The sequence below is a fragment of the Taudactylus pleione genome, unplaced genomic scaffold (assembly GCF_031769625.1).
Source record: "Taudactylus pleione unplaced genomic scaffold, aTauple2 ptg000086l, whole genome shotgun sequence".
NCBI lineage: Eukaryota > Metazoa > Chordata > Amphibia > Anura > Myobatrachidae > Taudactylus > Taudactylus pleione.
In genome coordinates, this window is record NW_028284488.1 from 24,375,673 (window position 1) to 24,952,388 (window position 576,716).

A 576,716-nucleotide genomic window follows, 5' to 3' on the forward strand; every position below is an offset into this window, starting at 1 on the left:
ACAGTGATGTGCAGCAATGTGGGAATCCACAATGTCTCATATACGGCACAGAAAGTGGCACCTCAGTGTGAGCAGCAGTGCCAAAATTCAGACACAGTGATGGATGACATGTTCAGATTGATCATTACTGATAGTGCTCCAAACACTATCCAAACACTAAACTGGTCTCAAGCTACAAAAAAAAAAAATGGCAGCTGCTCAATCAATCTGGTAGTACTTTTTTCAGGTGCATGAAAGGGAGGGGTCATACCAAGTAGAAAAGAGAGGGGGGTTTCACCCCCTATTGTTCCTCAGCACACTGAACCATACTAGCAACAATATATGAACACTGTATGGTAATAGAATTTCAGAGATATTAGTTGCATGCACTTGCAAATACATGGGATGCTGCTAGGCCTCATCAAGGCTTCTCTGTCACTAGCAGTCCCTACACTAAACAGTTCACATCCGGGGTGCAGAGCACCCCAAATTAAGTCCAGCCCAGGACCCCCCCCAGGGCATCACACCAAAAATGGAAAAAGAGTGACAGTGCAGTGTAAAGTATAGGTGTGCAAATAATTACTAAGTGTTAAGGGGTTAAAATATATGTGAAAAATTACATGAATAATAAACGAACATAAAAAGGTGATGTGAAAAGTAACTATGTGTATTAAGTGGTGATGCCCTCAGGAGGCCCAGCCAGAGCAGCCTCGGGGGCCCTACGCCCAAATGTTCACCCCAAATGTAATGTATGCCATTTAAAGCCTCATAATAAAGGCACATATATACTTTTTTGCAAATGTAAGGCCTCATAATAAAGGCACATACATAAATGCATCTGAATTGAGAGCCAGCTTACCTGGGAGTCATCCCTGGGAACTCCAACTAGCACTACTGGAACCAGCATGCCCTGCTAATGCTGGCTCATTCATGCATCTCATAACAACAAACAAAAAATGTCAGCTGCTCAATCAATCTGGTAGTACTTTTTTCAGGTGCATGAAAGGAAGGGGTCATACCAAGTAGAAAAGAGAGGGGGGTTTAACCCCCTATTGTTCCTCAGCACACTGAACCATACCAGCAACAATATATGAATACTATGGGGTATATTCAATTGGGCGCAAGGTTTTGCAAGGAAAAAACCTTGGGCCCCTCGTGGCCAATTTCGGAATCCCACGGGTATGCGCGCTCCCGATACCAGCGGGATTCAATTAAAAAACAGTGGACGCGGGGTTTTCATCACTGAAAACCCTGCGCCGCGTAAATTAAAAAAAAAAAAAAGCTAAATGGTTACTTCCAATTGCTTAATTAGTCCTCAGGGGGGGGGGCGCCACAGAGTGTCAGAGCAAGTCCCGGGGATTTCTCCTGAAATCATCGATTTCAGGAAAAATCACGCTTGCTCCAGAGGTGCGCAAAAAAAAGCTCCCGGCGCGTGTTTTAAAACAAAACACGCACCTAATAGAATAGCAAAAAACCCGCACCTGCAGGAAAAACCTCACAGGTGCGGGTTTTTTGCTTTTCACGCAGCCTATTGAATATGCCCCTATATGGTAATAGAATTTCAGAGATATTAGTTGCATGCATTTGCAAATACATGGGATGCTGCTAGGCCTCGTCAAGGCTTCTCTGTCACTAGCAGTCCCTAAACTAAACGGTTCATGTCCGGGGCACAGAGCACCCCAAATTAAGTCCAGCCCAGGACCCCCCCAGGGCATCACATGAAAAATGGAAAAAGAGTGACAGTGCAGTGTAAAGTATAGAAGTGTGCAAGTAATTACTAAGTGTTAAGGGGTTAAAATATATGTGAAAAATTACATGAATAATAAACAAACATAAAAAGGTGATGTGAAAAGTAACGATGTGTATTAAGTGGTGATGCCCTCAGGAGGCCCAGCCAGAGCAGCCTCGGGGGCCCTACGCCCAAATGTTCACCCCAAATGTAATGTATGCCAATTAAAGCCTCATAATAAAGGCACATATAAAGGCACATATATATTTTCAGGTCTCAAGCTGCTGTTATCTCAGATACTACATGTGTTTTGCAGAGATTTTTCCCAGAGCATTCTGGTCAGTAGTGTAAGCTCTGTTTTCCAATGAAATTAGTGTTTGGAGCTACATTTATCCTCTTGTTTTACATGAACTTCATACAGTTAGCATCTTCCAGTAGTAACTAGTCACATCAATATCAAGGTAGAGCTGTTTTTTGATGGCTTATTTTAATCACTCTGAGGTGGAAAACTGCAATGGCTACAAAAAGAGTATAGTTTGAAACATGTGTAGTATATAAAGTGGCGGTGGGGGAACAGAAAGGCAAAAATTTAATTAAATTGATTGTAATGTAGTAGTAATTCAGTAACTTTGATTAAAACACATGGTTAATGGTGTTAACAGGCATGGGAGACTGTAAGTACTGTATGTTGTCAGCACTGTATGACAGTGCTAACTGCATGCTGTCAGTAGTGTAGGGCAGTCACTGCGATGCTATCTGTGTGATCAGGTGGTCACTGTGATGCTGTCTGTACTGCCAGGAAGTCATCGGAATGTTGTTGTACTGCCTATGTTAGTGGATGATCTCTGTATTGTATTTTGACTAGGGCTAACAGTTTACTAGCCCCATCTATATTTGTGTTGGAACTACATTTGATTTATACATGAAGTCACTTTCACATTTTTTATTTACGGGCCACTTTCATTTCCTCTGATTATTATATGATGTGTCTATAAGTAATAGATAATTATTATTAATTAACATGGCAGTAATGTATATTAAGAAATATAACTTTTTTTTTAAACTTTTAATTTTTTTGTAAGATATTGGCTATAGCTTTTTTTAAATTTTTAGGAAAAGCTTGAGAATAAGTGGTTTTGGCTGAATGGACAGAATATTTTGCAAATAAATTATAGTGAATAGCTAACCATATGTGTAAATAAACAGTGGTCCTAATTTTCTTTTTTAATATACACATGTAATACATACAATTATGTGAAGTGTAGAATGAATCTAAAGCTATAGAGTATTTGGTATCTTTGGAATATCTTGCTCTTAATGTAACACAAACATATATGCTGTATGAGTAATATAATACAAAAATCTAGAAAAAAATAGCTATGGACCTACTAAATGCAGGGCTTCTTTTTCACTGTAAATGACCCCCACTACTGCAATAGAGCACATGAAAGACCTAGCATCAGAGCCGGCCCTAGGCATAGGCATAATAAGCTATTGCCTAGGGGTGACTTGAATGTCTAGGGGCATTCAAGGCTCTGCTGCTGCCTCCCACTCGCTGCTGCCACGATCGGAGCTCCGCTCCAACCTGGCAGTGCACCTGTCAGCCGGTCAGGTGACTTTGACCCCAGTCAGAATGAGCTTCTGCACAGAAGCTCATTCTGGCTACAGGACAGGGGCGGAACTAGCGGCGGTGCAGCTGGTGCCTTGCTGTGGTGCAGGGGCCCGTGGCTGCCTGCATCCGACAGTGCCGCTGCCCGCTGACCCATTCCACCTTATTTAAATGGTTGGAGTCGGAACCAGGCCCACTTCGGCAGCTCCGGCTCCACCAACATAAGAGCCACTTGCCGCGGCCCAGCCCCTTGTTATGACATGGCACACCTGATGTCATGCGCGCTGTGTCATAACAAGGGGCCAGGCTGCTGGAAGGAGAGGATCGAGAGGAGCCATGGAGAAGAAGCAGCCAAGGTAAGTGGCGGCGGCTGCACTGGTATGGGATGGGGAGGATGCAAGGCTGAGACACACTCTGGGGCAGGGAGGCTGAGACACACTCTGGGACATTCACTGGGGCTCGGGGGTGAAGGCTGAAACATGCACTGGAGCTGGGGGGGAAAGTTTGAGACACGCACTGGGGCTGGGGGGAGGACTGAGACACGCACTGGGGCTGGGGGGGCTGAGACATGCACTGGGGCTAGGGGCGGGAGGCTGAGACACGCACTGGGTCTGGGGGGGAGGCTGAGACATGCACTGGGTCTGGGGGGGAGGCTGAGACACGCACTGGGGCTGGGGGGGAGGCTGAAACATGCTGAGAGGAGAAGGCTGAGACACACTCTGGGGCTTGTGGGGAGAAAGAGGCTGACATGCTGTGGGGAAAGAGGCTAACACACTGGGGCTGGGAAACATGCTGGAGGGGAGAATGATATATATATATATATATATATATATATATATATATATTAATAATACTAGGGGGCATCAGCCAAAATTTTGCCTAGGGCACCGAATTGGCTAGGACCGGCTCTGCCTAGCATACAGTAAATTAGAAATATTGTATATCAGCTCTATTAAGAAGCAACTGGAATGCAAGACCAATGAGATGAGTTGACTTATTGATCTGTAATATCATTGTTATTGTAAGCATGTCTGGATTAGTTCATTGAAATGCCTGTTTAGAATTTGTATATCATGCAACATTATAGAGAGAAAAGGATTGTCCAATTGGTATTGTGTGCAGGTCTCACATTTGCATAATAAAATTAGTAGGTTCCACTCAGAAATTGTTACTCCCTTTATTCGTGATTCATTCCCTGAATTTTCACTGCTCCCCCTTAGGAAAAATGTGGTTTGGGCCATTATAATAGCTGGTAAAGTTTAGGCTGTCAACTATAGATGTATACTATAGTGTTCATTCTAGCACCCTGCACCTGTCACACTTCATGCAGTTCCTCTTTCCTGCCTGGGGTGTGTCTCTCTGCTCTGGTGCTTCTAGCACACTCTGCTGATGCAACAAACTGCTGAGTTACAGTGTGCTAGAAGCACCAGAGCAGAGAGCGACACCCCAGGTAGGAAAAAGAAACTGCAAAGGTTGTGACAGGTACTGGGTGCTAGAATTAACACTATACTAGTACCTGTCACTTTAAATAATTCATATTATATTCTGACTGAACATAAAGGTAATATTAAAGCTAGTCTGTGGGCCTGCAGGAACTATGATAGCAAATGTTGAATCAGTGAATCATGGTGGAAAAGTATTTGTAGCTGTACATGTTACTACTGATTTATCTATCAGTGACATTGGAACAGTGTTGATTACTTTTTATTTGTTAGGAAAAGTGCTTGAGCAGCTAGCGTCTTGAGGGCCTGATTCAGAGCCGGACGCTATTTGCGCTCGCTCGTTCAGAAAAAGGGGCCGGCTATCTAAATTGAGCGCTCGCTCTTTGCGGGCTGTTGACGCCTCTATGTCTGAGCGAGCAAACGAAACATGCGCACGCTATTTTGTAAAGACGCCCCCTGGCCGCTCGCATCCTACGTCATCTCCGCTATTTATTTGATTAATCGAGTACATCGAAAGGCGTCTGAACTGCTCGCCATGCTTGTGGTAGGATGTTCCTACCGCAATCATGCGAACAGTTCAGGCTAAGAAACAACCAAGTGACGTGGTCGATGACACTGCTTTGTTAATTATGCACACCCTTAAAATGCCCGTTTTGACCATTTGGCACGCCTGCGTTTGGATCACCACTCCCCATTTTCAAGCACCTTCCCCTGTTACCACCCACAAACGCCTCATCTTGTCACTCAAATTAGCAGGCACTCGCTATTTTGCGAGCGCTCGATTTCCGACCGCAATTACTGATTGGCGCATGCGCATTACGACCCATATGCATGCGCAGATGTAGGAACATCGCTCAGAGCGAACGAGCGGCCACTTGCGAGCAGCTCTGAATCAGGCCCTGAGTGTCCTACTTAGACATTTTGGGGTATAGTAGACCGGTTCCCAAACTTTTTTGAATCACAGTGCCCTAGTGCATCAGCATTGTTTTAACGGCACCCCTAAGCCAAAAGTTTGATATTGAGAAATCCAGAAAAAAATGTAGTAAAGTAGTACAGTGAACTAAATTGTACTTACAAGTCATCCTTAGGTTTGGTTATATAGTGGTGGATAGGTTTGTGCTTCTGTTTGTGCACATATTTACATTACATTGACCATAAAATATTTGATTTGGAGCTGGACCACCAACCTGAGGCACCACTGTAAGTGTCCTGAGGCACCCCAGGGTGCCACGGCCCACAGTTTGTGAACCACTGCTATAGTAAATAAAGTGTGTGTTTTTAGAAATGGAGATGTTGCCCTTAAAAACCAATCAAATTCTACTTAACATGTATCTAGCACCTTCTAAAAGATAATAGCTAGACTCTAATTGGCTGCTACGGACAACATCGTCATTTCTAAAAACATGCACTTTAGTAAATATACCCCTTTGTCTTTTCAAGAGATGCATTGTAGATGGAAGTTAAAGAAATTGTGCAACATTTTCAATCATGATAGTGCAGTCTGGAAAGATAAAATGTTGTTTAAGGAAACTACTTTCATTCGGATACTAGGGAGACAGATATTTTTAGAAAGGCATTTAGGCAATTCAGTCATGGTATTTTATATGTTGGTGGATAAAAAAGTAATAGATCTATATTTTACCCTAAAGATGATGAAAAATGTATTGGTGATATCGGTATATAAGTAATGAAAAAGCTATATGGTATCAAATAAGAAGACATAAAACATTAGAAAAGCACTATGGAGTGTTTTCAATTACTGTACAAATCATACTGTAAATTACATAATATTTTACTCCTAATCAATAAAATGCTATAAATATTTGTTAAAGTCTAATGACAGATTTTACTTTCCCAAAGAATTGGCTTGCAGTAAAATTAAATTCAATTAAAATACAATGTAATAATACATTCACAGAACAAAACAATAATAACCAGGGCTGTAGAGAGCCTGGCCAAGCCCAGGTACTGGGGAAGCCATTGAGCCCCTCAGTCAGGGGCAGAGCCAGGAGGAGGAATGATCAGTGTGATCACTTTCCTCCCTCCTATAATGTGCAGGCAGAGAAGATTGCTGCTGCACTCAATGGCAGGAGCAGCCTCCCTGTACTCACTGCAGTGTGTGCTGGGCACGGCTGCCGCTGACAAGCTGGGCCCCTTCAGCAATCCTGGGCAATCAGTACCCATCTTCCTCCTGGTGCCCCTGAGATTAACTAACCAATTAAAATGTTTTAGTGGTGGTAAAGTATATAATTCATTAATATTATAGTAACATCATGTGCCATAATGCTAATGGTGGCCACCAATAATACAGAATCCTTGCAAAAATATATTCTTAAATATGTTCTTAAAGATTAGATAAAACTGCCCTCATAGATTACAATAAGCAAGTTTTCCAGTTGCTTAATCTTTCTTAACTGCTGTATATTGTATCTCAATACATTTTCTGCTAACAGATTGCATGTTCTCGTGCATACTTTTTCAAAGCTAATTAAATTTTAATATTGTGCATGTGTATAAACACAAGGAAAAGAAAACATGCTTGCTCATTAACTAGTGAGACAATCAAAAGCTGTGTTTAAACACAAAAGTTAATTTTAACAACTCCAATTCTATTTATTATGAATAAGTTCCAGAAAAATACATAGAAATTAGTTGGAAATTCATACAAATCATACTGAAAATAGATATAAATAATAATCAAGCAAATTCTTTTTCTCACCCTCCAAATTGATGCTAATGAACAGTCTGTCAGGTAAAAAGAAATAGAACTTATTCCAAAATCTCTTTTGACTTTATTCATAGGATTCATTAGTACAGAATAAGGAGCAGAGGGCAAAAAGCAGACCTGTTGTGTACATAGACACATTTGGCTTACATTTTTAACTGGAATAAAATTAAGCCTGTTTATCTGTCAACATCACAACCTGCATTATTTGAAATAAAATTTGCTGCCACTTGATCTTCACTATAATAATACTTGGGTTATAGAGACCATTTATCACTTATACCCCTTTTACACCGGAGCTTTAACCCGGGTTATTGCAGGGTTAACCCTGGTAGCTCCTTGGTGTAAAAGGGTGAGGGTTGGATCACTGGGTCGAGTGACCCAGCAATCCAACCCAGGTAAATAGCAGGGTTTAACATGGGCGTAGTCTGTGAAACCCTGCTGTGTGTACGGCGCACTCCGGGTCTTGATGACCTGGAGTGAGCCACAAGCCGGCCGATTGGTCCGGCTTCAGTGGCGCTTGGAGATGACATCATCTCCAAGTGTCCACTTTCCCATTCACTTTCACTTTCCTGAAGGAACGCCTGCCATTTGTGGGTGGCCCTACTGACATCATTCGTGATGTCACTAGTGAACTTTCTGATCTATTAGAGCAGAAAGTTCACTCGGGCTTGCGGGAACCAAGACCCTACAACAAGGGTCTCGTCACAAGCCCAATGGTTGAGATAATCGCGACCATGGCCAGGCTGCTTGCAAAAGCTGTGGGTGGTCACCCACAGCTATGTGTGCGGCCTGGAGATGGATTTTTTTAAAAAAAATCTGCCCTGATTCAGAGCGAGCGCTCGCAAGTAGCGAGCGCCTCTGAATCAGGCCCTAAGTTCCAATAATGGCATACTCAGTCCAAAAATTATTTATGATGTATCTATACAATATATTTCTCATGTGTTAGTATGAAACACAAGCAAAAAACTAAATCTAAACATGGATTCAAATTTGATTAAAAATTGTACTAACTGAAAATAACTTTAACCCTCAGCATTCAATGTTGCATTGTTGAGAGTTATAGTTGCTGCCTCAGATTCATGACCTTAATAGTACCCAGATTCAGGATGATGATAATTGTGAAAATAATTAAAGCGTAGCAAGTTTTTTTTTAAACAATTATGTACCAAAAATTAATTTAATTAAACACATAAATATATTATTGTTTACTCTTTAGGTCTTTTTATTTACTCTTTAGGTCTTTTCCATATGCATGTAAAGCTATACAATTATCTGTCAGATATCTGTCCAATCTGGCTGGTTGGAATCAAAACCTGGTAATGTATGGGAGCAAATTACAAACATCCATTTGCTCACACACACTGAAAAATAGACAAAAATGGTTGTTCAGACAAATTGGTTAAAACACATAAATGTAACCAATTTGAACATTTTTTTGTCCTTTTTTCAGTGTGTAAAACCATATGATCGACTGTCATTTGCTCCCATACATTACCAGGTTTTCATTTCAGCCAGCCAGATTGTATAGATATCTGACAGAAAATTGTATAGTGGATGCCCATCTTAACAAAACAAATCTGTGATGGAGGATTCTTTATTGAGAGGTGCTGAGTTTACCAAACCCCAGATTTTCATCATGGACAATGCAGAGTGCTGAGACAATATGATGAAGTTTGATCAGATGAACCGTAGTCTGGTATATAAGTGGACAATGAGACTTTGAATTGGAAACTAAAGAAGGGGCCCTGATAAAATGAGATTAGGGAATGTTATGGAAGAATAAAGGAACACAATGAAATCTTCTTAAAATATATTATGCACATCCATACAGGACAAACAAAATCAGATATGCAAGCTAATGGTCATACAGGTTATCAGTCTTATTTACCAGATTTGTTTAAAACATAAGCTAATCAAAGTTTATAATATGCACGCCTAATTGCAATCTCCCAATTTTATGCACTGGGTTCCTCCAGAGAATGTCAGTCACAAGCTCCATCACCCCAGATTACACAAGGAGCTACTGCTGGAAGAAACACAATAAGTTATCTCTGTAATGACTTCCTGATGAGGAGAAAGGATTGGTGCGTGTGTGTGTATAATTTATGTTACTCAAAGGATCTCAAGGAACATTTCAGTGAAAACTTGATCAAAATCTGTTCAGTAGTTCTTGAGTTTATCACGAACATACATACAAACCATTCCAAGTTTCCAAATGACTATTAATTAAAACAAACCTGAGCTGCACCTGTGATTGCCTGACTTACACCTGCTCCTCATTCCCATCTGGGCCAGATCATCATGTCAGAATCATAGTGTAAGACTCCTAGAGCAGTACCCTGGCTCCTAACTGTTGCTGCTATTCCCTGTCTTTTTATTTCTGCCTTGCCAAGTGCCTTTTGTTATTACAGTCTACAGGTGTGTCCACATCTACCAATTACCATTCCAAGTGCATTCAGTTGTTGTTAGAGTCCCCTGTTTAAACTGCATGGCTTTGTGTATTCTGTTGCTCATACTGACTCCTGCTAAAACTGCATGACCTTGTGTATTCCACTGTACTTACTGAACCACTTTTTAACCTGCATAGATGAGCATACTGCTGCTCATATTGACTCCTGTTCAAATCAACATAGAACTTCTGTTCCTGTCTACAGCATCTCTAGTCAGCATTGCAAAGTGCCTATGCTCCTGTATACAGTATATCCAATCAGCATTGCAAAGTGCCTCTCTTCCTATCTACAGATTATTTAGTCAGTATTATAAAAGGCTTCTGATTCTGCCTGCAATATCTTCCATCAGCATCACTAAAGTGCTTCTGACTATAGCTGATGCTGAGTTGAAGGAGCTGTGCCCAAACACACTACTGTGGGCCCTGGCTCTGGTCTTTACATTATATTGTATCCTGTTGTAGTTCCAGTACTATCAGCTCTGTGGCAGATTCCAGTTCTCAGTGTTCTGCATCTGGTGCCAGTTCTGATTCTACAGTGGCTTTTTCCAGTTCAGAGTTCCCTGTAGTGGGTTCTAGGTCTGTACACCTGTTCTCAAGTCTAAGTACTGAGTGTCCCATGACTGGTTTCAGCCATACATATGTATATGTATGTGTGTATGTATGTATGCATGTATGTACGTATGTACATATGTATATATATATATATATATATATATAAAATAATCCTCAGTTTCAAACTTAAAGCAAAGTAGAAGTGCCTTAATGTGTCAAAGTGCTCCCTGCCTGTTGTATTTTATCATTCCTGTTTAATTCTGATGAGAAGCTCTAGAGTGGCAGCTGCATGCATGCACAAGTTCAGCATAAGATCCACCAATAAATGCAGATGCAGGGCCAGTATCAATTTAACCAGTACAGTATGTTGATGCAGATTTGCTACACACTGTAGTCTATATCAGTTTCCACAATCACGAAAGCATGGTCTCATCTGTAAATGCCAACAGGAACATTCTAACATGTTTCTTTATCTGCTGGTAAATTTGTCAGAGACTGAGGTTCCATTGCATGGGTACTGGTAATTCCCACATAATTAGTTAAATTAGTAATTAGCAACATGTGTGAAACATTTCTAAAAACAGCTTGCATGGAATGAAATTAATAGTTTCCTGTCTAGTCTCAAGTGCTATCCTGATTATGTCCACTCAGTTCCAGGGTTATCTGGAAATCCAGTTCAATTTACTTCAGCATTCAACTCCAGTGCTATCTGGAAACTCTTCACCTGTTTCTGGACTTTCTACAATTGCCCTCATCCATTCCAGGTCTAGTTTCCTAGACTATATTGTTATTGACTTTGTGCTATTCCATGTGTTCAGCCTGTTTATGTTCCTGTGCTGTACCTCATGTGTAAATAATACTTACTCATTTCACTTATATGCTTATGGTGCTTTTGATCCCTCCAGGCACACACACAAGAGAATTTCCCTTGAGACATCTGATACTATGTATCATATCTGTGGTGTTGATAAAGTGAGATAGTATAGGTATGCCTGCCTCTACATTCATAGGTAGGTGATTACAAATCCAATATTTACTTTCATTAAGTGTTTTTGCAATCTTATTATGCATTTTTATTACTTAATTTCCTGTTAAATCATCTTTATGATTTCCTCTTTGTAAGTCTTTACTTACACATATTCTTCCTGGTGTACTACTTAACTCATATTAATAATTTATTTCATTGGTCATATCATTTTAAGTAATTTAAATATTCAAACTTTCTATCAGAATAAAGTTCATGACAATCAGAATACATAATAAAATAATGCAACTCCAAAGTTCCATATCTGGCCTTGAACCCAACAACATCTTTCTGTTCATGATGATCTTTACAGTACTCTTTAGAGTGACTGCACTGTGAAGTGGCCCAGTTTTATTATGACTAGATCAACCACTCACTTTGTTGGCAAGTGGCCTAAGCAATGACTATTAGAACTTATCACTTCATGATTTTACTGGTAAAGTGAATCAGATGTATCTTAAAAAATGTTCTGATTGAGCTTTCTCAGGAGATTTACATTTTTAAAATGTATAGTGGGAATTCCTAACATCTTTTTCTTTACTTTAACAGCAGTTGGAGTTGACAGCAATACTTGATAGGGTCATACACACCAGTCTGTCAGCAAACCTAAACTTTAGGAAATTTCAGACTATCATCTCATTACCAGGTTGTAGAGGGAAACATCTTCCACAGGTATTGGTTGTGTACCTATCACAGCCATGTGTATCTTCTTTAGCTGGTTGCTTAGTGAGATGAGACAATTCACAGTTAAGTAATTTCTCTTACTGAGTTCATATGCAGGTGCAATAACAACATTGAGTAGCTTTCCAATCAGTATCACATAGGAGGAAAAATGTATTTCTCCTCTAGGGGTTATACTGATAGATTGCTGTGCTAATGGCAAAACTTCTGGCTACTGCAAACTAGTTTATCTGCATAGTTTGGATAGTATGTTCATAATTGTCCCATTGTAACATTTAACTTTCCCTCTATTTGTAGATGATATGATGTAAGTAGATGTTGTTTTATTCTGAGAAGTTGACACATCTTTTGGAAACACTTGTCCATTAAAATGTGTGCCTTGGTCAGATTATATTACATAAGTCATACCATACCTATAAACAAATTCCTGTGAGCTTCCTAGCAGTTAATTGATGCCATAGAACCAGCTGCAGCATAATCTTTATCCCACTCTGATAACAAGTCTACACATTTCAAAACATACTGAAGCATTTTAACCTTTGGAAGCTGAATTAAATACATTTGTATAATTTGGAAAGGACCTGATGTTGGGCTAAGATGTGTAAAGGTTTTGATTTAACTAGACAGCCTGTATTTTTTTCAAACAAATAATATAGGAAGTATAGTATCTGGCTGTAACTGATGCAAAGCTAGGAGCATACCAGTAAGTCTGAATCAGAATAATCATGGCCATTGTACCTGCATGGGTCAGTTAATGGGACATCTGTGCCAATGCCAGCAAGAGTGATTTTGGGGTGACAGGCTTACCTTCAAAGCTTTCCCATAAACCTTAATTGTCTTATGTATACTGTAAACACATCCCACTTAGGGCCAGATTCAATTAGGTGCGATAAGTGCCATTTTCGTGGTAAATTTTTGCACCCATGATAATCAAATAGTGAGAAACAGGCGACAAGTTTTCACCATCTCAGAACAGGTGAAAAAAAATGGAAAATCCCTATTTTTGTCTAAAATGTGCAGATTTCTTTCATAAGCCTTTGGTGTCCCCCCCAATGATAAATGACACCAAAAGTTTTTCATAAGTTGCATATGTTGGTGAAAAACAACTGGTCAAAATTTGGGTAAAAAAAAATCAATAAAAATGGGTTTAATGTATTGGGTCTAGTATTTCAGGGGGCTATATGGATGCATCAAGTGTTTTAAACATTGCACGTGGTTGCAGCAGGAGTTAATGGTTTTTAAAAGTGCTCTTTTACAACATGAAAATATACTTGCACCCATTTTAACGTACCCCCAATTTATGTGGAACAGTAATTTCCTTGAAAACAATAGCTCTCTCTCATTTTTTTTTAAATAGGCAAATTACTGCCAACTGATGCAATTTAAGTACCCTAAATACTTTTATTACAGCCAATAATACACTTCTAAATACATTTCTGATGTATGTCAGCTATTTATTGGGGTACAGATGCAATTCCTGCATGTCTTATTCACCTTTTTTCGCCTGTTTTTTTATCGCATCTACCCGTTTTTGCCTGTTTTTTGGCAAAAACAGGAGCATGCATGAGATAATCAGCCAATTTTGCCAGCAAAGTTGGCCAGTTTTATTGCCGGTGATATTATCACTACTAATTGAATACAGCCCTTAGTTCTTCCTGGTAAATCATAAGCTTTTTGCATTTCAATCAATGTTTGTTCACTTGGTATACATATATCATTAGTAAATGTGCAAACATTTAACTTTACAATTTACCTTTGTGCTGCTGCCATTGCAGCAATATCTGCTCTGTGACTTCTACTAGTAATCTCATCATGTCTGGTCATATGGTCTTGGCATTTATTGTCAGCAATCTAAGACAAGATTGTATAGCTTCTAGCAACAACTTTACTGCTTCTGCATATGCAATTAGGTTGCCCGTTGCTGTCATAAATTCTCTTTGCATAAATTCCCCAAAATAATACACCACACCAAATGATATCTACAGATGGGTCCACATAGATCAAGCCTCCTGACTATGGCAGCTACCATTAACATAACTGACTAATTCAGGGTTCTCATGTAATATCTCTTTCAAATATGCCTTTGGAGTAGTTTGATCATCTGCATATGTTAAGCAATCATGAAGGGGTTGCTCTTTCCAACCCCCATTCCTCTCTCTGAAACTCAAGCAATTTCATTAGTAGAGTAGCTGGGTTCAAAATATTACATTTGACCAGTGTAATGTTAGTAATCAAAATGAGGGCAAGTTCCTACTGTAGCTGCTTCTGCATGTGGGACATTCACTTTAAGATTTGCAAACCAAAACAATGCTTGCAGGTCTTTCTACAAGTAGTGCAGCTGCTGCTTTTGCCATAATACTGTTAGAGTCTGTGCTTGTTTTGGACCCGGGTGGTAAAAGCAGAAAACACCGGAAGAGGTTTAAAATGAAAGGTGGGTTGTTTAATGTGAATGTTAGTAGACATGAACAATAAGATAAACTAAAGTCCAGTAATAAAATTACTAATATATGTGGCAGGAGGGAACTGTAGTGAGTGGGAATAAATGAATGTTCACATCAGTGACAGAGATGAATGAGGTGAATCTAGATAGACTGTCAGAGTGAAGTGAAAATCCTGGTATGCTGAATAGTGGCTGAGAGGGATATCCAGTAAAGTTGTGATGATGGCTGAAAGGGAAATCTGGTAATGCTGTGATGATGGCGGAAAGGAGAATCTGGTAATGCTGTGATGATGGCTGAAATGAGAATCCAGTAATGCTGGGAAGATGACTTCGCAGGAATGGGTTAACTGAGGAGAAATGTTTGGGCAGGAGTGGGTCTGGTGGAAGGTGCAGGGCTGACAACCAGCGGAGTGCAATGCAAGGCAGAGCGGTGCAGGCTATGCAGGGAGCCAGAGGCTGACAAGGAGCTAGGAAAAGCATCGGAGCACAAGACTAAGGTTCAGGAGCATAGAGAACTCTCTCTCACATCTGACACTGTGAATACATTGCACTGGCAACTACAGGGTGCTCTGAACACTCTTAAGTATGCAGTAACAGAACATGATAGGCCAGAGAGAACAGGTGACTCACAGGTGATTGGCCTGCTATGTCACATGGCCAAAGACAACATGGTGGTGCCTAGACAGGCATGATGTGTAGACACCACTAGACCTACCTTTGCAAGGATGGCCCAACTCTGGCAGACTTCTGCGTACATGCAATGCCAGTCTCCACACACCAGCTCCCCCACCAGAAGGACCATGCCACAGTGCCCTCATCGGCAAGTACCGCAAACCTCCACACCATGAAACCCAGGTTGTGACAGATATATTGTACATCCTTTGCTATTGGGTCTAATTGGTAACTTAAACTAAAATAAGCTGTCAATCTGTGTTTACCACTATGTAATTTTGTAAGGACACCTGCTGAATATGCTAGATATTCATGACTGAAAAATACAAAATCCATCTTATAATTGGGTAACTCTAAAGCTGGGGCTCCTGTGACATAATTTTTCAGTAGTTCAAATGACAATTTAGTTTGTCCAGTATGTACCAATGGTACTGGCACAAAAGCCTTAATCAAGTCATACAAAGGTGCAGTTAATTGTAAATAGTTAAATATCCAATTTCTGCAGCAATCTACCATTCCCCCCAAAAAACTTAATTTTTTTAATGGGTAGTCTAATCTCTTGAATGGCTGCAATTATATCTGAAAAAAGATAGATGTCTCATGCCTTCAGATAAACAATGGCCTTTATAAAAATAAAAACTTGTTTTTGACAGAGTTGGATTTTGTCTTTGGATACTTGTATTAATTTTGTGCAAGGAACTTCATAGTCCTGTTTTGGGAGCATAGTAACAAAATCATCTGCATACTGATTTAATGTACAACAACCTAGAAAAACAAGAGATTGTAAGTATTCAGATAGGGATTGACTGAAGATTGCATGAAAATTTACAAAGCTCTGCAGAATACTAGTGTGTTGTGTACCAGGATATGTGAATGTAAAAAAATATTGACTTTATGGATGTATTGGTACTGGAATTGAAAATAAATAGTGCAGAACACAAGTCAATTACTAAATATGTTTACTGTCTGTTGGAATTTGCAATAAATAGTGGTATGCTTTGGTACTACAACATGCAATGGCTCAAGAATTGTACTAATTGCTCTCAGGTCTTGACCTAGCCTAAAGCTCCTCCCATTGCTCTTGCTTACATAAAAGATAGGGATACAGATGTGGAAAACAAATATTTAATTCTGCGCTACACAAAAGTGAAAGTGCTGCTTAGTAAAAATGTCATCCCCACCACATATATATTAGAACATGCAATACAAAAATATACCAAGAGCAACTCTCTTTAAGGTATCAATAGTTACACATACATCTGTAAATCTGAAATTACTGCAGATTAGTCTGTAAAGAAACTCAAGAGTCCTCTTTTTTATGATGATCCTCTTTAGCTTGTTCCTCAAAAAAAAAAGGAAACCATTCAATAGATGGAGGTAGGTGTAGTGGAATTGTAATATTCCTACTTACATCCAAGATTCAGTAGTCTGTCTCCCCTCAGTTTCCTCTCAAATCCAGTATATGCCTTTGAATATGAATTCTTAATCATGCGTTCCTCAAAAACAATTTAAAAAAGGAATATTCCATAGTGTAATTCTAAAAGATTTATTCCACATAAAAAAACACAAACCAATTCCCCAAGTACCAGAGTGGGCCTTCAGACCAAGGCAGGATGAAAACACATCATATATTCCAGATTAGGAGCACTTTATAGTGGTACTTCACAGTCTCTGTCCGAATTCCCAAATGGCAATGGTCCCACCAGGTTACACTAACGCATTTCAGTGGATAGCCTATCTCAAAGTGTCTACTGTATTTGCTGGACTTTGTGTTTTAGCCAATACTTTTTGATGTAGTATTTCCTGAAATACTGCAAACAGTACTACTTCCATTTTGAAGGGATATTGTGGTCTATTAGGAATGATTGTCCCTGTTTTGAGTTTTACACTAATTGGTGTAGAAACATCATTAGATCCTGTGGTCTATAATATGTCAGGTATTGACATTTTTGATACTCCTGAAGGAAGTAGTTTTAGAGAATTAGGCTGCAGGACATTTAGGCTGGGTGGATCACTAAGCAATGCATTAGTGGCCAAATCTTGATTTAAATCTGGGACTTACTGTAAATATACCTCACCTGAGGTGCAGAATACAGTACACCCAAAATTACACAATAACTCTCTTCCTAATAAATTAGCCAGGGCATCTGCAGCTAATAGTGCTCACTGGTTAGTGGACCAATTGCTATCTTTACCTTTTTTTGTAGGGGGGGTAATTTGGTTGCTACCTGTGCTGCATGTATGATATTATTTGTGGTAGATAAAGTAATTTTGTCTGTTATAAGTTATCTAGAAGACATATCAATGAGAAATTAATGCTTAGAATGTCCAAATGTCAATACAATGCTTGGTTCCTTAGGATCTCAACACATTAATGCCATAGTGCTTACAGAGACTGCTTCATGCCATCATTGAAGGAAACTGTATAGGTTTCTTTGGGTGTTTACATTCCCTAGCAAAGGGTCCCTTCCTTTGACAATTGTTTCAATTATCAAAGTTTTTGGTTATGGGTATTAGCATTTTTAATTTCTGTTGGCCAGCCATATTACAAGCTGCTTTAACCTGTAGGTTCATGAGTTTAGTTTCTGTTTATAATTTATTGGTTACCAAATTATCCTCATCATGTACTGCCAAACATGCTAGATTATCTGGGTCTTTTGTACACCATAGGGAATCATTAATATTCAACTGAGAACTGATTTTTTTATATTAGATTTCAGAACTTCAACAAAAGCATTAGACAGCATTGGAAAGAGAGATGTTTGTTCCCATATCTTCTCAATATCACCATAGTTTTGTACTTCCATTCTAAACCTGGCCCAGTATTTCCTTACTGATTATGTGGGTCCCTGTTTAATCATCATAATTTTAATCATCATTATTTTTACCTAGTTTGAAAATTGAATTGTAAATGCATTCATCTTTCATTTTCATTCTTTATCTAAGGCTGGTCTATCTGTATCTTTTGGTGGTTCAAATTCTAATGTTTTCATATTACATCTGTAATAAATGTCTTATGCACTTCAGAGGTTAGTAAACCAGTAAATAATAGTACCATGTCAGTATATTTACAGTAGGTGAGTGTGTTCTATACAGGCATTACAGTTTACTTTTACCTTCCTCTGACCTTATCCTATATTCTGTGCACTCAGTACATATCTGGTATAATTCTGGTCCTGTCCAAGGGGCATGGATTGACAATAACTCACCAATCTCAAGGGAGTTTGTACATTTTTTGTTGCTGTGCTTCCCTACTTAATGTACTACCAGTTGTAGTGATGTTGTCTGTGTGCATCCTGGAATCATTTGTTCAAATTTTAGTACTAATGTTTGATTTATGTGGTTCTAAATCATTGTCTTCATTTCTCTCTAAGTGATGTTTAACTAAATTTTCATAAACATCAGTATATGCTGTGTAATAAGTGTTGGTATAAGTATTATAAGTATATATCACTTCATCATCATCATCTCTTTGCTTGGTATACAACAAAGAAATTAGATCTGTGATGTAATCATAAAATTGCATTTTCATCTGTCTAATATGTTTCTTACAATTGCATTTTAGCATTAAATAGTAATTTACTTTACTCTGTCTTCCCTAGGTGCACTTGGTTTACTTTAATTAGCTAATGACATTATTACTGGAAAAATTGCTTCTAATGAGTCTGGAATCTCTGGGTCTTTTGTCTTAAAAGGCATTGCTAGTGCTACATAGCCTGGAGACTTAACTAGATGCTTAACTAGATGCTTCTAAATAGTGGAACTTAACTAGATGCTTCTAAATATAATGTATATGCCTTCTACTCATCAGGTTCCTAATTATATCAAACATTCTTATCAATGATTTCACAGTCACACTTCTATACTTCAAACACATCACATTTGCTGGACTACCGATGGAGATCTCTATCATTAGAGACTCTTTACCCACTAAAGATTTTCCTTGTGCCATTATAAAGGCTTATCTTTATTTTATAGTCCAGCTTTCAGTATCCAATACAATCATCATAGGGTCTTTCCTCTATTAAAGGAAATTACTCCCCCTTGGGGAAACTTTGTAACCATTTCATGTTAAATGGCCCATCACAAACCCCACTCTCTAAAAACTCAGCCTCATAGTGTATAAGGTGATTTGTCATAGTACAAGGTATCCCTGACACTATCTAGGATATGGAGTTTAACCATAGCCTCTCCCTTACACCAGCTCCTGTCCAGACATCAATTACCATTCAACAACCCAGCCAAACACACACACAATATATCACATAAACACCTTCAATTTAGCAAGATATGGCAGACAAAATAAACAAACACAAACTTTAAAATATCAATAATAATAGACCTCAAGGTAAATTGGTTTCATACTCACAATATTTACAAAGACTGTAACAAGAACAAGCCAACAATGACACACAAATGACCAGAGACAGATAACATGGACCATAGTAAAGAAAATAAGTTTATACTTTCTGGCCACAGTTGATCCAATCACCCCAACTCTAATTCCTCCTTTCCTCTTTGTGTGTCAATGGTGGGTTGATCTCGGTGTGACCTCCATACAAATATTTTCAAAGAATAATGGTGCACAATTAAGTCTACTTAATATTTACTATGCATGTCCATACAGAGCAAGAAAATCAGGTATGCAAGCTAATTGTTACAACTTGCAGCACAGTGGTACTGCAAAGGATTATGACACTAAGAAGTAAAGTTGAGAATTATGAAGCAGTAACAAAACCAAAATCAGAGTGTCAGAAGCCAGGCTAAAATCAGTAATCAAAAGAATGTAGAATTCAGTTAGCAATGTCAGGAGAGACCTGAATATGCACAGAGTGAGGTTTACATTTTTAAGTTAATTTGAAAATTCCTGCCCCTTTGATTTCCATGGCCACATGACCGTAAGTATAAGGAATGCACATGCTAATAAGGAGGAGAGCAGGCACACTGGCAGTATGGGAATGCATAGAGCGCCAGGCACCAGATCAGATAATTAAGTATAATCTGTTATTTAACCTTGGTGTTATTAAAGTGGGGTGCTGTAGGTAGCAGCTACTATTTCAAGCAATGCAGTTTGTGATATTAACAGTTAAATCATATTTACTTTTGTGCTAATTAAAAACTTTATTCAAATGTGTCTATGTAAAAAATATGTCTTCTTTTTGCCCTCTGTTTCTTATTCTCCACCAATTAGTCATATATAAAGTGAATATATGAATAAACTTGAAAGTTATTTCATACTAAATGCTATATTAGTACACTCTTATCATACTACTTCCTTTTACCGGTCAGAACATACACTAATGATAACACATACATTGGTGTTTATCATTTATGTTAGCTAGTGATACAAAGACTGTCCTTAATTCTTCTTTAATATCTTATTTAATTAATTTTAATATAAATATTTTATATACATTTTATTTTATTGAATGTAACACATCGTTAATTGTTATATATTTATATTTTTGACTCAATTTATATTTGTATTTTTCTGGATTTTTAAATAATAAATAGAATCTGTGTAATTATTATAAGCTATTATGTTTAAACACAACATTTGATCTGCTCAGTAATTAAATAATTAGTAGGCATTTTTATCCTTGATATTTTATATCTGTACAACATTGAAACCTAATTAGCTTAAACAATCTTGACTGGCAGACAAAACATGTGATTATTCACTATTACGCCTTCTGCAAGCTTGGTTATTATGAACTGTAACAGCAGTGTTATTTGGGCTATAAAAATATAATTATAATATAAAAACATAATTATAAAAGCCTTTATTGCAAGGTTTCTGTATTTTTGGTGGCCAACATTAACATTATGACACCAGTCTTCAAAGTTACATTCTATATTACAGCAAAGCTTACCGGTGATACACAAATGACTGCAATTCTGAAGATTCCTTGTATGTGTAACTAATTACTAATATGTGTTTGAAATTTGGAGCCACAGTAGGCCACAAGTTATATTGTATCTTAGGTCGCATAATATGCCAGTACTTGTTGCCTGATGTTCATGCTGATTATTACTGTAATACTAATGCAAAATACACTTTGCTCACAATTGGTGCTGAAAATTGCCTGTTTTAATAAGTTTTTATAAATGTATCATTTATCTATTACTAGCAGTTATGGACCTGGCATTTGCTAGGTCAACTTCAGCTTGCTGCTGCCTATGTCTCATCCATTCCTTTCCAGTCTGCCCTTCTCCCCTCCCACTTCCCGCCCCCTCCTATCCTGTTACTAATACTTACTTTCCTCTATTCCTGGTCCTCTTTTCTCCTGGCATGCATGTGCATATCACACCTAATGTGCAGGGCAAGTGCTCCAGCTCCCAATGCACAAGCCATGCATGTTAGGTTTGACTTACACACACCACAGATGCGATTAGGTCATCACTCAAACGTGATGTATCAGGGTCAATTTTATAATAGATTAAATTAAAAAAAAATGATTGTACTAGATTTCATCTCAAGCCAATTCTTTCAGAAAGTAAAATCTACCATTGTGTTTATAGACAGTTGTTAAAAGTGCTGAGAAAACTGCATTTAAATAACATAGCCAATCAAAATAGTATAAGAAAGCTATAAAACTAGATTAAGACAGACTAAACACACAAAGCATGTAAAGATGCAAATATAAGACAAGGTTTTTCACTCCATAAAGAAGGCAACATTATGATCTACAGGCACATTAGTGAAAGAAAAAATAACTAAAAAAGGAATAGACTAAACATTGAAGGGATAAACATGTTTTTGAGACAAAGAAATTACAGACTGAATAAATAATGTTTTTTTCTATGTATTTTCTATGTATTTACTATTGACTTTACTACATACTCTCCTGGAAGGTCCAGGAAACACCTGAGTTTGCTGGTAGTCCCTAGACCCCTGGAACAATAGGTGGCCTGCCTGCATCCTGCCACTTCCTAGCAAAATGGTCAGGAATGGAAGGATAATGCCAGGAATCTCAGGTTCTTGGGGAAGGTGCAGGCCAATATGAAGTCACTTTGTCCCCCATCCCCTCTTGATTAACCTGTGTTTTGTGGCATTACATCATTATGGGGCAGGGCCTAATGATGTGTTGCAAACTGCTCCTCTCCCACAGTCAGCTGCACCTCTCCTCCAGGCATCTCATAGAGGAGAGAATGCAAATTTAGGCAGGTATGGTTTCCTGGTCACTTAAACTAGAAGGGACTTAATGTACTACCGACACATATATATGCTATAGCAGAGTTGCAACTCTAAAAATGAAAATTACAGTAGACAGATTCATAGGTCCAAATTTTATACATCCAAGATCATTTAAAGAAGAGCAATGTTGCTATACAGCACTTTTAACCAAAGATTTAAATCAATAATAATTCTAGATGATTGGAGAATGACAAATGTAGTTTTATTATACAAAAATATGGAAACATGTATACCTACAGTGCTTATTATAAGAAGGGTCTAGTTTCATTCAGGAATCCAAATGAAAATAAAAATGATAACTACACTGTACAGTAATCTTTGAAGAAAGTGACAGGAGAAGACCAATTAATGCCAAAAGACACAGATTGCACAATCAGAAAATAATAACTACTGTTTATTTTATAGAATGCGTTCATTGGGGATGTAATTAATTTACTGGCACCCGGGATGCCAGGCATCAGAATCCCGACCTGGGACTAAAGATAGGCGTTGAAATCCTGATGCCTATCTTTAGCCTGATGACGAAATCCCAACAACTGACATCCAAAACAAAGGTAAGCGGGGACCTGTAAGATGTTAGCCGCAGCGGTGAGTGTTTGTTTTAGGAGCCCTAGGGGGAGATTAGGGTTAGGCATCCCCCGGGGAGGGTTAGGGTTAGGCTATGGGGAGGAGGGGTTAGGCTTAGGCACCCCCAGGGGGTGGTTAGGATTAGACACCCCCAGGAGGGTTAGGTTTAGAGTGCAGGAAAGGGTGGTTAATGTTAGGCACCACCAGGGGGAGGTTAGGGTTAGGCATGACTAATGGAGGGTTAGGGTTATACGGGGAGAGGGGAAGGGTCAGCTTACTTACCTCTCCTGTCGGCATCTTCATCCTTGCTTCCAGCATCGAGTATTTCTACCCATTCCATTCATTGTTTTGCACCAAAGTGAATTGAGCCCCAATATGTATACATGTACAGCCTAGAGGAAGAACAGTGGTAATGCTAGAAACATTTAATTACAGTATACCAAAGTGTTCAAGAAGCCAGTCATTTTAACAAACAAGTGGATACAGTTTGAAAATGGGGGTGTCACAGTCTGTAATTGGGATAGCGGGTTGCCTTTCCATTGGATTTTTTTATCATATACTCTGCACTCCTTTATTATATGTTGGTACATATAGTACATGAAAATCTCAGAGCTGGCATATGTTTTCAAATGCACCTGACATGGATAAACACTTTTACCCTACTCCATGATAACAAGCAATTCCATTTTAATCTTTCTTTGCTAAATGTTTTTTTTTTTTTTTCAAAAAAAGCTTCCTCTATCTAAACATATCTGATCTGGACACAAATCCTGTGAGAACATCTAGCTTTAATGGCACAGTGCTTCATTTACCTGTGTTTATATTGGAGTGTCCAGGAGGCACATTACAATATATTACAGGAGGAACGAAAATTGAAAGGTAACAAGGAAAAATACTGTATAGCACAACGCACGTGTAGGTTCTGCCATGTTTCTATTTGAATTTTACATCTAGACACTTATTGGTGTTTGTATGAGTAATAAGATTTTGGGAAAAGTTAAAAATATGTTCATAATAGCCAAAAAATTAACACATTCTATCAAGTAAACAGTATTTATTATTTTCTGTGTGCAGTCTGTGTATTTTGGCAAAGATTTCTCTTATCCTATCACTTTCTTCAAAGACTACTGTACAGTAGTGTAGTAATAATTTTTATTTTCATTTGGATTCCCCAATAACATTTTTCCATATTACCTCTTGTTCATGTTTGAAAGTAGCAATTGTTTATTTATTTACCTTGGACACAATCAACTTTTTAAACAACTGCTGCCTGTAGACATCTTTGTAATCATCATTAATGGACAAAGGGTCCTTGGACTAGGGCAGAAATAGACTAAGGGCTTGACTCAGAGGTGGGCATTAATGCAGTATTGGCTCTTAATGAGACATTATGCTAATGCCACAGCTAATGGGCTATCTACTGAGATGCTCACTGCCTGCATCAAGTGGACATCGGCTGCACCCTTAGACATTAGATCAAGCCTATGGGTGCTCAGAATGTCCGGAGGTGCATGGTCACTGGTACCAGTGGTACTGTATCTTCTGATACCGGCTCCCACAAAAAGCCAATCCTCAATCTCCACCCAGGAACACTTATTGGAATTGCATGGATCTCCATGCAATTCCAATCTGCGTCCCCCAGCAGTAACCATTGGGGTGCATGTACAGTGCATCTCAGATGCATGCACAGATTTAAAACAACAGGCACTTGCACCCAAAAGCATCCACCTCTGAATCAGACACTAGGTTCCTGCCCTTTCCATCACAAGTGCTTGATGCACAAAAGGTGTGTTAGAATTATCATAGTGAGATCCAGAGCCGTAAATAGACTTTTTGGTGCCCTGTGCCAGAAAGAGCATTGGCGCCCCTCTCATTTTTCAAAGGGACATGATGCACCCAAAAAAGGGTCATGGCTTCATGGGGAAGGGCCAGGGAAGAGATAGGAGAGGCCAGGAGATGCTGGGGATGAAATAAGAGGAAGCTACAAGCAATAATGATAATAAACAGAAATTTGACAGGCTCAAACAGCGGCCCCTGAACTGTGGTGCCCTGTGCGATGGCGCCAGCCGCACTCTATCCTAGCTATGGCCCTGGTGACATCACTTCCTAAGATTCTATTTGAAGTGGGCGATAATTTTAGATTACATAGAGATCCAGTAACAGCAATGTATGGTGTCAGTGCATGGGAAAGCAATCAAACTCCTTAAACACTTCTGTTACTACAAATAGTTTTTCCAAATTGAAAAATAAAATAAAAAACACATTTTTAAACAACAAAAAAACAAAAACACATTTTTATTCTGTTTCATGCAGCTGTTTATATTTTATCTGGTACCTTTCTACATTGTGACTGTGCCACTATTACATTGTAATTCTAATAGGTTGAGCTGATTGGTATTGATGACTGAACTCCTTGTCCCAAACCTCTGCAATCAGCTAATAGTCACCAATTCCCACCACCCATGTATTAATTTACCAGAAAGAGGTGCACTACAAGAATATGGCTATCACTCTCCTTTATACCTCATACCACTCACCTCTTCTGCTCAACCCATCAAGGTGTATAAGCCTCTAAATTGCCCAATAACACAGTAGCAGCTATTTTTGCTCTTCCATCACACTTTACCAGCCCTTCCTGTGCCAGCCTCACTTGTGCCCACATCACATAATGACAGCACTTCCTGTATTCCATGACACTGTACCAGCCAATTTTGTTCCCCAACACGCAGTGCCACCACCTGCTATACACTGTACTAGCCCTTTCTTTGCCTCCTTCACATAGTGCCAGCTACTTCTGTGCTCCCTACACATGAACCATCCCCTTTCTGTGTCTCATCATGCTATGCCAGTCCCTCCTGTACCCTTATTACACTGTGACATCCACTTCTGTGCCCCCTTAAGCTGACATTTTGTGTTAGAGACTTTGCTTTTAATGTTTGTATTAATCAGAGCTGCATTATACTGTACAATGTAAAAGCACCAACTTGTGCAGAAAAAACTCAATGCAAACTCGGTTTGCCAATATTTAAGCCTTTCTGGAAGGAATTACATCTTTAATAATTCTCTAGATAACTTAATTAGTTAATTGATTAGTTAAGTAAGAAGAGCTTCAGTAAATTAAGTGAGACACATACTCATCTCTGGATACAGAGTGTGACAGGACCGTACTGAGTTTCTAATTCAGATATTTGATATGTCTTTCAGCTTGTAAGATTTACATGTAAATAAAGCAGTATAAACTCTAAGCAACTATCGTATAGGTATGTAGGTATTGGTTAGTTAGGATATGTAATAGCATAATAATGTAAATATTTGAGGCTACTATATTTCAAAATGTCTAAGCAAACTGCAATATCAATTAAGTGCCTTTATATGTAATTGTGACAAATTTTTGTTTCAGTTAAATTTCGCTTATATTATTTGTAAATTCCACAAAACCTTATCTTGAGAAATCCTTTAAGAAACGTGCCTCACCATAGTATTTATGATGGATAAATAAACACTCTTTTCTTTTGTCACAAATTCTCATCTGATTACTGTCTGGGGGAAAATCCTTGCCTATCTGCTATAGTGTGAGTGGGGGAAGTTACGATAGTGCTTCCAAAAATGAGAGTCACTTCCTGATGATGCACCAAAAAGTGGAACCATCAGGGCATGTAATAATACTCTTACTACACCATCATACACAAATTTATTTGGAGTACCACACAAAGACCCAAATAAATCATTACAAAAAAGTGCCTGTCCCTAGGTTATTGAGGCTTTTTTTTGCTTTGTTCCAAAATCTAACATTAAAAACCTCCCTCTATAAAAATCCTGGGTATGTCCCTGTGCAGCAGTGGAGCCTGGACTGCATTCTGCATCTAACATCTGTGGATATGGATGCCAGTGAATGAGGAAGAGACTAATTTTTTTATTTTTCAAAAGTAAACTGTGTGTGAGGGTCTGGAAAGTGAGTATGGTGGGGGTGGTAGTACCCTGGAACTTTGCCTAGGGTTCCTAAAATTTTAGCACCCCCAAGTGGGGGAATTTATATATTTTTATTTATATGTATGTATTTTTTGGTACAACATATTCATATGAATACCACAATTAGCTATCTCACCAAAAAATAAAAATATAAATAAAATAAGAAGTGACTCAGGCACATCATGCAAGTAAAGAATATAATGTTTGGAACAAAATAAAAACTTTGCAAGCAGATGTGATTTTTATTTTAATAGATAAATTTCCCAGTTTCCACTAGTGTTCCATGTTCAATCTTCTGTAGAAAAGAAAGATTACTGTATATATAACCAGATTCATGGATAAGAGGCTCAGTAAAATGAACCTCGTCCATAAGTATCAAATCTGTAATTGAATCAGGTATCTGCTAACAGGTTAGATGTTCTTTCAAGTAGCTATATTGCCATGCTTACTGTATATTTCTGCAAACACATTTTAGCTTCTTTTAAACAAATATTCTATTCATGTGTATATTTGTTTAATTCATTTTAATATATCTATATCAACACAAACACGTATATCATTATATGACATCATCTCTAGATGTAGTTTTCAATATATATTTAGTACAGAAAAAAAATTAAAGGACTGTGAGACATCATTACTCATTGTCACTGTTATCAACGCAATCATATTACAGCTGTGGTAAGTAAAACATTTATTTTTTGCTCCATTCTTACTCACTTATTACAGCATATATGAGAATGTCGTACTGTGATTAAATTATTGCTATCACTAATCACCCTCCTACCCATTTTGATCACCTGGTTTAATAAAATAAAGCTTTTCAGCAGTTACCATAACATTTTGTTTGGTTTAGCTTCCTTTGTGTCTTAAATCAATCATGAGACTGTAGGAATATCTGTACTGTATTTGACAACTTTGTGTATTTAAAGTTTTCTCTACTTTCCATGTGATGCCTGCCACCATTTTGTAATATGGATATGCATGTAATGTAATTGAGTCAAGTTAATAGCCTGCTTTTCCCTTAACCAGTTGCCTGATGTGAATACCAGCCCAGCTTGGTGACCATGCTAGGCTGGTCTTTCCCTAGCATGGTTACAGCTGATGTGACCATGTCAGAGATGCCTGTAGTGACTGCTGGGGGTATCCTTTTGGCAACAAACTGTCTGGACACTAGTTTGCCATGACACCATCTCTTGAAGTGGAGTACAGAAGGCAACTCCGAGAAGGATTGCTTACCCACAGCTTCAGGAAGACAGTCTTTCTGCAACCCAACCACAGGGAGATCAGGGACAATGCAGCTTCCCTTTTCTCCCATGGCATCAGGCAATGTCCAGGGGTGGCTTCAAGAGCCAATCACCAGCCTGGGCTGTCTGCACTGCAACATCTTCTCCCTGCACTTTCCCACCGACCAAGTCAGTAGTTATGGGCGATCCGTATTGCCTCCTGCTGTTGGCTGATCTTCTTCCAAGGTGTGATTCAAACAAAAAAAATGTTTATTTACAGCATTTGAAGTTCACAGCAATGTTTCGGTTGGAGAGATCTAAGTGCTCTTTCTCTAGCTTGAGAAAGGGCTCTTGGCTGCCCAAAACGTCACTGTATATTTCAAATGCTGTAAATAAACACTTTTTAAATCACAACTTGGAGTGCCAACTTGAGAGAGAGAAAATGATTACATACCAAATCCAGCAGGATAAGAAAAAGATTAGCACTCACAATAGTTGATTAATTGGGCATGGAATGTCCTGTATCTGTTCAATTAGCCAGATGTAACAATAAAATCTCTGTTTACTTTATCTACTGACATGAGTGCTGGTCTTTTCCCTATCCTGCTGGATTTAGTATGTATACTCTATAACATCAGTGGCATCAACTACCTTGGTGACACTGAGTTTGGACTCTGGAGAGGATAGTAGTGCATGCGGCAAAGGTGCATGCCAGTAAAAAAAGGTCATGGCCTCGTGGGTATGAGCGTGGCCTCATGGGTAGAAGGTGTTGTCTTGCGGTCCAAACCCCCATTTTAGTCACTTCAGGAGAGCTGGAGATGCATACTGCCCCCAGGGACCAATCTGTGTGCAGTGTCGGCTCCCTCACTGTGTCAAGAGCCGGGTGCTGCACATAAAACTACAATGCAGCACCAGGCTCCAGTCACTGAGGAGGAGTCCCCACTTTGGTGTGACCCTTCAGCGAGTAACACCCACGTGAGGCCCACACTCCCCTTGTGACACCACTGTATGTCATCACTGTGTGAACCTGGAACCTGATTTTTACTGTTATGTTATGAGTGAGGCTTCAACTCACATATATTATACACACACAGTCTCAGACAGCAAAGCTTCTGGAATTCTACATTCTAATTCCCAGTGTCTGGTATCCAGTCTTTCAAGTCACTGGTACTCTTGTAGCTTGAATTTTTCTACCTTCACCTCTTGCATTACTACGATAGTAATTCTGTCACTGGTATGCCTGTGCCTACACCTGCATGTTTTTTCTGTTAACCCTTTCCAAGAAAACATGACCATGACTTGCATGTTTACAGCATTGTGATAGACTCCATGCCTCTGAAGTGTGTAACATTAAACGAGGAATGTATGATAGGCTTTATTATACTCGGTTATAGAAAAGAAAATGTGGAATAATTGTCTAAATACCAGGATGTGAAAGTACATTTTCTAGGCCTCTTTTCAGTTATGTAAAATTCAGTAATCCCTCACTGTGAATGATGTGTACTTGAATTAGAGATGAGTGGGTTCAGATTTTGGTGGGAAAAATTCTGATTTTGGCGGGAAAATCCAAACTAATCCGATCCCGATCATCTCTAATTTGAATTATTTAATGTTCAAATGCTAGGTCTGTCAGGTGGTTCAAGGTATGGCATGTCACAAGTCACGCTCAAATTCTTGGTGTCACTTACAGGAACTGGGGTGCAGCATGCTCTCTTTAAGGCAAGTATTCAGCATTTATGGCTCTGACTTCTTCTGATGTGACTGCTTTTTATTCCTAGAGCTCCTGTCAATACCCCTGTCAGGTGATGATTGACATCAGATTTACTGCGTAATACAAATCGTCTCCATTATATAAAGCTAGTTTGGGCAATTCCTCATTGCCAGAAGTTTGTCTTTGCTGCTTGCAGTCAGACTCCACTTGGATCCCTGTGTTTCCAGTTAGGAACTCTGTTCTACTTTTGTTCATGTATCTGCCATACTGCTATGTCAACCCTGGTGCCTCATGACTCATTCCATCAGGTACAATATCTGCCTTTTAGCAGTACTACATCCAGCACTTCATGCCTCAGAATATCAGCTACAATATCTTACTCTCAGCTGTATTACATCCAGTGTCTTGTGCCTCAGACCCTTATGCCATGAGGTCCCATAGGACCTCGAAGATCCACCATAATTCTATTGGCTGAAGTCTACAAATTGGTAGGTGCATACAGATGTGATCAAGGAGGTTAGCCACACATTGATTCTAAACCAGAGTAGGATTTAATGAAGATAACACGATACAGGTAATAGAGGAAAAACAGCAGTCAATATGATAAGGTAGTAACCTCTCTTGGGCTAAGTAATGTACAGCCATACAGCACTGTGAGGCTTCAATACACAGTGGCAGGCTTAGGCACATGCAGGCTCTTCTATAGAGCTAAGTAAACAAGTATTACATCTGCAGACTAATTACCCTCTACAGTTTCAATATAGTTTTACTGATCTATACAGCTTTTAGAATTTGCTAAATCCTTATAGACAGGAGGTGATTTGCAGGACCTAGGTCTTTCAATTTACATTTTCCTCCTAAAATTCTCTTTACATTTTTAATGTAACATTCTAGTAGCAAATTATCCATGTACACAACAATAAGGAATAACTTTTTTTCTATGGTTTTGTGATATATACAATGATCTGTTTCTGATCTTTCAAAGTCAATTCCTAGCAAGATTGTGTCTAGTTTTATGTACCAACATCTACCACTTTGTTTTATGCCATATTCTGATTTCTTAAGAAGGTATACATTTCTTTCTGGAAACAAAGTTTTATCATAACTCTTGGCGGATCCATAAAGATTTCTTCAGCTATAGTAGTTTACCATTAAGATATTCAGAATCAAAATCTAGTTGGTATAATGGCAATTAACATAGTGCAGATATAGCAATTATTAAACGTAGAGTACCGTACCTTGTGATAGGAAAAAAACACTTTACTGTAGTCAATTCTGGACTTTTGAGTAAATCCCTTTGCAACAAGGTGAGCCTTGTAACTGGCAATTGTCTGTAATAAGCTTACTATACCTCTTTGGGAGTTACCCTTTTTATGTCTTGAAATTCTTGTTTGTTGGTGGCTTTCATGATTTAAAGTCTCTTGGCTAGAAGCATTGGTATTCACAGGTAGTTCAAGCATTATAGTTCTCAGGCACTTCACAGTTTGATGCATGAAATATGACATCCTGAGATTTAACAAGATTTTTTATGTCCCAAAGTCTATGGGTCTGATTCAGAAATAGATGGTATTACACAGCCGCAAGGAACAGGCTGTGCAATACTGTCCAACTACATGCAAATGCAGCAGGAGGTGTCTAGAGGAAATAGACATGTCCTGCATGCATCTGCAATTTGTGTGCAACATCCATAGATGACGCCTCAGATCACCATCGATGGTTGCAGCTTTGGCCAGGCTGTGTATGCTGAGACTTACTTAGGCAGGTCTGATGCCACAGACCCTGGGCTTGGTACACCTTCAAAACAGGGGTGAGATGCCCTTGTTTTAGAAAACTGTTCTGACCACTATGTCGCTCTGCCCCCAAACAATGCAGCATATCAGTCATGCTGCAGCTAAGGGGGATCTGCAAGTGAGCATTGAAGACCCATTGTGCACATGCACAGAACAGATTCTACACCTGCGTAGACCCAGAAATGTTGGAGACATACGCAAATAGCTGTGCTTCTGGGTCAGAGAAAGGCATCAGATTACTGTGCACAGTTGTGACATGCAAGTGGAACACATAACTGGAAGCAGGAAGCCATGTACCTGGATGTCAGCGGCTCTGGGTTCTGGACACTTTAACACCTAAGGGTTTTCAATGAGGAGAATAACTACTCTGCCTTTTTGAAGTAGAATTATTAACATTATATCTTTTATATTATTACTGTATATCATACAAAAAATATTTCTTCAACATGTATTACACACAGCACTACAGTAAGTCACATTCATTCTTGTATTCACGTTTTTCAGTTCATTTCATTTACACTTCTTATGAGAATAATTTTTTTCTTTCTTTTTTTTTTCTCTTACATAATTACAATATTTTTCACTATTATCTTATTGTGAGTCATCTGATGGAATGATTCATAATGGATCCACTTTTTATATTCATTCTTCACATATATCACAATCGCCGTCATCCATACAAGATACATGTCACTACTGTGGTCTTTAAATTAATATATTTTATAATTATCTACATAATGGACTACATAATAATTTATGAGTCAATGATGGTCATATATCATCACCACTACATTAGTGATTTAAATTAACTTTATTATTAACATTTTGGAGGAATTGAAAGATTTGAATATATATATATATATATATATATATATACATGTTCATTCATCTGTTCTCATACCTTGGTACATAATTTGTACAAACTCTGTATAGATGCAATTTTATAATTTCATTGAATAGGTGATAAAGAACATATAGAGAGAGGGTATTAATGAGTATTCATTATCCTAGATAAAGACCTTCTGACGGCGTTGCTAATATGGTATGATGACGGAACATATTCGGTTGTATATTTCTAATTGCATAACTTAATTTTGACAATATTCAACACAGATATATGGGTGTTTTGAGCTACACATTATTTAGTATATTCATGTTTTCATATATGATAAATGATACAATCAAACAAGGGAGCACAAATTAAGGAAATACTCAAATATGCTTTCATTAATTTTTGATGTTTCAATGACAAATTGTGTTTCCATTATAATGCATTTGTATGTGTGTATATATATATATATATGTGTGTGTTGCTTTCATAATTAGATATGATTGTACCACTATGACATTATCGGTACACATTAATGTGTTTGGATCGACTTAATTTATTTTTAGAATGAGTAATAATTTTTAAAAGTAACTGTGAAGTTTATATATATATTTAAACACGAGAACATATGTAAATAATTTTAAGATAACACAGGGATAGAACTATGGACTCTGTATCATACTATTAGGAGACAATATAGATTTTTGATTAAGACTGTCGCCTTTTTTGTGGTATGGAGAAAGCCATTGGTTGACTATCTATTGGGCAAACATGAATAGACTCTAATACTTACCGGGATGTAGTGGTCATGTGACCGAAATGGCCGATGTTATTAACCTTGTTTTTCAAAGTAAATAAATACCTTGTATAGAGCCAACACCGATTCCCTTCATATGTGTACAATGAACAATGCACCAAAGAACTGTAATCTAGTTAGGAATCCCCGTTATAATAAAGATACAAATGGGAAACAGTAACTGATTACTTTAGATTTATGGAATTTCAGAATATTGGAAATCCATTAAGGAATCTGGGATAAACATCACCTATCCCCCTGCATTTAGATATCTGTCGATCTAAGTAGGAAAGGCGGGACCAATTAATGTGGTCAGATGTGATTAGCCAAACTGAATATACACGCATCTGATTGGTTACACAATATGTCAGTGGGTACATAAGTCAGATCTGGAATACAATTCAGCTTACCTTGATAAAGCTTAAAAGGCTCTATCTAGATAGGAGCACTCTAAACAAGACTCATGGTTTTAAAGACTCCCTGTTACATGTAAAAATTGAAAACCGTATTACACTGAGTGATTAATACGCTACAATAAGTGATTCATTTGCATACCTGTTTCCCATGCACACTTTCACCGATGATATGAAGTATATGTGAATGTCTCGTTATATGATAAATTTAACAACCTCAGTCTTACTGTAAAGAGGAAGAAGAATCACTTAGGGACATAAGTATTATCCCTATAGGTGAATTACTAGTCTCTACCACATTACTAATAGCATTCAATGAGAACTACCTATTAACAACCAGCATTGGTTGGATGTGTAAAAATAGAGATAATTCCAATAACATTGGGAGTATGTAAGTGAGTTTCTACACACTAGACTCAGAATAACTAAATATCTGACATTGTTGAGATCTAGGATCTATCACTCTAAGTAAAATTTGAACTGCAAATAGATTGTAATATGGATCTGATATGAGCTCACCATTATAATCACTTTAAGTAGCTGTCAATTAATTAATTAATGGTTTAATAAAAGCTGTCATATCCACTTGACAGTTGGCGATATCTCAAAATAAATATATACAAATAACCTGTTGGAACACAGCACACTCTCTATGACCAGCTAAAACAGGGTCTAATTATTTAAACTTTTTTAACTGTTTGGAACACAGGAATAAGATATATATACAAAAAAGGGAACCAGCACATCCATTTATAAATGCAAAAACTTATTTATCAAATGAGAAAAAATTGCAGCATCAATGTATACAGTGATTCACTCACATAACCAAGTAACAGTGAGACTGTGTCATATAGAGACCAGGGTGGTAACAATTATCAGGGAAGTCATCCCATGGGGGAACGCACTAAACACAGCCCGACAGCTGTTTCGGCGTACTTTATACGCCTTTCCTCATGGACAAAAGTGAAAGCCAAACTGAAACATAGTTATAGCTGCCATAATCAGGTGGATGACACTCACATGCCCAGAAACGCACCAGCCCGGCCGCATGCAGCGGAACCGGAAGTGACGCGGACATTTGGTGGAGTTGTAAGGGTGCAGCAATAACTTTTTAATCACATATTTAAAAATTTTGAAGCAATCTCTCTATTTTTTAACCAATTTTCGCTGTTCTCTCTCTTTTCAGTGCACCACATTGGACATTTCATTTTTCTCCTTTGTCCTCTTGTAGCTATAGTATATACAGTATGTCTGTGGTAGCACCCCTCATTTTTAACATAAATTGAGGGGGTATTCATTGTTCCATATATTGGGTTATATATTTTCTTGTGCAACTGGGCAACACATATCTGTTCTGGAGCCGGAGAAATCACCCCAGTTGGAGTAAAGGACTCTGTGCCTTACAGGGTCATGTTATCCTGGCACTCCAGTGGGTAAGCCAGCAATCACTACAATTTTCAATCTTCCAGCACATAAGCTGCTGAACTGGCTGCTGCTATACAAGTAAAGCCGAGCGTCTATCAATACATTTCAGAGGTGATTATTGCAGATCTAGCAGTCGCATTTGTGCTTTTTAGGAATACAGTACCATCTATGGAGTTACTGTTTCATTTCTGCAGCATTGCATACTAATCCTGCTATACTTTAGTGGAAGTGACTATGGGCCATATTCAATTTGAGACGAAAAGTCAGAGGTCGGACTTTTCACCATCATCGCTGTTTTTTCCTGGGATAAAGTGTCGGGTGCGTGCCCGCTTATCCCCGTATTCAATTAGGAATCGGCGAAAATGGGACCCGGCGGAAAGGTAAGTATAATAAAGTCCTGTCACTTTAGGGGAAATCAGCCTGTCACCCCCCAAAAGATGGTCTAACAAGGGGGATCACTATGGGTACCCCCGATTTGGTCTGCTGAAGGTAATTGCGTTTTTTAAATAGCCGCAGCAGGTACATAAATGCGCCTGTGAAGAAGTGGTGAAGAATAGCATTTATCTTTTTTTTTTTTTAAATAACTAGTTCCATCAAATTTGGGGTACATGAAAATGGGTGCAAGCATAATTTTAAGTCCCTAATGTGATTTTTTAAAATTCTTCAAAAATCCACCTGCCGCAACCATCCGCATTCTAGAAAACACCTGCCGCACACATGGGTACCCCCCCCTGAGGCTATTTCGCTAGTTTTTAAGTTTGTTCCCTGACAATTTTTTTCTGCTCCCAAAATAAACGTACCTTTTCTGGGGTGTCCTGAGGAATTTTTTTACATCTTTTAACACAGATTACATTAAGGGGACATTCCAAAGGCTGCAGACTATTTTTTTTATTCTGCACCCCAAAACCCCAATTCTGCACTTTTTTTTGCCACCTAAACAGTGGTGAAAACTTATCCCCGTTTTTTACAAAGACTTTTCACACCTGCAAAATGTCTTTGAAATTGAATATGGGGATAAGTGAAAATGGCGAAAATAACATCATCTGCGATAAATTATCGCTGATAACGGACTTTTTGCTTCTAATTGAATACGGCTCTATATTGTAGTATTTATTCTGAACTAACCACTCTACACTGCATTGCTATTAACAGCTGCATATTAATCATCTTTGCTTGTGGCTTCCTTTGGCTCCTTACCAACCATTTACATTTTAATTGGACCTATGAATTTTACTTACTAATACCTATAGGTTTGGATATATATTCCTTTGGCCACAGTAATCTTTCTATGTGTTATTAGTCTGATTCACCTGTGTACACTTTTGTGCATATTGAGCTAATATTATTGTTTTTATGTGCTCTTAATAAATATATTTTTATTACTTCAAACTAGAAGCTGACCACAAGTGCTCTCATTTATTATCAATCTTTTAAACCATTGAGTTTATCTACAGCTCTGAATCAGGGCCTTTATCCATTACTCTCAAGACAATATCCAAGAAAAATACAGTCTTCTAATTTGTAGTCTAACTTGTGCCTTCTTTCTTTTTGAATATGTACAAAAGCCTTGCAACCAAAAAGTCTTAAATTACTTATGTCAGGTCTCTTACCTGCCAATGTTTTAATAGTTTTTTTTCCTTTCGTTTCAACAGTGGGTACATTGTTCTTTAGATAAACTGCTGTTTGAACTGCCTCAGCCCAAAACGTATTTTTAAGGCCAGCATCATTCAGCATTGCACGGTTCTTTCCACCATAGTACAATTTGCATGCTCACTTACGCAGGTTTTTTATGGCATATAGATCATGGTGAGCTGATGCCTGATCTCATATTTTCTTATGAAGTCTGAAAAATATTTGATTTGATAATCTCCTCCATTGTCTAATATTAAAATCTTTAGTTTGAAATATATTTGAGTTCTATTAAATCTTGTAGTCCTCAGTTTTATGTATCACTACACTTTTTGCTCTTAGGAAGTACATATAGGTCATCCTTGTAAAGTCATCTATTAGTGTCATGACATACAAGAATCCACTAAACGATTCATGTTACATAGGACCACATACATCTGTGTGCATCAATGATAGTGGTAACGATTTCAGGAAGGGTCATTGGGTTTGCAACTGTCACACTCTGGATGATCAGCATTGCTGATAGTCATTCCTGTCACCATTCTATCTAGAATTTTTGTATGTCCCTAAATGTACCAATCACCAATGCCACAGTTTCACAGTTTGAGTAGAGTCAGCAGCAGCCATTGCATAACAGTGTTTAGTATCTAAGAAATGGAGTTGCTGGCATTGGGTAGCAGTAGCTATTATAGACCCTAATATACACCATATACCTTGAGCACAGTACACTTGCCTTTTGAAAAGTTGATTTTCTAAATTCTATTTTAAAACACACTGATGGCAATTAAGGCCCTCATTCAGAGCCGTACGCTCTGAGCAGAGCGCACGCTCTGAATGAGGGCCAGGCTCCATTTTCATGGAGCGTCCTCCTGGACGCTCGTATAGCTGTGGGTCACCACCCACAGGCTATACGAGCGTGCTTTGTGATGGCCGCGATGGTCGAGACCATCGCGACCATCGAAATTGCGAGCCGGAGCCTGCGGTTGAGGTTTTCAACTCAACCTCAAGCTCCGGAGTGATTTTGGCTCTATCAGAGCCAAAATCACTCCCACTGACATCACTAGTGATGTCAGTGGGCCGGCTTCTGATGGGAGGCGTTCCCGTGGGAACGGCCCCGTCAGGGAGGCACGCCCCCGGCACGCCCACCAAAGGGGGCATGCTGTCAATCAACATTGACAGCATGCCCCCTTTGATCGGACACAACGAGCGAAGGACTTTCCTTCGCTCGTCGCGTCTGGCGCATGCACACGACGGAGCTCCCTCCGTCGTGCGCATGCTCAGTGCATAACATCGACCCACTTGCGAGCGGACAGCCGCTCGCGAGTGGGTCTGAATCAGGCCCTAAGTTAGTTGCAAAGTCTGGTACAAATAAAACTTTAAGTGATGTGGGGACATTGTTCTCGATTCCTCTGACTGTGATGGGTTCACATTCACTTAATGAGTTGAACCATTTTTCATTTCAGGAAAATGTCTAGTGGCCTCTGAGGCCATATACCAGCAGACTCTCCTATGACTGTCTGCTATGTTCAAAGCTGACTCGCTTTTGTTATAATGCTTTTTCAGCGTTCAGTACCACATTGGTTTTTTAGTCTGTAATTTGAATTTCTGTGCCCAAATTTGTGGCAAATAAAACATTTGTACTTTGGTCTTTTAAACCTAGTATCCTTAGTAAATAAGGGAGATATTCCAGCAATATTGTCCACAGATATCCGCTTCTGGAATTGTAGCAGTTTTGCCCTTAGAATATCAGTAGTTAATGCAGTGGTATTTGTGTTTAATGCCACTACCAGAAAATAAAATTCTGATGTCAGGGTCTGTAACATAGTTATAGCAACCTCTTTGTCATCTACCTTGACTCCTGCGGAAGGCAGTTGCTGGGTGATGGACAACTTGAAATGTAGAAGAAAAATTAGTGGTTGTATATATTAGGCACACAAGAGCCACATTTAGTAAAACTTCACTTCAATGTACAACATTTGATCAATGTATTCATTCATGTCCTTGCTCTGACTTAGTTTAGTCCCATAAAAAGTGGGTCTGAGGATTATTGTCATAAAACCATTATTTTCATTAGCTGTTTGCAGGGCTACCCACATGTCATTTGTGGATGACTTCCCATTGATGATGGAATATTCTTTCTGTTCTTCAGCTAAACCAATGGTTCCAATGGCTCTATCCACCTTCTTGGGATTTGGGTTGTCTCCTGGATCAATCATGACTTACCACAGCTTACAATGTTTTAAATGCACTTGTATGGCAAATTTCCAAGTAGAGTACAGTAGTTACTTTTCAATTTTATGAAGCTCATACTTGTGTTTGGAGATTACATTTTCACCTTCAATACGTAGTTGTAATACTGTTGAAAGTGTCATTCACAACTGCAGTGCTGGGTCCATAAATGTGAATAAGGGAGTAGCTTCTATAGAGCTAAGTAAACAATTTTTTGCAGCTGTATTTTAATTACCCTGACCTTAAATTCTGGTGAATAATGTTTACTAAGACATGGAATGAGTATTCAGACCGATTTGCCATACACCATAATACACAATTAAGGAACATGTGTTGTTATTGAGTCTGATGAGTCTTGCCCAATAGCACTAAGTTAAAAAGACAGCTTGTACTGTTTAACCATTAAAATGCATGTAAAAAAATTCTGATATCTCTTCCTTTTCTGTTTTTATATCCAGCTGGTTATGTACAATGCTTACTCAGTGGGCTGGAGCCTGCGTGTGTCAGCAGCTAATCCATATCCCATTTGCAGTATCTACTGTACTTAATATATGTTTCATAGACTGCACAGGGCTGTATTAGCTGCTACTAGAGTTCACATTGCCAATTTCCACTCTGAAATAAATATCTAGTTACAAAAATATATATTTCTGTATTTGAAGTACACTGCAATGCTTGACACTGTGTTACATTAACTGTTTGTCTGGATAATGTAGTTGCAGTCGGATTTTGTGTTATGTTTCCATTACACAGATCTGATCTTTGCACTGTGTTATGTAAGCGCCCAATCCAGCCAACACAGCATATATATTGTTATAATGAAAATCCCTTCTGGATTTACGGCCATATCTAAAATTAGTCGGCAGGCTACAAGCAGCGCACAACAATAATTACATCCTTAAACATTCTAATGGTCTTTCCATATCTGGGATGTCAGAAGAGCAGATGGGTGGGTAATCATCCTTGTGTGTGAAACATGCAATAATGTTATTTCAGAAATCTACTATAAATAAGGTACTCTGAGGTATATTGTTTCTCCTGAAGTAGAAAAATATTCTATTTTTAAATAAATGCATTTTACAACCTCAGAATGAGCTCTTCGTGACCAGGAAGTTTGTGTATTATAGATCTCATTCATGAAAGGATTCAAATCGGGCTGGATTTTGTTTTGTAATACCAATCTATGTTAAAGATTTATATAAACACAAGTGTCAATTAATTGTGTCTTGTCCCTTATTAGTGATTAGCAATTTAATCACTTCGGTATTCATTAATGAACAGATGTAGTTAACATATTAATGACTGGAACAAGCTTTCTGTTACATGGTTTTTACCAAGAAAATCTGTTTATTTCTAGGTTTTACTACAGAATGCAAATATTATATTCTTCCATGGCAAGTTTTGGCTTTAATTTGTTACTTTGGATTAAATATATTTGCATTTCATGGACATTAGTCACAAACCAATACAGTTTGTATATAAAATTACCAATGTACTCTATTAAAGTTATAGCCTTTGAGGGGTGTACACACATTACTAGCCAATAATGGGCAACTTTATCATGCTCTGACCAATAATAACAAAGTCCCTCTGTACTCATTAACAGTTAACAGACTGCCCAGTCCGTCAGTAGCTCTGCAGCTGCACAAGGATCAAGTCTTCTAGGCTACTGTAAGAACACTTTTTTACTGAAAATGTCCATATTGATTATGAAGAACATTGCTTCTGGGGTATTCACCTGTGGACTGGTGTATTTGTGATTGTAATACCTCTAAGTAGAACACCCACATCTAAATTACCACTTGTTTGTTGTTAGACAAACAAGGTTAATTTGCCCAGAAAAATAAGAAGCAAGGATGACCACCTTACATATAATTTATAAATTCAGAATCACATTAAGAAACTGTCAAAATAGTTTCTAATTTGTGTACAGCACATGCTTACATACATCACTAGAAACTAAAGGAAGGAAGTTTTATGAAAACAAAACAAATCTAGAGCAGGAGCAAAAGTGGTAAAATATGCAAAATTATTTGGTTAGACATAGTTACATTATAGATGTTTTTTAGAGCTGTGGTATAAAACAAAACTACAGTATTACCAGGTTCCTTATGTGAAAAGTAATGAAAAGAAGTGTATTTTGGATAGAATTTTGCAATTGTTAATTATTTGTTTACCTTAAACAGTATTATGGGCCTTATTTAAAATTTTACCCCTGTGTATATATATATATATATATATATATATATTAGGGATGTGCAGGCTCGGATAGGTTCGAGTATGCACGTGGAGTTCAGATTTTTTCCTCCAAAAAAACGGAACTCAGAACGAGGCAAAACGTCATCTTACATGGACGAACATCATCATTCCTGGTCTTTTGTCCAGGAATGATGATGTTTGTCCATGTAAGATGACGTTTTGCCTCGTTCTGAGTTCCGTTTTTTTGGAGGGAAAAATCCGAACTCCACGTGCAAACTCGAACCTATCCGAGCCTGCACATCCCTAATATATATATATATATATATATATATATGTGTGTTTTTATGTTTGTATTTTCAATTGCATGTACAGTACTGTGCAAAAGTTTTAGGCAGGTGAGGAAAAAAATGCTGCAAAATAAGAATGCTTGCAAAAATAAAAGTGTTAATAGTATATTTTCTCCAATTAACAAAATGCAAAGTGAATGAACCTAAGAGAAATCTAAATCAAATCAATATTTGGTGTGACCACCCTTTGCCTTCAAAACAGCATCAATTCTTCTAGGTACACTTGCACACAGTATTTGAAGGAACTTTGCAGGGAGGTTGCTCCAAAGATCTTGGAGAACTAACCACAGATCTTCTGTGGATGTAGGCTTGCTTATATCTTTCTGTTTCTTCATGTAATCCCAGACAGACTTGATAATGTTGATCAGGGTTCTGAGGGGGGCATATCATCACTTCCAGGACTCCTTCTTCTTCTTTACACTGAAGACAGTTCTTAATGACATTGGCTGTAAGTTTGGGGTTGATGTCCTGCTGCATAATAAATTTAAAGTCAATCAGACGCCTCCCTGATGGTACTGAATGATGGATAAGTACCTGTCTGTATTTCTCAGCATTGAGGACACCGTTAATCCTGACCAAATTACCAACTCCATTTGCTGAAATGCAGCCCCAAATTTGCAAGGAACCTCCACCATGCTTCACTGTTTCCTGCACACTCATTATTATACCACTCCCTTCCCTTTTCTTACAGCCAAATGTTTAACATTTTGACTCATCAGTCCAGAGCACCTACTGCCATATTTCTACACCTAGTTCCTATGTTTTCATGCACAGTTGAGTCACTTGACCTTGTTTCCAGGTTCGAAGGTATGGCTTTTTGGTCACAATTCGTCCATGAAAAACACTTCTTGCCAGACTTCTCTGAACAGTAGATGGGGTGTTCATGGGTCCCACTGGTTTCTGCCAGTTCTGAGCTGATGGCACTGCTGGACATCCTTTGATTTTGAAGTGAAGTAAGCATGATGTGTCTTTCATCTGATACACTAAGTTTCCTTGGTCAACTACTGCGTCTATGGTCTTCAACGTTGCCAGTTTCTTTGTGCTTCTTCAAAAAAGCTTGAACAGCACATCTTGTGTCTTGTTGCTGTGCTCAGTATTGCCATGGTGTATGACCTGTGACATTAAACTGTCTTCCACAACCTCACCTGTGTAGCAGAGTTTGGCTGTTCCTCACCCAGTTTTAAGTCTCCTACACAATTGTCTTTGGTTCAGTTAATGACTGTGTTTCAACCTACATATGAAAATGATGATCATTATCACCTATTTAGTATGATTGGTTAATCATACACCTGACTATCATCCTACAAAATCCCTGACTTTGTGCAAGTGTACCTAGAAGAATTGATGCTGTTTTGAAGGCAAAGGGTGGACACACAAATTTTGATTTGATTTGATTTCTCTTCTGTTCATTCACTTTGCATTTTGTTCATTGAGAAAAATAAACTATTAACACTTCTATGTTTTAAAGCATTCTTACATTGCAGCATTTTTTCCACACCTGCCTAAAACTTTTGCACAGTATTGTATATTTAGATCTAACATCAGTGCAAAGACATACCTAGCATCATTATAAACATGTCAAAACAAGATATAGGTCAAATTTGTGCTTAGGATTGTCCCAACATATATGAAATTCTTCTTGGGTAATTGTATAGTTGCAACTAACAGGTTACTTACTTACTTCCAGAAATGTCCTCCAATGTCATACATAAAATACTGGCATGATGTAATATCACCACACTTGTGTCCCAAAAAAGATATTGGTGCTTATGATCCGATCCCAATAGATTTTTTAAGAAGAAGAATCACACTACATGTACAGCATCACCAAAATGTGACAGAAAAGAATAAATTCTTGTGCTTAGTACAATTGCTTATATGTACTGTATGCTTACATGCAACTACCATAGTTGGTAGAAATCCCATAAAGGTATATTTTAAATGGTTATTTTCATGTCTCCCATATTGTTTACTATCCATCAGTAAGATGCAGTCACTACAACCATCACCATAATCAACTACATCACCAGGCCAATCTACTTGAATGGCCTTAGGGTGAAGTTGATATTGATTACATATATTTCATTTATTTATTTATTTCAATATGCCATCCATGTAGAATTTAATCCAACTCTAAATATGGCACTTTCTTTGATTGCTGTAGCCTTTTAGGAAGATACAGTAAGAAACCTGAAATATTTCAGGTTGCATATATATTAGTTTACTACATTATTGCACCACTGTTTTGTTTGGAAATAATTATTCAGTTATATAATAGGTAAATACAAACAAATGTAATTACATTTTATGCAGATGTAGCATTTGTCCCTCGACACATCAGTTTTACTACATTGTACATTTTAGTACATTAGTACATTGTGCCATTCATTTTGATACCGTATTAAATTAGATTACTGTGACATAATGTCCTGTTACCATAATGTTTTTTTCGGTAATGATTGGGACACATGTTCTGTGTGAATCAGATACATGTGTAGACTTACAACATCAGCCAACATTGTACAGCATGAACCCTGTGTGCATCTTTGAATAACTCCCTATTGGGGAATCCAATTTGTGGACGGGCTTTTTTTTAAAAAAAAAACACCCCTGGATTTTGCTATTCAATTATATGACTGAAAAAGGGATGCGTCTTTTTTCTCGCACCTCCAAAGCAAGTCTAATTTTTCCTAAAATAGTTTATTTTTGGAAAAATCAGCGGGACTTGCTCTGGGACACCGACGGCACCCCCCCGAAGACTACGCAATTGGAAGTTTCCAATTAGCTTAAGTAGTCCTTAGTTACTCACCTTCCAAAGTAGATTCTTCTTCCTCTACCATCTGGAGCCAGGTCTTCTGCAGCAGAGTGAGTATGTGAGTGTGTGTGAGTGTTTGTAAGTGTGTATGAGTGACTGTGTGTGTACATGAGTGTGTGTAAGTGACCTCTGGTGTGTGTGACCCCCCTCCCTGCTCCCAGCAGTCCTTATGCCTTCCAGCAGCCCCCTCCCCAGTGAAAAGATGGAGGGGAGGCCACTGGTAGCCAAGGAGATGACCAGAGATCATTTTCTTTGTTCTATTTTTTTACGTGCCGCTGAGTTTTCATAGCTGAAAACCCGCAACTACCTTTTTAATTGGATACCACGGGTATTGGAAGCACACATACCAGCAGTAATCCAAAATTGGGCATGAGGGGTGCAAGTTTTTTTACCTTGCTAAACCTCGCCCCCAAATGAATATGCCCCTATGTGTGGAGAAAAAAATGCACAATTCTAAGTTTCCCAGCACCAGAATCCCGACAGCAGTCTGAGTCCCAACTGCTGACATTCCAACGGTGAGTATTAGGGTTAGGGTTAAAAGTTCGGTGTTAGGCACGAGGAGTAGGGTTAAGGTTAGGCTGCAGGAGGGGAGGAATATGGTTAGGCTTTTGGGGTGGTTAGGCTGCAGGAAAGGTGTGCAGTGTTAGGGCATGGTTTATAACTCTTACAAAATTCTGTCAGGATTCTGACTGTTGGTATGGCGCTCTCGGTATTCTCACTGTTGGCATCCTGACTGCCAGGATCCCGTACCCGACCACTGTTAATGCATCTTCTGAAAGTCATTCATAAAGATACATTTTGTGTTACAATTTTACATAATATTTCATAATTTTCCTCATTAAAAAAATGAGCACGTCTAATTTTTTTTGGCTCAATTGTTTGATTTGGTTCTCTTTATCTACTTTTAGGACTTTTGTGAAAATTAGTTTTATGCCAAATTTCAGCAGAAATATAGACAATTCTGAAGGGTTCACAAACTTTAAAGCACCACTGTAACACATCAGCCAACTTTGAGCTGCATGAATCCTGCATGCACCTCTGTATCAGACCCTATGGGGTATATTTACTAAAGTGAGAGTTTTTAGAAGTGAAGTTGCCCATAGCTACCAATCAGATTCTAGCTATTATCTTCTATAAGGTGCTAGTTAAATGTTAAGTAGAATCTTACAGGTTGCTATGGGCAAAATCTGCACATCTAAAAACTCTCACTTTAGTAACTATTCCCCAATGTGTGGAGAAAAAAATGTACAGCACACCAGCATCAAAGCCTCATCCCTGCTGTAAAGTATGGTGGAGTGAGCAGTAGAATTTGGAGCTACTTCAATGTCTCAGGGCTTGGACCACTTGCTCTCATTGACAGAAAAATATAAGGATAGATGTCTGCCAATTGATGGTCAATAGAAGTTGGGTAATGACATAGAATAACAACCCAAACACAGAAGTGATTCAACAACTGCATGACATCAATAGAAAAAGAGACATTTTTTACCCTTTATTTTCTGCTAACTTTAACTATTTAACATTATTACACAGTGGGGGAGATGTACTAAGCCTTGGAGAGTGATAAAGTGGAGAGAGATATGGAGCATATGTACAGTACTAAGCTCTGGAAATTGATAAATTAGAGAGTGATAAACTACCAACCAATCAGCTCCTAACTGTCATTTTTCAAACACAGCCTGTAACATGGCAATTAGAAGCTGAATGGCTTGTAGTTCATCACTCTCCAATTTATAACTTTACAGAGCTTAGTACATCTCTCCCAAAAAAAGTACCAACCAATCAGCTCCTGTAATTTTTCAGGCTGTGTCTGAAAAATGGCAGTTAGGAGCTGATTGGTTGATACATTATCTCTCTCCACTTTATAACTCTCCAAGGCATAGTACATCTCCCCCAGTACCTTTTTGATCTTTTCCTGTGTGCCCCCAATATCACATGTTCAGAACATGTATTGACATGAAGTTGAAAATATTCCACCAATTGATTTTCATTTTGCCCATCTATATTGTGGCCTAAATGAAAGGGAAAATTCCATAATAAATAACTTTGCATAGTATTTACTGCCATGTTTTGGTTTAAAAGCTTTTCAGTATGTAATGTTTAGTTCTGAAGTGTAGTTCAATGTCTGCATAAGGATTTGTTATGCCATTGCTGATTAGCTAAATAAAATCAGTTGCTTACTTTTACTCAGCAGGTCTAAAGCTATTATGCATTATTCTGCAAGGGTTACATATTTTAATATCCCTACTGTATGATTCTATGTCCTTAGAGAATAAGTGTCTCCACTAGGCACAATTTTTAGTAATTTCTAATTGCTTTTCTGACCTCTTGCTGACAGAATTCATTTATCTTGAAACAGACCTCTTGTCTATCGCCAACTGAAAATCTGTTTCAGCCACCTCATGCAAAGAACCTCAGGTCGTGTCTGAGCCCCAAATAGGTTCACATAGAATATGAACCCTGTTTGGGCCAATCCCAAACTCAGGGCAGGATCAGGTGATAAACTATCACTGCATACAGTAGTTTGCTACCATCATATTTCCCAGTCATCCACACGGCACTTGTGGGGAGAATGATTTTGGGAAGATTTATGACAAAGTCTGTCTTCCATACTTGGTAAGGGTCTTTTTACACCCTGAAAACCATCCCAATTTTCTGATTCTTCCTCCATCTGGTGTTCTTAGTGTACATGTTTCATTGTCTCTTCTCGTCCTTAACCTGGCAAACTTACATGTTTAACTTATTTTCCTAGTGCAAATACTATCTCAAGAACAGTACTCCTTCATCTTAGTCTAGGTGGTGTCTTTTTCTCTTTCTGGCTAAGGTAATGTTTAGACCTGTAAACTCCAGTTCTCCTGCTACTTTAATCTTCACTTTACTATTGGTCAGGTGCATTTCCCTTAAATAAAATTTATCCAACTCTCACTTACAACACTCCTTTCTTTAGAATTTATTTTTCTATCATGGTGGGGACGCTGACAATCTTCGTCCTGTAATATGCAATTTCTATGCTTTCTCAGTTTGTGTTTTACAAGTCCTCTTATTTGCCCACACCAGTGTAGAAATCCTTCATTCTTTAGGGTAATCAAACCTATATACAAAGGCCAAAGGTACTGTAAATAGATAATCAATCTGCTTCATAGACAAAATAGATACTCCATTTGTCATTGCATATCAATCTTGGTCAGTTCTTTTATTGACAATATTCTTCTCCAAGTGACAGTTCATCATTAGAATCATCTGCAATTGTTGACTGTTTTTTCAAACAAACATTTTTTGTGTCAGTTTTTTGGGAATAATAGGCCCAAATTGTTTCCTGGCAGTTGAATCCTCATCCTGTAGAATAGCCTTATCCTGTATAAGAGCTTTTATCTCATTAGCTGTCATTAAGCCTGATTCAGAGCTGCAAGTTTTGCCGATGTTCACATGGTTGAATAATTTTTTTGCTACTACCCATGCATTAAAAACTCCTATGGTGCATGAGTTATACAGAGTGTGTGCAAAAAGGCGCTTTTGCGATTAAGACACATGGTATCAGAAATGTCTTGAAAAAGTGCTGGACATTCTGAGGTGGTGACTGGTAGGTGGCTAAACAGACACATGGAGATGGTCCATCTTAGGAGAGTGATAGTAGAGTGTTGTGGGCAGAATCGGTATGAATTACCACCGGACCCATGCAGCGGCATCCTGGCAGAGGTGGAAATCCCAATCGTCCTGAGGTAAGTATATACTAACCTATTTCTACCCCCTAACCCTCCCTTAGGGGTGCCTAACCCTAACCTTCCCCCCCAGTGCCTAACCCTAATCCCACCTCTAAGTGCCTAAACCTAACCCCCCCTTCCCCACCACCTAAACCTAAGTCCCCCAGGGGTGTGCTTAACCTAAGTCCCCCCCGGGGGTGCCTAACGCTAACCCACCCTTCCCCTAGCCTAAACCTAACCTCCTGGGGGGATGCCTAACCCTATGTCCCCCCCGGGAAACCTAAACCTAACCCCCCCGCGGCTATCCGTGTTTGGTGAATGGTGTCCCTTCGATCGTGATGCCGGGCGTCGGGCTCCCGGCATATGTCTAATGACAGGCGTCACCATATCGACACCTGTCTTTAGACCCTTGCAGGGATATGACAGTCAGGAAGCCGGTTGTCGGGATTAGGTCCACCGGCTTCCCAACTACATACCTTGTGAGCATGTCAGTGAAAGTGGTTATGTACACATGTACTCAACCGCTCACATAGGAAGCCATACTCAGATAGGGAAACTGCACCTGCCATAGGGTTAGTGAAGGTTTTGATGGTGCAACTGATGGTACATCTAAAGACAGTGGGTGTCTAAGACCTTGCACATTTGGATCCATGGATGTACACCAGGGAAGGGATTTTAGGAGAATTCTGCCTTGTTTTCAGTGTTAGTCACTGATTTTCAATGTGTGTTCTTTCAGTCACTCTGAGCTGCAATGCAGGTGTGCTGCCTGGAAGTGTGAGAATGTCTGTTTCTGCTGTGGTATTATCCTGCATGGGGGTACTTGCTTCTAATTAAGTTGAGCTGCAATGCACATGTGTCTATCTTGTAGTGCTGATTAGCTCTGTCTGGTATATAAGCTCTGTCCTGACACTCTACCTCTGCCAGTGATAGAATTTGCTCTAAGCGTTGCATCGTGGTTCCTGTACTGTATGTTCTCAATTTTGTTTCCAGCTACAGCTCCTGCAAATCCAGGTTCAAGTACTATATGTTCCTGGTTTGGTTTTCTTATACAACTGCTACTATTCATTACACAGTTCCACGCTTCAGACAACTACAAACCCTGGTTCTGATCGCTACTCAGGATTCCGGTCTGACTCTCGGACGGCCATCCATATTCATGCATTAAGTCTGGCTTCCAAGTGCTCAGTGTACATTCCTGGCACAGTTGGAGTTGTTTAGTATTGTTGTGTCTAGAGCTATCACATTCCCTTGCTACTCACTCCATTGGATTGACTACTGGTGAAATATCCTGTGGTACTGAACGTCGCTATTTTGCTAGATCCATATCCAGTCTGACTTAATCATGACCACCGTCTGCACATATCACAGATCACAGCTCCATGCAATCCACCTAGTATGCTGAACTTACCTGGTGTTAAAGACATTTGTCATTTATGCTGAGGAACTCTGGGCCTGTCTCAGTTACTGGTGTATTCTGGACTCTGGACCTGATTCAGACCCACTCGTGAGCGCTGATCGCTCGCAAGTGGGTCGATGGTGCCCAAGTGCACATGATCATGATGGAGGCGGCTCCGTTGTGCGCATGCACGAGACCCGAATAACGATGGCCAAGCCATTGTTAAGGGTCTTGCACCAAAGGGGGTGTGCTGTCGATGGTGTTTGACAGCACGCCCCCTTTGGTGGGTGTGCTGGGGGCGTGGCTGCCCAGACGGAGGCGTTCCCATGGGAACGCCTACCATCTGGGTCCGGCCCCACTGACATCACTAGTGATGTCAATGGGAGTGCTTTTGGCTCTGATAGAGCCAAAAGTACTCCAGGGCTTGCGGCAGCGAGACCCTACTGCAGGGTCTCGTCGCAAGCCAGATGGTCGCGATGGTCTTGACCATCGCGACCATCATTTTGGCCGCTCGCTATAGCTGTGTGTGGTCACCCACAGCTATGCGAGTGGCCAGGAGGCCACTCCAAAAAGGAGCAGGGACGGCCCTGATTCAGAGCGAGCGCTCTGTCAGAGCATCTGGCTCTGAATCAGGGCCTCTGTTCATTGCTGTGTACAGATGTGTACACATACATCTATCCTCCATGCGCTACAAGTCACGTTACACATAATGCTTGAGTGCTCTGTGACTAGGTAGCACCTAGTGTCTTTTCATACAACTTTTTCCTTTAAAATGCTTCTAATTCACAAATCAATGTGAACAGGAGGCACAAGCAGCTTATGCTGATTTAAATTATATGTGTGGCATGCCTATATTCTGTCTGTGGCTGCGGTTATATCTGCATGCAAAATTCTACACTACCGTGCCAATGGCTATGACACTGTAACGTGGTTGTTTCTTACCTGAAGAGGATAGAAGGCACCCATACTCTGTTCCTGTGTACAGAAGCCCTTGGTATTAAGAAATAGGCTATTCACCTAACATCAGTTTACATTCTGGGAGAATTTAATAAACTGGACGACTCTCACTAACAACTAACTATAGGCAAAGTGGCCTTAAATGAATATTTCAAACAATGGTTCAAACTTTGAGGGGTTCCTAGAATAGATTGTTTTGCAACTCCTTTCCAAAGCTCAGGTTCCCTCTTTTATGTCCAGAGTATGGAAATGGCACCTTCAAGAGGGATATAAATGACCAGGGAAGGGGGGAATAGGGGGATATAGTTTGAGCACAGGATATAATATATTGGATATAATTAGTCAAAAGAATAATGAAAATCCACAATTATAAATATCAAACCCTAGTATAGGTGTCAAGCAAAAATATTGTAAAGTGTGGAGGTGCTCCCCATGAGAGTATAGATAAACATAGTATGGGGAAGAAGAAGAAAACTCTCTTGTTGGGGGCACTCGAATGTAAAGGTTATAATAAGAATAATATATAAAAAATAACTTTTATTAGATATATTTTAAAATACCAAAAACAAGTCTGAGCCTGTTACTTATTGGCATTACTGTTGGAATAACAGCTATAAATTATCACAAGCAGAACACAAACATACATAGAACATAAGACAACATATAATACAATACTTATCACAATTGTGTGAAGCTAAGTGAAATATTACAAATAGACTTGTTTTTGGTATTTTAAAATATATCTAATAAAAGTTATTTTTTATATATTATTCTTATTATAACCTTTACATTCGAGTGCCCCCAACAAGAGAGTTTTCTTCTTCTTCCCCATACTACCTTCAAGAGGGATGTAAAGTCTTACCCATGGTCAGATCATATTCTCCCATATGCTCCTGCACCATCTACTCTTGTGCTAAAGATGTTGCATACATTTTAAGCAGACCAGTACTCCAGTTAATTCTGGTTTATCTTCTCTGGCAATTCAGTATATAATTTCTCATAATCAGTCAGTTGCACATAGGGACCTAAATTTCTCTGGGACTCTACAAAGACTATTTCCAGGGAGCTCCAGATCTTAGCTGCATGTGGATAATGACATTGTTTGACTACTAACAGACTCAAGATTATCTTCTTCTACAATAGTCCTCTCAATGTCTCATTGACTTCAAGCATGGACCAGGTATTCTGCCATGTTACAGAATTTAATAAATGGTGTAGTACTTCTATCACAGCTAGATCAGCTTCTATTCTTGATCTTGCATTGGACATTTTGGCTGCCAAATAATTCTTAGCATCAGGCACCATCTGTTTTATGGTTCTGCTCTTGCCTTATTTTCACCAAGGCTATCTAAATACACGCTTTACCATTGCTTACTTAGAGGAGTTTTTTTTCTCCTAACCAGACCTAATTCACAGTATTCTAGTACTTGAAATAAAGTTAGCTGCTTTGGAGACAAGTTCAGAAAGATTTCTTAAATCAGGGGAATTCACATTACAAGCTTAAGCCTTTGCATTCAGGGCTGCTGAGCTTACCTTAATTTGTATTGCCTGCCAAACACTCTGGATAGTTACAACAATGAAAAACTGTGGAATTGACAATTCCCACTTTAAGAGACACTTCTTCTGGAATGTTGCCACCCCCAATGCAGCAATAAAAGGTATGTGCCTACAATCCATAATGCATGCTGCTAGTTGGTCTACAGCATGTTTGTCAGGCATTTTTGGAGACCAAGCAATTTACTTTCTCTTAGCAACCATCTGGAATGTGGAAATCTGCCCACCAGATGTTGCTAGGTGGCAAGCCTCCTGATGAACGAATGGTAGTTTGCAGAAATCTATTACTTGCAAACTTTATAGGAGATAGAATTGCAACTTGCCAACAGTGTCCACCCTAAACCTTGCTACTGTAAGTCTATTGGTTGCTTGGACCAGAGTTTTTTTATGGAAATTATCACCTTTATTCTTCTCTCCTGGGCATGCCAGGGGAGCATAAGAAGCGACAGATGTCAACAGCTAGAGATATAAAATTATTCTCTCTGTCTTATCATCTGGGTGTCCAAACTATGATCAAGTCAACATCTATTACTTTACCTTGTACCAGCAGTAATCAGGAGGATTACTCATCCACCTACCAGCTTTTGCTAGGTAGAAATCATATTCCCTAAAACAAAAAAGTTTGTAGGTCAAAGATTCCTACCAACTATCGCTTCTCTACATGGATGCATACCCACATTCCTCAGTTATAATGTTTCCCTGTAAAACCACTCTATTTTTATTTTTTTTAGCATTGCTTGTCAAGCTAAAAATGTTTATGGTAAAAAAGTGTAACCTTAAAAAATTTATACAACTGTGTAACACAATTTCTCCTAATATGTTTGCCTAACTAATTTCCTAAATCAACCATGAGAGTAAGGATACAAAGTTACTAACTTCTTAGCATAGTGTATTATACATTATATGATTATAACCAGTTTATTAAATATGTATTTGTAAGAATGCAATTTTCTGCACCAAAATCATCACGATTGTAGAAAAGTAAACAATATTTCCTCATTACTTTGATCTCCTGAACACCAGTAAAAGAAAAGTATTTTCAAGGAAACAGAGCCTCTGTGCTCTTCTGCTAAATGGGAAATGTCCTCTAAAAATTCTCCACCCCAAGAGTCTCACCTGTATCATATTCAGAGAGGAATTCCCTGATCAGCCACTCACTACAAAGAAGTGTCCAGATGGCAGGCAGCAGAGACAGGATCTGGCTGCTCTGATTGCTCTTTGCACACATTGAAGTGGCCTTGTAGCATCCGGTGTCTACTTCACAAGGACAGCTATATAGCAAGTAATAACCAGTAGCATGCTACTTGGTGGATGGAACTAGTAATCAACCACTCAGAGTGCAGGAGGGTCAGGGCTATGTTAAATAAATGTATGCCAAAATAAAACTAAATTTGTGCTATACTGTATTTCAACAATTTTGACTTTCTTCAATGACCTTTACAATCTTGTCATTCAAATGAAAGCGTGTGACAAATAGTCCTTGCATGACTTCTGTCATGTTTCAACAGTTTGCAAATGACCTCCTGTCTCTCTTCTAATCAGAACTAATTTGTCTTCAAAAATCAACACCAAGGCAAAAAATAATGTGCCTAATGAATTATGGGGTTCCAATTATTTTAACCACGTTTTTAAATATTTTCTAACATTATTTACTAACTGTATCATTTAACTAAAATCATAATATAGTGTGAACTAAAATATTGTAAAGTATTTAAGGGCAAGTAGTGTTCTGTATTTTTTTCTAATCCATAAGAACCGCTTTACTGTTTCAAATTGAAAGTGAGTAATTATTGAAATCTAATAGTTTGAGCTCTGATGAATAGCATAATTATAATGTCATGCAAAATGATAATTTTTAAGTAGTAACATACAATCAAACTAGACATTACAATGCTGTCTTAGATTAAGCAGAACATAAAGCTACAAGGAACAACATTTGCACTTGGAAATCATTTTATGTTGGGGTAGATATTTAAAATACACTACATGATTTAGAGGAGATGTAGTTGGCATCTCGGTGGTGCAGGATGCCGATGGTCTAAATACTGGCACAGAAATCCTGACAGGTCAGGATCCCGGCACCAGTATTCCATCCGTCGGCATCCCGAAGGTGAGTTTCTGGGTGTTAGGGGGAGGTTAGGGTACGGGGTTAAGCCCTAGGGGGAGGTTTAAGGTTAGGCATAGGGGATTGAGTGTTAGAATTAGGGTGCGGGGAAGGAGAAGTTAGGTTTAGGCACTGGGGAGGGGGTGTTAGGTTTAGGGTGCGGGGGGGAGGTTAGGCTTAGGCACTATGGGGGAGGTTAGATTTATGCATTGGGGTGGGAGGTTTAGGAATAGGCTAGAGGTATTACAAAAACACGTACCGTTACTTCCTACGGATGTCGGGATTCTGGCTGTCGGGATTTTGCTGTCGGTATTCTGACCAGCAGCATGCTGACAGCTGGGATTTCATACCCAACCAGATTTAGAGGCAGGGGTGTATTTATAATAGGTGCAGGATGTGTGGTGCACATAGGCCTCTAGGTCCAGGGGAGGTCTACTCTGCACATCCTGCACTCATCCTTTTTTCTCATACTAAACTTTCTGAAGTCACATGGAGTAGCGCTACACAAAATGCTGAAAATGACTGCCATGGCCATTTTTCCAGCGTTTTGTGCATGCACAGTAGGAAATCACCGGGAAAATGGCTGCCGATCCATTTTCTCTGTGACCTGCTCATGCACAGTAGACTCCAGACACAGACTAGTGCCTGGAGTCTACTGCTGCTGTCAGTTTGTTGACAGCAGCCAGGGAGAGAGGAGGGGGCCCCAGATGGTGAGTGAACACTGGCACCCTCCTCTCTTAATATGCCCCTGTTTAGAGGCATGAAGGGATGGGACCTGGCCCAAATAAAAAGTCTGTATCTCCTACTTGCCATGTTTTTAATAGTACCTTGAATCAGGGGTGGTTTAAGAGAGGAGGGGGGCCATGTGTAGCCTCCATGTGGGCCCCCTTCTTTCCAGCAGTGCTGTTGACTCTGACTGTGTGCCAGAGACTACTGCACATTCGCAAGTTCCAGGAACATGGCATTTGCGCTATGTTCTTGGAAACCTCTCTAGTGAACATGAGCAAATCCCTGGGAAATTGGCTGCTGCACCATTTTACCAAGATTTCAGTCTGTTGAACCAACTGACTCAGGACTCTGGAGAGGTAAGTATAGTATTATATGTTGTTACAGGATGTGCAGTGTGGGTCTCCCTGCACCCAGGTTGCCAACTGCACCACACATCCTGCTCCTATTAAGATATGCAAATGCCTTGAAGATGGTAGAGATTCACACAAAGTGGGTGTTTCTGGATTGGTCCGGGTAGGGTTGGGGGGAATCACAGGAGTAGTTTATCTTGTCCTAATTTCATCATCTAAATATTAATCTTGTCAGTTTGACTGTGCAGCATGCCAATAGCATGCCAAATTTTCCTCTAATGCAAACCAGTTAGTCAGCTTGGATTGCTTGGCTGTAATATTTGAGTCCAGATAAAATTTATTAGAGATGTGCATGGACCCCAGTATTTTGGTTATAAATCTTTGTAGAGTTTTGGTTTTTGCAAATCCACCCTCAAATGTTTTTGTTTTTGAGCTAGATTCATTTTGACCACCTCACTGCTATTTATATTATTATTATTATTATTATTATTATTATTATTATTATTATTATAATATTATTTTCATGAATATAGGCCAAAGGCTGAAGCAAGCTGACTGATTAAAATAAGTGGCAGAGCAATAGCACAAATACATGGACGTTTAAAAGAATATCGCACATATACAGTATGAAACATAGTGCCAAGACAGTGGCAGACAGGATGGCAGTTTAATATATATAACTGTATGTCCCTATAGAATGTTTTCATTAATCAAAAATGAATCACCTAAAAGTAAAAGTCTAGTAGAAAATATAACATATTACCAACACACTTCTCCAAATAGCAAATCACAGGTCTCAGGCCAGTATAGGTAATTGGAGATGGAGTGGAGTAATAGGCTAGTAGACTTTACACCACTACAGCAATGTGGGCAAAACCCTTAATGAAAACTGGCACACAACGGAATTGTCCTTGGGCCCTCCCACCCACCTGTATGTTGGGTGGGAGGGCATGCACAGTTTAACACACCAGCTTAAGGCTAACACTGTTAATCATCCTCAATGTTCAAGATGTCATCACCCTCCTCAGCACTATTAATTAATTAATATCTTCATCATACAATATTGTATACAACATCTCCACTGGAATCTGCCATTACAGAAGTCTCTATACTTTCTTTTAATTGGTGGCAAAGGTCTTCCTTATACAATTTGTAGTTAATATTGATGAACATCAGTTTTTTCATATTTTTTGGAAGTAGTCTCCTATGCCAATCGCTCACAAGGTTCTCATCTATGGTAAACACTCTAAGTAAACACTGGAGGGTGGGAAACTTAAGTACATTATAGCTAGTTTGTACAAAGGGCTCCAAATTGCCTTTTTTGCTCACATTATTCAAAGGAACTGTTTGAGATGCTAATTTGCACATAATCATTAAAATAATCCTCCACCATTCTATTGATGCTTACTGTATCAGAATGAGTTATTGTAGAGGTGTGAATATATGGCGGGCAAATCTTTTAAGGCTGACCAGATGTCATAATGTTTCACTCTAGTGCATTTATTTGACTCATCATCACCAGTGATGGTGAAGGTCAGTAGCATTTTTAGGAGAAGCTGAAGTAAGAGATGTCATATCATATTCCACTTGAGCTGACAACTTCTTTGCAAGGAGCTCTTTGCATCCCTGAAGATTTGTGTCAGTTGGACAGAAAGACATTACATAGGACTTAAACCTAGGATGAAGCATGGTTGACAAAATGTACTGATCCAATTGCAAGATGTTGCAAGCCCTTTAATCCTGGCAAAGCAAATAAAGAACTTGATCTACAGGTCCAACATATTTAGTTGAATTGCTTTGTTTAATTTCCTCCTTCAGCTTTTCTAGCTGCTTTTACAGTAGTTTAATTAAGGGTATTACCTAACTCAGGCTGGAAATGTCTGAACTCACTTAATTGATTGCAATTTTAAATGTTTCCATTAACTTGCTTACATCTGAATATTCTTAAGTGTGCTAAAATAAAGTGCCAACTTCTCCCCCCTCTCCCCGTCTCCCTATCTCCCTATCTCATGGTTTGATGTGTATGTTAGGATGGCTTGTTACTGTTCCTCCAGTTGTTTAAGTGGTGAAAGTCCACCTGGTTACTACCTCTTGCTTCAGTTGAAGGAATGGCAAATGGAACTGTTCCTGCAGCTACTGCAATGTTCATGTTGTTGCTGAATGCCAAAAATGCCCAGAAAATTTATGGGCCACAGCCAGCAAGTCCTGCACACACCTGTTAGTTTTTTAAATAAATTTTGAACCACTAAGTTTGTTTATGCAAAATATGGTACTTGTTCTCATTGATCCAGTTGTAATGCTTGTACAATGTTACTTGCATTATTGGAAATGACAAATCCTAAGAAGAATCTTAGTGGGATAAGCCATTTTACTATCACATCTCTGAGTTTTTCCTACAGATAGACACTGGTTTGTCTCCTGTTGATGCAAGTGATACAGAGAGTACCCTGCCTGTGAATGAGCTGGCATTGTGTTTTGCTGCTGAAGATGATACACCTACCCAGTGGGATGTCACAGTCATGTAATCTTTAGTTTGACCAATACTACTTGTCCACATATCTGAATGTATTGGATAGTTGGTACAATGGGATTTTTGATGCAAAAAATTACCTTTTAACATCCCTACATATGTGAGAAATTGCTGTTCTGGTAAAATAGAATTGAGATGGAATTGCGAGAGGATTCAGAAATGATGGAAGGAGGGTTATCTGTGTTATTTGGGATTACAGTATCAGAAATGTGAGACTCATACACAGAACTCATCTGTGAACATACTGTTTTTTGTGTGTACTGATTTGTTTATTTAAGAGGTGACACATCTAGAAACAAGGTGGTGCATGCAAGATTACAAAAGATGCCTGACACTGGGTTTTTTCAAAAAGACATTCTAGTGCATGAAAGAACAGTAGCAGGACCACCACTTGCAAAGGAGGCCATAGTCTGAGCCTTTACTTGCCACTGCATGCGGTGTATGGCATGTTGGTAATTTTACATTTTTTGGCAAAAACTCTTCCCTTCATAGTTGATGTCTTTAAGATTGTGAAATACTTTTTAGATTTGAGATTGCCTTTCTTACACCTTAGACAGGGGCATTTTAAGAGAGGAGGGAGCCCGTGTGCACTCCTCGTGCGGGGCCCCCTCCTCTCTCCCTGGTGGCTGGCAGCTGACTGACATGGCTGGCCAGCCACTGGAGCATTAGTAGACTCTGGGCACTAGAGTGTGCTTGGAGTCTACTGCACATGCGCAGAACGCTGGAAAAATGGGCGCGTCAGGCACTCTAGTGGCCATTTTTCCAGTGTTCTGAGCAGAAGTGACAACTGACGTGGGAACTCGGACAGGTAAGTTTTAAAAAAATATGGGTGCAGTGTGTGCGGTGTGGGGCCCCTCTGGGCCCGGGGGCCCATGTGCCCTGCACACACTGCACCCATTATAGATATGCCACTGACCTTAGATATTAATAAACACAAGTGAAAGTTCAATATAACAAACATATATACACAAGTTTGAACTGATTTACTGGATTGCTGGTGCTGCTAGTTAGTGTCTGACAAAAACAAAGTAGCTTGTTTGCTGTTTGTTTTGCACTGGATTGCATTTGGCAGCTAGTGTGTCTGACAAAGCAGTCTCCTTTCCCACCCACTTCATCTACCTACAATAAAACTCTCCATGTCCTAAAAGCATCCTTACAGTGTTTTTTGAAGCACAACCACAGCCCACACCCTCTCCCTACACTCTCCTGTGTGAAATGGCCTCTGACCAAGAGGAGGAGCTGTTCTATGCAATACAAAACATGCAAGAGCTGAGATTTCTGTGAAAATTATGTTTTGCCTCGTGCTGAGATCTGAACCTGGCAGTAAGACCTGAGCTGGGACTTAGTTCTACTTGTATACCCCAGGTTCATGTATGTTCAGATTTCAGTAAACCTATCCCACACATCTCTAAAACTTATGCCTAAAGCTTCAACAGTATCTAAATGCTATAATGTACTAAAAAATATGATTTGCTTAATCAATGACTTTCAGCTTCCAATGTGTAATATAATTGTTCACACAGGCACATTAAGAGATGACAATCTTTATATTTATTTTATACAGTTATTTAACATGTACAGTTTGTCCGTGTTGATTTGTTGGTTTTGGATTTGTTAAAAAATATAAAAAAACAGCTTAAATCATGTAATGTGGACCTGTTTTGTTCCTATAGGATTATTAACATCACTTTCATTTCCAATCATTTCCAGGAAAGGTTTTGACCACCTCACAGACCCTGAAATCACAAGGCAGGAACTTAAATGCAATCCAAAACATCCAAGATTCAGTTTTTAAATCTCAGTTCCAAATTGCAAGAAGATCCGAGTCTGGATCTGGGCCTGATACAGAGCCGGACGCTATTTGCGAACAGTCGTTCAGAAAAAGGGTCCGGCTATTTAAATTGAGTGCTCACTCTTTGCGGTCTGTTGACGCCTCTATGTCTGAGCGAGTGAACGAAACATGCGCTCACTGTTTTGTAAAGATGCCCCCTGGCCGTTCTCATGATGTCATCTCCGCTATTTATTAGATTAATCGAGTACATCGAAAGGCGTCTGAACTGCTCACAGTGCTTGTGGTTGGATTTTCCTACCGCAATCATGTGAACAGTTCAGGCTAAGAGACAACCAAGTGACGTGGCTGATGACGCTGCTTTGTTAATTATGCACACCCTTAAAATGCCCATTTTGACCATTTGGCACGCCTGCGTTCGCATCTCCACTCCCCGTTTTCAAGCACCTTCCCCTGTTACCACCCACAAATGCCTCATCCTGTCACTCAAATTAGCAGGCACTTGCTATTTTGCGAACACACGATTTACGACCGCACTGACTGGTTGGCGCATGCGCATTATGACCCATATGCATGCGCAGATGTGCGAACATCACTCGGAGCGAATGAGCGGCCACTTACGAGCGGCTCTGAATCAGGCCCTCTGTTCTACTCAGAATGCCAAAGTGATTCTGAACTGGGATTCAGGTTGACCCAGAACCCCTAAGTATTATAATCCAAACCAACAAACTTAACTCTATATTTTAAAACATGCTAACAAATCCCCCACTATGCTGCCATACAATGTCATAAAGATGGTTAACTTGCCTTTATTGGTGGCTAGAAAAATCGGTGCAAAATTAAACAGTTCACTAAAAGTTAGGAGTGTGCAGCTATGAACTGGGAAACTTCAACCAATAAAGTTCTATGAAGCAAATATACGTAGAAAAATTGGTAGTTACAGTGTTTCTCAAGCCGTTAATTTGCAGAGTGTTTTGTGGGTACCGAAAAAGAAAAAAATGTATATACAATAGTGTGAAAAAAGTAATATAAGTGAACCAAGTATTCAAGCATCCAACAAGTGGTAAACTCACCATTTGCTGTAGAGATTGTGTCTTGGGTAAAAATGTTCACTGAAACCTGCTGGTGGACGCAGTTTGCAATGTTGCCTCCTGGAAAACCTGCTGTTGGAGTACTCAATGGAGGAATACAATAGGAGAAACACATTGTTTTTCTGTTGTACAAAAAATAAACCTGCAATGCCAAAGTGGATTACAACACATACTGCCTTTGAAAAAGCTGTCTGCGACAGGGAAACGCGTCAGGCCCATCACCAGAGAATTGTTTCTTATTTGCTGGACCACCCACAATACACCATCTTTGGGAAGAAACCTTATTTGAACTAAAAACCAGATAAATGTAAGATAAGCCACTCTGGAAGATGTTTAATTGGTACTATCTCACAGCCAAGGGACTGCACAGGCTATAGGTTATTCCAACCCTGCTGGACTTTATCATCTACACCCTAAAGGACTGAGCGGCACCCAGTAACTATACTTGGTTCCCTCGTTTCATAGATATACAGTGTTTGTTGCAACATGGACTGGTCCTACCCTCTGGTGTTTTAAAACTTTCCCCATATATACGACTTCAATTATAGGCCAAATGTAATTTGTATGATTGAATTACATGTGCTTGCTAGATACATTATAGACTGCATATTGTGCATATTAAATTTGTTTTTTATGCTTTAAAGGTTGCTCACACAGTATTTATTCATGTATTTTGCTCAGTACAATAGTGCAATATTAGATTTTTGCACCAGTTTTTCTAAAAGTAATTTTTAGTTTTCTGTTGTAAAAAATAAACCGACCAAATAAGGATTTATTGGTCCATATATGTCAAATGGTGTTTTTATTATGAGTATGAATACCCTCTCAATTGTAGAAACAGAATTGTGTATTATGAACAGAGATGAGCAGTCCTGATTACTTTCAATATAGACCACTCCAAACATCTTAATCTGAGCCGCATCAGAGTCCTGGTTCAGGGTTTCCTGTCAGGCTTAAATGTCAGATCAAGGCCGAACATCATTCCCCCGGCATCAGATCATTGCAGGGTTTGGATTCCATATAAGGAGAAGCAGCCGGGACTCAGCACCATTCACTTTAGTCCTGTCATGCTTCTGAATGCTGCACTCTGCTCTGCAGTGTCCAAGTGGTGCTGTGTCCATCTCTAAGGGGCCATGTCCATCTCTAAGGGACTGTGCTGCTTGGGCTGTGTCCATCTCTAAGGGGCTGTGCTGTCACTATGTACATCTAAGTGGCAAGCTGTTTGCAGTCCCCTTAATCTAATTCTATCACAGTGGTGCTGCACTGGCTCCGCAGGCCCAACCCACTGCAGTCACAGTGAGACTCCATATTTGTCAGCAAAAAAACTTTAAAATATTATAAAAAGTAAAAAAAGTAAAAATTGTTGTATTTGTACTGTTTTGCGCACTTCATCCCAGTAAGCTGTATTACCCAAGAGCTTGTGCGTAAAAGCGGTCTGACTCTACGCAGTGTGAGCCAAGCTGCCAGTTTTAAGAAATAAACATTTGTTGTACTCAGGGGCATAGCAAGGACTGTGCTGGTGGAGCACGTGCTCCCACCACCTGCTATGACCAGGGTCGACATTTGGGTAAAATTGACAGTTTTCCCCTGGCACTGTCACTCCTCCTTCTGGTCTGTTCTGCATTCCTCCTGGATTCACCCCTCCTCCTTCTTGTCCACTCCACCTTCCCCCTGACTCCATCTCTCCTCCTTCTGGTCCACTCCATCTCGGTCCCTTCTCTCTTCTGCTGCTTCCCACTTCCCTCTGCCAGCCAGGTCTCTGACCTGACTTCACCTGCAGGGTTCACTGCATTGTATGTAGAAGGCAATAGCTGGACTGGAAGAGGAGAATAGAATGGACATCAAAATCGATATCAATACTGTTTGGCAGGTGGGAGGCAGCGGGACCGAGAGACGCATGCATGGTAAGTGGGGGTGTAATGCATGCACAGTGGGGGTGGACTGGACTGAGTGTACCCAGTAAAGGAGGGGATCCTGTCCAGTGGGCATACTATAGTGTAAGGAAGTGTAGGCTGCAGCACATACATGGGGGATGGGGTGTAAGTGTGTCAGGTACACATGCACAGTGAAGGGCAAGTGTGCCCAGTAGAGGAGGATGATGGTAAGTGTGCCCACTAGGAGTGAGAAATAAGTGTGCTCAGTAGGATTGGGAAGAGTGCCCATTAGGAGGGGTTAAGTGTGTGTGTGTGGGGGGTACCATAGAAAGTACTTGCACACCTTTGGTTGTACTGTGCACTGCACCCCAGTATGATGTATGCATGTGCATAAAAGTGGTCTGACTCCACACAGTGTGAGCCAAGCTGCCAGGTTTAAAAAATAAAAATTGTTGTATTGTTTGTACTGTGCACTGCACCCCAGTACGATGTAGTACCCCAGAGCGTGTGCAAAAAAGTGGTCTGACTCCATGCAGCTGTGAAGTGGTCGCAATTGACTGGAAATTACAGGAAATTAATTTTATTGAGCTTAATACTGCTATAGGAACAAAAAAAACACAAATTATGTGATTTTAGCTTTTTATGTACATTTTTGAAAAAAATACTAATCCAAAACCAGTCACAGCAGTTTGGCAAATACAAATACAAAACCAAACAAAGAATCAGAGCCAAATACAAATCCAGCAAAAATGGTCCAGCGCACATCTCTAACTGTGAATGCTATACAGTACTCCCTTATTCATTAATAATGTATCAATCAGTAGAAAAAAATATTTATTACATGCAATTAAGTTTTATGCCATGTAAAAACACTTTTAATTGCTTGATAAAACAGGAAATTTACAAAGACATAACATTTTTATAGATAATAAAAAATAATAAAATAGAAAGTAACAATTGTAAAATATAACTTTGGTGAAGTAAAAAGGAATAAAATAACCTTACAATTTAGGTTCAACGCATTTCACAGATGACTCTGTGCTTCCTCAGGCAAGTAATGTGGTGCTGTGCAGTTCTTCAAGTTGACATCTCCAGTCTCCACTGATCAGCACTGGCAGCATTGCAGCTTCATTGCATCATGTCTACTAAAACCCATCCAGGAACCTAGTAGCACTGGGGGACTGGGACCACATTCTGGGCACCAATAGAGAAACCATTGACCTAATGGTTATGGCCATGTGGGGGCATCTGGTGGACCAGTCCATTCACAAAACCTATTATCTGGCCCTGCTAACTGCCTGATAGAAAATAATAGCATACCTTTATGTAAATCTATAAGGATAATGCACCATACCATATTATTCCTTCATTTGAGGTAATGGCACTAGGAGATACAAACACTGGATAAAAGCTGCAGGATGTTTTGATGTGCACACTTACAAAAAACAATATTGTGGGTAGTTTTCAATTTGTGGCCACTCCAATGTTACAGTATGTGCATTCTACACATGTTATTCTTTATTTGAGGGGAAAAGAAAAGAACATCCATTGCAGGTGCTTTCTACTCTATTCATAACTGTCCCAACGACTTATTCTGTACAAAAAGATTAGTGCAATTGATATTTTTTTTATTATTTAAAGTGAATGTAAATTGTATAGCACAGTAATATACAGTCAGGTGCATAAATATTGGGACATTGACAGAATTTTCATGTTTTGGCCTCTATTCACCACCACAATGGCTTTGAAATGAAACAAACAAGATGTGCTTTAACTGCAGACTTTCAGATTTAATTTGAGGGTAATTACATCCAAATCAGGTGAACGGTGTAGGAATTCCAACAGTTTCTCTATGTGCCTCCCACTTTTTAAGGGGCCAAAAGTAATGGGACAAACTAAACAATCCTAAATCTAACTTTCACTTTTTAATACTTTGTTGCAAAGCCTTTGCAGGCAATTACAGCCTGAAGTCTGGAACGCAGAGACATCACCAGATGCTGGGTTTCATCCCTGGTGATGCTCTGCCAGGCCTCTACTGCAAATGTCTTCAGTTCTTGCTTGTTCTTGGGGCATTTTCCCTTCAGTTTTGTCTTCATCAAGTGAAATGCATGCTAAATCGGATACAGGTCTGGGGATTGACTTGGCCATTGCATAACATTCCACTTTTTAGCCTTAAGAAACTCTTTGGTTGCTTTTGCAGTATGCTTTCGGGTCATTGTCCATCTGCACTGTGAAGCGCCATCCAATGAGTTCTGAAGCATTTGACTGAATATGAGCATATGATATTGCCCGAAACACTTCAGAATTCATTCTGCTGCTTTTGTCAGCAGTCACATCATCAATAAATACAAGGGAACCAGTTCCATTGGCAGCCATACATGCCCACGGCATGACACTAACATCACCATGCTTCACTGATGAGGTGGTATGTTTTGGATCATCAGTTCCTTTCCTTCTCCATACTCTTCTCTTCCCATCACTCTGGTACAAGTTGATCTTTGTCTCATCTGTCCATAGGATGTTGTTCCAGAACTGTAAGGCTGTTTTAGATGTTGTTTGGCAAACTCTAATATGGTCTTCCTGTTATTGTGGCTCACCAATGGTTTACATCTTGTGGTGAAACCTCTATATTCACTCTTGTGAAGTCTTCTCTTGATTGTTGACTTTCACACATATACACCTACCTCCTGGAGAGTGTTCTTGATTTGGCCAACTGTTGTGGAGTGGTTTTTCTTCACCAGGGAAATAATTCTTCTGTCATCCACCACAGTTGTTTTCCGTGGTCTTCCGGGTCTTTTGGTGTTGCTGAGCTCTCCGATGCATTATTTCTTTTTAAGAATGTTCCAAACAGTTGATTTGGCCACACCTAATGTTTTTTGCTATCTCTCTGATGGGTTTGTTTTGATTTTTCAGCCTAATGATGGCTGCTTCACTGATAGTGACAGCTCATATTGAGAGTCGACAGCAACTGATTCCAAATGCAAATGTCACACCTAGAATCAACTCCAGACCTTTTACCTGCTTAATTGATAATGAAATAATGAGGGAATAGCCCACACCTGTCCATGAAATAGCTTTTGAGTTGATAGTCCCATTACTTTTGGCCCCTTGAAAAGTGGGAGGCACATATAGAAACCGTTGTAATTCCTATACCGTTCACCTGATTTGGACGTAATTACCCTCAAATTAAATCTGAAAGTCTGCAGTTAAAGCACATCTTGTTTGTTTAATTTAAAGCCATTGTGGTGGTGAATAGAGGCCAAAATATGAAAATTCTGTCAGTGTCCCAATATTTATGCACCTGACTGTATGATATGCCATATAAATAAATGATGATAATATTTATAGGTTAAATATTTTGAGAGGAGAGAAAAGTGATAGGTATGGGGATGGTGACCCAAAGCCAAAGTGCACTGGACTGTTGAGCTGGAGTGAAAGAGTGGGTACAGTAGTTGTGCCAACTAGAAATCTGTAAGCAAAGCCCACAGGAAAAGTTGCAGTTTGGAACTGAGTGAAAACTGTTGGTGGGAATTTGTGTGCCACAGATTATAGTACATCAACAAATTGCATTTAATTCAGAGAGGCTGTGAAGACCATAGGGATCAGGCAGCTTTGTTTATTGTTACAGCATAATCTTCAAAAGTACTCAAGTCTAACAAAAGTGCTCTATTATTGGCATATAACCATTGCTAGGCTATTGATGTGTGCAGGTGGCTGCTGGAAAGTATAAAGCACAAAATGCCAATGTTTTATTTCTCATGAAAAGACATTGGGCCCTATTTACTACAATCCGCATTAAAATGCAGATTGTAGTGTGATATTACCAACTGAATTCACATTGTGAATTCAGGTAATATCACAGGGATTTATAAAAAATCCCTTATAGGGACAGAGCTTGCTATAAAGCTCTGTCCCTGCGAATCCACTCTGCGGCCTTATCACTGTAATATTTGGAAAAAATACAGTGACAAGCTGCCGTGCATGCACCAACTGCCCGCCACTAACCCCCCGTCAGTGATCGCGTCCCCCCCACAATCTCCACCCCTTCATTTCACTTACCTTTAGTGATGTCCTCCGTGGCTCCGGTCAGCTGACGGTGAGTTTTTTTTACAATTTTTTTCTTCTTAGTAGTGATCAGCTTGTAGTCTGTTTAGACCACACAGCTGATCACTAGGAACGGCTTCGGGCTGTGCTCTGCCTGTTAGAGCAGAGCAGGAGTCTGGTAACTGGGGGAGACCCTGGATAATGCCACCTCCAGGTCGCATTATTATTACAGGGCTTCCCCCGATATTTTTTCACATTTTATTTTTAGTAAATTCCAGGCAGATCGCATTTCCCATTACAATTATGGGAAATGTGATTTACATACTAAAAATATGTGATAATTAGGGCTTGGAGTAGAATTTTACGAATTTTACGAATTCTACTCCAATTGCCCTTTATTAATTTTAGGTGAAACTAAAATAATGTGAAAACTCAATTTTTCACTTTATTTTAGTAAAAAAAATCGTAATAAATAGAGCCCAGAGTGAGATATACTAGTAAGTCAGTTAGGAATTGGAGAATTACAAGACCTATTGTTCATGGTGACCTAATACAGTATATTGATTTTTCCTGTGTAAATGGGATCGGTATGATTTACTGCCGGCCACATGGCCGGCGGTTCAAATCCAGACAGCGGCAGGCTGACAGAGGTGGAAATCCCGATTGTCCATTAAGGTAACTATGCTAACCTAGTTCCCCCCTAACCCTAACCCTCCCTTAGGGGTGCCTAATCCTAACGTCCCCCCAAGTACGTAACCCAAACCCCCCTCTAAGTGCCTAAACCTAGTCCCCTTCACCACTGCCTAAACCTAAGTGCCCTGGGAGGGAGTCTAACTCTAACCCCACCTTCCCCTAGCCTAACCCCAAGTCCTAAACCTAACCCTCTCCCCTCCCCACGGCTGTCTGCACCCGTCTACCTTCAATTGGCAAGCCGGGTGTCGGGCTCCCGGTGCAGGTCTAATAACAGGAGTTGGGATTTCGATGCCTGTCATTAGACACTTGCTGGGATTAGACAGTCGGGAAGTCAGCAGTCAGGATTCCGTCCATCATCTTCCCGACTGCTTCCCGTGTGAATTATGCTACCATATTTCACCAGTCTATTGTAATCTGCTAAGCATAAATGCCTATCCATTTAATTTGATTGTTGTTTATTTACCATGCTTTTTATATTCTAAAGTACTGTATATGATTATATAAAAAATCCAGAAAAGGTACACTTAGTTGTCTTGTCAAAAATGTGCTGAGTTTCCTCTTGCAGCATACAATGTGTCATACTGTATTAGTTGTGGGCAGAGGGAGTTTACTGTACCTCCAACTCATTTCCATGAGGAGGTGTTAAGAGAGAGCACTCTACTCTGTCTCTCCATCCAGCACTAGTATACCACACTTCTGTGCATATGCGGTGTGTCAGCACATCCTCAGCTCCATCCTCCATGCTTGAAGGGCATATTCTGAGAGTCTCCAGTGATACTCCAGTAGAGTTAGTGTTACAGATGTAGATGAAGTTAAAGTGAAAAAAAATATGGAAAGTTACTAATGATCGCAGTGACAATACCACTTAAGATGATGTGGATAAAGCCATGGGAACAATAGGTTAAGCTGTAGAACAGCATACTTTACAGGAACCTGAAGTTAATAGCATACCTGTTAGGATTACTGCTGAGTATTCCATTCTATTGTCAAAGGGTGTGAAATCTAAAAGGCCCAAGTACAAGTGCTTCAAATGTTACAAAATGGGACATAAGGTCTCAGAATATAAAATGAGTGAACCAAATCATATTTCATCATGCGACCGTGATAGAAAGAAGGAGTCAGCATTACATGCAGCCAACAGTCACTGCAATGTTGGCTGGTACATGGACTCAGGAGTCACGAGACACTTCAACTGTAATGCAAGTAAATATCAAGGTAATAGGAGATAAAGTCCTAAATGCCATAAATTTGGGACAATTACTATGTGTTTAAGTATTAAAGGCAAAAACAGTTGTCACAGACATAGAAGATGTACTATTTGTGCCAGATCTAGGAACTAATCTGTGTACTTGAGAAGAAGAAGTGATACAAGGTCCAATTCACAGGGAGTCAGCATGTTTTTAATGATAAAAGAGGGACTATAATTGCAGGAGCAACCGGATGTCAACAATTGTATATCCTAGACAATGAGGAGTGTTGTGTGATGGTGGTTTTCAGATTACAAGCATTACATGGAACTATGGCATAGGAGACTGGGTCACCTAAGATATGACCATTTACAGAAGCTTCTAGATGGCATGGTGACAGGGATGTCAGTGGACAAACCAGAAGCACCAGTATGTGAAAGTTTTGCCCCTTTCCAAAAAGCGTGAAGAGCTTAAACACCATTGGAACTAATGAATATGTCAATGTTTGGACCAATGGAGTTGGAGTCAATGAGTGAAAACTGTTAATGCATGACACCCATAGATGATGCTACAATAATTTAAAAGAAAAAGAAAAAAGAAAAGCATCTTGGAGAGTGCACTCAGAACCAAATAGTTAAAACTTACAATTTTATTAATGTCTGTTTGAAATATTATACAATTTCTAGATATTGGTGACATATTAAAATGTATAGATGTGTGAAGATCAAGAAAGTATTAAAATAAACAAAAAACTAATATGACTACTGTCTTAATGTCATGAACCCATTCACCTCTTTCAATAGAAAAGCTTTATGGCTTAACTTGTTTGTGTGAAGCTGTACTGATAGTAATTACTATGTATCTTCGTTCAGCAAAAGTTCAACCACTTGATAGTTTGCATCTTATTTGACATAATATTGTATAAGGAAAAGGTATCTGACTAAATTATGTGTAGTGTGAAACTTTTTATCCCTATGGTTTGAATTTCAGCTGGAAGCATATTTATTATATGTATTGTGTCTGTGTATAGTGTGCCCAAATGATTCAATTATCTCTATTTCTGGTATCCAAAACCAGATATGTTAGAGACCAATTTTATATCGACAATATATTCTTTGTGTGTATTCTTATATTCTTAGTCACACATATAAAATAGTTTCGTGTTATCACTTCTTCTATTGTATTTATAGCTGGTTTTAAAATATATACACAACATCACTACTACAGATTTGTTCACAATATTATTGAATAGATAATACACATGGTAATATTAGACACCCTCAACACATCTTGACTATACACTCTTAGCACATAATTATTACTTTGACTACATACAACAAAGCTTAGGACACACAACTGTATTCTTTTCACAATTCACTTCCTATAGATTTCACACTCAGTGGAACTGCAGCCAATCAGGAGCAGCTGCCATTCCTTGAGCCAATCACAGCCGCCTCCATATATCAAATGCCATTGCCATGCTGCGTCTGGTGCTCCTTTTCCCTGCCAGCCCAGTATTTGTTGCCTGTGTATGCCCCGCTGATGCCACCTGGGCCCCCTCTCAGAAAATGCTGGAGCCTGTGTTAATTTGTAAGAAAATACAGGTATGCTGACCCCTGTAGCCCAGGCAGCCTTTCCTATTGTGCCCCCCAGCCCAGCCAGCCAGCCTTCTCCTGCCTGCCTGCACCCCTCCCCCATCCAGCCAGTCTTCTCTGCCCTGCCCCAGTCCAGTCTGCCTGTCTTCCCTGCTCTGTTCCAGTCCAGCCTGTCTTCCCTGCCCTGGTCCAGCCAGCCTTCTCTGTACCATCCCTAGTCCAGCCAACTTGTCTACCCAGTGTAGCCTTCTCTAACAACTGTCCCCACAGCCCAAACTTCGAGAATTTTGAAACTGGTTTATGCACCAATTGATGCCCCACCCCAAAATATCTCCACCCACATTATCCATGGCTCCGACCACCTCTGCCACATACCTCCGGGCTGAGGGGGGGTCCTACCTAATTTATCAGTACCAGGCCCCACAATTTCTACTGGCAGCCCTGAGTGGGAGGATGATGTTTTGCGTCGTTTTGAGTTCCGAGTCAGCCGGACTTAGACCTCATCTCGGATCTCGAAGTTTGGGTGAGTTTGGTCTGAGAACCGGACCCGCTCATCTCTTATCTACACAGAGCCTCTGTGCATACTCCACTGCCACTGTATATACAGACACAGATGTATTCTCCCATCAGTCAGACACCACCTGTGCTCCCCTTTGCTTTTCTGGGTGGATCTGATGCATACATTATATACAGCGCTGTGCACCTCTTATACATACCTTATACATTAACCCTGTGATGTCCTGTAAACCTGTTATGTCTGGTTAATAAACCTAAAACCTGGTTAAGTTATCTCCTCATGGATTAACCTCCATCACACTCTGCTGTCACCTACAAAGCCCATGCATTATCATTTATACAGTAGTACATACACCCTCACACTGTACATAACAGAAAGGGATATTATAACTATTAAATGGTTGTGCTATGTGTATCAAAAAGAGTGCAGCATTATCATATATGGTAACAGTAAATTCCCATCACAATCTATATAGTATACAGCAGGAATCTATGTTTTTCCTCATTGAGTACATTTACTAGTTTAAATATGAGTACCTGTAAGATGAATAGTATAGCAATAAGCAAACATGTTATGTCAGGTGATACAGTACAAGTACAATATAATACCAAGGTGGAGTTAGCCTTCAATGCACTTTGGGCATCATTCACCACGGATCGCAAGTCTGCAATGGCACGCACCCGCTCACTGCAAAATTATGCAAATGAATGCGATCGCAGTGTGATCACAGCATTGTACCAAGATGCCCACCACTGTATACATCCACACGTCAGTGAAAACATCGGTAACATTGAGTAGCATCAGAACCATACGCACAGTTGTGGTTGAGCTGACCCTGACTCACAATCTGAGAAACTTCCTGTCGCCATCTAGATCTCTGGCTGTGTATGCCCTCGCAGGAGCTTAATTATGCACACCCCTGTAACAGCAGTCAAATGCATAAGTACGCCTGCATTCCTTTGACCACCCCCCCTCTCCATCCCCAAACAGTGTTTCCTGTCAATCACTTTGTGATGGCTCTGCGTATCTGCTGAGTTTGCTTTCGCGATCGCAGCGACTGGTGTGCGCATGCGCACTGCGGTGCATACGCATTTGAAAAACGCAAACATCAACCGATGCGTACATCAGCAGACTTTCGTTTTGTGCTGCAAAAAATGCAATGTGTAATAACTAGGTATATGCAACATTTAGTCACTTTAGGTTTCATGTTGGTGGGATACATACAGTATTTCCTATGAAAAAAAAAAGCTGATTAGCATTTAAATAAATCTCCCACCCAACCAGACCAATAAATAAATGTGTGAAAAATATGTATGATATGAAACTGGTATATATTTATAACATAGAGATACCCTCATGAACTCAAGTACCAATTAATCTTGTTGCCATAATGACTTGGAAAAGTCAAGCAAGTGACCTGCAGGCATTTTGTCATCCGTTTTATAAGAAAAAAGACATGACAAAGAGACTGACAGACAGGCACGCATTCTTTAATATAAATTGGTTGATTCATTAGTCTTCATTTGTGTTGGAAAGAGTGCTGCAACCAGAAAAATTACTTAGAAATCAACATTTACATAATATTCAGCCATTCTGAATATCAGAAACTAATGTATTGAGCAGGTATGTGTTAAACCTTGTAATATACCTACTGTATATTTAATTTTAAATGTTCCTCTTCCTAATACAATACCATTGAATTACAATACTTCATCTACACAATGACAGAAGAATAAGACTTTCCCCTAATTCCTTTCCAGTGGGTAGCACAGTTAGCAATTAATAACTGAACAATTCATAGTAACTCGCAAGGCACCCAGTCACAATTGTTTTCAGCTGATCTATTTCATTGTATTTTATAGCTTCAATTTTCTCAAGATTTTGTATAGCACATTATACAAAACCATTTTTGTCCTTCAGTTCAATACACTATTGTTTTCTGACATTAATGTACTGTAATTTCACAATACTTTTAGTGAGCTGGAAAATTGCTATTTATTTTAGATTATATTTAAGAATAAATGTGAAGGTTTTTGTTTAACAAAGTCATGTTTTTGGATTACTATCAATTTGCTTTCAGTTCATTAACAGTAGAAGTAAAAGCCTATTTTTACAGCAAGATGACAGCAGTGGTTATTAAGATATAAAGAGGGAGATTTATCAAAGCTTCGACAATGATAAAGTGGAGAGAAAGTGCCAACCAATCAGCTCCTAACTGTCATTTTACAGTTTTACAGGCTGTGTTTGAAAAATGACAATCAGGAACTGATTTGTAGGTACTTTATCTCTCTCCACTTTATTACTCTCCAAGGCTTAGTACATCTCCCCCAAAGAAACAGCTTATACATACAAGTTGTGGCTATTGAATAACGAGACTGATGCTATAATTTATGTTTCAACAGCTTTGTTGTTTTCTTCTTTACCTCAGTAACTGATGCAAATAGGTTACCTTGAGTGCTGAGTTGACTTTAGGGAAAAGAAAGAAGTCACATGGTGCTATGTCTGGTGAGTATGGAGGGTGTTCTGGCACTGCAATCTGTTTCTCAGCCAAAAACTGCTTCACAAAAAGAGCTGTTGGGCTGATGTTGGGCTGACGGAGAATGAAACCATTTTTTCACAACCCTGGCCTCTTTCTTCTGATTCTTTCCCACAAAGTTGCTAGAACATTTTTATAGTAATGTTGATTCAATGTTGTGCCTTCTGGTACCCAGTATTTCAAAATAATACCCTTGATATCAAAGAAAACAATTAACATGGCTTTGAATTTGCTTTGATTTGCTTTCTTCATTCCTGGTGATTATGATGTTTTTCAGTGCATGGACTTGCTTTTTATCTCAGGATTGTACTGATAAATCCATGTTTTATCACCGGTAATAACTTTTTCTGAAAAATGCGAATATACTTGACTTTATTCCAAAATGGCTGTACAATTTCTTTTTCGATTTTAATTCTACTTGGAACCGTCTTAGGTAAGTTTTGCATCAAGATCTTAACATGACAAAAATTTGTGCTAACAGTTTCTTTGTTGATATTTACCATTTCTGCAAATGTTAACACGTTTTTCTACTTTTGAACTAAGCATTTTTATGATGCAAGAGTAAAACAACTTGTTCAAATGCTGTGTGACATTGCTACATTCAAATGCTATGGGCCAAATGTAATAGACTGAGAGTTTAGAAAATGTGAGAGTTAAACTTTTTAAACTCGGCCAATGTAATAGAGTATGAGAACATGCAAACTCACATGTTTTTAAACTCAAAAAACTCTCATGATTTAAACTATCATTCAGATGTTTTCCCAATTTCAAGATAAAACTCGACCAATGTGAGTTTACTGCTACACTCTCACATTTTCTAAACTCTCACCCTATTAAATTTGGCCCTCTCTGTGCAAGATGGTTGAAACTTGCTAAATCATTTTGGGACAGTCCAAGTTCAATGTTCCCCCACTCCCTTCTAACCCACACAGTATGGTTTATTTATTTCAAGTACTGTTTTGTTATTTAATAGCCACACTGCATATGCTGCTCCTGTTTTTACACCAACGTATATCAGTTTACGGGACAATATGCTGTCTTTTAACTCGAGAACTACATTGTGCTCAGAATGATAGATTATAAAAATTAGAATAGACAGTACACAATTTCCTTCCCAGAGAGTATTATGTAGAGATATAAGAATATGCTTCAAGCAAGTAATTTTATGCCCCCCAGACCAATTTTAATGTGCATTACCTCTTTGTATTACAGCAGAGCTTCACAACTCAATCTACCTGTAACACAATAATACATACTGTATACTCTCAGTAATACAAAATGATCATGAGATTTTATACTGGCAGGCATCCACACACTACCCCACTTAGATGTACAGCTATTAATTTTTTTATAATTTTATAAATATATATCTAATTGCAAACTTGACTGCAGTCTTTTTCAACCTACCTTCCCTGTATCTATGTGGCTTGGGTTTTGGTCTACTATGTGCATTTTCATAGAAATAGGTGTGGCTACAAGCGGTGCAGCTAGTAAAAAGATATTTGAAATGCAGAATTTTGGTTATTTGGACATTTGCTACCGTAGGTATTTAACCATGCATGATTTCTGTATTGTAAAAGTTGTTTAAAGAAAAAAAATAGCTTTTAATTATTTCAATATTTAATACATTTTAATATTTAACATTTATTTATTTTTTTAATAACAATGGCAGTCATTATTACAATGATGTCTGGTCTTTGCTTTTCCACATCTATGTATTAAATATTAGATTGCATATACACTATATAGCATAAGTATGTTGACTCAGCATCCACTCCTTTGGGTACTATTTGCACTAGATTTTGGAATATAGCTTTGAAGGGTCACATCCATTCTGCCCCAACCCAAGAGAATAAGTGAGGTGTGGCAATAATACCTACAGTAGATAGCAGTTGGCATTCCAAAGGTTTATAATGGGGACGAGGTCAGGTCAGGATTCTGTGAATACCAGTCAACTTCATCTGCACCTAACTCAAAACCATTTTTTGATGGACCTCACTTTATGAATGAGGGAACTGTCATGCTGAAACAGGAAAGGGCCTTCCCCAAACTGTTACTGCAAAGATTGAAACATACAATTTGTTAAGATATTACTGTATGCCTTTGAATTAAGATTTTTTGTCATTGGAACTTCACTGTGCTCAAAGAAAAAAATAATTTATAACATAATGGTTTGATTGTTATTGTTTTAACTATAAAGACAGGTCTGAGTGGGCTAAGGGCTGTAACTAGGAGTGTGTGACATCTGACATCACACAGGCTGCTGGGCGCTGGAGATGGCATCCTTGCTGCCCCATGGAACCTGCAAATGGCTTGCAACCTGCAACCAGACATTCTGGACAGGCACCCTGCAGCCTGTGGAGCTGCCAGGAGCATCCTTAGGACTCTATGAGCAGTGCTGCATTGCCACCCTGTAACAGCAGTGACTGCACTATTCAACATGTAGTTGAAGTTTGATTTCTACACTACAATGTATATTGTGCATCAATTATCACATGTGCACCCACACAAAAATATGTATCTGGATTAAACTATAATACAGTGTAAAATATAGTATAAAAAAGTTTTCTCATCTCAAAACATTAAATAATGTTACAATCTTCGATTACATCAACCTGACATTATAAACACAGAAAGAGAAAAGAAACCCTATATGAGAGCACAGATTCTTGCCAATGTTAACATAAAATATAACTTTTATTAGGATAATAAAATAACCACCTCAGTGGTAAAATTTAAAAAACACAACAAAATATAAATCAAAAAGAAAATAGTTAAAATAGTATGTATAATACTAATGCGTGCTCAGTCATGTGTGTTCTGCTGATGAGTACTCTATGGTACGCTAAACGATAGTTGATAGTGTGTATAATATCTCAGTATCTTATGATGGTAATAATATAAACCATCAAGTACTGTGATGCCCCTCAATGTCACAAATATATGCAGACTGTCTGTCTACACTTAGTGCATAGAACATGTACTAACCCACTCTCTTCTGTCGCAATATACTATCTACACCCTAATGATAGTTAGGTGACTGTTGCTCACACAGTATCTGTGCGGTATCCACCAATATTGTCAGTGTTAGATGTATATCAAAACATCTCAAAGTACTCCTATGTCGCAAATCCTCTGTTACAAAAAATGTATGAGATAATGAACATACATATATAATTCAATATACTGATTTGTAGCACCTAGTTCTAAATCGGGAAGCCTGCCACGTGTGACGGCAGCATCCGCGACTATCCGGCTGAACTTATTCCCCAGAGTAATAACAGAAGAGGTTGCTGTGTGCATTCGCAGCATAAGTGATCTGTCAGCTGGAGCCCGCACTGACTCTGCAGCGTCATGCGGCTTACAATTACACTCCTCACAGCCGCGTATCATGCACAGCGTGGGACACACAGTATCCGTCTTAGGGTATCAATTCACACATTTATAACAACATATTTAGACATATATTTTAGACACATTTAGACTGGCACAAGGAAAACGCCTGACGCGCGTTTCGCAGTGCTTTTTCTAAATCTTACATTATTCTTTTATAGCACTTAGTTATATAGAGACAGATATTTGTATATGTGTGGGTATTTATGGACACACAGGTGTGTATGTGTGCGTATGTGTATGTACTGATATGCACATGCATATCAATGGATGTGCATGTGTATATATATATATATATATATATATATAAGGGTATACATGCAAACCCCTTTTCTAGGTGGTGGTATATGTTTAATTAGTTATATTATAGATATTATGGATTATTATTAATGAGTGGATGCACTAATGCATATAAGGTACACAGACATATTATTTTGGCTAATGTGCACTTTTGAGTTCAATTAAATTTTTTATATATATTTATTAGATTAATAAGATATGGATATTTGATATGTTATTATTTTCGTTATATTACACCAATAGGTGATATGGAGCATTAGGAATATGATATGTTTCTAAGGGATACATTATATCCAAACCAAGGCTTTTATGATTGGCTCTCTGATATGTCAATCAAGTTGTAATTGAGTGTGATAGGAGGAGACTGGTATTTAATGGGTCTCAGGAAGTGTGTTCTGGTCTGCCCTTTGAAAAAGCACTGCGAAACGCGCATCAGGCATTTTCCTTGTGCCAGTCTAAATGTGTCTAAAATATTTGTCTAAATATGTTGTTATAAATGTGTGAATTGATACCCTAATACGGATACTGTGTATCCCACGCTGTGCATGATACACGGCTGTGAGGAGTGTAATTGTAAGCCACACGACGCTGCAGAGTCAGTGAGGGCTCCAGCTGACCAATCACTTATGCTGCGAATGCACACAGCAACCTCTTCTGTTATTACTTTGGGGAATAAGTTCAGCCGGATAGTCGCAGATGCTACCATCACACGTGGCAGGCTTCCCGATTTAGAACTAGGTGCTACAAATCAGTATATTGAATTATATATGTATGTTCATTATCTCATACATTTTTGTAACAGAGGATTTGTTGCGACATAGGAGTACTTTGAGATGTTTTGATATACATCTAACACTGACAATATTGGTGGATACCGCACAGATACTGTGTGAGCAACAGTCACCTAACTATCATTAGGGTGTAGATAGTATATTGCGACAGAAGAGAGTGGGGTAGTACATGTTCTATGCACTAAGTGTAGACAGACAGTCTGCATATATTTGTGACATTGAGGGGCATCACAGTACTTGATGGTTTATATTATTACCATCATAAGATACTGAGATATTATACACACTATCAACTATCGTTTAGCGTACCATAGAGTACTCATCAGCAGAACACACATGACTGAGCACGCATTAGTATTATACATACTATTTTAACTATTTTCTTTTTGATTTATATTTTGTTGTGTTTTTTAAATTTTACCACTGAGGTGGTTATTTTATTATCCTAATAAAAGTTATATTTTATGTTAACATTGGCAAGAATCTGTGCTCTCATATAGGGTTTCTTTTCTCTTTCTGTGTTTATATAGTATTGCAATATCCCTGAGATGCACCCCTGTAGATCATTGTACTAGAGATTGAGAGATAATTAGATCATTAACAGGGTTATTCTGCGATTATAATACCCTTGGTGCGACCCGCCATTCCAATTTTCCCTTTCCTTTTGTTTCAACCTGACATTGTTTCTATCCTGTCTTTATTAGATTAGGTTCATCTGTATTTACTACTAACATGTTTGTAATGAGGATCAAATATTTTCTTGGGCAAACCAATTATCCAGAATGTACACTGCAAATACAGGGCCTGATTCAGAGTTGGGAATAGAGAGAGATATCTCTCTCAACTAATCATCTTGGTGAAACCATGTTGCACTGCACCCGGGGCAGATTTAAAATGTGCAGAGAGATTTAGATTTGGGAGGGAGGTGTCCAAACTGACATCTAAATTGTAGAGTAATAATAAAGCTAAAAGTTAGTGGTAGAATTTTCCATGCACCTAGATGCTGCCCGTAGCAGATGGTAAGAAAAGTGTCACTCACACTCCACCAAGAATAAATTTTAAAAATATTACCAACACTTCTCCTCAGGCGCTCTAAGATATCTAAAACTCAAATAAAAACAAAAGAAATACCATAGTGCAACACATTAAAAAATTCCAAAGTGTAACATATAAAAATAATATACTCTTGGTATATTGCACGATTCCCCCCTTTTGTTTTACACTCGTACCATAAATGGTGGTCTACTTTTTTAGGGTAGACAAAACAGCATGGATAGACTTGTAATTCTCCTTTATGAATAGTTTCTTTTTCTTCCAAAGATAGTGTCCCCCGTTGTGTATAAAATGGAAAAAACAGTTCCAAATAGTGTAATACTGCTTTTAATTCCAAAAAACACAAATAATTCCAAACAACAAGAAAGTAAGGGATAATTGGCCTCTCACCAGATGACTTGGTCTACCAAACTAGTAGACAAAAACACTTAAGTCCATACATCAGGCCTCCCCGGTAGTTGTAAAGAAAGACTTCCTGGGAGAATGTACAAAAGATCCCCACTCTGCTCCTCCACCAATGCATTTTGATCCTAAAGTGTATCTTTTGCAAGGTATGAGGAGACACACTGCACACCCTATACTTATACCCCCCTAATAATCCTAAATTACCCCAGCTGAGACCTAATACCAGACATGGATCGACTAACCATAAATGCCCATAGTAATCCTATTCATGTCCCGCTCCTCCCGCTCCATATCTCTCCACAGCTCCAACCAAAAGATGTAACAGCTGTAGCAATTCATTAATCATATTCTCTCCGGAAGATGCGGTCCGAGTCTCTCTTTCACATGATCACATGATTCCATATATGATATGATCATATATGGAATGATGGTCCATTCCGGGCGAACCTGGTGACATGGCATAGATATATTGATGATGTACTATTTATCTGGAAGGGGAATAGGACCATGTTAGATTCATTTTGTGGAGTTTTAAATAAAAATGATAGAAATATTAAGTTGTCATTTGACATTAGTCAAGTAAGTGTTAATTTTTTAGATTTGACCATTTTTATTGATGTGGGACAAATCAAAACACATAATTTTATTAAACCTACAGATTCTAGGTCTTACATTAATAGAAATAGTTGTCACCATGATCAATGGTTGGAGACTATACCGATGGGACAGTTTAAGAGACTCAAAAAAAACTGTACAGATCAAAGCACATTTTTATCACAGGCTGTGGAGATGAAAAAATGCTTCAAGGCTTGTGTTTATAATGAGGAGAAGGTGAACGCCTCGCTTGATATTGTAACTAACTTAGAAAGGGAAACATGTCTGAAAAAAATTGAAATAGCAAAAAAGGATGATGAGAAATTTAAATGGTCATTTATAACTAACTTTTCTTCACAACATCAACAAGTGAGGAAGATAATGAGGAAGCATTGGTCAATACTAAAAAAGGACCCTATTATTGGAGAGGAACTTCCTAGGAATCCGGTATGCATCTTTAGGAGGGCTCCTAATTTAAGATCAAAATTAGTTAGGAATTTACATCCTGTATCCCCAAAGTCCATTAAAGTGACCTCCAAAGGTTTTTTTTAGGTGTGGGTCCTGCATTGGAAGCAAGAATATAAAAAATAACTTTGGAAACAAAAAAACTGAGGTTGTCATTAATGAAAAGGAGCATAAAATTAAGGATTTCTTGACCTGTCATACCTCCAATGTTATTTATTGTATTGAATGTACATGTAACAAATTCTATATAGGCCGTACAAGTAGACCTTTAAAAATTAGGATTGGGGAACACCTGCATAATATATGCAAAGGTATTGAGACCCATGCTCTTTCTTATCATTTTAAGGAGATACATAATTGTGATGTAGGACATATTAAAAATTTTTATGGCTTAAATCAAGTTACAGCTGATAAAAGAGGAAGTGATATTGTACAAAAACTGGCAAAAAAAGAAATGGAAATTATATATCATTTTAAAACTTTAAAACCAATGGGTCTTAACAAAGATTTTGAGGTTAAATTATTTTTATGATCACCTCTTATTTCTTATTACCTCTTATTTATTACTGTATATTATTTGTTTATAATGCAGTTTAAAAGTATGCATTAATTGTTTTTATCTCTCATTTTTTTGTTTATTCCATTTTTAACTACTGAAAAATGGCGTCCATTTTATTATGGTCATATATACCCCAAAAACATGGCCGTCGCCTATATAACAGATGCCCATTCCAGATATATCCACTGCTTGTCCTTACTCTATCACATGAAAGTAAATCCGAAAAGACTGGAAATGCGTCACCGGAAGTGACGTTACCCATGTGAAAGAGAGACTCGGACCGCATCTTCTGGAGAGAATATGACTAATGAATTGCTACAGCAGTTACATCTTTCAGTTGGAGCTGTGGAGAGATACGGAGTGGGAGAAGCGGGACATGAATAGGATTACTATGGGCATTTATTGGTTAGTCGATCCATGTCTGGTATTAGGTCTCAGCTGGGGTAATTTAGGTTTATTAGGGGGGGTATAAGTATAGGGTGTGCAGTGTGTCTCCTTATAACTTGAAAAAGATACACTTTTGTATCAAAGCACATTGGTGAAGGAGCAGAGTGGGGATCTTTTTGACATTCTCCCAGGAAGTCTTTCTTTACAACTACTGGGGACGCCTGATGTATGGACTTAAGTGTTTTTGTCTACTAGTTGGGTAGACCAATTCATCTGGTGAGAGGCCAGTTATCCCTTACTTTCTTATTGTTTGGAATTATTTGTGTTTTTTGGAATTAAAAGCAGTATTACACTATTAGGAACTGTTTTTTTCCATTTTATACACAACGGGGGACACTATCTTTGGAAGAAAAAGAAACTATTCATAAAGGAGAATTACAAGTCTATCCATGCTGTTTTGTCTACCCTAAAAAAGTAGACCACCATTTATGGTACGAGTTTAAACAAAAGGGGGGACTCGTGCAATGTACCAAGAGTATATTATTTTTATATGTTACACTTTGGAATTTTTTAATGTGTTGCACTATGGTATTTCTTTTGTTTTTATTTGAGTTTTAGATATCTTAGAGCACCTGAGGAGAAGTGTTGGTAATATTTTTAAAACGTAATAATAAAGCTGTCCAGCATTTGTGCCAGTATTTACCCTACATGAAAAATAACATGTATGTATTTACACCCCTTGCATTGCAACATGGTTTTCCAGGTACACTGTTAAGTGCTAGCTCTCTCTCTATTTTCCACTCTGAATCAGGCCCACAGTTTGTAATGCCCATGTGGTACGAGCATTTCTAACAGTTAAGCTGACTAAGAGATGCTTTGCTGATAGGTTAATTGAGAATTTTTCAGCAAATGACCCTGTGTAGGTGTGGAGGGGCCTGCAGGCTGTCACTAAATATAGGAAGACACCTGTCCATCCTGTTGGGAGCCAAGATCTGTCTGACAATCTTAATGGCTTTTATTGTAGGTTCAAGGAATCCGACTTCATATTAGCTATTAATTCGGACACCACTGTTCGATTAGAGGATCCTCCCATTATCTCTGTGGGAATGGTACCTACAGTAAGGGTGAGGGTGGGGGATGTAGAAAAGTTGTTTAGGAGCCTGAGGTCCAGGAAAGCTCCTGGTCCAGATGAGGTATCACCATCAAGTTTAAAGATCTGTGCAGAAAAGCTGGCACCTTTTTTACGATAATTTTTAACTATTCCTTGGCATCATGTGTAGTAAATCTTGTTGAAAGTCTTCCATGATTGTCATAGTACTGAAGAAATCCTCTGTAAAGGGGCTGAATGATTACAGACCAGTGGCGTTGATGTCTGTAATCATGAAAACATTTGAGCAATTGTTGTTAACCCACCTGAAAGACACTACAAGGCCCCTACTGGACCCTTTGCAGTTTGCTTATCAGGCAAATAGGTCAGTAGACAATGCAGTTAATATAGCATTGCATTATGTTCTTCTGCTTTTGGATTTGCCAGGAACATATGCAAGGGTATTGTTTGTGGACTTCAGCTCAGTGTTTAACACAATTGTTCCACATTTATTGTATCCCAAACTTGTTAGTTTGGGAGTTCCAGTGGCTACTCACTGTTGGATTGTTAATTTCTTGGAGGACAGGAAGCAGCAGATTAGGTTTGGGAAATTTACATTGAGTGTAAGGACGATCTGTAGGGGGGCTCCCCGAGGATGTGTTCTATCACCCCTGTTTTTCTCCTTATATACTGTACGAATGACTTCACCTTGAGTGACCCATCCATAAAGCTCTTGAAATTTGCGGATGATACTACAGTTATTGGCCTCATCTGGTATGGTGAGGAGTCCGCTTTTAGATGAGAGACTAAGCAGTTGGTACACTGGTGTAGTCAAAATAATCTACAGCTAAACCCGCTTAAGACAGTGAAAATGATAGTGGATTTTAAGAGGCACTCTCCTGTGGTGCCTCCACTCACTATTGTAGATAGTGTGGTGTCTGTGGTGGAAAACTTTAGGTTTCTGGGTTCTGTGATATCCAGGGACTTGAAGTGGGTGTCCAACACAGACGCCATTGTTAAGAAGTCACAGCAAAGGTTGTATTTCTTGAAACAGCTCAGAAAGTATAACTTGCCAAAGGAATTGTTAATTCTTTTCTATACGGTGATAATCCAGTCTGTTCTGTGTACATTGATCACTGGATCGATAACTAAAAAAGAGAAGAACAGACTGGAGAGAGTAATTAGGGTGGTGGAAAGAATTATTGGTGTTCATCTTCCACCTATTACAGAACTGTATCTAACTAGGATTGAAGGGCAAGCAAAAAATATTGTGGGGGATGGAATGCATCCCGGCTATGACTTGTTTCAGCACCTCCCATCAGGCAGGTGTTATAGATCGTGCCGGGTTAAAACTACAAGGCACTCAAACAGTTTTTTTCCACAGGAAGTTATTGTGCTGAATAATCAGGGATTAGCCTTGGAATAATAGGGTTATGGCATCTGCTGTTTGTTTTTTTATGGGTGTGTGATGGTTGTTGTTTTTATGTTATGGGAGGAACACTTGCCAAAATGAATTACTTGTATTTTATACTTGGCCAATAAAATCCAATTCCAATTCTGATTAACACTGCACTAGACCAATTATTAACCAACTATCCAACTTGTCTGTCCAACTAATACTTATTCACTGGACCAACATCTCTCAAACTTGTGATGTCACAGAAGTAAGTGGACAGTGTAGGTCTACTTCTGTATGTTTAAAATAAATATATCTGTTTTTAAACTTCTGCATGCATATTTATTTATTTATTTTTTCAATAAAGCTAGAGGTTTTCCACTATTTTTTATAGTGAATTACAAGTTTCAGCATGAACGAAAAATAAATCCAGACACAATAAACATATAAAAACAATTAATGGGTTTTGTTATTAAATGCAGCTCCCTGATAAATAATTCTAGATTACCTTAGATATACAAACTAACAAGAAAAGGTGATGTAACAAACCATCACTAATGTGGGTGTCAATATATATAAAAACCAATAACTGTAATTACTAAGAATAAAATGTATCAATTAAAAAAATATATCTAGGTAATAATAAACACACAATAATAATATAATATTCTGTGCAATAAAAATTGATAAGGACTAAACATATAAAATATATATATAAATATTCACCCAGAGGTGGAAAACATTATGAGCTGTAACACAGCAGTATGTCCATGCTGGCAGCTCTTAGCACAAGGATTTTTGGCTATTTTAGCCTAACTCTAAGCCTAACCCTGATCCTAACCCTAACTCTAAAACTAACTCTAAGAATCATGAAGAAAGAATGTGCTTACATTTTAGTGTCTACATGTGAAATGTCAATTTTTTTTATCTGTGTTGACCATTTAACCCTGTTGACCTAATGACCATGTTGACCTTTTTACTGTCAACAATATGAATGGGTCAACCTTCTGAATGTCGTCCTTTTTATTGTCAACCAATCATCCCCTGGCACTGGGGTCGGTGCACCAAATTGACCCTCTGCATGTGCCCAAAGAGGGGGCATTGCCTGATGGTCAATGGACAGGCCTCAAGGCACACCCCCTGTTTCATTACTCAGGGGGGCATGCCCAGCATTTCCAGAGATGCTGGGCTGCCACCAGAAACTCTCCCCACACTACCTGTTCCTCCTCAGGCAATGCACATATTATCACAGTGCAGTCCCTTTCTCCTAGTCACTGATGAGAAGGAGCCGGCATTTTGGTTGGTGTCACCCCCCTTGGAGAGTGACACCAGGTGTGGGTCCGCACCCCACGTACCTCCCCTAGTGATGCCACTGTTTTTTTTTACCTCTAGTCAGGGCCTGGCTGACAAATTTTAGCCTGGAGGACAAGTACATTTTACTGTTCTATGAGCAATGACTCATCTCTAAAACACATAGCACTCAAGAGCTAGTTTTTCAAAAGGTATGAATCTATTTTGCTGATAAAAATTGGGCTTATTTCCATTTGTATACAGTATATCAAACATTGAGGATTGATTTTGTTTTTAATGCAGTGCTCTGATTTATTTATTTTTCTTAACAGATACATATTAAATATGACTTATAAGGAACCCACTGTTCAAGCAGATTCCAAAATCCCTCCTTATACAGAAGTGAAAACAGGAATATCCAATTCTATAACAGATTAGATCAAATTATTATTATTATTATTATTACTTTTTATTATTATCATTTTATTTATATACAGTAGCACCACAAACTTTCCAGAGCTTTACACAGACTATTTGTCATTCACATATAAAAGCTGCCCCATTGTAACTAACATTTTAAATTCCATAACACACAAACATACATTAAGATTTGTTAGGGTACATTTTAATCAGCAGAAAATTACCCTACTGGCATGTTTTTGTAGTGTTGGAGGAAATGTGCACCAATATGGGAAAACATACAGACCCCACACAGATATGACTCTGGTCAGGAATTCAACTCATGACCCCACTGCTGCGAGGCCAATGCACTATTAATTTGGAGGTAACAGGTGTACTTGATAGCACCTCTGATGAAACAGCCACACTTCCCCCCCTTATCTCATCTTTCACCTTATCTTCCATCTAGCCCACTACTGGTGATGAAGCCAATGCCCTCCTTTTATCATCTCACACCCCCACTTGCCACCTGGTTCAAATTTCCTCTCACTTCCATCGATAACTCTACCCTGAAGCCTGCTCTTATCTTGTACATCTCTTCAATCTATCCCTCTGGAGCCAAGGTGCTAGCTTCTGGGAAAGCCTTACACCAGTGACTGGGAGACCAGAATCCCAAAGAACGGAATCCAGCAGGCTGAAAATGTAACCAGACACACAGGAAACTGACACAAATGTTATCCACATTCTATTTTCTCTATATCCCAGAGATTAAAAGCCTTATCTCTCTTTAGGTCTAAGGGATGCTGCATATTTGTCGAGAATCATTAAATATAAAAAACAAAAGGTTTAAGCCCACCAAAGAGCTGGATTCAAGAGATCCACCATGATACCTATATATTATAATATATCCAAACAAATTATTGTCTCATCTAAATAAGCGTTTATGAAAAATGCACAGATAAATATATAGAGCTAATCCTTTTCCTTCTCTCCTCCCTGGATTTCAAATTAACAAGGCATCTCGGTTTTACTTCAATCTATGACCTATCAAATCATAACAAAGTTGTAAAATACACCTCAACCTAAGTTAACTGCAGTGCCTGTTTTATGACTGAAGATTCTAACAATTTTTAAACCTGCTTGCAATTCAATTGGCTTTCACCATTTCAGTATCCACATGGTACAATTACAAATATCAGCTTGTGAAATTTGCAGCTCACTTTCACCATCAGTCGTTCATATATAATATTCACATTTTAAATTAGTTTTTTTTCCTACATTCATATTGAAAGTTTACTGTTGACACTGTCAGCATAAAAGCATGTTTTTACTATTATGTTTAAACAGCATTTAAATAATATGTTAAAATATTCAAAAGATATTTAAACATTTTTTTATAATGCGAGTATCCAGCTTTTTATGCAAGTTATTTATCTGGGTATGGTTGCACTGTCCAATGTTTTTTTGGTCTGCAACTGCAGCCATCATCATTAGTATAGGCACTTACCCGTCCTATGCTGGGAGCAAAAGATCCATTTGAAACAGATGTCCCATCTCTGTCCACACACCTCAAACAAGCACCAGAGTGGGACTACATACTCATCACACTCCCAAGACACTCTCTAAAGATGGCTCTGTTCAGTGCATCCACATGGTAACTTCCTAGTTTCTACTCAGAAATTGCCATTTCATGGATGTAGAGAAGATAGCCCTGCATGTAGCAAATCATCTGCTCTCATATCATCTGTCAAAGTGCAAACGCATGGTGCGGTGCATTCTACTCAGAATCAAGCCCAATGTGCACAGATTCTCACATTGTCTGATTCCATGAACAGGACCAAACATGGTTTCACTGGCTTGAAATTGAGAAAATCTATTTCACTCTCTCAAATTTAGTTATATTGTAACCAATAAGTAAATCAAGAAATTCTGTCTAACTTTTTAATTTTTAGTATCAGTCCATAAAATGTTTTGATATGTGGTCAATATAAGCATCTCTACTTGTGACACATACAGCATCACCTGTGTCTATTGACAAGTGTGTGTATGTGTGATTGGATCATCAGCCATCAGCCTTTCCTGTATTTATAGTGAATAATTTAGGAATGGCCATCAAAGACTTAACAATCAATGGTCTCCATCAATGGTGCTATTGATGCTTAGCAATGATGGCATTAAACCATCAAAGACATCCCCTTTCTGTGACATACCAGACCAGTCAGTTGGGGGGGCAGGGCTTAGTTCTCATGACACAATGACCAGCAAGCCAATCAGGTGAGGGGGTGAATCTTTATGGGTCATAACATGGTGGGAGTATCAATGAATGGGGTATGTATTTTTGCAGTGGACTGGAGGCTGAGCTAAGCTCTGTGTCCCCAGGGTTGGGAGAGAAGAAAATAAACCATATATGGGCTCTTTGCCAACGATGGTGGTGAACCATCGATGGCTAAACGATCAAAGGTTATTAACCATTTATGGCCATCCCTAGTGTCATTGCATTTTTTAAATACTATCTTAAAGCTTGTAAGGAAGAAACTCTACCCTGTTGTATGCGCTAAAAGTTTTTTCCTATACATCCTAAAGGTAGCGGAGTACACCTTTGTCTCACAGTGGTGGCAATACACTATACGCATCTACCTGATTAGTGCAGCCTAAATGCTTTATTCTGACTTCTACTATCTTAAAACTGTCAGACAGTTTAGCTGAAATCATATGTAGCAGTCTTTCTTACTACAGAAGACCACATCCGCTCCTTTATGTAAACAAACCTCACTGCAGTGTAAAAAAATCTCAGAATTCTGAGTGTTTTTTTTCTTGTTATTTAGATACATTTACTGCCAGAGCACAAGTGTGACTTCAAATCTAAAATCTAAACGTCAGAAATAATTTTTCTGCTGTCTACAAAAACCTTCTCTTTCTAATATACTCAGAAATGAAGCCACTACATCATAATAATTTTTGCAACGTCCCATAGCACTCATACTTGGGGTTACCACCTGTTTTAGATTATACTAGAGAATCTGGAAATCCTCCAGACTTTCCAGAGTCCAGATAAGTGGTAATCCTGGACAGCACATGTCCGGGAATCTGTGCAAAACTGCCATCAGTATTTCTCTTCTTTTGAGTCCTGGCCACCGGGCAAATCCTGAGAGAGTGAGTCACTCTCTGTGAGGCTGTCAGCCAGGCAGTGCAGATGTTGTGAGTCAGGGACCCAACCAGGCTTACTGCAATTGCGGACCGGATTGTGTTGTCATTGATATTATTGCTGTTTTAAGTCTGCAGGCTTTATTGTAGCAATTGTGTCAGTTCACAAAAATTGCACCCTATTACATTTACCCCTTCGTCCTTTAGGATGTTTGTTCAGTTAGGGTTTATCCAGATTAATTGTTTGGAACACAATGAAAAATTTGTGAGGGGATTAGAGAAAACATAATCTCTAAATTATTCATGTGTTTCATATCAATTTTTCTTTTAGGTTTTTGATAATGTATACTTTTTTGGTAGCTTCAATAGATAGTAGAAAATCTGTCATTTTCAGCAGTAAAAATTATTGATTTGTGGCAGAAGGAGATTAAACCAATAATTTAGTTCTGAACAATAATTTAGCGACACATTAGGGCCGCATGTTCTCTAAATACAAATAAGTAAAACTCAACAAAGATACTTTGGTTTTAATAGCCAATAACAAGCACTTTTTTTAAATCTCTCAACAGCTCATTGTTTTATTTGTATTTTAGAATATTTTTTCCCATTTTGATGACATTTTTTAAACATTAAAAAAATAGTTTTACTGGTAATCATAATTTTAATTAAGATTTATTGCTTGATTGTGTTAAAAAAGTTTAAAAAAATAATAACTAAAATACATAAAGGACATGTTTACTTTCAAAAAAAGTGGTTTCATTAAATATGTTCACCTCAAACATATGTATTTGCTATTACAAAATTTTACCTTGGAGCTCTAATTTAAGAGATACAATACTGTCTAACTAAGTGTAGAGTAAATATATTTTATTTAATTGCCTTGTATAACAGACACTGCTATTCTGACTTGGGACAGTATGGCCCACAACCTACCACTTCAAACTTCATTATGGGCAGTGGCAAATGCAGGATTTTGAAAGGGGGGTTTCCAAATAATTGGTTACAGACCCAATGACAAAAACGTCTAACCAGAATAAGCCTGCAACATTGACCATGTTAACCTGTTTACTATAGGGACCAGCGATCAAAAGTAGTGGGGGGGGTTACTGCATGTGCTGGATGCTCGATCCAGCACCTGCAGAATGGTCAGACAACGATCTTCTGATCGTTGTCTGAGACAAGCATCGATACCCCCAGCATTAATACTGCACAATCAAAATAACCCCTCTCCCATAGCTTGCACACTACACAATATGACACAGACAGATACACATAAACACACACATTGACAGAGACAGATACACACACACAGATACACACCGCAGCGCTCACCTAAAAAACATGAATGCAGAGTCAAAATACATACAGCAGTGATAATATTTATTAGATTATGCCAGCTCAGCTGTCTGCTGTATGTTATTCCCAGGGGATGGGGGGATGGGAGGATAATAATTGGCATAATTTATTAAATATTATCCCCCCCTGGAATAACATAGAGCAGACAGCAGCTGGCTTCATCTAATAAATATTATCCTCCCACCCCCCCCTCCGAGAATAACATACAGCAGACAGCTGAGTTGGCATAATGTAATAAAAAATTATCCCCCCCCACCGCAAATACATAGTCGAAATGCAATGGTATCATTTTAATACATAGTATTCCCCTGCCCTGCCACCCGCCCCTTCCCCACCCCATACACACAAAGCAGAATGGCATAATTTAAGAATTGACCTGCAGCCGCCGCCTGCAAGACTCCCGGCATAGAGCAGTGAGTCATACAGTATTATCCCCCCGGGCGGCATCCGGCCACCTACGTCAATAGTTCTTGCGGCTTGTCCCGGCAGCAGCAGCGCTCTCATGATCTGCCTGGCCTATGGGAACTGACTGGGAGGGGCTTGCGCACTGCCGCTCACCCTACAGCCAGCCCAGGCAGTCTCAGCGTGCATGCAAAAAAAAATATATATTTATTTTGTTCAGCTCTGCTCACTGGGTCGGGCAGGGGGGGTTTCTAGGTACTTGGAAACCCCCCCTGCATGCGCGGGTGATGGGGCTGATGTAGTGTTAAAAGTAATTTCTGTGTGAAATGCAGATGGCCCCAAAACAATCTGCATTTTTTACATTATGCGGAGTTGCAGGTCTTTCATATGTAAAATCTGCAATAAAGTGATAAGTAAGGTTGTGTGCTCTGGGTGTTTTTATTATTGGCTATGAACCTGTCTGCTGCGTTTATTTACTGGTTATAGTTATAGTGACTATACTGCAATTTTTTATAGTTTTTGTCCTGTTGTATTTGTTTTGTACTGTACTTTCAGAGGCGTCTCTGGGTCTGGTGACATCTGGTGCGCACACTCTGACTTTCCCGGCATGCCCGCATCCTCAAAGGGGGCGTGTCCTAAAGTAAAGGGAAGTGGCCTCGCTGGGGATCCCAATGACTTCACTCCGTGGGCAGCCCAGCATCGCCGGATATGCTGGGCTGTCAGCACTGTTAGCTCCTCTTCTATGACAGGAGCCAGGTGCTGCAGGAGAATGTTACACTGCAGCACCTGGCTCCTGTCACTGCAGAGGAGCCAGCATTTTGGTGTCACCACCTCTGAGGGTGAGAACGGAGCATGGCCCGCACCCCCCTCATGTTGCCTCTGTGTACTTTCTATACTTTGTATGTACAGTACTCATCATCTTCAGCATGCATAAACTGTAAAGTTCATGGCATTCTCTTACAGTTCTCGGGCCATATTAGCCTGCCAATTACATCCCTAGCTTGGCCGCTCTAAGCGTAGAGGAACAATGTACAGATATATCTAAATCTGCATACAGACTTAGACATGCACACTTTTACTGCACATGTGCAAAGTATGGAAAGTATATTTTGCGATTATAAGTTGCACATTCAACTCTACACAAGTCCTTATGTGTTACTTAATCTAGCCTTGTTGTCCTGCCTGCCAATGGTTGCAGATAAAGTAATTAATGATATCATAGAAGAAAAAATGATTGTTTAGTATACCGCCCAACATTTGAAAAGGGGGCATATCTGTGTGTCATGTCCCCTACTGTGTGTTGCTGTGTCCCATATGAAGTTACAGTACACTGGAGGCATGCCCAGCACTTCCCAAGCTGCTGGACTGCACTCAGGAGCTGAATCAGACCCGGTCGCTAAGGTGCACTCACTCACTGTGAGCTAAATTTTCACCTGTCTGCGCATGCGTATAATTCGCAGTGCACGTGCGGAAGCCAGTCTTTGCGATCAGATTTTGGTTGCTCGTAAACCACTATCAGGTCGGTACTTAGAGTGAAAGATAGTGGCATTTGTGGGTGGTAACAGGTGAAGGTGCTTGTAAATGGGGGAGTGGTGTTGCGGATGCAGGTGTTTCAGGCCGACAAAACGTCATTTAAAGGGCATGCATAATTAGCAAAGTAGTGTCATTGTACATGTCACCTGCATGTATTTCAGCTAGCACTGATTGCAGTGTTTGCGGCGGGGAAAGGCAACCTCAAGAGCTGCGATCAGCTCCAATGGCTCTCGATGTTACCGATTAATCCCACAGTTCCCGGAGATGACGTGTGTTGCGAGTGGAAAGGGGGCCACTTTATACACTTGCGAGCACACATGGCCGTAGCTCGCTAAGACATAGAGGGCGTCCTTACGCGACGCTGTGTGAGTACATCATTAAAATATCCGACTCCTGTTTGCTAGCGAGCGGCCACATCTTGCGATCAAGCCTGAATGAGCTCCTCAGTCTCTCTTGGCACTGTTTGGCTGTTGCACACATGCTTGTGGCATCCAATCACCAAGGCCAGATTAACAATGGGACGGATGGAGCTACAGCTCCAAGCCTCCACATAAAAATAGGCCCATTGTCATGACAACATGATGTTGACTGGCCATCTGCTCTCCACACGGTCAACCCTAAATCATAAGTCATAAAATTGTATTTCTATTTACCTCACAAAATGAAGCATTTTTTTTCTTTCACATATTTACGGAGACATTGGGGCTGAGAGTATAGTTGGTATACACACCAACATGGCACTGGCTACACCCTTACAGCACTGGTCATGCCCCCTCTGCTTCTCATAATAGGCCCTTGGTAATTTTCAGCCCAAGCCCATGTGGCCCTCAATCCGGCCCTGCCAATCACTGCTGCTCTGCTTAGAAAATAGTGTCCTCCTGAACACTCCCTCTCTTGTGGGTGGTAAAATGGGACTGTCCAGTGCTAGACTAATGTCCACATAGGCCTGGAGCTGAAAATTATGAAGGGCCTATTGTGTGTGACCGCCATAAAATATAAAGTGCATTACAGTGCTAGATATATATATATATATATACAGTCAAGTGCATAAATATTGGGACATTGACAGAATTTTCATATTTTGGCCTCTATTCACCACAACAATGGCTTTGAAATGAAACAAACAAGATGTCCTTTAACTGCAGACTTTCAGATTTAATTTGAGCTTAATTACATCCAAATCAGGTGAACGGTGTAGGAATTACAATGATTTCTATATGTGCCTCCCACTTTTTAAGGGGCCAAAAGTAATGGGACAAACTAAACAACCCTAAATCTAACTTTCAATTTTTAATACTTTGTTGCAAATCCTTTGCAAGCAATTACAGCCTGAAGTCTGGAACGCAGAGACATCACCAGACGCTGGGTTTCATCCCTGGTGATGCTCTGCCAGGCCTCTACTGCAAATGTCTTCAGTTCCTGCTTGTTCTTGAGGCATTTTCCCTTCAGTTTTGTCTTTATCAAGTGAAATGCATGCTCAATCGGATTCAGGTCAGGGATTGACTTGGCCATTGCATAACATTCCACTTTTTAGCCTTAAAAAACTCTTTGGTTGCTTCTGCAGTATGCTTCGGGTCATTGTCCATCTGCACTGTGAAGCGCTGACCAATGAGTTCTGAAGCATTTGACTGAATATGAGCATATAATATTGCCCGAAACACTTCAGAATTAATTCTGCTGCTTTTGTCAGCAGTCACATTATCAATAAATACAAGGGAACCAGTTCCACTGGCAGCCATACATGCCCATGCCATGACACTACCACCATCATGCTTCACTGATGAGGTGGTATGTTTTGGATCATGAGCAGTTCCTTTCCTTCTCCATACTCTTCTCTTCCCATCACTCTGGTTCAAGTTGATCTTTGTCTCATCTGTCCATAGGATGTTGTTCCAGAACTGTAATGGCTTTTTTAGATGTTGTTTGGTAAACTCTAATCTGGTCTTCCTGTTTTTGAGGCTCACCAATGGTTTACATCTTGTGGTGAACCCTCTATATTCACTCTTGTGAAGTCTTCTCTTGATTGTTGACTTTGACACATTTACACCTACCTCCTGGAGAGTGTTCTTGATTTGGCCAACTATTGTGAAGGGGTTTTTCTTCAACAGGGAAATAATTGTTCTGTCATCCACAACAGTTGTTTTCCGTGGTCTTCCGGGTCTTTTGGTGTTGCTGAGCTCTCCGGTGCGTTCTTTCTTTTTAAGAATGTTCCAAACAGTTGATGTGGCCACACCTAATATTTTTGCTATCCGTCTGATGGGTTTGTTTTTATTCTTCAGCCTAATATGGCTTGCTTCACTGATAGTGACAGCTCTTTGGATCTCATATTGAGAGTCGACAGCAACTGACTCCAAATGCAAATGTCACAACTAGAATCAACTACAGACCTTTTACCTGCTTAATTGATAATAAAATAATGAGGGAATAACCAACATCTGTCCATGAAATAGCTTTTGAGTTGATAGTCCCATTACTTTTGGCCCCTTAAAAAGTGGGAGGCACATATAGAAACCGTTGTAATTCCTACACCATTCACCTGATTTGGATGTAATTACCCTCAAATTAAATCTGAAAGTCTGCAGGTAAAGCACATCTTGTTTGTTTCATTTCAAAGCCATTGTGGTGGTGAATAGAGGCCAAAATATGAAAATTCTGTCAATGTCCCAATATTTATGCACCTGACTGTATATATATATATATATATATATATATATAAGAAAAGTGAGAAAGAAGCACCTTATAGTGTAGTAATTTATGGCATCAGTGGCACACTCTATATAGAAAATGCGTACCGTATTAACCCAGATATGCGAGCATTGGGTTATATATGTATATATATATATATATATATATATATATATAGTGTAGAAAGTGGTAGCAGCGGCACTCCTTAGTAATGAATCAATAAACAGATGAAGTTCTAAACTTCTTTACTTCAACGTTTCAATCTTTTGGATTTTCGTCAGGAAGATAACAAACAAACATAAACACACTTACCTAAATAACATACAGAGTCCACCCCGAGTGCGATCGTCTCCGTCCATCTGAGAGGGCGTCTGACGTCATCGCGCAGCACCACGCAGCCCACGTGACGTCCAGAGCTCCGCTCACTATGGCAACCCAGAGAAACAAAATTATTAAGTGAAGAACCTTCACCAAATTATATACAAAAGGATCTATCAAAACAGTATTTCCGATGTGGGTGACATATCCAGACAATGTAAAATTAGTATAGATGTATATATCAAGCAGAATAAATATATATCTATAAAATCGCTATTACAATATATTTGGGGTCTCTAAAACAAAGTGGAGAGACCTTAAAGATGAAGTAGCAAAAATATTAAATAACATAAGATTAGTCAAAGCAGGCTAACGATACTGTCTCATTGAGACCATGGGGCTGCAGAGTATTAAGGCGGTAAATCCAATAGGCCTCCCTTTGTAACAATTTTCTAGCTCTGTCACCCCCCCTGTGATGATCTGGGACCTGCTCTATCATTTTGTATCGCAAAGTAGATAAAGTATGTTTACAGATACGAAAATGGCGAGCCACAGGTTGTTCATTCTCTTTACCAGACAAGGCAAGACGGATGGCAGACCTGTGTAAGGCCATCCTTTCACGAAACTGTCTAGTGGTTTTCCCTATATAGAGTAATCCACAAGGACAGCGTATAAAATAAATTACAAATTCACTGGTACAGGTCAGCACTTCACGAATATTAAATCTTTGTCCCGAGTGTGGATGGACAAAACTGTCACCTATCTCAAGAAATCCGCATGTAGTGCATCCCAAACATTTGTAATTCCCTGTTTTTTTAGTCAAAAAATGAGTGGAAGGAGTGTGGCCAAAGCCAGTGATGTCATTGTGGACTAGCCAATCGCGAATATTTTTGCCTCTTTTATAACAAGGTAACAAACTGGTGTCCTTAAGACTTTTTAGTCCTGGATCAGTATTTATCATAGGCCAAAATCTTATGCCATTTATATATATATATATATATATATATGAGCCTTCTCTTATTCCACAAGGAGGATTCTTCTCAAACTTCAATTCACATCACCCTTACTCCAGAGCCATATAAAAGAGCAAAAGGAGGAGTACTCTCATGGTATAGTCATTTTTCCGAAAAGGTTTAATCATAGAAACACACACACACATAAAAATGAATAATTACATCAGTAAAAAAGGTATTAGGCTTATCTGGTGATCGCTGGTTATAAGAAAACGGGGTACACTCTAGTCCTCATAAACAATAAACTATATTGTTAGGTAGCACTCACATCCATAGACGAAATCAACCACTGGGGTGCTGAATTAAAAGTCCATATATAGAGCAAAAAAATGGAGCACTCACCAGAGATTTTATAGATGAAAAAAGCTATTTATTCCATGTACATCATACCTCAGGTTTCTAGCTTGAGGGACAGTCTCAACATTTCGGTCCTTATAGAACCTTCCTCAAGAGGCACAACCACACATACATTGCATCAGGGCAAACGGCCCACCCAGAAGCCAACCTCACACTGACTATGTCTAGCAGGCCCCTATAAATACCCTAAATGGGCGCCAAACACATCACCCAATTATAGCACATGTGAACAAAGCATCACAGCGTAAACACTCACCTGATAATACTCAGCATAAGTATACCATCATAAGATGGAAACAGCTTACACCTGCAGTACCATAGTATGCAGGGTACACATCCGGTGGACGCAAATCCACACCAACACGCGGTGCAGACCAGCCGCATACACAAGAAGGACAGCATCCGGCCAAGCGCAATGCACATCCGGATGACACACATAATCACATGATGCGCGCCCTCCACGTGGTCGGCGGTCTCAGTCGTCTAGGAAACAACATCCGGCCAAGTGCATTGCACATCCGGATGGCACACGCAACCACATGGTGTGTGCCATCCATCCGGTCTAGGATATTAACATCTGGCCCAGGCGCCATCAGCACACAGCCCGGAGGGTAACCATGGTAACCACAAAACAAATACATTACTGCATAACAACTCGAATGTAGAATGTGAGTACATGGTTACAAAAAATAGACATGTGCTGTCACTAGAGTACTAATAGGGACCCGCTATATATGGAAACATAGAATAAACACCATATATCACTAAAACATTAACAAAAGATAGAGCATTCTAAATAGAGCCAAAAATGGCAACAGCCATTAAAATACACAAACATGAAAAAAATAAAAAAACATAAATCACTAAATGGTGTATTGGTCACAAAAAAAGAGGAAAAAGAAAAAAATAACATCATACAAAAAAAATTAACGAAGAAAAACATTCAATGGATTGCATTCATTTAATCCATGTGGTAATACTGTATCTAGACAAAAAATCCATCTTGTCTCAAGTTTTTTCAACAGTAGTAACCGGTCACCACCCTGTATAGGAGGTGGGACCCAGTCAATAATGCGACAACGTAGAGATGACACTTAATGACCCCTAAGCAAAAAATGTTGGGCCACTGGCTTGTCAGAATTCCCAGTGGACAGTGCTTGTCTAATGGTACTTCTGTGATTGGCCATCCTCTCACAGAACTTACACAAGGTCATGCCCACATATGCAAGCCCACAGGGGCAAGTGAGTAAATATATCACGAAATCTAGTAGGCAATGCAATTTATAATGGATAGAAATAGGGCAACCACTGTGGGTGAGGAAAACTTGAACCCGGTATCAACTGTCTGCAGGTTGTGCTTCCAATACATTTTATGCAGCCAGGCTTCTGGGTAAGGAGCCAAGTATTGTCCTTCAGCACCCTAGGTTGAGGGGGGTGCATCAGCAGTTGTTTCAAGTTCTTGCCCCTACGAAAGGCCATCATCAGTGGTTCTTGCACCACTTTACACAGAGTAGGATCAGATTTAATAATATGCCAATGTCTACGTAAAGATCTTGCCACAGAGTTAGATGCACCATCATACTGAGTTACAAAGAGCATACAATTATGCGCTGGTTTAGGGTCGTGGGAGCACATATGTCGGGCTCTGATTAAACAATATTCCACAATCTTCCTTCTACAGTCCCGTTCAATGAACCGCTCCTTCATCTCAAGTAGTTGCCGCTCTGCCATTACTGGATCCATGTTGTTTCTCAACACTCTCATAAATTGAGAGACCGGGAGGCAATCCTTCAACTTAGGTGGATGATTGCTGGTTGCATATAGTAAAGTGTTACGATCAGTATTCTTTCTAAACAATGTGGTACCCAATCGGGTGCCAGTACAAAAAACTGTCACATCAAGTAAACTGATCGACTCACGATTACAGCTGCCAGTAAAATGCACAGTGCAATCCAAATGATTTAACTAAAAAAGCATAGCATTAAATTCCTCCTCGGTGCCTCTCCAGATCAAAAAAACATCATCAATGAAACGCTTGTAATGGGTAATCCGATCACTATACCTGGGAATAATATAAGTTGACTCATAGTCATGCATAAATATCCCAGCATAGGCCGGTACCACATTACAGCCCATGGCCATGCCTGATACCTGCATATACTAACAGCCATTATACATAAAATTATTCTGTATCAAAATCAATTGCAGAAGTTCCAAAATAAACTCAGTTGGCGGACCACTAAAATTAACCCCAGTCATGAGTTTCCTAACAGAATCAACACCCTGAGTATAGGGGATGATGGTATAGAAACATCCATAGTAACCAAAAGCATATCGTCCGTCAAATCAGAGATCTGTAAAATCTTGTCAAGAAAATCCCCAGTATCTCGTAAATAACTAGGGATCAATGGGAGAAGCTCCTGCAAAAAACCATCTACAAACAGTGCCAAAGGCTGCAACAACAAACCCCTGGCAGAGATGACAGGACTTCCCGGGGGTTTAACCATCAATTTGTGAACCTTTGGCAAAGTGTAAATGACAGGGCACACTGGGTGCTCAACCTTCAGAAAATTGGCTATACTATCAGTCAACCAACCACAAGCAACGGCCCGATCAATATGACCAACAATTAATCTCTTAATGGCAGGCATCGGATTGCCATCACATAACAAATATACCTCACTATCAGAAAGTTGATGCCTAATCTCAACATCATAATTAGCATGATTCTGGATTACTACCGGCCCGCCCTTACCAGCGGGGTGAATCACAATCATAGTATTGTGCCTCAATGAGTCAATAGCTGCTCTTTGATCAGGCATCAAATTTCCAAACCTTTGCAAAGAGCTCGCCACCTTAAGGTCCTCCTCAGTCATCCTAAGAAAGGTACGAATACTTGCATTGGAGGACTGGGGGTCAAATAAACTTGGAGAGGATAGTGCAGATGATACAGACATATTAGAATCACAATTTTTATCATTAAAGAACTCTTTCAGTCTCAGTTTACACCCAAATTTAAAATGATCAACCGCAAGGTTAAACCGATCATGTCTAGATGTGGGCACAAAGGACAAACCAAGAGAAAATATGGATTTCTCACCACTAGACAGACAATGATCAGAAAGATTGAAAATAAGACTCAAATCCTCCTTCTCCTCCCTCTTCTCCTTGTACCCCTCTCTCCTCGAATGGGGCCTACGAATCCGGGATCCGGCCCTCCCTGCTGGACCGTGGCTAAAAAACCACTAGGTGGTAGGGGGTTTAGTGCATCAGGTGGAGGTGGATTATTTCATAGGTCCAAAAGGCAAGGTCTGGTCACTCCCAACGCGTTTCATCCATAGGACTTCATCAAGGGGATCCCCTTGATGAAATAATCCACCTCCACTTTGCTCATTCAGTTAAGCTGCTAATTTATTTATATATTTATTTTTTTAAAAAGGAATTCTCCTTTTTTAAATGGCATGAAATATCTTTTATTGTGATCCTTCTTTTATATTTCTGTACTAAGATATCCATTTGAATAGCATATATTGCTTATTCTTATAACATTGTATATTCCCTATGTTCCTTCATTCTCCCCTGTCCCCTATTTTCTTCATTATAAGAATTTGTTTCTCTTAATAGCTTTTTATTGATTTCCATGTATTTATGCACTGGCACTTTATTTGCATGAATTTTTATTGTGGGTTTGTTCACTTATGAATATTTATTGAATTCACGTTAAGAGCACATTTTAGCAACTTAGTCGCTCTACAGTCAATCTAATTTCTGTATATATATATATATATATATATATATATATTATATAAAAGCGAAAATTTGTCCTTCTGTCTTTCTATACAAATCCACAGTTTACAAGCCAAGATAAGAGTATACTAAAAAACGGCCGAGGCAACTAACATAGTTTGAAATCAAAATTCATTACTGTTCATTCTTAATTAATTAAAAAACACAATTTTTTCTGGACACTCATTGTGGGGCCTTGCACTCAGTACTGCTGTCTGCTGACTCCAGTGGTGATATTTAAGAACTTTCTTATCTCTACTATTTATACTATTTCTGTCCTTCTGTCTAGGAATGGACATCGGAAGCCCACCATCATATGATGGCAGTGCTTTCACCATTGAATCTTTCGATGCAATGGTAACTAACCATCGCATCAACAGCTTTCTATGGTAAAAACTATTCTTATGAATAGTAAAGGGGTGGGGTTAGGGGAGGGGCTAGGACACAAAGCAACATAAAAACAAAAATCCCAGGCAAGGCAGACAGAGCTGACTGAGGATGAAGAGGAGAATGAGACACACTGTCACTACCACGCTGCTGCTGCTGCTGTGGGCACTTAATGTTTTCAGACTTCAGTTTATTGTTGCTTTATTAACTATACTTATAACACACAGAAAAGGAACCTCTTACAGCACCAGCAGAGAAATCACTCCCATCTCTGCTGGTATAAACGTTGTTAGCTGTCACTCTGTGTGTCTGTGAGTGACTGCTGCTGCTGGGCCAGGGATGCACACTGATTGCCTCTCACAGTCTCAGAGAGCCAATCAGAGCTAGCAGAGAGGGGAGGGAGGGACAGGTCTGAGGCAGTGAGAGACAGCCTCCAATGATCCCAGCAGCATTAGCCAGAAAGTTTATCAGAGGCAGAGACACAGCACACAGCAGCCATTGGAGGCATAGCTTATAGTATTTAAAGAAAATAAGCCACCATCAAAACACCACTGAATGGTTATCATTCGGTGGCAGCAAACATTGGAATACTGCCATCGAATGGTAAAAAAAACTAACACCGGAAGAAAAACATCGATGATCGGCAAACATCGACCATCAATGTCCATCCCTACTTCTGTCCTTCTGTCTTTTTATACAAATCCACAGTTTACAAGCCAAGATCATTACATTTTACATATGAGAGTATTAAAACACGGCCGAGGCAAGTAATAAAATTAGAAATTGAAATTATTTACTGTTAATTTTTAATGAATTAAAAACCTCAATTTTTGCTGTACGCTCATTGTGGGGCCTCACGGCATTGGGGTAGGGCCTCGGAGTGAGGCTTTTGTGTTGTCATGTTTTGTCATGATGTTTATTATCGAAGAGAGCTTTAGCAGGCTAACCCAGCATTCTCAGCTGTCTGACTATACCAAATAACGCAACAACATTCTTCGAACTATGTCAAATGAAGACTTTGCAAGGACCCTGCTGAACTGTGAGCTGCCAAAATATTACCCTTGGAATGCTTCTCTAAAAGTTTTTATACGCAGAAAAGAGGGAGTCACTGTAGATGGTCATCCTGGTATCAGAGCAACAGAAGCTCTTGGCCTTGTTTACACTGTACACCCGACAAATTTTGAATGCTTCTATCTCCAAAGTTTGCTTTACACCGTTACAGGTCCTAGGACTGTTGATGGGGAAGTTTGTCACAGTTTTCATGAGGCCTGCCTAACGAGAGGTTTGTTGGAGGATGATGTGTAAACAAACATTCTTAAAATCCTGGGCAACGCTGGGTACTCCACCTAGTAATTATATATATATATATATATATATGAAAAACTCCAATGGCAGCACTCAGTGGTCTATCTTTAGGTAATAAATGAATGAAAACCACACCAGTGCTGTTAGCAACGTTTCGGGCTTTAATCATTCGTCGTCAGGCTGCAAAGTACAAAAAATGAATAACAAACATAACATACCTTAAATAACTGTCGCTTCCCCTCTCCAGACGTCCGGTCATGCTGGCCTCCATGCGAAGAATACACAGGACTTCCGGGGCAGATGTTGTGTGACCTTGGAGTCGGCGGATGCGAACGGTGGCCATAGCAACCCGGCGTCTGTGGGGGAAACACAAACAAAGCCATAATTAGACACCAAATTAGTGATAAATAAATAAACCATGCATGATACACTAAAGGACCCACACACAACATACATAAATAAAGAGACATATGATAAGATAGAATACATATGTGAAAAAAACAAAAAACCCTAAATAAAAAATAAAAGTGAAAAACAGAGTACCTAATAAATTGTTAAATCTACAAGGAATATCATATAACATTCAAATAAGGATGAACAGAAATAGAAAAAAAACTATAGGGAATACAAAACATCAAAGAATACAATTAAATTCAATTGATCATTAAGACCCTTTGGCTTTACAGTGTCCAGAGTATGTATGCACTTAGTCTCTAACTGTAAAAGCCTTCTATTGCGATCCCCTCATCTGCCATCATCAGGTATTTGATCAATCACCATATGTCTAAAACTTGCTAGATTATGCTTACATTCCGCAAAGTGTCTTGCTAGAGGTTGGTCAGACCCCCTGCCATTAATAGCTGCTCTAATGGCCGATCTGTGAAGAGCCATACGCTCTTTGAACGAGCGCATTGTCTTCCCGATATAGCAAAATCCGCAAGGACATTTAGCAAGATAAACTACATACATGCTAGTACAAGTTAATCTGTGAGTGCGGATGATAGAAATATTTGCCCGTAAACATATGGCTACACGTAGTACACCCTATACATTTGAAGCAACCTGGATTTTGTTTATGTTAATTCACTTGGAAAGTAATTGCTTCAGTGACATCAGAGTGGACCAACCAATCCATGATGTTTTTGCCTCTATGAAAGGAAGATTTAATATTACTCCTCTTTAAATTCGATAAATCAGGATTATTCTTAATGACCGGCCAAAGGGCTCTGTTGAAGTCATGAATCTCCTTGTCCGCTGTATTGTATGTGTGTACCCAATTGAGGGTATCCTGGGGTACCTTGGCAATTTACTAGTTAATAGTTGTGATCTAGAAAGTCCATCCACTTTGGTACGAGCTCGTAATAATGTCCTCTCAGGATAATTCCTGTTCCTGAATTTATCCATCATAAGGTCCAGATCTTTCTTGAGGGTGATGTCATTACTAGTAACTCTCTTGACCCTTAATAGTTGGGAATACGGCAAGCTATCAATAGCGGACCGTGGATGGAAACTATCTGCTCGAAGCAGGGTATTCCTATCGGTTGGTTTGGAATATAACTTAGTGCTCAACCTCTTCTACACAACTGAGATGGTCACATCCAGAAATTCTATCTCCTCCAAACTAGAGTGAAAGGTGAATTTAATGGGATGATCTAATTCATTAATCAGGTCAATCACATTTGCCAGTTCATTGTGGCTACCTAGCCAGAATAGGATCACGTCATCAATATAATGCTTATAGAATAATATTTTATCTCTGGTATCTCTGTTAAAGAAGACAATCTTCTCCACTCTGGCCATATACGCATTGGCATGCGTACGTGCCACATGTGACCCCATGGCACATCCGTTATTTTGTAAATAGAAGTTGCCATTAAAGTAGAAATAATTCTGTCTTAGGGTCATATCCAACAAAGTGAGAAAAAGATCTATATGTGGACCCTCATAGAGACCATTATTGATAATTAATTCCTTCACCGCCTCAACACCCTCTTTGTGAGGGATGTTGGTATATAGAGTTGTGATGTCCAAGGTAAAAAGCCAGGTGTTATATGGAATCTCTCCTAGCTCATTAAGGCACAGAAGGAGATCAGTGGTGTCTTTGATGTAAGTATCGCCTGCTTTCACACATGGTTGAAGATAGTAATCCAAAAATTTTGAAATGTTACTAAACAAGGAATCCCTAGCGGACACAATTGGACGTCCTGGAGGGTCAGTATGGCTTTTATGAATCTTCAGCAAAGTGTAAAAAAGGGGAACCGTGGGGTGTTCCACAGTCAAGATTAGACGATTATCTTCATCCAAAAATCCAGCATTATTCGCTGCTGTTAATAAATTATCTATTTCTATTTTATAGTCAACAGTAGGATCTCCTTTGAGTCTAGTATAGACATATTCATTAGACAATTGACGTTGCTAACAGCACTGGTGTGCTTTTCAATCATTTATTACCTAAAGATAGACCGCTGAGTGCCGCCATTGGAGTTTTATATTTGTATTGAAGCTGGCACCACGGCATTGGAAGGAGTGAGCTGGGTTATTGGCTGGATGAATATATATATGCACTCACTAGGGTGGATAGAGTTGTACTGTAAAGGGTAGCCGCTGAATTACCAGTGGTAGTCCAGATAAACATGTACAAGCAAGTATATATATATATGTGTGTGTGTGTGTGTGTGTGTGTGTGTGTTGGGTATGGAATGCATGCACTCGGGATTCCACTGCTCAGAATCCTGATGCCGGCATCCCAACATTGTTAGGATACTGACACATGTTGGTAAGTAACCTAATGGTAGCATCTAGATGCCCTTCACCGAACTGCCCTGACATCATCAGTTACTATTCACGTGGGCATAGAGGGGGAATATAGACCAAGCCTGAAGCATGGTGAGCGAACAAGCCCACAATGGTACAAATTTCCACTATCAGGGGTCAGGTACTCCAGCTGAGATGAGCTGTGAGGACATGCAACTGCACTTCCGCCCTCACTCCACGTCACATCCAGTTCCTTAGGATGAAGGTGAAATATAACCAACCATATCCTAACACTCCCTTTCTAGCTACCCTAGCCCTCCCTCTACAGTGCCTGAACCTAACTTCCCCCATAGTGCCTAAACCTAACCTCCCCCTCCCGCAGCCTAACCCTAACCCTCCCCCAAGTGCCTAACCCCTAACCCTCCCCTCATCCACATTATTTACCATCAAGATGTTGGCGGTTGGGATGCCAATACTGGAATTCTGACAGGTTTCAGGATTCAGCTGCCGGCACATTCTAAGCGCTGGCTTCCCGACTGTCCGGATCCCATATATACATATACACATAAATGCACAGGGGACAGACATTGCACTGACCTATGGGAAGTTATTCTTGTCATGTTGGTTTCTCCACATGGCCAGTGACAGCTGCATTCCCTCCCATGCTAGGTAAGCAGCTCAGCCTTTGCACTGCACCACTGACTGTTTTCCTGACATCAGTGCCCAGCTGCCTACTTAATTCTTAATTCTGAGAAAGGGGTTGAAGGTGAATGGGTGGGGGCTTTCATGACCCAGGAGTGGAGCTATGGGTGATCGGTGGACACAGGACAGCTTTGGACAGCACATGCCAGGAACTCAGGGAGCAGTGTTTCATTCATTCAGTATGGAGCATCCAGTGGATAGGGGAAGAGCATTGGGTGGATAGGGGGCAGGGCATTGGTGGGCCAATAGTGGGACTGCTGACAGAATGTGGAGGGGGGATAAATAGCGATGCTTCAGGGTCGGGCTGTCAGCAAGTGAGTGATCTGTTGGTGGTGAAAGGAAAACAAAATCCTGTTCCTGTCAGCTCAGCAGTTTATCCTGTGGGCCTATTTTCAATGGAGGGCTTGGGAGGTATGTGTTTAGTGATGTTATGAATCATGGTATGCAATGGATGATGAGAGTCATAGTTTACACCACAGGATGGAATTCTAAAAATATAGTAGGTCAGTGGGCATTTCTGGGGTCACAATATTGAAACAAATATGAAAACACACTTCTTGGGCAAATATTAGTATGATCACATATGCTTTTTAAAGATGTAAATATTATGGTTGGGGTATGGGATTTCAGTGCTCAAAATCCTGATGCAGGCATCCCAACTGGGTTATAATCCTGATGCCTACAGGTAAATACCCCTACCCTAACCCTCCACTTAACCCTAACCCACTTTTACCGCAGTGTAACCCTAACCCTCCACGCAGCCTAACCTAAACCCTCCCCTCCCCCGCAGCCTAATCCTAACCCTCTTTCTAGTGCCTAACCCTAAGCCTCCCCCTATCCACAATACTTACCGTTGTGATGACGGCTGATGGTAGTTGGGGTGATGACGCCAGGATTCTGACTGGTTTTGGGATTCCAGCACCGGCTTTCTGAGTTCCAGCATCCCAAATGCTGGGATGTCAACTACACCCCAATATTATTTATATAGAAAATATACAAATGGCAGAATACCAGAAAATTTAAGTATTTATTGTACCTACATTAACTAAATGAAAGAGATCGCATCACTTTGTGCTCACATGAAAAGATCATAGAAATATGCAATGTCGATTAAAAATAAATAAATAAATGTATGTTCCCAAATGAAAATAATGCTGCACCAGCTCAATCAGATGATAAAGAAAGACAAAATAAAATGTTCATTCAAAACAGACATCTCCATTCGAGCAGATCATATGACTGTCTCTTGACAAAAGATTGTCAGAATATTTTATGCTCTCTGCTTGCTATATTGTACATGATCTCTCCAATGAATTAAGGGTATAGAAAATTGCAAAGAGCATTACTAATTATGTGTGTATTATTTTATCACTTCTTTCTACATCCTTTATCAGTTGTGCATTTACATATTTAGAAAATTATTACTGTATTTATTCTTTATTTCTTGGTGAAAGATGAGAAGTTATGATATGATATGTGATTGAGCTTTAATTTGTGCTTGATTAATTATTCCAATCTAACCTTTTACAACTGTATGCTGGACAGATTTTATGAAAGTTATACTGTACAATACAGATAAATGTTTTTTTTACAGATTGAATATCTAAACCAGAGGTGTGATGTGCACATTAAGTAATAAAGATTTAATCTACAGAAAATCATTGATATACATTTTTTAAAATAAGTAGCAGTAATATCATCTTATATATAAAATTCATTGGTCTGTTTGTTCTTTTGTTTGTTTATCTGGTTATACATTAGGACACCCCTGCACCAATTGGGATTAAACCTTTGTGCGGTGGTACACTTGCTTCTTGGGCATGTTTTAGGGGGGCTAGGGTCCCATTTGGACCTCCCGTTGGTGTACGCTTGGCAGAACTTTGACCCAGGGAGCCTGTTCATGCCCTTCCACTGGACAGATTTGGATGAAAACATCACAGAGGGGTGGCAATTAGTCTGGGATGCCTAACTGAGTGGTTGGTGTCCCGATCATACCTCATGGTAGAGTATGCCGGGCAGAACTTTGACCCAGGGAGCCTTTTCTGGGCATTTCACTGGATGGATTTGTACGACATCACATAATAAAACTTAATATCGTGAAAATTTTAATCTGGGCAATGCTGGGTACTTCAGCTAGTATACCATAAGAAGGCTTACCATACACTCATGAATTACACAGGTTCTGTAACTGAATAAAACCAGGTAAAATGCAGGCTTAAAGTCAGGCAGCCAAAGAACCTGTGTAATTCATGAGTGCCCTGGTTTAAAATTGAGTTGTGTGGGTTCGGTCTGTTCTGTGTGCCATTAGTGCCAAAAAATTTGCATAGTGCATTATCCTGCCAATGTAAGCAGCAATGCATCTGTGGTGGTGCCTTACCCTTAATCTGCACCCCAAAACAATTCTTACAAAGACCTATTCCTCCAAGTGTGTGGAAACAATATCCACTGTTTTTTTGTACAGAAAGCAAAGCCATTAGTGCAGAAAAATTACATAGTGTGTTGTCCTTCCAGTGTAAGCAAGGGTGTGTGCGGTCGTGTCCTACCCTTACCGTGCATCCCAAAACAATTCTTACAAAGACCTATTCCTCATAGTGTGTGCAAACAATTGCCAGTGTTTTTTTGTGAAAAACAAAGCCATTAGTGCAAAACAAATTGCATAATGTGGTATACTACCATTGTAAGTAACGCTGTTTGTGGTGATGTCCCACCCTTACTTTGCAGCCCAAAGCAATTTTCAAGTGTATATAAATAATTTCTTGGTTGGTGTCAAAAATAATATCAATCATGGATCAGTCACTAGAAGGGCAGAAGCAACAACCCAGTACTAGTGCTGTGGCTGCTGCCAGTCATGATAGTATTTAGATAACTATTAAAGGTAGTCAGTGGGAAAGAAGGTTTAAAAATGGTGCCTGAAATCTAAACATTTCACAATGTTAAAGAAAAAAACATCACTTCTAACAATAACAGGAAAATTTACTGCCAAAAAGCATAAAGTTGCCAACTGATTTACATGTAAATCAGTGTCAAAAGAAACACTAAGGCTGAAGAATAACATTTGTGGATTTGCAATTTAAGTAATCCCTGATATTAAACCTCTCGTTTGTGACAAACGATTTAAATTCCAGTATTTTCCTTGGTTTATTCAAACATGTAACACAAGACGTCCTCCCACATTTGTGGAATCCTATTGGTTTTTGTGGCAACCATAATGTCATTCAACTCACTATTCTATCTAAAATGGATAGACACTAAATGGGACTGTAGATTTTTAGATTTTCTAAAGATGAACACATAAAGAACTAGACCAGACCAGCTCTTTTGTCTACTAGACGGTGATAAATCTTGCATGGAGGTGATGTGAGTGGGGTTTATACCCTGGGGATAGCTGCAATATAGGCAATATACCAGTAGCTGGGGGGATCCATATGCTCATTGTAACATCACACAGAGGCCTGCTTATACAACTGATATTGTACTAATATCTGGCAATATAATGTTTATCTAACCAGGAATGGATGCTTATAAATATTACAAACAATGGCTCTGGTAGCCACCGCTGCTGCTATGTACCCAGGTCGCCAGCGGGACACCCTCCCACTGCAGCTCCGGAACAACAGTAATCATTGTGATCACTGTGTAGAAGAAGCATTTGCCGCCGCTGCTGCTATGTATCCAGGCCATCAGCGGGACACCCTCCCACTGCAGATCCACAGCAACAGTGATAAGTGTGATCACTGAGCAGAAGAAGCAGCATCAGCAGCTTTGGTACCCTGGGACCCTAGCGGCACAGCCGCCCACTCATTTAAGCCTCAGCTCCACCTCCCCATGTGTCCCAATGACTGCTGGCCACAGTGATCGGGCAATATAGTGTTAGCAAACAGTACACACATATATATATATATATATATATATATATATATATATATATATTATAAGGTCACGGTTGTGCCCTTATATTAAGGCTGAATAGAAAAAAATGGAAATCTCCATAGAAAATTCGGAAGGGGGGGCAGGGTGTTTGAGGGGACACACCTCAAAAGCTATTGGAGGTTCCAGGCTGAAATTTGGCATGGACAGGTAGAACTGTCACTCGGTGCTGTGTGTAAAAATTTCAGGGCAAAAACATAAAAAATGAGGATTTGGGAATAATCTATAGCTCCAACTATCACTTTTTTCTGACAATCTCAGTTAGGACAACTTTTCTGCTGTTCTCTATGGGGGATTTTTGGGAAGGCATAACTCAGGATAGGGGGTGAATTGAGACTTAAGGTTTGTTTTATTAGGTAGCTATTGTTCCAGAATAGGGCGTAATTGAGAAAGTTACAGTTTTTAACTATTACCTCACAAATCTGCCATTATACAGATATGAAGTTTCAATTCCTTGAGCAGCCACAGTAGGAGCCTTCAGCAGGTGTACTCACTGTGACTTCACTTGGGTGCATCAAGATGGCTGCCTTTTGTGGGCGGTAGCAGGGGCCAGGTCCAGGGGAAGGAAACCAGGGCGTTTGCTGCAGCCAGGTTGCGGGGGAGAGGGGGAAGGGGTTAGCGCCATTAGCTGTGGCCAGGAACCGGGACAGTAGCGGGAATTAGCGGCAGTGGTGTGACGGCAGTGCAGGTGACAGTGGTGCAGGCGTTAGACCTGGGTCAGGTACCAACACACAGATGCAGGCTCGGATCTGGAATATCCATAATACCTGCTTCTCTGTTAAAACAAACAAACAAACAATGAGACCTGTCTGTGCTTCTGTGTTTAATTTAAAAAATAAACTTGTGTAAAAAAAAAATGGCATGGCCCCCTCCCCAAAAACAACAACTTTGGAAAGCCAGTATTGTTTTTGCTAAATACAAGGGACAAATGATGTAGGGGTCCCCCGTATGAACCAAAACCAGCACCAGGCTTTTCAGAACCAGTCCTAGTTGCCAAAATACAGGGGACAAATGATGTAGGGGTCCCCCATATTCAGCTCCAGCTGGGGAACCAAGTGAAAGGGCTCCCCTGGCTGTGGCATCACCCCCCCCACTAGAAAGAGTCTGGTGCTGGTTCTGGTAAATACAGGGGGACCCTACGCATTTTTTCCCCCTGTATTTCCAGAAACCAGGGCTGGCTCAGAGCCCAGTGCTGGTTGTGCTGAATACGGGGGACCCCTATGTCATTTGTCTCCCATATTTTGGCAACCCAGACCGGCTCTGAAAAGCCTGGTGCTGGTTGTGCTTTATACGGGATCCCTTTGTCATTTTATCCCCTGTATTTACAAAGCCTGTACTGACTTTCCAAAGCCCGGTGCTGGTTGTTGTTTTTGGGGAGGGGGCCATGCCATTTTTTTTTAAACACAGGGTTTTTTTCATTACACAGATACACAGACGGGTCTCACTGACCCATCCCTGCTTCTGTGTTTATTTAAATACAGGTATCATGGATTGTTCAGATCAGAGTCTACATCTGTCTGCTGCTACCTCCCTGGGTCCTGCCACCTGTACCACCGCCGTGGCTAAAACCCATGGGTCCCAGCTGCAGCTAATGCCTGCTACCCCCAAGGTCCAGTTGCAGCTTCCGGCTGCTTCCTTCCCCTGAGCCCACCGCCACTACTACCCACACAGACCTGCCATCTTGGTGCACCCAAGTGAAGCCACAGTGAGTACACCTGATGGAGGCTCCAACTGAGGCTGCGCTTCAAGTTGAAACTTCCTATCTCTATAATGGCAGATTCATGAAGTAAAAGTTTAAAAACTATAACTTTCTCAATTACCTAAACCCCAAAAGCACCTACCCTGGAACAATAGCTACCTAATAAAATAAACCCAAAGTGTAATTTTGCCCCTTACCCTGAGATGCCTTCCCAAAAATCCCCCATAGAGTACAGTAGAAAAGTTTTCCTAATTGAGTGTCAAAAAATACTGACAGTTGGAAATTGAAATTACTCCAAAGTCCACTTGTTATGTTTTTGCCGTGAAATTTGGCATTGAACAACAGTTCTACCAGCCCATGCCAAAATTCAGCACCATACCTGAAATAGATTTTGAGGTGTAGCCACTTAACCACCATGCCCCCTCGGGATTTCTATATGGGAAAATTCAGTTTTTTTCGAGAGGACCCCTATGTTGCTCATCCCCTGTATTTTGGAAAACAAGACTGGCTCTGATTAGCCTGGTACTGGTTGTGCTTAATACAGGGAATGCCTATGTCATTTGTCCCCTGTGTTTAGCACAACCAGCACTGGGGCTTCAAAGCTCAATGATGGTTGTGCTGTGGAGGCACGTATTATTTTTAAATATATTACACACTCATTTTTAAAACAATACATGGATGGATCTCACTGATACATCCATGCATCTGTGTCTTATTGATTTGATTTTCTTAGGTGCATGCCCTGCACCAGTGAGTCCCTTTGTCGCCCACTGATGCTTCTGTGCATGCCGGCTGCTCCGCACCTCCACTGCTGCCACTGCCCCACACACCTGCAGCCTGCCCCCGCAGCTGTCTCTCCCTCTGCACCCTTAAAACACCTCCTGTGTGCTGTCTTCTCCTCCACCCGTGTTAGTGTACCTATTTGTTGTCCTTCTGCCCTGCAGGTGGCCCGGTTTGCTCGTCAAAACCCTGATGGTTAATAAATTATAAAAAAGCAATGAAATTCCACAGACAAAAAACCTTACGGTTTTAAATGTCCCATTAAGGCTTCTTAGACATGATCTGAAATTTCACAAAACCTACTGAATTTGTGCTACTCAAACTAAATAAAGCAATGAAATTACGTTCATTAAGGTTGACACCTTTTGAATCTTTAACTTATTTGATCTAAATATAAGACCCAGTATGTTCCCTTGATGTAACAAGCTTCAACAGAACAACAGAGGTTGTCTGATAACACCCTTTGGGATTCCTCAGATGCTGCAGGGACTTGGTCCAAGGATTGGACCCAAAGTTCACGTGGAGGTCAACTGTGTGACTGGTTTAAAACATCATTTTTTTTGTCCACAGATCCTTTAAGTTGAAGTTACAGTACGTGAACTACTGTCTGCAGCATTAGTTTTCCTAATGCAGATAGTATTTCTCCTGTATTCAAGCAATGTTAAATACTTGTCAGGTTATTTACAGATGTAGCTTCCTTCACTGATGCCGCAATGCGTGCACACAGTGTCACATATCACGGCATAGCTCAGCTCAAGGCTGCAACTAGGCACCCCCGGCGATCTCCCCACTGCAGTCCATGGTGTGCGCGTGCATACACATGCACACGCCATAGATGCGGGAAGACTAATAGCACCATACATGCCAAAATGCACTCGCATTGCGGCAACGATGTTGGCGGCTACATCTGTACATCATGTGGAAATTACTATTTAAACATGATTTTCGGGTGTAATTTGAGTTAATATATAGGACCCTTGTCTTTACAACATCCTGCGCTTAAACAACCAGCACCGCTGAAAGTTTTCACGTCACCCTAGGCTAAACTTCACCCTACTGAACTGTCCCCCCACCACCGCAACCAATACCCACTTTTCAGCCCATCAGGTGTAAGTGAGGAGGCATCGTCTTTGAAATTCCACAGCCGCCACTTGCATTTAGTACAACAAGAGACGTCTCTTGTCTCTCAGATACATCATTAATATTGTGATAGGCAGACTTAGTGGTGCTCTCTCTGATCCAGGTGCCCTAGTAAGCTGCTTATAGCTGCCTAATGGTTGAGGCGGCCCTATATACGGAATTGGTATGAAATACCGTCAGCCGCATGGCCGGTGGTTCGATTCCCGTCAGCGGCAGCCCGACAGAAGCAGAGTGCGACGCAGCAGAAGCCCGACAGCGCTGGAAATCCCGATCGTGGATAGGTAAGTATCCACTAACCTAACCTAACCCCCCTAACCCTAACCCTCCTTAGGGGTGCCTAACCCTAACTTCCCCCCAAAGTGCCTAACCCTAATCCCCCCTCTAAGTGCCTAACCCTAACCACCCCCTTCCCCGCTGCCTAAACCTAAGTCCCCCGGGGGGGTGCCTAACCCTAAGTGCCCCCCGGGTTTGCCTAACCCTAACCCTCCCTCCCCTTAGCCTAACCCTAACCCTCCCGAGGGGGTGCCTAACCCTAAGTCCCCCCCGGGAGCCCTAAACCTAACCCTCCCCCCCCACGGCTGTCCGCTCGCGGCGCCCGGCATCAGTACGATCGTGATGCCGGGCGCCGGTCTCCCAGCGTCGGGGAAATGCGGGCGTCTATATCTAGACGCCCAGCATTTCACTCATGCCGGGATAAGACAGTCGGGAAGCCGGCTGCCGGTATTTAGGCAGTCGGCTTCCCGATTGCCTCCCCCGTATACATACAACTAAATAACTAGTAAGGAAATTATTACAGTAGTTTCAATGCTGTTTTTGCATTGATTATAAATAGAGCCTATCTGAACAGAACTATAAAATAATAAGTAAAGAGTAACAAAAGAAAAAAAAATGTTTGTTCATATATACGTTGCTGATCTGATATAATAGTAGCAACATATTGCAAAAAAACCACAGCACAAGAAATGTTTGTTTCACCATTTAATTGAATTTTGTAGTCTGGTCAGAAATTGTAGTTAAAAAAGTATTTTTAAAAACATATTTAAATATTTTATTTAAAAAATATATACTTAGGGGGTATTTTGCACACCCTGTGTCCATAGGTCCTCATGCAAGATCTCTTTCCACCCCAGATCCACAGCAGTATTACCCCCTTGCCCCATAATGGTAATAGATCCCAGAGGCAATAGATCTCAGTGGTAGTCCCCACCCCCAATGTCAATGGGCTACAACTGTGTTGGTACCACCCCTCCCCATTTGACACTTTAAATATAGTGGTACTGTATATTTTTAATATATCTCCCATTGGCCATAAGTCATTTTTATTGGGTATAACCACTCCCCTGTGCCAAAAGATGCCCCCTTCATTACCCCCTCCCCCTCTGGCATAGACCCAGCCCGTCACCATGTAGTAGAGCATGGGTCAGTTGGGATTTACCATCACTCCCCCCTGCTGCAGCTGATCTCTGCACATACAGAGATCAGCATACTAGTGCCCTCCTCACATTTTTAGTATACAGTGTACGTGTCCCAGAGTGCCATTCACGCTGCATACTGGGGTGAGCGATTTTGGAAGTGATGTCAATGGTCATAGACCACAACATCTCTACTATGGGGCCGGAGCAGGCAGAGGAGATCCGTTCTGCACATCCATAATAGACAGGGGATAAAGCAGGATGGAACGGTCTCATGGGATGTGTAAGCTAAAGCCCAGCTGGTTGTGGTTACATCTCATGTGACCATGCCAGGTAAATGGTTAATGCTTGTCACATGGAGTTAGTTATTAGTGAATGCTTAAGTTGTAGCTTGGAGACGGATTTTGGGTGAGGCATCATGAAAGCTGGTGGTGTGGTCCTTTCAAAATCTAACAACTCTGGTATAGGACAGCAGAGGATTTTAATCTGTCTCTGAACTAATAGGAGTAAAAATACAGTACTTATTCATGCAAAGGAAAAACATTTCATGTCATCTACTCATAATTTAATAGGTTCCTTCTTTATAACAACTTCCTCTCCAAAATGATGATAGTGCAACTGCTTCTGTGGAGTATACTGAACATTGCCAATTATTTTAGAATTTGAGCTACCCTTAAACTAATTGGATCATTAGGGAATGTCTTAATTCCAGTAGTTGTCAATTTTATTCATTTCATGTTATAGCCTCTTCTGTCCTCTGATCACAAGCTACCCTTTTACACTCTGATTCCCCAAAGTACATGTTCTTTCTGTCACTCAGAGCATTCTCTAGTCTCCATGGATCTCATGGGAGAAGGTTCATCCAATAAAAAACACCACCACAGAATGCATTTTATTGTGCACAGTCAGTAGTTATTGAAAATGCAGTTAAACTTGCAGTTACTGATGGGGAACGCAGGCACCTGATTCTGATTCAGAAGCTCATGTGTCAATAGCTACTGTATTATTATTATTTCATATTATTACGCTTAAATGTTATGTTATTGCTTTTATCTGTTGCATATAGCTAAAAACTGCAATGTCAACATCTGTATCTAAAATTGTTGTTAATATATTATTATTATTATTATTATTATTATTATTATTATTATTATCATAATCAGTTATGGAAATAACTGTTCAAAATTTAATTCTGAATAAAGAAGGTTTTGCTTATACTTTAGTACATGCATTAGAACTATCTCAAAGCTTGTTATTATTATGAAACTTTATTTATGTGTTACTAATGTACTACACACAGCTACTGGATGGTAATATATTATTCACATCAGCCCCTGCCTCAATGGAGCTAAGAGTCTAGATTCTCTACCATGCAGTCATACAAACACTAGGGTCAATTTTGTCCAGCCCATTAACACACCAGTATATCTTTAGTACTGTACGTGAAAACTGGAGCACCTGTAGGAATTTCACGTGAGCACATAGAATACATGCAAATCCCACACAGATTGTGCTCTGTTGAATTGAATATTATTTATATTTTTACTTAGGTCTTGTACACAGCGGTTTTATTTTCAATGTTACACATGCATTCTTAAAGCCTATCAAAAGTTAGGGGTGAGCGGGTTCGGATTTCTGAAATCCGAACCCCCCCGATCCGAGGCAGATCCGAGTCAGGCTCGACTTTTCCCGCCTGACTCGGATTCTGAAATCGAGGCAAAACGTCATCATCCCGCCTTCCGAGTCTCGCGGGTTTTGGATCCTATATAAGGTACCCGCGTTGGCGCCATTTTCTCACTCGGCTGTGGACAGTGAAGAGGGAGGGTGGGAGTTAGGGCTGGCCGGGCTGTGTAGTGTAGTGTAGTGCAGAGTAGTGTTGTGCTGTGCTGTGCTGCGCTGTGCTGCTGTTGTTAATAGGGGCTGTGTCCACTACTTCAAAGTCCATAGGGGCTGGCTGGACAGTGTTGTGCAGTCAGTTGTCCATTGAGGCTGTGTCCACTCCAAAGTCCTGTGCAGTGTCCCAGTCCTAAAGGGGTGCTGTAGTGTTGTCCAGGGGGTGCTCTGTCCATCAGGGGTGCTCCCCCTAAGTGCTAAAAAAAAATATTTTTTCTGTGTTTGTGAATTGTGTGCGCAGTAGCCGCACGTGCATCAACAAAGTAGTGCCAAGCGTGCGTCTGTGTCATAAGTAAAGGGCCGGCTGGCTTGACCGTTAAAGGGTGCTGTAACCCCCAAAGTACACTTCAGTCCAAACCAAATAAAAAAATATTTTCTGTGTTTGTGAATTGTGTGCGCAGTAGCCGCACATGCATCAACAAAGTAGTGCCAAGCGTGCACCTGTGTCATAAGTCAAGGGCCGGTTTGGACATCTGGTCCGGACTGAAGGACGTGCCAACAATTTCTGACAAGTCTACTGTCACTGCATATGATACTGTCCTCAAAGCAGCAGCGACAAGCGTGCGTCTGTCTGTTAAAGGGTGGTGTAACCCTCAAAGTGCGCTCCACAAACAATAAAAAAATTCTTCTTTTTTTTTCTGTCTTTGTGAAATGTGTGGGCTGTAGCCGCACCTGCATCCTTAAAGCAGCAGCAACAAGCGTGCGTCTGTCTGTTAAAGGATTACATCAGTGACAGCATCCAAGTAGGCATGTCAGACAGTCCGTACCTGTACTGGCAGGAAAAAAAAGCAATTTGGAGGTCCCTGTACCAACTGGCTCTATTTTATCTGAGTTGCCCCCCCTCCAGTGTGTACTCCGAAAGAGTGTTTAGTGCAGCCGGGAACCTTGTCAGCGAAAGGTGTAGGAGGTTGCTTCCACAAAATGTGGAGAAGATGATGTTCATAAAATGAATTATCAACTCTTCCAGGAAGACCAGCCTCCAGAACGTACAGAGGGACCTGTGGTTGTGGATTCCAGTGGGGACGAATTAATACTCTGTGAGGATGAGGATGTACACAACACTGAAGAGGGTGAGGAATCGGTGGATGAGGAGGATGAGGACGACATCTTGCCTCCGTAGAGCCAGTTTGTGCAGGGACAGATTAATTGCCAGCTTGTTTTGTGGGGGCCCAAACGAACCAATCATTTCAGCCACAGTCGTGTGGGAGACCCTGGCTCTGAAATGATTGGTTTGTTAAAGTGTGCATGTCCTGTTTATACAACATAAGGGTGGGTGGGAGGGCCCAAGGACAATTCCATCTTGCACCTCTTTTTTTTCTTTGAATTATGTACTGTTTGGGGCCTAGTTTTTCAAACTGCCATCCTGTATGCCACTGCAGTGTCACTCCTAGATGGACCACGTGTTTGTGCCGCCCACTCGTATCTCTTAGCATAGTCATCCAGCTACCTCGGTGCAACCTTTTGGATATAAAAACACTATTGTGAGGTGTGAGGTGTTCAGAATAGACTGGAAATGAGTGGAAATTAAGGTTATTGAGGTTAATAATAGCATAGGAGCAGAAAAACACACAAATTCTGTGATTTTAGCTGTTTTTATGCTTTTTTTCAAAAAAATACAGATCCAAAACACAAAACCCAGAACCCAAAACACGGAAGGGTGGTTTTGGCAAAACCAATCCAGATCCAAAACACGAAGAAAGATCCAGTTCCAAAACCAAAACACGAAAAGTGGCCGGTGCACACCCCTATTAAAAGTGTAGACAAACAGACCTATGCACGCACACATTTCTGATAAGCATTTGCCTAGCTCCACATCTTTGCACAGCTTGAAGAAGCGCTAGCGCTCAGTGAAATATAATTGTATTCTATGGAAATGCTAATTAACTAGATTGTGCACCAAGCTGCAGGGTAACTTAGAGTACACACTTTGATGACTTTGAGGACAAAGTAAAAGTTTACACTTAGAAATCTCATTGTTTTTCAAAGTCAGTATGACAAACCCCTCACATCTACATTTATCATTTTTAATTAAAAATATTACAAAGAGTATTTATGTGTAGGTGCTACGGGAAATAATAATAACATGTATTCATGCTAAGCATAATCATCTTGTAATGTTTATACATTTAATGTATTTGATGCAAATATTCTATGATATGTCTGGATTCTAAGAACTGGTAATGATAATAAAGTATTACTTTGTCTTGGTTTACCTTTGGTTCAATGCCATTTAGATTGTAAGGACTGCTTCTCAAGATGCTACCAATAAAACAATAAGACGCTGTCCTTTTCTTCCTATCATTGTCTCTCTCTGGGGATGTCTTGACATTGGCAGCTTTTTCAGAGAGGATTAACTGTTCTTCACACACAAATCCACAATAAGATATCACATTCTCTTTATTTTATCTTATATCCTACTGAGCTGAACACAGCTCCGGCAGATTGTTCAGAGCACATATCCATAACAGGGCTCATAAAATAAAGTCTCTGGGGGAAAGCTGCACTCCTAACAAATCCCAAAAAGACATTTACTTGCAAAGTTAATAAAAATAAAATCAGACCTTCAGCTCTGTTGAGTGAGTTTAAATATTTTTGTTACTGCATCTGCTTTGTCATGTGCAAGTTGCAGAAGAGTATTATACTGAACTTTCCATGAAAAGATTTTTTAATGTAAAGACATTCCTAAAGAAGAATTCCAGGAAAGAATGTAATAATCCTCTCTTTTTTTAACTAGCACAATCTCATGGGTCCTATTTTCAGAATAGACTCATCCCTTCTGGCTATTACTGTCCATGCTGTACCAAAGTTTCAAAGCTTAGAGTATGAGCATTAACCACTTAATATGAACATAAAATACTGTAAATGGTCAACCATGTTAACAACCTACATTTTCAGTAGTTTACATGCAAACTCCAGATGGTGTGCCATGGAAAATCCTAAAACACCACAGAAAAGTGTGTTAGGGTAATCCCGGACTCTAAGTCCCCGCTGGGACCTAGGCAGGAGCTTTGGTTGACTAATGGATTAGCCCTTTGGATTCCCATTCTGCTTTAATGGTAAAATTAACTTTCTTAACTTCCTGTATTGTTCTATTCATTAACCCATTTGTTGTTGAGGGTTTTCTCATCCTCATGCTGAGGCTATTTTCTGATGTTAGGGCTCGTCACATTTCAACATCAATATCAAAGATATTTTGTATGTGATATTCATACAAAAAGTCTACCTTTTATTTATTTTTTAGAAGACTTTCTATTTTCAGAAAATATCATTCTTTTTTTTTTACTCATTCTAACACCTAAAATCTTTTTTTAATCCAAATGGCCAAAAAAGTGTATTTTATTGAAAGTTCAAGAAAGGTATTTAAAAGCAAATGTGATTTTTTTGTTTTAATTTCTCTTATAAGCAACACAAAGAAATACTTTGTGGTTCTTGTTTCACCAATAATCCATCTTTCCAAATAGTAAAAAACAGGATTATGTGTGTAGGTTTTGACAAAAAAAATCTGCACTTCAATTGAAAATGTTTTTTTTTTCATATTTTCACTATCTTGGTTTAAACACTTGATATGTGTCAGAAGAATATGGTAGCCCATCAAAGCCTAGCTTTTTAAAAACTAGACAACCTTCCGCATTAAATGAAGGATCACTTTTCTTAATTTGGCACAAGATGGGGGAGAAAAAGGCTTTAGATCCCCCCTGTCTGTGAAATATCTTATTTTTTGTGTACTGTGTCAGTTACTGTCTGGTGATGAACAGACAATAACTACTAAGGTGACACATTGTTTGATAGAAGAGACTCCTCTCTTTCAAGACAGGGTGTGTCCATATATTTGCAGGCCAATATGGGGGAATATGGACAATATGCCCTTCCCAATCTATGGAAAACTATTTTTTTTCTCTATCACTGGGTGATATTGTCTGGTTATCACCAGACATAGCTGCTAAGGGGGCACATAATTTGAAATAGGGGACATCTCTCTATCCTATGTGAGTGATCTCACATTTACAGGTGTAATTATGGGCATAATAGGGCATGCAGTGCCCTCCCACCCATACATAGAAATCATCTATTTTCCATAGCGCAGGGTAATACTGTCTGGTGATCACTAGACAATAGCTACTAGTGTGGACGATGGACTCAAATCTTTCAAATATAGGTGCACAAACAGTTGTCGGGAGGGCACATAGTATACATAAATTTTCCTTAGTGCAGCATAACATTGTCCAGTGGTCATAGGTGATTACCACACAATAAGTACTAAGGGGACTATTCATTTGAAAGAGGATGTGCATGATTTTTCTGTAGAGCAGGGGGATTTTCTTGGTGATCACACTGATCACAAGGCAATAATCAATATGGATGCATAGAGATTCAAATAAGGGTTCCTCTATCTCTCTAGGTGCCAGGGATGGGGAGATATAGGGACTTAAGGTCCCCACCCAATCTCTGGCAATATATTAAAGTTTAAAGAAAAAAGAAAAAAAGTGACATCAATGCGCATGCTCTGACTCTGCCCCCTAATCCTTGAGACTCTCCACAGTGATTAGCATTGGTGGGGAAAAGCATAAAGGTAAGGTAATGAAAAGCATTTTTCTGTGGATGACGAGTGAAAGTGTTTACAAAGTTAATTAGCAAAACTTATTAAGAGTTTCTTATGTATTCTTGGCTGTGCAGATTTGACATTAATAAATATTTTTTTATGCATTATAGAGTAGTACTGTATGTTTTAGATGTTCATTTCCCTAAGTATACATCCATAGTTACATTATAAAAAAGACTTTCTAATTATCACATTTTTTAATTTTTGTCAGCTTTAATTAACAATACAAAGTCCATCAAATTTACATATTTTGTTTACAAAGAAGAACATTAAGGGATTCAAGGATAATAAAGCAATCCTTTCTGCTAACAGCTTTATGATTTTAAAATCTTCAGAGTATGAAAACCCACTGATATGAAATATGTCCTTGAGCATTCCACAGATACTCACATTCCTAGATCTGCTTTGTCAATAGGTTGATACGGATGGTACTATCATAGTTACATTTTATACATAGCATTAAGTAAATGGTTGCCCCAATGCAGAGCTAATGTCAGTGACATTTTATAAATCCAGGAGTTGCTAAATATTTAATATAAATTATATATAATGTACATTATATAAAACTGTAAGAAAAAAAACAGGATGATAATAAATATGTAAGAAATATATTATATTAAAGCAATGATGGATTCCGGAGGCCAGTTGCTTGGGTCCGTCCCTTTTTTGGTGAGAGTAGTTAATAGAACTACAATTGAAGAGAATCCTTATATAAATTTCCTATAATAGTTTGCACATCAAAGGATCACTGTAAGGCATTTAGGTTGGTGGGTTGTACCCATTCTTGGAAGGCTTTCAATTTAGATCGATCCATAGTTAACCAATCAGCCTAAAAAGGTTACCATAGAAACTTCAAATTAACATTTCTCTAACTTGGCAAACAGATGAACCTCCTGAAGCTTCTGAAGTACCTGACACACATGGGAACAATGCATGATAACAGAGTTAAAGAAAATTAAAATGTCATCCAGGTAAATGATGATGAACATATTCAGGAAATCCCTCAATATATAAGTAATAAAGTCCTATAAACTGCAGGGGCATTAGTGAACACAAAAGGCATTGCTAAGTATTTGTAATGTCCCATAGGCATGTTGAATGCCATTTTCTACTTGTCCCCTCCTTACTCTGCACCAAATGATATGCCCCCCATAGGTAAATATTGTAGTATATAACTGCTTGCTTTAATTGATTAAATAGCTTTTTTATTAAAGGTAATGGGTACTGGCTTTCATGATTAAGGCCTCAATAATCAATACAGGGAAGAAGTCCTCTCTCTATTTTGAGGACAAAGACAGACCAGCCCCAAATGGAGGTTTTTCAAAAATATGTCCCTCTATGGCTTTCAGTTCAGGAGGAGTGAGAGAAAATGAAATGTCCCTTTGGAAGCTTGGATATGAGAATTAGCTCAATTGCATTGTAGGAAAACATTAGCATAAGCGGTATACTGAACTGGACAGTGTCAAGACTGATGCAGGACTCATTCCAGGAAGTAATCTGACCATGAGTCCAGTCTATGCAAGGGTGGTGGATGGTGAGCCATGGGTATCCCAATATGTCTGGATGGAGCTTGAACCACCAGAAAAAATGTGACCTCTGTATGCATGGCTCCAACTGTGAGCTCTAGAGTGGCAGTTTTGAAATAAATGGGTACCTCTGACAATAGTTTACCATCTAAGGTAGAGACTAAGAAAAGGGTATCTAGGGTCACTACAGGAATGTCATAGGCCTGAATAAATCATTAATCCATAAAGTTACCCACCAACCAAATATAAATTAGGAGTGTGGATGATATTAAGATTTAATTTTAATGGGTATATGTAGGGAGTAGGATATGGTCCTGGAAAGACCTACGGCACCTTCATACTATTTCCTAGGTCCAAGCATTTCCTAGGTTCCGTGGACAAGTGGTTGCAAAATGACATTTCAGGCCACAATAGAGAAAAAGGCCCTGCAGACATCCTCAGGTTTTCGTCTGTGAATTGATCTTAAACCTTCTTATTTTCATAGGTTCTGGTTTTTCATTGGAAGAAGATGCCTCTGTGGCAAAGGAGGAATCCCAATGGTTACTAGGACTGTTTGCTCATCTGGGCTTGTTCTTGTAGCCACTAATCTACCTGAATGTCTCATGGAGGCATGTAGGGTGCTTGGTGCAGGATACAGGACTAAGGCATCTTTCAGTATTTCAACCTGGTACTAACTCCTTAGAATAGGGTCAATCCATTGAGTGTAGGTAGCCCAATCCCAGAATTCAGCACAATATTGTTCAGTGGAGTTCCACCCTTGCTTCAGATTGCGCATGGCTAAGTTCTGCTAATGATATTTGATCTGGATCATCATAAAGCTGCAGCATCTGGACTTAGACCAAAGGACCAGGTTTGGGAATCCCTTCGCAGGAGAAACATCACAAGGCCCAAACATTGTATCTCTGAGCCAGATGAAATAGGTCTTATATGGATATAAAGTAGACAACTTTGCTTAAAACTGAAAAATCTAGCTCTGTCACCAGTGAACATATTTGTAGTCCCATGGCAGGCTCTCTGTTGGCATCAATGACAGCCAGAGAGGCCTGAGCTGATTATTTCTGTCCCCGTACACACTGGTCTAAGTCACTCATCAATTGGGCCAGGGATTGAACCTGATTTGCCAAGGCTTGAGCAGGGTCCATAGTGCACAGTCTTTTTATTTTTATGTCCGGTGTAAACGTTATGAACCCCACAATCAGCGACTGATAACCACTATATAGAACCTATAGTGTGGGATGTTTTTCATGATTAGCAGCTGCCTTTCCTGTAAATACACTGTTCACTGGTACTTGGACGCCACTCGACTTGATACCAGTAGTGTATAGTTGTTAACAGCTGAGTGAGGTAGAGTTAGAGAAACTTGTTGCTATGGAGCAACATGTAATAAATACAAGACAGATAGGATACAAATAGGAAAGATAACCAGGCCGGGGTCAGAGTGCAGGAGTGATTAACGAGACCAGTAATTGACAGAGAGTTCAAGGGCAGGCAGTGATCCAATAGCAAGGACCAATAAATGTAGCCAAGGTCAAACACACTGGATACAGTAGTAGTAGGTATACCAATCTTTCTGAAAAAAAGTACAGGAGCTTGCCTATGTAAACCTAACACCAGCAAGGGAATTATGGCAATGAGTATATTTAAGTAGGTCCTGGCCAATCAGCTGCTGGGTAGAAAATGTGTGAGCAGGAAGTGTTGACTGATCATTTGCTGGGAAAGAAGTCTTGTGAATAAAGAGTGGTGACTGATCAGCTGGTAGGTAGTGAATAGTGATCAGTCTTGAAGGAGCTTATAAATCAGATGCAATGTGAAACCTTATTAGCAACTAAAAAAGCAATGTGAGTATGGTTGCTTAGCAACCTCTAGCACACAGAGACACAAAAACTCTGACATAAAGCAAAAACTGGAATGGATTCTGAGACAACAGAGCAGCAAAACAGAACACTTGCCCATGGTCAGCAGCCTCCCTTTGGACTATTTCAAATCTGTTCATATTAAATTAGTCCAATGGTGGGAATTAATGTAGAGCACTAAAATTTATAGGGACTGGAGTGTGGAGCTGGTAAGTTATTTTTTTTGTGAATGGGTGGCATCCTGAAGTCCTCTCTACAAGTTTGTAGTGACTGAATATGACATGTGTAATTAAATCTTGGAAGTTATAACGAATATGTTAATAGCTTGTTGCAATGATAATCTTTGGAAGTTACATAAATATTTGTATCACATATAATTGGTTATTATTCGACTCCTACATATATGTACAGTATAATCAAATTATGTCCTTAGTCACATTATTTTTCAACACAGAGACCCCATACTTGTCTAAACATTTGTTCCAATGGTACACCAAGGCATCTATCCTGGCATAGAAGAAATCAAGTGCCTGAAACCAGGACATAATAGCTTGCTGAACTTCACTTTTTCCTGTACTCCAGTTGTTCATGAACAATGCTGTGCACAGTATCCACTGAGATGTCCAGTTCATCAGCAATATCACTAACTCGAATATATTTTTCCTCCTGAATCAGATCTTCAATGCGGCACAAAATGTCATCTTTGGTGGACGCACTTGGCATGACGGATCGCAGTGCATCTTGAACATCTGTCCTGCCATTATTATCAGCAGTGAACCAAACCTGTTTCTGTGACATGACGTTATCACCATATCATCATACACCTCGACAAGTTGGAAATTAATTATAGCTGCTGATGTGCCCTTTAGATGCATAAATGTGACCACACTACGCACATCAATGTTTGACCATGTTTCCATCAGCCACGCCATTTTACAACTGAGGTTTGGACATTAGGACTTATATGAGACATAGTGTAAAGGATATGAGGGGAAGCAGTGGTCTACCTGTTCCGGCCTGGTGGAAAATTAGAATGAAATAGATAACAATGCACATGTGAGAGGCCTTGTTACCTTACTTATTGAACCACCCTGATCATTTCAGGTTATTGGTTGAGTACAAGTCCAAATAATTCTACATGGCAAAATAAATAAATAAACAAACCCTAGGCACTCTTGAAACAAATTAACTTAATTGGGAATACACTTAGGGCCAAAAGTAGTCCATGATTTGCGGGAGCCGCCTCAATATTTAAATCAGCCCTTTCAATGAAAGACTTTTTCATATTTGTTTTCTATTCTTGTTTGCCCTTAGCTTGTCCCTAGGGGTGTCCAATATGCCTCTGGGAACCAAATATATTACTTTATAAATCATCTGTTCATATTTGATAATAAGGTGACATATTAGGACTTATCGGTATGCATTAATAAGTTTAAATTATTAATTGTCATCCATATTGTTTGACATGAGAAAATCCTTCTTTTTCATCTTATTGTAAGTACTTCCATATTGCTCAGCCATTCTGGCCAACGTTTCACAGTAACTATATACAGTACTATATTAACCTTTAACTGTGCTATTTTGTAGTACTGAAGTAAATTTCCTTACTTCCCCAATCCATACTGGAATGAAAGCATACAGTAGGAGCTGATCGTGTTAATAACATCATGCCTACATGCTGTGATTCACTGGTTATTATGTACTACAGTATCATATAACTATTACAAAAAACATATTGCTGTCTCACTTCTATTGTAGATAAAACAAGTTATATAGTTTTAGTAGCAAATGCATGTGATTGTGTTATGTGAGTGCATGATACTAAAACTTGAAATCTATCAGCACTAAAGCTCTCCTACTTTACTTTCTAATTGAGCCTTTCTGATCTGATGACTGAAGATTCACAGGTATTATTGTTTGTGTAGCTGAAACATTATTATTCTTCATAGTTCATAGCCACAATCTCATACTAGACACTCACTGTAAATATTCATATAGTAGTTTTTTAATTAGTTAAAATATTTTATATAATACAATATACTGTTATGTAGTATAAAATATTAATATACCATTATACAGATGAAGCACATTTCAGTCTAGGTGACTGTGCAACAAATATTGAAATACAACAGCGTGGACAGGGCTACTGCATTGTAGTAAACAGCTTCCACGATACTTTGTGGGTCACCAGAGTGTTCTGTTGATCTAAAAGAAACCTGATCCATCTGTGGTTGTTTCATTAAAATGCACAAAAAATATATCTGGCTTAAAATGCCAATAAAATAACATATATTTCACATTTCTTAGTAAACAGAATTTTTCTCAAAGAATAAGAAAAATTACTACAGTGAAGACATAAAAGCAAAGTTTAATCTCAACAATTTTTATTGGTGAAGGACATGTTTACTATACTCCTATATCAAGCACAAATGCATATCACTGGAAATTTTCAGTAGGAAACTACAGAAATACACATTCCTCTTCAGTAGTGGCATATTTAAATTCTATACTCTGATAGATGGCCGGCTGCAATGCAGAACAAGGACAAATATATCAGCCATTGGCCTTTATAGTAATCTACATAATAATAATAATAATAATAATAATAATAATAATAATAATAATAATAACAACTCATCCATAGTGTGTCAAGGGTGGGACACGGCATATTTTATAGTCCCATCTATACACACTTCTCTCAACAGCGTGTAGATGATCCTGTTTTGATGTAATAGTGAAAAAAAAGATATGTGTGTAAAAATTTTTAGAAAAAAATGCAGTGTTTTTTTACATTTTCTTCTGCCATCTCTTACCACTATACAGTATGTGCTTGAATGTGTTTAATTAATGATGGTACACTAACTATCTTGTACTAACCCAGAGACTCATATTATCTGCATTTTCACAGATTAGCAAAAAAAACCCTCAATTTTACCCATAATTAATGAACTAATGAACATATTTTTAAAGAAAACCACTTCCATTTCATAAAAAAATCAATACATTACAAAATAAAACATTAATACAACCACTTCTTGATACTGTAGAGTTGAGTATCGTTAAAAAAGATGTGCTTGAATCCTCAACTAAGTACATCTTAGGAGATCCCATTGATGAAATGCATAATACTCAACACATTGTATACAAATGGGTGCTACCATATTACATTAGATGTAATAAACTGTCATCATACCCAATGCATGTTTTAATGTCTACATTAACCTTTTTACAATTGTTTTGTCATAACTGAGTCATGTAATTAAGGAAATAAATTCAAAGTGAAAAGTCAATGAAACTGGTTTAAGAATGTACATTGGTGTGACAATGATAAAGATTCAGTGACCGAGTTTCTGAAGACTTTGAAGCTGCTAAGAGAGCAATTTTACACTAAAGCCCCAAAGCAGTACTGTAAAATTCCATTTGAATTTTCTAGCTGGAAGCCCAAACACTGCCACATGCTGATACTGATAAATCCAAAGAGGCACAACCTTTGCAAAGCATTTTTTTATCCAGAGTAAAAGGATGCTGCATCAGCAGCCCAAAAGCAGAAAATATTTCATGTTGTATTATGCTTCCTCTTATATACACAATATGGTAATTGTATACCTTTTCTATGTAACTCAAGGTGTTGATCAAGTAAACACTTTCTAAAGATTCAAATAAACTATATTATATATAAAGACAAATTAATACATTTAGGGAAAAAAAAGTAGGCGATGAAACCAAAAATATTTTATTGCATTTAGTAAAAGTATTTGCATAAGTTTGAAATAATAATAATAATAATAATAATAATAATAATAATAATAATAATACACTTCATTTACAGGGTGCCCCAAGTGATTCACAGTGCGGTACAGAGGGCATAACAATAAGACAGGACAGGGTAATACAATATGGAAAAGAGGACAGCACAATGCAGTAGACAGGTTACAAATAGCACTATGACTTTCAACATGCCACTGTTGCAAGGAGTGCCTTGGAAATATACAACGTAAACTGAATCCTGTACCTCTTAGCATGGGCGCAGATAACGGGTCTGGGTCATCTAATGTATCAAAAACAATGAAGAGTGAAAATGTAAAAGCCTTGTGGTTTATTTTGTCTTTTAGTAAATCGCTCAGTTTACAAACCTCACATGAAAGCACCTACTGTACACATCAAAGTGCATAATTTTAAACCACAATGTTTAAAACTGCAATCCCAATTTTTATAAATACTGAAGAGATATAGAAAGTATTCTATATCTTAGGCAGAGCTTTGTCAAACAGCATGGCAATTTGCAGTGTTTTTGTAAAAAAAAAGTTGTTTCAGCTATGTTGCCTGTCAGAAATGGAAAGAAAAATAATGGGCATAAGCCTTTTTTATATTTTCTATAAGCCCAATGCTGCTCAGCATCTCTAGAAGACTGTATCCCCATACATGGCTTGATGGTAAGTAGCACTATGAACTCTATGGTCCAACAGTACATGACTAGTCTTGCATGCTGTCACTTGTAGAACTACAAATCTGCACTACAAGTGTTTGACCACTAAGGATTAAAACAAAATGTTCCAATTCTAATACAATAAATGATGCCCACAATGCTAATAGAATAATTAAATAAATGCTCCTCTTAGCACTTAGGGGTAGATGTACTAAAGCCTTGGAGAGAATTAAAGTGGAAAGAGTTAAACTACTAACCAATCAGCTCATACAGTAACTTCTATTTTTCAAACAGCCTGTAAAATGACTGTTAGGAGCTGACTGTTTGGTACTTTATATCTTTCCAAGGATTAGTACATCTCCCCCTTAATCAATCATTCTCTCCTTTCACATCTCAAAACTAATTTTTGTCCAGACGCACTGCTAGTCCCTCTGCTCTTCCTCCAATTCTTTCTATCACAGCCTCTACTCCACTTTGGTTACTTTTTCTCATGCCCATCTCTAAAATTTCTCCCATTTCATCCCTCTTCTCTGATACTTCCTCACCAAGTCAGAATTTCTGTCTCAGCAGCTTCAAACATTCACTCAGTACACACCTTAGTTTTAATCAAAGTCTACCTTCTCTCCTCCTCGGTTCTCTCCTCTTATAAATTGACATTCACTTTTCACCAGTTTACCATCCCACTATTCACCCTTCCTCTTAGCATGTAAGCTCTCATATGCAGGGATCTCCTTCCACATGTTCACTATTCTTCCAGTGTCCCATGTCTCTTGTCTCCCAGTCCCTTTCATTTACTCTGATTCTCACTTTGTTGGGTAGTGGCTCATTGAGTGCTGAACTGACTTCCCTTCACTGTGATTCACTCTGCTTGCCTGTCAAGATACAGTAAATTACCCAACTCTTGACCCTTGTCCATGTCCTGCCTACTATAGTTTGTCAGTTTATTGCTCTGTATTGTTTCAAAGATCTACATTTACTGTACCATTAATACCACACTTACAGTGTCACAAGATTTTTTATGAATAAAAAAGCAATAACACACTGCACTGCCACTTAGTGTCACAAGATAATTTATGAATAAGAATAACACACTGCAATACCACTTACAGTGTCACAAGATTATTTATGAATAATAAAAGAATAACACACTGCGCTGCCACTTAGTGTCACAAGATCATGTATGAATAAGAAAAGAATAACACACTGCGCTGCCACTTACAGTGATGTCATTATGTTTTATATATAACGCATGTTATTTAGCACTTTGTTGTGGTCTTGTAGTCGGCGTGTAGACTAATACTTTATTTATGATTGAGGAAAGAAGTGAAGAGTTGAATATTAGACTGCGCTACCACTTACAGTGTCACAAGATTTTTTATGAATAAGAAAAGAATAACACACTGCGCTGCCACTAACAGTGATTTCATTATGTTTTAAATATAACAAATGTTATTTAGCACTTTGTTGTGGTCTTGCAGTCAGCATGTAGACTAATCATTTATTCATGACTGAGGGAAGAAGTGAAAGTTGAATATTAGACTGCGCTACCACTTACAGTGTCACAATATTTTTTATGAATAAGAATAACACACTGCGCTATGACTTATAGTGTAACAATATGTGGACAATAAACTGCGGTCTGGCTGGCAGTGTCACCAAACAATAATAGCGCAGCTAAGTTGCTAACGCACACACACAAAAAAACCCACTTTTTATTTTTTTGGACACTGGGGAAGAGCACCCCTGTATGAGTCACAAATCCGTGGATGATAAACTGCGGCAGTGTCACAAAACAATAATAGCACAGCTAAGATGCTAACGCACACACACACAAATTTTTTTTTTGTGGATTGATAGTTGATATTATTTTAATTTCAATTTTATTCTTTTTACACTGGGGAAGAGCACCCCTGAATGAGGCAGCAGCCCCTTGATGAACAACACAGACAGCACTCCTTTTTTATGGACAACAAAGCACCCCTGCTGAGTGCGGACAGAACACCTGTAGAGTCACAAATACATGGACGATAAACTGCGGAAGTGTCACTGAACAATAATAGCGCAGCTAAGTTGCTAATGCACACACACAAAAAAAAAGTTATTTTTTATTCCACTGGGGAAGAGCACCGCTAACTGACAGAGTAGCTCCCCTGGACAACACAGTACCCCTTCATGGACTGTAGCCCTAGCTTGATGGACAGGATAGCAACACAGCAGCAGCCACAATTAATTGACAGGACAAGTGACAGCAGCTGCAGCACCCAATTAAGAAAGCCCTTTATATACTACAGCCTAAGCCCCTTTATGGACAACACAGCAGCAGCCTTCAGGCCAAGTCCCCAACTGGACACACACACTTAGTGACTGACAGTGATTGACAATGTCTGCTAGCTTCTCTCTCCACAGCCGGAAGTGAAAATGATGCCGATCGCAGGGACCTTTACATAATCCAAACCCTGCGAGAATCTGATAGTGGGAGGAGGACGCGTTTTGCCTCATTTTCGGATCCGAGTCAGGCGAGAAAACTCGAGCCGAACTCGGATCTCGCCTCGGAACGCGAAGATTGGGTGTGTCCGGTTCTCAGAGAACCGGACCTGCTCATCTCTAATAATAATCATGTTTCTATAATTAAGAATTAGTTCTGGCCAAATTTAAAGAAAAAAACTGTCCTCATAATAATTCCCTGACATCTTCATCCTGTCGATCTGATGTAATCCAATAGGAAGAAATGAATCCATGTGAGAGAGGAAAAAAATCTAATTGTAAGGATGAACTGCTCTCGAGGAGCACACAATGCAAACTGATTCAATCTCCATTTAGCAGGTGAATCAATTGTAAAGCGCAATTGAACAATAGCCCATATTTTTAAAGCAGCAGTAATTCAAAGAGCAAAACCAGGTTGCTTTAAAAATATGGGCTAACTAACCAGAATTGTGCCAGGTGCCTTCATTTTACAGGCTATTACATAATGCCCATAAGATGACTTAAATAGTTAGAATAAAAGCTACACAGTCTAAACTATTTTTTTCTATCACAAAATCTATAGTTACCCATTTTTAATATTGAGAGTGTACTGTATGTACAGTACATAAAATGAAGGCAGAAGCAATGCTTTTTTATGAAAAAAGGTACTGGTACTCAGAAAAAGGTACACATAAACTACACATAAAATCCTGCTTTTTGCAGTTATGGAAAGGTGGATCAATGTCAAAGCAAGAAACATAATGTATTTGTTTATTTAAAAAGAAAAAAAATAATAAATAATCCTCTTTGCTATTTGTTCACTGTCTTATATTTTCAATAAAAACACTGTGTTGGTCATTTTGGTTACATGTTATTTAAAATTTTACAATAAGCAAGAAGACTAATACTATTTACAGATAACACAAAAACTTACAAGGTATAATTGATCTGGATATTGAGTAAAAAAATCATATGATATTGATGTTGAATTGTGAAATGTGAAAAGCACAAACATAGTAAAATTGCCTCAGCATGAAAATTGCCTCAAACCTAGCAGTCAACGGGTTAAATGATAGATTCCAATATTTTGATGCCAAAATATCAAACAGCTAAAATTTAGTTTGAAGTTGCATCACATCATCTGTCAGCACAGGCTTAGCTTTAGCTAAGACCAAACTTTGTATCTGGTGTTTATGAGATGAGTACAACACTGGCCCCCATCCACTACAGTATCCCCAAGAAGAAGAAGAGATGAGTAACTGATTATAAATTGTCTTGCACTTATTATCTAATAGCATTATATGTTTGCTTATAAATCAATTTTCAGGTATACTTGAATCTTTAGGCTAAGATGAAAACAGTTAGAAACAATAGAGAGAACAATCCATTCTAGTTTCTCTTCACTGCAGATTAAGATAAAGGGCCCTATTTACTACAATCTGCAATTAAAATGTGATTGTATGTAATATTTTCACCTAAATTCACATTGCGAATTTAGGAAATATCACTGATTTATATAAAATCTTGTGCAGGGATAGAGTTTGCAATAAAGCTCTGTCACTGCGAATCACCTCCGCAGTCTTCTCACTGTATTTTTCTCAAAAAATATAGTGATTAGGTTTCCTCGCATGTGCCGCCAACTTACCAACCCCCTATGATCGACCCCCCCACGTCCCACCCCCTGCTCACTTACACTTATCTCGGTGATCGTGCTCCAGTGATGTCCACTGGAACTTCTGTCAGCTGGTCTCCTTGCTCCTGCACTGTGATGACATTCTGCTGTTCTATACAGCAGCTGTCCAGAGTCACAGTACAGGAGCCAGGAGACCAGCTGACTGGAGCCCCAGAGGATCTCACCAGAGCACCGATCACCGATCCCTGGATACAGGTAAGTGGGGTTTTTTAACAATTTTTTTTCAGTGATCAACTTGTGGTCTATTTGGACCACACAGCTGATCACTGGGGCCCAGCTCCCAGCTCTGCTATGCCTGCCAGAGAAGAGCAGAAGTCAGGGCACCGGGGGAAACCCTGGATAACACCATCTCCAGGTGGCGTTATCATCACTGGGCTTCCCCCGGTATTTTGTTTTTAGTAAATCTCAGACAGATCACATTTCTCATTGCAAGTATGTGAAATGCGATCTGCATACTAAAAATATGTAAACTAAAGGGTATAGAGTAGTTTTTCATGAAAAATACTCTAATTACCCTTTAATAAATGAATGTGATACTAAAATAACGTGAAAATGGTGTGAAAACACCCCTTTTCAAATTTTTAAGTAAAAATAATATTGATTAATAGGGCCCTAGGACATCTGCATATGGCGCCATTATCTCTGTTAAATACAAATAGTACAACCGCTGCATCCAATGGGCGCTACAGGCAGAGGCAGCACTGCTGCAGTGATACTGGCTACAGGGTGCCTTTCCAGGCACCCTTCAGACAAAAGCAGGGGCTGTGGTGTGACGACGGTGCTGCATACAGATCCCTGCACTCTATGCGGCAACACTGGTCACACACCCCTAGTTATGGCCTTGATTGCTGGTGCCAGAAGGGGTGGCTTGAGTATGAGAAACAACTGATCTGCTGGGACTTTTACACACAACTGTCTCTAGAGTTTGCAGAAAATGATGCCCCAAACAAAAAAAACAGTTAATGGCAGTTTTGTGTGGCAAAAATGCCATGTTTATGAGGAAGGTCAGAATTTCTAAACTACTTCAAGCTAACGGGAAAGCAACAGTAAGTCAAATAACCTTGAAAAAGGTAGGCTAAAGCTTCAAAATACCATACTGGGTTCTGCAACCGGCAGGTAAGAACAGGAAACTGAGGTTACACTTACTGTAACATTGTCAGGAATACATACTTTGCCAGCATCATGACAAGGGGACTGTGGAGGACCCTGCACTTCTTTTGATCTGTTGCCTCTTGAGCAGAGATTGTGAGCCTGCATAAATGTCCAGGAATTTGAGGAATTCAGTTTAGTGGTCAGTGACATATGTGCACAACTAGCAGAATCAGGCAATTATCTTTAGCTCAGATGGTTAGGTTTTCAAAGGATGAGCTCGGGCTCTGTTATGGATAGGTTGGGGTTTGCTGTGCGGTCTTATGGGCTACCATAGTACTGGGTGGGAAAGACTTAGGTCAGTGCACTACTCTAGATTTGCTCTCTATCATAAGGGACTTTCATTTGATAGCGGAAGCCTTGCCTTCCTATAAGTTGTCCCTAGGCATGTGTGGAGGAATACTGTGTCTGCTGTGCGGCTTGACGTGGCTAGGAAAAAAGTCAATACTGCAGTGGCTAAGTACATGCTGGAGGCTGTAGGCGGTATTGTCGAGGATGTATTGATACAGTTTCATGGTGTTCATTTGTATCAAGGAGATGGTGTGCACATTAGTCCTGCAGGTGTGGCTATTTTTCTTGAAAGTATTTTCTGCTGGCTCAGGTGTTTCTGGTTTGAGGTTTGAGCTATGATGGCAGCACATCGGTGTAGGCCTCGCTTGGTGGAAAAGAACAACACTTGATTAGTTATGTTTACAGTTACGCTTAATGGGTGCTCTCTCCTTGAAAGTGGAGTAAGGTGTCAGCTAATTGTCCTGGACGGGAAATGGCTACACCACCCAGACGGGTGCTTAGAAGAAAAGGAGAGTTGATCACCAATGCTTGGCTTGTGTGTGTTTGTTTGATCTGTTTGCTGTTATTGTCATGTGCATTCTTTTTGTGCCGTCACCAATTTTAGTATTAACTTATAGGACCATATTCAATTAGGTGCGAAAAGCCATTTTCAGCAAAAAATTTTCGCGGGTGACGTCATTTCACCAGACGAAAACAACCCCGTATTCAATTCCAAAGACTTTTCATCGGTGCAGAAAGTCAATGCATTGGAATCGATGAAAAAGTTTTGCCTATGAAAGCATGCGAAAAACAGTGCATGTGCAATTGGGGTTTTGGGGGTGCAATCTTGCGGGAACCACCCTGCACCCTTGGGACAGCCCCCCAAAGGTAAACTGTGTCAAAAAAAGTAAAAAAAAAAACTAAAGAATACCTCAAAAAAGTACTTTAATTTTGGGGGTGAAAAAATCCAAAGTTGGGGGGCAAGCTTAAAAACTAGTGAAAAAGACTCCAGGGGGGTCCCCAAGTAGGGAAGCAATTGGGAAGCCGACTGCCTATATACCGGCAGCCGGCTTCCCGACTGTCTTATCCCGGCAAGGGTGAAATGCCGGGCATCTAGATGTAGATGCCCACATTTCCCCGACGCCGGGAGACCGGCGCCCGGCATCACGATCGCAGTGATGCCGGGCGCCGTGAGCGGACAGCCGCGGGGGGGAGGGTTAGGTTTAGGCTAGGGGGAGGGAGGGTTAGGGTTAGGCACCCCCGTGGGGGACTTAGGGTTAGGCACCCCCCCGGGGGACTTAGGGTTAGGCAGCGGGGAAGGGGGTGGTTAGGGTTAGGCAATTAGAGGGGGGATTAGGGTTAGGCACTTAGGGGGGAAGTTAGGGTAAGGCACCCCTAAGGAGGGTTACTGTTAGGGGGGTTAGGTTAGTGGATACGAACCTATCCATGATCGGGATTTCCAGCGCTGTCGGGCTTCCGCTGGGTTGCACTCTGCTCCTGTCAGGCTGCCGCTGATGGGAATCGACCGTCGGCGGCCGACGGTATATCATACCCACTCCCCCAAGTATGCCCCAGGTGTTTTTAAGATTGCAGGTGCTTGCGGCAGGTGGATTTTTTAAGTTTTTTAAAACTTTACATTAGCAACTTCATATTATGCTAGCACCCATTTTCATGTACCCCAAATTTGCTGAAACTAGTTTTTTTGATAAAAAAATATTGCTTAATGCCATTCTTCACCACTTATGCAAAGACACTAATAGCAATCTTTTGGTATCCCCCCCCAGAATAGCTTTATTTGCGGTACTAGAACACCCCTATACTGATCCCCTAGGTTAGTGCAGCTTTTTGTGGGGTACAGAGTGTTTTCCCCATTTTTGACAGTACTTTTCGACAGGTCCCAATTCGCCGAGTGCCGTTTTCGTAGATTTCTAATTGAATACGGGGATAAGCCGGGACGTGCGTGATACTTTTCCGCATGGAAAACCAGCGATGATGGCGAAAACCTCGGCAGACGAAAAGTTCTCGACTTTTCGCACCTAATTGAATATGGCTCATAGTCAAAAATCTAGTATTTGTCAAAAATAAAATTGACAAAGATTTTAAATGCCATCTCGGTTGTGTGTGTCTTTATTTGAGGAGTTATTATTATTATTATTATTATTATTAACAGTTTCTTATACAGCGCAGCATATTTCATTGTGCTTTACAATTGTAAGCATTAATAGAACAAAACAGGATAATAACAGACAGATATATAGGTAGGAAGGCCCTGCTCGCAAGCTTACAATCTATAGGGAAATAGGCATTGATACACAAGGATAGGTGCTATATTTTGCATTTTGGTCCAGCCAGAATGCACAGTTTCTTGGTTGGCTGCATGATCCAGTCACACAGGAATGTCGACCAAATGTCATGAGGATGTGAGAGAAAGATGATGTGTGAGATTGTGTGTGGACTGTAAAAGGGGATGTAATTAGATATGGAAGCTATGAAGGTTATGTGGGAGGTTCTGGAATCTGATAAGCTTGCCTGAAGAGGTGAGTTTTGAGGGAATGCTTGAAGGATTGGAGACTAGAGGAAAGTCTTATTGTGCGAGGTAGGTTATTCCATAGAGTGGGTGCAGCGCGAAGAAAGTCCTGTAACTGTGAATGGGAGCAAGTAATGCATGGGGATGAAAGACGCAGATCTTGTGCTGAGCGGAGAGGTCGGGTTGGGAGATATTTTGAGATGAGTGAAGAGATGTATGTTGGTGTGGTTTGGTTAATAGCCTTATGTGTAAGTGAAAGTATTTTGTATTGAATACGGTAGAAAACCGGCAACCAGTGGAGGGACTGACAGAGCGGGGCAGCAGAAGAAGAACATTTTGCAAGGAAGATAAGCCTTGCAGCTGCATTCATAATGGATTGTAATGGTGATAGCCTGTTTTTGGGAAGACCAGTAAGGAGGCTATTGCAATAGTCAATGCGGGAAATAATAAGTGCATGGATTAGAGTTTTTGCAGTGTCTTGTGTGAGATATGGTCGAATTTTGGATATGTTTTTTAAATGTATATATAACATGATTTTGAGACAGATTGGGGAACAAAGGCCCGTTCAGAGTCAAGGATGACACCAAGGCAGCGAGCTTGTGGGGCGGGGTGGATGGTCGAGGTATCAACAGTGATAGAGAGATCAGGTTGGTAACTGTTATTGGCTGGTGGAAATATAATTAATTCTGTTTTAGAAATATTAAGATTCTGGTGGCGAGATGACATCCATGATGAGATGGCAGAAAGACATTCAGTGACACGGACCAATACAGATGGAGATAAATCTGGAGAGGATAGGTAGATTTGAGAATCATCCGCATACATATGGTACTGAAATCCAAAAGAGAGGATTAGTTTGCCAAGAGAGGTGGCATAGATTGAGAATAGTAAAGGACCTTAGACAGAGCCTTGCGGTACTCCAACTGATAGAGGTAGCGAAAAGGAGGCAGAATCAGAAAAACGAACAGTAAAAGAGCGATCAGATAGGTAGGAAGAAAACCAAGAAAGAGCTGTGTCCTTAAGACCTAGGGATTGAAGTGTTTGTATGAGAAGAGAGTGGTCAACAGTGTCAAAAGCAGCAGAGAGATCTAGAAGAATTAGGAGTGAGTAATGGCCTTTAGCCTTGGCAGTGACAAGATCATTTACTAGCTTAGTCAGTGCTGTCTCTGTGGAGTGTTGGGAACGAAAGCTGGACTGAAGTGGGTCCAATAAGTTGTGTGAAAGAAAGTGTGTGAGGCGGGTGTAGACAAGTCTCTCAAGTAGCTTGGAGGGGCATGGGATCTGGGAGATAGAACGGTAAGTTGAGAGACTATTAGGGTCAGAATTTTGTTTTTTCAGAATGGGAGTAATCACTGTGTGCTTGAACAGTGATGGAAAGTTGCCAGTAGAGAGAGAGAGATTACAGATTTTAATTAGGGTTGGGATAAGCACAGGAGACAGAGCTTTACTGATTTGTGAGCATATAGGATCTAGAGGAGAGGTAATAGAGTAGGAGGATGAGAAGAGTGTAGATACTTCATCTTCGTTTGTGAGATCAAATGAAGAGAATGTGCCAGAGGGTTCAGGTAGGGAATTGAGAAGGTCACTAGCTGAGGAAGAGCCTACCATTTAATTTCGGATCTTATCAATCTTGTCCCTAAAATAGGAAGCAAGATCTTGTGCACAGATAGTAGCAGGTGGTTTGGGTGATGGAGGGGTAAGAAGCAGTTTAAATTAGGGGTGAGCGGGTTCGGATTTCTGAAATCCGAACCCCCCCGAGCCCCCCCAATCCAAGGCAGATCCGAGTCAGGCTCGACTTTTCCCGCCTGACTCGGATCTGAAATCGAGGCAAAACGTCATCATCCCGCCTTCCGAGTTTCACGGGTTTTGGAACCTATATAAGGTACCCGCGTCGGCGCCATTTTCTCACTCGGCTGTGGACAGTGAAGAGGGAGGGTGGGAGTTAGGGCTGGCTTGGCTGTGTAGTGTAGTGTAGTGCAGAGTAGTGTTGTGCTGTGCTGTGCTGCGCTGTGCTGCTGTTGTCCACTACTTCAAAGTCCATAGGGGCAGGCTGGACTGTGTTGTGTAGTCAGTTCTCCATAGGGGCTGTGTCCACTCCAAAGTCCTGTGCAGTGTCCCAGTCCTAAAGGGGTGTTGTAGTGTTGTTGAGGGGGTGCTCTGTCCTTCAGGGGTGCTCCCCCCAAGTGCTAAAAAAATTATATTTTTTGTGTGTTTGTGAATTGTGTGCGCAGTAGCCGCACGTGCATCAACAAAGTAGAGCCAAGCGTGCGCCTGTGTCATAAGTAAAGGGCAGGCTGGCTTGACCATTAAAGGGTGCTGTAACCCCCAAAGTACACTCCAGTCCAAACCAAAAAAAAAAATTATTTTCTGTGTTTGTGAATTGTGTGCGCAGTAGCCGCACGTGCATCAACAAAGTAGTGCCAAGCGTGCGCCTGTGTCATAAGTAAAGGGCCAGCTGGCTTGACCATTAAAGGGTGCTGTAACCCCCAAAGTACACTCCAAACCAAAAAAAAATATATTTTCTGTGTTTGTGAATTGTGTGCGCAGTAGCCGCATGTGCATCAACAAAGTAGTGCCAAGCATGTGCCTGTGTCATAAGTAAAGGGCCGGCTGGCTTGACCGTTAAAGGGTGCTGTAACCCCCAAAGTACACTCCAAACCAAAAAAATATATATTTTCTGTGTTTGTGAATTGTGTGCGCAGTAGCCGCATGTGCATCAACAAAGTAGTGCCAAGCGTGCGCCTGTGTCATAAGTAAAGGGCCAGCTGGCTTGACCGTTAAAGGGTGCTGTAACCCCCAAAGTACACTCCAACCCAAAAAAATATATATTTTCTGTGTTTGTGAATTGTGTGCGCAGTAGCCGCACGTGCAACAACAAAGTAGTGCCAAGCGTGCGCCTGTGTCATAAGTAAAGGGCCATCTGGCTTGACCGTTAAAGGGTGCTGTAACTCCCAAAGTACACTCCAGTCCAAACCAAAAAAATTTATATTTTCTGTGTTTGTGAATTGTGTGCGCAGTAGCCGCACGTGCATCAACAAAGTAGTGCCAAGTGTGCGCCTGTGTCATAAGTAAAGGGCCGGCTGGCTTGACCATTAAAGGGTGCTGTAACCCCCAAAGTACACTCCAAACCAAAAAAATATATATTTTCTGTGTTTGTGAATTGTGTGCACTGTGGCTGCACGTGCATCAACAAAGGAGCAGCGCCAAGCGTGCGCCTGTGTCCCATAAGTAAAGAGCCAGCTGGCTCATTTCTTAAAGGGTGGTGTAACCCACAAAGTGCACTACTCTCCAGCAAAAATAAAAAAATATTTTCTGTGTTTGTGTGCGCTTTAGCCGCACATATATATCAATATAACATAAATGGAAGACCAAACTTTCTCCGATAAAAATAAAATAGGGAAAGATCAAGAACCACTTCCTCCTAGTGCTGTTGCTGCTGCTGGGAGTTGTTCATCATCCCAGAGAGGAAGTAGGAACATCAACTACTTTTACTAAACAATTGACCCTCCAACAGTCCCTAGCGATGAGGATGAAGTACGACAGCAGTCAACCTGAAGCAAAACGTATAACTGAGGCCTTGACTGCTATGTGGGTGTTAGACGTGCGTCCGGTATCCGCCATTAGTGCAGTGGGATTTAGACAATTGATGGAGGTAGTGTGTCCCCGGTTCCAAATCCCGTCTAGATTCCACCTGCATCCTCAAAGCAGCAGCGACAAGCGTGCATCTGTCTGTTAAAGGGTGGTGACACCCTCAAAGTGTGCTACACAAACAATAAAAATATTCTTCTTTTTTCTGTCTTTGTGAATTGTGTGGGCTGTAGCCACACTTGCATCCTCAAAGCAGCAGCGACAAGCGTGCATCTGTCTGTTAAAGGGTGGTGACACCCTCAAAGTGTGCTACACAAACAATAAAAATATTCTTCTTTTTTCTGTCTTTGTGAATTGTGTGGGCTGTAGCCACACTTGCATCCTCAAAGCAGCAGCTACAAGCGTGCGTCTGTCTGTTAAAGGGTGGTGTAACCCTCAAAGTGCTCCAAAAAATAAAAAACTATTTTTTTAATGTGTTTGTGACTTGTGTGCGATGTAGCCGCACGTGCATCAACATAGTAGCAGCGCCAAGCGTGCGCCTGTGTCATAAGTCAAGGGCTGGTTTGGACATCTGGTCCGGACTGAAGGACGTGCCAACAATTTCTGACAAGTCTACTGTCACTGCATATGATACTGTCCTCAAAGCAGCAGCGACAAGCGTGCGTCTGTCTGTTAAAGGGTGGTGACACCCTCAAAGTGTGCTACACAAACAATAAAAATATTCTTCTTTTTTTTCTGTCTTTGTGAATTGTGTGGGCTGTAGCCGCACTTGCATCCTCAAAGCAGCAGCGACAAGCGTGCGTCTGTCTGTTAAAGGGTGGTGTAACTCTCAAAGTGCTCCAAAAAATAAAAAAACTATTTTTTTAATGTGTTTGTGACTTGTGTGCGATGTAGCCGCACTTGCATCTTCAAAGCAGCAGCGACAAGCGTGCGTCTGTCTGTTAAAGGGTGGTGACACCCTCAAAGTGTGCTACACAAACAATAAAAATATTCTTCTTTTTTTTCTGTCTTTGTGAATTGTGTGGGCTGTAGCTGCACTTGCATCCTCAAAGCAGCAGCGACAAGCGTGCGTCTGTCTGTTAAAGGATTACATCGGTGACAGCATCCAAGTAGGCATGTCAGACAGTCCGTACCTGTACTGGCAGGAAAAAAAAGCAATTTGGAGGTCCCTGTACAAACTGGCTCTATTTTACCTGAGTTGCCCCCCCTCCAGTGTGTACTCCGAAAGAGTGTTTAGTGCAGCCGGGAACCTTGTCAGCAAAAGGCGTAGGAGGTTGCTTCCACAAAATGTGGAGAAGATGATGTTCATAAAATTAATTATCAACTCTTCCAGGGAGACCAGCCTCCAGAACGTACAGAGGGACCTGTGGTTGTGGATTCCAGCGGGGACGAATTAATACTCTGTGAGGATGAGGATGTACACACTGAAGAGGGTGAGGAATCGGTGGATGAGGAGGATGAGGATGACATCTTGCCTCCGTAGAGCCAGTTTGTGCAGGGACAGATTAATTGCCAGCTTGTTTTGTGGGGGCCCAAATGAACCAATCATTTCAGCCACAGTTGTGTGGCAGACCCTGGCGCTGAAATGATTGGTTTGTTAAAGTGTGCATGTCCTGTTTATACAACATAAGGGTGGGTGGGAGGGCCCAAGGACAATTCCATCTTGCACCTCTTTTTTTCTTTGCATTATGTACAGTTTGGGGCCTAGTTTTTCAAACTGCCATCCTGTCTGCCACTGCAGTTTCACGCCTAGATGGGTCACGTGTTTGTGCCGCCCACTCGTGTCGCTTAGCATAGTCATCCAGCTACCTCGGTGCAACCTTTTGGACATAAAAACACTATTGTGAGGTGTGAGGTGTTCAGAATAGACTGGAAATGAGTGGAAATTAAGGTTACTACATTAAATTGTGACCACTTTTAGGAGCAGAAAAACCTACAAATTCTGTGATTTTAGCTGTTTTTATGCTTTTTTTCAAAAAAATACAGATCCAAAACACAAAACCCAGAACCCAAAACACGGAAGGGTGGTTTTGGCAAAACCAATCCAGATCCAAAACACGAAGAAAGATCCAGATCCAAAACCAAAACACGAAAAGTGGCCGGTGCACACCCCTAGTTTAAATGTATTAAACAGTCGCTTGGGGTTAGAGTTAAGTTGCATTATGTATAAGGTATTATACGGGTACACGAAAAATACATGTTAATGAGTTTATACAGCTGCAATCAGTATCAGCTGTAGAGGTGATTCTGTAAACTTTCAATCAGAACAGAAGTGATTAAGTAATGTTGACAGTTGTCATCAGCACTTGTCCTTTAAGTGGTGCTACAAATACACTTCCAAACAAGTGTACATGTGCATAATTGCAGCATTTGTGTAAACATGCCCATAATGTAATTGGTCTATGTCAAACCATCCATTCCCTCACTTGTTCCATCTGTACAGTAGCAAGGAGTTGTAAATGCCATTTGCGCCCAAGCCTGTATGTGCACATTCGCTTGCTGACCATGAGCAGAGAAAATTCATGAAAGTCATGGTATGTCCCAATGTGTTTATTAGAGTCATAAAGCTGTCAAATCATTAACCCCTTCACTGCTGAAGATTGTCTCCACCCTGTGCTGAGGCAATTTTCAATGCTTGCTCTCGTCACATTCCAAAATCAATACCACTGACTTTTTTTATGCAGTACCCAAATTATAGATAGTGCTTTTCAGAACACTTTATATTTTCAGACAATACCATTAGTCTTTTGCATGTACTAACATGTCAAACTAAATTTAAACAAAATGGCCAGAAAAGTGATTTTTTTTTTATTGAAATTCAAAGAAAGTGATTTAAAAGAAAATTTTAATAGTTTTCATCTCATAAACACAACTGAGAAATACTTTGTGCCTTTTGTTTTAGCATTAATTAACTTTTCCAAAATAACAAAAATCATTAGTAGGTTATGATGACGAACAAAATCTGCCCTTAATGAACATGCATTTTTTTAAAAAATTTTGCCATATCAATGTTAATGCTTACTATGCGTAGGAAGAATATGGTAATAACACAACAAGGCTTACCACTTTTTAAATTAGACAACCTACTACATTAAATTGTGACCACTTTTTCTATTTGTCACAAGATAGTGAAGATCTGGGCATTAGATACCCCCATCTGTGGAAAATTTTGGTGAAGTTAATTGATAAGGGGAGACTTCCCTCTTTCAAAAATTTGTACCCCCCTCCGTGTGTGTGCGAGTCAGTATGTAAGAGATATGGCACAATGTACCACCCTCCCATTTAAGATTGACAATGTCTTTGTTGGTAGCCCTGAGTTATTTTTCCTGGAGATAACAGGTGATTACCAGACAATTTATACTAAAGGGGCCAGTGACGTGCGGTGAGGTAAATGGCTGAGGAGGCACTGGCTAGTATCAGAACCAGATATACAGATACTGTACATATATGAACCTGAGAATTCATGTGGACATTACACAAAGGTGCAGCAGTATATAGTGCTTAAAATTTGGTGTGTTTTGATCAGGGATGTGCGCCGTGTGGAAAAGGTAGACAGGGTAGGCAGTGCCTCACCTGCCATGCAATTTTTACTCCAGAGTTTTGACTATGAAAATTATTAGAATAATACAAAGATGATATTTATAATATTTTCTTTAATTTTTTCTTATAATTTTTATAGTAAAAAACTAAAAATTGTGGAGTATACCCAAGTATGACAGGAAAGGCTCTGCATCACCTGCCTCACTTGACCGCACATCTCTGAAAGGGGCACATTTAAAAAGGGAGTTTCATCTTTGTTATGTGTGTGCTCCACCTGTAATTTTCAGTGTGCAACATAATGCCCTTCTGTCAATATACTGAAAAATGTATATTTACCACAGCACATGCTAATGTCTGGTAATCACAAAACAATAGTAACTAAACTAAAGAGCCACATAATGTGATAGAGGGAACTCTCCTCTTTAAAATGTGTGCCCCATGGTTGCAGGAGTCATTATGTGTGTGTTAGGGAAAGTAGTGTCCTACCCCCAACTGTATAGATGTCAGGTTGCATCCTAGGATCGGCCGTTACTCCCCTCAGTGCCAGCTTCCCCTGATCTCTAGACCGGTCAGACGCCAGTTGCAGTGGTGAGTGACGCGCTGAGGATTACACCTAGGGTCTGCTAAGACGTCCATGTGCTTGCTCCATGATGTGATTTCTGCGGTTGCCATCATGGACGTAGCCATGACAGTCTATTTTCAACTGACTAACACTTTACCCAATTGTACTGTAGGATTGGTTTCTGTCAGCTGACAGTGTCTTACAATGGATTGCTACTTTAGGGTATCTAACCGGGCTGGACAACAGGAAGTTGCCTGTACAACATCGTTACCTCCAGTGTAAGCTTGCTGTTGCAGCTTTCCAAGTTCCAAGCTCTATCCTCTCTAGTAACGGGTTCCTATTGTGTTCTATGGTGTGTGTACTCAGAATGTTTTTGGAGTACAATCTCTTCAGCGTCATCTCCTATACTAAATTTGCGTCAAAAGCCACAGCATTGTACTTAATACATTCATCAAGTACCATCTTGTGATACCATTCTTCTATGACAGTGCTGCCTCTAAAGCCATAGCGTGTGTACTTAGTGCATTGATGAAGTACCATCCGCAGTGGACGTATTTTTAAGTACTATCTCATAACATCATCCTGCAGTGCCAGCTCTGTGTCTGAAAAGCATTTATTGTGTATTCTATACATCACTTTGTTCAAAACCTCCAATATCTATCCCATATGTTTCCCTGTAATAGTGTTGTTTCATTTGTTCCCACTTGTGCTGTATACCTGACCAAAGGATGGCATCCTGCTCACTGGGTGCACCTTAAGCCCAAATCCTGCTTGGTGGGGCCACTGGTGAACACCTCCCGGTAAGTTAGACTCTGCGCCTTTGGTCAGGTCTCACCAACATCCGGTACTAGTGGATGAGGAAGACACTGATCCAGGCCCCTCCTCTTCTGTTCCCTCCTCCAGCTGGATCCACGTCTTCCAACTCTGTGGCAAAGAAAAACGCTAGCCCGATCTTGACAATACGCTTATGAAAAACATGGATAACATTGGTGATTACAAGACAATGGGCCTGATTCAGACCTGTTCGCAAGCAGCCGCTCGCTCCTGGGTGATGTTATGCAATTGCGCATGCATCGCAGTGCACGTGCGCAAACTAGTCCGAGCGATCTGGAAGCGCTCGCTCGCCCAGCAAAGACAGCTGAATGGAATGAGTGACAGGAGAGGCCGTTTGTGGGTGGTAACGGGCAGGGCAGTAGCAACGGGGGAGTGGAGGTGCGAATGCAGGCGTGCCTGAGTGTTTCAACGCCGTTTCAGAGGCGTGCATAATTAACAGGCAGCGTCATAGTACACATCACCTAGTTGAATTATACACTGAAGTGCTCGCAGTGCTTGCGGTAGGGTACAGTCAACTGCAAGCGCTGCAGTCAGTTCCGTTGGACCCGATGTACTGATGGTTGTATATACTTCCTGGAGATGATATATGCTAGTGGGCGGCAAAAGACAGGCTGATGGGCGTCTGCATACACAAAGTGATTGCACACCAAGGATATAGTGGGCGTGCTTATGCCTTGCCGTGTGATCGCCTGCCTTCATGTCACTTAGCTGAATTTGCATACGCTGGAAGCGAGCGTCCGCAACTAGCGAGTGGGTCTGAATCAAGCCCAGTGTGCTAAGGGGACTTATCATTTGAAAGATGGGACACCACACTTTCTAAAATGGGAGTTTCTTAATTATTGGAAGCCAGGTTGGGGGAGATCTTCTCCCATTCCTGGACTCCATGATTTTTCCTTAGTGCAGGGAGTTTTGCCTGGTGATCACACTGCCCACAATAAGTTTTGAGGCACACCAATGCTGCACAGGTTCAACACCCTTGCACACAGCCCTCCATGTGCATTCACATGGTGATGGTAGCAGGCCGGCTACTCACGGAGCCAAAATGTGTAACCTGACCCTGGTACCCACCCCTATATCTTATCATCCCCCACTAGCAACCCCCAAATCCAGTGCCTGGGCCACTTATCCCCTCAGCCACCCTAGTTTTACCAGGGGCACTGAGATATTGTACAGGACCCAGTATGAGAGAATTGTCCAAAAACAGGGTGTAGCCACTTCCCCCTCAGAAATACAGTGATTGTGAGCATTGCACGCTAAGTGAGGTGTTGATCTACCCCTATTGATAGCTCAGATTCCGTTGGAACCCCAGACAAGCCAAGGTAAAAAGTACGTACCTCGCCTCTCAATTGGCATCCCAAAATTTGCCACTAGGCTGCTGGAGCACTTTACTGAGAAAGTCATTTATGTGTAGAAATAAGCGACTTTGCAAAAATATAAAAAACTAAATTTGCAGCAAAGTGGGAAGTTATGATGTTACATTATTTGAATCCTGATTTTGCTTCCCCATTATGTGGAATACTTTTCTGTACTGGGGGCCTGATACAGAGTTGTACGCAAACCCAGTGGTTTGCGTACATCTCTGATGTTTATTGGTCTGCACAAGAACAGGACCTGTTCTTTGCCTTAGCTGCAGCATGATTCACATGCTGCAGCATTTGGGGGGCAGAGCAGGGGTGGTGACCAGAACTATTCTCCAAATGACCTCCTGCACCTAGTTGTCCAGTTCTCGCCCACTAGGCTGAGTAAGTCTCATCTTATACAGCCTAGCAGAAGCTTCAACCATCGTGGACGAAGTTTGCGATGGTAATCCAAGGCAGTGTCTGCGGACACTAAACTGAGGGCCTGAACACATATTCCTGATGTTTGGGAATCTGCGCCCATTCTGTGAGTATGCAAAATGGGTCCTGCTAACTCGCTCGCAGGCTGGCAGCAGACTGTCAGTGATTGACAGTCTGCTGCCATTTATGAGTGGGGGTGGGGTGGCGATGCCCTCTGTTTCCCGAAATGGAAGCATGTTGCTGCCGTTGCTGGTGAGGGTAGAAGTCAAGATCTTCATTGGCTGATGGAGATTTCCTGGCCTCTTCCTCTAAACTGCTGTGGCCGGCTGTGGGACCCCATGGGTCACCGCAGCTGGCCGATAGTACGCAGATTATTCGATGCTGCATTGGACAATGCAGCTCAGATACATAATGCACAGAAGGTGTGATTCGTACTGCTGCATTACCATATCTGCAAGGGTCGCAATTGCAAAGCTGCCTGAGTGCAGCTTTGCAATTACGAGCTTTGCAGAATCAGGCCCTGAGAACGCAGATGTTGGCAGGAGGTGTCTATTTCCTACAGACACCTCCTGCTGCATTTGCATTTGGTTTGACGGTATTGCACAGCTGCTTCCTTCTGGCTGTGCAATACCGTCTATCTCTGAATCAGGCCCTGCTGTATATTTGTACATTTTTAGCTGGGATGATGGCAATCCAATCATTATGCTGTGTAGTGAGGGTTAACTCTGTAGCCCAAATTGCACCGGTTAAACATGTTACATTTCACAGCCATACACAGAATGAAACCATATATTATATTCTACCAGACAATTTTGGAAGATTTTGATTATCTTTATCTGTGATGGCTAAACCTAGCCCTGAAAACACCATCAATAACATTTGGCAAAACATAAGTGATTCCAACAGCATAGTGCAGTTACATTTTTGGTTATACAGTAACTTCACTGTATTATTGCATATGTACATTTCAAACGAAAAAAGTGTCTAACACAAACAGTTAAACTCGTAGTTTTGATTAGTGCCTGAGGTGTGAGATAAAGTGACTAAAGGGCAAATGGAACCTTAATAGCAGTTTAACAGGACTGTACTGAGACACACAGATAAACATGGGCCTATCTATAATAAGGGAATGGGTATGATATACTGTCGGCCGCATGGCCGGCGGTTCGATTCCCGTCAGCATCAGCCCGACAGGAGCAGAGTGCGACGCAGCGGAAGCCTGACAGCACTGGAAATCCTGATCGTGGATAGGTAAGTATCCACTAACCTAATCTAACCCCCCTAACCCTAACCCTCCTTAGGGGTGCCTAACCCTAACTTCACCCCCAAGTGCCTAACCCTAATCCCCCCTCTAAGTGCCTAACCCTAACCACCCCCTTCCCCGCTGCCTAAACCTATGTCCCCCGGGGGGGTGCCTAACCCTAAGTCCCCCCCCGGGGGTGCCTAACCCTAACCCTCCCTCCCCCTAGCCTAACCCTAACACTCCCGGGGGGGTGCCTAACCCTAAGTCCCCCCCGGGAGCCCTAAACCTAACCATCCCCCCCCCGCGGCTCTCCGCTCACGGCGCCCGGCATCACTACGATCGTGATGGCGGGCGCCGGTCTCCCGGCATCGGGGAAATGCGGGCGTTTACATCCAGAGGCCCGGCATTTCACCCTTGCCGGGATAAGACAGTCGGGAAGCCGGCTGCCGGTATATAGGCAGTCGGCTTCCCGATTGCTTCCCATAATAAGTGCAGGGTGTCTGAGGTCAGGCAGTGTTGGACTGAGGCATGAAGGGCCCACCGGGGAAATGCAGTGATACGGGCCCATACTTAGGTGTGTGACTAACCATTAGAGAGTGCATGGTTTGGGCCCTTTTAAAAATATATGCAGTAAATACTGCTAGTGCTTGCAAGATAATGTACCAGATTAATGACAGCAATGCATTGTAGAAAATACACCATAGTCCTGTGCAGATAATGTACCATATATATAATGTATAATACAAGTGCATAGTCTTGAACATGATCCCTAGAGAAGGGAATGAACCCTCGGGCAGTGGGGCCCCCGGGGGTTCCCCTGTACCCCTGTGGGCCAGTCTGACCCTGGGTCCAGGGGGATCCAAACCACACACCCTGCACCCATATAATTAGTATACTTACCTCTCCAGAGTCCTGTGTGGGCCAGTTCCACAGACTGAACTCACCGGAAGTGGTGCGGCAGCAATTTTCACTGTGATGTGCACTAGAGAGGTCTCCAGGTACACAGCGTGCGCCATATTCCCGGAGACCTGAATATGCGCAGTAGACTCTGGAACAAAGCCACTACTATGCTGCCGGAGAGGAGATGACCCGCACGGAGGATGCACAAGGACCCCCTCCTCTCTTAAAATGCCCCTGCAGATAAGATAATGTAGGTGCTGGTACTAACAAATGGAACAAACAGGTTTCTGAAAAATAATAAAAATCTGTTACCTTAGACTGGTACTGACCTAGTTTTTCTCTGTATAATTTTATGAATAGTGTTATCAAGAAATACAGTATGTTCTCAAGGCAGTACTCGTGTTCAAAACATTAAAAATAAATAATGTGTTTTAAATTATTTTATCCATCCTATCCTATTACAAGGAAGCAAAAAAGATATAACAACAATAGTTCTAAAAAAATATTTCTGATCCACCTCACTTATTTGATTGCTAAGTGTAATGAAATTTAATTGTGGTATTTAGTAGCAAAGAAACCAATATGTCCTATTAATATATGCTACTTTCCTCCATTTAACTAATGAGATTTTTGTAAAGTGTGTCCCTCAGGGCAGCCGTGGCTGCATTTCCTTTGCCTGCAGCTTTCTCAGTCTGTTCTAATACAGATGACTTTGTTACAGAGCCATCAGCAGTTTCAACAGGGTCAAGACAAAAGAAACATCACAGCTTGTGAACTGTGAAGTCTCTGGGCTGCAGGCAACAGATATTAGAGCAGCATCAGCTCAGGAAGTCATTTCATCTGACAGAGTGACTGCCAAGATTCCTGAAAATGTGTGAATTTAGGGAAACAGGAAATTCTGCCAAACCATGTAAATGTATTAACCACAAATACCACATGCAAAATAAATATTTAAATACATTACACTGCATAATATGTTATCTACTTGTTTTAAATATTATCTCAGTAGTACACAGTAGTTGTAAAGGAAGAATAAGAAAAGAACATAGTGTTGCATGGAGGGAAATATATTATGTAGTGCAAAGAAAATTGTGCTCTACCTCAGAGGAAATCAATCTTAGAATTGATGAAAATTGGTGAAAATGGACATTTCCTAGAGTGTATTTATATTTCAATATACAGAAAAATTAAAGGCTTAACCAATGGAGCCAACACTTTAAATAATGACTCAACTGTGTTATTTATTTACTAGTACTTTGGACTCCTCATTTGCCAGGTCCCTAGCTATTGTACTCGGTGCTGTAGGGTTTTATTTTTTCCTATCGCTTCCCCTACCTTCTCATCTCCCTTGTACCCCCTCCCCTGTGTCTCTCTGTTCCCCTCTACCTACCACATGTCTCTCTGTTCCTCTCTACTTCCTCATATCTCTCTCCCCACTTTTACTCTCCCCCATATCACTGTCACCCTCTCTTTCCCTTACATATCTCCAGTGGCTTCTGAGAAGAAACACCCAATTACACACACAAGTGTGGGTACCATGTTGACATACACAAGTGTGGGTACCATGTTATTAAGGTTGCCCCTTTGCAACAAAATACAGCGATTCGTGGACTAAAGTGAACTTAGACTGGACTGTGAGATTCATTGACCCTTGAATTGGATTTTGTGGTTTACATAAAAACATAGAAAACCTTTGATTCTCAGGGATAAATTTACTAAATTGAGAGTTTTTAGAAGTGATTTTTAAAAGTGATGTTGCCCATACCAACCAATCAGATTCTACATAACATTTAACTAGCACCTTCTATTATTATTATTCTTTATTTATATGGTGCCACAAACGTTCCGCTGTGCCTTACACAGTACATACATGAGCACAAAAAAAACTGTTAATAGTAATACAAAACAATGCAAGACAAGGACATGGTTTATAAACATAGCTGCATAACACAAGCAGCCGGGCATCAGCAATGAAGTGTTAGGTGCCAATTGCGGAGTTAAAAGTAAATGATAATATAAGTAGTGGGAGCAGAAGTGAGGTACGAGGGCCCTGCTCATGAGAGATTACATTCTAAAAGGGAGGGGCAGACAAACAGGGGTGACACAGATGGGCTAGATAGTGAGGAAGGAGCATGGAGCAGTAGGATACAAACAGCAGAATGTGTGTGTTTAAAATGATCTGATGTTATGTAAAAAAGTCATTCATTCATCTATCTCTATAACAAAAAATAGATTTTGTTTATGCGTTATTTACATGAGAGATGTACAAAATAAAAAAGTTGCACTTTCATTTTTGTCTGTTACATTTTAGCATCTAAATACATCCAGCTAAAAATGCAGATAGTATGGAACTTCCCTACCTTCCTAATAGTGAATACTTTAGTCCTAGCTGCTGGGTGCTATGCCATGCTCCTGTAAGTGGGTGCTTCTCACATGCCATACCCAACATGCTGTGGTCCCACAGGATGATGCTGTACCCGGGTACAGAATTTCTTTTGGCAGTCCTGGAGGTGACAGATAGAACCAGGAGGGAATGGGGCTTAGTGGTGGGGTAACAAGGCCATGAAGAAAGGGAGGTGGTTGAGAGTGGAGGAACAGGTCCTTACAATGTACAGAGACGGTCCAGTCAGATGTGTTTTGAACAACAAGATAAATCAACAAGAGCAGCATGCAGATAGGGACGTACTTGCTATGTCCAAGCAGTGAGTACAGAAAGTAGTTTCCTGGAAATGTATACAGCAGCTGATGGTGAATTAGGTAATTCACATAAGTATGTCACTTGATGTCCTTCAGAAAATGTTCTGGCTTTCAGGATGTTTTTCTCTTGTTACCCTACAGTTTAGCTTTGGCCCCTAACTCTGTCTTAGTTATCCAATTGCAATTACACTTATAATCTAACACTTTGAATCTAAGACTGACTATAGCAGCCTAACTGAATATAATAGCTAGAATCTGATTGGTTGCTATAGGCAACATCACTTTTAAAACTCACTTTTAAAAACTCTCACTTTAGTTAATGTATCCCCTATTGTTTACAAAGAAATTTTGTGATCAATGTCCACAATATAAAATATACATCACAAAATTAGACACCACTACAGTCTTTGTAAAATTAGTTCTGCTGGACAATAACAGACATCCACATGAGCGAAGCTGCTGGCAAATGCTAGTTATAATATATAATCTTGGGATGGAATAAACATAGGATTTTTCTGTGCACTAGTTTGACAATGTTTGTGAGTAATCAAAAAATGTACAATTAATATTTATTAATTTAAGTTCTGTCCATTTTTCTATAAGTACATTGGCCCTGATTCAGCGCCGGATGCTCTGAAAGAGCGCTTGCTCTGAATAAGGGCATCTTTTTTATTTTATGGAGCGGCCTCCTGGCCGCTTGCATAGCTGTGGGTTGCCACCCACAGCTATAGCGAGCGGCCATGATGATGGTCGCGATGGTCAAGACCATCGCAACCATCGGGCTTGCGACGAGACCCTTGTGGTAGGGTCTCATGGCCGCAAGCCCCAGAGAGCTTTCAGCTCTAACAGAGCTGGAAGCTCTCCACTGACATCACTTGTGAAGTCAGTGGGGCTGCCCCCAAATGACAGGCATTCTCAAGGGAATGCCTCCATTTGGGCAGCCACCCCCCCAGCCCGCCCACCAAAGGGGGCGAGCTGTCACTCAACATCGACAGCTCGCCCCCTTTGTAGTGAGACCCGGAGTGACGGAGTGCCGTCGCTATCCGGGTCTCGCGCATGCGCATGATGGAGCCGGCTCCACCGGGAGCATGCGCTCTGGGCCACCATCGACCCGGTAGCGAGCGCTCAGCTGGTAATATGGCACTTGAGTTCAATGTAGGGCATAAATAAGTGAACCCTTGGTCATGATACCAGGCTGACTCTCAGATACATCAATCAGAACCAGCTGATCGTGATACTGGCACACAGCGGTCACTTACCAAAATACACGATTTTACTGCCACCACAAAAGTCTTTGCACTCTCCTAACAATTATTAATAAATTACCTTCAGTTACACAGAAGTATTTAGCATGGGCTGCACAGGCTCGCAAGTTCAATATAAATCATGGAGAATATGCTAAATTAAATGTGTTTAATCCCAAAAAATATTTTCAAGGCTTAGTTACAAAAAATTACGATAACAAACTAAAATATGGAGATCAAAGTGAAAAATATTATTGCAAATATAATATTGCTAATATAGCAGCAATTTTATCATTATTGGTGTTTACTGGTGTTTAAATAATGATAAAATTGCAGCTATATTAATTTGCAATAATATTTTCCACTTTGATCTCATATTTGAATTTGTTATAGTAACTTTTTTTATTGTATCTATTCTGTTGCAATCTTGTGAACATATTGCAACTATGTATAATGATGATGAATACTAACAATGTATAAAGTTGCCAGGAATGTGGAAAATGCTTTGAGAAGTGACACGCTGTTGAATGCTTTACGGACTATTTATAAGTCGCAGCAGTTGTCGTAATATGGGAACTAAGTTTTGGAATGTTTCATTGTGACTATTTAAATGATTTTTGGACAACACCAGCCAGCCTCCTGAGGAAGTTGATAATGATGAAATGCATTGAGGCGTGACTTGGCGTTAGAACTATTTGATAATCCAGCTACCGTGAAGGAACCTAAAGACATTTGGGTGATTAGCCGGTTTGATCTGTACATTATGTGTTATACCTGCAGTGGTCTTAACTGCATGTTTTGGTACGCAGACTGATCTGGAGTGTGTTTAAGATTGCAATAAATTGTTATATTTTGAAGCACCATGTGGTGCCCCCTGTTTGTGTTTTAATAGCAGAATTATTCCTGACTGGATTCGGGTATAATACTTTGGAAGACACCGGCTTTAATATCATTTGTCCTGTGCACTGGACTGCATCTTATGAAAACAAGAGACATGGCCTTTCATCACTTAAACAATCATAGATAGGAGTATTGCCTCCTGGGACTTTGTTGCAATAAATTTGGAATAGCGCACTGACTGTTTTATTCTATTTATATATATACACACACACACACACACACACACACACACACATATATATATATATAAAAATATATATCATACAAATTCGGCACTCACGTGCTTTTCAAATTGCAACTCCTTTGAACATAGGGAATGTTGGTTCCAAAATATTGCAATAATTTGTTAAGCTGACCACCGCTTCACGGTCATTCCCATCTGGCCAGTCCCTACACTGATTCTCAGATAAATAGACTTGATCTGCCACCTTTGGCTCAAGCTGCATACAGAGCATGCTATAAACAAGGTAAAAACATACCTGGAACATCGGAAATTGATACACGCATGGTCTATGTAAGTACATATGACACCAAATCCAGTTTGGTTAAAAAGAGCATCAGAAAGCATTGGCCGATATTATCTTCAGATCCGGCTTTGAAGGGTATAAGTAAGATGTTGCCATTAACCTAAAACAGATGCTCCTGAGACCAACAGTAAGACCTACGCCTGATACCTCGCAAGTATGGCTGCGCAGCCAGAAATCTGGATGCTTTAAATGCACAGGGTGCGTAACCACATCCCTTGACAGGACGTAAAATGTGGATCAAATATAAACTTTTATGCACAATGGATCATGTAATATACTTACTCACTTGTCCTTGTGCCTATGCTACATGGGAATGACCACTAGGTGTTTCCGCAAAAGGATGGCAAACCACAGGTTATAAATTTGACAAGCATTGAACTCTGGAACCTCGGACAAACCCGTTGCCATACACTTTATGAAATTACATCATCAAGTGTCTACATTGAAGTGTCGGTTAATTGACTGGGTGCCCCCCCCCGTTTCGAGGTGGTGATAGGGCGCTGCAACTACGGAGACTTGAGAGTTGGTGGATAAATAATTGGGAACTATGACCCCCAGAGGTCTTAATGAATCCAACCCTTTGAATATATATTTGAAATAAAGAGATGGGTGTTTTGAGCCATATGGGTCATCTGTTTGGAAAATTCAGCAATTTTATATTACATGTGTTTTGTGTAGTTTGTGTTTTTGGGCACTATATTATATTCTATTTTTATGTACATCTTTATTTATGCCCAGATTGTTTTAAACATGATGCAGTGCTGATACTTGAAATCAGCACATGACCTGCCTTTATATGTTGCATTGAATCTGTGGAATTATGGTCCCTGGTTCATATGTAACAGCTATGTTTTGATTATTTGTGCATCTGATAATGGGTACTATATCACATGATGTCAACAATAACTATGTCATACATCAGATGATTAAGCCCCACCCTGTTGTGATGTGACCAGGTTGCAGCCCCACCCCTCTGTAATGCAGTGCTTTGATCCCAACTCTGGGTAGTGTGTTGGATGCTCTAAAGTATCATAGTGCATGAGTAGAGACTTTGGTTTATCATGGGGGGCTTTTGAGATACTCCACATAAGGATATCGCGTGGCGAATGTATGGGGGCCCACGATCCTGGTGGCTCCTCCGTTGATCTTTTGTTGTCGTGGGTGGGACACTTCTCACGTGATGGTATCTCGTGACAAGTGTATGATGCATCCGCGATATAGGCTAGCCGGTTGGTGATAGTTGATAGTGGTTGTTAGGCAACGCAACAGTGGTGTGACGTGACTTCCGGTTCACGTCACTTGGCTTCCGGTCCCCGCAGCTGTCCTGTATAGCACTCAACATGGTGAGTTGCATCATGTGTGATTGGTCTGGGTATAAATGGAGATTGTTTGTTACACTTATGTATATCATCTGGTGGTGTGATCGCATGCATAAAGATGGTGCTTACTATGAAGTTGGTGTCTTGAAGAAGGTTCTTCGGGACTGAAACAACGACATTATATTTACTAGGGATGTGCAGGCTCGGATAGGTTCGAGTTTGCACGTGGAGTTCGGATTTTTCCCTCCAAAAAAACGGAACTCAGAACGAGGCAAAACGTCATCTTACATGGACAAACATCATCATTCCTGGACAAAAGACCAGGAATGATGATGTTCGTCCATGTAAGATGACGTTTTGCCTCGTTCTGAGTTCCGTTTTTTTGGAGGGAAAAATCCGAACTCCACGTGCAAACTCGAACCTATCCGAGCCTGCACATCCCTAATATTTACCAGTGATGATTAAAATAGCATGAACTTTTACCTCTGGTGAGTGCCCTCTGTTATCTCCCATGCGTGGAAGAAACAATTGGATATATATATATATATTTATTCTTTTTTTCAAATATTCTGTATGATGAGACACATCAAGGTGCTTCATTTATCCTGGCTTATTAGTTAAGACCACCTTAACAGAGGTGCCTTCACATTGGAGGTGGCTTATAGTATATTTACAAATGTACACAATTGAATATTTTACATTTTATTATCATACAGAATGCTGGCCCTTTCTACTGGCTTATAACAATGTGCTGGGGAGAAACTGTTGAGTTTTTTCTTTTCTAAAATAACTCCTCCCTTTAAGCTAATAAATTGATTGAGCAACTTGCATTTTGTATTTCACTTTTGAGAGGAATGTATGGGATCATTAGCTGTAGGGAATGCTGTTTCTTGTAGTGCCCTTTAGTGCCATATTGGAGGATTTGAGGGTACCTTGTAGTGAGTTTACTCTCACATATGAATGTATAGCCCAATGTGAGGAGTCCAGTTGTTGAGAGTTAGGACCACCTTGGCAGAGGCGCCTTGACAGGGTATGTGGCTTATCATATATTTGCAATTATGTGTAACGGAGTCTTCTGCATTTTATTATGATGTACTGTAGAGTGCAGGACTTTATTTGTTAGTCTATTACAGTGTGCTGGGGGAATTTTTTTTATATTTTTTTTTTGTCTAGATTAACCCCTCCCTTTCATAAACCACAGTATATGGTGACCTTTAAGTGTGCTATATTTGTCACTTTAGTGTTGGTACCCAGGTTTTTGTGATATATTTGCAGTCTTGGGGGCCCAATATAATACTGTCAGAACACTGTACAAATGCAGCTATATAAATACAAGATGAGAATCAGAATATAATTTTCTGTAAAATTATGCACTATACTCTCTTGCAGCAATATGTAATACATGTATGTTTTAGTAGTATACATTTTTCACATTCACCTTTCTCTAACTTTTCTCGAACTATAGGATCTTACAGTAAGTCTTGTGAAAAATTATTTAGACCACTCTTTATGTTTATGCTACTTGTCCATCACAGCTTATCTTCCTACTGTTACACTCACTCCCTCATCTCATATCCTTGGTAGTTGTTTAATCCTCTAGTAACTGCTTCTTTTACAACTGCTAATGAACAACTTTTTTCAGTTAGCTCTCATTATCATCTGACTTGACTTTTGCCTACTCCCTGCTTCACCCTCTCTCCATACTGCCTTCTGGCAATGTCCTTTTTAGAAGTCCCTTTCCATAGCACATCTGCTGTTCTGTGTGGCAGCTACATTAAAAAAGGACAAAAATTAATTTTAAATATTTATTGAAGTAATTAGTTAAAAAAAAGATTTTTAACTGAATTTATTAGGTAGTTAAAAGGACTAAGATATTATTTTTTCATTTAATTACTATTCTGTGTATTTGGATAACTGCCCCTCAGCTGTCCCTTGTGACCATTCCCACCAAAATATCCCTAATGTTGCCTGTTGTTTCACAAATAGAAGCTACTGTATTTCTTTAAATAATTACATTAATTTGGGTTTTTGTTCTAGTTAGGGCTTTGCCTCTCTCTGTGTTGATGTCAATATCATTCCGACTCTATATATAAACTAGTGTAGAAACTGCTGCCTACTAAATGATTAAAGACCAATTTATTTCTAACACTTACAAAGCCATTTGTTCACTTACAAATATAAATATATTTGATCAATCAATATGCCAGTATTTTTTTATGGTTATCTGTCACCAATAGTTTATTATACCATATATGCATCTTTAATAAATGTTATTGATTTAAGAAAGGAAGAGTTTAAAGTGATGTTCCAAAGTTCCAAATGAATTGAGGTGGATTTCCACATCTTTTCAGAAGAATAAAAAGTTAATTAAGTATAATACTATACTTAATATCATTGGTGCTTTCTATATTCATAACCTTTTTAATGAAAATCTAAAGAAAATGTCCTTCAGCACTGGAAAGCGAGTGAACTGATTTACTGCTGCTTCTAATATTGTATATTGAATATTACAGTTGTATTCAAGATAGGTGTTAAAGGGTGCACTCAGAGCTGGTGCAAGGTTTCGTGGTGCCCTAGGCAAAGCTACACAATACCGCCCTTGTTCTCGAAATACCCTCCACCTAACCCTAGTGTTGTCTTAACAGCAGTGTGGGCCCTGGGCAAAGCAATGCACTGGGGCCCTTACCCACCCATTCACAGGACAGAAAATAAAATGGTCAATAAAATTAAACCTTTAAGGTGCATACACATGTAACAATTTTTTGAACGATTTAACTATAACGACATCATTATTGTTCAATCGTTGAAAAAATTGTTCAGTTTCTGAGTTATAATGATTAACGATTATCGTTCATGCGCGTTCCCATTTGTAGATCATTCTGACTGACCAACTGAATGATATTCATTAAGGGAAGTTACAAAAATCGTTTGTAGTTCAAAAAATTGTTCATTACACTTTAAAAAATCTGACAGATAATCGTTCATAAGATTGTTCCTAAAATCACTGGTAACAAAATCGTTGTGTGTGTGCACCTTTAGATCCCCACAAGTAAATCAATCATCTTTCTTCTTTTTATTCTGCAAGTAAATCAATATCCTGCAGCAGCTGCAGCACTGGAGATAGGCTGCCATGTATGAGCAGTCATGTCTCTCACACTGCTCTGGGGCTAATTGCTGCAATAATATCAAATAACTGCGCAATCCTATAATTATAACATGACAAATCTCACTATGACGAGGTTTATTGCTGCAATAATACCATATTATACTATGATATGGAATACAGTGCTTTAAAAAATATAAAATATTTACCAACTGGCCGTGGCTGCAGGGGGGCGGTTTGGTGGGCCCCTTGAAGCTTTGGGCCCTTGGGCAACTGCCCAGCATGCCCAATGGAAGAGACAGCCCTGCCCAACCCCTCACATACACACCCACTCCTGTCTCTGTCCTCACCACCTAGTTGTACACAATCACAAGTTAGGCATACAGCTGTGAAATTATGTAACTTGCAACCGAAAAAAGCCAAAGATATTGTTTACATTTTTAGAAACAGTGAGCTACACAGGGTTAGTGGTGCATAAAGGCCACTGGGCTCAGCATTAATAATATTGAGCTATGGCTTCAAAACAAACTGACATAAGCACACATCTTGGCAAATGTCAAAACTTTAGTCTAAACTGATTTTCATGCAGATGCAATATCAGTACACTGTACAACACATTGTGTGTATGTGTCAGTGGGGCAGAACAGTGTGTAAACAGCAAACATATACACACATATATGTATACAGGTTGTGTCTCCCATATCCAAAATGCTTGGGACCAGGGGTATTTTGGATAATGGAATATTCCATATTTTGGAATATTTGCATATCGTAATGAAATATCTAGGGAATGGGACCCAAATAACACACAGAATGCATTTATGTGTTATATACACCTTATACACACAGTCTGCAGGTAATTTTAAACAATATTTTCAATAATTTTGTGTCTCAAGCAAAGATTGTGTACATACATGAAATTCATTTATGTTTCACATACACCTTATACACACAGCCTGAAGGTAATTTTATACAATATTTTTAATAATTTGTGCCTAGACAAAGTTTGTGTACATTGAACCATCAAAAATCAATGGTTTCATTATTCGTATTTTGGAATATTTGGATATGGGAAACTCAACTTGTATATATCCAATAATGTGTGAACTTCATAAAATCCAAAATAAGGAACACTCATCATGTTCACCATATAAAAAAAAATCTTTGTTAAATCAGGCTGAGAATGCACAGGTGAGCTTTACTGATGAGGATGCGGACAGAGTGCTGTTTGAGCAGGAGGAATTTGCATAGCTACTCACTGAACCAGCATTAGACCTGTATCACAAATTGTAGCATTTAAGCAAAAAAGACGTTGATCTAGTCCTTCATGGATAATTTTTTCTGACAACTACCGGCAGAAGAAAATTCCAGGGGGCTTTCGGGTTCACAATGTACCCATGATAGGATGCACCAACCCTAAGTTTTGTAGTAAATGGTGCAGTATTTTGAATAAGCGCTCCTTGGTTTTGCTTCTGCTGGTAGTAGAAGAAGTGGGAGTGGAAGAAAACTAGGGTCAAGACGATGTGAGCCCTTCTTTCTTAAATGTTTTAACAGAAGATAAATCAGATAAATGGTTAGAGAAAAAGGGACTAAGTATTGACCGCTATAAAAAGGACTTAATAGCGTTTAAAAGAAACAAGTTAGAAATTGTCCATGAAGACTATAAAAATCATATGGTCTACAGATGGTAAACAGGGGATAAGTCCCAATTCCCCAGATGTCGTTTTAAATTAAATAAAAGGCAACCAGTCTACACTGTTGATTCCTCTAATTCTTCTTCTGATATTGAGACTAATGAGAGGTTGCCACCGAGTAGATCCCAGGGAGAGCCTTTTTTAGGTTTAACACAATTGACACACCCTCCTGGAGAAAACAGGGATGACAGAGGTCCCACACAGGTGCCCTACCTGTGTGGGTTACAAGGAGATGCCGAAAAAACTGTTGATTGATAATGTGTTTACTCTTCCTTCTTACACACTCACAGAATATGAGACTTCACTGACAATGACATTTGTTCCTACATTTACTAGGAATGATTTTGAATTCCAAATTGATTATAAATTGGGTCACAAGTTAAGGTTAAAATAATTTTTCATGAGAAATCTGATTCCCAGAATGGAGAGTTAGGCTTGAAACTTAGAAATCCAAGTACTTTCGACCCACAGTCATCCAGTCCAAGTGTCAAGACATTTTTGATAATGTTTGAACAAGATTACAATACTTTGACACATAACCATTGGGTGTACTGTATCATAACTTGAATACACATCAATGCCTTGCACTAAAATCCCTATGTACAAATGACAATATTGTGATAATGATTGCCTATAAAGGCGGGGCTGTGTTGGTTTTAGTTTACACTTATTATAATGCTGACACTTTGCAATAATTTAGCTGCACTGATACTTATATCAAGTTGGATTATAACCCAATGTATGAGGTTAAAAGCAAGGTTGATGCTCTACTGGCTATGGGAACAACTCACAGATGGCTTAATGAGTCTTTGGCTAGATTGTTGGAAGTGGGACACCCAGTGTGGCCCATTTTGTACAGCAATCCAAAGATAGTGTCTGCAAGAAATTTGGTTCTGCAACCCAAAGCACAGTATGTGGATTTCTTATTACAGCCATTGGTGATCAAGTCTAAGAGTATCTAAGAGATACCCCAGATTTTTTAATGAAGTTGAAAAACATAAAATCACTTCCATCTGGTGTACACTTGACTACTATGGATGTCTCCTTGCTCTACATGGTAACAAAGAGGGTGTAGAGGCAATAAGAGATGCTCTGTTACAATACGACTTTGTTGGTCCACCAATTGACTATGTTTGTGAACTGATCTCTACAGTATTAGTCAACAACCATTGCATTGTATGGCATCTACTACTATGTGCAGAATTCTGGGACCACTATGGCGTCGAATGTGGCTCCAGTTTATGCCAATTTGTACATGATGAAATATGAGATTACTCATACTTACCCCAAATATGGTCCCCAACATTCTGCACTTTTACAGATTTATAGATGATGTGTTCTTGTTGTGGAATAATACAGAGGATGCATTTATGATGATGTTGAATTACTTAAACCAATTAGACAGCCCTATTAGGTTTACAGGGAATGTGCAGTCTGAACAGATCCAATTCTTAAATGTGACAGTATTCCGAAATGAGGGTACCCTAGCTACAGCACTATGTAGAAAACATACATATAGGAACTCCCTTTTATATGCCACTAGTCACCACCCCAGGGCACTAAAGCATGGTTTGCCTATATCCCAATTTCTCCAGGTGCTATGTGACAATACTGACAATGCCTTAGCGGAGACACAGTTGCTGGAGATGTTGAGGAGATTTAAATAGAGGTTATTCCTCGAGACTGATTAAAGGTGTCTAATTAGGGCTAGACACATTTTTCAACAACTATGTTCACCAAAGATAACCAAGGACAGTAGGATGGTGGTGACTACACAATTTGACACTAAAGCAAATCATTTTTCAAAAGCTTTATGGAACAACTGGCAAATTATATCCTCGGACACTAGTTTGGGCAATCTCGGGAAGCAACCCCTTATGTCCTGTAGGAGAGGTCCCAATCTGCAACAGTTGCTGATGAGACCCACACTGAATCTTCAAACATCAAAAACTGGTACATGGCTACGGCCTTAGAATGTTGGGTGTTTTCATTGCACTGGATGGTAACAGAATGCTACAGTATCTGGTAAATATTTAGCAAACCCCCATAAGGGCACCAGAATAACTATTAAACACTGGCTCACATGTACATCAAGCTTTTTCATCTATATTTTGATGTGCCTTTGTGTACATGAGAGAAACTATGCTACGGTCAAGAAAGAAGCATTGGCTATAAAGTGGACATTAGAAACTCTCAGGTACTACTTGATGGGAAGGAAATTCAGGTTGATCACTGACCATGCCCCTTTGAAATGGATGTCAGAGAACAAAGACAGCAATGGAAGAATAACAAGGTGGTTCTCGGCAGTGCAAAACTTTAAGTTTACAGTAGAACACAGGCTAGGAAGCCAGCTGGCCAATGCAGATGCTTTGTCGCATGTTCATTGTTTGGGGGTTACAGTTGTTCTGCCCCACAGGTCGAAACAAAGGGGGAGATATGTGATAGAAGCACTGGAGAAGTTGTGGATGGCATATATGTGTGTCCTAGATTCCTATCATATGTCTTTTAAACCCACAGGAAAAGTCTGTTCTGCCAAACAGATTAGAGTGTTGGCTTTTGTTAAAAGCTGGATAATAGGTCCTGGGGGTGTGGATGTGAGAAGAGAAGGGAGGGCACCATCCATAGGCCATTGCAGGTGTAGGGTCTTTCAGCCTGAGAGCAGGCTGATTAGTAATTGCACCTGAAAGTGTTTCATATAAACTGTGTCAAGATTTGGTTCATTGTCTCATACACCTGGGGAGAACAGACAGTGAGGTTTGTTCAGAGACACTGTGATATACTTGAAAGTGCTGTGTTGGTGGTGAGGCAGCATGCCCTGCCACTTTGAGAAAGGAAGTAACATGTTTGGTTAGTGCCCAGACGGGCTAGGATTTATTTTTATGTTTGTTTATTTTATCTATATGGCACAATAAAAACTTTTTCTGACCAGCTTGCATGAAAACCCTGGACTGGTGTCCTGTTTCCTGGCTGCTGTGTGTAAGGAGGTGTCCATCTACCCCAGGAGAGGGACCCCCTACCCCAATCATATCACAATATATATATATACCCAAAAAACGGTAACATATTATATGGCTGTAGGAAAAAGATACCAGCTCTAGGCTAGTAGGAAAGATTCAGAGACAGTGCAGGGACCTACATGTGCTCCATTCCCTCCACTGTGTACATTCAGCACAGCACTTACCACCAGTAATACCAGCCCAGGCTGTCTCCCTCTCACAGCATGCAGCTCTCAGTCCCTGCCCAAGCCAGCTCCTTGTGTCATCTGGGAGCTAGCCTATCTGAGCCTGGCTGGGAGGGAAGGAGAGATGGAGAGGAGATAGCAGGGTCAGGACTCAGAGCCAGGCTGGATGCACAGTGATAAGACAGGACATGTCAGACAGTCATACTGCTTTGGCCAGCCAAGAGAACAGGGGAATAGCAGCAGCTGATGATGATCGCATCGATAGCTGCTGCTGTGCCAGCATCATGTAAATGAAGGGGCAGGATGTCACTTTCAGGGACATCCTTAATTTTAGTGTAAAACAGTGCCCTCTAAAGTCTGGTATCCTAGGCAGCTGCCTAAAGCTGCCTAATGCCAGCGCGAGCCTTGGGTATACTCCAGGATACAGTAGTTCTCCTATAAAGAAATGAAAGAACAAGTATCGTATGTATACTTTTTCTCTAGTTTTTTTCTGACATTTTTGTTTGCAGATATTTCATGTCAATGTGTGCATAACTATAGCATTATGGCATTCTGTGAAATGTAACTCATGTAAACATACTGTATTTGTTCTATAGAAGAATCTTGTTTTATGTATCTGCCTAATCATTTGTAGGTTCACCTAAATCTACCCAATGAATTTGCAAGAAGTATGCTTTCTAAATTACACTCAAAATGTAAAGATTTTCTTCTTTGCTTAATACAAATGTATTTTTATAGATTCAAATATATATTTTCAAATTACACAGTACACTGACCATAGTAAAGTGTTCTACCCGATCCTGGTTTGCAGTCCGAGCACCTAGAGCTGTCTCCTAAAGAGAAGCCAGACAGGCTGGTGTATGGCCAACTTCACAAATGATTAGCTTTATCCCCATTCACAGGATTAATGGGGTTGTCTTATGGATATAAACTGCTGAAAATGAGTCCCTCTTATCCTCCACAAAAGCTGGTATAGTCCCACCCCCAAATAAATTATATTGTCCCCACCAGTCCAGGCAACCAGTGGGGACTGCTGCAGAAGCCACCAGTAAGTCTGGAAGTGCCACCTTGTTGGGCTACCGTATTCTTCCTTTTTTGCTGTTTTTTAAATTAAGACAGCAATATATATATATAAAAAAAATAATCTTCATTCAAGTGCATGTTTGCTTTTGGTTCTCTTTCTTGAAATTTCAATAAAAAACATGGCCATTTGGGTTCATTTTTTATGAGAAAGAATGAGTAAAAATACTAATGGCATTTTCTCAGAACACAAAGTCCTCAGTAAAAAAAAGACAAGGTATAATTTGTGTGGGTACTACATTAAAAAACCATTGATATTAATGTTGGAATGTGATGAGCACAATTATGAAAAAATTACCCCAGCACAAGGGTGAGAAAACCCTCATCAGCAGCAAACAGGTTAAAGACCACTTTAAATTATAAAATATAGTGTAGTTGTTTCACTATTTTATGTATTTGAATTGTGTGGCTCATTTTTTTAATGCTTTATTTTGACTGGTGCGATTGCCTGTTATATGTATATCTTTCATATGCTGTCTTTTGTTACCCATATAAATATGCCCTTTCTTTCACCCTTTTTAGATTACTTTTTAAATTGTGTAAGAGCATTTTGTTCAATGAAGCATAACATTCTTTTTTTGAGTGACATTTCAAGTGTATAAAATATAAAAAATAAAAAACAGACAAAAATGCCTAGTTGCCAAAGCTAAGGGAAAATACATCAGAACTACAAACCCTTGAGGTATACTTAGACATTTTTTTAGTTTTTTTCAACTTGTGCATTGAAAATTGCAAAGTCTCACTGGGTTTTTAAAACAATCTATGGGCAATTGTTCCAAAAATCATAGTCTGGAAACACATTCCTTTGTTTGTGAACTAAAAATATATATTTTTGCCAAACTACCTGAGAAAATAAAAATCTAGCAACATTTTTTTCTTTTAAACTTGTGTATTATTATTATTATTATTATTATTTCCAAAGTGCAATAAATATCTAAATATCATGATACAATGATCAACTATGGTCCACTAAGCTCATCCATGTTAAGAAAAGACCATACTAGGTGGAATAGAAATGTAATTAAACTCATAATTCTATAAACAATGAGTTCTAATGTAATCACTTTGCTCTTATATCACTTTAGTGTTTTATGAGATTATTTTATTGTAAGGCATAGTGTATCACATGCTACTAACTATTACAGGTATAAAAAGTCATCTTTATTTCTGAGAGATGTAGTCAGGATGCCGGCAGTCCAAATGCCGGCCACCAGAATACTGACACTGAAAGCCCGGGATGGAACTAAAGATAGGTATCTAAATACTGACTCCTATCATTATCCCCAAGCTGAAATACAGACGCCTGGCATACTGAACGTAGGTAAGCCGGGTATCGTGAGCTGTTAGCTGCACAGCGGGGTTGGGTTAAGGTACCCCCGGGGGGACTTAGGGTTAGACAACCCCCATGGATGGTTAGGTTTAGGCTAGGGAAAGGGAGGATAGGGTAAGGCACCACCGGGGGGGAGTGCAGGGCTAGGCACCCCCCGGAGGGTTAGGTTTAGGGTGCGGGGAGGGGGGTTTAGGGTTAGAACCATGGGGAGGATTTAGGATTAGGCACCACCCCCAGATTCTTAAGATTATGCACCCCCAAGGGAGGGTTAGGGGGGAGAGGGGAGGGTTAAATATATTTACCAGCCGGCATTGGGATTTTGATCTGTCGGGCTTCCAGGGTCAGGATTTGAACCGGCGGCTTTTAAGCCATCAGTATTTCATACCCACCCCATTTCTGAGACCTGTTAAAAATCACCATGCATATAGCATTATGGTTTATGTTGTCACATTATTCCTTTGTGATTTCTAAATATATAAATTACAGTTTTCCAATATCACATACAGTAGTTTATTTTGCTTACTGCTGTTTCAAATCTCCAATTGTTAGAAGATGTTGATAATATGGTAAAATTCTAGATACGGATGCATGCATACATATTTTTTATGTATATGTGCAGTATGTAAGTCCTTAGAAACAGTGGCCCCTAAAAAGTTATTTTCTGGGAGAATAGATTTTCTTCAAAAGGGTCTCAGAAAACATTCTAGCCATGGTATCAGAAGTGCCATTTTTGGATCCAAGTTGACTTGAAATGATAAAGTTAATGTGACATGAGAATAAAGTCTACTTTACCTGTTATGGGACAATTGTTCAGCAGTGCTCATAAGTGTCAGAATTCTGTGATCATTAAGGACTCTCCCTAATTGGACAGAACACTTGAGATAGTGTTTCCATTCTGAACAAAGGCATTTGATGGTCAGTAGCTCTTAATTACCAAAGTGTAGGTGGAAACTAACTCAGTTGCTTAGATTAGCAATATCAATTGCCCACTCTCTCTTGCAAGTACTTAACTTTTATCTCAAAATCTTTGGAGGAGCTGAGGAGTTATCATCTCTAAGGATGTATGGGGTGAAGAGACAGTAACAAAGAGGATTTATATAAAATGAAAATTATTCCTAAATGGCTTTGATCTTAAAAATGCATCAGGGTTACTTAAAAATTGTTCTTTTATGTTTACTGTTACAGATCATTTACTGATTCTAATCCTAAGTAAATTATAAACCCATATTTACATATGAAGGCTGGTTCCTGCTCTTTCTTTGATCTATTCATGATCAAAACTTTCCAATATTGTTCTCAAAGATATGTGAAAGAAAGAAACAATAATAGTGTAAAAACATAAATATCTTATTTATGATAAGAGTCGGATGTACTATCGCCCTTTAGAAGTGAGTTAAAGACGTTGGACACAAATTTCACCATGGTTTCACTTGAGATTGGTAGTGCTGTAATACATATGACTCCAGAGGTAACAGATTGTGAATTAGCCAAGTCCAGTGTCAGACTTTATTCACAGAGAGGGCAGTGGCTATAATGAAAAATAGAAATCCAGTAATTTACAGAGAAGAAGTAACTCCAATGATCATTCAGTGAATGCCTCTGAACAGTGTTAGTTTAGTAAAGAAACAATAAATAGCAGGACACAGGCACAGTTCTACCTCTATCAGTTGGAGTACCACAAGGCTCAGTCTTAGGTCCTCTGCTTTCTCAAGCTATACCACCTCTCTTGGCAAACTAATCAGCTCTTTTGGTTTTCAGTTACATCTGTAGGTGGACGATACTCCAATTTACCTATCCTCCCCACATTTGTCACCATCTGTGCTGGTCCGTGTCACTGAATGTTTCTCTGCTATTTCATCTTGGATGTCATCTCGCCTTCTCAAACTTAATATATCCAAAACAGAATTAATTGTATTTCCACTGGCCAATAGTAGTTACCAACCTGATATCTCTATTACTGTTAACAATGTGACAATCAACCCCACCTCACAAGCTCGCTGCCTAGGTGTCATCCTTGACTCTGAACTGTCTTTTGTTCCCCACAATCAATCTGTCTCTAAATCCTGTTACATACATCTAAAAAATATAGCCAAAATTCGACCATATTTTACACAAGACATTGCAAAAACTCTAATACATGAACTCATTATTTCCTGCATTGTCTGTTGCAATAGTCTCCTTATTGGTCTTCCCAAAAAGAAGCTCTCCCCACTACAATCCATTTTGAATGCAGCTGCGAGGCTGATCTTTCTCACCAAACATATAGCATCTGCTCTGCTCTGTCAGTCCCTCCATTGGCTGCCGGTCTTCTACCATATTCAATTTAAAATACTTACACTTACACATAAAGCTATTAACCAAACCACACCAACATACATCTCTTCACTTATCTCAAAATATCTTCCAACCCGACATCTCCGCTCTGCACAAGATCTGCATCTCTCATCCCCATACATTACTTGTTCCCATGCATGGTTACAGGACTTTTTTCAGGCTGCACCCACCCTGTGGAATGCCCTCCAACACACAATAAGACTTTCCACTAGTTTCCAAACATTCAAGCGTTCTCTGAAACCTCACCTCTTCAGATTCCAGGACCGCCCACATAACCTTTTATAGCTTCCCTATCTAACTCCCTTCTTATTGTAAACACCTATCACATCTTCTTTCTCTTCAATTCAACATCCTCCTAACTGTAGGCCAGGTTTCCAGTGTGATTGGATTATACAGCCCACCAAGAACATCTGCAATTGGGTTGGACCAATTTGCAATATGTAGCAGCTATCCTTGTGTATCAACACCTATTTCCCTATAGATGGTAATCTTGCGAGCAGGGCCCTCTTACTTTTATGTATGTCTTTTATGTATGTATGTATGTATGTCTTTTACAACCCAGTAAAATGTTAATTTTGATTCAAATTGTAAAGCGCAATGGAATTTGCTGAGCTATATAACAAACTGTTAATAAATAAATAATAGTCTGGAGGAGTTTAGAGAAGAGTTTCACATCTATGTCCAGTGACAGTTTCAGCATACAGCCTAATTCAGTTTAAATAATTTATAAGGAGGTCAGAAGAATAAGTATTCATCAATAAAGAAAACACAATAGACCAGTAATTTGCTGAAGTGCCTTGCTTCTCAACAATTGGCATTATAACATCCATTTGATCTATTAGAAATAATTGTACAGTATTCAGCCTAGTAATAGAATACATTAATAGAAACTTCACAAAGTTTTGAAGATCCAGCTAGATAGGAAGATTGCTACAAATTAATTAAACATCTTGTTACTAAGACTGGAATTGTATCAGCATTCACTGGAGTTATATGTGCACCAAAAGTGTTGCAACATAACCATCTAAAACACTTAATAATAATTGCAGTTTATACTGCAATATGTCAACATTGCCCAACTTGACATTAATCATGTCGACACTGCTGAAATGTTTACATGATTAGAATGTCAGCAAAATGTCTCTGGTGGTCTAGTGGTGACTTACACGGTACAGCGGCTCCAGTGATGTCTTTTTGCTCAAGCGGACAGGTGATAAATTCTGGCGTATCCAGTGGTGCTTCCATTGGTAACTGTTACTAATCCTAACCCTTAATCCTAATCCTCTCCTACTGCCCAACCCCAACCTCACCTACCACAGCCTAATCCTAACACTCCACTGCTGGTCTATGCATAATTTCGACATTTCACATGTGAACATTGCGATCATGTCAACATTCTGCACATAACCACATGTTCAATGTCAACATTTTAACAATGTTGACATCATATTGTGATGTCGATATTATGAATGTTGACATTTTAAATGTCAAAATTGTGATTACATCCCAGTGTTTGTATGGTAAGGAATATAGCTTGTATGTTTCACTGAGGCAAGGACTTATATAAAAGATTTAACATTCTCTGTTAAGAACTAACTAATATGTTTCTACATAAATAAAGTCTATGAATATTGCTCTTTTAGGCAGTCCCAATCGAACTGCACAGTTGGGTGTTGTTGTTTAAATACAAATGATGGTCAACAATTGTTCAACTCCTTTATAGTCACTTAAATACAAATAATGTGGCTGCAATGCAGTAAAATAATATTGGAAAGTGTTAAGTGTTAATATGAAATGAAGGGCTAGACTAGGAAGAGGTGACTGAAGTCTTTACTTAGAGTGTCAGATACAATTCATTAACAATACTTTTCAATGCCTCAGTCAGAATAGCAAATATTCATTGCCAGCTAACCAATTGCTGATCAATGAGACAATATTTGTACACTCTACTTTATCTTGCTGTTATTAAAGACAGATAATAAATGTTTGTAGTGTACTAGGAATAATTGATGTTCATTACAGCAATTACAAGTTTATGCTGCTAACATAGCCTAAGGCACATTAATAAACGCTGATGTAAATCCATAGGCTTCATATCATACCGTACAGTCATTTTTCTTTATACAAGCAATTACTCCATACGAAGTAGAAATAACATTATGATTGTCTGTTATTTAATTGAAATACATTTTTGTAGCATGTGAGGATCCGATTATATTAATTTATAATGTACTTTATACATCATATTATATCACTTTATTTATGAAAAACATTTTAAACTGGGTTTTTTGGCATCTCAGACACACAAAATACATTTGGGGACTATAAATGCTGGTGTTTTGTTCTCTCTCCAAGTGGTCATGTCAAATACAGAGTGTGGAGTTTGTGCCAAACTATACAGTACTGTATGTTAGCAGTAAAAAATCACTTAAATATTAAAATATACTAGAAATAGGTATATCTGAAAATACTAAAAATGAGTTTAGAGTTTCTGAGATAAAACACATATTGTAAATCAGTGTTTACTAAACCTACTCTGATTGTGGCACCTTAGAGTTTATTCAATTGTTTCACAGCAACCCTAGGCCAACAACTTACCCACATTCTAATTATATCACATTAGAAACCCCACCCCACATGCCTAGAGATCTCCTTACATGCCTTTTATAATGCCCATCACACCTCATTCACATGCCCTTGGTCCTCTCATATGCCCTGACTTTCACATGTTGCCCTTATACTGCTCATCAGACTCCCCTGTGCCCTCAGACATCCCTACATGTCATCTATATTTGCATTAGACTTACAGCTGCTGTAGCTGTTATGGTTACTGCAGGAGCCCACTTTAGATATGGTAAAGCAGAGAGAAGGGCGGTAGAGAGCTCACAGCCCTAAGTCACCTCAGCTTCTTCTGCCCACATTTGAATGGCAGCTGAGGACAGCTCTGCTGATTGACTGCTGAGAGCCTCCTGCTGCCTACGGGTCCATGAGGTTTCCTATTGTCTTTTTAAAGTCCCCTGCCATCAGTCAGAGCAATAACTGCAGCTCCATAGTAGAGATAAGTGAAGTGATACCAAGTTTTATAAGTGCTGTACTAAGTAGCGCAGCCTGTGTAAATGGCCGCCTACAATAATAATGGCACAAATAATTTGTTTAGGGTCAGGACAACTTGTCCACTGCACCACTGCGAGTGTACTGTGGTGCCCCATGGTGCTAAGGCACACATTTATGGAAATGCTGTAGGCTATGATTTGCTTAGGGCAGAAAAAAAAACTTGTTTTTGGTATTTTGAGATTATATCCATTTACTAAATGAGTTGAAGGAGATGCCTCCATTGGACTGTTCACTGTTACCTTAGATATATGTTTCCAGTGGACTAGGTTTACATTCTCTTTTGGGTTAAGAGGAGGCTTCCCATACTTGATCCTTTCACCTGATAGTTCATGCTTCTCTCCCTGACACATTTTTAGTAGAGATGAGCGGGTTCGGTTTTCAGAGATCCGAACTCACCCAAATTTAGCAGAACCGAGTCGGATCCAAGCAGGCTCGGAGTTTCCCGCGTGACTCGGATATCGAAACTGAAGCAAAACAGTCTGAAATCTCATGTTTCGCGAGCTTTCGTCTCTATGATCAATGTAGTATATAAGGGACCACGCGTCGGATGCCATTTCACTCTGGCTGTGGAGACTGAACAGGGAGGGTGGGTAGTGTAGTGCTGGTAGAGGTGCTGGTGCTGTTTTCTGTGTCCAGGGCAGGTGACTGCTGATCCATTCTGGGCTGGTGCCTGTGACAGCTGTCACTGTGCTGTCTGCTGTGTCCATCTGGGCTGTTGCTGATCCATCTGGGCTGTCTGCTGTGTCCTGGGCTGGTGTTTTTCAAGTCTGCTGTGTCTGTCTGGGCTGGTGCAGAACTGTAGATACATCTGGGCTGGTGCTGTGTCCATATGGGCCCAATTTCTGGACTAAAAAAAAAATAATAATAAATATATATATATATATATATATATATATATATAGTAAGAAAAAAATCAATCAGAGTGTTTTTTATATTTTTCTGTGTGTGTGTGCATGTGTGTTAGGCTTAACCGCAGAACCGCACAACATCTAGCCAGCAACGCAAGTTGCAAGCTAGTGCTGCCCGACTCCAGTCGTGATCAATCTGTGCTCTATGCCCAAGTTCTGGAGCACAAAAAAAAATTAAAATCAATTGTTTTTTTTCTAATAATTGTCTGTGTGTCTGTGCATGTTAGGCTTAGCTGCACAAGATCTAGCAAGTCGGCAATGCAACCTAATGCTGCCCGACTCCAGTCGTGATCAATCTGTGCTCTGGGCCCAAGTTCTGGAGCTGAAAAAAATAAAAATCAAATGTCTTTTTTTTGTCTAAAATTTTTGTGTGTGTGCACGACTGCACGTGTGTGAATCTTGTAACCGCACCTTGGCTACACTATTGGTGCTAGTGACACTGCTTCAAGACCGCAGAAAATATGGAGGACTGTCACATAACAGGAGAGCAAGGCCAAGAACCACATGTTGTGGCTGCCGCCAGCAGTGCAAGACCATAAACTTCCTCATCTTTTTTAAAGGCCCATGCCCCAGGGCTTAAGTCACACCATCGATATGGTAAAGCTACTTGTACTGAAGGTAAGAAAAAAAATTGAAAGGAAATTTGCCTTTAGATAAACAAAAAATTGGCAATATGCCCTTCACTACACGAAGTGGCAAGGAAAGGATAAGGCTTTGGCCTTTCTTTAGGAAGACTGCTGATTCAGATAGCCCTTCGGAAAAACAACTGTGTGCCCTGAGAAATCAAAATCACAAATCTCAGAGGAGAGTGCAAGTGTATCTGCGGTTGCCATGTGTGAGCCAGACCTAAATACTAGTGTACTGGAGGATCCTCCAATTTTCCAACATTTGTGTGCCCTCTGTAAATGTGGGGAAGGGCAGTCAACATCTTTCAGATGTGGTCAGTGAGGATGCTTCTGTGGAATTGCACATGGAGGAGGAGGATATTTTGGTAGTTGAAGATGCTAAGGATGATGAGGATGTTGATGCCGACGATGTCCTTTGTGTAAGTAAGGCAACAGCTGTTGCCCATGGATTGAAAACACCAAAGCAAATTGTTGTCATGCCGGGGCAAAAGACAAAAAAATCCACTTGTGTGGAATTATTTCCACCCCAATCCGGACAACAGTTGTCAAGCCATATGTAACCATTGCAAAACAAGAGTCAGTAGAGGGAGGGATATAAACCTCCTTGGAACCTCCTCCTTGTTATGTCACTTGGAGTGCATTCATCAAATATTAAAGTGTATGTCGCCAAGTTCCAAAACTCTAAATGTAACAAGTCCAGTGTCACCTATCTGCTCCCTCTCTGTGGGATCCAAGCGCCTTTCATTCCAACACCAACACCTGCATCATCATCAACATCCGCATTCGTGATCAGAAGCAATTTAAAACAACAAATGACTATTAAACAGTCCTTTGATAGCGGAAGTATAACAGCTGTCACCCAGTTTCACAATGGATAACTGACGCCATGATGGCTGTGCTAGTATTATATGGTGAAACAATAAAAAATGAGGATGATAGTGTGGAGGAAGTGCCAAAGGAGGATGAGGGGGAAATTTATGTCCTATCTGACGCTAATGTGGATGTTGATGATAAGGATGTGGTTTGCATAAATCAGCCACCAGTGGCAGCAGTTCTTGCTAATGATAAAAAGAAAGCCAGAAAAGTAACGTCTTGGGTGTGGAATTATTTTAATCTGAATTCTGACAACAGTTGTGAAGGCATCTGTTCCATTTGTAAAGCCAAAGTTAGCAGCGGAAGGGACAATAACCATTTAGGCACCTCCTCCCTGTTACGTCATTTGCAGTGAGTTCATGCAATTTGTTTAACAAAATTATAATTTGTAAATTGATAACAAGCTGTCCAGTATCAGCTACCAGCAGTTTTGGACCAGAACATGCAATCTCCACCACCAACACCCTCATCATCAACCTCCTCCTTAATAATTGAAGGTAGTCCTTCCAAAAAATGTTTGGTGGGGGCCCAAACAAACTAAGGAGTTCAGCCACGAAAGTGTCAGTCCTAGTGGCTAAAGTGCTTGGTTTGTTAAACTGTGCATGTCCTTTTTAATATCCCACATAAGAGTGGGTGGGAGGGACAATTCCATCTTGCATCTCTTTCCTTTACATTTGGCACAATTTGGGGCATTGCCGACTGACATTATTATAGTTTATTAGACTGCCATCCTGTCTGCCACTGCTGTGTGGCAATGTTTCATAGATGTACTATATATTTTTAAACTGCCGTGCGTTTGTGCTGCTGCTCTATTGCTTTCTTTAGCCAGCCAACTCGCTGCAGCCTTTGGCCTGTATTGGTGAAAAATAGTGAAATCAATATTGTGAGCTTTGAGGTGGGTAAAAATGCCTAGAAATTCCTGAAAATCATTGTTATTAAAGTTAATAATACTGTAGGAACAAAAACAGGCCCAAATTATGTGGTTTTAGCTGTTTATATAATTTTTTTGATAAAATACAGATCTGAAACCAAAACCAAAACCTAAAAACAAAGCACCAAGGAAAAAAATCCAAACCAGATTCAGATCCAAAACCAGGGGCGATCCAGATCCAAAACCAAAAAAACACGGGGGTTGGCGCACATCTCTAATTTTTAGGCTACATTTTTCCAAGGCATGAGCCAATCTATGACTCTCCAGTTTCTGCAGATGGTACTCTATTTCTTTTTATACTGATTATCATGAACCCAGGCTGACTTGCAGAGACAACAATCTGGATCAGCTGGTTGTGATGCCGGCGCACCGCAATCACTTACAAAAATACACAATTTTTCTGCCACCACGCAGACTGTTCTCTGGAGGTATGCAATCTCCAAACAGATTTATAATAAAACACATTAAAATTACACACTGATATGTAGCATGGGTCTCACCAGGCATGCAAGTTCAATAAGAATCACAGAGAATATGCTAGATTAAATGTGCTTAATCCCAAAAATATTTTCAAGGCTTAGTTACAAAAATATGAATAAAATGACAAACAAATTATAAGGCAAATATTTTCTAAAAATAAAAGAGAGAAATAACTCAGAGTTTTTAAGCCAATTTTCACTAAAGTTTTTAGCACTGCTGATGGGGTCGGGGCTTTCACCCACAAGAATATCCTGGTGCACTCACAGCACTTCCATCTGATCCCTAATGAGTGACAAGCTGTTTTGGAAGAGCTGCACTCTTATGGTCCTGAAAAAGCCCTCATAACCCCCACCTTTCTGATTAACTCTCCCAGTGCCAGCTCTTAATAAATTGTGACTTATACACATTCTGCTCTTCAAATGACACAAGACAATCTTTTTTTTGGAGACAAGACACAGTTATATAAACATTCCTCAAATCGCAGGAATTTACATAAATCGTAAACAGCCCCTCTTCCTGGTGTGGCTGGCTTCCAAGGGTTTACAGTCGTAAACCGTGGAGTATCCATCAGCCCCTCTGGACACACACAGGTCAATTAAAGGACATGAAATGCAGCTGCTTCATTAGACATAGTCCATGAAATATAATTTCTGGTGATTATTCTTGAGATAAATGCCACACTGATCATTTCTTCATGGACTACCCAGTATCCAGAAAACCAGCACCAAAATTTGAGTCTTCACCAAGTATCTTTCCATTGCTGCAACTTCTGTAATTTAAGCTTCTGGGTATTAAATAATGTCTTATTATTTTTCATTTTGCAGACAGTAAAGTGCATCATTTTGTCTAATATTTAGCACTTTAGATTATTCATGACCTGCACCCACTGTTCTGTGCAAAATGTAAGTACTCATATTCCCATGCATATATTCCTTTTGTGGCATGTGATATATTGGCATTCTGCACATTTTGTTTTACTTATATATTTCTGTAAAATACTTTTAGTAAGTATGATTTAAAAGGTTTAAATATATCTCTTGATAACTATGTACTTACATTAATACCAAGGAAATGCATGAAGAAAAAATGCTGAATTGAAACAGTGATATGTTTCTCTTACCACTCCAGTCTACTTTTATCTTTTTCATGTATTATTCAGTGTGTAGGCAGGTTTTCACCCTACAGTGTGTATACTCTGTTTCAACATTTTCCATTAATTCTGCTGTGTAAGTAATGAGAATGAAGCGAACACACAGCAGTGAAAGAGTTGTAAAAATAATAAATCTCATGTACTGCTTTCAGTGTGTCCTCAGCAACTACAGCAGAGCTGCTTTACAAATGGACAATTTATGACATACAGCTCTCAATGTATCTAAATGGAAAGCCGTATAACTTTATAAGTTGCTAGATGGAAAAGGGATGCAGAGAAAATAATTGCTCAAATAAAATACATAAATAAACACAAAAAGGGTGATAAATTTTAGTCCTATAATTGCTAATTTGTTTCATGTTAAATATATGTGGATTTTTAAATTGTATAGATCTTATCACATCATAATCAATTTAGCATTTACAGCACACAGATATTAATCAGTTCAAGACACCGGGCAGAATAATACTAAAGGTTTACAATTGCAAAAAAGGAAAAGCATAGCACTGAAGAAATGGTCTCCTTTTACATTAGAATGCTAGAAGCATTAAAGAAGAAGAATACATTTGATTGATGGTGATCATTAAGTGAACCAGGGCCACTGAAAACCATACATTAGCAATGAATTCACCTATTGACAGTGAAAATGTATGCCCATACCACTTTAAAAGGACTATCTTTGTCTAAAATAAATAGAAGCCATGGAAAGGATTTTAATATATAGTTTAGAGAATTCTACATTAGATCCTTTGCACTATAGTATAATATAATAATGAAACATCAGATAACATTATATTCAGCATTGGACCTGAGGAGGTCCTTAAAATTCAACCTAGTTAAAATAGAAAGCAGTAAGCAAATTTATTTTCAATGAATACACCATAATTATATTTTTTTCTTTTTAAGGTAGAACCAAAATATCACTGTAATAACATGTAGAGTTCAGAAATGTTCTGAAAATTTGCAAAGGGCAACCGGTAACTATGGAGCTAATTCAATTAGTTCAAAACGAGTCCCTATGGCTTCTGCGTGTTAACTGCAGAAGCCAGATTCTGATTGCAGCCTGTGGAGCTGTGAACAGAATGTGACTGTCATAATGTATGGAAAAATTCACACACTAATTGAATCTCCCCCTAGGATTTCACAGCTGTAGCTTTGGGTAGTCTGAAGGCATAACTGTGTGCAGGAATAGTGCTGAATAATCTTGGTACACTGGCTTAGTAAAAACTGAATACAATGAACTGGTAACCAAAGTAAAGGTCAAGAGTAGGAGTTGGGAAGCAGTTGAAGTTTTGGCAGGCAGTCCAAATAGGAAATACATTTGCAATCTTTAACTTCACTGTATTGAGTTTTGCATTAGAAATAGAAAGTGAGCTTTCCCCTTTTGCATTCAGCCCTTAGTTATACAAAGTGGCTTAAGAAATCAAGATGAATTTCAAGGATTTGATAGTCTTTACTTTACAGATTTATCCTGGGCAATGGTCATTCTGAAACATATAGTAGTACTGTAGGTGAGTATTTGCTTAATTTTGAGAAGATTATTTAAACAACTGAGAGATTACAGTTCCCAAGCCAAACTTTTACAAAGTATTTCAAAACTTTTTAAAAATTCTCAATTTGTAGCAAAGCCAAAAAGGGCTGATCTCAATATTTTGCCTATGGTTTGGCATGACAGGAAGTCTTGTAAAAATACTTTCACGATCCAGGCTGGAAGAGGGCTTAGGCCCAACTCTACTTTATGGTTAATTTTATTTACTTTATGACCAACAATTCCCTTAACATAAATTTAAAAGAAAAGGCCTACAGAATAGTTTCTATGATTAAGAGTTGAAAGTATGTACATTTGGGTTAGCTATGGGATGCTGGCGCTCGGGATCCTGGTGGTCAGAATCCTGATGCTGGCAACCCAACAAGTTTAGGATACTGACACCTGTCGGTCAGCATCCTAATCCTCTCCCTACCCCTAACCCTCTCCACCTGCTGCCTAAACCTAACCATCCCCCCAGTGCCTAAACCTAACTTCCCCTCTAGTGCCTCAACCTAGCCCTCCCCCTAGTGCTTAACCCTAACCACTAAACCTCCCCCTAACCCCAGAACTTACCATTTGGATGCCGGCGCCGGGATGCTAACAGGTGTTGGGATTCTGGCGCCGGACTTCTAAGCGCTGGCATCCCAACAGTCAGGTTTACAACTACATCCCGTAAATTTTTATGGTGTAAATATATGTAATTCTGTACTGCACAGTTGTAACAAAATGTGTCTTTAATTACATTTCTGCTTATGTTAATCTTGAGGACCCTAAGGTCTAAATAGGTGGAATTAGGATAGACAAATATATAGTAAGGGCACCCCCATACTTGGGATACAACTTAATGAAATTTGGATGAATCACCAGATATGCTTCTTAGAAGTCCTAGATGATGATGATGATGATACCAGCATCCTTTTCTAGCTAGTTCAAGTTGGTATTATTTAATTTCTGAAATATTATAGGAATCAAAATGATTTTCCAAAGTTAATTTTAGAAAAAGGTAATGGTGATTTGTGTAACATAAAGTGATATTTATTTAATATGTTATGGGAAGAGTTTACATTATATTATTTTTTGCCATTGATATACCCCAATCTACTTTATTAACTTTTAATTACAACCTCCTGGAGATGGAAATTGCTGGAAATTTACTACTGTTGATCTTAAGAGAAAGCATACCAATAACAGAAAATAAAAAGGAGTACTGTAGGTAGATTAATAAAGGTACTACAGATGTGTCTACATACACCTATACTAAATTGTGTCAAATAGCCCTGTTTAGCACTGCAGACTTTGCTGCTTAGCCACACCAAAACACTAATCCTGGTGCAAAAAGGAATAAGTGTATGTACAATATAAAGAGAGACGTTGTTTTGCAGCCTTGATTGCCAGACCACCTGTGAGAGGCTGAATAAGGGTGTGTCAGTCTCTGAAGTCGGTGTCTCACTGCCTGGGAAACAAGTCAGAGGCTTTAATCTTTATATTTATATAAATAACTTATTATTGCTCCCATAATATAGTTATTCAATAATATTGCCCTCTTAAAACCAATGTTAAAATAATATATTAGTTTATTAGTTTCTCCATCCTAATATAGTGCTAAAATTATTTTCACCATAAGATAAATATTGTTTTTGCTCTCTTATTAAGTATAACGGTAAATATTATTTAGTTATTAAGTGTATTGTGTCTCCTTTTATTTCTTTGCTCAGACAGATTGCTTAGCAAGACCTACTCCCCACTCCAACCTATCAACCATTGTCACTGCACTACTTCTTTGAAGGAAGTAGGCACATAACTGTTATGATTACACGTCCAGCTAGAATATGTATGAGGGCTGATTGAAAAGTAATGAGACTGCCTCTGTTTTTCTGTCCCATAGGTAGACGTGGCAACAGTATGCTGGTTATCGTGAAGCTCATATAATGATGTGTCTGAACCTGTGGTTAGGCTGCCAGAGTCTTCTTTGTTTGATCACAGCGAGTGGAAGATCTTTGTACATTTTGTCATGGTAATGTGTAAGACGTGTCTGTGAGATTACATTAGAGATGTGTGATTGAACCTTGTGTTAAATTTGGAAAAAGCGGAAATGAAACTCATGAAATGTTATGGTAAGTCAGTTGGTGTAACTAAGGGGGTCGAGTGGGGCTCGTGCCCAAGGCACCAATGGACCAGTTGGCGCACGGGGGGCACCAACGAATGCCGTCATGGGGTCCAAATACCCTAGTTGCACCACTGCGGCAAGCATACAGTGGAGAAACAATTATCTGTGCTGCAGAATTTTGGTGGCGGAAGCACTTCAAAGAGGGTAATATGTGAGTGACTGACTTCTGGGGACCATCCACCATGGTTACAGATGTCAACATTGCCAAGCTTGTTTAGAAGTTGCAAAATGACTTTATGCAAACTTTTGGCTTCATTTGGCATCTCAAACAAATGGTTTCAGCATATTGTGACAAAGGAACTGAAAATGCATCACATTTGTGCAAGGTAGCACTTTATAGGTCCACCACATGCAGTGATTACTGCAGACACCCTTATTAGCAAACTGTCCACAAGTTCCTGGACAACAGAAGGCAGTATGTTTTGCCATTCCACCTTAAGTTCAGTGACCAACTGTAACACTGAAGAAGGTCGAGTCGGCCTAGAATGCACCCGTCACTATAATTCGTCCCAGAGGTTCTCAATGGGGTAAAAATCTGGACTCTGAGCTGGTCAGTCCATTCGGGTTACTGAATTTTCTGTATTTTCTGTATACCAATCCAGCATTGCCCTGGAAACATGACAAGTGGCATTGTCATTATGATAAAAACATTTGTTGTTTCTGTAGAACTGCTAGTGCATGGGCCTCCATATAAAGTTTTCTTGTCAAAACTGCCATTGGCCATTTGGAACTCATGTGCAATGGTAAGCATGGTATGCATTTCGCTTGCGTGTGAGTATCCAATCACTTTTGTCTACATGGGTGTATTATAATTGTTAACTTTCAAGCTCAATGTGTAGTTATTTCCTTATGTTCAAATCATTTGAAGGAAGTTGTATATATACTGTTATATTAATTATCTTATTAATCCCTGTACGAGTCTGCTACAATAACTAAATAAATAATTAAAGTACCATTTCATTGTTGTACTCATAAAATTATGCTTTTACATAGAACATAGCTTTTAAGAGTATAATCAGGTTTTTTATTGGTTCATTTACTACTAGTGGTTCGTTGTAAGTTTCAGACCCAAAAACTACTGTTATTTTTTTAATCATGTTAAATTAAATGATGTAGTACTTTATTTCAGATGTGAAGGTTATTTTACCAAATAAAATGCAGTGATTGAATACATTTGATATATAGCTAATTTATTGTTTCAATATTTTGATTTTTACTAGAGCTAGTGTCATACTGTACATTGCCATTTCACTTGGAAATGTAATTGCTTAAAATTGTTAAAAATAAAAGTTAGTGTGCAGTACCAAAACAAACGGAGTGAATGGAATTTTGATTGAGTAGGGGGACAACAAGTTACTCCATGCATTGGCTTTTGTGTGTGCAGTTATTGACTAACAAATCTTCTTATTCCAGCCATTTAGTAAGCAAGCCTGCCCTGTAGCAATTGGTATGTTTTAATTTGGGTTTAATTTGTAGATGTAGTCAGTCTAAGGCTCTACAAGCACAGAAATGGAACTCTGTGTGAAAAACAATTTGTACAATTTTATTTTTGCACAGGTTAGAAAATCCAGGCAAAAATTTAATTGGAAACATACATAGCAAAGATCTCACAGTCTGGAGAGGACAGCTCAATCAGAAGTTCCTAATTCCAAGTGAATTTTATCTAGCTGTATCTGTATATAGAGCCCTTCCTGGGTATATAAGAATTTTGAAAAGAGGCAAGAAGAGAATTGGCACCAATCTTTTAGCCAGAACTCAGTATTATAATTGATACAATGCAGGAGTCCTTTTAACAAGTCCTGCAGCATATGATGACAGTCGCACTCTAAACTGAATGGGCCGTGTTTAAATTTCAACACTAGTCTGTAGCCAAACATAAGCATAAAATGTAGGTCACAGAATTGTGCTCTTATCTGGTTATTTTGAGTTGCACATACAGCCATGGCCAAAAGTTTTGAGAATGACACAAGTATTGGTTTTCACAAAGTCTACTGCTTCAGTTTTTATGATGGCAATTTGCATATACTCCAGAATGTCATGAAGAATGATCAGATGAATTGCAATTAATTGCAAAGTCCCTCTTTTCCATGACAATGAACTTAATCCCAAAAACAACATTTCCACTGCATTTCAGCCCTGCCACAGAAGCACCAGCTGACATCATGTCAGTAATTCTCTTGTTAACACAAGTGAGAGTGTTGATGAGGACAAGGCTGGAGATCACTCTGTCATGCTGATTGAATTAGAATAACAGACTGAAAGCTTTAAAAGGAGGGTGGAGCTTGAAATCATAGTTCTTCCTCTGTTAACCATGGTTACCTGCAAGGAAACACGTGCAGTCATCATTGCTTTGCACAAATAGAGCTTCAGGGGCAAGGATATTGCTGCTAGTAAGATTGCACCTAAATCAACTATTTATCGGATCATCAAGAACTTCAAGGAGAAAGGTGCAATAATTGTGAAGAAGGCTTCAGGGCACCCAAGAACATCCAGCAAGTGTCAGGACTGTCTCCTAAATTTGATAAAGCTGCGGGATCAGGGCACCATTAGTGCAGAGCTTGCTCAGGAATGGCAGCAGGAATGTGTGAATGCATTTTCACCACAGTGAGGTGAAGACTTTTAGAGGATGGCCTGGTGTCAAGAAGGGCAGCAAAGAAGCCACTTCTTTCTGTGAAAAACATCAGGGACAGACTGATATTCTGCAAAAGGTACAGGGATTGGGCTGCTGAGGACTTTGGTAAAGTTATTTTCCCTGATGAATCCCCTTTCAGATTGTTTGGGGCATCTGGAATGAAATGCTTGTCCGTAGAAGGAAAGGTGAGCACTACTATCAGTCCTGTGTCTTGCCAACAGTAAAACATTCTGAGACCACTCATGTGTGGGGTTGCTTCTCAGTCAAGGGAGTGGGCTCACTCACAATTTTGCCTAACAACACAGCCATGAATAAAGAATGGTACCAAAACATCCTCCAAGAGCAACTTCTCCCAACCATCCAAGAACAGTTTGGTGATTAACAATGCCTTTTCCAGAATGATGGAGCACCTTGCCATAAAGCAAAAGTGATAACTACGTGGCTCGAGGAACAAAGCATCGAAATTTTGGGTCCATGGCCAGGAAACTGACCTGAGTCTAACAAAAATCCAATCATTGATTAGGAAAGAATGGGCGGCCATCAGTCAGTATGTGGCCCAGAAGTTAATTGACAGCATGCCAGGGCGATATGCAGAGGTCTTGAAAAAGAAGGGTCAACACTACAAATATTTACTTTTTGCATAAACTTAATGTAATTGTCAATAAAAACCTTTGACACATGAAATACTTGTAATTTTACTTCAGTATACCTTAGTAACATCTGACAAAAAGGTCTAAAAACACTGAAGCAGCAAACTTTGTGAAAACCAATACTTCTGTCATTCTCAAAACTTTTGGCCATAGCTGTAAATGCAACTCAAAGTATTGTATTAGATTGCATCTATGTAAAAATAAAGATAGCACTCATAAAGACATGGTTAAATGTATCTCGGTCTGGCTCCAGATTAGACATGCCAGTCTTTATAAACAATTCTATAACTAATGTTTTAAAACCATAAGAAAATTAAGAAACTAGTAAATGGAAATTCCAGCATAGTGAAATGAGCACTTGTAAGGGGAGGTGTATCAAGTCTTGGAGAGAGATAAAGTGGAGAAGTTGCCCAAAGGAACCATTAAGATTATAACTGTCATTTCAAAGACTGCGCAAGATAAATGACAGTCAGAAGCTTATTGGTTGCTTTGGTCAACTTGTCAGCTTTATCTCTCTCTAAGGCTTGATGCATCAATTTCCCCATAGTCTGGTTGCAACTAATGTGGGGGACAAACAGCATTAGCCAGCTGTTCAGACTCATGAAAAATATAGACTGTTTGTTTGTCTTTATGAAGAAGTAACTACTGAACAAAGCTGTTGTAGCTTAGTTATATTTAATTAATTAAATTTGAAATAATTATATGTCTTGTTCTTCTAATTGATTCTCTGTGGACTGTTGGTTTGAACATTTATTGCCCATGTATCAGATATGTAGAGTAGTAGGGGCATCAAAATAAGCAGATGGGAAAACTGATGATGTGAGGCAGAGAGTTCAAGAAGTGAGCAGGCACATTAGAGATGTTGTGCAGATATGTGTCAGGGGACATAACAAGAGAGACTGATAGTATAGGGTTCTAGGAATTAGTGTTTCACAGTTGCTAAGTGATTATTGTGCACAGCAATACAAGATATAGTTTCTTTGCTTTCAATTTATCAACTGTTGAATACACATTTTTAAGGTGTAATATGTACTTTTCACCTTAGTTTCTAATTTACACTTAATATATATATATATATATATATATATATATTTTTTTTTTACATTTTTTAAGGTGATTTGGTCAAATACAACATAGTTGTTTTATATTTATGTATTTGTTGATGTCAGGTAATTTTAGCATGAGAAGATAAGGTGCATACACACGTAAAGATTTTGTAACCAACGATTATCTGTCAGAATTTCCCCTGAAAAAGTGAACGATTTATTGAAGTGTAATAAACGATTTTTACAATGATGAACGCAAAATGTTCCTTCCCTTCATGAAAATCGTTATGTTGGACAGTCTGAAATTAACTACAAACTACAAATGGGAGCGCGCTTGAACAATTTTCGTTCATCGTTATAACTCAGAAACTGAACGATTTTTTGAACGATTGAACTATAATGACGTCATTATAGTTAAATCGTTAAAAAAATCGTTATGTGTGTACACACCTTAAGAAATGATTATGGCCTTAAATTCAGTATAACATTTTCCATTACAAATAACCATCAATGGAAATTATATGACAAATTTATTGCTTTAATATAACCTGTAGACAGAGAGTAAGAAAACTGTGGACTCACTTGCTGTCAGCTTTGTTTTAACTCCACTGCAAGCAAACACAGAACCCAGTCATAATTTAGATACAAATGTTATATATATAATTATATTGTAGTTTTGTAATTCAGCGGCTATTATTGATTTTATTATGTTTTCCTTTCCAGTCATGGACAGAAATGAGTTTTCTAGACACTTGAAAGCAGCCAGATGGAAATTCATTAAAAGCAATAAATTCAAACTGTGATCTGATGAGCAGAAACTGTGAAACAGACTTCTTTTTAATAAGGGAGTTTAAAAACTCCTGGTTTTTGTATTTAGGTCATTACCTTTTCCATTGTTGCTTCCATTACTCTCTTGGCAAACATGTTAAACTAATATCATCTACAAGATAAAATTACCTTTGTTTTTATTTGGTATTTTAGTAAACAATTTCCACTAATGGAAAACTATTGTTTGTCACAGTTTATCTCTATCTCCATCTGTTTGCACATTTTAACAACCACATAAAAAAACACACATTACCTTCCAAATAAAACTACAGAGGTTTCAGGACTTTTTCTTACTAAAATCTTAATCTGTATAAGGCAATTTTGTAGCATTTGACAGTTGAATCACTTTCATTCTGCAGTCTCTGGACCTCAATGAGAGTTTGATGGTGGTCCACTTTCATGGTGCAATATATATATTTCCTTACTGTGTATGCATATCACAATGAATGTGAGGTCCCTAAAACCTGTAGAAATGGGAAGTGAAAAACCAAGCATCACTTGAGAACAGTAATGCCACACTTGAACACAATAAAACTATGACACATCTTCTAAGGTGGCATTTATTTGTGTGTGAAACCTACAGTAGTGTAAAGATACAATATGTCAGACAGCAGAGACTGGGGAGCTGGGTCTGCACAGAGATATATACTTGGACCACTATTTCTCCGGATCATCTGATTGTGGCTCATTGCCTATGGACACCCCTAGACCACCTATTTACAAAGACTAAGTGCTTATGGACTTTGGGGAAATCTAACAAGTATTGGTGAATATTGCTGCCTACCATATAGGAGGAGGTCCTAAATCCAGTAAGTCATTTAAGGAACATTAGAGTCAGATGCTTTTAAACACATATCTGAACTTTTTATTTAAATGTCTTTTTTGCACAATATAATTTTGGGTTGAAATAGATAGTAATAAAAATACCTTTAATGACAACACGTCTATATATGAAATATTTTTATATATGTTTTCAGCCAGCACTAGTTTTTGTATATTTGTCTGTAGCAGTACCTAGTTGCTTCTGATAGACATTTGGCATTGTGTCCCCTCCAGCTGATAGTACATTATTCATTATTAGTGATGCTACTGAACATACTATCTGTTTAATGTACTTATTTGTCATTTCCATTGTGAGTATTGCTAAACAGAAGATTCCTATCTGATTTATAAAGATGTACATCACAGATGTGGTGGTGCTTGTGTATCATTCCTTTTTATATAGACAATGTAACTCACATTTATTCATAACACTATCAAGACATCATTCTTTCATTTGTATATGACTCTTCATTACATTATATTAGATGTGACTGCACATTTGCTATTAATATTGTCAAGCCGCATTTCTTTCAGAGGGTATAAGCTTCCATTAAATGCCATCTAAATTGTGAATGAGAGAAACTTCAATAATCCCACTGTTTTGCAAGAATGTATTAACATTAATTGACCAAGAAACACCGAAGATATAATGGGGGAGATGTACCGAAGCTTGGAGAGAGATAAAGAACCAACCAATCAGTTCCTAATTGTCATTTTTCAAACACAGCCTGTAAAGTGACAGTTAGGAGCTGATTGGTTGGTACTTTACCTCTCTCCACTTTATGTTTCTCCAAGCTTTGATAAATCTGCCCAAAGACTCTATGCTGTATCTAGAGCAATAATGTTATTACATGTATCTACAGTCAGGTGCATAAACATTGGGACATTGACAGAATCTTCATATTTTGGCATCTATTCACCACCACAATAGCTTTGAAATGAAACAAACAATATGTGATTTAACTGCAGACTTTCAGATTTAATTTGAGGGTAATTACATCCAAATCAGGTGAACGGTGTAGGAATTACAACGGTTTCTATATGTGCCTCCCTTCTATATGTGCCCCTTTTTAAGGGGCCAAAAGTAATGGGACAAACTAAACAATCCTAAATCTAACTTTCACTTTTTAATACTTTGTTGCAAATCCTTTACAGGCAATTACAGCCTGAAGTCTGGAACGCATAGACATCACCAGATGCTGGGTTTCATCCCTGGTGATGCTCTGCCAGGCCTCTACTGCAAATGTCTTCAGTTCCTGCTTGTTCTTGGGGCATTTTCCCTTCAGTTTTGTCTTCATCAAGTGAAATACATGCTCAAATCGGATTCAGGTCAGGGGATTGAATTGGCCATTGCATAACATTCAATTTTTTAGCCTTAAAAAACTCTTTGGCTGCTTTTACAGTATGCTTCGGGTCATTGTCCATCTGTACTGTGAAGTGCCATCCAATGAGTTCTGAAGTATTTGACTGAATATGAGCATATAATATTGCCCAAAACACTTCAGAATTCATTCTGCTGCTTTTGTCAGCAGTCACATCATCAATAAATACAAGGGAACCAGTTCCATTGGCAGCCATACATGCCCACACCATGACACTACCACCACCATGCTTCACTGATGAGGTGGTATGTTTTGGATCATGAGCAGTTCCTTTCCTTCTCCATACTGTTCTCTTCCCATCACTCTGGTACAAGCTGATCTTTGTCTCATCTGTCCATAGGATGTTATTCCAGAACTGTAATGGCTTTTTTAGATGTTGTTTGGCAAACTCTAATCTGGTCTTCCTGTTTTTTGTGGCTCACCAATGAATTACATCTTGTGGTGAACCTTCTATATTCACTCTTGTGAAGTCTTCTCTTGATTGTTGACTTTGACACATTTACACCTACCTCCTGGAGAGTGTTCCTGATTTGGCCAACTGTTGTGAAGGGGTTTTTCTTCACCAGGGAAATAATTCTTCTGTCATCCACCACAGTTGTTTTCTGTGGTCTTCTGGGTCTTTTGGTGTTGCTGAGCTCTCCATTGCGTTTTCTCTTTTTAAGAATGTTCCAAACATTTGATTTGGCCACACCTCATGTTTTTGCTATCTTTCTGATGGGTTTGTTTTGATTTTTCAGCCTAATGATGGCTTGCTTCACTGATAGTGACAGCTCTTTGGATCTCATATGGAGAGTCGACAACAACTGATTCCAAATGCAAATGTCACACCTAGAATCAACTCCAGACCTTTTACCTGCTTAATTGATAATGAAATAATGAGGGAATAGCCCACACCTGTCCATGAAATAGCTTTTGAGTTGATAGTCCCATTACTTTTGGCCCCTTAAAAAGTGTGAGGCACATATAGAAACCATTGTAATTCCTACACCGTTCACCTGATTTGGATGTAATTACCCTCAAATTAAATCTGAAAGTCTGCAGTTAAAGCACATCTTTGTTTCATTTCAAAGAGATTGTGGTGGTGAATAGAGGCCAAAATATGAAAATTCTGTCAATGTCCCAATATTTATGCACCTGACTGTATATTAGAAAGTTTATTTCTCCAAGAAAGCAAAAACAGTTGAATGCAGACAGTGTTATCAGTAACATCAAACAAACTAGTATGAATGAACCAAGGAAAAAGTGAAAATATAAAGTGAAACTTGAAAATTTCTGGTATGCCAGAGTCAGTGATATTTTAGTCTAATCCAGTATATATACAACTTCAGTCATCTATAATAATTAATGTGACAGTGAAAGAACAATACATACAGATGTGTCCTCACTTATCTTTGCTGCAGTTGTGCCTAACAGCTATTATTGGCACGCCTGGTCCTGTGAGACTAGGAAGCACCAACAGACTGTGCTGATTAATTTGATATGTAAGACTTGTATAGCTGTGTAGGATTGAGTCTCTCAATCAGCATATGAAGTGCTATAACGGCCACAGCTTTTTGCTACATCAAGTTCTGTTTACAGACTCAGTTGCACAAAGCTATATAAGTGCCACATATCAAATGAATCACAGTCTCCTGGTGTGCTCTAGTCGACTCTAGCAGTGTAGCACACGACCTGGTGGCTCACTCACACCAGGCATATTATGCTGCATGGCGTATTGAGGCTATATGAGCAAGGACACATCTGTAGTGAAGACTGAGAATCAATGAAGGAACTCTATCCACTTTCATATTACCAACTAGCTCTATACACACACAAATATGCTTTGCTGGATTGTTTAAATAAAGAAACACTACTAAATGGTACACAGCATCAATTGTAAACCTATATTCTTACTTTTTGACATTGACTTACAACTAAAGTAATAGCCTTTTCCCTATGTCGCTGACATGACTAAATAAATGGGTCACTTTTTTATTGAAATACAAATTATTGTAACCCTTTTGCATCACAGATAACAAACTATTTCTCTCTACTCCAATGACATAATTTTGGATGCCAGTGTTATTACTCCCATATGATATATGCAAAAAGACACAAATGCAGAATTCTAAGATATATTTTGGGGTTATTTACACCATTTTAAACAATTGTGCCTTGTGCAGAAGGTTCGCCCTCCTAGGTACATAGGATAATTACAGGATTGTATTCGAGATGTAGGGATGTAGTCAGGAAGCCGGGAAAGTTGAGAAATGCCCGACCGGCGGCTTTTCTGACAGTGAAAGCCTGGCATGTGACTAATGATAGGCATCTAAATACCAACACCTATCATTAGCCCCATGCCGAAATCCTGACGCCCGGCAAATCGAATGTAGGTAAGCCGGGCTTCGGGAGCTGTTAGCTGCGAAGGGGGTGGTTTAGGTTTGGGGACTCCTGGGGGGGCTTAGGGATAGGCACTCCCCCCAGGAGGGTTAGGGTTAGGCTAGGGGAAGGGGCGTTAGTGTCAGGCACCCCTGGGGGAGGTTAGGGTTAGGCACCTACCCTGGGAGGATTAGGTTTAGGGTATGGGGAGGGGGGCTAGATTTAGGCACCACCAGGGAGGAGGTTAGGCTTAGGCACTAGGGGGGGAGGTTAGGGTTAGGGAGGGGAAAGAGGTAGGGATAAGGTTAATACTTACCCTGTCAGAATCTCCATCTGCCAGCCTTCCAGCGTCTGTATTTCTGAATCCGGGATGTATGTCTGTTACAGTAACACTGCCATATTTTTTCACTTGAACACATCATGAGCTATGTGGGACTCTACATACATACTGTACATATCTATATAATTTTTCCTGTTCACAATGATAGTCATTCATAAAAGTATGGAAAACAAGACAACTTTAATATTAACCTTTATGGGAGTTTTTTCTATTACACATTATTTCTCATTGATACAATACCTGAGAAACAGCAAGTCAGCACAGAACTCAGTCGCACTGTTAGAACAAGAGTGAACTTACAATTACAAACTGCTGGGTAACTATCTTGCGATGCTTGTCATCACCAATCATTTCACAAAGGTCATTTGGGACATTATTTTACTTGTGATTGTAATAACCTGGGGCAGTCCTACGCTTTTACTATTTACATATAATTGGCCTCATTTGGAGTAAAATGTAAATCCATCTAGATGCAAAAACGCCTCTTTGTAAAACAATGTCACGCAGCAGGATGGGCAAATTTAAAAACTGAGGATAGATGTAGAGTTGTGAGGGGGACACATTCTAGTTCAACTCTAATTATCAGTATACTGTAAAAATGATAAAAATAAAGTTGCCAAGTATTTCTGTGGTATAAGCAAAAGCAGAAGCTTTTTCCTGCATATTACAAAAAAAAAATATTAATTTTGCACTATGATTAGTCCCGGCCCATATCTACTCAAATCTACTCTTCATTTTGCATCCTAGCGATTTTTGTAACATTGAATGTAAGGGATTACAATATATTTTCTTTGCTGACACTTTGATACATTATGTTAACAGTTGAAATGTTTGCTCCAACCTGCACATCAGTAGGGGGCAGTTCTTTTAATTATTCTGAATGCTTTGGAAACAATAAAAGTATATAGTGTGAAAGCATTTGCATAGGAACTTGCACTCTTATCACAGATGCACATGTTCTAATTACTTTAATTGATCGCACTCCCTCAACATTACACATGAATATAAACATGACCATATGTGATCTAAGACTACTGTGATAACCTTATAAGCATTTAGGGTAAGAGCAGGTTTTTATGTTACATGAATGACTTTTGTAGGTCATTGTTAGTATGATATACATGTATACATTTATATTGTAAGAAACATAATTACAGTACAATGAGCTCATTTATACTTAAATATATTTAAACAGCATATTACTTTATATAATCACACCACTTTCAATCAGAACATTACATTAATCAGTATTAACATTTAATAAATACATGATATGAAACACCCCTGTATATGTATGAGACCCCTAGAGCCTTCTACTGAGATCTTCTGCCTATAACAACCACCCGTTGTCCCCATAGAGTTTAATACACTCACTGGTACTTAGGTGGCCACCAGGATTTAAACTCAGGTGGTAGGGGCCTATTCAACACAAGGGTGATAACAGAATATTGGCTGGAGTAGATAGATACTTTACAAGGTCAGATTATTGCAGAATCAGAACCAGCATCCACAGGGTTAATTGCAGGACAGTTACAGTAGTCAGGATAGTAAACATGTGAATTAGCAGACAGCCACAACAATCCACACAGCAAGACTTGTAGAAGCTGCCACATAATCCAACACTATCGATCTATACATTATATATATATATATATATATATATAATGAAAGCATCATCCACGGGGTAAATTGCAGGACAGTTAGTTCTGATAGCAAACAGGTGATTTAGCAGAGAGCAACAATAATCCACACAGCAAGACATGCAGGTGTAGCTGCCACACAGAATCCAACACAGTATATATATATATATATATATATATACATACACACACACAGTATAAATATATATATATATATACACACACACAGTATAAATATATATATATATATATATATATATATATATTCACTTGTGTGAGGCAGATATATGTATTAGCAGAAACAGTAAAGCAGAGGTGATATTCACTGTGTCAGCATAGGTGTGCAAGGCAGATATTCACTGTGTAGGTTTGGTAATACTTGCAGTTAGTAGAAACAATAATTAAAGTTCCACAAGAACGTAGTAAACTGGGAACTGACATGGCTTAGCATATGCAGAGCAGGAAACCAGAACAATGATACACATGGAACAGACCAGGCAGCAGCACAAGATATAAGCTATCAACGGCAGGGAATGCTGGGAGTGATTGCAATATAGCAGGAAGAGGAACCAATGCAACCATCCACCTAATTGCAAAACAGCTGAACTGCATAAACACTGAGAGCTAGATTGCAGACTGGCTGTACCTGAATGCTTCCACAATACTGACAGCTTCACTGCTGCCTAGCAACAGCCAGGACTAGAAACTGCTAAGGCTGTCAGAAATCCTGGTTGCGGATCCTAACAAAACAGAAACATAATAATAGTCTGTGTTTTAAGATTTTTATTTGAATCATGTGACTTTTAAAAAATAATTATTTTGCAATGTGAGTTATTGTAAAAATGTTGTTTTTTAAATTAAAATAAACACACAAATGTCTTTTTATTGATTATGTGACGTGGACTCGGTTCCAAGATACATTAATCTCTAACCACTATCTCTAACTTTGTCAAATTCAGCACTCCTTTGAGCCTGCATGATGTGGATTTGACACAGAGTTAATAAATAAGCCAACCACCTGGTTTGTCTACAGAAATGATTACCCTCTCACTATTAAGTTGTCCGCCGCCACTTTGGAGCGGGTCTGACAATCAACTCCTGTTCTTCGGTCTAGCACACTGCTCAGATGGATCAGGTGTTCTTCCTAAGTCTGGCTGAACACTGCAGTGTCATCCAGGTATGCAACAGCATATCCTTCCTTGCCCTCTAGCTTATAATTGACCAGATGCTGAAAGGAGGAATGGGAATTTTACATCCCAAAGGAAACTTGTATAGCCCAAATGGGCTGATAAAAGCTGACTGCTCCTGGGCCTCAAGTGTTAATGGAATTTGCAAGTACCCTCTATTTTGATCCGGTAAATAGCTCCCTGTCCAGGCTCACATGTAGAGGACTCACTGCTCAAATGTGTAGAGCCTGAAGAGGTGCTGGGGGTAATGCAGGTGTAGAGAAGTCTGCGCGGCCGCGTTTTAAACAGGAACCTCTGCACAAGGAGAAGACAGTAGGTGGTGGATAAATATTGTTAGCAGATGACCGGTGACAACAGAAAACAGCAATGGGACATGGGCAGCAAGCTAGATGCCCAGAGTGAAAGTCCCTCCCTTATATAGGGAACATTTTGCATCTAATCAATCCTTGACTGGAATCAGAGAAAGGCATATTTGTGAATACTAGACAGTATGAAACTGAGGGCCTGATTCAGACCCCCTCGCGAGCGCTGAGCGCTCGCAAGTGGGTTGATGGTGCCCTAGTGCGCATGCGCATGACAGAGGGAGCTCCAATAGAGCCAAAAGCACTCCTGGGCTTGCGGCAGCGAGACCCTACCGCAGGGTCTCGTCGCAAGCCCGATGGTCGCGATGGTTTGACATCGCGACCATCTTTTTGGCCGCTCGCATAAGCTGTGGGTGGTCACCCACAGCTATGCGAGCGGCCAGGAGGCCGCTCCAATAATAGGTAGGAGGGCCCTGATTCAGAGCAAGCGCTCTTGTCAGAGCGTCCGGCTCTGAATCAGGCTCTGAGTATCCATTGTAATGATCATTTAAATGGGTCCTAAATACACATATACATAAACATAAAAAAATCACTCTATACCATAATAAAAATAAGAATAAGGACACAGATATGTAAAAGTATATAAACACATACACATGTATGTATAAACATAAATGTATATATGCTTATACATATATATAAATTCCTGTTTAAGATGCGTCCGCGCTTACTTCTCTACACCTGCATTACCCCCAGCAACTCTTCAGGATCTACACATCCGAGCAGTGAGTCCTCTATATGTGAGCCAGATAGGGAGCTATTTACCGGATTACCCCCAGAGGCCCGAGATCTCCACACAGGTCGCTAATTACTTCCTCCATCCAATTGACCAAGTTTCGTGGTAGCCGATGGGGTGTTCACAGCCCTATACCACAGCTTGTGTTAATTTACTTACAGCTAAATGCCAGTCACTTTATACGGACACCGCAAACGGACATTACTTCCAGAGCACGGTGGATTTATTGTTACTATTCTACAGGTACCATTTACCAGAAACCTGTGTTTACCAATTTGCTTTTGGCATTTGACTGATTACTAAAACCACAGACTGTGGATTTATTACCCGGGACACAGTACAGCATGACCTATTTTATAATAATTTAACAATTTTTAATTTATAATATCACCATTTTTTTGTTCACTCAACATCCATTGCTATTTACATGTTTTGTAGCATTTTGCATTTTGTATGTTACATTCATTTGTCATTACATCGTAGTACTCATTTTTCTACAGTAAATTTCATTAATCCATTTTTCATTCATTTTTTTATTTATTTATTTATTTTCTCTGTGTTGTATTTCTTGCTTTTGGGTATTCCAAGATAATTTGAATGTAATTTATGTTTGGTCATTAAATTAAATTTTATACTATTTCTGTATATTAGCGCAGTATACATTTTCGATTTTTGTGTTTTGCGGGCTTACAATTATTCCCATTTTCTGCTATATACCGCTGTAGCTACAGCTATTTTAACAGTGTGATTTTAAGCACTTGGGTATTGTTTGCCTTTTTTCTGTCTAAATCCTGATGCCTAGCTGTAGCCAGATGCCAAAATCCCAACCAATGGTAAGCAGGGACTGTTAGCTGTTAGCCATGGGGGGGGATAGTTTTTGGCACACCTGGGGGAGACTTAGGGTTAGGCACCCCCGGGGAGAGTTAGGGTTAGGATAGGGAAAGTGTGGGTTAGGTTTTGGCACCACTAGAAGGAAGTTAGGGATAGGGACCTGCCCAGGAGGGTTAGGTTTAGTGTGTAGGAAGGGGAGGTTAGGGCTAGGCACCACTGGGGGGACATAGGGTTAGACACCACTGGGGAGAGGTTAGGGATAGGCAGGGCTGTAGCTAGGGTAGATCGGCCGATGCCATCGCACAGGGCACCACAGGGCAGGGGGCGCTGTGTGGGCCTGTCAAATTTCTGTTTATTAACATTCTTGCTTGTAGCTTCCTCTTATTTCATCCCCAGCAGCTCCTGGCCTCCCCTATCTCTTCACTGGCCCTTCCCCATGAGGCCATGGCCCTTTTTTGGGTACATTATGTCCCTTTGAAAAATGAGGGGGGTGCCAATGCTCTTTCTGGCACAGGGCACCAAAAATTCTAGTTACGGCTCTGGGGATAGGCATACCTAAGGTAGGGTTAGGGTTAGGGAGGAAAAGTGGAGGGTACTTATCAGCCTCAGTCAGGATCTCCACTGTTCGGGTTTCTGGCATCGTATTACGTCCACCAGGAAGACATCAGGCGGCATTACATATTCCGGGTAAAATGGGGGTGTTCCTCCAGGCTGCCTTTTGTTCCAAGCAGATTGCTCTGGCATATCGCAGGCTCTTTTCACTGCAGAAGCCCTCAAATTGTTGTACTTGCCTGCCAAGCTAGCTGACTCCTAGTAAGAAACAGGGTATATTTTCACATCAGCTGGACACAGCAAAAGAAACTGCTTTCAGTCCATTAAAGTTGGTAATTTTCAACCCCTCAATCCACTGATGGAAATAAATGGACAATTGAATAGAATATGTATCTTTAACTCTGAATTTTTGCCGGTGGAATTAATGTGCTGCAGCCAAGATTTTTTGATATCTGTATAATCTCCATACATTTTCAGGGAGAAGGTCTGAAAAGGCCTCCAGAGCTTTATCTCTCAATGCAGGATTTAAATAGTCTGCCCTCTGACTGGGGTCTGGTGCATGCTCTCTGCAGATTTTTCTAAACCCTTGAGAAAAGTATCCAAATCACTATCTTTCTCTAGAACTGGGAAATGGTCTGGACAGGGTCTGCTGATATTTGCGTCTCTGGTTACAGACTGGCTGTAGACTTTTGCCATCTCTACCTGGCACCCATGTTCAGCCTTTTGTTCTGCAGTCTCCCATTCAGCTTGGCATTCTGCAGCCTCTCTTTCTGCAGCTGCTTGGCATTATGAGTGAAACTGCTCTGCATCTTTGTCACATTGTCTGCATTCCACACTTATTTGAGAGGAGGTTGTAAATACATGTGCAAGTCAGAAGCCTCACTGGAACTATTATAGGCTTTCAAAAGCTGATAGGTATTTGCACTACTGTCCAATGCCAGACAATTCTATGGAACAGAGCTGGTATCTGACTGGCTCCCTCTTGCATCTGGGCTTTGGTTTGCCCCAAAGAGCACTTGGGTCACACATTGTGCAATAACAACATCATTTGTCACCTGTTTGTGTGTAGCTGCCATCTTGGTCATCAAATTTTGCCAAGAGCAGGGCGGTTGGGGGGTTTCTATGTGTGTTTGTGTATAAAACATTAATTAGAAGGAAGTTAGGGATACTCCTACATAACAATAATACACCCCCTGAAAACACAAACTGTGATGTATCTCCCTGATAACACTAAATTACCCTCATAATATTAATACACCCCCCACACTTCAACTGCAAGTTGCATTAATAGCCCAGTCCACATACAGTATACATACCTCAACTGACAGAAGACTCTCTGGTCTCTGCTCACTGTGGAGCTCAGGAGAAGGATAGAGACACCCTAGAGGTAGTGGAAAGGAGGGGGCAGGCACTTATAAAAAGAGACGGGTAGAGATAGAGTAAAGGAGGGAATAAAGTGGGGCCTCAGGGAGATGAAAAGTATAGAGATAGACTAAAGCTGGAAAGGGAAGGAGTCAGATGAAAAAGAAGTTACAATGTCTCGGGGAGGAAGGAGAGTGTGATTGACATGTGAGCATACTCTCACACAGCACACTTAGCACAGCAGCAAGTCACAGTTTGAAACAGGGGCCCTATGAGAGGAACGTCCAGGGAACGTGTCCCCCTCCACAGTGTAGTGTCATGGTTCTAGAGTCACTGCCCACAGATGCCAGAATCCCTACACCAGTCAGAATCCCAATGCCAGCATCCAGACCGCTGGCATCCCAATGGTAAGCATTGAGGTTAGAGGAAGGGTAAGGGTTAGGGTTATGCACTATGGGGAGGGTTAGGGTTAGGCTGGTGGGGGGAAGGTTAGGTTTAGGCTGTAATGAGGGAGGGTTAGGTTTAAGGTAGGTGTAGAGTTAAGGTTAGCGTTAGTATACTTACCTAAGGGTGTCAGCCATATAACCCAGTTGTGGTACTAGCATCAGGATTCTGTCCACTTGGATCCTGAGCACCAGAATCCTGTCCCCCCCTCCCTCCTGCTGCACCCAGGGAGAGTGTCAAGGTCATAGAGCAGGTAATGAGGCCCTGAATGTAGCACAAAATGGGGCTAATGCAGAGTTGGTTGCAAGGTGTGCATTACTTACTAAGATTAAAACTGTACATGTGTATTTCCATCTATATGTATCTTGAGACAAGTCTTCTGTATTAGCAGCACATTCTGCATTGAGTAATTTTTTTTTTTTTATGCCAATAAAATCCAGGTGTATTTTACACTCATGTCATAGTAATATTAATTCCAACTTAATTGGCAAGAAGTACATAAATTACATACAGAATACACTAAATACAAATAGAAAACAAGAATAAATTCTGGTAATGACTTTAACTATACAAAACAAGTGAAATAGTGATATAGACATAGTGGCGTAACTAAGGTCTTCGGAGACCAGGGTCAATTTAAGATTGGAGCCCCTTCCCATAGGCAAAAAATGGGCCTGATCAAACAACAAAAGGGTCGTGGCTACTGAAAATGCGGCGGGTCAACATGACACGCCACCAATTACTTGTCAGTCTGGGAACATTCCTTTATATTCCATATGCACCTTACCTATACGGTGGTTACTCACAATGTGGAACCTCTGAAGAAATACATTCTCCCTGGGATGACGGTGTCTTCAGTCGGTAATCAATATTCATGTAGATCACATCGTTCGGAAGATGCCTGTTTGTGTAGGAATATTAACATGGTAATCATCATATGATAGCGGTTCAACCAGACTCCTTCACCCTGTGTAACTTCCTTCCCCCTGCGTCTCTCAGCCACACCATCATCTCACTGCATCATCTCTTAGCCAAACCATCATCTCCCTCCATGTTGTCTCCTCTTAGCCACACCATCGCCTACCCCATGCATTGTCTCTCAGCACGCCATCATCTTCCCCTGCATCAACTCTCAGCACCTCATCACCCCCCTGCGTTGTCTCTCAACACACAGACACACACTGATACAGACACACATACACTGACATAGATACACACAGACATATACACACACATTGACACATATACACACACTGCCATAGATACACACTGACACATATACACACTCACTGACACAAATACACATACACCATGACACATATACACACACACACTGACACAAATACACATACACCATGACACATATACACAAACACTGACACATATACATACCATGATACATATACACACCACACACACACACATACCATGATACATATACACACACACACATACCATGATACATATACACACCACACACACACTGACACATATACTGACACATATACACACACCATGGCACATATACACACACTGACAGAGACACACTTACACACACAAAGCCTATACAGACACACTTAAACACACACAAAGCCTATACAGACACACACATACATATTTATATATCTATATAAGAATTATTAAAGGTCTATCTCATCTCCCTTCAATGCACGCACAGTGAAACCTCACCAGCTCCAATTGCAAGAAAGATGGGACAGACCTAAAAAGGAGGACCGGCCAACAGGAATGGGTTACATATGGCAGGCATGCGGTACATAGCTACAGGGATGGGAGGCAGGATGGAACTGTGGGGACAGAGCCATGACAGAGTGGGGGTGGGATTTTGTGAAGTGGGGGTTCAGAAACTGAGGTATCCATTATACTAGTACATAATATATATATATTCACAACCCTGCAAGACAAACCAAGAAAGCAGCAATGATGCCTGTGAGAGGGGATGGTGGTGGGTGGATGGTGACACTGAGCTGCCCTATCACTAAGGCCATCAGTGATCGGGAGACTAGTGGTGGAGTTGCAGCTACTGTGAGCTGCAGCTTCTCTGTAATGCCAGGAGGGCAATGTCTTTTAACTCCCAACAGAAAGTAGGGAAGTTGGCTTTGGCACATAAAAAGTGTAAAGCTGCCTTATTCTGGTCAAGGTTACACCCTGAAACCTGTGTATACAAATATACTATCAAATGATCAAGGTCTTTTAGCTGCCTGATCACTGTGGACACAGTGATCGGGACACACTGGGGGCAGAGCCGCTGCTCCTATGACTTGTGGCTTCTCTGCAGCACCAGATGAGCAGTGTCTTTGAAGTGCCCAATCACTGGGGTCATAGTGATGAGGACACAATGTGGGAAGAACCACAGCTACATGAGCAACAGCTAAACTGCAGATCGGGGCTGCTACTGTAGATCACTGTGGCCAGCTGTGATCATGACAGATTTTGGGCAAAGCCATAGGTGTAGGGGGGCCAGGATATCCCTCTGAGATTGGCAGCTGCTGGCAGATTACCTTCGGGCAGCTGCCAAGTGAACATTTCTAGTGGTCACATCAGATGCGACCATGTCAGAGAAAACCCAGCCTGGCATGGTCACATCTGCTGCAACCACACCAGGTAAGTGGTTGGGAAGGTACTAATAGTGGGTGAAAAACTTGAGAAACTGCTCAAATAATAGAAAGAAGGTGCTTTTCTATTGTAATGAGTGGGGTTAACATTCAAGTAACTTGATAGATTAATCATTTGCCTGTTATCACTCCTGTTTCACTTTCCATCCCAATAGAGTGGCATCACCACCACATCAGGAACTCCTGAGTCTGCACATCTACTGTACCTAATAATTTATATATCTAATTTAAAAATACAAATGTAACTATATGGTTCTTAAGCATTCCAGTTTATTATTGGTCCTATTAAGCAGTACCAAAAATATACATATCTGTCGAAGTCTACCCATCATCATTTACAAAGTTTACTAATGTGCTGTACAGGACTGGCTCAAGACACGTTCTGTCAGTGCGTCCACACAAGGGTACCAGAACCACAACCAGGCTGGCTCCAGAAAAATCTACCCTCCACGCACCTGCTAGCATTATTAGTATACACTCAGGGGGAGGGAGTGGAGGAGGGAAGGGGCAACAGTGCTGTACAGGACGGCACTGGGTGCTGAGAAAACTAGATCTGACCCTGGTGCTGTATGAATCTTTTTGCCCTTATACAGTATAACATGGTGTGCAAATACAAATATATGGTGAAATATCTTCAATTGTGGGAATCATCAAGTTTGTGAATGACCAAAATCAAACATAACAAAATATTATTGGATACAGGACTGGATTATCAACAAGGTGGTACAAGTGCCTGTCTAGAGCCATGGGGACATAGGGGGCCTGCCTACCACTTGCTACCTTTATCGTTTGAAATCCTATACTTTTTTTACAAGTTCTTCCTGACCCTGGCGAGGATGGTGGGTTATGTTATTGTATTGAGATTATGATGAAGATGTACTGTATAGCATTGCTCTTCTGCAATAATTAATGCATGCAGAGCTGCTGTGGTCTTATTATACTACAGCATACAAACTGAATAACAGTGGAGATGTCCGTAGTGCTGACTCAGAAACAATACTGAGTAAATGGCAGGGAGCTAGGTCACAGAGCTTATACAATCTGGGCAGCTGGAGGAGTGTGTGCTGTCCCACCTTTTTTGCTATTTGCATGTCCTGTCCAACCTACAGCATCAGTAACAATATCTTATTTAATATGAGGGGCTTGTCTTTACACCTGATGGGCATTTATGGGACATTAGCTCTGATGGCATGTGAAGGGGAGTATGAAGGCATATGGAGGCTGACTGATGGCATATGTGACACAAGGTGAGTTGGGTGGTGTGTGGGTGTTTCTGGTGACATGTGCAGAGGCTGATATAATCAGGGGTCTGATTGCATGTGAAAGGAGTATGCTGACATGTGAGGACTTGTGAGGAAGTCTACTGAGATGTGGGTTGATCTGCTCAACATCAAAGGGGCATTATGGGATGTCCAGGGGCATGTGAGGGGTTCTGATGGGTATGTAAGTGTTATGTGGAGAGGTCTTATGGCATTTAATGGGCATTTGTTGTCATATAAGAAGCATGTGGGGATATCTAATGGCCTGTCATGGGTTGATTACTATATTCTTTGGGCACATGAGGTGGTCTGATGGGCATGAAAGTGGCATGTGGGTATATCTGATATCATGCATTGGGCAAGTCGGAAAGACTGAATTGCATGTAGGGTGGTGTGTTGAGCATGTACAGGGAATGCGGAGAGGTCTAATGGCATGTAGGGAGTTGTAGGGAGGTCTGTGGGGGTATGTTGAGAGGACTGAAGGCATGTGGGGAGATCTTACTACATTCAGTAAGGTGTAAAGGGGTTTGTGGTGCAGGTAATGGGCATATGGGGAGGTCTATTGGAGTTGTTTGAATGTTTTATATATTTTTTGAGTGGTTCTAAGTTTCTGACTGGTTGACAACCCCTACTCTATAGGATACACCTAACATATCTAGGATGCTTCATTTGATATTGACTGTTTTAAGGTAAAATTATGTATTGTTCATGTAACATTGTCACTTACAGTATATCTCTGCTTACTAGGAGATGAATAGTATCTATATATTTTCCAAACAGAGCCCCAACAGTCCAGAATCCGGTATGTTGGTGATGATGTCAGAGTACCATTGTGAAGACATCATGATGTACTGTAACTCTTCTGAAAATCTTTTCTTTTAATGACTTGTGTTCTCCATCCTATGAGAGGCATTCTGGAACATTATTATTATTATTATTATTATTATTATTATTAGTATTAGTATTATTAGTATTATTATGATATACCATATACCATTTCATGCATACAACAAGTATATAACAATATTTTACTTGTTATCTTGTTTTACAAATTAGATATAATACTATATATATATATATATATATATATATACTTTAAAATTGATTGGGTTTTATTTGTTATGATTATACTGTATATATATTATGTAAAAGTATTGCGATTTTAGCATTTTTCTTGGCATTGTTGAAATTTTCCAAGCAGACATGCATCACACTTTTACTAAAAATTTAATCTTTGCCTGAATATCCAAGAACTGTATGTTAATTAGCACAGTTATCATACATACAGTTAGGAAAACTGATGAAATGCTACATATAAATAAAAAAACACACACTCATTGATTAAACTTTCTGCTATAACTTTTCAAAATGATACTGTATCATCAAAACTTTAAACTAACAATTTGCTAAAATGTCAAATGTCTATAGAAAAAAATTAAGATTTTAAATATGCAAAATTCTGTTTCTTTCTGAAAGAGTAAACTTCAGACAAGAAACAGACTGTGATTATATGCATGCCTTTCCAGCTTGTCATATGGTAGGCATTCTGCCTATGGCAATGTCAAAAAGGACAATGCTTCTATGCATGAACAAAGCACCAATTGTTAGTAGACAAAAAGAAAAAAGTTATGTACTGTATATTTAAAGACCAAACACTATAGTTTTATAAATAAATGCAAATGTATCTTGTGGAATGCCTTTAAGTTTATGATCATAACTTTGTTTCATCTACACCTCTTTGAGTAACTTCAGACTGATTTTGCATATTTAGCAATATGTGCAAATAGTGAATTCTATATAATTTAATTTTGTTTTATCTCTTGATAATTCATTAAAATAATATTTTTTATTTCTTTCTTAAATCAAAGAAATAGCTTTGCTTTCAGACTAACTAAAAGTATTTGACTTATTAATACTTACTGTGCATGTATTTTTGTTTTAATTATACTAATATTTCAAATAAAAAACATATCAAGCTTTTTTGTAATAACGTAAAATCATGTAAAATCAAAGCACAACAATGTGTGAGTTGGCATTGTAATTCTTTTTGAAGTACAGCCTATGTGAAGCCCAATAACTATAGGTACAAATGTGCAAAGATATACTGTCTATCTACGTACTTACATATTGCCAAAACCAAAACACGGAGGACCGCGCAGATCTCTACTTTTTACACATGAAGCCTCCTGCGGCTAATGCATGTTTTAGCACATATTTTACCACAGTCGGCTTTGAATCAGGGCCAACGTTGCATCACAATGATAATCTGGTGCTATCTGTTTTGAGACGTAAAGAGGCAATTCAATTGTGTGTCAGCTGTGCATTAAAATCTGTAAGGTGTGGCTACCGTAATTCATGCATCACAATTGGAATTGAATTGCTCTAAAGATTCTAGCCACATCTGGAGCAGTAGGAGCATAAATGAATGGAATATATGTCACGTTTAACCGGATGAGTTAGATGATAGAGTATAATTAAAAACAACCATACTATTATTAATATATAGATATAAGGTACATTGTACCTGCGCACTAAGTGAGATGGTTACATATGTATTCAAAGAGCTGCCGTATAGGATAGCTGGTTGTTAGCTGTTGTTGTATACATTTGCTCTATTGGATCAATTATACTACTTTTACTCATTTGATTTATTACATGTATAATGATTGTTTTTTTATCACGTGCATTAGTATTATTTCTGTGATTACATTATATGCATATGTTATTCGAAGCTGAGCGCATTACATTATTATAATTATTATTATTATTATATAATTGATTACTGTCAAACAATTCCTCCATGTATATGACTATTACTTGTAAAAATTTAGAACAGAAGTTTTTATTAAAATCCAAGTGGATAATACATATACAGTACATTCCAATGAGATATCATAAATTAATAAGCATTCTCCACAGCATTTTACAGTTGGAACAAACAAACAAATACAATTTGAACAAAAGGTTGAATCCCTCAAGCTCAAAGGGCACAAATGGTATGATGAAGCCTTGTTAAAAACTGTGAAATGCCACTACACCTTGATAAAATAAAATAAAACAAAAAGAAGATAGGATTTAACACTTGCTGCCAAATGTACATAATGTACAGTATGGAACCAGGAATAGTCAACATAAAATTATTAATATCAAAACACAACTAAAACCATACGTGAACATTCAAAATTGAAAAGCATAGTGCTTAAGAGAAATAATGTAAATTTCAATCCAGGTAGAGGATGGTTAGATCACCTGCTTTCTGGATACACTCATTATGTTGCAGTTAGATAATATTAATTATTCTTATTTAGAGCCACATGTTTTTGGGAGCATTCCAGCCGTTCCAGGAGAATAGGCAAGTTTGATATAAAGGCCATTATTAAATATTTTTGTATATTTGATGGCTCCAAGGGGTTCCTCTGTTTACCATTTTTTCCTTTTGGTTTCTTTATCCTCTTTTACTTTTATAAATTCATGTGAGGTGCTCAAACTTTAAAGAGTATATCAGAGTGATCTGGCAAATAATTATTTTTATTTTGTGAAGTGAAAACATTTTAAATCTTTAAACTATCGCTATGTAAAAATATTTTCTTTAAAGGCTATGGCAGGTTTTTGTACCAGATTCTAGTTTTTAAGTTTGCATCTCAGCAACATAGCTCCAGTAAATTATTATTCTTCCATGCCATTATTTCCCAAACCCAGTCCTCATAGTCCTCTCACAGTCCAGGTACTAAGGATATCTATGCATGAGCAGAGGTGGCTTAACTATTACTTCAGTCAGTTTCATTTAGTGGCACATGCAGGGTGGTTTCTAAGTGCACAGAACACCACTAGATGTGCCAAATGTTTTCTGGCTGAGCTGCAGGCCCACAATCAGAGCCCCTCCCCCTTCAAGAGGAATTGTGCCATATTGGGCTTGATGCCATATCCATACAAGTTGTGGCATTTTAGCCACACAAGTTTTGGTATTATGCCGTAGGGCTACTGGTCAAAGTTCCAAGCCCAACCCCCATCAATGCAAGTTAGGAGGACTTGAGTTTGGGAAATCCTGTCATATACAGTTGTTCTGTCCAGTATGAAATTTGCCCACACCACCACCTTCCCGGGGGTACAGTGACTGGAGACTAAATGCGGACAGCACAGATGGTGTAATGGTTAGCATTACTGCGGCACAGCACTGAGGTCATGGGTTTGAGTCCCACCATGGCCTTAACTGTGTGGAGTTTGTGTGTGTGTATGTGTGCTATATAAATAACTGGTAATAGTAATAATAATAATAATAATAATAATAAATTACTCCTTTCATAGTGTGAGAGTCTGTTTAAGTGTATCAATTATTAGAGAATTGTCATCCATTATGTGAACTTGTTTAGTCATTCAATATCACCAGAGCTTGAATTGATTACAATATAACAAAGCAAACAATATCTAAAATAAAACATGATTTATAAGAAACATAAAAACGTAAAAGATTTACTTAGGAAATGTCCAATCATTGTCACTGATGTCAGTAATGACAAGTGCATATTATAGATAATAAAACAAATATTGCAAACATTCTTTATTTCCATGCAGCACAAAAACTAAAGCCTTCACTCGATCCAGAATAGAAAGAAGGAAATTTAATGCAAATGGAGAAATATGCTCATGGGTGCAAGCAGATGACTGCTAAAGATTTCAACAATGACTATGCCTGCACTTTCCATTGTCTCTATGAATTCCAGCCATAGATGCCACAGGGAGCTGCACAAAAATCTACAATAAGTCTGGAGTGTCTGCTATAATATTCAGTACAGTAGCCAAACACTTTCCTACAATTGTTATTTCATTACTCTATGTATAGATTGTTGTCCACAATACAACTTACCTGCTTATTGCAAGGCTCAGTTTATACACTTTATTGTGTAATTTATTTTAGTAGCAACATGCTCTTAATCATTAGATGGAGTATTTATTATTTTATATAACTAGAACACTGATCAAGACTTTATTAACTTAACCATGCCATAATACATTATGAAATGAATGGTGTAGTATACAATTAAATAACTGATTGCTATTATTCTATTTCTGATCCCCATATTCCTGACATACCTATGTTTAATATACTTATCTTTAAAGAGGTGAATCAGTAATACGATCTCTATGAAGGATTCAGAACCCTCATCAATTTCTCTGGAAACTGTATTTTTTATTAAAGTGGCATATTTTCAATAATAATGTCTATCATATTTATAGTTTGTTTTACAATTGTTAGAAATACAGAAATAATGGACAATCAGGCAAGATTAAGATTATGAACTTGTGAGATGTGATTTTATTGCATATTTATTTTTATTAGTATATTATTTATGAACTTTTTTATCTAATACAAACTTACATACATTTTTATTAGTGATAGGAATGTCCACTGATGACTGTAGCTCTTTTTCCATAATCGTTTCATAATGTTTTGATGGGATGTTTCATCTAGCTAACCACAGTATTGTATACTAAACAATAACATTTTATAGTAATATTTCATTAACACTCTATCCTTAAATGGTTTTTGCCAATATATTATTAAAATAAATACTAAATTCTAGATACATGTTAAGCTTTTGTACAGTATATCAACCAAACATGCAAAATAGAGCTACTGACCTCACACAATACTCCATTATTCATTAGACACTTTAGGGTAGATAATAATGGTCCACATACCACAGATACTGTATACAGTAATATTCTAGCATTTTTTAAAAGGAAACACTAAAACACTGAACATAAAAATTCCATTATTTGTATCCACTAGTCATCTGAGAATACTTAGTTTAATTATTTTTTCCACTGAACCATATATATTAGCTTGAGGAAATTTGTAAAAGCATTAACAATAGAAAATATACTGCCATCTTGTATGATTGCTTATTGTAAGATACATTATAATAAGAGTCCTTATGGTTTTTCAATGTAGTGGTGTAATGGTGCATAATATGGCCTCTGGAACGTTTTGCTTTATGTCCCACATTGGGTGAAAATTTGCATTGCTACACTTATCTCCTCAATGTACATTCAGTTAGCTCAGACTTTCTGCATCCCTGGTATGGGGATCCTCCCCAATACCAGCTACACATGACAAGTGGCAACACATAGTCAAAACTGACAACTGTGACATTTGAAGATCTTTAACAATACCTGCTACAGATGACAGTGTACCATAAACACTGATAAATGCACATTATTTTCTCACTTACTGCAATATACAGTTTTCAAGTCAATTAGGACTAACCTCAACTGTATGTCGTCTTTGTAAGGCCTTCACCTCTTACCAATCTTTGCACAATTCAATTTAGTTTTACCATTAATTCATAGTTTTTTTTGTTTGTATGCTTATTGTCTTCATCATCCCTTGTGATTCTACTTTCTCAAACAATAAACTTCAACTTTTCCCTCATAACCCATTCTTACAGGACTAAGCTCTTGGCCAGATGATTGTACTATATCTCTGATAGTTTCACTTACCAAAAGTAGGAGCCACCAGCACTGTGACACCTGTGTTGTGTGGGTGATAAAAAAAGGTCCTTGTACATGAAAGTTTAAAACAAATGAAGGTTGGGACATCAAAAGCATATCAATACAGTTCATAGTCAGTTGATACACTAATGGGCACCAGGTCTTTGCTTGTTAAATCCTATGCTTTATTCACATCTTTTGTACAAACAAAGACATCCCTGGTTCTGTTCCCATTTTTCAGGATCTGACCCTTCATTCTTGGGGAATTCACATTCTCTAATATCCTTGGTGCTGTTCCTAGTATCAGCACTCTAGATCTAGCCATTTTTTGTTCACAGTATTGTACATAAATCTCCACTATTTAGGGTGTTAGTCCCACTCACATGTCACCAATTCCATATCCTTACTCAATAGGTTTATTGTATACAAAATTATACCTTAATCTGTTTCGAAATTAGGAGCTCATTCAAACCCGCTTGCTTCCAGCACACATCCAGCAAGGCAGGCGATCATACGGCAAGGCATTGGCATGCCCACTATATCTTGGCATGCAATCACTTTGTGTATGCAGATGCCCATCAGCCAGTCTTAAGATGCCCACTTGCGCATGTCATCTCCTGGAAGTGCATGAAAACAATGGTACATCAAGCACCAACGGATGTGCTTGCAGTGCTTGAGGTTGACTATACCTTGCCGCAAGCACTGCGATCACTTCAGTGTGAAATACAACCAGGTGATGTGTACTATGACGCTGCCTGTTAATTATGCATGACTCTGAAATGGCATTCATACTTTCACTCTCCCGCTGCTAGTGGCCTGCCCCTGTTACCACCCACAAATGGCCTCTCCTGTCACTCATTCTACTGGGCTTTCTATGCTGGGGAAGCGAGCACTTCCCGATCTTTCCCTGTGGTTTGTGCACGTGCATTGCGATGCATACACATGCGCAGATTGCAAAAATCTGCCAGCTATGAGTGATCGCTTCCTAGCGAGCGGGTCTGAATCAGCTTCTTAACACACTATTGGATCCATAATACCTGCAAATGCATTTTAAGTTTATTCTGCTCCGGCTAACTGTAGCTTGATTCCCCAAGCCCTTTCTAGGTAGATATGTGCAGTTTGGTTGTGGTTCGGATCTTCCCACCAAGTTCGGATCTCTGAACGAAGTATAACATCATCTTTCATGGACATTTCAACAGAGATGTCTGAGAAAGATGATGTTTTGTCTATATAAGATGATATTTTTATTGTTTTGGTTTGTGCTGCCTCATTCTGAGATCCAAACTTGGCGTGAAGATCCAAACCAAAACTAAAACACACATCTCTACTTTCTGGGAAGTCTGCAGAGATTGTCAACTGTTCTCTAGCTAACACTACTGATCAGCTATACAGAAGTTTGAACTTGAACTTTACTCTATCTCAGTTTACTCTGCTGACACTATGAGGTTTTTGGTCAGGTCTCATAATGAAATTATGGACTATAGGCTTCCATTTCTCTAATGGGATTTCCCTCTCTCAGCACATTACACTTTCTCTTCCTATGACTGTATTGTACTCTCTCCATGCTTTCCTGAACTTATCCCTATCACACCTTCCTTGAAGTACATTCACTGACACCAGTGGCAGATCCAGGGGGGGGGGCGATCAGGGCACCCCATAACACACTACTGGCAGCCTCCTACAGCTATGGATTGAGTGAGCTGCTCAGGAAAGGTTACCTAGGTGCATGCAGATCGGAACCCGGGGACATGCTGCATCACGCTGCAAAGAGGTTTTTTTTTCCTATGGGGGCATGGCCACACCTCCCATGGTTAGGTCACACCCCCTTCTCCTTGTCCCGAGCCTGCTTTCCACAGCCCTGGTATCAGGAACAAGTAAGTTGCTGGGGTATGTGTGGGAGGAGGGGCCCCCCTAAAGCAAGAGTCTAGATCTGTCCCTGACTGACCCTTCATACTTTTAGTGTGTGCACTACTTAAACTGCTGTAATGGGCATGTTGTCCTACCATTGTCTATGTCCAGCTGAAATCATGAAAAAATAGCATAGATTGTAGCTATCTATACAATATTAGCTTGCAAGCAGGGCCCTGTTAACTCTTTGTCTGACTATTACTTAGTATTGCTTTAGTAGTGTTTTGTTCCCAATTGTAAAGTGCAACAGAATATGTTGGTGCCATATAAGTAAATGTTAATAAATAAATAAAATAAATAATCTCTAATTTCAGAAATGTTAAGTAATTTACTATCTAATAATATATCCTTAACAATTTGGGATCCAAGTGCACCTCACACTACCCACTTCAGTCCACCCACCCCCAGCATCTCACACTACCAGCTTCCCTCTCCCAAAGCCCTGCACCTCACACTACTCACTTCAGTCCACCCACCCCCTGCACCTCACACTACCTGCCTGCTACTACCTCTCTCACTCACAGTACCTCTCATTCCATGTGTGGAGTCGGCAATGACAGAGTCCGGCTTCTCAAAGTCCTCCTCCTGTCCCCCTGGCTGGCAGTGCGGCTCTGCAGGCGGCTCAGCATCCACTCATTCTCCCTCCAGGCTTTTGGACTTGGCGTAGGCTGTGAAGCAATCACAGCATAGACCAGCAGCCAATCAGATGCAGCCACGTGGCTGCTTCTGATAGGTTGGCTGCTGATCCATAAGCCGTGATTGGCTAGCGGCTGGCAACAAATTTAAAGATTTATTTTTTTTATTGGCTGCCGGTCTGTGATTTGTACATGACCGGCACCAGGTTTGTGCAGTACTGTGGCCGCATCTGTCCTGGCTTCGGGAGTCGGGACTCGGGACCAGTCTCCTGCTGCTCGGTCAAGCCAGCACTGCTAAGAGATGTGTCCTGTGGGACACATCTCCAGCAGCTGCTCTTTAGCTCCCAGTGCCTATTGCCAAGCAGGAGTTGGAACACAGGCTGAAGTGGTGGTATGGTATACCACTGTATACCGCCTCACTTCGAGCCCTGTACGTATATTTGGAAATCATTCCAGCTAAAACAACCTTTACATAAACCAGGTAGACTTGTAAAGTATGAAGCTTTAAATATTGTGCTCCCTGCAATTCAACTAAATTTTATCTAATTTCTGCTAAATAGAACAATTGTAGCAAATTCTACATTAATTCACAAATAAAAATGAAAGTTTAATACTTCTTCTAACCTTGATCACTGTCCTGACTTCACAGGAAAGGTGCTGTTTAAAGTAAAATAAATAACAATAAAAATAATAAAAAATAAAAAACGACATGGGCTGTGTTCCACTGTAACTAGAAGATGCAAAGTTTCCATGCAATAATGCAAATCTTTTCAAATATTGGAACTGTTGGGCATAGCAGCTAAATAATATATATATATATATAATATAGTGGTCGCTCACATCAGCTTAATGATATTGCATGGGTGCTTGTAAAGGGTAGGTTTACTCTGAACCACAGAAGAAAAAGATATTCCCTCCAGCACACTGCAAAAATATCAACAACAAAAACTTGAACCCTACATGATAATAGAAATTCAGAGGTATTAGTTGCATACATTTGCAAATATATGGTTAAGCACTGGGCCATCGTCAAGGCTCCTCTATAGACGTGTCCCTAACATTAAGAGGTTCATGTCCGAGGCACAGGGCACCCCAAAAGAATCCAGCCAAGGACCATCCCCAGGGCATCACATGAAAAAGGGAAAAAAGGTGATAGTGAAGTGTAAAGTATAGATGTGTAAAGATAATCATTAAGTGTTAATATAATGAGAAAGAATTAAAATTACATAAATAATAAACAAACAATTAGAAAGGTGATGAAAAAGTATATATGTGAATTAAGTGGTGATGCCCTGAAAAAGGCCCAGCCATAGCCACTCCGGGGGCCCCACAAACAAATGCTCACCCCAAAATACTTAATGCTACCTAATAGTAATAATATGCAATAACAATTTCTAACAGTTGTAGGATTTACTGTCATTGCAGGGTGCAGCCAATATTAGGTCCGAAGGTGAGGGGGGTTATTACTAATCCCTAATATCTTTTTATATGGGTACAGTAAATAAACATTATTAATTCTAACAATAAAATAATTTTGCCATAAATTACAATTAAGTCCAATTAACAAACTATGGGCCTGATTCAGAGCCGCATACAATGCAGATGTTAATGATGTTGAGCGATTTTTTTAACTGTGTAAGCGTGAAGATTCCAATAAACCTGTTCAGCACATGCGTTACACAGAGTCCATGCACAAAGACTTTGTTGCAATCCAGATGCACAGTTTCAGAAGTGCTGTAGGAAAGTGATAGGCGATCCTGAGCAGTGCCTGGGAGGGGGCTAGAAATGCATGCATGCAAAAATGTTCCATCTTTTGGGTGTGTTATGGGAGTGTCACGAGTGTATCATTGAAAGTGGATGTGTACACAGATGCACAGCCACAGACATAAGAGGCCATAGTCAGTAAGAGAAACGTAGAGCAAATTAAAATTTCGATGGTGCAACTGTTGGTGGCATCTATGGATGAACCAGGATGTATTACTGTGTGCACAGATGCTGACTCAATCCCTGCACATTCAGCAGCATGGATGCACACAAGGGAAGGCGTTTGTAGCGGCATTACATAAAGTCACAGACGGGCGACTACCAACAGACGCTGCCGCATGCGCTACTGCATATGACTCAGAATCAGACCCTATGAGGTCTATTTATTAAGTAGTGATTTCTGTTGCAGTCTACAGTATGTAATTTAATAATGCATCACAACCCCATACAGTAGCTTGGTATTGGGACTGCAATGCATTGTCAATTTATCAAACTACAATAAGCTTATCACATATTGACAAAACAACGTAATACCATATTGCCGGCTCCATGGGTGGGGCTAATGATGTGATATGTGGTATACACACAACAGGGAGTTCAACCTAACAAGTATGAGGAGACTTGCTTTTGCTGTCCATTTCTATATATGCTTAGTTTAGAGTCTCTCTCCTGAACCCATTAAAACACTACACTGTATATGGTGATTACTGGGCATGTGCGGTCTTAATGGCTGGCCCTTGTGCAATACAGCCTAAACACAGAAGAGGAGATTACAGCAGTGTTATGCTGATGCTGAAAATGGAGCACATTGCTGGAGTGGTGAGTTAACGCAACAACTCTCTGGAAACTGATACATTGATAAATACAGTATGAGTGGAAACACTTTCCGTAACACTGCAAAAGTGATATAATGGACTGTAGCTTAGTGCAACAAATGTCAGTGATTGAAAAATATACACCTAAAATACTTTTTTACCTGTTATATATTGTGTGAAGTAAATAAAATGACATAAAATGATAACTGAATATCTGAATCATATTGAAATGTGGTAACAAAAGGGTTAGCTATAGAATGAAATCAATTCAATGTCTTCTTTACTTTACTATGGCTTTTTGTGACAATTATCCAGATGTTTGTGATATCACCATTTCAAAGGTCTAGGAAAAGAATTGGCCAAAGCACTGTGTATAATAATCTCTTACAGCGGGGTGCATGACTGATGCAGTAAGAACAAGCAATACGCATGTCATGTCACATGTCATTTGATCATTATCAGAGTTTTTTGTCAGCATGCTTTTACATTACTTTACATTCTAAAAACTGCATTACCAGGATGATTATTTCTATTGTCTAATTAATTCTTATTCACCATCACTTTCCAGTCATAACTGGATAGAAAACCTCCAAGTCACATCACAAAATTTTTAGCTGTGCCTTCAATGTGTGGTGCGTACACACACAGCGATATTTTAGATGATGGAACAATAACGATGTCATCATAGTTCAGTCATCCAAAATATCATTTAGTTTCTGCCCAAAATATCGTTTAATTTCTGCTCCCGCTGGTCTTTGGCCGTTGCCGTTCATCGCCCAAACCTCCTGTTCAACCTGACGATATTGTCAGGTTGTAGCATGTTTGGGAGCCCAGCACTGAACTAAATTGTTCTTGATATCGTTCAGGTTTTCTGCTCAGTGTTATTAACGACACTGAGCACACCCGGACACACTGGATGATGTCGCTCATGGAGCGAATCGTCCCGTGTGTATGCAGCTTAATAGTCAGCAGAGTGGCAAAAAGGCCAGATGTCAGTAGATAATTTAGAGTGTAGGACAATATAGGTGGTGACGGTTGGAAGGGAGATCATGAAACTTGAAAATCTTTCAAATAATTTCTACCTGAGTAAAAAATTATTTCAATATTCAGTGGTTATTAATTTATACTTTCCAATTGTACTTCTGACATTATGAGGGCTATTTCACATTTGTCGGTTTTGGCCAGGCGGTAAAAAGCCGCCTGGTTTTTAGCAGGCTGTGAAATATAGTAATGCAGGGAGGCACCTGGGTCCTTTCACATGGCACAGCCACGGCACGGTTGCCATGTTACATCCAGGAATATCTACTCTGCAGGAAAGCTGCCGTGCCATGTCCGTGCCGTCCCTGCACGCCAGTGGTGTAAAAGAAACAATGTTCCCTTTCACACACACTGGCTTCTGCCAGCCTGGCTTGTGCAGCTGCAGCTGCTGCTACGCATGCTCAATTGGTTTACTGAAAAAAAACAAAAACATAAAAAGCAGCTCAAAGCCGCTGCTTGTGAAGGACACACAGTGTCTTAAAGAAACCGGCCGACTATCCGCCAAGTTCTTCCCGGGCCGGCCACAGCTGGCAAATGTGAAATAGCCCTAAGAGTATGCATCTCTGACATGTTTTTCAAGTGCAATAACCTACGTATAATACAATTATTTTGGAGAGTTAAAAGCTATATGCACATAGTCATTGCCTCTCTAAGCAGCACAATACAGCTTAGATTAGAGTTATGGGTGTGTAAAGCTTTTTGTTGTTCTCTACTGAGAAAGAAAGCAATTCACCCTTTTAAACTGATTTTGTTGTACCACAAATGCTGGGAAGCACCACAGGTGTGCAGCCTTAAAAGAGATCCTTGATCCAAAATTCAATTAACCAAAACTCATGGGCCTAAATGGCCGCATATGACCAAGAATTCCATTTTTAAAATCCTGTCTATCTGTATATTCATTCATCCTATACAAGTTGGATGTTATGCAGCTCAGGCTCAGAGGCAATGTGCGAAGATTGTCCATGTGTATGTATCCAAAAGCATTGCTAGCATCAATTAAGAGATGGCAGGTCCTTGTAGTTTAAAATAAGTGGAAAAGAAATAGCTGTTTTTAATACATGTTGAAACGTTTAGGTCTGTAGTCCCAGTAAAAAAATTACATTTGCTACACCAATTAATGGTATTGTGTTGAGGTAATTTATGCTGGGAAGACAGGTACCTTTCTCATGTAGATGTCACAACATGATAATTTCCTGGAAAACCTTGTTGGAACAGTCATTTGAGAGTTTATGGAAATTAGTGCCATGTTGTCAGTCTGGCATGACAAGCCGAAAATCAGACCTGGTTGACGGTCCACTTATAGGAGTTATAGAAAAATGTTATAGAGTGAAGTAAAAAAGTAAGAAAAAAAAGTGTAGCAGCCCTTCCCCTCCATTAACAGGCCCATCCTCTGGAGGAGAGGAGTGGATACAAGAATATACAGTATGTACCACTTTATCTAATGATAACCTGCCCAATGCCGATTCTGGTTCCTGTGGGTGCCAGGGTCGTTATAAATAAAATGTTTCCCAACTTAATAGGTTTTCATATTATATGATGCCCATGAGATATGTTCTCTATTAAAATAAATAAAAATAAACTCTTATAATAAATTAAATAAAAGATTGCTGGCACATTCATACAGTACATAGAAAAAAACTATTTTACCCACTATTTACAAAATTAAAATAAAGAAAAAAACATTCCCTAACTTAATACTTACTTGTTCTTTTATTTCTGGCTTGATCCAACTTAGGACAATGAGCCTGATTCAGCAAGGTTCGTAAACTGTGATTACGCACACAATTGGCCGATTGTTGCATTTTGCACATGCGCGAACCAGCCACTGAGATCGGGACTGTGATCGCAGTGACTACACAGACCCATCGCAGAGTGATTGATAGGAAGTGCCGTTTGGGGGAGGTGACGTGAGGGTGGTCAGCAAAACGCAGGCATGGCAGTGGACGGGCATAAATTATCCACTGCAATGCCGTACACAGCTTGTGTACTCACTGTGTGCAACAAGGTTAGCAATTTCTGAGTAAGTTCAGACCTTGTGCAAATGTGCATGAGGCTGCAATGGTACTCATGGTTTTGCAGTCTTGCTACACATTATGGATGTGTGTAGGGTTAAGTGGGCATCTTTATGTAGTGCTGCAATGGCATAATGATTACAGTGGATTAGTATTCTATCCTAGTGAGATTGTGTGCGTAATTGCTATTGCAATCACAGTTGCGATCCGTATAAAAAAAATACTTGTCCCAGATGCAACTTGCTCCAAAGAACCATATCCACACAATGAGTTAAAAACAAGTTGCCAGTCAGCAAAGCAGGAGCTTTGACTTATCTTCAAGATAAAGAACAGGCAATCAGGGCTTCCCATGCTCCATATTACATTCCCCTATAGTGGTAAAACTGGAATCTAAGAATACAATGCATTTCTGTGTTTTCATGTTTTATTGATTCATAGAAATTACCACAAATTCACTATAAATGATAAATAAAGGTTTGAATATGAGCAAGAATAGGTGTACTACATATAGCTCCAGGCTACATTATTATCATTATCTTTTATTTTGAAGGCACTACATATAAGTGCTGTACAGAGAATATACAAAGTAACAATGAAACATGACATTTCAAAATAAAAGTAAATGTATAATACAGCACAGTAAACCAAACTACCAACCTAGGTAGGACATGGACAAGAGATGATTGTTCCTTTACGCACTGTATTTTGACAGTTAACTGGAGCAGAGTCAAAAGGACGGGAAGGCAACTCAGCACTCAATAAAAGTCTAAGCAGTGAAAAGAGAACACACAGAGTCAGAGTAACTGAAGGGGACTATGCGACAAGAAACAAGGAGCACTAGTAGCAAGTATAGTGCTGGAGACACAAATGACAGTGGAGGGCCCTGCCTATGACAGTTTACATGCTAAGGCAATGGGCAAACATATGGATAGTAAACAGAGAAGAGAGATTTGACACTTAGCAGACTTTGGTAAAAGGATGTATTTAAAGCCGATGAGACAAACAGTAAGACTTGGCAAGGGAGCAAGTTCCAGAGTAGAGGGTGAAGTGGTTTAAGTCTTGGAGGTGGGCATGAGAGGAGATAACCAAGGTTGATGTAGAAGAGTGGAACATGTGGGAAGTAGTGTGAACAGAAATTAGTTTGGAGAACGCAGACTTATTGCGTGCTTTGTAAGTGAGGGTCAGTAGTTTGAACTGTGGGCCTGATTCTGACACGCTCGCGAGCGCTCGCAAGCGGGTCAATGGTGCCCAAGTGCGCATGTGCACGATGGAGGTGGCTCCGTCGTGCGCATGCACGAGACCCGAATAACGACGGCCAAGCTGTCATTATGGGTCTTGCACCAAAGGAGGCGTGCTGTCGATAGTGATTGACAGCATGCCCCCTTTGGTACGCATGCCGGGGCATGGCTGCCCAGACGGAGGCATTCCCATGGGAACGCCTACCATCTGGGGCCGGCCCCACTGACATCACTAGTGATGTCAGTGGGAGTGCTTTTGGCTCTGATAGAGCCAAAAGCACTCCAGGGCTTGCGGCAGCGAGACCCTACTGCAGGGTCTTGTCGCAAGCCCGATGGTCGCGATGGTCTTGACCATCACGACCATCTTTTTGGCCACTTGCTATAGCTGTGGGTGGTCACGCACAGCTATGCAAGTGGCCAGGAGGCCGCTCCAAAAAGGAGCAGGGATGGCCCTGATTCAGAGCGAGCGCTCTGTCAGAGCATCCGGCTCTGCATCAGGGCCTGTATTCTGATGGGGATTGGGATCCCATGAAGCAGGTTGCAGGGGGGAGGCCAATACATAGCAATTACAAAATAATATAAGATGGTCGGCAGCATTCATGATAGAGTAAAGTGGGGGAAAGATGAGTAAAGAGATCGCCAGAGAGAAGGAGATTACAATAGTCAAGTTAAGAAATCATGAGTTCATGGATAAGGATTTTGGTGACATCAGGTGTGAAGAAGGAAATGATCTTAGAGATGTTGCAGTGGAAAAGGTGAAATATATTTAGATCTGTGCACTAAAAGACAGGAAGGAGTCAAGGATGACACTCAAACAGCAGAGTTGGGTGATGGTTATAATGGAAATATTATCAACAGAAATAAACAGTGGAGTGGATTAGGCCCTGTTCAGGAGAAAGATTTGTATTGGTAGAGGGTAAGTGTTTTAGAGTATGGGATGGGTAAGTATTTTACAGTAAGTGCTATCAGCATTAACCTGGGCTTGGTGACTGAAGAAGCTGATGAGTTTTCTAAGGATGGAGTTGTAAAGTAGAGAGAAGAGGTCCAAAAATGGAACATTGCGGAACATTGACAGGTAGCGGAAGGGGGTAATTACATTCTAATTACTGTAGTTCAACCACATTAATGTAAGTTTTGAAGATTAACAATCTCATTTGACAAATTAACTTGCATATCAATTTATTAGGATGAAACTCATTTAGCCAACATATACCTGTGAATAAGCAAAATAAAGTCTTACATATTTTTAATTGAACCTTCATTTAAAATGGCAATTTTTTTTAGAAATTAATTAAATTAATAACATCTATTTAAAACCTTGCCTCCATTTACCATACAGTACCTTCACCCTTGCTCCTCTCTTCTTGCCAGACCTTAACCCTAACCCCTATCCGCAAACAAGACCTAACCCAGACCTTCTCCTCTCCACTAATGGGGCCCTTAGGCACTCTGCTCAGAGACCCTCACACTTCCTCCTACCCAATAACTAGATTTTCTGACTTCTTATGGGGCTTCACCCTTCCACAAAAAGATGTCCACCATGGTATAGCATCCTAACAGTTTTCATTAGTTGCGGCCACATTACTGAAAGCATTACTGACTGTATTTACATGTCACATGAAGCTGTGCCAGGCAAGGGATTAAAGCATATAAAATAACTATCTGTATAAACACAAGGGAGAGTCTCTTCTCTCAACTGGTCAAGTCTTTTAATTAGAATTTTCTGAAAAGTGATACAGATGAATCAGTCTGATCAAAAGATAGTGAAATCTATAACAAATGTGAAATAAACAAACACAAGTCAAACACATTGCAATATAGCGGACATGTTACAAACATACTGGAAAACTCAGAAAGATCATGAAAACAACACTTGAAAAGATAAACATCAATCCTCTACACAGGGAAAATTGCTAAGATAGCAACTGGCTCTATATTTAACACAATATTGTGAAAAATCTGCTATGAATCAGGGGTGTGCACCGGCCACTTTTTGTGTTTTGGTTTTGGATCTGGTTCTTTCTTTGTGTTTTGGATCTGGATTGGTTTTGCCAAAACCACCCTTCCATGTTTTGGGTTCTGGGTTTTGTGTTTTGGATCTGTATTTTTTTTTAAAAAGCATAAAAACAGCTAAAATCACAGAATGTGTTGGTTTTTCTGCTCCTATGCTATTATTAACCTCAATAACCTTAATTTCCACTAATTTCCAGTCTATTCTGAACACCTCACACCTCACAATAGTGTTTTTATGTCCAAAAGGTTGCACCGAGGTAGCTGGATGACTATGCTAAGCGACACGAGTGGGCGGCACAAACACGTTACCCATCTAGGAGTGATACTGCAGTGGCAGACAGGATGGCAGTTTGAAAAACTGTACATAATGCAAAGAAAAAAAGAGATGCAAGATGGAATTGTCCTTGGGCCCTCCCACCCACCCTTATGTTGTATAAACAGGACATGCACACTTTAACAAAGCAATCATTTCAGTGCCAGGGTCTGCCACACAACTGTGGCTGAAATGATTGGTTCATTTGGGCCCCCACAAAACAAGCTGGCAATTAATCTGTCCCTGCACAAACTGGCTCTACGGAGGCAAGATGTCGTTCTCATCCTCCTCATCCACCGATTCCTCACCCTCTTCAGTGTTGTGTACATCCTCATCCTCACAGAGTATTAACTCGTCCCCACTGGAATCCACCACCACAGGTCCCTCTGTACGTTCTGGAGGCTGGTCTCCCTGGAAGAATTGATAATTCATTTTTATGAACAACATCTTCTCCACATTTTGTGGATGCAACCTCCTTAGCCTTTCGCTGACAAGGTTCCCGGCTGCACTAAACACTCATTCAGAGTACACACTGGAGGGGGGGCAACTCAGGTAAAATAGAGCCAGTTTGTACAGGGGCCTCCAAATTGCCTCTTTTTCCTGCCAGTCCAGGTATGGACTGGCTGACATGCCTACTTGGATGCTGTCACCGATGTAATCCTCCACCATTCTGTCAATGGTGACAGTATCATATGTAGTGACAGTAGACATGTCAGTAATTGTTGCCAGGTCCTTCAGTCCGGACCAGATGTCCAAACTTGGTCCTGCCTGCCCTGCATCACCGCCAGTGGGTTGCTTAGGATACCTAAGTTTTTTCCTGGCAGCCCCAGTTGCGGGAGAAAATTAAGAAGGAGCTGTTGACGTGTCACGTTCCGCTTCAGCTGACAGTGTGTTCACCAGCAGGTCTTTGCACCTCTGCAGGCTTGTGTTGGCCGGAAAGAGAGACACCACATAGGCTTTAAACCTAGGATCGAGCACGGTGGCCAAAATGTAGTGGTCTGATTTCAACAAATTGACCACCCTGGAATCCTGGCAAAGCGAATGAAGGGCTTCAACCACAAGTCCCACATGCCGAGCAGAATCGCTCCATCTTAGCTCCTCCTTCACTTTCTCCAGCTGCTTCGGCAAAAGCCTGATGAGGGGAATGACCTGACTCAAGCTGGCAGTGTCTGAACTGACTTCACGTGTGGCAAGTTCGAATGGCTGGAGAACCTTGCACAACACGGAAATCATTCTCCACTGTGCTTGAGTCAGGTGCATACCCCCTCCTTTGCCTATGTCATAGGTGGATGTATAGGCTTGAATGGCCTTTTGCTGCTCCTCCATCCTCTGAAGCATTTAGAGGGTTGAGTTCCACTGCGTCACAACCTCTTGCTTCAGGTGATGGCGGGGCAGGTTCAAGAGTGTTTGCTGGCGATCCAGTCTTCAGAATGCAGTTGCTGAATGGCGAAAGTGGCCAGAAATTTTTCGGGCCACCCAAAGCGTCTCCTGCACGCCCCTGTCGCTTTTCAGAAAATTCTGCACCACCAAGTTTATTGTGTGAGCAAAACATGGAATGTGCTGGAATTTGCCCAGATGTAATGCCCGCACAATATTGGTGGCGTTGTCAGATATCACAAATCCCCAGGAGAGTCTAAGTGGGGTAAGCCACTGGGTGATGATTTCCCTCAGTTTCTCTAAGAGGTTGTCAGTGGTGTGCCTCTTACTGAAACCGGTGATACAGCGTAGCCTGCCTTGGAACGAGCTGGTGTTTCTGAGATGCTGCGACTGGTGATGCTGCTGCTGTTGCTGCGTAAGGTGATACATCTACCCAGTGGGCTGCCACAGTCATATTGTCCTTAGTCTGCCCTGTTCCACTTGTCCACATGTCCGTGGTTAAGTGGACATTGGGTACAACGGCATTTTTCAGGACACTGAGGACACTTTTTCTGACGTTTCTGTAGTCTCGGTATCGCCTGCCTAGTGAAGTGGAATCTAGACGGGATTTGAAACCGGGGACACACTACCTCCATCAATTGTCTAATTCCTACTGCACTAATGGCGGATACCGGACGCACGTCTAACACCAACATAGCAGTCAAGGCCTCAGTTATACGTTTTGCTTCAGGATGGCTGCTGTCGTACTTCATCCTCCTCGCTAAGAACTGTTGGAAGGTCAATTGTTTAGTAAAAGTAGTGGTGTTCCTACTTCCTCTCTGGGATGATGAACGACTCCCAGCAGCAGCAACAGCAGCAGCGGCAGCAGGAGGCGTAGCAATGTAGGATCCTCCGGAGGAATCCCGGATAGGAGAGTCAGTCATGCCAGTTACATGGCCTGCTGGACTACTTCTGATCCTGACTAAGGAGGAAATTGATGAGGAGGGAGTTGATGGTGTGGTTTACAGGCGCTTGGATACAACAGGACAACAGGATTTAGGTGTCCCTGGACTGCTTACGGTCTTAGCCAAAGTTTCTGAACTTGACAGTAACTTTTTATGAACGCGCTGCAGGTGCCATATAAGGGAGGATGTTCCTAGATGGTTAACGTCCCTACCCCTACTTATTCCACCTTTACATATGGTACGTATGGCAAGACAGTTGTTGTCCGGATTTGGATAGAAATATTGCCAGACCAAAGAGGTGGAATGTTTGGTCTTCTGCCCAGGCATGACCATGATGGGCTTTTTCATCCCACGGACAACAACTGTCTCCCTCAGAGCCTGATTTAAACAAACCACATCACCATCAGAATCCTCCTCGCCAACTTCCTCCTCAGCGCCAGCTACACCAGTATCCTCATCCTGTTGTATTTCAACAGTGACATCTTCAATTTGCATATCAGCAAGTGGACTGTGGGTGCTCCTTTCAGCACTTTCAAAATGGTGGAAAGAGCCACCTCTTCCCATCCAGTGCTGGGAAGGTCAGGCATCGCAACCACCACCACACTTGGACTCTCCTTGGGGATTTGTGATATCTTCTTAGAACGCACAGTTCTTTGCTGTGCTTTTGACAGCTTAACTCATTTGATTTTTTTAGTGGGAGGAGGGTTTCCATCGTCCTGTGAAGCTGAACCACAAGTCATAAACATAGGGAAAGACCTTAGCCATTCCTTGCCACTCCGTGTCGTAAATGGCATATTGGCAAGTTTATATTTCTCTTCAGATGATTTAAATGTTTTTTTCGAGGTCATTTTCCTGAACTTTGTCATTTGGGATTGTATGTGCCCTCTACTATGACATTGGGCATCGGCCTTGGCAGACGACGTTGATGGCATGTTATCGTCTATGTCATGACTAGTGGCAGCAGCTTCAGCACTAGGAGGAAGTGGTTCTTGATCTTTCACTATTTTATTTTTATCGGAGAAAGTTTGGTCCTCCATTTATGTTATATTGATATATACGTGCGGCTAAGGCGCACACAAACACAGAAAATAATTTTTTATTTTTGTTGGAGACAAGTGCACTTTGTGGGTTACACCACCCTTTAAGAAATGAGCCAGCTGGCCCTTTACTTATGGGACACAGGCGCACACTTGGCGCTGCTCCTTTGTTGATGCACGTGCAGCCACAGTGCACACAATTCACAAACACAGAAAAATATATTTTTTTATTTTGTTTGGAGTGCCCTTTGGAGGTTACAGCACCCTTTAACAGACAAGCCAGCTGGCCTTTTACTTATGGGACACAGGCGCACGCTTGGCGCTGCTACTTCGTTGATGCACATGCAGCCACAGTGCACACAATTCACAAACACAGAAAAATATATTTTTTTATTTTGTTTGGAGTGCCCTTTGGGGGTTACAGCACCCTTTAGCGGTAAATCCAGCTGGCCCTTTATTTATGGGACACAGGCGCACGCTTGGCACTACTTCGTTGATGCACGTGCGGCTAATGCGCACACAATTCACAAACACAGAAAATATTTTTTTATTTTGTTTGGAGTGTACTTTGGGGGTTACAGCACCCTTTAGTGGTCAATCCAGCCGGCCCTTTATTTATGGGACACATGCGCATGCTTGGCACTACTTTGTTGATGCACGTGCGGCTACTGCGCACACAATTCACAAACACAGAAAATATTTTTTTATTTTGTTTGGAGTGTACTTTGGGGGTTACAGCACCCTTTAATGGACAAGCCAGCTGGCCCTTTACTTATGACACAGGCGCACACTTGGCACTACTTTGTCGATGCACGTGCGGCTGCTGCGCACATAATTCACAAACAAAGAAATTATTTTTTGATTTTGTTTGGAGTGTACTTTGGGGGTTACAGCACCCTTTAGCGGTCAATCCAGCTGGCCCTTTATTTATGGGACACAGGCGCACACTTGGCACTACTTTGTTGATGCACGTGCGGCTACTGCGCACACAATTCACAAACACAGAAAATATTTTTTTATTTTGTTTGGAGTGTACTTTGGGGGTTACAGCACCCTTTAGCGGTCAATCCAGCTGGCCCTATATTTATGGGACACAGACGCATGCTTGGCACTACTTTGTTGATGCACGTGCGGCTACTGCGCACACAATTTACAAACACAGAAAATATTTTTTTATTTTGTTTGGAGTGTACTTTGGGGGTTACAGCACCCTTTAATGGACAAGCCAGCCGGCCCTTTACTTATGACATAGGCGCACGCTTGGCACTACTTTGTTGATGCACGTGCGGCTACTGCGCACACAATTTACAAACAAAAAAAATTTTTTTTTTATTTTGTTTGGAGTGCCCTTTGGGGGTTACAGCACCCTTTAATGGACAAGCCAACTGGCCTTTTACTTATGGGATACCGGCGCACGCTTGGCACTACTTTGTTGATGCACGTGCGGCTACTGCGCACACAATTCACAAACACAAAAAAATATGGCCCTGATTCAGAGCCGGACGCTCTGACCAGAGCGCTCGCTCTGAATCAGGGCCCACCTCCATTAATATGGAGCGTCCTCCTGGACGCTCATATAGCTGTGGGTCACCACCCACAGCATATACGAGCGTGCAGGATGATGGTCGCGATGGTCTTGACCATCGCGACCATCGCCACTGCGAGCAACAGCCTTTGGTTGAGGTTTTCAACTGCAAGGCCAGGTGTGATTTTGGCTCTATCAGAGCCAAAATCACTTCCACTGACATCACTAGTGATGTCAGTGGGGCCGGCTTCAGACGGTAGGCGTTCCCTTGGGAACGCCTCCATCTGGCAGGCATGCCCCTGACCCGCCCACCAAAGGGGGCGTGCTGTCAGTCAACATCAACAGCACGCCCCCTTTGATGAGACACTCCGAGCGAAGGAAAGTCCTTCACTCGGCGCGTCTCACGCATGCGCACGACAGAGCTCCCTCCGTCGTGCGCATGCGCAGTGCAGACCATCGACCCACTTGCGAGCGGACAGCCGCTCACGAGTGGGTCTGAATGAGGGCCTATATTTTTTTATTTTGTTTGGAGTGCCCTTTGGGAGTTACAGCACCCTTTAGCAGTCAATCCAGCTGGCCCTTTATTTATGGGACACAGGCACACGCTTGGCACTACTTTGTTGATGCACGTGCGGCTACTGCGCACACAATTCACAAACACAAAAAATATATTTTTTTTATTTTGTTTGGAGTGCCCTTTGGGGGTTACAGCACCCTTTGATGGAAAAGCCAGCCAGTCTTTTACTTATGGGACACAGGCGCACGCTTGGCGCTGCTCCTTTGTTGATGCACGTGCAGCCACAGTGCACACAATTCACAAACACAGAAAAAAATATTTTTTTTTAGCACTTGGGGGAGCACCCCTGATGGACAAAGCACCCCCTGGACAACACTACAGCACCCCTTTAGGACTGGGACACTGCACAGGACTTTGGAGTGGACACAGCCCCTATGGACAACTGACTGCACAACAGAGTCCAGCCAGCCCCTATGGACTTTGAAGTAGTGGACACAGCCCCTATGGACAACAGCAGCACAGCACAGCACAGCACAGCACAGCACAACACTACACTGCACTACACTACACTACACTACACTACACAGCCCAGCCAGCCCTAACTCCCACCCTCCCTCTTCACTGTCCACAGCCGAGTGAGAAAATGACGCCGACGCGGGTACCTTATGTAGGATCCAAAACCCGCGAGACCCGGAAGGCGGGATGATGACGTTTTGCCTCGATTTCAGATCCGAGTCAGGCTCGACTTTTCCCGCCTGACTCGGATCTGAAATCGAGGCAAAACGTCATCATCCCGCCTTCCGGGTCTCGCGGGTTTTGGATCGGGGGGGCTCGGGGGGGTTCGGATTTCTGAAATCCGAACCCGCTCACCCCTACTATGAATGCAACCCTTATTCATCAATAGATGTAACTGGACAGGCTGCAGATAAAGAGTTGAACCTCTCAATGATTAAGAAAAAAATACATCTTAGAACTTAATACATTTGTAGTGGGAGAATGGCAATTATGTCATTGTTACTCATTAAGGGAAATACAATCTAGTTTATCCTTTGTCAAACCTATTGACTTAGGACCTTAATGCTTTGAAGATATATGTGTGCTGTAATTATCCAGCACACTAAAAACAATTACATGGAGTTGATTAGCTGTATGAAATGTGAAACACTGAAAACAATGTTTTGAAGACTCATTATTTGCCATCAACTGTTGATGAAAGCAATATGTAGACTGCTTCTACTCTTGGAAATCTCTGACAGGTTTAGAATGAAGGCTGTTCATAATGGGAATTGGCAAACTGATTAGGTTCCACAATCTGCATGGAGACCTGATCATTGAAATATTTGTTTTTCTTCCTCGCATAATATGAAATTCAATTGTCAAATCATGACAATATGTGAATAGAGAAAATAGTCTTTCACTGTTAAAGTTTACAGTACACACTTTATTGTTGCACTGGAGGTTCACCATGCGCAAATTCATTATATTCCTCACAATATGAAATCAGAGTATTCTTGAAGATTTCATTGAAATATTGGGGTTAAGATATTATCACAAGTTTATGACAATTGGTTACGAATACAGAGTGCAGCCTTATTTTAACTTTCATCTCTTTTCTAAAAATTTAATTCTACTGATTTCAACTTATGGTACCACTTAATGTGTTTATTAAGGGGGTTGGGTATGGGATACCAGCAGTCGGGATGCCGGATGTAAAAAAACCGACAGCAACATCCCAATGATCGGCATCCCAACAGGGGTTAGGTAAGTATCCTAACCCTCTCCCCTTAACGCTCTAACCCTAATCCTCCTTTCTGTCCGCGGTTCGGGATTCCGGCACCGGGATTCCGGCACCGGGATTTCGGCAGCCAGCATCCCAGTGGTACTGCAAGTATAATAACTACATTCCTGTTAAGGTATACTAATAAAACTTCATTTTTAATTTGATCCCTGTATCTATGCAATACTTGTGTGCATTCCATTAGTGGACTACTTTCCCTTAGTTTTGATTCATTGTTTCTTGGCCTGCAGTAGCTCCCCATTATAAATACATTGAAATAGATGTACATATACTAATTGAATAATGGATCAATTTTCATAGAGAAAATGAGGTTTGTGCAACATTTTTGCTATTTGTATCATATTTTAGTATATGTTAGGTTCATGGAATGGAAAGCTAAGCCTATTTATATAGTTTCATATGATTTAAAATATTTTCTTTGTGATTTCTCAATATCACCTTTATTATCATTAGAACCCTCCCAAACAGACTAAAAATACTTATATAGTGAGGAAAAATGTACTTTGTTGTTTCATAGGTTTACATATCTTTATTGACCACCAGATAACAGATTTCTATTGAATAAAGTGTAAATCACCCATAAGAAAGGGATGGATGGTAGGAGTGTGAGAAAGTGATCATTTTAATGACAAAATTAAGTGACAAAAAGTGAACACAAAGTACTTAAGACATTATATGTTTCATACATCTTATTTAAGTTTCAAGATGTAATTCAATATTCATATTTGATCATGCAGTGATTATCCAAAATCTTAACATTTATTTAACTAACTTTAAACTCCAAAGTCTTTTGAATATTAAATAGAACATATCAGTATCTTTCTGATAGACTATACTGTAATAGTGGGCATTAATCTGAGAAATTAATTAAAACATATTTTGTGAAAACAGAATAATTTCTTTGCTAGTCATTTAATAATGAACATACTAAATTTGAAAGAGAAAGATGATATTAAGTAAAAGAGTGTTGCTGCCCTCTAGTGCTACAGTGCGAAATAAAGAAAACTGAACATTATACTTAGGGATCTATATTTCATAAGAATAAAAACACTAGATTTTGCAAACAAAAAAAAACTATGGGTAAATTTACTAAGATTTGTTTTTGGTCGATTTGGTGTTTTTCTGCGATTTGGGTTTGATTTTGCAAATCAGTGATTTACTAAAGCCCAAATTGATAGCAAATTGTGTGTGAATCCAACTTCATACTCCAATACATGGCAATACACCATCGGATCAAACATTGTATGTTTAATCATAACAAAGATAGAATTGTGTTCGTGAAATCGATAAAAATCACACCAAAATTGCATCACAAAATAAATATACCTGCCTGTGAGCAGTGTGTTTGTCCAAAGCACTGCTTTTGTGTTTAATACTGTAAACAAAGGGTTATTTTTTTAAGGTGCATGGGGTACCCCTCCTGCATAAACAGTCTGTGACTTCTGAGCCTGGTTTTGTACTGGAAAGTCATGGGAAAAACAAGCGTGGGGTTTCCCCTATTTTCCAGTAGTCTGAACTGGGCTGAACTAGCAGGGAGACACACAGTGTGGGGTTACCTGCCATAATGCAAAACCAGTCCCAGTCTGGTCAGCCCAGGAAATCCTTATGGGAACCCTAAAAATAAAATGGGTACCACACTTCCGAGGATCAACCATCTTCCCTGCACCCCTGTAGGCGGTGGGTGCAGGGGTAATGGTGTAAAAGATAGATTTTATATTTTTCTTTACAGTGGAACTACAGGTCCCAGCAAGCCTTTCCCAACATGCCAGCACTTAGGGAATCATAAGTGTTGGACATGAAGGATCTGCTACCACCTATAGTTCTACTATAAAGAAAATATTACAGAAACCAAAGATCACACACCAAATGCTTTTTTTTCAGGGTGGGCACACCTTTTTATTTCAAATATTAACCCTTTCCTTAATCCTCTAAATATCAAAGTCTGCACAGACCATACTGATCTGTGCAGTGCTTTGAATTCGCTGCCAACTGTCATGCTTTGATTTGACAGCAGAGTCTATTGTAAATTGTGCAAATTGACTGATCTCGCATACGATATAAATCGCTGAGTATCACTATCAAATGTAAATAATCAAATACACTGATTAGTACATTTTGGTTTTAGATCGTAAAACCTTCTGGCGATGTCCAGCGATTAGATTTAGAAGTCAGACACGATTCTTAAAAAATTTCCCCCCCTACAGTTATGACTTCTCTCTATTTAAGAAGCGTCCCCAGCTGATAAAACCTATTTTACAGGGACAGGATGGAGACAGCATAGTGTCATGCCTGAGGGTTTGTTTTGGGTTGGAGCAAATCCTGCAGTGTTATGTGTTCAATTGTACACTGACATGTTTCTTTTTTAATTGCTTAATAGGTAACTGTATCTTTCAACGTATCTACTGGGTTCAATCCCCTCTCGTAGTTACAGTCAAATCCTATGTATGGCTCAGTGGTTTCTATTTATGCTTGCCCTTCACACATACAATAATCCACCAAAGTAAGATCTGCATATATGTTATAATCGCATTTTTAACGTTTTTAGCTGTGACACGCGTTTTACCAGTAGGCTGCTTTATCAAGTCACCCAAGTCTGCAGCGTGGCAGATTTCAATTGAAATAGAACACTGATACCAAATATTATAATGTACCCATCAGGTTAATAACTGACCTTTTATACAATGATATCATTATTTACACATTACTCCATAAACTGTATAAATATAAGATATAATAACAATACATTATACAGGATTGGTAGAATATATTAAAATATAAAAATATATTAAAGTACACAATCACCTCACTCCACTAAAGGGATTGAAGTCTGACATATAGAGCGATTAATTGATGTATAAAATATATTCAATGTGACCAGTGGTGAAAGGGAATTTTAATAGCACCTTTCCAATAGTTCTTTTTCACAATACTATTATCTATACTACTGTGATTTTAATCAATATTTCGCCTCGTTTTTCTGAACACACTATTTTAATAATATAAGAATTTTTATGTATTAGTTGACAGGGAATAAAATAATAATTACAACATTGATCCAAAGAGTGCACCGAGATATATACTCTGCTTTTTTTCTTCTTTGAATGTGTGTATACTAGGTGATTAGCACCTGACACAGTGAGGGAGCTGGGACACAGCACACAATATGCACCTCCTGCCCCCCCTCCTGGTAAGAAAGAAACACGGGACCACGCGGTTTTGGGCAGTGAGGCCACACTTCCTACCCGCATGGTCACGCCCCCTGCCCAAGAGACCACATCCCTTTCTAGCGGCACGCGGCTGCGCTGCCCACACAGCGTCCCTCCCTGCACCAGCTGACACCACGGGGAAGGATGCCACTGGGACCAATAATCATTTAATAAAGTATGGCTGCATCCATACTAACAAATTAATTGAACTGTGCTTGTAAGGAATGTATACATAATAAAACACTTGTTGCAATATGGTAGTACCTGTCTGAATAATGTACCAAGGACAAGGCTTCTCTTAAAAAAAAATCACAATTTATTACATTCAATATATATATATACTCTTTAACTTGACTCACAACACTAAAAACATGTAATGCACACAAGCTGGCTCTGTAGCGCCCAGTTGTTACGCTAATCTAAAACTATTGCTTAATAATTATGTTTCACGCTGGAATATGTGAGAGAAAATCCACAGTCATTTGTTTAGTTCTTAGTGGATATATATCTCTCCACCAGAGATTTGTGCAATGTAAATGTTTGCACAGCCCGTATCAAAGTGTCCTTACCCTTCTGCAGATATTTCAATCTTAGTAGCCACAGATCGTAATAGTATATGGCTGTTAATCCTCTGCAGCTGTAGCTCCAGAGTTATACCATGGTCCTGTACCGGCACACTGATGTATAGTAGGTCCGTACTTCAGGGAGACCAGGGTGCAGATGATGTAGCGGCCACTTGCTAGCGCCCGTTCAATCCCTCCATGGCTGTATGTTTGTCTGGTCTGCAGGTCTCACTTCAATAGCCAAAGGTGCAAAGTGATGGGTTTGGGTGGGTTGGATATCTTCCTCTATTCCAGTGATAGTAACAGGAGCATCTTAAAAGAGGAGGGGCCCGTGTGCACACCCTCTCCCCCCGGTGGCTGGCAGCCGACTGACGCGACTAGCCAGCCACTAGTGCCCTGAGTCTACTGCACATGTGCAGAACGCCGTAAAGTGGCCGTGGTGCCCATTTTTCCAGCGTTCCGTGCATGCGCAGTAGAATCCGGGCACACTCTAGTGCCCGGAGTCTACTGCGCATGCGCAGAACACCGGAAAAATGGCCACAGCGGCCGTTCTCCGGTGTTCTGAGCAGCGCAGGCACCCTACGTGGGACCACGGACAGGTAAGTCTAAAATAATATGGGTGCACACACTGCACCCATTATGGATACGCCACTGGATAGTAACCAGATGATACTGGTAGATGAACTAGCTGCATAAAGGAGTAATTCTTTACTACCTACTTAATATCCTACTACTCTTTAAGTAAAGCCCAAGGATACTGTATGCTAAGCTATTAGTAACCAGAAACGATCCAATTTTGCTGTTTTTGCATCCATACTGTTGTTCTGGAGGGAACTCTGGTGTGCAGTTTGTATACAATCATGCTGGGGAGACACGCTGTGACCAAGTGACTGTGGAGATCCATCTCCATGCATAGTTACAGGACACTGAGCAGACGGAGCAGGAGTAGACTTTAATACCAGCCGTGAGTGGATCTCTGTGCTATCCGGGAGTGATGCATAGTGTGAGCGGACCTCAGCAGTAGGCTGGACAGGCACCGGAGAGGTAAAAAGGTGATTTTAAGTGTCTGGTGCCTGACACATAGGACCTTTACCAGAAAAGAAAGCCTTATTATTAGAAATATATATATATTATAATAATTTTTTGCCTATTTTTTTATTGAGACTGCAACTGGAAGACTAAGTCTGGGCTTTCAGTGCAGTGCACATATGTGAAGCTTCAAACTGGGTCCTACATGCGCAGAGGGGAATCAGGACTGGCCATCTGGTGATGTTGTAAGTCTCCTCTTATTGATGCCAGCTAGTATCAGTGTAACAGAAAATTGTAGTGTTAAAGACCAATTCCACTCTCTAGAAAGTGGCTTTAAAATAATTTAAATTTTAAATATATAACTCCCCTTATCGTTCAGGCCTACTCTTAACAGATAAATAAATATTTTAAGAAATCCTTTGGGTGTTGGACAAATACTGCTTTGCTACTTTGGACATGGGACCTAAAGCCAGTTAAATACCCTCAAAAACATTGTTGATTTGTAACATCTCTTTTAAAAGCCAAGCAAGTACTACAAGAATCACTTCAATTATGCACACAAATAACCCAGAAGACACTTCTATCTTTCATTATTGGGGTACACTTAAAGAGGTTGGCTATACAGCAGCTAAAATTAAGAAATCTAATCATCAACTTCAAAAAGATTTAAAAGTAGACATGAGAGGTTTGGTTTTAGCTTAGATATTCACTCCAAGTCTGGATCTCATAACATTTCACCACAGATGTCCATGAAAGATGAAGCTTTGCCTTGATTTGAGATCTGAACTTGATGGGAAGATCCGAGCCAAAATCAAACTGCTCATCTCCGTTTAAAAGTTCAGATAACTATTACATATACTATTTATGAACCAAATTTGAAAAGCACTCTTCTACCTTAATCATATTTGTATTAGCTATAGAACTATTGGCTAAAAAAATTTGGCTTACAGAAAATGTTAAATGCACTCAAATAAATGGCACACTACACAAGGGAATAAGCTGAGTAGGGTGTACACCTTTTTGTTTAGCATTATCTACCCAAAGTGTTTAATAAAAACTATCTTGAGGGGTAAAGATATGGTTCCTGATTGGCCAGCTGTCTGCAATTGGCTCTCGGGCAGTGCCATTTTCAAAATTCTGCCTTCTGAATAGACATGCTGGAATCTTTTCAAACTCCAGCTCTCCAAACTGGGTACTCCAACAATATTCACCTGCCCCAGTTCCTTTTACATCTATATTTGTTGTGCATGTATTATGGTATTTACCTCTGTCAGTATTTACTCAATGTGTCTTTAAATAGTAACAGACGTGATATAGCTGTAGTTTATTGCTACATCATTGGTGTTTGTTAGTTTTTCCCTATCTGAATCTGTACACAAGGCCCTTACTGTACTTGGCTTACAATGGTACACACCTTTCCACTCATGGTCTAGTAAGTAATAGAGAGTCATATTAGGTGGACCTGATGATCAGCCAGGATTTGGTCTTAGCACAAGGGAACATATTTCCCACTCTTAACTTTCCTTACATCCTACATGAACCATAGGGAATATGGGAGAAAAATGTAGTTGGTTAGAGGAGGTTCTATCTATGCCCTCTATGGCACACATATCACACTGGCCATGCCCAGAAAACACTGGTCACATCTCCTTTGCTTATTACAATCATTTTCAGCCACCGGTTCTTGTGGACTTTAATCTGGCCATGCCCTTACTAAATTGTTTAGGGACTGTATAGAAGCAGTATTTTTTAATATTTTGATTATTGTTTTGCTACAGAGTTATTGCAATGTGGTAAAATTAACAATTTTTTGTTTTGTAAACATTTTATATGCTTTAACTAGAGATGAGCAGTTTGGTTTTCTTGAATCTTCATGCCAAGTTCGGATCTCAGGATGAGGCATCTGTCCTGAGATGTTCATAAGAGATGATGTTTTGCTTCATTCTGAGATCCGAACTTGGTGGGAAAATCTGAGCCAAAACTGAACTGCTCATCTCTAGCTTTAACTAATGCACAATGTGGTTAATTTGGTTAGTTTGGCTATCCATGAATTCTGTTCATTACCCCTGGAATTGAACAGAATTTCAAGATTGGGATCTCTACGTGTAGGTTGTGGGGGAGGGTTCTGGAGTTTAACATCTTGTTTGGACTAATTGTCATGTACAGTATCAGAGGAGATTTCACATCATACTGTACAAGTGTACATCATTAAGGTAACATAGTTTTCGTCTCTTTCTTCAGTAGATGAGAGAGCTTCCGTTTCTTCATGACCAACATTTGGCTGTAATGCTACAACTGGAAATAAAGTATCTATCTAATCAACAGATAATCTTGTTCTATAATGTAGCTTGTTTTAAAAAAAAATAAGGTTAGCATGCAGCATGATTGTTTACTCATTTATATATTAGTCAAATAAATATTGTTGGCGGCTCTGGAAAACAGCCTATTCACATGTATTCTGGTAAAATGTTAATGTTATTACAAAAATGTAATGTAACGAAAACACATTTTACAACATTACAATTACAAGTCTTTGTACTGCCTTTTTCTTTTCCCTTCAAAGCTTTGTTTGGTACTATTTTCTTCTGCAACTGTGATCTTATCTTCAATGCAACATTCTCACTGTGAGGGGTCTATTCATAGAGATTTCAAAATGAAAAGCATAGGATTTCATATAACTTCACATGGTTTCACCCACATGTGTTACCTGCTGCGAGTGCCTCCGAAATCTGTGCCTCTCTGCGAAGCACCGAAGTGCTGCAATATGTAAAATACACCAATAGTAGTTTATTATGATGCAGTGTGTGCATGCAGTGACTTGCTGATGTCAGATGCAGGACAAGAGCATCAGAAAAGGATGGCCGCCATTGCATGTGACTATATATATATAGATACATACCCTTAAGAAATGTGCGTTGTGGCACAAACACAACTGCTGTTGAGCAGTTATGACATGTAAAGATTTACACTGCTGCAGAATCAAAAGCAGGATTGGGCATTTGTTGGAGTAATAAATATATAAATAGATTCAATGCTATTTTTCAGCAGGAACAAGCAGGGACTCTAATTAATTATGACGTAATGACCTGGGCCAAAATGTATTTTCCTTAAGACAAGTTTTATTTTAAAGTCCATTTTGAGTGCCTTCTTTTCTAAATACTATATATGTTTATATATATATATATATATATAATATATACTGGCAATTGTTTGCATACACTTGAAGGAATAGGTATTTGTAAGAATTGTTTTTGGGTGCAGATTAAGGATGGGACACCACCGCACACAGGGCCTGATTCAGAGACGGACGCTCTGAATCAGGGCTTTTTTTTTTTGCTCTTTTGGTGCGGCCTCCTGGCCACTCTCACAGCTATTGTGAGCAGCCAGGATGATGGTCGCGATGGTCAAGACCATCGCGACCACCAGGCTTGCGACGAGACCCTTGCAGTAGGGTCTTGTTGCCGCAAGCCCCAGAGAGCTTCTGGCTCTAATAGAGCCAGAAGCTCTCTCACTGACATCACTGGTGATGTCAGTGGAGCGCCCACAAACGGCAGGTGTTCGCTTGGGAACGCCTCTTTTTGTGAAGCCAACCCCCCGCCACGCCTACAAAATGGGGCGAGCTGTCCCTCAACATTTACAGCCGCCCCTTTTGTAGTGAGCCCCAGAGTGAGAGATTTTCTCTCCCGCTCCCGGGCTTGCGCGTGTGCAGTGCGGCCGCTGTGCGTGCTTGCGAGCGGGTCTGAATCAGGCCCACAGAACAGTAATATACGCTGTGTCACTCATCTGAACTGAACACACACTTCTTGAAATACACAATATAATTTTTAAATTAAATTAGAAACGACTGCAGGTTTTTTTTAAAATTAAACAGTAAAACATATATTTTTTTGTATAATTTATATATAACTGGAAAAAACACTCAAAACAAAGAGGTCTTTTAGGGGTGCAGCAGCCTCAAACAAAGTAGAGCATTTTTTGGACAGATATACAATAAGTATAATGCAGAAAAAAAGGGTGCAGGTTCACTTAAAAAACAATCAACAGCAACACCGACATTTGTGTTTGCATTGCAGTGTGTGCATGTGCAGTGTGTATGACAATCACACATAACACGGACAAGTGACAATGATGCCTGCAGTCACACTAAGTTCCTGATTCAGACCCACTCGCTAGATGCATACTTTCGCACGATGTGTATGCAGCGCTATCGCACAGCAATGCATTAGCACTCCCAGTATTTCTTAGAGAGCGATCACATAATTTTTGTAGACACCCACCAGTCTGTGTTAAGACGCCCACTTGTGCACGTCATGTCAAGGAAGTGTATGCAACCATCGGTACATCGGATTGTATCGCAGCGCTTGAGGTTGACCATACCCTGCCACAAGGACAGTGAGCACTTCAGTGTAAAAACAAACCAGGTGATGTGTACTATGATGCTGTATTTTAATTATGCACACTTCTAAAATGCCGTTGAGATGCTCAGGCATACTTCTGTTTGCACTTCCACTCCTCCATTTTTAATGACCAGCCCCTGTTACCACCTACAAATGGCTTCCCCTGTCACTCATTCTGCTGGGCTGTCTATGTACAGTGAGCGAATGCATTGTGAACTTTCGCTAAGGTATGCACATGCGCACATTGCATACCATCAGCAGCAGCGAGAGTATGAATCTTAGCAAGTGGGTCTGAATCAGGCCCAAAGGTCCAAGACACCTACTCATGTCTCTAGATCTACCTACTAAACTCCTAAACCAGTGGTACCTAAACTCGGTCCTCAAGGCATCCTATCATACAAGGTTTTAAGAATATCCATAATTAAGCACAGTTGATTAAATCAAAGTGACTGAGGTACTGTACTAATGAAATCACCTGTGCCCAAGCATGAATAGCCTTAAAATCTGGACTGTTAGGGTGCCTTGAGGACCAAGTTTGTGAACCTATGTCCTAAACTTAACTCCTACCAACATAATGCTAATGGCACTCTGATGGCTTGGTAATGGCGTTTTTTTTATTACAGTGCATCACAGTGCTCCAGACCACAGTCCCACACCCTCTCCCTCCACTCTCCTATATGAAATCACGAGGGAGGATTTTTTGTATGCAATCCAAAACATGCAAGATCCAATGCTGGGATTATGATAATTTGCCTCGTTGGTGGGAAGACCTGAACCGGGACTTGGAATTACTCAGAACCCCAAAGTTCGGGTTTGTTCGGTTTCCAGGAACTGATCTCTAGTGCTAATATACTGCGGCAGATTTCTGTGAAATCTCCTGCATTAGGATATTAGTACATAGTAATAAACCCACTGGCGGAACTAGACAGTGGTGGGCCCAGGTGCAAGAATATACTTTGGGTCCCCTCACCCCCACCCCACCCATTCCTGGCACCCCAACATTTTTCACCACCCCTCACCACTCCCCAGTAATTAAATACAGTGTCTGTCCTGCTGCCCAGCCTTTTTTTCTCACCACCACTCACTGCCCCCCAGGTCAGTAAATTCAGTCTGTCCAGCCCAAGTGTGTCAGCCTCGTTCTCCCCCCAAGCCCCAGCATGTCAGCCTCATTCTCCCTCCATCCCCAGCATGTCTCTGCCTCGTTCTTCCCACCAGCGTGTCCCAACCCCAGCGTGTCAGCCTCTTTCCCCCCAGCCCCAGTTTGTGTCAGCATCTTTCCCCCCAGCATGTGTGTCAGCCTCTTTCCCCCCCAGCCCCAGCATGTCAGCCTCTTTCCCCCCCAGCGTGTGTCAGCCTCTTTCCCCTCCAGCCCCAGCGTGTCAGCCTGTTTCCCCCAGTGTGTGTCAGCCTCTTACCCCCCCCAGCGTGTGTCAGCTTCCTTCCTCCCCTAGCCCCAGTGTGTCAGCCTCTTTCCCCCTCAACGTGTGTCAGCCTCTTTCCCCCCAGCCCCAGCATGTGTCAGCCTCTTTCCCCCCCCAACCCCAGCATGTGTCAACCTCTTTCCCCCCCAACCCCAGCGTGTGTGTCAGCCTCTTTCCCCCCAACCCCAGCGTGTGTGTCAGCCTCTTTCCCCCCCAACCCCAGCATGTGTCAACCTCTTTCCCCCCCAACCCCAGCATGTGTATCAGCCATTCCCCCCCAACCCCAGCGTGTGTGTCAGCCTCTTTCACCCTCAGCATGTCTGTCAGCCTCTTTCCCCCCCAGCTCCAGTGTGTCAGCCTCTTTCCCCCCCAGCCCCAGCATGTGTCAGCCTCTTTCCCCCCAGCATGTCAGCATCTTTCCCCCAGCCCCAGCATGTGTCTCAGCCTTTTCCCCCGCAGCCCCAGCGTGTGTCAGCCTTCCCCCCCAGCCCCAGCGTGTGTCAGCCTCTTCCGCCCCAGCCCCAGCATGTGGGTCAGCCACTTCCCCCCCAGCCCCAGCGTGTGGGAAGCCTCTCCACCCCCAGCCCCAGTATGTGTGTCAGCCTCTCCCCCCCCCAGCCCCAGCATGTGTGAGCCTCTTCATCCCCCCCAGCCCCAGTGTGTGTCAGCCTCTTTCACCCTCCCCCCCTCCATACCACCGCCACTTACCTTATTTCTTCCTCTTCTGCTCCTCTTGATCCGCGGCTCCTCTTGATCTTCTTACTCCAGCAGCCCGGCCCCTTATTATGACATGGTGCATGTGACATCATGACGTCACGCGCGCTGTGTCATAACAAGGGGCCGGGCTGCTGGAGCAAGGGGCGGGGCCGCGGTGGGTATCTCTCATGTTGGAGCCGGAGCAGCCGAAGTGGGCCCGCTCCAGCTCCAACCATGTAGGTAATGGGGACCAGGTCGGTGGGCAGCGGCGCTGTCAGATGCAGGCGGCCATGGGCCCCTGCACCACATCAGGCCCAGGTGCAAGGCATCGGCTGCACCGCTGCTAGTTCCGCCCCTGAATAAACCATAAAGTGATGCAGAAATTGTAGTTTCTACATTATTTTATGAAAAAAAAGCTTCATAAATAGGCCCAAGAGTGTGTACTATCATGAATTGTCTTCTTCTGTTCTTGATTCCACATAACTAGAGAGCACCTAACTCCAAGATATAATTACACTGGAAATTTCGATGGTCTGCTGGGAAACTCCTCTTTCCTCAAGCAAAAGGAGTAATAATTATCAACAAAATATTGCATATAATGGATGGTTGCAGTTATCTATATGTATCTACCGATTTCAGTAAGATAGTAACCAGAGGAGGTTCCAGAGGTGGGGCTGCAGCACAGTCCAAGATTCAAATAGGGGAGCCTAAACCTAAGTCCCCCGGGGTGGTTCCTAACCCTAACCCTAACCTCCCCCCGGGGGTGCCTAACCCTAACCCTACCTCCCCCTAGCCTAACCCTAGTCTTGCAGGGGGGGTGCCTAACCCTAATTCCCCCCGGGAACCCTAAACCTAACCCTCCCCCCGCGGCTGTCCGTGCCCAGCGCCCGGCATCTCTTCGATCGGGATGCCTGGCGCCGGTCTCCCTGCATCGGTAAAATGACAGGCGTCTAGATTTAGATGCCTGTCATTCAACCCTCACCGGGATTAAGTAGTCTGGAAGCCGGCGGTCGGCATTTAGACCGTCGGCTTCCAGACTACATCCCGCAACTGGGTGATAGCTTTCATACTTGCTTCCTCTACCAAAGGATTGTTTAAAAGTCAATTGTTCTTTTTAAACTACTACTAGTAGTTCTTGGTCCACTTCTGGGATGAAGATCCACCCCCAGCAGCAGCAGGCCTAGCAATACTGAGGAATCCAGGTTAGTGGAGGACTTACTTAGCCTTTTCAGATTGGATACAGGACTTCTTCCAATCACGATTGAGTATATTGATGATGAAGGTGTTGGTGGTGGAGATTGCAGGTGCTTGGATCTAGCAGAAAGTAGGGCGGTAGCTGACGCTGGACTGCTTGTTACTTTTTTAGCAAAAGTTTCTGTTGTTGCCAAAAAATTTTCATGCACGTGCAGCAAATGACGTAACAGGGAGGAGGTTCCTAGATAGTTAAAGTCCCTACCTCTAATTACTGTGGATTTACAAACACTACAGATGGCAAAAAAATTGTTGTCCAGATTTGGTTATAAACAATTCCACACATAAAAGGTGGATTTTTGTGTATTATTTCCAGTCATGACAATGGCCTACTTTTTATCATGGGCAAGAATTGCTTCCACTGATGCCTCACTTACACAAAGAACATCTTTATCATCAATATCCTCATTAGTGCCTGCATCAGTTACACAAATATCCCTCTCATCCTGTTGCACTTCTACCATAGCATCCTCAATGTCTAAGTCAGCAACTTTTTGACTTGCGCTGCTCATCCCCACATTGGCAGAGGGTGCAGAAATGAAGGAAGAAGGCTGCTCTATGACTTCAGAATGGTCAGGCTTACACATAGCACTCATGGACACACTTAGATTCTCCTTAGGGATTTGTGATATTTCTGTTTCTAAACACACAGTTTGTTTTAATGCCTTTTTGATTTTAATTTTTTTGACATGTCTTCTAGACTTGGAATGAAAAGGTCTTGCATCATCATGAGAGGCAGACGAACAATTGCAGACCAACACTCTTAAATACAGGCCAAGGCATGAGCCTTTCCTTGCCACTGCATGTGGTGAATGGCATGTAGGCAATTTATGTTTTTCTGCACTAACCTTTCCCTTTATTAGAGGTGTTTTTTATTTACCACTGTAAAATATATATATGTTTTTAATTAGATGCCCTAACTGAAAGCCTCTATACTCTTGAGCATTGGCTTGAGTAGGTGGTATTGAAGCGGTATCGTCATCATGACTGGTGGTGGCAGCAGCTGCAGCACTAGTGCTTGGTTGCGGCTCCTGCTGTTCTGTTGATTGATCGTCATGTCCAATATTGAAATCTTAATTTTTTTTTCACAAAAAAATGTACCCACCAACTGCAACACATTGTGCGGTGGCCCTTGAACTACTGACCATTGCTGACTGCTGTATATCTCAAAGACACAGTATCATGGGCTGAATTTTTTTTATCACAAACAAAACAATATATATATTTTATTTACATCAATAAAAGTGCCCCCCGACTATGACACACTGTGCAGTGGCCCTTGACCTACTGACCATTAGTGACTGTTATATCTCACAGAGACAATATCATAGCCTGAATTTGTTTATCACAAATAAAACAATATTTTATTTTACAAAAAAACATGCCCACCAACTGCAACACACTGTAGAGTGGCCTTGTCCGAATGACCGTTAGTGATTGTTAAATCATACAGACACAGTATCATGGCCTCAATTTGTTTATCACAAACAAAACAATGTATGTTTCTCTTTTAAAAAAAAAAGGGGCCCATCGATTGTGACACAGTGCGTGGTGGTGCTTGACTGACTGACCATTAATGACTGTTATATCTCATAGACACAGTATCATTGCCTCAATTTTTTTATTACAAACAAAACAATATATATATTGTTACAACAACAATAAAACATGCCCACCGACTGCAATACACTGCGCGATGACCCTTGAGCTACTGGCCATTACTGATGATATATCAGACACAGTATCACGACTTAAAGTCACAGTGCCAAATAAAAAAAATAGTTTTTTAAGCCACACATAAAACAATATTAGTTATTATATTAAACGATGTTCCTGCGCTATAACAAAAAACAAACAATGATTTGGTAACTGCCAATTCAAAAAACTAGCTCTCCCAGTATTACCTTGGGGACTGTCACTGTAAGTGGCACTGCCCATCAAGGACAGTGTCACTAAACCTGACTCTCACTGTCACTACTAGACTAGCTAAACTAAGCTAACTAACCTAGTCTAACCTACCCTCCTTCCAATCCCGCGGTCCTGGGAAAAATTATGCAGAGTCACAGTGGGAGGGACTTATATCAGATGCAAAACATGCGAGATTCAATGCCGGGAAGATTATTTTGTGCCTCATTTTCGAGCGGCTCGGATATCTTTGGTTCAGGTAAGTTCGGGCGGGTTCGCTTTCCAGGAAACCAAACCCACTCATCTCTGCTTTATACCTTAAAAACTCTTGCAACCCACTGTCCTCTTTACAACCTGCACATTATTTTTTGAATCACAGACATTTTGTTATAGCTGATGTCTCTGACTTAAAGTGGTCTCGGCTGTCTAACTCTCCAAAAAAAATGTATGGCATGGGATGATGGCAGATACCAGGGCACAATTTTCATCATGTGGAAATCTGATATTTCTCCATGCTTTGGTTTTCTTAAACTTGCTCCATTTCCTCCCTCCTGCACTTCCTTAACTTTGACTTTTTCCTATTGTATCTCTCTAAATTCTAAACACAAAGCACCAAACACAAATAGCATGTAAGCACGATGGAACCACTACTCTAACACTAAAGTCAGTCACACTACACTCACACACATGAAAAACAAACACAGGACTTTACAATAAAAGTAAATAATATAGTAATGAAGATAGATTAAAAAACAATACAGGGCCAAACTAATTTACAACACAACCTACAGAACTTACTGTCCTGGTTCCTCTACCTTAAATTCTTACAACCCTTTCAAAGTTAATTAGAAAGTTTGTATGCTCTTATACTGTTTGTGATATCAAATGGCCTGTGCTTTGAGTAAGCCAACTGGAACCCATTATGTAAATGAATAATTTGCTAAAGTGTGCCATTTGAGTAACCTGCTTGTGGTTTAGAAGAATCCACTGGCAGTTAAGATGAAGTTGCCCGCAGTTTTACCATTTGAAACTCAACACCCATTATTGACAGATTGAAATTCACCCTCCAATCTGTGGAATAGCAAATTCAATGGTTTAAAATTGAAAGTTGTGGGCAATGGCTGGCAAGTTCAAAGTGTCACCAAACCCACCCTTTAGTAAATGTACACCCTTGTTGAACTTTTGGAAAGACTGGTGTGAAGTTTAGACTTCTGCCATGTCTGGTCATGATACTTTGACCCTGTTGTATATACTGTTATGTTGCTGCAAATGTATGTAGTATACATGGTACAAGGGTTATCTTTGGGGAACTAGCAACTACTTGGCTATTGTTTAAGGTTCTTATATGTAGCTTTACTACAGAGTTTCATTGTATTCTATATTCTTTAATAAAAATAAAATTGTATAATTTTTGGTACTTTTACTGTACTTGTGTGATCTTCGAACATACTGTAGGTACTGTTATATGTAGTGTGACCCCAGGATCTAGTACACTATATTGTGACAATGGCAATTATAGATAAATACAGTGAGTGCAAGACAACATTTTGTGAATTATAAGTTTTTTAATTAAGGTTTTGTTGTCGATTAATCTTTTGTCACACAGGTTTGTGCTATTATTATGCTATGCTATTATGCAATTTATTACTGTATATGCTTACTAACTAAATCTATACAAAATCTTCATGTAGATTTTGGCACAATCTTAAAAATCCTTAAGCCTATAACTAAAGTAGACCTAGACACATGTACAGAAGCACCTGTCAAGAAAAAGATCTCTTGTGGGTTCTGGAGAGATGGTGCATGAATATGCAATGATTATGATGCTGACCAGTAGGACTGTCTACTCATTTCTAATTGGATGATTGTGTCTTTCCCTTCTTAGCTGACATTATTTAAATATTTAGGTGCTGATTCAGAGTTGAACACAAGTCAGTTTTGTGGATGGATCTAGAACGTTTTGCTCAGAGTATTCACATTTATGGATGATTTTGAGTCATACACACCTCAGTTCCATCTCCAATTGAGGCTGAATAGGCATAAATTGGTGGTAATGGTGTTACGCAAGCTGATTGCAGTGAGGGCAAGTCAATAGTGTGTAGACATAATTGGTCTATGTAGAGCTGTGTTTACTGAGAGAATGTCCTTATGTAAGCTAGCCATTGTCTAAAACTCACTCAGAACTGCATTAGCTCTAGTAAGGGTGAAATATATACCATTGTAAAAATAAAATCAACTATCTAAACTCTTACCAGTGGGATGATTTAATTATAGGTTAGTGAATGAATGCATAGCTACAATACCATTCCAATCAGTGGCAGGAACTGTGTTAGTTATGCTAAAGCCTACAGCCGGACCATCCACATTGATTGGTATGTGGGTGAATCTTGGTGTAGTTTCTATAGATGGGAAGCAAGCACCCATATTGTTCCATATCCCTGTTCTACCATGTAACTGACCCTCTAAGAAAGTAACAATTTACAATTCTAGTGCATGGTCTGAAAATTGACATTAGAGGAGAGGGTCTGGCCCTCAGGCAGTTGGGCCCACCAGGGATATTCCCTGTACCCCTTTGGGCCAGTCCAAACCTGAGTAGGAATAAGTGGAATTGAAGAAGGTATGTAGTGCAATAATGGAAGGGATCTCAGAGGATGCGTGGAGAGGATTTTACATTCACCCTATATATATATATATATATATATGAGATGACACAGACCTAGTAGACATACCCCGACTTAACTCCCCATCTTGACCTGTTATCATCGAGCTACGTAGGAGATTAAGCAGTGTTTGAATTAAGTTGAAGTGCAAGATTCAGGTTATCTGTGACCTTATCAGAGACAGTAGCTGATTTGATGGTGTGTGGAGAAAAACAGCCTATAAACTGAAAGCAGTTCTAACAGGAGTTTGACATGCTACAGTATAAGTAAAAGTAACAGCACTCACCCCTTACAATGTTTTGGTATTGCATGGTGGTATTAGATTGGAAATAATTGTGAAAACAGTAATAGATCAAGTACATCAGAATTTTACTGGAAATAATAGATTACCATAAAGGATAATCTCACACTATAGGTCATAATACATATTGAAATCAAGTGAAGAAAAAAACAGGTACAGAATGCGATACAACAATACAGTATATAAAATGGAGAAAAATGAATAGACACAGGGACAAAGTATCTGGGTTGTCTATGTGTGGTGGCAAACCTTAAAGGTCTTGTGTCTATATGTAGACTGGTACAGGGGATGCACTTAAGTCCAGTCAGTGCATGTAGACTGATATGGATAAGTTCAATTGTCCTCTGGGGTGAGGTCTGGTAATGGCATCCCGTTACTGACGATCAATAGTTCGCAATGGCAGGGTGTGCAGATGGGAATACCTTCAGGGCGGGAGTGTGTGGCTGTGGGACAGTGTGGCAGGAGTCCCTGGCTGAGGTGGCTGATCGGCGTCTGGGACCAGCACCGTGCCTGTTGTGGCACGTACTGGGTCCCGACTGCGGGGCAGTCTTCCTCTGCCTTGGAGGGGATGAAGCCAGTTTTGATCTCTCAATCTCTGCCAGACACCCCTTCTCCAACACAGGACTTACCTGACTCTTGCCGCGCAGCGTGTCTCCCTCTTCGGCCCTCTATGGATGTCTGTTCGGCTTGTGGACGACGTCTCTGCTTCACTTCTGGGTCACATGACCACTGCTAGGGGGGATATTTTCCTTGATACCAGACTGAAATGGCAGCATATGCTTCTAGCTGGTGGTCAGATTTGGGTGTGCTGTGTCCCAACATGTTTCGGCCGCCGTAGGCCTTCTTCTAGGAATGCTGTATTCTTGAATGTAGCAAAGAGGGATATAAATCTTGGTTCAGGTTCTCTCTACCAATAACTGGGTACACCATATTCACATTCTGATAGGCAGCCTGATGAATGGTGCTCAGTCATTGGTAGATGCACATGTCAATCTTCGTATACAATTAGTGGATACATGTGGTCTAGTTGTTAATTGGCAATTGGTGATGCCTGTGATTAAGTTAGCATCACAAAATAAATGATGGCACCTGTGTTTAAATAATTGAGCTGTTTGGTTCTTAATAAATGACTTAGAAGGTGATGAATGGAATTTAGTGTGTCCCTCATAGTATATATGCATAGAGGGATACTGGGAGTAGAAATTTAAAATAATAATGTGAGTGTTTTGCAGGTGGTAGTTCTGCCTCTGACAAACAAATCACTTGAATCCAACATGTGAGGCAACATCCTGGGAAACTAGCATGTGGGTAACTTAGGTCATTTTGATAAATGGTTCATCACAGGGGAACCTTGTTTTAGCAGATCCTTTTCATGTAAGATGTTACGATACTAGGTTTAATGCTCATTTCCATAATAATGAAATATCTGTGGACTTGAAAACAAGCAAAAGCAACCACACGATGGAGCTTTAACACTAGAAAATAGAGGTAACAAAAGACTTCGGCTTTATCATTGGCTATAAAGCATCAACATTACTTTTTGCTTTTATTAATTTCAATGTCAGTTTTCAGATTAACATATTCAGGGAGTATATTCCTAGAGAAGTGTTTTGTTATGTTTTTTCTTGCATTCTTAAATGGAAAACATTTTGTTCTCTGTTATGTGTTACAGTGAAGTAATAAATCATTGCATTGGTAAAATATTTTCAGCATATAAATTTCTACTGTAGCCCATACTGGATTGTCCATACTGCATATTACAAGTTATTATGGCACTTTTCTGTGTTCTGTTGTTAAAAAAACATTATATTTAGATTAAAAGTATTGCATACAACTAATTTCGACCCCTTCCTGGATCAAGGTTTTGTTTGTGTTAAACAGGTGATAGTTAGCTGTATTGTACTCTAATAATTTCATATTGATTTCATCAGTTAGGGCTTTCTTTTGGTATCATAGATAAATAACTGTTTTATATAAAGTAAATAGTGAAATAAATAGTTAGGAAAAGGGCAGAATGGGAAAAATACAGATTTTTTTCATTATGCCTTGAATTGTGCAGCCCTGGAAATTTACTTTAAAATGATCTATTATTCTTGTAAATATGTATATATATATATATATATATAGAATAAGAAAAACCGCTGCACTCAACAGGACTCGTGAAAAAAAGACTCACTAAGGAGGTATGGTGACCAACGTTTCAATCTCTTTTAATGTGAGATTTTCATCAGGGAACAGTAAACAAATGAGTACATACAGCTTATTTATACATACAGGGTAATTACTCACCCATGTGTTGTGCATAACGCGGTCCGGGCTGCCGGGCAGGTTAAGGTGACATCATCACAATGCGTACACCCCACGTGCCACAGCACGTGATTGCACTCGGCGTTAGGTAACTATGGTGATAGTGCAGTTAAAAGCTGCCAATGGCGGCAGTAAAGTTTTTAGGTAACCAAGGTAATATAGATGAAAACTAATCTTGCAAGCAAGTCAGGCTGACCTTATCACAATGCGTGCACCCAACGAATTGTAGCACGCAGTCGGACTCGATGTAAAGTGACTGGAGTGATAGTGCAATTAAAAGCTGCCGATGACAGCAGTGAGGTAACAACTAACCATGGTGACATAAAATATAAACATAGCAGAATGACTCCATATATAATGGCCGATCGCGGCTGTAATGCAATATACTTTAGAAAATAATGGGTCATCTGAATGCACATATAACACACTTCGGATGCAAAGTAACATCTTATAACTTCAATGAGAAGGTATGTTAGAGGGTCAAACCAATGCAAATAAATATATGAATAAAGCCAAGAAAAACGGAAAACGAACAAACAAACAAACACAGACAAAAATGACACATATTGGAATACTTAGAAAAAACATACCTTCTCATTGAAGTTATAAGATGTTACTTTGTATCCGAAGTGTGTTATATGTGCACTATCACTCCAGTCACTTTACATAGAGTCTGATTGCGTGCTACAATTCGTTCACGCATTGTGATAAGGTCAGCCTGACTTGCTCACAAGATTAGTTTTCATCTATATTACCTTGGTTACCTAAAAACTTTACTGCCGCCATTGGCAGCTTTTAACTGCACTATCACCATATTTACCTAACACTGAGTGCAATCACGTGCTGTGGCACGTGGGGTGTACGCATTGTGATGACGTCACCTTAACCTGCCTAGAAACATTGAGTATGAACATCAGCACAAAGATGTGTCCACGCTCATCCTTGCTGTAGTTGCGGCAAACAGGCATCCTAGTCATGACATGAAAATAGTGTGAGTTGGCATAGTAAGGTGAGGTAAGGCACCAGAAGATTCAAGCCATGCAATACACAGCTTCACCGCTGGGTGGCGAGTGCACCACTAATGAAAACTACAGTGCTGAATAATACAGCAGTGGATGGATATGGCACTACAGAATACAATACTATAGTAAGCCCTGATAGGTGGGCCAATCATGTACAGTACAGTACTGCACAGTGTAAACAGTCTTTTTAATATACAGTACAGTGCAGTAGTAATACTGCACGGCAGGTTATTTTATGAAAGACTGCCAGTGTGATTACTTGTGTCATGCACATTGTTCTGCAAGCACCTAGTGGCAATTACAGCAGTAATGTGCAGCACTCACACAGTGCTGACATGGCCTTACAAATGAACGATGGGGTTGAGGGGGTCTCTATGAAATCACTGAATTAAAAGTGTCAGCAAAGAAAAAGGTCTGTTTAGATTGAACACTGCTTGTGCGACCTTTGCTGCAGAAAAATAACAAATAAATTACTACAATCAGTGACATCACTACTGTATGTCACATCAAGTGTGCAGTACCTGACTACAGTATATACAGTATAGATGTAAACTCTTTGAGAACGGATGAGTTAATAAAAGTATGACATTTAAAAAAAAAAAGTATACACTCTAAAATCTAAAATAGTAACATTTCATATAGCCAAATTAATATGTTTCATAGAGATGTAAGCCACTAGATCCACAACGTTCCTCCTGAAACAAATTGAAATTAAGACCTGCTCCAAATGTCCCTTCAAAAGTTCAGTATGCTGTAGATATTTACCTAGTGATGCATCACCAGATCCAGACAGCCCGTTAGCCTTAATTCCGCAGATGGTGGGTTGTGTCACTTTCCACTTGTGGCAATCGATGGGACCCAATGGAGCAGAAAAAGTCCAACATATATAGAATCTTTGAATCAAGTCAGGAGTGGAGCAAAAATGTGGCCAGATGACAAGGTAAAGCTTTACGCGTTATGCTGGGCAATAGACACCAAGCTTTCTCAGAAGACTATTCCTAATGTTTCATGGAGACTCCTTATATACCCCTTTGATTAGGGGAATACATTACATCTGTACAACCATAAATTAAAATTACTCACCCATTTCACATATTAGTCTAGATCTCACATTTAGGCAATCTTACTAACACCCTTTAGGGATTGACAAAATAAACCAGTTGTTATATTTCTTTTCAATCTTATAAACATACCCAAAATTGCAATTAAAAACATTTTCATGTCCACCGGTCATGTGACAAATCATGGTCATGTGGGAGGTCTAAACCTATCATCAATAAAGATCATTTTCATTATTTACATTGTTGTTTAGCAACCTATCTCCCTGGTATCTGTGTTCAGCTGTGGGTGATTGGCGTCATCTAAAATCACCAGATGTTGCTCCAGTCTTTTGACTTCTTAGAGGCTGAAATCCACTTTTCAGCTGCAAATTGATAGCTTGCTTGGTATTCTTTAATATTTTTTCTGGATGCATCTATTATCTATCAATCTATCTATCTATCTATCTATCTATCTATCTATCTATCTATCTATCTATCTAAAATATTGTAAAAGTGATGCAATATACGACACAATTATATAACTCACAGTGAATCAAAAATACAATATATTTAAAATCACAGGTTACTGTAATTCACTTTTTTTTTTACTTTCCTTGACATTGTTACATGTTTAAAAGATACATAAAGTATAAAACAATTCTGAAGATTTCTTGAAGGTGGAAAGTTTTGTTTAGGAGAGAGCAACAGCCTAATTTTAGATATCTTCCATTCAGCTCCCTATATTTTACAAGATACTCATCTGTTTTAAATAGGAGAAGGAAAGGAATCATAATGACACTCAATTTTATTTTTTCATTTCCTTGTGATGATCTTCCTGTGTGTGATTGATGAAATGTGGAATATATTCTGCAGTTAGATGAACCATCAGTTTGGCATCTAAATCTGTAAAACATTCTTTGTACTGTGATTCTAAAAATGTGTTATAGTTAGATGCATTCTGACAATAAATCTGATATATTGTTATTTTTTGTTAGCTTTCAACTTGTGTTCCAACTTAAATGATATCCATACCTTTCCTATGTGTGCTATAAAGTACAAGTATTATCTCAAGAGAAGATTAATGTAATGATTCCATCCCTGGCTTTATTTTCAGTAAAACATTACAATTTCTTACAGTACCTATCCTCTATTATCTCCTTTCCAACACTTCATATACAATTCAATGCCAAATAGAAACAGGTCTATGTGGTTAAGATCCAGCATGTGACCTTTTCCCTTTTTCCCCAATAAACTTTGCATTGTCTCAGTGAAGTACATTTTTTAAAATGCTTATGTTATTTCTTTCACTGACATTTGCATGTTTTATATCACTTAATTTATTTATGATTAGGATTACCAGAACAAGTTATTTCCATGTTTTTAAAAGCCAGGGAAATTAATAAAATGGATATCAGAAGATAAACTGGATGATAATTTATAATTACACCATTTTGCCAGGGAATGTGCTGTAGAGTTTAAGGGAAAAAAAAAGAAAAGATAAAAATGAATAATGGAATTCTTCAAAAATTATTACAAATGGTTTGCTTGGGAAACATACGGTACTTTACAAGAAGGTTGCTGATGTCAAATTGTTCTGGATCTGCTTTATCAGTATGATTTTTGGTTTATGGCTTTTGAAAGCATCCCACAGTTCAACATGATTAGTATATTATTTTAATATAGTCATCATAGACCAATTTCACCCAAAAGAAAACTCTATCACATATTTGATAAACACAGATTTAAGTACTTGTGGCAGTGCTGGACTGCCGCACTGGTTCTTAAAAATAATAGCGTTTCTTGAATATTTTCTCTGTCAGTTTTAATATTCTCTCACCTCTATGGAACTGCACTATACAGTATTAGAATCGGACCATTAATAACTGATATACAATAGCTAGATATCAAATAGACTTAAAATGAATTACAGTAGTTCCTGCTGTTATATATTATTGAGATGTTAATAAATGACATAGGAAGTTGCCTTTTGTTGTACATTGGACTCTTGCTTGTTTAATATGGGAATAGTAACAGTTACTGCAGTTTATACTTTATCTACTTAACAGGAAAACTAATATGATTGAATATCTCAACAGATCTATCTGAAGAGTAGTGTATGAAACATGATATAAGAAATGTACCAATATAGAAAACTTTTGTACTTGAAATAAGTTTTTTCTGGTTCAGCAAGCTCTTATCGGGAGAACTGTCCCTTTCTTAAATTATCATGCATATGGCATTACTAAATGCCGGAATTAATGCGATCAGTGATGAGATGCATCGTATACAAAATGCGATGCTTGATGCAACCTGTCCATAAGCTGGTCTACAGGTAAGAGGCCTGTGCTTGTTGTGACAGACAAACTGGAATTACTGCTTAAATGTCACCCTGGCTGCATAAGAAACCAGAGATTTGCAGGTTAATCGAAATAAGAAAACACACAACATCTATGACACAAGCACCACAGGTATTATTACTGGGTACTGATTATGGGCAGTAGTAATGAAAGGAAACTGTTGAAAACAAGTTTAGAAGACAAACCATAAAAACAGGGATGAATTCTGAGATGACTAATGTACAGTACACAATTGCAATGTGAGACTGATGCTGTGCAAACAGGAGTCATGAATTCAAACTGAAGTTCATATACAGCAGACCATCCAACAGGACCCCTTCCACCCGGTACAAAATGCTCTGCTGCTGGATTTCTCTCTTAATTGATTATTGCAGCCACCTGTGGTGAAATACCTGCCTCATCTTTTAGCAAGCTCAACACAGGTGTCTGCAATCATTCATTAAGAGAGAAATCCAAGAGCAGAGCATTTTGTAATGGGTGGAAGGGGTCATGTTGGAGGGTATGGTACAGTTAGCTGTTATAGTAATAAATGTCCAGAACACAAACTGTAATGTACATATGATGCAGTGGTAACAGGAGTCCATAACACTTCCTGAAATGCAAGTACAGAATACAGGAAAAGAATCTGGAAATACAGACAAACTAATTGACCCTTCACCCCGTGTTTGACATTTATGTAGCACCACCTGAAACAGCATTTTCCACTACCTGCAATTAGGCATCAGTTGACTGATTTCATTGAGAATAATGGTGCTCAATGCTTCCTGCACAATTCCAGATATTTGCAGACATAATAACATGGTGCAAATAATAAGTATTGACAGTATATGTTGGTGACTTAAATATCCTAATAAGTGATTTTAAGTGATTTAGATTCAATAACACACAAGAAAATTCTGACAGCTGTGTTAAATTGGCCAAACCAGTCCTTAAATCTGAAAAAATGAAAATATTACATTTACCAATATATTCTTGGCCCTACCATGAAACATGCAATCCCTTGTCTCATTCATTAACATGGGCTACAGAAAAATCACATGATCAATAGATTTGTAACTACTTTCTGTGAGATAGTACAGGTACACTTCAGTCTCTTACACACCTGTACAGGATGCCACTACACACTGTCTCTTCCCTTAATGCCCCCAGATTTCAAGGCTACTGTACAACACAAAGCAAAAATGGACTGCAGAGCAAAACATAACTTATGGTGCATACACACGGTCAGATCTGAACACAGAAAAAAAGGAGATTTGCCCCCCAGCACACTGCAGCAAAAACAATACTTAAATTCTACATGATAATAGCGATTCAGAGGTATTAGTTACATACATTTGCAAATATATGAATAAGCGCCAGGCCAATCGTCAAGGCTCCTCTATACTGGCGTCCCTAGCATTAAGGGGTTCACGTCCGAGAAGCAACATTTGGGAGTGGGGCCCCCTGGGGGGTTCTGACTGGGCCTTTCTCATGGCATCACCACTTAATTCACATAGAATACTTTTATCACTTTTCTATTTGTTTGTATATTATTTATGTAATTTTAATTCTTTCTCATTTCATTAACACTTATTGATTTATACTTACACATCTTTTCTTTATACTTCACTATCACCTTTTTCCCTTTTCGTGTGATGCCCTGGGGATGGTCCTTGGTTGGAATTTTTTTGGGGTGCCTTGCTTCTCGGACGTGAACCCCTTAATGCTAGGGACGCCAGTATAGAGGAGCCTTGACGATTGGCCTGGCGCTTATTCATATATTTGCAAATGTATGTAACTAATACCTCTGAATCGCTATTATCATGTAGGATTTAAGTATTGTTTTTGCTGCAGTGTGCTGGGGGGCAAATCTCCTTTTTTTCTGTGTTCAGAGTAAACCCCGCCCTTTACAAGCACCTGTGTTATGCAATTAAGCTGATCTGAGCAACTACCATTTCTTTTGCAAGTTTGGAGAGGCATGAAGGCAGTCAGCATTAGGAGGATGTGCTGATGCTTATAGTGCCATGTGGAGGTTTTTTGGGGTACCTCCAAGGTAAGTTTGCTCTCAGCTTTTATATGTACTGTTATCATGCAGTACATCAATTGTAATTATATGACCCAGAGTGGGCATTACTATTATGTAGCAATAATTATTTTGGGGTGAGCGTTTGGGAGTGGGGCCCCCTGGCGGGTTCTGTCTGGGCCTTTCTCATGGCATCACCACTTAATTCACATAGAATACTTTTATCACTTTTCTATTTGTTTGTATATTATTTATGTCATTTTAATTCTTTCTCATTTCATTAACACTTATTGATTTATACTTACACATCTTTTCTTTATACTTCACTATAACCTTTTTCCCTTTTCGTGTGATGCCCTGGGGATGGTCCTTGGTTGGAATTTTTTTGGGGTGCCTTGCTTCTCGGATGTGAACCCCTTAATGCTAGGGACGCCAGTATAGAGGAGCCTTGACGATTGGCCTGGCGCTTATTCATATATTTGCAAATGTATGTAACTAATACCTCTGAATCGCTATTATCATGTAGGATTTAAGTATTGTTTTTGCTGCAGTGTGCTGGGGGGTAAATCTCCTTTTTTTCTGTGTTCAGAGTAAACCCCGCCCTTTACAAGCACCTGTGTTATGCAATTAAGCTGATCTGAGCAACTACCATTTCTTTTACACGGCCAGATCTGTCAGATCAATGAGGAACTACGAACGATAAACGATGAACTATTTGAGCGATTTTACCAACGATTTCATGAACGACGAACGATTTTTTACAGCATTAAAATGAATGAAAATCGACCAAATCTGACTGCAAACACATCAGATGTCAGATATTGTTATCTGAAAAACAGGAACGCGCATCGTTCATCGTTGCAGGGACACATATCAGATTTTCTTTCAGATATGAATAATTGAACGATTTTTAATATCGTTATTGTACAAATCTGGAGGAATATCTGACCGTGTGTATGCACCATAAGTACATTCTATCCTATGGTTATTCCTGACTGTCTGCATTGTAATATTGTATAATGTAGCTTTGTGTTAGAAGGAAGTTTTGTGTCAGAAGGGGATATAATCAGACTCTCCAACATGACCCATTCCATTAGGTACAGAATGCTCTGCTCCTGGACCTCCTTCTTAATTTATGATTGCAGCCACCTGTGTTGAAACACCTGTCTCATCAATTACCTAGTTCAACACAGGTGTCTGCAATCATAAATTAAGAAAAAAGTCCAGCAGTAGAGCATTCTGTATCTAATGGAATGGGTCATGTTGGAGGCTAGGGATAATGTGCGACATTCTTGCTCAAAATATGCATCTAATTTGCATAAATAAAACAACAGGAAACAACAAAACTCTTTGCTAGATTGCACTGATGAATTTGATGTGCAACATTTGTTTTGGTTTTTGCTTTGGATCTGGATTCATCTTCGTGTTTTGGTTTTGGATTTGTAAAACCACCATCAAGTGTTTTGGTTTTGGATTTGGATCTGTTTTTTTTTTAATTGATAAAAAGTTTATAAAAACATTTAAAATCATGTTATTTTTGCAATTTTTGCAATCCAAAACCTGAAATTCAGATTTAAAATCCAAATTCCAAATTGTGGGAAGATCAGAACTGTGACCCAGATCTGTCCAAATCTCCTCTTAGAACCACCAGTCAGATCTGTCTGGATTTATGAAATTCGGGTGGACTCATATTTCTGGAGAACCAAACTCTCTGGTGCGAATGAGTCTGAATCTGTATACGAAGTGCTACAATATTGTTGTGCTTAGCCTGCAACTTTGTATGTGTTTAAAATTAATGGTGCATACACACGGTCAGATTTGTCAAATGTGTCAGATGAACGATTGAACGATTTGAATGATTTGAACTATGAACGATTTTTGACTGCATTAAAATTACTGAAATCGTCCAAAACTGACTGCAAACACATCAGATATCATTATCTGACCATCGGGAACATGCATCGTTCATCGTTCATTGTTCAAACATGTCAGATATGTCAGATTTTCCTTCAGACATGAACGATTTTTAAATTCGTTATTGTTCAGATCTGAAGAAAAATCTGACCGTGTGTTTGCACCATTATTCTTGAGTGATTAAAGTCACAGCCCAGCATCTCTAGTACACTGTGAAGGTTATTTTGCTGCATCTGCAGAGGGAATACATCTCTCAGAGCAGGTCAGTCGCACAATGGAACTTGCGACATATGGTGTACTAACGCTAGGTGTATGAGGACACATCTGTAGATGTTCTTTTAGTTCTCTTCCAGCAAAATTGGACTTAATGAAATGCTAATTAATTAGAAAATCAAATTAACATCTGAGTGTAATGATCACAAGAGACATCAAAGCTTATTGTCATCCTAATTCTTACTGAAACAATTTTTTTCCATATTTCAGGATTTACTAAATTTGTTTGTACAGTTAGGTTTCAAAGAAGAAATGCATAAAGGGTGTGGATTATAATTAATTGACATATAGAGAACATACAGTAATCACCTATTCTTTGGAATTAAGGCCCTGATTCAGACCCACTCGCGAGCGGCTGTCCGCTCGCAAGTGGGTCGATGTTCTGCACTGAGGATGCGCACGACGGAGGGAGCTCCATCGTGCGCATGCGCCAGACGCGACGAGTGAAGGACTTTCCTTCGCTCGTTGTGTCTGATCAAAGGGGGCGTGCTGTCGATGTTGATTGACAGCACGCCCCCTTTGGTGGGCGTGCCGGGGGCGTGCCTCCCTGACGGGGGCATTCCTAAGGGAACACCTTCCGTCAGAAGCCGGCCCACTGACATCACTAGTGATGTCAGTGGGAGTGATTTTGGCTCTGAGAGTCAAAATCACTCCGGGGCTTGCGGTTGAAAACCTCAACCGCAGGCTCCGGCTCGCAGTTTCGATGGTCGCGATGGTCACGACCATCGCGGCCATCAAACTGCACTCTCGTATAGGCTGTGGGTGGTGACCCACAGCTATACAAGCATCCAGGAGGACGCTCCATTTTTATGGAGGGCGGCCCTCATTCAGAGCGTGCGCTCTGCTCAGAGCGTACGGCTCTGAATGAGGGCTTAAGTTTACTAAAGCCTAAAAGTGTCATTTTTAATATGACAATGTACAGGAGGTTATGCAGACAATTGTTGGGGAATTTTGTGAGGTATCAGAAGAAAGTTATATAATGAACAAAATTGGAGCATTTTTGGACCCACTCACATTCACACATACTGTAGCAGGCATTTAATTCCCTACATTTGCATTTACACTTCTTCACTAAATGCCCAGCAAGAAAAAATGTTTATATACCTTGTTGATAATTTGTCAACTCTAGGGATGAAATCAAATTGTGGGACTTTCCATTTAATTTCCACTTGATTCCCGACACAGATATTATAATACCTAAGTGGATATTTCTGGTTTTATCCTTTATGTGTCTATGACTGTATCTGCAGTTTTGTATATCATTGTTACTATATCCCGTGCTCTCTAACTTGTTAGATTACAATCTAAAATGTTATAATTTTGTCCTTGTTACTCTAGAAATGTGTACCCCTCTTATGAAGAGAATTAGCGCTTGACAATGCTAATCTTGTTATAAGATTGACTGTATTAACTCTTTACATGCTAAAACAGGTTGTGTTAACCCTTTTAATGCTCCTATGTTAACTTAACTAGCAAAAAACCATGTCTATGAATGGGTATGTTTGTATAGCTAAATGTTTTAGCGTCCTGATGCAATCTTTCATAGATGGTGAGAAGAAGATGTGTATGGCTATCACAAACTGTTTGTGGACCCTAAATCAGCTAATCTAATGCCTGAAGGTGAGGTCAAGACTGAGTTGATCACTTACAGTAGAATACCACAGGTGATGGAGTCTATGACAATTGCTCCTCAACACTGAGAAATATTAGCTCTTAGACCCTGATGTCATGAAATTGTGGCGCTCAAAGGTGGGAAATAGCAAACACAGGATTTTCATTGATGTACAATTGCCTTCAGTGATACAGAATGTAAACTGCAATCGAGTCTGTGTCTTGAATTAGTTCAATTACTGTGGATTTGTGAAAATGTAGATAGAAAAATGTGTATTTCTATCATTTTTAACTGGTAATTATGTACTGTAGTTTTAGTAGTTAATTAGTGTGTGTGTTTAATGAGGCATCAGAATCAGAATTCCAAGCAACAGGACTCTCTATGCTATCCATCAACCATTTGTCAGCCAAATATTCACTACACTCAAACCATTTCATCAGAGAGGAACTAGCCAGTTAGGAATAGGGCACCTTGTTGTCTCAAACTCAAAATGGGCTTGTACTTTTGTACCAATAGATTCTAGACAAGGCACAACTGTATGTCAATGATATGCAATCAGTGCTTTAGTCACTATTGGGATATGTCCCATAACATACTTATCTTCAGAGGTGATATCACCATGATGTACATGAAACAATGCCAGGAGAAGAACAAGGGATACTCTAATACCAGTAACTCTAGTACTCAACACAAAATTAATCCTCCACAGGGTGCCTGTAACCAAACAGGCCCAAAACACATAAAACATATCCCCTACTTGTATGCAGTTTCTATAACAAGTTAAAGCTGCCCTGATGTACTGTAAGCTGGGTGAAAAATTTGTGTAGGTTGACGCTCAGAAAAACAGGTATACGTCTATCCCTCTAGATCCATACACAACATATAATACTTTCTTAAGTGCATCCTATACACATCTGTCTTGTTAGAATTATAAAGTATAAATGTTATATTACTGTCACCCTTGTATCCAGCTCATCTCTGTCACCCCTGTCTGTCTGCGCCCTCCCCTCAGAATGTAAGCTCTCATGAGCAGGGCCCTCTTCCCTCATGTGCTTCTTCTTCACTTGATTATACTGTAATATACAACATTACCCCACCCTTGGTTGCCAACACCATGCTGCTTATCTAAGTGTTATGCAGCAATGTATTAATCATGTATCTGTCCTGCATTGTTTGTACTGTTAATAACTGTTTTCTTGTGTGCTCATTTGGTAATGTACATTGTAAGGTGCTGCGGAACCCTTGTGGCGCCATATAAATAAAGGATGATAATAATAATAATAATAATAATAATAATAATAATAATAATAATAATAATAATAGATATAATAAGTAGCGGAATACATTTCCATACATTGTATTAAAAATAATTATTCCTTTATTATTTTATCATTTTATATTCCAAGTCAAAGGTACAAAATAAATTTGGGAGGTAGATATTTATATAACTGGATAACTTTATAGTGAATCCTAATTCCAGTATTCAATAAAACAGACAACAAATAACAAATATGCTCCAGATCAGATATAAGTATATATATATAAAAAAAAATTAATATAAAATTTTTGTTTGTAAAAAAAAAATAGTCTGTTAAAAAACACAATACTCCTTTTGGTCTGCACCAATCTCTTTAATACACAGTCACATTGAGTCTCCAATAAGAAGTAATATCACCGCTTTATTCCACTTGTGCAGTTGCACCTTAGTAACAGCCATCTAATGATAGGTGTTGTAAACATTCATGTCCATGTACTCACCCAGTTCAGGATGTTTATTCCACCAATGAGGATCCCTCATATGCCCGGTTTACCTCCAGTGAAACCTGTGGGTGAGTATGGGTATATCTCTGTTTCTCTTCTATCAGGGTGCTGTAGAGAGGTGGTGACAGGGTCTGCCAACAGACAAAGAAGGCTGGTATTGTGGATAGTGAAGGTGAACTTACCATAGAGGTGATCCTTTGCTCCGTGAGCTACCCGTTTTACCAGACTAATCCTCAGGATAGTGGATTAATGGATCTTTTGCCACTGCTCTCTTTTTATCCTCCCCAACAGTAAACTAGCTTCTGAGGCATGACATCAGTGTTATTCCTAGATGTAACATCACTTCCGCCCTTCCTTATTCTCCATCTTGTCATTCTGCCCTCATGTTAGATAACAACAAATGGAAAGGAACTTCTGCCCTTTTAACTTTTCTCTGCGTCTTTACTTCTGCCATTTACTAATGTATACAAGAATTTTAATCTTCTATTAGGCTCTTTGTCATTATACTAATCCATTTAGTGAGCCTTTTTGTACAGAGTGGACTCTATGAATCCACGTTGATAAATTACAGTAACAATTATATACAATACACAGAACAACAACATAAAAACAGTGCAATTATTTAAATGATAAAATATTTCCTTTTGTGTATCTTTACATAAAATGCCCTACAAATTATACTGTATATATATGCATGCGCATGACACAGAAACCCATTGCTGGAAACTATAGGCTGCCAGGAGAAGGGAAAGGGGTTTTACTCCGCACAGAATTAGCATATATAAAAGAATAAATAAGGTTAAACCAAAATGTAGAAATGTAGTCCCGGATGTCATATCACATCCAATGTCACTCAATTGGTGGTGCTCCCCAGAGCCAATAATATGTCAAACAAGGGGAGAGAGGAGAAGAAGGCTCTTTTTCTGGGGCACTCTTATAATAAAGTAATATAGATTCTAATAAAATTTAACTTTTCATGATAACTTAAAACAAAGTTCCTCAAAGGTACGTCAGGGGGTAGGTCCTATTGATAGTAGGACTCCTACCCAACAAACAGACATGAGACAATTACATATACAAACAAACCACATATAAAGAGAATGTGGCACAAGTCTATTCACATATAGATTCAGATATCAATTGATAGTAGCTATTTATACAGAAAATAGCTTATATGAAACACATAAGCATATGTAAACAGACATATTGGCGAAAATCTTAGATCATAATAAATTGAGAACAGGAGGTTCTCATGCAGGGTATACCTCCTCAGATATATATATATATATATGAATTTCAGTGCATATTGTCTTAAAAATAAGCATATATTTCCAGTAAATAATCCAATAAATATTAAGCAGATGGAAATACGATGTCAGCCTTATAAAAAAATAGGAAAATTATATACCAGTAAAGTTAGTCTGGTCAATTAATCAGCTCTCATACCAGATCAAGGTGCCTAATATTGCACCATTAAGCCTAAGGCTGATACATAATCTCAGAGTACTTATGAGATCCCGCATTGGGAGGATACAAATTACCCTTGGTAGACTGGTTAGGAGGAGGTGGAGCACGGCGTGTGCACCCGTCGTTATCTGTCCATCTATCACCACTGCACAGTCATGAAAGTTGGGACGTGCGTTTCGCCTCTAGGGCTTGATCACCCGCATGTAGGTGGAAAGCCTCCGCTCTCAATTTATATACTGACTACCGGGAATTGATCCCAGTCTCTGAATGAAAGAAGAGGATTACCTATTGGTCACCCAGACCACATGTATGTAGGATGTTATTATCCAAGCGCCTATTGGTAGCCCATGTCACATGATGTAAACAATAGTGACATGTGGAAGCCGTCCTTAAGATGGACGTACAGCTGTGCTGGGTGGGCGTGTAAAGTCCGCTCATAGAGTGTAGTGTATAACTCGAGTGATCCCATCTGTTTCTACACGATAGTCTCCCATCTTTACCCATCATAAAAATAAGGAAATAGGGAAAAGAGCAGTGACAGAAAATACAGTGGAAGGGAATATACATAGGAAACATACAAAATAGATTATAGTATAGATAGTACTGAATGCCTATTGGTTATCTGAGTCACATATTGTAAACCAAAATAACAAAAAAAGGGTCTGTCGTCATATGGATGTATGACAGCAAATCATGGGTGTGTTCAGCCCACTCACTGAGTACAGTGTATAAATAAATGTACCCCATCGAATCCTGCCCAAAAATGTCCCTTCTGTTCTTATCGGGAACATGATGTAATAAGTAGTGGCACGGGACACAGTGGGGAGGAGTGTATAAGCGAAAAACGCAAATTAAATGTAATTCTGCCCATAGATATCCCGTCTCATTCCTACAGGAACCTGAAGTACCCAAAATTAAAGGGGAACACTATGGGGAAGGATAAACAGAGGAAACTAATAAATTAGGTAATAGTCGATATGCACCATAATGACATGTGTCCCAACTATATATTCGGCATAGGTATATTGATATAGATATGTATGGATATATGCCTATGTAATGGTAATACCAAGTATATCTCCGCATGGTGGAGATATATTGATGACATTTTCCTGATTTGGGAAGGAGAAGAGGAATTTTTGATGACATTAATCAATAAATTAAATAACAACTCGATAAATTTGAAAATAACACACTATGTCAGTCACAAATCAGTGCCATTCTTGGATCTTACAATATACAAAGATCCTTCAGGCTCAATTCAAACGGAGCTATTTCAGAAGGACACGGTTACCAATAACCTCCTACATCAGACAAGCTCACACTTTCCACCAACTATAGAAAACTTACCTAAAGGAGAATTCCTAAGACTGAGACGTAACTGCTCAGACAAAACGATATTTGAAAAGAAAAGCTGTGAACTTGCTGATAGACTCCTTGAAAGAGGATACAGCAAACGATCCATCAAAAGGGCAAAAAAACTCACAGCGGTCACTCCTAGAGAGTCACTCATTTTCTCAAGAAAAGACAATAAAGAGAAAAAAGAAAAATTACGCTTTGTGGGCGACTTTTGTCATGAGTGGAGGGAGATTCAGTACATTGTGCAAAAACATTGGCACACACTCCACTTGGACAAGGATTTATCTAATATTCTGGATAACACAGTCTCCATGAGTTGGAGACGTTCGAGAAACCTTAGGGATGAACTGGTAAAAAGCCACTTCATTAAGAACCCACCAAGGGAAAGTAAACTCACAGGCACCTTCCCATGTGGTACCTGTAAGGCATGCCAATTCATCCTCAAAACAAACAAAGTGGATGATAAATTTGACCAGAGTATCCCAATTAGGTGTTTTATGAATTGTAATGCAGTAGGATTAATCTACTGCATTTTGTGCAGTTGCAACATGAAATATGTTGGAATGACATCCCGTGCCTTTAAACACTGAATACTGGAACATATTGGTTCAATAAGAAATGCATGTGATTCGATGGGGTACATTTATTTATACACTATACTCAGTGAGTGGGCTGAACACGCCCACCATTTGCTGTCATACATCCGTATGATGACGGCCCTTTTTTTGTTATTTTGGTTTAAAATATGTGACTCAGATAACCAATAGGCGTTCAGTACTATCTATACTATAATCTATTTTGTATGTTTCCTATGTATATTCCCTTCCACTGTATTTTCTGTCACTGCTCTTTTCCCTATTTCCTTATTTTTATGATGGGTAAAGATGGGAGACTATCGTGTAGAAATAGATGGGATCACTCGAGTTATACACCACACTCTATGAGCGGACTTTACACGCCCACACAGTGCAGCTGTACGTCCGTCTTAAGGACAGCTTCCACATGTCACTATTGTTTACATCATGTGACATGGGCTACCAATAGGCGCTTGGATAATAACATCCCACATACATGTGGTCTGGGTGACCAATATGTAATCCTCTTCTTTCATTCAGAGACTGGGATCAATTCCCGGTAGTCAGTATATAAATGGAGAGCGGAGGCTTTCCACCTACATGTGGGTGATCAAGCCCTAGAGGCGAAACGCACGTCCCAACTTTCATGACTGTGCAGTGGTGATAGATGGACAGATAACGGCGGGTGCACACGCCGTGCTCCTCCTCCTCCTAACCGGTCTACCAAGGGTAATTTGTATCTTCCCAATGCGGGATCTCATAAGTACTCAGAGATTATGTATCAGCCTTAGGCTTAATGGTGCAATATTAGGCACCTTGATCCTGTATGAGAGCTGATTAATTGACCAGACTAACTTTACTGGTATATAATTTTGCTATTGTTTTATAAGGCTGACATCGTATTTCCATCTGCTTAAATATTTATTGGATTATTTACTGGAAATATATGCTTATTTTTAAGACAATATGCACTGAAATTCATATATATATCTGAGGAGGTATACCCTGCATGAGAACCTCCTGTTCTCAATTTATTATGATCTAAGATTTTCACCAATATGTCTGTTTACATATGCTTATGTGTTTCATATAAGCTATTTTCTGTATAAATAGCTACTATCAATTGATATCTGAATCTATATGTGAATAGACTTGTGCCACATTCTCTTTACATGTGGTTTGTTTGTATATGTAATTGTCTCATGTCTGTTTGTTGGGTAGGAGTCCTACTATCAATAGGACCTACCCCCTGATGTACCTTTGAGGAACTTTGTTTTAAGTTATCATTAAAAGTAAAATTTTATTAGAACCTATATTACTTTATTATAAGAGTGCCCCAGAAAAAGAGCCTTCTTCTCCTCTCTCCCCTTGTTTGAACTATAGGCTGCCAGCAACAGAGCAGAACATATTGCTGAGGAGGGAGATCATTGCTGTACCTCACTGGCCCTCACTGTAGAGATGAGTAATGCTGAATACCAGTAGCATATTCATTAGTATCACTGCAATATTAAATAAAATATGCAGCTGGTAATAAGGTACGTTGATAAATGGAGCCCATATTTTCTTGCTTGTTTGCTGCTCTGCAAATCATACTGGAAGTTGTTCCAAATCTTTATTTAGCTTTGAGACAAGTAAGAGCACTTTTTCAGTAACCTTGGTGTAACTTTTCAAAATCTCTATTCATTCATCTTCTTACATTTCTATGTCAATTAGTCAGAATGTGTCTCCATCCCCTTGTTATTTCACACTTTCTACAGTATGTGAATACTCTGCCCACACTTTTCTATAAACTCTTCTATTTTGTGTGTCTTAATCTCCCTGCATTCCTATGTTTGAGACACCCATATTGTTTAATGGAGCATGACTTTGCTCTACGTTTTATACAGTCAGCAGTTCATTTTCAGTGTAGCTGGTACTGCCATTAATAATAGTAATTGGTGGTGAGAGACATTAACAATATTACCATATTGTATGACACAAGCAAATGTCCTCACTGCAAACATACAATTAATCTGGGATAATCTACAAAAATGCTTTTCACAACCATTATACATTTTGTTGTGCCTCAAAGTCAAAAGTGAGAGGTCAGTTTAAAGCACTACTTCCAGAGTTTTGAAAGCCCTTAATTTAGTTGTATCCTTACCTATTTATGTCAAAAGAAAACCCTGCTAGTTTGACAGTACTGTAGAGGTGTCAACGTTTTTGGTGGCACTCGGTACAGACTCTATAACCCCCCCTCACGCTGAAAAGGGATGTGGCCTAACATATGGGGCTTGGCCTATCAAGAATCATTGATTGCATCACTGACCAGCATCTATGACAGGAGCCAAGTGCTGCAGGATAGTGTCACACTGCAGCACATAACTCCTGTAACTGAGGAGGAGCTGACATTTTGGTGTCACCCCCTCCGAGGGTGACACCCAGGTGCGGCTTGCACCCCCTGCATCCACATAGTAACGCCACAGCTGTGTGGCAACCATTTATAGTGGTATAGTTATATTTCCTGATAAAGACTGAGATGGCTGTTAGAGTAAAGGCAATGGAAAATTGAGGGACTAGTCCTGAAGAAGTATTTTATACATATGTTTAGCACTAAAGACTGAGGGGATTATTTATTAAAGGTTGCTTTTGGATTTTTGGTAGTTTTGTCATCATTTTTGGAAACTGACCATTTACTAAAGTCAAAACTGCTAGAAAAATTACCAAAAACCTGACTTTAGAATACCTTAGAATATCGGACCAACAATTATTTTTTTTTATAGAGACAGGATGAGAAACGAAGATAAATAAATACACCTACTTGTGGCAGGTGAGTTTATAAGTAGCACTGCACAGATCACAATGATCTGTGCAGGCTTTGTTATGGTAAAAAAAGGGTTGAATTTAAATCAATAACCAGGCTTGGCTGGTATAGGAGAATAGGGGGAAAATGGCGTGATGTTCCCCCTATTTTCTTTTCAAGCACCAGTCTGAAAAAGCTGAGGTGCTAATGCCATAGCAGACATACACTTAGCATGGGGTGCCCTTGCCATCACAATAAACCAACCCCAAACTAGGCTGCCCAGGGATGGAGTTCCTCAGAAAGTGGGGAGCCTAAAAATATGCTGTTGGTTGGTGCAGGGTAAATAGTAATAACATAGCAAATAATATTTTTTGTTACAGGTGGACTAAAAGTCCCAGGCAGTACCCTGGCATGCTGACATCATGCCTGGACATTAAGAACCTGCTGGCACTTGTAGTCTACCTGTAAAGAAAATGTTAAATTTGCTGATTGGCAAAGAGTGGACTATTGCTATGGCAGTGTTCATTCTCAGCCAATAAGCACTTCCTCATTCATTCCTATAGAATAACTGGGGATAATCATTTTGGGCTTGCAATGTGCAGTAAGTACAGTGCTTGTCTGTGGGGTTTGATTATTTTCTGAAGACCTATGGGTGCCTACATGGACCTAAGAGGTCACCCATGGGTTTGGTAAGTATGATTTAAAAAAAAAAATGTATTTGCCAGTGTGCCCTTAATGTCCAGGCATACTGGCACTGTTATTTACTATTTTAGTACTATTAGCCCTACACCCATGGTCACCAGGGTTGTTGGAAATAGTCCTGGGAATTCAGCTCAGACATGGTGGTTCCTCGGGAAAGGTTTTCTCCTTTTTATTTTAGGGGTCTTCACTTTCTGAGGAATTCCAGCTCTATGTGTCCCCCTGCTATGACATTACCCCCCCAACGCTACTGGTTCAGCCTGTTTCTGGTTACAGGTGAATGTGAGGAGAGGGAGGGAGGGAGGGAGGGAAAACTAAGTCTGGATAGAATTTCCATTATTGCTTAGAAGAAAATGTGGCCCTGGTTAATTCATTCTATTATGAGCCACTATTAGGTTGCAGGCTGCCAGGACCTTATCCATGTGGAAGAAGCAGCTGTAGGCCATGGCAGTGGAGACAGTCAATGCTTTTGGGCATTTTAAGAGAAGTAAGTTCCAATGTAGTATGTGTTTCTTAGAGAGTAAGACGAAAGTGAAGGCTAAGATGGCTGAGGATTGCAATTTTGAACAGCACACTGGTGTTGGTCCCCCATAGAGATAGATTTCTGGATTATGAGGTGCCAGTGTAGAAGATCATCCTAGCAGAGGTCATAGAAGCAGTAAATGTCCACAACAGTAATCCCCCCCTACGCACACACATGTCACAGCCAAACCACCATGTACAAATGTACTTTAAAAAGCTGGATCCAGTATGTAGACTCTGAACAACATGAGCCACATGAACAACATGAGCCACATTTTGACTTAGGATAACTGCTGTTTCTATCCAAAGAAGTACCTTACAAAATAGACATTTAACTTTAATGTTCACTTTTCAGCATTCGGAAATGTACTAAACTTTGTAAACTAATACATTGAAAACATAGACATTCATACCTGTGTATTCATTTCACAGAAACTGTGATATTTCCCCTGGAAGAGTCTGCCACACATGAGCCTTCTACTGATGAAGAGGAAGAGAAAATGATTTTCCATTTTCTGCCTGTGTCCGATGCTAGAAGGCCAGGAAAAAATAGCTGATGCCACCCCTGCAGCACCACCAACACCTGAAAGAGATCCAGCAGCTGAGATTCTGGAGGGCATAGCAGCATTTGAGCAAACACAACTGAAGTTCATTGCCACAAAAAGGCAACAAAGCAGCCAAATGAACAGACGTTTAAGGTGAATGAATTATATCTTAGCTAGCACTACAATTTAAATCACCAGAGGTTGTCAACAGCCATAGAGGTTCAAACCTCTGCCACTATTTGCTTACATGAAGCCCAAACCTCTGCATGTATTAGAATGCAAGAAACACAATGAAGTGCTTTCCATTGTATGCAGGAGCACAATTAAATGATACATGTACTATGCATTGGACACATACTAATACATACGTCAGTTTAGCAATAATATAGCATCCTTAGGTGCTCAAATTGTTGCTCGTTTATCAGAAAGCAGACTTTCAGCTTCAGTGAACAGCACACCACCACCACCTCCACCCGGACGTGGCCTCTGTACTGTACATGAGGTGGTCCTATCCAAAAACCCTCAGGACTTATCCCCAGTATCGCTTCCTAAAAAGAAAAGATCATTTGTAATTATTACATTCCATTAAGGTTTAATTTCAGCCTACTTAAAAGTAAAGTGTTGGTTGGTTTCTTTAGTGCTTCTGTGTAAAAGCCATTATATCACAAACAATATATTTTGATAAGCCACACTAAATGTGGTATATGTGCAATGTTTTTTGCAATATGTTTAAATCGGCCAAGTAAAGCCTATTTTTACAAACATCCAAGTTAATATTTTTCTAAACAATTGCCAGTGATGAAATCCATCAAACACTTATCATATATGACATTATATATGCTGTATATATATATTTATTTTTGCAGTAAGAAACCTCAAAGGAAAGGTATACTTACATGTAATAAAGTTTATAAGTTTTTTTCAAACTTGCCTTACACTTCCATAAGACCTCCTACCTGCTCACTGTCTATTGCATTAAGCTGTTGAAGGTTTATGCAATGTGCCAGATTATGCAATAGATAGCAGCAGAACACACACATTTCTCACATTATATAACAAAATACCACCAGATTTATCAGGGATACCTAAACTTAGATTTTAAAATTCCAAAATTATGTTCCATCACTGATCTACAGGATATATGTGGCTCATTATACTATATATAAGAAGTATGCAGATATGACGAAGGAGTCAAGTGCCAGTTGCAACAGCCATAGCCAGAGTCATCTGCAGAAATAAATGAGTGTATTTATACTGTATATTACTTTTAGCTTTAAATGGACAACAAAATTACAGGTTACTTACTCAGCAGCCACCCCTTGAACATTTGTGCTGCATTAAACATAGCATACAGGGATAACTCTCTGAGGATAAAGTCATTGTGGCACAAACCAGGATAGCCAGTTACAACACTCATTATTTTTATCACATTATCACACACCATCTGCACATTCATTGAATATATGTGGTGCCTATTTATGTAAATATTGGCCCTATTCTTAGGTCTTCTCAACCCAATGTGTGTACAGTCTATAGCTACCAGGGCATTAGGTATGTCAGTGATTCTTTAGAAATCTACCCGTAGTTCATGCTACTGTGACTCATGGCTGGGAAAGCAAATGTAGATAAAGCCATGACCTTGCTGAGATGGTGGCTAAAAGTTGGCTGTGATATGTCTTGCACTGTAGAGGTGACTGACTGGAAGGAACCACTGTAAATAAAATGCAGAGCACAGAGCAGCTTCTCCAGACCTGATACGGCATGTTACCATGCAGTCTGAGAGAGAATATACAGGTATGCTAAGTTATTATGGTTGAGACAAAACATCTGTATGATCAGACACTACATTGAGATTTAACAACCAATGGAAGAACCTAGGCTTTGTGGTGCCTCATGAAGATGCTGTTGGTCCCCTGCTTCTGCCTCATGGCTACTCCCAGTCAGATGGTGGTATGCTGCATATCTGAGGTATTTGCAGAGCATAGAGTACCCTTGAAAAGCCATAATTCCTACAGGTGCAGTCCCTTTTTATAGGCATTATGATAGAGCTTTCCTCAATAGAATGTGTTTTTAAGACTCAAACACGCCTCTCAGTTAGTAGTCTATTATTTGGGCATTTTAGCCATAATTTTTTGGTTGATTTTTCAAAAGCTAACAATTAGTAAATTCAAGGTTTGTATACTTGTCTATGCAAAGTAATCAAAAGTTGCTCTGATGTTCTATTGTGTTCTACAGTCAGTCCTTTCTTCGTTTTTTTTGTAATTTTCACCTTCAATAAATGAGCAGATTGCAAAGTGACAGAAAAACACCCATAAAAGCGAAACCGATGCTTATTAAATATACAACAAAGTATTCTGAATTTTTTTAAATAATTTGGTGGGTTCTGCATAAATAAGTACTGATATTTATGTTGGAATGGCTTTTATGCTCCTGCGTGAACTCTAGATTACGCAGGCGCACTAGTACTGCCGAGGTAGAGTCTTCAGTGCTAAATTTCACTTCTCCGAAATGAGCAGTGAAAAGATACTGGGAGACAGCTGATTTTCAGATCAGCTGTCTCCGTTCCAGAGCAATGAATTGCTCTGGCACTCGCAGTGAGTTGAAATGTTAATTATGGGGGTCCGCTGAGACCCAGGTAATTAACATAATGAATAGAGCCCTTACAGTGTTATAAGACAGTGATCTCTCATATAAACTGAGACATAAACATATTAAATATAAGATAAACATGGCTTTAAGACCTTATGCACTCGTCGTTAAAAAATAAAAAGCTGTTTTAATATGCATTAACAAAATCTAATTAACACTCTCTGATGCTGGAATTCCTAAAAAATAATGTAATAAAATTATTATATTCATTACAGAATCTTTAAATGTGAACATACTGTATGGTTAAATACCCTTCTGTGGGGATGCCTGTCATCACTATGTAAAGTCAATAGTGCACTGCTTTTCAGATGTGTTAATAAACGCATCTTAAAGCTCTTTTGAAGTGAGGTCAAGTTACCTATTCTTCAACACCCGTGTGTACAAGCTCTTAAAACAAAATACTTTTTATGGAAAAACAAACTAAGTAATGCACTACAGTATTTCATTCTACCTTAAACACTCAGAGCATCTGTGAACCATACTCTTTAGATTTTCCTTAACAGTTCTTAGCACTTCATTATGCACATACATCATAAGACAAAGAGACAAAGCGTTGGATTATCTATACTGTAATTGATTTTCTATGTCCTAAAATGAAATCCATATGAGAAACGTTATAGTAATAATTATTACTGTTATTATATGGCTAACAAAAACCATATGCCAGTGAATATCAATTCACAGCATGGGCAAATAAGCAGCCTTTACTAAATTTAACTTGATAATTTAAACATTTATGAAGTTAAGCAAAAAACACAAATGCAGTGGTGGTAAAAGACAGAGGAGGCTACTGCATGCTGCTATAGTTGTCAGGAACATATTAAAAAGTACTTTACAGTATATTTTAAAAGTTAAACTTATGCCATGCGCCCACTCAACCCCAAAAAATCTTTCTCTTGCTCCCACTATCTTTGTATATATATATATATATATATATATATATATACATACATATATATATATATATATATATGTATATATATGTAGTATATATACATGTAGTATAAGAAAAGTGGGTGGCACTCTCAGCTGTATGGGGATCAATCAATCGGAGGTCCCGCTCTCCTTCAGTTCAAACTCCTTGAAATGTCGTGCCACCGGTTAGTCCATCGATCTGCCTTCAAGCGCCAACCTGATGGCACTTCTGTGCAAAGCCATACGTTCTTTAAAATTTATAGGGGTCTTTCCTAAGTAATATAAACCACACAGGCATCTGATGAAATAAATGACAAACTGGCTGTTACAAGATAACCTATGTCTGATTTTATATTCTTTACCAGAATGGGGATAATGGAAGGTGTCCCCTATTTCTAAGTATCTACAAGTACTGCAGCCCAAACACTTGAAATTCCCCTGTTTATGGTGTAAAAAATTACTCGCTTCAACCCTCACATGACTAATGATATCATTGAGCACCACTAAGTCCTTAATGCTTTTTCCTCGTTTATAGCAAGGCACAAGCTTGTTATCCTTCAATAATTGTAGTGTAGTATCACAATTCACAAGTGGCCAAAATTTCTTGGCAGTCTTAGTGATTCTTTCACTAGCCGTTGAAAACTGATTGATATAGATGGTATTCTTATCAACATTCTTGTATTTTGATTTCTGTAATGTTTCACTTCTCGGAATTGAGAGAGCCCTCTCTCTAGCTTCCATCAGTAACTTTTTAGAGTATCCCCTCTGTAGGAATTTATTAAAAATAATATCCATCTGGAGTTTTTCTTCCTTCTCCCTGGAACATATACGATATACTCTCAAAAATTGAGAAAATGGCAATCCCTTTTTGAGTGGAGCTGGATGGCAACTGGAAGCAGATAGGAGGTTATTGGTGTCTGTTGGTTTACGATATACCATTGTATTAAGCACTCCGTCCTCGTTTTTAATCAAAACATCCAAGTAGTGTATTTCATCACGACTAATCTCAAAAGTAAATTTAATGTTAGGATCCATTTGGTTAACATTAGACATCATCTCCAAAAAGCTTTCTTTTGAGTCTCCCCATATCATAAAGACATAGTCAGCACCTTGTTGCTCACGTCTGTGCTAGAGTGCCGAGTATTCCATATATATATATATATATATATATATATATAGCGATGCATAGATGGCGGCACTCTCAGCAACTTTACAATGATACAAAGAACCTCTCACTTAAGGATCAACGTTCCATGAATTTACTTAATTTCGTCAGTATGTCATCCTGACAAAATGAAGTAAATTCATGAAATGTTGATCCTTAAGTGAGAGGTTCCTTGTATTATTGTGAAGCTGCCGAGACTGCCGCCATCTACGCATCCCTATATTGTTACCTGTCACTATCAGGTCTATTGAGGGCACGGTAGACCTGCCAGCACCTCTGAGATATATATACTTATATATATATATATATATATATATATATATATATAAAAATCCGGTAGTTTGGCACTTAGCATAAATATCCAAAAATACAAAAAAAGTTGTCAGGTGCCCTCCTGTGGGTGGGGTACACAGCAAGTATCTCCTAAGGGGATATATATAAGCCCATGGGGAAAACAAATGGATGGCAAATAGATGGCACTCTGAAGGTAGCAAAACAGTCAATGTGTATTTAAATCAGAAACATAGTTACACTAAATACTGGAAACCGGCACTCCCTTTTAAAAACACTGACCTTGGTGCCCTCCCCGGGGGAAGAATATCCTCTGTGATAAATATACAATGAGAAAAGTGGCACTCACAGGACTTCCAGTGATTTAAAAAGTAAGACACTTAGACCAAGCTGTTAGTTGACATTTCAATCTCCTTTATTGGAGATTTTCCTCGGGTTAAATCGTCAAACAGCTTGGTGTAAGCGTTTTACTTTTTAAACCACTGGAAGTCCTGTGAGTGCCGCTTTTCTCATCTCTCTCTCTCTCTCTCTCTCTCTCTCTATATATATATATATATATATATAAATTAGGGGTGTGCACCGGCCACTTTTCGTGTTTTGTGGTTTGGTTTTGGATCTGGATCTTTCTTCGTGTTTTGGATCTGGATTGGTTTTGCCAAAACCACCCTTCCGTGTTTTGGGTTCTGGGTTTTGTGTTTTGGATCTGTATTTTTTTTAAAAAAAGCATAAAAACAGCTAAAATCACAGAATTTGTTCTTTCAAAGTACACACTGGAGGGGGGACAACTCAGATACAATAGAGCCAGTTTGTACAGGGGCCTCCAAATTGCCTCTTTTTCCTGCCAGTACAGGAATGGACTGTCTGACATCCCTACTTGGATGCTGTCACCAATGTAATCCTCCACCATTCTGTCAGTGGTGACAGTCTCATATATAGTGACAGTAGACATGTCAGAAATTGTTGGCACGTCCTTCAGTCTGGACCAGATGTCCAAACCGGCCCTTGACTTATGACGCAGGCGCACACTTGGCGCTGCTGCTGTGTTGATGCACGTGCGGCTACTGTGCATACATTTCGCACACAAACACAGAAAAAAAGAATTGTTTATTTTTTGTGGAGTGCACTTTGGGGGTTACACCACCCTTTAATATACTTATGGGACACAGGCGAATGCTTGGCACTGCTCCTTTGTTGAGGCACGTACAGTGCACACAATTCTCAAACACAGAAGAAAATGTTTTATTTTTGTTGGAGTGTACTTTGGGGGTTACACCACCCTTTAACAGACAGACGCATGCTTGGCGCAGCTGCTTTGAGGATGCAGGTGCGGCTACAGCCCACACAATTCACAAAGACAGAAAAAAAAAGAATTTTTTATTGTTTGTGGAGCGCACTTTGAGGGTTACACCACCCTTTAACAGACAGACGCACGCTTGTCACTGCTGCTTTGAGGATGCAGGTGCGGCTACAGACCACACAATTCACAAAGACAGAAAAAAAATAAGAATTTTTTATTTTTTGTGGAGCGCACTTTGGGGGTTACACCACCCTTTAACAGACAGACGCATGCTTGGCGCTGCTGCTTTGAGGATGCAGGTGCGGCTACTGTGCATACATTTCACACACAAACACAGAAAAAATAAGATTATTTTATTTTTGTTTGAGTGCACTTTGGGGTTTACACCACCCTTTACCAGACAGATGCACGCTTGTCGCTGCTGCTTTGAGGATGCAGGTGCAGCTACTGCGCATACATTTCACACACAAACACAGAAAAAAGGAAGATTATTTTATTTTTGTTGGAGCGCACTTTGGGGGTTACACCACCCTTTAACAGACAGATGCACGCTTGGTGCTGCTGCTTTGAGGATGCAGGTGCGGCTACTGCGCATACATTTCACACACAAACACAGAAAAAAAGAAGATTATTTTATTTTTGTTGGAGCGCACTTTGGGGGTTACCACCACCCTTTAACAGACAGATGCACGCTTGGTGCTGCTGCTTTGAGGATGCAGGTGTGGCTACAGCCCACACAATTCACAAAGACAGAAAAAAAATGAAGAATTTTTATATTTTGTGGAGCGTACTTTTGGGGGTTACAACACCCTTTAACAGACAGATGCATGCTTGGCGCTGCTGCTTTGAGGAAGCAACTACAGTGCACACAATTCACAAACACAGAAGAAAATGTTTTCTTTTGTTGGAGTGCACTTTGGGGGTTACAGGACTCTTTAAGGGCCAAGCCAACCGGCCCTTTACTTATGGGACACAGGCGCACGCTTGGCGCTGCTCCTTTGTTGATGCACGTGCAGTCACAGTGAACACAATTCACAAACACAGAAAATATTTTTTTATTTTGTTTGGAGTGCACTTTGGGGGTTACAGCACCCTTTAACAGACAAGCCAGCCAGCCCTTGATTTATGACACAGGCGCACGCTTGGCACTACTTTGTTAATGCACGTGCGGCTACTGCGCACACAATTCACAAATACAGAAAAAAACATTTTTTTTGGAGTGCACTTTTGGGGAGCACCCCTGATGCACAGATAACCCCCTGGACAACACTACAGCACTCCCCTAGGACTACAGCCTTTATGGGACACTGCACAACACAGTCCAGCCAGCCCCTATAGACTTTGGAGTGGACACAGCCCCTATGGACAACTGACTGCACAACACAGTCCAGCCAGCCCCTATGGACAACAGCCGCACAACACAGCTCAGTCAGCCCCTATAGACTGAGTGGACACAGCCCCTATGGACAACAGCAGCACAACACAGCCCAGCCAGCCCTAGCTCCCACCCTCCCTCTTCACTGTAGACAGCCAGAGTGAGAAATGGCACCAACGTGGGGACCTTTTATAGAATCCAAAACCCATGAGATCCAGAAGGCGGGGATGATGACGTTTTGCCTCGATTTCAGATCCGAGTCAGGCGGGAAAAGTCGAGCCTGACTCGGATACGACTCGGATCAGGTGGGCTCTGCTCATCCCTAATAAATATATATATATATATATATGTACACAGTATAAATATATCATAATAACAGAAAACAGAAAAGAATAAAAAGCAGCACTAACAGGTCTTGTTTGACGTTTCAGTCATAATGACTTATCAAGAACACGTGTTTCATTTTGTCATTTCTTTGTGAACACCCAGGAGAGCACCAGGGCATTCCATTTTGCTTTAATTATATATATATATATATATATATATATATGAATTTTTGCGCTCAAACTTAAGAAATCAATGAAATTCTGATTAAACTTAAAAAACCAATGAAATTCCGATCATTAAGACTGACGTCTTAATGGACATGTTCCTTGCACAATACAGATATGGTATACCATCACACCCTGTGGTTAACTACAGATGCAGCATTCTCACAGAGTGAGATTGCTGTCACTCACAAAATGGTGGAGCTGCTAATTCACAGAATTGTGTGCTCATTGAAATACACACATGCAGTCTATGTAACTGGCTCTGAGCAGAAGATAGAGCTCCGTAGATGGTATAAGAGTGATGTGGATGGGGTGAGGAGATAGAGTGGAGTAGAAGGGGAAACAGAAAGCCATGGAGAGGGGGGTAGATTAAGCAGTAGAGATGGGGATAAACCAAAGAAATTCAGATGGGTGGAAAACAGTGGTGCAGCTGGGGGGGGCACAAGGTGATGCAGATGAGTGGAAAACAGTGGTGCAGATGGGGGGAAGACAGAGTGGCACGGTTTGGGGGACAGAGCAATGTGTATGGAGTGGTACAGAGTGGTATGGACCCGGGAATACAGAGCAGCACAGATGGGTAAAGACAGATTGGTGCAGATGAGAGAATACAGACTAGCACATTGGGAGAACACACAACAGTAGGGATTGGGTAAACAAATTGGTGTGGATGGGGGGGAAGACAGAGTGGCATGGGTGGGGGGGAGGCAGAGTGTAACGGTAGGGGTGGACAGAGAAGGATGAAGAAATAGTTGCAAAGATGAGGGAAAGACAAGAGTGGTGTGGATGAAGGGAAGGCAGTGGTGCAGATGTAAGGAAACAGATTGGCCCAGATGCAGGAAGACAGGGTGACGTGGATGGAAAAAACAGATTGGTGCGGATGAGAGAAAACAGACTATCATAGTTGGGAGACCACACAGCAGTAGGGATTGGGGAAGATAGAGCAGCATGGAGGCGTATAGGGGAAAAAGTGTACATGCATAGACAGAGTATGATATTTTTAGCAATTAGGGAGCTGAATGTGTATTCTAAATGAGATAGATGTATGGAGTGAGTGGGATTGTTGTGGTCACCGAATGGGTAGATTGTGGGCACTGAGTGGGATGTGTGTTCCACATAACTGCTCAGACCTCAGTTGCATAGACTGCTTGTGTATATTCCAATGAGCACACATTTCTGTGAATTAGCAGCTCCACCAATTTGTGAGTGACAGCAATCTCACTCTGTGAGAGTGCTGAATCTGTAGTTAACCACAGGGTGTGATATCCTACCATATCTGTATTGCGCAAGTTACACGTCCATTAAAGTATCATTCTTAATGATCGAATTTCATTGCTTTTTTAAGTTTGAGTGGCAGAAATGTAGTAGGTTTTGTGAAAATTCTGATCATTTCTAAGAAGCCTTAATGGGACATGTGAAACCATAAGGTTTATTGTCTATGGAATTTCATTGTTTTTTTTAAAATATATTAACTATCAAGGTTAGAGGAGCTAACAGGGCCACTTGCAGGGGAGAAGGGCAACAAAATGGTACACTAGTGCAGGTGGAGGAGGGGCCAGCAAACAGAAAGTGGTTTGGGGGTGCAGAGTGAGAGACGGCTGTGGAGGCAGGCTGCAGGCATGCAAGGAGTGGCAGCAGTAGGGTGCGGAGCAGTGGCGGCAGCAGGCAACAGAGGGCTCACCGACGCTGGGCATGTATCTGAGAAAATTAATTCAATTTAGACACAAATGCATGGATGTATCAGTGAGATCCATCTATGCATCCTTGTTAAAAATTCAATATGTGTAAAATTAAAAAAGGATGTGGCCCCCCTTCACCAACCCAAAGCACAACCAGCCCCGAGCTTTTCACTGCCAGTCCTGGTTGTGAAAAAACAGGGGACAAAAAGTGTAGGGGTCCCCTCTATACTCCATAACTAGCACCAAGCTTTTTCTAGCGGGAAGATAATGCCACAGCCAGGAAAACCCTTTTGCCGGGTCCCCCAGCCAAAGCATTAACCCTGACTGCTAATCAGCCCAGGATGGAGATCCCTGGGGAGGTGGGGACCCCCTCAATCAAGGGGTCCACCTTTCCAGGGCACCCCAGGCCTGGTCTGATAGTTGGCACCCCTGGGATGTGAGTGCCAGGTTGATTGTGTGAAGTGACCACACCCTCCCCCTAAAGCACAGCCAGCCCTGGGCTTTTCACTGCCAGTCTTGATTGTGAAAATACAGGGGACAAAAAGAGTAGGGGTCTCCCATATATAACACAACCACCACCATTCTTTTCAAAACCAGTCCTGGTTGTCAAAATACAGGGTACAATAGACATTGGGGTCACCTGAATTCAGCGCAACCAGCACTGGGCTCTGAGCCAGTACTGGTTTTTCAAATACAGGGGAAAAAAATTAGTAGGGTTCCCCTGTAATTACCAGAACCAGCACCAGACCCTTTTTAGAAACATTGATGCTTAATATTACTTTGATGCTTAATAGTAATTAACCATTAGATACCATTAAAACAATTTAAACCCAGGGATTTATTTAAGAATCTAGGGGCCAATCAATGTATCAATTTAACTCACATTATGGGGTATATTTATTAAAGTGATAGGTTTTAGAAGAGGATATGTTGCCCATAGCAACCAATCAGATTCTATATATTTTCTTCTGGAAGGTGCTAGTTAAATGTTAAGTAGAATCTGTTTGGTTGCTATGGGTAACATCTCCATTTCTAAAAACTCTCACTTTAGTAAATATACCCCTATGTCTTGCACTGAAGAAATGGCAAGGTTAGTCACTAGCACAGGTCATTAAAGCAGATTGTAGGGCAAATTGATGCAAAGCCATATGTTCTTTGAATTTTCTTTCAGTTTTACCCACACAATTAGATGTTTAATGCCTGAAAAACAGATTATGGCAGTATATAAGGCAGAATCCAGGGATAGCTTTAAATTTATACCGCAATCCCTTCCAATCTCCAGTGCAATTTGGTATTGCCAAGATGCAAAGTTACTCCTTTTTTCTGCTTCACTCCTAACTCACAATAAGCCCCAATATATTTCTGAAATAATAAGACCCTACACCTTCAACCAAATACTTCTCTTGAATAATACTGGTCAATGTCCCAAAAGCCTGCAACCAATTACCAAAAGTATTTGGGATTCGATTCCTGACCCACTCTTCCCTGTTGCTTTCATTCATCCTTTCCAACGGTTACTGACAGATCTTTAAACATATGCAGCAACAAGCCAATACCTACATACTCCCCTTTCCAAAGGATATAAAAAAATCTCATAAGAAACAGTTTATTTAGAAGTAAATGGCATCTGGATGGGACTCATTCACAATAATCTTAACCTTTGACAAAACAATTGTATTTACTTTTTTGGAGTAAATCTTTATATTGAAGTTCATAGTAGCAATATAACATAAATGGTCAGAAGTAGGGCAAAACACAACAGAATAATCTGTTTACAAATCAATATCAGTACATATACAGAAAATAAGATAAATTACAGATAATTCCAATTCAAAACCTAGATGCAATAACATAACATATAGCTAAACCAGTAATGTAGAGAAATGCCTAAAAAGGAAAAAAAGGTAGTTAAAAAAAGAGAAGATCAAGGTAGTATATAAATGAGGTTCAGCTTAAGAGTGTGAGGTGCAGGTATCCAGGAGGAATATTCAGATCTAATATAGTATTTCTAGCAATCGAAAGGGAACTGGTTAGCTGAATTTCATAAAATAAACTTGGTATAGAGAAATAGGGATTGGTGAATGTTAAGATCACATCATCAGTGTAGAGCGTGATTTATGTTCTCTGGGATCAGCAGAGAAACCAGAAATATCAAGATTTAATGTAATACATGCCGCCATGCTCCCCTAATGCAAAAAAGGGAAGACAATGGGTAGCCCTGGCATGTGCCATTCCTGATGGAAACGGTACTAACAGGAACACCATTGGCTAGCACTGATACAGAGAGGTTATGATGCAGAGATGGACAGCCCCTATAAAATTATCCCCCAATTCTCATGCACAGAAGACATTTTGTATAAATGACCAAGCTGCTCTTTTGAAGACCTTTTCAGCATCGAGGCCACCTTCAGAGCAGATAGTTATCTCGCTTAAGCAATATCAATGAGGTACATAAGCCTCCTAGCGTTGCTTTTTTGAGATGAAGCAAATTTGATCTGTTAGCTAGATTCTTAGCAAAAAGTTTAAAGTTTTATGTTTAACAAAGAGATTAATCTATAGCTCCAAATGATATCAGTTTGGTTTCAGGATAACAATTACAGTATATTAACTCTAATGATGGCCACATTAAGCTTCTCCCCCTTCAACAGAGAGTTAAATTACTGCCATACCATGGGAGTCAGGGGTTACGTTCTGTAAATATTTTGTTGTGAAATAAAAAGAGCCCTGAATAAGCTGCACAATAAAACCTGGGGTGCAGGCAAATATTTTAGAAAATTATTGTACATCCAGAAACACTCAAAACATCATATATGAATAGAAATAATGCTTACACCAATAAATGGCGCTCTCCAAGTAAACACATTTAAAACATAGAATAGGCACCTCTTGTGCAACACATAAATATGAGTAAAAAGTAATCACCATAGGATTTTTCCAAGGAGATGTAATCAGTTCTTTAAAATAACAAAGAATGAAGACAGGATTCCTTTTCATCAAACTTTTTGATGTCAAGAAGTACACACTGGTCCTCTGTCCTCTTTAATATATCCGAAAATATATAAATGTCCTCCTTCCCTTATGCCTTTGACAGTACCATGGGCATTTGGAAGACATAAAAAAGGAAAGCAGAGTAGTGCAGATATCTTCTTTAAAAAATAATATTTAATCACATATTGCACTTACAATAAACAAATGATAAACAGCATAGATTGTACTCCACTGTGACAAACAGCAACCATCATGGGGCGATCCCTGATGTCCTACATAGAAACAGGTAAAAACTTGGTTCCAGATACATAATCCACCATAGGAACAGCCTCACCACAAATGGAGTCGGTCACCTGGAATCCAGAAGAACTACACTTAATGCATTTTTGACTTAATTAGTCCTTCATCAGAAGCATTCTACTGGCTCTTACTTATCCCCCTTATATACCCCAAATAACAAAGGGCAATTGCCGCTGATAGGCGAGTCCTGCGCATTGCCAAGAACCGGAAGCCCCAATGTGAGACGGCCCTTTGCATTCCAGGTATGTTCCACCACACCCAGAAATGGCCGCTTGAGTTTCCAATCCATTCTGCTGTTGCTGCCGGTCAGTCCAAACATCATGGGAGCAATATGTAAATGTCATTTGAGTTCTCATAGATTGTCCTCACTTATGTATAGTTGTCCTTTCTCATTTTAATATGTATATTGCAATTATATCAAATGGGGGTCCATAATAAGCAAGTCCTTTTATTGACAGTAAATCCACTCATATTGTCCATTGGTTATAGATCATAAAAATGAAACATTTACAACACACAATAAATAACTATTTCTAAAGCAAAAAAGTAATTATTAATAGCAGTGATAGCCAGGGCTGAGATAGTAGCATATTACATAGATGCAAAAGAAAGTTATATATGTACAAAATATATAATTAAGTTTGAGGTGGTGAAATGACATCCAATATAAACAGCTGAAACACATACTCAGTAATGCAGACCAATACTGATGGTGACAAATCTAGGGAGGATAGGCAGATTAGAGTGTCATCCACATACAGATGATACTGAAATCTGAAAGTACTGATCATTTTGCTAAGAGATGTGGTATAGATTAAGCAGAGGACTAAAGCTGGCCACACATCTAAAGATTATCTGTCCAACCAGCCAACTTGTTGATTGGTTGGAATGAAAATCTGGTAATGTTTGGGAGTAACTGATGATCAGCAATTTGCTCCTAAATGCCAGAAAACAGATGAAAATGGTCTTCAGACAAGTTTGTCAAATGTTTGATCTAAACAATTTGTTCAAACAACAGTTTTTGTCCATTTTCCGGAGTTTGGGAGCAAATTGCTGATTGTCAGTTACTCCCATTCCTTACCAGGTTTTCATTCCAACCAATCAACAAGTTGGCTGGTTGGGTGTAAGTTGGTCTAGTGTGTGGCCAGCTTAAGACTGAGCCTTGGGATACTCCAACTGATAGAGGTAGTGAAGATAAGGTGGAGTCAGAGAAAGGAGCACTGAAAGAGCAATATGATAAGTAGGATGGAAAGTAGGATAGTGTTGTGTCCCGAAGACCTAGGGATTGTAGTTTTTGTAAAAGAAAAGAGTGGTCAACAGTGTCGTTGCAGCTGAGAGGTTTAGATGAATAAGAAGTGAGTAATGGTCGTTTGACTTAGCAGTGATTAGATCATTCACTAAGTCAGGGCTGCCTCTGTGGAGTGTTGGAAATGAAAGCCTTACTGAAGTGGGTCCAATAAATTGTGCAATTGAAGAAAATGTAAGACAGGTGTAGTCAAGTCTCGCAAGTAGTTTGGCGGGCATGGAAGCTGAGAGATGGGATGGTAATTTGAGAGCATTAGGGTCTGAATTTAATTTTTTTTTAGAATAGGAGTAAACACTATGGGTCTCATTCAGACCCAGTCACAAGCACTTAGCGCTCACAACCAGGTTGATGCTAAGGCCCAGCGCATGCGCAGCGGCCACACTGCATGTGCACAAGCCCCGGAGTGAGAGAGAAAGTCTCTCACTCCGGAGCTTACTACAAAAGGGGCAGTTGATCAACAGCTCGCCCCATTTTGTAGGCGGGGTGGGGGGGTGGCTACACAAACTGAGGCATTCCTAAAGGAATGCCTGCCATTTTGTGGGCGGCCGCACTGACATCAGCAGTGATGCCAGTGGGGAGCTTCCTGCTCGATCAGAGCAGGAAGCTCCCTGGGGCTTGCGGCTGCTGAGACCCAACCTTAGGGTCTGGTCGCAAGCCCCGATGGTCGCGATGGTCTTGACCATCGCGACTATCAACCTGGTCGGTCGCTAAAGCTGTGGGTGGTAACACAGCTTAGCTAGCGGCCAGGAGGCCACACTTAAAAAAGAAGCGGCCGCCCTCATTCAGAACGAGTGCTCGCTTCTTGCGAGCGCCTCTGAATGAGGGCCTTTGTCTTGAATACTGATGGAAAGATACCAGTACAAATAGAGAGCGAGAGAGATTACAGATTTTACAAGAAAAAATAAGAAAATTATCTACTGAGGGCACTGCCAAATAAACCAAAGCAGCTGTATCAGGAGGGTGTTAGCCTACTCAGCCAGCTGTATCAGGAGGGTGTTAGCCTACTCAGCCAGGGTGACCTTGAAAATGTGAATTGTGCGGGTTCCTGAGGACCAAGTTTGAGAAACCCTGCCCTAACCTGACCAACTGCAAACGGTCAGTCAAGAAAGCCAACAACCAGATACAGAAGGACATATCATAACCAATTGCCTGTATGGATGGCTCAACAGTATTAAAGACAGAGCTGTAATCCACAAACAACAGTCTTGCATATGAATCCCTGTTCTCTAGGTGACAAAACACCTTATGGAGAACCATAAAAGCATCTTTCTCAGTAGATATATTTGATCTATATGCAAATTGATAGCAATCAAAATTCTCCAGAATGCCACCCTTAAGGTGTCCCAGACTATTAGCTCAAAGCACTTCATAATTAATGACGTGAGGGTAATGGGACAATAGTCATTTAGGCCAGATATAGACATGGATTTAGGAACAGTGATCATCATAGTAGTTTTAAAACATCTAGGGACAACACCCTGAGTAAGCAAAAAATAAAAACTCATAGTACAAATACCTGCTTATTGGTCAGCAGGCTTGAGCAATACCTGCCCTGGGATACAGTCAGGACCAGCAGTCTTCCTAGCATTTGTTTTCCACAGACAAGACCTAACGTCAGACTCAGTTAAGTTCCAAGAGCTAATTAATGGGGGGTGTTAAAGATAGATACTTTGGATGAAGGCATGTACTTATATAGGTTAAAAATTACAGATTGGTCGATCTGATTGTATGAGATGTAATTGTATGAGATCTGATTGTATGCTATTGTGATTCATAATATTGCACCATTCCTTGGGCTTGTTCTGTTCTGTATTTCAATAGGATAACTTTGGTGATCCTGCAGAACCCATCACACCGTGTGGTTATGGAATATCATTAATATAAAGTTCTTAGTTTAAAAGTACTTTAAGTATATTTATTATGTTACATAACTGTATATTGATGTTTAGTCTTATTTAATCAGCATTTAATTTGTAGCGTATTATAGGTAAATACTGCATCACTGTTGTAAACATAAATGTAATATTATTGGTATAATGTTTTAGATCCTGTTTATGTGCAGTTAAGCAATGTAATGTGCTTAAGCTGAAACTGAAGCTTCCCCCTCTCCAGTGATACTGTGAAACAAAGGAATTCCTGAATGGGATAGTTTTGGCGTGACCCTCCGGCTGCTCACACACAAAGAAGAAAGAACTGACCTATCCGACATCGAGTATATACAGATCCCTGCCTGTATACAGTGATCTTATTCTCTAAGGACTATTTGAATGTGAACTTATAATTTGTATTTCAGTGACCGTTGGAAGTCAGTGTATTCAGAATTGAAGCCTTGTATTGGTCCAATCGCACTTGCGTATTGTAAGGGGCGGTACGCTATTTATTTCTGTTTGAAAATAAATTCTTTGGACTTTGGAACTCCAAGTGAGCTGAGAAGACTTTACAATTATTTACCTTTGATATGGGGTCACTGATTTTCACTGCAGGAGTCAAATTATCCTCCTCAAATCTTGCACAAAATTTGTTAAACTCATCTATACTAATGATTACAGCTGCAGAAAAAAATAGTGGTAGTCCAGGCTTCCCACATGAAGATAGATAGATTTTCAGCACAGATGGGCTGATACATGCATTAGTATAATGAAGTAAGTAGGCAGCTGGAGCAAGACAGAAAAGTGTCCACAGCTACATCTGAGTCAGAATTAGTACCTACAGTACATTCAGAACTTCAGTAGCTCTACATAGAATGTTGTAGTCCATGAGGGTAGAGTTCACTTTTAGTAGGTTTCCAAATTTCCAAACTGCAATCTACACAGAGCTGAGAGTATTAAATCATAAATAGTACTGTAAAGAGAAAAGTTGTTAAAATAAGTTCCCAATAATTACAATATTAAAATATCAAACAAGAAAGTGGAGTCAAATATATCAAACAACATGCTAAGGAGAGTTCTACCTACTGTATAGGAGAGGGGTTTTATCTCATTCAAACCAATCAACGAATGTGACTTTCAATATCAAAACAAATGTTTTAATACGTGCTATGTAAATATATTTCATGTATGCGGCACGGCAATCTGGACCATATTTTTCTGGTTCAGACACCTTTGTGATTTATTTAAATAGTTTGCATGTGAACACATGTGAACTTATTGGAAAATGCAAATACATTAAAACTCTATGTTTTAGTCTTCTCACTTTAGATGTTTACTTCTCTCTTGTATGTCCTATCATTAAGCTGCAATACACCCAAGGTTCTGTTCTTGGACCTCTCCTATTCTCCCTCTATACATCCTCTTCAGGTGTACTCGTCAGCTCTTTTGGGCCCCAATATCATCTCGTTGCTGATGATACTCATTTCCACCCCTGACCTCTCCCCCTTTCTTGTAACTCGTATCTCCAACTGTCTCTCTCTTCCTGGATGTTCTAGAACTTTCTTAAACTTATCTAAAACTGAGCTGATCATCTTCTCACCCTGCCACATACCCTCACTTCCCAAGTTGATTGTTGATACCAAATTTGCATCAATATCTTATATTCCAGTGAATAGAATACAGCTTGGTATTATTCCTTTTTGTGCCACTTTGAGACCTCTTTGGCCTTAGAAGCACTAAGCAGCCTTTTCAATACATTTATTTGGATAAATTAGTGAAAATGGTCTTGCATTTTGCCTAAGAGTAGTTTTTATATCATTCAAGAGATGAAAGTTCCATCTTGTCCACAAGTAACTAAATACAATTATTCATTATGTCATACTCTACATTGTGTTACAAATATCAGTTTATCTTTCCAATCAAATGAATTTAGGAATACAAGCCACCTGTTTGTCCTTTCACAAGGTTTCTGTAAATGTGCATGCTGTATACAAACCTGCTCTGGTAACATGGATTAGAGATGCTATTATACCATCTTATAAGAAGAATAGAAGAGTAGGAATACTAAAGTCTTGTTCTACAAGAGCCATGGCAACTTCATGACTGCACATTGCTCAGGCATAAGCAGACAATCTCTGTTACTGTACGTTCATGTCTTCAGATCTTTGCCAAAATCATGAATATTATATCCTCTACTGATGCACAGTGTGGAATAAAATATTTCAGAAAGGGGTTCAATAAGTTCAATTATGCACTATCAATGTTATTGCGCTTAAATCAACCCTAATGAGCCAGTATCAAAAGACAGTTTTAGACTGTTAAATACTTTTCCACTACAAATGGAATATTTTAGTTTCTGCAATGGATCTATATATCTACATGAAATTTGTTTTCTGTAAAGACCTAACAGTTCCAAGAAAGTATTAATTTGGCAATATTGGAGCAACAATACTGAGTTTAAAAGTGTTCATCACTAATGTTGTGTTTTAATCAGAACACTGTCAGCATATTGCATATTATTTTATATGTTTATTATGTTTTCATAAAATGCATACTTTTTTTCAGAGATCCTTGCTTTTATTTAATTTACTCAATACTTTGAGGTATAGTTGTAATTTATTTTTATTTCTGTATTATTTTGATATTTCTCTTTACTGAAGAGGAACTTAAGTCCAGAGAATTCAAATATTCAAATGTTATAGTGACCAAATATTTTATGATGATATGACCAGATATAATTATGTAAAGATTATAGGATTCTTTTGAGTCATTTATTTAATCTATAGACTTGCATAATTTCTTTGATAAACAAATTATCTTATGCTTTATTTTGCTGGAAAAAAATAGTTTCAATTGATAAATCAGATGAAAACTAAATCTCATGCATAAAGTATTTCTGATGAACTATGTGTTCAGTGATAATAAAAAATATTAAAATCCTCATATGATATTTGATATGATATACTGTATTCCCAAAAAAGTGATGTTTTTTATGTTATTTTTTTTTGAGGATGGTACCATGTTTTTTGTTTGGAGTTTAAATACATCATACTTCAGACTGTATTGTATATCTGACTATGCCGAAGTGCCAGTATACTGCTGCCTTCCAAAGCACTAAAGCTGTTCCAGAGTTGTATCTGGATTCTGAGCAAACTAAATGAAATAAACTAGTACGGAAGATGTGAAAGTTAAATCTGTGACTGATTATACTGCACAGAATAGGTTTGCTACTGTGAGCTCAGAATAAGAGCCCCATGTAGAACCTTTGATGAACAGCCAAGGTTTTTCAAAGTGTTGAAAAAGCTTTTCCTTATCTCATATGAAAAGCTTTTTATCCCTTAATCATTGCCAATGTTAATAAGTTTTTATGCACTCAAGTAATGCTTGGCTCCTGGTTAAAGTTAATATTATATTTAAACCAATCCATGCATCCACAAAGAAAGATCTATCAACAACATCTTTATGTTAAAAAATGATAAATGTATAGTTTATATGTGACAGACGCAGGGTGAGTACAGTAAGTTCTCCATCTGAGATAATATAATACATTACATTAATGTGCATTTCATCAGTTTATAGAAAGCTTTAGCCAAAAGGAATATAATGTTAAAAAATGAACATAATTTTATTATAACATAATAAGAACAAGATGCAAGCATGTAATTGCTTTGGTTTTAGTGTAACAATATATCCAGCCACTGATACACATCTAAAGCTATGGTTAGTATAGATGTGTAAATTACCCACTAAGGAAAATCCACAGAGCAGCACAAGCACCAATACATTTGTTAAACAAGCTCATTAAACAAATTCAATTATGGCATATTGGACTTTTGGGAAATGAAAAGGGATATCCATTAATATTACTTACCCAAAGCACACAATAACTGACAATTCCTTAAAAGTGGGGACTTGTATCCAGCATAATAGCACAAAGCCTAAAATTTGGTAGAGGACTTGGTATTTCCTATTCACCCTTTTGAGGCACCCTATTTGTACTTCCGAGCTTGCATGAGGCCATTACATTCACTGTAAAGCCCATTTGAGGATTCAATGCATATGTGCTAGGTTGCACACATGTTCACAGTAGGCTCCACTCTGCTCCCCTGAGTATGTGCAGGTGGTAGTATGCCCAGAGGAGCAGCACAAAGACCTTAGAAAATGGATAATTATCAATCGGGAACCTTAGCTATCACACCCTGCAGAAAATTCACAACTTCACAATACTGTATATCTCACTTTTCACAATGATTCCATTTGTCAACTGATTCTCAATAATTGAAAATAATAGTTAGATATTTACAGCAACATGTTGACAGGGATATATCCTGTAACATGGAGGAAGAAGTTGCCGGTCCACATAAAGGTGAGAGAGGTACTCCAGTTATGTCTGTCTGATTATGTCTATGACCCTCCTTGCTTGTATGTATGTGGGTATATTTGTATGTGTGTATGTGTATGTGTGACTCTTCCTGTCTGTATGTGTGATCCTGTCTGTATGTGTATGTATATATATATGTATATATATATATATGTATGTATGTATGTGTGACCCTACCTGTATGTATGTGTGTATGTATGTATGTGTGACCCTGCCTGTATGCATATGTGTGACCCTGCCTGTATATCCAAAATGCTTGGAACCAAAAGTATTTTGGATATCAGATTTTTCTGTATTTTGGAATATTTGCACACCATAATGAGATATTGGGGGGATGGGTCACGAGTCTAAACACAGAGCTTGAACAATTATCTGGTTATCTGTATGCATAGTTCCTTATGAAGTGCGAATCATCTATACTGAATACTAACTTTTCAATTCCCCCCCTTTTTCTTTTCCTATTTTTTCTAGTTTTATAGTAATAATTTTAGTTATTATTTATATTTAAATCTAATTTTTGGGTAATTACTAGAACTTGTTGTGTATCGATTAGTCTTTGATGTCATCCATCCATATATATAGATGGACACATTACTTTTATGTAATATGTATTCTGCTGTCAGAAAAATGTTTTTTTAATTATATTTTATATATATTCTTTTGTAAAGCCATATTCCCATATTCCCATTACACCATAAAAAGGCCTATAAAAGAATGGGTATTTCCCATTATTAGGAGAAAATATAACTTCATGCCTGATAAGCATATATATATATATATATATATATATATATATTTTTTTTTTTTAATAGATATTGATCAACAACAAAATGGCCTCTTCCACTGATGGAAACTATTTTATGGGATTTTGCTATTTTTGCAGAATGCTATACCTTGTTATTAAGTATCTAAAAAGTACTAGTTTTTGTTTACAAAAAAGAGAATGCTACCATAAAAAAGAGAATGCTACCTTAATTATAGTGCAACCTACAATAACTATGACGTAGTTTAGAATAAACACTTGATATGATTAAATAGCTGATTGGCTGCCGCTGATTGGCAATTATATAAAATGGGCTGAAATCCGTCGACTAATCACACCCATTGACAAAGTCCAATAGACGAAACGCGTTTGGGCGTGGTAACCTGGTGACGTCACGACACCATGGCGTTGATTCATGGGAAGTGTAGTCCTGTGACTGGGATCCAGAGCTGGGATGCTGTATTTACCGTGCACGAAACAATTACCTGAGGTGCTTCTAATGACACTGATGTGGCGGTGTTATTCCATGCTCGTTGTGACCCTGTATATCAGACTGTGATATCTAATGTGTAAATTTCTATGTGTGCTACAATTAAAATACTTGTTACTTTTTATTCATTGTGGTGCACATCCCTTCTGCTTCTTTGACCAGAGATCCCTCTACTTACTCCTGAGGAGGAGGATTCAATCTAAGGGGAAGATGCAAACAATGGAATCATTGTAAAAATAAAAGGACTCACTTCCTTACTAACATTGGATTAAGAACCTCAATGCGCATGGTGATATATTTTTTTCCTATATATATATATATACATATATATATATATATATATATATATAAAAAACCCTCCTAAATTGCCTCTTAGGAAACAACAGAATAGGACCAGCATACCATCCATATAGTTACAATCCATATTGGTGTGCTGGACCTCCACTGTTGTTTCCTAGGAGGCAATTTAGGAGTTTTTTGTGGTACTTTGTCTGTGACCATGCACCCTGTTTTTGATGAAATGTGTGCATGTTTTTATGGTTATATATATATATATATATATACACACACACACACACACATCATGGTTTCAAGGATCCAAGTTGACATTTTGGCTGCTACAGTTCACCACCAGTGAGCATAAGACATACAAACACCAGCCTCCCAGAGCCTCCATATATACCCCAATCAATTAATCCAGCTAGTGGCTCCTCCCCCCAGCATCCCCCCGGTACCCAGAAGTGGCACTGTTACCTGCTACCTATCATCAGCCTGCTTAATCACATGTAGTGCTGTCACCTCAACACGACCCTCCGTTACTCCCCAGGGTAGCTCTTATCTAAAACACATGGATTAAGACTTTCGGCATGCAATCCACAGCATCAATTCTGGCTTGTGTAATTGCTTCTCCAAAACAAGCACGCAGTACACTGTTCCCTGCATGAAGCAGGACATACAGCACGTACTACACCACCAGCAGGGTCCACTACTTAGTGCAGCATTGTTTTTTTCTTTTTTTCAATCAGGAGGCAGGTTCACCATTTAACATATAGTACATATTCAAGGTTGCAGTGCACAATTCAGATATTTAACCACATCAGCAAAAATATTTAATCAGCATGCATCGTACGATAACTTGTAGCAATCTCAGAATAAAATCATAACGTATAACAGCATGTAATAATCCGAAAGATTACTAACCCATCAAAGTCAGGCTAATATTATGCACTGACTAAAAACACACAGGAAATCTAGCTGTATAAATCTTATGGTAACCTGTAGCAGCCACAAAGTGTCATCATAATGTGTAACAACATAAAACAATCAGACCGATGATTAAACCTTCAAAATCAGGACAATATTATGAACCTTCATATCACAAGATATGTTATTAGGGTATATAGACGAGCCCCACGGAAATAGTGTTGATCAAAAAATTACATATAGCAATGTAAAGTGCAATAACATCCCATCACCAAAGAATATCAAAACAAATCATATAATGGGCATCTGAGAAAACCATGTTTAAATAAAATATAATCCAACAACAACAATTTTTTATAAAAAATGATGCAAATAATTATATTCATTCAGCCCTTTGGGGGCTACTATGTCCAATTTATGGATCCAGTAAGAATCCCATTTTAATAGCAGCAAACCACGATCTCCACCTCTTCTAGGTGGAGAGCCAATCGGTCATCATGTATTTTAACGTATAAACTTGATGCCCATTCTGTAAAAAATGGTCTGCCACTGGTTCGTTTTTCCTGCTTTTCTTCTCGTAAGCCAGTCTGTCTCACCTGTGCTGGGCCATCTGTTCACGGAAAGTTCTAACAGTCTTACCGACATAGAATAGGCCACAAGGGCATACATCGACTTGGAACCTTGAAACCATGATGTCACCAATAAAGTATGTTTTATTATTGAAACTTTAAAAGATAAGTCATGGTGAGTGCATTCTGCTAAATGCAATTATGGAATATATATATATATATATGTATATATATATATATATATATATATATATATATAGCTGTTATATTATATAGGTGCTGTGTGTGTATATATATCTATGTATACAGCGGGTAACATAAGTATTGAACACATCAACATTTTTCTCAGTAAATATGTTTGTAATGGGGATATTGTAATGAAATTTTTACCAAATGTCAGCAACAACCCATGCACTCCACACATGCAAAGAAATCAGACCATAGATGTCCATAAATTAAATTACTGTATGTGTAGTAATGTGAAATGATACAGGGAAAAAGTATTGAACACACTCACTGATATTTTTTAATACTTTGTACAAAAGCCTTTGTTGGCAATGACAGCTTCAAGACGCCTACTGTATGGAGAAAAAAGATGCATGCATTGCTCAGGTGTGATTTTGGCCCATTTTTCCACACAAACAGGCTTCAAATCTTTAAGGTTCCGTGGGCCTCTTCTATGAACTCTGGAACTGATTCAGACCCACTCGCTATGATGCGAACTCTCATAGCTGGCCGATAGCCGCTTTCTGCGCATGGGTACGCCTCGCAGTGCACGTGCACAAACCAGTGCGAGAGATTGGGAAGCGATCACTTGTTGCACATAGACTGCACAGCAGAGTGAGTGACAAGGGAAGCCATTTGTGGGTGGTGACAGGGGAGGCCAATAGAAACAGGGGAGTGGAGGTGCGAACGCAGGTATGCCTGAGCATCTCAACGCCATTTCAGAGGCGTGCATAATTAACAGGTAGTGTCATAGTATACGTCACCTGGTTGTATTTCACACTGAAGTGCTCGCAGTGCTTGTGGCCGGGTATAGTCAACCTCAAGCACTGTGTTCGCTTCCGGTGGTACCAGATGTAAAAATGCTTGCATACACTTCCTGGAGATGATGTGCGCAAGTGGGCATCTTAAGACAGGCTGGTGGGCATCTACATACACAAAGCGATCGCACACTAAGACATACACTGAGAGCGAGCATACGCATCTAGCAAGCAGGTCTGAATGAGCTCCTCTGATCTTTAGTTCTTTCCATAGATTTTCATTTGGATTCAAGTCAGGTGATTGGCTGGGCCATTTTAGCAGCTTTACTTTCTTTTTCCGAAACCATTTGAGAGTATCCTTGGCTGTGTTTTTTGATAATTATCTTAATGGAACGTCCACCCTTGTTTCATATTCATCATCCTGGTAGATGGCAGCAGATTTTTATCAAGAATGTCATGGTACATTTTTATATTCATCCTTCCTTCAATTATATGAAATATGCCAGTACTGTATTCTGAAAAACAGCCCCACACCATGTGTTCCCACCTCCAAACTTCACTCTTGGTATGGTGTTTTTGGGGTGATGTGCAGTGCCATTTCTCCTCCAAACATGGTGTGTATTATGGCATACAGTTCAATTTTGGTCTCATCTGACCAGACATATTCTCCCAGTATTTCACAGGTTTTGCCAAATGTTGTGCAGCAAACTTTAAACGAGCTTCAACATGCTTTTTCTTCAGCAATGGAGTCTTGTGTGGTGAGCTTGCATACAGGCCATGGTGGTTGAGTGCATTACTTATTGTTTTAATTGAAATAATTGTATCTGCTAATTCCAGGTCTTTCTGAAACTCTCCACAAGTGGCCCTTGGCTCTTGGACAATTCTTCTGATAATTCTTTTCACTCCTCTGTCAGAAATCTCTCAAGAAGCACCTGGTCATGGACGGTTTATGGTGAAATGATGTTCTTTCCACTTTCGGCCCCAACAGTGCTCACTGGAACATTCAGAAGTTTAGAAATCCTTCTGTAATCAATACCATCAGTATGTTTTGCAACAAAAAGGTTGTGAAGGTCTTGAGAGACCTCTTTTCTTTTATCCATCATGAGATGTTTCTTGTGTGACATCTTGGTAATGAGACACCTTTTTATAGGCGATCATTTGGGACAGAACCAGCTTATATTAATTAATTAATTTACTGACAAGGTGCAGGATTGATTTCTAATTACTGATAGATTTCAGCTGGTGTCTTGGCTTTCCATGCCTTTTTGCACCTCCCTTTCTTCATGTGTTCAATACTTTTTCCCTGTGTCATTTCACATTATTACACATAACTTAATTTATGGATATCTATGGTTTGACTGCTTTGCATGTGTGGATTGCCTGGGTTGTTGCTGACATTTGGTGAAAATTTAATGACACTAGCCCCATTACAAATATATTTACTGAAAAAAATGTTTATGTGTTCAATACTTATTTTACCCGATGTATCTACACACACACATATATTTAGGGATGTGCAGGCTCGGATTTACTCGGATCTCAAAACGGCATTTTATTGGCTATCGCCTATCATGTGTTTTGGATAGCCAATATAATAAATCCGAAAGTGGCGGTAAAGTGGCGATAAGAACCGAGTAAATCTGAGTAAAACCGAGCCTGCACATCCCTAAAATTATATATATATATATATATATATATACATACATATAGGCAGGGAAGGGGATTGGCTGGAGTGACAGGGGGCTAGTGTGGCAAGGGGCTAGTGAGCTGGTTGGGGATAGAGCCTTCTCAGTAAATGTACCCTGATGTCATCAGTTACTATCCACATGGACATTGATTGGGAATAGTAACCTGCCCATGCTCAAAGCGTGGTAACGAAGCAAGCCCGCAAGGGTACAAGTTTCTAAAGTAACATCACTTTAAGGGGCCCGCACTTCCATCCTCACTCCATGTCATGTCCAGGTACATCAAATGAAGGGGATCTATACACAACCCTGGTGTGACAGGGCTGAAGAGAGAGGGGGCTAGTGTGACTGGGGGCTTTTGTATGATGATGACATTGGTTACATTCCTACACAAACAGGCATCTTCCAGACCATGTGATTTCCTACATGAAGATACTGTCTGCCCAGGGATGATCAATTTCTTTAAAGGTTCCCTATTGCAGCGAAACCACCATATAGGTAAGGTGTAATTTTATTGAGTACACACAAAACTGGATTTTATCAGTGGAATTACTTAGTGGGTTGGAATATATCTAGCCTACTATGCCCCAGTTTGATGCTGCCTGTAATGTTTATTTTTATTTCTCTTTAATTTATTCCCACATGCTGGACACGCCTCTTCCCTATCACACCTCATGAAATTTAGGAGCCTCCAGGACATCTTTTAAAAGTAGGCAGGTATTCTATAAATGCATGTTGGGCAGCCAAGCTACGAAAACCCCATTATGCAAAATATACCAGCTGTGACAGGGGTGTCATCCATATCTGTAAATGTTGTGTATCCTTTAAGAATAACAGTGAACAAATGCCACAAAAGAGTCTCATATATCAAAAGAAGGGTCAAAGTAAGAATAGAAGAAGAAAGGAGAGCAGTATCAGGTTCAGATGGTGGTCCATCCATAGTCATGGAATACTCCAGCTACAAGGAGGAATTCAAGTAATTACTACCAGAGATGATAATAGAACATCCAGGTCTAATAGAATATCCAGGAGACAGACAGGCCCCTGTCCCATTATCAGTTAGTAGCAAAACAAAATGTACACTGGCAAGCATGTATGTAGTGATTCACCCTTATTTCACCCACTTCAATCACCTACAACTCTCTCTAATCGCGACTATTGCAGCACAACTACAGCCCACAATCCTCTCCATGCAGTATATATTGTGTATGAGAGACAGTACTTTGTTAAGATTTCAAGCTTAGCTGACCAAAGATCTAGTTTGCTACCCAGTATTGTGTCTTTGTGGATAGAAAGGCGCAGTCTTTTAAACTGTACACATGTCAAGGTGAGATAAAGGGACAGACACTATAGCTAGCAATCTGCAGAGGCTATTGCATGTATTTGAGAGCCTGAGCTGCATTTACTGTTACACATTTGAAGGGTATGTAAAGTATACATATGTATCCTCCTATGCTGTTGCTGCAGTCGTGTCAAAGAGCCATTCTTGGCGAGCATCTTTTTTGCACAAATTTGCATCTTAGTCACAGTGTAATGTAAAAAAAACATTTAAGGAGACTGCACTGATTAATTTGATATGTAACACTTGTACATCTATATGCATATGAGTCTGATTCTGTGTAGCAAGTGCTATGATGCAGTGGCACAGCATTATTTCATGGCAAGTTCCATTGTGCTTCAACTGCGACTTGCAAATATTTAAAACAAATTCCTAAAGTCGCAACCCAGCTTCTCTGGTACCTATTGAGTGGTGTTTTGCTGCATCTGCAGTGCAAATAAGATGCAAATTTAAAGAAAAAGTCGCTATTACACCACATGGTGTCTTGAAGCTAGGTGTATGATGACACATCTGTATTTTTTGATTTTGGGAAAGACAGTACTGTTCTTGCAAGCTTAGCTGACCAAAAATACTGTGCTGTGTCTGAGTGAGGTGTACCCAAAAGAAGACATCTTTTTCTGGTGTAAACAAATCTTGTCTTTTATAATTCACATAATTTGATATTTCAAGGGAAGATTGTGTGTGTTTGAGAGGCAGCATATATTACTGTACTTGCTGGCTGTTGTGACACTGACAGCTACACCCAAAAATAATAAAAGTTCAAAAATATAGATTTTTTTTCTGGTTAAAATATAATTCTCAAGTCTTTAATAAAACTGCATGGTAAAGGTAACAGTTCCTCATTTCCTTTTTTCATTGTACATTCACTTTGTGTGGTACCAGTTACAAGTTCAAGTATAGTGTACTTTAGCTTTACCCCTGTCCTGGTGTAAATTAATCATAGATCAGTCTATAGAAGAACAGGAACATCTCATTACTAGAGCTAGGAGTCATAGTACATATTCAACATCTACTTTTAAAAAAGATCAAGAGGTAAGAAGAAAGTGTAAGAAAGGGCACTCCAAATATAGACAATGTTTAACAATCTTTAAGAAAACACCACCTCTAACTATGAAGGTAAAAGTTACTGCCAAAAATAAAACTGGCAACATGCCATACACCACTTACAGTGGAAAAGAAAGGCTTAGACCAGTGGTGTCACACTCGGGCCCTTAAGCTGTAGTGGAACTACACATCCCAACATACACTGCTAGAGTTTTGCTATTAGGGCATGCTAAAACTGTGGCAGAGCATGCTGGGATATGTAGTCCCACAGCAGCTGGAGGGTCCGAGTTTGACACCACTGGCTTAGACCATAGCCTTCCTTTGTGAGTGGTGGTCATGCTACTGCTCTTCCATGCACTAGAATTCCTGTTTCAAAAGACAGGGAAGAAAACACAGTCAGACATTTTCTGTCTCTGAGTCTAGATGTGTCACCTCTGAAACAGTCAAATCAATTCACAAAAATAACACTAAGGATAAAAAAACAAATTGTGTGTTCACAAACTACAGTTTCCTGAGGAAAGTCACAGGGTGTCCACAGGTGCGAGCCTGACCACTCTGATATTGTAATCCTAGGGAAGCATCCTCACACTATTTCTACAAATGTGAAGATGAGTATTATGAAAAGTTCATTATAATGGCTTAGACATAGTAATTGAGGATGCTACTTTGTGATTGTAAATGTGCAACAGGATGAGGGGGATAATTGTGTATCTGACACTAATGAGGATGATGAATGTGTTGGACAAAAACAAGTTGTTAATATTCAGGAGAAGGATGTTTGTGTCAAAGTACATCAGCCACCAGTGGCACCACTTTATGCCAGTGAAAAGAAGTGCATTGTCATGTCTGTGCAAGAGAACGAAAACACCACCTCTTCTGTGTGGAAACATTTTCAATAAAATCCTGACATCATTTGTCAAGGCATCTGTACCATTTGTAGTGCCAAAGTAAATAGAGGTAGGGAAGTTAACCATCTAGGCACCTCCAACATGTTAAATCATTTGCAGTGAGTTCTTTCAAGTATTTAATATTGAAAATCATACATAACAAGGAGTCCAGCATCAGCTACAAGTAGCATGGATAGATACCAGAACATGTTAAAAACAAATTTAAAATGTCCTGCACTTGGTGTAAATAGCAGCTCAATATAAAATTAAATACTTAAAATATAAAAATGAGCACTTGAAATAAAAGCATAATAATCATCTAAACATCTATTAAAACTAATAAATGATAGGTGTGGTTGGAAGACAACAAGATATGACAAAACAACCCATTTCTTGATAAAATAATTACCTGGCGGAAGTATATAGATGACCTCCTGTCATGACCAGGGTCTCTCGGCATGGTAGTCAACGGTTAATACCTGTGAGGACGTTATGGCGAGTGGTGCCTGGCGAAGAGCATTGGCTGTGCATGGTTCTGTGAGGGCATACTGTCACTCTGGTCTGGTTAGGCCTGGGGGTGCTTTGCATTGGCTGTGCGTGGTTCTGTGAGGGCATACTGTCACTCTGGTCTGGTTAGGCCATGGGCGCCGCCATCTTGTCTCCATTCAGGTGACCTAGTTGCCCTATCCTGTTGTCACATGCTCCTCTCTGACCATTCACGGCTGAGCACTGGGGATTTAAGGGAGTTCAGAGCTCCCTTGCATTGCCAGTGCAACGTGTTTCTCTGCGAGAGCTGAGAGAGAGTGTTCCTGTGCTCAAACCTGTCTATTGGATTCATTGCCTAGCCTGCTTTTCCTAACCTGCTCCAACCCTGCTGGATTCCCCTACCTCCTCCATATACCTTTCTACCTGCCTGAGTACCTGAACCTGCTGTTTCCCTGCACCTTGCTTCATTTCATTCCCAGCTGGACTTCACTACCTCTGTCTGCATCAGCTACAGCTCACCAAACCTGCATTCACTTACAGCTCACCATTCCTATACTGGACTGTTCTGCCTGTCACTAGCTGGACATTTGTTCATTAACCCTCACAACAGTATCAAGTGCACTTTAGTGCTATACCTGGACTTTTGTTTGCCACTCCTATGTCTTCTCAGTCCCTTATTAAAAACACCACTTTTTTCATTTAAGTCTGCTCCTGTGTCTGCTTCTGTCACCACCCCGGGTCCACAACAAATTCAGAATCTAACAGTTTGCACTGGCCCCATGGATCCGGCCATGGAACAGGAGTCTGGAGCATATTTTTTCCGGAGTATTGATGGCCGTTTGGAAAACCTGGAAGCTATGCAGCACCAAGTGGCCCAGTTCATGCAAGAAATAACTAAACAACAGGATTTAATTCAGAGCATAGCAACTCACTTGGAGAGTGTGGAGACTATACAGCGACAGATGGCACAGTTTGTGCAAGACATTGCACGCCGTCTGGATACTGTACAAGCTACTTCAACGGCTCCTAGTGTGCTTGCAGCTACTCCTGTCCCAACTCCTGTGATTTCTTCATCTGTATCTACTCCTCGTTTGTAACTTCCCACACCTGATAAGTTTGATGGTACTCCAAAACTGTGTCGTGGATTTCTCAATCAGTGTGATGTGCACTTTACTTTGCAACCCTCTAATTTTCCTGCTCCTAGAACCAAAGTGGCTTACATTGTGTCCTTGTTATCCGGCTCTGCCGTAGAATGGGTTTCTCCGCTCTGGGAGCGTTCAGATCTGCTTCTGGACAATTACCCAGAGTTCCTAGCAACATTCAGGAGGATTTACGACGAGCCTGGAAGAACTTCCTCTGCTTCCTCCAGTATTATGAAGTTAAAACAAGGGACCCGTCCTGTCAGCCAGTACGTCATTCAGTTTCAGACTTTGGCATCTGAACTCAAGTGGAACGAAGAAGCCTTGACATTGGCCTTTTGGCAAGGTCTATCAGATCGTTTAAAGGATGATCTAGTGACTCGTGAATTACCCTCTAGTCTTAGTGATCTCATTTCCCTTTGTAATAAAGTTGATATACGCTTTAGAGAGCACCAAGATGAAAAACACAGAGCTAAGCGTTTCCCTTCCCCTACCCGTCCCACTCCCTCCCTTTCCGAGGAAGAACCCATGCAGGTAAATCATACCTATCTTTCTAATGAAGAATGACAGAGACGCTTTAAAGAGAACCTTTGTTTATACTGTGGAGACTCGGGTCACCTGGTGGCTTCCTGTACCCGCAAGCCAGGGAGCATTCCATTTCTAGCTAGTTCTGGGTGCACTCAGCTAGGAGCAATTCTTCCGTCCTCTAAACATATTGACTCTGTGTTGTCCATAGCCTTAGATATTAATTCTAGCCCTGTGTTTGTGTCTGCCTTTTGGACTCCGGGGCAGCGGGGAATTTAATGTCGTCTTGGTTGGCAGATAAATTACAAATTCCCTGCCGCACATTGGATCATTCTGTCTCCTGGACCTCTATTGATGGTAAATCTCTTTGTAATGGAACTGTGTCTAAAAGAACTCAACCTGTTTTAGTTCGTGTTGGAGCCCTCCATGTTGAACTTATCAGTTTTTTCATTATACCCAAGACTTCCCATGAAGTTATACTCGGATACCCGTGGATGTGTAAACACAACCCCAGAATTGATTGGAATACTATGCAGGTTCAGTCATGGAGTGTGGAATGCCAAGTGTCTTGCCTTCCGAAGACTGATGCCTCGTCACGGTCATTATCCCCTGATAGTGGTCTAGAAACACTACGGAATACACCCATGCTTGGGGCAAAAGTTTTGACAGCTATACATCTACAACCGCCTGTTGGGAAGCCCTTTGTAGCCCCAGGAGGGGTGACTCCAAAGCCTCAACCCCAGAGGAGGTCTCCAGAGCCTCAGCCCCTTAACGGATTTCTGAGTGTCCAGCCCCAGGATGGGGTTTTCAGCCCCATACCTCGAGAGGATGTTTCAAGTTTTGTTCCCCAGGAGGGGATTTCAAATCTAGCACCCTAGGAAGGGGCCTCAAGTCTCATACCCCAGGGGGGTTTTTCAGTTTCCAGTTCCTCTTGGGCCCAAGCTGAGGATATCCTCATTTCCAGTCCTGTCAACAAAATCCACTTGGCTCATCCTGAAAAGCCTAGAAGGTGTCCTGAGGCCACCCATAAAGGGGGGGTACTGTCATGACCAGGGTCTCTCGGCATGGTAGTCGACGGTTAATACCTGTGAGGACGCTATGGCGAGGGGCGTGTGGTGGTGGTGCCTGGTGAACAGCATTGGCTGTGTGTGGTTCTGTGGGGGTATACTGTCACTCTGGTCTGGTTAGGCCTGGGGGTGCTTCTGTTCCGTTCTGGCATGGGCGCCGTCATCTTATCTCCGGTCTGGTGACCTAGTTGCCCTATCCTGTTGTCACATGCTCCTCTCTGACCATTCACGGCTGAGCACTGGGGATTTAAGGGAGTTCAGAGCTCCCTTGCATTTCCAGTGCAACGTGTTTCTCTGCGAGAGCTGAGAGAGAGTGTTCCTGTGCTCAAACCTGTCTAATGGATTCATTGCCTAGCCTGCTTTTCCTAACCTGCTCCAACCCTGCTGGATTCCTCCATATACCTTTCTACCTGCCTGAGTACCTGAACCTGCTGTTTTCCTGCACCTTGCTTCATTTCATTCCCAGCTGGACTTCACTACTTCTGTCTGCATCAGCTACAGCTCACCAAACCTGCATTCACTTACAGCTCATCAAGCCTGCATTCTGTTTTAGCTCACCATACCTATACTGGACTGTTCTGCCTGTCACTACCTGGACATTTGTTCATTAACCCTCACAACAGTATCAAGTGCACTTTAGTGCTATACCTGGATTTTTGTTTGCCACTCCCATGTCTTCTCAGTCCCTTATTAAAAACCCCACTTTTTCATTTAAGTCTGCTCCTGTGTCTGCTTCTGTCACCACCCCGGGTCCACAACAAATTCAGAATCTAACACCTCCCTTTTATTTGGAATGGCACAAATGACATATTATCACAATTTCTGGCACACATGAACAATACTTTTAACCTAGAATTTACATCCAACTACAGCAAGGAAATGGTCGTCTTTCTGGATCTCAAGATTTTTATAAAGGACAACCAACTGCATACATTCAATCACTCAAAAGAAGTCAGTGGAAACAACATTCTACTTACCCATAGCAACCACCACAGACAGTGGATTAAAAATATCCCAGGCAGATAAAACAAAAAATTCATACAAAAAGAAATTTAGCAAATCTCACAGGTAGAAAGGAAAGAACTGATCAATTACAAAACAAAAATCAAGAAGACTTTGGACCAACTTCATTTCTAACTCAATTCAATGGACACCACAAAATAGGTGAGAATATCCTAAACCAGCATTGGAACATACTTCTACTAGGTGAAAAAGTGAAGGTGTTACCTAAAAAAATACAAATAATTTATAAAAAAGCAAGTAATATGAAACAAGTGACAAAAAGTTTTCTACCTACAGAAACAACTAATTACAGAATAAGCACAGAAGCAAAAGGGTTTGACTTTTGAAAAAACTGCATGGGCTGTAGAAACCAAATAACAGATACCAAGATGACCCAATAATTCACATCTCAGCAAGCAGGAAATAGATACCAAATAAAGGATTTTAAGCCATGTGAGACCGAAGAAGCAATCTATTTATTAGAGTGCCCATGCGGCACACAATATGTAGGGCAAACTAAGAGAAAAATCAAAGTAAGAATATCGGAGCATATCACTAACTTAAAAAAGAACTTACTACTCACAGCCTATCAGCTCATTTTTTTACTTATCACAACAAAAATCCAAGAGGTCTTAAATTCTTAGGTATTCAAAATATCACTCCCAGCTGGAGAGGAGTGGACATAATCAATCTACTAAAACAGAATGAAACTAAATGGATTTTCATTGTGATGACTTTGGAACCATTGGGCTCAACATCGATATTGAATTAAAAGCCTTTTTGTGATTTTTACAATTTTATAAGTTCTATTGACATTTTTAAAATATTTTTTATATACACATTGTCTTATAATCATACTTACACTTTTATATTAATTTTAGCATAATAATCATCAAACAAATTCTAACTAATTTATAGAAACCACATATTCATGAACTTGTGCTTAGTGCCCAAATCCTGACTAACTTCCGGTTCCGGACTGTCATTTTTAATCCATTTCCTAATAAATTTTAGTATAAGTACAACCATTGGAAGTATCACCCCCCATCCTTGAAAAAGGACCAGAAGTATTCTGAAATGCATTGGAGAGTGAAGGAGATTGCAGACCAGACCGAGCAGAACATCCACCGCTAGGTCCAAAAAGCAGCTGGTGTCTGACGTCACCTTCCAGCGTCGTAGCCATTAGACCTGCCAGGATGCACTGGAAGAATAAGTTATCCCCTGCAGAAGAACCAGTGGCAAGGTAGTCGGAGACCAGCATCACGGACTGTACTAATGCTGTATATATCAGGACTGTATCATTGCTGTGGCCACCGCTCCCACACTAGTCTAAAAAGACTATAAACATTTAACCTTTCATTTTATTATTTTTAATAGATGTTTGGATGATTTTTATGCTTTAATTTCAAGCAGTCATTTTTATATTTTTAGATACCAGAACATGTAATTTCCACCATCAATATCTTCATCATTAACCTCCTCATTAGCAATCTGAGGAACAAAAGTCCTCCTGCATCAATTTGCAAAGGCAAACTGACTCCTCTAATGCAATCCATAATTTCCAAGAAAAGTCCTTGCAAACTAGAGCTGCTGCTGCTAGGGTTGAATCTTAATCACAGAAGGGGACTAAGAAGACTAGTAGTTTCACACAACAATTGACTGTGAAACAGGCATGACAGCCACCATTGAAGCTATAACAGTTAAATTAGCATTAAATCTTTGTCCAATATTTGCCATCAATGCATCTGGTTTGAGCTAATTTGTTGAGGTCATATGTACACACTATCAATTCCATGTCAATTCTATTTTACCAGAACAGCAATTCCTCACCTGTATCGGGATCGCAGAAAATAAAATTATTCTTTGCCTAGAAATTCCCATTGTACTGATTATCCATTTAATTACAGATATGTGGACAAATCATAATGTTTAAAGTGAACTAAAGAAAACATGATTGTGGCAGCTTACTTGGTGGATGTATCATATTTGGCATCTAACAAACAATGCCAGCTTATACACAGGCAGGCTACACTCTGTATCACTGGCTTCTCTAAGAAGCATAGTGGTCTCAATTTGTTGGAAAATTTAGAAGGGTAAGCCATTTTGCATTCACATCCCTAAGACTTTCCTCAGGATTTCTGTTTTCTGATAATGCAAGCAAAATTGTACAATCATTACAACTGGGTGAAATTCAACATGTACCATATTTTGTGCACACAATAAAATTGGTGGTTCAAAAATTCTTCAAATATATCAGGTCCACGCAAGAGATGCTGGCTGTGGCCCATAAAAATCCTGGGCATCTTTGGCACTAAGCAACTGCATGTAGAACATTGTAGCAGGTGCAAGAACATTTCCATTTGCCATGCAACCAACTGGAGCAAGAGGTAGTAACCATGTGGAATTCCACCCATTATATGCTTCAGTGAATGGAGGAACAGCAACAAGCCACCATGATGTACACATCAAGCCATGAGATAGGGAGAGGAGGGACATATTACCACCTTACTGCAGCACACTGAAAAGAACTCTTGGTTTTATGCAAGCTACTGAAACCATTTGAAATTGTAACCTATGAAGTGAATTCAGATACTGCCAGCCAGTCAGGTCATAACCATAATTAAACTACTAGAAAAGCAGCTAGAGAAGTTAAAGGAGGAGATGAAACTAAGCAATTTCGATATGTAGGTTGGACTTGTAGATCAAGTTCTTCATTCGCTTCACCAGGACCAAAGGTTTTGCAATACCTTGGAATTGGATCACTACATTTTGGCAAAGATACTTGACCCTAGGTTTAAGTCCGATGTAAGGTATTTCTTTCCAACTGACACAGATGTTAAGAGATGCAAGGAGCTCCTTGTTAGCAAGTTGTCAGCTAATGTAGCACATTATATCTCCTTCTTCTAGTTCTTTTGCAAATGCTACTGCCAGAATAAACTGACCTATTCAGAGACCCACTGATAATTATGAGTCAATTCAGTCACCAATCAGTGCACCAGAGAGAGACATAATGACATCTGGTTGGTCAGGTTTAAAAGAATTGCCCACATATATTGACAACTCTACCATGACTAAATCTTATTCAGTAAGCATAAATAGAATGGTGGAAGATTACTTTAATGATAATGTACAAATTAGAATTTCACACAGTCCCTTTGAGTAGTGGGAGGCAAAAAGGCAATTTGGAGAACCTTGTACAAAATAGCTATGGTGTACTTAAGCTGCCCACACTCCAGTTTGTACTTGAAAAGTGTTTAGGATAGCAGGGAACCTCATGAGATATTGGCATAGGAGGCCACTTCCATTAAATGCAGATAGACTGATGTTCATCAAATGAACTACAAAGTTTATGAGGAAGACCTTTGCCGAAACTTACAAGCAGAGATTGTAACTGTGGATTTCGGTTGGAATGAGTTAATATTGCATGATGAGAGGGATTATGAGGATGATGAAAACTCGAACTTTGAGGATTATTAACATTGTTAGCTTTAAGCCCATTGGTAGCTTAGTTTAACCAAATCACCAAAATGTTTTCTTTTGTGAGGGTCCAAACAAACCAAGCACTTCAGCAACAGGGACTGCCAGTTTTGTTGCTGAAGACCTTGTTTTGTTAAACTGTGCATGTCCTTTTTAATATACAACATAAGGATGGTTACTGAGTTCAGAGCTCTGTAATATATGCAAGGGTGTATGCCCCCATCCTTATTTTTCACAAGAATATTGGAAACCCTCCTGGACATGTGAATGGCATAATGAAGCCTCTTGCCAGGTTATGTTCAATGGTTTCCTTTAAGAATTTAAATTCAGGTTCAGAGAAGGAATACATTCACCCAAATGGTTCAAAGAATAAATCTATATGGCAATCACATTGTCTAAGATGGAGAAGCAGTGTAGTACACACTGTTGAGTACACAATGTTGATTGGCACATTACTTCCTTGGTTTGCAAGCTAATGACATGTTTGTGTTTAATCAATCAAGGGATACCCAACACAATTGGAAATCTTGGTGAATGGAAAATATTCAGCCAATATTTCTTCTCTGCTATAGAAAACCTTAAATTGTTTCCAAAGGCACTACTTTATGCTTTGACATGATGGGTAACTTTAACTGTTTCACTTTGGTCAATAAAATTTCCCATTGAACCAGAGACTTTCAGTGCAATGCAGAAATGGACACAGGTCCATTATACACATATACAGTATATTTATGGAGGAATACAGAACACTTTCACTATTTTTTTGTTTTGTTTTTTAAAACTTACATGTAAAATAGATGACAATAACTATATATATATATATATATATATATATATATATATATATATATATATATATATATATACACAGGATGCCCTTTCACCTGCATGTTCCCATACTACTTGTGGGTTACAATATTTTTAGTGAAGCGGTTCATTATTGTTGAAAGCAAATTTCATTCTAAAACATCCCTTAATATATTGGATACTTATGTGCTTATGAAGGCCACATAGATATTATAATATGTTCAGGAAATAGTATATTATCCTGTAAAACATTCTTTTTTTAATATAATGAGGTTTATTATTTCTGAAGGAGAGGCTTAACTCAAATTAATTGTAAATTATTTTAAATAACAGGTTATTTAAGGTGCTTTAACCAGAGGGTAGAAATACATTGGTGCACACAAAAACTATCCTGAAAATGTTCTTAAATAACAGTAATATAAAATCTTTCACATTTTACATTTATTTTAGGATTAAAGTAGCTTTAATAGCTCTAAAGGGAGCATGAAATAGGGCAGACAGTGTATCCCTTTGAACACTGTATTTGTACTAGACTAATGCCTAGGCTGCTCACGTTACTGTAAAATGCTGTTTTAGATTAAAAAGCATTAGCTATTAGTAGACCATTATTACTGAAGAAATAGTTTAATTTAATCCAATTATTATGACTGATAACACTTTAATATAAAATTTAAATCAGTGTTCAAAATCAATTATGTTATTTGTAAAATCAAACCAACCTCCCCAAAATGTAAATCCAATCCAGATCAAAGCTGCAACAGCATATGTATCTTTAATAAAGTGTCTTAAAATAACAACTGGAATTTAGTAAAAGTCTACCCTAAGTTACATGTGTTATTACTATGTTATACTCCTGTAGCAGGAGCTTGGGTTTGTTATTTATTCTTATTTTCAATGGTGGGCTGGGCTGAGGGGCAGGGTGCCATCTGCCCCCCAGGCTGGTATGATTTTGGTGTTTCAGGGCCGCCTGAAGCTGCACTCTGCATGCACATACCACAGCTGCGGGAGACAGTGGAATGGATGCTCCCCGTCCCCGGCCACACGTTTGTTCGCCCTGTGCCTGCGCTGCTGAAGTAATCAGCAAGCGCAGGCTGGCATGAACTTGGTCTTGGGGCCAGGTCGCCGGGACATGACCCAGCGCAATAAAGGTTTTTTGTTTTCTTTTCTTTTCCACGCGCGTGACGTCATGACGTCTGCGCACTGCAACAGAGGAGTAGCCACTGCCGTTGCTAAGAGCAGAGACCAGGCCGGGCCAGGAGAGGTAAGTTTGGGTGTCGGAGATGCACTGCTTGATTAAACGACTTCGGCCACGAGCCAATCATGGCCAATTAGGGGCCGCCCCAAATTGGCTGCCGGTCCACAGCTGGAGCTAAAATCAATATGCTGAGAGGAGTGAGGAGAAGAGTGAGCATCGCCGGGCAGAAGAGTGCAGTGCGGCACTAGCCAGTAGAGTTCTGCGCAGAGTGGTGTGTGCTGGAAGGTAAACTGGAAGGTGACCTGGGAGGGACTTGGAGGTGTGAAGGCAGGTGAGCTGGGAGGTGTGAGGGCAGGTGAGCTGGTAGCTCTGCTGGGAGTTGTGAGGGCAGATTAGCTGGGAGCTATGGTGTGAGGGTAGGTTAGCTTGTTAGGGAGGTGTGGTGTGAGGGCAGGTGAGCTGTGAGCTGTGCTGTGAGGGCAGGTGGGCTGGTAGAGGAGGGGAGCTGCAAGGTGTGAAGGCAGGTGAGCTGGGAGCTGTGCTGTTTGATGTGAGGGCAGGTGTGCTGTGAGGTGTGAGGGCAGGTGAGTTGAGAGCTGTGCTGTGAGGTGTGAGGGCAGTTGAGCTGAGAGCTGTGCTGGGAGGTCTGAGGGCAGGTGAGCTGGGAGGTGTGAGGGCAGGTGAGCTGGGAACTGTGCTTTGAGTTGTGCGGGCAGGTGAGCTGGGAGGTGTGAGGGCAGGTGAGCTGGGAGATGTGAGGGCAGGTGAACTGGGAGCTGTGCGGTAGTAGGGCAGGTGAGCTGAGAGCTCTGCTGGGAGGTGTGAGGGCAGGTGAGCTGAGAGCTGTGCTGGGAGGTGTGAGGGCAAGTGAGCTGGGAGCTGTGCTGTGAGGGCAGGTGAGCTGGGAGGGGTGCTGTGAGATGTGAGGGCTAGTGAGCTGGGAGGTGTAAGGGCAGGTGCGCTATGAGGGGAGGAAGTGGGGGTTTGGAAATATAAAGGGGGCTCAGGATTGGGCCTGCCTAAGTAAATCCCCCCTGAAATTTCCATACCCCCACTTCAAAATCTCCACTTCGACCTCTGCCTGGAAGTCCATTCGTTGGAACTAGACCTGACCTCTATTGATCTTTTGCTTATTGTAATGCTTACATCTAAGATTCAGTATACTGAACAGTGGGTTTCTGTGTCCAAAAGACAGTTTTGGATTTTTGCAGCATTAACTAAATAAATAATAAGTTAAGGGAAGAAGTTTAAATGGTTTAAGGTGGAAACCTCACTAATAACAGCTAATGCTTGGTTCCATATTGGGTGATTGGCACTGCAATACCAGAACAATTGTTAAATTCATCTTGTCTTATGGCAATGACATCACATAGAATACACAGAGAAAAACAGATGGAGGGTGCTAGCGTCCAATTGGGAATTTATAGCTTGTTTTTTAATATCTTTAAGCATGGTGTATGTGGCACATATGGTTCTAGGGTCCTAGTTATCATATGGTATATGTGTGGGCCCGTGTGTGTGGTTGAACAGGGGTAGTGTATGGACACGGGTATTGCATGTGATATGATTGGACACATGAGGTAAATAAATAGGACATTATATTATATTTATAAGATGATGAATTTGCACAGAACTTTCGACAAATTCGGAGGGCAATGAATCTAATCCTCACATGTTCTTGTCCTGTCTTTTTGTATGATTTGTTATACCCACTGTCTGGAACTGTGTGGTTTTCTGGCTCCTTACAAATAAACCACGATGAAACCTTATACATCTGCCAGGACGTTCAGAGGGACTTTTGGGGAACATCCGTCCAGGGCACCTCATTATCATTCTGACATGACCATGCTGTGATTCCTACATGTTATGGTTTATGTTCTTGTTTTATGTGAGTGTATTATGTAATTTAAAATAAATTAGTTATTTGGACATATTTTTGTTCACATATTGATTTGGAGAAAGTGTAAGAACATGCCATATTTCATCCGGTGGTCCATCTGATGTTGAAAAACCTTGTGAAACTGCCAGATATACAACTACCTCTAGTAAGGGAAAACCCATTGGGGAGGGAATTCCTTTTCCCTATATCTTACCTATCTTGAATGGCTTGTGGGATATAAGAAACTCCTTTCTTCAGCACAAGATTGTTTTGAATTTGAATTGTCAGATAAACTACACTGTTATTTTTTTGTGTTTTTTTTTATATATATATATATATATATATATATATATATATATGTAATATCTATTGAAGATATATTATCGGGATGAGAGCCCAAAAGTGGTGCTGTGAGATGGACAGTGAAGAAGTTGTGTGGTGGGCGGGGATGGTGCCATGAGGTGGACAATGAAGGGGAGGGGAGTGCTGTGAGGTGGACAGTGAAAAGGGCAGTGAGGGAACTGTGAAGGGGAGTCAGTGACTGCTGTGAAGTCAGTGTGTGCTGCGAGTGGCTCAGTATTATATGGAAGGAACTGGCAGTGAGAGACTACTATGGAGGGGGTAAATAGGGAAATATGCAGGAAGGGCTGGTAGAAAAGCCAGGGCCACTTGATTGCATTTGCCCCCCAGGCTAAAAGCTGCCAGCCAGCCCCTGCTTATTTTACACATTTGTAGTGTAGTTTGTTATTCGTGTAATGTTTACAACATTCACAAATATACTATCAATTCACAAAAATAAAATATTTACAGTTTTCCACCTTATTTACATTATAAAACTTTTTCATTTGTTGCTGGAATCCCAAAATCTTGACAAGAAAACCCACATAGTTGATGCAGTTATAAATTACAGTTAACTGTTGGTCATTGTCATAGGTATGCATTGGTAAGCTCTGATTGGTCAGAGTACAGCTCTTCCCACGCACTGACCAATCGGAGTGACACAACCTTGTTAGAAGTAATAATGCATCAAATATGTGAGATTTTTTTCTGCCATTATCCAGGAATGCCTCCATGCAATGATGAGGACTATTTCCCTATGGATATAACTGAGAAATAAAGTGGTGAATGAGGATGTATTGGGGAGTGTAACTTAATAAATATTTTTTTTCACAAGGTGGTTGTATTGTCATTTTTATTATTTTTTTTTACAGTTACACAGCAGGTCCCAACGGGCTCTGTCATTGTTGTTTTCCAAGTACCAGCATGGCCTATGAGCCATTGACATTGGAAATGACAGGGATAGTTGGTATCTACTGTGCATCAGTAAAGAACAATGAGTCTGATTCAGAGGTGGATGCAGTTCAGATGTTTCCTCAGTTAATCGATTATTTGCTACAGTATTGCCCAAAAATTCCTGAAAATCCCTAAGGCACATGCGTCACCCTGAGTGTATGGCTCCATAAGCTGTTGCATACGGAGTCGCAAGCATTAGAAACACGGACAATGAAAATGGGTGTCCCTGGGCTTGCACTGTCTGGCACACACTAATACACAAAGAGAAGGATGAAATGAGCATTTGCATATTGCAGCCTCTGCAACTCCGCAATAAAACACGGCATTAGCATCCACTACTGATTAAGGCCCAATCTTATATCTATTTTTGAACTATATTTATTAAACATTCAACCACTGCCTCTGGGATTGTGGGAAATAGTCCTAGTGCTATTAACACATGGCTGGTTCTTCCTAGGGGTGGAGACACATTTTTTGTGGGCCCCACTTGCCTATGGATTTCAACCCCGTGCTGACCATCCTATGGCTGTTTAGCTCTATGGCAAGAGGACCCCACGTCATGAGTTTTCCCTGCTGTAATGCCACCAGCTCTGGCTGATAAAGCCTAGTACTGGTTAGTTGAAATTTCAGTGACCTTTTCCACTACCAGCCTAGACTTTGAGGCATAGCTCTGGTTACAAATGTAAAAAAGAGGGCCTGCCATTTTTATTTAATTTTTTTAAGGGATCTGAGCAGAGCTTCTAAACTGTACCGATCGATCCACGGTGGCATTCATTGGTTTCAGAACTCTAATGAATCTGCTGTTTTTTTAAATTTCCCTCTTTGTGTTTTTCACCCATAACAGCCACATATTTAAGCTACACAGAAATGATTTTAACTTTATACATTAAACACATATTATTAAGCCAATTATTTTTTTAACTTCAAGAAACAGACTTTTAACTGGAGAACCCTGCTCAAAATTCACCACAGTTGTTGTTTAGCAACTTACTGTATAGACAGCATGTAGCTTATTTATGTGTTTCACTCAGTGGTGAAGTGTTGAAGCTAGGGTTCCTGTCATCTCTGGGGAAAACTCAGTTTGCCACCGCCTCTCATCCTTGAATACAATTACAATTCTATTTACAATTCTATTCTATTTACAAACTCAGTGAGTGGGTTTTGATGGTTGTGGATGATATAAATGGAATAAGAGAACGTCAAAAGGTATAAAAAGTAAGGGGAATAGATACAACAGTTACAAAAGGATGCAGTCGGGATGCCAATGGTCTAAATGCCGACCGTCGGCATCCCGACTGTGTAATCCCGGTAGGGGTCTAATGACCAGTGTCTAAATCCCGACGCCGGTCATTACACCTACACCGAGAGCCCGGCACCCAGCTTACCGATCAAAGGTAAGCCGGATGACGGGCAGCCGCGGGGGAGGAGGGGTAGGTTTCCCATGGGGGACTTAGGGTTAGGCATCCCCGGGGGGAGGTTAGGGTTAGGCACCCTCCCGGAGTACTTAGGTTTAGGTAGCGGGGAAGTGGGGGTTAGGTTTATGCACTTAGAGGGGGGATTGGGGTTAGGCACTTGTGGGGGAGGTTAGGGTTAGGCGCCGCTAAGGGAGGGTTAGGGGGGGAATTAGATTAGCATACTTACCTTAATAGACAATTGGGATTGTCTATTAAGGCTGTCTCTGTCGGGATTTGAACATACAGTCAGGTGCATAAATATTGGGACATTGATAGAATTTTCATATTTTGGCCTCTATTCACCACCACAATGGCTTTGAAATGAAGCAAACAAGATGTGCTTTAACTGCAGACTTTCGGATTTAATTTGAGGGTAATTACATCCAAATCAGGTGAACGGTGTAGGAATTACAACGGTTTCAATATGTGCCTCCCACTTTTTAAGGGGCCAAAAGTAATGGGACAAACTAAACAATCCTAAATCTAACATTCACTTTTTAATACTTTGTTGCAAATCCTTTGCAGGCAATTACAGCCTGAAGTCTGGAATGCATAGACATCACCAGACGCTGGGTTTCATCACTGGTGATGCTCTGCCAGGCCTCTACTGCAAATGTCTTCAGTTCCTGCTTGTTCTTGGGGCATTTTCCCTTCAGTTTTGTCTTCATCAAGTGAAATGCATGCTCAATCGGATTCAGGTTAGGGGATTGACTTGGCCATTGCATAACATTCCACTTTTTAGCCTTAAAAAACTCTTTGGTTGCTTTTGCAGTATGCTTCGGGTCACATTATCACATAATAATGTTTTTAATATCACATTAAAAACATAGCCATAACATCTACATGCTCATTCGTCCCCATCTACCCCATCTGTGTCAACCCAGTTTGTCTTCCCCCACCTTTTTAGAATGTAAGCTCTCACGAGCAGGGCCATCTACCCTCTTGTGCTTCTCCTTACTATAGTGTCATTTACTTCTTACTCACCACTAGGGCACCTAACACTTGGTTGCTTATGCTCTGTTGCTTATCTGGGTGATATGGTCACTAATGTAGCAATATATATTATCCATGTCCTGTATTGTATTGTTCTGTAAGTCACTTGTATACAATTTGTTTTTGTACTTTGTAAGGCGCTGCGGAACACTTGTGGCGCCATATAAATAAATGCTAATAATAATAATAGCCAAAATTGCTGGCAATCGCTGAAAAAACCGTAATAAATTACCTGCAAGCAGCTTCTGGGTAGCATATATCAAGTATATTCTATAAACATAGAATAGTCCTAGTGCTATTCTATAGGTATAATCTAATTGGTTGCAATGGACAACTTTTCCACTCTTTAGAAGGTTTGGTAAATTTTCCCCATAGATACCTATACAAATTTTAGAAGGTATGCAAAACTTCTATATTTATCAGTACTTCTGCTCTCGCATACTGCTCTGTTGAAAAGATGCTGTCTACTTCATATTTAGGTTCATCATCTTCTGTGATTTAGAATGCAATTACTTTCAGAAGGATAATGTGTACAGCTGTACATTCACTGTCTGTGTAATACAATTTACAATAGCTACTTAATCTACACAAATTGTGTGTACAGTATGTGTGTGCTCTGATTACAAATCATTTACTCAGCTAAATTAGTATTAATGTGATATTGAATTGAGCTTCCTAAATCATAAGTGCCCCAAGGAAGAAAGCTATTGTTATTTCAGTACTTTTCAATATATTCTTATGCATTATGTTATTTATATTTGACTTTTAAGTAGCTACATATGTGAAGTATTAAATTCACAGTCACTAATTTTGCTGACACTCTATACTGGCATAGTTTTTGTTTGTATTGCTCTGAAGACACAATATGAGCAACAGCATATGGTACATTGTATTGTATTAATGTGATGGAGTGAAAACTTTAATAAAGAGAAATCAGATAACCTGCATTACAGTGTGTATGTAGAATTCTTTTTTTAATGTGGGATAATGCATGCAATAGTATGCAAAACTATGCATACAGTATAGAGACTACACCAGAGGTTTCCAAAACTGTGTGCTGTGGCACCCTGGGGTGCCTCAGGACACTTGCAGGGGTGCCTCAGGTTGTTGGTCCAGCACCAAATCAAAATTATTTAAGGTCAATGTAATGTAAATACAGTATGTAGACAAACAGAAGCGCAAACCTGTCACTCACCACATAACTGACCCTAAGAATGACAATTTACTGCACTTTACTACTTTACTGCATTTTTTTCTGAATTTCTCAATAACAAACTTACACTTAGGGGTGCCGTGAAAACAATGCTAATACTCTAGGGCGCATGATTCAATAAAGTTTGGGAATCACTGGACTACACCATTGAAACTGATAAATTGATCAAACACACTTCCATGCCAGATGGGATTTTTATTTTGTATATGTTTTTTAATGCAGATATTATCTACTTTATGGCTAGTGAATCTTATCCTCTTTCATGCGGTCCCTAGAAGCTGATGCTTGTGCGCATGTGCAGACCATGGGCAGGGCTGCCAAGAGCCAGTCTGGGCGAAGGGGGCATGGCCCTTAATAAAAAAAAAAGAAAAAACACATAGTTGCAGTGCTGCATGCTGGAGAGGGTGTCGCTGTGAGCCCCTCAGCCCAGCACAAATCCAGGAGGGGGGGGGGCGTGATCAGGATGCAGCACTGTTTGCACTGGGAGTCAGATTATCTAGAAATGGTTCTGCCTAGAGTATAGGTTTATCTAGAGTATAGTTTTTTCTAGTGAAACCTTCAGGTCTTGTTGAAAGTTAATAGTCTATGTTTAATATATTTCTTACCAGAGGATATACAATTAGAGATGTATGATCTCATTCTTGCAATTTATCTATAAATTTGTCTTGAATACAGAGCAGTTAGTGAGTTAATTGACTGCTAGCTCTCAAATCCATCTCCCTATGTCTAGTCATAAATTAAAAGTTGACCATATTATGATCAGTGTAAAAAGTATCAATGTAACACCCTCTAGGGGATGGTATTTGTAAATACACCCCTCTCAGTGTTAAAGCTTGCTTCCTGTTGTAGATATTACATTCATGAAACCCTGGGGATCAGTTTCAGGTAAAGGAGGGGCTGGGGAAATAGACATGCAGGGGTGGGAAGACTGGGTGTGTAACAAGCATAGAAGAGAAAGGATGGGGGATGAAGAACAAAGGGAGTTGAGAAGAAGAATTTGGGAGAGAGCAGACATCTTTGGGGAGAGTCAGAGCTGGAAGCAGAAATGTAGCCCTCGTGCTCCCCTGGCAGAGGGAGATTGGCGGGCCGTGGTGGCTGCCACGATGCCCATCTAATGCCAAAGGAGAGAGGTCTGGAGTGAGACCAGCGAGATAAAGGGGTCTATTTACTAAGCAGTGTTAGGAGTCAGAGTGAAAAGTGATAAGGTGCAAGCAAATCAGCTCCTAACTGTCATTTTTCAAACACAGCTTGTGAGATGACAGTTGGGAGCTGATTGGCTGGCACCTAATCACTTTCTTATCACTTTTCACTCTGTCTCCTAACACTGCTTAGTAAATAGACCCCAAAGTCTGTGAGAGACCACAGAGAAAGAGCTGGAAGGTTGCAGTGTGAGCCGCCCAGTGAAGTGTTTAGCGCCCATGAGAGGGGTAAGAGATGTCAGTATATGTGTTGGAGAAATGGGGAAGAGGAATTTCCTGGGAGCTTTATTGTTAGGGGACAAGAGGAGTCCCTTATGCATAAAAGCACCCCAGCAGCCATTAAAGGGGGGAGGGGTCACTGTGGTAGCAGTGTGGCTATAGGAGCCATCCCTGTAAGAGAGGGATGGGCTACTGCTGAGAGTGTGATAGCTGCAATAGAAAAGTCTGTATATTGCTGTCCCATGTGAAAGAGGAGGGAAGCAGAGAGAGGCAGACTGGGTATGAGACACTCTGTATATTGTCTAAGAAGAGACGAAGAGGCCGAGTGCAAAAGTTATGTGAGACGTGTGTGAAGCTGTGGGACTACAGCACCAGCCAGCATAGGGCCAGGTAGACCTGTATGTATGAAGTGGAGAGCTACAGGTACCAGCCAGCGGAGGGTTAGGTGGACCTGCATGTGTGAAGTGGAGAACTACAGGCACCAGCCAGCATAGGGCTAGGTGGATCTGCACGTATGAAGTGGAGAAATACAGGCTCCAGCCAGCAAAGTGCTAGGTGGACCTGTGTGTGCAAAATGCAAAGCATTCATTGTGACTGTGCTTACAGACTGTGCTGGTGAAGAAGAGTGTGATATAATGTAACCATAGAAGGTCTGGCACCCAAGTTATTCAAAAGAACCGTTGCTGCATGTGTCTATCTATACCTGTATCTATATGTGTGACTGTTATAAAGCCTGCATGGGCAGGGACCCCCTTCTCAGGTATTGCCCACACCCTGGAGAGCTAGCCTGAGGCAATAGGAGGTGCATCACTCCAAATGCACCTATGTACCACACTGCACACTGAAGGGGGGTTACACTTGGCACATAGGACCTGTTTCAGAGCCGCTCACTGCTGGCGAGCGCTTGCTTTGAATCAGGGAGTGTTTTTTTTCTCTGGCCGCTCGCAAAGCTGTGGGAGACCTCCCACAGCTTGTGCGAGCGGGCAGGAGACCGTCGCGATTGTCGTGACCATCGGCTTTGCGTCGAGACCCTGTGGTAGGGTCTCGGCTACTGCAAGGCCGAGTGGACTTCCTGCTCTAATAGAACAGAAAGTCCAGTACTGACATCAGTAATGATGTCAGTAGGGCCTCCCACAAATGCAAGGCGTTCCTAAGGGAACGCCTGTGTTTGTGTTGCCACCCCCCCTCCCCGCCTACAAAACGGCAGCCTCCATCACCATCGACAGCCTCCCCATCTTGTAGAGAGCCCTGTAGCGACTGAGCTGCAGTCGCTGGATGGGGCTCACGCACACGCACGCTGGATGCGGCACGTGCGCTGTGGGGGACCATCGAGCCGCTTATGAGCGCTGTGCGCTTGCGAGCGGCTCTGAATTAGGCCCATAGTACAGTACCTATGTCTATACTGATAACATGCCATAAATAGGTTTTATCAGTTAGTTGCATGACTTGTTGGTGAAGTATAAAGTTGTCTGAGGTTTGTGAGAAATATATATTTTTCCAAAGGTTAGAACTGAACCATTCTGAAAATTTACGTCAGTCCACATTTGGATAAGAAATTTTGCCTACGTGGTCAAAGCAGAATTCCCTTCTCCTACTCTATCCACCAAAGAGCAGAATATACTATAAAACTGTATGGATTGTGGCTATTAATCAACAGTGTAGATTAGAATGGTACTCTGCAGAAAGGTGAAGAAAAAGAGAATTAAAAAATTACTTTGCTGAAACGTCACACCTTCGTGACACCACTTGCTCTGCTGCAACGTTTAATTTGCATGGCTTTGCTCATCTTCAACAAATATATAAGGCAGAAAGAGAGTATTTTCACATTGACCTTTCTGACATGAATGTTAGTGTCCCTTATTATAGGAATCTACCCTACATTCCTAATAATATAACAAATGTTTTATGATAATGTCACTTTAAGAGGCAACCAAACCTTTAAAAGACTTAAGGGTCTATGTACTAAGCCTTAGAGAGAGATAAAGTGGATGGAGATAAAGTACCAACCAATCAGCTCCTAACTGTCCTTTTTCAAACACAGCCTGTAAAGTGACAGTTAGGAGCTGATTGGTTGGTACTTTATCTCTGTCCACTTTATCTCTCTCCAAGGCTTAGTACATAGACCCCTTTCTTTTGAGTAATTGCTAAAAATGTTATTGCAGAAATCTTTTCAGTCCTATAGCTGGGTCTATTGGCGATTCATACAACATCAACTTTGAATAGTGTGACTAGATTTGACCCTTCAAAAGCTATCTGTAATGACATTAACCATGTAGACTTCCATGACACTTTATACATGAATGGTGAGATATATACACACTCTGCGTCTTGTATTTATCTAGAATTTGCTATATTGCTGAAACACTTTATTACTCTGGCATTTCTGACAGAAGTGAACAGACTTTAACTATAAATCTTCCTTGTATCACTGCTCAAAGTCAAGTGCTAGACAATAGACTGTCACTGCACATTTTCCATCTGCTACAGTTGGGATCTACCAACTGAAAGAAATCTGTATGTGTTATTTCATGCATTCTTCTGTATAGTGCAAGGTGAGAGATCTTGAGAGGAGTTCAGAGACACCACAAATCATCAACTATTGTGTTGACTGAATAAATATTCAATACATGTATTAACTTAAGAGTGTCTCACTTTCATATAGTCTTCACTTTCATATAATCTTACTAAAGATGCAAAATCCTGGCAATCCAGGACTGAAGCTTACAGATACGGTGTTTATGTGATTAAAATAAGTGACATTTACAAAAAATGTATTTAATTAATGATACAAATAAATTGTTTATTATAAGTAAAAAGAATGAATACACAAGGAGACTGTTCCAATGATAAGAGTTTAAAAGGTAAATATTAAGAGGTCTAATAGAAGCTATTGGGGATGAATCAGGGATGGACGCTGAAGTGGCCATGGCTGTATCTATAGGCGCTCACCAGCCTGTGACTTTATGAAAATGCCCTTAAAAATCCTTCCTCTGTGTATATCCATGCGTTCGAATGTGCAAGAAGTGAGTCGCCGACTGTCAGTCGCATAGACGCAGAAATACAGACTGGAGCGTGTTTAGATGTACCATCAGTTGCACAATAGAAACTTTCACCAGCTGATCAAAGGTTGCAAGTATGATAGTATAGGTGTGTACACGCATATCGGCACTGTGGTCGGTACTTCCGATCGCGAGTGAAGTAAATCAAAACATTTCATTTAAAGAGTGATCGCAAAGGTGCGTACCTAGTTTTAGCTTTTTAGTCTATACTAGTGCTCCAAAAGGCACTGTTGGAATTTAACATTGTTTCAGATATTGTATACCTAATTTATGGAAAGCAGGAAGACTATTATTCCAGGGATAGGGTGAAATATGAGTGAAAGTATCTATGGAAGATTGGACAATGGCATACTAGGGTTCCACTCTTTGATTTTTTTAGATGGGGTAACATTTCTACCAGCCTCCCTAGTTTTTTTTTAGTTTGGTTGTAAAACAATGATAAAGCTTCAAAGTCCGTCATAACTTAATTACCATTGCTGTTACATTGTTGAGGGGCTTCTTTGCCTGTTGTGTAAATTATATGTTCTACAGTATGTAGAAATTAATTTATTCTCCAAGTAAGTAAATTTACACTTATTTTACATACAATTATCAGGAGTCTATAATTTATGGAGTGTACTGGGAGAATTTTATTTAGTTCTACATTACTGTAATTAGATTTTTACATTGTGAAATCATGAAATTCAACTTCAGATTCTTTAAATTCAAAGTTATGAGTTCCTGTAATTTGTAATATTGTATCTCTAAATACTGTAAATATAACTCTTATAATACACAAAAAACAAAACACCTTTATTTGTCAAAATATTTTTCCCCGTGCCAAATAATTTAAATTATTAACTTACTGCAGTACTTTAAGAAATATCAGCAAAACTGCACAGGCTACACAAAAACTAATTCCACAAAATCTCAAAAGATTTTTTTTTTTTACTGTTTTCTTTCCAAACCATATAACTTGGCTTGTTATCCCACTTGTCAAGAGTGTGCTTTAAGTTAACTTTGGAAATCAACAAATAAAAAACACTATTAATTATACTGAAATCAATTAGGTAATGCACTCAGCACTTTGGTATGACTTATAAATGTCAAGCTGGTACATTAGTTTATCTAAATTGGAGAACTGTACATGCTAAAATGTCAACGCCTTCACCAAACAGCATAACACATAACAGCTTTAAAAAATAAATACCCCCCACCCTTATCTTTCTGTTTACAACAGTAGAGCTTCCTTGCTAGTACCATGGGTTTGATTCTGATCTGAGCAATATCTGTGTGGAGCTTGTATGTTATCCAACAATCCAAAATACAATCTTGTAGGTCAATTAGTTTTCTAATAAATTGTCTTTATTATGTGTATGTTTGTGATAATAAAATAGATTGCAAGCTCTGCTATGGGCAGAAACCAATGAAAAAATGAAAAAAATTTTAGAACCCTGTGTAATAAGTTGGTACTGTAAAAATACTAGAGATGTGCGCCGACCCTCATCTTTTGGTTTTGGTTTTGGATCTGGATCCTCCCCGGTTTTGGATCTGGATTGGTTTTGCCAAAACCTCAACTCTGTGTTTTGTTTTCGTGTTTTGGTTTTGAATCTGGATTTTTTCTTAAAAAATCATGAACACAGCTAAAATCACATAAAATGGGCCTGTTTTTGTTCCTACAGTATAATTAAACAGTAATTTCCAATCAATTTTGACCACCTCACAATATTATTTTCTTCATCTAGTTAAGGCCAAAAGGTTGCACCCAGCCAGCTGGCTGACTAAGCTAAGTGACACAGTGGGCGGCACTAACATGTGGCAGTTCAGCTCCTAATTTCCAACACTGATACAGTGTGTTATAGAGAGTGTGGGTTGGATACACCAATAGTGCACTTACTGTGACAGCAGTGTTGGCAGAGCGGGGTTACTGACGGTGTATTCAGTACATGGAATGGCAGTGCTGCAGTGCTGGCAGTGTCCTCAGTGAAGGGTACCAGTTATGTCGGCAGTGGGGGGGGTGCCAGAGGTGTTTTTAGTGCAGGTTTGCTGGCTGTGTTGGCAGTGCGGGGGTGCCAGCGGTGTCTTTAGTGCAGGTTTGCTGGCTGTGTCGGCAGTGCAGGGATTGCTGGCTGTGTCCTCAGTACATGGAATGGCAGTGCTGCAGTGCTGGCAGTGTTCTCAGTGCAGGGTACCAGTGGAGTCACAGAGCGGGGGTGCCAGCGGTGTCCTCAGTGCAAGTTTGCTGACTGTGCTGGCAGGGCAGGGGTGTGCTCAATGCAGGGTGCCGGCGGTGTTGGCAGAGCGGGGGTGCCAGCGGTGTCCTCAGTGCATGTATGCTGACAGTGTTGGCAGTGCAGGAGTGCTGGTGGTGTCCTCAGTTTGGGAGTGTCGGCAGTGTGGGGGTCGCTGACCATGTCCTCAGTGCGTGATGCATCATTGCAGGGGTGCAGGCAGTGTCGGCAGCGGTGGTGTTGGCAGCAGGGCATGCTGCCAGGGGGTGCCAGCGGTGTTGGCAGCAGGGGATGGTGGGCGCCATCTTTTTCTTCAAGTGCATTTTCAAAGGGCTTAACGCTGTTTTGCAGAGAGCCGTGACAGACGCCTCTGTCAGCCAATCAGCATTAAGCCCGCTCAATACAAAACCTCGCAACCCAACAACGGGGTCGCAAGGTTTTTCCTCGGGTGAGGGATACGGGGCAGGCAGGGAGATCCGAGCTTAGCTCGGATCGTCCTGGGACCCCTAAATTCGGGTGGGTTCGGATCTCTGAGATCCAAACCCGCTCATCTCTAATGAATACATTATATTATTATTATTATTATTATTATTATTAATAATAATAATAATAATAATAATAATAATAATAATAATAATAAACAACAGACATGCAGACATGAAAATGTGTGGGGGCAAATATGGAGTATGATTTTTACTGAAATAGATTGGGGATTAGATTGGCGGCATAAATTATAATGAGGTGTATTTGTGTGTGGGGGGCTCATATCTGAGGTATGATTTTTAATAAGGGTGGTGAGTGTTTGGGGACTGATAATAAACAAATGGTGTCAGATCTGGCATGTGATTTTTGGCAAGAGAAGAACGGTACTCAGATTTGTGGTCTGATTTAAAGCTGACTAGCGACTTGCCACGGCTTCGCAAAGGAGCAATTTCATCTCGCCACAGCCACCTTTATCTCATAACAACCTATGCCATGTCACCACAGTCCCTTGCATCTCACCACAGTCCCCTGAATCTCCCATCACCTCCCATTTCTTACTCCTGCTCCCTGCATCTCACAACAGCCCTCTGCTTCTCACTACTGCCACCTGCATTTCAACACAGCACCCTATATTTCAACACAGCCCCATGCTTCTCATTCCTTCTTACCAAAGCCCACTGCATCATACCACAGGCCTCTGCATCTCACCAAAACCCCCTGCTTCTCACTCCTGCACCCTGCTTCTAAACAGTGTCACCAAAACCCCCTGCCTTTGCTGCTGCCATGCAGCTGGCTGGGTCCCGGCCTCTAGGATGTGCTGGGAAGGGCAGGAGGGCCATGGAAGAGAGATTTATTTTGCAGCAACCATAAGCATTTTCAGCAGCATGTCCCTGGGATTGGGGCACCTGTGCATATTTCTGCAGCCTTCAGGAGCCTCCCTCCCCGGCTGCCGAATATGGCGATGAGCAATGTCCTCTTTGCACAATGTGCCCTGCATTTCCTGGGGCTTCCTGTTGAGCTTCCTTGCTGTGGTACTTCTATGGGAGATTCTGAGCAGAAACATCATGCTGGAAGGGAACACTTTACAGTGGAGCAGTGGTGGCCGGAGTGCGTCTGCAGGTTCAGCGTAGGGATGGGCATCGGAGCTTGTGGGCCAGTAGCCAATCAGGATTTGCAACTGCTGATTGGTTGCCAGTCCATGAACACTGATTGTCTCACGACCAGCGGTGCTGTCCCTCCATGACTGCTTGTCAGTGTGAAAACTTTACAAAGGGGAGATAATTTGTCTGGGATGCTTAATGGAGAGGTTGGGGTCCTGATCGGACTTCATGATGGAGTGCGAGTAGCAGAAATTTGTTCCAGGTCTTCCACTGGATGGATTTGGATGACATCACATAATTTGGATGAAAACTTCACAGTGTTGTAACATTGGATCCCAGAAGACATACTAAGTGGTTGAGGTCCCAGTCAGACCTCCCATTGGTGTATGTTGGGAAGAACTTTGACTTGGGGATGCTGGGCAGAACTTTGACCCAGAGAGCCTATTTGGGGCCTTCCACTGGATGGATCTGGATGAGAACTTCACAGAGGGGTGGCAAATGTCCTGGGATGCCTAAAGGAGTTGTTGGGATCCCAGTCTGACCTCATGGCAGAGTGCACCGAGCAGAAATTTGACCCAGAGAGCCTGTTCTGGGCCTTCCACTGGATGGATTTGGCTGACATCACAAAATTTGTAGGAAAACTTCAAAGTAGTAACATTGGATCACGGAAGACATAAGAGGGAGTTGAGGTCCCAGTCGGACCTCCTGTTGGTGTACACTGGGCAGAATTTTAAACTGGGGAGACTGGGCAGAACTTTGTCAAGGGAGCCTGTTCTGGGTCTTCCACTGAATAGATTTAAATGAAAACTTCACAGAGTGGTAACATTGGATCTCAGAAGATAAACTAGGGGGTTGAGGTCCTGATCGGACCTCCCATTTGTTTAGTTTGGGCAGCACTTTGACCTGGGAAGCCTGTTCTGGGCATTCCACTGGATGGAATTGGATGAAACCTTCCCAGAGGGGTGGTAATTAGTCTGAGATGCCTAATAGAGAGGTTGGGGTCTTGGTTGGACATCACATCAGAGTGTACTGAGCAGAACTTTGACCCAGGAAGACTGTTCTGGGCCTTCCACTGGATGAATTTGGGCTACATCACATAATTTGGACAAAAACGTCACAGATTGGTAACATTCGATGCCTAACTTAATGACTTAAACATTAGTTACTGGTCAGACTTTCCATTGGTGTACACTGGGCATAACTGTGACCTGGGAAGCCTGTTCTGGACCTTTGATTGGCTGGATTTGTGGATTTGGATGAAAACTTCACAGAAGGGTCTGGGATGCCTAACCTAACAATTTGAAGATTTAAATCTGGGCAACACCAGGTACTTCAGCTATTTCATTATATATTTATAGCTCTTTGACAGAGCTTTTGAGATATATATATATATATATATATATATATATATACACGAATAGAAAGACGTCCGGCACTCAAATATATAAAAGCAACTTGCCTGGGTGCACATCCAAGGAGGTAATGCATGTAATAGATGATCAGAGGCATGTGGGTTTTGAGATTGTACTTATTGGGACATTATCTAAGGGTATGTCTGTATTATGAGCATGTTTCAGTTTGCTCAGCCCATAAGTTTAGGTGTAATTACGCACACTCCTCTGTCCTTATCTTCATGTGTATCATTGTTTGTTGAATTTTTGTAGTCATGGTGATGGCACGGGTGTTTGACCACGCCCCCTCATGACGCGCGAGCGTTGGTGTGTTCCAAGTGGTGACGCCATCGCGCGACGCAGCAGCGGGGGATGCTGTGGAGGTTTTGGACACGGGGTAAGTCTATATATGTATGTGTTTTCAGTATCTTTATGTCTTGATAAAAGCAGCAAGTCTGCTGAAACGTAGACCCATACACCGGCTCGATCTGGCTTAATTTGTGAGTAGTTGTTCAATCCTGCCGAGTGCCTCCGATCGTTTATTACATTAATCAGTCATTTTACCCTGGGAGCCTGTTCTGGGCCTTCCATTAGATGGAGTTGGACAGCATCACATAATTTGGACTAAAACTTAACAGAGTGGTAACATTGGCTCCCAGAAGAGGATTCTAGGAGGTTGAGGTCCCATTCGGACCTCCCATTGGTGTATGGTGTGCAAAACTTTGACCCAGGGTCTCTGGGCAGAACTTTGACCTGGGGAGCCTGTTCTGGGCCTTCCATGGATGGATTTGGATAAAAACTTCAGAGGGGTGGCAACTAGTCTGAGATGCCTACTGGAGTGGTTGGGGTCTTGGTTGGACCTCATGGCTGAGTGTGCTGGGCAGAACTTTGACCCATGGTCGCAAGGTTTTTGTAATGCTACTTTTTCTATTGCAGTTTGCTGACAGAACACTCAGGGCCACATGCTCATGTTTGATCCCCTGGCTGAATTTTCAACTAGCCATTGTATACTGCAAAATATAATTAATTACATGGCTATCAAGAAGATCTATAATTCACAATGATCTTACTTTTGCTTAGAAAAATAAATAAATATGGAATATCCAGGCAGTGCCCAATCCACAGAGAAGGTGCATGAGGTAGATGGTAACAGAGCTCACAGGAAGGTGTTACATTTTGTCCTCCTGTAGCAGTGATTTCAGGTAGATTGCTCTCCCCCTCTTTAACTTCTGTTTAGAACCTGTGTAACTCTGAATTATGATTTACAATATCTTAATACACTTGTAACAAATTCACACTTAGTAATGTGTATTGACTGCAAGCCAGTGAGTTTGTTCTTTGTGCGCTAGAGAATGCCATACAATCTGCATTCTGAAGGCGGAGCTCTAAACACAACTACTGCAATATTCTTGCAGTGCACTGGCTGATGTCTGATTATCAGTCCCTCCAAGTGCTATTTCTTGCTCAGAGGGACCAGATTAGCCACTTCTGGTATGCATGTCACATGCCTCACTGTGCTTTGCATATATGGGAGGAGGACAAAAATGATAACGGTTAGATAATGTTTCCAAGGTCTTCAAACATGCCCATAGGGTGGTGTAAGATGCCACATATTCTGTTTCTAGCTCAGAAATCCCTTTTTCTCTCATTGTTTTGTTTCACTGCAATTTTTTTAATCAGCTGCATATTATTTATAAATCCAATTAATCTAAAAAGTATTAAAAAAAATCAAAATTCACCAGATTTCTACATTTTTGACTGATTAAACACTGCTTAATTTGAGAATCTCAGACATATTTGACCATGTTCTAACCTTCGCAAACATCTTTGAGCTGGTTTGTATATATCACAGGATTTCAAACTCAGTACCTGATTCAGACCCCCTCGCTAGGATGCCTATGCTTGTAGCCAGACGATTTTTGCAATCTGCGCATGCATACGCATTGCAGTGCGGGAACCAGTGTGAGAGATCGGGAAGCGCTCACTTGCTGCACATAGACTGCCCAGTAGAGTGAGTGACAGGAGAAGTAATTTGTGGGTGGTGACAGGGACTGGCCATTAAAAACAGGGGAGTGGAGGTGCGAACGAAGGCGTGCCTGAGCGACTCAACACCGTTTCAGAGGCAGCATCATAGGACCCGTCACCTGGCTAGATTTTACACTGAAGTGCTTGCAGTGCTTGCGGTAGGGTATGGTCAGTCACAAGCGCTGCGATCGCATCTGATGGTACCCGATGTACCAATGGTTGCATACACTTCCAGGACATGACATGTGCAAGTTAGTGTCTTAAGACAGGCTGGGGGGCATCTGCATACACAAAGCGATCGCACGCCAAACATAGTGGGTGTGCTAATGCCTTGCCATGCGATCGCCTGCCTTCCCAAATTTGTATACGCATCGAGCGAGCGAACCCATCTAGTGAGCGGGTCTGAATGAGCACCTCAGTCCTCAGGACCCCAAACAGTGCATGTTTTCGAGGTCTCTTCACAGAATCACAAGTGAAATAATTAGCTCCACCTGTGGATCTTTTAAAATGTGTCAGTGAGTAATGAATACACCTGTGCACCTGCTGGGTGACCTTGAAAATGTAAAATGTGTGGATTCCTGAGGACCGAGTTTGAGAACCACTGGTATATATGGAAACTGGCACCTCCATGTGCCTTTCCCTTAAGGCACATAAGTTTCTTTCCAGTCTTATGCCACCACTTGTGTCTCTCTAGTCTCATTCCACTCCTTGCGCCTCTCCAGCCTCATGCCCTTCCAGAATTCCATGGTAAGAAGAACCCAACCTACTAGATTAACTAAAAAAGAGTGCTCAATTCAAAATTCAGCCACGTTTTGAGCACCTAAAAAAATCCTACTCCAGGCAACTAAGCACTGAAAGGCATATGATGCCGAAGCACCTGAAACTCACCAGCAAACTGTTATGTTTAAGGAACAAGAAACAATACATTGTCTCCAACTCCCCTTAACACATCTCCTATGGGCAGTATGCTAATGCCATTTCAATACTTCAGGTTGTCCCTAACATAGAGTCTCTACCATACCAGTAAAAAACACTGTCATGTCACTGTATGGCTGTGTCCCAAGAGACCAATAGGAGGAACTGTGCCACAAATCACATTTGGCATTACAGCAGTCAGCAAGTCTACCAATCCTGGTTGTTTGCAGAAAAAATTTAACTTCAAGCGAATTGAAAAAACAGAAGGCCATGTAGTGAGCTTATTCAGAAAGGATAGAGCCACATTAATGGTAGCAAATCTAATAGGCTGAAAAGCCATAATTCTGGGTGAAAGATAGTAAGACTCACATTTCACATTCACTTTGTTTGCCTTTTTTTCTCCATATTGAAGGATCTCCTTGTCTTAACTAGTATTCCTGCATGAACTGCATCATTGTCTGAGGGGTCTAGTTTCTCAAACTCAGACTCAACAACCCACCACATGCTCAACCATATCCTTAATCACCAATTAAGGTCTACCCCACCCCAAGAGTCCCCTGCCCCTCCTACCTTGGTGGAAATTTCAGTTGTTCTCCATTGGTCTGCTGCACAATCTCTACTTTCATCTCTCCTTGCTCAACAGCCATCACTGCTATTTCTTTAGAGAGAAGTACATTATTATTGGCAGGCAAGGTTAGCACTTAAAAGGGACTCATTGAGCAGCACTCTTGCCAATCTTCAAATATCCAGATAGCTAGTGGCAACTGTAATGACTGCATGGAATCCAGGCATTGGAGGGGGTGTAGGCAGTACAGGGTCAGAGACTGGATAATAGCAGGAGAAGGGTTGGCAGAACTATTAGTAAATATTCCAAAGTTAAAGAAAAAATTAGGGTAACAACAAGTATCAGCATGCCCAACCTGAAACCTGAACCTTAAACAGCCACCTGGTTACAAGTTTATACAATATTTAACTCTACAAGACATGCTGCAGCCACACACTTGCACAGCATCTACAGTATTTAGTCATGTGACAATCACAATGCTTCTTCCTTACTGCAGCACAGATTATCAGCTGAAATGGTAACACATCAATCAGTGTAGCAATGCAGTAATAATATCTGTACCTTTCAGATCACCGATGGTCACCGGTCTTCCATAGAAGAAATGAAGCTGAGAATTTGTCTATGCTACAGAGGAATGTCTAGCAATAATTTACAGCCTTGGATCGGGAGATCTGTTTGCCATTTGTGCTGCTAAATACTTACCATCAGTACATGGGCTGGCTTTGCTACTAAGAAGTGTGTTGCCAGTTAACCTTTGAATACACACATTCTAAATCCTTTTGGATAGCATTGTAAAATTAGTGTGCTTCCAAGTCACTTACTCTGATTCTGAACATCGTTATATTAAAATCTGCATGTACAGCAGGATTGATTGTTTATTATAACTGTGAGGCACCTGAATAGTTCTGTACTGTTTCTTCAATCAGGAACTTTTCCTTTTTAAAGACTTTAAAATTTTTCTAATACTGTACCCAGAAATTACATTATAAATTAGTGTTACTAGCGTGGGAGTTGTAATTCCTTACAGTGATTTATGCTAATTAACAACCCAGTTTTCATTTGATTTTTGATCTTTAGTTTCATCTTTGTATCAAATTTTTATCTGTGAAGGTTTTAACAAACCTGTTGTTATGTTTATCCAGCTGCTTCATTACGTTTAATGATCTGCATGTGTGAGGCTAGTTCATTGAAGGCCTTTGATTATTTTTTAAATAATCAAGACACTTTGGAAAACCTTAACAAACACAACTCTGCCTGCTATAGCATTAGGCATACTCCCTCATTCATTTTACGTTTTCCGATTATTAATTTTTTTTAAATTAAAGTATATCTTATTTCACACTTTTTCTAAATTATGATATTGAGTTATTGTCTTTTTTATATTTTGGTATATGATATGCTTACAAAATGTCTTCAGAATTGGATAATTCATTTGGCAACATAGGCTCCTACCCCCCATTAGGGAGTCCAGTTTACTCTAAGGGGTAAAATTATTAAGATTCGAGATTGTAATCTCAGGTGAGTTTAGGCATGTTTTTCATCTCGCAAATTTACTAAAGGCAAACTCGGGTAAGTTTTGGAGAGATTTCTCTCTTTTCACTTCTCATTGATATGTGCAGGCTGCTTGTTCGGGAGAGTTGGGCAGAGGGAAGACACTGCAATCTCGGGTGAGTAATCTCATCTAAACTTGCTACTCGGGGGAGAAAACTCGATCTGCTTCACCATCGGCCAACTCACTTTCAGCTAAACTCACTTCTTAGTAAATTTGCAAGTTTAAAAATGGTAAACTCAACCAAGTTTTGGCTATGAAAATCGAGTTTAAAAAAAACAAACTCGTTCAAACTCGAATCTTAGTAAGTGTACCCCTAACTATTTTTTATCTGTGTTCTAGATTTGAAAGTGCTTTTAATCAGGCTTCTTGCATATTTCAACTAATATCACTATGGTACACAGTTGTCTCTTGCTGCTTTCTTCCAATTGTACTTGCTCTGATTGCCAAGTGAATGTGAACATTCAATTGTTCTGATTGGATAAACAGTACTTTAGCCTAGCCCTATGAACATTTTAATAAAGTAATTCTGTACAGGTTGATCCAGTAGAATTATATTATGCTCTTCTTAAATATAGATTGTTTAGCTCAGTGAACAATCTAATGCACAAACCTGCAGATCATTATTTCCAACCCACTTGCACATTAATGATTGACAATAAAGGAAACTATAATAGGAAGTTAAATGCTCATAAATGTAAAAAGTATGCAGCAAAGAAGGAAGATAGGGCCTGATTCAGAGCTAAACGCTCTGACCAGAGCGCTCGCTCTGAATCAGGGCCCTCCTACCTTTTTTTGGAGCGTCCTCATGGACGCTCGCATAGCTGTGGGTTACCACCCACAGCTATAGCGAGCGTTCATGATGATGGTCACGATGGTCTTCACCATCGTGACCATCGGGCTTGCGACAGAGACCCTGCGGTAGGGTCTCGCTGCCGCAAGCCCTGGAGTGATTTTGGCTCTATCAGAGCCAAAATCACTCCCACTGACATCACTAGCGATGTCAGTGGGGCCGGTTTCAGACGGTAGGCGTTCCCATGGGAACGCCTCCGTCTGGCAGGCATGCCCACCAAAGGGGGCGTGCTGTCAATCAACATCGACAGCACGCCCCCTTTGGTGCGAGACCCGGAGCGACAGCTTGGCTGTCGCAGTCCGGGTCTCGCGCATGCGCACGACGGAGCTCCCTCCGTCATGCGCATGCGCAGTGGGGCAACATTGACCCATTTGCGAGCGTCCTTTGCTCGCGAATGGATCTGAATGACCCCCATAATCCCCAAATGAAGCATTTGCATGTATTACCAAAGGAAGGGCAGTGCGGTGCTGGTGCCGTCGCACCAGGTGTAGCACCCTTTGGTCATCACCGATGCAGCCCCTCGACCCCTGCATCTGGCTAGCAGGGTTTCTGGAATGGCATCTTGCAGCCAGTATTGGTGCTGCAGTGCCGGTCAGAGCATCCTTTATATGTTCTTGCCACATCCCCCGCAGCGGCCTTAGGATGTTCCAGCCAGTACTGTGCTGCTCCAGTTATGGCGCAATCCACCCATCCCTTTGGGCGCAGCCTTATGATGATATATGCTCAAGGGAAGGGGGCAGCAGTGCCACATGGTGTACTTGAGCCCTGTTATTAGGCTGGTTTCATGGCAATATCACCTTATTGCATGCTTATTTAAGGTTGACCCACCAATTGTCCACCTTATCTACAAATCTAACACCTTTGCACAGGTAGATGACATATTTTGTGCACACAGAAGAGTAAATCTTAAAATCTGGAGCATTAATGTCACACATGGGTACACATACTGCACATGTAGATAGCCCTTTGCATACTGTAACACTAAATGTAAGGGCAAGTTTATAGCTTATATTTGTAAGTTACAATTTAAAGCTTAATAATAGGAATAATATAACCCTTACTGTAAGTTAAAAGTAAATAAAGTCACCAAGCAATTATGTTTATAATGTATTGTTAGACAAAAAGTACAGTTAGATCTCCTACAGATTATTATTACACTACACAATTTAGAAATTATAGTCCAATGTAATAGGGTGAGAGTTTAGGAAATGTAACAGAAAACTCTCACATTTTTAAACTCAGCCAATGTAATAAAGTCACAGAACAGGCAAACTTGCATGATTTTCAGACTCAAAAAACTCTCAAGATTTAAACTCTCATCCAGATGTTTCCTGTATTGAAAATACAACTCGATCAATGTATTAGTTTGAGAGTTTTACTGCTAAACTCTCACATTTTCTAAACTCTCACCCTATTACATTTGTCCCTATGTGTTTCATGCTACCAACCTACCCTCGGAAAATGTTATTATAAAATATGATTTATATTAATTGCATTCCATCCTCAGAGCCTGATAGATATGTATATATTTACAAACAGATTAAAAAAATAAAATATACTTAAAAAAAACTGATGTTCAGTACTCTATTAAGAAACCACAGTTCTAGCTTATCAATACTGTTGCTGAATATAACCACAAAGTGGCAGCTATGCTCTATAAAACTTCAAATACTGTAGTGATAAATGCAAGCTCACATACGTTTTAATTTGTATTGTGTGGATTGGAAAAGAGATTGTATTACTGTAGCTTCAGGAATAATTCAATTAGTATTCATTTCTTGGATCTTGGATATGTACCATCTCACCTGATGAAATGTGAAATGCCATATATATATATATTTACAGTAATATATATATATATACACACACATATATATATATATATATATACACAGTCAGGTCCATAAATATTGGGACATTGACAGAATTGTCATATTTTGGCCTCTATTCACCACCACAATGGTTTTGAAATGAAACAAACAAGATGTGATTTAACTGCAGACTTTCAGATTTAATTTGAGGGTAATTACATCCAATTCAGGTGAGCGGTGTAGGAATTACAACGGTTTCTATATGTGCCTCCCACTTTTTAAGGGGCCAAAAGTAATGGGACAAACTAAACAATCCTAAATCTAACTTTCACTTTTTAATACTTTGTTGCAAATCCTTTGCAGGCAATTACAGTCTGAAGTCTGGAACGCATAGACATCACCAGACGCTGGGTTTCATCCCTGGTGATGCTCTGCCAGGCCTCTACTGCAAATGTCTTCAGTTCCTGCTTGTTCTTGGGGCATTTTCCCTTCAGTTTTGTCTTCATCAAGTGAAATGCTGCTTAATCGGATTCAGGTCAGGGGATTGACTTGGCCATTGCATAACATTCCACTTTTTAGCCTTAAAAAACTCTTTGGTTGCTTTTGCAGTATGCTTCAGGTCATTGTCCATCTGCACTGTGAAGCGCCGTCCAATGAGTTCTGAAGCATTTGACTGAATATGAGCATATAATATTGCCCGAAACACTTCAGAATTCATTCTGCTGCTTTTGTCAGCAGTCACATCATCAATAAATACAAGAGAACCAGTTCAATTGGCAGACAATACATGCCCATGCTTCACTGATGAGGTGGTATGTTTTGGATCATGAGCAATTCCTTTCCTTCTCCGTACTCTTCTCTTCCCATCACTCTGGTACAAGTTGATCTTTGTCTCATCTGTCCATAGGATGTTGTTCCAGAACTGTAATGGCTTTTTTAGATGTTGTTTGGGAAACTCTAATCTGGTCTTTCTGTTTTTGTGGCTCACCAATGGTTTGCATCTTGTGGTGAACCCTGTATATTCTCTCTTGTGAAGTCTTCTCTTGATTGTTGACTTTGACACATATACATCTACCTCCTGGAGAGTGTTCTTGATTTGGCCAACTGTTGTGAGGGGGTTTTTCTTCACCAGGGAAATAATTCTTCTGTCATCCACCACAGTTGTTTTCCGTGGTCTTCCGGGTCTTTTGGTGTTGCAGAGCTCTCCTGTGCGTTCTTTCTTTTTAAGAATGTTCCAAACAGTTGATTTGGCCACACCTAATGTTTTTGCTATCTCTCTGATGGGTTTGTTTTGATTTTTCAGCATAATAATGACTTGCTTCACTGATAGTGACAGCTCTTTGGATCTCATATTGAGAGTCGACATCAACTGATTCCAAATGCAAATGTCACACCTAGAATCAACTCCAGACCTTTTACCTTCTTAATTGATAATTAAATAACGAGGGAATAGCCCACACCTGTCCATGAAATAGCTTTTGAGTTGATAGTCCCATTACTTTTGGCCCCTTAAAAAGTGGGAGGCACATATTGAAACCGTTGTAATTCCTACACCGTTCACCCGATTTGGATGTAATTACCCTCAAATTAAATCTGAAAGTCTGCAGTTAAAGCACATCTTGTTTGTTTCATTTCAAAACCATTGTGGTGGTGAATAGAGGCCAAAATATGACAATTCTGTCAATGTCCCAATATTTATGGACCTCACTGTATATATATATATATATATATATATATATATAATGGAAAAAGGAGCATTGCACACTCAATTCAAAATCTATGTAAAGCTGGGTGCTTGATCATAAAATATTGACACATAGATATCCACAATAGGAAGGGAACAGTACACCAAATAATCAACAATGTCATCATTAACCTGTTTGATGACTAAGATCATTAAATCGAAAGCGCACTGGTTAATAAACCACTCACGACAGAAGTCCTTATTGCTGCGCCCAATTGTGGGCTGGTTCTTTATTCTAAAACCATGGGGAATTAGATTTTCTTTGTGATATTGTGATAAAGTCAACCCGTGTAATGACAGTTCCACATGTCGTTTTCTCATTTTAATGAGATCATTGAATACTTCTCTAGGAGTATCGGTGTCAAAGTCCAGTAACTCAGTGTCAGAAAATAGGATCTCAGCAATATCCTTTTCACAGAAACGCTTAGTTCCTGTTAAGTCACAGGTATCAGCTGATGATGTTTCCATTTTAAAGTATATCCTCACCAGTCAAACCGTGTAGTGACAGTCCTTTTTCTTTTTTATGTAATTTTTATGAAGTGTTTTGCACCTCAATATTTATAAGCTGTCCCAGACTTTTGATTGGATAGCTTCCTTTATTATATAACGGTGAGGATATACTTTACTATGGAAACATCATCAGCTGATACTTGTGACATAACAGGAACTAAGCGTTTCTGTGAAAAGGATATTGCTGAGATCCAATTTTCTAACACTGTTTTACTGGACTTTGACACCGATACTCCTAGAGAAGTATTCAATGATCTCATTAAAATGAGAAGACGACATGTGGAACTGCCATTACACGGGTTGACTTTATCACAATATCACAAAGAAAATCTAATTCCCCGTGGTTTTAGAATAAAAAACCAGCCTATAAATGGGCGCAGCAATATGGACTTCTGTTGTGAGTGGTGTATGATACTTAACCAGTGCTCTTTCGATTTAATGATCTTAGTCATCAAACAGGTTAATGATGACATTGATGATTATTTTGTGTCCTGTTCCTTCCTATTGTGGATATCTATGTATGTATATATATATATATATATATTTATATTTATAAATATAAAACAAAAGAAAAAAAATCGCACACACTCATATAGTAAGCGCAGGTGCTGTAGTCACATAAGGGATAAATATAGTGCACTCTAGTCCACATCAGGACAGGAAGGAGACCAGCACACCAGTTGTTTGATGAAAAAATGCAAATGTATCATGATTAAGGTGGTAAGACACCGAAACGGCCGTCGGGCCCAGGGCTGTTACTTCTTGGTCACCAGGCGAACGATGAGTATTCTAGTATTACTGGCTCCTGTTTTCTGACATGCAGCGCTTTATCTATTGTCATTGCTGAGCATGGCTATTCAATTATTTCAACTTATAATACATTGCCATTTTTTCATCAAACTACTGGTGTGCTGGTCTCCTTCCTGTCCTGATGTGGGTAAGAGTGCACTATATATATATATATATATATATATAATGTATACATTTAATTATGTACAGTATCTTTGTAAAGTTGTGTGCTTATGCTTATTTGTATTTTATACCCCTTTCACAGCAAAATTCCATGTCCGACCCAGGATTTGGAACATGGAGCCTAATTCAGCTTTGGAAATAGAGTGAGATATGTCTCTCAACTGATTATCTTGGTGAAACAATGCAGCACTGCAGGTGGGGCAGATTTAAAATGTGCAGAGAGATTTAGATTTAGGAGGGAGGTGTCCAAACTGACATCTAAATTGTAGAGTAATAATAAAGCTGTGCAGTATTTGTGGGCTACATGTAAAAGCAGCCAGTATTTACCCTACATTCAAAAAAAAAAAAGTATTTACATCCCTTGCATTGCAACATGGTTTTTCCAGGGACACAGTTAAGTGCTATTTCTCACTCTATTTCCAACTCTGAATCAGGCTCATGGTTCCAACCCAGAACAGACAACGTTAACATTGTGCTTCCCACTTGGGTTATTCCTGGGTCAGACCTTTATGCTGCACACAGTTGCACTTGAAGATTACAACATCTCGAAGTGCTGGTGAGCCAGCTTTTCCTATGTTGTAAACAGGACCCAGGTCGGATGACCTGGGTCACTTGCTTAATCTGCTCGATAACCCGGGTCCTTCCCAGGTCCAACCTTGCTTGCTACCAAGGTAATGGAACCCGGGTGATTTTTCGGGAACCCATTATCACTGACCAAGTTGACACAGCAATAACCCAGGTTATTTGTCCAGTGTAAAAGGGGTATTAGTATGTACCCAGTGGCGTAGCTACCTCCAGGGCATGCCTCCCTCTACACCCAGCTCACCTAAGGCTGAGCCAGGTAAAATGTCAATATTGATTGATTTGGGCAGGCAGGCGGCCACATTGACAGTGTGGGAAGCACACTGTGAGAGGGAGGCAGGCAGAACTTGACCATCACAAAGGCAGTGTTGGAGGCGGCCATTGGCAAGGAGAAAGCAGCAGACCACAGGCTTCTCACAGCTCCTGACCCAGTGGCTTCCATCTATGTCACTGTGGTGGTGTGGCTACACAGATCTCCTGTGATACAGTTCTCACTGATACTGGCCGGAGGCAATGCTGAGCTGAGCCTGCTAGGTCATCCTGGTCCACAATCACACCTCCTCCGAGCATCAGTGGGAAGATGGAGCACTGGACGGAGGAGGTAAGTAGGGTAGGGGTTGGGGGAAATGTTGCTTTGGGGCCCCCATAGTTCTAGCTACACCATTGTCTGTACCCATGTAAATTGTTGATTTTTTTCATCCCTATATTCCATTATATAAATTGAAGTGCATATTCATCAAATAGTTGTGTGATTGCAGAATGTCAGACATACTCCATGAGGATTTAATTGAGGCATTCCCATGTTTGCCAATTCTATTGACATACTGTACTGTTATGAATAATTTTTCTTTATTTTGATAAATTGGTAATAAAATGGGTGTTGCTTTCCTTGAGGAAATCCACAAGCATTTCAAGATGTGAATGCAAAAACACTATTCTCTAAAGTTTTAATTTCCCTGCTGTTATGTATCTGTTTTATATTAGCTTGCCACATTGATTTTTTTTCCTTTAAATATTAGGTCAAAAATATTTTAGAGGGTATGGAGTTTAACAACAGCATGCATTCGCTACAAAAGTCTTTGTGCTCCCAATCGTTATTTTTTTTAGGGCTACTCATTCTCCAGGTGTACGTCAAGCTTACTTCAGCATGTTTAGTTTTATTCCAATTTCCATTAAATGTATTAGAAATAAATATACTAAGATTAAACATTTACTATCAGAGCAATGTGAAAAGACATTTTTCTCCTATTTTGGACCATACAAACATTCCTAACCAGTGGTCATAGTGCGCCACTATATGGAGGTAGGCCATACATCAATTTATTCTATTTCTTTGTTTATAAAACTATTAATTCCTTAATTTGCATTTTCTATTCAGCCATTTCTAAACTTCCACCACTTACCCTATTTTATATTTCATTTAATTACTTTTCTGTTTTGTTTAGGCACGGGATCCATTCTCCAGGTAGCTCCGGACTAAAGGGTTTTCACATAACATTTTTTTCCTTTTTTTTTAAAGCCCCGACTCTAAACTATACAAATATTAATTTAAAAAAGGACCTGACTAGCACAAGCAATGTGCAAATTACAATCCCCTCTCCACTTGCAACTGTTGGGTAGTAACAATGAATTTCACAAAGGCGAAGTTCAGTGAGAGTGTTTCGATGAAATTGCAGGCTATGCAGAGTTGACATAAGCCTAAATACACCTGTTTCTAGGTGTATAATTTGCACCAAGTATAGTAACTTGATGATAATTGATGATGACTATAAAATTAAGCATATGGAGAGGGGAAAGTAACCACAACAATGTGTTAAACTCTGCATACAGCTGAATGTATTTCTTAGAGAGCGATCACATAGTGTATGCAGACACCTACCAGCCTGTTTTAAGACTCCTACTTGTGCACATCATGTCCAGGAAGTGTATGCAACCATCGGTACATCGGGTGACATCGGATGCTCTCACAGCGCTTAAGATTGACCATACTCTGCCGCAAGCACTGCGAGTACTTCAGTGTAAAAACAAGCCAGGTGACGTGTTCTATGATGCTTTTAATTATGCACACCGCCATTGAGATGCTCAGGCACGCCTGCGTCCGCACCTCCACTCTCCCGTTTTCAATGGTCAGCCCCTGTTATCACCTACAAACAGTTTCCCCTGTCACTCACTCTGCTGGGCTGTCTATGCGCAGCGAACAAATGCATTGTGAACTTTCGCTAAGGTATGCGCATGCGCACTGCAATACATACGCATGTGTACAATGCATACACACTGCATACCATCGGCAGCAGCGAGAGTATGCATCTTAGTGAGTGGGTCTGAATGAGCTCCTTAGTTCCTTGCTCACAATGCAGAAGCAATTACAGCTGATTTTCATTCAACTCAACATCAGGACCACTGGCTCTAGGAAAGAAACACTTGGTGATTATGTCTGAGTATATCATATAATATCATTAGAAATAAACAAAGTAATTTGGCATCTACTGAAATACTTTACTGAAATTTGATCAAATATCAATAATTGGTGGTAAACAAATTAAACTGTAAATTTGTCCAAAATTTATAAGAACATTTATACCACCTGAAGAATCATGTATGTATGTATCACTATCAATGTATGTAATATGCATGTAAATAAGCCAATAAGTACGGATTATCAACTCTGACATGCATAGAGCATTTTCAAAGAATCTTAAACCATTATTATTAGTAGTATTTTAGTGACAACATCTGAATGATATTTTTTGTGATTGGGACAGTATCAGTGGTCTGGCCTCTGACCATAATAATAACTAGAGATGAATGGGTCCTGTTCTCAGAGAACTGGACCAACCCGAACTTCCAGATCCGAGGCGAGAACCAAACTTGGCTTGGGTTTTCCTACCTGGCTCGGATCTCAAAAAGAGGCAAACATCATCCACCCGCTGTCGGATTCTTGAATGTTTTGGATTCTATTAAGGTCCCGGTTATCGGCATCATTTTCACTACGGGTGTGGATGGTGAACTGGACAGACGTGTTGCTGTCACTGTCTGTGTCAGTGTGTGTCCAACCTGTCCTGTCGGGGTCTGGGGCTGATGGCTGCTGTGGTGTTGTCCATAAAGGGGCTGGGGCTGTAGTATATAAAGGGGGGTTTCAGTGGGTGCTGCAGCTGCTGAGTCACTTGCTGTGTAGTTGTCCTATCCAACAAGGGTCTAGGGCTGCAGTCCATAAAGGGGTGCTGTATTGTCCAGGGGGGTGCTCTGTCAATCAGGGGTGCTCTTCCCCAGTGTAAAAAAAATACTTTTTTCTTATTGTGCGTTAGTAACTTAGCTGCATAATTTTTGTTTAGTTACACTGCCAGCCAGACCGCAGTTTATCGGCCACGAATTTGTGACTCTGAACTGCAGGTGGTCTGTCCGCACTCGGCAGGGGTGCTATGTTGTCCCTCAAGGGCCTGCTGCCTTGTTCAGGGGTGCTCTTCCCCAGTGTTAACAAAATATTGTTCAGTGACACTAACGGTCAGACCGTAGTGTAAGTTTGTTGATATGGAGTACGAGCAAATGAGAGGAGAGCAGGAACCACATACCAGTCATGCAGCTGTTGCCAACATGAAGTCTTGGTCCCATTATCCCTAACAACCTCCCTGAGTACAAAGTAACCGTCTGTTTACAGTATGTTCTAGCAGCACCTCCACAAGCAAGGCCACCTCATTTCTATTAGATGTTAAAAAATGTAAAAACTCCTCCAGATCAAAGATGTCTTTTAGGAACTGAAGAACTTGATCCTAGATCGATCTTCCCTCATACATTTTCTTAGGAATCAAAACATTAAAATAAAATATAATTTAAAAACTAATAAATCCTTCCGTCCTTTCCCTGTCTTCAGCCCATAAACGTATTCCAATTCCCTCGGGTCTCTGACTTAGTTCTTGATTATTAAAAACATTTTTGGTTTTCAAAACTTCCTAGGGGTCATACAATTTATTAAGCTGCCATCCTGTCTACCACTGCAGTGCCACTCTGTGCCATGTTGGAAGCTGATCTGCCACATTTTAGTGCCGCCCACTGCTGTCACTTAGCTTAGTCAGTAAGCTAGCTGTATGCAATCTTTTGGCCTAAATTAGATGAAATCAATATTGTGAGCTGTGAGGTGCTCAAAATTGACTGAGATTAATAATACTGTAGGAAAAAAACAGGCCCAAATTTTGTGATTTTAGCTGTTTTTATGATTTATTTTAGAAAAAATAAAGAACCAAAACCAAAACACGCAAGGGCAGTTTTGGCAAAACCAAATCCAAATACAAAACACGAGGAGATACAGATCCAAAACCAAAATGAAAATATGGGGGTCGGCGCACATCCCTAATAATAACCTTCTTCTTCATTTCAGTCCTTTGCACACTTGATACATTTAAATTATATGTACAGGTAGTTCGCCTTATAAAAACTCACAATCTATCGGAGTCCAAAACATTTATATAGGGGTTCTTCCATTTCACAATTATTCCTTATATTCAGTTTTCCCCACTTTTTATATAATTCTGTACTTTAATAAATCCAAATACTATTGTTTGTGTAGTTGTCATTATCCATGTTGGTGTTCAAATTCCCAGCAAACCCTTCTCAGTTTGAGATTTTGTAACCTTTTCATTTTTTGTAGGGAAAGGAATATAAAACCATTATTCTCTGCACTTATTACTGATGGACTGGCTAGCTCATTGAAGCAGGCAGTCCAGAGGGTATGCAGTCACGATGCTGAAGGTCTAAATGCTGACCGTCAGCATCCCGACTGTCTAATCCCGGCAAGGGTCTAATGACAGGTGTCGAAATCCTTACGCCTGTCATTTCACCTACGCCAGGAGTCCGATGCCCGGCATCCTGATCGAAGGTAAGCCAGGCACTGGGCATGGATAGCCACGGGGGGGAGGTTTAGGGGCTCCTGGGCAGACTTAGGGTTAAGCACAACCTGGGAGGGTTAGGGTTAGGCTAGGGGAAGGGGGGGTTAGGCATCCCCGGGGGGAGGTTAGGTTTAGGCACTCCCCCGGGAGACTTAGGTTTAGGATGCGGGGAAGGGGGGGGTAGGTTCAGCCACTTACAGGGAGGGTTAGGGTTAGGCACTTGGAGGGAGGTTAGGGTTAGGGTTAGGCACTTGGGGGGAGGTTAGGGTTAGGCACCCCTAAGGGAGGGTATGAGTTAAGGGGGTTTAGGTTAGTTAGTACTTACCTTAGCTGCTGTCAGGATATTCACTTGTGCTGGTCTTCCGGCATCAGGATTTGAACCAGCTGGACATGCGTCCGGCGGTCTTTCATACCGATCTTGTCAAGAGGACCATGAAACATTTAAATTTGTATCGTCCCATTTATGAAATTGTGACACAGAGCTTTATTTAGCCACATAGTTGATGAATTATGAACAATATAAAAGGTACTAGTAGCAGGGGCGTTTTAAGAGAGGAGGGGGACCATGTGCAGCCTCCATTTGGGCCCCCTCCTCTCTGCTGGCAGCTCAGCGCCAATGAGCTCTGTAGATTCTGGCTTCATGCCAGAATCTACAGCGCATGCGTGGGTCTCCAGGAAAATGGCGCCCGCACTCCCAGGGACAACTTTTCTGCGCATGCGCAGATCATTGGGAAAATGGCTGCCGACATTTTCCCAGTGAGTGTTTGCTGCTGTACAGCGCCAGTCTGGCACTGTGGAGCAGCACTTTGGGAATCGGCGGAGAGGTTAGTATAATTACCTATGGGTGCAGAGTGTACGGTGTGGGCCCCACTGGACCCGGGGGCCCGTGTGCCTCGCACACCCTGCACCTATTATAGATACGCCCCTGACTAGTAGTGATGAACAAAGTGCACTTGCCAGTGACTAGATCCAACAGTTTAGGAAACAAAACAATAACTCTGCTATGTGATAGTCTTAGTCAGATGATATACATTTACTCTCATTCCAGAGGAGGATACAAATTTAACATCTAGCAGGAAGCTTAAATCTGGCACAGATAAAAATAATGGCAAACATGTGCAGACAACTCCAATAACCAATGCTAGAGGCAGTGGTCATGAAGCAAATAAAGTAGCAACTCATTTAGAATAAACAAAATACAAATATTTGACATTTGTACACATTACAAAACTTTACCTGTGCAAATTCTGGGAACATTGCCTCACAAAATGAAAAAAAACTAAAGAACCTAATTCCTGAAACTGTTTATACATTTGTATCAAGCGATCATGATGTAGAGGAAACAGCCATGAAAGTAGATGCTGTTTCCATTCAGCAGGCATATGCGCAGCATTACAGCATTGTCTACCTCACCAAACACATCTCCCAGTCCTGCGCCCTCAAAGACATTGACAATTCTGGAAATGAAGCTGAATCTGATGAGAAACTTGAAGTACAATTAGTACATTTTCACTTAATGTTTGTAATTATTCCATGGTCAAATTCTAAAGCAGCCATGGCACCCGCCATCAGCCAATTTCCCTGCAATATGCAAATTTGGCCAAGCTGCAACAAACTGAATTTTTATGTCTTCATGACACACTAATTCTTATAATGGAGCATGACTTTATAGTTTATCTAAGGTATCAATATTTTATTGTATTTAATCTTAACCATTTGCCTGGCGTGGTCACAATGATGAGACCAGTCAAAAGCGCACATTGGGGGGCTACAGGAAGATAATCTTCCGGTATCCACCAATGGTAGAGGATCATCCCGACCCCTCTGCATCCATGCAACTTCCCCCAGTGTTTGCCGTGCTGCCCCACTGCTGATTGGGCAGCACAGCAGGACCTGCAACCCAGCAGCTGCAGAGAGAAGCAGCCGCTTGAGAAATGTAAATGAACAGCCCTCGGCCCCCCAATGTATACCCTGCAGCTAGAGAGGAGCAGCCGCTGGGAAAATGTTGCGATGATCTGATGATCGATTTTGTGATATATCGCGGGTTGATATTTAAAAAAAAATGTAAATATTAATGTTGTGTTTATTATATACATATATATATATACAGTCAGGTCCATAAATATTGGGACATTGACAGAATTTTCATATTTTGTCCTCTATTCACCACCACAATGGCTTTGAAATGAAACAAACAAGATGTGATTTAACTGCAGACTTTCAGATTTAATTTGAGGGTAATTACATCCAAATCAGGTGAACGGTGTAGGAATTACAACGGTTTCTATATGTGCCTCCCACTTTTTAATCTGTGAAATAAGGGCTCAGAAGGAGTGGTCGCGGCCTTTCTCACGCCAAGTTCCGTTGTGCTTCATCTGTGACTTTGAACCTGTTTAACCGCACATTAAATAGTTTTAAAGTCACAGCCTAATGTCTGTATTACACTTTGAGTGGTGTTTTGCTGTGCCTGCGATGCAAATGTATTGCACAATCTTATTTTCAACAAAGTTGCGCCGCATGGCGTATAGATGCTAGGTGTATGAGGACACATGTAAGCTCTTGTCATATTGGTGTGAGATTTTGATGCCAAACATATCTTTGTTTCAGAAATTATTCAACAATGAATTTCAAGATAATTGATCCAATACTTGTATATTATTTTATTTTTTTTTCAAATGTATAACTGTTAGGTAGCTAATTTCATACAGGACACACAAATCAAAAGTATAATTTATAAATGCAATTTCTAAGTAGTATAATTTATAAATACAATTTCTAAGTAGTAGTACATAGAAATTGTTCTAAAAATAAAAAAGATAATTCATTTTTACCATCAGGGAAGTCAAATCTAATAGGTACCAATTCGGGAAAAGTGCAGATGTGTTGGTGACTTTGCAGCTGGACTTAAAATGGCTATTTTTTTTTCCAAAGTAAGTTTAGTCTTAATAAAACAATCACCTCATTAAACCCTGCCCAAAAAATCATCGAAAAATTGCCTCTTTCCCCAAATCGGAACCTCTTACATTTGGCCTATCAACTATTGTGTAGCCTGGAGTCATTTACCAAAATAAAGCAAAACTATCCAGTGTACAGGTGTTGTCTAGTTTTAGTATTGCATTTTCTCTCCTCCATTACAAACAAAACTTTGTTACTATTCTTTGTTTTCTTCACAAAACAAACTGCAGTGCAGGAGAATGCAGCAGGTACATGATGTTCCCCAACACTTTCAGGACAAATAACATGGGCCACTATTTGGAATTAATACACATTCTCTGCATACATTTCACAGCTTACTCAGTTGGATGACTCTTTTTTTTTTACATCTCCAAATTATATTTACATCTATTAGAAATAACTGAATTACTTTTGCTAAGCAATGATAACCATTTTTCAAATAGTAATAGAATTAAATGTAATTTGTCATTACATTAAGTATAAATTGAACATATCTGTTGTGTTAACCTTTTTAGTAATATAATATTAAGAGATACTACATTGTTATGTATTCAACAAGTAAAATTAAACCATTTACATTACTTTGTGGTTTATTAGATTTGGCTTGAAGTATGTTAATGATTGAATTGCATCAGTGAAATTGTACAGAAGAAAAATATGACTGCATTATATGGTCTAAAAAATCACTTCAAATACTCGTAGTAAGTGAAATGTGACTCTAATTTAATAAAACCAACCTTCTAATTAAATTAGGGCCTGATTCAGCGTTGTACGATATAGCACAGCCACTGTAAATTTTGTACGCAGCAGCTTTACAATAATATGCTAATGCTCGCAGAAGGAGATTTGCACATGTGCAGTACAGATCCTGAGCATGCGCACTTGGGTAAATGAAAGTTGCGATGATCTGATGATCGATTTTCTGGTATATCGGGGGTTGATATTTAAAAAAAATCAATATTAAGGCCAGAATAATAGACCAAATGTGGGTTTAGTTGCACAATTAGTGTATCTATATACTGTATATATAAAATAAGATGTCCTGACTCAGTGACTGACTCACTGACTGACTGATCAACGTCCAGCTCAAACCTAGAAACAAGAAAATCGGGGAGAATATTCCTTCCATGATGCAGGTGCCTACTAAGAAGGGATTTTTTTAAATTTGAATCCTAAAGGGGTGAAAAGGGCTACAATGTTTCCTCCCCCTGTGCATTGCTCTGCCTGATTGTCTCATCATGGCTGTAGCACAGTTCATATTCAAACATCAACTGTCATCCCAAGTGCTGCCAATCATCACTGGCAGTTGGTGGGGCTCCCCTATTTGAATAATGAGGGAAGGGAATGTGTTACTAAAGACGTGAAAAAGGAAAATTTGTTACTACACAGATAAGGGAGGAGAATGTCAAATGTGTTACTATGGGGCAAAGGAAGGCAATATGTTACAACATGGGTGAGGGAGGGAAATGTGTTACTACAGAGGTGAGCAGGAGTAATGTGTTACAATAGAGGTGAAGGAGGGGAATGTGTTACAACAGGAGTGAGTGGGGGTACGGTCTTACTACAGAGATGAGGGATGGGAATGTGTTACTCAAGAGGTGGGGTAGGGGAATAAGTTACTACAGGTGTGATTGATGGTAAGTTGTCACTACAGGTGTGAGGGAGGAATTGTTGAATGTGTTACAACATGGTCAAGGGAGGGAAAGGTGTTACTACAGAGGTGAGGGAGTGAAATGTGTTAGTATACAGGTGAGGGAAGGTAATGTCTTGCTATAGCAGTGATGCATACTATAGAAGAGAAGGATTAATGTGTTATTGGAGTGGTGAGATGGAAATGGAAACAGTAAATATCTAAGGTCTACCCAGGTGAAACCAGGTACTTATGCTAGTTAGGTATGAATAATATAATATGGATTATTTTTAGCACTTGATTTTATTAATATGTCTGCTTCATGTTACCTAGATCTGAAGGAACTATGGGCCTGATTTAGAGGTGGACACACTTGCAGCCACAACTGTGTCTTTTTGCAGAGCCACAGCGTAATAATATGCAAAAGACAGTTTCAGCCTAACTCTACTGTACTATCATGGGCCAGAAGATACAAGTTCTGAGACACTCACTATCAATGCACATGGATGCACCAATACACAGTTAGTTCTAAACAATCCACCACTGGCAATCATTGCATTCACCATTGACACTGGCACCTGCCTATGGCAGTGCCTCCTTTAGATCTCCATGTAAATATGGCCACTGCGGTTGCATCTGTGTGACTGACAATGCAGCTGCTTTCATTGACATGCCTGCAATACTGCGATAACACACCCATGAGACTGACTTTTTTGCATTCACTTCAGGACACTTCCCAGTAATCACCCAGGAATGCCTATGGTTTTGCCTTGCTGTTCCTAATGCTGTTCCTAATGCCTTATGCAACAGCTTTGGATGCTCCAGACATGCACACTGCAGCATGTACAGCCCCCAGAACATCCTGAGGAAGATATGGGCAGTGCCATAATTTCCGGCACTGGCAGCCCCACCCCCTTGGCATTATGGCATGTACTCAGGAGGTGTGGGCAGCACATGGTGCAATAAATCCCTGTTATGGCACTGCTCCATCCAGTTGCGTGACTATTTTTGGTAAAGAAAAGTCATGGTTAGATATAGAGGTAGAACTATATGACAAAAATGTGATAGTATATACAGTATATATACAACACAAAGACAACACATACTTAAAAATTATGCAATGCATTTTTATCAATTATATGACTCTGTACATTCTATGGATAAATCCAGAGTATAAACTTTCTAAGAGTCTATTCTGGAGTAAGATGGTATATGAAATGGAGTGCTGAAACTTCTGCTGTCCCCTGTGGTCCTGAATCTGAGCTGCACACAATCTGCACCAATGCCATTGTTCACATAGTTGAGCAATTATTAATAATGGCATGTATGCAACTCTCTAATCCCCTGTTCAGAGAGGTTGGTATAATGAGTATAGTGACTATTGCTGTCCTCCATTTACTATGGCACAGAGAACAGTGAATGAGAAAGTCTCATGTGCAGAATTACAGCTCTATTGTAGGGACAATTAAACAATAGATAGGGTCCATGTGGTGATGATTCATCACTTCTGCTTTAAACCATTTTCCAAAGGCAGTGCCTAAAATATTACAATTTTGACCTAAGTGAGATTCAGAGTCTAGTTTATGTAAACTGTACTGTATTCTGGAGTGATCCTTGCAAGTACAGAATGGGAACTTAAGTATATTGGTGTGTTGCAAAAAGTAGCAAACTAGATATGATGTGCACTTATTATTGATTAAATCTTAATTTATAACATCTTTCATAGTATTATTTTTATATATGTAACCGATAGGGACTAGTGACACTCTCTAGGGATTGGTGGCTAGGGAATCTAATTCTCTCATTAGCCACAGTTGAAATGGCTGATGGAAAGGACCAGATACTGTAAAAAGCTGTGGCAGAAAATGGAAATTTGCCACAATGTCGGCGCACCTTCATGCTATATACAGCAAAACTTACAAAGAATGTATCTGATGTTAACCAGCAATGACTTCCACACCAGGTCAGCGATTACTGGGATACTTTTTTAGCCATTAACCTGTCCCAAATACTGTGAGCATGGGTAATGATTTTTACACCATGTCAGATAATTAAATACATTTAGCTTCTGGCCTCATACTTTTGGGGTTTTACAGGAGAGGTATGTACAGTTTATATTATGCAGGCTCCGGCTATCTGCTCGGTGTCGTTTTGTATTGTTTATAGTTATTTCAATTATGGTATGGTCATGCTAGTTGTTGGCTGTTGCCCCCATCCCATCCTATACTTATTCATTGATAAAGTACATTTTCAGTTGGTGAATCATTGGATATTGGATGTTGCATGACTGTTGCTCAGCCTTCTTTGACTCCGGTTGTGGATGTTCACCTGTCTTCTTTTTCTAATTTGTCATGTCTAGAGGATGGGGATCAAGAGACTGAGTATGTTGTTACACCCCTATCTTGTATTGTCTGTCAGACAAAATTGGCTCTAACATCCCTCAGAAGGTTTTTTGATTTTTATCTTTCATCAAGTTCACTTGTGTGTTCCTTTTTCTGTCCACGCCTCCCCCAACCAACCATTTTTCCCCTTTTTGTGTACTATCCTTGCCCTCTCCTTGTTTCTACTTCCTGCTGGAGGTTTTTGGCTCATTGTTGATGTGTTTTATGATTTTTCTGCTGTTTGGTTTTCGTTACGATTGTCTTGCTATTTAGGTTATAGCCGTTCCTCTGATTTTTGGGCAGCTCAGTTGCACAGTGAAGCATTCTGTCTTGTTTGCTGGTGCGGGTATAGTGTATTGACTTTGATGGCGGTGTATGCTGTTTGATTGTTTAGTTGCACATGTTTACCTGACTGGTGTGGCAAGCTGTCTGAGATTATGTTAATGTGGCTGTGGCCTGTAAGTAAGTGAATGCAGCCATTTCCACATTTCTTTTGGCCCGTGATGGGTTTGCTATTGCATATGCCTTAGTTCATTTTCACTTTAAATGACTTTGTTGGGTGGATGGCAAGCATTTTCATTATGTAGTTTTCTAGTTTTCTTCCAGGTTTTGTTTCATGTTCTGGATGGTTTAGGTTGGTGATTGTATGGTGGCGGAGTGGCAGTTCTGTAGTAGAAGCTCGCTTTGGCAGGAAAACATGGTAAAACATCAGATTGGGTGCAAGCTTTGAGTTGTAAGCTCAAAGTTATATTTATATTTGTTTTGTGGCGCACCCACCTTCATGACTATTCAGAAGCTTCATCACCATTACGGGGGCAACAAACACCTCCCTCACGAGAAGTATAGTGAAGTTAAGAAGGTGGAGCTGGATACCCATGTTATGGTTGTGTTTTGTGAACCTTGTCGATCTTGGCTTACAATGAAGGCTCATTTAGGTTGGTAATGCATTTTAGGTTTTTGTTGTGTTCTTGTCCATCCTTTCTTGGCCACCATACTTTTTTTAAGTACTCCCTAATATTTGCATTTATTGCTATTTATATAAACAGCTGACCTAATTTGAATCCAAACTTTGGTCTGTGTGTTAAATGTGAGTAAATTATATAGACGTTAGTGTTATTAATTATGTGACTGACATGAGGCAGGCCCCTATCAACCGATAGTAGGTCTATAACTTTGATTGATACTGCAAGTCTGCAGTCTCAAGTATTCCTAATTACTGTACCTGCTGTAGTCAGACACTGAGGGGACTAAATATTTAATGGATATAAGCCCTTGACACACCAAAACAAATGGGGTTTAGCCAGAGTTTGTGCTTTTCTCTATTAGGGAAGCCTACATAAAAAGAATTGTGGAAATAATAATAAGCTATAATACTTGAAAAAAAAATCATATTTTATTTAACAATTCATTTTTATTTCATGAACATGGAGCTAAAAGTGCAAGTTCTGGCTCCATTTCCACTGTGCTTGCAAGAAGGCAAAGGTAAATAAATCTCAGATTGTTTTGCAAGTGTTAACCACAATTCTGGATAAAACATACAAAACAGAGAGAGTCGGAAGACGTACAGTATATTACTATAAAAACTTTAAATGGTCAATGACAGACCCTTTTTGGTCAGAGGAATGTAGAATTTTATTGCCACCACATTGCATTTATATTGCTAGGGACAGACCTCTTTGTGAAATGTGTGTGCGTGTGCATGTGTGAGTGTGTCATTGCGTTGCTGTTGGTGAAATTATATAAAGTCCTATAACTAGTCAGGGCTTGGTTCTGTAGTATTATATCACTAATACATGCAATTAGTTTTCACTGAATGATGCATGGGAAACCCCCACAGTAGCCCAGGCATACATAGTTATTAACAGGGATGAGCGGTTTCGTTTTGGCCTTGATCTTCCTGCCAAGTTCGGATTTCAGAAGGAGGCAAAAAAATCATATTTTACGGACATCTATGCACCTGTGAAAGATGATGTTTTGCCTCATTCTGAGATCCAAGCGTGTAGATCCAAGCCAAAATCGAACCGCTAATCTTTAGTTATTAAACACAATTATAGAAGCACACAAACTACACAGAATTGTTATTTTGTTTAAAGAATATTGCCTTACCTTTCATATTGTCCCTTTCACTTACTGATCCTTTCTCCTATCATCTCTGCTTTGTTAAAACAATAAATTCCAATGATTGAGACAACCTGGCAGTATACCGGTAACACACATCCTCCTTATGTTGTGAGATAGGACAAGGCTGCAACAGAAAACACATCAACTTAATGTGAGGAGAACATTCTCACAAAGAAGTAACTGGTTAAAATGAAACTGTGAAAGCATACAAACATACATTAAACATAAAAAATAAGATCTGTTAACAAAATTAATTGTTGTGTATAATGTCAAAGTCTTACAAAGAAATTGAAGCTAAGGGGTAGAGTTAGATATTTCTTTATTGCATCCTCGAAAATCATAGTCAGAATCTGATTGGTTGCTATGGGCAACACCACCACTTGTCTGTTTTAGAAGATTAGTAAATCCTCTGTAAGATGAAGAGCGATTTGCTCTTTTTTTTTAATCTTTTTAGAGTATTCTATATTTGTACTTTTACTGCAGAGCACTTCAAATTGAGCTTTGTGAATGTGTGGTTGTTACTGCAAGTCAGCACACTTACAAAGTGTTGTTGACTGCATATTTTTCAACACTGTATTTTCAATGATAATTCACCTTCTGTGAGAAAAAATGCCAACTACTTTGCATTGATGAAAGTCTTGCAATTAAACACAACTGTGCTAGTCTATGTAATGTACAACATTTGAGGCTATATTTTATTTACAGTATATAAGTTTCTGGAATGCTTTGAATCACACAACTGTAAGATGTCCCCTTTTAGAGCATGCTTACAATATGTATATTTGTTTTTCCTTGGTAAAAATAGTTATAGCCTTTAAAAGTGATTAGCGGTTCGGTTTGTACTCAGTTCTTTTCTCCAAATAATAGCAAGTTCAGATTAGTTCAGTTTTATCTTATTGGCTATCCAAAACATGTCAGAGCTGGAAATCCAATATCATACCTCCAAACACGACCCTCTCCAGGAGGGACACAATGCTCTAGTCCTGGACTTCCCTGGTAATTTATGATTGGTGGAGGCTCCAGAGGTGGGGCTGCAGTACAGTCCAAAATTCAAATAGGGGAGTCACACCAACTGCCAGTGAGTCCCAGCTGGTGATGTTTGGCAGTGTGTGAAATGACAGTTGGTGTAGCTCCCCTATTTGAATTTTGAACTGCGCTGCAGCCCCACCTCTTACCAGGGAAGTCCAGGACAAGAGCATTGTGTCCCTCCTGGAGAGGGACATATTGGGAGGTATGCAATATGATGCAGTTTTTGAGATCAGAACATAACTGAGTAAAATTGAACTGCTCATCTCTAGTCTCAGCCTCTCTTCAGACCTTATATTCGCTATTTGTATTTTTCTTCCATCTGCATGTTATGTGGTCAAGTGCAATGTTATTTATTTTTTACAGATTATTAATTCTGAAATTAATTCTAAAATGTGCATACTTGCAAAGCAATTGTTAACTTTCTGTAATGTTCTTTAGTTGAGTCATTAGTCTCATGGCAGGAGGTCAGTGTGCCAACTCCACTGCGCTATACCAAATAAAGGAGTCTTAGCAATGCAAATAGACTTCAGGATACCGTAAATAGAATGACTCCTGATTTTTTAAAATTGTATATTTTTTTTAATTTTTTTAAAAGCAAAATCACTGCTTTAAATCCCATATCAAAAATCAAAGAGAATCATGGCTCATTATATTTACCCCTTCATGCCAAGATCCCCTGAGTTTAGACTTGGAGGGGAAAACAATGTCTAGTACTAAGAGCTTTCAATTGATTGCCCAAAGTACTATACAGTATACTAACCCTGCATTTGGTAGACTTATTTACTAATAAAAGAGTAACTGACTGCAATCTGAAGTTGCCCAATGGAAATAAAAGTAAAAAGAATGGATACCAGCACTGTAAATCCAAGCATAGTATGGATACCTAATTAAAACCACTATGCAATCCTGTCTATACCTTCTAAAATCCTGCCTATACCTTCTAAAATTGTCGCTATTTAGCGTAATGAATTGCACAGTAAATAAATGCTTTCAGACTTTGAATGTGGTTCCAAAGCACAAAAAGTTATTATTCATTATAAAAACAGATGGTTACACGCAGTGATCTAAAGACAATTAGCACAAATAAATCATACAGACCCAAGGTACAGTTGTCATATATGCACACGCTCTGGGCCCAGATACCGGCATCAGCATTAGAAACCTCCGTCAACAGCACAGCAAGAAGACTCAAGACTGGGGTCAGAGAGCGCACATATATACTCTTATAGGGATAGGTAATACAATTGACAAGTTTGACATGATTCCATTGGTTCTTCTTAAAGGTGCTTCTGTTACAGGATAGTTCATAGGTCAATTCGAATGGACACAAACAGCCTCTAACAACCCTTTGTGTCCTTTTTCCCGCTGCATGCTAATCTAAGCTGCTAACATTACAGAGTACATTTTAATGTTTTAACTCTCTATAGTCCATAGATTGCAGATGCAATCTTGTGATCTTCTCACGGATGATACCAGAAATCAGTGGATCAGTACAACACCAAACACGGTCTGCTCACCATGTACTAAACCTTAGATATCAAATAATCTTTATTACACAACATTAATAATTACTGCATAAACCTTGGATATTACGTAAAAGGTTCCCTAGCATTAAAGTGTAAGTGTGCAGTGTGTAAGTATTGGCTAATTGGGAAAAGATGCTAGTTAGCGTTGTGCGACTATGTGTTTTGTGGAGTACACCATGGTACCTGTTTTGCAGGGATAATCTTTTTATATGTTTTAATGACTGTATGTATTTGTATGGTGAGGACCTTTAACTTCTTTCTATTCCTTGGGAATCGCACAACGTTAAATAATAGCATCGCCGTGTGTACTTATAATGCCAAGTTTCACTAAAATGGTGCTGGGCGGCCTGTCGCAAAATGGCGTCTCCCCGATCTAATTTTACACCGATCCTGTCTCAGCCAATTATCCGGCTTCGACAATAGTAATATTCAAAATATTCTTTTATTCAGATTATACAAAGTAGAATATACTTTGTACATTAGTAAAAATTTTCAATAAATGAAAAAGCTGGAAGAATTCATGTATCAAACTGTTTTCTTTTTTAAACAAATGTTTTATTTTGAGCCTCCAGGTCCCAATCAAACTAGGGACCCAGCCTAAATCCATTGTAGAAGTATTGGGGTCTGAGAATTGCACACACTATTCTTCAATTAAACTTGCTGCAATTTGTGAAGACAATACCTTAGATCTTAAAGCAGTTTATAATTGTTCTGATAAGCAACTGTCCCAACAAAGCTTGAAACCTTTACCGGTGATAGAAGAAGCAAAAGTTTACACTGCCATGTTATGTCCCGGCAGTGTTATTCTGACAGCTGCAGGAAGTAGAGGAATCTACATGGATCATTCCTCACACTCCAGGCACTGTTTCGATAGGAAAGAGCAAGAAGTCATGCCCTAAAAGCTATTTCGTTTTTTGGAGCTAGATAAATCGCACAACTGCAGCGTCCCTATACTATGTCCCTTACAGTAACACAGGGAATATCTGCAATATCTCCTGTGTTAGAGGCTTAAAATTGTATATAGCTTTATTCCTTATTTTAGTGGTAATCATGCAGAAACTACTGTTTCTGCATAATTTCCGGGTCTGAAAGGCTTGATAAATAGGCCCCATCGGTAGCTGCTCTGTTACATCTTAAAACAAGATTTGTTTCTGTATTTACGCCACTGCAGCTTTAGAAGCTGGACCATGTGCTGCAGTTTTTGTAAAAGGCTACATTCCAGGAGTTTTTTCTTTAAGCAATGCTGTTAATTAAATTCCATCACCAGGCATCATCACTTGGCCAATGTTCTTAAGCACACTACCACATGGTGGAATGAGTTATGAGCTACCATCAGTGGTGAGGTGCGGTAGTTGTATCACTTGTAAGAGGATACTGCAGTTACACAATTATCTTTATAATGGAATGATTTATAATGTATGATAACTTACATTTCTTTCACCAAGTGTAGCACTCTAGGAATGAATGAATTGATATTATGGCTGGAGAAGCGTTCTGGCTACTTGGTTTCTCTGTTTAAATGTAATCGGTTTTCTAAAACAAATTCCTTCAATTTAGTGTTCTGTAGCAAAAAAGTGAAGCAATCCCGCACAGCTGACCCCAATGTCTGTAAGTTAGAATGTAGTTGATTTATCAAAGACTGTAACTTTCTTCACTATCCTAATGAGACATTTTCAGTGTGCCCACTTTACATCTCACATTTGAGTGTATTGATTTCCTGATTGATCTCTCTTGACAATGGTAGGCTTTGAAGTAATCCCGCTCTTCCAAGGGAGGGTGCTGTAAATTTGTTTCTAGTAAAATATTAATTCTTTCTGTTCTGTGTCTGACCCAGTGGGCAATAAAGTAGCTCAAAATCTGTTAAGTTTCCAAAATATGCAGTGGGATTTAAACTCTCAGTTATGGTATTCATTAATGGACAATGAACTGAAGTGGACCTAGGAAGCAAATCTGCAGAAACATTCAGGGGATAGAAAGATAAAACCTATACAGCATTGTGAATCTTGATCACAGAATTACAAGAAGAAATGTGGATGGAAATAATGCCATACATAATTTAATCCCAACCCTGTCATAAAGTCACTAAAGGGAGTGGGTTATATGTCTCTAACAGTATACTTCTTATCAGCTAAACCTAAGTTCCATAAATTAATCACAATAACATTTAAATGACCTTAATCATACTGATGGGATATCCAGGTATTGTGCATGTGTTCTGGGATAAAATATACACGTTCCCCTGTCTCGTGGATATGCACCTGTCAGTAAACAGGGAATATTGTATCCCATAATAATTATAATGTTTAATTCAAAAGAACACTAGGGCATATTAAGAAACTACAGTGAAACCAATATTTTTTAATCACATTTCCAATCTTTATTTCTTCACTTACTTACTATTTGTATGAATTATTATGTTATTATACACAAGAACTATCATCGTTTAATAAGTCACTGGTGAGACATACAATTTTAAACTAATTTAATAAAAGTTAAATTTTACAATAACCTCAATAGTGCACCGGACAAAAAGACAATCCTTTTTCTTTCCTTTTTTTGCGCTGAAATATATTTATTGTCTTTGGCAGCATAAATAAACGTAATACACATTGTACATAATAATTCTGGGTTTGAGATCGAATTGTAGTTACCCTCTAGTGCAGAAGTATTCCCCTTGTTCCCAATACCCTATTTTCTACAAACTAAATACTGAAATGCTGAGACTATTATAGTGACAGCTTTATATTACAAAGAATGTTCTAGCAATGACTAATACATTCAGAGGGCATTTTAGTGACTGCTATGTAATACAGAGGTCATTTATAGACCGGTATTCAATACTAAGAGATATCTAATAATTACTAGAATGATCTCTGTATTGCATAGCAATGACTACACATTATAAAGAATATACATGTTACTGTTATAAAACAGAGACCACTAAGAACTACAGAGAACATTCTACAGACCGTTAAATAATACATAGAGCATTCAAATGATGCTATGCAATACAGAGAGCATTCTAGTGACTACTTTACAATAAATGGAACATTCTAATGACCAGTAAGCAATACAGAGAGTATGCTAGGGTCTGCATTGCAATACAGAAAACATTCTATTGTCCACTATACAGAACTTGCAGCATTTATTTGTTATTTATTTATTAACAGTTACTAATAGTGTACATATATTATACAGCACTCTACAGAGAGTATTTAGTCATTTATAGATTGCAAGCCCTAATGGAGTTTTCAATCTATATTCCCTACCACATGGACACACATACTTTTGTCAGAATCCAACTGACCTACCAGTTTGTTTTTTTCCATTGTGGGAGTAAACCAAAGTATATGAAGGAAACACACACACACACAAATATGTGGATTAGCAGAAATAGGACTCTGGTTGGAATCTAATCCACCATTTGCCACTATGTTTTCATGATTGTAATGTCAATACACAAGACGTCTTCAACTGTAACAAGAAGTCTTTCAATACAGAAACAAGGTAGCTGTTGTCCAGACCAATGAATTTCTAAAAATGTGCAGATTGCACCACATTATCAGTGCTAAATAGGAAAAGCAGTATCATCTCCACATACTAGGCACAGAGTGTTTGCTGTAAATTGAATGGTCTTTTAAGTAGCTAGATAATTACTTAAATGTTTTATATAGACAGTCAGATATATGTGAATAGTCACAACACTAATGCACCTGATATTATTAGTCAGATGAATCACCAAGGTGTAAATTTATTAATGTCAGAGTTTTTAGAAATGGAGATGTTGCCCATAGCAACCAATCAGATTCTAGCTATTAATTCCTAGAAGGTGCTAGTTAAGTGTTAAGTAGAATTTGATTGGTTGCTATGGGCAACATCTCCACTTCTAAAAACTCTCACTTTAGTAAATAAACCCCCCAAGCCTTCTTAAATGAAATGTCAGATGAAGAACAGGAGACACTGCTTAAAAAGACTGTGTAAATGCCAATTTTATGATATGTTGCTCATCATACCAGCATGATGTGAATTGTAAGTTTTCCACAACAGCTGGGAGCCATAAATGATTAAACCCATACATTACCTGATGACATGAGGAATGTGAAAACAATTTTCGATGTCACACATAATCCTGCAAAGATAGATAGATAGAATTCCCTTTTTAAAAATAAAAGTGTTTACTATTTTGTTTATATTCCCTAGTACTGGTAAAACTAAAAAAAAAAAAATACTCCATTTCACCAGGATATTTTAAACTAGTTCAAACCACCACTAGCTACAATAAGTCATACACAAGTGGTGGAATAAATAATAAAAATGTATTCCACCATTCTCAAGAGTGTGTCACATGCAGGGGCGGATTGGGATGGATAACCAGCCCGGGAAATTTCTGGAAGCAGCCCTAATGGGGGAGGGGTCTGTTGAGGGGGCGGGGCTTGTCAAGAGGGAGGTGGTGGGATACTCTGAGTTGGATGCAGTGATGGCTTTCTTTGCATCTTTTGCTGCAGTTGCGCAGGCGGCATAACGCTAATGCTGCTATAGAGCCTTCCCTGGAGTACATCCATGCGTCTGACTGTGCAAGACTGTCCCGACCACTTTTAATGTCTACAGATGCTGCATTCATGCTTTGTGCATTTTAGACTCCCCATCGTAAGTCAATTCATGTCTCTGTACACAACTACTATCAACGACATGCCTGTGTCACTCTAATAACACCCTCACTCACCTACATCTGCATCTGATTAGCCAACCCCCGTAGCCACCCAGGTACAGTACGCCAAACGTATTTTAAATACACTTCTTCATGCATGCGCCAGAATCTGTACTGTGACTCTTGGCCTGATCCAGAGCCGGACGCTCTGAAAGAGCGCTCGCTCTGAATCAGGGCGTTTTTTTATTTTTTTTGTGCGGCCTCCTGGCCGCTCGCTTAGCTGTGGGTGAAAACTCACAGCTATTGCGAGTGGCCAGGTGATGGTCGTGATGGTCTCGACCATCGGGGCTTGCGACGAGACCCTTGTGGTAGGGTCTCGTGGCCGCAAGCCCCAGTGGACTTCCTGCTCTAATAGAGCAGGAAGTCCACCTACTGACATCTCGAGTGATGTCAGGTGTTCCTTTGGGAACGCCGCCGTTTGTGTAGACACCCCCCCGCCCCGACTACAAAACGGGGTGAGCTGTCGATCAACATCGACAGCCGCCCCTTTTGTAGTGAGTCCCGGAGCAAGAGAATTTCTCTATCGCTCCGGGATTTGTGCATGCGCATACCGGAGCCGGCGTGCACAGTGGGGGACCATCGACCCGCTTGCGAGCGCTGTGCGCTCATGATTGGGTCTGAATCAGGCCCTCTGTACGAACATTATCGGGATGCATGATGGAAAAAAATAAAAAACACATTGGCCCCAATAAGAAAAGACAAACATTGGCCCCCGACAGGAAAAACATAACACATTAGCAATCGCAGGAAAAAACAGCATACACATTGGCTCCCACATGGGAAAAAAAGCACATTAGCCCCTCAAGAAAAAAACCCAAATACATTGACCGTCACAAGAAAAAAATAAAACACATTAATACATTTACCCACAGCACCCATTCATTCTCCCAGCACCTATTACTAAATTTGCACTTAGCACCTATTAAGCACCCAGCACCTGTTACTACATTCACTTTCCTAGCACCAGAGGTGTAACCAGAGTTGATGGCACCCACACACACACACCTGGTAGTGCCCATACCCCCCCTACACACACACACACACACACCTGGTAGTGCCCATATCCCCCCTACACACACCTGGTAGTGCCCATACAACCCTCCTACACACACACACACACCTGGTAGTGCCCATACCCCCCCTACACACACACACACACACCAGGTAGTGCCCATACCCCCCTACACACACACCTGGTAGTGCCCATACCCCCCCTACACACACACACACACCTGTTAGTGCCCATACCCCCCTACACACACACACCTGGTAGTGCCCATACCCCCCCTACACACACACACACACACCTGGTAGTGCCCATACCCCCCTACACACACACACACACCTGGTAGTGCCCATACCCCCCCTACACACACACACACATACCTGGTAGTGCCCATACCCCCCTACATACACACACCTGGTAGTGCCCATACCCCCCCTACACACACACCTGGTAGTGCCCATACCCCCCCTACACACACACACACCTGGTAGTGCCCATACCCCCCCTACACACACACACCCTGGTAGTGCCCATACTCTGCATTCCCCTCCCCCCACACCCCTACCTACCTGGTGGCAGCCATGTTCTCCTGGGTCTGGAATTCTGATTCTTCATTATTCAGCAATCAGGTCACACCGAGAGCCGGCCCCGCCTCCAATACTTGTGGCCATGCCCCCTCCCATGCTGCAGCTGCCCGTAGTGTACTGGCTCCGTGCACAGGGGGAGAGGGTGTGATGTCCTTATTTGTAACTGAAGCCAGGGGTTTGTCAGAGAGCGCAGAGGGCAGCTGTCAGTACATAATCATGTGCTCCATAGTATTGTTATACTATGAAGCTCATGGTTGTATACTGCCGGCTGCCCTGCCCCCGCCCTCTGTCTAACAAATCCCTAGCTTCAGTTACACACATAATAATGCATCTTACTAGTGCAGCAGTGTGACAGAACTTGGTGCCCTTCCTCCCGGCTAAGCTACTGACCTGCTGTCGTGCTCCTGCTCCTCCCGGCTGCTGCTGCTCTTGCTGTGATGGTGCTGCCTGCTACTACCCAGAGCCTCAGCAGTAACTAACATTCAAAAGTGCATGCACCCGTCTAGCTCTGCCCCTGCACCAGCGTGATGACAGCTTCCAGGTGCGGCTGCCGCTTCCCACACTGGCAATTTATAAAGCGGCCTGGCTGACAGACAGTGTGTCATCCAGCCCAGCAGAGGAGGGGATGGGACCGGCCCAGCGGGAACCTTCCCGCTGTCCCGATGCCCAATCCGCCCCTGGTCAAATGTGTGTCTGCGCATGCCTTAGCTGGAAACCAGACAAGCACTACTGAATGATTGTGAACAGTAAAGCTTATTGACACACATACAAGTGCAATAGTGAATAGTACAAGCAGGCTAATATAAAAGAAAATACAAGAATTTAGCAGGTAAGTCAGTGGTAACAGGTAAGTCAGTGGTTAACACAGGTTAACCAAATCACAGTAATTCAAGAAAGCAAATAGCAACAATGTCCATGTATGCACTGGTGATTGCAGATGGAGCTGAATGCAATAATAATGTCCTGGATAGCACTGAGGTTTGCAGATGAATAGGGATATTAATAATAATGTCCTGGATAATACAGAGATTTGCAGATAAACAGGAATATAAGTAACATTGTCCTGGAGTGCACTAAGGTTGCAAATGAACAGGAATAAAAGTAATAATGTCCTGGATAATACAGAGAGATTTGCAGATGAACTGGAATATAAGTAATAACCTAAAGGCCGAGGAGACGCTGGGCAGGTATAAGGTAAGACACTGGGAGCTGTCTGGTCGCAACATAGAGAGGTCAGGATTTTCAGAAGCAGATCCAGCAAGATAATCAAGAGTACAGGACTCTGAAGCTGGCCACAAATCTAAAGATTATCTGTTCAACCATCCAACTAGTTGATTGGTTGGAATGAAAATGTGGTAAGGTATGAAAGCAAATGACAATCAGCAATTTGCTCCCAAACACTGGAAAATGGACCAAAACTGTTGTTTGAACAAATTGTTTAGATCAAACATTTGAAAAACTTGTCTGACAACCATTTTCATCTGTTTTCTGGAATTTAGGAGAAAATTGCTGATCATCATTTACTCCCATACGTTACCAGATTTTCATTCAAACCAATCAACTAGTTGGCTGGTTGGATGCAAGTTGGTCTACTGTGTGGCCAGCTTGACACAGATAGTCTGAGAGCAGAAGTCTGAGAGCAGAAGTATGACACCAAAGTTCTGAAAGGAAGATCTGGCAGAAAACATGCTGTGGAACAGGGTAGAATGTGGATTTCACAGATCGATTGGGGCAGTAGATTGCTAGTGTAATGGTCTGCTGATTTGCAGACCGTTACTAGTAAAATTATGGGCCTTTTAAGATTGGCAGATCTGTATTTGCTGAAATAGATCTGTAATGTATGGATGCAGATTGCTAGATTGGGAAATCCTAAAATTGAGCAACAAATCTACAAATTGTCCATTTGTAGTTTTCTGCTGGCTGATGTATGGGGGCCTTAAATCAGAGAATCACAGGTGCAGTTCACAGCTTCTATTCAGGCAATTAAATCAGGCCTGCAGGCTAATGGGCAGGCCAGGGGTCTAGACTGACTGGAAGGTAACACAGGGAAGAGCAGCACCACTGGTAGGGAGTGGTACTGCAACTGATTGTGACAAAGTGAAGTCTTCAACTAAACAGAATGGAAGGTCTATAAAAACGACTCTCTACTGAAATTACATGTTGACTATAAAAATACTGTAGGGAGAAAGGATTTTACAATTTTTTTCAAGCTATTTTATTGCAAGTGAATATTTGTAGCTTTGATTTTTTTCGAACACATCCAGGACTAGGGTGGCAATTTATTATAGAGAGAAAAGCCCAAATGCTGGTAAAAATAGGTGTAAGAGCTGGTGATAGCTACTGGAAGTATGAGAAAGCCAATTTACCTATTTACTATTTTATTATAAATATAAATAAGAAGGAGAAATTGGGATATAGTACTTACTGAAATGAACTAATTTTTACATTTTATTGTGTAATTGTTAGTTATATAATGGTACCCCCTCCAACTGGACTAACTCCTTCCTATTTTTGGACAGGGACTTCAGTACCCACACACAGCTGCCACTTGGACACCAGCTCCCTTGTACTGAACCATGCCTTCTGCACAGGAACCACCTCCAGGGACTGAAACGACCCCTCTGTTCTCTTCAGGGACTGCATTCCAGTATTTTCATCACTGAGAACAGTGCTGCAGCCTTCACAGATGAAAGAGAGATTATTACCAGTTATTTATATAGCGCACACATATTCTGCAGCACTTTCCAGAGAATATTTGGCCATTCACATCAGATCCACCCATCACAACACATAATGGGACCCTGAATAGCAGGTACTGTACACAAGTGTTTTTGTTATTGGTCTCCTAGGTGGCAGATGCCCCCTTTACTGCAGATTCTAACATCCCCCTCCTCTTTATCTCTTGCCAGTTAGGAATGTGGCTGGTTCATGAGCATTTGTACAGGTAGAAGACAGGATGTTATGGGTAATAGGTCATTCTTTTGTTTTCTGGGCAGTCAAGTACCTGGCTGCTTTGGAATTAGTGCAGGTTCCTGAATTAAGGTTTTTCACTGGCTGGGGTTTCATGGACTGCTTTTGAATTAGCTGTTTGGTTGTTTGTGGATGGCCACTGATTCATTTGGTTTTCTGTTGGTTTTGATTTTTTTATCTTGACAGTAATGATTTAGAGGACCTCATATTTTTGATTTGCAATTTTGTATCTCCCATGGTTTGGTGTGCTTCCATAAGCCCTTGAATTTCTGTGATCTGGTTTGGTCAAAAATTATTCTTAGATATGTCTGGCATTGCTATAAAAGTTGTGAGACTTTGTATTTGGTGTGGAAGAGGGTCAATTTGGTGGTGTAATCTTGTTTGCTGAGTCTGGGTGGTAGTGTTTGATCCATTTAAAGTATTCACATCTTTACAGGTCTAATGGGGTTCATGAAAGGTGTGATCTTGTTTATTGAGGGTTTGTAGGGAATTTCTTTAGGATTGGCATGGAGGTGGCTTAAATTTCTCTAATGGGAACCTCATGTAGTAGGAAAGAACACTAGCAGTGTCCATATGGGAGTAGTTTTCGAGGTTCTCTCCTCAACAATACATGGGTTTGGCTGATTTTACCCTACTGGGTTCAGTGGCCTTTTTGTGTTATTGGGCATTGAGTTTTGGATACATTGAGTATTGGTGATGGGCTGGCAGTTAGTCCCCATCTAAGCCTGTTTGGTTTGTGGTTGCAGTTGACTTTGCTTAGTTATCGCCACTTTGTCTTTGCCACCATACTTTATTTGAATTTGTAAAATAAAGATGACCCTTTTTCTCCACCATTCAAGTCTTCTGTTGCTTTATTTTAGATAAGTTGGGATCTATAGTCTGACATCAGTAGTTAGGGTATTTCAAATTACTTAAGGCATTTTAAATGACTGGATGGTTTAGACCCTAAGACTGATTTACAATGCATTTTCAGCATTTGGCAATTATAATGTGTTTCTACATTGCTGAGAAAATTTATTATTTAGTTTTAGTAGGGGGTCGGGTTATAGGTAGGGTTTTATATTTATCTAGCTTTGATGTTAAGGTTTCTGTCTTTATTTTCTTTGTCTTTTGGTAAATCTCTCCAACCCTGTTTTTAGCTGTAGGTTGTTTTTGTGGGTATGGGAAAGAATAATAGCAGTGGCTCTCTGAGGATAGTTGTTGAGGTGTTATGATTTTGTTAAATGCTGGTGTGGGCAGCTGACATTAGCAATTAGGGCATTTAGAGATGTCACAGCTCTAGGGTTTTGTAGGCTTGGATCGAGATCCTTGAAGAAGTTAACTTTGTTGGTAGGAGAGAATATAAAGCTTGAGGCCTTGATTAATTCTTTATACATAGGGACCAAAGCTACAATGGTATGTGTAGCATATAACAAATGAACAGATATGTGTCACGAATGTGTTTGCTTGTCATCCCGTACTAAAGGTACTGGCTGGAATGAAGTCTGAGAAGTCTGGGCAGAAGCTGGGAGGTGTTATGTAACTTTTCCTCATGCAGTTGAGTAGCTTAGAGAGGAGTGGTAATGACTGATTCTGGAATACTGAGTGCAGTGATTGAACTGGACACCGGGATTAAACCGGAATACTGGACTCTGAGATTGAACTGGAATACTGGACACCGGGATTGAACTGGAACACTGGACACCATGGTTCAACCGAAATAGCTGGAGCCAGCTGTGCTGAAGATGGGAACTGTGCTGGAAGTCACTGTACTGAAGAATCTGAAGAATTACTCTATCAGCTTGCAGCAGGATACAGGCAACAAAGCACTGGCACCAGCAGACTGCCAGGAAGTTCCTTATATACTACTTCAAAGAGTTTTACACATGCCGGTGGCAAGTATATACTGTACTTTATAAAAATTTCCTAAATACCACGTCTGTTCTGAATTAGCAATATTGCTGTTCATTGGAAATCAGCTGTGCCGGTTATTTACGTCACAGAGAGAGGAGTATGATTTAAATGTGTCAATTGTACACATTGTGTGTTATACATGCTTTTTAATACCTACTGTTTATGATCACTTGTTCTTTTTTATTTTTTATAATTAAACAATTTGTTTTTGATACAAATCAGAGTATCCATTGAATGTCAATTGTATCCATCCTCTGATACAAAGGCTGCTTTTATATACTGTTGTTTCTCTTTTGTTGGGACTGACTATCCCATCCAGCTTCACTGAACCAGAGTGTGGCAATTTACTTATTAAGCACCTGGATTCTTTCTCTCTTTTCCTAATCCTAATGTGTAAGTGAGTAATGAATACACATGTGCACCTGGAAAACGTGAACTGATTGGGGTCCTGAATACTGAGTTTGAGAAGCAATGCTATAGATCACAGGTTCTCAAACTCGGTCCTCAGGACCCCAAACAGTGCATGTTTTCCAAGTCTCACAGAATCACAAGTTAAATAATTAGCTCCATCTGTGGATCTTTCAAAATGTGTCAGTGAGTAATATATACACCTGTGCACCTGCTGGGTGACCTGCAAAACGTGAACTGTATGCGGTCCCAAGGACCGAGTTTGAGAACCACTGCTATAGAGGTACTGAATAGAGTGCTGGAATCATGATGAATACAGTCTTTGATAGTGCAGGTCTCAGTGGGGTAATATAGCAGTGGCAGGCTGGAGATAATATGCAACAAAGTTCTTGTAGCACTTGTTGCTGTAGGAATCTGGTATGCCAATGTAGTTTCATGAACAAATACAAGATGGTGGCAGCCATGCTCTGCCACCACAGGTACTACCAGGAGGGATTTGCCAAGCCCACATGGAGATGTGCCAGCCTAGGTCTCAGGAATGCCAGGTGCGACAAGGAGGGGAACAGACGGCTATGATATGACACCGTCTGACCCGGTAAAAAGTGCTAAAACCTCCATGCGTGACAAAGATTTAATGTTGTGGGTCAAAATTATTAAAAGCTAAAGATGTGGTGAATGTGCACATTTAGGGACATTCTTTGATTTGCAGCACACAGCCTTTCCAATGCTTAGCAAGCAACACTTTAACCCAGCATCAGCTCATAACTGCTGAAAATTTGGATTCATTGCTACTCTAATAATAGCATGCATGTTCCACCTTTTCTTTATACTACCAAAGAGAATCACATTTTAGATGCACAATGGTATAAAAAGCTAAAAAATTACAAACACAATAAAACAGTCACCATTCTCTCATTATCAGAGGTGCAGAGAAGGGGCTGGCGCATATAGACATGTACCCATGCCCTATACATTTCTACTCTGTTTGTAAGTCTATAAAACAAATATGTATTATGACATTTAGGGAACATTTTGAAATAAACAGTACACACATTTCATGTGCTTGAATGCTAAATACAGTTTTCTGTGCAATTGTACATTATTACAGATATCCAATCCTCCCAAGTGTATCTAGGTTCATCCACCAGCAAGAGCAAATATTTGCTTATCCTGGGATTGATGCTAATTGTCATTCATACAGATGTGTGGCTCAAGAAAAACTGGCACAAGGTCAAGAAATTGTGGAAATTGTCTATACTAAATTATTCATAAATAACCTCCATTATGGGTTCCTTTAAAATAAATACTGTGTGAATTAGATGTTAAAAGGTCAAATTAAAAAAGGTACAATTTTGAATGTTGACAAAATTAAAATGCTCAAATCAAATAATTAAAATGTTTGTTTATATTATGATTGCACAGTTCGTTTATATCTAAATTAAAATATGCATGCTCTTGTAAATAGTTTACACTTGGATTTAAACACAATTTTTTTTCTTATTGCTTTAACATTTAAATACATTCAGATATACATCTGTCACTACTATAGCACCAGTGGAATATAGCTTGCCTGCTTTGGCACTTTTTTATTGTGTATGTGTGCCTGAGGCTGGGTTTGAAGTAGTGGTAGTTTAGGTTTTCGTTTATGATTTTTGGCTCTTTGTAATAGAAAGAGTTTATAGCCATAAATATAAAATATGTGAAGCTAGTGCAGACCATAGAAAGTCATCACTTAATATACACCAGAATAAAATCATTATATGCATTACTTTGAATAGTTTTTGAAAGGTTTATTATTCATAAAGTCGTTTGGCCAGGAACCTCTAAGTGAACTACATTACTGCAACACTCTCTGCCTACTAAAGTGCAAAATACATTAAATCTGGAAAGCTTAATATTTATTATTTCATTATACAATTGTCAAAAAGATGACAATAAAGCTGTGTAAGTGTATGTATTGGTTAATTGCATGGAATTTATCTTATCTTTTTTAATTTATGAAAACTTTTTTACTAGATACACACAAGATTTTCAAAATGAAATTCTTGCCTAGTTATCATTTTTAGTCTGTTGGGACTACTGTATGTACTTCCTTATTATTCACTGACCACACTACACACAGAATGAATGACACAGTCATATGTGAGCTGGAAAAGTAAAAGCAGAATGGAAAGATGTTTTGCTGTAACTTTACACATTGGAAAAGGGATCTGCTCTGCCACAAAGTTTTACTTGTATGAAATTCCATCACAACTGTGCTTATCTCTACTTCACTAAATTTGTTTTGCAGACAAAGGATTAATAAAACCAGTAAAAATAATCCCTATCAAAATAGCACAATACAAAATATAACTCATGCCAACTCCAATCCTCATAGTAGAAAATTAAGATAGTATGGATTCAGTTTGCACCATCTTGCAAGGAAAAGGAAATTGTCAGTGAAATAAGATACAGTTCTAGGGCAGTGGCATAACTACGGACCCCGCAGAACTTGCGGTGGCTTGGGGGCGCTGCGTCAGGAGCCATTGCTTCGCCACTGCAACTGTGAACGCTGGCCTCTGAAGTGATCGGAGGCTATGGAAGACTCCGATTGCTTCAGAGGCCAGCGTTCACAGTGATTCAGTGCGCAATTTACGTCTTGAGGTCACCTGCGACATGAGGAGCCTGTGCGGCCGCACCTGCTGGATCAGTTTAGATCCAGTCAGTATGGTAGCGGGAGAGACAGCCCGGACTATGGCCGTGTGGAGTAAGGCATGTACTGGGATCGGGTAAGTACTGGGGGGCACAACTACAAGGGGCAAGACATATGGGCACAGCTACAGGGGGCATGGCATATGGGCACAACTACTGGGAGCATTGCATATGGGCATTGCATAAGGGGCACTACAACAGGGGGCATTGCATAAGGGGCAATGCTACAGGGGGCATTGCATAAGGGGCACTGCTACAGGGGGCATTGCATAAGGAGCACAACTACAGAGGGACTACTACAGGGGGCCCTGTATAAGGGGCACTAACTTGATACACACAGTTTACAGCTTATAAACTATTTTCCCAATAATCTGGTTGTACACGGACAACTGTGCAACTTGTCTTGAGCTGAGGTGACAGACTGGCAGGTGTATTACTTAGTGTGGCATAATGTGTTATAAAGGGCATTACTGTGTGGCATTATGTGTTATAAGGGGCATAATGTGTAAGTGGCATTATGGTGTGGCATAATGTGTTGTTGGGGCATTAAAGCATGGCATAATGTGTAATGGGCATTACAGTGTGGCATAATGTGCTATAAGGGCATTAATATGTGGCATAATTTGTTATTAGGGCATTATGGTGAGGCATAATGTGTTTATAAGGGGCATTACTAAGTGTGTCATAATATGTAAGGGACATTACTGTATCATGAAACCACACACCTTAACCGTCCTCTTTGGGTGTGTTTGTTTTATGGATGGGGGGGCACCTGAAACAATTTTTTGGCAGGGAGGAGCAAAATTTATAGTTATGCCACTGTTCTAGGGTGTTGGTGACTGACAATCTGTCTGCGAAATATACCCACTCATATGGGTAAATTTACTAAGAATTGTGTTTGATTGAGATTGCAATCTCGGGGTGTGTTTGGCCAATTTTTACAACTCGCAAATTTACTAAAAGCAAACTCGGGTGAGAAATCATGAAACTATCTGAAAAACTCAGGTGAGAACACAAATAGAAGTAAATATACCATCAGCCAAACTCGCAAGTACTTTTCATAGCCAGGAATACAACTTGGGAATTTACCAACAATCGTGTTTTAAATCACAGGTGTAATTTCATCAAACTCGGCCTAAATAGAAGTTTCAAATAGACTACCTCCTGAGCTGCGTGTTTGGCAGAAACATACACAGATCAGTGTGATCTGTTTATGTTTCTGCCTGTAAATAATCCAAAAAAGGGTTAAATGTTGTTTTCCCTACAAAACTCAATATAAAATGAGGTAACAATTATCTTTTTCAAACATATATATTTTGTAAAACATAATGACAAGACAGTTTTAATATAAATGTTTATGTATTTTTCAGAAAACATTTGGTTTCAAAAGTATGTTGCAAACACATTTGTGAGTACACCAAATATAGAAGGATGTTATTTGTACAAAGTAATTTTACAAATTTAACATCATAAAAAAAAAAATTAACACCCACATTAAAGAAAGTGTGTAATTGTAAACCCACATTTACCATAGTTCTTTAAAATGTGGCACTTTTTCAAAGACTCCCCTTAGCTCCACCCCTGCCACCCCGGGGCTGTTGTGAACCAGCTCTGGTGCAGGCTCTTTGTCGTAGTGGTGTGAGAAGAGGACTAGTGCTTTGGGATTGGCTGCCGCCAGATGTACTGTCACTTGCTTGAGGTAACCGCCCCAATATTTGAGTTCCTAATTTCTGCAATGTCCTATTATGGTCACGGATGGCAGTATTGATGCTGTCTAAAGCCTTATAAAGTTGTCTTGGAACCTGTTGATTTCTTCGTGCATCATCATGAAGCAATCTTTGTTTTGGTCACGTCTTTGTTCCATGTTGTTGGCAATTCTTGTCAATTCCACTGTTTGGGCAGACATGTTTTGGTTGCGCCTATGTTGGCTTTTGGTGATGACATTAATTTGCCTAAATTAATTGGAGGGCCAACTGCTGAGTCTACAAGCCAGACATTGCTTGCCAGTAACTAATTTCTGGATGTGGAGGAGGAGGAGTAGGAGTAGGAGTAGGAACTACTAATCATGGTGTTGGTGGCATTGGTGATGGGGCTGCCACTGAAGTTGGTACTGTATGCATTGGTAGTGTAACCATTTCTTCTTCACTTGGCAGACCTTAAACATTCGACATATGTTCCACTACATCCTCACAACTGACATCTGAAGCTGGATTGAGAAGTGGGTAGGTATTGATTTCAAATTTTTACATTAAAAATATACATAGTATTTTTTTAAAATCTGACTTGGAAAAAGTTCATTCAACTTGCCATTTTCTTAATAAATAACAAAACACTGTGGCCACTAAAAATACTATTGCAACAAAATTTTCATTTTTAAATAACACTCAGTACACTTTTCCAAAATATGCCCAAAATACAGGCCTACTGCTATTGTATAATTGGACATCCCAGCCTTCCCTGACATAGTTTTTTATTTAGGCTATGCATAAGCTGTGGGTGTCCATGCATGGATGTGCTGCCATTGCAAAACTATTGTTCTAAATTTTAAGAAGCACTGATTTACACACATGAACAGTATCCATGTCAGCATCTAGTTTCACGTTAAAGTAGATCCCTTCCACTTGCAACATGTGTTTTTTTGCTTGCATCTCACAGGCTGTGCTGCAGATCGACCTAACATAGGAAAATTTGTTCAATAATCAACAATTCTAATATGATGGTGCATACAAAAGTCTGTATCCTGACGCAGTAGGAGATGTCGGCCCATATTGTTTTCAGGTATGTATGTACTAGAGGTCTAAGTTGAATGTTGATGAAAATTACAGCACAATTTTTTTTTCATGTTGCAGATATTGAATAGTAAACGGAACACCATCACTAAAATTTGGGAACAAAATCACTCAACTATGAAAAATTTTGAATACTGAAAAATGGAGAATAATGACATTCTAGTCCTATTTACAGTAAATATCTGCAAATGAAGAAGATGACACCTACTGAAATTCACAATCAAGCTCAAGGAACACATTGTGTGAAGACTTTGGTCCTCAAACCAGTCCTGTACAGCAGTCAAGGCATCTTCATCATACACCAATCAGCAGACTTTTTACTGAACAAAATAAAGAGCTTGGAGCATTGATGGGCAAAGTGTATTGAAGTAAATGGTGACTCTGTTGACAAGTAAATGCCATTTGAGCTTTAAATTCTCAGTTTTTCATGGTTAGGACATGACTTGTAATTCCACCGTTGTACTGTTTTGTAGATAAATAAAACTTTGTGCCTTTATTTACCGGCATCATCAGAATCTGCACTCTCTTCTTGGGCTATGGTTCGTTTTTCAGATGTTGTGGCTTGTGCTCAGAATATGTAGCAGAAATTATGAGAATGCTTAACATTTTTTTGTTGGATGAAACTGCAGTATTTGTTCAAAATCACATTAACATAATTTAAAAAAAAAAAAATATTTAATAAAAAAAGAGTACTTGCTCACAATAATATGTTGTTTTGTTACCTGCGATAATTGGCGGGTATATGATGATGTTTAGTTATTGTAAAATTCTTTAGATAAATTAATATTGCTGATTCCTGTTCACCACGTGTTTTGTACATGTTTTGTGCAAAACTGTATAGCATTTTTCACCCCATCTCTGAGTTGTAGAAAAGGTGTTCCAACTAATATTTTGTTTCCAAAAAATAATGTAACTTGATACAGAACCCCTTTGACACTCCCCCTAATGACTAATTGGCCCATAAAAAAATAAAAAAATACATTTCCACAATACTCACATGTAAAATTTGTTGTTTAAAAATAATATGACAATGGGTTTTAAGCACTGAGATAGGTACTTTGGAGTGCTGTATGGATGGGACAGGTGTTTTTAGTATTGCAGGTGCAAGTGACAGGTGTATTTTTATCATTTGTTTTAAATGTACTTTTAAGACACAAAAACAACCATTTTAATGTACCTCAAATTTAACTACATTTTGTTTGTCAAAACATAATGATTTCTAACATTTTAGCACTGCTATAGAGAAATGCATATAGCAGTCATTTGACACAAATTATGAACCCCAATCCCTTATGTCCACTAACACAATTATATACTGTTAGCCATTGTTATTTTGAAATGTTTGGTGGTTACAGCATAATTGCCCCATTTTCGCCAGTACTTTTAGCACATTACACCTTGAAATGTTTTGAGCCAAATGTTTCTTTGTGTGTTTTGCAATAATATAGGGTAAAAAGTATGGGAGTGCAAAAAGTAGCCAAACGTTTACACATTTGAAAGCATAATGTTTTTGTGACTAATTCGATATGAAAATGTATATTTTTGACATTTTAATTAATTACATGAAACAGGCACAATGATATTATCCTTTGCATTATATTGATATTTATGTATGAAGAAACAACTTTGTCGGTATAATCCAAAAAGTGGACAGTTACCAGAATGCCTGGTTGCCTCGGTGTCCTTGACATGCATACGCTGGACTACCTCTGGTAAGATAAGAGCCTTTAGTGGTTCTTCATATTCAAGGTAGTCTGCGTGATAGGGTGACCCTCTGTCCATCTGTCCAGCTGCCTTTGCCTCATCTGCCATTTTGACTTTAACACGTTGCTTCATATCAGACAGACGTTTTTGCATACATCCACAATATGCATAACATGTCCCACGGAGTTTACAGCATTGAGAACATATTCTCAAATCTGATTTTTACGCCGTGCAGAGATGCGTGCAGCCTGACAGCCAAAAAGCAGGTGGTGGTGCTTCATTACTTCAAGCACTAATGCCATATTTTCCCCAAAGATAAATTTGACATTCCTCCCCATTTTGGTTTTACCACTCTGGGGCATATCTGCACTGTCCCCTTCACTAAACATGGGATCCTGACCTACCACCTGCACTGTCTCCACTGCCTCACCCTCCACCAGCCCTGGCCTGGACATCCTCAACAACTTACAAAGAACACACTAAACACAGAAAAAATAATGACTAACAAACAAAATACTCCACCTCCAACACTACAAGTTTTACATTAAAAATATACATAGCATTTTCTTAAAATCTGACACGTACCCAACACACACACACAAAGAAACACTGTCTGTAGACACTAAAAAAACACATAGACTATAAAGTAGACAGAATATTAATAAACAATTCAACAAAGATGACAAGACTACTTACACTCAAATATATCCACTCAGAAATCTGAACCTCACTCCAGTAATTCCATGAGGTGTGAACGTGTCTGTTTGAGGTGTATTTATATGCCTTACACATGTCTGTCACACTGTTACATGTTACAGCTTTTTACCAATTAAATTATGATCTGAACTGGCTTCCGGTTCGTCCATTTTTCAAAATACAGGTGTGAATCCAAATCTCCCAAACAAGCAGACCGCACATATCAGTGAGATACATGCAGGCTGCTTATGTGTGAAAAATATAATGAAATGGTTCATTAAAAAACAAAGTAGGGTTCCGCCCCCAGAGAATAACCAGCCCCGGGCTCCAGAGCCAGTCATGGTTCTAAAAATATTGGGAAAAACACATGTATGTTTCCCCCATATTTTAGGAACCAGCAGTAGGCTCCCTAAGCCAGTCCTGTTTTTTAAAAATAGTGGAATAAATGGCATGGGGTCCCCATATTATTAAAACCAGCACCGGATTCAAACTAGTCTGGGTGTAATGCCACAGCCAGGTGACACTTTTACCGGGTCTCCCCGGCCAAAGCATTAACATCCAAGCTAGTCAGCCCAAGCCAGGGACCTCAAATTGGTCCCTCCTCTCCTGAGCACCCCAGGCATAGGCTGAAGCCAGGGACTCTTCCTTGCACCCAATGCCAGTGGATGCAGTGGCAATAATGTGAAAAATAGATATGAACTATGGGTTATTACAGTGGAACTACAGGTGCCAGTGTGCCTGCCCTTTGCCACTTGTGGAACTACAAGTGCCAGCAGGTGGCCGGCACCCATACCCCTTTGTCCAGTAGGCTGCCCTGGTATGTGTATTTTGTTTTTTTGTTTTTCATTTCGGACATGTAGAGATATTTATTGGGGGTCTCCACCTCCCCTGAGATTCCTTGTTTGGGCTGACTAGCTTGGGGTGTTCATGTTTTGGCCACAGACACCTGGTGAAAAGGTCCCCTGGCTGTGGCATTGCACCCCGGCTAGTTTGAGTCTGGTGCTGATTTTAAAAATAAGGGGAACCCTACAAATTCCCCCCCCCCATATTTTTAGAACCAGGACTGGCTCAGGAGTCTGAGGTTGGTTATGCTCTGGGGGGTGAGTTTTATGTTACTTAAAAAAAAAAAAAAATTACCATTTATTTTTTATACATAGAAGCAGTCTGCACGTATCTCACTTATATGTGCAGGTTGCATGTTCGGGGGAGTTTGGCTGCAGTCAGACTCGGGGATAAACACAATCACATTACACCATCAAAAAACTTGATTCAGCAAATCATGATTCTTGGTAAATTTGTGAGTTTCAACAGGAAAAAGTCTCCTGAGTTTCAGCGATGCTGTGAGAGTTTAAACTCGGAACACGGAAAATTTACCCCATAGAGAGTTAACCATAAGATCTCACCAGGCTCTACTGTTTCCTCCCCTAATTCTTTTTTGACCAATGGTGAAATAGCATTGCCCACTAAGAAATCTATTGGTTACCTCTCATGGGGCTGATTCTAAATGGGAGCAAAGTAAAAAAAAGTAAGTATATTTGGACTAGGGTAATCCATGTTGCAATGCAAGGGATGCAAACAGTGGCGAAACTGCCGGAGACAATGGAGTCAGTTGCCGCCGGGCTCCCAGCCCTGAAGGGGGCACCTCCTCCATTGTCTCCCATTCCGTCTCCTTCCTGTTGCTGCTGTAACAGAGGAGCTGCCGAGCTGAACACAGTTCAGCATCAGCGGCGCTCTTCCTCCTCGACCTACTCTGTGCTGGTCGCGACCTGACCCTGCCTGCTGAGCAGTCTGTGCTCTGGTCGTGACCGCGACCTGAACCTGCCTGCTGAGCAGTCTGTGCTCTGGTCGTGACCACGACCTGAACCTGGTGCTGACTGGGAGCCGGGAGACAGTGCGGCCGGGCATGCAATGCATACAAAGGACTCCCAGAGTGAGTAAGACCTGGCTTGACGGAGGGGATGCGTTGCAGTGGTGGGTGGCTGGCACATTATGTGAGGAGAGGTAGTGTGTGGAGGGAGCGGGAGCTACAGGAGCCAATGGCAGGAATGGAAAGAAGCTGGTTGCTGGGCTCCTGCAAAGGGAGAAACTTGGAGGTGCATCCTCGCCGGCAGGCACTTAGCTTTGTCTGACCTGAGCGGGATGGAGGGGGTGGAAGACCCTGGCTATAGATGTCACAGCCAAGGCACCACAGACCTTGGGAAGGGACACTCAATAGGATGCAGCTGATGCTGAACTATGTAGTAAGAGGTAAAAATAACAAAATGAGGGGAAGATGTATTCAACCGGCACAGGCGGGGGAGGTATCATGGTGGCCAGGAGGGAACACAGATGGGGTGAAAAAGAGACATTAGAGTTTATAAAGAAAAAACTGGTAGAAGGGGCACAGATAGAGCCATAAGGGGACACAGAGATGCAGAAGGGGGTATAGATAGAGGTACAAAGAGGCAGAAGAGGTACAGGTAGAGGCACAGAAAGGTAGGAGGGGAGAACTGAGAGGTAGAATGGGGCACATACAGTGTATAAGCTTGCCATATAATTCCTTTGTGTGCTAAATTAAAGGGATGATCTGACAAGCCTACACATACTGTATAGATGAAGCACGGACAGATAGATCACTAGCAATGTTTTGTTTTCACATAAAAAATGGGGTAGAGGTGAGAGGGTCTGGTCACAGAGAGGGGTGAGACGTCTGCCAAATATACAGACAGGTGGCAGCAATATGGTTAATAGTAGTAAAAGGATATAGGCCCGGCAGCAGTGACAGTCCTTCTTGCTGCACTGTCTCCAATGATTCAGTACCTCTGGAGAGATATTGGGGGTCATTCAGACCCGGTCGTTAGCGCCGATGCGCTCGGACTGGGTCGATGGCCCCCCACAGAGCATGCGCACGATGGCGCTGGCGCCGTCGTGCGCATGCGTGAGACCCGCTACAACTGACAGCGCCGGTCGTAGCGGGTCTCGATCCAAAGGGGGTGAGCTGTCGATGTTGATTGACAGCTCACCCCGTTAGGAAGGTGGGTCGGGGGGGCAGCCCAAATGGAGGCGTTCCCATGGGAACGCCTACCGTTTGGGGGAGGCCCCACTGACATCACTAGTGATGTCAGTGGAGAGCTTCCGGCTCAGACAGAGCCAGAAGCTCTCCGGGGCTTACGACAAGGGAGACCCTACCCTAGGGTCTCGTTGTCAGCCCCGATGGTCGCGATGGTCTCTGACCATCACCGGAGCGGTCGTTAGCCTAACGACCGCAACAGAGGCGGGCGGTCAGGATGCAAGTGGCCGCCCAGTTTCTGATCAACCGCTTGCATCCTCCGACCGCCTCTGAATGAGGCCCACTGTCCCTGTGTATGCTGGGGGCTCTAACTGAACCACACCTATTCCTCTGCACAGTTGGCCACATACAGGTGTGTGCTCATTTTTGCAAGTGAAAACGGGGAACTGCAGCAGATGTCCCCCTAGATGCATTCAGGGGATACAGTAAATTTGCGGATGTCTCCCGAACATGGGTATTTTCTCCGGGTGATATCCTGCAAATTTAATTTATTAAATAGGCCCAAAAGTTCATAATCTATTTTAGTGTATTTGTGCGCATATTTAGATTGATAGATAGATATGCACCTCATTTATTTTCCCTTTTTTTGGGGGGGGGGGCACCAAACTATACCTTGCCTCCGGGCGACTGGGATGAACTTACGCCACTGGATGCAAACACATTTTTTGGTAGGGTAAATACTGGTTGCTTTTGCCTGTAACCTATAAATGCTGGATAGCTTCATTTTTACACTGAAATTTAGATTTCAGTTTGTGAACACCCTCTAAATCTCTTTGCACATTTTATATCTGCCCCACCTGCAGTGTAACATGGTTTTGCCAAGGTGAAAGTTACTTGTTTTATTTGCTTAGCTACGAACTCAGAGTCAGCTCCATGCTGTGCAACACTACGAAATGCATGACAATGATATAAGAGCTGCTTCTGAGTCATACAGATCTCTGTGCATGGATTAGAATTGTAATTTTTAGCCTATAGTGCATTCACAGATGCAAATCTACACATTTTTGCATATGTCCGTCCGATTCTGAGTTTAACAGAACTTCGCACGGAACTGTCCTGACTTGTGGGAGCTCTCTGTGCAATTCATATGTACGGGGAAGGGAAGCCTGTTCTGACAGATTTCTTGCACCTAGCATGGGGCTGGCATAAGTGCCCATAATAATGATGATGGTTGAGGCAGCTGGCATAAAACTAATAGGCGCACAGGATTCTTCTTGAATATGCATGAACGCCCACATTACTGAATGGAATCTAGCATTAAGGTAGTTATGCTGTGTACTGGCCGACATATCCACTGTTCAATTGAATGGGCACTATATTGTGGGCACGTCGGCGGGTGTGTACCAGCGATATGTCAGTAAACAATGTCGTTTACATACATTTTGCGTCGGCTGTGCAGCACAACCAATGGCAGATATATCTGTAGATATATTGGCACATCCTGCTGTGTGTACAGGTGGTCAGCCATCCACTCATACACTTGCTGCAGAGGCCACCGGTGACTTACATCACAACTGGGTGGGCACATGTAAATGCCCACCCAGTTGTGACGTCAGGCACCACACATGGTGCCTACAATTTGTAAGTGTGTATGCACTTACTAATTGTCAGATAGGACTGCGGATTGGCCGGAAGACCGATCCATTGTCCTAGTGTATACCCAGCTTTAGGGGGAGATTTATCAAAGCTTGGAGAGAGACAAACTAAAGAGAGATAAAGTACCAACCAATCAGCTTCTGTCATTTTACAGGCTGTGTTTAAAAAAATGACAGCTAGGAACTGTTTGGTCAGTATTTTATCTCTCTCCAAGCTTTGATAAATCTCCCCCTAAGTCTTGCCTGCACTTTGCATCTGACTCAGAGTCAGCCCCACAATCCCACTAACGTACAAGAATTTATTTTCAGGAAGCGCAAATGTGCTCTTCAGAAGACTTCATTATTATTGTTATTATTATTACATTCATTTTGCACACCTCAATGTCTATAAAATCATACAAAATTATGTGTCCTCAGCATCACCTTTTCATTAAAACAAAACTCTTAGAAACTTCCATTTGTACACATTTGTTAAACTGACAATCTGTTTACATAAGGCAGGATGAAAATATTAAGGTAAGTACCGGGTTTAGAAAGATGAATTCCCTTCAACAAGTGAACTCAGCTGATATGACAATGGAAATATTTCAGCAGCTGTTTTCATTAGCCTAGAATGTCACTATCACCTTTCTATCCCTACAGGCATATCTTTGTCCTCATTTGACTAACTCAAACATAAGCAGGCCTATGACCTCTCTATAGGTATGAATGATCTTTTAAGACAATTTTTCTTACAGTATGTGCAACAAAGAACACGTTCTGTTGTTCTTGGGTTAATATACTGATTTTCAGATAGTTGTGCTAAGTTCATTGCACCTGTGAAAACAAATCAACCATAATCTGAAGGATTCACATTCTTTACATGTTACATAATTCCTCACAATATGATTGCTGACATTTTTTTATGTAATACTTTGGGTGGGATCACTATTAATAAAGTAATGCTGCAAGCATGATAATATATCTAGTAATTAGTCATTATTTAGATCCCCTCTAAACAAATTTAATCTGTAAACATAAATAACTACTGCAGGTTTTCAGCTAATCAACCCAGAGGGCTAGTCCTCAACCATGTTACTCAGCACATAATACTGTATCTTGGATATCTGTCTTGCTACTAATAATAAAATATACAGTACACACACACACTACATATATTTTTTTTTTCTTCCAAGAAAATAGTCCTCCTCAGCACACACTAAAGGTGCGTACGCACGTAACGATTTTTTTAACGATTTAACTATAACAACGTCGTTATCATTAAATCGTTTAGAAAATCGTTCAATTTTTTTGGGTGAGCGATGAATGAAAATCGGGGAGTGGGGATGTAGAAGGGGGCAGCTTGGGCTGGCTGGAGAGTGGAGACTTAGAAGGGGGACTGCTGGGGAGTGGGGACATAAAAGGCTGGGGCTGTCTGGGGAGTGGGGGCACAGAAGGGGACCTGCTAGGGCTGGCTGGGGAGGGGGGTCTTAGAAGCGGGGCTGGCTGTTTTTTTCCCTGTGGAAGCCAATGTGTGTTTTTTAATATTAAAAATAGTAAAAGCTGTGTGAGGGGATGGGGCTATGAGGGGGGAGAGCTGGGGAGGAAGGGGGAGGAGCCAGTCCCTTATTTTGCCAGGGGCTCTCTGACCCTTAGATACACCCCTGCGCCACCATCATATCATGATACATGTAAACATGGGTTTGTATCATGCTATGATGATGGCGGTTGGCGGCCTCATGGGGAAGGGCCAGGTGAGAGATAGGGGAGGCCAGGAGATACTGGGGATAAAAGAAGAGGAAGCTACAAGTGAGAATGATAATAAATAATTGGCAGGCCCAAACAGCACCCCCTGCCCTGCGGTGCCCTGTGCCATGGCTCTGGTCGCACTACCCTGAGTATAGCCTCTCTTTTTCCATAACTCAATTTTTGACCCTCCATCTCTCTCTCTCCTACCAGAATTGAAAATCTGCATGCTTGCAGCTTTGCAATTCCGTCTGATGCTATATCACCCCCTCTATTACCAAATCTGTATCAGGCCGATAGTAGTTGGTCAGCGCACACTAATTTTATGATGTCTTTAAATGTCCAATGAGGAAATAGTTAAATCATAACAGCAGTGAAAACAAAGAAGTTACATGTTAAATTTGGGAAATGTTGATAGTGCTGCAGGTTTGCAGACTTTATTTTATTTTTTGGAATCAGACTCTGAGTGTTGACATTGCTTAGCTGCATGATTTGTACATCATAAAGTTAGTGGATATTTTCTTTCTGTCTCCCAAAGAGTAAATTTGAACATATCTGAAAGGAGCCTTTGAGAGAAAGCATTCATGGGTTATTTCATCGTCTGACAGCTAATATATTTCCTACATAGTATAAGAACTGAAGGGGTCTGTTATTTTCTTCAGCTGGGCAGCACTAACCGAAGAAGTTAATGTGGTAGAGGTGAATTAAAATGATTGGATTATCAGTAGTTTTCCTTTATTTTCGATTTCTGCTTCTTGACAGTCAGAAATGTAATAACTTCCCTGCAATTGCTCATTATGCCATAAATGCACTCTGTATAGTATGATAACATATGTGAGCTATGGAAAATTCTCACCAGAGTTAGTAGTGTGGTTGAAAAGATTATTATACAAGCTTAAAAAAAATATTTCCCATAAATCACTTGAGTTCAGTAGGTGACAAAGTACATTCAGAAGTGATAAAGAACACTTATGACCTCATTTATAGTTTGAACAGATTCCAAATCCTGCTTTAATATATATTACCATAGAATAAAATGGTTTATTTGGAACCATGAGCACTGGGAATAACATATAAATGGCCAATACTGTTAGTTGGATCTTACAAATTCACTCCAGTACCAGATGTTCTTTTGAGAAGGCACAAAGGCCTTGGTAAGCTGCTCACATACATTTCATTACTTAGAAGTCCTGCCTGCATGAAAATAATACAGTAAGTCAGGCACTGGTTCTTTTCATGCTCATGAAAAGAATACAGTTAGCAGTAATAGATTAATTGGAATAATTAAGAACCAACCTTTAAGTAATAAATGCTGTAACTAAATGTAGGGGTTTGTGTTTAATTAAGTTTACTTCAATAATTCATATTATATTAGATATGATTATGAGTACAGTACAGTGTAGGTTTTATAATTCTCATATAACAACTTACTGCTTCAGAAGCTGTCCAGTGGTCGATAGCTTTGTTGTTATGTAAGAGGGTGGAATAGATGACAGTCTTCTTCTTACAGATATGTACTCATACACCTAACATCTATATGCCATATGGCAGAGGTTCCCAAACACGGTCCTCAAGGCTCCCCAACAGTACAGGTTTTTAAGATATCCATGGATAAACGCAGATGACTTAATTAGTACCTCAGTCATTTTGATTTAACACCTGTGCTTAACCATGGATATCTCTAAAGCCTGAACTATTGGGGAGACTTGAGGTCTGTGCTTGAGAACTTCTGCCATATGGCATGTGACGCCTGGCATGGCTGAGATGCTCTGAGAGGTGTAGCGTACCGCCTTTTTCTTTAAATTTGGCATCTTATTTGCATCTCGGATGCAACAAAACACCCCTCAAAGGGGGAGATTCAATTAATTAATTACCCACGATGGCCTATTCTATTAGCGGGGTCTACCCAATTCATTAAGACTCAGAGGTGGAGTTTTCCTCGCAGCTCCTGAAGCATCTCACATGGCATCAATGGGCTAGCATGTATTAACCCAGGGTTTATTGCGCCGGGAAAGGTAGTCATATTGAATAGCTTCGGTAATGAAACTTGGAGTTTTCCCCTTTCCCCTGCATGGTAAAACCTTTGGATAATTGGTTTCCCCAAAAGTATATTAGAGATGCTGGGCTGTGACTTTAACTGCACAATTTTTAAACACATACAAAATTGCAGATGAAGCACAATGGAAATTGGTAGGAGATAAAGCTGCTGCATTGTGGCACATCTTACACAGATTCCAACTCAGTTGCACACAGACCTACAAATGTCACACATCAAATTGATCAGTGTAATCCAGCAAAGCAGCTTTAATGATTTCAGTTGTTTAATTTATGGGAACATAAATTTTGAGTGAGAAATAATCTAGGCGTGGCCGAGTTATCCGGGACCCGTGGACCCCACTGGACAAGGGGACCGACCTGCCAGGAGGTAGGTGAGTATTGGATTTTTGTTTCACAGGTAAACCTGTAGGATTTCTACTTGGAGAAGGGGATGTGAACACCTGGTAGAAGGTAAGTATATGTGAGTGTGTTAGGTGTGTAATAAACTTTTAAATTCTACGGTGTGTATGTAGTCTTTTTTTTACTATTTTGTTTTACAGTTGGGGTATGGGTTCAGGACGCCTGCTGAAACTTGTAGTTTCACAAGCGCCAAAGGGCAGACATGCTGGCACCTGTAGTTCCATGGTAAAAAACAATAGTGTTAATCTATTCTTCACACTATTACCCCTGCACCCACTGGCCGGGGGTGCAGTGAAGAGCCCTGGGCTTCAGCGTAAGCCTGGGGTGCTCGGCAGAGGGGGGACCCCTTCATTGGGGCTGGAAAGACCGGGTGAAAGGGTCCCCTGGCTGTGGCATTACACCCCGGCTAGATTTGAGTCCGGTGCTTGTTTTAAAAACAGGGCATTTTTCCCCAATTTTTAAAACCAGGACCTGCTCTGGGAGCCCAGTGCTGGTTCCAAAAATACAGGGGAACCCTACTCATATTCCCCCCCCCCTGTATTTTTAGAACCAGGACTGTCTCAGGAGCCCGGGGCTAGTTATGCTTATTGGGGGGAAACCCTACGTAATTTTTTTTTTTTAGCATTAACCATGAATTTTTTTTTAAACACACAAGCAGCCTGCTCATTTCTCACTGATATGTGCAGGCTGCTTGTTCGGGAGAGCTTGGCTGCAGTCAGACTCATGGAACTCAGGGGGTCATTCAGACCCGCTCGCGAGCAAAGGACGCTCGCAAGCGGGTCGATGTTGTGCATGCGCGAGACCCAGCGAGCGACGAGGAATACGTAGCTCGGGGTCTCGCACCAAAGGGGGCGTGCTGTCGATGGTGAGTGACAGCACGCCCCCTTTGGTGGGCGTGCCGGGGCGTGGCTGCCAGACGGAGGCGTCCCCATGGGAACGCCTTCCGTCTGAAGCCGGCCCCACTGACATCAGTAATGATGTCAGTGGGAGTGATTTTGGCTCTGATAGAGCCAAAATCACTCCTGGGCTTGCGGCAGCGAGACCCTACCGCAGGGTCTCGTCGCAAACCCGATGGTCGCGATGGTCTTGACCATCGCGACCATCTTTTTGGCCGTTCGCATATGCTGTGGGTGGTCACCCACAGCTATGCGAGCGGCCAGGAGGCCGCTCCATTTTCAGGAAAGAGGGCCCTGATTCAGAGCGAGCACTCTGGTCAGAGCATTCGGCTCTGAATCAGGCCCTCAGGCAGAGGAATCTCGATCACATATACCATCGGAAAACACGATTTCAGCAAATTCCAATACTTGGTAAATTTGAGAGTTTCATCAGGCAAAAATCATCCGAGTTTCAGCGATGCAAATCGAGTTTCTACTCTCAATCTCAACTAGACATGATTCAAAGTAAAGTTACCCCTATGTGTTAATTCAGAGTAGGTCAGTTTTGTGGATAGCTATTGTATGGTTTTGCACTATGCATGCTCTGGATCCAAGCATACACAACTATGGGTGATGCTGAGTCATATACAAATGGGTTGGTAATGGTGCACATCAATGTGTATAACTCGGCATTTGCGCGAACATCCGCATTTAGCTCTGTGTATGCAATGCAGGTATACATGATAATGACAGAGTGTTATAAATTTGAAATATGGTTCACGTTTGACTGGGATGTCCAATACTCGTACTAATTGCATGGAAACACATTTTAGCAGCAGTGATTGAATAATGTATTTTTCATCTTAACCCATTGGTAATGCAAAATGATTCTCTTTGTAGATTTGGATGTACTTTCTGTGACATTTACATCTTATGAACTGTTACATTTCCAACTTCCTAAGCCAAACTCATACTGAATGAATGTTTTCCATTTTACCCAATTGTTATGTTCATCTAAACATCTGGAAGTGGCCTTTTTCCTAATCTTTTAAACTGCAGATGTTCAGTGCAAGCTATATTTTCTTGTCAGTTTCCAATATATTGTGTATTGATGGTTTAAATTATCTTGCTGTAGTTGAAAGACTAACATGCTAATGCTTTCTATGAGATACCTCTATTCTTTAGGATCGCATACACATGAGTGTTGACTTTTACCTTTTAATATACACTTTTATAGTTTATTGATCATGTCTTAAAGCTAAATGAAAAGATAATGTAAATGAATAAATGTGTACACATGCACTTTTTTATATGTATTCAGTTTACATAAATTTTCAAAGTTGCCTGCAGTGTTGCAAATGTTAACACTCAGTAGACTAACAGAAATGTATAGGCATACTCATTAGCTACAGTACATAGTGCTTTATACTTCAGAGAAGATTTAACCTTTAACATTTATGTGTCTAAACTTTAAGGAGTTTATTTATTTAAGGGAGAAAAATCCCTATTCTGACAAACAGAATGGTAGTTCTTTCTGGAGTTAGGGATGTGACTGTCATGGTATCACTGATGGTAGCCATTGCAGGTGCTATTCTGGAAAAGATAACTCTTGAAAAAAAATATATCTTTAATTTTTATTTTTTAATTTATATTTTTCACAGATTTCTAGCAGCCAGTGGACTCAAGATGTAGTGAGTGTGAGTGACCCAGCAATGCCAGGCCACAATGCTCAGGAACAATCCCAAATGGCCAGAGTTATGATACTGTAGGTCTGTGCTTAGATTAAAAATTACTGTGTTGGAAAATTTGAAGGCATGTTTACAAATCATAATCAATGTAATGTTAGAGGTTTCGGATAGTTGATAACCCATCAGATAAGTCACTTGATGGAATTACTTAATGGACAAAAGACACAAAAGATTTATGTATTATAAACCTAAAGGCTCAAAAATACATATTTGGCTATGGAGCTTGAGAGGTGGCTATCTTACCTCTTTGCCTGTTTGTTACTAGCCTTATATTATAAACTATAGATATTGGCTGTGCTAAATTTTCTTGTCAGTTTCCACTTACTGTAGGAGTATATTGATGCTTTAACTTACATCACTTACTTTAAAGATTACCCTGTAATATTCTACTGCTATCATCACTACTAACTACCACTACTATACTACTGTATAATTCTGACACACATACCTTTTCAATATATGTGCTTATGTATTACCTATCTTTTGACCTACATAGTATCACACTAGGAGATTTCAAGATTCCCTTGGACAACCCCAGTGTCTGCAATTGCAAAACTTCTTTTGATTACTTCCTCCTTTTTTCGCTCTCTAGACATTGTGTTGGACACTCCATGAGCTTATCTACTGTCATTACTCCATTTCTTGTTTCTCCAAATTAGCCATTCTCTACACTCATAACCTACTTTTCTTTACCATCACCTTGCCGTAAGTTCTTTTCCACACCAAAATTCACAGTCACACATAAATTCCATAGACCTAATTAACTTATTTTTTTACTAAAATCATTCCATTATCTCCTATAATTATCCCATTTTTCTCTGATCTGTCTGTCTCTTTCTACAACAACACTTGCCAGCCCTAGAAAAAGCAACTTCTGCCACCATATACAATTCATTTGAATCCAGATTTCAAAAATGGCTTACCCAATATGGCTACTTCTAGTAAAAGTGCTCTTGGCTGCTGAGCTCCACTGGTGAAAACTTTGTTCCAAGATGACTTTTTTAAAAATATAAATGTATCCTTTCACATTATAAGAACACTGTTATTTCACTTGCCAATAAACCTACTTCAATTCTCTAATATCCACCCAGTCTTTGAATGCTTGATACCTCTTAACCACCTTCAATCACTTCTATGCCCTACCAGAGCTGTAAAGGATTATACTAGATGTTAAGGGGTGTGGCCTTGTGTGGGGGACCTTACTGCTGAAACATTGTGGCATTTGCCAAGGAGGCATGTTCACACCATCTTGGGATTCACTCCCATTCCCAAAAGGTGCCAGGCTAATTTGTGGCCACTCCTTTCCATTCTCTTAGGGCTCAAATCTTTGCCACATACCGCAATGAAAAAAATAAAGAAACACCATTTACAAAAGTATCTCCTCATGCAATACCCTGCAAACCCAATTCAACTTCTACTTCCGTCACCCATCCTCCCTCAGTTCATTCATAACCAAGGATAAAACATACTGCATTTATTACATTGCATTTAATACATTGTCTCACCCTATGACCTGCCCTCTTGACTCTATTACTTATCAACCTCCACTTTCTCTCCTCTATTTACCCTGTGTCGCAAATTCTCAGATGGATAGTGGATGCAACCCATATTCAGGGAATTGACTAGACCTATTCCTGGTGCGTGGAGTCTAATGTGCCAGTGATATTCACCAGGGACCCTCGCAAGAAGGTATGGACTTAGCTGCGTCTGACACACAGGTCGCGGCCCTCAGGTTAGGTTTCCCTATTCAGGTGCTGGTGACTAGCAGAGTGCAGGGAACTCATAGCATAATAGACTAGCTGGGTCAGAATCAAACAGACGAGATGGTACCAAGGAGTAGATGTAAACTTCTAGAGGTGGGAACCGAACACCCCACAAATGGCTTGCCAGGGAACTTTCAATTAAACTTCCGAAGGAGTTGAGGTGCATGAATATCTGAAGCCCTAACCCAACAACACTCTTCCGGACCATATTCTTTCCAATCCACCAGGAATTGAACTGCACCTTGGGACATTCTGGAATCTAGAATCTGTTTGACTTCATACTCCTCTTGGTGATCCACTCTAATTGCAGTAGGAGGTTTGCACTGTTTCGAATATTGATTAAGCACCAATGGTTTCAGGAGAAAGGTATGAAACATGTTGGGAACCCTAAGAGTACCAGGAAGTTTTAAATGAGCAGCCACCGGATTGATGATCTGCAGAATCTGGAAGGGACCAATGCATCTAGGAGCAAACTTCATGGTGGGAACCTTTAATCACAAGTGTTTAGTGGATAACCAGACTTTATGGCCAGCATTCAGTACAGGACTCCTTTTCTTATCTGCCACCCACTTATACCTGGAAGAAGCTTTACACAAATTCTTTTTCACCTCCCTCCAAATCCTGAAGAACCAACTCACTGTGCCACCAACTGAACAGCAGGTACTTCTGATATCACAAGATGTAGCCCATACTGAATGAAGAATGGAGAGTACCCCGATGACTCATGGTACAAATTATTGTGAGCAAATTCAGCCCATGGCAACAAGGAAACCCAATCGTCTTGATTAGCTGAGACATATATCTGAATGAATTTCTCCAAATCCTGATTTACTCGCTCCGTTTGACCATTGCTCTGAGGATAGTGTGCAGATGAAAAACTCAAGTTGAAATTAAAGCATTACATAATGCCCTCCAGAACCTGGAAGTAAATTGTACCCCACGATCTGAAACAATGGCCTTCATGTAGAGGCGGCCGTACGGTCTACGACCGCACGGCCACCTCGATGTTTGTCAAGTGCACTTGCGCACGTGGGAGCCGGCTCCTTCGTGCGCATGCGTGAGACCCGCTACGACTGACAGCGCCGGTCATAGCGGGTCTCTTTCCAAAGGGGGCGAGCTGTCAATGTTGATTGACAGCTCGCCCCATTTGGAAGGCGGGCCGAGGGGGTGGCAGCCCAAACGGAGGCGTTCCCATGGGAACACCTACCATTTGGAGGAGGCCCCACTGACATCACTAGTGATGTCAGTGGAGAGCTTCTGGCTCTGACAGAGCCAGAAGCTCTCCAGGGCTTACGACAAGTGAGACCCTACCCTAGGGTCTCATCGTAAGCCCCGATGGTCGCGATGGTCAATGACCATCGCGACCATCACCGGAGCGGTCATTAGAGCTGTGGGTGTAAACCCACAGCCTAATGACCGAAACAGGTGGGCGGTCAGGATGCAAGTGGCCGCCCAGTTTCTGAGCGACCGCTTGCATCCTCCGACCGCCTCTGAATGATGCCCAATGTCCTTGGGGAACCCATGTAGCTTGCAGATTTCCTTTATAAATGCCTCAGCCAACTTTGGTGCTGACGGTAACCCTTTTCATGGGACAAAGTGAGCGACCTTGGAGAACCTGTCCACCACTACCCAGATTGTATTGAACTCCTGGCAGGAAGGCAGGTCTGTTATAAAGTCCATGGATATATGGGACCAAGGACAATCAGGTATTGGAAGTGGACATAAAGACCCAGAAGGAAGTTGAAGAGGCACGATATGCTGAGCACAGATTGTACAGGCTGCCACAAAGTCCTTGACATCACGACATACAGTCGGCCACCAAAAACTCCTAAGGATCAGTTCCAAAGTTCTCCCCATTCCAGCATGACCTGAAAAATAAGAAGAATGAGCCCACTGGAGTAACTTAGACCGGAGTTCGGGTGCTACAAATCTTTTCCCTGGCCGAATCTTGACCTTAGTGACTGCAACAAAGCACCCAGGATTTAAAATTGGTTTGTCTTCCTATACTTCATCTTCCTGGGCCAAATTGAATGCTCGAGACAGGGCATCAGCTTTTACATTATTGCAACCTGGACGATAGGTAATAACCAGGTTAAAACAGTCAAAAAACAGTGACCACCTGGCAGGGGCAGATTGGGCCACTGGGATGGCGGGAATGTTCCCCCTGGGCTGGCCCCATCTTCCCTTCTGCCTGGCCGCTTGACGCAGACAAGCCGGTCAGTGCCGATTCCTACGACTGTAGGGCCAGCCGCCGTGTTTCCAGTAAAGTCTGGCTAACTCCTGTATTCTCTTCTCCCTTGGCCCACGCTGCCTGTCCACCTCCTCTCTGTGTGATTGGTCAGCCAGTCCACGTGGGCTGCTGGAGGCAGGGGTGTAGCGTGTGTGTGCTGTACAAGTTAGTGGAGCTACTAGTGCAGCAGTGCTCCGGCCGGGGTGCAGAGTGTGACAGGGAGAGCTGTCCTGGCTGAAATAGTACTGCTTTTATCAGACCACCGGACATCATAGCAGAAGGAACAGGTAGCCATGCTAACCTCCAATCTTCCCTCCTCAATTCAGAACACATGCACTGATCACATTCCTGTGGCTGAAATATTTATTACCTTCTCTTCCTCCTCCTATGCCAACAATTGATTGAGCACACTAGCTGGCTCTGGGCCTGATTCAGAGCTGAATGCTCTAACCAGAGTGCTTGCTCTGAATCAGGGCCGTCCCAGCTAAATTTGGAGCGGCCTCCTGGCCGCTCGCATAGCTGTGGGTGACCACCCACAGCTTATGCGAGCGGCCAAAAAGATGGTTGCGATGGTCAAAGACCATCGCGACCATCGGGCTTGCGACGAGACCCTGCGGTAGGGTCTCGCTTCCGCAAGCCCAGGAGTGATTTTGGCTCTATCAGAGCCAAAATCACTCCCACTGACATCATTACTGATGTCAGTGGGGCCGGACTCAGACGGTACGCATTCCCAAGGGAACGCCTCCGTCTGGCAGTCACGCCCCCGGCACGCCCACCAAAGGGGGCGTGCTGTCAGTCAAAATCGACAGCACGCCCCCTTTGGTGCGAGACCCGGAGCGAAGGAGAGCCTGTCGCTATCCGGGTCTCAAGCATGCGCATGACTGAGCTCCCTCCGTCATGTGCATGCGCAGTGGGGCAACATCGACCCATTTGCGAGCGTCCTTTGCTCGCGAATGGGTCTGAATGACCCCCTCTGTGTGCTAATCTCACTCTCCTCCAGGCAGGTCAGTTGCAGGCTTCAGCTCAGGGGCTGAGCTTTTGCTGCTAAAGGAACATTTGTCTCCTGTTTCATGAAGCTTCTTGCACCTAATACTGGTCCAAAATGTGCATTCCAGTGTGTCTCCTCCACTAGTGAGTGTCATAAGTCACTGTGTGGCTAGATAACTATAATAATAATATAGTGTATTATTAATACACTGGATCATGTTGGAGCATGTGCCATCAGAAATTCTCCATAACTAATTGTATGCTGTACTGCAGATCACAATGTCATGTGATCTGCATTACTTTAATAGCTGCCTGGTGTATAGACAGTGTGCCCTATCAATGTACAATCGTTTTCTGAACTTGTAGCTGATAATGGCCTGGGTCACATTTTCTGCATTGTATTCCTTTATTTTTTTTTTCGTTTATTTTATGCAATTTTCTGTGTACCTTACAGGTTGTGTGCGATTTAACATATTTTGCTAGGTCATTCCACACTCAGTTGCAGGGGCGTATCTATAATGGGTCAGGGTGTGCACACTGCACACCCTGCACCCATATTATTAATATTTCTGTTTGTAGTCACGCGTCGGCTGTAGCAGTACTGCACAAAACCCCTGGAAAATGGCTGCCATGGCTATTTTACCAGCGGTTTGCGCATATGCAGTAGGGAAATCACTGGGATAATGGCTGCCACGCAATTTTCCTGGTGACCTGCGCATGCCTACAGTCTACTGCTACACTTAGTGTGCTGCCAGATGCTAGAGAGAGAGGAGGGGGTCCCGGGTGGGGAATGCATGCAGGCCCCCTCCTCACTTAGGGCCCAATTTAGAGCCGCTTGCAAGTGCTGTGTGCTTGTAAGCGGCCCGATGGTTGCCCACTGCGCACGCGCTGCATCTGATGTATGCGAGCCCCGCTGAGCGACTGAAGTTCAGTCACTGCAGGGCTCACAACAAGACGGGGAGGCTGTCGATGTTGATTGACAGCTCGCCTCGTTTTGTGGGCGGGTAGGGGGGGTGGCCGGACAAACGCAGACATTCCCTTAGGAACGCCTGGCATTTGTAGGGAGGTCTTACTGACATCACTAGTGATGTCAGTAGTGGACTTCCTGCTCTATTAGAGCAAGAAGTCCACTCGGGCTTGCGACAGCTAGACCCTACCTCAGGGTCTCGTCACAAGCAACGATGGTCGTGATAATCATGACGGGCTCCTGGCCGCTCGCACAAGCTGTGGGTGGTCTCCCACAGCTTTGCGAGCGGCCAGAAAAAAAACAAAAAAACGCCCACATTCAGAGCGAGTGCCCGCCAGCAGCGAGCGGCTCTGAATCAGGGCCTTAATATGCCCCTGCTCAGCTGTCTCAATATAAAATTTCAATTGTCTCTTATTACTCCCCATACTGTTTAAAATTAGTAGAGTTTTGGCACCGCATGTAAATCAAACATTTTAAGTATACTTTTATATATATATATTTATATATATATATATATATATATATTAGGGATGTGCAGGCTCGGATAGGTTCGAGTTTGCACGTGGAGTTCGGATTTTTCCCTCCAAAAAAACGGAACTCAGAACGAGGCAAAACGTCATCTTACATGGACGAACATCATCATTCCTGGTCTTTTGTCCAGGAATGATGATGTTCGTCCATGTAAGATGACGTTTTGCCTCGTTCTGAGTTCCGTTTTTTTGGAGGGAAAAATCCGAACTCCACGTGCAAACTCGAACCTATCCGAGCCTGCACATCCCTAATATATATATATATTAGGGGTGTGCACCGGCCACTTTTCGTGTTTTGTGTTTTGGTTTTGGATCTGGATCTTTCTTCGTGTTTTGGATCTGGATTGGTTTTGCCAAAACCACCCTTCCGTGTTTTGGGTTCTGGATTTTGTGTTTTGGATCTGTATTTTTTTTTAAAAAAGCATAAAAACAGCTAAAATCACAGAATGTGTTGTTTTTTCTGCTCCTATGCTATTATTAACCTCAATAACCTTAATTTCAACTAATTTCCAGTCTATTCTGAACACCTCACACCTCACAATAGTGTTTTTATGTCCAAAAGGTTGCACCGAGGTAGCTGGATGACTATGCTAAGCGACACGAGTGGGCGGCACAAACACGTGACCCATCTAGGAGTGATACTGCAGTGGCAGACAGGATGGCAGTATGAAAAACTAGGCCCCAAACTGTACATAATGCAAAGAAAATAGAGGTGCTAGATGGAATTGTCCTTGGGCCCTCCCACCCACCCTTATGTTGTATAAACAGGACATGCACACTTTAACAAAGCAATCATTTCAGCGCCAGGGTCTGCCACACGACTGTGGCTGAAATGATTGGTTCGTTTGGGCCCCCACAAAACAAGCTGGCAATTAATCTGTCCCTGCACAAACTGGCTCTACGGAGGCAAGATGTCGTCCTCATCCTCCTCATCCACCGATTCCTCACCCTCTTCAGTGTTGTGTACATCCTCATCCTCACAGAGTATTAACTCGTCCCCACTGGAATCCACCACCACAGGTCCCTCTGTACGTTCTGGAGGCTGGTCTCCCTGGAAGAGTTGATAATTCATTTTGATGAACATCATCTTCTCCACATTTTGTGGAAACAACCTCCTACGCCTTTCGCTGACAAGGTTCCCGGCTGCACTAAACACTCTTTCGGAGTACACACTGGAGGGGGGGCAACTCAGGTAAAATAGAGCCAGTTTGTACAGGGGCCTCCAAATTGCCTCTTTTTCCTGCCAGTACAGGTATGGACTGTCTGACATGCCTACTTGGATGCTGTCACCGATGTAATCCTCCACCATTCTGTCAATGGTGACAGTATCATATATAGTGACAGTAGACATGTCAGAAATTGTTGCCAGGTCCTTCAGTCCGGACCAGATGTCCAAACTTGGTCCTGCCTGCCCTGCATCACCGCCAGAGGGTTGCTTAGGATACCTAAGTTTTTTCCTGGCAGCCCCAGTTGCGGGAGAAAATGAAGAAGGAGCTGTTGACGTGTCACGTTCCGCTTCAGCTGACAGTGTGTTCACCAGCATGTCTTTGCACCTCTGCAGGCTTGAGTCGGCCGGAAAGAGAGAAACCACATAGGCTTTAAACCTAGGATCGAGCACGGTGGCCAAAATGTAGTGGTCTGATTTCAACAGATTGACCACCCTGGAATCCTGGCAAAGCGAATGAAGGGCTTCATCCACAAGTCCCACATGCCGAGCGGAATCGCTCCGTCTTAGCTCCTCCTTCACTTTCTCCAGCTGCTTCTGCAAAAGCCTGATGAGGGGAATGACCTGACTCAAGCTGGCAGTGTCTGAACTGACTTTACGTGTGGCAAGTTTGAAGGGCTGGAGACCCTTGCACAACACGGAAATCATTCTCCACTGCGCTTGAGTCAGGTGCATACCCTCTCCTTTGCCTATGTCATAGGTGGATGTATAGGCTTGAATGGCCTTTTGCTGCTCCTCCATCCTCTGAAGCATATAGAGGGTTGAGTTCCACCGCGTCACAACCTCTTGCTTCAGGTGATGGCGGGGCAGGTTCAAGAGTGTTTGCTGGTGCTCCAGCCTTCCGCACGCAGTCGCTGAATGGCGAAAGTGGGCAGAAGTTTTTCGGGCCACCCAAAGCGTCTCCTGCACACCCCTGTCGCTTTTCAGAAAATTCTGCACCACAAAGTTTATTGTGTGAGCAAAACATGGGACGTGCTGGAATTTGCCCAGATGTAATGCCCGCACAATATTGGTGGCGTTGTCAGATATCACAAATCCCCAGGAGAGTCTAAGTGGGGTAAGCCACTGGGCGATGATTTCTCTCAGTTTCTCTAAGAGGTTGTCAGCGGTGTGCCTCTTACTGAAACCGGTGATACACAGCGTAGCCTGCCTTGGAACGAGCTGGCATTTCTGAGATGCTGCTACTGGTGACGCTGCTGCTGTGTAAGGTGATATATCTACCCAGTGGGCTGTCACAGTCATATAGTCCTTAGTCTGCCCTGTTCCACTTGTCCACATGTCCGTGGTTAAGTGGACATTGGGTACAATGGCATTTTTCAGGACACTGAGGACACTTTTTCTGACGTTTCTGTACAGTCTCGGTATCGCCTGCCTTGTGAAGTGGAATCTAGATGGGATTTGGAACCAGGGACACACTACCTCCATCAATTGTCAAAATCCCACTGCACTAATGGCGGATACCGGACGCACGTCTAACACCAACATAGCAGTCAAGGCCTCAGTTATACGTTTTGCTTCAGGATGACTGCTGTCGTACTTCATCCTCCTCGCTAAGGACTGTTGGAGGGTCAATTGTTTAGTAAAAGTAGTGGTGTTCCTACTTCCTCTCTGGGATGATGAACGACTCCCAGCAGCAGCAACAGCAGCAGCGGCAGCAGTAGGCGTAGCAATGCAGGATCCTCCGGAGGAATCCCGGATAGGAGAGTCAGTCACGTCAGTGACATGGCCTGCAGGACTACTTCCGATCCTGACTAAGGAGGAAATTGACGAGGAGGGAGTTGACGGTATGGTTTGCAGGCGCTTGGATACAACAGGACAACGGGATTTAGGTGTCCCTGGACTGCTTATGGTCTTAGCCAAAGTTTCTGAACTTGACAGTAACTTTTTATGAACGCGCTGCAGGTGCCTTATAAGGGAGGATGTTCCTAGGTGGTTAACGTCCCTACTCCTACTTATTTCACCTTTACATATGGTACATATGGCAAGACAGTTGTTGTCCGGATTTGGATAGAAATATTGCCAGACCAAAGAGGTGGAATGTTTGGTCTTCTGCCCAGGCATGACCGTGATGGGCTTTTTCATCCCACGGACAACAACTGTCTTCCCCGGAGCCTGATTTAAACAAACCACTTAACCATCAGAATCCTCCTCGCCAACTTCCTCCTCAGCGCCAGCTACACCAGTATCCTCATCCTGTTGTACTTCAACAGTGACATGTTCAATTTGCATATCAGCAAGTGGACTGTGGGTGCTCCTTTCAGCACTTGCAGGGGGCATGCAAATGGTGGAAAGAGCCACCTCTTCCTGTCCAGTGCTGGGAAGGTCAGGCATCGCAACCGCCACCACACTTGGACTCTCCTTGGGGATTTGTGATATCTTCTTAGAACGCACAGTTCTTCACTGTGCTTTTGCAGCGGAGTGTTTGGAGCTTGTGCTGGCTTTTGAGGGGGTTGATAGGCTAACCAGTCCTACACCCTGGTCTCAGTACAGTACCCACCCTAACTATCACCACCACCTCTGGAACATACCCGTAACCCACCTTAACCCCTGGCCCCTAGATATACAGAATGCCCCAGCCCAGGGACATGCACTGTCCACCCCCCCTGTCCCAGGGACATACACTCACCACTCTACTCCCAGACATTTAGACACAGGACATACACTATCCACCCTATTTTTCTTGTGGAGGCCATTGTGGGTTTTATTTTCTGTCAGTAGATCGATGTGTCTGTTTTATTTTTTTCCTGTTGGTGCCAGTTTGTTTTATTTTTTTCCTGTTGGTGCCAGTTTGTTTTATTTTTTTCCTGTGGGGGCTAATGTGCTTTTTTTATTTCCTGTCAGGGGTCAATGTGTTTGGATGTTTGGGGTTTTTTCTTGTGGGGGCCAATGTGTTTTTTTCCTATTGAGGCCACTGTATTTTTTTTTGTTGTCCTGTGGGGGCCAATGTGTTTTATTGTTCTCTTTAAGGGCCAATGTGTTTTATTTTTTCTTGTGGGGTTAGGGGGCTAATGTATTTTAGTGTTTTCTGTGGGGGCCAATGTGTGTGTATTTCTCCAATGCAATGTTTTTCGTCTGCCTATGCGTCTGAGTTGCACCGCGTATGCTTCCCGAAGATGCTTGTACAGAGTTGCAGTACAGAGTCAGAAGCATGCACCAAGAAGTGTATTAGAAATGTGTTGGCTGTTCCTTGGCAGTTACAGGGGGCTGGCTAATCAGACGCAGATGTAACAGACGCAGATGTAACATGGTATGGGTGTGTTGTTCAAAGTGGTTGCGTATAGACACACTGAATTGCTCTAATTGGAGGCCATACTCAGGTGGATAATAGGGCTGGTGAAAGTTTTAAAGGTGCGACCGATAGGTTATCTAAGATGCACAAAGCTTGGTTGCAGCATCTGTAGACACTGACAATGGACATGAGTGCGGCAATTAAGGCTTCGTTGTTCCATCCCAATTCTGAAGCAAGGGTTCGGAACTGCACCACATACTGTCCTGAAGATTGATTGCCTTGTCTGTAGAATAGCTGATCCCGCAGAGGATACTCAACCGGGCTCATTGAAGACCCTTCGGAAAACCTTCGGGAACTCTCGCTATTGTTAACCAGAGGATCATTTCTCTCCCATAATGGAGAAGCCCAAGCCAAATCCTGACCAGACAGCAGCGAGATCACGTAAGCCACTTTCATCCTTTCTGACGGGAAATTTCCTGCTTGAACCTCGAATTGAATTGAGCCCTGTTTCAGGAAACCTCAACCGTCCTTTGAGTTCCCATCATACTTTGTGGGATTCGGAATACGTAATGGTGCAGAGGCACTGGCAGCTTGTACAGTCACCATAGGAGGTGGGGCTGATTGTACCAGTGCCGGCTGCGCGGTACCGACTTGTTGCATTAAGGTCTGCAGACACTGCATAATCTGAGCTTGATCTTGATCTTGTTCTTGTTTCTTGACTCTAGCAAGTAGATTCTCAAGCAAGTCTCGGGGTGATGGGTTACCAGCAGCATCCATGTTTTTGGGTCAGAGTATTCTGTCGCAAACTCTCAGATGGATAGTGGATGCAACCCGTATTCAAGGAATTGACTAGACCTATAGCTGAGGTGCGGAGTCTAATGTGTAGGCGGTATTCACCAGGGACCCTCGCAAGAAGGTATGGAGTTAGCTGCATCCAACACACAGGTCGTGGTCCTCAGGTTAGGTTTCCCTATACAGGTGCTGGTGACTAGTAGAGTGCAGGGAACTTGTAGCATAGTAGACTAGCCGACTCAGAACCAGACAAGATGGTACCAAGGAGCAGACATTAAAAGGTCACAGGGAATAGCTGAGTTTAGAACCAGATATCAAACACGGAACCAGATGTCAGGCAGAATTGGAGTCACGAACAGGCCAAGGTCAGAACCAATAGCCAGGATATACTCAGGAACACTGGAGTGTGGTAATGGAGCCTATACTCTGGCACTGGTCAGAGTTCAAACTAGCCCCAATCAGCGCTTCCTATTTTGAGTGCCTGTCACTTTAAATCTTTAGAAGCCACGGCCGCCTGCACACAGCTGCCAGGGAAGGAGAGGAACAGCTGACAGCGGGTGCTGGGGATCTACCGCCCGCTGTCCCATGCCAGCCAGGACTCCAGCATCGTCGGACCAGGTAAGAGAGACCTGGATTCGGTGGCGCCATGACACCTTGTATTTTACTCCTGGCATATTCTCATCCTGCTTTAAACATGTGGTCATCTTGTCAATCCTAAAAAAAAATTATCTTGACCCATCTTCCATGACCATTTTCTGTCCTAACTCTCTTCCTCATTTTGCCTCTTATTTTGCTTTTTTCACCTGTCACTCCCTTTTCAATTATTTGCAATAGGGTTTCCACTTACAGCAGTCTGAAGGTCTTCTTATTTATCCTGCTGGACCTTTCTGCTGCTATTGATAATAATGATTACCTCTTTTTCTGCATACCCTTCACACCATTGGCCTTCCTCACATAATGTTTTTCTGCTCCACTTTCTGCCTATTGAATGTTCTTTCAATGTATCAAACTCAAACACATCCTCCCCTCACCTATCTCCTGTGGTCCCAAAAGCAGTTCTCAGTCCTCAGTCCTATCATTTGGAAATATTTTGCTTATTCAGGTACATCCAAAATACAGCTTATCATATTCCCTTCTCCCACAGTAATAACCTCTCCTTAAAATACCTTAATTGTGAATAACACTATAATTTATTTAGTCTACAAAGTCATCACTACAATTTATGTAGTTCACCCTTGACTCCATCCTCTGTTTTATTCCACCATCTAGCCTCTCCCGCAGTCATGTATTGTCTCTTACTTAAAAAATATTGCTAAAATATGCCTTTTTATCATCCAAGAATAATCAAAACCATCTATATATCCATCCACCCATCATCTCTTAGATTAATTTGACTATTGCAATCTCCTTACTGCCATTCTTTAACCAAACTATCTCCACACCCAAATGTCATGGCAAGACTTATCTACCTCTTTTGCTACTCATAATCCACTAAACCAGTCTGAAAAATACACAAATTCCCCAGTTTGCAGTTGAGAGTGAATAATTTGAATTGCTAAGTCCCAAGCAATACCAAACCCTTCACACATGTAAAATCCTTCTTCTAAATCAGCCTGATTCTGAAACATATGCAAAAATGAATGCAGCAGTATGTATTGGTGGTCACCCATCTACAAGTTTAGGCAAATGGCATACAAACTCTGTACCTTGTGTACATCTGTGTGGCCAAATGTGCAAGGACTGAGACAAACACTTTTAGCACCTGTTCATGCTGTAATACCGATTGGTGCTTTGCACTATCAAAACTTTTACCAGTTCTATGGCAGGTACAGTTTCTCCATCTGACCACAGGCTCCTGTATGTCTGTACTTTGCAACTCTGTACAACTGCAACACTCCCATAACAATCCTACTGAACACCCCATTTTTACATGCACTACTAGCCACCACCCAGGAATGGCCATAAGGCCATAACATTTCTACAATCTTTCTGATAACATATGTCCCAATCACAAAATCACCTTTGTGCGTAATACTCTGTATAGTGATATTCAGATTCAGAACTTTTTGCACTCAATGAGCATTGGCATTAAGTGTGATTGAGAACCAAGCCCAATCTCTCTTAGATTTACCTCTGCCATATGCTTAATCTCTCAGATAGCTACCACTTATTACCACTTAAAAAACTTTTACTGTACCCTGATTTACTGTACCTATTGAAATCCCTACCATGCAAGATCACATTATCCATAGTCTTAAACTTTTTAACCGCTTTTTTTTGTAAACTTTTTATTTTAAGGACACTGCATAACATCAAAGAGAATAACAAAAAAAATAATAAATAAAAGTCACAAAGAAGGACGATTCATAAGAATTGATCAAATCAACAATATGGACTTAGTAACAAAGTACAGTGATTTTAACAGTATCCTACAAAACTACAAACAGCAAAAATCTCTTTAACAAAAGTTAAAGTAAAAGTAATGCATCCATAAATATACATAAATATACCACAGAGTAAGGGTATTGGAATCAGCAAAGAACAATAGTAAGACAGAAGAAAGGTATCAAGGATGGACTCCCGACATAGTTGTTTTATGGAAAGTAAACCAAGGGCACCATATCTGATGATATATAGACAAAGTATTGTTTAAGAGGGATGTAATATACTCCATAAAGGAAATGTACCATAACCAATTAACAAGGGCAGAGTAAGTGGGAGGGTGAAGGGATTTCCATTGTTTGGCTATTAGGAGTTTAGAAGCGTTACATATATGTGTAATCAATTTGTTGTCAGATTTAGATGCTGAATGCAAGGGCCCCTGCAGGAGAAGCACTAGCAGATCCTTAGGAACAGTGCAGGAGGTAATCGCTGACATCAGGTTAACTGACAGTGACCAAAATTGCTGGAGCACAGGGCATACCCACCAGATGTGGAAGAAAGTGCCCACCATACCGCAGTTTTGGCAACACTGGTTAGAAGAATTTGAGTACAAATGGTGTATCTTATAAGGGGTCATGTACCACTAAGTATACACTCAGATGTTTCCCAGATGCTAACACTGGGGGATGCTTTAGAAATCCGTTGACGTATGTGAGATAATTTCTCATTGCTCAGTTGAAATCCAAAATCATTTTCCCACGCTTGTCCAAAGATTTCCTTTGTGGAGTATTCCGGGGCTTTAATAGAGTGGTATAACACTGTTATAGCAACCTTATGTCCCACTGAGTACAGACACTGATGTTCTAATAGAGTAGGCCGATGAAGCATCCTTGAAGGACATTGGTTCTGTACGAAATGACTGATTTGCAAGTAGGTATATATAAAGAGTTGATGGGAAATGATAACATTCCTGAAACTTCGAAAATGTGGTGGGAGCAAACTGGCCAAAAATGTTCAAAAAAAACATGTAATCCCAGATGAATGCCAAAGTGCAGCAAATCTATTAGAGAACCCTGGGGGGAATAAACAGTGCTTGAAATAGGCATTAGAAAGGATGGGTAAGATGTGAGCAAGAAACATCTATTCACTGTGGCCCTGATTCAGAGCCGGACGCTCTGACAGAGCGCTCGCTCTGAATCAGGGCCAGGCTATTTTTTTTTTAGAGCGGCCTCCTAGAGTGACCACCCACAGCTATAGTGAGCAGCCAGGAAGATGGTCGCAATGGTCAAGACCATCACGACCATCAGGCTTGAGATGAGACCCTTGTGGTAGGGTCTCATTGCCACAAGCCCCAGAGAGATTTCGGCTCTAACAGAGCTGAAATCTCTCCCACTGACATCACTCGTGATGTGAGTGGGTCGGCCCCAAATGGAGGCATTCACATGGGAACGCCTCCGTTTGGGCAGCCGCTCCTCCGGTCCACCCACCAAAGGCGTGCTGTCACTCAACATCAATAGCACGCCCCCTTTGGTACGAGACCCGGAGCGATTGCTTGCCTGTCGCTATCCAGGTCTAGTGCATGCGCACGACAGAGCCGGCTCCGTCGTGCGCATGCGCTCTGGGCCACCATCGACCCGGTTGCGAGCGCTCAGCGCTTGCGACCAGGACTGAATCAGGCCCTGTGTCCCAGGTTGTCAATGTAAATCGGATAGAAGGGTGGGCATAGCTCGAGACTGGTCTGTGAATACGTGGTAACCAAGAGAGAAAATATACTACTAGGTCTGGGGATAAAGCATTATCAATATCAACCCATTTATTTATGCCAGGAGAGTGCCATTAGATAACATGACTCAGTTGTGTGGCATAATAGTAATTCTGTAATAGGGGGGGACCCAGACCACCATTAACTGTCTGTCTCAATCTGTCTGCTCAATCATGGTTTTTACCCCCCCCAAATGAAATTAACCAAATAGAGATTGCAAGGATTGCAAAACAGATGCTGAGATCCGAACGGGAAGTATTTTAAAAAGATTCCAAAGTTTAGGAAGGGCGCTCATTTTTAGGGGGTTGAGCCTACCCTATCCAGGAGATATACTGTGATGTATGGGGTATAATTTGCATGATACAAATGGGAATATTGTTTTGTGATATAAACCTCTACATAATGATCTGCATAGGATGCCATTGAAATTTGTATGTAGATTCCAACACAATCCTGATATGACTTTGTATATGCAGGGAGAGTGCCTCTGATTTGCCATCATTAACCTTGTAACCAGAAAGAGTGCCGAATTAGCCCAGTTCCTGAAACAAGGATGGGAGAGACACAGTAGGATTGGTCAAAGTAAGAAGTATGTCATCTGCAAATAGTGATACTTTATACTGATGACCTCATAAGGATACACCAGAGATGTCAGTATTCGCTCTAATGAGTGCAGCTAATGGCTCAATACTTAATGCAAAAAGCAGGGGCAAGAGTGGGCTTCCCTGCTGAGTCCCATTACCCAACCTGAACACATCGGAACAAATACCATTAGAAGTGACCATGATAGAAGGATTTTGATATAGAGATCGGACAGCATGCAAAAATCGGTCACAAAAATCAAATGCTTCAAGGGTGGAGAACAAGAAGGGCCAGGAGACCTGGTCGATAAATCAGAGTGGGTAAAAGCTAATTTAGTCTATTCATCAAAATCTTCACAAAGAATATGCTGTCAGAATTCAAAAGATAAATGGGCCTAAAGTTTAAACATAATGTATGATCCTTATCAAGTTTAGGAATGACAATAATTTTAGACTTGGTGGAGTCAGGATGAAAATAGGATCCTTCCAATATGGAGTTAAATAATTTTGTGAGGTGGGAAATTAAATGGGATGCAAAAGATTTATAGTAAATCATGGGAAATCCATCTGGGCATGGGGCTTTCAATGGCTTCTGAGATTTAAGAGCCAGAGTGACTTCTTTTAATGAAATATCACTACTTAAACTAAGTAGAGTGGGGGTGCTGATAGTTGGAAGAGCACAGGACTCTAGAGATTCCCTGCATAGCCGCATTAGGGTAGAAGGGTAAGAGGATGTTGGAAGATTATACAATGCTTCATAATAGTCTTTAAATGTTTAATTGATAACGCTAGGGTCATGTGACAGTGTGCCATGGCCATCTTTCATGGAGACTATATTAAATGAGCTGCGTGTTTAGCCCTCAATTTAGAAGCTAACAAGGCATCCTCTTTGTTGATTTTTTCATAGAATCTTTGTCCGAGCCATCAAAGATTTTTTTCAGCCAGGATATTATGTAGTTCACCTCTAGCCTTATCAAGTTGCTTCACTGTCGATGCCGAGTGAGTGCGTTTATGATGTATTTCTAGCTCATAAATTGAGCAGTCAGAGACAACACTGCAGCAAGTTGATTTTTCTTATGATGGGTGGCATATCGAATAATCTCCCCCCTGATTACAGCCTTGTGAGCCTCCCACACTATCTCCCTTGAAACCTCAGGGGTAACATTGCTGTAATTGTATTCCAACAATTTAGCAATTATTTGCACCTGAAAATCTGGGAGCTTCAGAAGGGTCTCATTATGTCTCCAGAAGCATCTCCCCAAACATGCCAGCGTCAAATCAAAGTGGACCATGACAGCAGAATGGTCAGACCAGGGGTTGGAGTGTATGGATGAATCCACAAGATAACTAAATAACTGGGCACAACATTGGAACATATCAATTCTGGAATAGGAATCATGTGGACATGAATAAAAAATGTGTAATCCCTGGCCATAGGGTAGAGAGCATGGCAGGAATCAAACAGATCAGCCTCAGCCATTTGTTGCCCCCAATGTCTTGGAACTAGAGGCACAAGAAAGATATGGGGATCTACCAGAATGGTCTACGTCATGTCACCCCCTAATATAACTTCCCCATGATAGAAATTTTGAAGTTCTAAAAAAACATGAAAACAGACTGACCTGAGTTAAGTTCATAGGTCACTAAGGTGATATCTTTCCCACTAAGCTGACCTTTTAGAAAAAGATATTCTCATCCAAGCATGTGTCAAGTAGTGTAAAAGGGACAGAAATGCAAATTAAAATCACCACCACACAGCTTTTGATCTATGATTTGAGTAGAAAACTGTCGAAAAACGTTGAGTGGATAGCGAAGGATAGTCTCTCTGTTTGAAGTGCGTCTTCTGTTAGAAAAATGATTTCAGTTGTTTCTAGCAGATCTTTGCCTTCATTTGGGGATCGAACAACATGTTGATGGTATTTGTAGCCAAATCCCCAACGGTATTTGTAGCCATGTTCACAGAGTTGCAGATGTCATTTCACAGAGATCCCTACGTTTGTCTATGGTGATGGGTGATAGGTCTTAAAAAACCTGGAGTTTTGTCCCTTCAAAAGATAAGGTAGCATTGTTGCGGCTTGCTGATAGGATTTGTTCCTTAATTAAAAATGACAGAAAATGGAGGATCACATCCCTTGGGGTTCAGAATCTTTAGGTTTGGGGCATAGCACTCAGTGAGCATGCTCAATCCCAATACCCGAATTGGACAAAAAGGGCACTAATGAAATAAAGAAATGGATAAGGTAAGAAAAGAGGTTTGTAGGCAGAATTGATTCTGGGATATTACGGACTCGCAGGTTGTTGCGATGTTCTCTGTTTTCAAGATCCTCATTTTTTTCTTTCAAGAAATTGAGTTCATGGCTGAGATATTCCAGGTCTCTACGTGCTTCAGATTGGAAGCTGAAATGCAGGGAGAAACCAGTCTCCAGTGCCAATGTATGTTTATCAAGAGCAGATATGTCCTGTTTCAGTTTGCCTACCATTTTGTGGAGCTCAGCTGTAACAGAGTCATTAAGGGTCACAAGAAGAGCCCGAAGAGGAAATATCTTTCTAAGTAGCTGGAAAATCCTCTTGCTCTATGTCAGGATCAGTGGATTGGTGAGGGGATGTAGGTTGAGAATTAGCAGTCCCCAATTTATCCTGTATTGGGAAATTATGCATTATCTTACCTTGGGATCCATTTATGCCCCTAGACTGGGCACTATGCATTATGAGATAAGAAAAATAAATTAATAAATAAAAATAAATAAAATAAAAAAAACACAAAATAAAACAAAGAAAAAAAAAGAAAAGAACGATTAAAAGAGCTGTTCAGTGTCAGCTTGTAGATGAAAAACAGACTTGCTAGAAGACAAAAGCACTGGAAGCAGCACTTAGAGCTTAACAAGGCATTAGCTTAATGGAGGTAGTGGATTAATGGCACTACAGCGAGAGATAATGATGTCCCAAATCACATTCAAGGGTCCCTAAGATTCCTGGTGATGAAGGTTCAAGGGGCTGTACAGGGTACCAGTGTGTGTTAGCTATATTTACCACAATTGGGGATCCACACTGCAGGTTACAGTCACATTCAAAATAGAGGGTTGTGACAAGTAGAAGCCGGAAGACCGGATCTGGAGAAGTTCAGCCATCTAGCAGGTAAGATTCAGTTCCTTCTGTAAGTCACAGTGTGGAGCAGTGAAACGCTGGAAATCACTGGTTGAGGAAGCTTCAAGGTACAGCAATTTCAGGGCGTATTAGGAGCAGGACAGAGTCTCAGGGAGAGCTGCAGCAGCCTGAGAGGCTGTAGTGGGCAAATAAAGTAGGGTAATAGGGAACAAAACCCTTGATAATAACCAGAGGTAATTGCAGCTATGCTTCCAAACAGTGTTTTGTAAAATGCTGTGGAGATTGGGCAAATAAAAAATGGCTGCCTCCCGCAATTTATGTAATTTCTAGTGGCCCTTTGCTGTGTCTTACTGGTGTCCTCAGCTAGACTGTGAAGGGCTTGAGGAAGTGAGGAGGCAGTAATAATGTCCTGCATCAGCCACGACAACTGCTGTCTGAGACATTGATGAAGCCCTTATAATTGAGGCTCCGGCTTCTGGAACCCTGTAACCAGGTCAGGGGGACTGCAGGCAATTAGGGATCTGGGGTAGATTAGCTGGAATCCACAGATAAATGTTATTATATAGCCTCAGGCTGGGAGCTGAGAGAAAGCCTGTCTATACCAGTTGCCAGTCAGGCCATGCCCCCATCCTTTTTAACTGCTTTTTGACAGCCCCCTCTTTATTATTGCCTAATGTGCTCCTTTATTATTGTATACAGCTGAACTCTTGCTACTATCCCAAGCTCCATTCTGTGCTTTTTTTAACTTCTGCATTATTTTATCTACTATGTATGTACCAGCTTAAGAGAAGTTATGTTTTCACACTGTCCACGTATTTGTGCTTATTACTAACTTTACTTATTTGAAAATGAACGTTCTTGTTAGAAGTCACGGCCACGACTTGTCTCCCTTGACCAGTTTTCCCTCTCATAACAGTGTTGTTCCAGGTCCCTCATTTGCTAGGTGATCAGCATGCCTCTGGAGGTCACATGTGGTCAATGGCGTGATTGGTCTCTCGTCCTATTTGTACACTCTGCCCTTTTGCCGATTTGCCGACTATAGTGTTCTTGTAGGTCCACTCGGCTCAGCAGCAACAACAGCATCCATGCTGCCACCAGCTCACCTGTCTCTTCTATGGCTCCCTGGCCACAAAAACAGCCTCCTTGCTCACCTGTCTCTCCTACAGCTCTCTGACCACACCTGCAGCTTCACCACCGGATCACTTGTCTCTCCTATGGCTCTCTGGTCGCACCAGCAGCTTCCGTGCTGCCACTGGCTCACCTGTCTCTTCTATGGCTCCCTGCCTGCACCAGCAGCCTCCATGCTGTCACAGGCTCACCTGTCTTTTCTATGGTTCCCTGGCAGCACCAGCAGCTTTCGTGCTGTCATCAGCTCACATGTCTCTCTTACAGCTCCCTGGCTGCATCAGTAGCTCCCATTCTGGCATCAGCTCAAAATCGCAGAACTCTAACTTGCACACAAATCAGTACACCAAATTGAGTACCGGCACTCAAAGCCAAAGTACACCAAATTGTACACAAACTTGTACACTAAATTGCGTACCGGCTCTCAAAGCCATAGTACACAGAATTGTACACAAACTTGTACACTGAATTGCGTACTGGCTCTCAAAGCCATAGTACACATAATTGTACTGTACACCAACTTGTAAACTAAATTGTGTACTGGCTCTCAAAGCCTCATCAATTACTTTCTTTTTTCTACAATCGGCTTCAGACCACACCATCAGCTCTCAAAGCCGCATCAATTGTGTACTTCTTTCTGCTACCAGCTCCAAGCCGCACCATCGGCTCTCAAAGCCTCATCAATTACTTTCTTTTTTCTACAACTGGCTCCAGGCCTCACCATCGGCTCCCAAAGCTGCATCTATTGAGTACTGTCTTTTACAACCAGCTCCAAGCCACACCATCAGCTACCAAAGCACAATCAATTGAGTATTGTCTTCTACAACTGGCTCCAAGCCATACCATCGGTTCATCAGCCACATCATTAGCTCTCAAAGCCACATCACCTGTACCTCCAGCTCTGCCACCAGTTCACATTGAACAATCAGTTCCTAAACCACACCATCGGCACACCAAGTTGTATCCTCGACTCCCAAGTCTTCTTGATACCGTTTACTGTTCCTGACATTCATCTCTCCATTTAATCCCATAGTATTTCTGTATGAACCTCTATTACCCCGTGTTATAATACCAGGTGGCTGCCTAAGTACCGGTGAACATCTCATAGTTCTAAGGGAACAACGGGTGGCTGTTATTGGCAGAAGACCTCACTAGCCTGGGTTTTAGGGGGTTCACACGGAGCAGGCTTTGGGATTCGTAACATTTCTATGGGGGTGAATTAAGTGGCATCTTATTAATGAGAATTACAGTAAATGCACATGACTATTATTAATATCTAATAACCTTGCACAAGAAATAATTGATTTCCAGACTTTGAGTGTGGTTCCAAAGCACAAAAAGTTATTATTACAATAAAAGAGTATTACACGCTTTGATCTAAACAATGAGTGCAAAGGATTATTAAATACATAAGATACAGTCGATGCATACACATGCGCGCTGTCCCAGTTACAGTCATCAATCCAGAAGCCTGCGGTCATCCAAGAAGAATGGCTACTAACTGGGACCGGGACGCAGGCTATATACCCTAACAGATTATGATAACAACAATGTAGACATACAAACATAATTCCATTGGTTCTTGCTCTTGGTCTTTGTAGTACGCTGTAGTCCATAGGACAGTTCACTAGGGGTATTTCCCAGTTCTCCAGATTACATTGTCTTTCTTTAATTGATTTAAACTAGATAGAACATTTAAACTAGATAGACACTACATTACAGAGTATACATTCTAATCAATAATTTCCTATATTCCATAACCATTAAACTCAAGATGCGACTCCCTCGCTGATAGATTCATATATCTGGAAATAAACAGTGTGTCAGTTTAGTACCAAACATGCCATGTCTATCATATTGTATACCATTAATATCAAATACATACATTTTACATCATAATTAATAACTTTAATATAAATCATAATGTGCACGAACCTTTTATGAGTGCCTGTATATTTATGATTATATGTGCTGTGTGTCTACATGCAGCGTAAAAGGTGCACTGTGTGCAGGGTTTGTGTTACAGTGCAAAACATGCGCTGTGTGTTTCTATTTATAATTGCAACTGTATATATATGTGTGCATGCATTGTGGATACCTATGTGATCGTTTAAGTGTATATATACATACCAATATTTATATATATACATATACATAACTTCAAACAGTAATATTACTTCTGTCTGAACTAAAATAATGACAGACAATGGAGTTTGTTTCACAGGTTGAGCAAGCTTTGGAAATGAGTCTGATAACTTTAACAAAAGCTTTTCCTATGTTTATTCATAATACAATTGTCGGTCCCTCTTAACCACATCAGCATGGGACACAAGGCCTACAATTTCTAACGATAGCTAAACATCTGACAATTGTTTCTAAATCACATTCAGAACACTCACTATGAGCATATCAGTGTCTGTGTAATACTTCAATTGCCACAGACATACTGTTTCTATAATCAAAGTAAACACTCACAGTATCTTTGTATATTCCAATTACTAGTCCCAGACATGAAAAAAGGAATTTGCCCTCCAGCACACTGCAGCTAAATCAAAAATACTTGAATCCAACATAATAATAGAGATTCATAGATATTGGTTACATACATTTGCAAATATATGAATAAGCGCTGGGCCAACGTCAAGGCTCCTCTATACCAGCATCCCTAACATTAAGGGGTTCAAGTCCGAGAAGCAAGGCACCCCAAAAAATTCCAGCCAAGGACCATCCCCAGGGCATCACATGAAAATGGGAAAAAAGGTGATAGTGAAGTGTAAAGGATAGATGTGTAAAGATAAATCAATAAGTGTTAATGAAATGTAAAATAATTAAAATGACATAAATAATATACAAACGATTAAAGAAGTGAAAAAATATTCTATGTGAATTAAGTGGTGATGCCATGAGAAAGGTCCAGCCAGAACAACCCCGGGGGCCCCACTCCCAAACGCTCACCCCAAAATAATTATTGCTACGTAATAGTAGCACCCACTCTGGGTCATATAATTACAAATTGGTGTACTGCATGATAACAGTACATGTATGAGCTGAGAGCTAACTTACCTTGAAGGTACCCCAAAAAACCTCCACAGGGCACTATAAGGATCAGCACCTCCTCCTAATTCTGACTCCCTTCATGCCTCCAAACTGCAAGCAAAAAATATGGTAGTTGCTCAATCAGCTTAATGATTAAGCTGATTGACCAACTAACATATTTTTTTGCTTGTAGTCCCAGACATGTCCACAAGACTTGTTTGTCAGCACTGAATATATAAAGTCTTTAAATATATGTGTATTCTTAATTATTTGTCACAAACATGTCCACAAGACTTTGTCTGTCATCACTGATATATGTGTATTAATAAATGTACGTATTGTTTTTGTAAGGACTTTTAACAGTGTTCTATTGCGTAGGAAACACACAACGCTAACTAATAACATAGCGCCGTATACTGTGTAGGATTTGCAAAATGGCGCTGAGTAGCCATTCGCAAAATGGCGTTGTGCAGATTTTGATTTTAACAGATTCTATCTTAACCAACCATACAGCTTTGACAGTATCCATTAGTGACAGATAGTCTCTTACCAAAGGGGTAAGGCAGCACTAAGCAGAGGTAAGTGAGAAGCTTAATATATAGAACATTAAAGTGTGAGTAATGAGGAACAGCTACAGCTGGGAAAAGTGCAACAAATGTGTTTTTTACTAAAATTAGATAAAATTAAGAGAGATATGAGGATGATTTTTGTCTACCGTACACAATATACAGATGTGTACTTATACACCCAGGTGTGTTTTCTGTACCTTAGCCATGATTGGCTAAGAATCCGGCTGTTCTTAGCCAATCATCTTAGTCAATCAGTGGCTGTTGTCATAGTAACTGGCCACTGATTGGTTAAGATCAGCTGAGGTGCAGGAAACCATGTGGGTTCCCTGTCACTCAGCTAGCACTATATTGTACACACAGTATATTAGCACTCATTCTACTCTGAGTAAGTCAGTTAGTTATTTTCTGAAGACCAGATAGCTATTGAAGAAGAGAACAACCTGTACCAGTGAGTACAGTAGGTAATTATGTAGTGTTAGTGGGGTGAGTGTTGGTGAGTGAGTGAATGTGTAATAAAATACTAAAACATCGGTGTGTTTTTAATTTTTTTAAATATGTTTTCCACAATGGGGGCACTGGTGCCAGCAGCCAGTTAATCCTTTATACCATAATACCTGAACCCCCCACCACCAGGGATGCAGGGAACAGCTGTAGGCTTTCAGTCCAGGGCTGGTTGATACTTGGGAGGGGGTCCCCACTTTCTGAGAATTGCCAGCCCTAGGCTAATCAATTTGGGGCTGGAGAATGTTTTTCTGGGGGACCCCATGTCATGTGTCTCTCTGCTATGCCATTTCCTCCCCACATGGTTCAGCCCGGTGCTGATTAGAGGAAAATAAGTGTAAGCCCGCTTTAGGTTTTCCTCTACCACAGAGGGCTCTGAGGGCCAGGGCTTGTTATGCTTTTGGAGGGATCAAGTTTGCTCCATTTACGATTGTGTTAGCAGACACGGACCTTAGTAAATCCTCATGTTGTATTCCTATCTATGGAAAGTACTTGCAAGTTTGGCCAATGGTGTATTGACTTCAATTTTTGTTTTCATTCATGTTTACTTTTAGTAAATCTCCGTGTTTGAAAATCAGGGGAAACTCTTATGGGAATGCTAATTCAGCAAGACATGATTCTTTGTAAATATACCTCCTAGTCTCAGTACACGCAAGTGAGCTGCCAGATCGCATGCAAATTAGCTTGCACTGTCTTTTTTTTGCATAATTTTTAATCAAAACTCTGTTTTTGTTGCAAATGGATGCAATAAATCACTTCAGGAGGATGCACTGATTAACTTGATAAGCGACAGTTATATATCTGGGTGTGACTGAATCTGTATATGAAGCACAACTGACCATGGCATAATAAAAAACACGGTGCTGCATCATAGCACTTGTATACAGATTCAGACTCTGATATACAAATGTCACCTCACATTATACTGCAGTCTCCTGAAGCAGTTTATCACATTCGTTTGCAACCTAGGGCCATATCCAATCAGGAGTGATAACATTATGTTTTCTCCGTAGAGAAAACTTTTCGACCATTCACCTGAATTTCCCACTTTTCCCATGTTTGCATGCTCCCATTTATTGGGCAATCCTATTGCAAAAGCCGCGATAACACATTTACCTGATAATTCTTGCATTGCAAATAGTGCAGGTGAAAGTGGAGAAATCAGCCTGTACCCCCAAAAAAAGGTAAACTAAGATTTGGAGTACTAGAGAAGTGTGTTAGTGGACATAATCAAAGGGTTTTGGGGTTCTTAAGTTGTGTCAAATGGCTGTTATATACAATTTTCTATAATAGTGAAAAAAATATATAAAGCAAGTATTTTGGGGCAAATAAATGCTGCAGTTAATTTAGGGGTACTTTAAAATGAGTGCAAGTTTTTTTTTTTCATTTTAGTGCACTTTTAAAAAATTTTACAAATACACTTGGTGCAGCCACCTGCAATGCTTAAAACACTTGTCCCATCCATACAGCCCCCCAAAATAGTAGACCCACTACTTTATTACTCATTATTGGCCAAATTAAGCTAATTAAATTTTTTTGCCTAATTAGGCATTAATGGAGTGTCCAAGGGATTCTGCACCAAGTCCCCAAATTTTTACCCAAAAATAGGGATTTTCCAATTTGTTTTTAGGCATTATCCCATTAACAGTGTAGTTTTAAATACTTATTATTATTATTACTGTACAACATTATCTCATTCTGTATAATATATTGCAATATATATTAATTACCTTAAATTACCTAAAGACATTCATAATATTTATATATTTGCATATGATCAATATTGGTAAAACACTACAAGCACTTTAATCCCAATTACAACTATATAATCAATAGTTTTTCAATTAATTTAACCTGGCGTCATTGCGATGGAAAGTTGTTAAAATATACCTGGGTCATAATGAGCCACATCAACATCTGTTTAAGGATGATTTTAGAAGATTATTGGTATATTTGTGAAAATGAACTATTGAATGAGGTATTTTGATAAAATAAAAAGTCATATAGAATAGAGAAGGAACTTCTTTTTATCTCTACGTAGTCTTCAAAGAAAATCAACAAAACTGACAACTTCTGTATTTTAGCAAAAACAAACTTTTCATCTAAAATGTACCTTTTTCGTTGACTTAAGTATGAGATCTTGAAAATTAAAACAATACAAAAACAAAATCAGTCTTAAAACTAATCAGTTTCAAGCTCCTCCAGTAAGGACATCATTTGTTTGTATTCTCTTCTGGATTCATTTTGATAGAATATCTAAAAATATATCAAAAGAATAAATAAAGCGTCACATACTAAAATGGCTTGAAATTGTTACACTGACATTGAGGTTGGGTCATAATAACTTTTTTGGAGTTTGCGCCCGTCTAGTTCTCTGTGGTGACGCTGGCTGACTGAGTGGTAGTAGGAAATGGGTAGGGAGGGTTCTTAACTCCAGCTACTGAGAGGTTTGGCTGCATTGCATAACTAAGTAAAAAGATACATGTCATATAAAAAGCCCAGGGTCTATATGACCCAACCTCAATGAAGCCAGGTTAAGAACCAATTTGACACCATAAAAAAAATATTAAAAATATTCTGCTTGCTCTTAGGGAAAAAAATAATAAATGCAGACTTTAGAAGAAATAGTTTAGGTAAACTCAAAATAATGTGAGAATTGTATACCATTATATATATTATCAGTTTTAGAAGATAAAAAAGGAAAGAAAAATTAGAAAAAATAAAGATTAATGATAAAATAAAATAATAACAAAACAAGCATCTATCCTAAAAAGGCAGGCACTAAAAACCCACATTTAATAATTAATTAAAATGGTTGGTGCTAGATGATAAAATCACGTTCTAAACATCTATTTCCCCAACTCCAGTGTAGGAGCACCTTTCTCCCATAGATTTTAATGCGTTGGCACTGGAAGCAGGTGTTAAGGATCCCAGCAGTCAGAACGCCAATGCAGGCATCCCGACAGGGTTAGTATACCGACACCTGCAGGTAAATATCTTAACCCTACCCTTAAACCTAACCCTCTCCCCCGTAGTCTAAACCAAACCCTCCTCCTGGAGCCTAAACTTAACCCCCCTTTAGTGTCTAACCCAAACTCTCCCCCTAGTGCCTTACCCTAACCCCAATACTTACTGTTGGGATGGTGGCAGTTGGGATGCTGGTGCTGGGATTCTGACTGCATTGGGATTCTAACTGTCAGTATCCAGACAGCTGGGATATAAATTACACATACAGTAGTTTATTATGTTATTCTGGTAAATATTTTAAAAAAATTATATTTTTTTTATATTTCTGAAGTGTTCTTTACAATGCAATTATACATTCTTTTTATTCTTTTGATCATTATTAATGTTCAAGTTTTGAATGAACCTCCATAATTTTTTGTACTATTATATGTACTATTATTTTTACATATTACTCTATTATTTACATTGTTATATTTACCAATAAACTTTGACACATTGGCTGTCCAAGTTGGAGCTGCTGTATACATTTTGAACTGTAGGGTGGCACATATGGGCCTTTACGTACTTTTGCACTGGGGTGTGCAAAACTATATTTAGGCCTGCGTGTGCAAATATGTTCATTAACACATTTATGAAAACAATTAAAATATTTAAAAAGTTAAAAAGAATTACATTCACCAGGCTGTAGGGGGTGGGGGGCATTTGAGTCATGGACATTGATGCCTTTGACAATTTCAGTTGGTATTATTCTCCTTGAAAACTCCTCATATGCCAAATAATCCATCATGAGGGGCAAAACTACCACCTGTCCAGAGTGCTGCCTTCCACTCCTCAGCCATCTTTTCCTTCTTTTTGCGCTTGACAGCATTATTATCTTGTCATTGTGCACTCTATCATATATTACATTTCTGTAATTGTTTTATCATGTCCTTTGGTTATATACACTCAAGCACCATTAATCTGGATATATCAGTATATACATTACTTTGTATTAAAAAGTATTTTACATATTAAACCTTTTGATTATATGTGTGTTTGTGCAGCGCTTTTCCACCTAATTTTTCATATATCTTGTGTGTATAAGGTGTATATGAAACATAAATGCATTCTGTATTTAGATTTGGGCCCCTTTCCCTAGATATCTCATTATGGTATGCAATTATTCCAAAATACGGACTATTCCGATATCCAAAAAAACCCTGGTCCCAAGCATTTTGGATATGGGAGACTCAACCTGTGCTTATATATGAGATCTCTGCAATTACTATTTCTATATGAAATGCCAATCTCTTTATTGGCCTATGTGCAGAGTGCTGGGGGAAATTTTTTTGTCTGTTTTTTACATGCACCTGCAATGGAATTATAAATTGATTTGAGTAACCACCATTTTGTGCATTAATATTCTGAGAGGCTTGGATGGAATCAGTAGTTGGAGGGCATGCTGGTCCTTGTAGTGCCATATTGGAGACTCCTGGGGTGCCTCAAGATGAGTTAACTCTTAATTTAGAAATATATATATATATGTATGTGCTATTATCATGTAGCATATGGAAATGCATAAATGCATGACCCAAAGTGGGTGCTATTATCATGTAGCATTAGAACCACCAAAAGTGTAGATGCTTTGGCATGGCTGGTGGCTTAACCATATGTTTACAAATATATGTACTGAGATCTCTGCAATTGCTATTATTATTTAGGATGCAAGTCTCTTTACAGGGCTACATGCAGAGTGTTGGAGGAGATGTTTTTGTCTATTTTTCTTGTCTAGTTTAACCCCTCCCTTACAGGTACTTGTAATGTACTTACAGTATAAATTGATTGAAGCATTTTGTGTATTAATGTTCTTAGAAGCATGGATGGGATCAATAGTTGGAGGGTATACTGATTCTTGTAGTGCCATATTGGAGGCTCCTGGGGTGCATACTCAGAGTTCCATAATTTTCAGATGGATCTTTTGTATGAAGGATAGGGCTAATGCAAATGCATGCTGATACTGATGACTACTTTCACAAGCAAATGAATATGGAGGTAAAGCTGCTTAGATAGTATTGCCACCCATTCAGGATTACTCCAGAGTCTGGAAATCAGGAAATCTGTCCAGAGTCTGGTGTGTTAGCAGTCCTGGACAGGCAGCATCTGGATATCCAAGCTCACATATCAGCTGGCCCTCTCTGCTTCAGCACACCTTTTTATCTGATCTTGGTGGACTCCTCTGCCCATTTACTCTTTTGCTCCTAGTCACATCCTTCTATGCTCCAGCCTGCCTCCTCATCTGCTTCTGGCCATCTCTCTCATGTGTAGTAGTATATATGTCTTTATAGTTTGATAATTCAGTACTCACTGCATAATTTCCTTGCACTGTCCCTCTCCCCTATTAGTAATGTACACTGTCACATATACAAACTAAGCCAAGGTATGCAATGTTAATATAAGGAATCTGATGGCCAAAGGGGCGTGTTGGAGCTCTGAAGGCATATAAGGAGCATTTGGGGGCTCTGATGGCATATAAATGGTAGTAACTATTATAATTAATTGATGCTGATTGAGAATTCAGAAACAGATGACTCCACAGGATCTGAACATTTTTCTTTTACAAAGTAGCATCCTTCACATTCAGTACATTTATTTGCAGTTTTTCAACAACAATTCATAGACGTGCAGTAGACTGTTTTGTGACATCACTTTCAGTGTTGCAGCTGTGGCACTTTTCACTTCATCATCTGTTGAGAACTTATTTCAGTGCAGTTGTTGTCTCAGGGTTGGGAATGCCCAGAATTCATAGGGTGCTAAGTTTGGGCTATATGAAGAGTGATCCAGTACTGTCCCATTCATTTCAGTCAGAGCTGCCAATGCAACAGCAACAACATGTGGTCAGACATTGTCTTGGAGCAAAAAGCACTGTTTCTTCAGCAAATGTGGGTTTTTATGACATTTGCATCGTAGTCACCATTAATTGGCTGTCCATGGGGAATCTAGTGCTGTAGGATCATACCGTGCACATCAAGGAACATCAGCAGCATGTCTTTACATGCCAAAGAAATCACACAGAATTTTTGGGTGGAGGCAAATTCGTGTGTTTCCATACACCGGACTGTTGTTTGGATTCCGGATCACAATGACGAATCCATGATTTGTAACACATCACAATCGATGTCAGGAATTTAGGTATCCTCTCTGACATTCGAACAGTGTTCTTGCACGATTCAACTCATCGTCGCATCTGCTCTTCTGTGAGATTTCTGTGCACCCTCCTGGCACACACGCGATGCATCTTCAGTTCCCTTGTCACACCTATGCTGAACCCGTTCGAATGAGATGCCAAGTGAAGCCAAAAGTTTGCGCAAAGTTAATCTTCCACCATTTTGCAACATCTCTGCAACTTTGGCAATGCTGACATCTGTAATCGCTGTGGATGGACTCCCAGAATGCGCTTCATCAGTAATTCGCATATTACCCTCTTTGAAGTGCTTCCACCACTGAAATACTGCAGTAGAGATGTGCTCCAACCCCAGAGTTTTGGTTTTGGATCTGGATCTCCCCTGGTTTGGTATCTGGATTGGTTTTGCCAAAACCTCACCTCCATGTTTTGTTTTTCGGTTTTGGTTTTGGATCTCAATTTTTCTTTAAAAAAAATCATATAAACAGCTCAAATCACATAAAATGGGCCTGTTTTGGTTCATACAGTATTATTACCTCAATAACATTTATTTCCACTTGTTTTCAGTCAATTTTGACCACCTCACAGCTCACTATATAGTTTTCATCCAGTTTAGGCCCAAAATTTGCACCAAGCTAGCTGGCTGAATAAGCTATGCAGCAGCAGTGAGCGGCACAAAAATGTGGCAGTTCAACTTCCAACATGGCACATCAGCAAACAAATGTTTTTATTATTCAAGAGAAGCCTGAGTGAGTTGGAGTATTTATGTAGTTGAAGGGAGGGACTGGAAGGGTTTGGTTGTAAATTTATTTTAATTTTTTTATTCCAAAGTAAATTTATGAGTGAGAAGGGGAGAGGAGGAGGCATTTACAAAAAATATTTTACTCATTCACATTAGTCCTTGCCCCAGAAGAATCCTTGAGTGCCATGCCTGCTGCTGGGAGTGGATTTTCTCATCCCAGAAGGGGACCAGGAAGACTGATAGTAGTGCTTTCCACATGAAAAACATTTTGCAACCTGTACATGGACATTAAAAAAAACATAGTTAATTAGAGGCCTCCAAACTGCCACTTAACCAGTACAAGATATTAAGGGGTAAATCTAATTTACTAAAGTGAGAGTTTTTAGAAGTGCATTTTAGAAGTGATGTTGCCCATAACAACCAATCAGATTCTACTTAACATCACTTTCTATAAGACCCCTTAAGGTCTTACATTGTGCCTTTCTTTAGAATCCTGCACGAACTTCTGCTGCTAGGAGTTGATTTTCATGCCAGAAGGGAACCAGGAAGACTGCTTTCCAAAACAATTGACTGTAAAATAATCCTTTGCAAAGCTTCCACATTGAACATTTCCTAACTTGTACAGGGACATTAAAAAAAACATAGTTAGTGGCCTCAAAGTGCCACTTAACCAGCACAGATATGTGGACAAGCATAAGATCTATGATTTAAGGCAGGATTAGCCAACCCTGGTCCTTGAGAGCTACCAACAGTGCATGTTTTCCAAGTCTCCTCACAGAATCACAAGTGTAATAAATAATTAACTCCACCTGTGGATCTTTCCAAATATGTTGGTGAATAATGAATACACCTGTGCACCAGCTCGGTGGTCTGGAAAACGTGATCTGTTAGTAGCTCTTGAGGACTGAGGATGGCTACCCCTGAGTTAAGGCCTTACGTTGTGTCTTTCCTGAGAATCCTGTGCCTGCTTCTGTGGCTAGGAGTGGATTTACATCCCAGAAGGGGACCAGGAATAGTGCTTTTCAAAAACAATTGACTTAAATGATCCTTTGCAAACCTTCTGTAAAGGCATTTCCCAACCTATACAGGGACATTAAAAAAACATAGTTAGTGGCCTTCAGTTCAAACTGCAGTTGTACCCACTGTCCACTTAACTGGAGCAGATATTATGGACAAGCAGAACAGAGTAGTAAATGCAACATTTAAGATTTAAGTCTTACGTTGCATCTTGAGTGCTGCTGGGAGTGGATTTTCATCCAGAAGGGCTGAAGACATTGTTTTTTCTTCTCAACGGACACAGATCTGAAGAGATGTAAATAACTACTGATAGGAAAAAGAGGTAATTTGGAGGCCTTTACACAAAATTGTCTTTGCTTTACTTTAGCTGCCCACCTTTCAGTGTGTACTCAGAAAGAGTTTTAAATTTCAGCGCAGCCAGGAACCTTGTTAGTGATTGGACTGAGACTACTTCCCCAAAATGTGGAATATGATGCCCATCAAAATGAACTACAAATTCTACAAGAAAGACCTTTAACATCAATGATGTGCAAAAATTACAGAGGCACCAGTAATGGTGGATTCCAGTGGGGACAAATTAATATTGTGTGAAGAAGATGATGTATACATCACCCCAGATTATACCATCACTCAAGCCTATATTGTCATCCCATCCTGTGTTGTGTATAAATTACAGCTGTGCTCCCTGTTAGATTGGGGATTCATTGTTCACTTTAGTGGATGTGAGCTCATTTTAGTCCATATCATCACCAGCCCCCTACACATCTTCTGACCTGGGCTACAAGAGGAACAGCTGCACTCTGGAATATGGTTTCATGGAGTTGCCCCTCTGCCTCGCTGAAATTCAGGTAGAGGGGCCATGGGTATGGACTGGGAGTAGGAACACTATAATCAGAGAACACAGTTTTAGCTGCTTTATTAAATTTTTTAAACCATATCCTCTAATTTCACCTTTGAAAATGTTTATGCAAGTCTCAGAAGAGGCATTTTGTGATGCCATGGCTAGCGAGCACACACACACACACAAAAAAAATAGATTGATTGATTGAATTCATTTTTGGGGGGCACTTGAGAGGGAGCACCCATGCAAGGCAGCAGCCTCTTGATAAATGACACAGGCAGCACCCCTGACACACACACACAAAAAGACTGATTGATTGAATTAATTTTTCGGGGGCACTTGGAAGGTAGAGCACCCGAACGAGGCAGCAGCCTCTTGATAAACAACACAGGCAGCACCCTTGACACACACAAAAAAAGATTGATTGAATTAATTTTTGGGGGGGACTTGGGAGGTAGAGCACCCGAACGAGGCAGCAGCCTCTTGATAAACGACACAGGCAGCACCCTTGACACATACAAAAAAAGATTGAATTAATTTTTGTGGGGCACTTGTGAGGGAGAGCACCCGAACGAGGCAGCAGCCTCTTGATAAATGACACAGGGAGCACCTCTGATGCACGCAAAACAAAAGATTGATTGATTGAATTGATTAATTTTTGGGGGACACTTGGGAGGGAGAGCACCTGAACTAGGCAGCAGCCTCTTGATAAATGACACAGGCAGCACAGCACCCCTGCACACCTACGTTGCTGATAAATGTAGCTAACATGCACACACAAAAAAATAGTTTTTATTTTCATACTGGTGGTGTGCCTAACATGCACAGACAAAAAATGTTTTGATTTTTTTTTTACACTGGGGGTGAAGAAGAGCACCCCTGATGGACAGAGCACCCCCTGGACAACACAGCAGAAAAGTCAACCAGCTAGCCCCAATGGACTACAGCCAGCCAGCCAGCCAGCCCCTATATGGATTAATATGGACAACAGCAAGCCAGCCCCTATGGACAGGACAACCTCAAAACAGCCAGCCAGACCCTATGGACAACAGCCAGCCAGCCCCTATGGACTACCGCCAGCCCCTATGGACAGGACAACATCCAGCAACAGCCAGCAAGCCCCTATGGATAAAAGCCAGCCCCTATGGACAGGGCAACCTCAATTATGCACAAAATCAGTGCTGCACAGCTCCCAGCACAACCTCACAAGTCATAATGCACAACAGCAGTGCAGTACAGCTCCCACCTCCCTCCCTCTTCACTCTCCACACCCAGAATGAAAAATGGCGGCATCGCAGGACCTCTATAGAATCCAAAACCTGCGAGAATCCGACAGCAGGATGATGAAGTTTTGCCTCGTTTTGAGATGCGAGTTAGGTTGGAAAACCCGAGCCGGCTCAGATCTGACTCAGATCCCCTAAGTTTGGGTGGGTTCAGATCTCTGAGATCCAAACCCACTCATCTCTATACTGCAGGACAGCTAATTGTTTCTCCACCGTATGCTTGCCGTCACATTTCATGAGTTTCATTTCCACTTTTCCAAGTTTATCACAAAATTCGATCACACATCTCTGACATAATATCACAGACATGTCTTCTTCAACTGCCATGATGAAACGTACGAAGATCTACTACTCGCTCTGTCCAAACAAAGAAGACTACGGCAGTCCAACTGCAGGTTCAGACACATCAATGTATGAGCTTCACAATAACCAGCATAGCGTTGCCATGTCTACATATGGTACACAAAAACAGAGGCAGTCTCATTACTTTTTAATCAGCCCTCATAGTATATTGGAAGGTTTAATAGGAGATCCAGGAAATCAGACACAAGGATTTAGCAGATAACCCTTTAAAAGCACGTTTTATGTCAGTTTTTTTCATTTGTGATCATAATGTAAACAAAATAATTATAAAATGACCTTCCCATATCACATATCTTTTCTTTCATTTTTATATATGATAAGCTTTGTATTTTTCTTCTTACTGAAATTATTCTGTTCCTGCATGTCTCATGTTTCCTGACCAAATGTGTGGTTCTGTCTTTCATTTTAGGGAGGATCGAGCAATTACTGTAAACCTAATCCTTCTTATCCAAATAATGCAGATTTACGTAGGTGACTCAATTTATTTCTTCAAGTTAAGTGAAGCAGACCGGATATGTATTTAGTAATAATAATGCTTTGAAATTGCCTCAGCTTTTCTGGTTCATTTAATAAATTTATAGGATTATTTTTTTCAGCAGAGGGGCCATAATTACGCTTTTGACTCTACCTGTTTGGAGTTGGTTGACTGAGCCCATCAGGAAGCCTAATACTGAGTTATCCAAATCATTAAATACAATCCTAATTACTGAAAGTTGCAGACAAAGATATATTTAAATAAATATCTAAATGTTGGATAGAAAATCCCTCTAAAAAGGATAATGCAATTAATCCCCAAATGTATTAAGCTTCAATACCCAGTCACTTCACTGCCCAAACTCATAGCAATAAAATTTTCATCTTTAAATGAAATTTATTTTTAATACTTATGGGTAATGATGATTCAGTTGTGATAGCAGAAGTCATTGTGGAAATTAGCCATGTTACAGCCAACCTATATTGCTCTTAACAGCGAACAGTGGTTTCATAGTCAGGCTTTTTATTCGCCTGGAGCCTGTCAAGGAATTATCAGAAGATCTCACTCTGGTGATGCTCTCCCCATAGGCCAGGCATATGGACACCACCTTTAGACAGAGTTAGTTATCGGGGTCAAGCTCCAAAATCATTAATTTTTTTAGCTTGATATACTGTATTGGTGCAGGTTGCAGTCCCCAATAATAATTATGGGATTGAGCTTTTTTGCATTAGTTTGCCTTACACAGAAGATATCTATGATAACTCCTGTGTTAGGATATCTATGATAACTCTCAATACTAAAATCTGCCTTACTGTGTCTTAACCATGCAGAAACTCATTTTTGCATGATTTTAGGCTTGATACATTTTTCTAGTTCTTCTAGCATGCAAGATCACCCATGGCTTGTCAGTAAATGCTGGTAGTCATAGCACCACATGTTCTTGTACTATATTTGGACTATATTACCCTGATGCCTACTGACCAGTGGTACCAGGTGGGACTCAGGGGTACCTGCCTAGTGGTACCATGAAGGTCCAGGAGGGTTCCAAGGTTTTGCCACTTTTAGCACATTGAATGCAGTTTTCAGACTGGATATGAAAACTGCTTTTGATGTGTGGCAGTTTGCAAACTGCACACAAAACCACCATTTGTAAGATCTATATTTTGGGATATTTATGGTGTTGAAGCACTGTTAGTTCATGAATTACATCAAGGTTACATATATAAATTCATGGATGGGTGTAGCAATATAGTCTACATTTCCTGTGCACTGTATGTGATCAACACGCTTTGTAATGACATAAATAAATTCCTACAGCATATATATATATATATATATATATATATGCAAATATTGGAACTGGAATAGAGCATCTCATGTGCTTATATACCATTAATATATATATATTAAAATAGTGACATAAAGTGCTTAGTGACATACACGGAAAAGGTGCTTATTGCAAAAGTAATTCATATGGAGAAATCTCCAAATTAATACTGATATTCACAAAATGATAGGAATATGATTAGCAGCAATATATATATATATATATATATATATATAAACAAGATATCATAAACGTGTGCAGCAGTGTAATAATATTTAAATCATGATAGTGCAAAAATACTCATACAATTTAAAAATAAATATAAAAACCAACTTTAATCAAAGACAACAGTAATATCCTTCCACATGTAGGATAAAATATATAAAATCCACCAATAAATATACATATATATAAAAAATTGCCGTAAAAATATCAGAATAAATAGGAATAAAGAATGGCTTATCTGATCATAATAAATGGCAAGTTCATGAAAGGGTAGAGAATAGCAGCCTTCAATGCGTTTCATCCGTGTCTTGGACTTCTTCAAGGGATATCTGAGCTCCTGTGGGGTATCTAATATTTATAGCCCCTCAAATGAGGACAAACAAGGAATGATTAGAATCGTTTGTAACATCACTTCCGGTTTTCTAATTACCATAAGTTTTTAAATTCAACAGTATATTAATTGTGTATATGATCGCTTCCTTATTATGAATAATTTTTGTTTTTAAATATTAGATCCAGCCTCTCATCGCTTTTATCTGGCATCGCGTCACTTCTGCCCTCTCCATGTGGATCTCGCGGCACTTCTGCCCGCTTTTCAATGTTAACAATAGGCTAGACCTTCCATGAGGCCACCTCCATCTTTATAGAACATCGCGTCACTTCCGCCCGCGTCACTTCCGCCCTCATCTGGCATCGCATCACCTCTATGGTTGACCAATTCTGCCTGATTAGTCCATCTCCTCTATTCAGTCCCCTGACCATGTGTTGACATGCATTCATTCACTTTCCCTCTCCTGGGCATCTCGTTTCCATTCTCCATTGCTGGCAGCGGCAATCTTGGTACTCCCAGTGATAATTCCACCCGCGGCCATCTTGCTGCTCCTGGTATTCTTTTCCTCCACAGCCATCTTCCTACTCCTTTATACCTGATGATGTAATCTTAAGTCCTGGAAGTGTCAATGTGTTTAGTATTTCCTATATGGTATAATGGGGACAGTGTTAGTATCAACATAGATTTAACCCCATTTTGTTGGAAATATATAAGACAAATTTTTCAAGGATCCAATTAAAATGAAAATGATCTTAGTTATTTGTTGCACCAAACCTAACCTTATTTATAATTACCCTTGGGCACATCCACATATCTTAATTATTCATTGCACCAAACCTAACCTTATTTATAATTACAATTAGGCATATCCACATATTTTATTAATGAAGCTCAAACATTCATTAATGTGTTGATAATATTATGGATAACATCTATGGGATACTGTTAACTAATAAGTGTAATATGAGTATATGTGTATGTATATTCCTGGAAAGGGAGGAATAAATTAATTTTCATTGGTGTTTCTGAGTTCATAAACAGTCATTTCATACGCTTCTTCTTTATCAAATGAGTTTATTATAAATCTTGGATGATCTTTCAGATGTAATTCAGGGGTCGCTTCATAGGTCACATGTCGTGAGGGATTCACACCTGTATGTCCCATAGAAAACTATAGAAAATTAATTAATCATCATGGAGAAGAAAAATACTCTGTCAGAGTTGGAACTTGAGATAAAGAAAAAAGAAACACTTATGGAGAGTTTCAAAGACAAAGAGGAGTATAAAACTAATGATAAAGTTTTATTACGGAAACTGGATCACATTGAAGAGGATGTCATGAAAGGGAAGGAGAGAAAATTCATCAGGGACAAACAGGATTATGATTTGAATCAAGTTACAAACTGGAGCAGAATTCATAAATCTGGTGGACAACAATACATGAATAACCCCATGCAGGAAAAAAACACATGGAGAACAGTTCCATTTAGAAAACAGCAAAGCTTTAGAAGAGATGAAGAATCAAGTGAGCAACCCAACTATAAAACACATCACACAAAGAACTGGTTCTTTACACTTCAGAGATTTGAATCAAACAACGATTCTGAACATTTTTTATCCCCAGGCCTAGACCAGAATCTGTTGAATCCAAGAAAAACCTTCTTCAGGGAAACTACAAAAGTGGCATCCCCCATGAAAGAAGTACAAGAGAAGAAGAGGGATATGAGGAGGCAGGAGGAATAAATTACAAAGGAGGAACATGATGTAGACCCTAAGGAGAGAGGGATCTTTAACCTGTCAAAGCACATTCTATCCAAACCTGAAATTTCCCTCTTGAATAAAGGACTAACCTTAGCACCATCAAATAACATGAACAGATTTCAGATGTTCATTGATCTCAATATATTTGTAAGAAACTAGACACTAAAAAGACACTTCCTAAGCAAAGATAATGCGGTAATCAAGAATTTCCAGGAGAATGATTCCAAATCAGAACTAAAGGAAAAATCAAAATACTACCCACTTGAATCCAAAGGAAACCACCTCAATGTCTTCTATGAATTGGTTAGGAAGGATCTATGTGAGGAGGATCCCAAACCTATTATCAGACAGAATTTAAAGAAAAAAGAGAAAGAAGCATTGAAGAATTTACAAAAGAATAAGGATATTATTATAAAACAAGCTGATAAGAGAAGGGGGGGATTGATCATTATGGACAGGGCCCAATAAATCAAGGAGTCATCCAGACTCCTAGGGGATAATAATTCTTATATTTTATTGGAGACCTACTTGGATGAATTAAGGAGACTTCTGAAATATGGACTACACAATGGCATTTTAACAAAAGAGGAGTTCCAATATCTCCTACAGACTAATCCCACTACCCCCTTATTCTATTTTCTGGCAAAAATTCATGTGTATGGAAAATCCCCCAGGGAGACCCATTATCCCGGGGATAGATTCGCTAACTTCACATTTGTGTGAGTATGTAGATATATTCCTGTACAAGTATGTGAAAGACCTCCAATCTTTCCTAAAAGACACCACCAATGTATACAGATCATAAAAGATATGGAATGGAAAGAAACATATTCATGGTTTACAATTGATGTTCAATTTTTATATACATGTATTGAACATTGCAAAGGGATTAATGCCTGTAGAGAATTCCTTGAAATGGATCCTTCAATTAGCACTCCACACAAAGAATTTTTATGCAATTTAATGACTTTTCTCTTGGATCATAATTATTTTACATTTTTAGACCAATTTTATTGGCAAATTTGTGGCACGGCTATGGGGACCACATTTGCCCCTAGCTTTGCCAACCTTTTAATGGGATGCTCGGGAAAGAATTACAGCTATGAAAATAACCCATTCAGAGAGAACATCAGACTTTACAAGCAGTACATAGATGATATCCTGATAATATGGGAAGGGTCAGAAGAGGTTTTTAGATTGTTTCTAGATCACATTACAGATAACAATATGAATCTGAAATTCACGTCAAATATGAATAAGAGCTCGATTGAATTTCTGGATCTGATCCTATGTGGAGAAGGAAGTAAAATTATTACAAAATTTTTTATAAAAACAGTAGATACAAATAGTTACCTTCATTTCAAAAGTGGACATTTAAAGAAATGGAAAGAAAACATACCATATTCACAATTTCACAGGATAAAAACAAATTGTAGTGAAATAGAGACATGCAATGAACAAATTCATCTATACACAAACCGGTTCTTAGAAAAAGAATATCCCCCAAAGGTGCTTTTGGAAGCAAAAGAGAAAATGATAACTCTGGAGAGAAACGCATTACTGAAGTACAAGAGTACTGAAGAAAAAGAGAAAAACATCATCCCATTCATAACAACGTACAATGCACATGAAAAAATTATAAAGAACTTCAGTAAGCATTGGAAAATTTCTACTAATGGATCCAGCTTTGTAGGATAATCTACCACCTAGACCCCCCATAGTATTTAGGAAGGCAAGAAACCTAAAAGATACTCTTGCACCCATCATGCTAAGAGATAATAATTTCTCAAGACCCAGTATCCTTCACAGTTGTCCCGGGAGCTACAAATGTGGCAGATGTAACTTATGTAAATACAAACATCGACAGAGAAACAGCTGCAGTAATTCTGCGAACAGTAAGGAATATAAGATTAAGCAGCATCTCAACTGCAATTCAACTTCGTTTATTTACCTCTTGGAATGCTCATGTGGAACAAAATATGTGGGCAAGACAAAGCAACCGCTGAAATTATGCATACAGGAACATATAAGGAATATCAAAAACATATGGTATCAAGACATTTCAATCTACATCATAAATCGGATCCAGATGAATTGACATTTAAAGCAATAGAACACGTGGAACTTGGAGACAGAGGAGGAAACCTAGCAAATAAATTATCCAGACTGGAGATGTACTGGATTTTCGAATTTGACACTATGACTACCAGAGGATTTAATGATAACTATGAAATAGCTCCCTTCCTATAAGAAGATGGTGATGGACAAGACAGGTCAGGAGGGCAAATTGCATGTCCCAATATTATCTACTGTCATACCTAAGTTGAATCACCCAACCTCATCTGATCTTGGAAGCTAAGCACCATTGGGCTTGGTTAGTACTTGGATGGGAGACCTCTAGGGAAGACCGGGTACTGTAGTTTTCTATGGGACATACAGGTGTGAATCCCTCACGACATGTGACCTATGAAGCGACCCCTGAATTACATCTGAAAGATCATCCAAGATTTATAATAGACTCATTTGATAAAGAAGAAGCGTATGAAATGATTGTATATGAACTCAGAAACACCAAGGAAAATTTATTTATTCCTCCCCTTCCAGGAATATACATACACATATACTCATATTACACTTATTAGTTAATATTATGGATAACATCTATGGGATACTATTATCAACACATTAATGAACGTTTGAGCTTTATTAATAAGATATGTGGATATGCCCAATGGTAATTATAAATAAAGTTAGGTTTGGTGCAACGAATAATTAAGATAATTTTCATTTTAATTGGATCCTTGAAAAATTTGGAATTAATACTGGGAGTACCAAGATTGCCGCTGCCAGCAATGGAGAATGGAAACGAGATGTCCAGGAGAGGAAAAGTGAATGAATGCATGTAAAAACATGGCCGGGGGACTGAACAGAGAAGATGGACTAATCAGGCAGAATTGGTCAACCAGAGAGGTGATGCGACGCCGGACGAGGGCGGAAGTGATGCGATGATGGATAAAGACGGAGGTGGCCTCACGGAAGGTCTAGCCTATTGTTAACATTGAAAAGCGGGTGGAAGTGCCGCGAGATCCACATGGAGAGGGCAGAAGTGACGCGACGCCAGATAGGAGCGATGAGAGGCTGGATCTAATTTTTAAAAACAAAAATGATTCATAATAAGGAAGCGATCATATACACAATTAATGTATTTGAAAAGAGTATAGTCCACTATAAGATCGAGTAACTACTGTTGACTTTAAAAACTTATGGTAATTAGAAAACCGGAAGTGATGTCACAAATGATTCTAATCGTTCCTTGTTTGTCCTCATTGGAGGGGGTATTAATATTATATACCCCACAGGAGCTCAGGTATCCCTTGAAGAAGTCCAAGACACGGACAAAATGCATTGGAGGCTCCTATTCTCTACCCTTTCATGAACTTGCCATTTTTTATGATCAGATAAGCCAGTCTTTATTCCTATTTATTCTGATATTTTTACGGCAATTTTTTATATATATGTATATTTAAGGGTGGATTTTATGTATTTTATCCTACATGTGGAAGGATATTACTGTTGTCTTTGATTAAAGTTGTTTTTTATATTTATTTTTACATTTTATGAGTATTTTTGCACTATCATAATTTAAATATTATTACACTGCTGCACATGTTTATGATATCTTGTTTATATATATATATATATATATATTGCAACTAATCATATTCCTATCACTTTGTGAATATCAGTATTGTGCTCTATTCCAGTTCCAATATTTGCATTTTGTACATGTAACAGATTACCACTGATACATTTCTAACTGGTTGAGCAGACACCCATATTTTTGGGGAGTGCCTAATACCTAATCCCACATCTCTATATGGTTAAGGAATACATATGTATGTGATAAATACATTTAAATACTATTCACAAGGATCTGTACCTAATTGGCACTGTAATCTCCCACTGCATATATATATATATATATATATATATATACACAGAATATAGTGAACGTATTATGTAGCATGGCATAGTGGTCTTTGTTTTGATTTTTTTTGCATAAAATAAGAACAGATGTGTAAAGTCACTGGGGTTTTGTAGATTCAGATCAGGACCCTTGGGATTAGCTTTATTAGTCGGAGAGCAGATGAAGCTTTGGTACTTTATTAAGCATCTTCTCACAGTACCAATGCTACTCTTTAGTATTTGGATGGCTTGGAGTAGATATGTGTATCTGAATACCTTGAGGGAGTACCTGTAGCACAATGGATTCAAAATTTAGGAATAGCTAACCTCAGGACTGCAGTACAGCAGAAGCAGGCCATAGGTGCAACAGGAAGTGAGTGCTTGAAGTACTTCTGACCGACTGCCGAAGATGTAGATTCCGAGTGCTGCCCATGAATATAAGCAGGCTACAGGTGATGTTGAAAATGTGTGCTGTGCACAGTAAAATCAGGCTGCAGGTAATGTTGGAACTGCATGCTGGGCACAACAGAAGCAAGGTTCAGGTGATGTTGGAACTGCATGCTGGGCACAATAGAAGCAGGATACAGATAACATATGCTGCAAAGCAATACTGGAGTAGGTTTTCTGGATATCACTGAGCAAAATGCTGAGAATGTTTGTACAGGTTTTCCGGATAGCACATAAGATTAATGCTGTAAGGCAATTATTGGTGTGGGAGTCCTGGAAACATACTGATGGTTGTGAAGAAATTACTGGCACACAGTGCTGGAACACAGTGAGGCAGAATGCTTATAGAGAAAATACTGGAGCCTGTTAAATAGAAGAAATGCAGAATACTGAGAGCAATACTGGAGACTAATGACTGGAACAGATGCAGGATGCAAACAGAACAAAAAGCCAGTGTACAGATCTCTAGTGCAGAGGCAGAACCAGGAGCCAGAGTACTGATCTCTAGGACAGAGGTGTAACTAGAGCAGGGCAACCAGAGCATGTGCCCTGGGTGCTATGGCAGGCCCTGCAGAGAGGGGTGCAGTTGACCAGGGTAGTGTACTTGGTGGGGTGTCCACTGCTGGACTCCATAGCTCCCTTTGCTCTTCCTCTGCGCCAGATTGTCCTCGGGTGGATAGGGAGCATGGGATTGGGTAGCTAGATGTCACTAGGTGGTGGATAGGTAACAACTGGGCCAATAAGGTAGAATGGAGAGGGGAAGTAGCCGGAGCCAGCATCATTGGGTTTGCGGGGTATCCGAAGGCATCATAGGTTTGGACGGGTATCATGTCTCCATGTCCCTTGTGTAGATGGTGGCCTAGCGCCAAAGCAGGGCTGACAGGAGACATGACAAGCACACCAAACTGGGCATATGACATCCGTGAACTGCAGTAAGGACTCTGAGGCGAATCATATCTCTCAGCTCATCTGCTCTGCCTCTGCCTGCAATTTTATTGTGCACTGCATTCAGGACATCTCAACTCCCAACCAAGAAGACAAATGCTGCCAAAATCGAGTAGCTATGCCCCAGATGGCTCCCCAAAAAGAAAAGGACAGAAGAGTGGAGCACAGTGGCATCACTATGGGGGTGCGGGCCGCACCCGGTGTCACAATCAGAGGGGTTGACACCACAATGCTGGCTCCTCCTCAGTGACAGGAGCCAGGTGCTGCAGTGTGATATTGTCCTGCAGCACTCAGCTCCTGTCACAGAGGAAGAGCTGACAGTGCAGGCACTAGTCTCCAGGGATGCTGGGCACGCCCCGTAGTGATGTTGTTGGGATCTCCTGTGAGGCTACACCCTTTTATGTTAGTCCATGCCCCATCTTGGGCATGTGCAGCTTTGCTGCATGGAGGGGATATAAAGTGCACACCGGGTGTCACCAGACCCAGTGACCCCTCTGGTGGAGCGCAGATGAGCAATGTAAGTGAAGAGGGAAAGGAAGGGGGGGGGGGGTGGGGAAAGTGACATGAATTAACTAAATATTTAAATATTTTATATATGCAGGAATGTGACATAGATTAATTATATGGTGGAGGTAGGTGACATTGATTAATTATACAGCAGGTAGCACAGATTAATTATACAGGGGGAGGCAGATGGCATAGATTAATTATATAGGGGTGAGGCAGGTGGCATATATTAATTATATGGGGGAGGCAGGTGACATAGACTAATTATATGGGGGGAGATAGGTAGCACAGATTAATTATACAGGGGCAGCAGGTGGCATAAAGTAAATATATGGGAGTGAAGCAGATGGCATATATTAATTATATGAGGTGAGGCAAGTGGCATATATTAATTATACCGGGGAGAGGCAGGTGGCATAGATTCATTATACAGGGGAGAGGCAGGTGGCTCAGATTAATTACACGTAGGGGAGGCAGGTTGCACAGATTAATGATACGGGGGAGGCAGGTGGCACAGATTTATTATATGGGGGGAGGCAGGTGGCCTAACTAAATTATACAGGGGAGGCAGGTGGCACAGATTAATTATACAGGGGGTAGGTAGGTGGAACTGATTAATTATATGGGGAGAAGCATTTCGCATAGATTGATTATATGGTGGGAGGCAGGTTGCATAGATTAATTAAACGGGAGCAGGTGGCACAGATTAAATATATAGGGGCTGGGGACAGGTGTCATAAATAAATAATATAAATAAATAATTATATAAGGAGTGGGCAGGCATCCATGGGGCATATATTCATTAAATATAGTATATAAGGTGACAGGTGATTAGGTGGCATAAATTAATTAAATATATTATATACGGGGGTGCGCAGGTTGCACAAATTTATTAAAAATATTATATAATGAGTGTTACTAGTTTTTATTGTCCTCAGATATTGGTAATCAAACCAGCCAGCAATTGACTATTTCTGGATGACACATGATATACTGTATAAGTGACTTATTTGTGTCACCCAAACAGATGTGGGTGGGGTGGCAGGAAAATGTGGGGGAAGAGAATAATCACAACATTGGGCATATTTCTTTAAATCACATATTATATACAGTAGATAATTTTACTGACATATGGTGAAATAACACACTGAGGGTTTAAGTAGGAAGGAGTATATTTACTAAGAATCATGTCTGACCAAGTTAGTATTCCTGGGAGAGTTTCCCCTGATTTTCAAACGCAGAGATTTACTAAAGGCAAAAATGGATGTAAAAACACAAATCCATCTTCAAAACACGGCTGAAAACTAAGGGCCTGATTCAGAGCCGCTTGTAAGCGGCCGCTCGTTCGCTCCGAGCGATGTTCGCACAACTGCGCATGCGTACGGGTTTTAGTACGCATGCGCGAACCAGTCAGTGCGGCCGAAAATCGTGTGCTCGCTAAATAGCGAATGCCTGCTATTTTCAGTGACAGGATGAGGCGTATGTGGGTGGTAACAGGGGAAGGTGCTTGAAAACGGGGAGTGGAGATCAGAACGCAGGCATGCCAAAAGGTCAAAACGGGCGTTTTAAGGGTGTGCATAATTAGCAAAGCAGCGTCATCGACCACGTCAGTTGGGTGTCTTATAGCCAGAACTGCTCGCATGATTGCGGTAGGAAAATGCAACCACAAGAAAAGCGAGCAGTTCATTTGCCTTTCGATGTACTCGATTAATCTAATAAATAGCGGAGATGACGTATGATGCGAGCAGCCAGGGGGCGTTTTTTCAAAGTTACGACCGCATGTTTTGTTCGCTCGTTCAGACATGCGGGCATCAACAGACCGCAAAGAGCAAACGGTCAATTTAAATAGCATGCCCCTTTTTATGAACGAGCGAGCGCAAATAGCGTCCGGCTCTGAATCAGACCCTAAGTCAATACACCCTCGACCAAACTCGCAAGTAATTTCCATAGACAGGATTAGAAAATAGGGATTTACCAAGAATTGTGTCTGCTAACCCGTTCGTAAATGGAGCAAACTCGGGACTAAATAGAAGTTTTAAATAGACCCCCTCCTCCTTCTTTAGCAGAATGGCTGCACAGATCACAATGATTTGTGCAGGACTCTCTGTGAAATACAGGAATAAAAAAATGTAATTTAAAAAAAATTGTGTAGCCCCCCCCCCCCAAAAAAAAAGAAAAAAAAGCATAACCAGCCCTTGACCTCTGAGTTAGGTCTGGTAGAGGAAAATTGGGGTTAAAAACAATGGTGTGTTCCTTCTATTTTCTTAACAAGCACCGGTCCCCCAAGTCTCCTCCTCTCTTAAAATTTCTACTGAACAACAATATGTGAATGTGGTGTTCATTGCTGCCATATTGATGTTTTGCATTGCCCTCAGGCTTCCCTAATTTGTGTATTTATTTGAAAAAAAATGTAAGGGTTTTAAAGAATTTTTTCAAAAAGCTCCATTTTATTATTTGCCCTGGGTGTCATCAACTCTAGTAATGCCTCTGCTCTAGGGAGAGTTGTTCTGGCAGCATAAAGTCAGTAGTTCCTGGTTTAAATAGGGTGCCCTAAAAATTGATAGGCTGGATGAATCATGTGACTGGAGTTGCTGGAGACTGGTTTGTCAGAGCAGATCATGTGATACTGTCCAAGAAGGCAGCACCCATGATGCAGAATGGTAGGATGTATGTTCATCTGTAACATGCAGTTATTCATCTGTAACTGCATGTTACAGATGAATGACCACAAGTCTCAGGGGATGCTGCAGGTGGCCAGCGGACACAGATGGCAGTAAGGTGACACTGCTGGAGCCGGTAATGGAGACTTGGACCTCAATATGTGACAAGATGGAATCATGGTAATGAAGCAGTTTAAGTGCTGATGTGATATATTAGACTATTTTATTTCTGCACAGTACTACAGTGAACAGTGAAGGGGTCCAACATGTTTAAAACAGTCAACATACAGAGTACAATGACTACACATCAATGTTACATTGTGTGCTCATGAATACATATCATTAATTGCAAGTAATCAAATATGTTTCATAGCTTACCCTAACTACTGCTATTTGAATATACATTATGCAGTTGTTTTTAAGTAATGGAGATGTGGATTTCCACATTTAATAATTATACAAGATTATTAGTCAGGATATCACGAACCTAAACTTCTCTGACATTATAGGTTTCTTTAAGTGCATGGTAAGCTAAAAGGTAAAGTAATGCAGTAGATATATTTGTTGTTAATAGGGAAGTAGGACAACTGGTATATTCCGCTTGATGCTTACTAACAGATTGATATGTAATCTGCATGTTGTGGGGTAATTTTATAAAAGTCAGTCTATATAAGTCAGTATTTATTTAATACCTGACACTAACCATAATTCTAAAAATCTGGAATGTCAAATAGGTCTGTCTCATGAAACAATCGAAGAGTAAAAATTTGTAGATATGTAGATGTGATACCTCTGGCTTTCTATGGAAGCGTATGAGTGCTGGAGACTCACACTTGGTGGCTCTGTAGAGCTCAGGGAAGTCATTCAGGCAAGTAAAAGAAAGAAGTATGAAAATAAAAGCCACCGGCGCTGCAAATAACAATCACTATATATACACACACCACTTGGTGTTGTACCAGGTGTTTTATGCTGCTGTTATAGGTTGCCAGCCATAGAAGAAACAAACAAAGGGGAGGATAACAGCGCTGTGAAACACCTGAGACCTTGAAAATGTATGATAAAAAGTAAAACGTAAATGATAAAAAATAATAAATAAATAAAATATATAGAACAGCTATGTCAGTCACAATTAAGCCTATTTAATAATTAAAATATGAAGATAGAAATTTCAATATATACCAGACATCATTGGCCAATGGAAATGCACATATAAAATATACAATGTGATAAAAAATGCAACAAATAACATAAAGTATCCAACTGATGTCAATCAATATAAAAAATATTGGAGCAAAAAAGAAAATCGTAGATTTGTTAAGCCACCACAGTACTATATATCAGCTGCCATTTAAGGCTGATTGGTTATGTCACTGATATTCCGCATCCCATGTGTGGGGAAATGATTATCATTGTGTTTCCAACAAGGTTGTAACATAAGTATCAGTCGAAGTGAAACAAGTTCCACGGAAGAGACTCAGGGCCTGATTCAGACTTGGGAATAGAGAGAGATATCTCTCTCAACTGATCATCTTGGTTAAACCATGCTGCTCTGCAGGTGGGACAGATTTAAAATGTGCAGAGAGATTTAGATTTGGGAGGAGTGTTTCCAAACTGACATCTAAATTGTCGAGTAATAATAAACCTGTGCAGTATTTGTGGGCTAGATGCAAAAGCAGTCAGTATTTACCTCACATGTAAAAAAATGTATGTATTTACACCCTTTGCATTACAATATGGTTTGTTCAGGTTCACAGTTGAGAAAGATATCTCTCTCTATTCCCAAGTCTGAATCAGGCCCTCACTTTGTAGCTACTTAAACAAGCTAATAAAATCTGTAATGATCCTCAGGTCAATTCCTATTAGTTAAGTAGTTGTGGTCTCCCACAATAAATAAAAACGGCAATGTCTCGCTGTCTTGACAGTATGATGATTAATCACTTACTAGCATCCTCCAGATTTATTAAGCCTTAATTACAGGGGCATATGACATGTTCTCAGTCACTATTTCCCGGCTTGTGGCTCTCAGTAATGTGTAAGGACAGCCCAGTTTTGCCTGTGCTGCAGGGCAGTGGTGTGGGACAAACTCCATGCACCACTGGTCAGAAGCAGGATCCACTAGCCATGCTGTGTCCCGTCTCGCTGCTCCTTGCAATGCTCGGTTCAAGAACGTGAGTCTGGGTACTAACGATAACCTGCGGCAGTGTGGTTTCGCCTGGTGGGAGGCAACACTCCATCTCTCACAGGTCCAGGAGGCTTGATGCATTGAGTGAAAAGGCTGAAGTTAGGCTAGTGGAGGCAATGCTGAAAATAGAATGATCTCACAGTGGTGACTAATAATTGGTAGAAGTCCCTGACGCGTTTCTTCTCATTCGGGATTTCCTCAGAGGGGTGAGTCCATTCACCCTTAATGTACCAGGTCTAATTGGAAAAAACACACATGTATATAATCAGATCAATCACTGTTCCTAAAACAAGATACCTACTGACATAGCTGACATTTTCTAAAATATGCACTAAAGATTGTGTCTCTATAAGACAGATAAAATAAACAACAATAAACAAAATTGTACATCATTGTAACATTATTCAAAATAATATATAATACTTTAATAATACATAATGGCTTATGTTATCATTTTTATAGTATATCCATATGAAAAAGAGAAATGAAAAAAAAAAACATTTTGAGAAAGCTTATTGAGTAAACCCAGATCTTTACTGAGAAATGCCCCAATCCAAATTAGAGCATCTATCGTATAATATGTCTTTTGTAAAGAGATTCATAATTGTGTAGGGTGTTGAAACACACAACTCTACAGGTGTTAAACCATACATCACTACAAAACTCCTGTTGGATTGCTAAAATATATAACTAAGCAAAACCAATATTATTATAACTCTTAATGTTGAAAAATGGTTTAATAAATATATTAATAATTATATCAATCCATTAACAACTATCTGTATAAAGTTCAACTAATACAGCTTTAGTGAGGTTCTATACTAAGATGATAGAATATAGAATTTATCAAAAGGACAACAGGATCTGTGTATGTCAAAGATAGTTGCTTAATGTATGTCAAATTAACATGCATATAATTACATACACATAATATTTCTTGGTGAACATACGTGCACAAGCGCACATAAACATATATACACACATTTTCATGTGTATACCTTCATAAAGACAAAATACACACGTACACACACATGTAAATGGAATTTATTGTTGATGCAGCCCCTTACTTGTGACATATGATGTCTTTGTTGTACTCTAATCATGCTTTATAATGACATCAAGATCAAAAATGAACATGAACTAATATGACCTGGTGTGTGCGGATGGAGCAAGCACACCTATCTCCGTCCACATATACACATGCATAAGCATGTACAATGTGTACCACACATACATGTATACGAACACAGCCCTGTGGGTAATGTACACCCACATACCAGTGTATATTGGTAAAATAACAGGTTGGGACATATGTCATCAGTGGGAGCCCAGCACCTTTGGTCACATGAGCTATAACTGGAACACGTGCCCCAACACAACCAAAAACAATGCGTGGTATCATTGATAAAAATTCAGCATGTTTTACTGAATATATATGTATAGTGTGTGAACCTACACGTACACACACATGCAAGGTTGCAAATTAATGCACATGAGATTCCGCATACTCACAAACGCCACACCAAGTATAAGTCCATATACAACAACCATCCAACAGTGTCCTGGCGTAGGAACACCCTATAATACAAGTGTCAGTTGGATAGTTTTATGTTATTTGTTGCATTTTTTATCATATTGTTTATCACATTGTATATTTTATATGTGTATTTCCATTGGCCAATGATGTCTGTTATATATTGAAATTTCTATCTTCATATTTTAATTATTAGATAGGTTTAATTGTGTGTGACATAGCTGTTCTATATATTTTTTTATTTTATTTATTATTATTATTTATTATTTTTTATAATTTACATTTTACTTTTTATCATACATTTTCAAGGTCTCAGGTGTTACATAGGGGAGGATAACAGCGCTGAGAAAGTAAAAGAAAGGCTTGTTGTTTGAACATCTGCAGTGTGATTTGAAAAATGGTCCAGAATGAAATTGGACAGCGGGGGTGAAGTGCCACAGGTGTGACAGAGGAGAATGGGCAAGCAATGTCTCTGAAGTGGTACTGGAAGAAAGGGCCACTGAATTCCCTCTGTGTGGAGCACTTGAGACTGCAGCAGTGTCAAGGACAGAAATACAGTGTGCAGAGAGTGTGGGAGTACTGGGGACTGCAGAGGATACACGGAGGCTTACAGGCTTTTAAGTCAAGATGGGAGAAGCCCCACGGTGAATCTGAGTCACATCTTACTATTGATATATATTAAGGGTGTGCACCGGCCACTTTTCGTGTTTTGGTTTTGGATCTGGATCTTTCTTCGTGTTTTGGATCTGGATTGGTTTTGCGAAAACCACCCTTCCGTGTTTTGGGTTCTGGATTTTGTGTTTTGGATCTGTATTTTTTTGAAAAAAAGCATAAAAGCAGCTAAAATCACAGAATTTGTAGGTTTTTCTGCTCCTATGCTATTATTAACCTCAATAACCTTAATTTCCACTCATTTCCAGTCTATTCTGAACACCTCACACCTCACAATAGTGTTTTTATGTCCAAAAGGTTGCACCGAGGTAGCTGGATGACTATGCTAAGCGACACGAGTGGGCTGCACAAACACGTGACCCATCTAGGAGTGATACTGCGGTGGCAGACAGGATGGCAGTTTGAAAAACTAGGCCCCAAACTGTACATAATGCAAAGAAAAAAAAGAGGTGCAAGATGGAATTGTCCTTGGGCCCTCCCACCCGCCCTTAGGGTGTATAAACAGGACATGCACACTTTAACAAACCAATCATTTCAGCGCCAGGGTCTGCCACACAACTGTGGCTGAAATGATTGGTTCGTTTGGGCCCCCACAAAACAAGCTGGCAATTAATCTGTCCCTGCACAAACTGGCTCTACGGAGGCAAGATGTCATCCTCCTCATCCACCGATTCCTCACCCTCTTCAGTGTGTACATCCTCATCCTCACAAAGTATTAACTCGTCCCCACTTGAATCCACCACCACAGGTCCCTCTGTACGTTCTGGAGGCTGGTCTCCCTGGAAGAGCTGATAATTCATTTTGATGAACATCATCTTCTCCACATTCTGTGGAAGCAACGTCCTACGCCTTTCGCTGACAAGGTTCCCGGCTGCACTAAACACTCTTTCGGAGTACACACTGGAGGGGGGGCAACTCAGGTAAAATAGAGCCAGTTTGTACAGGGGCCTCCAAATTGCCTCTTTTTCCTGCCAGTACAGGTATGGACTGTCTGACATGCCTACTTGGATGCTGTCACCGATGTAATCCTCCACCATTCTGTCAATGGTGACAGTATCATATGCAGTGACAGTAGACATGGCAGAAATTGTTGCCAGGTCCTTCAGTCCGGACCAGATGCCCAAACTTGGTCCTGCCTGCCCTGCATCACCGCCAGCAGGTTGCTTAGGATACCTAAGTTTTTACCTGGCAGCCCCAGTTGCGGGAGAAAATGAAGAAGGAGCTGTTGACGTGTCATGTTCCGCTTCAGCTGACAGTGTGTTCACCAGCAGGTCTTTGCACCTCTGCAGGCTTGTGTCGGCCAGAAAGAGAGACACCACATAGGCTTTAAACCTAGGATCGAGCATGGTGGCCAAAATGTAGTGGTCTGATTTCAACAGATTGACCACCCTGGAATCCTGGCAAAGCGAATGAAGGTCTTCATCCACAAGTCCCACATGCCGAGCGGAATCGCTCCGTCTTAGCTCCTCCTTCACTTTCTCCAGCTGCTTCTGTAAAAGCCTGATGAGGGGAATGACCTGACTCAAGCTGGCAGTGTCTGAACTGACTTCACGTGTGGCAAGTTCGAAGGGCTGGAGAACCTTGCACAACACGGAAATCATTCTCTACTGCGCTTGAGTCAGGTGCATACCCCCTCCTTTGCCTATGTCATTGGTGGATGTATAGGCTTGTATGGCCTTTTGCTGCTCCTCCATCTTCTGAAGCATATAGAGGGTTGAGTTCCACCGCGTTACAACCTCTTGCTTCAGGTGATGGCGGGGCAGGTTCAAGAGTGTTTGCTGGTGCTCCAGTCTTCGGCACGCAGTCACAGAATGGCGAAAGTGGCCAGAAATTTTTCGGGCCACCCAAAGCGTCTCCTGCACGCCCCTGTCGCTTTTCAGAAAATTCTGCACCACCAAGTTTATTGTGTGAGCAAAACATGGGACGTGCTGGAATTTGCCCAGATGTAATGCCCGCACAATATTGGTGGCGTTGTCAGATATCACAAATCCCCAGGAGAGTCTAAGTGGGGTAAGCCACTGGGCGATGATTTTCTCAGTTTCTCTAAGAGGTTGTCAGCGGTGTGCCTCTTACTGAAACCGGTGATACACAGCGTAGCCTGCCTTGGAACGAGCTGGCATTTCTGAGATGCTGCTACTGGTGACGCTGCTGCTGTTGCTGCGTAAGGTGATACATCTACCCAGTGGGCTGTCACAGTCATATAGTCCTTAGTCTGCCCTGTTCCATTTGTCCACATGTCCGTGGTTAAGTGGACATTGTGTACAACGGCATTTTTCAGGACACTGAGGACACTTTTTCTGACGTTTCTGTACAGTCTCGGTATCGCCTGCCTAGTGAAGTGGAATCTAGATGGGATTTGGAACCGGGGACACACTACCTCCATCAATTGTCTAAATCCCACTGCACTAATGGCGGATACCGGATGCACGTCTAACACCAACATAGCAGTCAAGGCCTCAGTTATACGTTTTGCTTCAGGATGACTGCTGTCGTACTTCATCCTCCTCGCTAAGGACTGTTGGAGGGTCAATTGTTTAGTAAAAGTAGTGGTGTTCCTACTTCCTCTCTGGGATGATGAACGACTCCCAGCAGCAGCAACAGCAGCAGCGGCAGCAGTAGGCGTAGCAATGCAGGATCCTCCGGAGGAATCCCGGATAGGAGAGTCAGTCATGCCAGTGACATGGCCTGCAGGACTACTTCCGATCCTGACTAAGGAGGAAATTGACGAGGAGGGAGTTGACGGTGTGGTTTGCAGGCACTTGGATACAACAGGACAATGGGATTTAGGTGTCCCTGGACTGCTTACGGTCTTACCCAAAGTTTCTGAACTTGACAGTAACTTTTTATGAATGCGCTGCAGGTGCCGTATAAGGGTGGATGTTCCTAGGTGGTTGACGTCCCTACACCTACTTATTTCACCTTTACATATGGTACATATGGCAAGACAGTTGTTGTCCGGATTTGGATAGAAATATTGCCAGACCAAAGAGGTGGAATGTTTGGTCTTCTGCCCAGGCATGACCGTGATGGGCTTTTTCATCCCACGGACAACAACTGTCTCCCCCGGAGCCTGATTTAAACAAACCACATCACCATCAGAATCCTCCTCGTCAACTTCCTCCTCAGCGCCAGCTACACCAGTATCCTCATCCTGTTGTACTTCAACAGTGACATCTTCAATTTGCAAATCAGCAAGTGGACTGTGGGTGCTCCTTTCAGCACTTGCAGGGGGCATGCAAATGGTGGAAAGAGCCACCTCTTCCCGTCCAGTGCTGGGAAGGTCAGGCATCGCAACCACCACCACACTTGGACTCTCCTTGGGGATTTGTGATATCTTCTTAGAAAGCACAGTTCTTCGCTGTGCTTTTGCCAGCTTAACTCTTTGGATGTTTTTAGTGGGAGGAGGGCTTCCATCGTCATGTGAAGCTGAACCACCAGTCATGAACATACTAGGGATCGACCTTAGCCATTCCTCGCCGCTCAGTGTCGTAAATGGCATATTGGCAAGTTTACGTTTCTCTTCAGCTGATTTAAATGTTTTTTTCAAGGTCATTTTCCTGAACTTTGTCATTTGGGATTGTATGTGCCCTCTATTATGACATTGGGCATCGGACTTGGCAGACGACGTTGATGGCATGTTATTGTCTATGTCGTGGTTCTTGATCTTTCTCTATTTTATTTTTATCGGAGAAAGTTTGGTCCTCCATTTATGTTATATCGATTAGATATATACGTGCGGCTAAACACAGAAAATATTTTTTTATTTTTGCTGGAGAGTAGTGCACTTTGTAAGTTACACCAGCCTTTAAGAAATGAGCCAGCCGGCTCTTTACTTATGGGACACAGGCGCAAGCTTGGCGCTGCTCCTTTGTTGATGCACGTGCGGCTACTGCGCACACAATTCACAAACACAGAAAATATATATTTTTTTGGTTTGGAGTGTACTTTGGGGTTACAGCACCCTTTAATGGTCAAGCCAGCCGGCCCTTTACTTATGACACAGGCGCACGCTTGGCACTACTTTGTTGATGCACGTGCGGCTTCTGCGCACACAATTCACAAACACAGAAAATATATATTTTTTTGGTTTGGACTGGAGTGTACTTTGGGGGTTACAGCACCCTTTAATGGTCAAGCCAGCTGGCCCTTTACTTATGACACAGGCGCACGCTTGGCACTACTTTGTTGATGCACGTGCGGCTACTGCGCACACAATTCACAACACAGAAAATATATTTTTTTTTGGTTTGGACTGGAGTGTACTTTGGGGGTTACAGCACCCTTTAATGGTCAAGCCAGCCGGCCCTTTACTTATGACACAGGCGCACGCTTGGCACTACTTTGTTGATGCACGTGCGGCTACTGCGCACACAATTCACAAACACAGAAAATAATTTTTTTTTTGGTTTGGACTGGAGTGTACTTTGGGGGTTACAGCACCCTTTAACGGTCAAGCCAGCCGGCCGTTTACTTATGACACAGGCGCACGCTTGGCACTACTTTGTTGATGCACGTGCGGCTACTGCGCACACAATTCACAAACACAGAAAATATTTTTTTTTTTTGGTATGCACTGGAGTGTACTTTGGGGGTTACAGCACCCTTTAATGGTCAAGCCAGCCAGCCCTTTACTTATGACACAGGCGAACGCTTGGCACTACTTTGTTGATGCACGTGCGGCTACTGCGCACACAATTCACAAGCACAGAAAATAATTTTTTTTTGGTGTGGACTGGAGTGTACTTTGGGGGTTACAGCACCCTTTAATGGTCAAGCCAGCCAGCCCTTTACTTAAGACACAGGCGCACGCTTGGCACTACTTTGTTGATGCACGTGCGGCTACTGCGCACACAATTCACAAACACAGAAAATATATATTTTTTTGGTTTGGAGTGTACTTTGGGGGTTACAGCACCCTTTAACGGTCAAACCAGCTGGCCCTTTACTTATGACACAGGCGCACGCTTGTCAATACTTTGTTGATGCACGTGCGGCTACTGCGCACACAAATCACAAACACAGAAAAAATATTTTGTTATTTGGTTTGGAGTGTACTTTGGGGGTTACAGCACCCTTTAATGGTCAAGCCAGCTGGCCCTTTACTTATGACACAGGCGCACACTTGGCACTACTTTGTTGATGCACGTGCGGCTACTGCGCACACAATTCACAAACACAGAAAATAATTTTTTTTTGGTTTGGACTGGAGTGTACTTTGGGGGTTACAGCACCCTTTAACGGTCAAGCATGCCGGCCCTTTACTTATGACACAGGCGCACGCTTGGCACTACTTTGTTGATGCACGTGCGGCTACTGCGCACACAATTCACAAACACAGAAAATATTTTTTTTTTGGGTTTGGACTGGAGTGTACTTTGGGGGTTACAGCACCCTTTAATGGTCAAGCCAGCCGGCCCTTTACTTATGACACAGGCGCACGCTTGGCACTACTTTGTTGATGCACGTGCGGCTACTGCGCACACAATTCACAAACACACAAAAAATATTATTTTTTTAGCACTTGGGGGAGCACCCCTGATGGACAGAGCTCCCCCTGGACAACACTACAGCACCCCTTTAGGACTGGGACACTGCACAGGACTTTGGAGTGGACACAGCCCCTATGGAGAACTGACTGCACAACACAGTCCAGCCAGCCCCTATGGACTTTGAAGTAGTGGACACAGCCCCTATTAACAACAGCAGCACAGCACAACACAGCCAGCCCCTATGGACTTTGAAGTAGTGGACAACAGCAGCACAGCGCAGCACAGCACAGCACAACACTACTCTGCACTACACTACACTACACAGCCCAGCCAGCCCTAACTCCCACCCTCCCTCTTCACTGTCCACAGCCGAGTGAGAAAATGGCGCAGACGTGGGTACCTTATATAGGATCCTAAACCCGCGAGACCCGGAAGGCAGGATGATGACGTTTTGCCTCGATTTCAGATCCGAGTCAGGCGGGAAAAGTCGAGCCTGACTCGGAACTGACTCGGATCGGGGGGGCTCGGGGGGGTTCGGATTTCAGAAATCCGAACCCGCTCACCCCTAATATATATATATATATATATATATATATATTAGTCCTGATGTACAGAACAGATCTCACTCCCTATGACAAGGGACAGACGGGGTTAGGAATCCTAGAATAAAGGTTTCACACACAGCTGCACTGAGTGTGATTGCTCTGGAGCAGGGGTCTTCAACCTTGGCCCTCCAGCTGCCGTGGAACTACACATCCCAGCATGCACTGCCACCTTTTTATATAACAGCATACCAAAACTATGGCAGTGCATGCTGGGATGTGTAGTTCCACAACAGCTGGTGGGCCAAGGTTGAAAACCCCTGCTCTAGAGTGTATGTGAAGGATCAAAGGATTGTGAGATCCGGTGGGCAGTGCTTCCGATGCTAACTAGCAGCCAGATGAGAGTCAGGGCTGGTGGGGCATAGCTAGTGTCAGGAAGATATTTCATTATAACATTTGTTATAAGTAAAGAAGCCATCTGACTTATACCCCTTTCAGACATACTGAGATTCCCGGGATTTTGGCCTGCCTCAGCCAAAATTCCCGGGTCTCATGTCTGTGTGGAAGGTACCTACCAGGAAACACGTTCCCGGGTAGTCAACCCTGCAATTGACCAGGGTATTTCCCGGGACTTAAGTCCCGGGAAGTCTACCCTGCTCAAGTGTGAATGGTGCAACCCGGGGATTTTACTCCCGGGCTGCACCAGGCAGCTTCTGATTGGCCCTGGCTCTGACTGAGCCACCGGGGAGGCGGCACCAGTGGCGGTAACAGCGCCCGCACCCCCCCTTCCCATACTCCATGTGCAGGGACCAGCTCCTAACTTATATAGGGCTGCCCCCCTGGATGTAGCCCCCAGCTGCAGGGAACGTGCTGTGGGACCCTGGAATACTCGCTAACCTGACCGCTGCAGCACTATATATAGAGTGTATAGAGCTGAGTGCATACTAGTAACTGCATGAACCCGATGCAGCTATAAATAATACTAATAATTACCCCCAGGATCATAGAGCTGTGGTATACCTGTCCCAGTGGGTGCAGGATGCAGGATGCTCCCTGTTTGCAGACACAGCAGCACTGAGAGCAGCGGCTCCCCTATCCCTGTAATTACCGGCGGTAGCAGCGTCGCCGGTAACAGCGCCCGCACCCCCCCTTCCCATACTAACTGCCGGCAGCACTGAGATCAGCGGCTCCCCTGTCCTCAGCCCCAGCGGGGGAGCTTTCCAGCTGTCACCAGGCAGAAGCGGAGGGAGAGATTACAGCCTCCCCGTATTCTCACTGCTGCACAGAGCTGCGCTGGGAAACTACAGGTACAGTGTCCCTGTCACTTTCCCCACCTGTCCCTGTCACTTTCCCCACCTGTCCCTGTCACTTTCACCACCTGTACCTCTGTCACTTTCCCCACCTGTCCCTGTCACTTTCCCCACCTGTCCCTCTGTCACTTTCCCCACCTGTCCCTCTGTCACTTTCCCCACCTGTCCCTGTCACTTTCCCCACCTGTCCCTGTCACTTTCCCCACCTGTCCCTCTGTCATTTTCCCCACCTGTCCCTCTGCACCTTACCACCCACTTTAATAAAACTCTGAAAAACCCTGCTCTTGTCTGAAAGGGGTCTACCAGGGAATTTCCTGGGTAGACAGTGTAGTGTGAAAGGGGGGTCTAGACCAAATACCCGAGATTTTTCACAGGAGAAATTCCCGGGTCTGAGCAAGAAATTTCCCGGGTTGTATGTCTGAAAGGGGTATAAGAAAACCTGTGTGAATAGTTGTTATTTGTAAGCAGATTATTATATATATAATATATATATATATATTAAAAATAAGAAACATGATGCGCAACACATCCTGAATTTCCTTTCAATAGACAAAGTAAAAAGTCCAGTCATTGATTGGCCTGATGTCATTGCAGTCTCCTCAATAGCCCCAACCAAGGGCCATACCATCAAGCATATGAAAAAAAGCAGAGGAAAGGCGCGCTCAGTGAGTATAGTATAAAATAAAATTTTACTTGAATACATGCTCACATACATCAAGGTTTACTGCAATCAGCTTAGCGGTCATTCCCCAGGGCCTCCGGACAGCCCCAGGTACCTGATCCTGCTTAATATAGATAGCGGTGTAATGTGTTTTTTTTTCTGTGGGGAACAATGTGTGTGTTTACTTTCTGTGGGGACCATTTTGTTTTATATTTTTTTTCTGTCAGGCCTAATGTGTTTGTTTTTGTTCTGTGGAGTGCAATGTGTGTATTTGCTTTTTTGTGGGGGCTGATGTCTGTTGTTTTTCCTGTGTGGGGCCAATTTGTGAGTGTTTTTCCCATGGGTACCAATGTGTGTTTTTTTTTTCCTGTTGGGCACTCATGGTGTGCCTTAGCAATTTAAAAAGCTTGTTTAGTGTTGAGTGAGTTGAAAGAGGTTGAAAATCACTGGCCTAGAATGTTTATGGACTTTACATAATATTATAATTTACTATTTCCTTATACTGTATGTGTTTATGTGAGTTACTGTGTATATTTAGGGTATAAAGAGTTCTAGTAAAACAGTAAAACAGTTTGTTGGTTTTTCATAAATAGTATTAATAGGAAATTAATGCATATTATTATTATCTCATCTTTGTTGCATTTTATGTCATTTGCATAGTGACGATTACTTTCTACCTGCTGATTTTTCTTTATTGTGTGAGTCCCATATCATTTGTATACAAATAGTTATTTTCTGCATACCTTATCCCTAGATCTACTTCATCTTACCCTTTTATATAAATTTGTCAGATCTGCTTACCAAGGTTGTCACGTTAAGTCATTGTATTGTGTATGGGCCTAGCCTCTCTGCTGCAGTCTGAGAAAAGCAAGTTGGTGGCATCATTGCCACGAGAATGGAAGATCCACTTAAGCTGCCTTCTCTGCTGTAAGGTACCATCTATACCTAACTTATCTGTGCCCACACTTCAGCCCCTGGAGTACCACACAAAAGGAGTGCATTACTGCCTTATATTGTCATCTCTATTTTCTAATCAATGTTGCAACATGAGGTCATCTTATGCAAGATGTTTATATTAAATTGTTTCAAATACACTGCTAGTATTTTATGATTGAGTTTTACAGTAGTTCATTTGAGTTTTAAAGCTTAGGGCCATATTCAATTAGGTGCAAAAAGTCAATTTCTGCGGAAAAGTATCGCGAGTGACATAATTTTTTCCTCCGTATTCAATTCCGAAGACTTTTCGCCGATGCGGAAACTCAATGCAATGGGACCTGTGAAAAAGTTTCGCCTTTGAATAGGTGTCGGAAAAAATTGCAGAATTGGGGTTTTGGGGTGCAAAGCTGCTGGAACCCCCTGCACCCTTGGGACAGTCCTCCAAAGGTAAACTGCTTCAAAAAAAAGTTACAAAAATTCTTTAGTTAACCCCAAAAACGTACTTTCATTTTGGTGGCAAAAAAGTCCAAAGTTGGGGGACAACATTAAAAACTAACGAAATATACTCCAGGGGGGTCCCCAAGTATGCACCAGGTGTTTTTAAGCTTCAGGTGCTTACGGAAGGTGGATTTTTTATGATTTTTGAAACTTCACTTTAGCAACCTAAAAAATCCATTTTCAAGTACCCCAAATTTGCTGGGACTAATTATTTTCACAAAAAACCCTGCAAATTGCTATTCTTTACCACTTATGCAAAGACGCGAAATAGCAGCTATTGAGAACATTTAAGTACCCCAAATACCTTCAGCAGGACTATTCGGGGGTATCTAGAGTGATACCCAATGTCAGTGCATCTTTTGGGGGGTGTCAGGCTGATTTCCCCAAATCTGACAGTACTTTTCGCTAGTTATAGTTTTGCCGGGTCCCGTAATCACCAATTTGTAATTGAATACGGGGAAATTGGGCACGCGTGCAATACGGGACTTTTTGTCTGGAATTGAATATGCCCCTTAATTGTAAAAACTTCAGTAGTTTAACTCATGAGAGATCAAGATTTACCTGGCCTATTCTTTTTGAAAAGATTCCTAAAACGGGACCTGTCGATTCACATAGACAAAAACATAAAATCTTATCAATTCATTAAACTCTTTACACAACTTTTCCATGCCAATTGTACTGCCATACTGTTTTTTTATTATTATTATTATTATTATTATTATTATTATTATGGGTGGGTGGGTTCGGATTTCTGAAATCCGAACCCCCCCGAGCCCCCCCGATCCGAGTCCGATCCGAGTCAGGCTCGACTATTCCCGCCTGACTCGGATCTGAAATCGAGGCAAAACGTCATCATCCTGCCTTCCAGGTCTCGCGGGTTTTGGATCCGAAATAAGGTACCCGCGTCGGCGCCATTTTCTCACTCGGCTGTGGACAGTGAAGAGGGAGGGTGGGAGTTAGGGCTGGCTGGGCTGTGTAGTGTAGTGTAGTGCAGAGTAGTGTTGTGCTGTGCTGTGCTGCACTGTGCTGCTGTTGTCCACTACTTCAAAGTCCATAGGGGCTGGCTGTGTTGTGCTGTGCTGCTGTTGTTTATAGGGGCTGTGTCCACTACTTCAAAGTCCATAGGGGCTGGCTGGACTGTGTTGTGCAGTCAGCTCTCCATAGGGGCTGTGTCCACTCCAAAGTCCTGTGCAGTGTCCCAGTCCTAAAGGGGTGCTGTAGTGTTGTCCAGGGGGAGCTCTGTCCATCAGGGATGCTCCCCGCAAGTGCTAAAAAAATTATATTTTTTGTGTGTTTGTGAATTGTGTGCGCAGTAGCCGCACGTGCATCAACAAAGTAGTGCCAAGCGTGCGCCTGTGTCATAAGTAAAGGGCCGGCAGGCTTGACCGTTAAAGGGTGCTGTAACCCCCAAAGTACACTCCAGTCAAAACCAAAAAAAAAATTATTTTCTGTGTTTGTGAATTGTGTGTGCAGTAGCCGCACGTGCATCAACAAAGTAGTGCCAAGCGTGCGCTTGTGTCATAAGTAAAGGGCCGTCTGGCTTGACCGTTAAAGGGTGCTGTAACCCCCAAAGTACACTCCAGTCCAAACCAAAAAAAAAATTATTTTCTGTGTTTGTGAATTGTGTGCGCAGTAGCCGCACGTGCATCAACAAAGTAGTGCCAAGCGTGCGCCTGTGTCATAAGTAAAGGGCCGGCTGGCTTGACCGTTAAAGGGTGCTGTAACCCCCAAAGTACACTCCAGTCCAAACCAAAAAAAAAATTATTTTCTGTGTTTGTGAATTGTGTGCGCAGTAGCCGCACGTGCATCAACAACGTAGTGCCAAGCGTGCGCCTGTGTCATAAGTAAAGGGCCAGCTGGCTTGACCGTTAAAGGGTGCTGTAACCCCCAAAGCACACTCCAAACCAAAAAAATATATATTTTCTGTGTTTGTGACTTGTGTGCACTGTGGCTGCACGTGCATCAACAAAGGAGCAGCGCCAAGCGTGCACCTGTGTCCCATAAGTAAAGAGCCGGCTGGCTCATTTCTTAAAGGGCAGTGTAACCCACAAAGTGCACTACTCTCCAGCAAAAATAAAAAAATATTTTCTGTGTTTGTGTGCGCTTTAGCCGCACGTATATATCAATATAACATAAATGGAGGACCAAACTTTCTCCGATAAAAATAAAATAGGGAAAGATCAAGAACCACTTCCTCCTAGTGCTATTGCTGCTGCTGGGAGTTGTTCATCATCCCAGAGAGGAAGTAGGAACATCACTACTTTTACTAAACAATTGACCCTCCAACAGTCCCTAGCGATGAGGATGAAGTACGACAGCAGTCATCCTGAAGCAAAACGTATAACTGAGGCCTTGACTGCTATGTTGGTGTTAGATGTGCATCCGGTATCCGCCATTAGTGCAGTAGGATTTAGACAATTGATGGAGGTAGTGTGTCCCCGGTTCCAAATCCCGTCTAGATTCCACCTGCATCCTCAAAGCAGCAGCGACAAGTGTGCGTCTGTCTGTTAAAGGGTGGTGACACCCTCAAAGTGTGCTACACAAACAATAAAAATATTGTTCTTTTTTTTCGGTCTTTGTGAAATGTGTGGGCTGTAGCCGCACCTGCATCCTTAAAGCAGCAGCGACAAGCGTGCGTCTGTCTGTTAAAGGGTGGTGACACCCTCAAAGTGTGCTACACAAACAATAAAAATATTGTTCTTTTTTTTCTGTCTTTGTGAAATGTGTGGGCTGTAGCCGCACCTGCATCCTTAAAGCAGCAGCGACAAGCGTGCGTCTGTCTGTTAAAGGGTGGTGTAACCCTCAAAGTGCTCCAAAAAATAAAAAACTATTTTTTTAATGTGTTTGTGACTTGTGTGCGATGTAGCCGCACGTGCATCAACATAGTAGCAGCGCCAAGCGTGCGCCTGTGTCTTAAGTCAAGGGCTGGTTTGGACATCTGGTCCGGACTGAAGGACGTGCCAACAATTTCTGACAAGTCTACTGTCACTGCATATGATACTGTCCTCAAAGCAGCAGCGACAAGCGTGCGTCTGTCTGTTAAAGGGTGGTGATACCCTCAAAGTGTGCTACATAAACAATAAAAATATTGTTCTTTTTTTTTCTGTCTTTGTGAATTGTGTGGGCTGTAGCCGCACTTGCATCCTCAAAGCAGCAGCGACAAGCATGCGTCTGTCTGTTAAAGGGTGGTGTAACTCTCAAAGTGCTCCAAAAAATAAAAAACTATTTTTTTAATGTGTTTGTGACTTGTGTGCGATGTAGCCGCACTTGCATCCTCAAAGCAGCTGTGACAAGCGTGCGTCTGTCTGTTAAAGGGTGGTGACACCCTCAAAGTGTGCTACACAATCAATAAAAATATTCTTCTTCTTTTTTCTGTCTTTGTGAATTGTGTGGGCTGTAGCCGCACTTGCATCCTCAAAGCAGCAGCGACAAGCGTGCGTCTGTCTGTTAAAGGGTGGTGTAACCCTCAAAGTGCGCTCCACAAACAATAAAAATATTCTTTTTTTTTGTCTGTCTTTGTGAATTGTGTGGGCTGTAGCCGCACTTGCATCCTCAAAGCAGCAGCGACAAGCGTGCGTCTGTCTGTTAAAGGATTACATCGGTGACAGCATCCAAGTAGGCATGTCAGACAGTCCGTACCTGTACTGGCAGGAAAAAGAAGCAATTTGGAGGTCCCTGTACAAACTGGCTCTATTTTACCTGAGTTGCCCCCCCTCCAGTGTGTACTCCGAAAGAGTGTTTAGTGCAGCCGGGAACCTTGTCAGCGAAAGGCGTAGGAGGTTGCTTCCACAAAATGTGGAGAAGATGATGTTCATAAAATGAATTATCAACTCTTCCAGGGAGACCAGCCTCCAGAACGTACAGAGGGACCTGTGGTTCCAGCGGGGACGAATTAATACTCTGTGAGGATGAGGATGTACACACTGAAGAGGGTGAGGAATCGGTGGATGAGGCGGATGAGGATGACATCTTGCCTCCGTAGAGCCAGTTTGTGCAGGGACAGATTAATTGCCAGCTTGTTTTGTGGGGGCCCAAACGAACCAATCATTTCAGCCACAGTTGTGTGGCAGACCCTGGCGCTGAAATGATTGGTTTGTTAAAGTGTGCATGTCCTGTTTATACAACATAAGGGTGGGTGGGAGGGCCCAAGGACAATTCCATCTTGCACCTCTTTTTTTTCTTTGCACTATGTACAGTTTGGGGCCTAGTTTTTCAAACTGCCATCCTGCCTGCCACTGCAGTTTCACACCTAGAAGGGTCACGTGTTTGTGCCGCCCACTCGTGTCGCTTAGCATAGTCATCCAGCTACCTCGGTGCAACCTTTTGGACATAAAAACACTATTGTGAGGTGTGAGGTGTTCAGAATAGACTGGAAATGAGTGGAAATTAAGGTTATTGAGGTTAATAATAGCATAGGAGCAGAAAAACCTACAAATTCTGTGATTTTAGCTGTTTTTATGCTTTTTTTAAAAAAAATACAGATCCAAAACACAAAACCCAGAACCCAAAACACGGAAGGGTGGTTTTGGCAAAACCAATCCAGATCCAAAACATGAAGAAAGATCCAGATCCAAAACCAAAACACGAAAAGTGGCCGGTGCACACCCCTAATTATTATTACTAGTAGTAGCAATAACAGCACCATCATCATAATAATGATAATAATATTCCATTCATATGGTCCATAATATTGTTCAGAAAAAGTATCACTCTAGGTTCTTTCATTCTTAAACTTCCTTTTAAATCCTTATGATTACTGCATCAACAGATGATAAATTCCCATCTGACTTTTCTATATACTGTGTCATCTGAGCTTTTCACAGAGTAGCAGTAGGCAACCTCTGCACTATGGCCCTGATTCAGACCCGGACGCAAGTGGCCTTTTGCACGTTCGGCGTACGTGCCGAAAAATGTAAATTCAAGCGCTTGTAATTTCGTACGCAGCTAATCTTCCGCCCCATAGTCTCCCAACCCCTCCTCTAGCTAACGAGCGAGCCAAATTGCGACCGTACAAACCGGAAGTGGGCCTGTCAGATTTCGATTACCTGCTTGTTCATTCTGCATACCTACTTCAATCGTAGCATGCCAATCAATATATCAATTAACTTAATTGCTCTTCACATGTTTGCCAATCTTTTTTTTCATTTTCAATAAACTTTCCTCTTGTCCGTGTTTTTTTTTCCCCGCAGAATACGTACGGTTTAAACAATGGTCTGCTTTATCCCAAATACATGTTTTATCCAATTTTCCTATTGTTTTCCGTGTTTTGTCTTACGCATATTTTACTTGTTTCCTTTCTTTATTTAAATTAGCTAACGCATGTCACTGCATTAAGCCTATCATAACTCACATTAGTTTTTTTAGCCTGTAGAACACATGACTCCTACACTAACCAATAGAATGCTTCCTGTTAATTTTCCAAATACATTAGCCAATCAAAATTATTATCTGGTCTTTATTAAAACTGTTTTTTTAAAAATACACCATTGCCATCATGAGAGCCTCTGCGTTCACCAGGCGGGAGCTTCTTGTACTTACGGAGGTTATGGATCGGCGGATAACCAGCCAGCCTCCCCCCATCAGCAATCGAGAGAAGCGTTCCGCCTATGCGGGGGTTTGCCGCCGCCTGCGCTCCTTCGGCTCACGCCGACAGATCGGCCAGCTCGAGCGCAGGTGGTCCGATCTGCAACGCCGCAGCGTATAGTTGAAAGTAAGTCTTTTTTTGTTGGATTTCATGTTTTTTTTGCGGACCTATCTGCGTGTGCCTGTTTTCATTCTTGCCCTGTTTCTTTATTTAGTACATATCTGCGTGTGCCTGTTTTCATTCTTGCCCTGTTTCTTTATTTCGTACATATCTGCATGTGCCTGTTTTCATTCTTGCCCTGTTTCTTTTTTAGTACATATCTGCGTGTGCATGTTTTCCTGTTTGTTTTTTTTTATTATTTTTTGGGGGGCGATTTTTTAAAGGCCAAAAATTAAACAAAACTTAAATTGTTATCCATCATTTAGGGGCAGAGCACAGACTACGACGTCATCGCCAGCAATGACGTTGGCCTCGTCCCCTATCCCCAACTCCCAGCCAATCCTCCTGTCCCCAACCTACCCCTAATTCACCCTCCAACCCAGCCTGGCCAGACCCGGACGCCCCTCCCTCTAGGATATTTCCCATTCCTCCAAATTCCCCCTCCCCTCAACCCCCCTCTCTCTTTTCATCACCCTCCCCTCCAACCACCCCTCTCTTTTCCACCCCCTCACCACCTTCAGAAATAACCCCTCCTACATCAGATCTGCATTGGCCTACCTCCGAGGAGGATGATGGTGGGGCTACAGGTCCAGCCGTCATTGTGAACGGAATGTTTCCCTTTTAATTTTTTTTGCTTTTGGTTTTTGGTGGATGTTATCCTTTGCCTGTGCATTTTTCACTTTTTAGTTACCGAGGTAGCAGCTTGTGTGCAGAGGCTGAGAGGAAATGTTATAGGCCTGCTGGTGGTCCTCGATTAGATGTCGGGGATCCTGTGCCGCTAATTTTTTTTTTTCACAAAAATTTTACATGTTTTCAAAAATAAAATAAAAAATTTTGGTTTAAAGTCTCATTCCTTCTCTGTAAATATTAGATTGTTTAACCTTACATAAGTCGACTATTGCAGCAAGTTTTTTAAAGTAATGTAACTTAGATTGTAGAAAGCTGAATAATGTAAGCTGGCACATTAAACACCTAACAATACCAAGAGGTTTGTAGAATTACCAGCATTTGTTGTTTAAATTTTTTTGGGGGTAAGGTAAATATTAAATGTAACCTGCTTAGGCCGAGATTAGAAAACATACTGATTCACCATAATACCTTTTGGTGTTTGTTTTTAGCCCCAAAGCATGGTAAAATACTGATCATTTTTATTCATTACAGGATTAGCCATTAAGCAAGTGTTACTTTTTTGAACCAGGTTACACTTGCATGTAATTTCGAAATGAAATGTTTGTTTAAACGTAACAAAAAAATTTTTTAATCACAAATAAGAAACACAAAGTGATTTTTCACAATTAATACACACAGTGAAAACACTCTCAAAAATACAGCCTACACCCAAAAAAAAAAAAACATCAAGAACTGTTTTACGAAGTAGCATGCCAACATGATTCCACAAATGAGGCGACGACAAATTTGTTCCAGAAGTTATATCCAATGTGTCCACATGATGTCAATTTTTAGGATCAGGTAGTAGTCATCGTTTTTCCTAAAAAAATTATGGAATAAAACACAAAAAGATGAAAAAAAATGTTAAAATTTTTAAAACAATTATTACATGTCTACATTGTGTCATATAATTTAATTTGGGACAATAATTACCTAAAAAATCTGGCCACCACATCATCGCGTATGGCCCCCCCACATACTGACCTCCAACCAACCTCGGGGGGGCCATCCTCAGGCAAGGCATCCTCTGGCAGCATTGGGACACCACTCCTTATGGCGATGTTGTGAAATATCCCACACAGGACCACAATTTTCGAAACCATATCCGGCAAATACATGAGCTCGCCACCAGAGCGGTGGAGGCATCTGAATCGGCCTTTTAAAAGGCCGATACAGTGCTCCACCATCTGCCTTGTGGCTGTAAGTGTGGAATTATACTCACTTTGTGGGCCTGGTGTGGGAGCCAAATAAGGAGTGAGCAGCCAGGGCATGCAAGGGTAGCCACTGTCTCCTGTGAAAAAGAATGTTCAAATTCAGGATCACTGTGTATCAAGCTTTGCATTGGTATCTAATAAAGGTCTCCACTTACCCAGAAGCCACGCATCACCAGCTTGTAGGTTGTTCAATTTATGCCAAATCCCTGATTGCCGGATGACGAATGAGTCATGTGCACTTCCAGGTAATTTTGCATTCAGGGACAGGATCTGGAGGGAGGCATCACATACCACCATTACATTCAGTGAGTGATAGTGTGTTCGGTTCCTAAAAATGGCCTCCAGCCGTGCTGGAGGCTGAAGTGGTATGTGAGTACCATCCACAACCCCTATGATGTGTGGGAAGCCAGCTATTTGGTAAAAATTGGCCTTGGCCACACTAAGGGCACCCATATCCAAAGGCATTTTAATAAAATGATGGAGGTGCTTGAAAAGTTCCTCCATCACTGCCCTCAGGATCCTTGAAAAGGAGGATTGGGAGATTCCGGCAACTATTCCTACCATGGTTTGAAAGGATCCTGAGGCACAGAAATGTAACACCGACATTAATTGCATAAGTGGTGGTATTGCTGTAGGACTGTCAATTTGCCACTCAAGATCACTCTCTATTAATGAGAGTGTCTATGATGATTTGTGGCGGAAGACAGTAGCACCTTAACACCTCATCATCTGGCATTCCAAAAAGGGTGACACATGTTCTATATATCTGAGGCCTTGCACGCCTACGATGCCAACGCCTGGGACGAGATTGAGGTTGGTCGGCTTCCGGCAGTATGGCCAAAATAATACGACCAACATCAACCTGAAATGGTAAGTAATGTAGTTAATGTATGTTGAAAATAAAATGTTGCAAAAAATACTTATCTTTCCGTTAAAATCCAAAGATGCTTACATGCCGGGGTATTGTCATGATTGCAACAACCTACATTTCAACAGAAAAAAAATAGTTAAGAATTTTGGGTGGGCATTTTGTAATCTTAATAATGTTGAAAATGGGCAAAAATATAGGGGGGGAACACACATTTTGCAAATTTGAAAACCTACATTGAGAGGACTTTAAAAATTTGCTAAAAACAAAACCCCAAAAAATTAGAACGCTAAATAGTTCGCATTTTTACAAGGGGGAAGAAGCAAACAAAAGTGCGCTAAATAGTTCGCATTTTTACAAGGGGGAAGAAGGAAACAAAAGTGCGCTAAATAGTTCGCATTTTAGAAGGGGGAAGAAGCAAACAAAAGTGCGCTAAATAGTTTGCATTTTTACAAGGGGGAAGAAGCAAAGAAAAGTGCGCTAAATAGTTCGCATTTTTAACATCCCAAAAAAAACAAAAATAAACCTTACTGAGTCCAAAATATGCGAAGAACAATACATGAACATTTTAAAATCCAGTTATAATCAAAACTTACCAATACACGATAAATAAGTCACAGTCCAAAAACGTTGTTGGGGCACAGCCAAAAAAAATCTACAAAAAAACATACATAATATTTTAAGAAAATAAAAAACTATTTTGTAGATCCGTAATTTAAACAAGGATGACGGGAAAAAACTTACTCCAAAAATAAACAACCAATAAAATAACCACACCACAAAATGCGAACAGAAAATGTCCAAAAAAAACCGCCTCGCAACCAAATCCAAAAATCCACCTCCAAACACTACTCCCTCCAACAATACACTCCGAACCACGCAACCTCCAACAAACAACACCCGCCACCTCGACTCGAGTCGCCAAAAGCCATAAATAGTGTTTAGTTTTCCGCTCAAATTAAGGACGGATCATAGGAACGCACAATCAATGATGCGTTCGAATAATAAGGATGCATGTATAAATACGTCACAGAAAAACACAAACGGTCTGGTGTAGTTCAAGTTTTAACAAGCAAAATGGCTACAGACCAGCCAAACAATGGCCAAGAGGCGGCCGGTAATTATTTCTATCATTTCTATTCAAGGATTATTTAGAACCAGAATATAGTGAAAGATTGACATCTAAATTTAAATTAATTTAATGTAAATAGGTGTTGAGGATGACATGGAAGAGGCTGCTGGGCCCAGTATTCCGGCCAAAGCTGGCAAAAAGAAAAGGCAGCCACAATTCGCAAGAAAGGAGATGGAGGTTTTGATTCAGAAGTGTGTGGACATCCTGCCACAGGCAGACAGGAATATGGGTGTAAGCCAGAAGTGGAGAATGTGGGAGGAGATAGCCAGTGCTGTCAATAGGGTGGGTGATTTTGTCCGTCTAGCCCGGGAAGTCAAACGCAGGTTAGTTAAAAAAAAAATAAAAGTGGATACAGGGCCAAATAATGCAGGAATAATGTCAACTTTTTCCCCCACAGATGGCAAGACTTCAAATATCGGCTGAAGCAAAAAATGGCTGACAGGGCTAGGCATGCAAGGGGGACAGGTGGGGGTCCCACCCCTGTGTCATTGGAGCTGACTGATTTGGAAGAGCTGGCACAGGGGTGTGTGCAGGCTGTGGAGGTGTTTGGCGTGTCCAACATGGATACGGACATGCCAGACTTTGCGGCTCCTCATGTTGTCCCAGGTAAATGTTGTGATGTAACCAACTCTGAAATGCTTTTGAGACAATATGTAAATTCTAATGTGACTCTTTTCTCTTTTTTCTCACAGAGACACAGGCGGATGAGTCTGCTCCAGAGGGGAGCCTTGGTCGCAGAATTTCTGCTGGCTCTGCAGAGGAGGAACCAGTACATCCGGCTGAGGACCCTGCAGAAGCCAGTCCAGGGCAATCCCCCTCGCATGCAGTGGCACTCCTCACAGAACTCAATTTTAAATCGGATTACCATACAGAGATTCTGCAGAGGATGGACGCCAGTCTGCTACGGGTGGCTGAGGCCCTGGAGCAAAATGCTGCAGCCAACATGACCATTGGTCAGGCCCTGGCTGAAAATACCAGGGCCAACATCAGAATTGCCAATGCCCTGGAGCAGCTCGTTCGCCAGCACATGGTGGAGCCGACCTCCCTTCCTGCCGGAACATCAGGATCCTCCACCTCTGGCCCAACAACAGCCATTCCTCCAAATGTGCCTAGCCCTGTGCCTAGTCCAGAGGCCACAACATCTGCCTCTGGACAGGCCAGCCAGAGAACATCCCGGACCCGGTCTGGCGCCCACCCTACCTCAGCCAAACGGGGAAAAAAACGATGACAGCACTGGCTACTTTTCCCACACTCCTTCTGTGCTTGCCCCATATTCCTTTAGGGCCAAAACTTCCCTCTCCTTTCTTGTGAATTGTTTTTAATGTGTTTTTTTAAGTTTGCCAAAACTGGCAATATTTTTTGCATAATTCTTTACGTTATTATTGGCAAACAATGACCAAAAACTATAATTTACAAATGCACATGAAATCTTTAAAAATGTGTTGATAAAATAAAAAATTTGACTAATGTTCTCCATTGTATTGTGACATTATTTGAAAAATTATTTAGAGTTAATTCTGGCCCACAAGCCAAAAACGAAAACCTCCCCAAAAGAACAATGGTTTAAAAAAAAAAGGGCTCTTTAAGGAACACTTTGAAATTAAAAAAAGGATGCAAATTCTCCGGGCCAAAGCAAAATGGTAAAATACACACAAACATGATGACATTATTTTTACAATATCACAAAACCCCCCAAAAATTGGAAAGTACATTCCTAAAAATTTACGCTAATTGATTGTGTAATCCAGAAATTAGCAGTTGAGATTTTCACCTGCGTACGGTTTTGTGCTAACCCAAAAAACTCTTTTCAAAACACATTACAAGCTGGTTTTCAATTCAAAGTTGATTGTTTTTCTGACAAGCCGTGATAAATCAATGAAGCATCGTGAAGGCCCGGACCGGAGGACAAGCCCATCGACATTGTGGTCGAGTAATCCACACCCCAAGCTGTGCGAGCAGTTTCAACGGAAAGAGGATCAGCCAGTGACGTATGACTTGGTACGAACACATTTGACATTCGCAGGAGCTAATTTATGTACGCCCCAAAAACGCCTCGCAGCACCTGCGTTTTCCCATCTCCACCCCCGTCAACGCCCAAAAACGGCCTGTTCTGTCAATCACATTTCACATGTCACTTCCTGTTCGCAATTTGATGAACGAGACAAAAAAAGCTCGCAATCTGCCGAACGCACATGTGCAGTGTTACACCGGCGCATGCGCAGTTTCACAACATCGGAACGCAATGAGCGTACTGATGCTAACGAACGGCTCTGAATGAAGGCCAATGACTGTTACTCAATAAGTGACTGGAGTTTACCTAATGATAATGTATCATCTGATAATGACATTGCTTTTTAGTATACTTCTCCAGATGTGTAGTGTTATGAGAAAGACGAGGACCCAAAAACATTGCTTAATTTTTTTAAAACAAAGGTGGGGAGTTGTTAATTTTGTTAAAATTGTTTTTTTTTTCTAAAATAAAAATCTTTGTGTATTTAATGGACTTATACTTTCCTAGTCATATATACTGGCCTATTGACCAGGGTCCCTATGATCATTATATCTGAAAGTTAGTATTATTTGCCACCTCCATAAATTACTATTTTTATTAGGGTTCCAGCCAGGGGCCAACATTCTGGACAGACCCCTCTCTCTGCAACGTTTTTTAATGTTATGCCCCATACTAGTGTCCTAATTCATTTCCTGATCCAGAGTAGTACACTAGTACATTTCATGTAACAGAATAGTGTCCAACATGGCTGCCATCAGGAATTGTGGTGGCTGGGACTAACAAAATAGCCAGGGCCCCCCAGCCCCCACTCAAGCCCCCCTTCCCCTGCTCCGACCTTCGCCCACTGGCTGGGAAAAAGTAACAAAGCAGCCCCCTACTCTTTGACAGTGTTGGACTCAAAGATTAGCTCAGCTGTGCCTGCAAAGGTGAACATGGGAGATGGATCATAGCAGTGTGAAGTTTTACTGAGAGGCAGAGACAGAGACCACCACCTATATGAGCACTGAAGCATTCCCATTTTCAGGCTAGGAATGGCCAGAACCAATTACTTAGCAGGCAGTTCCAGGAACTTGGCAGACAACTACATGACCTGAGTCTGGGGCCACCTAAGAGTCTGGGCCCCAAAGCAAGAGCAAACCCAGCGCCCACTATAACTTTGCCCTTTGTTCCAGCAATACAAAAGGGGCTGAATTAATCTCAATATTTTAAATGGATAAAAGCAGCAAGTGTAATGTGCATCTTAACAAACTGTGCCAAGTCACTAGCCCATAAAGGATTATCATACTTGGAGGGTTGTGTTCTGTAGATCACTCCCTTGATTGTAGTAATTTTTTCAGGGGACTAGCATGGGTCTCACTATAAATAATAATATAGGAGAGGGAAGGTGATTTATGTTTATTACATATGTACAGCACTGTCATAATGTGGGACCAGCAAACTGGCAGTAGTGTGTAATCAGCTTCAATTAGTGCAGCTGTCAGGTAGGATCATCTCACATAGCAAATTAAAGTGACCATCTAAAGATGATGTATTGATATCCTAATGTACTGATCTCTCTGCTGCCTTTGACACTGTTGACCACTCTCTTCTCATACAAACACTACAAGACACAGCCCTTTCTTGGTTCTCATCCTACCTGTCTAATCGCTCTTTCACTGTGCTTTTCTGATTCTACCTCCACTTCGCTATCTCTATCAGTTGGCGTACCACAAGGCTCAGTATTAGGTCCTCTGCTTTTCTCAATCTATACCACCTCTTTTGGCAAACTAATCAGCTCTTTTGGCTTTAAGTATCACCTGTACGTGGACGATACTCAAATTTACCTATACTCCCCAGATTTGTCACCATCTGTGCTGGTCCGTGTCACTGAATGTCTCTCTGCCATTTCATCTTGGATGTCATCTCGCCACCTCAAACTAAATATATCTAAAACAGAATTAATTATATTTCCACCGGCCAATAGTAGTTACCAACCTGATATCTCTATTACTGTTGACAACTTGACAATCAACCCTACCCCACAAGCTCGCTGCCTAGCTGTCATCCTTGACTCTGAACTGTCTTTCGTTCCCCACATTCAATCTGTCTCTAAATCCTGTTACAAACATCTAAAAAACATAACCAAAATTTGACTATATCTTACGCAAGACACTGCAATAACTTTAATACACGCACTCATTATTTCCCGCATTGACTATTGCAATAGTCTCCTTATTGGTCTTCCCAAAAACAGGCTCTCCCCACTACAATCCACTTTGAATGCAGCTGTGAGGTTGATCTTTCTCACCAAACGTTCAGTGTCTGCTGATCCACTCTGTCAGTCCCTCCATTGACTGCCGGTCTTCTACCGTATTCAATTTAAAATACTTACACTCACACATAAAGCTATTAACCAAACCACACCAATATACATCTCTTCACTTATCTCAAAATATCTTCCAACCCGACATCTCCGCTCTGCACAAGATCTGCGTCTCTAATCCCAGTGCATTACTTGTTCCCATGCACGGTTACAGGACTTTTTTCAGGCTGCACCCACCCTGTGGAATGCCCTCCCACGCACAATAAGACTTTCCACTAGTTTCCAAACATTCAAGCGTTCTCTGAAAACTCATCTCTTCAGACAAGCTTATCAGATTCCATGACCGCCCACCTAACCTTTTATAGCTCCCTATGTAATACTTAGTAATAGTAAACACCTATCACATCTTCTCTTTCTTCAATTTAACATCCTCCTAACCCTAGGCCGACTTTCCAGTGTGATTGGATTTTACAGCCCACCAAGAACATCTGCAATCGGGCTGGACCAATTTGCAATATGTAGCACCTATGTATCAACACCTATTTCCCTATAGATTGTAAGCTTGCGAGCAGGGCCCTCATACCCTTATATATGTCTTTTATGTATGTATGTATGTATGTCTTTTACAACCCAGTATAATGTTAATGTTGATTCAAATTGTAAAGCGCAATGGAATTTGCTGCGCTATATAAGAAACTGTTAATAAATAAATATCCACAATTTAGGATATGATAGCTCGGTTATTTATATCAAACTGGGCATTGAAGCTGTGGTGGGATGGGTTTACTCTGCCACTCTTTCAATAACTAGTATGTGGTTTCGCTATTAGCTAGTGGCCTGTTGTTACAAGAATAGGCTTACCATACTATCTCTTTAAACCAGAACACCAATGAATTGCACAGGTTCTGTGGCTGACTGACTTCAAGCCTTAATTTCACCTGGTTTTAATCAGCTGCAGATCCTGTGTAATTCATAAGGTCCCAGTTTAAAGGGATAGTATGGTCAGCCTACACAAGAAACTCACCATGATGCCACCAACTAATGTCACTTCAGCTGCCCACCAACATGGTGCCACCTGTTTCTGGAAATATTGCTGCCACAACCAGGATACTACAAATTTAGATGGAACTTCCCTGGTGGGATTTTCAGAATATAGTGTACCTTTTGAAATAATTGTGCTTATGTCTGGGTTCCTATACATTAACACTTGTATTTAATGGATTAATACACCAAAGCAATTTGTAGGCTATAGATTTTTATACAGCAATAAGGACATCAATTTATTAGAATGAAATTTAATATCCAAAAATAGGTCCAATACTTACAGAATACAAATACAATTAATGAAAAAAGAACATACTGTATAACATAATGCAAAATAATTCTAAAATAATAAAAAGAGAAAATAGAACATATATACTTACATCTAAGATTACAATGGATCTCTCCATTCACTCCAAGGGACCCTTAAACTAGCTTTTACCTTTTGGGAAACTTTCCATCACACTAAATATTTCCATAGAATATAAAAAGCATATTGTAAAAACCTGGGAAATATACAGACCACCTATAATTCTCCAAGTATTTCTGTCACAGTAGATACCAAAATGTTGAATTATGTAGTGTGTGCTGAAGTTTTGGTGGGTGTGATATGTATTACCGCTGGCCGCATGGCCAGTGGTTCAATTCCCGACAGCGGCTGCCCGACAAAGGAGGAAATCCTGATCATCCTAAAAGTAAGCATTTACTAACCTAACCTAACCCCCCTTACCCTAACCCTCCTTAAGGGTGACTAACCCTAACCTCCCCCCCTGTGCCTAACCCTAACCCCCCATGTAAGTGCCTAAACCCAACCCCCCCTTCCCCGCTGCCTAAACCTAAGTCCCCTGGGGGGGTGCCTAACCCTAACCTCCCCCTGGTGGTATCTAACCCTAACCCTCCCTCCCCCTAACCTAACCCTAACCTCCCGGGGGGGTGCCTATCCCTAAGTCCCACCCGGGAGCCCTAAATCTCCCCCTCCTGCAGCTGTCCGCTGTGGCACCCGGCATCCGCTCTATTGGGATGCCGGGCGCCGGTCTCCAGACGTCAGGCAAATGACAGGCGTCTAGATTTAGATGCCTGTCATTCGTCCCTAGTCGGGATAAAGCAGTCTGGAAGCCGGCGGTCAGCATTTAGACTGTTGGGTTCCAGACTACATCCCGTATAGGTCATCATCTTTTGAGTAACAGGTGTATACAGTTGCATAAGTCCCAGACGCAATGGAAGCTTTGGCCTTTGGGTGCAAGCTATCAGTGGAGAACCGAGGTAGGAAGAAGAAGTTTTGCTGGACTACCAAGGTGCTGTTGAACAATGACTGATCTCTCTCCTCTAATTTCATAAGTGATTACCTGCAGTAAGTGCCTTGGTGGTTCACCCTGGCAGGGCTGGCTGCCTATTGCATCCAAGGAGTTCAGCTGCAGTGAAGAGTCCTGGACAACCGACACTTATCCTGCTGTGCAAGACACAGATATTAGACTAGACATCCTCACTGGGTAGGAAGCATGTAAGTATACTGTTTATATACCTTATAGTCTATAATGTAAAAATAGAGAGCAGTAGTTTTTTAAGGTGGCGCCCTAAATGTTAAAATATAACTTTTAGGGCTATATTTATTATAATTTGCAGCCAGCGATGAAAAAAAAAAGATTTCTTATTGCTGCAGTTCATGGTAATAAGGAATCTTTATTTGCCCAGATGTACCATTCGTGAGTCGCTAGGACAGGGGCTCTGATAAGAGCCCATCCTGGTAATCACTGAGAAGTAATGTGATCAAATTACTATCACATTACATTCTCCTTTGACCCCTCAGCTGTGCTACTGTAAAATTAGTCATCGGACGTCAGTGCAAGCCATAGCCACTGGGGAGGGAGGCCAAAACTAGGAATTTTGTCACCCGGTGCAAGACAGTAATCTGGCGCCACTCCCTCTTGGATGATGATCTTTCTTTAAAATGTTGTAGGGCAGCTTGACACCTCCCTATTTGGGGAAAAAAATATTATATATATATATACACACACACAGTATATATATATATATATATATATATATATATACACACACACACACAAACTTTTACATAGAGATTTGTGGAAACTAGTTTATGCATAAACTTGTAATTCAGGTTTAGTGTCCATTTCTGTATTTTTGTATACTGTATACTGGTAAGTCATGTCTAACATGCACATTACATTTACACATTTACAACTTTCTTTTTGATGACTTGGTGTCCTACAAATGGAACTTGCTGTGTAACATGACTAACCATTACTTGTGCTGTGTGATGAGCCAGTGATGACTGGACTTTAGGAACAGTGTAGCTGTAAGCAGAGATGCAGCGCTGCTGGTGTGTTCGAGGCCCCACATCACCTGCTCACATCCCGCACACCCGCTTCGTGCTGCTGAGCCATAGCCAGCAACAGCCCTCAAGGCGCTCATCATCCCCGATCACAGCAGCGACCGTCATACCGTACTCTCTCTGTGTCCTGCGTACACTGCACTGCTTCCTGGTCTGCAGAGACTCCGCCACTCCTCTTTTTCGTCTTGTCACCCTATCAGAGTCGGCGCTTGGGGCATGTTCCCTCTTAGCCCCATTCTAGTTGCGGCCCTGGGAGGAGTGGCACCAGAGTCTATTTTGCCTCTGGGTGCCTGGTATGAACTTACCCACTTAGGTCTATAAATATATGTTTTCTAAGATTTTTCCATTAAAGGTCAAAGTTAATAGCTAAATCATTAAAAATGTTTGTCAAAAATTGCTTAACATTTCCTATAAACTATATTTTGATAACATTGTCAATTTGAAAATGTAATAGTGGCATTACTCTAATATGACAAATATCTGTTATATTAAGCTGAAAGAAAGTACGAAATACTGTACTATCTTGTATTATAATCCTTTTCCTCCCATCATATCTGTTAATATTTAAAGCATGGACACATTTCAGGATGATATCTTTCATATGCAACTGATTACTCTTAAATAGGAAATCCATATGTTTTACATCCCAAGTTTCTGCTGATATCATTGACCATACTGATAAATACATTATACAATAGCTTTTATTCCATGTAGGAAACTCTGTAATGACATTTCAAACTCCCCAAAGTAGTATTTTACAGATTCTCAGCATGTTGCACATAAAAAGAGAGGCTAAGCTTTTACAGGTTTTTGTGCAGCTCCAAGGTACACAATAAACCGAATAATAGTTTGTACCATCTAATATGAATAGGATATTGTCCCTGAATGCATAGATTTTTTTTAAAACAGTATGTAATGATCCTGAAGTTTCTTGAAGTAGCTTTAGATTTTTTTACATTTTTTACCAATCTCAACTGGGTATATTTACTATTAATATTATTATTATTACCAGTTATTTATATAGCGCACACATATTCCGTAGTGCTTTACAGAGAATATCTTACCATTCACATCAGTCCCTGCCCCAGTGGAGTTTACAATCTATATTCCCTATCACATGCTCACACACATACATACTATGGTCAATTTTTTTGGGAGCCAATTGACCTACCAGTATATTTTTGGAGTGTGGGAGTAAACCGGAGTACTCGAAGGAAACCCACGCAAGCACAGGGAGAATATACAAACTCCACACAGTTAGGGCCATGGTGGGAATCGAACCCATGACCTCAGCGCTGTGAGGCAGTAATGCTAACCATTACACCGTCTGTGCTGCCCATGACTAAAGTTTAGGTTTACAACCAATCAGATTCTAGCTATTATCTTCTAGAAGGTGCTAGATAAATGATAAGTAGAATCTGATTGGTTGATATGGGCAACATCTCCACTTCTATAAACCCACACTTTTGTAAATATAGCCCAATATGTCCTTCTGCTGTGATAACACTAATGAGTGGGTAAGCTTAGTGCAGCATTATCTGGTACAATCTCTTTTCTGTAAGCACAAAATGATTCCATTAGTCTAAAATTATAGTTCCCCGTCAGTAACAATTGGATTGCTTCTTTATGCAGAAAGGCAATGGAAATAAGTTTATTGGTAGAAGTATAATGTCCTGGGAGGTATCCTAGACTATTTGGTTAATTCTTCCAGGAAGCCACTACTTAAACATCTTTGAAGTTACACAAAACAGCCCTATAATCAATTAAAAAACAAGGGATATTCCAGATGTGACCTTCAAAAAATATTAGATAGAATATAAGGAAAGACATCCTAATTTATGAAAAAAGAAGCACAGCTGAATAGAAACTCCATGCTATCATTCTAAACTATTTTTTGAAACAGTGCAATAGGTAAGTGTATAATATCCTGTGTATTTTAATTAGTGATGATATACCTTGCACTCAATTCTATTATTTTGAACATACAGATGTGTTCTTTTATACTTTGGCTTCAGTCACTCCAAATAGCCCCTCTCTGGCTCGCCAGATCCCAGGCCAAGTATCTTTTTTGCTCAAAATGTGCATCTTATTCTCATATTTACACCAACTGGAATCGACAAAACTGCATTGCATACACAGACCACTGGGGTGTGCAACATTTGTACATCTGTGTGCAACTTAGTCCAAACCTGTGTAAAAAGGGCTCTGATATGAGCAGTCGTAGCATTTCCACACACCAAGCTTCTTTGTGCTTACTCTGCAGCTCTGTGCATGTGTAAAACCAATTATTGTGTAATTAAAGTAGCAGCCCAGTGTCTTGGTGCACTATGAGTGGCTTTTTGCTGTGTCTATGATGTGATTGAGAAGCAAAATGGAAAGAAAAATATGGCACACTACTTGTCACAGAGATCTCAGTCACGCCAATTGTCTTGCATCACTTGGGGCGGGATGTAATGGCGATCGAGTCTGCCAGAGGCGCGGGACGCAGACTGATCTCGATTGTTTTTGTAACATTGCAGTCATTTACAAGGCAAAACCAGTTCGGTCTGCATCCCGCACCTCTGGCACACTCGATCTCCATTACATCCCGCCCTTGGTGTCTGAGGATACATGTACTTGGATGCCCTTCCAAAAAGCTTAACAATGAGAATTGGTGAACACACACTTGGTGTTTGTGATCACAATTCTCCCTTATTTCTCAATGTTTTGACCAAACCACTGGCTAAGTGTAGCCTGAAAGCTTCATTGCCTGTATTTGATGAAAATAAAGCAGCAGGAAAATGCTGCTTCATGATAGCAACATGAGCTCCAGATCTGAAACCAGACATTTTCCATATAAAAATAAGTGAACAAAGCATGTGTTAAAGTAGGTAAACTACCAAAAGTAACACAAATACATTTTGCTGCATATAGCAACAAATGTGTGTTCCAAAAGAAGTGTTAGAAAAGTCTTCAACAGCTAATATCTAAAATGGACAAGTTGTAAAAGAAAAAATATTTGAAGGGTATGTCAAAACCGGATAATTGGCGAAGACAGAATTTGTTTGCAATTGGAATCTGCGCAATGCTGTCTTGTAAAGGGCCAAGACTCCATCTTAGAAATAAAATCTCACAGCACTATTTTGTAAACAAAAGGTACATAGTCAGCCTTCCTCAAACACAGGCAGACTAGACAGGGAGGCTCCGACAGCACAGCTGGAAGCCTCCTTCCTGTATGAGAATTAAATTCACTGTATAAACACATTTTGCAATTGCAGTTTAAGAACATCAGAAAAATAAATGTGTGCTTGTATATGTGTATATGTATATATATATATGTGTGTGTGTACATGTGGCCCATCATGCGTGGACTTTATAATATCACACAGACTTATATTTGAAAAGTAGCAAAATTCCCTGCAACTCATACACACAATGTTAAACAGAATACAGTCAGTTTTTTAGTGATCCTTCACAAAATCATACTGGCATGGCCACACACACACATAGATGCCCTTCCAGCTTAGTGCTGCTCGCTGAGTGCCCCACCGACCCTCAGACGCACAACGCAATTCAGTGGTGTTTTCCCCGCATACATACATTTAAAAGCAATGGTCCCGTAATGCAAAAAGGATAATTAAGAAATGAATGTTTTCTGTAACTAGGGCTTAGTAAATGACAATTGAACTGTGTGTGGAACCGTACTGATCGACTCTGTTTCCACAGCATTCCGGTGACATCAATATGAAGATCAGAACATGCGGCTATGAAATATGAATGTTAGAGAGAATATCTATTTGAAATGTTGTTTTCCATAGCAGCTTAGATTTGCACTGTAGGGTACAGTGGTCTGTTGTCAGCATGCAGGAAAGGGATTGATTGTGGAATTGTTGTGATATTTGTGAATGATTGATGCTGGTTGATTGAGATCCTCTGGTGTGTTCTGTGTTGGGGCCTTGCCATGTGTTCTGTGTTGGGGCCTTGCCATGTGTTCTGTGTTGGGGCCTTGCCATGTGTTCTGTGTTGGGGCCTTGCCTTGTGCTTGAACGGTATCTCTGCTTGGGAGAGATGGGCTTGGTGTGCGTTGTATACTCATGAATGTGATCATAGGGTGGTGTCATTGTTGTATCGTGGAGGTTGAATTGATGGCAGCTTTGAATGGTCGTGGGTGGTTGCCGTGTGGTGTTGTGTGAGTCAGATGGGTATGTTGTCTGCGGTTTGTTGGAGATGGCTTGCCTCCATGTGGGGTGAACAAGGGAAATTGTGATTCTGCCCAGTTGTGATGTTGTGTGGGCCAGATAGGTATATTGTCTTTGTTGTGGTTGTGGTCATTGATGGATGATTTGCTGAGTTGCAGCTTGGTGCAGGATGGAGTTTGCCTAGGGATCATGAGGCTTGCAAACAAAGGAAAAACATGTGCTTCGGCCCTTCCCCCTCCCCACGGTCTAATGACTACTGGATGAGGTCTGTGGTAGGATGGTATTGTTGTATATTGGAATCAGCTTGTGTTGTATATGTTGGAATATTAAATGGTGCAGTGTTTGCCCGATGTGTTGGCATATGATATCCAGCGTGCATATTTAATTAACTATGGCATTATGGGAGATTTCAATGAGGTAGCTTCATAATGGAGTTTGTTTGTAGACCATGCGGTTTGAACAATAGGGCAGGAAGCATTCCCAACCCCCCCTCACACACAAACAAACACACACACACTCCATCACCAGCCATCTTGAACAGGTGCTCTCAGCAGACATTGATATATCTCTCATTGTATTTTAATGTGTCTCTCTCTTCTCTCTCTCTCTCTCTCTCTCTCTCTCTCATATTGCTCATTGTATTTTGATCTTTAATAACTGTTTCATGTATTTTAACTGTACCTTATGACCTAATGTTTGTACAATTTATTTGCGCTCATTATTAGATCATAGCGTTGTAACATCTGTACTTTTACCTGAATAATAATCTTTAGTGCTTCGGACCGCTAATCAACTGTCTTGGTATTTCATTAATGGTATAATAAAAATAGCGACATCTTGTGGTTTTAGAAGGTACAGGCAGGTTTTGTCTTAGAGGTTCTAGGCAGGTGAATCTTAGAGGTTTATAGGCAGGAATGTATTAAAAGGTTTATTTACAAATTTAACAGTGGGGGCTCGCATCGGTTTATCACAATATCTGATACACGATAACAATCGGTCAGTCCTCTCTCAGCAAAAGGGTGGAGGCGCATTTTGAGAGATGCATTAGTCTCTCATTACCACAGTGTTGCTGAGAGCGTACTGCTGGTTATTGTGTAGAGGAAGCGCTGATCAGAATCCAGGGACAAGAAAGGAAAAAGTTTATTTTTCCTTTGTTGATAGAACCTTACGTTTAGAGGGGTACCGCAGTATTGCGTACGCGGCTAAAACGCATTTTTGCGTACGCAGTTAAAAAGTCATTATACAGTTGTGTGGTAGTCGCATAATTGTGTATGCGGCCGTTTGCACAATAGCGTATACGCACTTCCGGTTCTGCTGCCACATGTTTGAACAAAGCCATTGAGGTTTACATTTTTTTTCTATCTACCAATATCTGGGTTAAACGTTTATTTTCTGCGCAGAGAAAAAAGTGTGTAACAGTGTGTGTATTGTTGATAGGGGTAATTTATTCCCTAAAGTTAAGGGTACCGTATGATCCTTAAGGGCTAGGTGCAAGGGTTAGCCTAGTCGCTTGGTAAGCAGCTTTACCGTTCTAAACACAGTAGCAGGTGTACATGTTGTCTTTGTTGTATAGAGGTGCGTGAGAGTGGCCGACATACAAACTCTCATAGGTTTGGAAGTTACCTTACTAAAGCTTATCCGGGTGTGGAAGTTGCCTGTTTCAAATCTTATCTAGGTGTGGAAGTTGCCTTACTAAATCTTATCCAGGTGTGTGGACGCCGCCGACTTAAATCGTTCACAGGTAAGTGAAAGTATCTTGATTGTCTTTCACCGGCTTAAATTTTTATTGAAAAGCATAGGAGTTGTCTCAAAATGGGAGCCACGCAAACAGTAGAAATGTTAGGCAATGATGTGCTGCTAATGGAGGCGCCGATCAGATCGGCCCGTCATATCATGCATAACTAAGTACGGTACTTATGCAATAAGGTATTGTGATATATGGTTTAATATGATGAGAATGAGTGTTAGAACGTTTCCCAGAATTGGTGGTTTTGATAAAAATGTGTTAGACAATGTAAAAGATCACATCAGTATGGTGCGATCCCGAGAGAAAAAGATTAAGTATTTTGAATGTTTAGAAAAAAATATGGCAGCATGAAGGGGATGTGTGGCTTAACAATGTGCAAACGACGCAAACTAGCGTCGTGAGCACATTACCAGAGAATAAACCCGCAGCGTTGAATTGCAATGCATGCGAGCTGCGAAATAGCGCGCACGTGTGGCACGGTAGCGTTGTGGAAGGTAGTACAGATTGTTCACGCGCACCACCACCGTCATATGCGGATGGGGGTGTAGTTACAGTCAATGTGAAAACCCATAAAAATGTAAGAGATCCAGAGTAAGGTAGCTTAACTATTGTTTATTTTCTCCCTCCCATACCCCAACTACCAGTGCCCTCTTGCTTCCATATAAGGGAGAGGTACACTGCACATAGACACGAAAGCCTCAGGGTCCCAGGGACTAACCCAGTATTGTTTGTCAAAGCTTTATAGAACTGTTTAAAATCTTTTCAGCCCGTATGTTTAAATGATATTAAACTGTTGTGCTTTATCTCTCATATACAGGACGCAAGGCTGCCAAAGACATACGACAGCCATAGCCGGCTAAGGTTAAATATTTGAAGTACTGCCCTACTCAGGGGACAAGGAAACAATAGGACCGTAGACATTTATAACAGAATTTTTTTTATTGCAGGAATTTTGTATCAATACAGTATCCTTAGAATTAGTGATAGAAGGGATACTCATTTCACAAGTAATATCTTTTACAACATGTGAAATGTGATAGGTACTAGTTTCAAGATCATCCCAGACCACCTGTCTGTCTCCCGTTGAGATACTGTTTGCCAGGTAGCCTCATGTGAAAATATTATGAGGTTACTGTGCAGGTTCTCATGACAATGTGTAAGAACAACAGGAATTGAAGTGTTATTTACTAACATGCCTGAAGCAAACTGTAATGATGTTAAACCTGGAGAAAAATTCATTTGATCTAATAATTTCTTGTGTTCAGATTGCCTGATTGATCGGGGGATAGAACCATATCCGACGTGTTAACTAAATTCTACATCCTCAAAGGGTGGCCGACTAAGATACCAGAGTCCATGCCACCAAATACAGGGAGGATTAATCTACCGGAGGAGATACAAGGCGGAGACGAGGCCGATAGCATGGACCTGTCGATGGCGAGCTTGTGCCGGGAAGATTAAAAGGTGACTGTGAGCTATCTGAGCTAATGAAATTGCAGATCAGTGTTGCAGCAATGGACCAGTCCGCTGTGTTCATTTTTGTATTCTTTTTCAGAGTTTTCACCATCCTGGGTTGCTCGGGGATTCCTGGTTTCGGTGATAGGGGACTGATACAGACAATGGGAGCTGATGTCGGCATTGATGCAGAGGAGTCGAAAGGAGGACTGCTATACCAAACCAGGGGAGTGCTGGTCCAATATGTAGTGTATAATAATGTAGCCTGAGTTTGAGTGGTCATGCATGGATATAACGTTTATGTTGTTTTAAGTCATCTTAGCTAATGCAGTCCCAACCCCTTCCAGGCTCTCCTTATAGGATAGGTGCATACCAACATCTTTCCCATGATCCCTTAAGGATCCGCGGTGTGCGTATAAGGACAGTTTCATGTCCCTCCCGGAGACGCATTATCTGAATGGTTCAAATGACCATACTGTGTCATACCATAATAACATTGAACGGTATATTCTCATGCATGGCTAAACAGATTCAGAACAGGTTGTGATAGCGCTTGAATGGCTATTAAGGGGTGGACTGTCAAAACCGGATAATTGGCGAAGACAGAATCTGTTTGCAATTGGAATCTGCGCAATGCTGTCTTGTAAAGGGCCAAGACTCCATCTTAGAAATAAAATCTCACAGCACTATTTTGTAAACAAAAGGTACATAGTCAGCCTTCCTCAAACACAGGCAGACTAGACAGGGAGGCTCCGACAGCACAGCTGGAAGCCTCCTTCCTGTATGAGAATTAAATTCACTGTATAAACACATTTTGCAATTGCAGTTTAAGAACATCAGAAAAATAAATGTGTGCTTGTATATGTGTATATGTATATATATATATGTGTGTGTGTACATGTGGCCCATCATGCGTGGACTTTATAATATCACACAGACTTATATTTGAAAAGTAGCAAAATTCCCTGCAACTCATACACACAATGTTAAACAGATTACAGTCAGTTTTTTAGTGATCCTTCACAAAATCATACTGGCATGGCCACACACACACATAGATGCCCTTCCAGCTTAGTGCTGCTCGCTGAGTGCCCCACCGACCCTCAGACGCACAACGCAATTCAGTGGTGTTTTCCCCGCATACATACATTTAAAAGCAATGGTCCCGTAATGCAAAAAGGATAATTAAGAAATGAATGTTTTCTGTAACTATGGCTTAGTAAATGACAATTGAACTGTGTGTGGAACCGTACTGATCGACTCTGTTTCCACAGCATTCCGGTGACATCAATATGAAGATCAGAACATGCGGCTATGAAATATGAATGTTAGAGAGAATATCTATTTGAAATGTTGTTTTCCATAGCAGCTTAGATTTGCACTGTAGGGTACAGTGGTCTGTTGTCAGCATGCAGGAAAGGGATTGATTGTGGAATTGTTGTGATATTTGTGAATGATTGATGCTGGTTGATTGAGATCCTCTGGTGTGTTCTGTGTTGGGGCCTTGCCATGTGTTCTGTGTTGGGGCCTTGCCATGTGTTCTGTGTTGGGGCCTTGCCATGTGTTCTGTGTTGGGGCCTTGCCTTGTGCTTGAACGGTATCTCTGCTTGGGAGAGATGGGCTTGGTGTGCGTTGTATACTCATGAATGTGATCATAGGGTGGTGTCATTGTTGTATCGTGGAGGTTGAATTGATGGCAGCTTTGAATGGTCGTGGGTGGTTGCCGTGTGGTGTTGTGTGAGTCAGATGGGTATGTTGTCTGCGGTTTGTTGGAGATGGCTTGCCTCCATGTGGGGTGAACAAGGGAAATTGTGATTCTGCCCAGTTGTGATGTTGTGTGGGCCAGATAGGTATATTGTCTTTGTTGTGGTTGTGGTCATTGATGGATGATTTGCTGAGTTGCAGCTTGGTGCAGGATGGAGTTTGCCTAGGGATCATGAGGCTTGCAAACAAAGGAAAAACATGTGCTTCGGCCCTTCCCCCTCCCCACGGTCTAATGACTACTGGATGAGGTCTGTGGTAGGATGGTATTGTTGTATATTGGAATCAGCTTGTGTTGTATATGTTGGAATATTAAATGGTGCAGTGTTTGCCCGATGTGTTGGCATATGATATCCAGCGTGCATATTTAATTAACTATGGCATTATGGGAGATTTCAATGAGGTAGCTTCATAATGGAGTTTGTTTGTAGACCATGCGGTTTGAACAATAGGGCAGGAAGCATTCCCAACCCCCCCTCACACACAAACAAACACACACACACTCCATCACCAGCCATCTTGAACAGGTGCTCTCAGCAGACATTGATATATCTCTCATTGTATTTTAATGTGTCTCTCTCTCTCTCTCTCTCTCATATTGCTCATTGTATTTTGATCTTTAATAACTGTTTCATGTATTTTAACTGTACCTTATGACCTAATGTTTGTACAATTTATTTGCGCTCATTATTAGATCATAGCGTTGTAACATCTGTACTTTTACCTGAATAATAATCTTTAGTGCTTCGGACCGCTAATCAACTGTCTTGGTATTTCATTAATGGTATAATAAAAATAGCGACATCTTGTGGTTTTAGAAGGTACAGGCAGGTTTTGTCTTAGAGGTTCTAGGCAGGTGAATCTTAGAGGTTTATAGGCAGGAATGTATTAAAAGGTTTATTTACAAATTTAACAGTGGGGGCTCGCATCGGTTTATCACAATATCTGATACACGATAACAATCGGTCAGTCCTCTCTCAGCAAAAGGGTGGAGGCACCTTTTGAGAGACGCATTAGTCTCTCATTACCACAGTGTTGCTGAGAGCGTACTGCCGGTTATTGTGTAGAGGAAGCGCTGATCAGAATCCAGGGACAAGAAAGGAAAAAGTTTATTTTTCCTTTGTTGATAGAACCTTACGTTTAGAGGGGTACCGCAGTATTGCGTACGCGGCTAAAATGCATTTTTGCGTACGCAGTTAAAAAGTCATTATACAGTTGTGTGGTAGTCGCATAATTGTGTATGCGGCCATTTGCACAATAGCGTATACGCACTTCCGGTTCTGCTGCCACATGTTTGAACAAAGCCATTGAGGTTTACATTTTTTTTCTATCTACCAATATCTGGGTTAAACGTTTATTTTCTGCGCAGAGAAAAAAGTGTGTAACAGTGTGTGTATTGTTGATAGGGGTAATTTATTCCCTAAAGTTAAGGGTACCGTATGATCCTTAAGGGCTAGGTGCAAGGGTTAGCCTAGTCGCTTGGTAAGCAGCTTTACCGTTCTAAACACAGTAGCAGGTGTACATGTTGTCTTTGTTGTATAGAGGTGCGTGAGAGTGGCCGACATACAAACTCTCATAGGTTTGGAAGTTACCTTACTAAAGCTTATCCGGGTGTGGAAGTTGCCTGTTTCAAATCTTATCTAGGTGTGGAAGTTGCCTTACTAAATCTTATCCAGGTGTGTGGACGCCGCCGACTTAAATCGTTCACAGGTAAGTGAAAGTATCTTGATTGTCTTTCACCGGCTTAAATTTTTATTGAAAAGCATAGGAGTTGTCTCAAAATGGGAGCCACGCAAACAGTAGAAATGTTAGGCAATGATGTGCTGCTAATGGAGGCGCCGATCAGATCGGCCCATCATATCATGCATAACTAAGTACGGTACTTATGCAATAAGGTATTGTGATATATGGTTTAATATGACGAGAATGAGTGTTAGAACGTTTCCCAGAATTGGTGGTTTTGATAAAAATGTGTTAGACAATGTAAAAGATCACATCAGTATGGTGCGATCCCGAGAGAAAAAGATTAAGTATTTTGAATGTTTAGAAAAAAATATGGCAGCATGAAGGGGATGTGTGGCTTAACAATGTGCAAACGACGCAAACTAGCGTCGTGAGCAGATTACCAGAGAATAAACCCGCAGCGTTGAATTGCAATGCATGCGAGCTGCGAAATAGCGCGCACGTGTGGCACGGTAGCGTTGTGGAAGGTAGTACAGATGGTTCACGCGCACCACCACCGTCATATGCGGATGGGGGTGTAGTTACAGTCAATGTGAAAACCCATAAAAATGTAAGAGATCCAGAGTAAGGTAGCTTAACTATTGTTTATTTTCTCCCTCCCATACCCCAACTACCAGTGCCCTCTTGCTTCCATATAAGGGAGAGGTACACTGCACATAGACACGAAAGCCTCAGGGTCCCAGGGACTAACCCAGTATTGTTTGTCAAAGCTTTATAGAACTGTTTAAAATCTTTTCAGCCCGTATGTTTAAATGATATTAAACTGTTGTGCTTTATCTCTCATATACAGGACGCAAGGCTGCCAAAGACATACGACAGCCATAGCCAGCTAAGGTTAAATATTTGAAGTACTGCCCTACTCAGGGGACAAGGAAACAATAGAACCGTAGACATTTATAACAGAATTTTTTTTATTGCAGGAATTTTGTATCAATACAGTATCTTTAGAATTAGTGATAGAAGGGATACTCATTTCACAAGTAATATCTTTTACAACATGTGAAATGTGATAGGTACTAGTTTCAAGATCATCCCAGACCACCTGTCTGTCTCCCGTTGAGATACTGTTTGCCAGGTAGCCTCATGTGAAAATATTATGAGGTTACTGTGCAGGTTCTCATGACAATGTGTAAGAACAACAGGAATTGAAGTGTTATTTACTAACATGCCTGAAGCAAACTGTAATGATGTTAAACCTGGAGAAAAATTCATTTGATCTAATAATTTCTTGTGTTCAGATTGCCTGATTGATCGGGGGATAGAACCATATCCAACGTGTTAACTAAATTCTACATCCTCAAAGGGTGGCCGACTAAGATACCAGAGTCCATGCCACCAAATACAGGGAGGATTAATCTACCGGAGGAGATACAAGGCGGAGACGAGGCCGATAGCATGGACCTGTCGATCGCGAGCTTGTGCCGGGAAGATTAAAAGGTGACTGTGAGCTATCTGAGCTAATGAAATTGCAGATCAGTGTTGCAGCAATGGACCAGTCCGCTGTGTTCATTTTTGTATTCTTTTTCAGAGTTTTCACCATCCTGGGTTGCTCGGGGATTCCTGGTTTCGGTGATAGGGGACTGATACAGACAATGGGAGCTGATGTCGGCATTGATGCAGAGGAGTCGAAAGGAGGACTGCTATACCAAACCAGGGGAGTGCTGGTCCAATATGTAGTGTATAATAATGTAGCCTGAGTTTGAGTGGTCATGCATGGATATAACGTTTATGTTGTTTTAAGTCATCTTAGCTAATGCAGTCCCAACCCCTTCCAAGGCTCTCCTTATAGGATAGGTGCATACCAACATCTTTCCCATGATCCCTTAAGGATCCGCGGTGTGCGTATAAGGACAGTTTCATGTCCCTCCCGGAGACGCATTATCTGAATGGTTCAAATGACCATACTGTGTCATACCATAATAACATTGAACGGTATATTCTCATGCATGGCTAAACAGATTCAGAACAGGTTGTGATAGCGCTTGAATGGCTATTAAGGGGTGGACTGTCAAAACCGGATAATTGGCGAAGACAGAATCTGTTTGCAATTGGAATCTGTGCAATGCTGTCTTGTAAAGGGCCAAGACTCCATCTTAGAAATAAAATCTCACAGCACTATTTTGTAAACAAAAGGTACATAGTCAGCCTTCCTCAAACACAGGCAGACTAGACAGGGAGGCTCCGACAGCACAGCTGGAAGCCTCCTTCCTGTATGAGAATTAAATTCACTGTATAAACACATTTTGCAATTGCAGTTTAAGAACATCAGAAAAATAAATGTGTGCTTGTATATGTGTATATGTATATATATATATATGTGTGTGTGTACATGTGGCCCATCATGCGTGGACTTTATAATATCACACAGACTTATATTTGAAAAGTAGCAAAATTCCCTGCAACTCATACACACAATGTTAAACAGATTACAGTCAGTTTTTTAGTGATCCTTCACAAAATCATACTGGCATGGCCACACACACACATAGATGCCCTTCCAGCTTAGTGCTGCTCGCTGAGTGCCCCACCGACCCTCAGACGCACAACGCAATTCAGTGGTGTTTTCCCCGCATACATACATTTAAAAGCAATGGTCCCGTAATGCAAAAAGGATAATTAAGAAATGAATGTTTTCTGTAACTAGGGCTTAGTAAATGACAATTGAACTGTGTGTGGAACCGTACTGATCGACTCTGTTTCCACAGCATTCCGGTGACATCAATATGAAGATCAGAACATGCGGCTATGAAATATGAATGTTAGAGAGAATATCTATTTGAAATGTTGTTTTCCATAGCAGCTTAGATTTGCACTGTAGGGTACAGTGGTCTGTTGTCAGCATGCAGGAAAGGGATTGATTGTGGAATTGTTGTGATATTTGTGAATGATTGATGCTGGTTGATTGAGATCCTCTGGTGTGTTCTGTGTTGGGGCCTTGCCATGTGTTCTGTGTTGGGGCCTTGCCATGTGTTCTGTGTTGGGGCCTTGCCATGTGTTCTGTGTTGGGGCCTTGCCTTGTGCTTGAACGGTATCTCTGCTTGGGAGAGATGGGCTTGGTGTGCGTTGTATACTCATGAATGTGATCATAGGGTGGTGTCAGTGTTGTATCGTGGAGGTTGAATTGATGGCAGCTTTGAATGGTCGTGGGTGGTTGCCATGTGGTGTTGTGTGAGTCAGATGGGTATGTTGTCTGCGGTTTGTTGGAGATGGCTTGCCTCCATGTGGGGTGAACAAGGGAAATTGTGATTCTGCCCAGTTGTGATGTTGTGTGGGCCAGATAGGTATATTGTCTTTGTTGTGGTTGTGGTCATTGATGGATGATTTGCGGAGTTGCAGCTTGGTGCAGGATGGAGTTTGCCTAGGGATCATGAGGCTTGCAAACAAAGGAAAAACATGTGCTTCGGCCCTTCCCCCTCCCCACGGTCTAATGACTACTGGATGAGGTCTGTGGTAGGATGGTATTGTTGTATATTGGAATCAGCTTGTGTTGTATATGTTGGAATATTAAATGGTGCAGTGTTTGCCCGATGTGTTGGCATATGATATCCAGCGTGCATATTTAATTAACTATGGCATTATGGGAGATTTCAATGAGGTAGCTTCATAATGGAGTTTGTTTGTAGACCATGCGGTTTGAACAATAGGGCAGGAAGCATTCCCAACCCCCCCTCACACACAAACAAACACACACACACTCCATCACCAGCCATCTTGAACAGGTGCTCTCAGCAGACATTGATATATCTCTCATTGTATTTTAATGTGTCTCTCTTTCTCTCTCTCTCTCTCTCTCTCTCTCTCTCTCTCTCTCTCTCTCTCATATTGCTCATTGTATTTTGATCTTTAATAACTGTTTCATGTATTTTAACTGTACCTTATGACCTAATGTTTGTACAATTTATTTGCGCTCATTATTAGATCATAGCGTTGTAACATCTGTACTTTTACCTGAATAATAATCTTTAGCGCTTCGGACCGCTAATCAACTGTCTTGGTATTTCATTAATGGTATAATAAAAATAGCGACATCTTGTGGTTTTAGAAGGTACAGGCAGGTTTTGTCTTTGAGGTTCTAGGCAGGTGAATCTTAGAGGTTTATAGGCAGGAATGTATTAAAAGGTTTATTTACAAATTTAACAGTGGGGGCTCGCATCGGTTTATCACAATATCTGATACACGATAACAATCGGTCAGTCCTCTTTCAGCAAAAGGGTGGAGGCACCTTTTGAGAGACGCATTAGTCTCTCATTACCACAGTGTTGCTGAGAGCGTACTGCCGGTTATTGTGTAGAGGAAGCGCTGATCAGAATCCAGGGACAAGAAAGGAAAAAGTTTATTTTTCCTTTGTTGATAGAACCTTACGTTTAGAGGGGTACCGCAGTATTGCGTACGCGGCTAAAACGCATTTTTGCGTACGCAGTTAAAAAGTCATTATACAGTTGTGTGGTAGTCGCATAATTGTGTATGCGGCCGTTTGCACAATAGCGTATACGCACTTCCGGTTCTGCTGCCACATGTTTGAACAAAGCCATTGAGGTTTACATTTTTTTTCTATCTACCAATATCTGGGTTAAACGTTTATTTTCTGCGCAGAGAAAAAAGTGTGTAACAGTGTGTGTATTGTTGATAGGGGTAATTTATTCCCTAAAGTTAAGGGTACCGTATGATCCTTAAGGGCTAGGTGCAAGGGTTAGCCTAGTCGCTTGGTAAGCAGCTTTACCATTCTAAACACAGTAGCAGGTGTACATGTTGTCTTTGTTGTATAGAGGTGCGTGAGAGTGGCCGACATACAAACTCTCATAGGTTTGGAAGTTACCTTACTAAAGCTTATCCGGGTGTGGAAGTTGCCTGTTTCAAATCTTATCTAGGTGTGGAAGTTGCCTTACTAAATCTTATCCAGGTGTGTGGACGCCGCCGACTTAAATCGTTCACAGGTAAGTGAAAGTATCTTGATTGTCTTTCACCGGCTTAAATTTTCATTGAAAAGCATAGGAGTTGTCTCAAAATGGGAGCCACGCAAACAGTAGAAATGTTAGGCAATGATGTGCTGCTAATGGAGGCACCGATCAGATCGGCCCGTCATATCATGCATAACTAAGTACGGTACTTATGCAATAAGGTATTGTGATATATGGTTTAATATGACGAGAATGAGTGTTAGAACGTTTCCCAGAATTGGTGGTTTTGATAAAAATGTGTTAGACAATGTCCAGGATTACATCAGTATGGTGCGATCCCGAGAGAAAAAGATTAAGTATTTTGAATGTTTAGAAAAAAATATGGCAGCATGAAGGGGATGTGTGGCTTAACAATGTGCAAACGACGCAAACTAGCGTCGTGAGCACATTACCAGAGAATAAACCCGCAGCGTTGAATTGCAATGAGTGCGAGCTGCGAAATAGCGCGCACGTGTGGCACGGTAGCGTTGTGGAAGGTAGTACAGATGGTTCACGTGCACCACCACCGTCATATGCGGATGGGGGTGTAGGTACAGTCAATGTGAAAACCCATAAAAATGTAAGAGATCCAGAGTAAGGTAGCTTAACTATTGTTTATTTTCTCCCTCCCATACCCCAACTACCAGTGCCCTCTTGCTTCCATATAAGGGAGAGGTACACTGCACATAGACACGAAAGCCTCAGGGTCCCAGGGACTAACCCAGTATTGTTTGTCAAAGCTTTATAGAACTGTTTAAAATCTTTTCAGCCCGTATGTTTAAATGATATTAAACTGTTGTGCTTTATCTCTCATATACAGGACGCAAGGCTGCCAAAGACATACGACAGCCATAGCCGGCTAAGGTTAAATATTTGAAGTACTGCCCCACTCAGGGGACAAGGAAACAATAGGACCGTAGACATTTATAACAGAATTTTTTTTATTGCAGGAATTTTGTATCAATACAGTATCCTTAGAATTAGTGATAGAAGGGATACTCATTTCACAAGTAATATCTTTTACAACATGTGAAATGTGATAGGTACTAGTTTCAAGATCATCCCAGACCACCTGTCTGTCTCCCGTTGAGATACTGTTTGCCAGGTAGCCTCATGTGAAAATATTATGAGGTTACTGTGCAGGTTCTCATGACAATGTGTAAGAACAACAGGAATTGAAGTGTTATTTACTAACATGCCTGAAGCAAACTGTAATGATGTTAAACCTGGAGAAAAATTCATTTGATCTAATAATCTAATAATTTCTTGTGTTCAGATTGCCTGATTGATCGGGGGATAGAACCATATCCGACGTGTTAACTAAATTCTACATCCTCAAAGGGTGGCCGACTAAGATACCAGAGTCCATGCCACCAAATACAGGGAGGATTAATCTACCGGAGGAGATACAAGGCGGAGACGAGGCCGATAGCATGGACCTGTCGATCGCGAGCTTGTGCCGGGAAGATTAAAAGGTGACTGTGAGCTATCTGAGCTAATGAAATTGCAGATCAGTGTTGCAGCAATGGACCAGTCCGCTGTGTTCATTTTTGTATTCTTTTTCAGAGTTTTCACCATCCTGGGTTGCTCGGGGATTCCTGGTTTCGGTGATAGGGGACTGATACAGACAATGGGAGCTGATGTCGGCATTGATGCAGAGGAGTCGAAAGGAGGACTGCTATACCAAACCAGGGGAGTGCTGGTCCAATATGTAGTGTATAATAATGTAGCCTGAGTTTGAGTGGTCATGCATGGATATAACGTTTATGTTGTTTTAAGTCATCTTAGGTAATGCAGTCCCAACCCCTTCCAAGGCTCTCCTTATAGGATAGGTGCATACCAACATCTTTCCCATGATCCCTTAAGGATCCGCAGTGTGCGTATAAGGACAGTTTCCCTCCCTCCCGGAGACGCATTATCTGTATGGTTCAAATGACCATACTGTGTCATACCATAATAACATTGAATGGTATATTCTCATGCATGGCTAAACAGATTCAGAACAGGTTGTGATAGCGCTTGAATGGCTATCAAGGGGTGGACTGTCAAAACCGGATAATTGGCAAAGACAGAATCTGTTTGCAATTGGAATCTGTGCAATGCTGTCTTGTAAAGGGCCAAGACTCCATCTTAGAAATAAAATCTCACAGCACTATTTTGTAAACAAAAGGTACATAGTCAGCCTTCCTCAAACACAGGCAGACTAGACAGGGAGGCTCCGACAGCACAGCTGGAAGCCTCCTTCCTGTATGAGAATTAAATTCACTGTATAAACACATTTTGCAATTGCAGTTTAAGAACATCAGAAAAATAAATGTGTGCTTGTATATGTGTATATGTATATATATATGTGTGTGTGTACATGTGGCCCATCATGCATGGACTTTATAATATCACACAGACTTATATTTGAAAAGTAGCAAAATTCCCTGCAACTCATACACACAATGTTAAACAGAATACAGTCAGTTTTTTAGTGATCCTTCACAAAATCATACTGGCATGGCCACACACACACATAGATGCCCTTCCAGCTTAGTGCTGCTCGCTGAGTGCCCCACCGACCCTCAGACGCACAACGCAATTCAGTGGTGTTTTCCCCGCATACATACATTTAAAAGCAATGGTCCCGTAATGCAAAAAGGATAATTAAGAAATGAATGTTTTCTGTAACTATGGCTTAGTAAATGACAATTGAACTGTGTGTGGAACCGTACTGATCGACTCTGTTTCCACAGCATTCCGGTGACATCAATATGAAGATCAGAACATGCGGCTATGAAATATGAATGTTAGAGAGAATATCTATTTGAAATGTTGTTTTCCATAGCAGCTTAGATTTGCATGTTGGGGGATACAAAAGGAGGTTGGAGACCTTTTGTATCCATTTGGAATTGTCCAATAAATGCCCTGTAACAGATTTCTCCAAAAGACTGGTTATTCCAGTCTAATCAATAGAGCTAGCTAGCTGAGAGTAGAATCTAATTAACAGTAGTCTCAGGTAACCCAAAAGGATACTCCCTTTCTGATGACCTCACAGGTAAAAGGGGGCGGGAAAATATCATGCACATCCTGAGAAAACACAGTTTAGCAGACACACTTGCAGATTTTAGAAGGAAGAGAGAGGTACACTCCCTGACCAGACAATGGAAGAATCGGTCTCAGTTCCTATGGGTTATTATAGCTGAGTATAAAATGTGCAATATTTAGCCTATTTGGGTGTCTGTAGCTATGTTTGGTGTTAATCTGTTATTAGCTTAGCATGGTGTGTGGTTTGTAGTTTTCTAAGGATATTCATGGGTCTGTGTTGGCATGCAGTGGATGATGTGTTGTCTGGTCTTTGCTCTTCATCTGCACTGTAGGGTACAGTGGTCTGTTGTCAGCATGCGGGAAAGGGATTGATTGTGGAATTGTTGTGATATTTGTGAATGATTGATGCTGGTTGATTGAGATCCTCTGGTGTGTTCTGTGTTGGGGCCTTGCCATGTGTTCTGTGTTGGGGCCTTGCCATGTGTTCTGTGTTGGGGCCTTGCCATGTGTTCTGTGTTGGGGCCTTGCCATGTGTTCTGTGTTGGGGCCTTGCCATGTGTTCTGTGTTGGGGCCTTGCCATGTGCTTGAAAGGTATCTCTGCTTGGGAGAGATGGGCTTGGTGTGTGTTGTATACTCATGAATGTGATCATAGGGTGGTGTCAGTGTTGTATCGTGGAGGTTGAATTGATGGCAGCTTTGAATGGTTGTGGGTGGTTGCCGTGTGGTGTTGTGTGAGTCAGATGGGTATGTTGTCTGCGGTTTGTTGGAGATGGCTTGCCTCCATGAGGGGTGAACAAGGGAAATTGTGATTCTGCCCAGTTGTGATGTTGTGTGGGCCAGATAGGTATATTGTCTTTGTTGTGGTTGTGGTCATTGATGGATGATTTGCGGAGTTGCAGCTTGGTGCAGGATGGAGTTTGCCTAGGGATCATGAGGCTTGCAAACAAAGGAAAAACATGTGCTTCGGCCCTTCCACCTCCCCACGGTCTATTGACTACTGGATGAGGTCTGTGGTAGGATGGTATTGTTGTATATTGGAATCAGCTTGTGTTGTATATGTTGGAATATTAAATGGTGCAGTGTTTGCCCGATGTGTTGGCATATGATATCCAGCGTGCATATTTAATTAACTATGGCATTATGGGAGATTTCAATGAGGTAGCTTCATAATGGAGTTTGTTTGTAGACCATGCGGTTTGAACAATAGGGCAGGAAGCATTCCCAACCCCCCCTCACACACAAACACACACACACTCCATCACCAGCCATCTTGAACATGTGCTCTCAGCAGACATTGATATATCTCTCATTGTATTTTAATGTGTCTCTCTTTCTCTCTCTCTCTCTCTCATATTGCTCATTGTATTTTGATCTTTAATAACCGTTTCATGTATTTTAACTGTACCTTATGACCTAATGTTTGTACAATTTATTTGCGCTCATTATTAGATCATAGCATTGTAACATCTGTACTTTTACCTGAATAATAATCTTTAGCGCTTCAGACCGCTAATCAACTGTCTTGGTATTTCATTAATGGTATAATAAAAATAGCGACATCTTGTGGTTTTAGAAGGTACAGGCAGGTTTTGTCTTAGAGGTTCTAGGCAGGTGAATCTTAGAGGTTTATAGGCAGGAATGTATTAAAAGGTTTATTTACAAATTTAACAGGTATGTCGTCAAATGTTAGACAGTAACCATGTTAACATTCATGTCAACACCACAATGTCAACAGTTAAATTTTGACAGTCAACTGGTCATCATTCTCAGAGTGTCGACATATGAAATGTTAACCTTGTCAGAATGTCAACATTAGGGTTAGGTTACTGGATGGGAGGGTTAGGGTTAGGATGCAGGGGGAGGTTGGGGTTTGGCTGCAGGGTTGTAGACTAGGGTTAACCACTAGAGGGAGGGTTAGAGGTAGGGATTAGGGTTAGTGATAGTGGAGAAATACTTACTGGAAACCAGAGGGTCTGAGCTCTGATCCGGAAGTGACCCAGAGGATGCCAGGAGAAGGTAAGCCACCACTGGGCCACCAGGATGAAATGTTGACATTCTACCATTTCATCACCTACAAGATTAATGTCAACTTGATGATTATCAACATTTCATACCCAACCCAATTGAAGTATAGAAGGTGAAAAATGAAGGGAGGAACCACTTACAAGTATAAAAATATAATTGCTTAGTCTGTAGGAGATACTAAAATAAAAAGTAGTTATAGTAAAGAAGTCCTTGGGTCTACATACTGTATGTGTCTTCAATCCATCACCAAAAATATTTTATGAAGGGAGGACCATGAATGGTAAAAATCATGCAAATGCTCACATGAGGGATTACAGCTACCCTAGGTGGATAAACATTGTACTCAATTGGATTGGATGCTCCCACTCATCCTTTTCATTAAGTATCTTGTATAATACACTTACTGAAAATGGAATTTCAGTTTTTCATATAAACCTTTTCATGAAATACCAAACACACTACTGTAGAGATCTGTCTTGATCTAGTTGCAGAAGTTTATTTTCCCCAAAATACTTTATAGGTTTCTGTGAGTTAGGCCCCAACAAGATAAATTTTAAATTGTATAAATTACACCCTTTTAAAAAGTCACATCAAAAAGATCTTTTCACACCAACAACAGGTTTGAGATGCGAAGACCAAGCACTCCAAAAAGGGGAAGAGATGTTGAGTTAGAGGAATTAGAGAGGGACATAAGGAAATTCAGAATAAAAACACCAAACTTCATTCAATCCATGAGAAATGTTTAATTTATCAACAACATTTCTCTCTGAAGCTCAAAAATCATTACTAATGAAGGGCCTCAAATTTGCCCCATACAATAAATATAATTTATTTGAACTCTACATTAAACCATATAGTTTTGTTTGTACTTTATGCAGGAAACATTACTATGGAAAGTCTTGCTAAAAAAAATGTTGACAACATTCCAATTGTACTTGATTCTAAAGACACAGGATGTCTTAATATATTAGAGGTTCTACTTGCTGAAAACAATACTCTTACCACAGCCCAAATGGAAAAACCAATCCCCATTTTTGATATTGATACCTCCACTAATAATACCAAATTCAATTGCTATTCTATATTTTTCCCTATACAGAGTAAAAGTAAACAAATCAATTGTTTCTACAATGCCTCATTAGAGGATCTTACAAATCTATGTGAGCAAATGAATAGAAAAACATCACTTTCATGATAATATTTCCACGAGGTCTTCACCAAATATTGCAAATGCCTATATGGGTCTCCTCAACAAAGATAAACTAATCATGAGTGTTCTCTATAACAGATACCTACTGTAGATGATTTATTTTTCATTTAGAAAGAAGATGAGTCAGTCACTTCATTCATTAGTTACATTAACAGAAACACATATCACTTTTCCTTCACAAGCACGTTTGCCCCACCTCTATAAACTTTTTGAATATCATATGCTAAGCTTCAGACAACCAGATTGTTTATTGTAACTATCAAAAAGAGGTGTATTCAAAACAGCTATTTCCATTTTTACAGTAACCAATAACACAAAAAAAAGTCTTAGCAAAATATACTGTTAGTGCTATTATGACATATCTATAGAAACTACTCTCATAAGAGTGATTTTGAAACACATGCTACTGTAATTCCTTATTAGATGCCTCTAGAGAGAAAAAGTGTCCCAAATCTCTTCTAAGGTGTCATTACAAAAAATATCAAACGATTTAACTTTGCATCATTGAAAATGAAAAGAATTATTCAAACTCACAAACAATTCTTCATTTGGATCATTTACTCAAACAGGATCTCGGACTGGGACCAGGAAAAAAAGTTATTTTCCAAAAAACTAAACACCTAAAAAATGTTAGCCCCCAGTTAAATTTTTTTAAAGATACATAAATCAGTTTTACCCTCACCTTCTACTATGTGGCTCACACAACCAATAGTAGGTTGCTTAGATGTGGCTCTAATAAGTGCATCACCTGCACCTTTATCAACCTCAAAACTCAACTTCCTTTTATAGTACTAAAGAAAGTTACTAAATTAATTATTTCATAAACTGTTATTCAATATAGTTAATATATTTATTACTAGTTTATATATGTTGAATTAAATATATTGGATAAACAGCACACAGATTGTAATATAGGACATCTGAGAAATACCATCAATAAATTGTTGAATCACAGTATCCCACGCCACTCTTTAGAGGTACACCAAGGAGACGGTAGATGCATGCTGATGTTAGGCATTGAATTTGTTTTAAAAAAATTGAAGGGGTTGTCGTGATTATGTGCTAAATCAATCACGAGTTATGAGATTCCCTCTCACCTTGATTTGTTTATTAGAAATATGTCCTGCCAGTATCAAACATGTCCTGCCAGTAACCTATTATGTGCTGTCTAGATATAAAGCTAATTATTTTCTAAGCAAGTGTATGGTCTTTGCCCTGTGACCTATCTGGAAACACAAGTCTCCACAGATGAAGGATAGCAGAGAAGATACTGTACTAGTTTATGGTATATACAGTATGTACACCAGGTGCAAAGATGGCACTCTGGGTCCCAACAAATCGGACCATAGGGCTCCAACGTTTCAGGTTTTAATGTCCTCTCCTCAGGGAAACAAACATCGTAATAAATGTACATATCTTATATACGATCAGCCTGTGCTCACTGACACCTGCCATGTGTCCATGATGACTGGATACTGCTGGGTGATGTCACTGAAGTGCGCCCATCACCATGGCAACAAACCACCAATGAGTGGGTACAGAAACCTGTATGGTACAAATCTGTTAAAAATGAAAAATACTGCTGCAATAAAGACACTTAGCAAATACTAGATTGCAGCTAAAGGCAGCAGAAATACTGCACATTACAATACAAGAAACATACAGAAAGAAAGGGGGGATTCCGCACAGAACCTCTTAAGAAATTAAACTATTTGTTTATTTACTTATAAACCAACCATCCTGCATTTAAATACAATATTATTAAGCATTGTTGGTGGTGCTCCCAAAGCCCAGTTTAATACAAGCGTTAAACAAAAAGGGAAGAAAGAAGGGATTATTGCTGGGGCACTCTTCATGAATACATTTATTAAAATTTAACTTTTATTATATATCATTAAAATTTAAAAGTACCCATATACTATAATTGATGTCACAGATGTAGTGTGTTAATCATCTGTAGCAAAGAGACCATTAATACTGAGCAAAGTACCTATTAGTATACAATCACATAGTTTTGATTAAATGTAATATTAAGCCAACTAGTCGTGCACAGACTCTGTCTCCATGTGGTATGTAGTAAGCAAAAAGGACGCGCGTTTCGCCTGGTTGTAGGCTTGTTCACCTCATCTACAAGGCAGAGCATTAATACATAGTTGGGTAACCTATATACCTGTGAAGTTCCTTTAAAATTCGTTCAACCCAAATGTGTGGAATGTTGATTTAATAATATTTCGCCAAGAGATAAAAATTTTCTCTCACTACAGAGAAATTGTTCTCTTTCCCTTTTTCTCTTTGCTACAGATGATTAACACACTACATCTGTGACATCAATTATAGTATATGGGTACTTTTAAATTTTAATGATATATAATAAAGGTTAAATTTTTATAAATGTGTATTCATGAAGAGTGCCCCAGCAATAGGCCCTTCTTTCTTCCCTTTTTGTTTTACGCTAATACAAGAAACATGTCAGTATGGCTATATTTATATATAATGGATGTATTAAATGATAATCTGCGAGCTGCAGGCAAAAACTTGCAGACTAATAGGCGTTGGCGCACATACAATATACAAGTATTGATGTAGTCTTTAGCAAACAATGTCTCTTAAAGAAGGAAAATGTTCCTTTAATACTTTAAATGCAAACACTGAATACACTTTAGATACACTGAATGCACTTGGTACACTCAGAAAACACTTGGTATAGCAATCTAGCACTCACTTTTGCAAACTGTCCTCAACTACTGGAAATAGCTCTCAGCAAAAATATGAAAATGTTATAAAGTCACTTGGTTGGTAAAGAAACTTAAAACAGCAATTGTCAACCCTTTATTGATTGAGGATACCATCTGCGACATTAACCCAGGACCAGATTCTCAGTCTTGGTTCAAGGACTAGCTTGCACATGCCCAGCTCTGCGAGCCCTAGTCTGGCTCTCCAAAGGGTCCAATGTCAGCTACACTCTGCTCTCTGCATAGTAGGGATGTGTGTGACTCCTCACTACAGCCTTCTGCCCAGCCAATACAGGGATTGTCTGCTCTGTGGTCAAGCTCCCCAGCATCTGCTCTCTGGCAGCCGCATGCCCAGGCAGGTCTAACCTGATGAATGTTGTCAACCTCCTTGCTCCACTTCCTCTCCACAACTATAGGACCTCTGTTTGGTACCAGCACACCTCCTTTCATTCCCTCTAGCGCACAGTTTCCCACCAAACACTCATTGCTCATCCACATGTCTCCTGCTGCTGTGTTACTCCCATATAAACAAGCAGGTCCTCTAGTATCAGGATGGCAGCCATCTTTTGGAAGCCTATACTGGGTGTTGCCATTTTGGATGAGTCAATTCACATATACCACCTGTGATCCCCTAGAAAATACTGTACGTTCCAGGGGGACCAGGAAGATAAATATATATTTTTTGCTTTTTTATTTTTGTTGACTAAATTGATGTATTTAGACTAAAGAGACTTGTTAAAATTTGATGTTGTGTATCCCTGTATGTCTTCTACACATTTCCTATGATCTCTCCTACCCTCTTATACACTCAGTGGCACCCTCATTTGAAAGAGGGGTGTCCCATCTTTTAAATCATATGAACATTTAGTTGTATTATACGTTGTTTGGCTACCATATTATTCCTAAACATTTTTTGCACTTCATTTAAACACATAAAAAGGTGGTTGTTAATTAAAATAAATAAACAAAATGCACAAAAATAAAATCTACTCTTGAAAATGACAGTGCGCATTTTACTTTTATTGTATTTTTCACCATTTTTAACTAAATCCATACACTGGGCCTGATTCTGAGGTTCAGGCAAGTTTGAATGCAGCTGCATCTGGTGATTATTATTAAACTCTGCATACATTGCAGTCGACATACCCATCTTAGAATATCTATGAGAAATTCTGAGTCATATTCAACTCAGTCATGTCTCACCAAAAGCTGATTGGACAGTACTGGGTTGCAACTGGGTGGCAATGGGTCATTTGCACATACAGTAAGAGAAATGTCCCGGCGGCATGTTGTGGACATGAAGTCAGAGTTGCAAACCATTTTGAGTCATATTTATGCACAGTGGCTGACATTTTGAATTGAATTTCAGCACCTAACATGGGATATGTGTAATGTAATTGCCATTTCTGGTCATGATGTCTGCTCTTGCAGCCAGAGGGTTGGGTGCAGTGCAACCATATAGATATGTACAACTCAGAATATGAGCAGATTATTGCATAGGGACACAATCATTGTATGCATATGGAAATGCAAATGTAAGTCCTATGAATAATATATCACAGCTAATCATACCATTTTGAAAAGCAAAAAAAAACACTGCATCAAATGAGGAGACTCTGGGCCTGATTCAGAGCTGGACTCTATTTGCGGATGGTCGTTCCAAAAAAGGGGCCGGCTATTTAAATTGAGCGCTCGCTCATTGCGGTTTGTTGACGCCTCTATGTCTGAGCGAGCGAACGAAAAATGCGCTCGCTATTTTGTAAAGACGCCCCTTTGCCGTTCGCATCACACGTCATCTCCGGTATTTATTAGATTAATCGGATACATCGAAAGGCATCTGAACTGCTCGCAGTGCTTGTGGTAGGTTTTTCGTACCGCAATCACTGCGAGCAGTTCAGGCTTAAAGACAATCAAGTGACGTGGTCGATGACGCTCCTTTACTAATTATGCACTCCCATTAAACGCCCTTATTACCGTTAGGCACAACTGCGTTCGGATCTCCACTCCCACATTATCAAGCACCTTCCCCTGTTACCACCCACAAACGGTACATTCTATCAATCAAATTAGCAGCCCCTCGCTGTTTTGCGAGCGCTCGATTTCCGACTGCAACGACTGGTTTGCGCATACGCATTAAGACTAGGGATGTGCAGGCTCGGTTCTACTCGGTTCCCTTCGGTTCTTTTTACCGAATCTTATTGGCTATCCAAAACTCGTGACAGCTGAAACCCAATAAGATCCGGTAAAAAGAACCGAACGGAACCGAGTAGAACCGAGCCTGCACATCCCTAATTAAGACCCATATGCATGCGAAGTTGTGCGAACATCGCTCATAGCGAACGAGCGGTCGCTTACGAGTGGCTCTGAATCAGGCCCTCTGTTCTTTTCCCCAGTATACTGGAGATTTGTCTCTAAAAATCAATTTTTTTTTGTAGTGTAGGGTGTTGTGTCTGATGATCACATGTGATCAACAGACAATAATTACTAAGGGGCACTTTTTTTGAAAAAAGGGACTCCCACTCAGGGGTGTTTCTAGAGAGGAGGGGGTCCGTGTGCAGTCTCCGACACAGGCCCCGTCCTCTCCGTCCGGCGGCCAGCTGCACAGTGAGCGGCCAGCACTACACTTATAGACTCTGGGCACTAGACAGTGCGAGACTCTATAGCACATGTACAGGTCACCGGGAAAAGGGCCATGGCGGCCATTTTCCCTGTACTGCACATTTGCAAACGAAGGGAAAACGGCTGCGGCAGCCGTTTTCCAGCCGTTTTAGCAGGAAGAGACACCGGAGCCGATTTGGGACTCCAAAGAGGTAAGTTTTATGGGTGCAGGGTGTGCAGAGCAGGACCCCACTGAACCCAGGGGCCTGTGTGCCCCGCACCCATTATAAATATGCCCCTGCTCCCACTCCTGAGTTACTGAGTTAATGGAGTCCAGAAGAGCGAGCTCTTCTCCCAAGTACTAACCCTGTAGCTCCTTTGCTTTCAGCAGTTCAAGTGGTTATTAACTGGTAAGTAGACAATAACTTCTTTGGGGGAAAACAGTTTGAAAAAGAGAACTCCCCTCTTTCAAACAAGAGAGTTCTTGTGTTTCTAAGTACCAGTTATCCCCCAATAAGTGATTTTCAGTCCTCACCATGACTTGCAGATTTTATTTCTGTATTGCAGGGAAAGCATTGTCCTCTAATGACATCATCACAACCTCATATAGAATTATTTTTTAATTACCTACTATATAAACACAACACATTTGCCTGTTAGTTGATCATGCACTAATGTATTTCCTTACACTTCATATGATACTTGTTTTTTATTTTATTCTACAGTATATACTGCAGACAATATGTTAAAAATGTGTGTCAAGCTAAGCCATGCATTTTAGGGATGATTTCCATGATTTTCCCTTTTTGACTTTGAAAGGATGTCCCTCTGACCCAATGTTGCTTTTCTGGTTTAAGCAAGTGTCCAAAAAAAAATCTGATCATGTTTTACTTTTAGTCACATGATATCTACCAAAGTAAAAATTTCTGCAAAGCAAGCAAAAGTATAGTAATTCAAAATATATTTCTGACGATTTGATTGTTATTTTGCCTATTCTTAGGGGCATATCCAATTGGGTACTTATAAGCACTTGCAAGGTTTTTCCTGCAGGTGCGGGTTTTTTGCTATTAAATTAGGTGCTTTTTTTTTTTCAATTTTGAGCGCCGGGAGGTTTTTATAGTTGCACCTCCAGAGCAAGTGTGATTTTTTTTCTAAAATCGCTAATTTTAGGAAAAATCAGTGGGACTTTCTCTGGGACCCCGACATCACCCCTCCTAATGACTAATTAAGCCTTTGGAAGTTTCCAATTAGCTTAATTTGTCAGTAATTACTCACCTTCTGAAGTGCTGTCTTCTGCATCAAGCGTCGGGACCCGGACTGGGCACCGTGAGAACTACACCTCTCAGCAGCCCTTGCCCTCCCACCAGCCCCTGGAGCCTCCCAGCAGGCCCTCGGGACTCCCAGCAGCCCCCTCTCCAGTGAGAAGATAGAGGGGAGGCCACCGGGAGCCATGGAGACCACCGGAGACCCCCGGGTAGGTAAGTGAAGAATTTTTTCTTTTATTTTTTACGCGGTGCAGGGTTTTCAGAGCTGAAAACCCTGCGTCCACTTTTTTAAATTGGATACCATGTTTATCGGGAGCGCACATACCCATGGTAATCCAAAATTGGGTGCGAGGTTTTCACCTCGTTAAACCTTACACCAAATTGAATATGCTGCTTAGATTGGGAAAAAAACTCACACACATTTTTTCATTTAAATTTAAGCAAATGTCATGAGCTAAATCTAGTTGTCATAAAGAAAAAAATAAATAATATCAAAGATGTTAAATTAAAATGTAAATAATGTTTTTGTTTTACTGTTTGGCATAAGTGATCAGTTTAGGTGACAAACCAATATTCAATGTAACACAATGTAAGATAATACGTAATTTTATTTGTCATTATGTGTCACGAGTGTAACCAATAGTCCTCTAAATTTCCAGTGCACAGAAGGGACAGGGACTTGCATTTCGGATGAATGGTTTTATAGGATGAGGATGTAATCCTGGGCAGATTATGGATTGTCCAAAATCTTTCATCATACAACCACCTGTATTGTAAGCAATAACAAACTAAGGGCCCGATTCAGACCCACTCGCTAGGCTGCTTTCGCATGCAGCCAGCAGATTTCTGCAATCTGCGCATGCGTACGCATCGCAGTACGCGTGCACGAACTAGTCCATGCGATCAGGAAGCATTTGCTCGCTGCACATAGACAGCTCACTAGCTAGAGTGACAGGACAATCAACGCTGTTCCAGAGGCGTGCATAATTAAGATGCAGCATCATAGTACACGTCACTTGGATGTTTTATACACTGAAGTACTCGCAGTGCTTGCGGCAGGGTATGGTCAACCACAAGTGCTGCGATCGCATCCGATGGCACTCGATGTTACCGATGGTTGCATACACTTCCTGGACATGATGTGCGGGTCTGAATCGAGCCCTAAATACAATCACAATTCTTATAAGAACTGTGCTATACCTATCATAATACAAGATACAGCTGCAAGTCCTAAAATAGTACAATTTATTCAAACATATCTAGTGCATGGGTCCCAGCAAAATCAACATACTCCACATACAGTAATACAAATGAACAACTTGTGACAAGTGTATATGTATCAATCAATAGTAGTAAAATATAAGAGCAGCACCCCTTTTCTTTAATTAAATATAATGGGAAAAAAAGTTTCAGTGTCCTGTGGATATTAGGTAAAAGATAGTCCTCTTTATAAAAAAATATATTAGTAGTGCCACAATATTGTAGGTATTATAATAGAAGGAATTGATGGGGATCCACTTTGTTACAATATAGTAAAGACTATATTACCATCTGACTGAGAAATTACACAGCCTTTTTTTACAAAGTGCACACATTCGCTCCACTGAGACAATAAGCGCTACTTGTAGCCGAATAGTTTAAAGCTGCTTACCCTTGCAGCATATGTGAGGGAGTCTCTAATCCGTTCCCTGCTGCAATTGTTCCCGGGGTCAGGGCTATTACCAGTGTCTCCGTTCACTCACGTGGGTGAGAGGGCCATCTCTACCATATGGGGGGCGGTGATTGCCGGGTGGTCACGTGTAGAGGACTAGAGCTGCCGCTGTCCTGGGGAGCCTATTTCATGATATTAATAGAACTTAGTGCTGATGTTAATCCCTGTAGGCAGGCTTCCTTTCTGGGTCCCTGCAGTGGGTGGAAGCGATACAGTAGAGGATCAGAGCAGGCTTCCTCTGACGCAATTACCAGGGTGTAAAGAAACTCCTTAGGATTAGGATAGAAATATAACATCCCCTATAAAGAGTTAAGGCACACATCCACTCGCAGACCTCAAAACGACTGCACGATTACGACATTGTGATCGTGCAGTCTTTTGACAGTCTGTGATGTGCCTACACTGAACATTCATTCGTTCAGTGTAGACACATCAATCATACCCTAACATGCTCAACCTGACGTTATCGTCAGGTTGACCAGCATGTTAGGGTGTTGATTGATGTCGGAAACGACCAGCGAGAGCGCGCATCGCTGGTCGTTTCCGACTTAAAAGTGCACGATTTGTGCACGATTACCGAGTGATGGCACGATTATGATGTTCTAATGGTGCAATCTTTCAGTATTATCGCTAAGTGGATGTGGGCATTTAATAATTTAAAACACTATTTATATGCTAAACACTGAGGGGGTAATATAGAGTTGATCATAGAAGATGTTCATTTGCATATGTGAAAATATCAGTCTGCATACTCACATTTCATTATTTAAATTTTGATCTACACACATCTAAAGTTATGTGACACCTTAAATTTAGCATATACATACGTGTGCACCATATATACGACAGTCATCCTGAACATGAGAGCAGAACTTGTTTTGAGTAGGTGCAGAAAGTATCCAAGGTAGGGAATGTATTTTTATTAAAACACATGCAAACCAAGATAAAGAATATATCTCACTGTACGGTACTTAATCCATTATTCAATTCTCTAATATTACAGGAAGCACGACATGAATTACTGTAGCAATTTAATTTTACAATTAAAATAATATATGTTTCTGTAAGTAATATTTGGATAAAGTATTTATAACATTTCCTAACTTCCTCTAAAATTGCATATTTGTTAAAAATGTATGACACTATGTGAAAAAGTAATTGCCCCCTTACATTTAATAAGTGGTTGTGCCACCTTTAGCTGCAATTACTGCAGTCACTGCTCCCTATAATTCAGTATCAGTCTATCACATCACTTTGGGGCAATTTAAAAGCAATCTTCCTTGTAGAACTGCTTTGACTCATTTGTAGGTTTATGAGCATAAACTGCTAATCTCTGCTCCTGCTACACTACAGCTTGGGTTGATTTAACTAGGGGGCAGTTTCTTTTTCACACAGTGACAGATGATGTTGTAAAACTTTGCTCATTAAATAAAAAAGCTACTTTAAAAAATTTATATTTCATCTAATATTAGTTTTTGTCTATAAATCTGAAAATAGCCAATGAGATACAAATACTAGATGAAGTTAAGAAGGAGGCAAATACTTTGTAAAATATATAAAATATCCTTATTTCACCTTATAGATCAAACTTTTTGCCTTTCTTGTCTCTTTAATCCGGATCGTGGGCTCTAGTTTTCTCAGGAATTTACAGAGACTATATTATCAAATCCTTCTGTACCAGGAACATTTAGAGAAATATGTGTTCTTTGAAATTCCAGGTACCACTTTTTATATTCATCCATTTATCACCTATTAATACAGTACAGTATAATTTGTGTACTTGCTATAAATTAAAAAAAAACTCTCTGAAGCACCTAATTAAGAAACACTTTTAATCATTATTAATTCAACAATGAAGAATGAATCTAAATGGGAAGTTATTCTAGCAATTTTACTCCCATAGTTTGAGCAAAGATAAACCAGACAGGACTTGGCAGGCTGGGAAGGTGATAACATCTTTTGTGCCTAAGGATAACAAGTAATGCGCATGTTGTGCTGACAGATTTTTGGTTTTCCTTCCTATCTTTCTGACACATCTGTGGACTCTTGCAAATCAATTATCAACAAGGATGACAAGATTCCACCTGAATGTCACAGCTAGTAGATTGTTCTCTAAATACACAAAAACATTAGGAAAAAATCCTGAATACTATATTAAAATTGCTTTTATTTTTAATGTACTTGTTTTATATTTATATATATATAGGTTACAATCATGTAACCTATATATTTGCTTTTTTTTGTTTTACTAATCTTTTTTACAACATCCCCTATGTAAGGTCACCCTGACTTGCCACCAAATATATACCAAAGGTATATTGAAATCCCATTATATGCCTCCCACCTATTAAAACACATGGTATTGCATTCAAACTGCAATTGTTATATACAGTATCACTGCACAATGAAAAAACTGCTTACGGCAGCAGCTGGCTTGTATCCCTTACAAAAAACACCTTTATTAATCACAATAACGACTTAACTCTAAAAAATAAATACACAGACAACTGTAAATGGTGTTAAAATTGTTCATCGATTTATCTGATAACATTAAGTGAAGAAATTAAAAAAGGTTTCAAGGAAAAAGTGGACAGTCATATCAATATACAATCAGGTATATTACAAGATCTGACATCTCTATGCCAATAAGGCGAGACACATCATTCAAGATGTAGTCAATGGCCTCCAGAATAAAGGCTTACAGATAACACACCACTGTGGAGAAGAGTATACCTGCTGTACACCACAAATTATTTGATCTCCCCAGAACACAAGAGTGTTCAAGCACTCAAACAAACTTAGGGTTCATACAAGCACTTGCAAACAAAGAGTAAAATGAGGAGCCAGTCAAAATGATAAGCAAAGAGTAACAGTATATACCAACCCTAATTTCAACATACAGTAACAAGAAGAAGAGGTCATGAAGGGTGAGGGACGAGGACAGAAGAAACAGGGAATGGGGGCAGTGACAAGATCTGAGGTGAAAATTCAAGAAAATCCTATTGGGGTACCGTATAATCTGAATTGTGGTCCTCATAGGCCAAAAAAAACAGGTTAAAAAAATACCTCAATACCCTTGCCAGAAGCTTATGCTTATTTTCAATGGGTGGCAGCTGAGCAGCCTCAGTTTCCTACATACAGGGTTGCCGCAGGCACAGTGGGAAAATGAACATAAAGCTTATTATCTAATAAGTAATGACCTAATGCCTGAATTTTTTTGATCCAATAAGCCCACCATGGTCTGAAAGTAGCAGCTCCAGTACAAAATTGATGGGTGCTGTACTTAGTAGCAGAAAGCACCAGTGCCATCACACAATTTCTAAAAAATGCAACAAAATTGATAGTGTGAAAGGGATGACCCATCCATATGCACAAGCAAAAAGGATGCTTTGACAAATAGACACAGGCCAAATGACACCAGGCAGATCCATGCATCACTTGAAGCCTGCAGAGAAACCTAGCATCTGCACCCCAACTGATCGGTTTTAGACTGATAAAAGAACATAAACAGACAGTTGAACCAAGCAAAACATCTGACAGGCAACACAGAAATCACAGAAGTAGAGGTTCCCATCAGCTTGCACACCTGAAAGGCACGGTGGAAAGCCAGCCCAAATGCAAATTTGAAAAGGAATGCCTCAAAGCATGTGCATACATAAAGCATAGCAAATTCACAAATCAGGTGTCATGGGGAACTGGACACAGCCTTGACCAACCTTTGAAAGCCTTTGCCATCAGGAAGTCCTTATAGAAATCCAGCTGCCCAAAGAAGTTGGTGAAATAGAAATACCTGATAAACACCGGACCATCACCAGAAGAGATCTACCCCTAAATTAGTGATCGTAAATAAAAGAGAGCATGGCCTGCTGACCACTCTCACCTTCAGATACACGAGAAGCCAGATACTCATTTGAGCAGATCTAAACTATACAGTAGTTCCTCAAGGTGCTGGGAGCAATAACCAGCTGGGCAAGTCCTTCCATTCTGGCCTGATAACATGTCAAAGATAAGAAGAACAGTAGTCACTCTATCGCACAGAAATTAAAAAAAAGGAGTCAAAAGAACTGTCATCTCCCGGTACATGTCTGGCTTGAAAAACTCCATGACATAAGGGACAATAAAGTATGTGCCAGCAAATATGATGCACAGTATGGAGTGAGAACTACCAGTTGATTGCCTGGACCACGCCCAAATTGTCACACCAGAACACAATGCTGCGATTGCGCAAACATTCACACCAGATCTCCAGTGCCATCACAATCGGAAACAATTAAAAAAAGTAGCAAGTTCCTTGTCAAGCCTTCCACAACTCACACTGGCAGCCAAGAAGCATTGCACCACACTCCTCCAATTTTGCCCCAAAACCCCTGCAGTGTCAGTCTACAGGTGCAATTGCACACTAGACATTAAAATTGACACCTAAAGGCGAGAATTGTTGAATTGTTTTAAGCGCTTCCCCAGGCAAGCAGGTCACACTTAATTTTGGAGGATATGTACAGTAGATTAATTTATGAGGGAACATTCAAGATTACAGCTGAATATCCTGCTGTATGCAGTGGAGCGATTTTTTGTCAGTGTGCATGTGTCATAGCTACACTGTGCACATTTATCAATGAATTAGCCACATCGGTCGCAGAGAGGATTTATTTACAGAGTGAGTGATAGGTAGTCAGCATTCGTGGGAGGTAACGGGGTGGCTAGAAAAACTCAGGCTTTTTTGCATGGAAGTGCATGACTGCAGCATTTGCACTGATGTTTGGTAGATGTGCCAGTAAGGGTGTTGTTTGCTAATCCCATGCAGAAACAAGAAAAAAATAATGTAAATGATAAGAAAATGTACATTTTAGGATTATTCCCACTAGAGATGAGCAATTAGATTTTTCTCGTTTTTAGTCTGTTGTGTTCGGATCTAAAAAACGGCATCATATTGGCTATCCGGCTCTCACGTGTTGGATGGCCAATAACATATATCCAAACTAATCCGAACTTGCGCTAATTTGGTGAAAAGAACCAAGTCAAGATCAAACCGCTCATCTCTAGTTCCCACACTGTGGAAGGCATTCAGCAATTTCTACTTGGAATAACATGCTTGAGTTTTTAAAACAGGGCAAATAGTAACTTCCAACTGTGAATAGGCCAATGTTTCTCAAAATCGGTTCTTAATGCACCCTAACAGTCCAGGTTTTAAGAATACAGTATCATGATACAAATGCTGTAAATTGGGAAACTATTATTACTCTGTATCAATATTTTCTTGGCTTGCAAGGGAAGGACTGCATCCAAATCATGTCACAAAAGTACACCTCATAGCATTACACATTCGTTCAGTTTTGGAAACAAGCACTCAGGACTGTAGAGATTTTTAGGTTAGCACTCAATGATTTGTCAAGAACATGGTGAAGGATTATTTATCAGATGAAATCACCAACATGGTAGTCCATTGTCTGGGCTCTTTGCACCACAGAACTCACAAAACATGTATTGTTAGTGTTATGAGTTATGAACTGCAACCTAATATTAATATGCTTCTCTGTGATAGTCTTATATCACCACTTTAAAAGAAACTGGCTCATGCCATAGGTTGAAAATTGCAGGTAATTGATCTGAAGTTACTCTTCCTATTTTGTTTTGCATTTTGAAGTAATGCATGGATGATACTGTCTTGAAGTACATATGATGAGCATTTTATCTCTGAGTTCCATATTGACATCTATTTAAACTCCATTAGTTGTGAAACATTAGCAAGCTGATCTATGATGGCCACTGAAATTACTGACAAAAGCAACCTAAGTTTCAAAGTCACTAGGTTCTCCTTTGCACTGATACTTTCTGATGTTGTATAACTATTTGTATTTATTATTTAATAGTATTTCTCTTTTTGAGGTATTCAATACATAAAAATGGAGGCTGCATGCAGCTTTAGGGTAAGAGCACCCACAGCTTGTGCGAGCGAACTGGAGACCGTCGCGATAATCGCGACAATTGGCCTTGCGACGAGACCCTGGGGTAGGGTCTAGCTGGAAGTCCACTACTGACATCAATAGTGATGTCAGTTGGACCACCCAACGAACGCCAGGCGTTACTAAGGGAACGCCTGCGTTTGTGCAGCCACTCCCCACCCGCCCACAAAATGGGGCAAGCTGTCAATCAACATCGACAGCCGCCCCGTCTTGTTGCGAGCCCCGCAGCGGCTGAACTTCAGTCGCACAGCGGGGCTCGCGCACGTGCACACCGGACCCGGTGCATGTGCAGTGCGCAAACATCGGCCCGCTTGTGAGCACACAGCGCTTGCGAGCGGCCCCTTAATCAGCTCCTTTGTCAATGTGGAGCAAAGTGTAATCTTATTTCTATATTTTCTTATTACAACTATACTATTTCCTAAGGCATAGAGTAATGAACATTGCCATTCCTGAAAGTTGTTGCCAATTATGGGTGTAGTCCACATTTCTATAATATAATTTATGCTATAACATGCATAAAATGTTGCCAAATTATACAGTAATGTTACTAATTTGACCATTCTTCCCAATTACAGACAGGAAATACATTTCATGTTTATAGAAAATTATTTTCACTGCATATTTACAATCTTTCTGCAATTTTAAGCTTCGTGCAGAATATTTGCCTCAACTGTAGCTTTAGCAAAATGAACAGAAATCCTGATTCTATTTATTTTAGCTTAGTATAAAATGAATACTCCATTACTTATAAGAAAATAACATCTGAATAAAAGTATACTGTTTATTTTCCTATTTGTGTCTCTCATCCCCCTTGCCTAGCGCCCAGGGCTCTATATATTATAATATTCCTACTGTATATCTATATAGGGGATCCAGGGATAGCAGCAGGATTTTAGCCCCAGGCTGCTATGATGGTGCGCAGAGTTTGGCATACTTTATCAAATGCAGTAAAAGAACTATGGGCACCTTTCCCAACTGCTAACATTAAATTAGATATCAGATATCTGTAATATAGGAAAAAAACAATGCACACTAAATAGCATTATTTCCACTGTTTTATAAGTTACATTAGTTACAATTTCCTACTATTTCAAAATGAATCATAGTTAATTAACTGTACGCTTCCGTTGTCCTTTTAAAACCTTTGCTGACCTTGGGAATTATTTTGCATTCATTCTCATAATACTGCTGGCTAGCGTAGGCAAGTCAAGCAATGGAGTCCTCCATTAATATTGTATGTAACCAGTAAGTACACAGCATACTGTATATAACTTCAAATTCATATCCCAAAGAGATACTGTACTCCAGTATTGTATTGGGATCCCAGGAACCTGCTTTTGTAGTCTTACATGTCTTAGGGGTCTATTTACTAAACAGTGTTAGGAGACAGAGTGAAAAGTGACAAGGTGCCAGCCAATCAGCTCCGAACTGCCATCTCACAGGCTGTGTTTGAAAAATGACAGTTGGGAGCTGATTGGCTGGCACCTTATCACTTTTCACTCTGTCTCCTAACACCACTTAGAAAATAGACCTTTAGTCCTTTAGTCTCTTTGAGGCTACTTATCACAATAGACTCCATTTAAAGACTTAATTTGTGCATTTTATCCTTCGGCTGCTGAGACTCTGAGTGCCATCCATTTACCTGGTTTACACACATACTGTATGTATATATATATATATATATACTGTATTTATATATATAAATATATATATATATATATATATATATATATATAATTTTTCCACATTGTATTGCTAGTTCGGCTAAAAATAGAATGTTAACATCTATATTTACATCAGTTATAATGACCCATGTATAATCTATTTCTCAATACTTTGATATATTTGAAAAAACTGTGTTCAAGCAAGTGATTGTAACACTATACTTAAATGAACCACTCTGGCTAATTAACCCCTGACCTCTCTTAAATCATACACAATTATGTTTGCATTGTCAGAGTTTATTTATGAATGGAAGTTTTCAATAATTGTGTTAAGCTCAGTGCACGTGCCTCAGTTTTTTTTAAATATTTTTGTTGATTTTATGTTGCATTCTATCACAGTTCAGAAGGATGTTGTCATCAATGAATCTGGACTTTCTCAGCAACATAACTCCACAAGGACATAATTATATGTATTTTACTCTGTTGTGTCAATCACATTTAAACTATGGCTGTAATCATACAATGGCATGTCACCAAATGCAATCATTGCCAACTTGGGCTTAGAGTGATCAAGCATGACAAAAACAAAGCACATTAAAAAGCTGAAAACAATACATGTGGTTTTCATAACATCTTCTTCTGAAATGGAGATGGAAGTTTAAGAAATGGAAACAAACATAGGACAACAATATAATAATAACTACAGGAATGTTAACAGGTGAAAGAACTTAGTACACATCTAATTGAATGTGCTGCTTTTCTTATACATTATAACATATGTTGTGTGTCCAAGATGGCTGCCTTGTCTGGTTCTCAAATACAGTAGGTAGGATGAATAATCTGTTTAACTAATGAGTCTGTTTATACAGTAGCTTGTACTTTGTATTTCATTATATTTAAACACACTGTAACCACTGTAGTGCAATTAATATGGCTGCCACTTCTGAAATACTGTTTTTTGTTAATGAAAAAGTAAAGTGCCTTAAGTTCTTTTGGAGAAAATTACTATATAAATAAACCATTTTTAATTATAGTTATATTAACTTGGGGTGCCGAGTCTAATGGACAGCACAGTATTCACCAGGGAACCTCAAAATGGGTGCTGATTTGATAGATGTGGGCCCAAGTCACCCTTGGTAATCCCACTAGGCAGTTATTATACAGGGCTGAGACTTAATCGTCAGTTGACAGTAGGTCTCGAATTGGTAAAACTAGCAGAAATTATGGCAACTGAAATAGTCAAAGGGGATACGTTTAGGAAGCCGGTGGCCGCAGTCCTGACCGCCGGCATCCCAAATCCTCTATCCCGCCTAGGGATAAATGACCGGCGTCTAAAATCTAGACGCCTGTCATTTTCCTGGCGCCGGGAGACAGGCGCCTGGCATCCTGATCAAAGGGATGCCGGGCGCTGCGAGTGGACAGGGGAGGGTTAGGTTTAGGGCACCCGGGGGGGAATTATGGTTAGGCACCCCCTGGGAGGGTTAGGGTTAGGCAGCAGGGAAGGGGAGGTTAGGGTTAGGCACTTGGGGGGGAGGTTAGGGTTAGGCACCCCTAAGGAGGGTTAGGGTTAGGGGGTTTGGTTAGGTTAGTAAGAACTTACTTTAGGGATGATCGGGATTTCCAGCGCTGTTGGACTTCCACAGCTGGGCACTGCTGTTTTGTCGTGCTGCCACAGCTGGGAATCGAACATGCGGCAGCCGGCTATTCATACCAAATGCAGTCAAAGATAAAAAGGTCTGACGGAAATAGTATTAACAGAATTTTAAGATAAGTCAGCAAAAAGAGTTGTAATCCCCAGCTGTCAGTATACCAAATTTTAAATCAGGAATAGCATAGCAAAATACATATGTCTCTCCAAGTTTATGAGAAACTTTAAATCGTGCCTCAATCCTGATCTGCTAAATTAGAGTTGTAAGTGATGTCAATATTTTTGCAGTTGAGTGATTACAGGTAAACTGCACATGCGTCTAAATCGCATTGCGCATGTATCACATTACCATAGCTGCTTGCTGCAACTATTTACTCGCTGTGTGATTGACAGTGAGGGAGTGTTAGGGGGAGGGTATACATTCGGGAAACAGTCTGCCTTAATGCCAACAGCCGGCTTCCCGACTGTCATATCCCGGCGAGGGTGAAATGCCGGGCATCTATATCTAGACGCCTGTCATTTCCCAGATGCCAGGAGACAGGCGCATGGCATCCCAATCGAAGGGATGCCGGGCGCCACGAGTGGACAGCCACAGGGGGGGAGGATTAGGTTTAGGGCACCCAGGGGGGACTTAGGGTTAGGCACCCCCCGGGAGGGTTAGGGTTAGGCTAGGGGGAGGGAGGGTTAGGGTTAGGCACCCCCGGGGGGGATTTAGGGTTAGGCACCCCCCCTGGGAGGGTTAGGGTTAGGTACTTAGAGGGGGGATTAGGGTTAGGCATATTTCATACCGATTCCTGGGGGAGGTAATGGACATGTTGCAACTGTTTCGGGAGGGGGGGTGTCAGTCCTGCATCTGCTATCGCGTATGCAAGAAAATGACTCAGCTTACAAAGACTCAGTGGCATTAGCATATAAATCTTAATCAGTCTCTGCGTTCAGTAATTCAATAATCCAGTGTTGAGAGACAGATCAATCTATATTAAATACCTCTCCCCCACTTGTCTAATCTACAGGATATTCACTGTTATTGGTAGAAAGCTGAGCTTGAGAATGGACACTTTACTATCTGAAATGTCGCTGTATATTTAAAATTTTCAAATGCTGTAAAGAAACACTTTGGTGTTTGACTCACAACTTGGAGTGCCAATTTCCTTATCTTATGATATATATATATATATATATATATATATACACACACACATGCTAGGTGACATGTTATTATCCCACAAAACTTTTCAAGTCTGCAGTATTTGTGCCAGACTCAAACTTTCTAAAAATCTTTGAGGCGGGAGTGGGAGGAAGTAATCAATTGGCATGAGAGGTGGCATGCATTTGTTGAACGAACAGGGTGGACAGGAGAGTGAAGGGAGATGAGATCAGAGATGTAAATGGGAGAGGAATGGCTGAGGCTATGTAAGTGCAGCATTGAGGACAGACTGTTGAGGGGAGAGAAGGGAGTTGGGGAGACCAGATAGGAGGAGGTTACAGTAGTCCAATCTGGAGATGACCAATGAGTGTATGAGGGTTTTAGTTGCATCCTAGGTGAGAAAGGGTCTAATCTTGGAAATATTTTTAAAATGAAAATGACAGGAGATTCTGGATATGTGGTTTGAAGGAGAGGGTGGAGTCCAGGATAACTCCAAGATAGCGCACTTTTGGGCTAGAGGAGATAGTTGTGCCATCAATCGATAAAGAAATGGTGGGAAGTGTGGTTATATAGGGGGGTGGGAAGATGATTAGCTCATTCTTAGACATATTAAGTTTAAGAAATCGCTAGGACATCCAGGAAGAGATGGCAGAGAGACAGTTGGAGACACGAGTGAGGAGAGAGGGAGAGAGGTCAGGGGAGGAAAGGTGGATGTGAGTATCATCAGCATAGAGATGATATTGGAGGTCAAAAGAGCTGAAGAGTTCACCTAGTGAGGATGTATAGAGTGATAAAAGTAGAGGTCAAAGAACAGAACCTTGGGGAACACCTACTGCAAGATGCTGTGGGGGATAAGAGGAGTCATGAGAGGAGAGAAGGATCGATCAAGGAGGTAGGAGGCTAGCCAGGAGAGGGCAGTGTCACATAGACCAAGGGAGTGAAGGATTTGCAGAAGTAGAGGGTGGTCCAGAGTGTCAAAAGCATCAGAGAGGTGAAGGAGAATGATAGAGAGTAGTGGCCCTTGGATTTAGCAGCAAGGAGCTCATTGCTGACCTTTGTAAGGGCAGTTTCAGTGGAGTGGAGAGAACGGAAGCCAGACTGAAAAGGGTCAAGGAGGGAATGGGAGGAAAGAAAGGTGGTAAGGTGGTTGTAAACAACATGCTCAAGGAGCTTGGAGGAAAAAGGGAGGATAGAGATGGAATGGTAGTTGGAGAGTGTTAGGATCAATGGTAGGTTTTTTAGAATAGGGGAGACAAGGGCTTGTTTGAATGCAGGCAGGACAGTGCCTGATGATAGGGAGAGATTAAGGAGGTGGGCAAGATGGGAGCAGGCAGAAGTAGAGAGGTAGTAGAGGAGACATGAAGTGAAACGGTCAAGGGGGAGGTGGAACGGGGGGAGGACCAGATAAGGGACATGACTTCCTCTCCAGATACAGGGGAGAAGAAAGTTAGAGTTGGTAGAATGGAAGGAGAGGGGTGATCTGGGAAAGGAGGAGGTGGATAGCAGGGGGGCTGGTGGGATATGATGTCCTGATGTATGGAGTCAATTATAGATGTAAAGTAGGCAGCAAAGTCAAGGGCAAAGAGCAAGTAGGGGAGGCGAGGAGGGGGTGGGCAGAGGAGGGAGTTGAAGGTGGTGAAGAGACGTTGGGGATTTGAGGACAGAGAGGAGTTGAGGTTCTTGAAATATGACTGTTTAGAGAGGGAAAGGGCAGCACTGTATGATGAGAGCATGAATTTGAAATGGGGAAAATCAGCGTTAGAACATGATCTTTTCCACTGTCGCTCAGCAGTTCATGAACACTTTTGAAGGTATCTGGTGCACTTGGAATGCCAGGTTTGTGGTTCATCTGTGAGGGTGAATAGTGATTGCCGAAGCAACAGAGTCCAGAGCAGAAGTAAGGGAGGTATTGTATAGGGAAATGGCTTGTTCAGGGCAGGAGAGAGACAGGATAGGGGAGAGAAGTAAGTCAAGCTGGGAAGAAAAAGAAATGGTGTCAATAGCCTCAATGTTATGCTTAGTGATGGTACCCTTAGGAGGTAGAGGAAGGGAAGGAGAAAGGGATAGGTTAAAAGAGAGAAGGTGATGGTCAGAGAGGGGAAATGGGGAATTGGAGTAATCAGAAATATCACAACTGTGAGTGAAGACCAGGTCAAGCGAATGCCCACTCACATGGGAGAGTGAGGAGGTCCATTGGGAGAGACCAAATGAAGGCATGAGGGTAAGGAGTTTGGAGGCAGAGGCTTCTGTGGAGATATCAATAGGAATATTGAAGTCTCCTAGGATAATAGAGGGAAGATCAGAGGAAAGGAAGTGAGGGAACCAGGAAGAAAAGTTGTCAATGAATTTGGAAGGAGGGCCAGGGGACTGTAAATGACAGCTACTCTAAGGTGTACTGGTTGGAAGAGGCATGTAGCATGAACCTCAAATGTAGAGAAATTAAGAGATGGTTCAGAGGGTAGGAGTTGGTAGGAGTAACCGGGGGATAGATGACCCCTACCCCACCACCACGGTGACCCCCCGGCTGAGGGGTATGAGAGAAGATGTGGACCCCAGAGGAGATAGCAGCAGGGGAAGTGGTGTCAGAGGGTGAAATCCAGGTTTCAGTAATGGCTTGGAGATGCAAGTTTTTTTAGATGAAAAGGTCATGGATGGATTCGATTTGTGCATGTTTGTCAGAGTACCCCTCCCCTTCCTGTGTAAACCACTTTGCCAGTAAAATCATATTGGAAGCCTTGTCCATAGCCAAGCATACCTAAACTATTGTAGTGGACAATTCTCCTTTTCTTGAATGCACATCTCATGTAAAGTCCTGGTCATACAGGCACTACTTCCATGTTTAGGTATTCACACAAAGTTACATTTATATAAACTAAAGCCAGCACTGAAGATTATCTTGTATTGTACTGTATATCGCAGAAGAGCAACATGGTAAGTCAGGGTATGCAACATCCAGTATACAGATGGGAGCACACCCTCATATATCTCCCCCCTGAATGACCCAAACAATCAGGTCTATATTCCTTAACTCCTCCTAACCACTTGACTATTTTTTTGCACCAAATCTGCTCAGATATTCTTTTTTAAAAAACATTTTAATAAAGTTTAAAAAGTATTTTTAAAAATATATTTAAATATTTTATTTAAAAAAATGTATACCTAGGGGATGTGGCTTGCCCCCCTCATAGGCCCCATTGTAAAATTACCCCCAATAAGAAATAGACCCTCAGTGGCAAACAATCCCCAGCATTATAAACCCCACCCCCTAGTGGTAACAGATTCCAGTGGCAGTTTTGTGGGGCATAACCCATCCCCCTTTACCCTGCCCTGTGGCATAGCCCTGCCCCCTCAACTTGTTGCAGAGTGCAGCAGAGCATGGGGTAGGGAGGACTGATTATCAGTCCTCCCTGCTGCAGCTGATCTCTGCACATGCAGAAATCAGCTTATTTGTGTTTGGAAGTGAACTGTGTCCTCCTCACACTTTTAGTTAGGCGCATGCACAGCATTCTGTGATGCAATTTTGGAAGGGATGTCGGCAGTTACAGGTGGCAACAACACTCCCAGGGGGCCGTAGCAGGAAGAGGAGATCCATTCTACACATGTGCAGAATGGATTTCCTCCATTACAGATGGGGGATCTGGAGAGACTGCACTAACACATTAGATACGACCTGGAAAGGTAAACCACTCCTTGGCTGTGGTCACATCTCATGCATTAGTTCCATGCAAGTGCTTGATTGAGGAAAGGATGTGGTTCTTTCCTGAGACACAGAAGCTTAAACCTTTGTTCAAATGTGGGAGATTGCCACCCTGCCACAGATACAAACACAGTTTCTTTGTGCTTTACTCTGTACTATGGGCCTGATTCAGACCCACTCACAAGCGGCTGTCCGCTCGCAAGTGGGTCGATGGTGTGCACTGCGCATGCGCACGATGGCGGGAGCTCCGTCGTGCGCATGCGCCAGACGCGACGAGCGAAGGACTTTCCTTCGCTCATTGTGTCTGATCAAAGGGGGCGTGCTGTCGATGTTGATTGACAGCACGCCCCCTTTAGTGGGCGTGCCGGGGGCATGCCTCCCAGACGGGGGCGTTCCCAAGGGAACGCCTACCGTCAGAAGCCGGCCCACTGACATCACTAGTGATGTCAGTGGGAGTGATTTTGGCTCTGATAGAGCCAAAATCACTCCGGGCCTTGCGGTTGAGAAACTCAACCGCAGGCTCCGGCTCGCAGTGGTGATGGTAGCGATGGTCAAGACCATCGCGGCCATCAACCTGCACGCTCGTATGAGCTGTGGGTGGTGACCCACAGCTATATGAGCGTCCAGGAGGACGCTCCATAATTATGGAGGACGGCCCTCATTCAGAGCGTGCGCTCTGCTCAGAGCGTCCGGCTCTGAATGAGGGCCAATGTCTACAAATTACTATGATATTTTGTATTGTCATCTACTCCTTGTTTTCCTCTAGTAGTCTAGTTTCTGTGGCAAAAAAAGCTAGGTTAAGCTGAGTCAGGTTCTCAGTGCCATTTAATTCTGTATGTATAGCCTATCATTTCTTTCTCTCTCTCTGGCCTGCTCATTATTCCAGTGAATTTGATATTTGCTTATAACTGTTTAAATATTTTTCCTGGCAGCTAAGTCTCTCATTTTTGTATTATCTGATCTAATAATTATTCATATCACTTGTGGGCTGAAAATGCAACATTCTGGGATTTGTCTCATGTATACAGGGAGATTGTAACAAGCTAGTGTATACTGTTGGGACACAAACGTTTCAGTTTGATATGGAATAAATGGAATGCTTTATCCAAACTGTCTCTTTCCTGTCAGTCTTTGGCACTCAAAGCATTGAAGTTTTATATTATCTGGACTACTGAGAGAGTTTTGACAGTTTGTAGTCACAAATGAGATAGATTATAGCTATGACTTACTTACCAAGGGCTGAGTTGTTATTTTTTCTTGTTGTTCAGAGCATGTCAAACTAAAGCATCCGGGCCATCATAGATTAGAAGATTCCCTTATGTGGCTTGTTTTGGGTGCTTGAGGACTGGTGCTAAGAAACCCTAACTCTTTCTAAAAACCTATACAATTATAGGATAATCCACCTACTTTTTGAAAACCCTAACACTGGTATTTTGTATTGCCAGGTCAGAAAAGAATTTGCAGTGATTGAGTTGCAAAAATAAAGACTACATTTTGAAAGACTTCCAAGAATATGAAGCATTTTTTTGTAAGGATTTGAGTCTGCTACTTTTTACATGGTTTTTACATATGGGTAACTGATATCATGCTGTTAAATTTGGCTCAATGAATCATCTAACCTGTATTTTGATATAAAGCAAATCATATTTAAATGTATTCTTTCCAAATGCTCTGTGTGGTAAAAATGTGATCATACCAAAGAAAACAGTTAGAGCAATAATTATAATTCTTCCCAGTCAAATAGTCTGGCAGAAGACCTGGCACTAATGCTGAGGTATGTTCTTTGAAGTAAGCAATTTGCAATGTACATGTAATATCAGACCATTCAATTGCAATGGAATATTTTGGAAAGCAGTATTAAATATTCCTTACCAGATTGTCCTATTATAAGTATGCATAAGGTTGGACAGACTGTTAAGCAATTCCCTTCTGTTAATTTGGCTGCATCTCAAACACCATTAGGAGAAAGCTAGTACATTATTAGAGAAATAACAGCCCATATTTGAATTTGGCGTGGTCCATGATATAGTCCAGTTTTAATAAAACTTTTGAACAAATCCACTAAATATAACAATACAACCCCTCCTCCCCATACACACACTCATGTAGCATTATAGAGGTAGTTCCCCTGGAATCTTCCTTTACAGCAGCCAAGAGCCATATCACACCTGACATGCTTCAGCTCACATGTACTAAAATACATAAATACTCTTCATTAAAGCTCCATAGATCTGTTAAAGGAACTGGGTTGTTGAGCTTTTCAGCAATATGAGCTAATGGTGCATTCCAAATCCAGACTACAGGTATGGGGTGGCCACAGAGTGCACCTACAATTTGCTACATAAGGTGGGTAGGTTTCATTACGTGGGATTGCACAATTGTTAATAACCTCTTAAAGCAGAGGTTCCCAAACTCGGTCCTCAAAGAACCCTAACAGTCCAGGTTTTAAGGATATGCATTCTTGATCACAGATGACTTAATTAGTACCTCATTCAATTTGATCTAACCACCTGTGCTCACCCATGGATCTCTCTAAAATCTAAACTGTTGGGGTGCCTTTAGGACCGTGTTTGGGAACCTCTGTCTTAAATCAAAACTCAATTTTGGATGCGTATTTTACACATAAAACAAAAAGCTATTTTTTTAACTTTAGTAGTACAATTAACATATTTTACAGCTAATTAAAGCAACAGAGCACCACATTTTGGGGCTGATTGTTGGAAGCTAGTGTGCCTGCATTGTGTGCTCAAAAATAAATATGGATCTTTGCAAGTATGCAGAGATGTCCGCATCTATGTGGCTGCACCGCCCCCTTCCATCCACTTGTGAAAATAGTTGTCATCACTACCACACACTTATACCAGCACTATACCTGGTGCAAAATATCCTTCCAAAATCAGACAGATCTCTGTGTGCGCTCAATTCTGAATAGCTGGAAATTCCATCCACTATACATGACCACAACACATCACCAGAACAGTGTATCTGTGAAATTTGTCTGATGACATATTTTCTGCTTCATGAGCTCTCTCTCCCAGGCTGCGAGGCTCAATTATGGATACATTTTTAATAGTAATGTGACATTAATGAGCTGTCATTGCTTTACATTATTAGTTTTATAGTATTGTCTTATTTGTGCAAATTAGACTGGACAAAAGATATTCCACTGAAAGCAGAACTACAAAAGCTTTGTAATAGGGGTGTGCACCGGCCACTTTTTGTGTTTTGTGTTTTGGTTTGGATCTGGATCTTTCTTCGTGTTTTGGATCTGGATTGGTTTTGCCAAAACCACCCTTCCGTGTTTTGGGTTCTGGGTTTTGTGTTTTGGATCTGTATTTTTTTTTTTAAAAGAATAAAAACAGCTAAAATCACAGAATGTGTTGGTTTTTCTGCTCCTATGCTATTATTAACCTCAATAACCTTAATTTCCACTAATTTCCAGTCTATTCTGAACACCTCACAATAATGTTTTTATGTACAAAAGGCTATGCTAAGCGACACGAGTTGGCTGCACAAACACGTGGCCCATCTAGGAGTGGCACTGCAGTGGCAGACAGGATGGCAGTTTGAAAAACTAGGCCCCAAACAGTACATAATGCAATGAAAAAAAGAGGTGCAAGATGGAATTGTTCTTGGGCCCTCCCACCCACCCTCATGTTGTATAAACAGGACATGCACACTTTAACAAACCAATCATTTCAGCGCCAGGGTCTGCCACACGACTGTGGCTGAAATGATTGGTTTGTTTGGGCCCCCACAAAACAAGCTGGCAATTAATCTGTCCCTGCACAAACTGGCTCTACGGAGGCAAGATGTCATCCTCATCCTCCTCATCCATCGATTCCTCACCCTCTTCAGTGTTGTGTACATCCTCATCCTCACAGACTATTAACTCGTCCCCGCTGGAATCCACCACCACAGGTCCCTCTGTACGTTCTGGAGGCTGGTCTCCCTGGAAGAGTTGATAATTCATTTTTATGAATATCATCTTCTCCACATTTTGTGGAAGCAACCTCCTACGCCTTTTGCTGACAAGGTTCCCGGCTGCACTAAACACTCTTTCGGAGTACACACTGGAGGAGGGGCAACTCATGTAAAATAGAGCCAGTTTGTACAGGGGCCTTCAAATTGCCTCTTTTTCCTGCCAGTACATGTACGGACTGTCTGACATGCCTACTTGGATACTGTCACCGATGTAATCCTTTAACAGACAGACGCATGCTTGTCGCTGCTGCTTTGAGGATGCAGGTGCGGCTACAGCCCACACAATTCACAAAGACAGAAAAAAAAGAATGTTTTATTTTTTGTGGAGCGCACTTTGATGGTTACACCACCATTTAACAGACAGACGCACACTTGTCGCTGTTGCTTTGAGGATGCAGGTGCGGCTACTGCGCATACATTTCACACAAAAACACATAAAAAAGAAGATTATTTTATTTTGATTGGAGCACACTTTGGGGGTTACACCACCCTTTAACAGACAGACGCACGCTTGTTGCTGCTGCTTTGAGGATGCAGGTGCGGCTACAGCCCACACATTTCACAAAGACAGAAAAAAAAGAAGAATTTTTTTATTGTTTGTGGAGCGCACTTTGAGGGTTACACCACCCTTTAACAGACAGATGCACGCTTGTCGCTACTGCTTTGAGGATGCAGGTGGAATCTAGATGGGATTTGGAACCGGGGACACACTACCTCCTCAATTGTCTAAATCCCACTGCACTAATGGCGGATACCGGACGCACGTCTAACACCAACATAGCAGTCAAGGCCTCAGTTATACGTTTTGCTTCAGGATGATTGCTGTCATACTTCATCCTCCTCGCTAGGGACTGTTGGAGGGTCAATTGTTTAGTAAAAGTAGTGGTGTTCCTACTTCCTCTCTGGGATGATGAACAACTCCAAGCAGCAGCAACAGCACTAGGAGGAAGTAGTTCTTGATCTTTCCCTATTTTATTTTTATCGGAGAAAGTTTTGTCCTCCATTTATGTTGAATTGATATATACATGCGGCTAAGGCGCACACAAACACAGAAAATAATTTTTTATTTTTGTTGGACACTATTGCACTTTGTGGGTTACACCACCCTTTAAGAAATGAGCCAGCCGGACCTTTACTTATGGGACACAGGCGCACGCTTGGCACTGCTCCTTTGTTGATGCACGTGCAGCCACAGTGCACACAATTCACAAACAGAAAAAATTTTAAATTTTGTTTGGAGTGCACTTTTGGGGTTACAGCACCCTTTAACGGTCAAGCCAGCCGGCCCTTTACTTATGTGACCTTGGCGCTGCTCCTTTGTTGATGCACGTGCAGTCACAGTGCACACAATTCACAAACACAGAAAATATATTTTTTATTTTGTTTGGAGTGCACTTTGGGGGTTACAGCACCCTTTAATGGTCAAGCCAGCCGGCCCTTTATTTATGACACAGATGCAAGCTTGGCACTACTTTGTTGATGCACATGCGGCTACTGTGCACACAATTCACAAACACAGAAAATTTTATTTTTTTTTGCACTTGGGGGGAGCACCCCTGATGGACAGAGCACCCCCTGGACAACACTACAGCACCCCTTTAGGACTGAGACACTGCACAGGACTTTGGAGTGGACACAGCCCCTATGGACAACTAACTGCACAACACAGTCCAGCCAGCCCCTATGGACTTTGGAGGAGTGGACTTAGCCCCTATGGACAACAGCTGCACAGCGCAGCACAGCACAGCACAACACTACACTACACTACACTACACAGCCCAGCCAGCCCTAACTCCCACCCTCCCTCTTCACTGTCCACAGCCGAGTGAGAAAATGGTGCCGACGCGGGTACCTTATATAGGATCCAAAACCCTCATGACCCGGAAGGCGGGATGATGACATTTTGCCTCGATTTCAGATCCGAGTCAGGTGGCAAAAAGTCGACCCTGACTCGGATCGGCCTCGGATAGGGTGAGCTCGGGGGGGTTCGGATTTCAGAAATCCGAACCCGCTCACCCCTACTTTGTAAGCCACTTAAATTATATTTTCCATTTATAATCAAATACATTATTCACAGTGGTCCATTATTCTTATATTCCTATCCTCCAAACTAAATTATGTGAGAGTATTTAAATAAAAAATAAGTGCATGATATCACAAAACTGGGAGAAGTATCTTTAAGTTTTTGTACATTTAGTGAATTAGAATAATATATCAGGTCCTAGCAGTTGAGAAAACAAAGTATATCAGAAATTGCAATTAAGTGACTATTTGGATCAGTTTGACTATGAGCATGAGTTTGTAGTGTGCCATCCTGAGAGGAATGTGGAAGAGGAATACATCCTCCCGCTGCATGACCAAAGGTGGCCTTGGGAAGACAAAAATGTTCCACCACCTAAAAAATGGCACAGGCAAATAAGTGGAAAATACGCTCATATACTGTATGTGCCAATTCTGAGTAGGGAGCAAAGCATAAAAGCAAGTCACTTTGTTAATTGGCAAATCATTCTACACTGCAGGTGGGGCAGATGTAAAATGTACAGAGTGATTCCTGCCAGCAGAGGTGGTGAATAGTGCCAAAGCCAACTTCATGGCTGCAGCACTAGAAAGGGGAGAGTGGACATACGGATGAATCCAGCACAGCTCGCCCATTCCCAATAGCTGACTCAGGCAGCACACTAACCTTCAAAATATCTAAAGCCCAAAAGTCCCTTCTGGACAGCAACCATCCAGCCAGGATATTAATCCTTCCTAAGAGGCTTACAGACGCTGAGAGTGCGTCCAGCTCTGACATGCTGCAAGCTACAGGCAGTCTCCAGTAATGGCACCAAGTCAAATGGGGGAAAGAAAAGTACAGCAAAAGGAAAGGGACAAAAAACTGCAGAAAGAAAACCAGGCAGCTTTGAAAGTAACAATTTGAGTTTACAAACTATTGAAGATATATTGCATGCAATCCAGCAAAGAGGTGAATAATTGGTAGCATGCAAGCACATTACCAGAAGAAATCACAGTGAATGAACACTATACCCCTTCAGTGATTCCCAACAGCCAGCAGGAACTGGATTGCCTTACGTGAGCAAGAGCACCCCCATCTGTGTACTCCACCTCATTGCACATTCCTCAGTCAATAGACTAATTCAGCATTGAATCTATGGAATTTAAAGCAGAAAGGGGGGACGATATGATGGCTGCAGTCAGGAAACCAGCATACAGCCAATTCAGTACGTCTACCAGCTGCCGGAAGGGATAAAGGATATTGCTCTGCCCCTTCTCCAACAGAGATGTTATAGGTGTTGCATTCGCACACTACAACATGAGTAGGAGGTCTTCAGGAAATTGAGCTCAGATCGGCAGCAACAGCTGCAATGGAGGAAAACAAAATCATAAATGATCATTAATGATCATAAATCATAAATGATCATAAATGATCATAAATCATAAATGATCATAAATGATCTGTGAGATACAGTCGCAGATCACCCCCTTATTACCCAGAGTTTAGCCAACAGTGCTATAGACAGTGACATTGCTCCCACTGCCATAGGAGCATTACTTCGCCACATATAAGAGGTCATCATGGGGTAGGTTTGTAAGATCCCAGCAGGAGGCCAAAACTGAATGTGAAGCCCAGGGCTTATGCCTCTTCCAGCCTTTTCTGAACAGCAGATTGTTACTGATACATTGCTGTATATAGATTTTACAGATGGCTTTAGAATACTGCTTATTAAGAAAGTCCCTCCTGCTGTCGTGCGTAGAAAATTGGTCCATTAATGTGCAACCAGGCATAGTGCGTACATTTTTTTTCCAATTAAATTGTCCTGGATAAAACTGCTGGCTCATTCTCAAAACCTTCAATAGAGGGACTGGTAGTGTCACCATTGGGCCTGGTACCAAAGAAGACTCTGGGAAATTCAGGCTCATGAAACACCAGTCCTTCCCAGAAGAATCATTGATTTATGACATACTTGGCAAGGACCAGTGTTCTGCCCAGTATCAGTCATTTGACAGTGTGATTAACATGATTTGAGGGCAGTGTAAGGCAGCCCTTATGGCCAAGCTAGACATTGAATCAGCCTTTCACATTTTGGCACTGCATTCTGCATTCTGAGAGTTTTAAATTTGATGGACAATTTTTTGTTGATAGATGCTTGCCCATGGGTTGCATTATTGTTTGTGCATATTTCAAGACACTTAGCTCTTTTTTGCACTGGTGCCTTGAGGTACATGTGGAAGTGAGGACAACAGCCGACTACTTAGATGATTTCATAATGGCAGGTCCAGCACAGTCCGACCAATGCAAGAATATATTGGCAGAACTTGAGCCATGCTTAGAGAGTTCAGTATTGCTGTATCCCAAGAAAAAATGGAAAGACCAAAAACTGTTATCTCTTACTTGGGTATAGAAATCAACATGGTTACCAGTGGAGAACGTGGAAAAGTTGTTAGATATAGTGAGCAAATGCACAATGGTGAAGAAGGTGATGCTAGGTCAGATACTAGGCTCACTCAATTTCATTTGTAGAGTGAGCCCAGTAGAGAGAATATTTAAAAGGTGTCTGGAAAAAGCCATGAGAGTAGTGAAGAAGGTTCAGTTGATGCACTGTTGTGGCAGAAGTGGGACGTATTTAGGGCAGCAGCTCCCTACAAGCTTAACTTGCCCCTTTCTTCTTCGGCATATAGTCCAGCCAGTATAAGCAAGAGAGTTGCTCCAACCTCTCCCCGCAAGTTGCCAGTCCCCCTAATTCCATCACACCTGGTGCACAGGGCAAATATTAAACATTGTCTGTGCAGTTAACAGTGGTGTAAAACAAGCTTGGATCTTCAGTCACTCCTAAATCGCTAGATTTAATTGGGTGCATTCAACAATACATGCATCATTATTTGGTCTAATTGTATACCCTGTAGGATGTGGATGGGAGCCGGGTGAGGATCGGCAGTATAAAAGGCTCATAAGAGGGTGAATGCGATCATTAGCAAAGTCATCCATGCCTTCAGGGGGCCACTACTTTTGATGCCCGAACATTTTTTTGCTTTGTTCAGAATCAACCACTTAACCTCACATCATTAAATACATTATACAAATACAAAAGCAATTATAGAGGAAGCAATAATGTAATAGTAATGTACAGGCAAAGGTTATGCTTGTATACACTTTTAGAATTTTAAAAAATTTAATGGTTGGAAAACATTCCTTAATTTTTGTGTAGGATAAGAGTGCATTAGAAAAGTGCTCAACATTGACTCTCTGTGGTTAAATACTGAATAGAGATATGTCACCAAACATGGCAGCAGCCATGTTTTCGGGTATATAAAGTGTCTGACCTTTGGTAACATGCTGGATTAAATTAACCATTTGAACAAATAAATCATAAAATTGTAATAAACCTAAAATAGATACAATACATTTCTCATTAAATAAGTCTATAACATAAAAAGCCTCTGTTCTGTCTTCTTCGCCCCCCCATCCACTTTGTCCTGCTCCCATACTTACCATGTCACCAGTGGCCATAAGGGTCCTCGTTCTCTCTGGCTAGGTCCATCCTGTCTCCCTAGCATTGGGAGAATTATAATATAGGAATTATAATATAGATTGTAAAATTTAGAAGCCCTGCAATACTCTCCCATATACAAGAGAAGCAATAAAAATGTACATTGTGGCAAATGAAATGCCAAATGAATTATTGCTTACAAGAGCTGTTAAAAATAATAATGATAAATCCATGCTTCAAATGGACACTTAATGACTAAAGAAGTCCTTGTAAGCTGAAAATTGGCAAAGCTTTGTAAGTTATATGCACAATAGTCAACGAGCCATTGCATCCATTAGGAATACTCTAAAGGATTTGGCATTGTGTAACATCAAAACAAAAAAAATCCATTATGAATATGAAGTATTCCATTTTTAAAAAAATTGAACTTCAAATATTTATCTTGGATATATCTGTTCTGGAAATGTGACAGTGTATTTTAAACCTCTGTAGTTCAAGTATGTACAATTGGACATTATAAGAGTAATCTTAATAATATAATATCCAAACAAAATCAATCCACTATTTTAATCACTTTAAATATTTGTTTAAAATTAGAATAGAGTACGTTTTCAAAAGCAACATATGATTTACAAAAAGTAGAATTTTCTGCCATATTAAACACATAATTAAAGAGTATGCTTAAGTGCATTTTGTAAAAAATATAACTTTTTACATAGTGCCTGTGTTTTCCTTTTTCCTGGACAGCTTCCTCCATCCCTGGACTTCATTGTGATTTATGCAGTGCTGATGTGTTCTCCGGTGATCACACATTATCACTAGACAATAACTTATCATGGGTCACATCATTTGAAAGAGGTGACTTGTGTAAGTCTGTGGTGACTAGGATGAGAGAGAGAGAGTTCCTCTTTTTGGGCTTGTGAAAATGAAGTTAGCACCAGAAAGGAGCAGGCTTAATGTCCTCAAGTCCCACCCTCACCTGGGTTCAAGCAACAGCAAATTGAATCCTTACAGTGTTTATGGCAAGTCCCACTTAGCCACAAAAGGGAAAAAAATAAATAACTAAATACTGCTGCTAGAAATTAGAATTTTATTCCCATATATTACTGTATGTCCAAGAGATCTGCTGAAATTTCATATCTTTATATATATTAGATTTAAATGTGTAAGTGTGGTATTACTATATATTGGCATTAAGGTGGACATCCAAAAAATGTACACAAATAGATAAAACCATTCCACTTATAACACACAAAGCCAATTTTCAGACCGAAAAACACTAAAAATATTTTGATTTCTATAAACTATTGTTTTGATTATAATTGCAATTGTCTTACATATAAAATAATAACTGACTGACATCATATTAAGCAATTGCACCATAAAACAAATTGTTGTGTTGGAGCCATGTGATTTTACGGTGTAACTATTCTTATTGATCTAATACTGATAATGCAATCATTCATAAACTGATACAAGATAGTTTGTCATTTCTTCTAAGCAAGTAAACCTGTGTTCCTTCTTCTCTTATATGTGTATACAATAATGGCAAGGAATGCGTACTAAATTGCTAGTGCAAATTGGAAAAAAAAAGAATTGTGGCCCAGGGTAAAAGGCCATGCGCCTGGATTTATTTGTCCTATGAAAGACCTTCTTGTAAATGGCATGCTATGAACTATAACTCCAGCATGAGATGAGTCATAAGTCTCTCTTTGTTCAGTTTTAAGTGTGAAACACTTAGCAGCATGTGAAATAGGCTGAAAGCCCTTTAAAAAGTAGCTATGTCAGGACGGATATCTCAATCATACAATGTTATGTATCTTCATTAGTGCTGGAAGGTGACAGGGTTGGAAGGGCAAGAGGAACATGGCAGACTGCTTGCTGAAAACATATATAATGTACTTCTTCTTTGAAGTTTTAGATGTCTAGGACAAAGATGGATTGTCTAAATTGTGCATGCAATTAGCAGATTAAAAACTAAAGCAAATGTACTAATGTGTGATGCTGGGTTTTTACACACTTTGCTTACTGATTTTGGGTTTATGTACTGCGAAGTTTATATTGGCAAACATTTGTAGTTTAAAAAAATATATGCCTTGAAATGATGGACATTTGTGAAAAGTTTTCATTTGTTGTTCTGTTCAGGTTAATTACTCCAAAGGAGTAGATTTACTTGCCTGGAATTAATGCATTAATATCAGTTTCATAGTCGCATTCATGTAGTATTGTTCTGTTAAATTTAACCCACTGTTCTAGAATGAATAATGAAAAAGGTCCTGCTACAGCCTTCTTACAGACACTTCCCAACCGTGGTGAACATGTATATGTCATGCTTCATATGAGTAGTTATCTATTGCTAGAGTCATGGGTCACATGCATAGTTTTACAAACATCAGGGGCAAGTGCAGGATATTCCTGGGGGGGGGGGTTCTCACATATATATATATATATATAGATATATATAGATATATATATATATAGATATAGATATATATAGATATATACATATATATATATTAGGGATGAGCGGGTTCGGATTTATGAAATCCGAACCCCCCCGAGTCCCCCCCGATCCGAGTCGTATCCGAGTCAGACTCGACTTTTCCCGCTAGACTCAGATCTGAAATCGAGGCAAAACGTCATCATCCCGCTATCCAGATCTCAGGTTTTGGATTCTATAAAAGGTTCCCGCGTCAGCGCCATTTCTCACTCTGGCTGTCTACAGTGAAGAGGGAGGGTGGGAGCTAGGGCTGGCTGGGCTGTGTTGTGCTGCTGTTGTCCATAGGGGTTGTGTCCACTCAGTCCATAGGGGGCTGACTGGGCTGTGTTGTGCTGCTGTTGTCCATAGGGGCTAGCTAGGCTGTGTTGTGCTGCTGTCATAGGGGCTGGCTGGGCTGTGATGTGCAGTCAGTTGTCCATAGGGGCTGTGTCCACTCCAAAGTCTATAGGGGCTGGCTGGATTGTGTTGTGCAGTGTCCCATAAAGGCTGTAGTCCTAGAGGGGTTATGTAGTGTTGTCCAGGGGGTGATCTGTGCATCAGGGGTGCTCCCCCAAAGTGCACTTAAAAAAATAATTTTTTTTCTTCTGTGTTTGTGAATTGTGTGTGCAGTAGCTGCACGTGCATCAACAAAGCAGTGCCAAGCGTGTGCCTGTGTCCCATAAGTAAAGGGTCGGCTGGCTTGTCCGTTAAAGGGTGCTGTAACCCCCAGAGTGCACTCCAAACAAAATAAAAATAATTTTTTGTGTTTATGAATTGTGTGCACTGTACGTGCACCCTCAAAGCAGCAGTGCCAAGCGTGCGTATGTCTGTTAGAGGGTGGTGTAACCCCCAAAGTGCGCTCCACAAAAAATAAAAAATTCTTTTTTTTTCTATCTTTGTGAATTGTGTGGGCTGTAGCCGCGCCTGCATCCTCAAAGCAGCAACGACAAGCATGCACCCTGTTAAAGGGTGGTGTAACCCCCAAAGTACTCTCCAACAAAGAAAATAATCTTCTTTTTTTCTGTTTGTGTGTGAAATGTATGCGCAGTAGCCACACCTGCATCCTCAAAGCAGCAGCGACAGGCACGCATCTGTCTATTAAAGGCTGGTGTAACCCCCAAAGTGTGCTCCACAAAAAATAAAAAATAATTTTCGGTGTTTGTGAATTGTGTGCACTGTGGCTGCACGTGCATCAACAAAGGAGCAGCGCCAAGCATGCACCTGTGTCCCATAAGTAAAGGGCCAGCTGGCTCATCTCTTAAAGGGTGGTGTAACCCACAAAGTGCACTAGTCTCCAACAAAAATAAAAAATTATTTTCTGTGTTTGTTTGCGCCTTAGCCACACTTATATATCAATATAACATAAATGGAGGACCAAACTTTCTCCGATAAAAATAAAATATTGAAAGATCAAGAACCACTTCCTCCTAGTGCTGAAGCTGCTGCCACTAGTCATGACATAGACTATAACATGCCATCAACGTCGTCTGCCAAGCCAATGCCCAATATCATAGTAGAGGGCATATACAATCCCAAATGACAAAGGCCCTCATTCAGAGCTGCTCGTTAACAGCAGTACGCTCATTGCGTTCCGATGTTGAGAAACCGCGCATGCGCCGGTGTAACACTGCGCATGTGCGTATGGCAGATTGCAAGTTTTTTTTCACTCGTTCGGCAAATTGTGAACAGGAAGTGACATGTCAAATGTGATTGACAGAACAGGCCGTTTTTGGGCGGTCACGGGGGTGAAGATGGAAAAACGCAGGTGTGGCGAGGCATTTTTGGGGCGTACATAAATTAGCTCATGCGAACGTCCAATGTGTTCGTACCAACTCATATGTCACTGGCTGATCGTCTTTCCGTTCAAACTGCTCGCACAGCTTAGGGTCTGGATTACTCGACCACAATGGCGATGGCCTTGTCCTTTTGCCCGGGCCTCCGCGATGTTTCATCGATTTATCACGGCTTGTCAGATAAACAATCAACTTTGGATTGAAAACCAGCTTGTTTTTTTTTTTTTTATTTCACTTTGTAATAGCACAAAACCGTACGCAGCTGAAAATCTCGGCTGCTAATTTCAGGATTACACAATCAATTAGCGTTTGTTGGTAGTAATGTTTTTTACAAATTGGTTAGTATTTTTGCATTTTGTAACAATATTGTATTCATCTTTGTGTGTATTGTAACCTTTTGCCTTTTTTTTTTTTTTTGGTAACATTTATTCCAAAGTGTTTTTTAAAGTAACATTTTGTTTTAACCCTTGATTTTTTGTAAGTCCCAAACTCCGATTTCGTTTTTACCTTGTGTGCCAGAATTAACTATAAAACAATTGTCAATTAATGTCACAATACAGTTGAGAACAATTTGTAGGTTTTATTTGCCAAACACATTTTTAAACAAATCATGTGCGTTGTCATGTACATTTTTGGGGTCCTTGTTACCCACTAATATTGGACACATATTTTTGTATTAAATGATATTTTTTGCACACAAACGAAAGAAAAATTAAAAACAATTCACAAGAAAGGAGAGGGAAGTTTTGGCCAGAAAGGAATATGGGGCAAGCACAGAAGGTGTGTGGGCAAAGTAGCCAGTGCTGTCATCATTTCTTTCCCCATTTGGCTGGGGTAGGGTGGGCGCTAGACCGGCTCCGGGATGTCTTCTGGATGGCCTGTCCAGAGGCAGATGTTGTGGCCTCTGGACTAGGCACAGGGCTAGGCACATTTGGAGGAATGGCTGTTGTTGTGCCAGAGGTGGAGGATCCTGATGTTCCGGCAGGAAGGGAGGTCGGCTCCACCATGTGCTGACGAATGAGCTGCTCCAGGGCATTGGCGATTCGGATGTTGGCCCTGGTATTTTCAGCCAGGGCCTGAGCAATGGTCTCGTTGGCCGCCGCATTTTGCTCCAGGGCCTCAGCCACCCGTACCAGACTGGCGTCCATCCTCTGCAGAATCTCCGTATGGGAATCTGATTTAAAATTGAGTTCTGTGAGGAGTGCCACTGCCTGGAGGGGGATTGCCCAGGACTGGCTTCTGCAGGGTCCTCAGCCGGATGTACTGGTTCCTCCCCTGCAGAGCCAGCAGAAATTATGCGGCCAAGGCTCCCCTCTGGAGCAGACTCATCCGCCTGTGTCTCTGTGAGAAAAAAGAGAAAAGAGGAACATTACAATCTACATATTGCCACAATAACATTTCAGAGTTGGTTACATCACAACATTTACCTGGGACAACATGAGGAGCCGCAAAGTCTGGCATGTCCGTATCCATTTTGGACACGCCAAACACTTCCACATCCTGCACACACCCCTGTGCCAGCTCTTCCAAATCATTAAACTCCAATGACACAGGGGTGGGACCCCCACCTGTTCCCCTTGCATGCCTAGCCCTGTCCGCCATTTTTTGTTTCAGGCGATATTTGAAGTCTTGCCATCTGTGGGTGAAAAAGTAACCATTATTCCTGCATTTTGTCTTTTTTTGGTTTTAGGGGGGTCAAGTTTTTACTTACCGCCGTTTGACATCCTGGGCTAGACGGACATAATCACCCACCCTATTGACAGCACTGGCTATCTCCTCCCACATTTTCCACTTCTGGCTTACACCCATATTCCTGTCTGCCTGTGGCAGGATGTCCACACACTTCTGAACCAAAACCTCCATCTCCTTTCTTGTGAATTGTGGCTGCCTTTTCTTTTTCCCTGCTTTGCCCGGAATACTGGGCCCAGCAGCCTCTTCCATGTCATCCTCCTCACCTATTTTTTAAAACATTGAGAAATTGTAGTGTGCAAACTTTCACTATATTATGTTTCAAAATAATCCTTGTTTGGAAATGCCTGAAAAACTTACCGGCCGCCTCTTGGCCATTGTTTGGCTGGTCTGTAGCCATTTCTTTTTGCAAAACAAGAAATACACCAGACCGTTTTTTTTGGGTTCGTGACGTATTTATACATGCGTCCTTATTTTTCGTCTGCATCATTGATTGTGCGTTCCTATGATCCCTCCTTAATTTGAGCGGAAAAATAAACACTATTTATGGCTTTGACCGTCTCGAGTCTAGGTGGCGGGTGTTGGTTGTTGGAGGATACGTTGGTCGGAGTGGATTGTTGGCGGGAATTGTATTTGGCGGTGTTTGGCGTTTTTTTCTGTGTGTTTTTTTGGAGTTTATCTTTCCGTTCGCTTTTTTTGGTGTGGTTCTTTTATTTGTCGTGTCTTTTTTTGGTAAGTTTTTGGCCGTCTTCCTTTTGTTCAATTTGGCTATCCTTCTTTTTTTTATATTTTGTGCTCTAATTTTTATTCAATTATCCTTTGGTAGGTTTCTATTGGCTCTGCCCCAACGACCTTTTTCTCCGGTGACTTATATATCCTGTATTGGTAAGTTTGGATTTTCACTTGTTTATTAAATGTTCATGTCATTTTTTTAGCAACTTTTGTTCACCTTACAGTTTTTACCTTTGGTTTTGTGATTCCTAAATGTCTGAACTAATTAGCGCATTTTTGTCTGCTTCTTTTCTGTATTGTAATTGCGAACTAATTAGCGCATTTTTGTCTGCTTCTTTTCTGTATTGTAATTGCGAACTAATTAGCGCATTTTTGTCTGCTTCTTTTCTGTATTGTAATTGCGAACTAATTAGCGCATTTTTGTCTGCTTCTTTTCTGTAGTTAAATTGGTTGAGATTTACCGTTAGCAATCTTGTTTGTTTTTTGGGTCCCAAATTGTGGTAGTCTGCGCACTGTCATTTTGCTCTTTGGAGAAATGTGTGTTTATCCCCTTTTATGTTTTGTATTTTACCCAATTTTGAATCCTAAATGGCCACCCAAAATTTTTGCATTGTTCGCTTTTTTATTTTTTTAGGCTTGGTAAATCATGACAATACCCCGGCATGTAAATATCATTGGATTGTATCGTAAAGATAAGTATTTTTGTTTTATTTTTGGGGCAAACAAACCTTACATTCAATTCTTGCCATTTCAGGTTGATCTTGGTTGGATTGTTGTTGCCATGCTCCCGGAAGCCGACTAACCTCAATCTCGTCCCAGGCGTAGGCATCATAGGCATGCAAGGCCCCAGATATATCGAACACGTGTCACCCTTTTTGGAATGCCCGATGATGAGGTGTTAAGACGCTACCGTCTTCCGCCCCAAATCATCATAGACACTCTCTCATTAATAGAGAGTGATCTTGAGCAGCAAATTGACAGTCCTACAGCAATACCACCATTTACGCAATTTATGGCGGTGTTACATTTCTGTGCCTCAGGATCGTTTCAAACAACGGTGGGAATAGTTGCGGGAATCTCCCAATCCTCCTTTTCCAGGATCCTGAGGGCAGTGATGGAGGCCCTTTTCAAGCACCTCCATCATTTTATTAAAATGCCTTTGGATATGGGTGCCCTTAGTGTGGCCAAGGCCAATTTTTACCAAATAGTGTGTTTTAAACCCCCAGGAGAAAGTCTGCAGTGTAGCAGGCTTGAGTTTCGGCTTTTTGAAAAGCCGGTTTGGGACCTGGGGGTTGTGGGTGAGAGGAGAGGGAGGGCTCCACCCATGGCCACTCCAGGTTTTGGTTCTCGCAGCCTGGTAACAGGCTTGTTAGGGTTCCCACCTGAGAGTGGCCAATATAAGCCTTGTGTGTTTAGGGCTGAGTGTCTCACCTGGGAGAGCAGGCAGGGAGTTTGCTCAGAGACACTTGAAAACCTAACTGTGAGTGTTGTGCTGTGCCTTTGTTTCTGGTGAGGGCATTAGGCCCTGCCAGGTTCTGGTAGTGAGGGAACCACCTGTGAAGTTAGTGCCCCGACAGGGCTAAGATTTATGTTTATGTTTTCTTTATGTTATTTCTGACATTGTACAATAAAGACTGGCGCCGACCAGCTTGTACTCGCATCCAGACTGGTGTGCTGCTTCACTGCTGCTGTGTGTGTGTGTAAGGAAGGAGATCTCTACCCAGGAGAGGGACCCCTAATCTGACTGTGTCACAGTACAAAGAATAAACAGGCCATACATGAAAACATGCACATGCAGATATGAGTACAAAGAATAAACAGGCCATACATGAAAACATGCACATGCAGATATGAATACAAAGAATAAACAGGCCATACATGAAAACATGCACATGCAGATATGAGTACAAAGAATAAACAGGCCATACATGAAAACATGCACATGCAGATATGAGTACGAAGAATAAACAGGCCATACATGAAAACATGCACATGCAGATATGAGTACAAAGAATAAACAGGCCATACATGAAAACATGCACATGCAGATATGAGTACAAAGAATAAACACGCCATACATGAAAACATGCACATGCAGATATGAGTACAAAGAATAAACAGGCCATACATGAAAACATGCACACGCAGTTAGGGCCACAAAGATAAACACGAATAACAAAGTCAAATAAACTTACTTTCCTCTATCTGCATGCAAAAGCATGCCAGCAAGCGGGGCGTCCGCCGTTGAAGGTCGGACCACCTGCGCTCCAGCTGGCCGATCTGGCGGCGTGAGCCGAAGGAACGCAGGCATCTACGTACCTCCGCATATGCGGAACGCTTTTCACGATTGGTGATGGGGGGAGGCTGGCTGGTGATCCGCCTGTCCATCACCTCGGTTAAGACCATGAGCTCGCGCTTGGTGAATGCCGAGGCTCTCATGATGGCAATGGTGTATTTTTAATGAAACAATTTTAATAAAGACCTGAAAATAATTTTGATTGGCTAATGTATTTGGGTAATTAACAGGACCAATTCTATTGGTTAGTGTATGAGTCATGTGTTCAACAGGGCCACAAATCTATTGAGAGTTATGATAGGCTTGATGCAGTGACATGCGTAAGCTAATTTAAATAAAGAAATTAACCCAGTCAAATATGTGTGGGGAAAAACACAGAAAACAAATGGATAATTGCATCAAACATGTATTTTGACAAATAAAAGCGAATGTTTAAGCCGTACGTATTCTGCGGGTAAACACAAACACGGACAAGAGTAAAGTTTATTGAATGTCAAAAAAAATAAAAAATAAACTTGTGACGAGCAATTAAGCTCATTGATATATTGATTGCCATGATACGATTGAGGGAGGTAGGCAGAATAAACGAGCAGGTAATCGGAATCTGACAGGCCCACTTCCGGTTTGTACTTGTGCGTGCGTTCCCTGCAAGCCACATTGGGGATGTACGCTCGCTATTTGGCTCGCTCGTTAGGTAGAGGAGGGGTCAGTAGACTTTGGGGTGGAATTTTAGGTGCGTTCGAAATTACGAGCGAGCGCTTAAATTAACATATTTCGGTACGTACGCCGAACGTACGAACGGCCACTTGCGTCCGTGTCTGAATGAGGGCCAAAGTTCAGGAAAATGACTTTAAAAAAAACATTTAAATCATCTGAGGAGAAACGTAAACTTGTCAATATGCCATTTACGACACGGAGTGGCAAGGTACGTCTAAGGTCTTTCCCTATGTTCATGACTAGTGGTTCAGCTTCACATGACGATGGAAGCCCTCCTCCCGCTAAAAAAATCAAACTAGTTAAGCTGGCAAAAGCACAGTGAAGAACTGTGCGTTCTAAGAAGATATCACAAATCCCCAAGGAGAGTCCAAGTGTGGTGGCGGTTGCGATGCCTGACCTCCCCAGCACTGGACGGGAAGAGGTGGCTCTTTCCACCATTTGCACGCCCTCTGCAACTGCTGAAAGGAGCACCCACAGTCCACTTGCTGATATGCAAATTGAAGATGTCACTGTTGAAGTACAACAGGATGAGGATACTGGTGTAGCTGGCACTGAGGAGGAAGTTGGCGAGGAGGATTCTGATGTGGTTTGTTTAAATCAGGCTCCGGGTGAGACAGTTGTTGTCCGTGGGATGAAAAAGCCCATCATGGTCATGCCTGGGCAGAAGACCAAACATTCCACCTCTTTGGTCTGGCAATATTTCTATCCAAATCCGGACAACAACTGTCTTGCCATATGTACCATATGTAAAGGTGAAATAAGAAGGGGTAGGGATGTTAACCACCTAGGAACATCCTCCCTTATACGTCACCTGCAGCGCATTCATAAAAAGTTACTGTCAAGTTCCAAAACTTTGGCTAAGACCGTAAGCAGTCCAGGGACACCTAAATCCCTTTGTCCTGTTGTAACCAAGGGCCCGCAAACCACACCGTCAACTCCCTCCTCGTCAATTTCTTCCTTAGTCAGGATCGGAAGTAGTCCTGCAGGCCATGTCACTGGCATGACTGACTCTCCTATCCGGGATTCCTACGGAGGATCCTGCATTGCTACGCCTACTGCTGCCGCTGCTGCTGTTGCTGCTGGGAGTCGTTCATCATCCCAAAGAGGAAGTAGGAACACCACTACTTTTACTAAACAATTGACCCTCCAACAGTCCTTAGCGAGGAGGATGAAGTACGACAGCAGTCATCCTGAAGCAAAACATATAACTGAGGCCTTGACTGCTATGTTGGTGCTAGACGTGCATCCGGTATCCGCTATTAGTGCAGTGGGATTTAGACAATTGATGGAGGTAGTGTGTCCCCAGTTCCAAATCCCGTCTATATTCCACTTCACTAGGCAGGCAATACCGAGACTGTACAGAAACATCAGAAAAAGTGTCCTCAGTGTCCTGAAAATTGCGGTTGTACCCAATGTCCACTTAATCACGGACAAGTGGACAAGTGGAACAGGGCAGACTAAGGACTATATGACTGTGACAACCCACTGGGTAGAGGTATCACCTTACGCAGCAACAACAGCAGCGTCACCAGTAGCAGCATCTCAGAAACGCCAGCTCGTTCCAAGGCAGGCTACACTGTGTATCACCGGTTTCAGTAAGAGGCACACCACCAGCAACCTCTTAGAGAAACTGAGGGAAATCATCGCCCAGTGGCTTACCCCACTTAGACTCTCCTGGGGATTTGTGATATCTGACAATGCCACCAATATTGTGCGGGCATTACATCTGGGCAAATTCCAGCACGTCCCATGTTTTGCTCACACAATAAATTTGGTGGTGCAGAATCTTCTGCATGCCCCTGTAGCTTTTCAGGAGACGCTTTGGGTGGCCCGAAAAATTTCTGGCCACTTTCGCCATTCAGCAACTGCGTGCCGAAGACTGGAGCGCTAGCAAACACTCTTGAACCTGCCCCGCCATCACCTGAAGCAAGAAGTGAATGCAAGTGCTGCAAAAACTAGTGTATAATAATGTATACAATTATTGAGATTAGATATGTATACAGTAATTACAAAAGGTGAATTAACTGGGCATATACAATTCATGAACTACATATATTTTTCATCCATATACTGTAAGCAGTGGAGTTCAGGAATTGCATAAAAAATTGTAGTACAGAAGCAAAGCAACATAGATGTTCAGAGTCTGAATTTGCCAGAGATTCATACAGTGCCTATAATACAGTAGAGATTTGAGCTGACCCTCATGTTTTGGTTTTGGATCTAGATTCATCTTCATGTTTTGGTTTTGCAAAACCACCCTCAAATGTTTTTTTTTTGGATCTGTTTTTTTCTTTTTTTTTAAATTATAACATTTTTAAAAACAGCTAAAATCATGTAATACTTGCATTCAAAACACAAAATTCGGATTTCAAATCTGAATTCCGGACCGCTGGAAATTCAGAACTTTGATTAGTCCGGATTTACGAAATTCGTGTGGATTCAGATTTCTAGAGAACCGAAACGCACATCTCTATACAGTAGTGAAACATCTTGGTATACTTGAAGATAATCTTTACTTGTTTGAAAGACTTCCTTTTAAATATACATAATAAAAAATTGCAGATTCTGTAAATTTAAATAACCTGGTGATAAAAGCACAAAGAGGAGTATTTATTAAAGTATTTTTGTATTTTGTATTTTTGAAAATAGCAGTTTTCTGAGGATTTCCTCAAAAGAACGTGGGTTATTTAGCAAGCGAGTACTGCATCAGATATAAGAGATATCTGCGGTGGTACCTCTGTTCCCAAATGCAGAAGCATTATACATAGTTTTTTAGGGTACTGCGAAAAAGCACAATTTAATAAGCCTGGCCCCAAAAGCTAACTAGCTAATGCCATCTTTAAATGGTCCAAACCATAGTGGCCTATAGGCTACAATGTTGCATTAGGCACACCTGTAGAGAGCCGGCCCAGGCCCCAGGACTCATGGGGGCATGGCCTAATCATGGGAGACGTGGCCACGCCACCCTTATAAAAATGTAAAAAATGATTTGCAGCACTGCACGCTGAAGAGAAGAGGGTCCTTGAGCCCCTCAGCCTGGGGCAAATCCAGGGGGGAGGGGTCGTGATCAGAGGCATAGCATCAGCCTCCCTGGATCCATTGCAGCCCAGCACACAAGCAGGGTGTGCTGGGCTGCAAAGATACAAGTTGGAGAAAGATAAAAGGGAGAGAGGTTGGTGGTGGACATTGGCCTTTGCTGGGACCCTCCATCAAGCCTGGGCTCAGATAATTAGTACATGCTCCTCCCTCCTCTCAGCATCCCTGGCATTAGGCACATGAACATTGGGCAAGCCAGGCCCGAACCTGGCAGAGTAGTAATTGCATAACCCAGGGGTACTCAGAACATGTCCCAACAGCTGGAGGGATGCATGTTGAATTTCCCTGTCATAAGTTATCACTTTACTTTTTCAATTCAGCATTTTGGCTCTTTCAGAACAACTCTCCCAGTCAAAAATTATTTTCAAGCCCAAAGTCTGTTATCTACAGAGTAGCAATGCAAAATGTATGCTGATTTAATTCCTTATAACAACAAACTTAAAATCATGATGCTGAAAATATAATCAATTTCAAATTGAATAACACTATGATCTCAATTCAATTAGACGTGACTACAGTATGTCGTGTCCATGAGTAAGTGCACATTTTTGATGCACTTATGGTACCACTGGACTCATGGATTTTTGTATACAGCCCCATAGGGCTGTGTTAAAAAATCCACGAGTCCGGTGTGAGATTGGGCAGTGAGGGTGGTGAGTTCTGGTGACGTTCCCGATGTTTCTATGCCATTACAACGGTGAATCGCCCCCTCACGCCTAACTAAATAGACACCTAAATGTAAGGACCAGAATACATTTGTAAGCCTGCACTTTGATATATCAAATTAAATTATTTGAAATGTGAAAATTCAGCAATGAAGCCAATTACTATAATATAATTTTATCTAATTAATATTCAACTAGAATATCCATTTAAAAAAGTGATTACTGTTAAAATTTGAGATTTCACCACAATCTGATTATTGAATCACTGATAATCACTAGATCCCAAGTTAAAGGAAAATAAATGATGCGTAAATTATTTGTAATATATATATATAGTTGTGGACTTCACAGTGATTTTAAATCCAATATAGACAAAAGTTATAATGATTCAAATTTGGTTGTAAAGCATTTTATATAGTTGCCTATTTTAAATGATAACAATCAAAGTTCCAATAATTGTTACATATTAGAGCTGACAGTCCGTGAAGTTTTCCTAATTTGTAAATATAATTACAATACATGAGTAAAAACCAAAAATGTAATTAAATAATCTTGAAAATACAGACAAAAGGAAGCCCTGATGCAATTTGCACAGGTTTCTGCATTTCATTGACATTGAGTATTGTGGGGAATTTTTAAATGCATTCTAATTGTGCTATATGTCCATAGCTTAAACCCCTAGAGAAGGTATTGGATAAAGTGAAACATATTTTCCTCTTGATAATTATACACATTTATGGTTAATGTTGAGCACAGTTCCTTACCTTGTATTTCAGAATTTGCATACAATTTTGTTCATGTCCATATTGCATTGGCCTTGACTTTATTGCAACTGCTGTATATAGCTTGAACTGTCAAACTTATGACCATGCCAGAAAGTTTAGCACAGTGGTCCCAAACTGTGCACCGTGGCACCCTGGGGTGCCTCGGGACACTTGCAGTGGTGCCTCAGGTTGATGGTCCAGCACCAAATCAAAATATTTCTGGTCAATGTATTGTAAATATGTGGAGAAGCAGAAGTGTAAACCTGTCCATCACCACATAACCAAACCTAAGGATGACAGATAAACACAATTTACTTTACTTTGCTAATTTTTTTTATGAATCTCTCAAAATCAGACTTAAACTTAGGGGTGTCGTAAAAACAATGCTGTTACTCTAGGGCGCAGTGATTAAAAAAAGTTTGGGAACCACTGGTCTAGCAAATTACTATTCAACATTATTTTATTTTAAAGTTTTCTAACTTCATTGAGTTGTCTTCTAGTTTTACCGCCATTAAGGTATTAGGGGTAAATAAGAAGACAATTGAGCACTATGTACAGTACTTCAGTGTCATTTATTTTAAAGGCACATTCTAAATTTAAATATATTGCTTTATATAGTGCTCTATGCTTTCAATTTCAAATCCACAATAAAAATACAACTGAGGCTCTATACCTGAAAAACAGAGAGCGCTGTTCAGTTGATTGAGATTCAATTATTATTCTTTTTAATAATATGACATTAAATAACTCTAATTCATGCATAAACATAGAATTGCACAAATTAATACACATAACAAACAATATACATAAAAAAATGACAATCCTTGATTTTTGTAAAATACAATAATTCATATTCTGTAGGTATTAAAGTATAATCAAAATTCTATGGACAGATAAAAACTTCCTTTTCCTACTAGCAGCAAACAAAATAGCTTATATCCCAGGGAGCAGTTTTGTATTCCAAAATTCAGTGCACAATTGTTACTTGTGAGTATGTAAGTTTGTATCCACCAACAGCTAGCAATATTTCTTTTATAGCTGGTTAGTATACCTGAAGCAGATAACAAAGTAGCTTTTTATGGGAAGCAATTTAGTAGATTTATAATGTCCCAAAAAATGACAAACAGTTCATCCCTTTATAGATGGTTAGTACAGCTTAAGAAGCAGTTAGTAAGCGCTTCTTAAGGTTTAGTAATGTTAGTATTAGCACTGTGTAACAAGCAGCTTTTAAAAATCAAGGTCAGCACATATCTCTATTTAAAGTAAATATAACATTTATAGAGCATTTTAAGACTTGAAGAATGATGGGTAGTCAGATTGAGCATGTGAGTAAGTTCCATAAGTGGGGAGTAGTATGTGAGGAGTCTTGGATGTGGAAATGTGAAGACATAATCAATGGGGAGTTTAATGGAGCTGATAAGTTCACCAAGGGATGAGGTGTACAGTGAGAAGAGAAGATGGTCATTGAAGGACCTTTGGGAAATCTTGCTGGGTAGAGGGAGAGAAGTTTAAGAGAAGTCATGAGTAGAGACAAAAAAGGAGTGATTGGAATGGTAGAGACTACAGTGTCACAGAGGCCAACTGAGGAAAGGTTATTATAACCCTTGTTATAAAAGGTTCAGAAGGATGGGCAAGGGGATATGACACATATTTGTTAGAGAGAAGATAATTTGTGACCTAAGTAATGACAGATAAAGTGGAGTAAAGGAGAAACCAACGCCAGTTTGTAGAAAATCAAGGAGGAAATAAGTGTAAATGAAGCTGGTGAGATAGTTGTAGATAAGCCACATGGAAAGCATGGAGACAAAGGGAAAGAAAAAGATCAGGAAGTAGTTTGAGGAAGAGGCAGGATGGATGTGTCATAACTATGTTTTAAGGTGAAGGGCAAAGTAACAAGAGAGTGTGTCACAGTGAGAGGGGCAGAGAGATGTATGGAATGGGGCAGCATTGACAGATCTATGGGCTAGAGAGGGTAGTAAGGACTGTGGAGAGCACAAAAAGAGGGTTGTCACATCATTAGAATCCTGTTAATTTGAGTTGGAGCCCTTAGGGATAGCTATATGTTCTGGAGTGCAAACATAGCTACAGTAAATAGCATAATTATACAGTTCCTCATGCAGTCCACAGGAGGTAATGGAGACTGATGTTGCAGGATAATATGGGACAGGCAATGAGACTAGGTGCAGGTTATCAAGATAACTCGGGGTAGTTGTATATTGTTAAATCTGGAACAGATTATAATAATTTGCTGGATTTCGGTGGTGGTAAGCCAACTACTACAGGCTGTTGCAGATACTGGATCTGGATGGTATAGCACAATGGAGTAGGCTGCAGGAACTGAAGAATAAGGTGCCAAGAAGCACAATTAAGTGAGGATGCTGGAAATACTCAAACTGGGTGCTGTAGCATAATAAAAGCAGGCTACAGGAATGTATCAGGGCTAAGCAATACTGAGCAGGTAGCTGGAACAAGAGCTGCATGTTGTTAAGCAATTACTGGAGCTGGTAATAGGAATGGATGCAAAATGCTTTGAGGCAAATGCTGAAGCTTGTAACTGGAACAGATGCAGAATGCTATTAAGCAAATGCTGGAGCTGGTAACTGGAACAGAATGCAGCATAGCAAAACAGAACCAGGAGCCAGGGTACGATAGGGAGAAAACTTGTTCTGGCAATGAGTAGTCAGTAGTTCCTGGTTTAAATAGGGCACCCTTAGAATGAATAGGCTGTATGAATCATGTGACCAGAGTTGCTGGAGACTGGTTTGTCAGAGCGGATCATGTGATACTGTTCAAAATGGCAGTGCCGTTGCTGAAGAACAGCAGGAACTACATGATTACAGATGAGTGCCCACAGGTATCAGGGATGCTGAAGGAGGCCAGCGAGGACATGGATGGCAGTAATATTGGGGGGGGACAAAGAGAGCCATGAAAAAAGCAATGGAGAATCTATGGTTGGAGTGGGTAGTGGAGGTGCAATGATAAATATATTTATAAAGAAATAGATCTCAGACTGCACATTCTGGACATATATATAGAATTGGAGGAGCTACCTGTGGAGACAATTGATATATACACAAAGAAAAAATACAGGTGCACAACTCCAAATTAACTGATTATATATAAATAAATAAATTTTGCAGTAAATACAATAGAGGTTTTTGGCATAATCTTGGCCAAGCTTATGGGCCTGCCCACCATATCCGGGTAACCTCTTGTCGGGCAGGTCCCTAACATACTAAGGCTCAAATCCAGAGCGCAGGACACCCCCAAACTAGCCCAGCCAATCCACCCCAAAGCACCGCTCTAATAAGAAAAGTGAAGTGTTAAGAGCAGCCGCTGGCCGCATATAATGCATAAAAATAAAAAAGTGAAATACATAAATATATATAAAGGAAACAGACAGTGAAGTATTAAAATGTGTTAAAGGAAAATGTGTTATACTGCGGTGCCCTGAAGCAGATCAGCAAAGCAATCTAGGGGGACCCACACCCCAAAAATGAACCAAAGCTGCACTACACAGTCTAAAAATTAGCAGGACTTACCTATTATTGTGCCTCTGACTGGTGTGCATATTACATTGCCAGACTCCATGCTGTAACCAATGTAGTAGAAGTGCTAGTCTGAGTGGGAAGTGGCTCAGGCTTCCCAGGTGTGCAAATCAATGCACTAATTAGTTTACAAAGAAATAGATCTCAGACTGCACATTCTGGACATATATATAGAATTGGAGGTGCTACCTGTGGAGACCATTGATATATACACAAAGAAAAAATACAGGTGCACAACTCCAAATTAACTGATTATATATAAATAAATACATTTTGCAGTAAATACAATAGAGGTTTTTGGCATAATCTTGGCCAAGCTTATGGGCCTGCCAACCATATCCGGGTAACCTCTTGTCGGGCAGGTCCCTAACATACTAAGGCTCAAATCCAGAGCACAGGACACCCCCAAACTAGCCCAGCCAATCCACCCCAAAGCACCGCTCTAATAAGAAAAGTGAAGTGTTAAGAGCAGCCGCTGGCCGCTGGCCGCATATAAAGCATAAAAATAAAAAAGTGAAATACATATATATATATATATATATATATATATATAAAGGAAACAGACAGTGAAGTACGGTGAGGTGAACAAGCCTGTACCAAGGCGAAACGCGCGTCCTCGCTCATTCCATCTGCTACACGACATGTGAAGGTTCAGTTGATCCGGAAAACTGGAACCTGCTGGTATTGTATATATGGCTCTACTGACACAGTGCATATTTCAGCAATCCTTTTTTTGCTACTGATGAGTCACTTATTTGTACTGATCACATATCACTAAGGGCTTATGTGGGAGATCACTTATGGGGATTTATAAAACAGCTGTTATTTCATAAATCTATTGTTAGACCTACTGCTGATTACAGCGTTGTTAGGCTATACCTTGTGCATGATATACTTGGACATACACAGTGAATACTGTGCACAATTTAATAGAATCTTGGTCAGCTGTTTTCTACATTTGTCCTTTCCCCCATGTTTGTACTATATATGTGTTAGATTGTCAGAGGCTTATTTCCGATGTTGAAAGGTGTTTATTGCTAACCGTCTGATCATCGTGAAGTACAATAAGAAATAGAGAGTTATTTGACCTCATACAGGACAATATGTTAATGTGATGCTTTTAACCCTTAAAGCATATTATGATCGGCAGTGGCACTATGAGTTGATACAATTGCACAGTATAATGCATGTGAGTCATAAGATTATTTTGTTAATTCTAACTGTGATTAAGTGGTGATATTTGATATATCATTTCCCCTTTCCAGCATTGATCATCAACAGGCAACATATTCGATTTAATATGTGATCCCTTATTATATAAAAAAATCATCACACACAGGGATGATTTTGTTCCCGTGAATTATTAGGATTATTGGGGATTACATATCGATGTTGTTCTTAATGCATGTTAATTTATGACACTCTTCTATTCCAAGAATAAGGTATGCATATGCATTACTTTACTCAACATATGTGTGTACTACTAATCGGACTCTCCAGTGAGTGATAGTCCTACATTTTTTCATATCAAACTGTGGAAACCATGTGTAAGGGGACCCTTACCCTTACCAAATGATATATACCTACAGCCATACTTATCTGAATCTGCCCAATCTCGTCTGATCTTGGAAGCGATACAGTAATAGGCCTGGCCAGTACTTGGATGGGAGACCTCCTAGGAATACCAGGTGCTGTAGGTTAATTCCCATTCGGAAGAATAGGATAAACACTTGGCACAGATATTGTATGAACTTTTTGTACAAAATTCATGGATTGAAGAAGAGATCATATGCATCTCATTGTGTGGAATGCAGATTGGATTTATTCCATTATTTTCGCCCATTAACTTGGATGATAGCTGCTATATCCGAGTTTTTGTTTCATGTATATGTGTATTTATATTTATGTAAGTGTACCTCTCTTGTTTTATGCTAGCATAATAAAAGTTAATTTTTATGTGGAATTTGAAACATGTTATTTCATAAGAGTGCCCCAACAAAGAGCCTTTCTTCTCTGTTTTTGTGTCTATATATGCATATACTAGGCTTTGGGAGCACCACCAATAATGCAAATTAAAGAGAATACTTCAGAATATGTATTATGATTGGTTTACTTATCAAGTCATAATTACTAATTATCATTTGCGCTTTGGGTAACAGTCTTTTGTTCTGTGCGGAATCTCTTTCTCTTTGTTTGTACAATAAATAATGAGATTGCTGGTGATGAATAGTTTCAATCTCTATTATTGTGCAATTAACAGTGTTTTTAAGGAGAAAACATTAGAATTCTGTAATACAATGATAGGCTCTCCAGCTGTTGTAAAGCTAGTAAATGAAAAATGTATATATTTAAAAACACCCCTGAAGTGGGGTCTCTAAAATAAAAATACCATTCAAGCTATTTGTATCATCTCTGCGTACAACAGTTTAGATTTTCTAGGTCTTCTTGCTATCACTTTGTAAAGGTTTGGTGTAAGAGACTAATAAGGATTAGAATTAGAATTTAATTTCTAAACCACACTCACTTAGACATACCGGTGTAAATATATCAAGCGAGTTAATAAAATTGCCACTATTTAGAGTGCTGTTTTTGAGTCATATAATGGATGTAGTGTGAGCACCCCCAATTATGGTACACAGTTGGCTCCCATGGGTATGGCATTATTGGAGAGTGGGGGAACTCACGGAACTGCCTAATTATGGAATCTGTGGTGTGGAATGAGCAGGATAGGGACAGGAGGGTGGAGGAGCCAGGGACGTATTAAGAGAGGAAGGGGTCCGTGTGCATTCCCCGTCCGGGGCCCCCTCCTTTCTCCCCGGGGCCACCAGTGAACTGACAGCAGCAGTCTGCTGTTTACTTGTGAGAATACGTAGGGGAGGGGGGTGTAGGGCAGAGACAGACTAATTGACACTTTCTTTACATTTAAGGGCCCAATTCATTTAGGCACATGCTTTGTGGTATGTGTCTCTCACATCATTTCTACTGCCAGCCTATGGATATGTGAAAATAAATTAGTTACTGTAATTGTTAGAAAGTTAGTAAAACAAACACTTATATATATTTAACCCATTCTTGCCAACTCTCCCTGATTGCACCTTACCCTAATTATATAGTTGTTATATACTTGTGAAAAAAAATGAATCAGAGATCTCTACATTCAAATGGCATAATCTGTGCCAATTACCTGCATTGGTAATAAGGCACAATGATCCCTATGGCTATATGCATTATATACAGCAGATCTTACTAACTGCTTTGGAGCTCCTTTACATTTGGATGTAAGTCAATTTTATGACACACCTCTCCAGGGGCATTTCTAGAGAGGAGGGGGCTCGTGTGCATTCTCCATCACGGGCCCCCTCTTTTCCGTACCGGCGGCCAGCAGCGCACTAAGCGGTGCGCGGCCAGCACCACACTTAACGACTCTGGGCACTACAGTGTGCCCAGAGTCTATAGCGCATGCGCAGGTCACCAGGAAAATGGCCATGGCGGCCATTTTCCCTGTACTGCGCATACTTAACGATGGGAAATGGCCGCAGCAGCCATTTTCCAGCTGTTTTTTACAGCACAGACACTGGTGCCGATGTGGGACTCTGGAGACGTAAGTGTAATATGGGTGCAGCGTGTGCGGTGCGGGCCCCGCACACCCTGCAATTATTATAAATATGCCCCTGCACCTCTCTGATGTAGCAGTACACGTCCACATTACCACAACGGTTATGTTTTCACAATCTCTCTGAAATGCATTTTCAAAAGTAGACAAGTATGATTTAATCCCACACTTGTGAGGTGTTCCTAAATTAAAACAGCATTTGGCCATGTGCAGCATGAATATACACAACAGCTTAGATTGTTAGGGTCTTAGGGGTAAATTTAAATTTACATTTTTAGAGAGAGTTTTAAGATGTGGAGATGTTGCCCATAGAAGACCAGATTCTAGCTATTATATTCTAGAAGGTGCTAGATAAATGTTAAGTAGAATCTGATTGGTTGCGATGGGCGACATCTCCACTTCTAAAAACTCTCACTTTAGTAAATATACCCCTTAATGGCATAATCCTGGCATAAGTTTTTTCTTCTCTTTTTAGTGTAAAATACCATTATAGATGTAGGAGTAAGAGCATACAACAGGACATTTTTAATAACATGACAGAATATGCACAATTAAGTTGTACTTCATAGCAACTAATCACATTCTGTAATTTTCCTGAAAAATCCAGAAAATAAAAGCAATCATTGACTAATATATCACATAGCTCAATATTTAAAAAAAAAAAAAAAACAACACAGAAATGTTGTGACCCAAGGCTTTTGGACCACGCTACTTAGGAATCTTGAAAGAACTATGAAAGTACTGTATGAAAAAAAAGAAAGCTGAAACAAAGAATAAGTAAATACACCCCTGCCTGATTTGACGTATAGAAGGAGCATGTTTCTTTTAGATAAATGTTGTGATAAAAAGCTGGTCATAAGGCTCCTCCATTGTATACTGTAGTTCAGATCTACCTGTGCTATTTTCCTATAATAAAAGTATGGATTACCTAAAGGCAACGTGGTACATCTAAGACCATACCAGGCCATAGCCAAGTAATTAGTTTTGTCATCCCCATGTATCCTGTGCTACCCACACATTTCAGTTCCTCTGCACATGATCAGCTCAGCAGTTTATAACAGCAAAGCATCACATGTGAATTATTGTACCATACAATGGTTATAGTTGCACTATACACATGGCACAGACAGTATTAGCAACTAAATTGCACACACCACAATGCAAATCACATAGTTCAATACACAACTGACAATTACAGCATATTGCACAAAGGGGTTAAAAAATAGCATCAGCCCCATGCCCAGTAAATAGGTACAGGCTGGTTACAACATTATGATAACATCATTAGAACTGTAACCATGGCTGGCATCAGAAATCTTGGGGCCCAGAACACTCATGTTTTTGGGGCCCCCTATCCCCTCCCAGTAGGTGCATGCAAGTCGGCCATTGGCTCATCCCCAATGTCTCTCCAGTCTCATCTCCAACTGTGCTTTTCAGCATTATCCTGGCCTGTGTTGCACCAGCCCCAACTCTCATCTCTCCAGCCTTATCCTCGCCTGTGTTGCGCCAGCACCATATCTGTCTTCAGCCTCATCCCCATGTTTCTCCATCTCCAGCCATCCACTAATCTCCCCTGTGTCTCTCATTATCATTATCCCTCTATCTGTCTCTCAGCTTTATCCCCCACCACGTATCTCTCAGCTTCATCTGCTCCACTGTGTCTCTCAGCCTCATTCCATACCCTGTCTCAGCCTAAATTCCCTCCCTGTCTCTCAGCCCCATTCTCCACCCTGTATCTCTGATCCATTCCCCAGCCCCTGTATCTCTGTTTCATTCCCCAGCCCCTGTGTCTCTCATCTTCATTCCCCACCCTGTCTCTCAGCCTCAACCTTGCCCCTGTGTCACCCCAGCCCTTGTGTCTCTCATCTTCATTTCCCAGCCCTTCACCCAGTATCAACCCAGCCCCGGTGTATCCCTATCACTATGTCTTTAGCTCCATCACCCTTTCCCTCTTCCTCCCCTCTTTCCCCCCCTTCAACTGTAGCTCCCCAATGCCCAACACTTACCTGCTGCCTGCTGTATTGATTCTATCCTGGCAGCTTGGGTCCGGCACCTCTCTGATCCAGCAGCGTGACATCATGCGTGCTGTGCCAGACGGCCAGCCTCCCTCATTCCACCTGTGCCCATGCCCTGTAGTGCTTACAGCAGTGGCAGAGGCAAGGGGGACACAAACTCAGTTCCCAAGATTCCAGAGGGGCTGGGGCCCCTCGGAATCGTGGGGCCCAGTAAAAGTATCCCCTTTGTGAGCCCTGTCTCCGGGCCTGACTGTAACATAGGAACAACAGTCCAGAAAAGCCTACATATCAGATGTCAGCTGCCACACCTTTAGGCTTGCTACAACAAGTGTGCAGCATTTTAGTAACATCATACTGTAGATTTCATTGCAGCATGGCTTCTAAGATGTCTATACTGTATAACATAAAATATACCCATCCAATAGTCTGTTTCCCTTGTAATTTCTTTGTACTTTGACTGTGCTCTTGGTGATCAGGATAAAGTCTTGGCATCCCCATATTTCTTGCATAACCTGCGCAACTAATCTGACAGATTGGTATAAAGGAAATTGCTGTATGATGCCTTTCACTGTCCCATGGAATGTGCCTTGGGGGCCACTGTGCTGACTGTTATTTTTGTCTAACTAGTATTGCTGGGCATTCCAGTAGAACTAAGCACACTAGCAAATATGATGAAGTGTCTTCAGTGCTAAAATCTGTGCCTCATGGAGAAGGGCTGCCCGTTCCTGTACATTGTGTGTGTACCAGTGATTCGGGGATATCAGAAGAAAGCGAGTAGGTAGATACAGAAATTACAGCGGAGTATCACCCCAAAACTCAAGACAAATCACCTCACATCATAGAACAGGAAGAATGAACTGATTTAGTTTGTGACTTGAAACTGTCAAAACAACAAGCTGAACTTTTGGGTTCTAGGCTGCAATAGTGAAACCTTCTGGCTCAAGATATGACAATTTCATGTTTTAGAACAAGAAACTTTTCTTTGGCCATATCTTTTGAAAAAAAAGATTCATTCTGTGTGTACTGATTTAGTTTGGTGTTCAAAACAATACTGGTCAGTGTAGACTGTTTATTGATTTCTCGAAGAGTAGTCTGAAAGCAGTGTTACTCCATAATGGGAACAAACTCCCTACAGTGCCTCTGGCCTATGCAGTGAACATGAAAGAAACTTCTAAAAGTATTGCTATGTTGTTGGAGGGAATCAAGTATAAGGATCATGGATGGAATCTTTGTTGTGAGTTTTAAAGGTAGTTGCACTGCTGTTTGCAAAGTGGATTAACAGAGTGCTGCTGTTTTTTGTTTATGGGACAGCAGAGACACTAAAAATCATTATATAACAAAGATGTGGCCAGAGAGAGAAATCGATGTTGCTGAAGAGAAAAATGTCAAGTACACTCCATTGGTTGAACCATATAAAATCATTTTACCTCCACTTCACATTAAGTTGGGCTTAATGAAAATATTTGTGAAAGCTCTGGATAAAGAAGGTCATGCTTTCAGTTATCTGAAGGAAAAGTTACCAAAGTTATGCCTTCTTTTAGCTTTGCTATGCTTATTTGTTGGCCCCCACATAAGGAAACTGTTTACAAATTAAATAATTAACGCTAAATTGACGGAAATTGAATCTGTTGCTTGGTCCTCCTTCAAGGCTGCTGTGCATGGATTCTTAGGGAACAGAAAAGAGGCCAACTACATGCCCATTGTGAATGAACTATTGGACAATTACAGGAATATTGGTTGTAGAATGTAACTTAAACCTCACTTTTATCATTCCCATCTATACCTTTTCCCTGATAACCTGGGTAGTGTAAGTGATGAACAGGGGGAACGTTTTCACCAAGACATTCTGACAATGGAGCATCGCTACCAAGGATGCTGGGACCCTGCAATGATAGGGGACTACTGCTGGTTCCTTTTTAGAAAGAACAATGAGAGATTGTTCAAACAGAAAGCGTCTACATCCTATTTCACTGAAACAAAGTGACTTTACATGTTATCTTTTATTAAATATTACTTTTATGCGTTTCTGCGGTTTTATTAGTTATTTATTTATAAATGAATATGATGAGAATATATTAATTCTATAGAGATTCTATAGAGATTAATTTAAATTTTCACTTACTATTTTCAGATATAGCTATTACTGCTTTTGTTATTTGTGTGTACTGTATCTAATAAATGTGACATGATAGAGAAAATCAGATTTTTTCACTGAAGTCAGCATCCCTAAATTAGGTGAAAACAAATATTCACATGATAGATGTAGATCGTCTTTTACATTTTGTTGAATAGTGTGATTTTTAAATTATGAAAGATACACATAATTCCAGAGGCAGAACTATTACAGAGAAAAAAAAGTCATAACTTTCATATCCATTAATAATTACACAGAGAGGAACAATTTAAGAATCTACAGTTAACAAAACTAGGAAGTAATTAAATAGTTTGAACTGCCACAGTTAGGAATGCTGGAGAAATAATAACATCCTTCAGATCGTTATCCTACAATAAATACAACAAGTGAGCACACATATAGGAAGCCAGGGTAATGAATGACCTACAGTATAAGTGTCTACAAAATAGTTTTAAGCAGAATAAAAAGACAAATTGTTTACCATGTCATTAGGTAAGTTTCAACAGCTTTATGAAAACTCAAAGTAGCGTTATACAGTTTACAAAACATATAATGTACAGTATATTTAATAATATGTAAATGCATGTTTTTATTCTAAACAATAAGAGTAGCACAATAAAAATAAAGTTATTGTAAGTCATACTTGATGTTTACAGTATGTATAGCAATCCTGTGTATCACTAAGAATAACAATGACATATTACTAATATATCGAACCCGTCATTTTCCGTTTCGCTAGCTGTTGTGCTCATAATTGCTCTTTTTTTTTTTGCACTACCCCTTTTGATCATTTTCCCCCCTTCCCTGCGTACCTCTCTCCATACCTTCCTTTTCTCTCTACTTCTCCACTCTTTCTCCAACTCTTTTCTCCACTCTTTCTCCATCATCTCACCCCTTTCCCTGTTCCTTTGCCACATGTCCCTCTTGCTTCTATTTTTCTTTCTGTTTGCTCTTTTTCCTCCTCTTTTCTCTCAATACAATACTTTATTGGTGGTGTGTACCCTCCACCTTAGCCAGCTACCCCACACCACTTATGAAAAAAGGTGTCAGGAACTGAGAGGGGTGAAGTTCATAACTTCTCCTTTGGCCGCCAGGGGCTGGGGGTTGCTTGCGATGCTTATATGTTTTTTTGTCTTGAAAGTAAAGACAAGTGGGGGGCAGATCTGGGAGCTGGTTGCTGGAGGTAGCAGGCTCGGGAAAACATGAACTGTTAGGGGTCCTTGAGGACTGGTTTGGCCACCCCTAATATACACCATATCTGTGGGTGCTTGAGCAAGCACAATGTTTATACTGCTGTTAGATAAGCATTTTTGGATTTTCATTCTGTCCAGACAAGCAACAAATTAGGGCAGTGGTGGAAAAAAGTCTGAGTGCCAGCTACAGTACCAGCTTCTATATTCCTGATTTATCACTGTAAGAAATGGGATGCAGCGATACTTCACAGCAGACAAAACATGGATGTCTGTCAAAGTTTCAGGGAGGGAGCAGAACTGCAGAGTAAGCACAGCAGAATAAGAATAAAGAGCATCTGCTAAAAGCCTTTAGACACTCATTTCTGGAAGCGAGGGTTGCTTGTTTTCTTGAGGAAGATGTGATTGTGGTATCTTCAGCACCCCCCAATGATTTTGAAAAACTGGCTCATATGACATTGTTACAAATGTTGTCTGTACAGATACATGTGAAAAAGATGAGTTTATTAATCTATAGTAAGGACTGTAATATTAATTGTTAACTTTGAAGGAATTACAAAACAGATGTTAAAAGGACACTCTGATAATTTAATGTTATATTTAGAAAGGCAGTACTTCTTAATCCTGCTTCACTTTGGGGAAGTGAAAAAAAAAAAAACTGCGCTGCTTTATTGTAGTCCTCTTAGTGAGATGTAGATACCATCCTGGCGATCGGAATAGCGCTGCTCAGAATACCACTACAGCAGTTGGAATCCCGGCGCCTGAATCCCGACCGTCGGCATCCTGATGGTAAGTATTAGTGTTATGGGAAGGGTTAGGGATTAGGGTTATGCACTAGGGGGAGGGTTATGGGTAGGGTGCCCGGTGGAAGGGTTAGGGTTATGCTGTGGGGGCAAGGATTAGTGTCAGGCTGCAGGGAGGGGGAGGGGGTAGGGTTAGGCTGCAGGAAAAGTGAGTTAGGGGGAGGGTTAGGCTGTGGGAGGGGAGAGTTAGGGGTTAGGGTTAGGTTGTGAAAAGGGAGGGTTAGGGTTAGGCTGTGGGAAAGGTGGGTTAGGGTTAGAGGGAGGGGTAGCATTAGGCTGCAGGGGGGAGGGTTAGGGTTAGGCTGCGGAAAAAGTGAGTTTGGGTTAGGGGAAGGGTTAGGCTGTGGGAGGGTTAGGGTTAGGTTGTGGGAGGAGAGGGTTAGGGTTAGGCTGCAGAAAAAGTGAGTTTGGTTAGGGGGAGGGTTAGGCTGTGGGAGGGTTAGGGTTAGGTTGTGGGAGGGGAGGGGGAGGGTTAGGGTTAGGCTACGGGAAAGGTGGGTTATCGTACTTAACAAATTGGGTTGGGATTCTGGCTGTGGGGATGCCGCTATTGGTATTCTGACCACTGTCACCTGACCAGCGGGATCCCGTACCCAACCCCTCTTGGTAACCGAACTATATAGTTTACAGGTGGATAGATATCAAAAAGTAATATAGCTCCACATCTATCATATTTTTCCTTTAATTCGGCTTCTTTTTAGCCACTGTCTTAAAAGCTGTTGAGCTGTAATTTGTTGCTTTAATAAAACAATGTCTCTCCTTTACATAATAAACATTTAAACAAAGATGTGCTTGTTTTTCTATTTTCACGACCAAGTACCATGATTGTAAGATTGATCTAAGATAAGAAGCAGCAAGAAGCATCACATAAGTAAACTAAATTATGACATTTTTTTATTACATATCCTAAATAAACCCATTTAATGTGATTTTATTTATTTTATATCTCTTACAAGGAATGTGTGCCTTACATATATATTAGAAGGAAACCTAAGACTGCTAATAAATATGCTAATAAAGCTCTGGGACATACTGTATAGTAATATTCCACTAAACTCTGTCTGCCTTTTGGAAAGTCTACTCCGATGTTTCAGAAACCCTCTCTACTACATGCTAAACTGCAGAGCTGCTGCCAGACATAATTATTCTCTCCAGAGAATAAAACATTTTTTGCAGACTGACAAGATGGTAAATAATGAACACACTTAAGGGCTTTGTTTTCAAAAATGTTTTTCTGCAATGTCAAATCTTTCACCAACATGTCAGAATTTTATTTTGATAACTCTTCTTTTAATTGAATAAAATACATAGCATATTTTAACTTAAAATGATGGTATCATTATCAGAATTTTGCTAAATAAACACCTCTGGTGTTAATTCTTGTCGACTAAGGTAACTATTGTTTTTAAGTATTATTATAACAATTTTTTATTTTTGTTTTTATTGGTATGTGTCTCAAACATATTTTTGAAATGAGATGGGATTTAATTAAATATCCCATGATATCTTTAGCATTACAGCATAAAATCTGAAGATGAAAATAACTTAGTTTAGATTTGAATAAGGAAGTTGCACAAACACCATTCACATTCCCCACCCATACATTTATTCCCCTGATACAATTATGGCTTTACGTATAGTAAATCTAACCAGTATCATCTGATTTTTCCAGTGCATGTAGGAGTAGGTTTGGCTCATGATCCATGAATCAGTATTACTAGTCATTTGTTTATGGAAGTGAAATATATATTTTTGGGTTTTATTAATAGCAGATATATTATTTTTCCAAGTGGTTTCTTCAAAATGCCAGGAAAATCCTAGCTAATAGGTGTTAGAGCAAAACATTTCAGTCTGCTCATTTCTCACAGTTTCAACCCTGCTCTCACGTAGAGTTTGCAGCAATAAAAAAATATAATGTACATTTAATACATCTTGTGGAAGAATCTATACGTCAGATTTCTCTTCATAAATGTATACATTTACATATACACTATTTTCTCATTGACAAGTACAGCTTACTAAAGTCATTTATTGCAAAATATCCAGCTTTAAAAGCAAGTAAGCAGAATGTAATGTTATGCAGGTATTAACATAATTACAGACCAGTTTTGCTTCTGAACAGTGAACAAATAGCGTACACAAGTTATTGCTGGACTTCACGGGTAGTTTAATGATACTTTATGAGCTTGTTAAATTATAACATGCCTAGTCTATGGCTCTGCTTAAACATTATTTCATGCATATGTCTGTGAGTTTACAACAATCTTATGGCGGGATTTACACCTGAATCTATTCATAAAAATCAAGGTGGACTGGAAAACTCACACAGCACTCTAAAGAAGCATTAACATTACATAAAGACACACATGCCATTACAATAATAGAGGGAAAAGATGGATATTAAGTGCTAGTGTGACTAATTATCCTCATGTGTTAAAATATTAATATACAAAGCTCCCTGGTCTGCTGCTGGTCATAATATGAAGGGTGAGACCTCACAAAGAAACACAATAGCAATTAGGAACAGATGATCAGCGCTGACCACAGTGAGCATATAACCAATATTTAATCACATAAAATATGATATAAAATGACAGCATAAAACAAAACTCTAAAATTGAACACACTGCGATTACACAGCTGATGTAAACTCTAAACAGCACCAGTGAAAATGGTTAAAAACCATACGATATCCAATGAGACTATTCCTGGAGGTACATATATCGATCAGTGTGTGCCTAATCAGGCAAACATGGTATGTCAGCTGATAAAAAATAACCAGGTTGGATCGATAACTGGTATTCCCACACAAAAAAACAGACCATATGATAGTGTCAAAAAAATGCAGGCTATTTGTCTATATCCAGCAAAATAGCATCATTGGTAACAACAGCTAAACTCCAGGGTGAATATCTTTTATAAAGTATTCTCTGGCTCATTAGCCTTCCACGTGTTGGTATTACTGAGTCTCTTGCCGTGCACGGCTCTTACAGCTGAAATGTTGAGTACTCACGTGGCACACCGTTGTGTGATAATGGGAATGTAGACAACCAGTAGCTCCTCCGTACAACTCAGGGCACTTGCCACATTGCCTCCGTCTCAATGCCCCCCTGGGCAGGATGCTGTGTACTCGGTCTCACTTTACACTGGCCGGGTATGTGACGCTGTAACCCCACGTGAAGCTGGCAACAATCGGCTGATGTCCGGTACGTGACTAGTAACGTGACTGCGTGTCACTCGGACAGGGGAATCCCAAGTTCCGGTGATCAAGCCAACAGAGAGGGAAGGTGCGGGCAGATCTTCCGTCCAATACGTCACCGGTGCTAGTGTAGAAGGGGTGTGTCTTGACGCGTTTCTCAGCCGTATCTAGCAGGCTGTTTCTTCAGAAGTAGCAACCCCTATCTCAGACCAAAAGTTAGTTAGTGGCCTCCAAACTGCCACTTAATCAGCACAAAGATATTAATTGGTAAATTTAATTTACTAAAGTGAGAGGTTTTAGAAGTGCGTTTTAGAAGTGATGTTGCCCATAACAACCAATCAGAGTCTAGTTAACATCACTTTCTAGAAGATAGTAGCTAGAATTTGATTATTTTCTATGGGCAAGCAACATCACTTCTAAAACTCACTTCTAAAAACTCTCACTTTAGTAAATTAAATGTACCCCTTAAGGTCTTACATTGTGTCTTTCTTGAGAATCCTGCACCAACTTCTGCTACTAGGAGTGGATTTTCATCCCAGAAGGGGACCAGGAAGACTGCTTTCCAAAACAATTGACTGTAAAATAATCTTTTGCAAAGCTTCCACATTGAACATTTCCCAACCTGTACAGGGACATTAAAAAAAAAAAAAAGTTAGTTAGTGGCCTCAAAGTGCCACTTAACCAGCATAGATATGTGGACAAGCATAAGATCTATGCTTTAAGGCAGGGATAGCCAACCCTGGTCCTCGAGAGCTACCAACAGTGCATGTTTTCCAGGTCTCCTTACAGAATCACAACTGTAATAATTAACTCCACCTGTGGATCTTTTCAAATGTGGTACTGAGTAAGGAATACACCTGTGCATCTGCTAGGTAGTCTGGAAAACATGAACTATAAGTAGCTCTTGAGGACCGAGGTTGGCTACCCCTGATTTAAGGCCTTACGTTGTGTCTTTCTTGAGAATCCTGCACCTGCTTGTACGGCTAGGAGTGGATTTTCATCCCAGAAGGGGACCAGGAAGAGTGCTTTCCAAAAACAAATGACTGTTAAATAATCCTTTGCAAACCTTCCAAAAAAGCATTTCCTAACCTGTACTGGGACATTAAAAAAAACATAGTTAGAGGCCTTCAGTTTAAACTGCCGTTGTACCCACTGTAAACTTAACCAGAGAAGATATTGTGGACAAGCAGAACAGAGTAGCAAATGCAATATTTAAGATTTAAGGTTTAAGTCTTACGTTGTGTCTTGAGTGCCATGCCTGCAGCTGGGAGTGGATTTTCATCCCAGAAGGGGTGAAGACATTGGCCCTCATTCAGAGCCGCTCGTTAGCGGCAGTACGCTCGTTCCGAGCGATGTTTGCACATCTGCGCATGCGTACGGTTTTTAGTACGCATGCGCGAACCAGTCAGTGCGGCCGAAAATCGTTTGTACGCTATATAGCGAGTGCCTGCTATTTTGAGTGACAGAATGAGGCGTATGTGGGTGGTAACAGGGGAAGGTGCTTGAAAATGGGGAGTGGAGATCCGAACGCAGGCGCGCTTAAAGGTCAAAACGGGCGTTTTATGGGTGTGTATATTTAAAACAGCAGCGTCATTGACCACGTCACTGGGTTATTTTAGAGCCAGAACTGCTCGCAAATTTGTGGTAGCAAACACCAACCACAAGAATAGCGAGCAGTTCATACGCTGGTCGATGTACTCGATTAATCTAATAAATAGCGGACATGACGTATGGTGCGAGCGGCCAGGGGGCGTTTTTAACAAATAAACGAGCGTATGTTTTGCTCGTTCGTTCAGACTTAGAGGTGTGAACAGACTGCAATGTGCGTACGGATCATTTGAATAGCCACCCCTTGTTTTTAAACGAACGACCGCAAATAGCGAACGGCTCTGAATGAGGGCCATTGTTTTTTCTTCCCAACGGACACAGATCTGAAGAGATGTAAATAACTACTGACAAGAAAAAGAGGCAATTTGGAGGCCCTTACACAAAACTGCCTTTGCTTTACTTAAGCTGCCCACCTTCCAGTGTGTACTCAGAAAGAGTTTTCAGCAGAGCCGGGAACATTGCCAGTGATCAGCCTGAGACTCCTTCCCCAAAATGTGGAAAAGATGATACCCATCAAAATGAAATACAAATTCTACGAGAAAGACCTTTACCGTCAATTACGTGCAAAAATTACGAAAGCACTTGTAATGGTGGATTCCAGCGGGGACAAATTAATATTGTGTGAAAAAGATGATGTATACATCACATTGATTATGCTCCCTGTTAGATTGGGGATTCATTGTCTACTTTAGTGGATGTGAGCTCCATTTTAGTCCATATCATCACCTCACCCCCTACACATCTTCTGACCTGGGCTTCAGGTGGAGCAACTGCCCTCTGGAATATGGTTGCATGGAGTTGCCCTCTGCCTCACTGAAATTCAGGTAGAGGGGCCATGGGTAGGGACTGGGAGTAGGGACACTATAATCAGAGAATGCAGTTTTAGCTGCCTTATTCCATTTTTTAAACCATATCCTCTAATTTTATATTTATTTATTTATTACCAGTTATTTATTTAGCGCATTTTACTGAGAATATTTGGCCATTCACATTACTCCCTGCCCCAGTGGAGCGTACAATCTATGTTCCCTACCACATGCTCACACACATACACATTAGGGTTAATTTTGTTGGGAGCCAAATAACCTACCAGTATATTTCACCCTTGAAAATGTTTATGCAAATCTCAACAGAGGCGTTTTGTGATGCCATGGCTAATGCGCACATACACACACACACACACACACACACACACACACACAAAAACCAGATTGATTGATGGAATACATTTTTGGGGGGCACTTGGGAGGGAGAGCGCCCGAATGAGGCAGCAGCCTCTTGATAAATGACACAGGCAGCAACCCTGACAGACACAAAAAAAAAAGATTGATTGATTGAATACATTTTTGGGGGGCACTTGGGAGGGAGAGCAACCGAACAACTAGGCAGTGGCCTCTTGATAAACGACACAGGCAGCACAGCACCCCTGCGCACCTACGTTGCTGATAAATGTGGCTAACGTGCTCACACAAAAAATTGTTTTTATTTTCACACTGGTGGTGTGGCTAACACGCACAAACAAAAAATAGTTTTTCTTTTTTTTATACTGGGGGTGAAGAAGAGCATCCCTGATGGACAGCGCAACCCCTGGATGACACAGCAGAACAGCCAGCCCCTATGGACAACAACCAGCCAGCCCCTATGGACTACAGCCAGCCAGCCCCTATATGGATTAATATGGACAACAGCCAGACAGGAAACTCCCATCTATTTCCGGGAGAGTAGGCAAGTATGCTATAGGGGGAACATAAGATTGTTATTCTTTTAATGTGGGCATTTCTTATTATTAGACTACTGGGGCATTCAATATTATGATTATACTAAAGGTGGCACAAATTATAATTATTATTTTACGACAGGGGCTGAGATTATTATTATTATTAGACAAAAGAAGACACAGGTTTTTACTATTCTACTAAAAGAGGACATTTATGAAGTAGGTCTGATCACTGCCATCTCAGTGGTGGTTTAAAATTCAAGTACTGTACATTTGTATGGAAAAACAAAATACTAAGCAGGTGCTCCAGTGTTAATTAATATTTGCACCAGTACATATGCAATCATCTTGCTCCACAAATTCATGTGGTTTTGCACGTTACCATATTCGTGAATTAGTTCTATTTACCACCACTATCTAAATGGGGTACACCTGTAATGTTAACTTACAGTTAATAGGAAATGTGCTACTGTAAATAGTATTTTCCAACTTTCCCACATACAGATTAATTTTACTAACAAGGTATTTCTTTATTTTTAACAAATCCTTGTTTCTCTCTTAGAAAATTAGTGGACCAACTGGCAAAATACAAATGCAATATATAGGACATTCAAAAAGTATTAATGCAAAAACATCAAAAAATTAAGCAAAATAATGTGTATAGGACTTACAAGGTTAGACATCAAACAAACAAATATAGGGGAATTCTGGGCTGGGTGGCAGGGGGGATGTTTCTCCTGGGCTGGACCATCCTGGGACATTTTGGGCCATATGGTTAATTAATGGATATTGGAGCTGCCTATGAGCTGCATCATTTACTGAACAGTAGCAGCTGTAAATTTGTTTATACAGGGCCCCAATAGCCTACAGGAGGTAGTGCCTTGTAGGACCTAATTTATCATGTTATGGGGAGAAAAATCATGCTGCTCTGGGCTTCTGGTTGGTTGCTCTGAAGAATAATTTAGATACCTGGTAGGAATGGGACTATGAGATCTATTCATGATGTTAAAGACCCCGATAATTAACAATCTAACTTACCGCGGATGCCGGAGCAATTCATCATTGCTCTAGCACGGAGACAGCTGATGTGAAAATCAGCTGTCCCGTGAGCAGCTTCACTGCTTCTTTCGGAGCAGTAAATCTTTTCACTGCTCCTATTGAAGCAGTGACGCTAGTGTGCATGCGTGGCCAACAAGTCACAAATGTGCAACCACATGAGCCCCGACGTCCGCTAGAAGGAACCGGACAGGCGCAGAGGGATCCAAAAGGATCCCTCTTCAAAACCCGGAACTCCTTCCCATAGAGAAGGAGCGGGTTGTGAACCCAGAGCGGGAGCAAAAGCCATCTGAAGATGGCGAATGCTCCTGCACTCAAGCTCCGAAAATATTATATTTTCAGAGCTTGATGAATTCTGTCCCCATACTAGTGTATGGGGACAGCGGGCCCTTCTGCAAGTGGAAGGTAAGCAGGAGATATCGGTGATATCTCCTGCTTTACCTTCTTGATGAATGGCCCGAACACTTCATTTTTACAATTGCAGGTGAAAATGAACTTAGATGGAATATATGAGAACATAGACAATTCAGGCGCATATATGATGATATAACTTATCTCAGTATAATAGTGCTAGAAAAGCAGCTCCTAATCGTGATAAATCTGTGATTAACACCTTGTCTCTCTAAGTAAAAAGGATGGATCTATACAATGATGACTTAATTGGCCAATATTAGTGCCTTTGGTATAAACTAATCCAGACAAGGAGCGCTAGTAGAAGTGTAACAATTTATTAATACAATGCATAAAAACAGTAAATAATAAGTAAAAATAAAACACACATACATACCGTAGATGCAAGCTGATACCTGGTATAAATAAAAATTCTGATAAAAGAATATAAGGAAACCACCTCTGCAGAAGGTGTCTCCTATATGATTAATATTGTAGAACAATTTGATCCCTTGTTAGCATAGAGCAGTCTCTAATGTCCGGATAGAAAGACTAGTTAAATCACCAGTATTATTGTCAATAATTAACATGTATCTCCAGGTGTTGGTATAGTGCTTAAGAGTTTTGCACTAAGTATCCATTGAGTAACTTGTGTCAGTTCTTAAATTAAGACAAGTAATCAATACAGTGTGTTCTATTGGGTCAATACACTGAGTCCGCAATAAGTCTCCAATATAAATGTCAGAGTCCATGTAAAGAGAATATTGTGACTGGCTCTCACTTATTAATGTGCATTGATGATAGCTTACCGCCGGCCGGCTAATAGGGAGAAGGTTTTCAATCCGTCTCACCACAGCAGACGGAACTCCACGCTTGTCACTGAATAGCCTTGTTGTTGTTTTCTCCATGTTTGTTGTGGCCACACACATGGATGGACCTTGGTGAATGTCTTGAGCACTCTTTCTTACGGGATATAAGGACATATAAGGATGTGAACCCCTTAGTGTTAGGGACTGCTAGAGACAGAGAAGCCGTGACGTGGCCTAGCAGCTTACCACGTATTTGCAAATGCATGCAACTAATATCTCTGATTTCTATGACCATATAGTCTTCATATATTGTTGCAGGTACTATTCAGTGTGCTGAGGAACAATAGGGGGTTAAACCCCCCTCCTTTTTCTACTTAGTATGACCCCTCCCTTTCATGCACCTGATTAGTGCTGCTAGATTGATTGAGCAGCTGCCATTTTTTGTTTGTTTGGTATGAGTGGCATGAAGGAGCCAGCATTAGTAGGGCATGCTAGTTCTAGTAGTGCTAGTTGGAGTTCCCAGGGGTGACTCCTAGGTAAGCTGGCTCTCAATGTGGATGCATTTATGTATGTGCCTTTATCAGGAGGCCTTACATTTGACAAAATTCATATGTGCCTTTATCATGAGGCCTTATAATTGGTATAATTTACATTTGGGGTGAGCGTTCGGGCGTAAGACCCCCAGGGCTGGTCTGGCTGGGCCCCCTCATGGCATCACCACTTAATACACATAGTTGCTTTTTACATCACATATTATCTTTGTATTTTTTTCATGTAATAATTCACATATATTTTAACCCCTTTTTCCAACACTCATTAATTAGTCTTGCATAGCTATACTTTACACTGCACTGTCACTCTTTTTCCATTTTTTGTGTGCTGCCCTGGGGGGATCCAGGGCTGGATGTTTTTCGAGGTGCACTGCGCCCCGGATGTGAACCCCTTAATGTTAGGGACTGCTAGAGACAGAGAAGCCGTGATGTGGCCTAGCAGCTTCCCATGTATTTACAAATGCATGCAACTAATATCTCTGATTTCTATGACCATATATTCTTCATATATTGTTGCAGGTACTATTCAGTGTGCTGAGGAACAATAGGGGGTTAAACCCCCCTCCTTTTTCTACTTAGTATGACCCCTCCCTTTCATGCACCTGATTAGTGCTGCTAGATTGATTGAGCAGCTGCCATTTTTTGTTTGTTGGGATATAAGGACAGCCTGCAGCATGCAAAGGAAGCCCTTACGCATTTCTCCGCTGGTAATGATGGCAGTTTCGTCAGAGGGTATGAGCTTCTGGGTATGTTTTAGCACATTGGGAATAGGAAGAATAACATAGGAGAGTTTAGCAGGAAGGCTTACTTGCACATATTAAGTTGTATATTTTTGCAAGAATGTCTGTAATCAGATTTTTTTTCATACTGCACACATGGTTCAGCTAGCCATCCCATGCATCCGTATAGCTACAGAGACTGGTACAGTGAAATGGTAAGGTAACCCTTATTATACCAGGCATATATCACCAGCCAGCTGAGTATTGCACTACAGCCCTAGCAATATTTTAATGATAAATTATGGTGGAAAGGGATCATTATTTTATTGCCGCAATGAGTGGCAAAAAAATTGTCTTTATTGCCGCAGAAACCCTATGTATTCTTTATATTTAATCACTTTTTAAGGATGGGCCTCTGCACATATGTGAGTGCTGTGTGTTTGCCCTCCAGGTAAAAATTTACCGGCCAGCCCCTGATCAAGTGTCAGACAGAACATGTAAGTAGTATGATACAAGAACACTCAAGTGGTTGAGGTTGGAGTGGACAAGATGGTAGGAAAATATAAGGCCCCACATATGACAAACAAATGAGAATGTGGGAAGAGGCATGATAGAGAAGTGAGTGTGGAACTAATATTGAAGACTGGTGTGTTTTGATGAACAGGTAATTCTTGCCGTGTAGTTGAGGATGGAATGAACTCATGAAGACAGGTGAGAGAAATTCACTCCAAACAGGATCATGCAGCAGTCAAAGTAGGACATAACATGAGAGTGGATGACAGTTTTAATAGTGTCAATGATGACAAAAGTTTTATCCTGGTGATGTTTTGAAGTTGGAAGCAACAGGCTTGTGAAGGAGGCTGAATGTGGGGTTTGTTTTAAAGAGTGAGGCCAAAGGTAACACTCAGTGCCCCTCCTTATGACAAAATATGTAATATAGAAGGCAATTAATAACCATCATGCCTCTGTATGTAGATCAGTGAAGAATGCAGTGTACATTGTGTTAATCTTAATGCTTTCAGATTTTAGTTTGTTTATCTTCAGCCTAACATAGTCCAAAGGAAAGTAAAAAATATATAGAAATAAGACACCCCCCTAGCACACACTCCTACTGCATACCTGTTGGCGCTGACCAGTGAAAGAAAGCATAAACAAAGGTGGGAATCACTTTGATTCCACTTAAAATGCCAACCAATCAGAAGCATAGGATTTAACCAAATGCTCTTGATTGGTTTGCTAGTAGAATCTTTTGTAGAGAGTCAGTGTACTACCAGCTTTATTCATACAATTTGCTTCAATGCAGTCACAGTTAATTGGTAGTCTTTAGCCTAACTGTAAACTCTAGGGTCCCTTAATATCCCTTAATATCCAGCCCTATGCTGGCCAGCCTAAGAGCTGGATTTTACTATATTATTGAACCCCATCATGTCTCCTTCATGAACAATTGGAGCTAGAGGATTACACCCCAACTAATGGCTCCAAACTCATAGGACTGATTGATGGGACAGTAGGGAGTAAGGGGTGAGATGCACTGAGGCCTGGATCTTTGGATCAGCTGAAAGATGATGCAGCTGGTGTAGGTTTAGGTGAGTGGGGGATTTAAAAGAGAAAGACTCCTCAACCTAGGAAATGTCAGGTCGAATATCATAGCATTATTATCATTTTATTTGGGTAAACCTATATATATATATATATATATATATATAATAATTGGCTATGGTCTGTATCTCAATCAAACTGGCTATTATACCCCATCGACCAATAGTAATCTCACTGCAAATTGCTACTCACTGCTTGCATAATGCTGTTTAGTAACATGAGAAAGAAGCAATGAGTTACCACTTATAAGTAAGAGGGTACCTTAGGAGTATACAGGGCAAGTTCTGTACAAACCATAGTATCTTCTCAAAGGGTAGCTACAGACCACCATGGTCAGCAGGGACAGATTTACTATTTGGTAGATGGGACTGCAGCCCCAAGTCACATAAAAAAATAGGTCCAGCATACAGAAAGCTTGATGATGACCAGCCACCAAGCTGGCCACATGGTCAGCAATAAATCATAAGTATTATATTTGTATTTCTATTATCCTCACAAAATGATGCAATTTTTCTACTTTTACTTCTTTAGGTAGACATTGGAACTGATGGTGTAGTGGTTGTACACACCCACATGGTCTAACTCACACTGGTCACAACTCTTCCGCCTCTCACCATATGCACATGATCTTTTTCAGCCTCAGGCCTGTGTGGTCTTTGCCTGGACTTGTGTGAGTGTGTGCACTGGCCACACACACAGCACTGGTCACAGCTCTTTTCGCCTCTCACCTTATGCACAGGATCTTTTTCAGCCCCAGGCCTAAGTGGTTTTTAACAGACCTTGTGTGAGTGTGGCACTGACCACACACACACAGCTCTGGTCAAAGCTCCTCCACTTCTAACAATAGGCCCTTGAATATTTTCAGCCCCAGGCCTATGATAGTTAGCTTTGTGTCTGTCACACTCTGCACAAATTGTGTGACTTACCTTGCCATTTGCTGCAGGTCAGGTTTTCTGCCTGATCTTGTTTGGTAACCATGCAGTGACATCACCATCATGCACTATGTCAGCTGCTAGCATTCTTCCAGTGGGAGTGCTCCTGCCTCAGCTGACCTCAGCAGCCTATCATGGACTTGCAGCAGGTTCATATCCCCTGTGAGAACTCCCACTGGTGCCAGAGCAAAGAGTTACTTCCTAGTGTTAAGTTCTATCCTGTGGCTCCTTTGTGCAGAAAACCATCACTGCTACCTGTCTCTATATCTACAGTTCCTGTGTCCGGATTGTGTGCTGCTGTATTCCAGCTCATTGCTGTCACCAGCTGCACTGACTGGAGGATTCCTGCAATCAGTCTTTGGAAACCTGTTCCTGACCCTGGCTTGTTTCTGACCTGCTTCTGTCTAATCACTGGTACTGCATTTGGTTATCTGGTTCTGACCTTGGCTATCCTCTGTGACCTGCACATGTCTGCTCCCTGGTACCTTGTTGTCCGTTTGGTTCTGACCCGGCCTGTTCACTATGCTGAAAGTCTTCTCCGCTTCATCCAGACTTACCCAGCACCTGTATAGGGGAACCTACTCCGAGGGCCGTGACCTGTGTGTCAGACGCAGCCAAGCCTATACCCTCTTGCGAGGGTCCCTGGTAAACACCGCCGTCACATTAGATTCCATGCTTCAGAAATAGGTCACGCCAATTACCAAATACGGGTTGCATCCATTTGCTCTCCAAGAGTTGTGACAGTGTCAGTCACAAATAATACTTAATTTTTATATATCTCTAGCTGACAATATGTGTCCTCTTACCAAAGAGAGGTAAGTTGTAATGTAATTTCTCAGTTACATTCATGAGCGCACTGAAGGCTTGATTCTGAGTCACATGCAAACTTGTATGCCGCCACATCTAGCAATTTTTCACCTAGTGCTTATGAATCACTGGCATATGCATCTCTGCAAATGTATGATTGAGACTGGTACATATCTCAGACATTTCTCTGCAGCCCCTAAATGGGCATTTCTGGGTTGTAACTAGATGGCAACCATGTGAACGCATGCAAAAGAAACAATTTCATGGGTGTTCTGGGGTGTGTCTTGGGCTTGTAACCTGACTTACCATTATGAGTTGTGCCTATACATTCCGGTAATAAATACATACAAATTCTCTACACCTAGTTTTATATCTGTACTTGGCTGGTCAAGTCTAGACTGAATCATTGGAATAGAAATAAAGATATACAGTATATATAGAGAACAATTGCGCACTGGTGGCTGCAAAGGGGAACTGTCAAAGGGGGGTCATTAACCACCCAACAAGAATACAGTCCACAAAAGAAGTAGACAGAACCCACTACTGCACACTACCATAAACAACAGTGTAAATTACATAAAGAATGATCTATCACAAATAGATAGTCCAATAATACCACATCGGAGGTCTGAATACCAGTATCATGGAGAAGCTTTTGTCTTAATCGGGTAGGTTGTAAAACCTGTCCATGAAATATGGTTCCTTCCAAAAAGTCTCCAATAAATCTCCTTCTTCTGTCAAATATTCTTTCAGAATATGGAGAAGAGAAGAAAACAAAAGAAAAAACCAATGGTGTAGTATATCACAACAGGGAAATTGACTTATAACCACCTGATGAAATTCGGTATCAATAGTCTGGTCCTTCCACTTTAAGTGGAAATAACAAATAGTTGTAGCGTACTCACGTAATAGTGTTACGGTTTCCTCATATAAACGTATCTTTAACTACAATTTCCATAATACCAGCGTGCAATCATCCAAATACTATCAACTTTGTGAAGTGAGTGATAGGGAGCAGAGAGATGGCCGTACCCCAACTCATACAAGAGATCGAGATGACATGTCCATAAAGGTATCTTTAATGTTCCAGTTGCTTTCCTTTACGATCCTGGACACTTTTTTTCTTTATTCCTCACATCCCATATAGACCAAAGAGAGTGATACAATATAAGAGTGTGTAGTCAGGAGATGATCCAACAGTTTTGTTATTACTTAAAATAAACACTATACATAAAACACCAGGGTAACTGATATACAAGGAGAAGATGTAATTAAATAATATGACCTGAAGCGGGAGATAGGTCCAGACTGTTCCGCTCCAGATAATAGGTCTTCAAGTCAAACAGAATCCCTGTGCACTTCCACCAACACATTTTGAGGTTCAGTCTTTCTCAAGGTGTCCTTGAGAAAGGACACATTGGAAAGCTAAGCAGTAAGGGCTTGGGTGTATTCCTGCAAGGGAGACCTCCTAAGAATCTAGGTGTAGATCCCTATATGTGTTCTTAGAATGTCACATTCCTATGTCTATATTTTGATACCTGTGCTTCCTGCATTGTTATTACTTTAAGTGCATAGTCCAGAGGGCAGCTGAGTACATATGAACAAGTGTGTGTTCCGGGAAAGGGGGTTGTTATTGGTGAAGGGCACTTTGTTTAGGTTTTGACAGTGCAGGAAATCATCAGATATCATAACACCTTGCATGGGGTAGGTGGAAGTGCCAGTGATAATAATGATGCAGGGCCGGCCCCTGGTGAAGCATCACCCTGTGCCAGTATCGGTTGGTGCCAGCTATACCCTGTGCTTCGTCGCACACTTCCGAAAAGGGGCATGGCCTAATTTCCATAGATCATGCCCCCTAGATGATGTTATTTGGGAGCATGTCCACTCGGCACAACTCCCATTTTACGTCAGGTTGGGGGCGAGCCCAGCACTCCATCAGCAGCTGGGTAGCCCCAGCCACCTCCCTGCACTGAATGGATGCCAAGCACATGCGCATGGCATCCATTCAGCTTCACCAGCACTGCTGCTCTCTGCTTAGCAAACCAGAGCTGCACCGGTGCATGTCCCCAACTCCTCAACCGCCAACGGGACACTTCGGCCCGTGGGTGGAACAGCGGGACAGTGCCCAAAACAACCGGACTGTCCCGCTGAAATTGTGACATTTGGGAGGACTGCATCCTCTAAGGGGTGGTGCCTGTGTTCGACTGCACAAGATGAACACCCCAAGAGCCGGCCCTTTAATGATGGCTGCTCTCATATAAGGATTTGTGCAGTGCAGTTGCATGGATGCATATATATTTGGATGGGCATATACTTGCATTATAATTCTGTTTGCATTTCATTTGCATTCTGTTTTTAGTGGAGTTGCATTTGCATGACACATAACTCTGAATCAGGCCCTCTTTATACATATACAGGCTTTGCTAATGAAAAATGGCAACTATTAATATTGCATCTACTGATATAACTAAATGTTTTCTATTTAATGTATTATACTTTAGAATTAAACAACAGTATTTTATAAAGTGATATTTTCAAAAAGTTACATACAGTACATGTGTATTACTTTTATTCATAAATATTCACATGGGAATATCGCTCAACTCATTGCTCTTCTGGCAACAAATAGAAGATCATTAAAGTACAAAGTTAAAATTTAACAAAAAACAGAATACTTTCACTACTACAGTGGAGGATCCTTTAATCATATCATTTGAAGTTCAGTCAATACAGTCACCCACTGAGATGCTCTGAACTGCACAGTCACCACTGACAAATGGCACATTATCTTACATGCAGTGAAATGGTGGGAATTACTAGTAGGGGAGACTAATTGATTTGGCAGAAACTAACAGGCAACTTTCACACAATTACCTAGGTTGTAAAATACACAAGTTTATTTGACTAGAAATAGCTCCCCTTAAAAAAAAATGTATCCCAATGTTAAGCTTTACACACAAAAAAATGGAAAATACCTTTCAGGCAGTATGACTAATATAAAGCAAATGGATTTTAATGATGAAACATTTCTATTTATGTGCACAAGCAGTGTGTGTGTGAGTGTGTGTGTGTTTGTATATGTATATACATATGTATATATATATATATATCAAAATTTTATATATGACAGATGATATCAAAAAGACATTCACCAGACTTGACACAATCAAGTTATTATATCCTTCTAATATTCACTTGTGGTCGCGTACAAATAATTTTGATGTTTCGGTTCTCATAGTAGACCTTTTTTAAGAACTGCAATCCAAACACATATATGTAACAACATCATCACAGGAACAGCAGCAGTAAATACACCATGTGGGCCCCAGTATAAATACCTACCCATAACACACCACCTAATACAAAGGTAGGATCACTCACAAAACGTGTTAGGATAATCATAAAACAGAGGTATCCATCCCTGTAGAGGCAGCACTCAATTACCCCGACTGTAATCCCATGTAATTGTTAGAGACTGTGTTTGTTGTTGACCCGGGGTGGTAACAGGAGTAGACACCGGAATAAGTTTAAACTGAAAGGTGGGTTGTTTAATGTGAATGTTGGTAGACATGAACAATAAGATAAACTAAAGTCCAGTAATAAACAAGCTAATATATGTGGCAGGAGGGAACTGTAGTGAGTGGGAATAATGAATGTCCAGATCAGAGACAGAGACGAATGAGGTGAATCCAAATAGACTGTGAGAGTGAAGTGGATATCCTGGTATGCTGAATAGTGGCTGAGATGGATATCCGGAAATGCTGTGATGATGGCTGTAAGGGAAATCCGGTAATGTTGTGATGATGACTGAAAGGAGAAACCGGTAATGCTGTGATGATGGCTGAAAGGAGAATATGGTAATGCTGTGATGATGGCTACGCAGGAATGGGTTAACTAAGGAGCCAGGTTTAGGCAGGAGTGGGTCTGGTGGAAGGTGCAGGACTGATCTCCAGTGGAGTGCAAGGCAAGGCAGAGCAGTGAAGGCTATATAGGGAACTGGAGGCTGACAAGGAGCTAGGGCAAGCACCGGAGCACAAGTCTAAGGTACAGGAGGGCAGTGAACTCTCTTTCACAGCTAACACTGTGAACACATTGCACTCGCAACTACAGGGCGATCCAAACATCCTTAAGTACTCAGTAACAGAACATGATAGGCCAGAGAGAGTAGGTGACCTACATATGATTGGCCTGCTATGTCACATGGCCAAAGACAAGATGGTGGCGCCCAGACACCAGTGACGTGGGGACACCACTAGACTTACCTTTGCCAGGATGGCCCAACACTGGCAAAGCTCTGCGTACACGCAATGCCAGTCTCCACGTGCCAACTCCCCCGCCAAAAGGACCGCACCACAGTGCCCTCACCAGTAAGGATCGCAAACCTCCATGCCACGAAACCCTGGTTGTGGCAGTACCCCCCTCCTTATGGGTGGCCTCAGGACACCTTCTAGACTTTTTGGGATGAGCCAAGTGGAATTTGCTGATGAGTTTCTGAGCATGGACGTCCTCAGCTCTGGTCCAACAACGCTCTTTCGGACTATAGCCTCTCCAATCAAGCAGGTATTGCAAATGACAATGACGAATATGAGATTCCAGAATCTGAGACACCTCAAATTCCACCCTCTTTTCAGTTTGGATCCTGGGGTGAACAGGGAGAACACTGAGGAATTTATTGAGAACTAATGGCTTCAGCAGAGATATATGAAATGAATTAGGAATGTTTAATAGGAGCTGAAGACGATAGGAGACTGGATCAATTATCTCTGTAGTGGAGTATGGTCCAATAAACAGGGGAGCGAACTTCATAGATGGTACCCTGGGGCAAAGATTGCAGGTAGAAAGCCATACTTGATCCCCGACCCACATCTGAGGAAATTTTCTTCGCTTCCTATCAGCCTGACACTTGTACTGCAGGAAGGTTTTAACAAGAGCAGTCCACACTTGAGCCCATATCAAAGCAAAGTTCTGTACAGTGGTATCCACAGCTGAGGTAAACTTTGGAACTCAGGGAGCCTAGGATGAAGACCATACACGATATAGAAAGGAGTTTGGTTAGTAGAAGAGTGGTATGATGTGTTGTGTGCAAATTCGGCCCAGGTAAGGGACTGAGACCAGTTGTCCTGGGATGAGGACATAAAGATTCTCATGAAGGTCTCAAGTTCCTGGTTCACCCTCTTGGTGGACCCATTACTTTGAGGGTGATAGGCCATGGAAAAGTTAAGTTTCTCTTGCAGAACAGAGCAGACGGCTCTTCAAAATTTTGCCATGAAGTCCATGAAGGCAAAATATATGGTGAACAAATAGGTGAGCCAAATCATGTGCCGAGGGTAAATTCTCTAGCGCAATGTTATGGACCATCTTTGAGAAACGATCCACTACAACCCAGATGGTGGTATATCCATCAGAATTTGGCATGTCTGTCACAAAATCCATGGACAGATGTGTCCACGGACGAGATGGTACGGGTAGAGGAATCAATTCACCAGCTGGAGACTGTAATGGAGATTTATGCTGGGCACACTGGGTACAAGACAAGATAATCAACTAAAGTAGCAAAGTATTCTGGTGCGCTGTCACTATAGCAGCCAGACAGAGGTAGTCAGCCTCTACACCAATATGGAAATAAAGAAATAAAATGACTGGCGCTATATACAATTTATAATAAAATAATAAAGGTGATATGAAGCGGAAGTCTAATAAAACATATTTATGCACATTTATTAACAATTAGACATATGAATAACATATTCAATAAAAGAAAATTATAAATGAATAAAAAAAAAAATCGATATAAAATCACTAGTTATGGAGCATCGATGGTGAGTCAAACGATTAATCTTAATCTATGGACATCCTCGGTATAAGTCTTGAAATAGTATCCAGATGATAAAGTCAGGAGACACTGTTATGAGGGTTCAATTAGCCACAAATAATTACCAGCTTGAGGTCCTTCGGGATAGCAGTCCAATTAGCAGATAACTGCAAGATTGATATCGATGGTGTTGTTGGTGAGACTGGTATTTAATCGTCAGTCCACAAGGATGGTCCCTCAGGATTCAGTCTGCTTAGCAGAACACCATGCTGCTGGTCATAGATGAAGATGTAGAAACAATGGTCTCCTTTAGGTGAAAATAGAACCTGGTGTGTTCACAAGGTTCCTCAGATCCACAGAGGGATAGTACCAACGTCCATAGAGAGATTAGATGATTGCTTAATGCGTTTCGCTGGATGACAGGACTCCAGCTTCATCAGAAGCATAACTGAACTGACTCTGAAAAGCTCCATATATACCCCTGTAAGGGGTGTAACCACAAACACCTGTGTGTATAATCAGTAGACTTCCGCTTCATTAAAATCCCTTATATGTCAAATATTAAATGATAAATAGAGTAATATATGAAGACAATCCTTTTCTACATATAATATTTTTCATACATAAAAATATATGTATTAACCAACCTCTTTTAGTTGCATTATACATTATTATTAAACGACCCATTATGAATATCAATCCGATCATGTGACTTCGAAGTGTCACATGATCAGGTTGGAACCAATAAAACTCCTGTTACATTGAAGATAGTTGCTAGGTAACCAGAAGGAATAATATAAATGTCCTAGGTCATATTGTCACATCGGAGATGCGTAAAAAGGCTAATGTTATACTAATAACAATAACATTAGAGGATAGATGTTAACTGACCGTTTGGTCGCCATCATGTATAGTCGTGTCCGTTCCAATAGTTGGTACGTGGCGGACACTAATATTTATAATTCGTAAATGTCTCAAATTCGGCAATTTACCTTTATTATATTATTTGTTGTTATCCATAAATCAACTCCGAACAAAATCCGGTCCAATGATTGCAGGACTCATGAAGTTAAGATCCGCTGCACTCGTATCACATTAAGACTGGTTACCAAGCAACCAACTCGTCATAATTTTCTCCGGTCATGTGTCTTTGTCACATGTCAATTGAAAACCAATACCACATTGGTATCAATAGACTAGGGTTGCTAAGCAACCTTATGCATGTCCCTCGATATGGTTATATTATTTGATATAATGAACAAGTTAGATAGCGTATATATTACAAAAAATTACTTAGACACATGACTCTAAATTGTCTAAATAACCAACATCAAATCTATAGCATTACAAAAGGTAGAACATAAACTATAACTAGTGAGAATACTAATATCCCAACTTACAATAATATTTGTAAATAGATAATACTATATATTTGGTGAACATCTAAAAACAGCCATCGATTATATATCCACTTATGGGTGTCTTAAAATTTTAACCACTTAAAACCCCAATTAGGCAATAGAAGAACATCATAATATCCACTATAATAAATAGATATGTGTTACAGATTGAGTCTAACTAATACGTACTAGATGCTAGGTATTTAACATTCAGCTCTTGATATGTATCTTATCCTGCACACCATATGTATGTATAGGCTATGTTATAATTATATCAGTATATATAGACCATCACATTGATTACCTACTATACAATATTAAATATAAAAATCCAAATATATATCACATAATCTTATTAGCCCAAAAATATCTCATTATATTAGTAGGTGGATCTAAAGGACTATATAAGAGATGTTTTTAACATCTGGAAACGAAACATCCCAAAGGGCCAACTTATGCACCTTCGACGCAACTGCACCTATACAGAAACCTTCAAGATACAAGCTGAAGATGAAGATGAATTTCTCACTCGCTCCAGGGCTTGCGCACGCCGTGCGTGCGCAATGCCCCAACATCGACCTGCTTGCGAGCAATTAGTGCTTGCGAGCTGGTCTGAATCAGGCCCCGACTGTCCTCGAGACTAGTTAGAAATGGGCGTTTCCTGGCTTGTGGGTACAGGAAGCCACCAGGTACCCGTGTCTCCACAGTATAGACAAAGGTTCTTTAGAATGAGTCTCTGTCATTCTTCTTTAGAAAGATGGATATATGATTAAACTGCATGGATTCTTCATCTTTAAGAGAGGGAGGAGAATGGGTAGGAGAAGGATGAGGATGAGGCTTAAAACGATCAGCTTTGTGCTTCTCAGCTTGAAGCTCTCTAAAGCATATATCAACCTTGTTGCAGACGGAAATGAGATAATTAAGACTAGAGGGTAAATCACAAGTGGCTAGATCATCCTTTATACGATCCGATAGTCAGTGCCAAATAGCCAATGTTAGGACTTCTTCGTGCCATCTGAGCTCTGATGCCAACGTCTGGAACAGAATCCTCCTGAATGATGTTAAAAATTCTGGGTAATTATCCAGTAGCGGATCTGATCGCTCCCAGAGCGGAGAAACCCAATCTAAGGCTTAGCCGGACAAGAAAGACATAATATAGGCCACTTTGGTTTAAGGAGTAGGGGAATTGGAAGGTTGTAAGGTAAAATGTACATCACACTGGTTGAGAAATATACGACACAGTTTAGGATTGCCATCAAACTTGCCAGGTGTAGGTAAATACAAATGAGGAGGAACTCCAGAGGCAGATACCACAGAAGTGGAGACAGAAGTAACTGCAGGCATACTTGGAGAAGTTAGTGTAGCTTGTAAGATATCCTAATGGAGTGCCATATCTTGAACATACTGTGCTATTTGCTGTTGCATGGTCTCCAATCCTTCCAGACAGGAAGCCATGCCGTGAATTAAATCTGTTCTGGACTGCTGTCCAGTAGCCGAATCCATTTGGCCAGTGCAAACTGTTAGAGACTGTGGGCCTGATTCAGACCCGTTCGCTATCTGCATATGCTCGCTAGATACGTATGCAAATTTTTCAAAGTGACGCCACGGGAAGCGATCGCTCGCCAAGGCATAAGCACGCCCACCATGTGTTAGCGCGCGCCACTTTGTGTATGCGTATGCCCAATCGCACAGGCAAAGCCCCCCACCAGCAACACGTCATCTCCAGAAAGTGTATTAAAACATTGGTACATTGAGCACCATCGGATGCAAACGCAGTGCTTGAGGTAGCTTTACCCTACCGCAAGCATTGCGAGGAAATCAGTGTAAAAAAATGGCAAGTGATGTGTACTATGATGCTGCCTGTTAATTACACATGCCTCTAAAACGGCGTTGAAACACCCAAGCACGCCTGCATTCGAATCTCCAACCCCCCGTTATTAGTGTCCTGCCCCTATTACCACCCACAAATGGCCTCTCCTGTCACTCATTGCCCTGGGCTGCCTTTGCTGGGTGAGCGAGAGGGTTGCGATCGCAGTGTGTAGTTCGTGCACATGCAGAACATCGGGCCGCTTGCGAACGCACAGCACGAGCAAGCGGCTTTGAATCAGGCCTTGAAAGGTGGGTTGTTTAATGTGAATGTTGGTAGACATGAACAATAAGATAAACTAAAGTCTAGTAATAAACAAACTACTGTATGTGGCAGGAGGAAACTGTAGTGAGTAGGAATAAATGAATGTCCAGATCAGTGACAGAGATGAATGAGGTGAATCCAGATAGACTGTAAGAGTGAAGTGGATATCCTGGTATGCTGAATATTGGCTGACAGGGATATCTGGAAATGCTGTGATAATGGCTGAAAGGGAAATCCGGTAATGCTGTGATGATGACTGAAAGGAGTATCTGGTAATGCTGTGATGATTGCTGAAAGGAGAATCCGGTAAAGCTGTGATGATGGCTGCATAGGAATGGGTTAACTGAGGAGCCAGATTTAGGCAGGAGTGGGTCTGGTGGAAGGTGCAGGACTGATCTCCAGCAGAGTGCAAGGCAGAGCAGTGCAGGCTATGCAGGGAGCTGGAGGCTGACAAGGAGCTAGGGCCAGTACCGGAGCACAAGTCTAAGGTACAGGAGTACAGAAAACTCTATCTCACAGCTAACGCTGTGAACACGTTGTACTGGCAGCTACAGGGCGCATGAAACACCCTTAAGTACCCAGTGACGGAACAGGTGACCCACAGATGATTGGCCTGCTGCGTCACATGGCCAAAGACAAGATGGTGGCACCCAGACAGCCGTGACGTGGAGACACTACTAGACTTACCCTTGCCAGGATGGACCAACGCTGGCAAACCTCTGTGTGCATGCAATGCCAGTCTCTACACGCCATCTCCCCCACCAGAAGGACTGCGCTAAGCGCCCTCACCGGTAATTACCACAAATCTCCATGCCGCAAAACCCTGGTTGTGACAGTAATCACACATGTTTACCGGAGATACAATCTCACCGCCACCTCCTGATGACGTCATGCATCCCGGCGTGCCCAACTCATTCACCCGCTGATGTGTTAAATGCATGGAACACAGATGCGGAAGTGATAGGGAGGCACTCGTTACTAGGCTACCAACAACTACCAGGGACACTGACCTAATCTCAGATAGAATATATGCCTTTATCAATCTCATACGGTATTATAACTGACCAGTGTATCAAATACTACACTTGTATCTAAAATATTTCATAAAATAACAAGTATGGGAAAATATCCACTAGGACCCGGTCTTGTAAACAAAAAACACCATTGCTATAAATGTGCAAGGCATGAAAGTGATCATAACTAAGGTATATAAATGCTCACCTCATAAGTGCTCACAATTAAAACAGTGAATACTAAATAGTCCTATGTCAAACCCCACATAGAGCAGACTTCCTAAAAGGTTAATCAGGTATTCATATTATTTCAGGATGGAAGGTGCAGAGTATTAAATCCACTACAGTGGTGGACACTGGCAACAGATTCAAGCAAAATCATCTACAGTATACTATTCAAACTATAGAGTACCGTAGTAATCACACTAATAGAATGAAATACCCAAAGAGAAGGGGAAACGGCAGGTGTAATCACCAAAACACAATAAATCTATTTAACAAAAAACAAACACAATGTGTTCCCACAATTACTGTAGCTTGACTCTAAACCAAAAAAGGTTAATCATAAAAACTGAAAAATAATTTAAAAAAATGTAAGAAAAAAATATTTAGTAAAAAAATAAACAAAAAATTAAAATCAGTTAAGACGAAAATCACAAAAAAATATATATAAAAAAACATGTCTCATATTTACACAGGCTATTGTATTTTCAATGCAAAAATACTGATAAAGGTTTTTCCTGATTTTAAATATTTTTAAGATAATCCTATCATATTTTGTGAGTGATCCTGCCATAGCATTAGGTGGTGTGTTATGGGTAAGTATTTATACTGGTGCCTGGCGTGGTGTATTTACTGCTGCTGTTCCTGTGATGATACTGTTGCATATATGTGTTTGGATCCGAATTCTTGAAAAAGGTCTATTATGAGGACTGAAAAGTCTAAATTGTTTGTCTGCAACCACATGTGAATATTAGAAGGATATAGTAACTTCACTGTGTCAAGTATAGTGAGTGCCTTTTTGATATCATCTGTGATATATCAAATTTGTTTGTATATACTTGGCACACCAGCATTTGTACTGACATTGCGACATGAGTGCAGAATTTCTGACTACATATATATATATATATATATATTAGGGGTGTGCACCGGACACTTTTCGTGTTTTGTGTTTTGGTTTTGGATCTGGATCTTTCTTCGTGTTTTGGATCTGGATTGGTTTTGCCAAAACCACCCTTCCGTGTTTTGGGTTCTGGGTTTTGTGTTTTGGATCTGGATTTTTTCTTAAAAAATAAAAAAAAACGCTAAAATCACATAAATGGGCCTTTTTTTGTTCCTACGCTATTAATAACCCCAATAACATTAATTTCCACTCATTTCCACTCTATTCTGAACACCTCACACCTCACAATATTGTTTTTAGGCCAAAAGGTTGTACCGAGGAAGCTGGATGACTATGCTAAGCGACACAAGGGGGCGGCACAAACACGTGGCCCATCTAGGAGTGGCACTGCAGTGGCAGACAGGAAGCCAATCAGCGTTATGGTGCCCATTTGCATGTAGCACGAACCCGGGAGATCCGTGCTACATGCATCTGTGTGATTGGCACAGAGCAATGACAGGTCCGTGAGACCCGTCTGTGCTGCTGTGGTAAAAAAAAAAAAAAAAAACCTGTGTAAAAAAAGAAAAAAATGGCGTGCACCCCCCCAAAAAAGAGCAACCAGCCCCGGGCATTAGTAACCCAGTGCTGGGTGTGCTTAAATACAGGGGACAAATGACGTAGGGGTCCCCTGTACTTAAGCACAACCAGCACCGGGCTAGTCAGAACCAGCGCTGGTTGCCAAAATACGGGGGACAAACGACGTAGGGGTCCCCTGTATTCTGCGCAACCAGCTCTGGGCTCTGATCCGGTCCTGGTTCTGGAAATATAGGGGACAAAAAATGAGTAGGGTTCCCCTGTATGTTCCAGAACCAGCACTGGACTTTTTCTAGCGGGGGGCTGATGCCACAGCCAGGGGAGCCCTTTCACCGGGCCCCCCAGCCGCAGCATCAACCCTGACCGCTAGTCAGCCCAGGCCGGGGATCCCTGGAGAGCTGGGGACCCCCCCAATAAAGGGGTCACCCTCTCCAGGGCACCCCAGGCCCAGGCTGATAGCCCGGGGCTATCCCCGCCACCCCTGGTGGCGGTGGGTGGCGGGTTGATTGTGTGGTGTGGTGTAAATAAAGAATATCAAACATTGTCTTTACAAGTAGAACTGCAAGTCCCAGCTAGCCTGCCCCGCATGCTGGTACTTGGAGAACCACAAGTACCAGCATGCAGGGCATTAAGGGCCCACTAGTACCTGTAGTTCACCTGTAAAAAAAATGTTTAAAAAAACACAGGACACACACACCGTGACAGTATAAGTTTATTAAACATACATACACACACACACATGTACACATACTCACCTATGTAACCTGTAGCATCGGTCCACTTGTCCGGTAAAGTATCCCTAGGGGACCTGTGAAAAAAAACATACTCACCATCTCCTATGCGAGGTTCTGTCCTCTTCGTTCCAAAGTAGGCATCCCCGGACTTGGCAAAAAAAAAAAACGAAAACGCGATCCACGAACTTAGTACCGTTCTATAGAACGGTACTTCCCGAATGAGAGCTTAGCGGCGGGGTATCACCATGGAAACCCCGCTGCTAAGCGTTCATTGGCTGAGAGAGGTCATCTCCCGTCTCTCAGCCAATGAACGGCTCCCTCCATTGTAGTCAATGGTGGGAACCGCAGGGTAAACTTTAATAACCTTGCGGCTCCCAGCATTGACTACAATGGAGGGAGCCGTTCATTGGCTGAGAGAGACGGGAGATGGCCTCTCTCAGCCAATGAACGCTTAGCAGCGGGGTTTCCATGGTGATACCCCGCCGCTAAGCTCTCATTCGGGAAGTACCGTTCTATAGAACGGTACTAAGTTCGTGGATCGCGTTTTCGTTTTTTTTTTTTGCCAAGTCCGGGGATGCCTACTTTGGAACGAAGAGGACAGAACCTCGCATAGGAGATGGTGAGTATGTTTTTTTTCACAGGTCCCCTAGGGATACTTTACCGGACAAGTGGACCGATGCTACAGGGTTACATAGGTGAGTATGTGTACATGTGTGTGTGTGTGTGTGTGTGTGTATGTATGTTTAATAAACTTATACTGTCACGGTGTGTGTGTCCTGTGTTTTTTTTAAACATTTTTTTACAGGTGAACTACAGGTACTAGTGGGCCCTTAATGCCCTGCATGCTGGTACTTGTGGTTCTCCAAGTACCAGCATGCGGGGCAGGCTTGCTGGGACTTGCAGTTCTACTTGTAAAGACAATGTTTGATATTCTTTATTTACACCACACCACACAATCAACCCGCCACCCACCGCCACCAGGGGTGGCGGGGATAGCCCCGGGCTATCAGCCTGGGCCTGGGGTGCCCTGGAGAGGGTGACCCCTTTATTGGGGGGGTCCCCAGCTCTCCAGGGATCCCCGGCCTGGGCTGACTAGCGGTCAGGGCTGATGCTGCGGCTGGGGGGCCCGGTGAAAGGGCTCCCCTGGCTGTGGCATCAGCCCCCCGCTAGAAAAAGTCCAGTGCTGGTTCTGGAACATACAGGGGAACCCTACTCATTTTTTTCCCCTGTATTTCCAGAACCAGGACCGGATCAGAGCCCAGAGCTGGTTGCGCAGAATACGGGGGACCCCTACGTCGTTTGTCCCCCGTATTTTGGCAACCAGCTCTGGTTCTGACTAGCCCGGTGCTGGTTGTGTTTAAGTACAGGGGACCCCTATGTCGTTTGTCCCCTGTATTTAAGCACACCCAGCACTGGGTCACTAATGCCCGGGGCTGGTTGCTCTTTTTTTGGGGGGGGGCACGCCATTTTTTTCTCTTTTTACACAGGTTTTTTTTTTTTTATTTACCACAGCAGCACAGACGGGTCTCACGGACCCGTTAGTGCTCTGTGTCAATGACACAGATGCAAGTAGCACGGATCTCCTGGTCCGTGCGAGCATCTGTGTCATTGAAATACACAGCAGCACAGACGGGTCTCACTGACCCATCTGTGCTCTGTGTCACTGTCAATCACACAGATGCATGTAGCACGGATCTCACGAGTCCGTGCTACATGCAAATGAGCACCATAATGCTGATTGGCTGAGAGCCGTGACAGACGGCTCTGTCAGCCAATCAGCACTTTGCCCATTAAAGGCAAAGGCATTTTTTTTTAAATGGCCGCTCGAGGCAAAACCTCGAGATCCGACAGCAGATCTCGAGGTTTTGCCTCGGGAGAGGGATCCGGGGCAGACAGGGAGATCCGAGCTTGGGCTCGGATCGCCCCGGATCCCCGAAGTTCGGGTGGGTTCGGTTCTCAGGGAACCGAACCCGCTCATCCCTAATATATATATATATATATATATATATATATATATATATATATATATATATATATATTAGGGGTGTGCACCGGCCACTTTTCGTGTTTTGTGTTTTGGTTTTGGATCTGGATCTTTCTTTGTGTTTTGGATCTGGTTTGGTTTTGCCAAAACCACCCTTCCATGTTTTGGGTTCTGGGTTTTGTGTTTTGGATCTGTATTTTTTTTTTAAAAAAGCATAAAAACAGCTAAAATCTCAGAATGTGTTGGTTTTTCTGCTCCTATGCTATTATTAACCTCAATAACCTTAATTTACACTAATTTCCAGTCTATTCTGAACACCTCACAATAGTGTTTTTATGTGCAAAAGGTTGCACCGAGGTAGCTAGATGACTATGCTAAGCGACACGAGTGGGCGGCACAAACACGTGACCAATCTAGGAGTGATACTGCAGTGGCAGACAGGATGGCAGTTTGAAAAACTAGGCCCCAAACTGTACATAATACAAAGAAAAAAAAGAGGTGACAAGATGGAATTGTCCTTGGGCCCTCCAACCCACCCTTATGGTGTATAAACAGGACATGCACATTTTAACAAAGCAATCATTTCAGCACCAGGGTCTGCCACACAACTGTGGCTGAAATGATTGGTTCGTTTGCGCCCCCACAAAACAAGCTGGCAATTAATCTGTCCCTGCACAAACTGGTTCTACGGAGGCAAGATGTCGTCCTCATCCTCCTCATCCACCGATTCCTCACCCTCTTCAGTGTTGTGTACATCCTCATCCTCACAGAGTATTAACTCGTCCCCGCTGGAATCCACCACTGTACGTTCTGGAGGCTGGTCTCCCTGGAAGAGTTGATAATTCATTTTTATGAACATCATCTTCTCCACATTTTGTGGAAGCAACCTCCTACGCCTTTCGCTGACAAGGTTCCCGGCTGCACTAAACACTCTTTCGGAGTACACACTGGAGGGGGGGCAACTCAGGTAAAATAGAGTGAGTTTGTACAGGGGCCTCCAAATTGCCTCTTTTTCCTGCCAGTACAGGTATGGAATATCTGACATGCCTACTTGGATGCTGTCACCGATGTAATCCTCCACCATTCTGTCAATGGTGACAGTATCATATGTAGTGACAGTAGACATGTCAGAAATTGTTGCCAGGTCCTTCAGTCCAGACCAGATGTCCAAACTTGGTCCTGCCTGCCCTGCATCACCGCCAGCGGGTTGCTTAAGATACCTAAGTTTTTACCTGGCAGCCCCAGTTGCGGGAGAAAATGAAGAAGGAGCTGTTGACGTGTCACGTTCCGCTTCAGCTGACAGAGTTGTCACCAGCACCTCTGCAGGCTTGTGTCGGCCAGAAAGAGAGACACCACATAGGCTTTAAACCTAGGATCGAGCACGGTGGCCAAAATGTAGTGGTCTGATTTCAACAGATTGACCACCCTGGAATCCTGGCAAAGCAAATGAAGGGCTTCATCCACAAGTCCCACATGCCGAGCGGAATCGCTCCGTCTTAGCTCCTCCTTCACTTTCTCCAGCTGCTCTGCAAAAGCCTGATGAGGGGAATGACCTGACTCAAGCTGGCAGTGTCTGAACTGACTTCACGTGTGGCAAGTTCGAAGGGCTGGAGAACCTTGGACAACACGGAAATCATTCTCCACTGCACTTGAGTCAGGTACATACCCCCTCCTTTGCCTATGTCATAGGTGGATGTATAGGCTTGAATGGCATTTTGCCTCTCCTCCATCCTCTGAAGCATATAGAGGGTTGAGTTCCACCGCGTCACAACCTCTTGCTTCAGGTGATGGTGGGGCAGGTTCAAGAGTGTTTGCTGGTGTTCCAGTCTTCGGCATGCAGTCGCTGAATGGCGAAAGTGGACAGAAATTTTTCGGGCCACCCAAAGCGTCTCCTGCACGCCCCTGTTGCTTTTCAGAAAATTCTGCACCACAAAGTTTATTGTGTGAGCAAAACATGGGACATGCTGGAATTTGCCCAGATGTAATGCCCGCACAATATTGGTGGCGTTGTCAGATATCACAAATCCCCAGGAGAGACTAAGTGGGGTAAGCCACTGGGCGATGATTTCCCTCAGTTTCTCTAAGAGGTTGTCGGCGGTGTGCCTCTTATTGAAACCGGTGATACACAGCGTAGCCTGCCTTGGAACGAGCTGGCGTTTCTGAGATGCTGCTACTGGTGATGCTGCTGCTGTTGCTGCGTAAGGTGATACATCTACCCAGTGGGCTGTCACAGTCATATAGTCCTTATTCTGCCCTGTTCAACTTGTCCACATGTCCGTGGTTAAGTGGACATTGGATACAACTGCATTTTTCAGGACACTGAGGACACTTTTTCTGACGTTTCTGTACAGTCTCGGTATCGCCTGCCTAGTGAAGTGGAATCTAGACGGGACTTGGAACCGGGGACACACTACCTCCATCAATTGTCTAAATCCCACTGCACTAATGGCGGATACCGGACGCACGTCTAACACCAACATAGCAGTCAAGGCCTCAGTTATACGTTTTGCTTCAGGATGACTGCTGTCGTACTTCATCCTCCTCGCTAAGGACTGTTGGAGGGTCAATTGTTTAGTAAAAGTAGTGGTGTTCCTACTTCCTCTCTGGGATGATGAACGACTCCCAGCAGCAGCAACAGCAGCAGCAGCAGCAGGAGGCGTAGCAATGCCGGATCCTCCGAAGGAATCCCAGATAGGAGAGTCAGTCATGCCAGTGACATGGCCTGCAGGACTACTTCCAATCCTGACTAAGGAGGAAATTGACGAGGAGGGAGTTGACGGTGTGGTTTGCAGGTGCTTGGATACAACAGGACAACGGGATTTAGGTGTCCCTGGACTGCTTACGGTCTTAGCCAAAGTTTCTGAACTTGACAGTAACTTTTTATTTCACCTTTACATATGGTACATATGGCAAGACAGTTGTTGTCCGGATTTGGATAGAAATATTGCCAGACCAAAGAGGTGGAATGTTTGGTCTTCTGCCCAGGCATGACCGTGATGGGCTTTTTCATCCCACGGACAACAACTGTCTCCCCCGGAGCCTGATTTAAACAAACCACATCACCATCAGAATCCTCCTCGCCAACTTCCTCCTCAGCGCCAGCTACATCAGTATCCTCATCCTGTTGTACTTCAACAGTGACATCTTCAATTTGCATATCAGCAAGTGGACTGTGGGTGCTCCTTTCAGCACTTGCAGGGGGCGTGCAAATGGTGGAAAGAGCCACCTCTTCCCGTCCGGTGCTGGGAAGGTCAGGCATCGCAACCGCCACCACACTTGGACTTTCCTCGGGGATTTGTGATATATCCTTAGAACGCACAGTTCTTCGCTGTGCTTTTGCCAGCTTAACTCGTTTGATTTTTTTACTGGGAGGAGGGCTTCCATCATCATGTGAAGCTGAACCACTAGTCATGAACATAGGGAAAGACCTTAGCCATTCCTTGCCACTCCGTGTCGTAAATGGCATATTGGCAAGTTTATGTTTCTCTTCAGATGATTTAAATGTTTTTTTCAAGGTCATTTTCCTGAACTTTGTCATTTGGGATTTTATGTGCCCTCTACTATGACATTGGGCATCGGCCTTGGCAGACGACATTGATGGCATGTTATCGTCTATGTCATGACTAGTGGCAGCAGCTTCAGCACTAGGAGGAAGTGGTTCTTGATCTTTCCCTATTTTATTTTTATCGGAGAAAGTTTGGTCCTCCATTTAAGTTATATTGATATATACGTGCGGCTAAGGCGTACACAAACACAGAAAATATTTTTTTATTTTGTTTGGAGTGCCCTTTGGGGGTTACAGCACCCTTTAACGGTCAAGCCAGCCGGCCCTTTACTTATGACACAGGCGCACGCTTGGCACTACTTTGTTGATGCACGTGCGGCTACTGTGCACACAATTCACAAACACAGAAAATATTTTTTTATTTTGTTTGGAGAGTACTTTGGGGGTTACAGCACCCTTTAATGGTCAAGCCAGCCGGCCCTTTACTTATGACACAGGCGCACGCTTGGCACTACATTGTTGATGCACGTGCGGCTACTGCGCACACAATTCACAAACACAGAAAATATTTTTTGATTTTGTTTGGAGTGTACTTTGGGGGTTACAGCACCCTTTAACGGTCAAGCCAGCCGGCCCTTTACTTATGACACAGGCGCACGCTTGCCACTACTTTGTTGATGCTCGTGCGGCTACTGCGCACACAATTCACAAACACGGAAATTTTTTATTTTTTTGCACTTGGGGGGAGCACCCCTGATGGACAGAGCACCCCCTGGACAACACTACAGCACCCCTTTAGGACTGGGACACTGCACAGGACTTTGGAGTGGACATAAGCCCCTATGGACAACTGACTGCACAACACAGTCCAGCCAGCCCCTATGGACTTTGGAGGAGTGGACACAGCCCCTAAGGACAACAGCAGCACAGCACAAGACAGCCAGCCCCTATGGACTTTGGAGGAGTGGACACAGGCCCTATGGACAACAGCAGCACAGCACAACACAGCCAGCCCCTATAGACTTTGGAGGAGTGGACACAGCCCTAAGGGACAATAGCAGCACAGCACAACACAGCCAGCCCCTATGGACTTTGGAGGAGTGGACACAGCCCCTATGGACAACAGCAGCACAGCGCAGCACAGCACAACATTACACTGCACTACACTACACTACACTACACAGCCCAGCCAGCCCTAACTCCCACCCTCCCTCTTCACTATCCACAGCCGAGTGAGAAAATGGCGCTGACGCGAGCCTGACTCGGATCGGCCTCGGATCGGGGGGGCTCGGATTTCAGAAATCCGAACCCGCTCACCCCTAAAATATATATATATATATATATATATATTGTGGCAAAAAGTGTACTTTGCCACATTCTGATGACAAGACACTCCCTAAGACAAGGTGCAGTCAGGGTTAAGAATCCTGCCTTCTCCTTCATGATAAGTTTTACACACGGCTGCACTACATGGGTGTGATTGCTCTGATGTGTGTGAAGGATAAAATAATTGTGGGATCCCTTGTGCAAGGTTTCAGATGCTGACAGGCAGACAGATGATAGCTAGGGCTGGTGGGACATACCTAGTGTCAGGAATCCATTTCATTTATACAAATATGCTGGTATAACAATTGTGACATAAAAATAAGCCATCTGACTGAGAAAACCGGTGTAAAGAGTTGTTTGTTTGTAAGCAGATTCTTAGAAAGTGGTGTCACTCATTGTATCCTTCTACTAGTCATGTTCCATGTGTCATAGACCAGGTGCTGCCTTGCTGGGTCAGTGAGTAGGGTTAACTGTCCCATAAAAATCGGTTTATTTGCACATGTGGAAAGTTATGCAAAGTGCAAATGTGTACAGTCTGCTGTGTCCTTGAAGAGAAATAAGTTTCTACAAAGTATTAATATTTACAAGCAACTGTTTGTGAATTTCTACCAGCAGGGCGAGCCTAAGTGTGTTTCAGTGTTTTTATTTTCTTCATTCCCTCTCCTATTTTGCCTGTTTTGTTAAACCTGGGTGTGGTGCAGTTACCTGTGAGCAAGACAGCTAAGAGAAACTGGTTCCTTAGTGTAGGCTGTGTAAACCCAGTTAAAGGGAAATTTTTGTTGTTGTTGTTTGATGAGTTATTCCTCTACAGGAGGCACAAAGCGGAGGATGACCCCAGAGTCCATGAAATATGATGCTTGTCCATGAAAGATGACATTTTGTCTCTTTCTGAGACCCGATTTTTGGCTGGAAAAATCCGAATTTGGCAGGAAAATCCGAACTAATCTGAGCCTGAACATCCCTAAAAATAATATTGACTGAATTTTCGCCTACATTCATTAATAGAATTAGTAAGCTTGGCATTTGAAAACAGCAGGACATGACTGCTGTCCTGCTTTTGCATAATAGATGGGTGTGTGTTAATAATTTAATATTTTACATTAAATAGTACAACAACAAAAACTGCTTATACTTCATACACCAAATAACCCAAAATCTTACACAAAATGTGAAACTTGTTCATCTCCACAATTTACCAACTGACTTTAAGTTTTACTTATCAACTCTGCCGAGAGCCCCACTATTTCACTGCCTTTCTAATCTGGCACAATTTGTCTTGATGATATATTTGTGGAAATAAGCATTGCTCATTTTTGTTTGCATCTTTTTAGAAAAACGAGGATGGTCCAATAAATAATGTAACAAGACCTCTCATTGCAAAAATTTCAGATTATTTTTCTACATAGTCCCTATACTTGTCTACGCATTTATTTCAATGGTACACCAAGGTACCTATCCCAGCACAGAAGAAATCAGTGTCAAGTGTTTGAAGCCAGGACATGACGGCTTGCTGAACTTCACCCTGTCTGTTGCGAATTGCCTTACACACAGGTGCTTCTTCAATGGTCCAAAGAGATGGAAATCACTCTGTGCCAGGTCAGTGCTGAGGGGAGGATGATCCAGTACTTCCCAATGGTAGTGCCATAACAACTCACGTGTGCAGTTGGCTGAAGGTGGCCTGGCATTATCATGCAGCAATACGATGGCTGTTTGCAGCAACCCAGGTCGTTTTCGACAAATTGCCCTCCCCAACTGGCTCAATGTGTCACAATAGTGCAAAGAATTCACAGTATCTCCCTTGGTCAGGAAATAAACAAGAAGCACGCACTTGTGGTCCCAAAACTTTGCTGATCGAGTTGTTGTGAATTTCTTTAAAGGCGCGGACGATGCATGTTTCCATGTCATGCTTGCTTCATCTCCAGTGTCACTGGATGCACCCACATTTCATCACCTGTAACAATACACTGCTGGCACTTCACTTCTTCACTACTTTATTTTATAAGATGGCTGAAATATCCATTTTAAATGATCATGCATGGCATAAAACAGAAACAATCTTAAATTTATGTGAACAAGCTTTATGGTAGGTATTAAAATTTCAATATATCTGAAGGTAACATCTGTCACACATATTCTATTTGTAGTAACTTATAATTTTGTTACTGGGCTAAATCCAGACATCCAGCTTATAATGATAATCACATATCACTCAGTCACACACAAAGGAGACACCTGTGAAAATCACCTTCCAGTCACCAGTCAGTAACACTAAAAGCTAACAAGAT

The 576,716-nt window shown here is 40.7% G+C and overlaps 2 pseudogenes; both read left to right on the forward strand.

Annotated features, from left to right (window-relative positions):
- Positions 1-422,546: 422,546 nt before the first annotated feature.
- LOC148529230 (5S ribosomal RNA) lies at positions 422,547-422,665 on the forward strand (annotated as a pseudogene).
- A 110,601-nt stretch (positions 422,666-533,266) lies between these two features.
- LOC148529231 (5S ribosomal RNA) lies at positions 533,267-533,385 on the forward strand (annotated as a pseudogene).
- Positions 533,386-576,716: the final 43,331 nt, after the last annotated feature.